The sequence below is a fragment of the Manis pentadactyla genome, chromosome 10, assembly GCF_030020395.1.
Source record: "Manis pentadactyla isolate mManPen7 chromosome 10, mManPen7.hap1, whole genome shotgun sequence".
NCBI lineage: Eukaryota > Metazoa > Chordata > Mammalia > Pholidota > Manidae > Manis > Manis pentadactyla.
In genome coordinates, this window is record NC_080028.1 from 7,936,510 (window position 1) to 8,445,506 (window position 508,997).

A 508,997-nucleotide genomic window follows, 5' to 3' on the forward strand; every position below is an offset into this window, starting at 1 on the left:
ATACTTCTGTCAACCCTGTATGAGTGCCTGGTTCACTTATTAGAATTGTTAATCTCCTTTGTAAAAGGTGTTGCTAATGAGATAAAATGTTTGCACTTCAGTTTGTATTTCTTCAATTACTAGTGAGGAAGAACCTTTCCCCAAATGTTTGTAGCCAGTTGGTGTTTCATTGTTTTGACCATTCAGTTCCATTTCCTTACTCACTAAAACATTACTTTTAAAGGTCTTCCACAAGTACTCTAGTAACAGACTGGCAACCATTTATCTGGAATCTGTAGAAGAGTTTCTTACATGTCTCTCATTCTGAGTACATACTCTGGGTGAGGGGCTGGATTAGGTCAACACCTGGTTTCCTTTGGCTTTGTTATTTGCTGCTTCATGGGTGTAGAAGTCTGTGGAGTTGGGAATTTGAAAAGAAACCGATAAACTCTGGTACTTTTATTTTCTTTAAGAGCCTGCTCATCATCATCTTTCTCCTAGGAAGCCATAGTTCTGTAACCAGAACTAATTGCTCTGCTTTTCCATTTGTTTAGCTCATTGTTTGTACTCTTACTTAGCACTTCATTTTTTTCTTTTTTTCATTGTTGATTTTATAACCCTGCTTAATTATAAGGCCCTTGAGGGTGGAAGCAGTGTCAGTCTGGCTCATTCTTGTCTTTGTTCCTTCACTGGCATTGACACTGTGTGTAATGGACAGTATTGGAGACATTGAGTATGAATGAGTTGGCTGTTTCTATATGGCTATCATTTACTGTACTTTGAGGTTAGCTGAAAATACAGCCTTAATTTATCCTGAGGCCACGGAATAGCATACCTATGGTAATATGTGATCCTCGCAGGATAGCAGGTCTTGACTGGGTTTTTCCTTAGTAATAGGTTGTGGTCATAGGAAATAGAAGCTGCCCAGGACCTGTAGCAACTTGCCTGGGTGCTGGGTTATGTTATCTTTTGGGTGTTTTACTTTGCCCAGCACCAGGTGTTAGGGGGAGAGACTTAACTGGTTGGAGCCTGTAAAATTTCAATACGATAATTAGATTTTTATGGAGCCAAGCCTCAGTAAACTCCTGCTGGCACTTGTGAGAACCCAAATCAGAAATGGACATAGGAACAAGATGACATATTAGTGTTCTGAAATACCATAGAGATCATAAAAAGGTGTTACTTTGTGTATAGTACTGGTCTATGCTACATTCCGTCATAGACACTGCCATCCCTTGTTAGTGAGGTTGACTGCTTTTGATGGTTAAAGGACTGCTTATTTTGTAGGTGAGCTAGGCTGTTTCTCTGGTTTCTACTACTCATTCCCTACAATTCGGGCATTTTCATTGTCATTAGCACTTAATATTCTTTTAGGGCATCAAGGGCATTCTTTTGGATGTCCTTATTTATGTTAACCCTATACTTCAGTGCTGTAGATAATTTTAGTCTTCCTCTTGTAGTTTTTTAAACAGTAACACTTCTGGCATGTGTTCTAATGAAATTGTAGCAGACTCCCTGCCACTTCTGGGTAGATAGGGAATTCTTTTGATGTTAGGGACTTTTGCCGTGCTGTTAGACATTTCTGGGATAAATAGGGCTTCTCATTCCATTTGGCATACGTTTATGAATGCTGTCACATGTCACACACTGTGCAAGGTCTATTAAGCCATGTGGTAAAGAGCAGTGACAGAGGTGGGCACAGGTTCTGGGGGAGCATAAATAAGGGGTATTTAGCATTTCCACGGTGGGTATGAGGAGGGTGGAGAGAGTACAAGGATCAGGGAAGCCTTTCTGGAGAAGGCAGAACTTATATTGAGTTTTTAAGGATGAATAAGAATCGGTTGATGACAAGGATGGCTTCTAATTCAGGCAAGGGTGAAAGGAAGGAGCATAGTCAAGAATCTATTGCTGAAGGGGGGAATGTAGTAACCACAGTGTTGGTTATGTGAAACCTGAGCATAAGATTGTGTATCAGTGATAACTTAATTTAAAAAAGTATATATATAAAGAGTCTTATTGCTGAAGTACACAATGTCACCTATGGAATATTCTTGTGAAAGAACTTTAACCTGAACTGGATCAAGGCTCTGTATCTAACTCTCAATTTACTGGAAATACAGGGGATGGAACAGCATGTTAAATGACACCTTGGAGATATGGTTAGCAAAACCCAAAATGTGGGAAGACAATCTAGTTTATTTAACAAACTACAAGAAAAGAAAAGAGGAAGGGGAAATCTAGGTATTGGAAGAGACTTAAGAGACACATCAGTGAAATGCATTGTGTTGTCCTGTTGGACTCTGATTTGAATAGGTCATCTGTCAAATACTTATGAGACAGTTGGGAAACTTTGAATATTGATTGGATAGTTGATGATGTTAAGGGATTTTGAAAAATTTAGGTGTGGTAATGGTATTGTGGTTTTGTTAAAAAATAGCTCTGCTTTTTTAGATAAATAAAGGTAAAGCTCGGTGACGGTTAGATTTTGCTTCAGAGTGATCCACTGTAGTTTGGCAGGAGGCAGCGTGGGTGATGTGTATTCATAAATTTTAAAGCTAGTGATGGGGTACATAAGCAGCTTATGCCATTCATCTTGCCTTTGTGCATGTTTGAGTTTTTCTGTGATGTTTTTAAGAAGCTGTTGTACTTCTATAGTATACTCCAGGCAAGAAATTTTAAGGGACCTGAAACAAAAGCATTGGTTGTAGGGATGGAACAAAGAGGATGGGTTTGAGAAATAAGGTATGAGATAATTAGTTATATTTAGATGTTTGAGGCTGGAGGGAAGGGAGTCTTAAGTTTATGGTTTGGGATCTGAGTACTGTTGCCTAAGATAGGGAAAATGGAAGCAGTGTATCTTGAGGAGTTGGTGCGGGATGAGGACATTGGAAATTTGCTTTTGAATGCAGCGAGTTTAAAATAGCCAGGTAGAGATGAGTAGCTGGTAGCTTACAGGTGAAGTCAGAGCTAGTATGTAGGTGGTAGTTAACTTTAAGGGAGGATGAAATTGCCCAGAGAGAACATGTAGAAAAGGAAAGGGACAGTGAAAGCAGAGCCACTTTAGGACTCTTGAGAGGAAAGGTCAGAGAGTTAGAGAAGTAGAACTTATAAGAAAATTAAGGAAACAGGAAATTTTAAGAAGCATAGGGAAACTATGAGGAAGGTCAAATAGGATAAGAACTTGTCTAGTTCCTCTTGATTATGAACATTAAAAGCTTTCGGGGAGCTAGTGGGGGATAGGAAAGCTTTGTGAATTAATGGTATTGATGTCCTGAAGTTACCAAGTCTCATCACGGTGGATCAATAGAAACTGTAGATCATGTTAAATTTGTGTTGATTAGCTAGAGAGTTACAACTAAAAACAAAAGAGCTTTCATTTTGTTGGAAACTAATATCATTACCCTTCATTTCCTTGGTGCCATTAACTTGAAAATCATATTCACTTGTGCAGAAACCTTGTCAAAGTTTACTTTAGTTCTCTATGAAATTTTGCTAATTTGTACAAAAAAATAGTGGTACTAAAGCTGCCATAGGAGTTCAAACTTCTAGAATTGTGAAACATCTTACAGCCCATTTTCATAGTGAATCTGTTGCCATGCTGATACTCTTAAGTGTAAAAGCAAAATCTTAGTAAAATCTCAGGCAAAGATTATGTTGCTTGTTTCCTTTTCCTTTGAAGGTTAACTTTTTAGAGTTGCTTTTTTTAAAAGGTGGATTTTCTTTAACTCTTTTTATTCCAAAGTGCAGATGAGATAACTGTTATGGAATTGTCTTGAAAAAGATAACACATCAGTTGAAATGTGAGGTGTCATTGTTACTACCACCATCTGAATGTCAGTATCTCTCTAGGGCTGGGATATTGACAGTTGCAGCATTCGGAGTACTCTTCTACAGGGAAGAGAGTTTTGGCAGGAGTTGAATGGCCCTTTGCCCTTCCTACCATCTTCTGTGCAAGAATCTTATAATTTGTATTTATTTTCGTGTAAGTACAGACAGGACTGTGAGAACATGTTTCATTGAAAAACCCTCACACAGCAAATTGTACAGCCTACACTGGGGCAAAGGATGACTCAACCTTTTAGGGATGCTTTCCCTTTAGTTGCTAACCTCTGACCAGACTATCATGTAGTCTGAGAGTTGAAATTTACCCATTTTCATAAGATAGTTTGAGAGCTTCGTTGCCAGAAGGGACCAGTGAGAAACTTTTGTCTTTCTGAAGCAACATTTAGCCCACACTGACTGCCATTCTGTTGCCTGTTGAGTCATTCCTCAGTTCTGTAGAGAGCTTTTCTCTTAAACATAATGTTCTTGGAGTGAGAAAGAAAGGAAGTTTTTCTCTCCTTCACAGAATCTCCCCTACCCCAAATCTCATTGCTTTATCTTTTCTAGAAACAGAGTATTGCCCTCAATCATTCTGAGACTATTTTCTCTTTTTAAGGTCTCTTAGTGCTTTCATTTATCATTTGTTTGATTGTGTAAGCATTAAGGCATTTGCTGGGCTGAGTTCACAGCAGTAGGGTTTCAAGATAAAGGCTGCTGCTTAATCAGAAAGATCAGGGAATTTTGAATAAACATACCAAATATGGATTTCTAGTTCAGCTATTTAAAAGTCAGTCAAATATGCTACAAGGCATCTTAATATCTTTATGATGAATGTCAGTAAAAAGTACTGTGAATGAATGAATAAGTTTTTACATTGGGATAAATGACAACTGCTTTAATTTGAAAGGATTTAAGTTTGCTTTGTTTTTGCAATGGAAGGTAAAACGCCCATTTTCGTTCTTTTTCAGAAGATACTGCTATGTGCTAGTGGGAAAAGAATTGAAGTTTCTTTATTAGGAAAGGGAAATTCTTACAGATTTGAACTTTCTTCTTATGGTTCCAACATCCAACAAGATTATTAAACAGTTTAGAAAAGTCAAATAACATAAATAAGCTGTCTATTCACAGATCACGTGTCACATAGGAACAAGTTAAGGGGCTTTTTTAAGGGATTGGCAGATCTGAAAGACAGATTACAGCTCCGGAATGTATTCAGATGACTTTTTGAAACAGATATTTTATTTGGAGTAGGGGAGAAATAGTTGAGCTTCTGTAGTTAAATATTCAACTTCCTTAGTCTATTATCTATAAATATCACAGATGAAAAAGCCATTAGAACTCTTTTTCAGAAAACGAAGTCACTATACATATTTATGTGTATGTAGGTGTTTATATGTGCCTAATCCCCATCCCCACCTCCAATTAATAGGTCAGTAATTGGGCTGTTGCACAGGATTGAGTTGTTTGGATTGCATTAATATGTGGCTCTAAACTGCTTTTGCAGCCAGAATCCCTTATGCTAAGGTTTTGAATAAAACCTTGTCTTCTCTTCTTAAATAGGAAGGGAAAAAAGCAGTTGATCTGTTTTTTGAAGGTCTCTTACTGTATGTCTCTCCCCTCCCCCGAGAGATGAATAGCAGGGGAGGAGCCCAAGCTCACTCACTGTTCTGACCACACTTCATGTGTCTTAACTTGAGCTCTTTTTGGTTTCCTGTCAGCAGTAATTCAACTCTGTGCCATCTTGACTTGCCTGCAGGGTGGATAAATTGGTGATTGCACTGAGAAGGAGAGTTGAGTTTTCAGTCTGGTTTGACTATAAGACATGAGATTGAATTTGTAAAAGCTTCGGTAGCCTCTGAAGACAACATCTTTCTTCTGTGACTTTGAATTTTTTCCTTGTATTTGTGGGCTGTTGTTTCTGAGAAGAATCTGTCATGACTCTACTGGAACCTGAGATGTTAATGATGGCTGTACAGTCCGGTAATTTTCATACTTCCTGCAAATCCTATTTATCTTAGGTTTCTTTAAAAAGGTTGGGCATATTTGTACTAAAGTTGGGTGGAAATGGGGAGGAAGACAGATGGTGGTGCACATAAATTGGCCAGTAAATGTACTGCATTTTCAGGTTTTTATTGTAAAAAAATTAATAAATTTTTTCTAATTGCAAATTCTATTTATTTAGACTAACTTTGAATTAGATGTTTGCTGACCTTAACTTGGAATTAGATGTTTACTGACCTTAAGACTGTTCAGTGAGGAGACTTATGTGAGGGAAAAAACCTGTTTTCCCTTATCAAATATTTTGTTATTGTCAGTGGTGCTGTTTTTAATGTAGGATAATTAAACTGCTTTTGTAGTCTTATGTATTGCTGTCTTTAATCAGTCATTGCACTATTTTTATGTCTCTTTGTGAAAGCATGTTCTAAAATTTTTCCTTACCTGTTCTTTCTCTTTTGTAGTATAACCTGTCTTCTGTAACATCTTTTGGTTTTTGGGAAGTGCTCTTGATAATGCATAGGATTGGAACTCTAAGTTTTAGAGATGGGAAAGTTTGAACAGGGAGGCAGTCAACAGAAAGAATGATGGGTTTTTGAAATTCTGTGTCTTAAAACAGTTTTCCTAATTCAAACGCATCTTTTAAAACATTTTAGAATTCCAGTTCGTTGTTAGTGGTTTCTTTTACTTTTAGTGTTTTTAAACTTGTAAGTTCAATATCTAAAAATAGGGAATGTTCCTTTGTTATTTTTAGACTTCTGCTAAAATGTAGTCTGTAGTGTTTTCCTGTTTCAGAGCATTATTTTGAAAGATTCATACAAATGGCATTTGGGGACCTCTTCCTTCCACTGGCCTTCAAGGAGAGTTGAGACTCCTTAGTTCTGGCAGATAGTGTCTGGCAGAATTGGTCTCACTGTTCTCCTTGGGGAGTGCTTAGATAATGTGTGAAAGACACAGATATCCATCTGAAGACAGGATCAGATGCTATCAGGTTAAGCTTTATGGACAGGGAGGGGGCAAAGCGGAAAGATATTGCTAGCACTCTGTTCTTTCTGGTTTTACAAAAAAGAACATGATGAGTCATTTATTGAGTTTTTCTGTTCATGTATGCTATGCATTCCAGGTTGCCTTTCCTTTTCCTCCCCCAGACCAGTTGAGCTGTGTTCTAAACAAGATAGTATGCTTATCTGAATCTTTCCCATCTGTCTTTGATGAAATAGCTTGCAATTAAACCGACTCAGATTTTTTTTGCCCCTCTCTGTATTCTAGTTCTCTGCTGGATGCGGGCAAGTGCCTATTTATTTTAGAGAGTAAATGTTAGCATTTGAACTGTCTCTCTCTTCATTGATCACCTAACTTACAGATCATTTCAGTCCAGTAACTTTCCTTAGGTTCTTTAAGTGCTTTCCTCTAAGGGGATCTCTTTTTTCCCAGCAGTATGAGGGAAAGGAACTTACTACTTCCTGGTCTTGCTGAAGAGCTGTTTTTCCTGTGACATATGTTGGGCAGGCTAGTCACCCATCTGTTGGACCAACTACTTCATAAAACTTTCGAAGGATAATAGTATGTAAGACAAGTATGGATGGAATTGACAAGGGTGTTGGATGCAGGTGGAGTGAAAGGTCTACAGAAAATGGCATGTAGATGCACCTGTTGTCTTTTTTTGCCTGTTACTAAAAGTAGAGAAGCTGGGTATAGATAGGTAGGGAGTTAATAGCAAACTGATTTCTCTAGTACTTGCAATTCTTAAAGGTTCAGAAACTTTAAATATGTGTTGGTTTTGTAAGGTTGTTACTGTTTTCTTTTGAAGCTGTTACTGGATTATAATGGTAATATGACAGCTATATTTATGATAGAAATGGAAAAACATGTTATGAAGCTTTGATAAACTAAAAGCCAAGTGTTCTTTCTAAAAACTCAAGACATTTAGATCATCTAAGTGAGCTGTAGGTTAATTTCTAGCAATAAAATATTTTGACCTCCATTAATATGTGCTTTATAGGTGAAACTACTATTTAATGAGATATTTTGAGTAATTAAGCCCCTTTAGACAAGATTCAAGATGCAAATCTTTACCCTAAATGAAACTTTAAGCTAGTGAATATTGTAGCAAAGTTCCAGGGTATATTGTGTTTTTATTAACAGTTTTCATTTAGTATTTGGCTTAGAGATTTTGGTGAGGTCTATTCATGTATACTTCCATCTTCCTCAGAGCTGGTAGTCTCTTACTCTTTGAAATCCAGTTCAGATGCTGCCTTGCTGTGAAGTTTTTCTCCATAGAGTCAGCCCTTCTTGACTCTGCAGCACCAACTTTACAATGTAGACTGTTGTTTTTACCTTTTCCCCTAATTAGATTATTAGTTTCTCAAAGGCAATATATTCATCTGTATATTGGCTTCTGACATTGCCACATGGTAGACACTCAGTAAGTTTATTTTTTTGGGAATAAATGAAGAAATCCAGCTTGTCATACTTTCCCTAATCAATAAGCATAAGTCCTTTAAATCAAGATTTTGTCAAAAGCATTTTGAGATTTGCTTTGCACAAAGAAATGAATCCTCTGATCACCATCTTGTATCTTAGCCAATCCTTGTCCAAATCAGGTGCTGTTGAAAGCATGGCTTTCAAAATTAAAATTCTTCCACATCACAGGATGTGTACTGTGCCCTGTCTTCCTATGATGTGTATTGTTAAATCTAAGTGTTCCGATCAAGCCACAGTTAGAGGATAAATACATCTATCACCACTGTGGAAACCTGTCGAGATCATTGTTATTAGAAAACTAATGATCTGAGATGGACACTTGGGATTTCTGAAGCTAGGACAAAGGGAGTAGTGGGGCACAGCATTGATTCTGGTGTGTTTTAGAACATGAACACTGGGGCTCAGCTCTTAACAGCTAATGTGTAAAGCTTTAATCAGGCAAGCCCTGTCCCTGCATCCAGCCAGTGTAGTCTTCTTGCTAGTTTATAATTCTACAACAGTGGGGCAGAGTTCCCTTGTAGAGAACAGGATTGAAGGCATTCCCTAGGTATGCTTTGATCCCATGGCATGTATCTGATCTCGATGAGGCACAGTTAGGCAGTCAGTTTGTCTTTTCTGTCTCCTTTGTGCACATATATATACATACACATCCACCTATGCACACAGACACACACTCTACCCACACCTTGTGCCCCCTCCCACAACTTGTCTATGTATAGGATATCTCTGGAAGGATCTATTTGTAGGATATCTATGGAAGGACTGGTAACAATGACTACCTCAGGGAAGGGGGCTGGAGAGCTGTGGAATTGGGATGGAAGAGACTTTTTGTTCCACAAGACAGTTGTGTTCTTGTTTAAGTTTAGTAAGATTATGGAATACCCTTTAAATGTGGAAGAATACATAGAGTCTGTATGACAACAATACATAGAGGATGCAAACCTGCTGCCATACTAACCAATCTAAAGAATAGAGCACAGTATACACTGAAGTCCTCTAAGTACCCTCTTTGATTTATCCTTTAGAAAACTCTTTTGTTTGCTTTTTTTTTTGAGAGCCTGCCTATCTACTTTATTTTATTTTATTTTATTTTATTTTTTACTTTGTTATCATTAATCTACAATTACATGAAGAACATTATGTTTACTAGTCTCCCCCCTTCACCAAGTCCCCTCCATAAACCCCATTACAGTCAGTGTCCATCAGTGTAGTAAGATGCTGTAGAATCACTACTTGTCTTCTCTGTGTTGCACAGCCCTCCCCATGCCCCCCCCCCCACATTATACATGCTAATCATAAGGCTCCCTTTCTTTTTCCCTGCCCTTATCCCTCCCTTCCTACCCATCCTCCCCAGTCCCTTTCCCTTTGGTAACTGTTAGTCCATTTTTGGGTTCTGTGAGTCTGCTGCTGTTCCTTCAGTTTTTCTTCGTTCTTATACTCCACATAAAAGTGAAATCATTTGGTACTTGTCTTTCTCCGCCTGGCTTATTTCACTGAGCATAATACCCTCTAGCTCCATCCATGTTGTTGCAAATGGTAGGATTTGTTTTCTTCTTATGGCTGAATAATATTCCATTGTGTATATGTACCACATCTTCTTTATCCATTCATCTACTGATGGACACTTAGGTTGCTTCCTGTTTTGTTTGCTTTTAACTGTATATACCTTTTGAATCTTTCATGTTATGTGCCATGGTCATGCTGCCTATTAAAAAATATTATCTGAAAGTGTTTCCTCAGTCTGCTTACTGTCTCATCCCTTTATGTCTGTATACTTAATTTCTGCATATTTCTTTAACTTCTGGTTCCCTGACCATTACAGTTTGCCTCTAACTGCATGTTTTATAATAATAGGGAGGGGTTGGAAGAGAGGAGTAGTAATTCATAAAGATAAGGTTGAAGGAAGATAGGTGGGCAGACAACTTTTGCCCTTTTTGGTAATGTTAATTCTTTTAAGGCAGGGCCCCCTGTTGAAGTTCATATCATTTAGAGGTCTGTACAGCTGGGGAAAAATTCTGGAACCTTCAGCATACCCTCCTTTTGGATCTCCTCATACTCTAAATATTAATGTGGGTTTTAAAAAAGGTTTTTTTGTTTATATTCAAGGGAATTTAAAGCCCGAAGGAAACCTTAGGTATTTTATTGTTCTTTCTTTAAACAAAGATGAAGAAATTGGCCCACAGGTTAATTTACTTCCTGAAGTCACATAATTAATTAGTGGTAGAGATAGAAGGAGAATTCATTTTCTTACTCCCATGACGGTGTTCTTTCTGCCATAACATACTTGCAAAGAAACCATCAGAGACCTTTGATGTATGAAATTGTTTATAATTTTCCCCAGAGATCTTGGTTTTCCTTGGGATTTTCCATTGCATCTTTCTATTACTACTCAGATTGACTCACATCTTAAGAGGTAGAGATAAAAACCAGTGGCTGGGTGTCTACCTCCTGCCTCAGAAGTCGAGTCAAATGCTACAAGCCCCATGGTCCTTTGGTGGACTTCTGTCTTGCCCTGCCTTCTCTGGCCTGGGTGATGATCTCATACTTTGATGATCTCAGAAGACAGGTTGGCAGACAGACAGCTATTGTCATCAGTATTCTGGATTACATCTTACTGCCCTTTCTCTGACTCATTGATTTATGTGGGGCCCCCTTAGAATTAGAATCCAGATCAAAGGAATTTGAATTCATCTGTCTCGTTTTTTTCCTCATTGTTTCCTTTTGGATGAGGCAAGCTGTCAAGACCATGAACCACAGTTTTAGCTTTATTTGAACAGTGCCAAATTAAATAAAGATGAGTCTCATACAGTCTTGTTTTTTTGGAACTTCACTTTTATGATTACCACATGCATTATTTTTGAGAGAATTTGCCTTATAATAACAAGGAAAAAAATACTAAAAACTGCTGCTCTGCCATAAACAACAAAAAATAGCTTTCTATTTCTTGCTCTCAACAAGCTAAAGGGTATTATCAGGTTGAGCTCATGGTGTTGAGGGGTCTGGTCATCCTTAATCTCATAGCAGTCACATAAATGGGGTGGTGGCAGCAGTTGGGTGAGTATAGAAAGCCCAGAAAAGAGGAATACATAGCAGTTGCATAGTGTAAATAAATTCAGTAGTGAGATTTTACAGTGTGTCATAATTTTAAGGTGTTTAAATGTTATCTGATCTTCACAACTCTTGAGGTGTCTATATCTTCACATCTTAACAGGAGGAAACTGAAGCTTAGACAGGCTTCAGGACACACAGTAGGAGATGGAACAGATATTTAATTCAGGTTATTTACTTTAAACACTACTTACATGTTTCATTTAAAATGAAAGTCAGATCAGATCCCTCCTCACTCAGAACCTGCCATTGGTTCTCATTTACAGAAAAAGTCCAAATCCTTACAGTGCCAACAAGGTCCTGCACGATTGGCCCCAGTCTTGTTAATTCTCTGGCTGCATCTGCTCCTCTTTCCTCACATGCGTTATCCAGCCATATAGCCTCTTTGCTGTCCCTGCACACCTTAGGGAGTGATCCTGTTCCGGGTTTTTATACTTGCTTGCTCTTATATCTGGAGCACATTTTGCTGAGTCACCTTAGGCTTGCTCCCTTGCTTACCTCACATCTTTGTTTAAATGTCACTTTTTCAGTTAGGACTTCCCTGACCACCCTATTTTTAAAAATCCTGCTTTTATTTTTCTTCACAGTACGTTTCATCTGACAGAATCTGTGACATGTTTGTTTATTGGTTACTGCGATCTCTCCCTACTAGAATATAAATATCTAGTGGGGGATTTTTCTCTCTTGTTTTCTGCGTGTTTTCCAGTGCCTATGAGAGTACCTGGCACATAATATGCACTTAAGAACAATCTTTGAATAAATGATTTACTAAAAAGTTTGGAATATGTTTTAGGCAAGTGTGTTCCTGAGGCCATGCCTTTCAACTGTTTTTTATAGCATTCACTGCACTGCCTACTGCACTAGTTCTCAAAGGGTAGTCTGGGGTCCCCTGGGCTTCCCTGCTACTTCTGGAGTAGGTGAGAGATGCAAACTGTGTTTACCCTGAAATGTTATTTGCCATTTTTACTGTTGTCCTCTCATGAGTGTATGGTGTAGTCTTCCAGAGCTGTGTGATACATGATATCCCAATAGATTGAATGCAGTACTGTATTTGAAAATTCAACTGTATTTTAGTAAATTATACGTTAGATTTGCAAAAATACTGAAACAATAGTACTCTCCTAAATATTTTTTGTTTTAGACAATAACTGCATTTTTCATAAAAATATTAACATGAAAAATGTTAATGTGTAGTGGGTTTATGGCTCTGATTTATTTATTTTGGTGTCATTAATATACACTTACATGAGCAACATTTGTGGTTACTAGATTCTCCCCATTGTCAAGTCCCCACAACATACCCCATTACAGTCACTGTCCATCAGTGTAGTAAGATGCTGTGGAATCACCACTTGTCTTCTCTGTGCTTTGCTGCCCTCCCCGTGCCCCAACCCCCCACATTATGTGTGCTAATCGTAATGCCCTGTTTTCTCCTTATTCCTCCCTTTCCACCCTTCCTCCCCAGTCCTTTTCCCTTTGGTAACTGTTAGTCCATTCTTGGGTTGTGTGAGTCTGCTGCTGTTTTGTTCCTTCAGTTTTTTTCTTTGTTCTTATACTCCACAGATGAGTGAAATCATTTGATACTTGTCCTTCTCCGCCTTGCTTATTTCACTGAGCATAGTACCCTCTAGCTCCATCCATGTTGTTGCAAATGGTAGGATTTATTTTCTTCTTATGGCTGAATAATATTCCATTGTGTATATGTACCACATCTTCTTTATCGATTCATCTACTAATGGACACTTAGGTTGCTTCCATTTCTTGGCTATTGTAAATAGTGCTGCAATAAACATATGGGTGCATATGTCTTTTTGAAACGGGGCTCCTGCATTCTTAGGGTAAATTCCTAGGAGTGGAATTCCTGGGTCAAATGGTATTTCTATTTTGAGCTTTTTGAGGAACCTCCATACTGCTTTCCACAATGGCTGAACTAATTTACATTCCCACCAGCAGTGTAGGAGGGTTCCCCTTTCTCCACATCCTCACCAACATTTGTTGTTGTTTGTCTTTTGGGTGGTGGCCATTCTAACTGGTGTGAGGTGATATCTCATTGTGGTTTTAATTTGCATTTCTCTGATGATTAGCAATGTGGAGCATCTTTTCATGTGCCTGTTGGCCGTCTGAATTTCTTCTCTGGAGAAGTGTCCTTTCAGCTCCTCTGCCCATTTTTTAATTGGCTTATTTGCTTTGTGTTTGTTGAGGTGTGTGAGCTCTTTGTATATTTTGAATGTCAACCCCTTGTTGGATATGTCATTTACAAATATGTTGTCCCATACTGTAGGATGCCTTTTTGTTCTACTGATGGTGTCCTTTGCTGTACAGAAGCTTTTTAGTTTGATATAGTCCCATTTACTCATTTTTGCTTTTGTTTCCCTTGCCTGTGGAGATATGTTCATGAAGTTGTTGTTCAAGTTTATATTTAAGAGAGTTTTGCCCATATTTTTTTCTAAGAGTTTTATGGTTTCATGACTTACATTCAGGTCTTTGATCCATTTTGAGTTTACTTTTGTGTATGGAGTTAGACACTAATCCAGTTTCATTCTCTTACATGTAGCTGTCCAGTTTTGCCAACACCAGCTGTTGAAGAGGCTGTCATTTCCCCATTGTATGTCCATGGCTCCTTTATCGTATATTAATTGACTATATATGCTTGGGTTAATGTCTGAACTCTCTATTCTGTTCCATTGGTCTATGGGTCTGTTCTTGTGCCAGTACCAAATTGACTTGATTACTGTGACTTTGTAATAGAGCTTGAAGTTGGGAAGCGAGATTCCCCCCTGCTTTATTCTTCCTTCTCAGGATTGCTTTGGCTCTTCTGGGTCTTTTGTGATTCCATATGAATTTTAGAACTATTTGTTCCAGTTTGTTGAAGAATGCTGTAGGTATTTTGATAGGGATTGCATTGAATCTGTAGATTGCTTTAGGCAGGATGGCCATTTTGACAATATTAATTCTTCCTAGCCAAGAGCATTGGATGCATTTCCATTTATTAGTGTCCTCTTTAATTTCTCTTAAGAGTGTTTTGTAGTTTTCAGGGTATAGGTCTTTCACTTCCTTGGTTAGGTTAGGTATTTTTTTCTTTTTGATGGAATTGTTTTCCTGATTTCTCTTTTTGCTAGTTCATCGTTAATGTATAGGAATACAACAGATTTCTGTGTGTTAATTTTGTATCCTGCAACTTTGCTGAATTCAGGTATTAGATCTAGTAGTTTTGGAGTGGATTCTTTAGTGTTTTTTATGTACACTATCATGTCATCTGCAAACAGGGACAGTTTGACCTCTTCCTTACCGATCTGGATAGTTTTTCTTTCTTTGTGTTTTCTGATTGCTGAGACTAAGACTTCCAGTACTATGTTGAATGAAAGCGGGGAGAGTGGGCATCCTTGTCTTGTTCCCAGTCTTAGTGGAAAAGCTTTCAGCTTCTCGCTGTTAAGTATGATGTTGGCTGTGGGTTTTCATGTATGGCCTTTATTATGTTGAGGTACTTGCCCTCTATACCCATTTTGTTGAGAGTTTTTTTTTATGAATGGATATTGATTGATATGTAAATTTTACCTTAATTTAAAAAACTGTATGAGCAAATATGCAGGTTTCTTTAGAGTAACAGACAGAAGATCAGTTGTTGCCTTTGGCCGGAAGTAGAAAGAGAAGTTAACTACAAAGGGGTGAAAGAGAACTTTAGAGGATGAAAATGTGTATCCTAATTGTTGTAGTGGTTATGTAGGTGTATACTTTTGTCAGTACTTAAAACAGGTAAAGTTTATTATATCTGAATTAAACTTCAATAAATTGATTTTAAAGGCTTATAAAAGTATCTCTAATTGTAAGCTTGAAGTTTTAGGTTAAAATTCTCTGATCTTTTATTAATATAAGGCTAACAACTGTTAGAAAAATAAGGGACTCTGATTTCTATTGCTAATTGCTATCTCCCTTTTTCCCCTAGTCAGTTTATGAAGTGAAATTAGGTTGATCAGTTTCAGTCAGACTGTGCTCTTAGGTTTTTGAACTGGCATGATTCTGTTGCTGTGCTTTTCAGAACCTATGAGTGGGTGTGATCTAAATTTTTTTTAAGTGTATGGAACATTCTTCTGGCTTTTAGGCTTTTTTCCTTTTATGTACGACAGAAGAATGTTCCATTGGGTATAACAAATCAGGTTGATTGCCTTTCACCTCCACTCTGGAGTATCCTGAGCTAATTTGGGCACCAGAAAGTTGGAGTTAAAATGACTCTTGAAGGAAGCAAGCAAAAGGGGGAAGGAGTTAGCACTGCTAGGTAATACCTAGGACAAAACAAACTAAACCAAATGTGTGAACTTCTTTCCCACACATTATCTCTGTCTCCCACCCATTGATCTCATGTTGGGAAATGTGCTATATTACATAGAATCTTTCAAGGTTTGACAACAATTCTAGAAGATAATTTCTAAGTTAGAAACACCAGCTCTGTAGATGGCTCCTGAGTTTTCTCCCTGAGGTGTCTTTCCCACACCCTCACTCATTTCTTGAGCAGACTGACCATGCCTAAATGAATAGAATATTTCCTATTCAAAATTCTGCCCCACAGGTGGACATCTTTTATTATTTCCCTTAAGCATAGCTGAGGCAGTCTTATATTTTAAAAGCAAACTATTAAAAATACTAGTAGAGACCAAACAGGAAAATGCAAACCAACCAACCAACCAACCCCCAAACCTAAGAGACCCATTTCTACAGTAGGGCATTCTAGCAAAAATATAAAAATATATTTAAAGTAATAGTAGCTAACAGTTAAATAGGATTTACATTGCAAGACAGTGTCCCAAGCTCCTTATATATATTAATTCTTTTAATCTTTGCAACAACTAACTATATGAGATGGATGCTCTGATTATCCCTTTTACAGATTATAAAACTGAGGGACAAAGTGGATAAGGAACGTGCCCAATGCCGCATACCCGGTAAGTGGTAGAGCTAAGATTGCACCCAGGTGGTCGATTTCAGAATCCATGCCCTTTACTACTACATTATATTGCTTTCCTTGTGAAGTTCAAGTCCTTTTTTCCCCAAAGAATTACATAGCAGCTCTTGTCTATACAACTATCTACCCAGCTTGTCTAGGTTCCTTTGTCTTGTTCTCTCAAGGACATAGTCTACTTTGTCTTTTTTTGTCCCCTTCCCCCCTTGCCTTATCCTCTGCAGAACACTTTGACATAATCACTAAAAACAAACAAAAACATCTAATCTTTTCCTCTTTTTGAATACCTATTTTAACTTCTGTCCTAGACCGCCTCTCTACAAAGGGATAACCTTTTTTTCTACATTTAACTCTATTTAGAAAGGCTTCGTACAAGACTTGATCTTTGCCTAGAAGTTTCCCTGGTTTTAACAAAGACGCTATTTTGAATTACAGTGTAGTAAAATTTCTGACTGCACCCAGGGCCCAAACTAGCATCATATGATTGAAACTAAGCAAAACCTCTTGAGTGTCTTGCCATAAACGTGCATTAGAAATTTTTTCCGATGTAGCAAATAGTTTCTGTGGGTAGGAAGTAAATTTAAACCTGCCTGTCTTCAGAGTGGGAATATTTTCCATGCAAAGGTCCTTCCTTGTTCGTTCTGGTAAGAAAAAAGGTCCCTTGCCGCCTTCCCCCATTTCTTCTGAACTCTGCTTTGCAGAGCATTTGGGAACCTCTTAACAGCTGAGTTTTATATCTGCTAAGTCAGTCCGTGAGATGTTTGCAAATAATCTTCCATTAGCTTTATCCTGAAGATCCCCTTGCAGTTAAGCTTTCTGTCAACTGACTCAATGTTACTAAATTTAGTTTAATCCCAACTAAGGAGGTTAATATGAATGTTTTAGAGGAAAAGTCTTGATAAATTGAAGAAAAAGTATATTTTTTGATGTACTTAAAAAAAATTCACGAGCTATTGTATGAAAGATGTTTGAGAATCTAGAAAAACATGTGGTCTCTACCTGCCATAGGGATCGTATTCTAGTTTAGATAAGTTAGAGTAAGACCTTAGATAATAATCTAGTCCTGAAGTCAACATTTGTCCTCAAGGAATAGTGGGCAAGTTTCCCAGTATACATGGTTCCATTTTATAAACATAAGGGTGCCTATGTCTCCAACTTCACCTCCTGCTCTTTTCCTTTTTGCTTTCTAGATTTCATCCACCTTTCCATCCTTCCTTCCCTCCTGTTTCCAGCCTGCTTTGTTTATTCTTACTCATTCTTAAGGTCTCAGAGAATGTCCTTCCCCTCTGGTTATTTTCATTCTTTCTCATTCTCTATTTCTTTGTGCATTTCTACTTTGAGATTAGTTGTTTATTTATGGGACTTTTTGATTGTTTAATGTGAGTTTCCCTCACTAGATTATAAACTCTATGAAAGCAAGTATTTTTGTTATTTTATGTATAGCATCTGTCTAGCTTGATGATAGTAGGTATTGAATAAATGTGTAGTGATGGATGAAATGAAGTGAACAGGAAATATTGGAGAGATTGGGTAGAATAAAGCCTCTTTGTATTACCAATGCATTGAGTATTGAGGTCTCCTAACCCAACTGTTTCTCACAGAGCCAGAACAAACCATCCCGCTAAAGGTGGTTCTGTTTCCTTTATGAGATATAGAAGATCATGTATTTTTTTTGTGTGTGGTTACTACATTTACCCATATTATCAAGTCCCCACCCATCCCCCAATGCAGTCACTGTCCATCAGTGCAGCAAGTTGCCAGAGATCCACTATGTCCCTTCTCAAAGATCATGTATTTTTGTACCATCTTTGCCTCTCTCATTCATTTTGAGAAAGGTCATTCTTAATTTTTGTAAAATGGTCAAGATATATCAACTACAGAGTATTTGTATTGCTATCACTAAATACTCTTAGACCCAGAGTTGAACCAAAAATTGTGTCTTGTTTCAAATAAGGAGCTAGCACATATTTGGGAACTCTATATGTTTCAGCTAATTGATTATAGAGATTTAAATTTTTTTCTTTTTAATGTACCCAGCTTTGTCTCAGGCTTTTGGAGATATTATGACTTAATTAAGTCAAAGGACTTTAGCAATTTTCATCAAAATGGCAAGCATTCATTATGAAGTTTAATACCTCAAGCTCAAATCAGGAGTGTTAGTGTCTAAATACTTCTTTCTGCATCCTGTCCACTGATTTCTTACTTACTGCATCTCAGAGTACTTGTCAAGGTGGAGACTGACAATTTTTCTGAGATATGTGGTGCTCCTGAAAACTCTTGGCTCACTGTACTTAGTTTCAAAGATTGTTTTCAGAAGGATGTCCGGCAGCTTTAAACTTGATATGCTGGTGATGGGATTAAAGTACCACAGACAGACTTTGTTCCTTGGAAAACTTTCCTTCTCATTTCTTTCTTTTGTTTCTTTAAGCTTTCTAAATTGTCTTTGTTCTTTTGGAGGTGCTTAGAAATTTCTTTTCCTAGCAGAAGAGTTCTATAAAATAAGATTTAGAAAATTTATGGTTTAACAAATGCTCTTATAAACTTTTCATGATAAAGATGGATCAGTTAAAGTTTACAAATTACTTTTGAGATGCAGATTGCTAAGAGGTGGTATTATGGGTATGAGTTTCTTGGCTTTTCAGGATGTCATCCTTTTTAGCCCTGTAGCTAAATATCAAGAGGCTGCATGTTCAACCATAAAATGTTAGTCTCTGCCAACATTACATCACCTCCACAAAATCTCATTGGCTAATTATCCCTTGAGACTAGGACATGGATTTGGCAGCTTGTGAAAGCTGCTTTTTCCAATTTCTCCTTTCCTGGCTGTGACATATCCCAAAGGAATGAGGTTGAGAAATAATCATCTTCTTTTGAAAGCTCTCAGCCTCTCATTCCCACAGTGGTTCTCATGGTCACAGATAGACGATCCCTTCTTCCACTTGAGGAGTCCCTGTAGCTGATGATGTATTCTCTAAGTGGTGACCAAGGCACCGTGACTGAGCCATGGAAGGGTGATGGCAAGGAGCCTCATATTCTTTTTGTTTTTGTTTTTCTTTTTATTTTGATATCATAATGTACAATTACTTGAACAACATTGGTTACTAGACTTCCCCTATTATCAAGTCCCCCCCACACACCCCATTACAGTCACTGTCCATCAGTGTAGTAAGATGCTATAGAATTACAACTTGTCTTCTCTGTGTTATACTGCCTTTCCGTGTCCCCCTGCCCCCTACTACATTATGTGTGCTAATTGTAATGCCCCCTTTCCCCCTTATCCCTCCCTTCCCACCCATCCTCCCCAATCCCTTTCCCTTTGGTAACTGTTAGTCCATTGGGTTCTGTGAGTCTGCTTCTGTTTTGTTCCTTCAGTTTTTTCTTTTTCTTATACTCCACATATGAGTGAAATTATTTGGTCCTTGTCTTTCTCCACCTGGCTTATTTCACTGAGCATAATACCCTCTAGCTCCATCCATGTTGTTGCAAATGGTAGGATTTGTTTTCTTCTTATGGCTGAATAATATTCCATTGTGTATATGTACCACATCTTCTTTATCCATTCATCTACTGATGGACACTTAGGTTGCTTCCATATCTTGGCTATTGTAAAGAGTGCTGCAATAAACATAGGGATGTATTTGTCTTTTTCAAACTGGGCTGCTGCATTCTTAGGGTAAATTCCTAGGAGTGGAATTCCTGGGTCAAATGGTATTTCTATTTTGAGTTTTTTGAGGAACCTCCATATTGCTTTCCACAATGGTTGAACTAGTTTACATTCCTACCAGCAGTGTAGGAGGGTTCCCCTTTCTCCACATCCTCACCAACATTTGTTGTTGTTTGTATTTTGGATGTTGGCCATCCTAACTGGTGTGAGGTGATATCTCATTGTGGTTTTAATTTGCATTTCTCTAATAATTAGCCATGTGGAGCATCTTTTCATGTGTCTGTTGGCCATCTGAATTTTTTCTCTGGAGAAGTGTCTTTCAGTTCCTCTGCCCATTTTTTAATTGGCTTATTTGCTTTTTGTTAGTTGAGGTGTGTGAGCTCTTTATATAATTTGGATGTCAACCCCTTATTGGATATGTCATTTACAAATATGTTGTCCCATACTGTAGGATGTCTTTCTGTTCTACTGATGGTGTCCTTTGCTGTACAGAAGCTTTTTTAGTTTGATATAGTCCCACTTGTTCCTTTTTGCTTTTATTTCCTTTGCCCGGGGAGATATGTTCATAAAGAAGTTGCTCATGTTTATGTCCAAGAGATTTTTGCCTATGTTTTTTTCTAAGAGTTTTATGGTTTCATGACTTACATTCAGGTCTTTGATCCATTTTGAGTTTACTTTCGTGTATGGGGTTAGACAATGATCCAGTTTCATTATCTTGCATGTAGCTGTCCAGTTTTGCCAACACCAGCTGTTGAAGAGGCTGTCATTTCCCCGTTCTTTTTGTTTCCTAAAATTTGTATATAATGAATAAAATATTATATATATGGATGTATAATTTTATATTGGTTTCAAGTATACAACACAGTGGTTCATCGGTTACCCATATTATTAAATCCTCACTCCCACTAGTGCAGTTACTATCTGTCAACATAGGAAGATGTTACAGAATCATTGAGCCTCATGTTCTTTGAGGTATGTTTCTGGGTGGTTGTTGAGAAGGATCCTCGTGCTTTTGTTAGGAACCTCTTTGTATTACCAAAATAGAAGAACTTGGAAGTTTAGGATTGGGAATAGGTGCATATCATCTGTATCAGTTGACAGTCAGTGTAGAAAATTAGTATGGATATTTACCATCTCCTTTAATGAACATTTATAAAATAACTTTCTTGAGGGCAACCTTGGGTAATAAAAGAACTATATCACCTTAAGCAATCTGCATAATCTTTTTTAGCCTCCATTTTTTTCATCCTTGAAGTAAAGATACCTGCTTTGTCTGTCTTAGAAGATGGTGTAAGGATGGGATGAGAGAATACGTGTGAAAAATTTTGCCAGTATCACCACTGATGTACTAGTCACACTATTCAGGGGACCCCTTTTGGGCCTCCTTATATTTGACCTATCTGTACCATTGACCCTCTTTGAGGCTCTCTCCTCATTCTATACTACTCAGAGTTCTTTATATAATCTGGCTAACCTAAGCATAAAATAAAATTTTGGGAAGAGTATTGGATAGTACGTACACCCCCTAATAAGAGGGCTCGTTAACAGAATGAACAAGAAATGAGAACATGAGCAGAAACTGAGTAAGGCAACACATAGTGAAGACCATGGCATGAGACGAATTGTCTGAGGACTCTGTTACTGGCACTGCTCACTTAGCCTTCTCTGCTATCACTGCTGACCTGGTCTCCCAACGAATGCTCGCTACCGTTAGTACTACCACCAGTAGACAGTTGCCACAGTGCCGTGAATAATTTCTATTTGTGTTTTCCACCTCTCTGTTATTCTGCCAATTTTCAAAGTTCTAGATGGGAGGATCTGATTGGCTGGGCTTGGGTTATATTTGTAAGCTAGAGGCCAGAATGCTGAGACAGGGACTATCTGTTCCTCTACAGCTTCTACAGTAGGAAGAGGGTCCTGTGTTCCCCTGGTCTTGGAATTACACCCAAGTAGGAATGGTATTCAGATCCTGAGCAGGTAAACTATAGGCACCATTCTGTCTCCAGCTTGCCTCCTACCTCTCTGCCCACTATTTAGTCTCTTTTGCAGTCTTCTCTTCTTCCCATCCCCTAAATGTCCAGGGTAAGTCCGTTACCCTTTTTTCTTCTCAGTCTACACATTCTCCCTAGCAATCTCATCCCAACTTGTGGCTTTAATTATCACGTACTCAGGATGTCTGTATCTATATCTCTAGCCCCCACTTACTCCTGAGCTCTAGGTTCATTTAATCCATTAATTCTTCCCACCTGGACATCTAGATGACTTACTGCATGTCAGACGTCTGCATATTTAAAGTTGATGTCACATTCCCCGAGACTACCACTGCATTCCCTAACTCAGTACCAGTTGCCTAACCAGAAAACGAGTAGTCATTCTCAATTCCTCTTTTCCTATGTTCCTCACATCTATTTGGTCTCTGAATTTTGTAGATTCTGCCTCTACTTTGACTTTTCACATTTTGTCTCACTACCCTAGATCAGACAGACTCTCACCATTTCCTTTTTTTTTTCTTTATTAAAAAAATTTTTTTTAACATTAAGAAAATTGAAGTATAGTTGATATACAATATTATATTGGTTTCAAGTATACAGCACAGTGATTGACCAGTTACATACATTAAGTGGTCACCCCAACTAGTGTAGTTACTATCTGTCAATACAGAAAGATGTTACAGAACCATTGATTGTATTCTCCATGTTTCACTTCCATCTCCATGACCAGCTTATATTATGATTGAGATTTTGTGCCTCCTTATCCGCTTCATCCACTCATCCCAGCCTCTCCCCCATGGTAACCACCAGTCACTTCTCAGTGTTTATGAGTCCAGTGCTGTTTTGTTTTGCTTTTAGATTTCACGTGTAAGTGAAATCATATGGTATTTGTCTTTCTCCTCCTGGCTTATTTCACTTAGCATAGTCCCTTCTCAGTCCATCCATGTTGTTGCAAATGGCAGGATTTCTTTTTTTATGGCTGAATAATATTCCATTGTGTATATGTACATCTTTATCCATTCATCTATTGATGGAAACTTTGGTTGCTGTAAATAATGGCTTGTAAAAAATTTGGCTGTTGTAAATCATGTGGAAATAAATATAAGGGTGCTTATATCTTTCCAAATTAGGGATTTTGTTTTCAGACTCATCATTTCTCACTGTGGTTTCAGTAGCCTTCTCATTAGTCTCCCTGCCTAGAAGCCAGCTGTTCTCTAATCAGTCCTTTATACAGCTGGCCAAGATACTTTTTCTAACCATCAACTCTAATAATTTTATTCTTCTCAGAATTCTTCAATTTTTTATGGGTCAAAATTTAAATATTTTATTTGTCTGTTTGGCTTCTAATTATTTAGTCATCGATTACTTACAACTTCAGTCTCCAGCAAGACTGAGCAGCTTCTAGTTTCCAAAACATTTTGTGCTCTTTTCATTTTCTCTTCCTTTGCATATAATCTTCCTTCTGCCTTGACCATTTTTCTCTCTGTGCTTGCTAGCTTACTAATGTTTATTCATCTTTCAAGTCCTAGCAAGGGCTGCCTCTTCCAAGATGCAGGCTGTCTGTGATTCCAGACATCTCAGGTACTCCTTCCCCTATGCTCTCCTCATACCTGTTACAGACCACCAGAGCCTTTGTTCTATTACATTATTATTTCTATCAGGTCTCATCATTAGAAGTAAGCTCCTTGAATATACAGGGTTGGCATCTTATTTCTGTATCCCCGGTTCCTGGCACATAGCAGGCACTTAATAATTTTTACTTAAAGATTAAATGATGAAAGCATTTTGAGAAGTAAAGTGCTGTACAAGTATAGTAGTATTTTTTTAAATTGTTTATTGTGATAAAATTGGTATGTAACATTAGTTTCAGGTGTACAACTTAATAATTTGGTATTTGTATGCACGTTAATAAAGATCACAATAAGTCTAGTTACCATCTGTCACCGTACAACTGACCCCCTTTTTACCCACTGCACTAACCCCCTTCTCCAGTAACCACCAATATCTCTTCTGTATGAGTTTTTATTTTTTTTATTTTTTTTTGGTATCGTTAATGCACAATTACTTGAACAACATTATGGTTACTAGACTCCCCCTATTATCAAGTTTCCCCCACATACCCCATTACAGTCACTGTCCATCAGCGTAGTAAGATGCTATGGAATCATTATCTTTGTGTTTACAGCCTTTCCCGTGTCCCCCCACCCCCACCCCCACCACTACATTTTGTGTGCTAATCATAATGCCTCTTTTTCCCCCTTATCCCTCCCTTCCCACCCATCCTCCCCAGTCCTTTTCCCTTTGGTAACTGTTAGTCCATTCTTGGGTTCTGTGAGTCTGAAGTACAGCAGTATTTTTATTGTTGTAATCATCAGGCCCTTCCTAATTCTAAAGTTCTGTGGTCTATAATTCAGTTCAGGGGGAATAGTTCTGATTTTATTTGTTTCATCCATCTCCAGATAGCCAGAGGTCCAGCAGCCCTTCCAGCCTTGCAGATGAGTTTGCCTTCTCTCTGATCAGCCTTATACTTTTTCTTCAAGAAGCTGATTAAATGTACTTTCCTTTAGTTTTCCCAACCTTTCATGTAATAAACATTTTAGTCCTCAACGATTGCTTCATGTATGACTCCATTTCCTTACCCCACAAAGTTACTTTGCTTTAGTTAGTTGCTCTAGTTAATAAATTATACAGTGGCTGGGAACATACAAAGTATTGATATTCTAGAGGTTCTCTAGAGAACCTTGAGATTTCTCTCTCAGTTTGGCCCCACTGCTGGTTCTGCAGAGCCTTCTCTCCCATCAGCTCTGGGAGCTCAGATCCTGGTCCTGTGCTTCTACTGAGAGCCATAGCAGAACAAACAGTGTATAGTTTAATTTCACTCTTTTTTTTTTAAGGACTTGCTCACTGTCTCTTGATTTACTGCACTGAGAAGCATAAGTTTTGATTTTTTTTTTCTTGTTCCTCTGAGGGAGCCTGCGTCATTGAGAAATGTTTAACCTCATGGCCTTGCACTGGGGCTGGAAATTTGCCTAAGGGAACTTGAAGCTGGCAGTGTTTTTACTCAAATTCCCCCTTATGGGTAGGGGGATTTCATCAGGGCCTGCCAAAACAGGAAGATGTTGGGAAATTTTTAGTAGCAAAGCTGTTGCCATTAGATATCTGAAAGTATTTGAAGAGTTTTCTGGAGATAATCTTAGGAATTTTGAAATCCCTCTGGGAGAAAGCTGTATCTTCTACCAGGTATAAACAAAAATTTGGGCTGAGAAACTTAGCTTTTCAGTTGTGTGGTATGTTGTTAGAAGAACTTTGACTAGTTGGATGAGAAAGAGAGCTAACCAGAGAGTTTTAGGAGTTTAGGAACTCTCACTTAGGGAAAATATCTGTAGGTCAATGCAAATCTCTATGGACTATGGGAAGAATTTGGCTTTCTATCAATTCTGGATTATCCTAAGAGTAGATCATCACAGGGATTTTCTTCGGCAAATCTTTTTCAAATTCTTACTGACATTGCCACTATATCTATTTGCAAAAGCACTTTGTTGATAACAAACAAGATTTTGGTTCAGTAAGAGAATAGATGATCTTTTGTGCCCAAATGATGATCTCCCTATTAGGAGAAGGTGTGAACCAGCAAATGTTTAGAATATGACTACCTCTGCTTATTTTTATCTTTGTGTCACAGATGAGGAAGTTATACAGTTGTTTGCCAGTATTGGAATCATAAGCTGAGCGGGCTCTGGGCCCTGACAAGAGAAGAATTGTGCAGTTAGGCCATTTGTGACAGTTTTGTGGCTTCCTGGAAAATTAGAAACAGCTGCAGAGTACTTACTACAAATGCAGGCATTTTGCCCACTCTAAAAGATAAATGGATTCATCCACCAGTAGGCCTTTCTATGTTAGCATGGATGATTGAAGATTGATAATACGCACGATTAATGTGAGACTTCTCTTATAATCAGCAAGTATTTACTAATTATTGATTATATACTTAACATTCTGATAGGTGCTCTTGGGATTTGCTTGAGAAGTAGAAGGAATTATTCTGAATTTCAGGAAATCTGTATTCTTGTTGGAGGTACAGGCATTACAAAGGATTATAGTATCCTAAGAAAAAAGAGAGAAATAAGGTCAGGAAAACTTAAAAATAGAGGTGAGATTAGAGCTAGACCTTAGAGGAAAGGTGCAATTTCGATAGGCAAGAAGAGTCAGAGGAGGGAAGAGTGAATCACTGGTGTTGGGTAGGAAGTGTATCCTAAGGCAAGATGTGGAAACTAGACTAGGTGTGGTATGTGAGGAAAAATAAGGGTTTCACCTTGTAGAATAGGAGGTATGGGATAGTTGCAAGAGGAAATTGAGTTTAACAGGTAATAAGGAGCTGGATTATTGAGGCCTCTGAATATTAAATTGGAGAGTTTGACCTTCACCACACAAAGAGGAGTCATTTTAAGCTCTTGATATTTATCAATCCATTTCTGTCAATAATTAACTTTAAATTGAAATTTTTACTGAGATAATTGTTTTTGATTATTGATTTACAGACAGTTGTAAGAATGCAGAGAGATCCCTTGAACACAAGTTTTAAGTGATGAGTTTGTAAAAGTCACTTCAAAGATTGCACAAATATATGAGATATTATCCCTGCTTTTCACAACAGACAGGAAAAGGATACATATATACATTCTTTTAATAGATAAGAAAATATGAGCAGGGTTCTTAGATATGCAATGAATTGCTTTTGGAAGGGGGTTAGGAAATGATTCATGAAGCTGGTGCCATGTAAGGTAACTCACTCAGCTCCTCATTTATTCCAGGGTCTGTACCAGATGCTAGAAGTAAAGTGGGGGAACTAGAAAGACATGGTCCCTGTCCTTGTGCAGCCTCACATTTATTGGTGAAGGCAGACAAATAATCATAATGAAATAGAATGGGGGTTATACTAGGAAATTCAGAATGCTGTAGGAGAACACAGCACTTCTAGGGAACATTGCAGGAGGGCCATGCAAAGAAAGGGCTGTTTAAGCTATGATCTGAATGATTTTCCAGCAGAGAGTACAGTGTGAAGATCTGGAGGTATGAGATAAAATAGCACATTTGAGGAACTGACGGACTTTTGTTACAGCTGGTATAGGGAGATGGTGTAGTATCATGGGTGTGAGTGAGGATTCTGGAGCCTTATTGCCTGGGTTTACATCCTGGCCTTAACACTGACTAGTTGCCTTGGACAGTTACTGCTTGGTGCCTCAGTTTCCCCATCTGAAAATAGGCGTAACAATGATTCCTACCTCATAGATTAGGACTAAATGACTTAAGACAAATAATGCCCTTAGATTAGTGCCTGGCACACAGCAGGTACTCAATGCATGTTGACTGTTACTGCTACAACTACAGCTATTAATTGTGAGAAGGTGAATGGTAAGAAAATAACTTAGAGATTCAAGGGGGCCTTAAAAGCCATGTTAGGAATTTGGACTTTATCCTAAGGTAATATCCTAAGAGCAATAGGAAGTCATTCCAGGATTTTGCATAGAGATGGTATTATATTTGCATTTTAGAAAGATGATTCTGGTTTCAGTGTAGAAAATAAATTGAAGGGGGTGTTAAGAAAGGTGGCAGGGAGACCAAATAAGAGGCAGTTGCAGAAGTCCAGGTGAGAGGTGGTAGCTCTGGAGATAGCTCTTATGGCATTCTGCTGGTGAGAGGGAGGTCAGTGACAGTGAACAAATACATAATGTAATATTAGGAATGATATGTGCTAATAAGAAAAATACAGCAGGGAAAAGGAATAGATGATGAGTCTGTAGCTGATTAAAAAGAGAGTCAGGGAAGGCCTTTCTGAGAAAGTGACATTTGAGCAGAGACCTGCATGAAGTGAAGGAATGGACGGACCATGCTTATGTTTTTATGGGGGAAAATCTTTCCAGGCACAAGAGTGAACATGCTTAGCATGTTTAAGGTCTAGTAAAGACGGGTGTGGGGGTTGGGGGGTGGAGATGAATGAGGAACGTATGTACCACAAGAACAGAGATCTTGTTCACTTAGAATTGCCTTGAGCAGTGTCTGGCACGTAGCGGATGTTCAGAGAATACTTATTGAACAGATAGATGGGCAGGTGGATAGATGGAATTGTGAATGAACAAATAAATGATTAATTTTTCCAAACAAACCTGGAATCTAGGAAGAGGGGGGAAAGTTGTGGGTAAGCTTCCCAACTAGTATCTTTCTTTCTTATGAAAGGTTAAGAGGATCGGCTTTGGAGCTAGACTGTTAGGTTCAAATTCTGGCAGTGCCATCTGCTAGATGTGTGACCTTAAGCAAGTTACTTCTCGGTGCCTCAGTTTCTTCATCTGAAAAAATGGGAACAGTAGTAGCACCTGTCTCATGGGGTCATTGCAGGTTTCCAAGCCTCAGCACTGTTGACATTTGGGACTGGATAATTCTGTGTTGTTGGGGGCTGTCCTGTGGGTGGAGGGTTTTTAGCAATATACCTGGCTGCTGCCTGCTAGATGCCAGTAGCAGCTCTCTAGTTTAATATTGTCTCCAGATTTCTGACCCTCAGGGTCAGAATTGCCCTGGGTTGAGAACCGCCCGAGTCTTTGTGAAGATTAAAGGAGTTTTGATGTGTGTAAATCACATAGAATAGTATTTGGCCCATGTGCTGTTAATAAGATGAACTTAATGGCTTCTAGGGAAACGTGTTTCGCCTACCAACAACTGAGGACAGCTGAGTCTGCTATTTAGGTGAATAACAAAAAGTTAAAAATACAGCATAGATGCTGATGCAGTGTGAAGAAAATGGGTTTGTCTATTCCCAATAAGATTTATTTATTTATGCCCACTGCCACTTTCTGTGGATGGAATGCCTTCTTTATTTGGGAACCCCTGGCCCTACCTTTAGATACAAAGATGTACCTCCATTGGAAGATTCTTTAAGGTGTAGGAATGTTAGTAATAGGTGCTTCTCACAGTAACTGGGATTTGGGGACACTTTTTGTAATGTAAGAATTTGGTTTCCAAGGTTAGAGTACCCTTCTCTTTGGGTGCCCAGTAGCTTTCAACTAGGTGCTAATGGAAACCATCATCTGTTCTAGTCAGAACTTACCAACCGTTATAATCATGATTAGCGTTTAGACTTGACCCTTAAACAACACGGGCGTTAGGGGCCCCAAGCTCCTGTGCAGTTGAAAATCCATGTGTAACTTTTGACTCCCCCAAAACTTAAAATTACTAATAGCCTACTGTTGACTGGAAACTGTACTGATAACATGAAGAGTCAATTAACATATATTTTGTATGTTATATGTATTATATATTGTTTTCGTATTCTTTCTGTAAAGTAAGCTAGAGAAATAAAATGTTACTAAGAAAATCATAAGGAAGAGAATGTATTTATAATACTGTATTGATACTGCAAGTTTATGCTCTCTGTTTACAGGATGAATTGTCTGTCAGTACCTACATCAATATTGTATGATACAAACACTGTAGGCATTATATATATTCCTAACACTAGACATCAAAACGAAAAGATAATATAAAAATAAATTCATATTTATTTACGGTATAATGATTCATGCATTGATACCAAGAAGCAGCAATATATTGATTACTTTGCAGTAGCCTCGCCTGTATGGTAACAAATGAATCTTAAAAATCTGTTTTCTTTCTCTTTTACTTCTTTTTTCATTATGAAATTTTCATGGCATATGTAATACATATATGACTTCATAATACTATACTAGAACTGTTGTTTCATCAAAGAAAAACCACTTCCTGATGATAGACTGGTATGCATTTTTCTCCAGTTATAAGAGGCACAATTTACAGTATTGTGATTCTTTGAAAGCAAACAATAAGAAAACATACACATTATTTAATTACATTAACTATCACTCACCTTATGCCTGTATAAGAATAGGTTGTCCACTTCCATTCAAGTCTTGTGTATGATGTTGTACATAGCAGATACTCAGGTGATCACTATGATGCAAAAACCTATCATACATTTTTTGCTGTATGGTTACTAGATTTTCATACAAAGACACACACAAACACAACAGATAAGTTTATTAATTAGCTGTAGGGCATGATGATTATTTACTGTTCATTGAGTCGAAGTGGATCATAAGAAAGGTCATTGTCGTTATCTTCATGTTGAGTAGACTGAGGAGGAAAAGGGGGGATTGATCTTGCTGTCTTGGGTGGTAGAGGCTGTAGAGGTGGAGCAGGTTGGCAGGGGAGGCAGAAAAGGCTGAGACACCCTGAGTGTACATTGTAACTTCCATGTAACTTTTTTGCTTTTTCATTTCTCTGAAAATGTTTCTATACAGTACCAATTCTCCTTCTACCATTGGCTTTAGTTTTCAGTGTTTATCATAGAAGGATCCATGCCATAAAAGAAGTCGAAAGCAGACTTCAGTAATTGGAACCCTTCTGCCAGATTGTCTAATGTCAGTCTGATTTCTGGCATTGCTTCTACATCTTCTTCTTCATTGTCTGGCACTGGTTCAGAAGCACTCATCTCCATCAAGTCACCTTTTAAATCCTCTGGTTTGGTGTCTCTTAGCTGTTGAATTTCTCAAGATCCATATCTTGAAACCCTTCACCTCCCACCTTTTTTGCCATATCCACATCAACTTCGTATTTCCCTGATTGGGTCTGTTGTAAATCCTGTGAATCATGCACAACTTCTGGATGGGTTTCTCTGGTAGGAATTTATTGTTTTGGGCTTCATAACTTTCACAGCATTTTCTATAATGATGGCATCTTCAGTGGTATAGTTCTTCTATACCTTCATAGGGTTGATGATCCTTTCCTTAGAGCACCATGTGTAATGGACCTTCAAGGTTCTTATGACCCTGGGATCTAGAGACTGAATTAGAGACATTGTGTTTGAGGGCAAGTAGACCACTTTGACACTTTCAGCATTGAACTCATGGTATTCTGGGTGGCCAGGGGCATTGAAAAATAACTTTAAAAGGTCAGTCGTTTACTGGCAAGGTAATTCCTGACTTGAGGAAAAAGCATCAATGGAACAATTCTGGAAAAAGGGTTCTTACTGTCCAGGCCCTCTTGTTGAACAATTAAGAGATTGGCAGCTGGTGTTTATCTCTTCCCTTCAAGGCTCAGTATTAGCAGCTCTATAGGTAACGGCAGTCTGAGCCTGAACCCAACTGCATTTGCACAAGCAGTGGAGTTGGCCTGACCCTTCTTGCCTTAAGTCCTGGTGTTCACTTCCCTTCCTTACTAAGAAGTGTTCTTTGTAGCATTTCCACCCCCCACAGAATATAATACTTTTGTCTACATTAAAAACCTGTTCAGACAAATAGCCTTTCTCCTCAATGATTTTCTTAATGGCATTTGGGACTCATCTGCTGCCTCTTGGTTAGCAGAAGCTACTTCTCCTGTTATCTTAATATTTTTAAGCTAAACCTCTTTCTAAAATTATCAAACCATCCTTTGCTGTCATTAAATTCTCCAGCTGTAGATTCTTTACCTTCCTTTTGCTTTAGGTTGTCATATGATGACTTTACTTTTTCTCAAGTTGTATTAGAGTCCGTAGGTGTGCCTTACAGCAATCCTGTATCCACATGAAAGCTGCATTTTCAGTGCAAGATAAAAAAAATTTTGCAAAAAGCTCAAGGTTTTCACACCTGCTGGTGTAGCTGCAGCAATGGCTTCACGCATTTCCTTTCCTTTTTTTTTTTACAATTGTCCTTATGCTGGATTCATTTATCTTAAAATGGTGGCAACCACTACTGCAGACCTCAGACTATAATATCAAGCAATTCAGCTTTTTCTTGTAATATCATGACTTTTCTCTGCTTCTTGGGGGCATTTCCAGCATAACTAGTAGTACTTCATATGGGTCCCATGGTGTGTTTTTCAAGGTTTATGATATTGTACTAAAGATGATGAAAAATATGCAAGAACTGCAAGAGATCACTTTTTACTGTGATACACAAACTTCCTGGAGAGACAAACTGCTCACAGGGAGATGATTAGGGTCACCCAGTGTTTTGAGGAGAGATACAACACTTGTGCTCACTGCCACAGCAACAGGAGGTGATTATGAAATTATTACAGTAGCAGTTAATTTGATGCAGTTATGATTTAATATTGTATCTTTACATTTGTTCACATATCTCTCAACTGCAAGTGGCACCAGGTATAGTCCATAATTGTGTGAAGAAGGTTTTGATAAATTTTAACTTTTGTAACAGACTTCTATGTATTTTATGGTAGTAAATGATAAAATAGATTGATATCTATGTATAGTTCATGCATTCATGACACACCTACTTTTTTCTTAATTTTTTCATTATTTCTAGGCTATGTGTTTTTCTGCAAGTTTCTTCAGACTTGTAAATCTCAACATTTCCAATACATTTATTGAAAGAAACCTGCATACAAGTAGACCCCCATGTTGTTCAAAGGTCAACTGTGTTGTGTTTGGTCATTGAGGAATTGAAATTATAGTGTATTCAACAACATTTCATGGTTATATTTTATAGAGTAAATATTTATTGCTTATCACTTGTGGTTACTGGTAGGCTAGTGGACTGGGTTAGCTGTTTGCTAATACTGCCTGCCTTCTGTGGGCCCTAACTCTGCTTAAGCTGTGAAGATGGTGATAAATTGGAGAGGTGGTCATTAGTTTTAGAGGTCATGGTATAGAAAAACATTAGCTGACAAATGCAGCCGTTAGAATGAAATAACTGAATAAATCATTTAAAGACATGATTTAGCACTCCCCATTTATGGGATTATCATTATTTAAAAATTTTACTTAAGAAGGCTTCATACATAAACTTACATGTATACACATTTTATATAGAGGCCTTAATCTGAAAATTTAAATCCTTTTTTTTTTTAATTTTGGTATCATTAATCTACAATTACATGAGGAACATTATGTTTACTAGGTTCCCCCCTTCACCAAGTCCCCCCCATAGCCCCAACAGCTCTTCCTGTGCCTCCACCCACATTATATATGCTAATCATAATACCCCCTTTCTCCGCCACCACCCCATCTTATCCCTCCCTTCCCATGCATCTTTTCCAGTCCCTTTCCCTTTGGTAACTGTTAGTCCATTCTTGGGTTCTGTGAGTCTGCTGCTGTTTTGTTCCTTCAGTTTTTTCTTTTTCTTATACTCCACATATGAGTGAAATCGTTTGGTCCTTGTCTTTCTCCGCCTGGCTTATTTCACTGAGCATAATACCCTCTAGCTCCATCCATGTTGTTGCAAATGATAGGATTTGTTTTCTTCTTATGGCTGAATAATATTCCATTGTGTATATGTACCACATCTTCTTTATCCATTCATCTACTGATGGACACTTAGGTTGCTTCGATTTCTTGGCTATTGTAAAGAGTGCTGTGATAAACATAGGGGTGCATCTGTCTTTTTCAAACTGGGCTGCTGCATTCTTGGGGTAAATTTCTAGAAGTGGAATTCCTGGGTCAAATGGTATTTCTGTTGAGTTTTTTGAGGAACCTCCATATTGCTTTCCACAATGGTTGAACTAATTTACATTCCCACCAGCAGTGTAGGAGGGTTCCCCTTTCTCCACATCCTCACCAACATTTGTTGTTGTTTGTCTTTTGAATGATGGCAATCCTTACTGGTGTGAGGTGATATCTCATTGTGGTTTTAATTTGCATTTCTCTGATGACTAGTGATGTGGAGCATCTTTTCATGTGTTTGATGGCCATCTGAATTTCTTCTTTGGAGAACTGTCCAGCTCCTCTGCCCATTTTTTAATTGGATTATTTGCTTTTTGTTTGTTGAGGTGCGTGAGCTCTTTATATATTTTGGATGTCAACCCGTTATCAGATCTGTCATTTATGAATATATTCTCCCATACTGCAGGATACCTTTTTGTTCTGTTGATGGTGTCCTTTGCTGTACAGAAGTTTTTCAGCTTGATATAGTCCCACTTGTTCATTTTTGCTTTTGTTTCCCTTGCTCCAGGAGATATGTTCATGAAGAAGTCACTCATGTTTATGTCCAAGAGATTTTTGCCTATATTTTTTTCTAAGAGTTGTATGGTTTCATGACTTACATTCAGATCTTTGATCCATTTCGAATTTACTTTTGTGTATGGGGTTAGACAATGATCCAGTTTCATTCTCTTACATGTAGCTTTCCAGTTTTGCCAACACCAACTGTTAAGGCTGTCATTTCCCCATTGTATGTCCATGACTCTTTTGTCATATATTAATTGACCATATATGTTTGGGTTAATGTCTGGAGTCTCTATTCTGTTCCACTGGTCTGTGGGTCTATTCTTGTGCCAGTACCAAATTGTCTTGATTACTGTGGCTTAGTAGTAGAGCTTGAAGTTGGGGAGCGAGATCCCCCCCACTTTATTCTTCCTTCTCAGGATTGCTTTGGCTGTTGGGGGTCTTAGGTGGTTCCAGGTTCTCTTGCTTTTATAAATATATAAGGGCTACAGGTAATTTTAATTGTTCCTCACCATTCACCTAGTTTTATTAATCAGAAAAGTTGCTGTTTCCTAACAGAAAGGCTAATGTGTCAGTATATTCATAACTATGGCCTAAAATCTGACCAGATGCAGCATTTAACTTGAGATTACTGAAGCACTTGAGACCTAAGAAAGTTGAGAAATCTAGGTTCTTTTTTAAACTACAAAGCAAATGGTAGTCAATTTTGAATTTTTAAATTTCCAATTATGAAACAATATATTGTTTTCTTAAAACAGCTTTTACAGAGAAGGCTCATCACCTCCAATCCTGCTTTGAATTCTTAACTTCACCATTTACATTTAAAGCTATGAAATTAATTATTGTCATCTAAATTTAACCAAATCTTTTTAGTGGGCCTGTGCAACCTTGATAGTTTATTTTTAAAAATATCTTGGGAAATGTTGATACCTTCTTTATAGTGATAAAATTTGTATTGATTGTAACAGTACTGATAGATTTTTTTGTTAAATAGTATTAGAGTCTCAACTTAAGGTGTGTGATGAAGGATACCACTCTTTTTAAAATTATGAAGCATTCTACATTGGAATTGACTCTCTGAATATAGTACTTTTTAGGGAGCTCAATAAACTCACTATCTCAAAGGACTCAAACTTATTTCAGATTCCCAAATTACAGACACCATGTAGTTAAAATGGCTTTCCCGTTTGTGCTGTCCTCAAATTAGAGCTAGTATGTATCTATGTGAACTAGAGGATTGATGTCTATAAAGCAAAACATGTAACCCTGGGTGAGTCAGTGGCTGCTGGACAACCTGATTTCTAGGGAAAAATGTCTGGGTTTGCAGAAAAGTGAATGTGCAATACTCTTGCATCTGAGAAGATCATTGAGGGCCTTGTGCTGGAAGAGCCGCTGTTGACTTTGAAAGATGTGAAGAGTCAAAGACAATGAAATAATGAGAAAGAGCCAGCAGAAGTATAGTTGGACATCATCTGATGACTTTTCCCCCTCTAACAACTGTACACCTAATTTTGTCACCATTTTGTAACGTTGAGAGTTTGTTTGGCTGGTGACATACGGACCACTGAAAAAAGCAAATGGTGATACGTTAAGGGGCTATCTCAAGCAGTCATGGGAAGCACAAATGAGATTTCCAGCCTCATTAGCTCAGCTCTCCTGCCCCTGAAGGAAGGCCCTGTCTTTGTGGTTTCTTCAGGCTCTGGAGATCTTCCAGCAGAAGGGGGCATAGCAGGGGTGCTCCGGTTGTTCAGAAGCTTCAGGAGCTGCTGGCTTCCCTGCTCCTTGGTGGCAGGAAGGAGAGTAGGAAAGAAGTGTCTTCTGTAGTATTAGGGAGTCCTGACTGCTGTCTACAGAGGACTGCCTATATAAAGGAGATTGCAAACTCTAATAAGAGAAAGGTGTAAAAGTATGGCATTCTTTCTGTTACAGTGTAGACTTTTATTTCAGTATAAAAACTTACAGAGTGTACTTGAAAATTTGTCCAGGTTCCCCTCTGTTTCTGAAATTTTTCTATTGGGGCTTAAGTATCACTGCCATGTTTCATTGCAAAGGGAAATTTATGGTGGAAAGTTTAAGAAAATCATTTTGCCCCTTAAAGTCTGGGATCACAGACAGAGAAGACACTTGCTTTTTGTGTTGTGCATTCGTCTTCAGAATCTTTAAGTGACCTCTATTGTTTTTGAAGTCTTTTGTAAGAAAGAAACATTTTAAAAAGATGACTAAACATTTTTGAGTATATGATTGTAGGGAGACAGCAGTCTTTTTTTTTTTTTTTTTTTTCTTTTTTCTCTTTTTCCTTGAGAAACATAATGCTTTACTTTTCTCCTGGAGGACGTGATTACTCAAAGACACAGCCACTTAGAAATTTCTACTGCCATCTTGGTTTTTCTGTTTCCAAAAGTTCTGCTTGCGGTAAATGGCTGGGGCTACAGTGTGCTCTGGCAACTCTGTCCATGCTTGAGTTCAAGCTACTTATCAGTGCTCTGCTTTGCCTCTGCTCTTTAAATGACTCAGAGTCAGAACGAGGACTCCCAGGAGAGACTGTGACTGGCTCCCTATTTTGGGTGATGGTCTTTATTTAATTTACTAGGTCATGTAGACATTAACAGTTTGAGAAGTCCTAAAGGAATGTTAGTTCCAAACATGACATCTTTATAAGAAAACAGTTGCGAATTCACTAAAATGTGAATTTAGTATTGTTAAACAGATCTTTTTCATACCTTGCTCCCCCTGTTTTCTACCCTGTGTTTCTGTCTGGATAGTAGAAGAACATGGGCTGTTCTAAAGGTAGAAAATGAAAATTAAACAATAATAAATGGAACTATTTGTGAACATGTTTTGTATACTTGACATACCGATTATTGATTGTCTTATTAAATTCACCCTAAAACCGTATGAACTAAGTGATGTTATCCCCATTTTCAGGTGAGCCGAAGTCCCAGAGAGGTAGAGGTTAAGTGGCCCACCCAAAGCCAGACTGGTGGTAGGTAGTAGATTGTATGGAGCAAGAATCGGAACAAAGATTTTTCTGGTTCCAGGTGCAAAAGTTCCCAGCCACTGTATCACATTGCCTCTATCCTGTTTTTGAGGGCTAGAGATGGACAGAAGGAAAAGCAATCTCTTTTTCCCTTGCTTGCTTTGGTTGTTCATTTATTTATTGTCTATGTCTCGCTTCTCCCCTGCATCTAACATATGTGTAACACACACTCGGTAAATATTGAATGAATGAGTGTGTGCAATTAACCATGGAAAATGGAAGTGAACTGACATTTTTCTAAAAATTTTTAAGTATTGTAAATATAATAAAGTACATGTGAGACTGATATTTATCAGGCTTATTCATGGCATATATAGACATTTGAATAAGATTAAAAACTTACAGTCCCATATTTTCTGGAGATTATCAACAGCCTGAATGCTCATTTGTCTCTTCTAACCAACCTCCCTGCTACTGGTCTTGGCCCTCTTCATTCCCATACTGTTGTCAAGATGCTCTTTCTCTATTTATCTATCTTCCATTCCCCAAGAAATTGTTGTTTTCACACCTTTTGATTTTGTAGTTTCCTTTCCCTTTGGTTAGAATTCCCTTCCCTATCTTTGGTTTGACTTAAAACAAAAAACAAAAAACTAGGACTTGGCTCAGTGTCTTCTCTGACTCCTCCAAACCCAGCTCAGTCCCCTCTTTGTGTTCCCATCCAAGCAGTTACATGTTGATGGATTGTCTGTCTCTGTTTCTTTGAACAGCTTGTATTGTAAGCTCCCTAAGGGCAGGGACTTGGGTGTTTCATCTGTCTGTGTCACACTGCCTGGTGAAACAAAATAAAGGGTGTGGCTTCCCAAGTCTCACCATAAGTCTTAGAGAACCATTCCATTGTAGAATTGGAGGATACCTGTGTGCTTCTCCAATTTTGGAGTTCAGACTTTTTGGAGATGAAGGTGACACCCTGAGGCCATGCAGCTAAGGTAGTTAACGGCAACACTAAAAAACAGGACCTCTGAGTCCCAGTGCAGTGTTTTTTCATTGTTATTTTAAGGAAAAAAATTTTAAGGCAATATTTGTTTAATGTAGACAATTCAGAAGATAAAGATACAGAAGGGGGAGAAAAAGTGTGATCATCCTATTCCCACCATCCAGAGAGTGACTATCCTTCCACTGTCTCCTGTGCATAGAGATGTGTTTGTGTATGTGTTACATAATTGTGTGATGACAACAGCTTGCATCTACTGAGTGCTTATAGAATAGGCCGTGTTCTAAGTGCTTTTTATATATATTAACCTATGTGTTACAACAACTCTATGAAGTGAGTACTATTATCCCCACTTTACAGATGAGGAAATGGAGGCATAGAGATGTTAAATGTCTTGAGTCACACAGCTAGTAAGTGGTAGAGCCAAGATTGAAACCCAAGCAATCCAGCTTAGAGCCTATATTCTTAACTACTATTCTATTCTGCCTCTATACATAATATTTTGTAATCTGCATTTTAAGAAATTGAGGTCAATTTATATACAGTAATGGTCACCTTTTTAGGGATACAGTTAATAAATTTTGATAAAAGGTAAACCACCAACATAATGAAGGTAGGTAGAATACTTCCATCTAAAAGTTCCATTGTGCCTCTTTGTAGACAATCTCCTTCCCCACTCCCAATTCCTAGCAACCACTGACCTTATTTCTGCCCTTAGAGAGTTTTGCCTTTTCCTGAATTTCATATAAATGCAATCATTTAATTTCTAGGCCTTGTGTTTTTCTTATTCTGTTTACTATAATGCTTTTGAGGTTTGTACATGCTTTTGCCCATAGTAGTACTTTATGGTTTTTTAAAAAATTACTATTACTGCTGAGTAGTATTCTGTTGTATGGATGTAGCACAATTTTTTACATCATTCACAAGTTGAAGGACATTTTGGCAGTTAAGAGAAAGCTGCTGTGAATTTTTACGTACACTTCTCATGCGGACATGTGTTTTCATTTCTCTTTGTTTAGTCAGAATGGGATTACTGGGTTTTATGGCAAGTGTAAGTTTAAGTTTATAAGAAACTTCCAAACTGTTTTCAAAAGTAGCATTATCATTTTGCATTTCCCCAGTAGTGTCTCAGAGTTCCAGTTGCTTCTCACCCTTACCAGCAAATTACTTATTGGCAGTATTTATATTTTGACATTAGTCAAAAAACTATCAGTGCATGGTCTTATTGGGAAAAGGTGTTGCTCAAATATATGATTTTGACAAGTATTTTTCTTTCTCATCTCCATTTTTCACTTCTTTCCATTTTACAAATATTTATTGAGCATCTCACAATGCAAGGGGGGTGGATGAGGGTGAGCGGCTCTACTTTCAAAGCCCCCTGGTTGGTCCTGTGATAGAAGCCACGGTAGATGTTGGTGACACAAGTGATTCTTATACTTTACCTATTTTCCTACTGTAACAAATTGCTCAGCATAGAGGTTTTGGCTTCTGTGCCTCTACAGTGTGTGCTTTGCTCAGGTAACAAGTGCGAGGAGCTTTGAGGGGAGAAGATGGTGGCTCCTCTGGCTTCAGCTGTGCTGCTCGCCTTATTTACCACCCCTCCTCACCCCTTTCGATGAAGATGCCAGTAAGTGGCATGGAGGCAGCTGTTTCCATAATTAGCAGGGTAGGTTTTTCAGTTCAGTCTGTTGGTATAGCTACCCTGATTGCCTACCCAGGAATGATGGGATTGTGACACCTAAGGAGTAAAATAAAATGTAAGTTGAATTTGACAAGGTAAGGGGTATGAATCTCAGATTTATAGTGGCCTGCCACAATTGTTGCAATACATTGTCTCTGAAACTAGCCAGCATCTTAAGTGCCTTTATTTTCTTTCTAAATGGAGAAAGTCAAATAGGTGCTGAGCTATATCTTCTTTTAGAGATTTTATCAGCAAAATGTTTGCAAATTGATAAGAAGTCTGTTTAATCATGTGTTCATCCATTGGGCACATTTTCCAGTTTACCATTATGTTTATGATACCCTTCTCAGTGCGATGATATGGCTTATTTCAAAGTAAATTCTTCCAAAGTTTTTCCCTTAGTACCTCCCCTTCCTCCCAATTTGGTATCTTTCATCTGTAAACATTTTAAAAACAAATGTCAAGTGAAATAAAATAGTGCAGTGTTATAGCTCCCTGTTCCACTTTGCTGCAGACTTTGCAAAAGAAGGGAGGGAGGCAGAGAAGAGAAGAGGGAACCTGGTCATGTGATACTGCTTGTCTGGCAGAAGCCTTTTGGTTCTGAGCAGAGAAACCAACTGTTTACTATTTTGGGTGAATGAGGTTGGTTGGTTGCTATGAGCATTTTTTCTAAGGGAACCCTCTTCTCTTCCAGTGCTACGCATTGAAATCATCCCAGTCCTGCTTTCTGGCATTTGGGTAGAGGAGGGAGGTGTCTGTGTCGAGTTCCAGTGCTGACAGGAAGAAATGTTTTCCAGGAGACTTACTGATTCTGACCTTCTGCTGTCACTGCTTTTAATGTCCCACTCCCTAAGTAAACTAGGGATCGAGCTGTTCTTACAATCCTTAGTACTGCAAAAATGAAGTACTCGCTTTAACCTAAAGAGCAATGCTAATCAGATCTTCGGCAAATAATAAATGGCCTCTAAGGAGTGAGGTAAGGAAGACGGGTTTATTGCAACATTGGCCTTTGGAGTCTCTTATCTCCCCCCAGCATGCTAGAGGAGAAGACCAAGATTCATCAACCCACCTGCAAGATTCCACCACTCTCATGGATTGTCCTGAAGCCAGGAAAGGACAGCTACTCAGCATTGTGCCTGGCCCCTTATCACAGTTTGCGGGAAGGTTGGCATATTTATCCCTTTGGGATTTGCATGCTTTTGTTTCCTCCTCAACTTACTCCTGTCTTTTATCCCCTCCCTATTTATCTATAGACATCCAAGCTTTGACTTTGGGTGATTTATTCTCCCAGGGGTTTTCTTAAAGCTTGCTGAGCACTCAGCAGTAACTGAGCATAGTACAGCAGGGTGTATTTCATGACCTGATGGGACAGTGTAAAGGATGTTTCCCTTTCTGACTGCTTTCCTTATACCCATGCAGAGCTCATACACCAAACCTAGATTATGGAAGAAGAAAGAAAAACCTTTTCTTTATTAAGGTGGGATTCTTCCCCTTTATGTCAGTCAAATGCAGTATTTTATCAATAAAACAAATAAATAGGGAGTTATTGATGATGAGTTCGGTTTCTTTTATCTGTTAAATAGTGAATGTGGATAGATAACCTGTAAGATCTCGTAACACTAAGATACCATAATTTAAAATAAAATAACACTTAGAAGGCTTTTTACTCGTACTGCGTGATAGTTTTGGCTATGGTAAACAATTTGGACTGGCCTTACCGATCTTTTTAGTAATCGTAGGATTACATTAGAATTATACCCAGGCATGTGAAAGATAGCAGGACACTGCTTATTAAACACCCATAAAGGAGGTTACCTTTGTGAACATCCCTCTTTTGTATTATGAAACTGCTGTAAATACTTTCTTTGGGAGTAGAATGGACACATTTGAGTTCTGCAGAAAAGTTCAGTTTTAAATTTGAGGAAAATTCTTTCAGTTGAGTTCTGGGTTTTGGGAAAAAAAGGGTATAGGAACTTTATCTAAATTGTGTCAAATGTGAATGGAAAAGAATTATCAATATTTTTCCTCTCCTAGCCTGGAAACCCTCTATTATTCATTATCAGAATTTATGTGTGGTCTCTAATAATGATTACATAAATGCTACTTTCTTAAAAACTTAGACATTTCTTTTGAATTTTTATGATCTCTGAATCTTTACTAACACTTGACAGGATGATTTGAGCATGTGGAATTGACAATGAATGAATTGGCTGAAGAGGAGATGAGTGATTACCAGTGCCCAATTTGCAAAGAATATAGTTTAAAAAACTGGTTGAGAGGCAGTTGGTTTTTCTTTCAGTGTTTAGAAATGTAGATCACTGTCAAAGAAACACCTCGGCTACATTAGAGGGAAGATTATTTGGGAGGCAGAGAGACAGTATGGTTTAGAATTTAAAGCTTTGGGCTGCTACAGTTGACTTTGTAACCCAGAGGATTGTAGTGTTTCAGATTCCCAATTTGATCATTAAGAATACTTTGTTTTAAGTGCAGAAATGCATAAAAAATAGAAATGCAGACTCGTTGTCTTAAGTAGGATCAGAATAGTTATTTTAGATAACCACCCTAGGCAATTGGCTGAATGTTTTTCTGTTTTTATATTGTGCTTAGAATTCTGTATATTTACTGGATCTTTAGAGGACTCAAATTATGTTTTCTACATATATATACACACATTTTTTTTTAATGACTGTCATTTTGTAAACTGTACAAAATGATAGATTGTGCATTGTGAAAGTAATAAGGGTGTTTGATGTTACTTTTTTTGGGGAGAAGCAGGTGTTTGAGGGATAAAGAAAAGGATTCTAAAGACTGGCACACATTTTTAGAGATAATTGTGTAGGATTATAGGAGACCCTGTGTGATACTTTTCTCATTGTTTTAGTTGACAGTTGGAAATGCCTAGAAGGATAGGAAACAAACTTTTAAATTTGCCCCTTATGGCATTAGGACCTGTGATTTTCTTTATTTGGCAAGGATCAGGAAGAGTGAGTGTTGAAAGATTGCTCAGCCTTGGCAGGTTGTGGTTTAATCCAGCTTTCTGGTACAGCTCTGGCCAGTACTGTATCTGAACTGTTCAATATGTAGCCACTGGCCACATGAAGCTGTTGAGACTTGAAATGAGGCTGTAGTGACTGAGAAACTGAAATTTTAATTTAATTTAATTTTAATTTAATTTAAATAGCGTATGTGGCAAGTGGCTACCGTATTAGATGGCACAGTGCTAAACCTTCGCAGTCTGACCTTAGCCAGCCTTCCTAGCTTACCTTCTATTCCTCCCTTTCACAAACTTAATGCTCCCACTAAATTGGAGCTTATCAGTTACGTTCTTGACCTTACAGTATTTCCTACCCTCAGGTCTTGGCTCATGTTGTTCATATCTAGTTTATGAAGTCCTTCAAAGATAGCTTATATGCTGCTTCTCCCTTGAAGCGTATCTAATCCTTTCTGTACTCTAGTAATTTATTATCTGCAAAGTCTTAAAACACTTATAGCACTGTCTTTGATGATAGTGATTTGTTTTACATTTCTTACTTACTCCAATATATATATAAATTCCCTGAGGGGCTTATATAATTTTTATTGTTGAATGTGTGTGTGATAGCCTTAACCTTTTCTCTTTTTTTCCCCTCCAGAATGCTAAGCAAAGTGTGTTTATACATAGTAGGTGGTTAATATGCATTAGCTGAGTTTGTCTTCTGAGGTTTACTGTGCTTCCTGACACTAGAGGGCAGTGTCATGCCCATAAGCAAAATGTATTCCAAAGTAACAGATTTTGAGCACTCTCCTAATTCAGTTTTGTTCAGTCTCATATTAATAATTCAAGCCTTCAGAAGGAACTCTCATCTTTTGTCAGTGATATTAATAAATAACTTTTTCCTGTAATTGTCTTGAATTTGATTCAGAATTATGTTGGACCAGAAGATTGGTAATACTTACTGGGAAGAAATGGTACATTGGAGAAATACTGGTATTAGGTGTCAGAGATTAATTTCTTGAGGGCAGAGGCCTGTTTGTGACAGGCCGCTAGTGCCCCAGCAGTGAGGTTGCAGTCAGGAACCTGAAGTTCCTTGCTCAGTCTTGCCAATGGTGAGACTTGGCCAAGTTGCTCTAAGCTGGCAAACTAGTTCCTTTCATTGTGTAATGGGTATAATGTCAGTAGTCCTAACTCATAGGGTCAAATAAGATCAAATGTGTGAAAGTAGCTTTGTAAAGCATTATATAAATGTATAGGGTCATTTTCCTTCTCAGTTCCTACTTTGTACTTAGAACCAAGGCAAGCACATAGTGATTGATTATAAATACTTATGACATTAATTTTTCACATTTTTGGTAAAGAATGTGTTAAAGGCTGATGAGAGGTATATTGATACAACTACTCCCACCTGGGCTGCACACACCGAGAAGTGATTATAGTCACAATAGTTAGGTTAACATATATCCTGTCCTTTGATGTTATGCAGCCTTAGAATGAATTTTGAGGTATATATGTATGTATAAACTAGGTATGTATATGTGTGTGTGTGTGTGTGTGTATGTAAACTTTTTTAGTCTCCTTTCTAATATATTTATTTTTGTCTATCCTCTATAACTTAAAATGTTCAGAATAAGCCAATCATTGTGAGGTTGTTTTTGGACTCATTATAGAAAACCAGGTTCAAATACAGTTACTTAGCCAAAATGGTGGATGCATGAGCATACTTTCCTGCCAGTCTTTTGGGTTAGAAAAGAAGTATGCCATTCTAGAAGAGGGTAGTGTAATGGTGGCTTTTTATTGAGAGCAGCCATAAGCTTGGAGCCTTCTCTAGTAAATCATTAGATGCATCAAATGAAATGTTGAGCTGAAGTTCAGTGCAATGTAACAGTTACCAAACACTCTTGCCAAATTGAGTTGCAGTCATAATTATCTGCAATCGAATCATTTCCTGTTCAGGCTTGCAAGTGGGGAACTGTCTGAAACTACAGTCCTATAAGATTGGTTAAAAAGGAAATGTCTTGGTGGGAGAGGCCTTGATGATATTAAATGACAACCTAGCAAGTGTGGGGATGGAAAGGTTATCCCAGGATTCTGGGGCTAACCAGAGTTTAAGGCATAGATCTAGATATCAAGCCCACTCCCATAGGGTGGTCTGAATAAGGATCCTCTAAGGCATTCAGATATGTGCAGAACACACTCCCACAGTGGGCCAGGCAGATGGTACATTCTGGTACCAACCTTTGGAGGCCTGCCAGGTTACAAAGCTAGCATTGGAGGCGTGGCCATGCTGTGGCATGAACAGCCCAGAGAGCCTACATTTCATCTAGCATTTGGTCCTCCCCACTTGAGGAGATGCCTCAGGACTGGGTTGGTCTCTGAGTCCACTTAGGGGTTGGCATATCTTTTCATACCCTTTGCCTCTACCCCACATTGGAAGATTTTTACTCTCAGCACAGCCCCTGAATTGACTCATATCCTCTAGGTGATTTCTCCAGACTAGGGATGACCCAGAGTTAGCCTTTGAGATGCCACAACTCCCCTCCCTTTCAGGCCCCAGCCTGTCTTCACTGACCCACATTTTTATGTTTGACTATACCTTCTGTCTGAGAGTAGGTGAGGGCTAGGTAAGTTGAGCCTCCATCACCTGTCCCTTCATTTGCTTCAGTGCATCCCTTTGGCTGTGTAAGGAAATTTGGGTGTGATACACTCAAATCAAAAGATTAGGCTTCACTGTATCTCTCCCACCTCCCTTTCCTGTTACCCTTTTTATTTTTTTAATCTGATACTGAGCCTTTCCTCTCCCCATGCACACACCAATGGAGTCTCCTAAGCTATTTCTGTCGGTTTAATGATCCCCAGCTGTTGCTGTGGTTCTGGATATTTTCATGTCCCACAGAGGCAGCAGAGCAAGAGAAAGAGGGGTCTTGCTTGTGTATCGCACAGTGTGCCAGAGAGTCGAATGCATTTTTCTGAAACAACTAGGGTGAGACTTCTTAAGGAGGAATATTAATACTGGGATGATTTAGAAACGAAAGAAGGGAAACTACAAGCTAGTATCCAGGACATTTTGAAATAAGTATTCTGCAGATAGGTGTGGCACCCTCTGCATCACTCACAATTATGCTAGAAAAATGTGACATGTAATAACTGTGTAATTGTTTGATCACTTTGCATTCTACTTCCATTTTAGTTCTGGAGCTGGGATGTCCTCTCCACCCACGGCGTGTGTTGAAGGGGCCAAACATCTAAATAAAAAGGAGACATCTGTGATAGGATCATATATGGCCATCATTCCTGAAGTGGCCAGAAAAGGCATTGATGTCAGTTCTGCTTTAACTTAATGCAGGTTTGTTTTGTAAAATTTTGTGCAGAACCTGTAGTAATGAAATGTTCCACTTGCAAATTCGACCATACAATCTTCAGGAAACACAAACAACACAAGGCCCCTTACAGTTACACATTTATATGACTTGTGAGAATAGGGAGTGGGAAATCCTACAGTCGTTAAATGGGCTACTGTAGCATAATAGATAGGCTGGCTTTTCCTTTATGTATTTGATCTTGAGAATTTTAACCCTCCAGACAATTTTAGCTGATGGACTTGTAGCTTTCATACCTCACGTGCCACATCAAGTTTTAATTTTATGGATTCTTCTACAGAGAAGACAAATTTTGCTGTATCCTTTACCAAATTTTTTTTAACATTCCTCTATATTTTTGAGACATTTAAATTGAAAAAAATTTTTATATCACCTAGGATATAAGGGTGAGAAATTAATGTTTTTTAAAATTTAAATACCCATAGAGATTCAGATTTTTTATATACATGTATGTATATTTTTAACCTGTTTGGACAAATTTCTAATTTTCAGCCACCTCTCTGCTCACTAACCCTTCCCTTAGAAAAAATTTTTTTTTCATTTAAAAGTTATTTCAATGAGAATTTACCTTTTTTACTTTTTTCTCAAAACATTGGGTAAATGTAATGTCATTAATTACTACAAACACTGAAAGTTCATTTCAAAAATGTCAAGCTGAATAGGAAAAGCCTATCAGGAGAGTTTAAAATACTTTAATAGAAAAAACTAACTTTCTAAGTATTTATAGAACTTACTTTGAGGATATCAGCTTCTCTCACTATTTCAGTCACGATTATTTTACCATGCTTTGTGTTTTTCACATACACATTATGAAGGTATAGGAAGAGTGAGTTACTCAAATATGATTTTAGGAAAAATTTTTTTTGTCACTTCCAGCTTGTTGTGGAATAACCACCCTATTCCATGATTTAAATCTGCTCACCTGTCACCCACCTCCAGTATAGCTGGGTGCAAAATGTCAGCACCAGTAATACTAGTAGGGAATAGCAAATGAGATTGGAGGCTGCCCACATTTTCTGGTAGGGATAATCCTGTTTCTGGTGCCTTTAGCTTTGGAAGGAATTGTTCAGTTGGTCCTGCCAATCTAAAGGAAGCCCATTCCCAATTTATGTCCACCCCATTCAGACATCTGGTGCAAGTACCGGTTATGCTCAGATCTTACGTGATGAAGTTGTTTGAGCATTGCCTTGTGGATCCTCGGGAGAGACCAATAACACTGAAGCAACTGGCAGCTTGAGGTCTGTTGGCTGCAGTTAGAGGAGATTACTTCAAGGGGGAGGTGAGCAGCTGCCCAAAATGAAATGGTGAGCCCCAGATTTTCAAGGATATGGGGAAGAGTTTGATTTAGTTAGTTATGTATAAGTATTAATATTTTTGCTATGACTCTGGCATTAAATGTGAGATGGTACAAGTAGCACACATTTTGGTATCAGCCAATCTGTGTTTGAACTCTGTGTTTCTTATTAGCTGTGTAGTTACTTCTTTGAACCTCTTCATCAGTAAAATAGAGGTAATAACATACCTCAAGTAGCTGTTGAGGTTAAATGAGTCAGTGTAGTAGTACATACAGCCCAGTGACTGCCTAATGTAGGAGTTAAAAATAGTTAGATTCCTCATTTCTTATATCTTAGTTTCCTTCTTAAGACAAGCCTTTTTTCACTTCAGTGCCTTTACACCTACTATTTCTGCTGCCTGAAACACTCTTTCTCCAGATATTTTCATGGTTTAGCATATTATTCAGATTTCTGTGTAAGAGTCATCTGTCTCTTCCCTGTGTACTCTGTCTAAAATTACCACACCAGTCACTCTCTGTTCTCTGATTCCACTGTGTTTTTCTTCACATAATGTAGCACTGGAAGTTATAACACGCATAACTTACTTATTACATTTCCACCACTAGAACATATGCTGTGTGGGGGCAGGGACCTCATCCATCCATTTTACTACTGTAATACCTAGCACAGTGCCTAGGGGCATGATGAATGAATGAATCAACCCAGAATCTCCCTAGTGCCAGGGAAGGGCCCCTGGCAGAATGCAGGAAGGAAATTATGCCAGGAAGCAGGTGCTGTATGCTTTTCAGTGTAAATATTTCTGCATTGCGAGCCAAGTGAGATATGGGCCTGTGACGTTCTCTTGCATCCTTCCTGATTATGCTCTGTGTCTAGGGGGACCCCTTTGACTGACCTTTACATGTGACCACTGTTACCCTGTTGAGAGTCTCCATTCCTTTTAGAATTTTAATATAAGGGGGCTTCAGATTCTGGGTTTCTGAAATGCTATATACTAGTCACCGAAATCACCTGGATTTCCCCTTGGGGAAAGTATATAGATCATTTTTTATCCAGCCACATCATGCAGATATCACTATTAATACAGTGTCATTTTTAAACACCAGGAACTGGTGTGTTTTATGAAAGGAGAAAAGGGCAACGTATTATAGTGGTTAAAGGCTCAAGCTGGAGATTGAGATGGAACTGAGTTCTAATTTCTGCTGTGTCCTTTACTTACTTTGTGACCTTGGGCAAGTTGCTTATCTCTCCAGTGTTGAATTTCCTCATCTATAAAATAGTGTAATAATAGTATCTTCCATGTAGTTTTAGGAATTAAATATGACAGTGTATAAGTGTTTTCACCATTTTATACATATTGTTACACAATACAGAAATCTTTCATTCTGCATATTGATTTTTTTAATATTAAGGTATCATTGATATACACTCTTATGAAGGTTTCACATGAAAAACATTCTGGTTACTGCATTCACCCATATTATCATGTCCCCCCATACTCCATTGAAGTCACTGTCCATCAGTGTAGTAAGATGCCACAGAATCACTACTTGTCTTCTCAGTGCTACACTGTCTTCCCCGTGACCAACCCCGATACCATGTGTACTAATCACAATACCCCTCAATCCCCTTCTCCTTCTTCTACCCCTCCCCTTTGGTAACCACTAGTCCCTTCTTGGAGTCTGTGAGTCTCCTGCTGTTTTGTTCCTTCAGTTTTACTTTGTAGTTACACTCCACAAATGAGGGAAATCATTTGGTACTTGTGTTTCTCCACCTGGCTTGTTTCACTGAGCATAATACCCTCTAGCTTCATCCATGTTGTTGCAAATGGTAGGACTTTCTTCTTATGGCTGAGTAATATTCCATTGTTTATATGTACCACATCTTTATCCTTTCATCTACTGATGGACACTTAAATTGCTTCCATATCTTGGCTGTTGTAAAGAGTGCTGCAATAAACATAGGGGGTGCCTATGTCTTTTTGAATCTGAGAGCTTGTATTCTTTGGGTAAATTCCTAGGAGTGAAATTCCTGGGTCAAATAGTATTTCTATTTTGAGTTTTTTGGGGAACCTCCATATTACTTTCCACAATGGTTGAGCTAATTTACATTCCCAGTAGCAGTGTAGGAGGGTTCCCCTTTCTCTGCATTCTTGCCAGCACTTATTGTTCCTGGTCTTTTTGATGTTGGCCATTCTAACTGGTGTGAGGTGATATCTCATTGTGGTTTTAATTTGCATTTCCCTGATGATTAGTGATGTGGAGCATCTTTTCACGTGTCTGTTGGCCATCTGAATTTCTTCTTTGGAGAACTGTCCCTTCATATCCTTTGCCCATTTGTGAATCGGGTTATTTGCTTTTTGGGTGTTGAGGCACATAAGTTCTTTGTGTATTTTGGATGTTAACCCCTTGTCAGATATGTCATTTACAAATATATTCTCCCATACTGTAGGATGCCTTTTTGTTCTGTTGATGGTGTCCTTTGCCATACAGAAACTTTTTAGTTTGATGTAGTCTTATGAGTTCATTTTTGCTTTTGTTTCCCTTTCTCGAGGAGATGCGTTCAGGAAGAAGTTGCTTATGCCTATGTTGTCTTCTAAGAGTTTTATGGTTTCATGACTTACATTCATGTCTTCGATCCATTTTGAGTTTACTTTTGTGTATGGGGTTAAACAATAACCCAGTTTCATTCTCTTGCATGTAGCTGTCCAGTTTTGCCAACACCAGCTGTTGAAGAGGCTGTCATTTCCTCATTGTATGTCCATGGCTCCTTTATCATGTATTAATTGACCATGTATGGTTGGGTTTATATCAGGGCTCTTTAGTCTGTTCCATTGGTCTATGGGTCTGTTCTTGTGCCGGTACCATATTGTCTTGATTACTGTGGCTTTGAGTAGAGCTTAAAGTTGGGGAGCATAATCCCCCCAGCTTTTTTCTTCCTTCTCAGGATTGCTTTGGCTATTCGGAGTCTTTTGTCATTCCATATGAATTTTAGAACAATTTTCTCTAGTTCACTGAAGAGTACTGTTGGTGTTTTGATAGGAATTGCATTGAATCTGTAGATTGCTTTAGGTAGGATGGCCATTTTGACAGTATTAATTATTCCTATCCATGAGCACGGGATGTGTTTCCATTTATTGGTATCTTCTTTAATTTCTCTCATGAGTGTCTTGTAGTTTTCAGAGTATAGATCTTTCACTTCCTTGGTTAGGTTTATTCCTAGGTATTTTATTCTTTTTGATGCAACTGTGAATGTAATTGTCTTCCTGATTCCTCTCTCTGCTAGCTCATTGTTAGTGTATAGGAATGCCACAGATTTCTACGTATTAATTTTGTATCCTGCAACTTGAATTCCGATATTAGTTCTAGTAGTTTTGGAGTGGAATCTTTAGGGTTTTTTATGTACAATAACATGTCATCTGCAGACGGGCAGTTTAACTTCTTCCTTGCCAATCTGGATGCCTTTTATTTCTTTGTGTTGTCTGATTGCCCTGGCTAGGACCTCCAGAACTATGTTGAATAAAAGTGCGGAGAGTAGGCATCCTTATCTTGTTACCGACCTTAGGTGAAAAACTTTCAGCTTCTCGCTGTTAAGTATGATGTTGGCTGTGGGTCTGTCATATGGCGTTTATTATGTTGAGGTACTTGCTCTCTATACCCATTTGTTGAGCATTTTTATCATGAATGGATGTTGAACTTTGTCGAATGGTCCTTCAGCATCCATGGAGATGATCATGTGGTCTTTTTTTTTTTTTTTTTATATTTGATGGCAATTTCTTTCCTTTTTATTTTTCTTAATTAAATATATTTTCTGCTGTGAACATGTCTCACTTTTAACATCAGAAAAGGAAACTCTTTAAAAAAGTCATTATCTAGTGTTTGTATAGATGAAGTAAAATGGGCTTTCTAATTCAATGGAGTTTTTTAAATATTATTAATGTACAGTTACTTGAACATTATGGTTACTAGACTCCCCCATTATTAAGTCACCCCCCCATATACCCCATTACAGTCACTGTCCATCAGCATAGTAAGATGCTATAGAATCACTACTTGTCTTCTCTGTATATACTGCCTTTCCCATGTCCTCCCACTACATTATGTGTACTAATCGTAATGCCCCATTGTCCCCCTTATCTCTCCCTTCCCACCCACCCTCCCCAGTCCCTTTGATCATGTGGTCTTTGTCCTTCTTTTTGTTGATGTGGTGGATGATGTTGATGGATTTTCGAATGTTGTACTATCCTTTCATCCCTGGGATGAATCCCACTTGATCATGGTGCATGATCCTCTGGATGTATTTTTGAATTCGGTTTGCTAATATTTTGTTGAGTATCTTTGCATCTGTGTTCATCAGGGAAATTGGTCTGTTGTTTTCTTTCTTTGTGGTGTCTTTCCCTGGTTTTGGTATTAGAGTGATGCTGGCTTCATAGAATGAGTTTGGAAGTATTCTCTCCTCTCCTATTTTTTGGAAAACTTTAAGGTGGATGGGTATTGTGCCTTCTCTAAATGTCTGATAAAATTCAGCGGTGAGTCCATCTGGTCCAGGGGTTTTGTTCTTGGGTTTTTTTTTTAAATTACCAATTCAATTTCATTGCTAGTAATTGATATGTTTAGATTTTGTTTCTTCCTTGGTCAGTCTTGAAGGTTGTTTTTTTGTAGAAAGTTGTCCATTTCTTCTAGGTTATCCAGATTGTTACCGTACAGATTTTCATAGTATTCTCTAATAATTCTTTGTATTTCTGTGGTTTCTGTCATGATTTTTCCTTTCTCATTTCTGATTATGTGTGTAGATTCTCTTTTTCTGTTAATAAGTCTGGCTAGGGGTTTATCTACTTTGTTTATTTTCTCAAAGAATTAGCTCTTGGTTTCATGAATTTTTTCTATTGTTTTATTATTCTCAATTTTATATATTTCTTCTCTGATCTTTATTATGTCCCTCCTTCTGCTGACTTTGGGCTTCATTTGTTCTTCTTTTTCCAGTTTCAATAATTGTGAATTTAGACCATTCATTTGGGTTTGTTCTTCCTTCTTTAAATAGGCCTGGATTGCTATATACTTCCCTCTTAGAACTACCTTCGCTGCATCCCACAGAAGTTGGGGCATTGTGCTGTTGTTTTCATTTGTCTCCATATATTGCTTGATCTCTGTTTTAATTTGGTCATTGATCCATTAATCAATGAATCATTTAGGAGCATGTTGTTAAGTCACCATGTGTTTGTGAGCCTTTTTGTTTTCTTTGTACAATTTACTTCTAGTTTTATACCCTTGTAATCTCAGAAGTTTTTGGTACAATTTCAATCTTTTTGAATTTTCTGAGGCTCTTTTTGTGGCCTAGTATGTGGTCTGTTCTAGAAAATGTTCCAGAAATTGAGAAGAATGTATATTCTGCTGCTTTTGGGTGTAGCATTCTGTAGATGTTTGTTTTGTACATCTTTTCTAATGTGTTGTTCAATGCCTCTGTCTCTTTACTTATTTTCTGTCTGGTTGATGTGTCCTTTGGTGTGAGTGGGGTGTTGATGTCTCCTAGAATGAGTGCATTACATTCTATTTCCCCTTTTGATTCTGTTAGTATTTGTTTCACATATGTAGGTGCTCCTGTGTTCAGTGCATGGATATTTATAATGGTTATATCATCTTGTTGGACTGATCCCTTTAATCATTATGTAATGTCCTTCTTTGTCTCTGTGACTTTCTTTGTTTTGAAGTCTGTTTTGTCTGATACAAGTACTGCAACACCTGCTTTTTTCTCCCTATTAGTTGGATGAAATATCTTTTTCCATCCCTTCACTTTTAGTCGGTGTATGTCTTTGGGTTTGAAGTGAGTCTCTTGTAGGCAGCATATAGATGTTTCTTGCTTTTTTTTAATCCATTCTGTTTCTCTGTGTCTTTTGATTGGTGCATTCAGTCCATTTACATTTAGGGTGATTATTGAAAGATATGTACTTATTGCCATTGCAAGCTTTGGATTCATGGTTACCAAAGATTTAAAGGCAGCCTCTTTTCTATATAACCATCTAACTTAACTCACTTTTTATGCTATTATAAACACAGTGTGATGATTCTGTATTTCTCTCCCTTCTTTTTCTTCCTCCTCCACTCTATGTTAGGTGTTTTATTCTGTACTCTTTGTGTTTCAATTGACTGATTTTGTGGATAGCTGATTTTATTTTACCTTTAGTTAGTATTTGGTTGGTTTACTTTCTTTGCTGTGGTTTTATTTTCTTTGCTGTGGTTTTATTTTCTCTCGTGGCAGCTATTTAGCCTTAGGCATACTTTCATCTAGAGCAGTCCCTTTAAAATATACTGTAGAGGTGGTTTGTGGAAGGTAAATTCTCTCAACTTTTGTTTATCTGGGAATTGTTTAATCCCTTCTTCAAATTTAAGTGATAATCTTGCTGGATACAATCTTCTTGGTTCAAGGCCCTTCTGCTTCATTGCATTGAATATATCATGCCACTCCCTTCTGGGCTGTAAGGTTTCTGCTGAGAAGTCTGATGATAGTCTGGTGGGTTTTCCTTTGTATGTGATTTTATTTCTCTCTCTGGCTGCTTTTAATGCTCTGTCCTTGTCTTTGATCTTTGCCTTTTTCATTATTGTATGTCTTGTTACTGTGTGTCGTCCTTCGGTCACTTGTGTTGGGAGATCTATGGACTTCCATGGTCTGAGATTCCCCAAATTGGGGAAGTTTTCAGCAATTACTTATTTAAAGACACTTTCCATCCCTTTTTCTTTCTCTTCTTCTTCTGGTACCCCTATAATGCGAACATTGTTCCATTTGAATTGGTGACACAGTTCTCTTAATATTCTTTCATTTCTAGAGGTCCTTTTATCTCTCTCTGCCTCAGCTTCTCTGCATTCCTGTTCTCTAATTTCTATTCCATTAACAGTCTCTTCCACTTCATCCAGTCTGCTCTTAAATCCTTCCATTGTTTCATTTCTGTTATCACCCTCCTGAATTCATCCCATAGCTCTTGAATATTTCTCTGGACCTCCATCAGCATGGTTATGACTTTTATTTTGAATTCTTTTTCAGGAAGATTAGTGATTTCAGCCTCACAAGCCCTCTCTCTGGAGTTTGAGGGATATTGGACTGAACAAGGTTCTTCTGCCTTCTCATGGCAATGGGAGTGTTCTCTGGCAAGTGGCACGTGTGTCAGCTAGGAGAACAAAGTCTCTTCCTGCTTGCCGGTCGCCAGGTGTGTCTCGCTGTTTGTGCTAGTTAACCGCACACAGGGTGCAGCCTCTGTGTTAATCCCCTAAGCTGCCATGGTGAGGCAGCCTTCAAGATGGCCTTGGGCAATGGCTGGTGTCGCAGGCCAGCAGCGCATGTTCTGCCACAAAAGCAGAGACCCTTTGCGTCTCCCGGTCTCCGCACCCGTCTCCACTGTCTGTTGGTCAACCTCTTTCAGGGAGCAGCCTCTGGGTTAATCCCCTGAGCTGCCGTTGGTGGGATGGACCTCGGGATGGTGTTGGGCATTGGCTGGGGTTGCAGTCAAACCATGTGTGTTCTGTCATGAGACCAGAGCCCCTTCTTGCTTCCCGGGCTCTGCGCCCGTCTCTGCCATCTGTGCCAGTCAACCATGCACAGGGAGCGGCCTCTGGGTCTGGGCCGGTTAGCCATGCACCACTGTGTGCTAAGCTGTGTGGTTGCTATAGGCAGGGCTGCACCCCAGCTGTTCTGCAGCAGTAGTGGGTCTGCCGGTTTGCTTGCAGTGCCTGCGGGGAGTAAGGAACTGTAGGCTGCTTATTACCAAGGGGGTTCAGAGTGGCGTTGCCACCCAGGGGGTTAGGGCGCCTGAAGTTCCTTAAAGTTCCCAACCCTGCTGGGCTGAGTGTGCCAGGACGATATTGTCCACCTGTTAAATCCTTGTTCCTTTAAGACTTTTAAAGTGCTTGCTTTTCTTTTATCCCAGGGCAGCTGGCTGTGTGAATCTGCTCGCATTCTCAATGTCAGATCTTGCTTTTCTGCTCCTCCAGTATCCATTGCACCATGTAATGTGTGTCTGTGCTCCCAGGGTAGACCACCAGGGCTGGTTATTTTGCAGTCCTTTCCCACTCCCTTCCCACTCTGATCCCCTTCCTCCTGCCGGTGAGCTGGGGTGGGGGTAGTGCTTGGGTCCTGCCAGGTCACAGCTTTGTGTCCTACCCTTTTCCATGTGATGTTGGGCTTTTGCAGATGTAGCCTGGCTCATGTACTGTATGTTCTGGTCACTCTTTTAGGAATAGTTGTATTCACTGTATTTTCAAAATGTATATGGTTTGGGAAGAGATTTCTGCCACCCTACTCACACTGCCTTCTGGAGAATCTCCATCTAATTGATAAATTTGAATAAGGTAAGATAACCTACCAAGCTGCACATCTCCCTTTCCTGTGAAATCTGAGACTGCTGACTGATAGAAGCCACAGATCTGGGCTTGAGAGCATACCTTTTACTTTTACTGTTTCTTTCCAATCCTGATTGGTCCAGTTGTTTGATATATCCAGTTCTTGATACTGCCCCTTGAATGCTATTCATGTATTTCTACAGTCTTACAGGGGTAGAAGTGTATAACTTACACTCCTTTGCTTTGATTTCCCAAGTAGCCAGTTATTCAAATAGCAATTGACCACCTTTGTTTGAAACAGATGGAAAACTTGATTATTTTCATGGGGATTGGAGAACCGAGTGTTCCCCACTTTCTTTTTATTCCAATCTTTTCTGACAAGCAACTTAGTTGATTCACCATCCATCAGCTTTAAAGACATCTGTTCATCTATATATAGGCTGCTCACACAGACCAATTTAGAAACATGATACATTAAATTTGTGGAATTAAATAACAGTGAAGGTATACCGACTCATGCTTGTACACAAATAGGTATTTTTGTTTAGTTTTATTGACTTGGAGAGCGGAGAGAAATTGGTGATTTGCAACATATAGAGAGAGTTCATCATAGTCCTACTTTAAAAAATCTCTTTGGTCTAGCATTGTCTGTGAAAATAATCATTCGAACTAGTGTCAGATATTTCTTGGTGAGGGGAGGGTGGATGTGCATTAAATGTATGGCCTCTGAAATATATCCCTGATTTGGTACCTTCCTCAGTGAATACAGAATTATATGGCTCTTGTGGTATTTAGTGAAAGTGAGTTATTAAATGATTTCTTCCAAAATAAATAAATCCCTAGGGTCTGGAAACATAAAGTCATTTTATTTAGAGTACTTAGAATTAAGAGGAATTAAGAGGGGCTAAGGAAAGGGGAAATTCATATAAATATGCATTTCTTTGTAGCTGAAAGTCTCATACGAAGGATTATTGTATTTACACACAGACAAACATAAACTGTAAAATAAAATGAAGTATAGGTTGACTTCCATAACTCTGATTTTACAGCTTAGGTCTTTTTTTTTTTCCCTCCTTACAAATATTATCAGAGTTAGCAGGAGAGGATTATGCAATGTATAAAACAACGCATACCTACAGTCAAGTTGTAGTGATACCCAAGATAATGCAGGGTAGATTCTAGTATTTGAATGGGGAACTTGGTCAGATTTCAGATAAGCATGGAGTTTGGTGTGAGTTAACTGCTGAGAGGGACAAGATGGAACTTCAGAGGGACAAGATGAGCTTTAAGATGGAAAAGGTTTATTAAATAAAGTTTCTTTGAACTAGAGCTGTTTTTAATAAAGAGCTCAAATAGGCCTTTACTATGCTTTCCATAAAAAAAACTTGAATCATAGGCTTAAATTTTTGCTTTCATGAAGCAAGAAGTTTTTCAGTCAAGAAGTATACATAATGTCCCTTATGGTTTTCTCTGTACATGGTTTATTTAGGAGGGTTGTGGACTAACATTCCAAAATCTTTCTTGGATAATAGCCCTGGTTTTCATTAGCTTTTGTTTCTTTTGAAGTATTCAGACTTACTGAATTGCATTTAGATTTCTCTATTCTTTGAAATCAAATTAATTTGTTATATTTAATCATTTTCTAATAGCTCATCTTCCACTGGGCCTTAGAAACACTGTAAAAGATTACAAATATATGCCCTTTTTATGCCCTTACTTTATCCTGCCTGGCCCTCCTCTTTCTTCCCTCCATAGACATATGGCATAGTATGAAGTGCCTATGCTGTAGAGTCTCAGAGACCTGGGTATGAATCCTAGTTCTAGCACTTTTGAGTGTTGAGACCTAAAGCAAAATTTTAGTGATCTAATCTTTAGTTTCCTTTTCTGTGAAACTGGAGATAATAATTGTACCATCCTCACGGCACTTTTTTTTCTTCTTCTTTATTTTATTGAAAGAATATCAGTCACTTAACATGGGGCCTGGTATATAGGAACTCTTAATAATTCCTAACTACTATTATTTGTGTTTTATTACTATAAATTATTATTTCTGCTGATCAGTGGTTGTAATTTATTCTGGAATCAAGTTCCTAGATTCACTTAAATGTATTTTACTGAAGTTGATCACACAAATTTCTTTGACCCTGGCCTGAACCATTCATTTTCCTCAGCCCCTTTGTCTTACCAGAGAAAGAACCCAGGTGATCACATTCTATACCTGTTATTTCAACAGCACAGGCTTCCAGAAGACCCCAAAGAAGCAGAGAAGTAAGGAGCCCAGGTTCTAGAATCAGAATGCTTGGGTTCAAATTCTGTTAATCTTTTAATACTGCGATAACCTTAGGTAAATAATCTCTCTGCACCTCTTTCCCCTTAAGTGTAAAGTAGGATTAATAATGCCCGTATTATTCCATAGGGTATTATAAAGATTAAATGAGTTAGAACATGAGAGTACAGAGAGCAGTATCTGGCACAAAGCACATGTTCTACAAAACTACAAATGTTAGCCACTCTTGCTGTTTTTATCTGTTTTATTGTGCAGGGCTTTGTTTTTAATTGTAAATCTGTAAAAAATAAAAGCAATAGTAATAACCCTCTGATTAGATTTTTCTGTATCATCTTGAGATAAAATTCAATTCAAAAAACACTTACTAAATGTGTACTGTGTATTTAGTGCTATGTTGGGCATATATTAATAAGATATATTTCCTGCCCTCCAGGAGTTTAAACTGGTAGGAGAGAGAAAATATACTGGGCAAAATATTACTATACTTTTTATAACAGATGAAAGGTAGTTCACAAGAGAAGGAGAGCAATTCTGAATGTTGGGGAGTGAGTTGGGAAGGTCAGGTGAAGAAGCAGGCATTTCCAGGTGACATGAGTAAAGAATTTGGCAGGTAGATGGTACTTGAGGAAGAGTAATTGGACAACTTAGCAGTCCTGGGCTTCCACTCCCTCCCTGCTCCAACTCCTCTCCTCTCACCGGGGCGGCCCAGAGCCCTGCGGGGAGGAGCAGGTGCACCAGGTGTGCTCTGCTGCGAGAACGGCGACCCTTAGAGCCCTGTCCTGGCTTCCTCTGTCTGTGGGCACCGGCAGGGCCTCTGAGTCTGGTCTGGGCAGCTGTGGAGGAGGCTCTGAGGAGTTGCTGTGGGCATGGCCGCTCTCAGGCTGCTCCTCTGCTGTGGTGGGCCACGCTAGAGGGGGAATGGACTTAGAATGGAGGAGACACAGTGCAAGTAAGGACACTGGCCAATGAGCTTGTTGCTGCAACATGGGAAACATGGTGTGGTAAACTGACAGAGAGGAGTGTGGGGGCAGTGGAGGAGTTAGAGGTGGCTCCATATGTTTAATATTAGCACTGCAGGGGATAGTGATGCCATTAAACAGATAAAAAGGATGGGAGCAGGTTACATTTTGGGGAGACAGACAAGTTCTACTTTGGACCTGCTGAATTTGAGATGTACTCAGGATCATTGTTGGAGGCCTTTGTAAAAACTGCTCTGTAATGGAGAAGGTAGATGTTAGGGTAATATGATTCCTAATAGATGCAGTTCCTCATATGTGACTTGAGGGACTTTATAATGGAAAACATTATGTAACGGTTTCCTTGATCCATGGGATCCTCCTAACCCCCCTTCTCCATTAGCCTCTGAATGCAGGCTGTGCCATCAGTATTCTGCATGGTGTGCAGTGGCAATACCCTTTAGGTTTCATTGGCATTGGAAATAGAGATAATTGACTTTTACCTTAAAAAAAATCCCTGTTAGAGGAGGAGCCAAGATGGCGGCGTGAGTAGGGCAGTGGAAATCTCCTCCCAAAACCATATATATATTTGAAAATACAACAAATACAACTATTCCTAAAAGAGAGACCAGAGGATACAGTACAACAGCCAAGCTACATCTACATCTGCGAGATCTCAGTGCCTCATGAAGGGGGTAAGATACAAGCCATGACCCGGCGGGACCCAAGTGTCTGCCCCCCACCCCCATCTCCCTGGTGGGAGGAGAGGAGTCAGAGCAGGGAGGGAGTGGAAGCCCAGAACTGCTAAATACCCAGCCCTAGTCATCCGCACCGGGAGTGCAGACACACATCGCATGGGTGCTGGATATTAGGGAAACGGAACAGTAAAACCTGCGAGCGGGTCCCCACAGCCGGCGCCCCTGGGACAAAAGAAAAGTGAGAGCTTTTTGAAAGTCTTAAAGGGACATGGGCCTCACAACTGGACTGCACTGTCCTGGCACGCTCAGCCCAGCAGCTGGGAATCCTGGGGAAATTCAGGTGCTCCAGCCCCCTGGGAGGCAGTGCAGCTCTGAAGTCCCTCACGGCGATAAACAGCCTCCCGTCCATTCCCCCTCTGGCATGGCCCGCCACAGCAGGGGAGTAGCCTGAGAGCGGCCATGCCCACAGCAACTCCCCAGAGCCTTCTCCGCAGCTGCCCGGACCAGACTCAGAGGCCCCACCGGTGCCCACAGACAGAGGAAGCCAGGACAGGGCTCCAAGGGTCGCCGTTCTCGCAGGAGAGCACACCTGGTGCACCTGCTCCTCCCTGCAGGGCTCCGGGCCGCCCCGACAGCTGCCCCGCCCACTGCGGCTCAGGAAGTAAAACCGGATGCTGCTCTGAGGACCTGCAAGGCCACCAGAAAGCAGGAAGGGACTTTGTTCTCCCAGCTGACACATGTGCCAACTGCCCACGACTACCTCTATCACCATGAAAAGGCAGAAGAATTTGATCCAGACCAGAATCACACAGATGGGTTAACTCCTGAGAGGGAGCCTGGGGAGATAGATTTAACCAATCTTCCTGAAAAAGAATTCAAAATAAAGGTCATAACCATGCTGATGGACCTGCAGAGAAATATGCAAGAGTTAAAGGATCGAGTTAGGAGGGAAAATACAGAAATAAAACAACCTCTGGAAGGACTTAAGAGCAGACTTTAAGAGGGGCAAGAGGCCATTAATGGAATAGAAATCAAAGAACAGGAATACAGAGAATCTGAGGCAGAGAGAGATAAAAGGAACTCCAGGAATGAAAGAATACTAAGAGAACCGTGTGACCAATCCAAACGGAACAGTATTCGCATATAGGGGTACCAGAAGAAGAAGAGAGAGAAAAAGGGTAGAAGGTGTCTTTGAAAAAATAATTGCTGAAAACCTCCACAAACTAGGGGAGGAAATAGTCTGTCAGACCACAGAACTCCCAACAGAAGGGAGCCAAGGAGGACAACACCAAGACACATAATAATTAAAATGGCAAAGATCAAGGACAAGGACAGAGTATTAAAGGCAGCCAGAGAGAGGAAAAGGGTCACCTACAAAGGAAAACCCATCAGGCTATCATCAGACTTCTCAACAGAAACCTTACAGGCCAGAAGAGAATGGCATGATATATTTAATGCAATGAAACAGAAGGGCCTTGAGCCAAGAATACTGTATCCAGCATGATTATCATTTAAATATAAAGGAGGGATTAAACAATTCCCAGACAAGCAAAAGTTGAGGGAATTTGCCCCCCACACACCACCTCTACAGGATATTTTAAAGGGACTGCTGTAGATGGAAGCACTCCTAAGGCTAAATAGATGTCACCAGAGAAAATCACAACAAAGAAAGCAGACCAACCAATACTAACTAAAGGCAAAAAATAAAATCAACTACTCACAAAAGCAGTCAAAGGAAACACAAAAGAGCACAGAATAAAACACCTAACATATAAAGAATGGAGGAAGAGGAATAAGAAGGGAGAGAAATAAAGAATCACCAAACTGTTTATAATAGCTTAATAAGCGAGTTAAGTTAGATGATTAGATAGTAAAGAAGCTACCCTTGAACCTTTGGTAACCATGAATCTAAAGTCTGCAATGGCAATAAGTACATATCTTTCAATAATCACCCTAAATGTAAATGGACTGAATGCACCAATCAAAAGACACAGAGTAACTGAATGGATAAAAAAGCAAGACCCATCTATATGCTGCTTACAAGAGACCCACCTCAAACCCAAAGACATATACAGACTAAAAGTCAAGGGATGAAAAAAGATATTTCATGCAAACAAGAGGGAGAAAAAAACAGGTGTTGCAGTACTAGTATCAGACAAAATAGACTTCAAAACAAAGTCACAAGAGACAAAGAAGGACATTACATACTGATAAAGGGGTCACTCCAACAAGAGGATATAACCATTATAAATATATATGCACCCAATACAGGAGCATATGTGAAACAAATACTAACAGAATTAAAGGAGGAAATAGAATGCAATGCATTCATTTTGGGAGACATCAACACACCACTCACTCCAAAGGACAGATCCACAAGACAGAAAATAAGTAAGGACACAGAGGCACTGAACAACACACTAGAACAGATGGACCTAATAGACATCTATAGAACTCTACACCCAAAAGCAACAGGATACACATTCTTCTCAAGTGCACATGGAACATTCTCCAGAATAGACCACATACTAGGCCACAAAAAGAGCCTCAGTAAATTCCAAAAGATTGAAATCCTACCAACCAACTTTTCAGACCACAAAAGTATAAAACTAGAAATAAATTGTACAAAGAAAGCAAAAAGGCTCACAAGGATGTTTTATTGCCCTTGCCTAGCTTGGATTAACACATAGTCTACAGGCACACACCTGATCATCTACATTTGCTCTCTTACAACACTAAGCTATGTTTTCTACCTTTATCTTGTATCTACCTACCACTTCAGCATTTTATTAAAAATAATAATAATAAAGAGAGAAATGTGGTATCCACATATAAATCAAGTATAAAAATCAAATGAGTATTCATATTTGAACTGACTGTTTATAGTTCATAATGCATGAGCAAAACCGAAAGTTTCTGTGATGACTGCCCTTGTATGGTTCACCATGTAACTTATTCACTATGTAAGAATTTGTTCTCCATGTAAGAACTTGTTCGTTATGCTTCAGAAGATTGGAGACTGACGAAAATTAGGCTTGGGGTGGAGTAATGATTGTGCATTGAGCATTGACTCCCCTATACAGAATTTTATTGTTGTTAACATCCATTTGATCAATAAATATGAGAGATGCCCTCACCAAAAAAAAAAAAAAAGTACACGCTTCCAATTGTAAAATAAATAAGTAACTGGGATGTAATGCATCCCATATAATAGCATAATAATATAGCATAATAGCATAAGGAATATAGTCTAAATATTGTAACAACTTGGTATGGTGATAGCTGGTACCTAGAATTATCATGTATATAAATGTTGAATCACTGTGTTGTACACCTGAAACTAATGTAATGTAATACTGTGTGTCAACTACCCTTCAATAAAAAATAATTATCTACAAAAAAAAAAAAAAAGGCTCACAAACACATGGAGGCTAAACAACATGCTCCTAAATAATCAATGGATCAATGACCAAATTAAAATGGAGATCCAGCAATATATGGAGACAAATGACAACAACAACACAAAGCCCCAACTACTGTGGGACGCAGCGAAAGCAGTCTTAAGAGGAAAGTATATAGCAATCCAGGCATATTTAAAGAAGGAAGAACAATCCCAAATGAATACTCTAGTGTCACAATTATCGAAATTGGAAAAAGAAGAACAAATGAGGCCTAAGGTCAGCAGAAGGAGGGACATAATAAAGATCAGAGAAGAAATAAATAAAATTGAGAAGAATAAAACAATAGCAAAAATCAATGAAACCAAGAGCTGGTTCTTCAAGAGAATAAACAAAATAGATAAGCCTCTAGCCAGACTTATTAAGAGGAAAAGAGAATCAACACACATCAACAGAATCAGAAACGAGAAAGGAAAAATCACGACGGACCCCACAGAAATACAAAGAATTATTAGAGAGTACTATGAAAACCTATATGTTAACAAGCTGGAAAACGTAGGAGAAATGGACAACTTCCTAGAAAAATACAACCTTCCAAGACTGACCCAGAAAGACACAGAAAATCTAAACAGACCAATTACCAGCAATGAAATTGAAGCGGTAATCAAGAAACTACCCAAGAAAAAAAACCCCAGGCCAGATGGATTTACCTCGGAATTTTATCAGACATACAGGGAAGACATAATACCCATTCTCCTTAAAGTTTTCCAAAAAATAGAAGAGGAGGGAATACTCCCAAACTCATTCTATGAAGCCAACATCACCCTAATACCAAAACCAGGCAAAGACCCCACCAAAAAAGAAAATTACAGACCAATATCCCTGATGAACGTAGATGCAAAAATACTCAACAAAATATTAGCAAACCGAATTCAAAAATACATCAAAAGGATCATACACCATGACCAAGTGGGATTCATCCCAGGAATGCAAGGATGGTACAGCATTCAAAAATCCATCAACATCATCCACCACATCAACAAAAAGAAAGACAAAAACCACATGATCATCTCCATAGATGCTGAAAAAGCATTCGACAAAATTCAACATCCATTCATGATAAAAACTCTCAACAAAATGGGAATAGAGGGCAAGTACCTCAACATAATAAAGGCCATATATGATAAACCCACAGCCAACATCATACTGAACAGCGAGATGCTGAAAGCTTTTCCTCTGAGATCGGGAACAAGATAGGGATGCCCGCTCTCCCCACCGTTATTCAACATAGTACTGGAGGTCCTAGCCACCGAATTAGACAAAACAAAGAAATACAAGGAATCCAGATTGGTAAAGAAGAAGTCAAACTGTCACTATTTGCAGATAACATGATATTGTACATTAAAAACCCTAAAGACTCCACTTCAAAACTACTAGAACTAGTATCGGAATTCAGCAAAGTTGCAGGATACAAAATTAACATACAGAAATCTTTGGCTTTCCTATACACTAACAATGAAAACAATTCCATTCACAATAGCATCAAAAAGAATAAAATACCTAGGAATAAACCTAACCAAGGAAGTAAAAGACCTATACCCTGAGAAGTATAAGACACTCTTAAGAGAAATTAAAGAGGACACTAACAAATGGAAACTCATCCCATGCTGCTGGCTAGGAAGAATTAATATTGTCAAAATGGCCATCCTGCCCAAAACAATATACAGATTCGATGTAATCCCTATCAAATTACCAACAGCATTCTTCAATGAACTGGAACAAATAGTTCAAAAATTCATATGTAAACACCAAAGACCCCGAATAGCTAAAGCAATCCTGAGAAGGAAGAATATAGTGAGGGGGAATCTCACTCCCCAACTTCAAGCTCTACTACAAAGCCACAGTAATCAAGACAATTTGGTACTGGCACAAGAACAGAACCACAGACCAATGGAACAGAATAGATACTCCAAACATTAACCAAAACATATATGGTCAACTAATATTCAATAAAGGAGCCATGGACATACAATGGGGAAATGACAGTCTCTTCAACAGATGGTGCTGGCAAAACTGGACAGCTACATGTAAGAGAATGAAACTGGATCACTGTCTAACCCCATACACAAAAGTAAATTCAAAATGGATCAAAGACTTGAATGTAAGTCATGAAATCATAAAACTCTTAGAAAAAAACATAGGCAAAAATCTCTTGGATATAAACATGAGCGACTTCTTCATGAACATATCACCCTGGGCAAGGGAAACAAAAGCAAAAATGAACAAGTGGGACAATATCATGCTGAAAAGCTTCTGTACAGCAAAGGACACCACCAATAGAAGAAAAGGGCAGCCTACAGTATGGGAGAATATATTCATAAATGACAGATCTGATAAAGGGTTAACACCAAAATATATAAAGAGCTCACGCACCTCTACAAACAAAAAGCAAATAACCCAATTAAAAAATGTGCAGAGGAGCTTAACAGACACTTGTCCAAAGAAGAAATTCAGATGGCCAATCGAAACATGAAAAGGTGCTCCACATCACTAATCATCAGAGAAATGCAAATTAAAACCACAATGAGATATCACCTCACACCAGTAAGGATGGCCACCATCCAAAAGACAAACAACAGCAAATGTTGGCGAGATTGTGGAGAAACGGGAACCCTCCTACACTGCTGGTAGGAATGTAAATTAGTTCAACCATTGTGGAAAGCAGTATGGAGGTTCCTCAAAAAGCTCAAAATAGAAATACTATTTGACCCAGGAATTCCACTTCTAAGAATTTACCCTAAGAATGCAGCAGCCTAGTTTGAAAAAGACAGATGCACCCCTATGTTTATCGTAGCACTATTTACAATAGCCAAGAAATGGAAGCAACCTAAGTGTCCATCAGTAGATGAATGGATAAAGAAGAAGTGGTACATATACACAATGGAATATTATTCAGCCATAAGAAGAAAATAAATCCTACCATTTGCAACAACATGGATGGAGCTAGAGGGTATTATGCTCAGTGAAATAAGCCAGGCGGAGAAAGCCAAGTACCAAATGATTTCAGTCATCTGTGGAGTATAAGAACAAAGAAAAAACTGAAGGAACAAAACAACAGCAGAAATATGAAACCAGAGAATGGACTAACAGTTACCAAAGGGAAAGGGACTGGGGAGAATGGCTGGGAAGGGTGGGATAAGGGTGGGGGAAGAAAGGGAGCATAACGATTAGCATGTATAATGTGTGTGGGGGCACAGGGGAGGGCTGTGCAACACAGAGAAGACGTAGTGATTCTACAGCATCTTACTATGCTGATGGACAGTGACTGTAATGGTCTTTGTGGGGAGTACTTGGTGTTGGGGGGAGTCTAGTAAACATAATGTTCCTCATGTAATTGTAGATTAATGATACTAAAATAAAAAAATGTTAATGTAAGCACATAAGAAAAACAATCCCTAATGATTGTGCATTGAGCATTGACTCCCCTATACAAAATTTTATTGTTGTTAACCATTTAGTCAATAAATATGAGAGATGCCCTCACAAAAAAAAAAGAAAAAAGTTGTCACTATTTGCAGATGACATGATATTGTACATAAAAAACCCTAAAGACTCCACCCCAAAACTACTAGAACTGATATCGGAATACAGCAAAGTTGCAGGATACAAAATTAACACACAGAAATCTGTAGCTTTCCTATACACTAACAATGAACCAATAGAAAGAGAAATCAGGAAAACAATTCCATTCACAATTGCATCAAAAAGAATAAAATACCTAGGAATAAATCTAACCAAAGAAGTGAATGACCTATAGTCTGAAAACTACACGTCACTCTTAAGAGAAATTAAAGGGGACACTAACAAATGGAAACTCATCCCATGCTCATGGCTAGGAAGAATTAATATCGTCAAAATGGCCATCCTGCCCAAAGCAATATACAGATTTGATGCAATCCTTATCAAATTACCAGCAACATTCTTCAATGAACTGGAACAAATAATTCAAAAATTCATATGGAAACACCAAAGACCCTGAATAGCCAAAGCAATCCTGAGAAAGATGAATAAAGTAGGGGGGATCTCACTCCCCAGTTTCAAGCTCTACTATAAAGCCATAGTAACCAAGACAATTTGGTACTGGCACAAGAACAGAGCCACAGACCATTGGAACAGACTAGAGACTCCAGAGATTAACCCAAACATATATGGTCAATTAATATTTGATAAAGGAGCCATGGACATACAATGGCGAAATGACAGTCTCTTCAACAGATGGTGCTGGCAAAACTGGACAGCTACATGTAGGAGAATGAAACTGGACCATTGTCTAACCCCATATACAAAAGTAAATTCAAAATGGATCAAAGACCTGAATGTAAGCCATGAAACCATTAAACTCGTGGAAAAAAACATAGGCAAAAACCTCTTAGACATAAACATGAGTGACCTCTTCTTGAACATATCTCCCCGGGCAAGGAAAACAACAGCAAAAATGAACAAGTGGGACTATATTAAGCTGAAAAGCTTCTGTACAGCAAAAGACACCATCAATAGAACAAAAAGGAACCCTACAGTATGGGAGAATATATTTGAAAATGACAGATCCGATAAAGGCTTGACGTCCAGAATATATAAAGAGCTCACACGCCTCAACAAACAAAAAACAAATAACCCAATTAAAAAATGGGCAGAGGAACTGAACAGACGGTTCTCCAAAAAAGAAATACAAATGGCCAACAGACACTCCACATCGCTAATTATCAGAGAATTGCAAATTAAAATTACAATGAGGTATCACCTCACACCAGTAAGGATGGCTGCCATCCAAAAGACAAACAACAGCAAATGTTGGCAAGGCTGTGGAGAAAGGGGAACCCTCCTACACTGCTGGTGGGAATGTAAACTAGTTCAACCATTGTGGAAAGCAGTATGGAGGTTCATCAAAATGCTCAAAACAGACTTACCATTTGACCCAGGAATTCCACTCCTAGGAATTTACCCTAAGGATGCAGCAATCAAGTTTGAGAAAGACCAATACACCCCTATGTTTATCGCAGCACTATTTACAATAGCCAAGAATTGGAAACAACCTAAATGTCCATCGGTAGATGAATGGATAAAGAAGATGTGGTACATATACACAATGGAATACTACTCAGCCATAAGAAGAGGGTAAATCCTACCATTTGCAGCAACATGGATGGAGCTGGAGGGTATTATGCTGAGTGAAATAAGCCAAGCGGAGAAAGAGAAATACCAAATGATTTCACTCATCTGTGGAGTGTAAGAACAAAGGAAAAACTGAAGGAACAAAACAGCAGCAGAATCACAGAACCCAAGAATGGACTAACAGGTACCAAAGGGAAAGGGACTGGGGGGGATGGATGGGTAGGGAGGGTTGGGGGGGGGAGGAAGAAGGGGGTATTAAGATCAGCACGCATGGGGGGGTGGGAGAAAGGGGAGGGCTGTACAATACAGGGAAGACAAGTAGTGATTCTACAACATTTAGCTATGCTGATGGACAGTGACTGTAAAGCGGTTTATAGGGGGGACCTGGTATAGGGGAGAGCCTAGTAAACATAATATTCTTCATGTAAGTGTAGATTAAAGATAACAAAAAAAAAAAAAGAAAGAAAGAAAAGGGGGATTACTCCATGGTAGGATAAAACTAACTGTAAATCAACGATTAATGCATGCTTTAAATATCCTTAACTTTGATCACTTAAAGGGTGTCACATGATCGGCTATGGAGGTACACTTTTCTGATAATGTTCTTTTCTCTTAAAAAAAAAAGTATTTCCTGTGTGGTGACCTCCAGTGAGTTCTACACAATGGTATAAAGGGCAGATCAAAGTGTGGGCAAAGGGTCTGTTTGTGTTTATACAGAGGATCAATGCCTTATTTGGCTACCCAGAAAATGAACTAAGATATGATATGAAGAAGAACTTCCAACATCAGCACTCTCTGGAAGAGTCATACCAGAAGATGATCATCAAAAAACCTCAACAAAGATCCAGGCGATGCTGCAGTTGTAGCTGCATTCATCCCACCGGTTCCTGGACTTGCCATTGGAATGAAGAAGGAGATATCTAAGCTGGCCTGTGCATACAGTAAAACAACAAATTTGACTGGATCTATACTGTCGGAACTCAACCAAGAATTAGGAGAAGTGCAAGTTGCAGCGCTCCAAAATCTTGTGACTATAGACTATCTACTGTTAAAAGAACATATGGGATGTGAACAATTCCCAGGAATGGGCTGTTTTAATTTTTCTGATTTCTCTCAGACTGTTCATGTACAGTTGGACAATATCCATCATATCATAAACAAATTTTCACAAATGCCTAGGATGCCTAACTGGTTTTCTTGGCCTCACTGGAGATGGCTGGTAATTATAGATCTGCTTTGGTTATGTAACTGTATTCCTATTATGTTAATGTGTGTGCGCAATTTAATTAGTAGTTTAAAATCTATACATGCTTAAATTACTCTACAAGAAGATAAGTCAAAGAAATAATCAATCTCCCCATGTTTTCTTCCGTCTGCTACCTCTATAGCTTTTCTTCTTCCTTCCTAATTACAACCCTTAAATAGAATTCGTGCCTCATATCGAATTTACCGAGTATCATAATTCTTACAAGTGGTAACGATACCTCAAGACAAATGCTGGGCATAAAAGCCACAGGGCATAAATCTGCATAGAAGTAAAAAGCTAACCTTTTCAAACAATAAGGCTTCTCTCTCACTTACCAACTTTACATTTCCCTATATGGCCCCAGAAGATGACTGGTTAGCCAGAGACGGGTAAGATTCCTCAAGGGAGGAACAACCTAAGACAGGCACAGTCGCAGGGGGGCCATCAGGTGAGAAATTGGGGATCAACAGAGGTGAGGCTGAGAACCTCTCCCCACCTGTTTTGAGAGAAATCTGCATCCGTGGATGTTTTATTGCCCTGGTCTAGCTTGGATTAACACATAGTCTACAGGCACACACCTGATCATCTACATTTGCTCTCTTACAACACTAAACTAAGTTTTCTACCTTTATCTTACACCTACCTACCACTTCAGTATTTCATTAAAAAAAAATAATAATAATAATGGGAGAAATGTGGTATCCACATATAAATCAAGTATAAAAATCAAACGAGTATTCATATTTGACCTGATTGTTTATAGTTTATAATGCGTGATCAAAACCGAAAGTTTCTGTGATGACTGCCCTTGCACTGTTCACCATGTAAGAACTTACTCAGTATGTAAGAATTTGTTCACCATGTAAGAACTTGTTCATTATACTTTAGAAGATTGGAGACTGTTGAGAATTCGGCTTGGGGTTGATTAATGATTGTGCATTGAGTCCCCTATACAGAATTTTATTGTTGTTAACAACCATTTGATCAATAAATATAAGATATGCCCTCTCAAAAAAAAAAAAGAAAAAAAAAAGTACACACTTCCAATTGTAAAATAAATAAGTAACTGGGATGTAATGTATAGCATAAGGAACATAGTCAAAATTTTGTAACAACTTGGTATGGTGATAGCTGGTACCTAGTATTATCATGTATATAGATGATGAATCACTGTGTTGTACACCTGAAACTAATGTAATACTGTGTGTCAACTACCCTTCAATAAAAAATAATTATCTAAAAAAAAAAAGAAAAGCAATCCCTACTAACAGATATTTCATTAAGTGATGTTATCAGAGTGGAAATAGGAGGAACAACCTGTTGCCTTCCCCTAGCCCGGATGTGCTTTGAATCATCTAGCTTGGTTGGTTCACCTCAACAGAAAAAGTCTCTAAGTGAAGAGTAAGAGGAAGTAAAGAGTTATATTAATGGTAAAATATATTCTAGTCTGGAGAAATGCATTGCTTGGTGAAAATAGGTTTAATTTTTACATAAAAAAGATTTCACAAATAACCAATACTTCCTGACTATGTGAATAATTATATACTTACAATGGTAAATATTTGGTACCCAGAAGAAAGCAAAGAACATCTAGAAAGCCTTCCCTGCTGGCTAGTGGTCCTCACTGTATTTTCTTCAGGTTCAGAATTTTTGTTATTTTAGTCTAGGAGGAGGACATAGTGTTGTAGGAGGTTTTGAGCAAGAGGCAAGACTCTGGTACTTTGTGGATTGTTATCACCCTGCAAGACGCTTCGCAACTTCCTCTCGCCGCCCACAGCAGAATACGGAAACCCTGCTGTATCAGGCCACTTCTGCAATTACAGACAGTCACAATTGAAGGGGATCCTTCTTTCACACCCTCTGTTTTGAGACTTTCTTTGCATTTGAAAATGTGCTTTTTGTGCTGGAATGCCCCACCGAGCTTTCACCTCTCCCCTCTCTTTGCTGCCCTGCAGTGCTGCAGTTGAAGCTCCAGCAGCGCCGGACACGGGAAGAACTGGTGAGCCAAGGGATCATGCCTCGTAAGTACCACCCGCTCAGCATTTGATAGAGCTGCTTTTCTGACATGATTGTGTGTGCCCCGCATGCCATGGGAAACATCTAACAGAAAACAAGGGTGGCAGATTTCATTTTTCACTCTTCCTCCTCATGCTTTTCCATGTTCAGAGACTCTCAATCACTGGTAGTTAAGATAAGTGACTTAATTGATCAAGTTCAGTGAAACAAACAGCATTCAGTTTAACAATGCCATTGAATCATTCTTAGCCCTTGAATTACACCTTTAAAAGGGTTTGTATGCCCTGTTACACTTTCCTTTATAGTACGAGCAGATCTTGATGGGGGCACTGCAAGGAAGAACCCACTTCTTGTGTATATTTTGCCTTAGTGTTCAGGTTTTTGGGAAGAGAAAACCCTTTCCCACCTAGTATTTTGAATCAACTACAGTTTTATTTAGAAGGAGCCCCTCAGATACCCTAAGGCTGGTGTGAGTGTGAGTGTGCTTGATGGGGTTATCATAGGCAGTCACAGTGGGGGCATACTGCATCACCCAGGGAGGAACGAACCAACCTTGGAATCTGTTAGAAGTAGGAAAGCTTGTTTTTGACTACAGCAACCTGTAAAATGAGTGGAAGCTGGAGCCAGTAAGATTTTGCTCTTTTTGACATTTCTTTTTAAGTCATCACCAGAGAGCTTAGGCTCTCTCTCCCTCTTCTTTCTTCTCTCTTATATGTTACTGCCACTTGGATATACCCTAATGAAGTAAATAAGTCATACAACAATTTCTGGCCTCATACTGGGAGAACTGACATTTTTCACCTTCACTCAATGCCTGCTGACCTACTGCCACTGTCTTTTCCTTACTCTCATTCACTCATTGATTCAGAACATTTGTGTACCTAATGTGTGCCCACTGATACTGTAAGATAAATAAAGCTCCTGCGTAAGTAATTTTATATTTAGAAGGAGATTACTGATAATTAACAAGGAAGCAAATAAGGTAATTTCCGAGTATGGTAAGTGCTATGAAATAAGTTAACTGGTTGGTGTGTTAACAAGCAATAGGAATGAGGTGGAGTCACTTTGGATAAGATGTTTAAGAAAGGCCCTCGCTGAGAAGGAAATGTTTGAGCTCTCTGAAGGAGGAGTTGGGGCCAGCCATTTGGAAGAGGAAGTGTGCCCAGGGAGAAGGGACAGTGAGTGTAAAGATGTAGTGCAGGTAAGAGCCCATCATGTCTGAGAACATCATGGAGGCCATTATGGCCGGAGCCTGGTGAATGAGGAGAGAGATTGGCAAGGTGGGTGGAACTTATCAGCCACACGGATGAGGTGGATTTTATTTTAAGTACAGTGGGAATCGTTTGAAAGCTTTTAAGTAAGTGAGGAAGAATTTGACCTATGTTATTACCATGGCAGGTCCATTTTAAGAGCTAGAACTATATAGCAAGTAAAAGGAGTCTAAGGTCTATTTCTGTCTATTTAAGCAACAATCAGGGGTGTAAGTACCAAATTCATCTTTTTGTTTACTGCAGTAACTACCAATCCATTTACGCACATTATACTATCTTCTGCTCTGGTCTTCCAGTGAAGGACTCCCCACTCGAGCCCTTAAGGTGTCAGAGCAGATGGCTTGTGCAGTGGATCTGTAATGTGATCAGGTAGGGCAATGTTGTACTTCACAAAACTCTCCAGATCTGCCAATCTGTAAACCTTTGCAGAAGAACTTGCTATCCAGAGTCTCATCTGCTTGTCCCTTTCATGAAGGACATCATGCACTTGGTGCCTGCTCTGTACCAAGGGTTGTCCTAGATGCTATAGATTAAGGAAATAAAAGACCCAGTACCTGCTCACAAGACGTTGAACAGTTTATTGGGTAGCTAAAATTTACTCATACTCAGAATAAAGAACAATTCAGGGCTAATCCAGGGGGTGCTGACTGCAATTACAGTATTAGTTCTGAGATTGTAACGCTGCTTCTCCGGATCCGTAATATGCTCAGAATCTAAGAGCCATGGAGAGGGGAGTGCCCTGCATTATTCTTCCTGTCTGTCATTGGATACTAGGGGATACTGGAGATCACTGTTTAATAGGATTTAACAAGTAGTCTCCTTGCTTGGCATTTCTTGCAGTTTTCCAATGCTTCAGTTATTACAGCTTACATGTTTGCCTCTCCGAGTAGACTGTGAACTCCTTGAGAAAGTATCATATTTATATTTCTATCACCAGTGCCTGGCACTGAGTGAAAGACAGACAGTTATAAAGTGTGATGAGTGTGGTATATGTGAATGACACACAGACAAACAGAAACAGACACTACTCTGTTGCAAACTTGTTGGACTTCTGGGCATGGAATTTGAAACAATGCACCTGTTTTTTTCAGGAGCCCAGGTTCTAAAATGTTCTGAATATCTAATGTATACTTTGGGTTGTTCTCTGTATCTGTGAGGTGACAATAATTGCTCTTCCTGTAGTAATACAAATGACGTGCTTCTGTCATCTTCCTTTATCCCAACAGTTGCTTTCAGCTATGGACCCAGTCTTCATTTCCAGCTTTTCTAGCAAACTCTTAGATTATGAGAGAGAATGTCAAGGCCTGGGAATAGTTTCAGATGTGAAATTCCCTGCTCATAAACATGTCGGGTGATACACAGACAGGATCCCGAGTTCCCAAAATAAAAGCTAATTTTTTTTTTCCAATCTCCCGCACGCCATGAGTAACCCTACTTCCTCATTGCAACACTGTGCCCACTACCCTAACTTCTATTGCAATCTCCAGTATCCTTTGCTTCCACGACAGCCCTATCACCTGCCGTCTTACCAGCCCCACTTCTCACCCTCTGCTCCACATCTTTCAAAGAGAATATGAGCAGTGCTGGGGCCTGTCGTAAATGAACAGCAAGATGATGTTGATTATCAGAGATTTGGAATCCTGAAAAAGTACCATCTGGTTTGATGTGCCCATTTCCGTTCACACCTTGCTGGCCTGAGGAGTTTCTGGAAAGGTCATTTATATTTAAGTTTCTTGTACAGCATAAGGAATAGGTAGGGCCCTCAAGCCAGTGGAAAAGGAGCTGCCTATTTATGGCTATATTCTGCCTCATCATTTCTCTATTAATATCTTTATTCATATTCTCTCATCCCAGTCTCTTTTCTAGCTCTGGGAAGAAAACCCACCCACCACATTTGTCAGAATAGCCACACGCAGTTCCCATGCAGGACTGGCTACAGCTGTGACATCTTATCTGTAGGGCACAATGTCTGCAGTGGCCCCCTCGCCTTCAGGGTCCTTCATGTTTCTGCCTGTTACTCAAAGTCGAGGTATGGCTTTTCCATAAAGATCAGGAGATTAAAGAATCTCCTGGTTTGTATACCCCTCTCTCTGATATGCTCTGTTCCTGGCATCCAAACTGTGGGGTATAGAATTTGATTTCTGATGTATTTTTAAACAGGATCATATCCCAGAATCCTTCATTCTCATCATATAAATATAAATATCAAATTTAACACTATTTAAACCCTACCAAACACAAAGTGCCAGATAGCGAAGGATTTACATATTCCAGGCCCTAAGCTTTCTTTAATGATGTCTGAATCTGTGGATCTTGAGGGAGAGGAGAGATGGCACAGATAGGAAGCTGGTGTTTTAGTCCAAAGATTAAGACCAGGAATGCTGCTGTACGCAGAGGGAAGACTCCTAGGGGAGATGGGTCAGGTGTGGTGCACTGTGTTCGCAAACAAGGCTTCCCCCACGGCCTTTCTCTTTGACATTTAAAGGTGTACAAAGGTCATAAGCTTAGGGTGAAAATTAAGAATGTTCTGGCAGTGAGAGCTGCTGCAGAGGAAGAACTTTTTAAAGGGAAACATGGAAGTCCTGGCCCAGACAAATGAGAAAAAAGTGGCCTGTGATCTTTGAGATGAGAGAGGAACTTCTTTTGTCTCTTCTGTCTCAACCATTTGCAATTCTGTTGTGAATCCTTGAGAAAAGCACAGAGTGGCATGTTTCTGATGCTACCTTTACTTCATTATTTTCCTATGTGCATGTAGTACAAAAACCACAGTACCTTGGCAGGAGCATGAAGAAATCATTACTTTTGTCCTATGGATTCTCTAAAGACCTTGCTTCATTTCTTACATGAGCTTGTTTTTCATTCTAAATGGTGTTTCTGTGCACCCAGCCAATGCCATTGACTGTTGGGAGAATCCAGAGCATGAGGGCAACACAGCTCAGAGAGGGCAGCCACGTAGTGTCAGCCCGGAGGCCTCTTAAACTGCTTGGCTCCTGAAAGGTGCTCAGACAAGTTGCTAAATGAAGAGTGAATAAATTGGCCAGCTGGTTTTCACTGGTTCATAGGTCTGTAAGTAAGCCCTGTGTATCTCACACTGAAACTGAAAAGTGGTCTCATGTAATGAGTTCCCACAGCTCTGTATTTCTAATAAGCTTTCCCATTACTTGACTCCCTGGCCCTGCAGCTCTGTGGTTTGATCCCCTTGGCACGTGTGCTTCAGCTGTCAGCGTCAGCTAAGTGGTCTACACAGAGACAGTGTGGCCCAGGTTCAGCACTCAGAGCTGATCGGAGCTCTCAGCTCACTGGGCCCCAGCATTATCTGAAAACCTCTTATTCATCTGAATATAGCAATCTCTGCACAAAGAAGAAATTTCTTCTAAACTCTGATAAGAGGTTATTTAATGGCTGAAATTGTCAAAACTGATTACTGTGATCCTTTTTCCCTCTGAAGCTATAAAATTCTTAATATTTTTGTTATTTGTAACTTGGAAATTACAACTTATATTGTTCTTCACCAAATATACAAACTGAGTTTCAAGATTCTCTTTCTTGAGCCCATACAGCTCAAATCCATTTTCGTAAGCCCTGTGAAAACTAATTCTTGTTTTTGTGACTCTTGAGAAGATAAACCAACCTCCTGAAGCCTCAGAGTTTCTTATAATGCAAAAGAGGCTGTGATTTAACTTTGTCACCAGTCCACCTTTATTAAATGCTGGGATGTCATGGGATCTTTTCCCCAAGTTACCAGATTTCAAAAGAACTAGGCTCTAGACCTGTCCTGTCTGATAGCACTTTGAGTGATGATAGAAATACTGTGTAACACTAACCCCTAGTCAGGTGTGTTGCTAAGCACTTGAAATGTGGCTAGCTTTAGTGAAGAGCTGAATTTTTTATTTAACTTTAACTAGTTTAAATTTAGATAGTCACATGTGGCTGGTGGCTATTGTAGTAGACAGTGGCGTTTTAGATCTTACCTTGATGCTTAGTAACAAGGTTAACTTGGGGCACCTCAGTTGACTTTTCTGAACTCATCTTCTACTTTTATAAAATGAGGATAATAATCTCTCCCACCTGCCCTACAGAGTTAGTTTGGAGATAAGTGAGATGATGTATTCATGCTTTTGAAATATAGAGAGAATTATTTTCAATTAAGAATGAGAGGAGCATTAGCTTGGATCTATTATCTAATGAATCTGAAAGCAGCTATATATATATCTTTTAATATATATATAATCTCATTAATGTCTGTCAAAACCAGTATCTGGTAACAGGAACTATTTTTCAATAACTAAAATCCTTCTACTTTCCTTCCTACCCTGTGGTTTAGAAAACAATTGCTGAAATTGTTAAGAGTCACGGAACTACTAGCCAACATTGTATTCTGTTAAGATTGTTCCCTTTCTGGTCACATATTAACAGGTCTATCATTTTATTAGCTTGTCCTCCCATGGCAGTGCATGTTTTTTTTTTAAACTCTCTTGAAACAAAACAAGTGGTTGGGTTGGAAATAAAATTTTTTTATTTCTGGCAACTTGCCAAAAGACAGAAATGTGTGGACATAGTCGCTCTTCTGGAACAGATGAGGGTCTGGTCTGGTTTGAGGCCAGAGTGTTACGTCTTAGTGGACACTTTGTGGATTATGAGTTTAGGTGGAGGCTGGAGTGAGAGCAGATCCTCACCTGGTCTCAGTTAGTCAGTCCCTTTGCCCCAGTCCACTTGGGAGCTCTGTGTTGGTAGTCTCTGCACTGCTGTCCCTGTGAGCCAAAAAAGTTGGGCCAAGATCTGACCAGTGTCCTTTTCCAGTAGGAGCCAGAAAAGGCATCCCAAACCCTGCAGTTTGCCCACTGCTCCAGTCCAGCCAGGCCCACAGGCTGGTGCTTCTTTTAGGTGCTCACTCACAAGGGCTAGTGATAGCTGGCTCTCAGATACATAGGTGACTGTGGATGGAAGAGCTAGTTTCCTTTTCCTTTTTTATAAAAACTGAGATATAATTGACATATTACTTTCAAGTGTACAACACATCTTTTTTTGTTAAGAAGCAGAGAACCTTACCTAGTTGAGATGATGTATCCTCAGCACAGGAATGTGACCATTTAACTGTAGTTGAATCCCAAAGTTAAATGGCATTTGATAAACAACATGGTAAAATGTGTTCTAGGACTGGGGCTAACCTGGTCCCTAGATTTGAACCTGGGAGAAAATTGTGTTAGGCTTATGGCCTCAGAAATCCTCTCTTTATCTCAGGAGAAGACCAGCTGGGCACATCATGCAGACATTTTGTGGTGCATTTCTGATAGATGTCTGCATCATCTATATGGCTATATACTGCTGCAGAGTGTATTCTTACCTCCTGCTGCTGCAGGGTGTATTCTTACCTCAGCAGTCAGTGACTGGCATAGACCCTCTCCATGGCCAGTTGCTAACAAATCCTAAAATAGGACTCAAGAGTGTTGTATGTTCATGTTATGAACACATTCATTGTTGAATCCAAGGAGGAGTCCCATAGGGAACTCTGCTGAACAGACCATCTGAAGTGGTCTTTTTTTTTTAATTTTGGTATCATTAATCTACAATTACATGAAGAATACTATCTTTACCAGGCTCACCCCCTCACCAAGTCCCACACACACACCCCACTACAGTCATGAAGTGGTCTTCTTGATAGGAGTTCTTGATACAATTTAATATCTGAAAAGTACAGTAGGTGTTCAATTTCATTGACTATTTAGTTTTCAAAGTGTCTGAGATATCCAATGCCAACTTCATTTCAAGTTAAAAAATAAGTTTAAAAGAGTTTATAAAGGTCTTTGTTGAAGCTCCTCACTAATTTTATCTAAACAATACAAATCCTAAAGAATTACATACTTAAAGGGAGCCCTCATAGATATCAGATGGTGGTGGAGAATTTAAGATTCTCCATCCCTAGTGGGATGTTATTTGCAGAAGGGCAAATGTGATTTGGAGCTCTTATCTAAACACATAACTTAAATATTATCAATTGTGGGGCTTCAAAAGGAGATGAAAGCTTTTTGTGTGTGGGTGCTTCATAAGGAGTGTATACTGGAATGACAATTGACTGACCCAGAGCATCAGACCGGGCTATAGTATGAAAGCCACATGTGAACATGGTTAGCATGTATATCAAATGGAGGTTGGGAAGGCCAAGTTCAAAATACTTGACCCCTGATACTGTTTGTTTGGTTGGTGTTTTGGCCTCTACTATATTAACCTTTTGGAATTCATTGTACCTCTGGATATTCAAGCTATACAAGATTGTGTGTTGATCTTTCTTCCCAGTCTTGAGCCTCTTTCACCATCAGTGGGTCAAGGTTGTGAGACCCTGGAGCAGCGTGCCCGTCTGGGGAGGAAAGGATTTAGTATCTTTGAGTCTCCACTTTTTACGTTTATTCTTGGTTGTTGCTTTTCCTGCTTGTTTGGGTGGGGGTGACAGCCCAGGTGCCAAAACAGGGGTGGTGGCAAGCTTGAGTACCAAAAACAGGATGTGTAGAGCATTTTTTCTGACTGTTAGTTTGGGTCTTTGCTTGCCCCAGAACATGTGGTCCCTTCTCCTTCCCCTACCACCCAAGGTCACTCTTTGGTGCACATGAACTTAGTTCTGGTCTTCATTGTCATTGCCAGTCCCCAAAACTGTTGACACAACTTTTGGCTAATGGTCTTTGTTGCAGGATATTTCTATAGGTATTTTGGTATGATAACTAAAAAGAATAAAACAAAAGTAGAAGTCAAGCCCAGGTAGCTCTCAGCATTTGACCACACAAGCACACATACACCTTTGCTTCAGAAGGAGGAGGGCACAGAAAAGAAGTTAAAATGGTCACAATGCCTCAAGCAGAGCTTCTGGCAGACAGCAGAGCACTTTCACTTTATTTAATACTAAGAGGTGTCAGTGTGATACTTTGATTGCCATTCTGTGGATGAGGATACTGAGGCTCAGAGGGGTCATGTGACTTGCCAAGGTCACCCTGCCACTAAAAAATGGGTGGATTCAGTCCAGGTCTCCTGGCTCAAAAGCCCATTGTTAATTCCTGAAGGTCACAGCCTGATAGGTTCTTACTGACATAAAAATTTTATGATAGCCTCTGTACTTTCACCAAAATTTCAACCTTGAAAATATTGAAGATTGAAAACAGTGTAAGACCAGGACCCATAAACTTCAAAAGGTATGGTGAAAGTTGAGTGGGGGCGCCGGTGAGAGGAACCCTGTCATTTTTAAGCCCTCCAGTAAAACTGCTTTCATTTTGCTGCTTCTGTTTGTTGGTTGTGAGGCTTGAAGGCCATCAGCATCTTTCCACTTTTGTCATAATAACCCTTAGTTAAGTCAGAGGTTCTTGATTTCTTTTGTATGGCTGATACTCCTTGGAAAATCTTACCATCTTCTCACTAGGACAGTTGCCCAAACAAATAAATTTAACATTGCTTATGCTTTCTGGGGATTCATAGATACTCTAAAACAGGTCCAGTGTGCCCCAGATTAAGAGCCCCTGCTTGGCCTGAATACAGAACCCTAAGAAAAACTATCTACCTAATGCTAGTGTAAACCCTTACCCATCGGTGGCACAGCTGACTCTGTGCTTTCATCATTCAGTGTATAGGTGACTCTCCCCATTTCCTGAAGTGACACCAGCAAACCTCTGTGCTCCACCTGCTGTGGGCCAAGACCAAGGCCTACGTCAGTGCAGGTGCCTTCCGTTGAGTGGGGTTGCCGGGGCCTGGATAGAGAGCGGCCTGCGGGACCCATCCCAGCGGAATGAGGCCCCAGCCAGGATTCGAAGAAAATGGCAAAAGCCCTGATCCTTTGACTCTTTGTAACTCAAAGAAATGATACTGAAAGGGACTCAGAAGATTAAGCTCTTTACCAATTTCTGGTACCTACACAGATAGCAGAGTTGAAATTTTGAGTTACGCTGTTGAGAAAAGTTATAAAATGCTTACTTAGTATAGTTTTTAGTCACTTAGTCCCCTATGGTGGAAATGAGCAAATAAAAATCCTTTTTTCAGCTGCAGTGTCACCTTTATTCTACTTTTTGGACTTAGGGAAACAATGGTTTTTGAATTTCAGTGGCACCAGAATCCTTGAAGTGCTTACTAAAGACTAAAATTCTTGAAGCCCAGGAATCTTCATTCCAGAGACATTCTGATACACCTGGTTCTTGAACTACACTCCCAGAAACACTGGACCAAGGGCTTCTGGCATCTTTCCCCTTCCGTTTTTAGGTATATCATAGACTACTGTTATTCTCTTCTCCCCAGGAGTTCTGAAGGGTAGGATTAGCCCTGTACACATGATTCAAGAGTTGGTGATCAATTTCTAAGGCAGTGAGGCTGCTGCATGTAAAATGATTGGGTATAGATAGCTGTTGAACACCTGCCTTCCATGTTGGGGAAGCCTGCCTCGCCTGCCACTCTTTGTGGCCTTGCACTGGGTCCTTGGTCAGTTTGTCAGAATTAATGAACTGCCTGGAGCTGTGTGACGAATTTCTGTGCTAGAGCCAAGGGATGTGGCAAAAGGCTCAGTTAACTTTGGAAGGAGTTTGATTATACAGTGACTCCTTCTGCTGTGTGGGCCCCTTCAGTGTGGGCTGGCAGGAAAAGGAATGGGGAACGTGTGTCCCCTTGACATTTTCTGAAGTTATGTCTGTTTATGAAGTTTTGTCTCATTACCAACATTAGAGAAGAGAACAAGGCAACATTTTCCCCGAGGAATAGGTAGAAGAAGAAAGCAAAATCTGAAAGATCAAACTAAAATCACTGTGTTTTTATTTTCTGTTTTAAACCTATTATCATCTTGGGGGAAAAAAAAAGATACTTAATCAGAGAAGTATCTTTGCTCTGCCCCACCCCTTCCACCTCTGTTATGTTGGAATATACATAAATAAAAAGATATGAATTTGGGGATCAAAAGAATCAGAGTCCAGTTTCATTATTGCAATTGATTAGTCTGTGATCTCAGGCAGATCTAGTTCTCATTTTAAAATGTGGCAAATAATAAGTACCATGAAGTCAAGTAAAGTAATTCCCACCACATGCAGACTTCAGGGCAAAAGTGAGGAAACCATTTTGCAGCAAATCTTACTTATGTCATCCTCAGGAGCCTTTCTGTCAAGGACGAGGTTGACAGGCACAATCCTGCTGCCTTTAAGATGGCGAGACCTGGTGTCACCTTTCAAACTTGCAACACTGTTAGTGGTTGGACCACATACTATATGCCTCCTGATATTAAGAATTACATGTCACCTATGTAGTATTCTTATCAAAAATGTTTAACCTAAATATAATCAATAGGAAACAAATTCAGAATAATAGGATAGTCTTTCTGCAAGACAATTGGCTTAGATACTTAAGTCAGTGTCACAAAAAATGAAAAAATGAAGGAGTCCTAGATTGTGCCTTAAGAACAAAGGTCTAATGGAGTCATGACCCCTAGTTGGATCTTGGACTGGGGATGAATCCAAACAGCTATAAAAGATACTGAGGAGGGAGTTGAAGAAATTAAAATATGGACTATAAATTAGGTTATATTATTGAATCAGTATTATATCTCACGTGTGATAAAGGTATCTTAGCTATGTAAAAGAATGTCCTTATTCTTAGGAAATGTCTGCAACTTAATTCAAGTGGTTCCATTTACAAAAAGTGTGTGTGTGTGTCTATGCACGTGCACATGAAAGAGGAGGGAAAATATGTGGCTAAAAGACGACTAGTGAATCTAGGTCAGAGTTAAAGGGCTGTTCATTATTTGGTCTTTCAGTGTTTCTGTAGGTTTGAAAAATTCAGAATTAAGAGGGGATTCCGGGAAGGAGAGCATGGGAGTGCAGACATGGTGTAAAATGAGTACATGCTGAATACCAGGTGTTTTTGCTCATTTTCTTTTTTAACATAAAACATCAAGTAAGAGATAACTCCCCCACCCCCTCTTGGAGTTCTGATTATGTCACTCCCCTAGTTAATGTGGTGGCTGCATGTTGGTATCAGGATACAGTTGCTAAGAGCACTTGAAAATATGATGCCTCTTTCTTCTGGACTTCATGGTTTCTGATGAGAATATATGCTGTCATTCAAATTGTTTTTCTTCTGGCTGCTTTATGTTATTTGAGTTTCTAGTTTTCAAAAGTTTAATTATAATGTATCCTTGCATGAATTTCTTTTGGTTTATCGTGTTTGGTTTGGGGTTTACTCAGCTTCTTGAATCTGTAGCCTTAGGTCTCCTGCCACACTTGGGAAGTTTTCAGCCACTTATTTCTGTAAATAGTTTTTCAACTTCTTTTTCTTTCCCTTCCAGGGCTTGGCTGACATGATTTTAGATTTTTTTTGTGACCTCATTATTACTGGGCCATGGTGAAAGTCCTGAGTCTTTGCTAGCCCTTCCCCCAACATCACTGGTTGGGGGTGTAAGTCTAGGCTCCCTGCCTGGTCTCCATTTATTCTGTGGGTTGAGGGAATGGTGTGTTACTGGCTGATGGGAATGAAAACCCCAGCTTCTTGGCCTTTTTTGATACCACCTGAGCAGGGGTGTTGGGGTGCTCCATTTACCCTTGCAAGGGTGGGAATCTAGACAACCCACTTGACCTTTCCTGGTGGGGATGAGGCCACTCGTTTTTCTGTGGTGTCTATAGCTGGAGTAGAGTGATTATTGCCTAAAAGTTTTCTGTCTTCCTATGCCGCGCTTTTCCTGGTTCTTTGGCTTGTGAGAGGAGGCTTTGTTGGGGCTCTTCTGTGTGCCTGCATTGTCATTTCCAGGTTGCCAGCTTCCTCAGCTCCAGTTCTGAGCCACTGAGGTAAGAGGGAAACCCAGGAAACACGCCGCCCTGTGTTCTTTGGGTCCCAAGGTCCCCGGCCAGCCTGCCTCTCCTCTCCACCTTGAGCACCTACTTAGGTCTGTTTCTTATATAATGTCCAGGGTTTGTGCTTGTACTTAATGGAAGGAGTAAAGTATGTCTACACCACTTTGCAGAGGCCGAAGTCCCCGCGGTAGCACGTGAAGCCCTGTGGGCATCCTGCCTCCCCTTCCAGCCTCACTGTCCCCAAGTGAACTCCTTGGTGCAGCCAGATCAAACTACTTGTAGTCCCCGGGCCGTGTGCTCTTTCATAGCTTCATGCTCTTGCTCCTCCTCAGCCTCAGATGACTGCTTTCCTTCTCTGCCTGTGGTGTTTCTATTTCATTCATTTGGGTTTTCTCTGTGAAATCTACCTGGACAGTTCACACTCTTTCCTCACGCTGAATTTTTGCCTCCTGTGTAGCACCTCAGTTTACCTCTACAACTGTACTTCATCTTGTATGGAGTCATTTGTCTTTTTCCATAACCAGACCATGAGCTCTCTTTGAGGGCTGGGGCCCATGCTGTATATCCTTATCTTCAATGACTAACATCGTAGTTTCTCAGTAATTGTTGTCTGGAGATGGTGGGTGTATTTCTGGTTTCCCACCTGGGTTGTTGTTAACTGCATTTGTTCCCATACACACACACAGCCCCACTGATGCACTGTGTGTGCGCCCACTGCTTCTGCCATTGAAGAAGAAATGCAACAGGCTTGCCAGGAAGAAGGGCTCCATGGACCGTGGCGCTCTGTTGGTCTCTGTCAGCTGGACTATGTTCATGGCCTTTGAGTTCCTCTGAATACAGAATTGGTGGTGAGCTTCTGGCACAGTATCTTATCGAGGATGGGGACCATGATTTTTATGTTAGCAACAAATAAAGTGACATTCAAACCCAGGCACCTAATAAATATTCCTTCATGATAATGATGAGGAAATGAGTCTTGATAGTTAACTGCTGTCACTCCTTGCTGAGATGCATTTCCAGAACTGCTCCGTGGGTCCTAAAAGAATTCCACTTGCCTACATGTTTAAGTAAATCTGGGGCCTGTGATGGGAAAGTGCTGGTTTAATACCCTAAATTAATGTGATAAGTTGGTTTTTAAGGGTCCTCATACTTACTTGTCAGTGCTGGATTAAATAAAGACTGCTCATGAAGAATCACTGTTTTATACTTGAAACCAATGTAATATTGTACATCAGCTATACTCCAATTAAAAAAAAATAAAAGTAAATGTAAAGATATATTTTTAAAACTCAAGACTGCTTAATCCCAGTGACTCCTGCACCGTGAGCCATGAAGCCTGTAGACATACTCAGCACAAAGCACTGAGCACCCCTGGGAAGTGGGTGGCAATGCATTTTTTTTTAAGGTTTTTTTTTGGTATCATTAATCTACAATTACATGAAGAACATTATGTTTACTAGGCCCCCCTTCACCAAGTCCCCCCCACATACCCCTTCACAGTCACTGTTCATCAGCCGACAGTGCATTTTTTAAAAGAGAATTGAAACAGTTTTTCTCTTTTTAGTTCCCAAATGCCCCATTTAATTAAGGCAGCAAACATGTAAGAGGAGGAAGAAAATGGGCACAGGAGAGAGGGAACACAGTATTAATTGGTGGCTGTGGCCAGTTGGAGGCAAGACCCACACCTAGAACTGAAACTGTGAATAAGAACGTCACAGCTCTGCACCACTTCTGTTCATTTGATTTCCGCGGGGAGCCTGGTTATTTTTCCTTTCAGTGTGTGCGGTGTGCCTCTCTTTGTTCACACAGAGCAGTACAAGTGTTCAGGGGAAGCAGCTCCCAGAGGGTGTGAGTAAAGGATTGAGAACTGCCCTCTGACCCTGGAAATGTTTATTCTTACCAACTGTATGCACCGCTCTTGGGTTTTCATTGTTCTTTGGGGGCTTCTCTTTCAGAGAGTGCCCTCTAGCCGTTCCTGGGGAAGTGAGATTTCTGAGTGAGTGACACCCTGGCTCCTCTGGCACAGCTGTTAGGGCAGCAAGGAGGTGGGAGGTGGGAGGTGGAGGGCCAGGACAAATGAAGGCAGCCCTCCTAGTGGGACACATGCTTACGGGTTAACTTTGAGTCTTCTGGGTTTGTCTGCAACTAGCAGAGGCCTAAACTTTCAGACCTGCTGTGCTTCCTTTTGTACCATCCCTCAGCAGGGAAGCTCGAGGTGATTTTCGCTGCGCTATTTGCTTCTGCATCCAGAAAGCCCAGGGCTTTCCTGAAATTGCCACCCCTGCGTCTCCTTCAGTGGGTCACTCTCTGCGGCCTGTAGCACAGCTGCCTGCATGCACCTGGGGATGCCTTCTTGACCCCAGCGCTGACGTACGTACGGGAGCACTAGCTGCCTCCTCCCGTCTCTTCCCACGTGAACCCGAGGCGCCCTTGCAAGGGTCCTCACAGAAACCCAGAGGAAGGGGGGCCCTTACTCCCTCCTCCTTTCACCTGTTAGAATGTGCTGAACTGCTGTCAGAGAGCAGGATTAGCAGTGGGAAAAGAGCAGCACAAAGTGAGCTTTTCAAGGCCTGCGAGAAACCCACACACTTGTCAGGTTTAGATGCAGGGAAGACAGAACTAGGCCTGGATTGGGGCCCATCATGAGATGAGTGACCCCACATCTCTTGTCTGTTTCATTACGTGTGAAATGAGAATGACGGCCCCACCTCCGGGTTGTTTGGAGGGTTCAGTGAGATTACAACATTGTTGTAAAATAAAACAGTCTTTGGGGTTGGTAATTACTGCCTTGAATTCTTTTCTTGGCCCTCATTTCAGGTTCTCTCGAAGGGGCAGCTTATGAATGCCGCTGGGCTTCTCGTCCCCTTCCTGGCTTGCCTCCTGGTGTCGGTGCTGCAGGCTGCCCCTTGAGCCGCTCTTCTGAGCCTTCCCTTCCCCTGTTTGTGCCCAGCAGAATGGTCAGGCTGACCTTCCCGCAGAGCCTGCACTTGGCCCTCTATCTAAGCAGTATGTGTCCTTGAAGCCTCCTTGTCTCCCCATCCCTACAGGGTCATTCTCTGTCTTTTGAAGAAACCAACCCAGAGGAACAGAAAGAACTCTTACTTGAGGGTGCCATTGGCTGTAAGAGCAAATTTCCGAGCCTATCCTTTCTGTAAAATGGAATATTACCTACCAAATGGAATCAGTAGAAATATTAAATTAGATAACATGTTTAAAATGTCTAGAACAGTGCCTGCTGTATAGGTAGGCACTCAATAAATAATAATCCCTTACTATTATTACATGAATGGTTCCACCAAACAGAAAGTCACATATGCTACAGTGGAGTCATCTGTCATCTGTCCCCGTTGGTACAGCGTCCTTGTTGTACCTGAAGATGATACACTCCCTTCCATCAAGAAATTCTGTGCTTTGTGAATTGTTTTTCCAGAAGTTGGATTTGTGTCCGTATCCCTTGAGGTAGCCAATGTAGGTTGTTGAGGCAGCAAGCCAGCTAGGGTTTTAGACAGAAAATCTGTGGCTGAGGTATCAAAACTAGCTGGCCAGTGCGGGAATCGAACTCATGATTCAACCAAAGCACTGCGTTTGACGCCGGCAGCAACTGAAGTTCACCAGTTGCACCATTTGAGCCAGAGCACTCTTGCTGACATTTGATTCTTAACAGGAGTTCTGGAAGGTGGGCGGATTCTTACTCTGCAGGAGAAGAAAATGAGACATAGAGTTAACAGTCATACCTGGTGTCACACCAGTAGTAATTGGTAGAACCCCGGAAAAGACCACAAATGCCTTGATTTGCTATCTAGGACTTCTGTGAAGTTTTGAACCCAGATGAGAGCCATAATTCCAGCTGTTCAAATGAACGTTTTGAGCTCTACAAAGAATCTTCTATTTTTCCTGCCATTAGTGTACACTTTGTATCCTTTTCTTACATAATATTCAGTAATACATTAAAGAGACTATGTGCTGGGGACTCGATGCACTGGGGATACTGTCAGAAATGAAAGAGAAGGAAGCAAACCCCAGCCATGCCCTGATGGACCTTATCCTAATAGTAGGAAGCTGGCAGTAAACAAATTAAAAAGATCCATAGTTTTATTGTAAAGAATGGCAGACGGTGATGAGTGCTGTGGAGAAAAGGCAGGCAGGGAGGAAGCCGGAGGTGGGGTCGGGTGGCCGCGGAGTTTTCTCTTCGCGTCTTTGTACTTAGCAGCCCATCCGTGTGATAGGCGCTCCCGGAGCCAGGCTGCATGCCCGTTTCCTGCTGGTCTGCCTCAGCCAGTACAGACCCGGCGGGTCTCGGCCTTTGGAGACTAACTTCGGAGTCGAACCACCTTTACGTATTAAAAGCAGGTGCAGGGGCCGTTTCCTCACTGAGCCGCGCAGGACCTCCCGCAGTTAGAGCTGGGACAGCCTGGGTAGGCCCTGGGATGCTTTGGGCGGTGGGGAGGCGGACTGCGCTGGTTTTTTCTTAGAGGTTGTTTGTTAAATCTAGAGCTCCCCCTGCTGTTAGACGGTGGGGTGGGCTCTCAACTGGTCTTTTAAAACTTGTTCTTTTTTATTCTAAAACTAAAAAAAAATATCTATTTTTTCCCCTAAGTAAGTCCTGCTGGGACATTTGAAGCATTCTTCTGGGTTTTTGTTGCTGAGGCCCTGCCCCACGGGTGGGATGGGGGAGGAAACACAAAGGTCCAGGCAGGATAGGGTCATATCTACACCCTTGCTACTTTTAGCACCTCCTTACCCCTGCACTCCTGCCACAGCCAGCAGCTGAGCAAAACTTATCTCCACAGACAGTTTGGCAGCTGTTCTGAAAGTGTAGGTTGCAGAAGTGAAAGTGACCACTGTCTTGAAAATTCCTCTCTTATTGCTGCTGTTTCTACTTGCAGTGAGTCAGGCCTTTTCCCCTATTATCCTTAGAGTGTCCCAGTTCATCATTTGTCCTTATAGCCAAGTATCTGACACAGAGCTTGTGCTGGATTCGTGGAGGGTCCTGGTTTGGTCTTGTTTGCTGAGTTGAGAGCTGTGGTCTGTGTGGCAGTAGCCCCAGACCAGAGCTGAGTGTCCGATGGGCTGCAGCCAGCCCTTCTTGTCAGCTGCTGGTTTGTGCACCAGGGTCAGCCGTATCATCACTGTGATGTTCTTTTAGGGCTTAGAGATGAAATTCCAGGTAATTTTAGCATCACCGTTAATACCAGCTGAAGGAAGGAAGGAACTGGCACCCAAGTAGCCATCTCTCTTTTTGGTTTAACTGTCCCAGTCTAGCAGTTTGGCCACTTTGTGATTTCTGAAGAGGCTGGAGAAGTAAGTGGACCCAACACACAGCTCTGTTCCTCCCTGCGAGGCCATTTCCCCAGAGTAAGGTGGGGCCCACCAGGCATTCTTGGGGGGTTGACTGATCAGTAAGGACCATGCAACCAACAGTCTAGTACAGGTCTGGGAGATTTTTAAAAGTTACATTCCACAGTAGATCAGGGTATGCTTTAACCAAAATTGCTTTAATGGGATAGCTGGACCATAAAGACATATACACTCAGGGGCCAGTTTCTTCTTCACCTCAGCTGTTATTAATAGCACTGCAATGATGAGCTTAAATAGGGTGTTCCTCCAACTATAAACTGTAGCAGTAGGACCTGATGTTTCACTGTAAAGTAATTCTTTTGTGGTTCTTTTCCCAACAGCTTTGAAAAGTCCAGCTGCATTTCATGAGCAGAGAAGGAGCTTGGAGCGGGCCAGGGTAAGGCACCTTTTTTCCCCAAGCACCTCCAAAGAGCATTGTCAGAGCCCTTTGCATTGCTGGTTGTATGCCTTCTAGGCTTGGCCCTTGCCTCACAGTTCTCGTAGAAAGCTCTCCCTTTTTCCTTCATCCCCACTGCCAGCCATCTCCCAGCCCAATGACGTGGAGCACGAACAGAATGCGTTTTCTCCTTCACCATGTGGAGGGTGTGTGATGACCCCCACCTGCTGTTGCTTTGCAGACTGCTACTATGTTCCCATCTTTAATCCCACATGACCTTTTATAGGCACGAGGCACAAACACCAGCCGTGGGAAGGCTTGCAGGGTGGCCCCTCCATGTGCACAGCTGCATGGCCCACACCTATTCAGGATTGGCATTCTGAGGGGCAGCAAGCCTTGCTGGTGTCCGTGAGACTGTGGAAGCAGAGGCGGGGCCCTGCTCCGAGCCCAGGTTCATGTGCAGCACCTGGCCTGCTGCCCTGTCCCCCTCAGTTTCAGTTCTCTCGGGGATATTCTGCTGCTCAGTGTGGGCAGAGTTGGGGAAGTCACCAGAACACGCTTCCCCCTCCACCCCCTTCACTTTTTTCTTTTACATAAAAGACAAGGAAGGAGAACCTCCCCAAATGGTGGATCAGGGCCATGACTCCCTCAGACCCACAGCTCTTTCAGAGACTGTATATTTACCTCCAGGACTTTTCTTACTGTCATATTTTACTTTTTAAAAATTTCTAAGGAAAATCATGATTAATTCGTTGGGAGGAACTAGGTCCTGGGTACTGAGAATCAGAGCAGTGACACATGGCATTGTTGGAGTAGTTCGGGAGTATTAGAGAAAAAGCTGGTGCTGCCCATGCCCCCCTCCATCCCGCCCTGAGACCTGGCGTTATTTCCTCGACTGCTGCTCAAGTGGGCCAGGGTTAAATATGACTAAATAGAATAGCTCTTGTTGTATTAAGCACTTTTATATGCAAAATTGTATCATTTTCTTATGTTCACATCAGCCCTTATGAGCTAGGTGATATTATCTTCATTTCTTGGTGCATTTAAGAGAGGGAGAGGTTAATTAATGTGTCCAGTTAGTAAGTGGCAAAGCTGGGACTCAAACCTTAGCCTGAGACTCCAGGCATTTTCTTGATCAGTGCTGTATTCTGCCTTGCTTGGTCACTGTTCAGAACTTCAGATGGCCTAGAAAATAAGCCTACCTCCGGCGTCATGGAGACCTGCAGTGCCTGACACCAGTCCTCCATCTTCTGTAACAGCCATGGCAGTACTTCCGCCCACCGCGGATGGGTCGCAGACTCAGAGCCCACAGCTGCTTTAAACTGTCTCCTGGAGAGCTGCATGCAAGCCTAGGGCTGGCCCAGAACTGCCCAGTGAGTGCAGACAAGGGCCAAGGCCAGTGCACAGACCAAGTCTTTACCTTTATTACATGCAATGTGCTCTGATATTTTATTTTCTGTTCTACACTATTCTACCTTGTCCTGCCCTGTCTTGTCCTGACCTCTGCTGGTTTTAACCCACTAATGATCTTGATATACGGTTTGTGCAATTGTGGTGCAGAGGTTAAGAGCATAGGCTCTGAAGGCAGACAGATCTGGGGTCATATTATACATTATAACATGAGCACTGGGCAGTGAGGTGGCTCTGGGACTGTTAAGGGAATGGTTTAGTTTGCCTGGAGTCTCATAAATGCAGAAATCAGGAGATCATGCAGTGTTCAGGAGATCATGCAATGCTAAGCTTTTTGAAACAATATATAACATTGCATTCAGTACAATTACAACTCTGCAAAATTGGACATCTTCTGCATGGAAGAATGATTAGAAACAAATATCCTAAAATACAGTGGATGACTAGAATTTTTTATTATAGTTCTACTTTGCAATTTTCTAAATTTTCTTTAGTTAACAAATATTTTTATGACAGTGGAAGTAACTGATTTTTAAAAAATATATTAGTAGTCCAGCCTCAGACAAATGGTATTGACAGGTGGAGAGTGGCCCCTTGACAGGTACCTTGGAGGTGAATGCGGTCTCCCCAGGGCTCCCCTTGCCTCTGAACACTGCAGTCTCCAAGCTAAGATCCTGGGGGCTGCAGAGGTGACCACCAGCAGCCACAAAAGCTACAGCTGCCTTTTGATCCTGTTTGTGCCATAAGTTCATAACCTGGATTTTGAGAGCTTTGTTGCGGTTTTTTTCTATAGACAGAGGACTACCTGAAACGGAAGATTCGTTCCCGGCCAGAGAGATCGGAGCTGGTCAGGATGCACATTTTGGAAGGTGTGTTAGATTGGAAATGCTTCTTTATCTCAACCCTTGTTCTCACTGTGTTTTCAGCATTGCCTCTCCCACGTTTCTCCTTTCCTTCTTATTCTCAACACCCATTTCTGTTAGCATGGGTAAGCCAGAGCCCTCGCACAGCACAGCAGCAGTGCTGTGGCAGCCTCCACTGGTGGGCTTCCCGGGGAGGCCCAGTCACATTCTCTCGGGCTGGCTTGCCTTTATCTCCTATGGCCATGTGGTAGCCCTGATCTCATCATCCTTTGGTGTGAAATCCTTTCCTCTTAAACCTGTTTTTAAATGTGCTTACTTTCTGTTTCCATTCATTCATTGATTCACTCAGCATTTACTTGAGCATCTGTGACATGCAAGATGGGCTGCTGTCACCCCAGCACACATTCTTTCCATGTGCTAGTGAAAGAAAGAGTTTGGTTGCTGAAAGTGGTGTGAATCTAGCCATTTTTTGTTTAGTTTTGAACCAGCTTTGGGGTTGGAAGAGGACTTGGATGCAGACACTGAGACGCAGAGCAGGGAGGGGAATTGCCCCCGTAACACAGGGAGCTGGAAGGAAGGCGAAGGCCCCATTGTCTGGCACGCCTGCAGCCTCATCTCAGGGTTCCCGTGGGCAGCCTGGGCCTGGTGGCCACTGCTTGATGGACCCCAGGCTGACCACACTGGTGGGGCCCCTTCGTCTGTCCTTGCAAAACTTCAAGCTGGGATACCACTCTCTGCGTGGGATGCACTTTGCATTCTGATGGTCTCTGCTCCTTCCCCAAAGGGAAGGAGGGAGCTGCCCTGGGGGGCCTAGGGCAGAAGCATGTCCCTCCCTACATCCTGCTGCACTCCATTCTCTCCCATGGGCAGAGACCTCGGCAGAGCCTTCGCTCCAGGCTAAGCAGCTGAAGCTGAAGAGAGCCAGACTGGCTGATGACCTCAATGAGAAGATTGCACAGAGGCCTGGTCCCATGGAGCTGGTGGAGAAGAATATCCTGCCTGTGGAGTCCAGCTTGAAAGAGGCCATCATCGGTGAGGAGGCCCTGGCCCTCTGTGTGGACCTGCAGAGGGAAGGAGCTCTGGGCTTCTTGCTCTCTGACTTCCTGCTTAGACCGGGGGGATCACGTGCAGAGTGCGAGAGCCCGAGAAACGGGTCTCCTCAGCTTGGGACAGTCCCGGTGCCCTGAGGATCCGTGCCATGGCAGATGGCTAAGTGAATGACAGGCAGGCCTCTGTCCACCCTCATCTCTCCTGAACTCAGGGGCTTATCCCTCTCTCACAGGGTAGGCGGTTGTTAGTGTCTGTGTGTGTGAACGTGGAGAGAGGCCAAGGACTAGAAATCTGTACCTCACCGTTTCTTTTGATTAGTGAAATCTCCTCCTGGGGCCTGGCACTTTCCATAGACATTTCACTCAACTAGGACTGATTGATCCAAGCAGTGTGCTAGGGCAAGAGCCACAGCCCCACAAGGTAGAGCAAGCCTCATACCTGGGAGCTACACAGGCACGTAAATAGGCAATAGCCAGACAGGCAGAAGCTGTGGAGGAGGGAGCACAGGCCACTCTGGGCACCGAGGAAGGCCATGCAAGCCAGCCCAGCAGTGTGGAGCCAGAAAGAGAGGGTGTCAAGTCATGGAGTGGGAGGTGGGCTGAGCCCAGGGCACACAGGGCCCCGTGTGCCATAGTCAGCTGTGCACGATTCCTCTCAATTTTCGTGATTGTTGCTACAGGCATATCTCCTTTGCTGCAGGGCAGCTGTGTGCTCCTGCCCCCAGGAAGTAGCTGCACCTTCAGAGGGGGACACTTAGCTCCCACCATCCCCAGGAGTCAGATGTTGGGCAGAGTACGAGAGGGGACCCACAGGAGCAGACCCCAAGGCATGCCACACTGGGCCCTGAGCCCTGGGTAGGGGGACCAGTTCCCAGGGCCTCACCTGCACTGTGCATGGTGGTGCCACAGCACAGCAGGCAGCCACCATGCTGGAGGCCCACACCCCGGGCCCTCTGTCCATTAGGTGCTGGAGCCCTTTTAGTTCACCGCTTTGCCCTGGACTTCATCCTGCCTCAGCTCAGAGTTCTTCCCAGACCGTCACCAGATTCCACAGCAGCCCCTAGTTACAGGCCAGTGTGTGGGCCAAGCTCAGTTCTGGACTCCCCAGCCATCCAAAAATGTGATGTTTGCTGAATCGGGAACATGCCTGGCCCTGTGTGAATCCCTGCAGCTACAAATATGAACAAAATGTGATGCTGACCCCAAAGAATTGAGCCCAAAGGAAGAGACTGATGCGTAAATGAGGACGTCTGAGTCTGGCTCCTGGTCAGATGCCAGTGCTGTGTAGCAGAAAGGCCTCAGCCCCATGACGTCATAGCAGTCACCTGGCCGGTGGGGAGGTGCGCAGGCTCCCAGGCCACACGGTTATAAAGAGCCTCCACAGTCCTTGGTACCTGGAGACCCTCATGGAAGTGCTGCGCTGTTAGCAGTCGTGTTACAGAGAAGCTGACTGGCAATTGCTTAGCAGACAGCAGAGAATAACAGGCGTATGTGTGTAGATGCAGTGGGAGCTCGGCCGTGACGGGCTTCTCTCAGGGCTGGAGGCAGCGGCTGGGCTGGAGAAGTGCCACAGACAGTAGCACATTTGGGTCCGCTTGGAGGTTGAGTCAGCTTGCCAAGTGGAGAAGGTACAGGCGCACATTCCAGGCAGAGGGAACCGTGCGGGCAGCGGCCCGGGGGCCTGGCCGAGCACGGCCTGGGGAGGACCGGGGTTAGTTCAGTTTGCCAAGGAGGTAATCGTCGGGGACCTGAGAGAAGGGAGCTTTGCTGGCAAAAGGCAGATCATGCGGGTTGGGGAATGACTAGCAGGTGAGGAAGTGGTGACGGCCCGTGCAGCGCATTTGTTCAGGTGACGAGTGGAGAGGGAAGGGTGAGGGGTTAGGAAGGACTTGGAGGCTGGGAAAAACGGGGCAGATTCATGGGCTGAGAGGCAGGGGTCGGGAGAGGCTGAGGTGGAGGTGAGATTCGGGAGGCGGAGCCGACCCTGCTGAGGCCGCTGAGAATGGGGGAGGGGTGGTCTGGGCGGCTCCCCCACCCCCCAGCCCCCATCACACGCGGCAATACACAAACCCACACGCACACCCTTTCCTCTGGGCTACTGCCAGGTGGTCTGTAAGACTCAGGTCAAAGCCTGACCTACAGGGCGACTTCCCTGGGCCTCTCCAACGGCCTTGCTTCCCTCTAGCAGAACATTCACTGTGCTCCAGGGCCGTGAACTCTCAGTGGGTAGGGACCCCATCACACCTTCCAGCCCTGCCCGGCCCGCACTGGTCCTGGGACTCCCCCAGGACAGCCAGCAGCTGCCTCGGGTTGGGCTGACCCCAGGGTGGCACAGCAGCTCCTCCATCCTGGATCCCACCACCCAGTGCAGGGTGCCCTGTGGCTGCTGTAAGTGAGAGGTGGGGGGACGGCAGTCTAGATGCGTGACTGGCATGAAGTTCACAGTCATCAGCGAGCTCCGTCCCCTCCGTGCGCTGCATGCACAGGTGAGGGGGAGTGTGTGAGCCAGCCTTGCTGGGCACAGAAGCAAGCCCAGCCATGGATGTGGCTGGCTCCGCTGCTGCAGGTGGCTAGTGAGGCACCAGCTCAGGGGCCTCCTTCCCTGGTCCAGGGGAGGAGAGGGCCTCAGGTCACGGCCCTCGACAGTCAGCACGTTCCCAGCTTGCTTTCGGTCCTCCTTGAGGTGGGCCCCACAGCAGACCTCCCTGCATGCGCCTGACAGCTCACCCCTGAGCCTCAGTTTCTCCTGCTCAGACAGCAGAACCCTGGGGAACATCTTCCCCGACAATGCTCACGGGGTGCTTGTGACATCAGTCTTCTGAAATCTCTTTTCCTGCCCCTGTTCCCATCCTTCCTTCCTTCTGTGTCCTGGGATCTCTGCACTGGGACCGTGTTCCTCCTGCCTCTCCCTCCAGCCTGGCCCCAGTGGCCCCAGGCGTTCATACCCTCGTGGCCATCCCTGCCGGGATGGTGGGCAGGACAGGGCGGTTATGACCAGCAGGGTGGTTTCTTCTGGTGGCTGCTGCCACCACGTCTTGGGTCTCTCTGGAAGTCAGTAAAGGGAGGCCACCATACTACCAGGGGTCCTTTCACCTGTGCAACTTGGGGGCCCTTTTCTGGGGGTGCTCCTCAGCCTGCAGGGAGTTAGGTGCCCAGGAGGGGCTGCACTCCGAGGCTGTTACCTGTGCTCCCGAGGTCCCTCCTGGTAGGGTCCGGGGCCTCTAGGGTAAGGGCGGAGCTTTGTGCAGCTTTGGGGTGAATGAAAATACCTTTCCCAGCAGGCAGTAGATCCGATGGAGGCCTTGGGCTGGAGGGAGGGAGGGAGGATGGAACCCGTACTTGGAAGGTTGATGCAGCATAGAGTTAAAAGCAGGAGATTGAATAAAGGTTGGGCTTTCCTCACCCAGGGGGCCCCGTTTGCAGCCTCCTGGGAGGGACTCTTCCTGGCCTATGTTTTGGATCCTGATGAAGAGCTTGCCTAGAGCTCTTCAGGACCCAGAAGGCGGGTTGGCTGCTGGTCTTCCTTCTCCTGTCTGCCTCGTGGGGCGTGGGAGCCAAGGCCTGGGTCCCCTGCCGGGACGGCCTGGCTCCCCACTTGCTGGGGCCAGAGTTGGAGTCTCATGCTGGCATTGGCTTTCAGTGGGCCAGGTGAATTACCCGAAAGTAGCAGATAGCTCTTCCTTCGATGAGGACAGCAGCGATGCCTTATCCCCTGAGCAGCCTGCCAGCCATGAGTCCCAGGGCTCAGTGCCATCACCCCTGGAAGCCCGGGTCAGCGAGCCACTGCCCAGTGCCACCTCTGTATCCCCCACACAGGTGAGTTCCCGCCCCGGACGCTGGGACTTGCTCGCACTGCCTAGAGTGGTTTTTGATGGGTCAGGTGGGCCAGGGAAGCTGGGGAGCTGCCCGGGTGGCTTGGAGCCGCCAGCTGCTTGAGTCTTGGTGGTGGAGTGGGAGGTGTTGGCAGTGGGACTTTTCGGCCAGGCTGCAGTGCCATGTGGTGCCCGTGGGCTGGCAGCCACGTGGTGAGACCCGTAAGCCTCCCTGGCCTGGCCCACGCCCGCTCACCCGGAACTGCCTGCTTCTCCTGTGTGGGGCTCTTCGCTGCGCTCCGCCTCCCCTTCTCCGGCCCCGCTGCGTCTGCCACCCTGAGGGCTGCTCTTGTCAACCCCGGGGTCTTTGTCCATCGTTCACCCCCTGACAGTGACGCCCCCCCCAGGCAGGGCAGGGATGGGATGGGTACTGCCACCTGGAGGTGGCCACGCCCTCTGGGGCAGCCGGCCAGGGTGTCCTCACTTCCCCCTTCTCTCCCAGGTCGTGTCTCAACCCCCCGTGGGCGCGGATTCCGGAGAGACGCTCCTGGCAGAGCAGCCTCCTCTGCCCCCCAACCTTGCCAACGGAACCGTGGCCCCCACTGCCAAGCCCGCCCCCACGCTCATTAAGGTACAGTTCCCCAGCCCCTGGCCTTCTGCTCTCCTCCCCATGTCCCTCTGAGCCCAGGGGTACCGGGAGACCCCTGAAGGTCATCGAGGTAATATGGCAGTTCGGGTCTCCCTGTGAACACTGGTTGTCGCAGTCACAGCCACCACTTACCAGGTGCTGTGTGCCAGGCTCTGGACTCGGCCTCCCGGGCTCTTACTCCCACCCTCCCTGTGAAAGCACACCCCTCCGGGCCATTCGCAGCCTCGCGAGGCAGTGATAGAGCCCTGGTCTGCCAGCAACAAAGCCCAAGTGGAGCAAAGGACCCAAGGTCACACACTTGTTTTTATTCTCCTCCTGGAGAATATTTCAGGCCTGCCCTGCAATACCTGAAGGGGCAGGGTTTGCCACCCACCCCACAAGACGTGTGCTGGGGCCCTTGGGGTGGGCACACAGTGCTGGCGCCGAGGCTCATGAAGCTCGGCAGCACCAGGAGCCATGCCCGGTTGTCTGTGCCCAGTGGAGCAGCTCGGGGCTGCTGCTCTCTGTCCTTCCCACCCCCACTTGCCTCCCTGTCTCATCTCCCCCTCTGGCTGCCCCTGCCCCTGCCTACACACACCCACTGTGCTCCTGTCCTCCTGCTGCTTGCAGCCTGGGGCAGCCCTCCCGCGTGGCACCCCGACCCCACACCCGACTCTCTTGCACTGGCTCTGAGACCCCTTGGCCCTGCACAGTCCAAGGGTCACCAGGCCTAGAGCTCCGGGCCACTCCCTCAGCAGGGGCACCTCTCTTGCCTCTGTTCCTGACTGGCCACAGATGTCAACAGTTTTTCACTCCAAATTCCTCCTTCAAACTTATTTGGTCACACAACTGGTACCTTCCTTTGCCCACCACACATTTCAAAGAATAATGTGTGTGTGTATATATATATATATACACATATGTCTGTCTGCCCTTCCTTCCTCTCTCTGGCTGCACCTCAGCCCCTGCGGGCAACTCCCCGTGCACTGCTCCTTCCAGGCTTCCAGACTCCAAGCCTGGCCCCCAGCCGTCTCTGGACCCCTTGGGTGGTGCCCCTCTCTTCTGCTTCCCCCGGCCTTCTCCCTTTCTGTGGGTGCTCCCCAGGCCCCTCTCTCAGCCTCCTCCCTCCCTGTGTGCCGCCGTGCCCTCGGCCCTGCACTGGGGCCTGCCTGCCATTCTCTGCTTGGAAACTGGCAGGCTCTCCACAGTGCCCCCCTGCTGACTCTTGCCCTCGTCCAGCTCCACCCTTCCCTGAGCCCAGGGCATGGGCACAAGCTTTTGGAGTCCCCAGTGTGGAGCCAGGCCCCTCACGTGCGTGGGGAGGCCAGGGGCGCTGTGCAGCCTTGTGCAGGTGCCTTCCCTTTGCTTAGTGCAGGTGGACCCGCCAGTTCCTGCCTGGGCAGGGTTTTTGCAGGTCTGCGTGACACGGGCTTTGTAAAGACCCAGGGTGCCTATACGCCAGCTGTTTTTGCCTTTTTGAGTTTCCTCTGCTCAAAAAGGTCTGCATTTGGTTGGCTTCCCTTCAGCCTAGAAGCTCTTGGAAGAAGGGGCCGTGCACAGCCCAAGCCCCGCCCTCCCTGCCGTGCTCCTGGGCACCGCTGAGCCCCTGCTTTTGGAGGGTCCGGTAGTCCGCAGGGGAGAGTGGGCTGGGCGGGCAGCCGGCTGACGGGCCTCCCTCCCGTGCCTCAGCAAAGCCAACCCAAGGCTGCCGGTGAGAAGTCGCAGCGCAGCAAGAAAGCCAAGGAGCTGAAGCCAAAGGTGAAGAAGCTCAAGTACCACCAGTACATCCCCCCGGACCAAAAGCAGGACAAGGGGGCGCCGCCCATGGACTCGTCCTACGCCAAGATCCTGCAACAGCAACAGCTCTTCCTGCAGCTGCAGATCCTCAACCAGCAGCAGCAGCAGCACTACAACTACCAGACCATCCTGCCCGCCCCGCCCAAGTAGGCCCGCCCCGCCCTGCCCGGGAGGCCCTGCTCCCCGACCGGCCGGGCCAGTGGTGGGGACCCCTTTGGTCTGGGCCTGCACACAGGGCCTTCGCCCCTCGGCCCCCTCTGCCCAGCCTGCTGAGGCCGAGGGTGATGGGATGTGTGATGGCGCTTGCTTCTGCCCTTCCAGGCCGGCAGGCGAAGCTCTGGGAAGCAGCGGGGCCCCCCAGATGCGCAGCCTCTCCGCTGCCAATAGTAGCTCGAGCTCGGGCGCCTCTGGGCCCAGTGGGCTGGCTCGTCAGAACAGCACCTCATTGGCGGGCAAGCCAGGAGCTTTGCCTGCCAACCTGGATGACATGAAGGTGAGTGGGCACCCCCTTCCCACTGGAAGACTCCAGCCACTGCCGACCTGGCCTCCACAGGGCTGTCGGGTGCTTGTTTTCAGGGAAAATGGCTGGCTCTGTTCTCCAGTAGAGGTGATTGGACCCTGCTTTCAAGGCCTGCCTGGCCCTCGTCATCTGTGACACTGGCTCGTCACACCACCACCATTAACATTGGCCAGAGTCTGCCCAGGGTCTCACTCAGCCCTTTTACACTCTTCTCCCCTGGCCTCCATGGTGTGAAGCCTAGAGCGCTGCCCCATTTAAGGACGAGCAGGTGGAGGTGTAGAGGGGTAAAGGGGCTTTACTAAGGCCACAGATCTGGCCAGTGGCACAGCCAGGGTTCACACTCAGGACTGACCCCCTTGAACACTTTCCCACTTGGCCACTCAGTGCGCCGAGTCTGCTGTCCAAGTGCCTCTGCTGGGGAAGAGGGACGCCAGCGCTTGGGGCGCACATTGCACTCGTCTCGGGGCTTTGGAGGGTGGGACCTGCCTGGGGCCTGGCCTGTTCCCTCTTCCCTGATCAACAGGAGTGAACCAAGTCCCCCATTGAGAGTCTGTCCTCTGAACCAGGCCGGCCCCTCCTGCCCATGGCAGCCCTTGTGGGGGCAGCTGGCCACAGGCTTCTGAATCCCTCAGACCCGAATTTTAACTCGGCTCTGCCACTCACCGGCTGTGTAGTTTTGAAAGTTTTGAAGAAGTGATTTTACTTTCATGAGCTCAGTTTTGTCATCTGTAAAATCCAGTCCCTTCAGTTGAGTATTCGTTGAGCACTGGGCACCATGCTGGGGCTGGGGACAGCAGGGGCCGTGCCCAGACATGGTGGGAGCATTTTCACCAGGACCCTGCTGTGGTGAGGATAGGGAAGGGGAGGAGCCGGGCCCGGGACACGCGTCTTGCCCTCTGGGGCCCGACGGACGAGAAGCTCCCCCTTCCCATCGCCCTGGCCACCCTCCTGCCCTGACTCTCAGCCCCCTTCCCAGGTGGCAGAGCTGAAGCAGGAGCTGAAGTTGCGGTCCCTGCCTGTCTCAGGCACCAAGACAGACCTGATCGAGCGCCTGCGAGCCTACCAAGAACAAGCCGGCCCTGCCCTCGGAGCCCCCAAGGGCCCGGCCGCCACCCCCATCCTGCCCAAGGCTGGCGAGGTGGTGGTAGCCTTCCCTGCAGCCCGGCTGAGCACGGGGCCTGCGCTGGTGGCGGCAGGCCTGACCCCAGCCGAGGTGGTTGTGGCCACGGTGACCAGCAACGGAGTGGTGAAATTTGGCAGCACGGGCTCTACACCTCCTGTGTCTCCCACGCCCTCAGAGCGCTCACTGCTCAGCACGGGCGATGAGAACTCCACGCCCGGGGACACCTTTGGTGAGATGGTGACATCGCCCCTGACCCAGCTCACGCTGCAGGCCTCACCGCTGCAGATCCTCGTGAAGGAGGAGGGGCCGCGGGCTGGATCCTGCTGCCTGAGCCCTGGGGTGCGGGCGGAGCTGGAGGGGCGGGACAAGGACCAGATGCTGCAGGAGAAGGACAAGCAGATCGAGGAGCTGACGCGCATGCTCCGGCAGAAGCAGCAGCTGGTGGAGTGGCTCCGGCTGCAGCTGGAGCAGGAGAAGCGGGCCCAGCAGCCCGCCCCGGCCCCGGCCCCGGCCCCACTGGGCACCCCAGTGAAGCAGGAGAGCGGCTTCCCTAGCTGCCAGCTGAGCCGGCAGACCCCGGGCCCTACCCACCCCTTCAGCCCCAGCTTGGCGGCCCCCACTGCCCACCACGTAGATGCTTGTGCCGTGGTGGTGAAGCAGGAAGCCGTGTTGCCTGAGCCCGAGCCGGCCCCCGCGCCCCATCTGCTTCTGGGCCCACAGGGTCCCAGCCTCATCAAGGGGGTCACACCTCCTACCCTCCTCACTGACTGCACAGGGACCCACCTTGTCCTCACCATGACCAATAAGAACGAGGACAGCTCTGGCCTGGCCAGCGGGAGCTCCCAGCAGGTACCCGGAGGGGGTGGGTGAGACAGCCCGGTTTACCAGGGACCCCGAGGCCGGGCAGGTTACACTGGCTGCCCTTAATTTTCCAAAAGGAGGGATTGCCCATCCCGACATCATCAGGGGGATACTAGGACTTGGGAAGGGGGTCCTATCCAAGACCCGGCAGCCATGAGCGGAGCCATCAGGGACTGCCCACCTCTCTGGCCGTCAGTGTCAGACATTTCTGCTCCTGGGCCGAGGGTTCCAGAGCAGCCTCGCCCAGGCCAGGGTCCTCTGCCTACCCGTGCCCTGTGGGGGCGGAGCGAGCCCCGAGTGAGGGATCAGGGAAGCCCCCTGCGGGCTTTCTGGCCCAGGGTCTGGCTGGAGGCTGCCGCGTGGAGCTGGGTGTCAGTGCCACTCCCCTCCCTCCACTCAGACAGACCAGCTGGCTCCCACCAAAGTGCCACTGACAACGGGCTCCCTGCTGCCACAGTCCTCACAGCCCAGGCCCTCCACCCAGCCTAGTCCAAAGGTGAGGCTGCTTTAGGCTCTGTGTGGTCTTCTGGTCCTGCAGGGCTTGGGGTGGGGACAGTGACAGGGAGCAGGCACCTCAGGGTAGGAGAGGAGGGCCCCTGAGCAGCCTCAGGCAGGCAGGGAGGAGGGGGATCAGCCAGAGCCCCCTCCCTCTTCCGTGTGGCTTGTACCAAATCCCAGGCAGCCAGTCACCCCATCACCCCGTGTACCCCACCCTCGGGGTCAGGGCCTTCCCATCCCATATCCCTTCTTCCCCAGTAGCTTCCATGAAAGCTTTCTGAGAGCAGAGCTGTGGCCCGGAAGGCAGGTGCCTCTGGTCTTGCCTCCTGGGCCTTAGGCTGGCTTCCCTTACCGAACGCACTGGCTCTCACCCTTCATCCGTCCAGCCCTTGTCCCAGCCTGGTTCTCCAGCCCCTGGCCCAGCAGCCCAGATAGACCTGGAGCACCCACCACCACAGCCCCTCCTTGGGGCCCCCACTTCTCTTCTGAAGAAGGAGCCACCTGGCTATGAGGAAGCCGTGAGCCAGCAGCCCAGACAGCAGGTGAAGAAGGTAGATGGGGGCTGGGCAAGGGCAAGTGTCTGCCTGGGCTGCGGGCTGGGCTCCCTGCTCCGGGCCGAGCCCAGCTGGAGGGTCGGCAGGATAGGGAGGCCCTAGGGATGGCTCGTTCGGGGCAGGGGAGCGGGGGCCTGACCCAGCACGGTGAGTGTGGGCTCCCAGCCTATGCACAGGCTGGTGGGCTCTGTAGTAGGAAGGGCCTGTGCCCTGAGCCAGGCTGGGGCCTCCTGATCTAGGTTGTCATCCGGTTTTTTTTCCTTCTATTTTTGTCCCACAGAATGGTTCCTCGAGCCAGCAGATGGATGACTTGTTCGACATTCTTATTCAGAGTGGAGGTAAAGCTCACACCCCAAGCTGCCTTCCCTACCTCCTCCTTTCCTTGTAGGTTGGCTCTAGCCCTAGGTTGGCTGATTTATTGGTTTTGGTTTAGTTATTGAACACTTAATGGGTGACAGCCGTTGTACTTTGGACGTAGTGACAGCTGAGCAGCACGCCATGTCTGGGGCCTGAGCTAGAGTGTGGGCTGCAGTCCTTAGCTGACATTTGCTCTGTCGAGGGCTGTGCGTGGGGCCCTGCAACTGGGATGTGGCAGGGAGCAAAACACAGGTGTAGGCTTTTGCGGGGCTCCCAGGCTGGTGTGGGAGGTCAACAGTAAATAAGTGACATGTGTCGGAGGAGTAAGTTCCGTGAAAAGTAGGGAAAGGAGCGGTCTCAGCAGCCATGGCATTCTGGGGGAGCTGGTGCAGGGCCTGTGGGGCTGGTAGGCAGGGCAGGTGTGTCAGGAGCTCAGGGAGCAGGAGGGGGTACTCAGGCTGGCATGGCAGGTTTTGATTCTGGGGACGTGGAGGCTGTTCCAGCTGGAAGAGCAGGAGCGGGGGGATGGTGATCTGGAGGGAGCGGGGGGGTGGCGCCAGGGTGTGTTCTGCAGAGAGACAGTTTGGTCTCCTCGTGGATTAGGAATGGGGAGAGCACAGGAGAGCAGCCAGGAACGAGGCCAAGGGTTTCAGCCGACGTACTGGGGTGTAGCTGCATGACGCAGGGTGCCCTCCATACAGCCTGTCAGGCTTAGATGTGTCCCAAGTCAGCCCAGCAGGCAAGTCGCCTGGAAGGCCCAGTCAAGGCCAGGGCTGAAGGCAGGACTCAGAATTGGCATCTGGATTGGCATGGGTAGCCACAAGGTTGGGTGAACAGAGGGGACAGGGCTGAGCAGTGGGCAGAGGCAGGGAGGGTGCCTTCAGGAGGGTGGTGTTCTGGAGCCACCAGCTGCTGATGGGCAGTCAGGGAAGGTGGGGACCAACAATCTGGTCAAGGGTTAGCATTGTGGCCGTTGGTGACCTCAGCCAGCTGCGCAGTGGGGCTGTGGGCAAGTGCCTGCCTGAGGCTGGAGAGGGGCCCGGCGGGCCAGACAGCGTCTGGACGGCAGCCTGCTTGGGAACAGGTGGGCCGGCTTCAGCAGGGACTAGGGGGACGTCATCGGTGGCAGCAGCCAAGACAGCAAGTGTGTGTGGCAGCTTCCCTCCTAGTGCTTCATTATTTCCGCGGGGAGGGGAAAGCGAGAGCTCAGCTGTGGATCTGTGCATTTTAAAATGGCAGCTTTTCTCTCAAAGAGCTCAGTAGCTGACGTTACTCTCCAGGCCGCTGATTCTAGTCTTAGGGAGACCCCCAGGTCCCAGGGTCTGCAGTGTGGCCTGAGGTGCATTTCTAACAAGCGTGGTGGCACTGCAGTTGCTGGGCTTCGGGGAGCAGGCTCAGGGGCAGCTGGAGAGGCTGGTCTCAAGCCCAGGAGGAGTTCCTGGTGTCCAGACAGGAACCTGACCTGGGAGGACAAGGCTGCCCAGGACAAGAAAGATTGGGCTAGAAGCGGAGAGGGAGGGAACAGGCCTTTAAGTTCAAGCACTGAAGAGATCGAAGAGGAAGGGGGCTGGGGGTGTTGCCTGTCCTAAAAAGGACACTGAGAAGTGGCAAGGATGCCCGAAGGGAGCATTTGAGTGTGGTGGGTGGGCCCAGCAGTGTCACTGGAGGTGGCACTCAGGCAGGTTGTCAGGCCAAGACTGGGAGGAAGCTGGCCATCTGGTGAGTGTCCAGCTGGGATGGGAAGATGGGAGCTGGAAGAGCAGAGAGCAGGCCTGGTCTGGTAAAATGTGACACTTGCCGTTCTAACCATTCCTAAACGTACAGTTCAGCAGCATTAATATATTCACAGTGGTGTGCAGCCATCACCGACATCATTTCTAGAATTTTTTCACCTTCCTATCCTGATACCTGTCAGCCATTACACACTAGTGCCCCTTCCACCTCCCCCAGCCCCTGGCAGCCTCTCCCCGACTGAGTCTCTGAACATGACTCTAGGGACCTCGGATCAGTGGAGTCATAGTTTGTCCTTTTGTGTCTGGGCTTCTTTCACTGAGCCTAGTGTCAAGGCTCATCCATGTAGCCCCTGTCAAAATTTCCTTTTCTGTGGCTGAGTAATACTCCATCGTATGGATGGAGCACATTGGATTGATCCACCTACTGAAGGGCTTTTGGGTCATCCCCATCCTTTGGCTCTTATGAGTAAGTGTTATGACCTTACTGTTATGTATAGAAGTAGGTTTCACTTTGGGGAAATATAGACCCAGAAGTGGAATTGCTGATCATATGCAATTCTGTATTTAATTTTTTGAGGACCTGGAAAACTATTTTCTACAGCAGCTGCACCATTTTCATTCATACCAGCAATGCACAAAGGTTCCAACTTCTCTACATCTTCACCAAGACTTTTCAATTTTTAAAGTAATAGCTCAACAAAGGGGTGTTTATAGTTTTGATTTGCATTTCCCTAATGAAAAGATGCTCAACATTATTAGTCGTGTGCTTATAGGCCCTGACAGTGGGGGTGGGGCTCCTTGCCATGCCTTCTGAGAGAAATGTCTGAGTCCTTTGTCCATTTTTCAGTTGGGTTACCTATTCTGGATATGAATCACTTATCAGGTGATTTGCAAATGTTTCCTCCCATTCCACAGGCTGTTTTTTCATTCCCTTAAAAGCTCACGTCCAAAAGTTTTAAATTTCTGTTTTTTCTTTTGTTGCCTGGGTTTTCGGTGTCATAACCAAGAAATCATTATCAAATCCACTGTCATGAAGATTCGTGTTTTCCTCTTAAGACTTTCATAGTTTTAGTTCCTAAATTTGGATTTTCGACCTGGTTTGAGTTACAGTGTAAATTAGAGTCCAATTTCAGGTCCTCTTCAGGCCTGATTTCTGACATCCGTTCACTTACTTCCTTGGCAGAAATTTCAGCAGATTTCAAGGAGCCACCATCCCTGCCAGGGAAAGAGAAGCCCCCCTCGACATGCGGGTCACCCCTGGCCACGCAGTCCCCATCCTCTGCGGAGCTTCCCCAGGCTGCCTTGCCGCCGTCGGGCTCGCCAGCCATCCCTGGGCGCCTGGAGGACTTCCTGGAGAGCAGCACGGGGCTGCCCCTGCTGACTGGTGGGCACGAGGGGCCAGAGCCCCTGTCCCTCATTGACGACCTCCACAGCCAGATGCTGAGCAGTTCTGCTATCCTGGACCACCCCCCCTCACCCATGGACACCTCGGAATTGCACTTTGCAGCTGAGCCTGGCAGCGTGGGCCTGGACCTGGCTGATGGCCACCTGGACAGCATGGACTGGCTGGAGCTGTCGTCAGGTGGCCCCGCACTCAGCTTGGCTCCGCTCAGCACCGCAGCCCCCAGCCTCTTCTCCACGGACTTCCTCGATGGCCACGACCTCCAGCTACACTGGGACTCCTGCTTGTAGCTCTCAGTCTGCAGAGCCAGGGGACCGAGGCGCTCGGGGCTGGTGGGCTTCGGGAACTAGGGAGCTCGGCTCTCTGCTGCCTGGCCCGGCCTCTCGTGCGGTCGTCCTGACAATCGCCCTGCTTTCTCTCCCTGCGAGGCTGGAGCAGGGGGTCCCTACACCTGGCTTGGGCTCACCAAGGAGAGACACTGCCAGCAGCTGCTCTGGGTCTCCCCCCAGGGTCTTGGGGTTTGGGCAGGCCGGGGGCATTCTACATCACCTCTTCCTATGAGGTCAGAGGTGTACCACCTGCAGCTTGCTCAGGCAGGCAAGACCCAAGTCCCCCCACCTTTCCTGTGAGGGAGGAACTAGCTGGGCCTCTACCTCCCTGGGATGCTGACCCTGGGGTTCCTGGCATCCTGGGAGTGGGGTGGGAATGGGGCTCATTGCCATTTTAGTGTTGGGGTGTAACCATTTAGTGGTTGTTGGCAAACATTTTCTGTACAGGTGTACATATCTATCGCCATACATACATGCATATATTTTGGGGGGTGGGAGGCTGGTACAGCCGCCTCCCATCCTGTGCACATAGGGAAGGGCCTGGAGACCACTGCTCCTGGGCCAGATGCAGCTCAGCCCGGCCCCATCACGTGTGTTTAACGTGTAGACACCCCACACCCCACCTGTCCTGCTTCTTACCAGAGACAAGGGCAGAGGGGCTTCCTGGCTGCCCACATTCCGTCTTGCTGCCTCACTGCAGCCCCCACCGCTCTGGGGCCTGGCCTCCCCCTGGCCTGTCACTGTCACTCATAGGGGATTAGGGAGGGAGCCCCAAAACCAGTGCTGGGATAGAGAGGTGGGGGAAATGTGTGGACTTTTTAAAATAAAAACAAAACCATTGCTTTGTTGGTTCATCTTATTCAGTCCACACAGAGGGGCCATATGGCTGGGTCCTAGGTGTTCCAGCCCCCGGTGTCACACCTTCCCACCCTGGCTGTGCATTCCAGGAGGGCAGAACCTTGTGGCCGGACAGAAGATGGGAGGTGTTTTCTTAAAAGACAATTTATTTACAAACCTTTCGCCACTGCCATTCCCTTCCTGAGCAAAAATTGACAGGACAAAGGGGCCCTCCACCTCCTCACAAGGCTTTCGGTCAGTATCAACAGTGAAGTTGGGCAGGGACTCCTGTAAAATCCCTGGCCGAGCACGAGCGAGGACCCCCCCCACCCTCCGACGGCACTTCGGGATGCTCACCGCACTGTGGGGCTCACCCAGAGCTCCACTGGGTTTCCTCCCCTGACCCTGTAGCTTGCATTGGGCGTGAGCTGCCTCAGACCCCATCCCAAAGCAGGCCCAGACTGCCCAGGGCCCTGCTGATGGCCGATGGGTCGGGGGAGGCCTAGGTGTGACGAGGCCACTGGCGGGAGAGCGTCACCCATCTATGTCCCAGCTGAAAAGATGGTGCTTCACCAGCATGTCCTGAACACCCTCCTTTAGGGGCTTCTTCTCCTCCTGCACACAGGGACACCCCCCCCTTACTGTCATGGACCACAGGCAGGGGGTGCTGGGGAACACAGGAAGCCCAAGGTGGCAGTAGCCACAGTGGTTCTTACAAGCAATGCCAGCATCAGGGTCCCAGGAAGTGAATGGGGTGATCTGCCCCACCCCCACAGCCCCTGGGGGAAGGCAGATCCCAGGGCCAAGCACCCACCTCTCTCTTTGCAGGTAGTTCCCAGTCCTGGGAGAGGCTGAAGGCGAAGCAGCAGAGAACACTGGAGGGGAGGAGGGAAGAAGGTCAGTTACCTGCAGGTCGGTTCTGCCCCACTCCCCAGGCCACCAGGCTGGGGCTACAGAAGCCCAGGGTGGCAGGGGCCTCACCGGAGCTCGCACTTGATCTGGACCCAGCCAGGGCTACGCAGGAAGGACCAGGGCTGGTACCACTTCTCCACTGTCGGCAGGCTGGAGCAGAGCACCTCCAGCCACAGGTGCAGGACCTGCTCGCTGAGCACAGGCAGGGATGGGGCTATGGACCCGATCCTTCGAGGACCACGGGGAGGCTCTGCCCTCCCGTGCTGGCCTGGGCTCTCGGTCCCTTCCCTCCTCCTTGGCTGACCCACCCCCCTCCCTCTCAGCTGAGGCTCCACAGCATGGCCTTACCCCGGCTCCTCTACACCAGGAGACACACTCGGCCCACTGTCCCCATGGCCCCCAACCCATCCTCCCACAGCTCTTTCCTCTCCGAGATTCATCCAGTGCTGGTCCAGGAGCGGGGTGCACACTTGCCAGCCTGGTGGGCCCGTGGCCATATTCCCAGCAAGTCTTGGGGACCTTTGCACCGAGGCAAACCGTTCCTCCTCCCACCCTGCCTTGGGTCGGAGCCGCCTGGAAGGCAGATCCAGCACCACGTTCACCCTGGCTCAAGTCCGAGCCTCAGGCAGGTGCCCCTCTGTAGGGTCTTGGGGCAGCTGCACATCTGGTGAGCCCTTTGCCCGAGGGCCTTCCCCCGGCCACAGAGCAATGGCTGGTCTTGCACTGGAGGACAGCCCCTGTAGTCACCCCTCCCACTCTCTGTCTACCCAGCTCCTGAGCCTGCGGCCGGGACTCACTTTAGCCCCACGCAGATGAGGGAGCGGAGTTTGACGTCCATTTGTGCGTGCACAGCGTCGTGGGTCACATTCACAGACTGCACAGCCTGGGAGGGCACAGCTGTCACTCAAGTGCCCCTAGCTGCCAACCTAGGAGGCCTGCCCTGCCCACTAGCCTGCTTACCCGGTAGAGCAGCTCCTCTGGGGTCAGGACTTTGCCATCTTCATCCAACCTGCAGGGGGCCCGAAGCTGCCAGTGCTTCCCCAGTGGGCTGGGCTCTGGCCACTCCCTGCCCTAGGCTGCCCAGGGGACACGGGGTGGGCGTCTTGGGGCCTGCTTACCTATATGTCTTACACAGCACCAGTCGCGAATACACCGAGTCGAAGTCTCTCTCAACTTCCCTGCTAGCAGCCTGTGGGGGCGGGGGTGGGGGGTGGCAGTGAGTGTCAGGGATGATGGTAGGTACCACGTCAAAGCCACAGGGAGCAACGGGGCACACTGCCACTCCACCAGCTCCTGCGCCTGCTCCGCGGGGCCCAGGGGCCCAAGGAAAAAGGACGGGGCTAGGGACCCAAGGTCCAGCCACCAACTTACCTCCTCAATAAACAGCCAGGGGTGGCAGGCGCCCCCAAGCAGGGACGGCTTCTTCAATCCATGCTCAAACAGGGCCTTGAGGGCCGGGCAAAGGGTCCCTCGAACAAGATCCGTGACCCCCTCTGTCACAGCGTCGTCCCCCGCGATGGAATACTGATGATGGGGGATGGGGTCTGAGAGGCCCTGCCCCATGCCTGCAGCCAGACATCCTTTCCCCATCCTCACAGCCCCCGCCATGAGCCAGCCCATGCTTGGGACACAGGCCCTTGCCGGGGTCAAGCAGCAGCAGCTCCCGGGCACAGCCCTGCCTGCACCCTCTTACCTCTTTACTCCGTTCATCCAGGACTTCCACAAACTTGGCTGGAAACCAGCCTGTGGGAAAAGCAGGGCCCTGTGAGGCAGACAGCTGGTGTCCCAACATGTCCCCCCAGGGGGCTGAGGACACCCAGCTTCCCTGCTCAGCCCGCCTCCTCTCCTCATCAGAGCTCGGGACCAGGCCTCACCTCTCAGGCCATTCAGTTCCCCCACCCAGCAGTGCTCATCCTTCTGAGAAATGATCTGCGTGGAGGAGAAGAGGAGGAAGTAAGGCTCTGCGTGCCTGGGCCCAGCTCCTGGCTCGCCATCTGGCTCCCTTGCCAGCCAACGGAAGGTCTCGGAGGGAGGGGTTGCCGCCCTTGGCCTTGGGCCAGCAGGTGGCGCCACCTCCTGACCGGCGGGCGCTGCCCCACGCACCGTGATGATGTCATTCTTGCGGAAGCCCAGCTCATCATCATCATGCCGCTCAAAGTCCAGCAGGGCCTTGGCCCGGCGCCGGTGGCTGCGTAAGCAAGCCACGTAGTTCTCGTGGTCCCGCTGGTGGCTCTCCATGCTGTAGTCTGGGGTCAGCTCCTGCCAGAGCGGCAGAAAGTCTCACCAAGGGGGAGATGCCTCAGCCTGAGGACCCCCATCCACCTGCACCCCCTCCTTACCACCTCGGCATGGGCTGGGGAAGGAAAGCCCCCAAACCGAGCATGGTGAAAGGCCTGGGAGCCCAGGACTCACCACACTACAGTTTCTGGGGTCTGTGCACTGGAAATGGCGAGCCAGGCGCAGGATGGCTTCCCGGAGGTCGGCCACCAGCCCCGTCTGCTTGATGTTCTTGGCCTTGAGTGCCTCCAGGCCATCCTCTCCTGGGAGGTCCAGAGAACTATGGCAGCGATGGCCCCTGCCTGGCCCCCTCCCAACTCTGAGCAAGGTACTAAATTCACACCGGGTTACATGGCTGGATGGCCCTGGCCTGTGACCCCGCCTCACCGTGGCGGTGAGCACCACAAGTCTGGGCTCAGCCCAGGGCTTGGCTGCCACAGCAGTTCTCACCGAAGAGCAGTGAGGTGATGCCAGACTTCCTCCGCTGGGTCCTGCGACGAACCACCTGCAGGCGGGGACAGCGAGTCACTGGTAGCCCTGGTCAGGCAGAGGGCACCTGAGCACCGGAGGTGGCTAACAGCCCTTCCCTGCAGGCCGGGCGGCACCTCACTCGTGCTCCCTCATCTGAAAGGGCCTCTGAGGGTCAGAAGTGTATTGTCAGTTAAAGCTTGGTCTGTCCTACACCCAACAGCACAGTTCAAAGCCGAAACGCACGAAGGCCAAGGCGGCGGATTCTCCACAGCTGTGGTCTGAATTGGGCCATGTTGGGCCCTGGGGGCTGAGCTTGGCCAGAAGCAGCAGAGCTGGGAAGGGCTGCTTCAGGGACCACCGTGCTGTGGGTGAGGTGGGGCCTCCTCCCTTGGGGCCCACCTGGGAGAGGTTGGTGGCAGCGCCGGTCCCCAGATGCTGGCCCTGGTCTGCGATGAGGTAGGCCAGGTGCTTGCGGCGCTGGGTCTCCACGGCCGCCTCGGTGAGGGAGCCGGCCAGGCGCATGGCCACCCCAAGCAGCACCTCTGCGTCCTCGATCTGTGATGGTATGTCTGACAGTGTGTTGAAGATGGAGGCTGAGTTCTCTGACTGGATCAGCTCCTCCTCCTGGGCCATGCGAGGGAGGGAATGGGGACATGGGGGTTTCACTGTGCTGCACCAGGCCTGCGAGCTGACCCCAGCCACCCCTCAGGCATGTGTGACTTCCCTGATCAAGCTGGGCACAAGGAGTCCCCTGGTCCCAGGGGGTCCCCCTCCCTAGGAGCCTCTCAGCGGGACCAGTGCTCAGGCCGCAGCACTGCAGGCTGGACCCCGGCGGCCCCCAGAGAGGTGCTAGGACAGCTGGGTTGGGCCCACAGGGCTCCCCTCCTCTGGGAAGCGGGTGGCGTGGCACCTTGAGGCGCAGCATGCCCAGCGCGGCCTGGAACAGCACCAGTGAGCCCTCGTAGAAGAACAGGTCCCAGAGGCGCAGCAGCGGCCTGATGTGCACCACGCTGGCGAAGGCCGTGAGGAACCAGTGCAGCGTGATGAGGGACAGCTCTGTGGACACAGAGGGAGCCCCTGCGGCTGGGACCGGGGACAGTCGGGACTGCACAGCCTGAGGGGAGGGCTCCCCCTGCTGTGAGCTGGGGGGGAGGCGGAGGGTGGCTCTCCCAAAATGGCAAGAGGCCTTGCCAGCTCCAAGGGGAGACAGGAGACAAAGTCTCAGGGGACACTGGGGACCAGGGCAGTGAAGATTGCATGCTGGGCCCACGGCACGGCCGCTGTCAGAGGAGCTCCTCCCTCCCGACCATGGTGGCCAGCTGCCCTGTCCTCTGCTGGCGGTGTCCGGAGGCCCCCGATCTGTGGCGCCTGAGCCAGGGCATCAGGACCCCACGAAGACTGACGCTGGCTCCTACCAATGTCATGCTCCTGGAGCAGCTTGTCCAAGCGAGGCAGGTACTGGATGATGAGGTGGCGCAAGACCCGCTGGTCTGTCTGGATGCCCAGCAAGGTAGCGCTGAAGTAGGAGGCAGGGAGCAGGTCCTCAATGACGGCACACATCATCCAGAAGGCGTCCTCTTCCTCCAGGAACAGCAGGAGGCATGCGGCCACCTGGCCAAGGCAGGGGGTCAAGGAGCCTCTACTCAGGTCTCCAGACAAATTAGGAGACGCACCCCTTCTGGGGTCCTCATGGACTGCACGCCACCCTCAGGGCTGGAACCACCATGTTTGGCAGCCCGGCTCCTCCTCGGGGACTCCCACCTCCCATCCTTCTGCCCTGGATGGGGAGCCCCCTCACGTGGGACCTGGAGACACCTCTGGGGACCCCTCCCTCCTGGGAAGCTCACCATGCCCATGCCCTGGCAGTAGCCAATCTCCGGGTAGAGCCAGGCCAGGGCTCGGAGAACCCTGCGCAAGCGGGGCACCCCAATGCTGCCCACAGTGGCGAAGCAGGCGTTGCCGGGCATGGTGCGGAGCAGGTCCTTCTCGATCTGTTGGCAGCCCCCCCAACAGTGAGAACTGTGAGCCCCCTCCCTCCACGCTGAGACCTCATGAGAGAGGCTGGGAGATACCTGTGCAGGACAAAGCCAAGCAGGGATGGGGAGTCCTCACGTCCCTGTCAGTTACCTTCCTCCCTGCAGGATCAGAGCCCAGCCAGTGTGGAGCTGATTCCACCAGATTCAATGGGGGATCTTATAAATTAGATTTGGGGGCCTCAAGCCAGAACTACAGAATAAGTCTCTGAAATAAGGCCTGGAAATCTGTATTTAAAACCTGCAGGTGATCCGGTGTGCACCTGCGTCTGATGGCCTTCCTGCCAACTCTCCCTGCTGCTTACGGAAGACCCAGGTGGAAGCAAGCTTGCCCCAGGCACACTTCTGGGAGAGGACTCTCCAGGACTGCTGCACACTGCCGCCTGCCCTGGGCCACCCTGCCCTCCTGCAGGTCCGCAGAGCACCCGGCCAGAAGATGCTTCCGGAAGGGCCCCTGTGCTGCCCGGCCTCACCTGTTTGGCAGCAATGGTCTCATCGTTGGAGCTGTTCTTCACAACCTCTCGGTAGCCCAGCTCGGAATTCCTCTTCTTCTGTAGGGCCCCAGAGAGCCGCATCCATAGCTGAGGGGAGGGGCTGCCATGAACACTCAGAACTGTGGGACACCTGGGCCCGCCGGCCTGCTGCGGCCCCACCGCCCTTCACCTGTGGCCTCATGCTGTGGGGGATGCCAGCCAGCACCAGCGAGCGAAGCTTCTCCGAGCGTGGCAGAGAGACAGCAATCTTGTCCCAGGTGAGATCCCCCACGTCGTGGTTATGGGTGAACTCCAGGTGGGCCTGCCAGCGCAGCCTCTGCGGAGGGTCCTCCAGCAGAGACACACCCAGCAGCTTGCTGGGACCAGCCTCGGCACCATCTGCCGGGAAACAGCCAGGGGCACCGTGGGGGCAGGCGGAAGAACGACGACTCCCTGCTGTGTTCTCCAGAGCAGAGGACCCTGGGCTTCAGGTCAGTGTCCAAATCTTGTCTCCAAAATCCAGAGCCACATTCCAAGCAGTTTCCCACGGCTCTGGCTTCACATCCCACGGGCATCCCGACCAGCAAACCTCACTTGCACGCCATGTCCAGTCCCTGAGCAAACCCTGCTGGCTCTGCCTCCAGGACGCAGCTGACTCCCTCCACTCCCAGCGCCTGCAGCTGCCGCTGGAGCCCAGGCCCTGGCTGCATCTGGATGGCCACACCGCCTCCTCCCGCCTCCCTACAGGCTGTCCCCACAGGGAAGTCAGAGCACCCCTTCTAAGACACGCGTCAGCCAGTCGCTCTGCTTAGGGCCCTCCAGCACCGCCTGCCCCACTAGACATGACACCTGAGAGGCCGTGGCCTGGGCTCCTGTGGCCTCCTGCTTCTCCCTCTGCTGAGCTATGCCCCCCCAATCCACCCTGCCCCCCACCTCATCTCACACACACGCCTCCCCTCGCCTCCAGCCCGAGGTGTCTCACAGCTCTTCTCGCCCCCACATACCATACATTTGTTTGTTTATGCCCAGGAACTCCATGAGGGCAACACTACCTTCGCTTTTGTGTGAGGCACTGGGCAATGCTGGCAGGGATGCAGGGCTCTTGCAGCCCTGGGCAATGCTGGCGCATGTCAGCCCTCGCTCACCGCAAAGCCACGCCTACAGCCTTGGTTTCTAAACCTTCCCCTTTAGTGAATTTACATGGAGTGCAATGTGTTTTAAGTGTACACTTTGGTGAGTACCAACAGACAAATGTCTAAACACTATCCCCCTCAAGATAGAGAATATTTCCATTAGACTAGACAGTTTTGTGTGTTCCTCTGAGGCCCAGCTTCTAACTTCCAAATATCTGCCTGCAAACTAGAGAACAAGGAAAACTGTCAGAATTGGAAATACGAGTGACCTGAAGATGACTGGTTTCAGCCAATTAAAATTCTCCAGTCACAGATCCTGGGTTCTGGCAGATGGCTTTCCCAATACTCTGTTTGGGAACCACCAGGTGTATTTACAGTAGAAAACAATGGGAATGGGAAAAGCCTACAGGTCCGCTTACAGAAAAGCTGTTATAAAAATACTACAGTAAACCATTATAATGTGATATTATGCAGCCACTTTGAAAAATATGCTTTTAAAGAGGTCTTGAGTGACAGAAAAAATGCTGACAGTATAATGTTGAGACAGAGCAGCAATATAAAAACGTGTGACAGAATCTTAGCTATGAAAGTATAGACACATACACATACAGAAAGCCAGGAAAGGAGTACACTAAAGCGTCAGCAGTTACCTTCAGGTTGTAAGCCTGCAGGTTGATTTGTTTTAATCCGTACACTTTTCTCTTCTTCTCCATTTCTCTACAACGAACACTATCACTTTTATTACCACATGGAGAACATCAGAGGTCTCCATCTACTTCTAGCAGCGTCGCCCTCAGATGCAACTGTGGGTTCTCCAGGGCACACCTTGCGGCTGTGTGCCAGGAGTCCCCGGGGCGGCAGCCCTCCCCAGGGACACCAGGGAGAAGGCACGGGCGTTTCATCCTACCTCCCTTGTCCGTGCGGAAGCCGAACTCATCGTACTCGGACTCTGGTTGCTCCTCCGGCTCTTCCTTCTAGAACCAGGATCAGGAAGGGTCGGCTGCGTCACCCCCAGTTTGGGACCAAAGGTTCTAGAAGACGCCACCCACACTGCTGCCTGAGATCCACCCAGCCTTCAAAGCCCAGGCCAAAGGCCACCCTTCCTTGGAGCCCCTGGTCAGTACTCAGCTACAGCAGCCACTGCCTTCCTGAACTCCCCAGCACTGTCCTTGTCCCCCTCAGAGGGAAGAGTGAGATCAAGGAAGGAAGCATGTTTCATGCGCCTCTGTGTGCCCACAGTACTGAGTGCACAGTGCCCGGAGACTTCCCCCAGCCTAACCCCCGAGTCACAGGGGAAGTGGAGCAGACACCACTGCTGGCGGTGGCCTCTGCCCCGAGATACCGCTCCCAGGAAGCTGCTGCAGGGAGTCCCCTTCAGCGCCTGGCTGGCAGCTGCTGCACCTGCGTGTACTTGGCCAGGATCTCCTGGGGCCACATGCTTGGAGTCAGGGCTGAGAAGGGGCCACTGGCAGGAGGGATGTGGCTTCCTAAAATCGAAGATGACCAGGAACAAGAGATAAAGAAATGCTGACTACTCGGTAAAATTCAAGTTGGGATCCCCTCCCACTGAACCCTGCAACAAGGGCGCCAGAGGTAAAGGGACCGCACCACCTAAGGGGGGGCAAGCAGGGGACGGGACCTGGAAACGGGCACCTTTCTGGCAGAAAGCACAGGAAAAGCAGCATATTACAAAACATAACCAAATATCATCTCCTTGCCTCTTCCTCCACCTAAGAGCGAGGATTTAAATGCTGGAGGGAGTGGAGAGGATGGATTCAGGGGAAGTTGGAGACCTGAGCTGAGAAGACAGCTGTAGAAACCCCAAGACGCCCAGAGAGGACCTCTTCCTCTCTCTACCTCTCACCCAATGCTCTGTGTGACCCTCAAAGGCACGTGAAAAACACATGAGCCCACTTCCACTCCACCAGGGGGTTCTCCTGGGCAAGAACCCCTCTCTGGACAGCCTCTCCCACCATCACCGGCCCAGGTGCCTGCCTCCCACCTGACATCATGTGGAGAGGCGAGGCAAGTCTCCTGCAGATCCAGCTCACAAGTGGCCTAGTCTAGTATCCTGTGGCCGGACGGCTCCTCAGGCTTCAGCTGGTCCAGAAACATCTGCCCTGGTAGGAGAGCAGAAGGTCATTCTCAAGCAGCTCCTCTCCTGGGAGTCTTTCCAGCCACGGCTCTGATTTTGTGGCCAGAGGCAGTGGGCCACCACGACTGGTCAGGGAAGGAAGGAAACAGTCTCCTATTCTGAACGTGTCATCCAAAAGAGAATACACTGTGAGGATGCTACAAAACCAACGTTCTTAGCAGCTCTGAGCCCAGGGGAGTGTCCACTCAGTTCCCCTCACTATTAAGGAAGGAGAGGATCATGCATACAGACTTCCCGATGCCGTACACTCAGACAAGTGTTTCCCCACCAAAACCTCATCAAATAGGCTTCCTTGAGCCAGAATCTCTAAGGAATCATTTAAATAGAACACAACTTCTGATCACACCTCCAGTTGCCTCCACGCTGACAGTGCCCTTCACCAATCAGCTCTACTTCATTATCCACTAGCCTTACAGCTAGGAAACTGGAACTGTAATCTAAGTCTGTCCTGTCACTGTTGAAATCCCTGCCTCTCTCCCTTTTGTGTCTCCTTAAAAAATAAGGACTCAACAATAGAAGTGCAAATAGCCCAACTAAAACATGGAAAGAGGATTTGAATATACATTCCTCCAAAGGTGATATAAATGGCCAGAGAGCAGGTAAAAAGGTGCTTGACATCACTGGTCAGCAAGGACATGCAAATCAAAACTTACCACGAGACCCCACTTCATTCCCAGTGAGCATGGCTACAACTGAAAAGGCGGACAATAATAAGCGACGATGAGGACATGGAGAAATGGAGCCCCCCTCAGACACTGCTGGTGGGATGAAGAGTGCAGGCAGTGCAGCCACTTTGGAAAACAGGGCTCGTCAGAGAGTTAGACACAGAATCATCAGATGACCCAGAAATTCCACTCCTAGTTATTCACCCAGGAGAAATGAAAGCACATGTCCACACACAAACCTGTACGTGGAAGTTGTAGCAGCATTATTATAGCCAAAAAGTAGAAACAACCCAAATGTCCAACAACTAAAGAATGGATATACAAATGTGTGGCATATTGCTCAGCTGTAAAAAGCAGCAAAGTACTGATAATGCTACAACACAGATGAACCTTGAAACCATTAGGCTAAGTGAAAGAAGCCAGTCACAAGAGGATGAATATGGCATGAGTCTATTTAAACAAAATGTCCAGAAGATGCCACCTCCACAAAGACAGAAATGAGGTCAGTGACTGCCGAGGGCTGGGGCGAGGGCCTCACAGAACAACTGCTAATGGGGTTTCTATTTAGAGAGGTGAAAAATGTTCTGGAGTGAGTGGTAATGGCTGTGCCACATTATGAAATATGAAAACTACTGAATTGTATACTTTAAAAATGATAGGTGTTATAGCATGTATATCTCAATTTAAAAAAATAGGAAAAAGCCATCAACTGGGGTGTCAGCACTAGTAGCTTCCTCTAACTTTCTAACTTCCTATTTCCAACCTGCTCCTATTAGAACTAGAAAGACTATTATCACCCACTTGAGCTTAACGAAATGCAGTTTTGGGAGTAGTTTTTTCAGCCCTTTTATGAATATTAAGACTTTTACTTCTAACTGTGGAATGAAATGCTTTACTCCATGAATAAATTTGGGGTAACAGTGACGGTATGTGCTTGAGCTATTTAGGACAAGATGCCTTCTGGTTTTGGGAACTGAGTTCACCTAGCTTGGACCTCTGCCCCGGCCCCGGCAGCTTGGCCTCTCTGTGCTCTCCGCCACGGAATCCTGCTGTTGGGGCTTCTGGGTAAGCCTGAAGGGTCAGGTGAGTGAGAAAAGAACAAAAAAGGAAAATCAAACCACCACGTCAAGGGAGCTGAGACGACACTACCCCGTGGACCCTAACATGAGCACATGCTGAAGGATGGGCAGTGAAAGAGCCCAGTTCTCTTTAAAGACATTTGCGTATCTGGGGGCGAAAGAGTCATCTTGTAGATCCTAAGGGCAGCTCAGTTGGGTCACCAACCTCTCCTCCTGCCCCCAGACACACCTGGCCATGTGAAGTTTGGGCTAAATGCCCATCATGGAGCCTTTGGTGCCGAGAGAGAGCCACTCCCTCCTGCTTCCAGACAAGCCCTGCTGAGACCCAGATGGCAGAACCCACTTCCCTAACAGGCCAGCCACCCCAGGCCCATCTGTTTTGGGTGAGCACAATAATGAAAATGTAATGTCTCCTTCAGTATAACAGATATGTGGGGCCTAGTCTGAATCAGAATTTTGTGCTGGGTGGAGCATTATTCAAGTTAAAAGAACTGAGCTAGTTTTAAAAATTCACAACAGATTTTGAAATAGGTATCTCTATTCTTTATACAAAAGAAAATAAGCCCAGAAGAGACCCATGCAGTTTTCCAAACAGACCCCAACAACTGTGCCCTCTTACAACACGCTGCAGATAGAGGGAAGGTTCCTGCAGCCAGGATTCTCCCCTGGCTGTGGTCAGCTAGCTCACTACACAAGTGGGCAATATGTCATTACTGACTGTATATAAAGAGCCCCACCCAGTGCTCTGGGAGACACGGTGGCAGGGCTGCAAGGCTGCAGGAGAGCAGAGGCTGGAGTGGTGGCAGCGCCGAGGACAGAGGCTGAGACGGCTGCAGGGGCAGAGGGGCGCAGGGGCAGAGGGGCCCGGAGGCAGAGACTGGCTTGCTGCACAAAGACTCGCTCTGAGTGGGCGGGATTCTAGTGATTGACCTACCACCGTGGGAATAAAATTGGGTATAAACCCTTTCACCCCAAGAACATTCCATTATCAATCCTCGGTCTCACTGAATCCATAGTGAACTTGTCCGGGGCTGAAACCCACTGGCAAGACACATGCTACCCCCATCCCACCTGGTGAAACGATGTCACAGACAGTGCTGGGAAAAGGACCCAATACTCAGCTATGACCCCACTGGACGCAGCACCAGGGAGCCTTAGGAGGGGGTGGCTTCCAAGCTCATCTCTGCACACCTTTGTGCAAAGGCCAGGCAGCACTGCAGTTAAAGGGAAGATGTCCCCAGCCAGTCAGATGTGGACTCACGTCCCAGCTCTGCTGGCCCCCTCCTAGTATAACCCTGGGCAAGTCTATTTCACCTCTGTGAATCTCTCATCCACAAAATGGATGGTTATGAGGATGAAGTGAGGATGCAAACAAAGCCCTGAGCATACTGTCCACGTGCAGCAAGTACTTGTAAAGCATCAGGCAATTCTCTAACAGTCCTGCTAATTTCTAGGAAGTTGTTGCCATCTGGGCCCTCTACACCCAAGTATACTAAAAGCCTTGCGATACTGCTGATGTTCAGGTCACAGCCTGTGAAGGTGACAATTTCATATGGCTCAATGTGATACATGCTAGTCGAGATCATGAGAAAGACTCATCCTCAGAGGCAGGGAATTGATTGTTTCTTCCTCAAGGACAGAGAAAGTGTGAAGGAAGCAAGTGTTACTTGTAGTAGAGCAAATGAGCTGCTGGCTTTGGAGGACTGAGGGCCTGGGAGGACACTTCTCAGTGAGCAGCACCCCTTCCTGACCTTAGCTTGCCTCCTAGTCATTCATTCGCTCAACAGACAATTCCTGAGAGCCACCACGAGCCAGGCGTGGTTCTAAGGGCTGAGAGGCAACAATGAAAAGCAAAAGTCCCAGCAAGGACTTTACAGGAGTCAATGAGCACAAACACAGCTGTGCTGGATCCGGTGGGTCCCGGTACTGTGAGAGATAAGCAAGGTCAGAAGAGGGCGGCTCTGTGTGTAAAGTGGTCACGAAAAGCTCTTTGAGGATAAGTGACATCTTAGCAAAGACCAAAACTGAAGGTGAAGGATAAGTCCTGTGGCTATCAGAGTGAAGAGGGGTCCAGCAAGTGCAAAGCCTTTCAGACAGGAACATGCCTGGGGGCTGAAGCAGCAGCAACCAGGGGGCTGGGGCTGGGGGTGGGGGGAGGGAGAGAGGAGGAGGGGGCATTAAGGGGAGGGGAGGGGGTGATGGGAGGAGGGGAAGGGGAAGTGGGGTGAGAGAAGGGAGGGAGCATGGTGGGAGATGCAGGGGTCTGGTGCAGGCTTAGAATCTTATTCTCAGTGAGCCGGGACCTCATAGGAGGGTCCTGAGCAGAGATGAGCCGAGTCTGACTTAGGTTTGATAAGCTCTCCGGTGGTTGTGTCCAGAAGGCTGCAAGGCAGGGGGTGGCTCCCTTGGGACTAGTGCGAAACGGTGGGATTCAGGGTGTATGTTGGAGGGTCCCTGCAATGAGTGAGTGAGCCGCGTCTCCGCGTCTCCCACGGGCTGCCCTTGGGCCTCTGGGTTCCCAGCAGGATACTGCTAGGCTAGGCGGGCAGGTTTTTCCTGCCGCTAGTCGCTATGGAAACCTTCCTGAAAGCGGTGGGCAGGCGCTGGGGGAAGCAGCCGAGACGGCCATGTCCCTCGCTGCCCAGCGGCTCGAAGAGAGAGGGTTCCGAGAGTCAGAAACTGTTGAAGAACAGGATTGAGGCAAGCAACTCTGCGGTTCCCCAGAAGGAATTTCTAAAAACTGACTTACATGCTCACAGGGTTCATTCTCCTCACTCTGCCTCGGGTCTATTCCTCCCTACTTTGCCAATCCTGCAATTTCCTAAAAGACACATTTTGTTCACAAAAGCAAAGATCATCAGGTGTCACGGTAAATCTGTGTGTGTCTGGGGGGTGCTCCCGAGAGACAGCAAGGAGACCTAACCTCTAATCCACTTGGCCTGCGACCCTGGCTGTGGCACCTAGTTTTCTTGGCAAGACACCAGGGCTGCAGCTACAACACAGGCGGTCCCACCCCTGCCAGGGGACACCAAAGCTGTGTGCAGCAAGGCAGCAATACTTGTGCTTGAAGAGGCTTGTTATCCTGAGGAAATGACAGGACATGGGAAGTTACTGATAAGTAACCAGGAGAGTGAAGCGCCAGGAAGTCCAGAAGGGCCAGAGTAACCCGGTGATGTGCTACTGCAGGTGCTTTGAAAAGTAAAACCTGACAACAGATGTTCAATGGGATACGAACATTGTATTGGAAAATGAAGGGAAACATATGTGTCCTTTTTTCGAGGTAGGGTACACAGATATGGGGGATCTTCCTGGTTGCCTGCCTGCTTCCTCTTCCTCGGGTACCCGTGAAGGTGTGCAGGGTCCGCCCGGCCCGCGCTCCTCTCATTTGGAGCCCCTCCTGGCAACCTCATACCCTGCCAGACTGTCTGTAGCTGTATGACTGCTTCCTCGGCTGACACCTTTCACCCAAGCTCCACGTGCCTGTTTCCAGCTGCTCCCTATGCCAACATCCTCTCTCTCAAGACAAATCTCGTTCCTGTGTCTCCTTTGTAACTCTCTCAATGGCTTTTCCTCTTCACAGCATAAGGGCCGCATCCTCTGACAACACAAGTTCTTTCTGCTTGGGTTCTACTCCCATTTTCTCATCCCCACTTTGCATATACACTATAGTCATGCCGGCCTTCCTACATCGCTGACCAAATCCCTCCATTCTTGTGTCTCTCAAGGTCTTATCTGCCAGATAGAATCCTAGTCATACTCCTAAGACTCAACGCAAATGACATCTTGTCATACGAAGATGCCTTCGGTGATAGCCAGCCTCCAAAATGGCCCCAAATGATTCACACCCTTGCACAGGCCCTCGCCACTCTGAATCACTGCTAACCTCTCTAACCACAGAGCATGACAAGAGTGACTGGTGAGGCTTCCAAGGATAGGCCAGACATAGCAGTGCAGTTTCCGCCTTGGCATTTCTTTTTTTTTTTTCAGGTTTAAAAATTTTTTTTACTTTGGTATCATTAATGTACAATTACATGAGCAACATTATGATTATGGTATCCCCCCATTATCAAGTCCCCACCACATACCCCATTACAGTCACTGTCCATCAGCATACCAAGATGCTGTAGAATCACTACTTGTCTTCTCTGTGTTATACGGCCCTCCAGTGCCCCCCTCCCATTATGTGTGCTAATTGTAATGCCCCTTTTCCCCCCTTATCTCTCCCTTCCCACCCATCCTCCCCAATCCCTATCCCTTTGGTAACTGTTAGTCCATTCTTGGGTTCTATGAGTCTGCTGCTGTTTTGTTCCTTCAGTTTTGTTCTTTATTTTTATGCTCCACAGATGAGTGAAATCTTTGATACTTTTCTTTTTTCCACCTGACTTATTTCACTGAGCATAATATCCTCTAGCTCCATCCATGTTGTTGCAAATGGTAGGATTTCTTTTCTTCTTATGGCTGAGTAATATTCCATTGTGTGTATGTACCACATCTTCTTTATCCCTTCATCTACTGATGGACACTTAGGTTGCTTCCATTTCTTCACTATTGTAAATAGTGCTGCAGTAAACATAGGGGTGCATCTGTCTTTTTCAAACTGGGCTGCCGCATCCTTAGGGTAAATTCCTAGAAGTGGAATTCCTGGGTCAAATTGTATTTCTATTTTTAGTTTTTTGAGGAACCTCCATACTGCTTTCCACAATGGTTGAACTCGTTTACATTCCCACCAGCAGTGTAGGAGGGTTCCCCTTTCTCTAAAACCTCACCAACATTTGTTGTTGTTTGTCTTTTGGATGGTGGCCATCCTAACTGGTGTGAGGTGATATCTCATTGTGGTTTTAATTTGCATTTTTCTGATGATTAGGGATGTGGAGCATCTTTTCATGTGTCTGTTGGCCATCTGAATTTCTTTGGAGAACTGTCTGTTCAGCTCCTCTGCCCATTTTTTAATTGGATTAGTTGCTTTTTGTTTGTTGAGGTGCATGAGCTCTTTATATATTTTGGATGTCAACCCTTTATCGGATCTGTCATTTATGAATATATTCTCCCATACTGTAGGATGCCTTTTTGTTCTATTGATGGTGTCCTTTGCTGTAGAGAAGCTTTTCAGCTTGACATAGTCCCACTTGTTTATTTTTGCTTTTGTTTTCCTTGCCCGGGGAGATATGTTCATGAAGAAGTTACTCATGTTTATGTCCAAGAGATTTTTGCCTGTTTTTTTCTAAGAGTTTTATGGTTTCATGACTTACATTCAGGTATTTAATCCATTTCGAGTTTACTTTTGTGTATGGGGTTAGACAATGATCCAGTTTCATTCTCTTACATGTAGCTGTCCAGTTTTGCCAACAGCAGCTGTTGAAGAGACTGTCATTTCCCCATTGTATGTCCATGGCTTCTTTATCATATATTAATTGACCATATATGTTTGGGTTAATATCTGGACTCTCTATTCTGTTCCACTGGTCTGTGGGTCTGTTCTTGTGCCAGTACCAAATTGTCTTGATTACTGTGGCTTTGTAGTAGAGCTTGAAGTTGGGGAGCATAATTCCCCCAGCTTTATTCTTCCTTCTCAGGATTGCTTTGGCTATTCGGGGTCTTTTGTGGTTCCATATGAATTTTAGAACGATTTGTTCCGTTTGTTGAAGAATGCTGTTGGTATTTTGAAAGGGATTGCATTGAATCTGTAGATTGCTTTAGGCAGGATGGCCATTTTGACAATATTAATTCTTCCTAGCCAGGAGCATGGGATGAATTTCCATTTGTTAGTGTTGTCTTTAATTTCTCTCATGAGTGTCTTGTAGTTTTCAGGGTATAGGTCTTTCACTTCCTTGGTTAGGTTTATTCCTAGTAATTTTATTCTTTTTGCTGCAATTGTGAATGGAATTGTTTTCCTGATTTCTCTTTCTGCTAGTTTATCGTTAGTGTATAGGAAAGCAACAGTGTATTTGTATCCTGCAACTTTGCTGAATTCAGATATTTGTTCTAGTAGTTTTGGAGTGGATTCTTTAGGGTTTTTTATGTACAACATCATGTCATCCGCAAACAGTGACAGTCTGACCTCCCTACCAATCTGAATGCCTTTTACATCTTTGTTTTGTCTGACTGCCGTGGCTAGGACCCTCAGCACTATGTTGAATAAAAGTTGGGAGAGTGGGCATCCTTGTCTTGTTACCGATCTTAAGTGAAAAGCTTTCAGCTTCTCACTGTTAAGTATGATGTTGGCTGTGGGTTTTTGTGTATGGCCTTTATTATGTTGAGGTACTTGCCCTATATACCCATTTTGTTGAGAGTTTTTATCATGAATGGACGTTGAACTTTGTCGAATGCCCCTTCAGCATCCATGGAGATGATCATGTGGTCTTTGTCCTTCTTTTTGTTGATGTGGTGGACAATGTTGATGGATTTTCAAATGTTGTACCATCCTTGCATCCCTGGGATGAATCCCACTTGATCATGGTGTATGATCCTCTTGATGTATTTTTGAATTCAGTTTGCTAATATTTTGTTGAATATCTTTGCATCTATGTTCATCAGGGATATTGGTCTGTAATTTTCTTTTTTCATGGGGTCTTTGCTGGTTTTGTTATTAGAGTGATGCTGGCTTCATAGAATGAGTGTGGAAGTATTCCCTCCTCTTCTATTTTTTGGAAAACTTTACGGAGAAGGGGTATTATGTCTTCTCTAAATGTCTGATAAAATTCAGTGGTGAATCCATCTGGTCCGGGGTTTTGTTCTTGGGTAGTTTTTTGATTACTGATTCAATTTCATTGCTGGTAATTGATCTCTTTAAATTGCCTGTTTCTTCCTGGGTCAGTCTTAGAAGGTTGTATTTTTCTAGAAAGTTTTCCATTTCTTCTAGGTTATCCAGTTTGTTAGCATATAGATTTTCATAGTATTCTTTAATAAATCTTTGCATTTCTGTGGTGTCTGTTATGATTTTTCCATTCTCATTTCTGATTGTTTATGTGTGTAGATTTTCCTTTTTTCTTAATAAGTCTGGCTAGGGGTTTATCTATTTTGTTTATTTTCCCAAAGAACCAGCTCTTGGTTTCATTAATTTTTTTCTATTGTTTTACTCTTCTCAATTTTATTTATTTCTTCTCTGATCTTTATTATGTCCCTCCTTCTGCTGACTTTGGGCCTCATTTGTTCTTCTTTTTCCAGTTTCAATAATTGTGAATAGACTAATTTGGGATTGTTCTTCCTTCTTTAAATAGGCCTGGATTGCAATATATTTTCCTCTTAGAACTGCCTTTACTGTATCCCACAGAAGTTGGGGCGTTGTGCTGTTGTTTTCATTTGTCTCCATATATTGCTTGATCTCTGTTTTAATTTGGTCATTGATCCATTAATCAATGGATCATTTAGGAGCATGTTGTTAAGCCTCCATGTGTTTGTGAGCCTTTGTGTTTTCTTTGTACAATTTATTTCTAGTTTTATACCTTTGTGATCTGAGAAGCTGGCTGGTATAATTTCAATCTTTTTGAATTTACTGAGGCTCTTTTTTTGGCCTAGTATGTGGTCTGTTCTGGAAAACGTTCCATGTGCACTTGAGAAGAATGTGTATCCTGCTGCTTTTGGGAGTAAAAGAATTACTATTTTAATAGTTGGCTCCAGAATGCTTCCCTTAGAGGGGAGTTTATCTTTGGGAAAATACCTTGGCAAGCTCCTTAAAGGTGGAAGGTAAACCTTGAAGACATAGATTAGAAGAAAGGAGAGATCTATCAATTGCCTTGCATAAGAAATTAATAGAAAACTGGAGGCAGAGAAGAACAGAAAATAGAGATGGTCTGGACTGTAGAGGGAAGAGGAAAAGAAGTCCAAGGACAAGGGAAGGAGTTGCATACTGCAGAACAAAGTGACCCATAAGCCACTAATCCTCTGTGTGTCTGAGGTGGGGAGGCCTGGGGACTACGGAACAAGTGCCTCTTCAGAAAAGGACAGTTTAAAATCCAATTTACCTTATTGTGTTTACTAGGTAAGAATCCCTTTACCATCCCATGTCTTCAGTAAAGCCCACTCTACTGTAAGAGACTTGAGGATGATTTGAGGGAAAACCAAAGATTTGAAAGTAATTCTCACTTTATAGGCTGTTCTGCAGATTGAATGAATTAAATTTGAAAAATCTGGGGGAGGGTGCTGGAATTCTCACAGAATGTGGGATACAGGGTTTGTATCCATAGTATTAAAATTTTCAATATAAATCCATTCAGCTGATAATTTAATGCCAGTCTTATCTTATCTCATTTCCTTATATAAGTATATAAAATGACTACTTTTAAAAATACAAGCTATACTCCAGCAATACCATGGAGTTTATGCCTCCTGACTTTACAGTGTTGTTCCCTTTCCCTTAAATGATCTCAATCTGGTTCTCAAACTGTAGAGTGTACTGCCATCAAATGGAGGGCTTCTTATAAACCCAGAAAGTGGAGGCCTACCTCCAGAATTTCTGAATCTGCAGGTGTTAAGTAGAGACTGAGAATGTGCTTTTCTTACAAGTTCCCAGGTGATGCTGATATTCTTGGTCCAGAGACACACTTTGAGAACTCCTGAGCTGAATTCCTCCTTGATCATTCTTCTTTTGAATTCTAGCTCAGATGTAATCTCCTCCAACACCTTCCCTTCCAACGTCCATGCCCTCCTACCTCCCTTCCCTGATAAAATCAATCATTGTACATGCTCCTACTGTTCCTTATTTCATACATGCTATAATTCATTTATGTCTGGGATCTGGCCCAGTGCCTGACACATGGCAGGTGGTGACTGGCTGAGGAGGGGAACCAAACTCCTGGAAGAACCCCACATATAACAAGCTCTTTTTTGAGTTCCTGTACTTGGCTCTATCTGCTTCCTCTATTTATAATGCCCCCCACCTTACCTGACTTCTCATTCCTCAAAGCTCAACTCAGGCATTTCCTCTTCCAGGAAGCCTTTTCTGGCATTCCCCTGCCTCTGGCTTTTGTCAGGTGCCCCTATTCCTCTGTTTATGACATACCACACAACGTACCTATTAACATATCTTATTAATAGCCACCATTCATTCTCTGCAGACTTTTTAAGTGCCAGGAACTCTAAACAGAGCTGGATTAAAACCTTTAGAGGCCCTTTGGTCCTGCAGTTCCCACTTCTGAAAATTTATCCTACTCTTCAGCAAAAATGATTCAGATACAAGGCCACTCCCAAAGCATTGTTTGTGTTAGCAAGGTATTAGAAAACCTAAATATCTATCTGTAAGGGCCTGGTTAAATAAATTACAGTACATCTATATAATGGAATAGAATGCAGCCTCCAAAAAATCATGAGCCATCTATTTATGCTGCAGTAGAAAACAATCTCCAAGATACATTACTAAGTGAAAAAAGCAAGGAGCAAAACAAGGAGAGAAATGGTAAACACTTGTGCAAAGAAAGTGGGGAATTTTCACATAAAAGTTAGAAATCTTTACATGAGAGGAACCGGGTGGCAGAGAGACTGTTTATTTAATACCCTTTCTACCTTTTGAATTTTGAACTAGTTGAATCTATAACTTATTCAAAATTAAACATGGAAAAAAAAAACCTTTAGATAGTCATAGAATAAAAAAGATTAAGGTCAAAAAGCAAACAATCCAATTAAAAAATGCGCAGAGGAGCTGAACAGACAGTTCTCTAAAGAAGAAATTCAGATGGCCAACAGACACATGAAAAGATGCTCCACATTCCTAATCATCAGGGAAATGCAAATTAAAACCACAATGAGATCACCTCACACCAGTTAGGATGGCCAACATCCAAAAGACAACAACAAATGCTGGCGAGGATGTGGAGAAAGGGGAACCCTCCTACACTGCTGGTGGGAATGTAAACTAGTTCAACCATTGTGGAAAGCAGTATGGAGGTTCCTCAAAATGCTCAAAATAGAAATACCATTTGACCCAGGAATCCCACTTCTAGGAATTTACCTTAAGAATGCAGTAGCCCAGTTTGAAAAAGACAGATACACCCCTATGTTTATTGCAGCACTATTTACAATAGCCAAGAAATGGAAGCAACCTAAGTGTCCACCAGTAGATGAACAGATATATGTGGTGCATATACACAATGGAATATTATTCAGCCATAAGAAGAAAACAAATCCTACCATTTGCAACAACACAGATGGAGCTAGAGGGTATTATGCTCAGTGAAATAAGCCAGGCAGAGAAAGCCAAGTACCAAATGATTTCACTCATCTGTGGAGTATAAGAACAAAGAAAAAACTGAAGGAACAAAACAGCAGCAGACTCACAGAACACCAAGAATGGACTAACAGTTACCAAAGGGAAAAGGGACTGGGGAGGATGGGTGGAAAGGGAGGGATAAGGGTGGGGAAGAAGAAAGGGGGCATTACGATTAGCATGTATAATGTGGGGGGGGCACGGGGAGGGCTGTGCAACACAGAGAAGAGTAGTGATTCTACAGCATCTCACTACGCTGATGGACAGTGACTGTAATGGGGTGTGGGGAAGACTTGATGAAGGGGGGAGCCTAGTAAACATAATGTTCCTCATATAATTGTAGATTAATGATACCAAAATCAAAAATAAATAAATAAATAAATAAAACTGAAAAAAAAAGAAAAGATTAATGTGCCATCCCTATTTAATTCAACATAAAATAAACACAAACATGAGCAGGTTCAACATTTACATTTTTTCCAAGTGGACGTACTTCTCTCTGAACCTCAGGCCGGCACATCCAGCTGCCCACTGGACTGCTCCTCAATAACCCCATTTTCCATGCTCCAGAATTAAGTCATCATCTTCTGTCAGAAGCCCTGCCCTCCTCCAGTGCTCCCTACCTCAGGAGACCACATCACAACCTGCCCACCCACCCACCCACCCACCTTCTCCAGAGACCTGGGCCTCACTGTTAGTGGATTCTCCTTCATCTTCCCACCTCTGCGACCAACCGGCTCTCAGCCTTCCCTAATGTTTTCTGAAACTTCATTTTTCTCTTCAACCTGTTGCTACTTTCCAGTTGGGGCTGTCCTTATTTCTCACCATCATGGTTATTACAAGTCTCTCAACTGGGATCTTTGCCTCCAGTCTTGCCCCCTGCTCCCCACACCCCATCTATTCTCTACCCTGCAGCCAAAGAAATTCTTTTAAACACAGCTGATTATCTTCTTATATTTCAAATATTTTTTCTTCCCTCTGACTTTAGGAAAAAGTCCAACTTTGTTAATTTGGCTTTTCAACCCTGTGTGGCCCAGCTGTCCGCACCTCATCTCACAAACACCTACCTCTCACTGGCCCTCAGCACGCGCTCTATGCTCCAGCCAGAGCACACTTCTCTCAGACCATGGAACCCTCCTGCTTTTCCTCAGAACATGCTGCTAAACAAAGCGACTACTCAGCACTATGTAAGGAAAGCCTTGAAATGTGGCCTCAGCCAACACCATGGTAAGGCAGCTGGTGGTTGTAACCTAGACCTGGCCCCTGGCTCTAGTCACCCAGTCACCCTTGTTGAGAACACGTTTACTACCCACATCAGCCTTTACCTCCCTTATTACCAAAGACCTTTAAAGTGAAGACCCACTATATCACCCAGATTTCTCAACTGCCTCCCCCAAAACTGGCATCAGCAGAAGAACAAAATGAGTCCAGTAACCAACTCTACTTTGACCTCCATTCCTGTTCCCACAGACTTACAGCTGGGACTGCTTTACCTTCCTTGAGTCAATTATTTTCTTTGTGACCAGAGAGCATTCCTTTAGGCAAGAGCACAGACTGCCAAAGCAACAGAGACTTCACCCCAGAATTCCGCAAGCCCAGAGTGGGCTCTCCCTTCCCTGCAGAGCAGGACCTGCCAAACGGCGCTCTCCTGTGCACACTGACCACGCTAAGCCACTCTGGGTCTTCCCACAAAGTAATTCATCATCCAAGGTAATCTGGGTACTTCCCTGAGCCGCCCCCAGGACCATTCCCCTAAGACTCACAGCTTGGCAGTCCCTGGATGGTGGGAGAAGGAATGCCAAAGCAATGTACTGCATGGACCTCATGTCTGTCCCACGACGGGGGGAGGGGGTGGAGGGGGGCAATAGCCCCCTCAGAGAAAAAGTGAAACAAATAATGGTCAACTGCAACTTAACATTCAGGTAGCTCTGAAAAGTAGCAGACACAAATACAGTTAACAAAGTCTCTATTCCTTATATAATTAAACCATGGAAGTCAACAAACTATCTTGTCTTTAAGTCATTTATTTGGCCAGGCCATCTATATAATGGAGTTTTCCATTTGCAGATATGAAAATACCTACATAATAACCCTAAAATATGGTAATCCAGTCCTATTTGTGACAGTGAGTGGATGGAGGTATTCAAAGGGAGGCACCAATGAGAGAAGGAAAAATAATGTTTATTGAGCATTTCCCACTCTGCTAAGAAACCTGTCACTCAGTGAGTTGGGACTGACTCCTAAGATGCCCTGCTTCTCCCTGACTCCTACGCGTACAGCTGTTGCCTAGTCGTGCAGCACTTTCCAGGGAAGAACACAAAGCTGCTTGTGCATGTGCGAGGCCAAAACACCTTGACTCAGGGTCTGGAGCGCAGGGGGAGCCAGCCAGGGCTAACCCGGAACACAAGCAGCTACGTTAGGAAACATCAGTTTTTGTGGAGATTCCAAGTTAAATGTAAATTAGGAAAGGATTCCCATATTACAAGAGCAAATTAATTTCTCCGACCTGCACCTGTGTTTAAGAGGTCATCAGCTTCTTCAGTACTACGCGCAGAGCAAAGGCACTTAGAACAGTCAGTCATGAACAACAGAGTCAGAAGGATCTTTTGAGCTCATCTCCCTGTCATTTTTTTCAACAAAGGAAACTGAGGCCAAAGAGGTCAAAAGACTGATTTAAAGCATTCATAGGGTGTAGATGACACAGACTACTCACTCTCAGAAGCTGTCTTCTATTTCACTATTCCACCTAAAATTGAACCAAAATCTTGGGAGAAACACGGGAACAGGAAAACTGGATTACACCCAGACCAGCACCCACTAAACAGGAATCCCAGGAGAGATGTCAAGGGGTGCTGCCCTCCAATGCTGAAAAAGCTTTAGGGCTGGGCAGACCGTCCCCTTTTTTGTGGTAGGCCTGCCTTCCACTAGATAACCGACAATTTTTTTGGTAGCTCTTTACATCTCATACTTAATACTACTGATTTAAACAATCGGGACCATACATGTAACCCCTACACTGAAGGAGTTACACTACCACGTGGAACCAATCCTGAACCAACCACTGAATTCTTGCCTTGTTCAGCCTCATGGAAGTTCTCATTGCTCTCTCTGCCCACCATCCTCCTGGACAGAGACAGGAAACAGCGACATATTATTTATCTTCACTGTTGCTCAGCAATTTTCATTCATCTCTAATCGACTTTATATCATGTTCCCTTCAGTGCTTTTTTCAGACCCCCACCTGCTCTCTGCTGCTGCTCACCCATGACCTAGTTTCCAGCCTTAATGAAGCTTTAACTATTGAGTGATAGGTTTCTTAATGTCCTTCAATCTCAAGCTTTTGCAACTTGCTCCTCCTCCAAGTCCAAACTGCTCAGTCTTTCCCCGTCTTCTCTGTGTGCCCCCTGTGTGCTCTCAGAGAAGAGCAGCCTTCCTTCCTTCCCATGTTAGTCCCCTGCCTGTAACAACCTCCCACTTCCTTTACAGCATCTTCAGTCTTTTCCTCTCCATTGACTTCGTGTCCCGTGCAGATATGGATCCTTAGTTTAAAACCCAAAACAAAGTGGTGATTCCTGGATCCACTCGAGCCCCCTCCTTTCCCATCTTTTTCCTCTGCCTCACTGCCATGTTTGTCAGAGCAGCAGAGAATTCTGCCCCATGCTGCATCAGTCCACGCACCCTTCAGCTTTTCCCACCCGGCTTCTCCTCTCACCACCTAGACTTTCTGGGTGTCCGGTGGTGTCCTTGTCACCATATGGAATCTAATTTGGCCTCATTTCTCAAACTCTCTGCATTGACGCTGCTGGCTTATCTGTGTGACTTGAAACTATTTTCCTGTGACACTGAGGGCACTGGCCACACTGGTTTTTCTTCTCTACTTAACTTCTCCTTTGCTGACTCCTCTTCTTCCTCCAGACCCCCCAAAAGACATTCCCCAAATCAGTCTTCTTCTTTAATCCACTCCCAATGGATTCCTATAGGGAAATCTATTCCTGTGCCTATGGGGAGTTAGCTATAACTGCTACATTGATAAGCTACAAACCCCTGTCTCTAGCATGACAACACTCCTGATATTTCCAACTTCCTGTTGGATAGCTTCAGCTGCCTTATCCCATAATACATCACAATCTGGATTTCATGAATGAATCTATTTTTATCCCATCCCAGATGTTTCTTCTTGATTTTCCAATTTCTTCTTTCAAGACAGATTCTAAACTTTAGATTCTAACCTGGCTCCTACTTTTTCTAATTATCACATTGAATCAGTTGCAAAGTCTATTGATTTCACCTCTAAGCATCTCTATTTCTATTGCATTAATCCAAACCCTCACCACCACTTTTCTGGGCTACTGTAAAGCTATCCTAACAGGTTTCTGTGCCTCCAGGCTTTCTCTTCCCCTTCATGTTAAATGAACACTAGATTAGTACTCACTCAAGACAGCTCTGATCACATGGTTCCTTCTGCACCTTGTGCAATGGCCCCTCATCTACCTTTCTGGTCCACTCTTATTTTCCTTCACATACCCTACACTTTGACTACCTGGACTGCTCACTGGGATCTCAACATGTTCCTGTACCTTTATCACAGTGTTTCCTTGCTTGGAAGGCTAGGTCCCATTTCCCAATGTCCAGACCCCATTCACCTTTCACTGCTCAGCTCAAATACCTTATGTGAAGCTCTCCCTGGTCCTTTCCTCCTCTGAGAAATTACCTGTACTTAATGCCACATACTTACACTGATCCCATTTATCTGGCTGTGTGCCTTCTCTCTTCTAATAGACTGGAAGTGCCTTAAAGGCTGTCTCCTCTTCAGCATTTAGTACTTAACAGGGATTCAACAAATGTTTGCTGAGTGATTAAGTTAATCACCTGCTTTTATGAGGTACCTACATGAATACACCTTCCTTAGTATTTTTGGATTTGGTAACAAAATCTATGTTCATCTTATTTATACATGGCAGTGGGAGCAAAAGGCCTGGGTTTGACAACTTGTTCTGCCACTGAATTGTGTGACTTTTGGGCAAAACATTTACTCTCTCACAGCCTCAGTTTCCCTATCAGTAAAATTAGGGTAAGTCTGCAAATCAAAGTATTAAAAAAGAAAAACCCCTAGTGTAGTCTATACATTCTTTGCACAGAGACTATATTTTCCAAAGATGGGTCACCACAATATAACCTACCCTACATGCTTTTCTTGAAACGTGACACTGACACTCCTCCCACTGCACGGTAGGGTTTATGTCCCCTCCCTTTGAATCCAGACAAAGCTCTGTGGCTGTCTCCACCAAAAGAATATGGTGGAAGTGATGCTATGGGGCTTCCAAGGTTGTATAATCACTTTTGCTTCTTGGGCCACACTGGCCACACTGTGAGGTGGGTAAGGTCATGTGGAGAGGCCACGCTGTGGGAGTTCTAGCCAACAGCCTCAGCTGAGATCCAGCTGACAGCCACCACTGACCCAAGATGTGAGTGGCAAAACTTCCCAGATGACTCCAGCCTCAGCCCCCAACTGCAGTGGCTTGAGATACCCCAAGCAAACACTGCCAGGTGGAGCCCAGTCACCTCCTGAGTGAGAGACAATAAATAAATTATTACCCTTGTTTTGAGAAACTAAATTCTGGGGTGATTGTTACATAGCATAAAGAAATGGTGCTCAGTGTGTCAGAGCTGTTATTAATATAGAGCCATTTTAAACTTCAGGCTGTCTCCCTTCACCCCTTATTTATTTATTTATTTATTTATTTTATTAAAGTATGATCGTTATACACTCTTATGAAGGTTTCACATGAAAAAACAATATGGTTACTATAATTACCCATATTATCAAGTCCCCACCCTTACCCCAATACAGTCACTGTCCATCAGTGCAGCAAGATGCCACAGATCCACTAGGTGTCTTCTCTGTGCTACACTGTTCTCCCCGTGATCCCCCACACCATGTGTACTAAACATAATACCCCCCTCAATCCCCTTCTCTCTCCCTCACCACCCACCCTCCCACACCCCTCCCCTTTGGTAACCACTAGCTCATTCTTGAAGTCTCTGAGTCTGCTGCTATTTTGTTCCTTCAGTTTTGCCTCATTGTTATACTCCACAAATGAGGGAAATCATTTGGCATTTGTCTTTTTCCGCCTGGCTTTTTTCACTGAGCATAATGTCCTCCAGCTCCACCCATGTTGTTGCAAATGGTAGGGTTTGTTTCTTTCTTATGGCTGAATAGTATTCCATTGTGTATATGTACCACCTCTTCTTTATCCATTCATCTACTGATGGACACTTAAGTTGCTTCCATATCTTGGCTATTGTAAAAAGTGCTGCAATAAACATAGGGGTGTATATGTCTTTTTGAATCTGAGAAGTTGTATTCTTTGGGTAAATTCCAAGGAGTGGGATCCCTGGGTCAAAGGGTATTTCTATTTTTAGTTTTTTGAGGAACCTCCGTTTTGCTTTCCACAATGGTTGAACTGGCTTACATTTCCACCAGCAGTGTAGGAGGGTTCCCCTTTCTCCGCATCCCCGCCAGCATTTGTTGTTCTTAGTCTTTTTGATGCTGGCCATCCTTATGGTGTGAGGTGATATCTCACTGTGGTTTTAATTTGCATTTCCCTGATGATTAGTGATGTGGAGCATCTTTTCATGTGCCTGTTGGCCATCTGAATTTCTTCTTTGGAGAACTGTCTCTTCATATCCTCTGCCCATTTGTGAATCAGGTTATTTGCTTTTTGGGTGTTGAGGCATGTAAGTGCTTTATATATTTTGGATGTTAACCCCTTGTTGGATATGTCATTTACAAATACATTCTCCCATACTGTAGGATGCCTTTTTGTTCTGTTGATGGTGTCCTTTGCTGTACAGAAACTTTTTAGTTTGATGTAGTCCCATGAGTTCATTTTTGCTTTTGTTTCCCTTGCTCGAGGAGACGCATTCAGGAAGAAGTTGCTCATGCTTATATTCAGGAGATGTTTGCCTATGTTGTCTTCTAAGTGTTTTATGGTTTCATGACTTACATTCAAGTCTTTAATCCATTTCAAGTTTATTTTTGTGTATGGGGTTAGACAATAATCCAGTTTCATTCTCTTGCATGTAGCTGTCCAGATTTGCCAACACCAGTTGTTGAAGAGGCTATCATTTCCCCATTGTATGTCCATGGCTCCTTTTATCATATATTAATTGACCATATATGCTTGGGTTTATATTTGGACTCTGTATTCTGTTCCACTGGTCTATGGGTCTGTTCTTGTGCCAGTACCAAATTGTCTTGATTACTGTGGCTTTGTAGTAGAGCTTGAAGTTGGGGAGCATAATTCCCCCTGCTTTATTCTTCCTTCTCAGAATTGCTTTGGCTATTCGAGGTCTTTCGTGGTTCCATATGAATTTTAGAATGATTTTCTCTAGTTTGTTGAAGAATGCTGTTGGTATTTTGATAGGAACTGCACTGAATCTATAGATTGCTTTAGGCAGGATGGCCATTTTGACAATATTAATTCTTCCTATCCATGAGCAAGGGATGTGTTTCCATTTATTGGTATCTTCTTTAATTTCTCTTATCAGTGTCTTGTAGTTTTCCAAGTACAGGTCTTTCACTTCCTTGGTTAGGTTTACTCCTAGGTATTTTATTCTTTTTGATGCAATTGTGAATAGAACTGTTTTCCTCATTTATCTCTCTGCTAGTTCATTGTTAGTGTATAGGAATGCTACAGATTTCTGTGTATTAATTTTGTATCCTGCAACTTTGCTGAATTCAGATATTAGATCTAGTAGTTTTGGAGTGGATTCTTTAGGGTTTTTTATGTACAATATCATGTCATCTGCAAACAAGGACAGTTTAACTTCTTTCTTGCCAATCTGGATGCCTTTTATATCTTTGTGTTGTCTGACTGCCGTGGACCTCCAGTACTATGTTGAATAGAAGTGGGGAGAGTGGGCATCCTTGTCTTGTTCCCAATCTTAAAGGAATAGCTTTCAGCTTCTCGCTGTTAATATGATGTTGCCTGTGGGTTTGTCATATATGGACTTTATTATGTTGAGGTACTTGCCCTCTATACTCATTTTGTTGAGAGTTTTAATCATGAATGGATGTTGAATTTTGTCAAATGATTTTTCAGCACCTATGGAGATGATCATGTGGTTTTTGTCCTTCTTTTTGTTGATGTGGTGGATGATGTTGATGGATTTTCAAATGTTCTACTATCCTTGCATCCCTGGAATAAATCTTACTTGATCATGATGGATATTGTTTTGATGTATTTTTGAATTCAGTTTGCTAATATTTTGTTGAGTATTTTTGCATCTATGTTCATCAGGGATATTGGTCTGTAATTTTCTTTTTTGTGGTGTCTTTGCCTTGTTTTAGTATTAGAGTGATGCTGGCCTCATAGAATGAGTTTGGAAGTATTCCCTCTTCTACTCATTGGAAAACTTAGAGGAGGATGGGTATTAGGTCTTCACTAAATGTTTGTTAAAATTCAGCAGTGAAGCCATCTGGTTCAGGACTTTTGTTCTTAGGTAGTTTTTTTGATTACCAGTTCAATTTCATTGCTGGTAATTGGTCTGTTCAGATTTTCTGTTTCTTCCTTGGTCAGCCTTGGAAGGTTGTATTTTTCTAGAAAGTTGTGCATTTCTTCTAGGTTATCCAGTTTGTTAGCATGTAATTTTTCATAGTATTCTCTAATAATTCTTTGTATTTCTGTGGTGTCCGTAGCAATTTTTCCTTTCTCATTTCTGATTCTGTTAATGTGTATAGACTCTCTTTTTTTTCTTGATAAATTTGGCTAGGGGTTTATCTATTTTGTTTATCTTCTTGAAGAATCAGCTCTTGCTTTCATTGATTCTTTTTATTGTTTTATTCTTCTCAATTTTATTTATTTCTGCTCTAGTCTTTATTATGTCCCTCCTTCTACTGACTTTGGGCCTCATTTGTTCTTTTCTTTCTAGTTTCACTAATTGTGAGTTTAGACCTCTCATATGGGATTGTTCTTCTTTCCTGAGGTAGGCCTGTATTGCAATATACTTTCCTCTCAGTACAGACTTGGCTGCGTCCCACAGATTTTGTGGTGTTGAATTATTGTTGTCATTTGTCTCCATATATTGCTTGATCTCTGTTTTTATTTGGTCATTGATCCATTGGTTATTTAGGAGCATGTTGTGAAGCCTCCATGTGTTTGGGATTTTTCATTTTCTTTGCGTAATTTATTTCTGGTTTCATACCTTTGTGGTCTGAGAAACTGGTATAATTTCAATCTTTACTGAGGCTCTTTTTGTGGCCTAGCATATGGTCTATTCTTGAAAATGTTCCATGTGCACTTGAGAAAAATGTGTATTCTGCTGCTTTTGGGTGTAGAGTTCTGTAGATGTCTGTTAGGTCCATCTGTTCTAATGTGTTATTCAGTGCCTCTGTGTCCTTACTTATTCTCTGTCTGGTCGATCTGTCTTTCAGAGGAAGTGGAGTGTTGAAGTCTCCTAGAATGAATGCATTGCATTCTATTTCCCCTTTTAATTAAGTTAGTATTTGTTTCACATATGTAGGTGCTCCTGTGTTGGGAGTATAAATATTTATAATGGTTATATCTTCTTGTTAGATTGACCCCTTTATTATTATGTAATGTCCTTCTTTGTCTCTTGTGACTTTCTTTGTTTTGAAGTCTATTTTGTCCAATACAAGTACTGCAACTCCTGCTTTTTTCTCTATATCAGTTACATGAAATATCTTTTTCCATCCTTTCACTTTTAGTCTGTATATGTATTTGGTTTTAAAGTGAGTGTCTTTTAGGCAGCATATAGACGGGTCTTGTTTTTTAATCCATTCAGTGACTCTGTGTCTTTGGATTGGTGCATTCAGTCCATTTACATTTAGGGTGATTATTGATAGATATGTACTTATTGCCATTGCAGACTTTAGATTCATGGTTACCAAAGGTTTGAGGTTAACTTCCTTACTATCTAAGAGTCTAACTTAACTCACTTAATATGCTATTACAAACACAATCTAAAGGTTATTTTATTTTTCTCCTCCTTTCTTTATATATTAGGTATCATATTCTATACTCTTTGTCTCTCCCTTCATTGACTTTGGGGATAGTTAATTTAATTTTGCATTTGCTTAGTAATTAGCTGTTCTACTTTCTTTACTGTGGTTTTATTACCTCTGGTTACAGCTATTAAACCTTAGGAACACTTCCATCTATAGCAGTCCCTCCAAAATAGACTGCAGAGATGGTTTGTGGGAGGTAAATTCTCTTAGCTTTTGCTTATCTGGAAATTGTTTAATCCCTCCTTCAAATTCAAATAATAATCTTGTCGGATAAAGTAATCTTGGTTCCAGGCCCTTCTGCTTCATGGCATTAGTAACATCATGCCACTCCCTTCTGGCTGGTAAGGTTTCTGCTGAGAAGCCTGATGTTAGCCTGATGGGCTTTCCTTTGTATGTGATCTTATTTCTGTCTCTGGCTGCTTTTAACAGTCTGTCCTTATCCTTGATCTTCCCCATTCTAATTACTATGTGTCTTGGTGTTGTCTTCCTTGGGTCCCTTGTGTTGGGAGATCTGTGGATCTCCATGGCCTGAGAGACTATCTCCTTCCCCAGATTGGGTAAGTTTTCAGCAATCACCTCCTCAAAGACACTTTCTATCCCTTTCTCTCTCTCTTCTTCTTCTGGTATCCCTATAATGTGAATATTGTTCCGCTTGGATTGGTCCCACAGTTCTCTCAATATTCTTTCATTCTTAGAGATCCTTTTTTCTCTCTGTGCCTCAGTTTCTTTGTATTCTTCTTCTCTCGTTTCTATTTCATTTATTGTCTCCTCCACCGTATCTAATCTGCTTTTAATACCCTCCACTGTGCTCTTCAACGATTGGATCTCTGAACAGAAATCATTCCTGAGTTCTTGAATATCTTTCTGTACCTCCATGAGCATGTTAATGATTTTTATTTTGAACTCCCTTTCAGGAAGTGTCATGAGGTCCATGTCATCTTTCTCAGGAGTTGTATTAATTTTACTCTGAACCAGGTTCCTTTGGTGTTTCATATTTGTATATGGCGCCCTCTAGTGTCCAGAAGCTCTACTCTCTGGAGCTGCTCAGCCAGCCCCTGAAGCAATGTCAGGGGTCGCAGGGGAGCGGTATTGGTGCCTGGGGGGAGGAAAGAGCTGTTTCCTGCTTCCCGGCTGCTATGCCTGCCTCCACTGCCTGAACCAGTGGGCCAAGCACACAGGTATAAGCCTCTATGCTTTGCATTTGTAGTTGCTATAGACGGGGCTTCCCTCTGCTGGCCTAAGCCAGGGTAGGGTCTGCTGGTTTCCGAGCCAGGTGGGGCTGGCCGGGAGAAAGGCGCAGTAGGCTGTCTATCACGGAGGGGGTCCTTGGAGCTGTGTAGCCAGCCAGGGAGCTGGAGCACCTGGAAATCGTGAAAGCTCCCAACCTGCTGGGCAGAGTGCACCTGGACAATTCTGTCTACCTGTCCTTTCTCCTGAGCAGTAAGCTCTGTGCAATCCTTGCCCCCTTAGTAGCCCTCTTGCTAAGGGCTTCCTTGTTAGGAAGTCTCTCAGACTGCCTGCCTTTCTTTTGTCCCAGAGCAGCTGGATATAGATCCCCGCTTTCCACAAGCGGCTGGAATCTCAGTCTCTCCAGGAATTCTGCCTGTCTTAGTTTTCCAATCCCCTGATCATGAGAGTATCATGAAAGCACCATGACATGTAGGTTTGTGTTCCCAGAGCAGATCTCTGGAGTTAGGTAGCAGTCCCAGGCCTCCACTCCCTCTCTGCTCCATTTCTCTTCCTCCTGCCAGTGAGCTGGGGTAGGGGAAGGGCTTGGGTCCCTCCAGGCCACAGCTTTGGTATGTTACCCTGTTCTGTGAGGTCTGCTCTTTTCTCCAGGTGTATGCAGTCTGACGCAGTCCTCTTTCCTGTTGCTCTTTCAGGATTAGTTGTGTTATATTTTCGTATTATATGTGGTTTTAGGAGGAAGCCTCTGTCTCACCTCTCATGCCACCATCTTCAATCCCCTCCTCCTCCACTCCTTATTCTTTCATCTGACCTCACACAGCAGGCACCAGTCTTTCATTTACCATAAATGAGTGCTTACTATGGGTCAGACCCCATTTTAGACACTGAGAGGCAATGAGTGAACAAAACAAACCTCTGCCTTGTGGAGATTTTACTCTAGCCAGGTAAAGAGACAAGCATATAAATCCATAATGTAGAATAATGATGATTATTTATATAATTTAATAAATTGCACAGTAATTTATATATAATGTCAGGTAGTGATAAGGGCTCTCTCTCATGCTTATTTTTTTGCTCTTTTCTGTAAACTAGAGGAATCTATATTTTACCAGGAAAACACAGAGCCATCTCATTTTAAAATAAAGGATGGTATGATATTTTGTCTTTTGTTTCCAAAACACTTCTGAACAATGCCTCAGACATTTGTTGGCCTTTCTGGCCATAGTGGTCAAGAGGGAAAAATCTATAAACTCCCAGGTCCCTTCATTAAACCATAATCTTTCCTTTTATAAAGTAATTTAGATTTTTTTGTTGTTTCAGTGAGCTTCCAAATTTACCTTTCAAATTTCATATAATTACTACAGTATTTTGGTTTGTTTCTTTTCAGTTCCTAAATATGGTATCTTGTATTGTTAATATATTTGTGCCTCTTTTCTAATTGTTTATATCGATTAGTAAAATTTTCCTGTACATTTTCCCATGCACTTGGTTCTTCTCAATATGATGAATATAATGTTAAAGCACTGCTAATATTATATGAATCAATGTGGAAAAAAACAATTTATAAAAATAAAAGTTGCATGGCATGCTCTATTTAATGTACTGAAAGAGGGACCTCCCACCAAGAATCCTCTACCTGGTGAGATTATCATTTAAATTTGAAGCAGGGATTAAACAATTCCAGTAGACAAAAGTTGAAGGAATTTGCCACCACTAAGCCAGACTTACACGATATGTTAAAGAGTCTGTTGTAGATGGAAATTTTCCTAAGGCTAAATAACTTTCACCAGTGAAAATAAACACACAGTAAAGGCAGTAGACCAACTAATTACCAAGCAAGTACAAAATTAAAATAAAAGAAGCAAAATCAACTATACACAAATTCAGTCAAGGGATATACAAAAGTGCAGATTACGACATCTAATATGAAAAATGTGGAGGAGGAGGAAGAAGAAGGGGGAAAAAGTGCCTTTAGATTGTGTTGGAAATAGAGTAATCAGCAATTTAAGATAGATTATTATATAGTAAAGAAGTTATCCTTGAACTTTTGGTAACCACAAAACTAAAGTCTACAATAAATTACACACACAAATAAATAAATTTTAAAAAGAGAGAAATCCAATTATAGTACACTAAAGAAAACCATCAATAACAAGACTATAAGAGAGGAAGAAAGGAACAGAGGAGATATAAAAAATAGCCAGAAAACACTATGGAGGTACATTTTTCTGATAATATTCCTTTCTCTTAAAAAAAAAAAAAGCAGTTCCTGTGTGGTGACCTCCAATGAGTTCTACACAAGGGTATAAAGGGCATATCAAAGTGTGGGCAAAGGGTCTCTTTGTGTTTATACAGAGGATCAAAGCCTAATTGGGCTACCCCAAAAATGAACTAAGATACGATATGAAGAAGAACTTCCAACATCTGCACTCTCTGGAAGACTCATGCCAGAAGATGATCAAAAAACCCCAACAAAGATCCACGCACTGCTACAGCTGTAGATGCACTCATCCCACCAGTTCCTGGACTTGCCATGGGAATGATGAAGGAGATATCTAAGCTGGCCTGTGCATACAGTAAAACAACAAACTTGACTGGATCTATACTATTGGAACTCAACCAAGAATTAGGAGAAGTGCAAGTTGTAGCGCTCCAAAATCTTACAACTACAGACTATTTACTGTTAAAAGAACATATGGGATGTGAACAGTTCCCAGGAATGGGTTGTTTTAATTTGTCTGATTTCTCTCAGACTGTTCAAGTACAGTTGGACAATATCCATCATATCATAGATAAATTTTCACAAATGCCTAGGATGCCTAACTTATTTTCTTGGTTTCACTGGAGATGGCTGGTAATTATAGATCTGCTTTGGTTATGTAACTGTATTCCTATTATGTTAATGTGTGTGCGCAATTTAATTAGTAGTTTAAAACCTATACATGCTTAAGTTACTCTACAAGAAGATATGTCAAAGAAATAATCAATCTTCCCATGTTTTCTTCTGCCTGCTACTTCTATAGCTTTTCTTCTTCCTTCCTAATTACAACCCTTAAATAGAATTCGTGCCTCATATCAAATTTACCGAGTATCATAATTCTTCCAAGTGGTAAAGATACCTCAAGACAAATGCTGGGCATAGAAGCCACAGGGCATAAATATGCGAAGAAGTAAAAAGCTAACCTTTTCAAACAATATGGCTTCTCTCTCACTTACCAACTTTACATTTCCCTGTATGGCCCCGGAAGATGACTGGTTAGCCAGAGACGGGTAAGATTCCTCAAGGGAGGGACAACTTAAGACAGGCACAGTCGCAGGGGGGTCATCAGGTGAGAAATTGGGGATCAACAGAGGTGAGGCTTAGAACCTCACCCCCCTGTTTTGAGAGAAATCTTCTGCATCTGTGGATGTTTTACTGCCCTTGTCTAGCTTGGATTAACACATAGTCTACAGGCACACACCTGATCATCTACATTTGCTCTCTTACAACACTAAACTATGTTTTCTACCTTTATCTTGCATCTACCTACCACTTCAGCATTTTATTAAAAATAATAATAATAAAGAGAGAAATGTGGTATCCATATATAAATCAAGTATAAAAATCAAACGAATATTCATATTTGAACTGATTGTTTATAGTTCATAATGCATGATCAAAACCGAAAGTTTCTGTGATGACTGCCCTTGTACTGTTCACCATGTAACTTATTCATTATGTAAGAATTTGTTCTCCATGTAAGAACTTGTTCGTTATGCTTCAGAAGATTGGAGACTGACGAAAATTAGGCTTGGCGTGGATTAATGATTGTGCATTGAGCATTGACTCCCCTATACAGAATTTTATTGTTGTTAACAACCATTTGATCAATAAATATGAGAGATGCCCTCTCAAAAAAAAAAAAAAAAGTACAGACTTCCAATTGTAAAATAAATAAGTAACCGGGATAGCATAAGGAATATAGTCAAAATATTGTAACAACTTTGTATGGTGATAGCTGGTAGCTAGAATTATCATGTATATAAATGTTGAATCACCGTGTTGTACACCTGAAACTAATGTAATACTGTGTGTCAACTACTCTTCAATAAAAAATAATTATCCACAAAACAACAACAACAAAAAAAAAACCAGCATGGCAGAAGGATAAGGACACAAGACCAGTCTACATGCTGCCTACAAGAGACTTGTTTCAGACCCAAAGACATACACAGACTAAAAGTGAAGGGATGGAAAAAGATATTACATGCAAATAATAGTGAAAAAAAAAAAAAAGCAGGAGTAGCAGTACTTTTATCAGATCAAACTGACTTCAAAACAAAGTAACAAGAGACAAAGAAGGGCATTACATAGTGATAAAGGGGTCAGTCCAACAAGAAGATATAACCATTATAAATATGTATGCGACCAACATAGGAGCACCTAAATAGGTAAAACAAATACTAACAGAATTACAGAGGAAACAGATTGCAACACATTTGTTTTAGGAGACTTGAACACACCACTCACATCAACAGATCAGCCAGACAGAAAATAAATAAGGAAATAGAGGCACTGAACAGTACATTATGTCAAATGGATTTAACTGACAGCTACAGAACACTCCATCCAAAAACAGCAGGATACACATTTTTCTCATGTACATGGAACATTCTCCAGAATAGATCACATACTAGGCTACAAGAAGAGTCTCAATAAATTAAAAAAGATTGCATTGTATCAAGCAGCTTCTCAGACCACAATGGTATGAAACTAGAAATAAATTATACAAATAAAAAGACTTATGAATGCATGGAGGCTAAACAACATTCTTCTAAATAATCAATGGATCAATGAAACAAATGAAAACAAATCAAGCAAACAAACAAATGAAAACAGAAACACAATGCAGGACATGGCAGTTCTAACAGGAAAGTATATCCAATACAGGCGTACCTCAAGAAACAAGAACAATCCCAAATAAGCAGTCTAAAATCAGAAAATTAAAGAAACTAGAAAAAGAAGAACAAATGAAACCCAAACTCAGTAGAATGAGGGATGTAATAAAGATCAGAGAAGAAATTAAATGAAATTGAGAAAAAAAAAGGGAAAAAAAATCAATGAAACCAACAGCTGATTCTGAGAAAGTAAACAAAATAGATAAAACCTAGCTAGACTTATCAAGAAAAAAAGAGTGTACACAAATAAACAGAATCAGAAACAAAGAAGGAATAATCACAAAAGATACTGCAGAAATACAAAGATTATTAGAGAATACTATGAAAAATTGTATGCCAATAAGCTGGACAACTTAGAAGAAATGAACAACTTCCTAGAAAAATACAACCTTGCAAGACTGACCCAGGAAGAAACAGAAAATGTGAACAGACTAATTACCAGCAATTAAATCAAACTGGTCATCAAAAACTTCCCCAAAAACAAAACTCCAGGTCCAGATGGCTTCACAGCCAAATTCTACCAAACATTTAAAGAGTTAATTCCCATCCTTCTTAAAGCATTCCAGTAAGTAGAAGAGGACAGAATAATTCCAAAGTCATTCTATAAGGCCAGCATCATTCTAATACCAAAACCAGACAAAGACACTGCCAAAAAAGAAAATTACAGACCAATATCCCTGATGAACATAGAGGCAAAAATCCTCAACAAAATATTAGCAAACCAAATCCAAAAATACATCAAAAAGATCATCCATCATGACCAAGTAGGATTTATTCCAGGGATGCAAGGATGGTACAATATTTGTAAATCCACCAGTATCATACACCAGATTAACAAAATGAGGGATAAAAACCACATGATCATCTCAACAGATGCTGAAAAAGACATTTGACAAGATTCAACATCCTTTCATGATAAAAACTCTCAACAAAATGGGTATAGAGGGTACATATCTCAACATAATAAAGGTCATGTATGACAAACCCACAGCCAACATCATGTCTTGAGATTGAACAAGACAAGGATGCCCACTCTCACCACTTTTATTCAATATAGTACTGGAGGGCCTAACCATGGCAATCAGACAACACAAAGAGATAAAAAGCATCCAAACTGGCAAGGAAGATGTTACACTTTCACTATGTGCAGATGACATAATATTATACATAGAAAACCTTAAAGAATCTACTCCAAAACTACTAGAATAATTGAACTAAGCAAAGTTGCAGGATACAAAATTAATACATAGAAATCTGTTGCATTCCTATATGCTAACAACGAACTAGCAGAAAGAGAAATCAGGAAAACAACACCATTTACAATTGCATCAAAAAGAATAAAATACCTAGGAATAAACTTAACCAAGGAAGTGGAAGACCTATACTCTGAAAACTACAAGACACTCAGAGAAATTAAAGAAGACACACCAAAATATGGAAATCTATCCTGTGCTCATGGATAGAAAGAATTAGTATTGTCAAAATGACCATCCTGCCTAAAGCAACCTACAGATTCAATGCAATCCCTATCAAAATACCAACAGTATTCTTCAGTGAACTAGAATAAATAGTTTTAAAATTCATATGGAACCACAAAAGACCCTGAATAGCCAAAGCAATCCTAAGAAAGAACAAAGCTGGGGGGCTTATGCTCCCTGACTTCAAGCTCTACTACAAAGCTACAGTAATAAAAACAATTTGTTACTGGCACAAGAACAGACCATTAGATCAATGGAACAGAAGAGAGAGCCCAGATATAAACTCATCATCTATAGTCAATTAATATATAATAAAGGAGCCATGAATATAAAATGGAGAAAAGACAGTCTCTTGAACAACTAGTGTTGGCAAAACTGGACAGCTATATGTAAGAGAATGAAACTAGACTATTGTCTAACTCCATACACAAAAGTAAACTCAAAATGGATCAAAGCTGAATGTAAGTCGTGAAGGCACAAAACTCTTAGAAGAAAACATAGGCAAAAAACTCTTGAATATAAGCATGAAGCACAAAACTCTTAGAAGAAAACATAGGCAAAAATCTCTTGAATATAAGCATGAACAATTTTTTTTCCTGGACACATCTCCTCAGGGAAGGGAAACAAAATAAAAAATGAACAAGTGGGATGACATCAAACTAAAAAGGTTCTGTAGAGCAAAGGACACCATCAGAAGAACAAAAAGGCACCTTACAGTATGGAGAATATATTCATAAATGACTCATCTGATAAGGGGTTAACATCCAAAATATATAAAGAACTCATACACCTCAACACCCAAAAAACAAATAACCTGATCAAAAAATGGGCAGAGGACCTGAACAGACACTTCTCCAAAGAAGAAATACAGATGCCTTTGGCAAATGGCACATGAAAAGATGCTCCACATCATTAATCATCAGGGAAATGTGAATTAAAACCACGATGAGGTATCACCTCACACCAGTTGGAATGGCCACTATCCAAAAGACAAGAAACAACAAATGCTGGCAAGGATGTGGAGAATGGGGAACCCTTCTACACTGTTGGTGGGAATGTATATTTGTGCAACTGCTGTGGAAAGCAGTATCGAGGTTCCTCAAAAAACTAAAACCAGAAATACTATTTGACCCAGTAATTCCACTTCTAGGAATTTACCTGAACAAAACAAAATCCCTGATTTGAAAAGATATGTGCACCATTTTTATCATTGCATTGTTTACAATAGTCAAGATATAGAAGCAACCTAAGTGTCCATCAATAGGTGAATGGATAAAGATGTGGTACATATACACAATGGAATATTATTCAGCTATAAAAAGAAAATAAATCCTACTATTTGCAATGACATGGATGGATCTAGAGGATATTATGCTCAGTGAAATAAGCTAGGCGGAGAAAGACAAATACCATATGATTTCACATATTTGTGGAATATAAAAACAAAGCAAAACTGAAGGAACAAAACAGCATTAGACTCATAGACACTGAGAAGCAGTTACCAAGGGGGAGGGGTGTGGGCAGGGGAGGAGAACTGTTGAACCACTGTGATGTACATTTGATAATTAAAAAAAAGTTGTAACAACTTTTAAAGAATACACATGCTTCGTAAAATCAAATGTGCATTCTGCAATGTACATCTATTTAAAAAATGAAATTTAACTCACTTCCAAAGTTTATTATTCTGTCTGCCAGCATTTTCTGCCTATTATTCAATCTCAAAACAAAAATAAACCAACTCAAACACACACACACAAACCACTCATATAACTCCACTAATATATTTTCTCATCATAAAAGTTATAGATACTCATTGTGGAAAATTTACAGTTAAATGAATAAAGATATGAATGTCCAAACATCTGCTGATTATTTCTGGGTTGTGGGATGAGGTGATTACTTTATTACACATACACACACACAAAGAAAAACGTTAACAATCACCCAAGAACACTTCTATCATCACAGAAAGCTCTACTGAATAGCACTTCACTATTTTACTGCCTCCCAGGACTAGGTTCCATGGTGAGCACATTAGGTCTTTATTCATGGGGTTATAATTTCAATGACCAGTCAAAAACAGACATATGAAATGGAAAACAACCCAAGGCTGGTTGTTAAGAGGGCAAACCACAAATATTATAAGAGTTCAAAGAAATGAAGAGATAACTACAGGTTGGTGCAGAAAAGCCTTCATTAAGGAGACATATTTATTTATTGACTTAATAATTCACTGAGGGATACACACACACTCCACACTGGGCACCACAAGGGCCTGTGCTAAATGAGACTGATGAGCAGCACAGCTTAGCCAAGAAAAAGGGCAACAACCAGTCACCAAGTTCCCCTCACTTCTGTGATGAATGAACTGTGTAAGGTTGAGATCTCCAGCCCTTCTGAAGTGGGTGATCTCAGACTTCTAGGCCTCACATGTCCTAGACCCAAAGAGAAGAGGAGAAGATGGCAGTATCAGAGAGTAAGGAAACAAGTGAAAAAGGGACAAAGTGGACAGGATGAGCTAGAACACAAAGTTGACCCAAGGATGATTTTGTGCTGCCAAAATACTCACTCATGCAATATACATTTACTGAGTGCCTACTACGTGCCAGGCACTGTTCTCAGTGATGGGGATACAGCAGTGCTCAAAACAGATAAAAACCCCTTCTTTCTAGGATCTGGCATTCTAGAAGGAAAATAAATTATTTAAAAAATGAACTATATTGTACGCCAGGTGATAAACTGTGCTATACAGTAAAATGCAGCAGGAAAAGGGATACGCCAGGTCAGGAAGTTGCTATTTTAAATTAGGCATTCAGGGAAGGCTCAATGAGAAGGTGAAATCTGAGCAAAGACCTGAAGAAAGTAAGCGAAGCAGAGGTCTGGGGAGGACAGAAGGGCAGCGCATAGGTAGTGAGGCAGGAGGATAGGAGGCCAGGTTGGCAAAGAAGGGAAAGGCACCAACAGTCTCTTTTAGAATGATCTCTAGGTCTTAGAATCTGGAGACATAGATTTCAATCAGAGAATGATTACCTCAAAATTGGAGAGAACTTTAGAGGCAAATTTCATTATTAAACCCCATTACTCCTCCCAGGTGACTGTCTCATCTAGGCTTGAACAATTTTAGTGCATGTATCTGTCTATGTCCATGGACCAAGACAGCCTGTCCATCTGTGGACTGCCCTTAGGCTTTAACTTGAGTAGAAATGTGTTTGCAAGTAATGTCTACTCTATTGTTTTTAGGGACTTCGTACATAATATGCTTAAAAGGTCTGAAGGTAACCTTCAGGTCTTCTTTGAGGTTTCTCTTCTCTTCAGGCTAAAATTACCCACTTATTTTAACTCTTTTCTAAGTGACATGGCCTCATGTCATGTAACAGTATGTTAAGGGAGTGTCAGCTGCAAGCCGCAAAAACTGACTTTGGGTCCCCTAAATAATGTGACACAGGCATGTAATGGAAAGACATGATGTAGGACACAGAGCTGGGGAAAACCTGAAGAATCAGGTCTTAGAGAACAAATATGGAGCAGCTCCTGTGTCTCCATATAAGTAGGAATTAACCCCAGGGCTGTGATGGAGGAGCTGCAATTGTCTGTCAGTGTCATTTAGCCTGAGATTCCAAGTCAAGGAGGACCACAGCTGTTGGACTAATCGGGGTCACTGCCCACCACCTACTTGGTCAGGGATGGGCTGTTTCCTCAAAGCAAAATCTGAGCTACTATTTCCAGAAAATCCTGGACTGGATGTTGGGCAGACAAAAACAACATATGCCTACTAAACTCTCAAAGTGTGGTACCTCGAATTCAACCTAAGAATCCCAGGGTCAGGTAAAGCCAGGGTACTGCCTCCACACTTGCCATATGACCCTAGGCAAGTGAACGAATGTATGCCTCAGTTTCTATCTGTCAGGTGGTGATGGTCACAGTAGCATTTTGTTGTATTTGTGACAACCAAATACGAACATGTATGTGAAATGCTTTATGAACTCAAAGCTAACGTGGTAGCCAGCACTTACTGCCTGCCTTGTCACAGACACTTCACCGAGATTATTTAATCTTCAAAACAACCCTATGAAGCAGCAGGTTAAGAGGACAAGCTCTGGAGTCTGACTACCCAAGTTCAAATCCTGACTCTACCACTTATTTGTGTGACCTTGAGCAAGTTACTTAGCATTTCTGTGACTGTTTTCTCACCTTAAGTGGGTGTAATACTAATAACGTCCAGGGTGGTTGTGTAGATTTAGTTAATATAAGTAAAATTTGTAGAACTGTGCTTAGTAGATAGTACACACTCAATAAATACTATTAATATGAGTGGTGGTAGTAGTAGTAATTATCCTGATTCTACAAAGGAGCTGCATGAAGCACTGGAAAGTTCTATCTCTTATGTTAAGTTTAAAATAGCAAAGCCAAAATTTCAAATGTATTGTAGGTGTTCCTAATTACTATACTCAGCACTGACTTCAAAAGTTAAAAAAAAAGTGGTATTTGGACTTTAACCCTAAAGTCAAGTCATTCAAATTAAGGATATTTACATATGAAACTCAAACACAGGAAGAGGGAAATGATGTGCTGACACATGTCTTTCGAATGTTCGACAGAAGGCTACTCACGCCCTTTTGTTAAGACAAAAAAAATCTTCTCTTGGCCCTAAGTGGTTATCAGGCCCTTCCTGAGGATAAGCCCTCTGATAACCAGGTTGGTGCTTTCAGCCTCATTTCTAATGTTATCCTCATTGATAGCTATTTAATGATTCCAAAAAGTTCACTTCCCGAAACAAGTCACATCATTAGCAGAGAAAAAAGTACACACAAAACCTACACCACAAACACAAAAGCAGGAATGTGTTTATAACTGAAAGAGGCATAATGTTAGAAGTGAAGGCACACTTAGTAGTTACCTGTGCCTACTGAAAAGAGGTGAACATCTCTCTCCTCATTCATGAATTGTGACCATAAAGTAATGATCCTAAATGTGCAAAAAGAAGGGGAGGATGATCATAATGTGTATCATTCAAACAACGGTGTCTTCAAAATCAGTTTATAAGCCACACTGAAAGTAAGCCTCATTTTCTCAGTCATAAGGTACTACTGAGAGTACTGGTACCTACCATGTGCTGAACACAACACCCTATGAGGTATTCACTCAATACATATTTATTGAACACCTACCACTATTCTAGGAGATAGGGGCGAGGTAGTGAAAGAGGCCCTGCTTTTACAGACTTTACCTTGTTGGCAGGTACTCTAAAGCCCACCAGTGTATATTTCAACTGTATCATCTTCATACAGCTTCTCCTAAAAGTCTACACCTAAGCCTGTAGTCCTGACGCCGCTGCCTAGAACAACTTAGGATTTCCCTCCATTGGCAGTCCAGTGTGACTTTCTCAGTGAAGTGTTCCTCCGCCAACTCTTAAGAGTAGAGATTGCTTGGTTGGCAGTTAGCACATTATACTGACATGTACGAAATTATTTTTTCTCCTTCATTAGGCCCTGAAACTTCTTCAGGGAAAGAACCATGCCTCAGCCTCTTTGTAAGTCTAGAAAATGATACATACGGTAGGTATTCAAACGCATGGCTGAGTGGAGTTCATGCGTGCAATTTCAATAGCTGAGGGTGGACTGCAATGACCTAAGGAGTAAATGGAAACGAGAGGCATAGAGTTTACTTTTTAAAAACAAGTCTAGAAAAGAAAAGGAGGGAAAATAGTAGTAGTTTGAATGAGAAATGTGATCACAGGAAAATTTTATATTTTTTTAATACTGAGAATGACTTGAGAATATGGTTGGTAAGGTAGGACAGCACAGTAGAAAGAGCAGGGGTGTCAGAGTCAGACATGAATTTGCACTCTGGCCCTGTCACTTACTATGTCTGTAGGCAAATCATTTAACCTCTGTACTTCAACTCACACATACATAAAGTGAGAATGAAAATACTGATACGTCACTGTGACAATTACAGCACTTGACAAACAGATGATGTTCAATAAATGATATCAATGATTATTACTGTGTGTGGAAGCCTGGACTCCGGTGTTCTAATCCCTCCTGAATAGCTTGTGCTTCAGTCCAGGTTTCCTGTCTCAGTCTATATGCAATGTATGATGGCAAAGGAACAGAATCCTAATTTCTTCTGTGTGTACCATCCTCTGTGCAAATCCACTTCCTTATGAGAGTCTGCATGAGCTCATGAATGGCTGCTGTGGAAAATTACTAATGTCATCAGCTGAGGTACAGAGACAATCTGGAGAATAAGTAGATGAAACTGATGTTAAACCATCAAATGTACAAGATTTGGGGGCTTCCGCCAGAACTCTCACTGAGAACTAAGGAGAGAGAAATTTGAAAACACAAACACATAGAATATTAAGTTTCTAAGCCAACTAGGTGTTCCCAGCATCTACTCCTGGCACAGAAAGATGGCCATATGATAAAAAGCATTCTCTCCCAAGCCCCTTTCTGAGTATTTCATCCTAACATCAGACTCAGTTTTGAGGGGTTCTACTCTAGTTCATCAACTTTTCTGTCAACCAGACAAATTCCTGAATTCACAAAATTAGTATGCTCTTGAATTTGAACAATTTTTGTTCACAGCCCTTTAAGTCAATAATCTGATCATGGGTTTGTTCCCCAGTTACCCATATCAGATCACCAGAAACCCCTCCCAGATCACAAACCTTCATACTTAGAGACAGGAAGAGGCCTAAAGCCCAGGCTAACCTAACAATAAGTGATGAAAAGGCTACAAACACTTCGGATTATCAAAAGACAGGAAAGATCTCGACTTTTATTTACAATCAATTACAAACTACATCACAGAGAACAGGAATAAATATGTAAAACAAAGAGGATATAACTATATTATCTAGAGTTCAGAGAGAGTTGGAAGATAAGGAAAAGAGATGAATAAGAAAAGCAGGAAATAAACCTGTATCTACAAACTTAATCACAAACATAATCACAAAAGCTGCAAGTAAACAAGTCAAATTTGGAAATTCAGTTTTTGTGAATCAGAGTCTGATTGAGAATTTGAACTCACAAAGAAAGAATAAGAAGGGTGCGGAATATTCCAGGACACCTCTAAATATCCCACCAAAAAACAAAGAGCCACAGACCTCACGTGCAGCATAAGACTAGAAAATACGATAGTCATTCCTCACTGAAAATAAACTTTAACCTCCCCCTTCACCAATAAAAAGCATCCTGGATCATTAAACTGAGAAAGTATGAGAATAATTCCCCAAATTTCGATCCTAATCACACTGGGTTATCCGGGCTAATACATGTCTCAGTTTCCCCAATGCTAAAATGCAAACACACAGTGTTTGAGTCTCGGCCTGAATCTGAGCCTGGGTTCTGACAGCAGACCGGAATATTTAACTCCAAGTCACACGTCAAAGCTGAGAGTTTGCTGATCTAACTGTGCCCCAATCATTGTTCTTAAAAAAAAAAAGAGAGAAAAAGGGGTCCCCAGGTCAGGTACTGCTTCTGTAAGACTGTCCCCAGCTGCAGGAGGAGGGTGCGTTTGGGCTCCAGCGCTCAGGTCATTTAAGCTCGGCGCCCGCGGCCCCACCTACCGCGGCCAGGCTGGGCCGCCGCCGGGGTCTCGCCCCCGCGAAGCTGCCCCACGCCGAGAGAACGCAGGGCCACACGGGTCCCCCCCACCCCGTAGGTCCGCCCCGGGACGTGGAAGCCCGCGCCCGGCGCCGCCCGACCAAGGTCCGGCCCGTCAGCCCCCTCGGCCTGTCCCGTCAGTCAGTCCACAGCCGCCCCCGCGCTCCCACAGGGGGGGCATGTGTGCTCGCCGGGCCCCGCAGACACAGTGACTCTCAGCCGACCTCTGGCTCCGCACTCACCTGTCCGCGGGGTCGCCCAGCTGCCCTCCACCACTTCCAGCACCACAGCGCCAACCTTGCTCCGGCTCTCGGCACCGCGTCTTGCCTCCAGTCAGCGATCGGCGGCCCCAGCGCGCATGCGCGTAGGACCGAGCTGAGACGCCACGAGGCATGCTGGGGTCTGTAGTCGTCCGGGTCCTAAGGACGGAAGCGGCGTTGGGGTCGGCGAGCCCCGGAGCCCCTGCGAGCGCTCTTTCGGAGCCAAGCCCCGGTCCTCCGGCGAGTGGAGACAAGGGCAAGGGCAAGGTTTTAAAGCCCATTTTTAGCCTAGCCATGCCCACTAGCCTCCTGCGCGCGCCCGAGAAGTTTAGGGCTCTATAGCCGGACCAGCGGTCAGGTGGGGACTAGAGGCGTCGGGCTCTGGGGAGGGGCGGCCCTTCTCAGTCACTTTCTAAATGAAGTTCGTGTCTTCTTCATGGTGTACAGAACCAGTCCTAGACCAGCTTGATCCACTCTTACACAATTCACAGTCTTGGAAGAAGACACAAATTGGAACAAATTGGTTGAGGTCATGCCCAAGAATTTCACTCCCTGGGCATGTATAATGCAGTGGGTGTAGTGAGAGACCTGGTGCATTCGTCATTCAACGGCGCTAACATTCAGCTCATCCATAAAATGAAAATGTGAACGTAGGGTTGTGGTGAAAGCTAGATGCTGTTTGAGGAAGTGCTAAGCACAGTACAAAGGAACAGTCCAAGAAGGTAGTGCGTCTGAAAAACATGTTTGTCATGTTTTAGAAAGGTCACCAAAAGCTACGGGAATATTACAGGAACATTCTTCTACAAATTCCACCCTCCTTTGTAGAGATACACGTGTACAGAGCTGCTTGTTAACGTAAGTATGGATTCCTAATGGTGTTCCAAGGTGGCAATACCAGGGTGAATGAACTGGAAATCATAGGCACAGCCACAAAACACAGTAAGGGAGCTGTCATGATCTCACTATTATATGCTCACTTTACAAAGCACTTCCACTTATTCACCATACTCCTGTACAAAAGCAGGGGCATTTTATCATTCAAATTTTGCAGAGTATCTGGCCAAAATAATAAGTGTTAGAGATCCGAACCCAGTTTCACTGGCCAAATTCATTTTTCTTCCCAACCACATAACTGTCTCAAATTCTTTGAAAAACAAAAAAACACATTGCCTTAGAGCAATGAATTCCAGCCTTTTAGCATGGTGACATCTCTTTTCTCTCCTATCTCATAACTTACAGGAGATATATTTCTTAGCTTTATCTTATTGGGAAAACACTATTTCTTGAGATAGTTGTAAGTTAAGCTGGGGGTGTCAAAACTCAATGGCTTAGAAATATTAGTTTCAGCATAGGCTCCTTAGGTTTTTGCACGAAACCATTAGCATTTCACTTGTGCCTACTTTTCCTACAGATTTAACAGGGAATGAAAGGCTTGCCAATGCTGTTGCCAAATAAAGCTTGCAAGCCGTCCCCTGGCGCTCCAGTGGAACATCTGTCAGAGATCAGCATTGGGCAGGTCTAAAGGCCACAGAAAAGGTGTACTTCCCTTTTAGGAACAGCAGACTGGCTAACAATTCTATGAAACTTTATTTGTAAATGATGTGTAAGAATTCTATATATACACATTTAGCCTCCATTAGCCAACAAAAGGAAGAAAAATGCCCCTCAATTCATACCACATGAAGGGTGGATGGAACCACGTGTACTGAAGTAATCCAGCCAAAGACTGTGCAGGTGGGAAAAGCAGTATCTGCATTACAAATTGACTTAGAACAGGCTAAAATCAAGGGAAGTCATATGGGTTTCTTGAAGTTACACCTCAAGAGCATCTTTTCTTAATGAACTTCACAAGTGTTCAGATGCTGAATTACGTATGTCCCATTCCCGAGGGGCCACTCCCTTCTTTGTGCAGTCTGCTTCCTGTACTGGAGCCACAAGCTCCAGGAGGGCAGGCTGTCTTGCTCACTCCCAGTCTACAGTAGTGGGCTGAAAACAAATACTTGTTAGAAGTATGAAACCTGGATCAGAAAATAAAATATTTTACAAATACTTATTACCTCAAGGATATCACTAAAGATATGAAGCTTTGTAAATGTGAAGTATAAATATTTTTTTTTTCTTTTAGTTAAAGCAACTAAGTTATTTAAATGACAAGCAACTTAGTTATTTAAGAAACTATGGGATTAATCCTGAGAATCTGTTCTTTGTTTGGATTTCTCCATTATATATCCTAAATATACATGGCCTGTCCTCTTACAACCAGCACTACCCTAAATCACAACTTTTTAAGGTTTAAAGCTAACATATTAAACCATTTAAACTATTAGAGTTTAAAGCCATGGGTGAGGTGTTGAACACTCCCAGTTTTTAACTTCACAGTGCCCTAGAGCCGTAGCACTAAAAGGCTAAATCATCAGTGGCTGGAAACTGACTGGCAGCATTCATGGCTCGTCTCCTGTCCTCCATGTGGTCACGTGAAAACAACTTTCAAATGAGCTTATTACTTCCTAGAAACCCCTTGTGGGGATTAAGGACAAAGGGGTCTGCAGTATTTCCCAGGGATTCCTTCAAATCCCTCCTTCCATTCCAGCCTGGGCTAAGACTTTACCTAACCACAATTTCTGGCCCATTCTAGAACAGGAAGGCCCCACACCAAAATAAATATAACTTGCAGTACCAAGTAAGGCATCAGAATCTGAAAGGGCAGGTCAAAGTTGGCTTTTCTAAGACCAAAGGGCCCTGTCCTATGAGCAGGTATAGAAGGCCTCCTGTTTTCATCCACCCAAAGACTCCTTTCTCATTTGACCTTTTGTCCAAGTAGTCTTACACAGCATCTCCTCTGAAGTGCTCATCTTGAAATCTGCACCAAAAACCCAACTCAGTTTCTTCTTGAGTTTGGATTCTGCTTTGACTTCTAGCTATGTTCAAAAATAGCTAAACTTATGAGCTAAATTTTGTGTCCATTAGATCAGATCTCTGATAAAGAATATATCTTGTAAGTAACATATATGAATTCCAGTACTTAAAAATGTTATAATGAGTAAATGAAATTTCTTTCCATATGGGATCCTGGAACAGAAAAGGGCCTAAGCTAAAAACTAAAGACTTTATTTTAAAATGTAGCAATACTGATTAATTAATGGTGACAACTGTACCATACTCATGTAAGATATTAATATCAAAGGAAACCAAATCTGATAAATAAGTTTTCTCTCTGCTGAAACAGTATGTAGAATGAGTCAGGCTAAGGACAGAGCCTGTGGCATAACATTAGTGCTCTCCTTCCAGGTGGATGACAGCTCCTAACACCCATCTCCTTTGGTTACAGCTAGTTCAATCAGCTATCAGTCTGTGTATCAGGATTAAAGACTGTCAAATGCCCGGATGGAATCAATATATCCAATTAGCATTTCTCTGATATACAAGCCTTATCAAAAGAGGAAATGAAGGTCGGGTTCAACTTGAGCAGAGTAAGCCTAAAGATCACATCAGGTGCTTTGAGAATTATGGTAGCTACGAATTTCATTACTTATCCTAGCCACATATAACTGACATAGAAGTACCTATCCATACTGAATCACTGAGTTCAAGTTATTTGCTAGACCCAGATCAAATTCATCTTCAGAAGAGGACCAGGAATTTGCTTACTCCTTCACAATCCAGTGAACATGTGAAAAAGACTAGACTAGCTGGAAAGCATGCCTTAAAGGAGCAGAGAGCAAACTCTTGAGCTATATTAATTATGCAAAAATTTGTGTTGTTGTAATCAACAGTCCAACTAAAATGCAGTTTATTTCTGCAGCACAGAACTTGAGAAATGTGAAAGCACCATGGGAAGAAAAACGTGCTGCATTCATTTAAGGTAACAATTCTTGAGGTAAAATAAATGTTAGAGTAATGGTTTTCATGACTTGGAAATAAAAGTTAACAAAGCCAACAATGTTTTTTTTTTTTAATTCTCTGCCAACTCTACAGACATAATTCTGCTTTCACCTTCATTACACTTTCATATGGTTTTAACAGGGGATATACCTCCTCTTCTAAGAATCTTCGTGTCTACCAAAGAGGAAAGCAAATATAAGACAAAAAAAAACATAAGTAAGTTTTGAAAATACCTGTTTTCCAGTGTCAGTTTATATCAATGAGACCTAACCTGATTTAAGCTTTTACTCCACAACTGAGTGCCATGTTTCTCTGCTGCCTGCTGGGAATCTCTCCCTAGACACAAGCAGTTAACCCACAACGCCCACATATGCCAACTTCCCCACAAGCCAGCCCAGCCTGTGCGCTTCAGCTATAGGCTCGACATGCTCCACCCAGTCACCCAAGCGGAAGTCATCACTGCTCCGTCCCTCCTCCTCCTGCAACCAGCTGCTGAGTGACTGACCTCCTCAACAGCCCTCCAGTCTCTCCCCTGGTCGGGATCTACCTCTTCGTCATCTATCGCTTGGTCCATTGCAGCAGCCTCCCAACTGGTCTTCTACCTCCAAGTTTAAGTCTTTCAAAATCCAAACACTAGAGTGATGTGAATTTTCATTATAAACTCCTGTCTCCAACTTAAATCCTGTAACTACTTCTGGGGCATTTGTTACCTGGGCAACACTCAAATGATTGTAGTCCCATGTTGGACAGCTCTGTATCTGACTTCTGCTTGTATGTAAGATTCAGCTCAGATGTCCTATCTTCTAAGTCTTTCCCAAGTTCTACCATTCTAGGTTGTCTCCTTTGTGATCCCCAAAAGATGTGCTTCTCTCAATTCCTGAATATACTGCTTGGTACTACAAAGACCTTAGTCTTCACGACTAAGTTCTGAGCTCCCTTGAGATAAGGATATCTATTCATCATTAAGCCCCCAGATTAAACACAGTACCTGAACACATACTGAGCACCTAGTCTGCACATGATAAATGTTTTTGAATTAACTTGTGTAGTTTCCAAAGGGCAAAAGGAGAAACGACACATTTACTGAACTCACTATGCCCAAGTACTGTACTAGGTCTACTGACCGACCCAATAACCCTTTATGTATGTTTTATTTTTATCTTGTCTTGTCAGCAGTAAAAGCCAGATGTCAGGATTGAACCCAGATAAACCTTACAGCAAAACCCAACCTTTGTCCATACATTATACCACATGCTCCAGACCAAAAGAGTATTCAAGAGAAATCTACGTGGGAAATAACTAAGGCAGCTCAAAACAACCAAATCTTGACATTTTGGCCAGCAGCCTACTTCGAATTCTTTCTAACTAGCCCCATTCTCATACCTCCAATGTAGAAACATTAAAGACAGTATTCCAGGTTCTGCAGCCCAGCAGTGTAAAAGGGCATCTGGGAACGGGGAAGATTGTAGCACCATGGAAGTGTTCTGACACTTACCTGCTGAGATGCACGACCGGTGAAAGAGGAAGGATCCAGCAGGCGGCTCAACTCCAAGTGGATGGGACTGAAGTAGGCATCAGCCTGGATACGTTCTATGAGGTCATTGTCACCCCCTTCCTGCTTGACCACAGCAGCTGCCTGCTGGGAAAGCACTCTAATTTTCTCATGGCAATCCTGGGAAGACAGTGAAGAACTGCTGGTTCACTAACAAGGCACATGAACATCCTGAAATCCATCAATACTTCACATTCGTTTTGTCTATGGCTGGTGCACAAAGCCCCACCAAGCAGAGGTTATCCCCCTCATAGTCTTATCCTCTAAGCTCCTGACTCTGACCATACCCTCAGATGAACCTAAAGTGGATGTCCACTTCATTTTGGGTCCTCTAAAGCCTCACAAGCCATCTGCTCTTGTGTCCTGACCACTTCTCATTTCCTGTGGAAATTCAGACCCAATTTCTTCACTACTAATGGACCTTTTCTACAAATAACTAAGTGATTCACTTCTAATAAACTGAATTCACCACAGAGAAAAGCCTGTGAAGAAATCACCTTCCAGAGATAAGCCTGTTCTATGGCAGAATATGGACACTGTTCTGCACCAATACCATGTCTGAAGTAAGTCATTAGTGCTTTCCTTCATCCATTCTTCTTCAGGCAGGAGAGCAGAACTAAAGGTGAACTTCCAATTTATTCAGGAGCATGAGGCAGTTACAAACCTGGCGGTTACCTCCAGCTTTCACCATGGCCATGATGATGTTCTCTGTGGCCATAAAAGGCAGCTCTTGGCGAATGCGCCGCTCAATTACCTCGAAGAATAAGGACCAAAAAAGATACCTTAATGTAACGAAGTCATACACACAGTAAAACATCAACTATGCCCAGCAAACTGCACAAGGATATGAACTGCCACACTTACGACTTGAATGGATTGTTTTAGTCTATACCATGTTTTTCAGTTTTCTTACTAATCCAGGGTATTATTTTGATTTAAAAAAGGAATACTGACTTAAGTAAACTTTCAGAAGTTGCTTCACTGGAAAGATTCCTAAAATCTCAAGAGCTGAGTATATGATGGAAATAAACCCATCTGCCTCAGGCACTTAAAAACAGGCCAAGGGAAGAGTCTACCCTGCCAGTCATATCGGAGCTGCTGATTCATGCTGGCAAACAGTGTAAGCCAATTCAAAGTACTTCTTTCTCTATTTTCTATAAATGTGTGTATGAATTCCACACTTAGTTCTCTAGAGCTGACATCACAACCTAAAGAATGAGCTCTGGTTGGGAAGGGCTCCTGGACCAGAAAACAGCTGGCTTACCACGCGGGCTGCTAAGCAGGAAAAAGTTACATTCCCCATCCCACAGCACAACCCCACCCTAATATTCTGCTTTTTAATTGAGGTCTCTTACTTTGGGGTACACCACCAATCCTTCAGAAATGTTCTGCAATGTATTCAATACAGTATCAGCAGTAAGAAATGCCTCGGCCAAACAGATACGTCTAGGAAACAAACAGCCAATGCAGTTATCTCTTTGAACAAGTAACAGTATCAGTGAAAAGTAGGGTGTGGTCCAAGAAGATGCCCCACTGACCACCATGTGTGTGACATACCGTATGTACTGCTTGGACAATTTCTTTCAATCTCATGACTTCATCTACCCCGATAACTTGACGACCCTCAGATCTATCACTTCTTGTCCAAACCACTTGCCCTTGCCAGACGATGTAATTATTATCTCCACCTGGTTGATCCCTAGGTACCTCAAACCCAAAACTGAACTGAGTCACTTGACCACTGCCTCCTGCCCACCATCTCAAACCAGCTCTTCTCCCTGGAACTCCTGTCTCAGTAAACGGCACCAGTATCTCATCACTGATTTAATACTCATTCCAGTCATCCACCAAGGCCGGCCAACCTGCCATTTTTATATCCTCATCCGGCCTCTCCTTTCACATGGTCCCTGTGTCATTGTGGATTTGGATTTTTTATGTAGCCTCCTAGCCATGTTCCCTTGCAAATATTTCTCCAAGCTGTTGCAGGGTGTCTTAGCAGGCACATCTGATCAGGTCACATCTGCCCAAAAGTATTCTATGGCTGACTTCTGAATGAGTTCACGTCTTATTTTCATAGACAAATCCTGGATTATACAAAAATCCCAGAGTGCTAGCTTTAACTATAAATCCTTTTCCACTCAAGAAATCCCAGTACAATGCAAGCTAACTAGAGTACTATAAATCTGCCTTAAATAAGTATAAACATAAAATAGAAAACCATGTACATTTAGCGCCTTATTCAGTTACAAATTACTTCTGATCCATCTCATAACTAATCAACATGTCACTGTGCCAAGACACCATAAATGACATCTCACCTGCCTTCATAACAACATCTAAACTCCTCTTCTGGGCCTAACAAGGTTCTTCATAAACTGGCTATGATCCACGATCATGTCCCACCTCATCACTTGCCACATAAGCACTTCATTCCCCATTGCTACTCTACTACTGGTTAACTTCCTAAATTGTTCTTTCTCCTGTGTGCCTCTCTACATGCTTCCAATCTTGTCATGTCTTTCAAAAATGCCTATTTTTCTTCAGAGGTATCACTTCCTCTGTGAAGCCTTCTTGAATTCCTCTACCACTACCCTCTTCTCTTTGCTCCCACAAAGAGTACCTTTGATTCTAACACTCATCACACTGTTCTTGCCTCCCTCCTAGACTCTAGGCTCCTTGGGGTCAAGGAGGGAATGCAGAGATGCTTGGAGCTTCCTTCTGCTTCCAGGCCCGTCTGTGGTCCCCCCGCAACTTGGTAAATGACATCCATATTCCACTGACCGATTGGCACTATCATCCAGTGTGCGTTCAAACCACTGCACAGATGCCGTCTGCAGTGGGTCCATGATGAGGGCCATCAGGTGACGGGCCAGGCTGCAGCACCGCTCGGAGCGCATGGGGTTCCTCTTGTACGGCATTGCACTTGAGCCTGCCCAGGAACAAGGACAGGAAACAAAAGCAGAAAGACGTCAGATGAGAGTGAGTGCCCAAGCATGCTGGGTCAGCTGATGACACGCCTGCAAGCTCCCAGGTCTTCACATGACACTCACCAATCTGCTGTTTTTCAAAGGGTTCCTCCATCTCCTTGAGGTTTGCCAGGAGTCGTATGTCGGTGCAAATCTGGGGAAAGCAGGGGTACAGGCATGATCTCCCGCTCTGGGTATACAGGAACCTGGAAGCAGGGACTGTACAGATGACGGAGATGAGCTCCCTGGGTGTGCTGCAGTTAAGGTGCAGACGGCACGTCCTCCCCAAGAGCTCCTACTCAAGACTCCCGTTGGCTCCTGAAGAGCTGGGACAACAAATTCTGGGAGCGTGTAAATGTTTTTGTGAGACACTGCTTAAGATATCATGGAAAGAAAACGGCAAGTTGAATTTTAATGAGAATGCCAAAACGAGTTCTTCAACACACCTTGATTTAAGAAGTGTCAATATAAGCACCAAATAATTAAAACTGATGTTTGACATCTCTTGAAAGCACAGTTAAGTGTGAGGCTGATTCTGCCTTCCCAGGGTGTCCCACGCCCGCACAGCTGCTACCGCCACTCACCTTGTGCACTGATGCCCCCAAGCCAGCCAGCACGGACAGGACCTCAATGTCCACTTTTCGTGTATAGGTCTGCCCTGTGATAATGAAAGCCCTGGAATAGACAGAAAAGAGCCTTCAGTGAGAGAATTTCAGAATGTTGACTGCATCACACAAATAAGCAGAACAGACTCGAAGCGAAAGCTCGGTCCCACTGGTATACTAAGCAACATTGAGCCCAGAGGAACTCACCAATAACATGCTCCTGGGACAAACTGTTTTCCACCCTTTCCACTAATACTCAGACAGCTGTCCTGACCCAAGAAGGAAACACGGTCCAGTGTGCCCATGTCCTGCCACAACCCGAAGGAAATGCCGGGAAGAAGGAGCCCTGTTCACCACAGTGACTATCATGGAAATGGTCAGACTTAGACTAACCCTCTGGAGGCCCTCAGTAAATAAGCAAAAACAGCAGCAACATAGGTAAGGCTACTCTAAAAACCTCAGAAGAAATAGTTTCTTCTTTTCTTAGGGATTATAAGAAACAGAATCCGGACTATAAGAAAACAATCCAGGCCAGAAGGAAGGAAATGGGTGGAAGAATACAGAAAAGCCAAAAAACTAGGGTCAAATCTAAAAATACTGAACACAGGCCTTTCATCACTTATCACAGAGGCCAATGCTTTTCCCGTTTACCTACCTCGTAAATCCTGCCTTTTCTGTAACGATCTTGTCAAGCTGTTCTACCTTGGAAAGAAAAGACATCCCTTATAGAAACCCAGGTGTGTTTACTATGAGAACATCTCCACATCCTGCCCAGGTTTCTGCCCTCCTTACCCCTTCCAGTCCAAAGATTCCACTATCCTGAGATCAATCTCTCCTACCATCCTAAAGGTTGGATTTGTCTCTGGTGCTCCTACCACTGCGTTTCTGTGTCCCCTGGTCACTTTCAGAATACCTTTTGGTCATCTCCTTCAAAGAGCTGCAGGAAGCTGGCTTGAGTGCCAGTGGTGCCCTTCACTCCTCGGAAGCGCAGGTCATCTCGGACACGCTTCAAGTTCTGGAGGTCCATGCAAAGATCTTGAATCCAAAGACAGCAACGTTTCCCAACTGTGGTCAGCTGAGCAGGCCTGAAAACAACCCAAAAGCAATACAAAGGAGGCTCAAACCAAAGACTTACTTCCTAAAAGCTTCATTGCTTCTTCTAATAATTGCTGTTAACCTGGGGAAGGGTTTAGACTAAAGTTAGATTAAAGGGTTTAGATTAAAAGTTAAGAGATGGAGAAACCAGTATAGATAAAAAAAGAGCTGGGAAGTTTGAGCAAGTAACAGTTAAGGAGATTCAATGTCATCTGTAAATATTCAAAGATTATAAAACTAAAAGGCTCCTAACATAGTTCCTGCTTAATCATGAAGAAACAAAAGAACATAAGGGCACGGACATTGTCTTTGTTTATCCCCAGACTTTGGCAAGAAATAACATTTCACGTCACATTTGCCAAGTATCGAATGTGTTCCTAGTTTTGGAAATACAACAAAGAACAAAACAGACAAGTTCCCTGTTCAATGGAGTTCACATTGTAGCGTAAACAAGAAAACAAGATAATTGTTGATTTTTCATGAAAAATATGAAAAAATGAGGATGAGGACACTGGAGAATGCTACTCTAGAGTGGAGTAAAGGAAGGCCTTTGTGAGGAGACAAGATCTGATGAGGAACCAGTTATGCTGTCAAAAACCACCCCAAACATACATAACCAGAGCACTCTCACATAATGGCTAATTGCTTCATTACCGGTCCAAAGTCTAGCCCAATCCATTGCAGGTTTCTGAACATAAAACATTACTATGAATAAACTGCAATAATGTTGGAGTTTTAAATAGATGACTTCACCCATCCCAGATGGAACTTCTTGCCTATTAAGCTAATGACAATGACAGCTGGTGACATCTGTTAGGAACGTCTATGGCAGGCACACCACAAGCTACAATATATCCCCAAATTAATCTCATGGTACTTTTCCTTGCTCACTCCTGCTAACAGATTGGTACACACGAAGAAATGTATGATTTTGAATAGATCTGTTCACAGCAGCATTATGTGTTACAGCCAAAAGCAGAAGCAACCCAAATGTCTGTTAACTGATGAATAGACCCACAAAGTGTGGTATATCCATATAATGGCATATTACCCAGTTACAACAAGAAATGAAGTACTCTACATGCTGCAGTATGAACACTGAAAATTTTATGCTAAGTAGAGGAAGCCACAAGAGGATGAGTATTGTATGACTCTATTTAAATGAAATGTCCAGAGAAGGCAAATCCACAGACAGAAAACAGATTAGTAGTTGCCAGGGGCTAAGGGATGGTGGAATGGGAGTGACTGTTAATGGGGACAGGAATTTTGGGGGAGTGATCTAAAATTTTATGCTGGTGATGACTGCATAACTCCGTAAATATACTAAAAACAACTGAATTGTACACTTAAAAAAGGCAAAATTTAGGTATCTGAATCACATCTCTATGAAGCTGCTTCCTTTTGACTGTGGGGACTGACACATACTGAGGAGCTGCCTCCATGTGGACCCCATTATCCAAGTTCCTAATGCCTGCAAATGGCAGCAGACAGCACTCAAGGTGTCCCCCCGGGGAATGCTGGAATGCCTCAGTCCCTGGGCACTGTCCCGATGCAGGAGGATGTGGGGCTGTAACACAGGCAATGGCAGGTGGGCAGGGAGCCAGCAGAAGGCAACATTCGTCATGACCAAGCCACACACCCTCAGTACTGACTCCTTCACATGGACCATTTCTTCAAGCTTCTGCTACCAATAAATGCATCCCTAACTTTAAGGAAGATTAAACTCAACAGGCTTTCTTAATTTATAGGAGATGATATCCTTGTTGTCAAAGCAATGCCATATCAAAACATGAGGCAGATGCTAATACACTACCATGCAAAACCTGCTCCTACCTTCAAAAATGACATCAATAGCTTTAAAACAGGGTTTTATTCAGTAATCATGAAAATATTCACACATTTTTTAAAGTTCAAAAATACAGAAAGTAGGGAATAATATGATTACCCTACTATCTCATTAACCAGAGTAATCAACATTTACATCATGGTGCAGTTTCTTCCAATCTTTGTACAATGTATATGCTGTCTTTATCCCATATTAACCTAAGCACATTTCCACAATATTAGTCTTATAAGCATCATTTTAATAGATGTGTATTATTCCAACCTGTGGCTGTATTATACATGATACCTTATTTATTATCTTATTGTTGGACATTTCAATCATTTCCAATGCTTACCATCATAAATATTATTTTAACAAAGATTTTTGTACATAAGGCTTTCCCCATAATTTGGGCTAATTCTTTGGGCTAGATTCTCAGTAATGGAATTACTAAGTCAAGAAATCTGAATTCTTTCTAAGGCTCTTGATACGTATTTCCCAATGCTTCCCAAATGAACTCTCACCAGTATAACTTTAAAGGCAGGTATCAGGTTCATTCCTCATGAGCATCCTAAGTTACTGGCTTAAGCTAAGTTTTGAGATTCTTCACCTCAAGGCTTCCATGGAGAAGGGAGAACTGAACAAATAAATGAAAGCCAGATGCACACAAACAAGCCCAATTCCCAAGAGATAATCACATTACTTACTGGAAATGTGTAAAACCGAGGGTGGGAAGATCAGCTTGCTCCTTAGCAAAGTCAGCAAGCCGGGAGATCACTCTGGCAAGCTGTAAGAAAGACCAGGTGGCAGAAAGAAAGAGGGTGAATTCAGGAACTAAACTTTTAGACAATTTATTATAAAATTAGACCTCTATTTTATGAAAGGCAAAGGCTGTATCTTTTCCTCCTTTAGATATCCTAAAGTACCCTGAAGAGTTGATCGCAACCAACTTTTGAAAATTAGTTGACTATCCAATGAGTCATGAATGTTTTCTGCACAATTTTAAGATTACTAAACACTCATGCAGAAAAACAGGGCAAAATCGTAAATCTGACCCACATATTCCAGCAACCTGCTACTAGTTAACTTCCTTCATTTCAAAGGCTATGCTTTTATAAACAGCATTCAATTTCAGTGTTTTAACCCCAAAAGAACAATTAGTTCTACTGATCAGATATGGGATCAGCCACAGGACTCAACAATAACCGATTCAGATTTACTCTTAAGAGGTGTCCATCTCCTCTCATAAGGAATCTAGGGCTAGTAGGAAACTTCTGCCAACTCCTTACCTTTGGCAAGAGCAAGTCAAATGCATTTCTAAGAATAATCAGGTCCTGCAAAGGAAAATGCAGTGGTCTTAAACAGCTTTGTTCAAACAGTACTATCACATGACACTTTCTGGCCTTCACAGCTGGGATGCTCAGCTAGCTGCCTGTCTCACTATCAGCATGCCCGTGTGAAGCCAGAAGAGGCCAACAGCAGCTGTTCTTTGTGACTACTGCTGGTTTAAAAGCACAGTGACTTAGGGAGTGGCACTACTGGGAATTATAAGGAGCAAAGCCTTTTATACTTATAAAGCCCAATTTAGGTGGTATCCAAAATGACTAGAAAAGAGTTAAGGGGTAAACCCTTATCCTGAAAACTGCAAAGACATACAGGTCAACAAGCTTTCTATCTTTACAGAGAGGAGTGCTTGAGTTTCTGAGAAACTCCCATAGGTACATTCCATTAGTTCACTCTATTTTTTCATGTGTACCATTGCTAAAAAAAAGACATGAACCAAAACATCCAGGTTTAGGAAACATAAAACTATTCTTGAGGGAGATAAAGAGATTTATTTCAGGCAACTTCAACACATGCTTCTATGAGACAGCAATTACTGAGCCCAACTACACACTGGACACTTTTTAAAAGTATATATTCTAAGTGAGAGGACTGTTCTTCCATTATTTGGCTCACCAATTATACACAAATGCCTTTAATTACGTACCACTTAAGACTAAAAAAGTATTTGGGGCAACTTAAAAATGAGTGGCTTCTTTCTGAATTGAAGTGTATCTGGAATCTAAGTTCTGGTCACACGGGTGCACGGTGAGTAAGAGCACAGCTAGGGAGCCTTTCTACCTGGGCTTGTATCTTGCCTACCTGTGTAACCTTGGGCAAGTTGTTTGACCTTTCCTTAAGTGTCTTCATCTGTACAGCTAGGGATAATAAAGCTAGATTCCAAAGACTACATATTCCATTTATATGAAATTACTAGAAAAGGCAAAACTACAGAAACAGAAGGCAGGTCAGTGGTTGGCTGGGTCTTAAAGCAGGAGTAGGGACTGACTGCAAACAGGCACAAGAGAATTTCTTAGGGGAAGGGATGTGCTCCCAAAGCTGGCATGTGGTGAAGGATGAACTGCATAATTTTACTAATATTCATTAAGCTGTACATTTAAAATGGGTGAATTTATAGTATTTACAGTATATAATTGTATCTCAATAAAGCTGTTTAAAAATGGATATACTAGCATTATCTCTCATGGTTGTTATGAAGAATAAATGAAGTAATAAATATCAAGTGCTTAGTACAGTGCCAGGCAGTAAACTTTTAGGAAAATCCGTGCTGTTTCTTTTTCCTATTTGACTATAAGATGCTTTTACTAAGAATTACACTGCAATCCCTTTTTTATTTTCAGAAGTCACAGCAGAGTTACAAAGGACCCTGGAAAGAAAATCCCTTTGGAAAATTACCTCCATTAGTTCCATTACTTGGCTCACCAATTATACACAGATGCCTTTAATTATGTACTACTTAAGATGCTTAAGTGCTAAAATACTAAGACCTTGGCTTATGTGCAGCCTATCAATGTGTAAACAGTATCTGTAGGTCTTATTTTATGGGGATCATTAGGAGCTATAGTTTTTGGATTGGAAGGATACCAAAAGCAGAAAATTCCTGAGTGTTCAGATACTCCTAACAAGTAAAGATCTATGGAGTCACTTCCTAAAATCAGGCAAAATCAAACACAATTTATAAAAGCATTACAGAGTCTTAAGTGGAAACAAAATAAGATGGGCTCTTACTGTATTGTCTCCAACAAAGCAGGAAGTGGCTCCAAGATGAATTATGCTGGCAGCTTTTGGACAGCAGTGGCCAAAGGTGTGCACATGAGCCATCACATCATGTCTTAACCGTTTCTCTTCCTCAGCTGCCATCTTGAAGTCAATGTTGTCCAGGTTTAATCTCATCTCCTGGATTTGTTCATCTGTGATAGGCAAACCTAATGTCTGCAGGACAGGCAAAATAAAATAGAATAGCCTCAAAGTGTCACAATTATTTAAAATCAATTTTTAAAAAAGGCTCATATTAGCATTTATGCCCTACCTCCCAATTATCAAATTAAAATGTGGAACAACTGAAAGTACGTGGACAGGAGGGGACAATGTTCCCATTGAATCATGGTAAATTATATTCTAAGTAAACTCCAATACATACAATAATGTAATCCTGATCATTCCCTCTTCCTGTCTGCTTGGCTCACTTCTTCACATTTTCTGGTCTCTGGGCTCAAAACTTCTCTCCTCAGAAACATCTTTTCTGATTTCAGTGTAAAACATCCTTCCTCTCTGTGACTCTCTATCCCTTCCTTTACCCTGGTTTTATTTAAGCAGATTTTAATAGAGATGGTTTTAATAGATATGATATTTTAAAATGTCATCACATGACATTTAACAAAAATATTAGCCTGTCCCTCCCCTCTAAAATGTATACTCTGTGAGAAGAGAGCTTTGTTATATCTATTGCTTACTCCTTAGTACTTGGCATGTAAGTTCCCAAAATATGGAATCCAGACCACAGCTTTGTATTTGACCCAGATGGATTTATTCAAATAAGCCAAAATTAGGAATGCTAAGCGGTTTTGCCAATAAGTTATGTATAGCACACTCAGTGCAACTGAAAGCAACTGCAGGAGCTATTGATGAGAAAATAAACACATCAACACCTTACATTCCTCCATCATCAGAAAAATCAGCTTGGAAAAAGTATCTGGTTAGACCACAAACAGTTGAGAACCTGGGATCCAAGTGCTGAATATACACATTGGTAAAATGTATTCAAACTTCACTTGAAATTCCCAGGCTTTGGCCCTTAGACCTGTCTTGTCCAAGAGGGTAACTACTAGCCAGCTATGACTATTTACATTTAAACTGATTAAAATTAAAAAGCAAAAATTCAGTTCCTGAGTCACAACAGCCACATTTCAAGTGCTCAGTAGCTACATGTGACAGACATATGTGCCTGTGATTTTTCACCAGTAGATGTGACAACCCAGGGCTCCTCCCAAGGCAAAGCAGCAGGGGACAGCATGGCCAAGCTGTCAAAATTCATTCCCCACTCCTAATTTTTTGCACTTCTCCTAATCTCTTCTCCCTCAAGTTTTTTTTCCCTAACTACTAAATTGTTATGCAATTTATGCTAATTTTGAAATGCTAATAGATAATCCAAACGCAGCTGACTATATCAAAATTGTATGCATTTCAGGCAATGTGCTGACTAGGCAAAGGAAAGAACACATTATTGCAGATGACTTTACATTTCAATACGAGCTTGAAATCATTTACTAGCTACGGTGACCCTGGCAAAGTCTTCGAATGCTACCATTCTAATCCACTTAATGAAGTATCAAGTGAAATTGAAAATAAGAGTACATGCTAGTAGGAGATATACCACAATTACCATTAATACCCTCCTCTACTCTCCATTTTGTTATCTGAGCCAACATTTATGAAATCTCTCTGGGCCTCCATCCCATCATCTGTAAAATGTCTTTAAGAGTACCATAAAGGGTTGTTTTGAGGATTAAGGAGCTGTTAATTTGTTGTCTTAAAACAGTGCCTGGCACATAGTAAGCACTATGAAAATGTCTATTATTATGTCACTTCATTTTCTTGAGAAGAGTGATTGGCAGGGGGTAAAATCAAAAATAAAAGTTTGCTATCGGGGAAGTTCTACTGTACCTTGCTCCCAAGCAAGTACTCAAGAATGTTTCCGTGCTCACTAATGCCGTTTGAGAGGACCCAGCCAGCTGCTTGGTGTGACATTTTCCTCTGAAACTTTATAGCTCTCTGGATCACCTTGAGTTTCCTTCAACTCCGCAGGGAAGGGCCCTCTGGAGCTATTTCTGAAACCGTTGGGCTGAAAAGCTCTATACGTAGCTCTTCTAAGAGAAGCCATAAATCTCATCTAATAAACTCGTACCCTGATTCTCCCTCCTCAGAGGCAAAACGCAGCCATGAAGCGGAAATGGTGGCCTAGGAGACATGGACTTTGCAGCGACAATCCTGTCACTAACTACAGGGAGGCACTATGCAAGACGAAGTGGCTAAGCGTTCGGGCTCTGCATTCCACCCAGGTTCACACCCCGGGTCCCGTATGAATGGTCAGGAGCAAATAAAGCGCTTGTTTTTATCATCGAGGCTTGGTTTTCTCTATAATATGGAAAATCACCACTTAGTTTGCACAGCGGGAAAAATCGTGTTAAGAGAAGAAATCAGCACAAGGGCGCGTAACGAGCGCTCAGGGTCCGTGGCTAGCAGCATATTTCTGCAGGAACTGCCGAGATGAATTCCCGGCCAACAGCTCACTTCTCGCCGATTCTCCGCGTCTCTAACCCCCGGGGACTAAAAACACTTGAGGCAACAGGTGGCGGCTTCCGGGACTCCAGCCCTGGCCTTCCTGGAGCCGCGGCTCCAAAGAAGGCCGGGCGAGCCCCTGGGCGACTAAGCTGTGCTCGGAGCGGGGCCAGCCACGTGCTGGGGCGGGCCCGCCTCTCCCGGCCTGGCCCCGCCCGCGGCGCCTCACCTGCTCGGCCTCCGCCAGCCACAGCCAGAGCTGCCGCCACGTCCGGAACTTGTACCTGTCACTAAACACGAAGCACATTTCAGGGCTGGCGTAGCGGGAGGCAAGCGGCGAGCGGTAGCTGTCGTGCCCGTAGGCCACCTGCTGCCCACCACCATCGCCTCCAGCAGCCATTCCGAACTCGCCACCCCGCGAGAGCTGATCCGGACGGAGAGGGCGGAAGCGGAAGCCCAGGGGCGGGACTTCCGCTGTGGTTCCGCCCCGGGGGCGCCGGGAGACCTGAGGTCCCGAAGTGGCGGGCTGTTGCCTGTGGAGGGATAACAAGTTTCTCTTCGTTTATAAGGAATGTGATTAGCGCTTCATAAGTTAATTAGCTGCTCTGCGCCTCAGTTTCCCCATCTGAGGAAAGGTACAGCGATAACTGCGTTTAAGATTCCTGTTGAGGATTGGGTACTAGAACGAAGTCTAGGACACTGGGAAAACCCTCCGTGTTTGCTCTTACCAGTTATTATCGTAGGTTCTTCCTCCAACGCTCCTACTGCCAGTGTGGCACCGAACACGGTTCTGAGGAGAAATGAGAATGCCCAAGGGAAAGCGGCACTTACTGAGTTCCAAGTGAGCCCCTTGCACGAGACTGCAGTAAAAATGGACTGCATAATGGGGTATGTGGTGGGCACTTGGTGAAGGGGGGAGTCTAGTAAACATAATGTTCTTCATGTAATTGTAGATTAATGATACAAAAAAAAAAAGACTGCAGCAAGTGCTGGATTTGCCACTCATTGAAGCTGAGTGACTTGCTGAGGGTCATCCACTTGTAAGTGGGGCCTTTGGACCTCAGATTCTGCACTTCTGGCCATTATGCCTTATCATCCTCAGCACACACCATGCCAGGTCACACTGTGGCTTGGTGAAGGCATCCCCCGGTCCTAGAACACCTCCCTCTTTTCTCAATACTTCCTACTTAAGATCAAGTCCAGAAAATGTTCCCTGACGGTCCCATTTTTTCCCCTGGTTGGCCAATAATAATAAAAACCCTAACGTTTGTAGAGGTCGTACTAGGTAGGTATCAGGCACTGTCCGGCGTGCTTTACACATGTGATCTCACTTAATCCTTGTGAAGATCCTGAGTTGTTCAGATATTAAGTGAAATAATACAAGTAAAGCCCTTGGTGCACTTGTATAAATGCTAGCCATTATGATCCCTATTTCGCAGACGACAAAACTAGGCATGGGCAAGTTAAGTGCCGAGATGGCTTGTGTAGAAAGGAGTGAGCTAGGAGTTAAATGCAGGTGGGTAGGCTCCAGACACCTGGTTCTTAACAGCTCCAAATGTACCCTTGCCCTGTGCAACAGTATCAAACATTGCAGCTGTGAAATTAAGTTTGAGTTCCTCACTATAAAGAGACCTCCCAGGGGAATTCCATTTTGATTCCCCAGCTTGTTTGCTGGGGTGAATTACCCTTTCCCAGTAACCGTAATACTTCAGGGATATTAAAACAGGGATATTAGATCTCAAGGCTTTAAGATCGTATCTTTGACAATAACTTCTTTTCCTGTCACCTTTCCATTTCTGCTTTCACTTATTCACAGATTCACTCAAAAACATATGGACCAAATTAATATATGATAAAGGAGCCAGGGAAACACAATGGGGAAACAGCCTCTTCAACGGCTGGTGTTGGCAAAACTGGACAGCTACATGTAAGAGAATGAAACTGGATTATTGTTTAACCCCATACACAAAAGTAAACTCAAAATGGATTAAAGACTTGAATGTAAGTCATGAAACCATAAAACTCTTAGAATACAACATAGGCAAACATCTCCTGAATATAAGCATGAGCAACTTCTTCCTGAACACATCTCCTCCAGAAAGGGGAACAAAAGCAAAAATGCACTCGTGGGACTACATCAAACTAAAAAGTTTCTGTACGGCAAAGGACACCATCAGTAGAACAAAAAGGCATCCTACAGTATGGGAGAATATATTTGTAAATGACATATCCGACAAGGGGTTAACATCCAAAATATATAAAGAACTTAATGTGCCTCAACACCCAAAAAGCAATAACCTGATTCACAAATGGGCAGAGGATATGAAGAGACAGTTCTCCAAAGAAGAAATTCAGATGGCCAACAGACACATGAAAAGATGCTCCACATCACTAATCATCAGGGAAATGCAAATTACAACCACAATGAGATATCACCTCACACAAGTAAGGATGGCCAGCATCAAAAAGACTAAGAACAACAAAGCTGGTGAGGATGCAGAGAAAGGGGAACCCTCCTACACTGCTGGTAGGAATGTAAACTAGTTCAACCATTGTGGAAAGCAATATGGAGATTCCTCAAAAAACTAAAAATAGAAATACCCTTTGACCTGGAAATCCCACTCCTTGGAATTTACCCAAAGAATACAACTTCTCAGATTCAAAAAGACATACGCACCTCTATGTTTATCGCAGCACTTTTTACAATAGCCAAGACATGGAAGCAAACTAAGTGTCCATCGGTAGATGAATGGATAAAGAAGATGTGGTACATGTACACAATGGAATACTATTCAGCCATAAGAAAGAAATAAATCCTACCATTTGCAACATGGATGGAGCTGGAGGACATTATGCTCAGTGAAATAAGCCAGGCGGAGAAAGACAAATGCCAAATGATTTCCCTCATTTGTGGAGTATAACAATGAAGCAAAACTGAAGGAACAAAATAGCAGCAGACTCAGAGACTACAAGAATGAACTAGTGGCTACCAAAGGGGAGGGGTGTGGGAGGGCGTGTGGGGAGGGAGGGAGAAGGGGATTGAAGGGTATTATGTTTAGTACACATGGTGTGGGGGATCATGGGGAGAACAGTGTAGCACAGAGAAGGCACATAGTGCATCTGTGGCATCTTACTACACTGATGGACAGTGACTGCATTGGGGTATGGTGGGGACTTGATAATATGGGTAACTAGTAACTACATTGTTTTTTCATGGGAAACCTTCATAAGAGTGTATATCAATCATACCTTAATAAAAAAAAAAACACATGGACCACCCTGTAGTGTTCTCCCTCCCAAACTCTGTGATTTCATGAATGATGAGGGATCTGGCTTCTTACAGGCTTCTCATAACTCACCAGAATTAAGTGTTGTTTGCCTTTCCGTTGATGGCAACCTCAGTGTGGGCAGAGAGCATGTCTATCTTGGTCACCTGTGTCCCTGGCACTTAGCACGGGATCTAGCATAGTGTTGGTGCTCTAGCAGTGTTTGCTTAGTGGACGAATGCTGCCCAAAGGAGCCTAGCTCAGAAATAAGTAAGGCCCATAATAGCCAAGATCCATGTCAGATCCTGACATCGCACTTCCACTTCCCCCAGCCTCACACCTCTTTAGTGTCCTCTTTCTGCGGATCCTGCTTTCTCCACCTGGGCTCCAGAATTAGCAGCCAGAACTGACTACAGTGCCAGTCCCAGAATACCTGGCCATCAGCTGGTTGAGTTCCTCATCCAGGTCTTCCTCCACTTCAGAGGACTGATTTTGGGGGTGAGGGCAGACATTCTGGGAAGATGAAGAATTTATTCCTTGCACCTTTCCACTGAGTGCTTCGGCCTTGACGTGCTGTGGGGTTTACTATTCTCACCTCCCACTCTTGCAGTCTCAGCTGTCCTGTCTTTCAGGCCTCTCCCCTGCCTCTGCTTCACTTTGCTGTTACTTTCCTCCTTCAAATAGGAGCTTCTGCCTTCAATCTTCTCTCTCTTCATTCAGGAAAGGATCTTGCCCTTTCAATTATTTTACCTCGAATGTTTAGTCTCCAGTGCTACCTCCCTTCTCTTTTTTAAATGCACACGTCTCTTCCACTGTTGCAACATCTTCCCTTGCTCTGTTACCTGTTGAACATGGAAACTGCTCTTTCCAGCTGCTGCTTCACCAACCATTCCCGGCACTGCCAGTTATTAGCTGTGTGACTTTGGCAATTACTTAATCGTTTGGTGCTAGGGTTTTTTCACCTGTGAAACGTGGCTGATGACCCCCCAGATGTAACAGGAGAAGCAAAGGCTAAGAATAGATGCTGACTCCCTAGCTCAGTGTCCAGGACCTTCTTCTGTTCAACAAATCCATTCCCCTCCTTGCTGTAGTCCCTAGCACTGTTGAGACAGGAACCGTGGGCTTAGACAGAGTAGGGTGAGGGCCTCCGGGAAAAGCAGGGTGGAATATTTCTATCTGGTCAGAGCAATGTAACAATGGGCAAAGAAGTCCCTACTGAAACTTTGTGTTAAGCATTATACAAAGTCAAAGTCACACTAATTCTCTAGGGAAAGATACCAGACTAAGAATACAGACATCTTCAGTGAGATCAGTTAAAGGTCAAAAGGCCAGGAGCAACTTGGCCTGGAATGTTTGAGTGTTCCGCAAGGATATCAGCATAACGGGTGACTTCACTGTAAAGAGCCCTAGCAGACAGACAATAGCCCAGCCCACCTTGAGGGCAGGGCACGTGGTACAAGTCCACACCCCTAAGCCTTTTTTTCACGTTCCCAAAATTCCTCAATTGCCTATAAAACCCCTAGACAACACCCCGTCATGGGCTCTCATGGGCTCTCTTGTCCCATCCTGGCGTGAGCCGGGAGCTCTGTCCTCTCACTTTACTTCTAAATAAAAGCCTGTACCTTGCTCTCCTACCTTGAGTGTTTGTGCAGCTCATTCTTCAGCTTCGTGAACAAGAACCCCGGCATCACTGTGATGTAACTTCTCCCCTCTCATTTCCTTCAAACCACACTCTCACTGATGACCAAGAACTTCCTCTAACAAACAAAAGACCCTTTCCCATACTTGTTTGCCTATATTAACATTAAGAATCACTAATAAAGTATTGAGGAACACACAGGGAAAGAACTGGGAGCAACTGTTCCAAAGTACATCTTTATATCATTTTGATTTTTGAGCCAAATAGTTTTTTTCCCCCTCCACTAAGTCATCCCTCCTGGTGGATTGAAGTTTTTAGCATTTTTCGACAACCCCTCCCTCCTCCTTTGAAAACTAAACCGTTCTGATTCTCCCTGACTGCTCTTTGATCACCCTTCCACCTCTCCTTCCTAGGAAAGGAAGCCACGGGAGTTTGCTCAAGATTTAGCCCCACCCTCCCTCCCCTTGGAAACCACATGCACATCTGCAAGGCTTACCTACCTGAGTCCACGTGTTTTCCAGTTTTGGCTCTTGGTCTTCAGAGGCCACCTAGACACTTCCAGCTGATCACCACTGTTACCTACAGCGACATCTCTGAAATCGGGAGTTTCACTTTTATCTCTTTTGTGCCTTCTCTATGAACAGGTCTACTGATGGTTTTCTTTCATATCTATCCTTCTGTTTTTATTTCAGGCTTTAAAAAGACCTCATTTCTTAAATTCTTGATGTGAATAACATCCTGTTATCTATTAGGATCATCCATTTCACAGTGGTGCACACTGTGAGGCAGGCATTGCACTGGGCCCTGGGATACAACAGTCAGCCAATGAGGCGTAACTGGAGAGGACACAGGTGAGAAGAGAGGGAAGTAAATTTGGAGAAGTAGATGTCAGTCAGACCATGAGAAATCAGGGTATTTGAAGGTTTTACTCTAAGCAATGGGAAGCCACTGAGGCTTTAGGCTGTTGGATGACTCATCAGATTTGTGTTCTGAAAATTCATCCTGGCTATTATGTATAGAATGGATTAGGGGGAAAGGGAACTGCAATGGAAGCCAAGTGAGAAACCAGTTGGGCTAATGCAGTGGACTAGCCCAAGGTAAAGACCTTGATGTGTAGGTGATTTAGCTTGGACAAAGGCAGCTAGTGGCAGAGGAAATGAAGAAGAGAGATCAGGAGGTACAAGCAATCCCTTTTGGTGATAGATCAGTTACGGGGAGCAAGGGAGGAGGCGGAGGCAAGCACACTCCTGGGTTTCTAAGTTTTACCATTGAATGGATGGTAATGTCATTTACCGTGGGAGGAGCGGCAAGTAGGTAGGAGGTTCTCCTGTTTTGGATTTATTCAGTCTGCAGTGCCATTAAGATTTCCAGGTGTTTTGAAATGCTGAGTAGGCAATTACATATACAGTTCTGGAGTCCAATGGTAAAGGTTGGATGTACAAATTCAGCTGTTGTTAACATAAAGACAGATGGTATTAAAGTCATAGGGGTTTTAGGCCCTGGAGCTGGTGATCAACAAAGAAGAGAATTCTGCCTTTTTTGGTGCTTACATTTCAGTGAGGAAGAAGAATAAAGAATAAGCAAGATAATTTTAGGAAGTATTAAGTTCTATGAAGAAAATACAACAGGGCAAGAGCACAGAGTAGCTTAGGGTAGGGATGGGAGTGGTGACAGCTATTTTTTGATAGGTTATCAGATAAGACCTCACATTTCATCAGACTACACAAAGATGAAAGGAAAAGAGCAGTCCAGGCAAAGGGAAAATAATGGTCTTGAAGTGGGCATGAACTCAGTGTGATAAAGAAAAAGGAATGCTAACAGGGCTAGTGTTAAGACTGAGATGGGGAGAGTCAAGGAATGAGATGTTATGTGGGATTTGTGCAAGGTTTATGGAACCATGATATGGAGTTTGGATTTTTAACTGTAAGGAGAAACCATTGGAGGGTACTGACAGGAACAGAATAGTCTGTCAGGTGAAGGGAGAGATGGTAAACTGCTAGAAGCTACTGCAGTGCTGCAGATAAATGCGCAGGGTGGTGGGACCCAAGAATTGTGGTGAGATGTGACAGATGTGGACGGGTGTGGATGTTTGGCATGGAGCTGACAACTTCCTGGTGGGCTAAGCAAAGCCAACAGTGAGGTAAAGGTGTTGCCATTTACTGAGATGGGAAAGACTTGACAAGGAAGGTGGAGGGATTTGTCCATTAGACATAGAAGTGGACACTTAGTTGGACAGATTAGGGTTGGAGATACAATTAGAGCAGGATTGGGGACGTGTATGTAAAAACATGGGGCTTGTTGAACTCATAGGGAGAAGCAACACTGACTAGAAAACATTCAGGACTGAACCCAGGGGCACTCCAAAATTCAGAGCTCAATTAGAGCGAAAAGGAGTAAGTAAGGTGGCCAGTGAGGTGGATGCTGCTGCCTAGGACTGTAGCAGAGGAGAAAACAAAGGAGGCCCTGGGCTTGAGCACTGATGAAATCCAACATTCCATGGCTGGGTCAAAGAGGATGAAAAAGCTGTAGAAGATAAAGGAGCATGTTAGAGCATACAAGGACGCCTAGGAGGTGTGGTGTCAAGAGGCAAATGGTCATGTTCCCTGGACTAGGGAGGCTGTTCAGAGACCTCAAGTCATAGCTCTTTTAGAGGAATGAGAGAGGCAGAAACCAGATTGGAAGGGGAGGCGAGAAAATTTCTCAAGAAAAATGGGATGGTAGCTGGCAAGGCAGGGGCTGAAATGCAGGCCCACGGGAGAGTTTTCCATGGGAATGACTGGCCAGGGCTCCAGCTGACCACGTGGAGAGGATGGATCATTACGAATTGAAAGCCAAGGGAGCAGGAAGGGAAAGGATCCCAGTACTGCAGGGACTTAAAGGGGAAGCAGAAATGTGGGAGAATTTTTCTGATACCTCTAACTTTCTCTGTGTATTAGGACATTTGCTGGACAGTGTCAAGGTCACACTGCAGTTGGTTACAGCTGATCTATAAACTTACTTGCCCTGTAGTGACGTTTTTCCCAGCACTGCTGCTTGTGGGTGCTGGTAGAATAAAGAAAACAGTGTTTTTCTAAAGTGGGGCTTTGGTAAGATAGGTCTCAAGAAAATGGGGAAAAGGAGGTGCAAGGATATTGATACATATTAGCACCCATGTTATTATGACTATAAAATCTAAACTGGAATAGAACAGAAGTGAGAAAAGAATTTGATGGATTGGAAGAAAGTAAATAGGCCAGCATTCCAGAGTGGCTATTCAGGTCAAAACAGCCGAAGAGGGGTGGGAACCAGTTGGGAAGATGGTAAGTCAAGGTCAAGGATGCTGAAAAGTGATTCAGAAGGGGAGCAATTTTGGGTGAGACTAGGAGTGTGTGGCTGGGGTGGACTCGGGGAAGGAGTGTAGAAGCCTGGCTGTTAGGATGGTTTTTTCTTGTGCACACCAAAGTCATGCAAGGTGACGGCAGGAGATGCGGCTCCTCAGTCAGATACTGGAGTCGCAACCACCACCTTTAACTGTGTAACACACCCCCTCTTAGTCATTATGCACTTAAAAAATACCCCAAATTTAAAATAGGTCTTGGCCAAGATAGAGGTCTTCATAGGTTTTGTAATTACCTCTAGTCCTCAAAAATAGCACTTACTTGCCCTCAAGGTGATTTGAACATCTCGTTTACCCCTTCCACCTACATTTCCCAGTGTCCACTTATTTTATGATAGAAGAATTGGCCAGCCGCTTTGTAGGAAAGACTCACCCAAGACCATTTTCTCAGAAACTCTGCTATTTTTCAGCAGAGGAATTTTGACATGATCACTTTTAAATCCTGAGTTTCTGTTATGGTTTCACCAGTGACTGCTTAGAGTAAGCAGTCAGTCAGTTACCGATTAATAGCTAATTAAATTATTCTGAGCCAGTTTCCTCACGAAATGGGTTTGCTGCCATCCTTTGCATGTAGCATCTGGAGAATATGTTAGACGCAACCATACCTGGGAATTAGGAAACGTTAATTTCTCCATTCCTCCCCTTTGCCATTCAAAAGGTGTTTCATGATCGCACATCTAACAAGTCTCTGTTCAGAGGAGGAAACCTCATGTCCAGGTAAGGCTCCAGTGCTCCTCGGCAGTGTCGCTGTACTCAGAGCAGGGTCTGCGGCACTGACGCACTTCCTGGACAGAGCCAGCTTGCTGGTTATCTTCCCTGGGTGCGGCAGAGCCCTGGGCAGGTATCTTCTCTCTCCTCTCCTCCAGTGGTCTCACTCCAAACCCAAGTAAGGACTGAACAAGACAACAGAAGGTGGAAGGGGAAACACCCTTTCTCTTACAGGCAGCTCCAACCGCCCGCCAACCTGCCACCAGGAGAACCCGAGCAGTAATGACAGAGCAAGGCTGAGGCAGGACGAGTCAAGGGCCAGTGCAGATGCTAAATTGTAGATAGTTTTTATGTGTGGAGCAGAGACAGAGGAGTAAAAAAATATAAACATTCAACAAATGAGCAAATTAAACTGGCAGAATAAAACAGGAAAAACCACAATAAATGCTTAGCAGCCAAACACATTTATTAGTCTTTTTTCTTTTTTTTTCCAGGAACCCAAAAATATTTTGTAGTTATAATGTAAGCAACTGAGTTGCACATAATACAATCATATCTTTCCAAAATAAAATAAAATAAAAAACTAAACAAAAACAAAAATAAGCTGTTTAAAAGCCCAAAAAAACCCTTCAGAAAACTCTTATATATGCATTACATCACCTCTCAGTTTTAATGAAATGACGACGACTTAATTCCATATTACTCAACCTGTCACAATCCAATAAAACACCACCCTTTAGTTTTTTTTTTTGTTTTGTTTTTGATTTTTTTTTTTAAATCCAGCATGAGAAATACAGTACCTGCTATGGCAAAAAATACACATAAAATGCAACTTTTCAGCTTATTTGTACATTAGTAGAGTTTAACATTTTATTGTTTTTAAGTGAACCAGTGATTTTAAGTACCACTATACTAAAAAAGTAAAATAAAATATTGAAAAGGGGGGCCCAGCCTGCCATGCAAGTGCACCTCTAAAGTGCCTAGTTTCTGTGTCCATGTAAAACCAGTAATATGAGGAGCAATTTCAACATACGGGAGTTTGATTAAACCTCTATGTTTAAAGAAAAAAAAAGCCATATCCTCCCTCTTCTCCCCTCCAACTGCTTAAATCTTGCCAGCCACTTTCTCTATTGCCCACTGGGAGAGAGAAAAGAAAGCCACCAAAATAATATTGTAAAAGCTATTTCAAGTATAAGAAAAACAAAACACTTCTAGGTAACTTGCAGAGAGCATCATTACGTGCAGCTATTTTAGTCATGTTGACAGGTTTTGTTTCTGCTGAGTGTTTCAGGTGAAAGGGTTTTCGCTGTACCTTCCTGTTACCTGTTTGTGCAAAGCTGGAAAGCTGCCTTTTACAAATCCAGCCTCTTTCTGATTGATGCCCTTCTCTCCATGTTCTGTTCAAAGGGGGCAAGGAGAGAAGTGGAGGGAGAGGAGGGAGTGATGTGCCACGAGTCACTGAGACAGACCTTCTCAGTCTCTCCTCCTGCCCCGTGCCCCCAGCCCCTCACTTCCCTTGTTCCCCATCAGTGATCTGACCCTCACTGCAGGGATTTCCATTATGCAGTTTCCTGATTTGGTAGGATGTATTTTACTATGTAAACATATCCCCCTAGGATTATGGAACCCAAAGCAGCATTTCTATCTCCATGTACATGAAGAAAGATAAAATAGTCCAGAAACCTCTCCTCAGGTTGCTTTGCCGTCTGTTTTTGGTTACTCAAAACAGGGATGGGGTAGGGTGGGCACAGAAGAAATTGTAAGCAAACAGTGGAGAGTTAGGAGTGGGGACAGTTGAGCTATTGTGTCTGCCTTTTTTTCCTCCCAGAAGTTTTTTTTTTTAAACCTGTTAAAAATGTTCCTGCACCTTAAGTCATACTGAGGTTAAGGCCAAGGGTGCAGAATCTTGTGCACGTGTCTCTGTGAGCACATTCACGGTGCATGCACCATTTTTGATGTCTTCTGTGAGATCACTGGACACACTTTGGTCACTGGTGTGTGCAAAGGGTGTTGGCAGGGGAGTGTCCCAGGAAAAGAAGTGCAGAGATCAGCAAAGCCCTTTGGGAGCATCCTAGAGGGACATAAGGGCAGGAAGAACTTATTATGAAGGATCAGAGGGAAAAAAGCCTCCAAACCAACAACAGAAATAAAACCCAGAAGCGAACAGCGCCCAAATCAGAAGGTGGTGAGTATATGTACATTTATGATCAAGCTTCCTCCCTTCAAAGGAAGTCGTCACTATACAAGATAAGTGAGCTCAAACTAAAGAGGGCTACAGACAGGGGTTTACCTTTAGGCAGTGGTGGGGTGTTTGTGGAGAAGCAGCCAGTCAAAGTGATCCATTCTGACCCTGCCTCACGGATAGGCAAATCTAGGCGAGCAGTAGCTGACAGACCCCTACAAGCAACACTAGTTAAATGTATTTCCCTCTACCTGATGTCACCTTCAAGCCTTACGGAGAGAGGAACGTCGGGGGTGCACATGCCTTTCAGGGAGGTTGTCTACACGTTTCAGATGAGTTTCCTTCTAAGAAAGAAATTATTACATTTCCAGAGCATTACAAAGTGGCAAGGCGCTATGAATTCTACAGCGCCAAAGTGAAATGTCAGGGACTAATTCTCTTTATGAACTACAGAATGCTACTCAGTTACTGTGTGTGTGTGTGTGTGTGTGTTTGAACTAAGAAAGGTTGAGAGCTCAAAGTCTCACCTACAAAACATTCTGGAGTCCCTGGAGGAAATGGATCTTCTAGAAGAGAGAAACTTCACACTCCCGACCCTGCAACCAGAGCTGGAATAGAAGGCATCTATTCCAAACAGGGTTTAGACACCCGTCTGCTGTCACTGTGCATGCGAGGCACTGGAGAAAATGCTGCCCAACAAATCAAGTCCTCTCCCCTGACCTGTTCCGCTTTCTCAAACACGAGTAAGATCTGAAACTTCTGATGGCTTAAGAAAATGGAAAACATCGTATTTTAGGGCTACTTTCACAGCAAAGAAAAAGGATAGTTATCCTGCTATTTACACACTCATATTTTTAAAAAGATAACCCACTGATGTCAGAAAAGGAGAGGGGCATCAAGGGTCTACACTGCAGGGGAAATGTACCTCGAGGTATTGTTTTGTGTTAGACAGTTGAAACGTCAGGATTTTATTTTTATTTTTTTCTTATTATTTCTTTTTTTTTTTCTCTAAAGGCAATCTAAGAGATTGGAACCCTGAAAAGATCGTGCCTGTGCTGCCGGCACAGGCACGAGGAGACTGTGATCAAGTCTGTTCCTCGTTACAGTACTGCGAACATCAACAACAAAATGTGCTGTGTGCAAACACTGAAGGTGGGAGAACAACCTCTGCTTATGATACTATGTGTTAAAAATAATGCCTAAGACCAGAGCAATGCAGGTGCCATGACTCACCACAGGCAAGATCAACAAAGAGATTCCGTCAGGACAAAGAGGAGGGACGGTAGGCTTTCTGGTGTCAAATGCCACACTGCGCTAGCTATTTACAGCCAAATGAGCGCAGGGGCCTGGGAGAGATGGCGCTGGCCTGAGGGCTGGTGGAAGAGGAAGAGAATACTTTTTTTGCCCGCCAAGCAACAGTCCTCTTCCTCACAGAGCAACCAGGTTTCCTTAAAATTAAGTTCACTTAAAAATGTTTAAGAAGGAAGAAAAATAAAAAAGGAGCAAGGAGGAAGAGGAATTTTCTAAACTGATGTAGAGTTAACTTTAAGGTCAGCACAAGTGAGGCATGGTTTCCTGAGCTTGAGAGGGTTCTGAATTCAGGAAAGGATGAGTACATTTTATTCAGAGAGTGCTGGGGCCTTTGGGCTCCACTGTTGCACTGGGTTAACACTGCTCGGCTGGGATGGGGAACCCTGTGCCACACTGGTTGACAGGAACTGCAGATGCCCACGATTTGCCGGCCATCAGGCCTGCCAGCCACAGCAACTGATAGGGGGACCCAGGCGTCTCTGTCCAGCTCACTGTGCCAGCCTTGAGCCGCCTGCTCTCACTCCCCTTCCCGGCCAGGACATGGGGATACCATGGACACAGAAACCATAAAACAAGGATGCAAAGCTACTTCCTTCCCCTCTCTGCCCTCTCCTCCCCCCTTTTGCAGAATGCATAGTTAACAATTCACGTTACAAAATAAAGAAGCAATGATGACCACACATATGGGACCTTTTTTTTTTTTTGGAAAAGAAAAAATCCAACAACCTCTTCTTAAATTCAGTATCAAAATTCACATTTGCATAATAATACAGTTCAAGGCCATTCGAGAGGAATGAGAGTGGAGCCGGGAGCTGCATCGTCTCTCCTCCCTTTGTCTTCCTGAATGAAGCTGGAGGAATCTGGCAGGAGGGATTTTCCTCTTTGGGGAGAGTTCTGAGGAATTATGGAAATGGCCCTTAGCATTCACTTGCTATTTCTTTAGAAGATAGGGAGTCGGGAGAAGAGGTGGAATCGTTTAAAACAAACATAAAAACAAATGAAGAGACACTGCAGATTTCTATGTTTAACGATAATTGTTCTGAAGAAATAAAATATGATTTCAGATTTTTCTCTTTTCTTTCTCAAACATTTCAATCTTATCCTTTCAGAAGCTTTTTCCTTGTGTGTAATACCCTGTTCTCATAAACAGCAATATTATGTGACTTCCATTTGGGTAAATAATTGCCTTCTCAGGACACAGACTCAGGGTGGAAATGCGCTGCCCGCTCTGTACGCAGAAGCTAGAAAACACCTTCTTGACATGCATGAATGTGTCACAAACATCGCCATATTTCAGTTCTCCAGTGCTTTCAGAAAACAAAAAATAAAACAGCCACTGCCACATGCACACATCACACAATCACACACGAAGAAAACTAGGTAATGCAGATAAATTCAACCTGCACTCGCAGACTAATCTGGGTTTGTCATCTGTGCACCATCACCTCATTAGCCCCTGTCCCAAGTCCCAGAACCTCTCCCACACGACTCTACATTGTGCAATATTGATGCTAATAAACACTCAACAGCCGCCCCTGGGGACTGCCAGGAGGAACTCCAACTTCCCTAGAGACTAAGCTGACCATCTTTCTGCTTCATCCTAATGGACAGCTTCTTCCTACAACAGGCAGACGGTCTCTGTACTCACAAAGGCACGTTCAGAAATACTACATTTAAATAATTTCTTGGACAAAAATTTAAAAGGGGGGGGTTGGGGTGGTGTTTTAAACACATTTATTCTAACTCAAAATTTCTGGCAAGAAGTGTCATGCTGAATGCATCACTTGGTGAAAAACTCTACTACCTTTAAAAGGTATATAACTTCTTAAAGGGTTCCAAAAATTTTTGCTTCATTTTGTAGAAAGACCCCCCCCTTTCCACTTTTGGCGATCACATTTAGGGTATACTACCTTCCTCTATAGCACTCCACTGTAAGGAGAGCCCTGCTGCCAGGCTGCTCCATCTCACCGCCAGTGGCCCCTTACAACCCAGCCCTCTGAGACTGCACACCCTTCAGCTCTCAGAAAGAGTGCCAGCTTCGGAAAGAGGTCTAGCAAAGCAAGCAGGAAAAGTGAAAAAAAAAAAAGAAAAAAGCACTCTGTCTCAACTGCTGCAGTCTGTTCACTCCCTTCATAATTTTTCTTTAGCTGCTCACCAGGAAGAGCGAAGAGCTCCCAGCTTAACAGTACTGGCTTGAAATGGGCCAATTACAAGAGGGAAGTTACTTCCAAAGCAATGGTTTATAGTTTGAAAACTAAACTGAGGCACGAAGTGCTCTGGGGAAACGCCACTTCAACACTTCTTGCCTTTGCCTGACCTTTTCCCTCCCAGAACAAGTGTTTGTCACAACGAAGACCCGATGACTGAGTTTTGCAGAGACTCTTCACTCAGTGTAGTAACATTTTTTTCTGGTGGGCATGGCATCTCTTTAAAAACAAATTTAGGTGTATAGCGAACTCAAGAGGGAACTACCTAAATTCTTAGGCAAACACTGGCAGTTTTGGTCACTTTTTTTTTTTTTCTTTTTGGTGGTAGTAAGAGATTACCACAAGGGAGATTGACAGTTTAGAAACCACTCAAATGTTAGAATACTTGGTAACTACTCCAGATCTAGTCTGAGTGATTGCACACATGAGGAGAGCACGGATGCCCAGCCATGGAGTAGCTGTTTCCTGACCGGTATTTCCGTCACTGTCCTGTAGATGTTCATGGCCTCTTTTCTTTGGTGGTGCAGACATGTGGGGTGGCATTGCAGGCAGGGTAGGGATGGTCAATGTTCAATTTTTATTAAGTTATTACTGTGTTCACAGATTCTTGAAGTTGGTAATTATTTTGAATCTAAAGAATGTGATGCCAACACTTCCTTTGTCAAATTTAAGGTCAAGAGAACCACCACCATCATGAACAAATGAGGACCATCTTGGGAAATACACCTCTGGCACTGCCCGATGTACAGACCTTATTCAGAGTGTGCACTAACTCTGGAAATACAGACAGTAGTCTATGTTTTTCACGGACTGACAATGTCCTTGACAACAAGATTTCCATTTGTCTGTTTTAGTGTGTGTGGATACACCGTAATAGCAGACAAGAAAGCAGATGGGGTGTGGCATAGCATGCAGCAGAGGGTGAGGGCACCCTACTTTCTGAATGACTGCTGAGGTCTGACTGACAATTCACTGGACCCCTCCCCAGGTGAGAACATCTTCATCGGCACTATCACACGCAGCCTTAGCTGTACACTCACAAGACGCAGAACAGTTCAAGATTAAGATTCTTTTCTCAGAAACACTACGAAGTGCAGTTTATGCATAGACATGAAGTTTGTCACAAAACTTGGCAAAAACACTGGAGAAGAAAACCGTTTTTTTTTTAACCAGCAAAAAATCTCTCTCTACTCCTAAAGACCCTATAGATAATTCACACAAAAGGAAAAATCCAACCCCAAACAATAACCTACAAAGTGTTACTTGTTGAATTTGAACTCTGAGGATGGGGCAGAGGCAGACTTTTTCTACATAAAGACTCAATTGTTCCCTCATCTTAAGAGATGGCTATTGCAGCCAAGTCTGCTGAAGACATCCTATTTACACTGTAGAGGAAAACAGGCTTGGCTTAAATGTTTCGCTTAGCACACAGACATCTTCGTTCTGTTTAAGAGTCAAGATGGCAGAATATAAAATAATCTTAAAAAGTACACAGCATCTGAGGTCAGTATGGAATCTGGCTGTTAACCCTACAAAAACTACCCCCTCCCCCAAAAAGGCGGCCAAAGTGAGAGTGAATATTTGCAGCAAGTTAATAGCCCAGGAAATTTTAGTTTCTGCTAGACATATTCATAAAAGCTCTTCCAAGTTCTTATGCAGGAATTTCCTTTCTTTTTCTTTCTTTTGCATATCTTATATACCACACTGAACCCACAGGAACATGGAAGAATCAATTGCTAGCTTATGCTACATTCATGTCAGAAGAGGTGGGAAAGTTCTTAGAACAGGAGTCACAGTAAGAGGAAGTCAAGCTGCTATAAATAAAACTACCTGAATGGCAAAATGGATAATGTTGATCCACTAGGGGACACTGATGAGAGAGAATTTGGTTTGGAACCTTAATTATAGCACTGCTAAGTCAACTTCTGTGAATATTGTAAATTAAAACCATCAAGGCCTAGGGAGTGAGGGATCAGTGATGCCACACAGGCCATCCATTTCTTCACAGTGTCTTGGAGATCTGAGCTTTGACTTTTTTTTTTTCAAACACCTAGAATTAGGTCATGGCACTAGATCTCAGTTGCCAGCAGAGGTCCCGTCTGATGGAAGACATCCCTTCCCTCCATGTGTTCTTTTCTTTTGGCTACTCATGTGGTAGACAGAAACCAAGTTTGTGATGTCTGAAATGGACACCTTTAGTCACTAGTAATCAAGTGTTTAAAAAAGGATATCAGTAAAATTTGGAAAGCTCAAATTTACATGATCAAAATGTTTATAAAACAAGCCCATGTAATGAAAGGTGACCAGCAAGCCTCAGTACACATGTCAGAATGTGGTGGAAGAAAATACAATCCCACTGAATTTTCTGAGTGTAATGAAGCCACCTAGACTCTCAGCAGATCTATCTTTTGCCAAATACCAAGGAAAGAAAAAGAGCTTTTCTCTTCCATTACATCACGCTGTATCCTGTTCTTAGGTCACTGCCAACCAATAAAGCAAAGCTTCCAGCAAGCTGACAAAAAAGGGATGCTGGGGAGAAAGGGAGGAGACACAAGGGACAAGGGCAGAAAAGCAGGAACCCCTTTCCACGGGCTCAATACACAGGGTCTTTCCAAATCACTGCAGCTGCCGCAATGTCAGGCCTGGAGAGCTCAATGCACAGCAAAAGAGGACAATGCCACAAGGAAGGGACTAGGTGTTCCACATTATCAAGACAAAAGCATATTTAACTTCCTTGATTTCTGTTTATTTATTTTAAATTTAGCCCACTGCCTTTGGGACCTGTCCAGAACCACTCCAATTTCCTTAACAGGCAAGTATGTTAATGTCCGTGGAGTAACTGGACCACATGCACATACACACATGTTCTTGCTCAGGATGTCTGGGTGTATGTATGAAGGCACTAAAGCGGTTTTAGAGAAATTGCAGGCAGCAACTCCACCCACTCCCTTTACCTGTTGAGCTGGAGTTTCTTTCCCACTGGGAAGCTTAGATGTTGAAAAGAAGCTGTGGTCATGCTTGGGAACCTGACCCCTGGCCCCAGGAGGGAATACAAAAGGAGAATTTGACATCACCAAAAACCGAAAGGAAATATTCCGTATCTCCGGGGGAGGGATAGGGATAATTAAGCAGCAGATCTTCAAAACAGCAATTAAAATGAGCACAACAGTAGCTGGGAGCTAAAAAAGTAAAATCACTTGTTCCTTATTAGATTCTTCTATTATTTTCTCCTCCTCCAATAACAAAAGGAGGTAAGACAGACATTCATTAACAGAATAGTCCATAGATATTTTTCCTCTAGTAATGCCTATATTTAAAATTTGTTCCAAAAATTAACCTATATTTCCTAACTCTTTACATAGATTCTCAGCAATCCAACCGTACTATTTTACAGATTAGAGTGACTTTTTTTTTTTCCTTTAAGCTGTTGTTTCTTTCTTTTTTCCTTTCTTTTGTTGCTGGGGTTGAAGGGGCAGGGAGAAGGGTTCCCTTTAAGAAAAATAAAAATTATTAGGGGAGATTTCAGTTCAGTCTTAAATAGAAAGGAAGTGGTGGCATTCCTATGTATATACATCAAATATTCTCCCATTAAATTACACACAATTCAAATGAGTCCACAAGAGAGCTCTTATAAAACTTAATCCTTCTCCCATATTTTTTAAGATAATGAATTTACCTGTTGCTGCTAAATTGATAATTCTTAAAAAATATTTCTATGTGTTTTAAAATGTATGATCCCCAGTATGACAATGTTTGGAGACTTTTCTTTTTACATTTTTTTAAGTAAAAATTGTCTAAACTTTTTGAAGTTTCAGGAACTTGTAAAAGTTTATCAACAGGAAAGAAACAGCCGTCTATCTAGGATAAGATACGGTTAAATAAACCATCTTCAAAAAACTGGCTTCCTACCCTAGAATTCCTGAGAATGCTTGCAAATTTTAAAGCAGGAAAATAAATGTTAAAAACAAAACAAAACAACACTGTTAAATGCTCCCAGAGTTAGTCTTCATCTAAAATATATATTTATATGTATATATATATGTGTGTATATATATACGCACTTTTTGGTCTTTTTTTTGTTTTTAATTTTTTCCCTTTAAGCTTATGATGGAAGAACATTTTAGCTTCTCATGTTTATTTTTACATATTTCAAATCCCTCATTATGTCTTGTAAACAAGAGGGGCTCTAGCACCCGGCTTTCACCGTAGTATCCTAAGGAACTCAACTAACCCATAGTGCAGGCTGAGGAACTGAAGGGCAGGAGGGGAGGAGGGAGGGACAGGACACGGCAGGGAACTAAGAGTGGCAGTGGACAGGGTCACCACTGGCTCACAGGAGCCATGGGACATGTTCCTGGCCTGGGGACTCTAACATTTAGCCTTCTCGAGATGTCCGAACACAGCTGCTCTTCACCTGGAGGTCACCACACATGACAGGGTGTTGCTCCACACAGAGAGCAGTCAGTAGGGGCTGGAAGGAGATGTTTGGTACTTGGGCAGAGGTGGAAGGGGCATGGTGGTGATGAAAACCGGACAGCAGGAGCAGGGCACAGTTAGTTTTCTACAAGGCATCCAATGGGACCAAACCAACGCTGGAAACTCAAGTTTGACCACCTACCCACAAAGGGTTCAAAAAGACTTATATGAGCAAACGCTCACTTGAATTACATGTCAATCTCTTTTGAGGCTAGGTTTATAATCAACAGGATAAGCCAAGAGGACTACAGAATTCTCATTCTTTGTCTCACAAACCACTTAAATGCAAATAATTTGTTTTGCCTTTTCCTATACACACCCACCCACCTACACACAGACACAAGTTAAGAGTCAAATACATTAGGCATTGTTGTATCCTTCACTGAAGATGCTAAAGAAAGAAAAACTCCCTTGTCCTCACTAGCAGCAAGTTACGGAGGACAGCAGAGGTCTGCTCCCACCAAGGGTTGGAATGGGCAGGTATTTGCTGGTACAGAATGTCGGCACTTTATGTTAAACAGTATAATGCAGACTGGGATGTCCACACAAGTGCTAGCACATTACCGGCATACATTCCCTCCCCCCCACCCTGCCCACCCACCCACCATCTGCTTTGTATAAAGGGGTATCCCTTCGGGTCTGCTAGAACTTTTCACAAAAAGCAGTTTGATACATTTTGATTCCAACATAAGTACATACACATTGGTGATAACTGTGGATTAAAACTTGCCCCCTATTCGGCCCAGAGTATTACTACATTGATGCTTAAAAAAAAAAAGTCTTTAAATACCGAAATAAAAAAAGCAACATTACAAGGAAAAAAAAAAAAAAGAGGTTAAAACCAAGAAAAGGTGCAATACTTAAGTCTTTGCTAAGTTATACCTGCCTAAGCAGAACCACATACACAGAAAACACACAACACAGAGGAACAAAAGGAAACGCTTGAAGTACACACTGGTTTAAGAACATTCGTTAAGTAAACGTTTCTGTCAGTGATGGCCTGGTGCTGTAACACGCCACGGCCTGGCACAGGTAACGCTCAGCAAGCGAGGAGCAGAGGGAGGAGCTGCGGATGCTTTCAGGAGGCTGCTCACAACTTATTTTTTTCTGTTTTCATAAAATGAAAAAGAGAACCAATAGAAATATTTAATTCAGCATTACCTGACTTTCTGATGAATTTCTCACACCTGATTACTCAACAAAGGGGGAACACAGGTTTTCTGCTTTTGAAACATCACGTAATTAAAAATTATCTTATGGTCTGTTCCCATTCAAACTAATGAAAAGGCCTGCATGGAACTAACAGATATTCAGATGTGCCTAGTGGCTACTTATTTTAAAAAACAGAAATAAACACACCAGTTGCTCCAAGACACCTCCTGCCCTCCTAATTTTTTGGACTTGGCAGTGCTCCACTTTACAGCTAGGTCAAAATCAAAGCTAGAGAAAACTCACATTCAGGCTAATTTGCAAATGTAAAGGAGCTCCCTGCTTGACTCATTAAAAAGCACTCTGTAATGCGGCCCAATGGAGTTGGAACTGCTTCAGTAGCACTGGCTCCCCATGCGTGTGTTCTCAAGAGTTAAAAAAAATAATAATAAAAGCAGATGGCCGGCCAGCCAGCCTGCAGACTGTCAGCAAGGCAGCTTTCTGAGAAATGAGGGTGGGGGGGAAAAAGGGGCAGCAGGAAGAGGAAGAGGGGGACACAGGCATCCACACACACAAAGACAGAGAGAAGGATGCACGCGAATGCACACGAACACACGTGCACACACATACCAGAACGAGCATGCCTGGGCAGTTACATGTGCCAGAACACACTGGTATTTATCAACCAGCCAATCACAAATTTTTTCCTTTTTTTTTTTTTTTTTAGGTTTTTTGTGTTTTTGTTTTTAAAGTGAGGCTCCGTCAAGTCTTCCCTCCCCCCACCCAACAATGCTTTTGAATCCCTTCCCTCCCAAACATGGTAGACCTAAGGACGGAAACACACCCAGTGCAAACAAAGTTAAAAAGCTATTTTTTTCAGTATATATGTTTCTTAGCAACAACTTCCATATAACATGAAAAAAGTGAAAAACTAGAAACTAATTTTTTTAATTTTTTTGTGTTTAAATTTAAATGGTATGTGTACTTGCTTCACATTGTCTTTCTAGGTTGGCGTTCATGATTCAAGTATTTCAAGAGTGATATGTTCTCTTTTTGGATTCATATTCCAAACGAAAAAACTGAAGTTGTAAGGGAGGCAACTATGTGCTCAGACAGTCTGTCAATGACCCACCTTTTTTTCTCTCTCCGTTTTCTTTTTTCCTTTTAAAAATGTATTTATTGCAAGTTGAAAAAAAAAACGAAAAGGTCAAGTTAGTGCTGCTGCTGTTCCAAAAAAGGTCACGAGGTCAGAGTTGAAAGTTTTAAGTTCAGATTGAATCCGACCCTCCTCCCAGAAGGTCACCAGGTAGTAAGGGAGCAGGGCTGCCCATCCTATGGGGATCTTCCACAGTCGGGACTCCCCACAAGCTAGAAGAATAGTTTGGGGGCCCCCACAACGAAGCGCCAGCAAGATCGGCCCCACTGCTGCCGCCAGCACTGCTGCTCCACTGCCCGAGCCCCGTGGACCCACCGAAAAGATTCAGGGCAGGTCCCACAGGATCTGACTGGGTCTGGCTGGTCTCCAGCGATTGCCAACCTGCTGCGGGTGCACTCGGGGTGGCTGCAGGTGTAGGGGGCTGAGCTTGTGCCAGAAAGCGGCTAACTTCATCATCGGTGGCAAACTCAGCCAGGATGGTAGTGTTTCCCAACACACACCTGGAAAAAAGAGGAGGGAAAGAGCCATGGCTTTGAGGGCAATCCTAAAGCACACATAGGGACTGAGTATTTTGAGTCCTTGCTATTCCAAGTGTGGTCCTTTGGCTAGTAGCTTCCACATCCCTGAATGCTTTCTGGAATGCAGAATCACAGGCTCCACCCCAGGCCTACAGGATCAGAATCTGTATTTTAACCAGTGATTGAGAAGCACTGATTTAAAGCAGAAACATATCACTAAATTTCAAGACATCCAAAGACCACTAGAGGGTACCACATATCAATATTCCTTTGCATATGGAATTTGTGGGTCAAGAAAATGTCACCACATTTTTTTCCACCATGGTAGGTGAAAGATTACAGCCTAAGGATCAAGGTGGCCCAGCGTCAGGACCAGGCTCACTCTCCAAGCCTCACCATTGCTGGCTCTGCTCGTAGCTTTCTGTCATGGCATCTGCAGCCACAGGGAGCAGCTCTTTCCTATCCAACAGTTTTTTTACAGTGGCTGGAAGGGGAGGGCCAAAGTCTGATCCAGTTCCACCTGCTTCAAGCAAAATCCAAAACCCTTGCTACCCACGAAGACCATAATATGTCATCATCACCCACAAAGAAACCAAAGCAAGCAGCTAGACTATTATGGGAAGTGACAGCACTTACAGTATTTCACATTTTCATAAATACTGGCTTTGTTTTATGGTATTTAAAATTTATTTACTACTTCACTATTTCACCAATTCTTTACTTTTGGAATTCTGACTACTGGCCTATGATACACACAGGACAATCTGTGCTTAGTTAGGCAGGTAGAAAAGATCAACAATCGCAACACCTAAGCAATCACTTATTCGATGCTGTTTTTGTGCATGGTCTCATACATCTTTGTTTAATGAAGCAGGATGCCAGAATACTCACGCGTGCATCTTCGTGCATGTTTTGTCTCAGGGAGTGTAGGCTGGGTACTCACATGTGAAGTGCAGTTTGGGCCTTGGCTGCCTCCTGTTTGGTGCTGTATCGGATCAGGGCAGTGCCCTGGGTTAGGTTCAGATGGAATGTCAGCAGTGGGCCATGCTGCATGCAGATGGTTCTTAAGGTTGACCCATCAATCTACAGAGTAACAACATTCATGAGATAAAAACTGGAGGTGGGATATGAAAGGAAGTCAAGTGAATTTTCTTACGTATGAGATTGAGAAGGATTTGTGCTTTGTAAATAACAGTAGTATCAGTCCTAGGTAAGTCTTGCAGAGATTCATGAAGAACTCAAAGCAGGGAAAGAGTGCACTGAATACAGAGGTCTTAAAGGCAAATTTTAAGATATTCAAAGCTGAGCTGAGATCCAATGTACCCATTTTGCAAATAAAAGAGTTTGCACAACTACAGCTCAAAACAAAAGTATATTATTTAACTCAGGATCCAGGATCCTTAAGAGGTAAACAAGTGAACATGTGTTGATTTGTAGAGACCTAAAAAGCAGAATTAAGATGGTACCCAAGTAAGAATTTAAGAAAGCGTGCAAACTTCTCAGCATCATTACTCATGCAGTCATCTACCTCCCCAGCTCCCAGTCTCACAAAGAACTAAATAGAAGGGCACAAACAAGAAAAGCATGGCAGCCCATCTGATGGTTTAGAATGCTGAGGGCTGACCCAGCTCACAGACTATTCCCTTGTCTTCCCACCCCCACTACGGCCATCTCAAGGTGGGAATATTTCTACCTACTTCTCTGCATCCTCTGCTGCCTTCAGCCAACTTGACCAAAGGTTGTGATTGCTCATCTTAGTCAGACTCTCACCACTAAGATGTTCGGTGATTAGAAATGATTTCTCTCAACTGCGACCCATCAAGAACAAATCTATTTATTCACTGATTATTTGTATCATGATCTTAATGAGGTTTATTCAAGCTGCTCAGTCCAACACTTCAGTTCATTTCTTTGGAAAAGAAGCAGATCACTATTGAAACAGCCTTAAAAAGTGCAGGGGCAGGGGAAACATTCTGTGGTTTTGTCATGGAAACCGTACAGGAGGAAAACTGGCCATTTCACCATCATGCTTTACAAAAAATGACTAGACAACAGCTCTTAGCACTGTTTTGTAAGTAACGATCAACTATATGCACATTGCCACAAGCGACTTTTCAGGAGAGACATCCTCTCAACAGATTTTGCATAATGAAAAGTCACTTTATCCAGGTACCAAGAGGTGCCCTTATAACTTGGTAAGTCTATTAGGTAGTTTAGTTTTTAAAATTAATCAGTTCTTCCTAATACAAATACAATCAACCACTCTATTCATTTTATATATAAATACACATGTACTGAGTATTTCTCTTATGATAAACGGAAGTGAACAGCTGGTTAGCCTGCCCAAACTCCTTTCAACACAGGGTATTCCTTATTGGTATTTCATCCTAACCATATTACAGCTCCCACACTGTGTGACAACTTTTGGAAACAATGAGGCATATATAGTTTTGAGGTAGGTCACAGAAAATCTTCATACTTCAGTCAACTATTAGCTAGAAAATCAACCTGGGGCTTTAAGGTGAGTTGATTAGATACATGGAGATTAACAGCCAACCCAGACTCTTCCTCATTTATTTAGGAAACTGCTGTTCTTAAAATGTGCCTTGAAATACGAGCCCTGGATTTACTCCCCACAAATGGGTTCACTGGGCAAATAAATTCAGAAGAAGCTGTATTTTCCCACAGAGGATCGTAATACACGTTAGCATATTAAAGGGTGTAAGAAGTTCGGTAGTGAAGAAACCTACTTAATTTTGTTTAATCAAGTATTTATTCCAAACATATTAGGCCACAGACTCATCACTATCTCATGGGAGCACTCTGGAAAATGCTGGCTTACTGAACTGCCTATGAATCCATTTATGAATTGAATGCCAGACAATTCATTTTATGTGTTAAAGGAGAGGCATAATTGACTACTTTTAACAAGGTGTTGTAAAGGTTGTGCTGTCAAGTCCAAATGAAGGTCATGGGCTCAGTGTCGATGGGTTCATTTAACCTCATCTGAGTGCTCAACATAATGCTGCTGCAAATATTTAGTTATCAAGCAACCAAGGTGAAAGGGAGGGTGGCTCGGTGCAAATGAAACCCCCCCACTGTAAAAACAACCCAGAGGGCATGTTCAGATGACAGCAAATTAGTAATGCCATCTACACAGAAGAGGATAACAGATGGAAAATTAAAAGTACCCATGTGTCATTTAAGCTATGAAATCAACATTCTGTCTACTGCAGAGATGGATGGTTATTTATTTACGAAGCATAAAAATGGTTAATGTTGAGCCTTAGGTCTTGTTGGGTAACTAACAAAAAAACAAGTAACTTTTTGTGTGTGGTTAACACACAAACATCCCCTTCCCGTTTGGCTCAATTCTGACAGGCAGATATGCACAGCAAGTTATCTCTGCTAAACGGAATTCACCAGAAAGTAACTACCCCACTCTCATTATTCATGAACTACCTGCGTTAAAATTGTCTTGAAAGCAGGCATGAGGCCGAGTGGCCAACATCTCCTCATTAGAAGTAGGCTCTGAGCCTAGGTGGGGAGACCACTCCTGCAGGTTGGACCACTTTGCAGTGACCAGGGAATTAATGAGCTTTCATATCTGGCAACCTCCCACACCTCTGAGTTTCTCTCTCTTAACAGTCAAGTCCTACCTAGAAAATTGCAGAAAGCATGCTTACCTGCGGAGTGAGATTGTGAAGAACCAGCCAGTAACTAGGACGAACTGAACCACCATCACTCCAGGTAGAGGCTGGAAGCAACCAGAAAAAAAATTAGGACTGAGTGAGTGAAAAATGAATAAAGTCACAAGAGAGAAACATTTTCACATAGCCCACATGTTCCTCCTTTTTATAATTGTCTTCTCTTTTCCACCTCACTCTGACTTTCTTTAACCTGTCACGGAATAGCCAGTTCTCTTCTTAGACTTTGGTCCCCCATGCACTCTTACACCTTATTTCCAAGACCGTATTTTCCTCCTAGGTGTTCTTAATCTGCTGTTCATCACTTTTACGCATTGGGAGTTTTGGGGTCCCTCTGCCTTATATTGACTGAAATTTTCCACTCAAGAGATACTTTTTCCTCTACCAGATAATTGTGATTTCCTCTCCTGTGAAGACTTCATCATGTCATCACCATTTGTGTTAACATAAGCCCCTTGTGTTTGAGAGATGATGCTCCTTTAGGCAGATCCTTCTCACCCGAGGCAAGCCGTGAGTCCTGTGTCCCCCACCCCCTGACTGATCGGGGTGCTGTGCTGCTCCAGGGAGATGATGGTTTGGGGTTGGTCAGACCAGGAGGTGGGCGGGGAAGCGGTGTAGTGTTCCTTGAGGAAATATGGTTTTTCCACATCTTGTTGGAGAGATGAGTGGGGTTGTGTCCTATGGGATCTGGGGACCATGTTGATTTGTAATCAGGGAACTTTGCTATTAGAAAATTAAGAAAAGAATAAGGTTAGGTCACTTTTAGTAACAAATACATTTAAGTTTTATGTATATACGCACACTCATAAATACATAAACATTTATATTCTAAAAATAGTAAGTACACATTTTAAGAGTGGCAATACAAAAAATAGTATTTGAGCTTATTAAATATAAAATTTTCAATAACTATTACTCTGAATTGACAAATTAATACATGAACTAAAGATTTAATAGAATAATTCTCTACTGCTTTCTTAGCTGATCCTAAAACCATTAGTTGTACAGACACAACAGAATGGCAAGCTTAGCATAAGTATTTATTAATAAGTATTCCCTGACTGAACAGAAAGTACATTCGAAAATTATCCAGATCCAGAATATTATCCAGAAACTTGATCCAGAATATTAGATATTGACATTCAGATTTCTAAAAGACAATTAACAAATATCCACTAAGGATTTACTATGATTTTAAGGCACTAAATCAGTGCTGTGGGTAATATAAACAGTTATTCTCAAGAACTTCAAGTTCAGACGGGAAGACAGAGCAGATGAACAATAGAACTGGTATCCCCAGGCAACGTTGTAGGTTTAATACCAGAGGAGAAAGATAATGCTGGGCTGTCAATAAAGGCTTTGCAAAGACAGGTCTTGAAGAATTTATATAAATGGATGGGCTCAGAGAGACAGGAAAATATAAATCAAGGTTCAGCTTAAACTTTAACTATACAAAGTATGTTTTCCCCCAATTTTGCTGAACAATATTTCACAGGGGCAGAGAGGTACTGGAACACCATTGAGGACAGGCTAAGGGCCCATAAAGATGATATCAGGAGTTTTTGCAATCGATCCAGCGCATAATGTTTAAACAAGCGTCCAAGCTTGGACGACAGCACACAGAATGGAAGAAGGAATGGATATGAACAAGATAGCTTCAAAATGAACCACCTGGGAGACACTATCACTGCCTGGGTCCAGGGAGCAAGTGAGAGCAAAGAGTGAGAAAATGCTGAGGCTGTGTGACCAAGCAATGCACGGGGAGCACCGCAAAGAAAAACAAGGAGTTTAGTTATGAAGGAAAGACAATTTTGGGGGAGGGAAAGTATACATTCATTTTTGGGTCATCTCTCAGGCGAATGTCCAATTGCAGACGAAAGATAAAATTGTTCAATGAAGACATGGGCAGCTATGGGAACAAAGGAGTTATGTGAAAATGGTAAAGGAAGAGGTCCTATGAAAGTATAATGCAGGGGGGCGACAGAAACAATCAATACTGAACTGGCTCCTTACACACTCACTCAGACCTGAGGCAAATTATCTCAGCTCTTTGAATCTCAGTTTCTTCATCTATAAAATGGGGAGTAACACCAGGACCAGCCCCACAGACTTTGGTGAAGGTAAGGTAAGAATTCAAGCTGAATGCATAGCACACTGCCAAAAAATGACAGGGTATTGCTACACAGTTAGTATGACACAAAGGTAGAAAAGCAAAAGAAGAGAAGGCAATATTTAAGGCCACAAACCTCAGTGTCTTAGTAGCTAGCTAAGGATTCATTTAAATTGCTTTTGCCTGGATAAAGAAAAGAAGACTTATTGGCTTTAAAGGCTTGAGGTCCAACCTTTCCAAGACCAAGGTGCCAATTACTAATGATTTATCTACCAATCTATAATGCATTGTGTTATGTGAGCGACTTCAGAGGCTTTATTATAGCCATTAATTTTTCCATTTGCTGTTGTCTTTCCAAAGAACAGAAGACACTCAACAAATGTTGGTAGTACTAATCAAGGTCCTCTTTTCTTCCGTTGGCTATCTGCCCTTAGCGTTGGTCTGTAAGTGGAGGGATTTTTTAGAGGAAAGCAAGCTGTAACTGGTTGCCTTAGGAATAACCTGATCTGACGGGTTCTTCCCTTGGCCCTTAATTCTCTTGGCCAACTGCTTCAAAGAAAAGCACTTGTGTTATCAAGATGAAACCTCTGCTCTCAACACCCATAGCCCTCTGCAATTATGTCACCATCAGCCTTGTCCTACGCTGTTTTTGTCTCAACCTGCCTTGGCGGGACTGGAAGCCTCTTGAGGATGCAGCCAGTACAAGCAGTGCACCCCCACCTACACTCTCCCATGCTGTTCAACTTCAGTAAGAGTACTACTTAAGAAACGCTGATTTCCTTTGTAAAAGGGCGCATGGTGGAAGCTAGCCCGAGGGAAACAAGCAGATCATACTCATACCTGAAGTGCTATGAACGTTGGTAAAGGAGTTGTCAGAGGCACTGTAGGGCCAGGCACCAGGTGAAGGCAGCGAGGTGTTGAGGGAAGAATTAGACCCTGTGAGTGACCCATGAAGAACAAGATGAAATATTGCAGATAAATGTCAGTATGACTAGTGAAACCTTGAGTATTTCATTCAACCTTCAACAGAAGGGAGCACAAAACATGTCTAAAAAATAAATGTGAAAAGCTACATATTTTCACGTGTTATGATTAAATTATTAGATACAAGCAAGTACAGATGAAGCCATAGATTGACACATATGAAAATGCTGGGTGCAGAATGATAAGGATGTTTCACTTATTTACCTGTGGTGTTATCCCGCAGAAGTTGGTGGTCAGTATCTACAATGGGAGATGTGGCTGTACCCCCCAGCACACTTCCTGGGGTGACATAGGGGTCAGATTCAGGGTCAATGTTTTGGATACCTTTCCATGGCACTCCTGGTTGGAATTCTGAGACATGGAAAACAAATGTTAGTGGTAGGAGGTTGTTCAAAAAGATGGTAAAATTAAGCTAGTTTGTGATATAAGAAATAGATCTATGAAAAGTCTAAATGCTAAATCTATTTTATCTCAGATTTTCATCATAAAATTAAAAAAAGAAGAAAGTCAGCCTGAACATGTACTCTGCCAGCAGCACCTTTGTGCCTCACAACATGTTGACTTTCTCTGTTCGTCTCTCTGAGGTTGCCAACTTGATGCCAGAGCTCACCGGTGCCTGGCCTGAGTACCTGCTCATCCTGCTCCCAAGGAAATTCAGGTCTGAAGGAAGGGAAGCAGGACTAAGTACACTGGTGCCATAAGAACTATCCAGGCATGTAGGACAGGAACTGGGAGAAAATCTGGGCTGGAGATTAGTGACTTCGCCAGCTCATCTCACTAGAACTGCCTCAGATGCACAAAAGAAAACACGGTACAAATGACCACGACCAGCAGAAAACATTTGGCTTTCATGAGAAAGCCTAGTGTGTATGTGCTTACAGCTTTTTTTACTGGTTAGTTTAAATCATATTTAAAGCTATGTGATAGAATTAACAAACTTTTAGTTTCCTAAACACGAGGAAGAGCAGTATGTATTATGTAAGAACAACATGCATTATGAGACTACTCTAGTAGAATGAAACTATACATATCCCTATCACAAATAGGTACATTTGTGTATTACACATATATATGATTTGTATACACAAATCATACCCATATAGAAGGAGTTTAGAAGGACACAGACCGAATTTTTAATTTTTACTTTACTAAATTTAAAATTTTTTCTATAGTGAAAATGGCTTATTTATACTGAAACAAAAAGAGAGAGAAAAGAAAAAAAGTAACAGTCTCATCACATTCACTACTGCATACCTGGAACCTAACTGGTAATACTTACTTAAAATAAGCACAACAGTTCAATGAACACTTTACAAGGCACTCTATGCACAGATGAATGCCAATCCCCAACTCACACCACCTTCTTTCATCCCCAGATTCTGCTGCTGATTATCCTCAGCTTATCTATGCCTGCGCAGTATTTACCACACAGTACCTGACCTTGTAGCTGATCAGAGTCCACACCTCATCTTCCTGACTGAACTCTACAGAGCAGAAAGCCTAATAAAAATTTTCTATCCTCCCAGTGCACAGCACATGCCTTGCTTTTATCAGACAGTAATCAATGAAAAAATTAAGTGAGTGTTTTAGAAAAGTGGGTAGCCAAAGCAATCTGTTCAGAACCTGAAATTGACAATGGAAAACAAAGGACAATCCAGGAAAAACATTTCCTGGACAATTACCTGGAGGCCAGCTGGCATTGCTGGATTTATTTCCAATTTTATTTGTTGGTGGAGATTTGGCAGGTAACCAGCTATCACCAGCAGGACCCGTATGGCCACCCAGTGCGTCACCCGGGATGATATCAAACTGGTTGTACGGTGAACCTCCTCGGGTCTTACCAGGGGCCACTATAGCGCCTGAGAAAAGAGAGGAAATTAGCTGACACCCTGAAAGGATCCTGTGAACAGAACTTGACAATCTTTTATTCAGAGGAACTTATCACATACAGTATTCTGAGGCTTAGCCAGTAAACAGAACACTGGAATGAGAGGTCACACCTGAGACCAAGAATATAATTAAGATGCAGGATGACCAGAAACCATTTATTTCACCTTTCTGAGCCTCTCAGTTTCTCACTTATGCACATAGCCATTCTCTCATTCTTGAATGTTGAGTTTTAAAATTCCATGGTCTTAAGAAACCAATGAAACTTTGTTAAACTATGATTTTACCCTTAATCACCCCAATTTCTATACTAATGACTCAAGAATGAGAAACAGGAAAAATACTAAGCAATGTGCAGCATGTAAAAGGGTTTTGAACTACACCTTGACTGTACTGATGCTACCCTCCCAAGCACTTTGGTGCTGGCCAGGCCTAGTTCAGCTGGAAGAAGCAATATGAACAGACAGAGTCCAAGAGAGAAAAGCATCTGCAATTGCTTTAAATTCTGAAGCAATGAGATGGAATTCCCACCTCGAGTCTTGCCAGCACAAGACCAGAGCTGAACACTGCAGCTCTGAGATCTGTGGCCCCACAAATGAAGAACAGCAAAGCCTTTGTATCCACTTTCCTGAGAACATTTTAGCAGTGTAGTCAGTGCCTCCTGTACTCTTCATGCATTTTATATGCAACAAGGCAGGAAAAAAATGAAAAGCTTAAAATTCCTTTAAACAAAAAATGGGCTTTACTTTAAAATTTTCAACCTCTGTGATATTCCATTCTACTATTTCTCAAAGGAATTGTACATGCTATATTGTGCCACTAGATCTACCCCTTACAATGTTGTTAATGAACAGATAAAATTCTTCTCAGGTTAATATATTAAAATATTTGTATAAATATTGATTAAATTATCTGCTTGGTTTGGCATAGCAGGAGTATTACCAAAACTATCTCCATGCTCAGCCAAGAAGCCATTTGCTTTTCTGGACCCACTGACAGAAATGTGACTCAAGGGCACATTACAGTGAAGTAGAAGAAAATGAAGAACTCACTTACCTTGGGGATTGCTAAGGACATGGGGAAACATTAGCCATAAGCTCTAAAAAGACAAGTGGATATTTGACTTTCAAGATATTTGCTCACATGCCGTCTGTGTTTATCATCACACACCTAACATGTCTTTGGGGACAAGGGAACCTGATGAAACATCAGCCTAAAGAAGCAGGGTAAATGCCCAAAGCTACAGATGCTGGGCTTGGATTATTCAGTCCAGAAACATATTTTATAGTTTCAATAAATCATTCTGGATTTCAGGGCATGAAATGAGATGATAATGCTTAGTGATGGCTCCATGTGGCCCCTTCACCAACTCTTGGGTGGGCACATTCGAGAGTGACTTATAAAGGAAGGAACTTGAAAGGCTTCAGACTGAAGGGACCGAGGTCTACCAGGGAGCTGAAGCACGCGCAGCCCAACACCTATTTATAATTAGTTCTCATGGATCCCATTGCCCAAGTAAATTACTGTCAAATGGCACAAAATTGAAACAAAGGCTGATAGAAGGTTTTAAGACCTTTATCTGTTTTACAGGTAAACAGAGAAGCTTACAGTGAATCATGGAGACGAAGGGCTGACCCACACTCAACAACCAAAGCCTGCAATGCCCTCAATTACTGTCTTGCAAACACTGCGAAAAGAACAAGACAGCTTTGGGCAAAGTTCAAAACTCACATATTGATCTATTAGTCATCTTCTGGAGGTTAAAGGTTCAGATAATCAACATGATACATATTTGTTGTGATCTCTTACACCTCAAAAAAACTGATTCTGTTCTCTGAGCCAATTTATTAGGGTTTTATCAGATTTATGGGTACTCAGGTTCACTGCTACTATGGTCAGTCCAGTTGCACATGGGAAATTTTGCTCCCCTTAATTAGAATCAGAATTTTAAATTTCTTACAATTTGCAATACACACAACCCCATTCTTCCTCTCACAGGTAATCATAAGATTTGGGGAGGAAAATCAAGAAACTCACTAAGAAAAAACTAAAGATCTATGCTTCAAAGTAGTTTTACAGGATACTTCATCAAGAGCTGCTGAGAGTCAGAATAGATCCAACTCATAATGCTTTGCTTGCTCTTACCATTTTTGTGCATATTGGCTTCCTGTGTGGCTACAGAGGGCAGTCCCTCCATCATGGAGGTCCACTGTTTAAAGCGAGACTCAGTTCCTGCCTCCTTCCCACCAACCATGCCATAGTCCATGCCGCCAGCGCTGAAGCCTAAAATAGAGAACCACATTTTATGTTTTTCTATAAATTTCTAGTATCAGTAGCCAAGAGTTCTGAGGCAGAACCCATGAATATCTTCCTTTGTCATTTAAAGACTAATTTGTAAGAACTTTCTTTACTCAGAAATAGATATTTTGATTCAAAATGCTGACCATGGCTCTTGCTAAAAAAATAATGATTCTTTAAGGTATGAAAACATGTACGTCTTCTATCTAAATGAGACCATCTTAGTGCACCTATGTACTTTACTGATTTATTTAGCTAACAACAGAGTACACATAGAATGCTGGGGCCAGGGATTCTCCAGCAGAGATGGAGGCCCACATATCAAACCAACATGGTATACTGCAGCTAGGGGGTTGTGGAAGCGCATCTTGGGGAAGGAAGGCTTTGCAGAAGATGCACATTTGATCTAGGGCCAGGCCAGGTATGCAAGTAAGTCAAAAAGCTCTGACTGATAACCAGGAATATTTAGGGAATGATGCGGAGTTCAGTGTGACTCTAGTGCTTGGCTAACTATGGATGAAGTGAGGTGAGTGGCAGGAGATGGGGGAGAAGTGAAGACTCGTGTCATGTAGGGTCTGTACATACCAGGCCGAGGAGCTTGGACCTTTTTCTCTAAGGAGATGAAGAAATTTTTAAACAAATGAGAGAAAGAGATAACTAGATTTTGGTTTTAGAAAGAGAACTGGCAGTGTGAGAACAGGGTAGACAGAAGTCAAGGTAGAATTTGACAGATCAATTTGAAAGAAGTCTTTTTGCAATGATGAAGATCCCAGAGCTTGAATAGGCAATTAGTGAGAGGTTCAAAGTTCACTTTACTTTGAGCCCCTGGTAAGCCTCAGGTGGCAGGCTTTTACCAAGCATGTGGGTGGGTAATGTCTTCCCAAGGCACAGAGCTGGACAGGTGAAAGCCAGTAAGAGAGGCTTGTTGATGGCATCTCATAGGTCCCACTATCCCATTTTGGGTCAGAATGTACTTAACAGTTTTTCAAACTGACTCTCAAAAAAATAAAGGACTAAAATAAATGAAGCAGAGGAGGGGACGAACAATGAATAACCACAGAAAGAAAAGAACAAGCCACAGTAACTGTACAGCCATCCCAGGGAGGTGGGCGAGGCTCCCAGGATGCTGAAGCCCTGGTGGCCTACAGGGGCGGAAAGCCAGCCTCCATGCTGTGTCCACTGTGCTTTCCTACTACCTGATGGTGCCTCTTTGGCTCTCAGGCTCCATTTATCCATATCCCACTGAGGGCCTGGATCATGTTTTCTCCCGTGCTTCTCCTAGTTGTCAAGGAAAGTTTAATAAATGTGTAATAAATCAAGTTCAAATCATTTCTAACACCTTTTGACCCATGTTTAAAATGTTATAAAGAACACAGTTCCTTTACTGTTTTTAACTGACTTTACTAGTCCAAGTGGGTCCTTGGAGGATGGGGGTAGGAAATATAAATTCCTTGAATGAGCTGGAAGTACTTCAAATTAAATGGTTTTTTAAAAAAGAAGAGTTTACAATATTTTCTTCTTTGGTCCTAGGGAGCTGAAATAAAATGAGACTAGAGGACAGGGAGGCTGAAAGAAACAGGGCATCTCTGACATAAACTTTAGTGGCCTAAGTGGGTTTGTTTCTTGGGCAAATTACAACTTTACTTCTGACAAAGAAAACTGCCCAAGGTGCATGGACTCCAGGCCAGTTGAAAATTTGGTTCTAATCATTGAGAAAGAGATTTTGAAAATAACCCAGGATTCTGGTGAAGATTAAAAAGAAGATGTAAGGATTAGTAAGAAGATAAGGAACCATTCCTTACATATTAATTCTCTTAAAGTTGCTCTGAAATTTCTTTGTAACTCTTAGTGAATTAAAGTTATTTAATTTCAGGTGCTTAGAGTTCTTTTGTGACATATTAAGTGTAGAAAATTAAAAGGAGTTATAAATCTTAGGAGAGGGGAGAGTTTGAGCAGTTCCAGCTCTGGACCTCATGTAAAGTAGGCACCTTTCTCTTCAGAAACTTGGGGATCAAATGCCACCAATATATGGCAGCTTCATAATTAAATGACATAACAACAAGCAGCATAATTAAATAACTAAATATGGAAAAAAATTGAAGGGTATATGCAAAAAATCAGGAGATAATACTACCTTGAAAGATTCAGTCTACAAACCCAGAACTATGAGAGGAAAATCAATGTTGCCCACAACCATCTTTCAAGGTCACAGAGTAACTGGCATGACATTAGGATACAGAATGTGCTCCACAAATCTGGACAGAAGCAATTCTGGAGCACTGTGCTCCAGTGGCTGCTACTAACAGAGTGCAGCGGGGTGCTCCACTTGTGGCCTCTGGGCTGTTTGTGAGCTCTCATGCCACTAAACCCAGGGAGCACAGACTTCACTGTACTTGCTGTTTCATCAAAACAAACTCTCACAGTCTACCCAACTGGCCTCCCTGTAATTCTCCAGCTTACAACACAGAACTTGAATTCAACTCAAACAAAACATTTAGTTCAATTCAATGAGTATTTATGGAAAGCCTCATTTGTCCTAGGCTCTGTATTAGGAGGTGAGGTACAGAGATAAAGACATGACTTTGCCTTCTCAGGGACTCACTGCACTAGTACATCTCTTTTACCTATCTTATCATTCTTACAAAATATAGCCCATGGCCTACCTTATCCGACACTGCCAGAACTACTTTCTTTGCCATACGCTCCTAATTCATCATTCACTCACCACTACCACTTGGCTCATGGCTTATACCTCCTTGAGGAGACTCAAATTGTCCTTATTTGATCACCCCCCTTCACTCTGTCCACTGTTTTCTGCTACTTTTGTTGCAGATTTTTAAAAAAATTACTGCTTTTATAATAGAATAAATTACAAAAGCAGAAAATCACCCACAGCTGCCCATTTAACATAACTATTCAAACTACGTCTAAGTGCACATGATACTGACACATTCATAATCCCAGGACAGATACAAGTTAGTCTTCTGCTATTTTAGTAATCTCTAATATTCAAAACTGGGTATACCACACACATAAATATTATAAATTTTGATAAATTTTAAACACAAAAAGCAAATTTTTATTGGAAATGCATTTTCTAATAAGATGAATGACTTTCTCAATTAATTCAGATATCTATGACCGACAAGGACTTATTACTAGAATGGGACAGAGTTCATGCTCCTCTGTTCCTATTTAAAAAATTTTTTGTCGACATAAAGCACCAAGAAACTTAAGCAATTAAATAGATGGAACAAGAAGTAGTCTTGTTATAACACCACTTATTTCTCTGAATTCCTTTTTAGGCATATTTGCTTCTCCTCAGCTCAGTTAACAGATGATAAAATGATTTTTAGATAGGTTTTTTTTATCACTTGGCAATCAGGTATATTTTCGATTTTACTAAAAGCAAAGAATTAGAAACTACCTACTTTACAAAAACAACCAGTAAGAATTAGTTAAGAAATCATTAAAGTATTCAACTTCTTAATTTTGAGAAAATATACCCAAACAGCCTTTATCAGGACTTCAGAGACTTTTAATTATTCATGCTACTCTTTCACCTACAGGCATCTTTTTGAGTTTGATATACTCAGCATTAGGAAAACTGAATATTCATTTTATTACATCTTTGCCAAATCTTTTCAAAAAAATTTTAACCCTTATATATATACCTAAAATACATTTTCATCAAAGTCTTACAGCTAGGGATTCAGTTTATTCAAAATGGGAAGCCAATCAGACTTGCTTTCAGTCCCAAAATGTATTTTTCAATTCAAATAAACATGGTAATAGGAATTAGGGAAAATTTTAAAGGTGAAGTATATTGCAAAAATGCATCTTGGAAGACAAATATTCAGTGGTCAGATCACAATATAATAAAGAATAAAATTTATCTATAGTTTAGTAAGTTATCAAAGGTAAAGAAGTTAAGCTAGTATGTTCTTTCTCCTTATTTAATTGGATTATAATGTACCATTCTAAGTTACTGTGGGAGGCATCCTCCTCCTTGGTACCCTGGCACTCCACACTGTGGATGAATGTGCCTTAGTAAGATAAGAGATGGTAGAGGACTGGCTTTTTTTATGTTAAGTGGAAGAAAGGTTATTTTGAATTTCAGTCAGTTCTCATGCAGACCATTTTTAAGAAAGAGTACAACTGGTGGAAGCTGAAGATCTGAAAATTATCCAGGATAAAGGGGCCCTTAAAACTATCCAGGATAAAGGGGTCCTTAAAGTCTTTGCTCTTCTCTGCATGTGGACACCCCCATAGAAAACGGGCACTCCACCCAGTGGGCACCTCACTTCTATGCACAGGAGCAAGAACATTTGTCAGAGGTTACTTTGTCACATAATAGCATGGATTTCAGGTCTCTCTAACTCTTGTTTCTGAGTTTGTATAGAACAGTATCTTCTCTACCAAAATAAAATCTTAATGTTGTCAGTCTGAGAAGAAACCAGCTGTGGTGTGTGGTACCTTTTTTTTTTAGTATTTTTCTAATTGAAGTATAATTGATACACAATATTACATTGGTTTCAAGTTTACAACATAGTGATTGGACAGTTATATATATTATTAAATCCTCAGCCCCACTAGTGTATTTACTGTCAACACAGAAAGATGTTACAGAACCACTGACTATATTCTCTATGCTGTACTTTTGTCCCTGTGACTAATTTATGACTGAGATTTTGTGTCTCTTTATCTCCTTCACCTATATCACCCACCCACCCAAACCCTCCCCCCCGATGTGTGGTACCTTTTCAATGTTACAATTTTATTTTTAAGCCACTGTTGCCTCATTAATTGGATTCTGCTTACAACATGTTCCCCAGTACTGAAAGAGCTACTGATTTTCCTGCCAACGAATTCTTGATGAATGTCAAAGGTGTAACCCTACTTGTGCTAATTCTATTTAAGTCAGATGAAATACTAATATCAGATGAATTTTATCAGTTTGCCTTTTAATTTTAATTGTAGTTCCCTGTTTTTTTTTGAGAGAAGGTAACATCATTAAAGCCAAACACCCAAACTTGTACGTATTTTAATAGATCATAAACTCAGACACATGTAGCACTCACAGCATGGACAAATATTTAAACTGGCTTTAAAAAATTCCTGGTGGCAGGCTGAATTTTTAGTAAAAGACTGCTTTGGACACAGAGACGTCGGAGGCCATCTCTGCCACTTACTAACTGTGCAGCGAAATTCTAGGATATTATCTGTAAGACAGGGATCTTATCTTTGGTATCTGTTGGGAAAACAGGGTAATGGAGGTCCATCCCTATCACAGGCGTAGAACATTCTGGCAGACTTTCAAAAGAAGATTGTATCATTACTAAAACTTACCAGAAGCGTATCCAGGCACTGGCCCTTTGGTCTGGAGGTCTGGGAGCCCCACATTCAGCGCGCTGGGCACCATGCTGTCCAGGTGCGGCTTGGGCCCCACAGGATGCGACGGCGAGTGCTTCATGCTGGGCTGCCTCTGCTGCTGGAGGGCGCTCACCATGCGAGCCAGCTGGGGGCCGGGGAAGGGAACATGTGAGCCAATGTGCCGAACAGCGCGGCTCCTCCAGGGTAAGCAGAGCTGGGCCCCCCATGGGAGCACCCACGCCCCTACCCCCACCCCTACTCCATGCACGCCCCGGCCGCACCTGCTGCTCCTGCTGCTGCCGCACCGCCTGGGACAGTTTCCTCTGGTTCTGGAGCAGCTGCTGCTGCTGCTGCTGCTGCAGGAGGAGCTGACACGCCTGAGGAGTGGGGAGATGGCAGATGGGCAGACGGCCGGCGTCCCACTGGGACGCCCGAATGGTCTGTGCACCGGAGCTGGGGTCGCCCAGTCAGGTGTCCGTAAAGGGAGGACTACCCGGTTCGTGGTCTACTGATCATGTCTACCTCTGGTTAAGCTCATACAGTGACCCTCACACATGTATAAAATGAAGCAAATTAAATTAAAGAAAAAAAGAGAAGAGCAAATAACCTATCTAATACAGGAGGAGGAAATCTACTCACTAGGAGGAAATCTACTCACCAACTGAAACTGGGGAATTTGTGGAAGCTGGCTCAGCATGGCAATCTGTTGAGGAGACAACTGGGGCCCCACATTGAAAAGACCTGGGTTCAGGCCACTGTTGGGAAACTGCTTTAGCATTGAGGCAGAAACCTAAAAAAAAAAAACAAAATGAAACTTTCAGAATTTATCAAAATAAAATTATTTTTTGTGAAAAGAATCTTAAAGCAAGCATCAATTTTTCCTTGAAAATTATTTCTTAGAAATATTAAATGATTGGGAGAAATACACTCAAAGTGTTAACAATGTTTATCTCTGAGCAGTGAGATTACAAGAGCTTTTAAATTCTCTTCTTAGACTTTCCAATTTTGCTACAAAAATTATGAATTTTATAATCAGGAAAAGATCTGCAAGACAAAACATTTTAATGACAGCATGACTTTAGTCTGAGACTGGAAATGCGTCATAAAACAAAATATACCTGGCTGCGTAAAGCTAATACACAAATACTTTAAAGTTCTTCGGTTATGCAAATAAGACAAATTGTATTAGTGTGTAAATAAGAGACACTGGAGTTTCAACTCATGACTTCTCATGAAACACTCAAGAGTCTCACAGAGGCAGAGCAAACTGCTCAACTGGTTCCTTGTCCATGGTTTTCAGGAGTCAGCTATGATAGGCTGCAGGAACCGCCAGAGACAAAGAAAGGACTCCTTCCCCTCTATGGACTGTTTGTCTAAGATGCTTTAGCTGAGCAGACATGGGTTTCCCTGCACTTTCACCTGCAGAACCCACTGAATCAGCTGGTGCCGTGGAGAACAAATGAAATCTGTCCTCCATGAGCGGCAGGCAGCTCGCTGGCCAAGAGTTTCCTTCCAGAGGCGGACTGTGCGGGGTTGCCATCTGTAAGGTGTGTGACTCAGATCAAGTTATTTATTTAACCTTTCTAAGCTTCACTTTTCTTATCTCCAAGACTGGAACAATAATATTAACTTAAGTGATTGAGGATTACATGAGTTCATCCATGTTAAATGATTAGAAATGCACTCTGTAAATGTTTGCATTATTCCATAGGCTGGTTCTTCAAATGTTTAGATACAATTACAGTTCCTTTGCCTCTCACCTGCAGGCTAAATACAGTCAGTTCTTTCATCTGTGTCTCAATTTCTCAATTCAGAGCCCAGAACACAAAGTCTTTCTTAGGGCAGTATAGTACTGAGTAGACCTGGCCATCACTAACGAATCTGTTAAAAGCCATAACTATGAACAATGTCTAAGATTTCAGTTTCTCTGATGATTGCATTGTAACTCCCAACTGACACACTAAGCTTACTTGCAATTAAAATCTACAGTATTTTTAAATGTTCTGCTCACCTGTGCAATTATTTTGGCAGTTGGGTTTTTAAATATTATTAATTTATGTTTTGATCTTAGGACCTTCCATTTATCTTTATGTGCACAGCACACAGTAGATGCCTGATAAATACTTATTAAATAAATGAATATTGTATTTTAACTTAACTGTGACTCCACCAAGTTCTTTTCTACCCTATTATTCAACTTATTCTCACTTTGTGTTTCCCCATTTGGTCGCTGATGGGAATGTTTAACATGACAGAGATGAGGTATCATGCCACTGAGAACTTCCTTCCAACTTGAAGCTTACCAGTCAGGGAGTGAACAATCATTTACTAATTCACACAGCTGTCTTAGCATTTAGCCTGTATTTTTCCATCTTGTCTAAAACTCTCTTTAGACAATTTGTTAAATGGCTTGTCAAAACAGAAATACAACTGTATCATTCTGATAATCCAAAAAAATGTTTTTTAACAATCAATGAAGGAAACAAGTTAAAACTTGTCAGCAAACGTAATGATTCTTGATTCCTATCACAGGGGCTCAAAATTCACTTTTTATAATCTAGTCTAGAATCTTGCCTGGAACTGACATCAAGTTTATCAGATCTAGTCTAGAATCTTGCCTGGAATTGGAACCAAGTTTATCAGTTTTAAGCTACTTTATTATTTGTTAAAAATTTATTTTAAAAATGTCCCCATTCTCTGGATAAAGATGTGGTACATATACACAATGGAATATTATTCAGCCATAAGAAGAAAACAAATCCTACCATTTGCAACAACATGGATGGAGCTAGAGGGTATTATGCTCAGTGAAATAAGCCAGGCAGACAAAGACAAGTACCAAATGCTTTCACTCATCTGTGGAGTATAAGAAAAAGAAAAAACTGAAGGAACAAAACAGCAGCAGACTCACAGAACCCAAGAATGGACTAACAATTACCAAGGGGAAAGGGACTGGGGAGGGTGGGTGGGGAGGGAGGGATAAGGGGGAAAATGGGGCATTACGATTAGCACACATAATATGTGTGTGTGTGGGTCCACGGGGAAGGCAGTATAGCACAGAGAAGACAAGTAATGATTCTATAGCATCTTACTATGCTGATGGACAGTGACTGTAATGGGGTATGTGGGTGGGGGACTTGATAATGGGGGGAGTCTAGTAACCATAATGTTCAAGTAATTGTACATCAATTATATCAAATTAAAAAAATAAAAAATAAATGTCCCCATTCTCCACTTTCATGAAGGGGAGGGTGCCTCTCCCCCATTTCTGATCTTGAGGCTCCACAGGGGGCATCCATCTTCATCAACATCCTCTTTCCCTTTCTTTTTGGCAGCAAGTCGTAGGGAGGGCTGCCTCATTCCAGGTACTGGGGTGAGTGTGGAATTCAGTATCAGTTTTCTCAGTAGTAAAGAGGATACTTTGGTCCCCATATTCCTTTCTCTTTTGTCTAACTATTCAGGATTTGGGCAAGAAAGAGTTGTTGTCATTACTAAACTCCCCCTATGAAAATTCCTCAAAGATCATAGACAGGGCTCTGCAATTCTTTTCACAAATTCTTTCTCTGCTGAGGATCTATTTCATCTTACCTCTTTTGGTTGAATATCCTTTTTCTTAAACAAAGACAAAAGCAGTAAAAATTTTGTTTCCACTTAGTCCAAAGCAATGATTCCTTTCCCAGTCACCAAATGGTACTAAACCAAACTCAATGACTTTTAATTGCCTACTGTTTCGTGAACTTCAGTTTTGTGTTCTACCCACCAACACAACTCTTAGAACATATTCATCTTTGCTTGCATTTTCTTACTTTCCATCTTTTGAAAATGTCCCTTTACAAACTGAGTCATCAGAGACCTTTCAGCCTAAGACCTTTTGGTCTTCCCATTTTCTCTTTCTATAGCATCACATTCAGTTAAATTCCTCAGTTTTCTAATACTTTTGAGTCACTTTCTCTACCCATTCTCAGTATCTGCCTGTCTTTTGACATTCGCTATTCTAGAAACATCTAAGTTCAGGTTTCCTATACTTGGCTTACCAACTAATTTTCTTCCAAGACCGTAGTCAGTTTCACTTAACCTACCAATTCTACTATTTGGGAAAGTACTTTGGTTTGAAGTATAATTCGCCAGCTGCTTCCTCTCTAAGAGATGCTAAATTTTGCCAACCAGTTATAAAACTTGTTTGATTTTCTATTTTAACAGCTGGAGGAACCCCTAACAGATGTGAGGTCAAAGCGAGTATGTCCCCACCATTGTGTACTTTGCCTCTACATCAGTTTAATGGTTAGCATGAGGGACAAACCCTCCATAATTTCCCCCAAATAATAATAATAGTAACTCTTTATCTCTCAAATAGTAACTCTTCATCTCTTTTTGAAATCATAGAAATTCACTAGTGTAACTTAACTTATTGTGTTTAACTGTTCTAACCTCATCATATTTTTTGCTTATTTGTGTGTGTGTGGGGGAACTATGAGTATAGATATACCCAATGCTATTAAAACCATATTCCAAACCGGAGTCTTAGTCCACTATTATCTCAGTTCATAAAATCAATTTACTACCTTTAATGTGAGTCTTAAATGCATTTGATTAAGCAACTACACTGGGTTGAACAGTGTACCCCAAAATTCACACCTACCTAGGACCTCAGAATATGACCTTATTTGGAAACAGAATCTTTATAGATATAAAGTTTAAGATGAGGCCATACTGGAGTTGGGTGGGCCTTATTCCAATGACTCGTGTCCTTATAGGAAGAAGGGAATTTGGACAAAGAGACAAAGTTATGTAAAAACTGATGCAGGGAAGAATGCCATGTGAATACAGCAGCAGAGATGGGAGCGATGCACTTACAAGCTTAAGGAGACCAGGATCGCCAGCAGCTACAAGAAGCTGGGGACAGACGTGGAAAAGATTCTCCTCCACAGCCCTCACAGTAGGAACCAACCCTGACACCACCTTGATTCCAGACTTCTAGCCTCCAGAACTTGTGAAAAGTAATTTTTAAAAATTGAAGTATAATAACCTGCAATAATCGTGCTAGTTTCAGGTGTACATCATAATGAAGTGCTATTTTTATACATTATGAAATGATCCCCATGATATCTAGTTAATAGTCTGTCACCACACACAGCGATTATATTATCATGACTATATTCTCTATGCTATACATTACATCCCCATAAGTTTTTTATTTTCTAACTGGAAATTTGTACTTCTTAATCCCCTTTACCTATTTTGTCCAATCCCAATCTCTTCCCCCTCTGGTCACCAACAGATTGCTTCCTGTTTCTATGAGTCTTGTTTCCTGTTTTGCTTTGTGTGTTTTCATTTGTTTGACTCCACATATAAGTGAAATCATACAGTATTTGTCTTTCTCTTATTTCACTTAGCACAATACCCTCTAGGTCCATTCCTGTTGTAAATGACAGTATTTTATGGCCAAGTAATATTCCATTGTGTACACATTTTCTTCATCCATTCTTCGATTGCTGGATACTTGAGATTGCTTCCATATCTTGGCTATTGTAAATAATGCTACAATGAACACAGGGGTGCATATAGGTCTTCAAAATGATGTTTCTGATTCCTTTGCATAAATACCCAGAGTGGAACTGCTGAATCATATAGTTCTAGTTTTAATTTTTTGAGAAACCTGCATACTGTTGTCCATACTGGCTGTAACAATTTACATTCCTACCAGTCATGCAAAAGGGTTCCATTTTCTCCACATCCTCATCAAGACTTGGTATTTTTTTATCTTTTTGTTAATAGTCAATCTGACACATGTGAGGTAATACCTCACTGTGGCTTTGATTTGCATTTACCTTATGATTAGGATGTTGAGCTCTTTTCATGTGCCTGTTGGCCATCTGTATGTTTTCTCTGGAAAAATGTTTATTCAAGTCCTCTGCCCATTTTTTAATCAGGTTGTTTTTTTTTTTTTGATAATAAGTTGTGTAAGTTCTTTAGATGTTTTGGATACTAACCTCTTACTGGACAAATGATTTGCAAGTACCTTTACCTATTCAGTATATTGCCTTTCTGCTTGGTTGATGGTTTCCTTCACTGTGCAGAAACTTTTTAGTTTGATGGAATCCCATCTGTTGTTTGAGCTTTTGTTGCCCTTGCCTGAGAAGGAGACTGGTCCGAAAACATAGCCTTAAAAATTTGTTGTGTTAAGCTACCCAGTTTCTTGTAATTTGTAGAGGTAGAGTTTCTAGGAAAGAAAGTAATACACTACGCTTTGTGGGCCTCTGCCGTCCAGTATGTTAACCACTATTCTCATTTGGCTACTGAGCACTTGAAACATGGCTAATCTAAATTGAGATGTGCTTTAAGTTTAGTAAAACACATACCAGATTTCTAAGACTTGGTATTAAAACAAAGAAAGTAGAAATTTCAGTAATTATTTTAAGCACTAATTGCAGGTTGAAGTGATAATAATTTATATATATTGGGTTAAAGAATATTTATTACTCAAATTAACTTTACCTGCTTCTTTTAAACTTTTAAAATATGGCTACTAAAAACTTAAAATGACATTATGTGGTTTGTGTTATGTTTCTACTAGGCTGTGCTGCTCTGAACCATCAGCATTGTTTCTAACTTCCTTTACAAAGGGAAAAGATTCTGTGATTCATGGTATATCTCCTCTGCTTATTTTGTTTCCCAACCTGCTGGCCGCCAAAATGAACAGCCATTGTCTGAACTCTCCTTTCTCTCCCCTTCCTTGTTCAGTTTTAGAAGCTCTACTGAACAAATCAGGTGGTCTCTTGACCAACCCATTTCTCCTCAGTGCTGAGAATGTATGCCATTCCTTGCCAAAAGCTCATTATGCCCCTACCCCCTTATTATTATACTACTCAAAATTGGCTAAAGAAACCACCATTCAAAGTAAAACTTGCAGTATACCCTAGGAGTATACCCTAGGAGACACATACAGGAATTCATCCTAGCAGACAAATATAAGAATATTTACAACAGCATTGCTGATAATAGTAAAGATCTAGAAACGACCCAAATGTCTCTCAATAGCAGAATCAGTAGTGGAATAGGTAAATAAACAATGGCATATCCATGTAATGGAATACCGTATGATCCACAACTGCCCAAATCAACACTGGAAAATCTTAGAAACAGTATTAAGTGAAAAAGCTAGAGAAGGCTATATACTGTGTGATTTAATTACATAAAGTACAAAAAAGGCTAAATGAACAATACACTGTTTAAAGGTAGACAGATATAGAAAGACTATAAAGTAAAGAAAGTGCGAACACAAGTTATTTTTATGCTTTAATTTAAAGGCCAGGATCTCATACATTCCATTATGTAAATTGATAGTTGTAAGGACTATAAAGGTTACACTTTGAGGACTTCCTATCTAACTTTGCTCAACTTCTCCCTCTTCAGATGGGCACATGTGCTGTCCTCCTCCAATGAATACAAAAGGACCAGAGAGAAGTTCCACTAGACTCCTGGCAAATGGCTATTCATACCTGGACTGCAGAATAATTAAAGCACAGGTTTGCACATTCCCATAGCAGCGAGTTAATTATTCTGGCTTAAAAGCCCTTCAGTCTCCAGCTGGGTTGGAGAAAGTGAAGATCTAGTTCAAGTCAATATGGCATTTAACAAAGCAGGTGCAAAATGAGAGCAATTTAAGGCAAGACAAAAGCCTGTTAAGAGTATGTTACCCTCTGAACATTGGAGTAACAGGAAGAGAAAGACAAGGTAGAAAACCTAAAGCGTGAAACATTTCTACCAAATCTTAAGATAAGTTTCAATGTCTTCTTTCTATGTTTATATTAGATGTAATATGAAGAGGTTAAAATGGGTATAAAATTTGATAATATTTATCAAAAACTTTACATGTGCTTTGACCCTGAAATTTCATTTTGGGTAACTGTAATGTGGGCAAAGATCTGTATAAAATTTCTCTATGGCAATATTTATTAACAGTGAAAAATTAGAAACAATTTAATATCCAACAACAGGAGAAGGGAATGTTGAAGTAAATCAAAGTCTACCTGATGGAACAGATACATCACTAAGAATGATCAACATTAAGACTATTTAGTAACGGGAAAATACTATGACCCAATGTTACCACAAACAGCATGATACAGTGGTCATGAATGCAATTATGTGAACAGCATGCCTGTGCACGAAGTCGGAATAGGGGATTAGGAAAATAATCCATTACTGCATCTGGGTTGGGGTTTTCTGGAAGCACTTTTTCTCCACCATCCAAACTTTCAGTGTGGCTATATTGTCTTTACTTTTGCCCCCATTATCCATTAAATAAATGTTAACTGTGTTTTGCTAAATAAACCAATTTAAAAAATGTAGGAGAACACAAATACTTTTTTCCAAATTTGGTCCCAAACCTCTGACTAGTTTCATCCTATTCTGCTCTAGATAGCATCTATATGCTTCAACACACTCAAGCTAATTATTCAAACTATCCACATTTTCCCAAACAAGCCATGTTCTTCCAGGTATTACTACTGTCCCTTGCACATGCTGCTCCCACTATTTGGAAGGCATCTTTAATCTGGCTGTGCCCAGTGAACTCTGCCTCATTCTTCAAGACCCAGCTTTCATGTGGGAGGCTCCCCAAACTCTGTAAGTCTTTTCTATACAATATTTATCATATTATTTGCTGATTATTCTGCCATCACCATCACCAACTACAGGATGATGTGATGGGAGAGATGGCATTTTCTTCATCTGTGCATTGCCAGCACACTCCCTGATAACCACGGACAACTGCTGGCCTGAACCCAAGGCATGCTGGAAAGTGCTCTAAGGGTTAGGAAGTCGCTGCCATTGTGGAGCACTGGGGAAGCCAGCAACAGCTCTGTCAAGAGGACATACCACCAGCTGGGACTTGGAAGGATGACTGGAACTTAGAGAGAGGGAAGGGGAAGGAGAGAGACACTAAGAGGACTCCCAGACTCCCTTGTAAATAGGGGAAGGGACAATAAACATTTCTTCATCTACTAAGATAATCAATCAAAAACAGAATATGAAATCTGTAGATTATGGTTTCAAAGAAATACTTAAAGCCCTTGTCTTAAAAGAGATTTCAAGTAACAAAAAACACCCTGACCCTGTTGGTTGGCTCTAGTAAGCGCCCCTATCCCTTTTATAGGATGGGATGGATCCAGAGCCCTTGATCTCAGTTCATTCAAGTAACATTTTGAGAAGACTAAAGTCACACACTAAATTCTTATATGGGCTCATCAGCTAATACTTTTCTCACAAAGAGATACAAGGGACAGCATGTGGTAGACTGGCACGCATCTCTCATCTGTAATGACTGACCCCCCACCCCTAATAAATCATTAAACATCTCTTACTAAGAAATCAACCTAAAGGGATCTCATGGCACCCAAAGGACTGTAGCCTATACAGAGTTGCTCTATGAATAAGCCTCTGCCATTTCAATAGTTCTAAAACTCCCCCAAGAGCGACTGGTCAGTATTTTAACATGTATCTCTTCCAAACTTTTCAGATAACCGAGAACCCGCAATTCTCCTGTTTATCTGTGGGTGAATCCTCAAGGGTAACCAACTTCTGAATGTCAACACAGCAGAATTTATAAGGTAGTTTTAATTATATGCAATTAAAGAAATATAATCATAATGCTTTTCATGCAAAAACATCCCTGTATGTATCATACAATAAAAAAAGATTTGGTATTTTATTCCAAAAATCTTGATCCTTACCATCTGGATTTTTTACATTTTAGACTGGTAACTATCATTCCTTTATACCCACAAAACCACTCAGTTGACAACTGGTAATCACTTGGATGGGCTTTACTTTGAAATTATGGAAACATATAATTGCTTACCTGGGGGGAAATAAACTGGGGAGGCACTTGCGCCCGGAGATTAGGAGAAGAATTTAGTGGCTGCACAGGTGTGTGCATACCTCTCGATTGTGCTGTGCTATTTCCAAACAAACCATGATTGCCACCCTGTAAACATAAATAGCAACAGTAAGGCTTTTTGTTAACATAATGCAAAAAAGAAATGGATGAGGTTTTCTATGTCTCAGAAGAATCATATCCTATGTTTCATGGAAACACAGAATTTTGTAACTGAAAAGTTCTTTATCTTGGAATGCTTGGGAAAACCATTCAAATTCAGTTATGCACATATCATTACCACCCCTACAGTCTGATGCGCTCTATAAACCAAAACATGAAAGATACAGGCAATATGACATTTATTTCACCTATTCTCTTTTTGAATTTTGGGTTTACCAAGTTTATTCTCAAATTTTTAAATCTGAGCTACATCTTAAAAGAACCTGAGTATAAATGCAGGCTTATGAATAATATCAACCATAAAATAATCATCTCTGAATTGGTTGGTTCAATCCTAAAATCAGTGCCGCCCAATTGTGAGGCTAGCTCGATGAGGACCCTGCTCCAGATCTGAACACCCTCCCCTCTCTTGGGTCTGCTTGCTTGATCCTTTCCTTGCTAGATAAGGAAATCTGAATCAGTCACAGAGCAAGTCAAAAAGGAAAGAAAGGGAAAAAGTAAAAAATCATTATAGGGACACCAATAAAATATTACTCACCTGTAACTTCTCAAATATATGAATCTCTTCTAGTTAAAAATAAGCTTAACTCCAGAAAGACTGGAGCATGATAGACTGTTCCAATCAAAGAGCTACAGAAAGCTGGGCTATATGATGTCCCTTCTTTTGTGACTTGTTTCTAGCTGAGAAAAGCCCTTCAGCAAAGAAACCCTATTTGACAACGTGACACTGTTCCTTCTGTCAGAGGCAGTTTTCTCTACCATATTCACTCAGCCTTTCAAGGCCCAGCTCAGAGGTCATCTTCACCAAGGAAGTCTTTCTCCATACCTACTTCTCACTTCACATTCAAATTAACTGAATCCATCTCTATGTTCTCAAAACACTTTAAAACTCTTTGATAGCACCCACAGTCAAACAGTTATTTTCCACTGTCTTTCCACCACCAGCTTAAAACTTCCCTCTTTGAATCCCCAGAACTCTTTAAAACCCTGGTCTACAGGATGCCAACATCCATGACCCACCAATTCCATATACTTAAAAATACAACCCACACTGAACATTTTCAGTGAAAACAGCTGCACCATCACTTAAACCAAGTATGTGTACTCTGAAAACACCACTGTCATTTTACCCCTGGAATCATGGGGATTAAAGTAATTTTTAAACATTTTGTAATGGCACCATTAAGTTCTAGAACACTACAGATATTCTGATGGCTTAATGATTCAGAACAGATTAGGGGACTGCTATAGGGAAATTAATGAACTTAAAAGCACTGAAAATAAAAGTGTCTGTGAAAATAAAGTAGAAACAGCAATCACAATCTGTTCATATCTCACAGAAGAAAATCAAAGATCCACCATGTATTTTAAATCTTCCAGAGGACTGTTTAAACATGAAAAGACCTTTAATTCTACAAACCCTAATATCGCCACTTCTCCTGTTTTACTAATCCAACCGTCACTGGCTTGGCTCTAGCATCTCTGAGATGGGGGTAGTTGGTATCTTAGCTACTGGTTATTCCTAGGAAAACAGCTAAGATCATTCTCACTTACACTTTACTATCAAAGTAATGCCTTGTTATTAGATGTTAATTATGCATGGACTGGTCCTTGAAGGGTGGGGTTTCTGGGAGCTAAAGTTCTTGCCAGAATCCATGTTTTGACATGTCCAAAACTGCTTTGTGAGGGTCGTTTTAAATTTCAACCTCTCTTGGTAAGAATTACTAAAAGGAATTTGCTTTCTTTCATATTTATAAAATTAAGCCCTACTTTCCTATTCCCAGTAGACAGATTTCACCCCACTCCCACAAAAGGTTTTAGGTTTTCATTACCAATTATCTCTAAAGCTATACCAAGCACTTTGATATACCTGATATGGGTAATAGTATAAATAAGTAAACACTAACCAAAAAAGGCCTTTTCTACTTTTTAATACGAAGCCTTGGCATCATAAGCTGGTTATTTGCTTGGTTCATAGCATGGTCATAGCTATTTTGCAGTATTTTGCACAGGAAGGTATTTAAGTGGCAGTCATATAGGTCCAGTCTTTTTTCTTTCTTTCTTTTAACTATATTTAGAAATTAGAAAAATGGTCATCAACAGCTTGTATGTATGTTAAGGGTGGCCTATCTGGCTATTTCTAAAGCTTTACTGTTGTATATAAGGCTTTTATGATACCCTGAATCCAAAATATTATTGGTGATATCTGCCTCAACTAGTGTTTAGTTCAGAAAAGTATACAAATTAAAAACGAAGTTATCAAGCTGATTGAAACATGTGATTTTAAAATTAAAACCTTGCATTTTAACTCTTAATTATGAAGTATATTAAGTCTGCATGAAAATAGTGTGAAAACTCCACAACCATATTTGGACAGAACATGTTCATCAATTTGGGTCACAACGGACTTTGTAGTAATCCACAGAGCAAAACATCCAAGTGGAATGACCATGTCTTACAGTTCAGTGCACCAGCTATTTTGGCTGGTTTATTATGAGAAAGTTTGTGTACTAATAGCATCTGGTAATTACGTGATCCTGAAAGCATGTTTATAATTACCATTAACCAAAAGTTTTTCAAGTACTTTGTATTTCCTATATCTCAATCCAAAACAAAAAAGCCAACAAATGTTGATATAATTGTTTGTTCTGTTTATATAAGCGATACATATCTACATCCTCTTTGGAAACATTAAAACAGTGAAATACAAAAGAAGAAAAAAATTATCCATAACTCCCAATCCAGAGATAACTAATCTGAACACAAATACGTAACAGAATACATTTCTTAAGGGCAACAGTTAGTTAACATCTGAAAGGCTTATGCACAATTTGAGGACTATGGTGTGAGAGGTGTTTTATGACATCCTCTCATTTATATGTGAAAGTCATTTTGTGAAACAAATGGAAACAATAATTAAATGTCCTGCTATGACATCCTGAGGTGAAAGTCACACAGACAAGTGGTCACAGAACTATGGCTGGAGTCACTGTCACAAAGGAACTGTCCCCAGATTCCTGGTGTTCTTAAAAACTACAACAGGGCTACTGCGGGGAGACAGACAGAGGCCTGCTGCATCCCTTCAGCCTGCCGGGAATGAGGCAGCATCACGGTGCCAGCCCTGCAGTCTTGTTCCCAGTGCACAACCCTTCCTTGGAGGATGACAGATCCCACCTTAGGAGAAGAGCTGCTCCAGAATGGATGAAACACTACCACGTCTGAGCAACATCAGGTCTTCTCAAAGCTTCACTATCAAAGTTACCTTTTTCTGAGTTACGACTCTGTTTTACACTTAAAGACACTAGATTTTAAGATGCTGTAACCCTCAAATATTTAATCTTAATAGTTTTGCTGCTATTTTCTAATTAGCAGTTTTATTAAGTTGGAAAGACTTCAAAAGTATTACTTGCCATTCAATCTGATGTTAAAAATGGCAAATATGCTGTTAAATTAGATGATATAAGGTACCTATGTAGCCTCTTTAATATTTGCCTAAGCCAGTTATTAACTAACTTATTAAACATGAACTTATGACCAACAATGAAAAGACAAAAGAAACAGATTTAAAATAAAATCCATGTTGAGGAACATGAAGAGAGATGGGTCCTATGGGCTGGAAGATCTAAAGCCTGTACTTAGTATCATTCTGTGCATTCAGTAATCAACAAATTTCCCAAGACAGACAAATGATGCAATAAATTGCAGACCAGGGCCAAGGTGAGGCCATAGCCAAGCAGTTATAAATTTGAGAGGCCTCCTTACTTGTCTAGCAGCGAAGTTTTGGGGGTTGAGCCCTGTGCCGATTGCTCCAAGGCTGACGTTGGGTAGTGTGGAACCAGAGGGAGACAGCTTGTAGCTGGGAGAAGGGGAGAAGGGAGAGCAGGGAGCCTCATCCCCAAGGCACCCATCTTGATTGGAGAAAGGCAAAGTCAGCTGAAAAGTAGTAGTAGTTAGCCAATCACAGTGAGTGTTGGTTAGTGAAGCAACAGAATGCAAGAAGGGGAAAGAGAGAAACACTAGGAATAAACAAAGTTAGAGTGTATTAGCAATAAATGAGGATAGAATTTGGATCTGATAATAATCATCATACTTTGCCCAACAGATGCCATCTGTCATCTTCTTTGATAGATTTTTCTTATCCTCTAAGTAACAACATACTCTGTCTATTGCACTAAGATAAAAATTGATAAAAATTGCCAGACACTTCATTTTTATGCATCTAATACTGACTACTCTAACTATGTGGCTGCTGAAACAGAAGTCAGAGTAATCTCTTTGTGAGTATTTCGCTGTCCGGACCAGCATCAGTGATGTCAAAAATGTGCCAGATCTAAAAATTTTGGTTTCAACGGCTTTCTAAAGACGGGGAGCACAGCAAATTGGCATTCTAATCAAGGAATAAGCTCTTCCATTAGAAGTGTTAGAAATACAAATAGGCACAAATGACTATACCTATTAAATCAGGTTAAGTCAAGTAGTTGAAAATTTGAAAAATATATCCAAATTGTAACTAAAATAGATCACTAGGGAAATGGAGAAAGATAACAAAAAGAGCTCTCATAGAAACAGCAAAGGAGAAGTTCTGGGTTACTTTGACAAAGCTAAAAGGCAAGGACTTAGTGGAGACGAGAGTATTTGTACAAGATCCCAAATTTAATTTGTTATTGTACAGTAGCAGAAAAAAAGAAATTGAGAATACATTTCTCTAAAATTTCTTCTACATGTTTTGAGTGCCCATTTTCCCCACTAGAAAAAGTCAGACCATTTCCTCCCTCCAAACTTCATAACTCACCTAAGATTAGACCTTCACAATACTCACATCCTAAAGACAGATGGTTCTAGCTCCTGTCTAATTACCTGTTGATATCAAACTGTTTTCATTTCACCATTTAAACACAGGTGATGCTTGTATTTTCCCCATTAATTTAGTTCAATAATTCTATGCTTCCTCCTGGAATCAATTATCAGAAGACAAATGGGAACCAAAATGGTTCTCATGAATTATTATCTTAAACAAAGGATTCAACTCACCTTCTCAAAATAAGGCCCACTATCTGTGGTTCCCATGTCTTTGGAATTAGGTGGACGGAACCCAGATCGATCCTTCCTCATGATATCATTAAAATCCCCGAGATTCATTGATCGCTTGTCCACATCAAATTTTTTATCTGGAAGGAAAAGAAGGAGTGAAATTTCAAGAATCAATGCCTCCCTCATGACCAAGAGTGATCTGCCCCAATAGCCCTCCTGGGGTGCTGGGTATAAGACCAGAAAAGCTCTCACTGGTTCAAGGGGCTAGTAATCCTCCCTGGAACACATGTGGATCCTGGAAAACATCTATCAGTTGTACCTTGTTGTCTAATGAAGAGTGAAAGAGAACTTTAGAGCTAACCTGGTGAAAATCCGAAGAGGAAAAAGATTTAGACTGGCTATGGATATGTTTGATGCGTATGTCTTGCTCATAAACTCAAATGTCCTCAGTGAATTTCTCTCTTATTGATATTTCAGCATCTGCTAAATAAATGGCTGGGGTTGTGAAGCGCAGTTATTGATCAAAGACGCACAGCTGTTGTCCTGAAATCTAGAGCTCAGAGGTGAGCACAGGAGACTCTGCCACAGTGCCTGTCCCCAGGTGTGACGAAAATTTCTACTTTCCTTTCACAGCTCTGTGGTACACTGACACGATCAATGTCCCAGCAAGCTTACTTTTTAGTTACCCTCACATTTAAAAGTAGCATAACTAAAGACTATTTCCCTTACTACCCAGGACTGTTTTCTTTTCCTGGTTTGATCCTTTTTAAGTTCCACAAGGTGAGCAACAGCATCACTGTGAAATTCCCGCAGTCTCACGGCTGACACTGCATCTGCTTCCCTTGCAATGAGAGTTGGTCAACAATGAAACACCCCAGTGTGGACAGGACTGACAGCCTGGGAGTTGAGTCTGGCAAGGTTTTTTGTTTGGCCACACACAGCATTTTTTATAAATCTGAATTAGTTTCCAATATTTAAAAATCAGGATGCCAATATATATCTCAATGTCTGGCCTCTCTTAAGAAACTGGAAGGTCTGGCAAAGCTAGGCCTGCTCCTCCACAGCTGAGCAAGGCTAATTCCCTTTAGATGCTACCCATGTTCTCTCTCTCACAGCTCACCAGCAGCCTCCAAGTTCTCATTGCTTATACCTGGCACACAGCCTCATTGCATTGCCTCCTCGGCTCGAGTCATTTGAGTTTTCAACTCCAACCTAGTGCCTAGCACAGTACCTTCCGCAGAGTAAGTGCCCAATACATATCTGCTGAACTCTATTCACCCCAACTCAAACTGAGCAGAGGATCCCAACAAGATATTTTCAACAACAATGTGCTCCATTTGTACTAGTGAGGTGATACACACCTACAGACAAATCCATTTTGCTGCTTGGATTATCTTCAGTTTGACTCTGAAAAATAAAGAACAGTGAGGGAAGATGAATGGTTTGAATTAAATATTTGAATCAGAGAAGAAATGGCATTATTCATGTGAGAGTCACATCTTATTACTGGCATATATATAAGGGTCTTTGAAATGAACCTTGTGCTGGAATGAAGACAATAACATTTTTAATATGACTAATTTGATTGCTGTTGGTACTTATATTTACTTAATTCAATTTTCACATAGAATTAGCTTCAGTAAATCTATGGACAGAGCAATAGCAGAACAACTGTTCAGAGAAATAAACTCCTGTCCTTAAGTTCCAGTTGGCTTAGGATCAAATTCCATGAGTGGCAGCCAAATGATGACAACTCCTTCCCGTGACTTGTCAAGTCATCAAACCTTGAAATGTGCAGCCAAGTCACGGCATTTGTCTCTTGGCAAGCAGGACAGGGTGTCCCCGTAATGTCCCCAAGAGATAAAAAAATCAGGACTTTTTAAAGAATTCCCTATATAATTAATCACTAATAGTTCCTCAAATTATTTTGCTATTATTGTCTTTTTAAAAACCACTTTGAAGCTGGTACAGCAGTCAGGGGAAAGTACGTAAGTTTTAAGTGCCTGGCTCCTTCTTCCCTAACTGCCTAAGGAAAAGGATATGAGTACTACAAATAAAAAAATTATGACCTTTAAATATTGGAGTATTTCATTAATGATAAAAGAATGGCGAATGCACATTACTTAACCCAAACCAGGAACACTGCTTAACCAGCTTCTAAATACGAAATTTTCTATTATATGTGGCAGTGGTCTTAAAATTTGAACCAAGTGTAAAAGTTGGGACCCACTACATGTTTGAAAAAATAAGGCTTACCAGCAATCCTATATTTGAAAACTGTTTGGCAAGAGGATTCATCCATGAATCATTGTTTCCTCCTTTCAGTGAACACTACAAAAATGAAAAATGTAGCCTCAGAACCAAATAATTTATTTCAACTTCATATCTAGTTGCATGAAGTACCAATTAAAAATGCAGAACCAAGAGTTTATTTGATATTTTGAACCTAGCCGTTTCTCTTTAACTACGGTTATTTTGGTATTTTATCTGTTAGTCTAAAACAGTGGGACACTTAGTTACATCTATATTTTCAATTTTATTTTATCTGTCACACTGAATTAGAACTGGAAAAATATATGATCAGCTGGTGTTCTTACCTTATAAACAGAAGGAAGTCAGTATCAGATTTTCTAAAATACAATGTCTGCATGCTAACATTTTTCCCATTAATATCTCCTTGTAACCTAAGCCAATTTGTATAAGGAGTGAAGAAAAATGTGTGATGCTAGTGCATGTTATTTGGAAAGGAGACTATTTGAACTGGTCATCTTTGTGTGGATACAATGAGGAACTCACCCAGAGAGCACTTCCATCTTGTTTCATTGTATAAAGGATATGGGTCCCAAAGGGGAAAGAAGCCCAGCAGAAGACACCATCAGTGATCTTACTGCAAAGTAAGGGAGCTGTTGGTTTTCTCTCTTACTTATATTTATCCAGTTGTTGGACATTTGTGTGGTTTACCATTTTTTGCCATTATAGATAATAATGCAATGAACCTTTGTGTATAAGTTTTTGTGCAGACATGTTTCATTTCTCTTGGGTTTGATATGATATTGCTGGATCATATGGTATGTCTATGTTAAACATTTTGAGGAACTATTTTCCAAAGCGGCTACACCATTTTACAATCCCACCAGCCACCTATGAGAGTTCCAATTTTTCCACATCTTCACCAACCCTTGTAATTTGATGTGGGTTTTCATTTCCTAATGCGACAAGCTAGTTTCTCCCCTGGGCAAGACACGGATGATCAGCTGCACTTCTATTTCTACTGAGAAGCCAGGTGGAACTGTGATGGGGTTTTATGTGCTTGCGCATTCTACAGGCAAAAAATTCTGTTTGTGTTCTGTTCTGGTATTTATTCTTGGAAGTGCATAAGCTCACTTAAGTTCAGTTACAGGTTTTAGGTGAAAAAAGTCCTCCCTGGTGGGAGAGAATTGATAGTTATTGTTTAATGGGTACAGAGTTTCAGTTTTGCAAGATGAAAGCAGTTTTGTGGCTAGACAGTGATAATGACAGTACAATAACATGAAGAAGGTACTTAATGCCACTGAACCAGGATGCTTCAAAATGGTTGACATGGTAAATTTTATGTTATCTGTATTTGATCATAGTAAAAAAAGTCCATCAGTATGAAAATTCAGAATCATGAGCCATGGAGCAGAAACATTTAATTCCTAATTAACCTAATTAGTTAAATCTTGGTGGTCATTGAGTGGGCAACACCTTTTACTCAGTGGTTTCCTTTCAATCAGCTGTCTCCTGAACTTTTAATTTGGTCTCATTGTTAATTTGTAAACAACAGAAAGTCACAGCAGTCTAGACACCACGAGTGAACAAAAAGTGCTGAAAAGTTCATTGAATGATCTATTTTGTGACCAGAGCAGGAAAATATAAGTCCTTATTAAGAAGGAACAACTGTAAACGACTGCTTAAACAAAGAATCCCCAGCAGAAACAATCTGTATTCTTAAGCTGTAACAGTTTCCACATTCAGAAAAAGTCAGTATCCTATAGTGAAGGGGATGAAGGTGCAACCCTTGGCTAACTGAAGACAGCATTGCCAACTATGTTGAAATTAACTTAACTGCCATCAATGTCTTTGCGGACGAAGGGCTGGGATGGAAGAATGCTCATGCTGAGAGTGCTCCCAGCGCACAGACCACTGTCCAGAGTGAAACCAAAGTCCTCATCAAATCATGCAAACTGAAGGAGTAACTGAGTTGTTCTGACATGGAAAGTGAAAAGTTTAGAACACAACCCAGTACAGGATGTAGATAAATCATCTAGTTGCTGCAGCAGGGTTACACACTGGCATTTCATTTTGTTGGGAGAAGGGTACTGGACCTTGGAATTCACCGAATCTGATAAAAACCAGCCATGATGATTATCACTGGAGAAGCTATCTTACTTTGGTTTCTCGTCTACATATTTATGGAGATTTACTCTAAGGACTTCCTTGGCTTTAGAATGCAAAACAACAAAACATTTATAAAGTGTGCCTTGAAAGCTTCCAAATAATTATTATAATATGGAAACTGTAAGTGAAAAAAAACCTCCTATCTTTGAAAATTCCATTTAACCCACAGCAACAGTTCTATAGTTTGTGGTTTCAAGGTCATGGGGAAGGAAGAAGGCGGCAAAGAGGAAGCAGTTATTTGTCTTAAGAATATATTTTTCCCCTTAGGACCTCAGGGACTCCAGCTGCCCCACTCCTTCCATTAAAAAATTCTCAGTTCTGTCTTCTAAGAATGAGTAAGTACACTTGAACATTTCTAAAGAGGACTACCTTCATTTGTTTCTTTCCTCCTTGTCCCCAGCTTGCTGAGTTGTGGGAGGAAGCACTTCCCTGAGAGCCGGTGGTATTCCAGACTCCTCCATCCTCCTCCTCTTCCCAGCTGGGATGGCGAGCTCCTGTGACTGGCCCATCACTCTCCCCCCAGCCGTCTTGCATAGATTTGGAATCTTTAAGAAAAGAATGAATCACCTGTATGCAATAGCTATATATACAATAACCACAGTAATTATTCCTTATAAAATATTTTAGTACATTTTTAATTTTATCTAATCCATCTATATGGCAAGGCAAGCATAATTTGTATTTTAAAGAGCAGGGAATGGAAACTCCTCAAGGTTCAATGATACAGACTAAGTTAATAAACCATACTATCAAGATCTCCCGACTCCTGGTTCTGATTTTTCCTCTTATACCAAGTTGATAAGAATTTCAAGTTTAAAAAAACCTATCACTATTTATAAGAACTCTCACATCTCAAGTAAGAGACATCTGTTCCTCTTAATGAGGATGGTTTACTGTGTCCTTAACCTCCTGTAGTTTTTACCTTCCTAAATGTACGTGTGCTTTGTTTATAATGGACTTTATAAATACGAGGTATGATAAAGAAAAACTGTCTCCCTTGTCTGAGGTGAAGTGTAAAAAAAAATATAAAGAAGGGAAAGAAAAAAGAAACTTAGATTCTGAATATCAAAATTATGGCAAAAGAGAAATTCACATATAGCCATGAAAATCTGAAACTTATTAGATTTATATACTAACATGTATTAGATACTAAAAAGACCCTAGGCAAAGATAATGTGTAAGCAATTATTTTTAAAAGATGAGTGGTGGACATGTGGAGGACAGAGAACAAGGAAGGGAGAGAAATCAGAGGACATTAGTGTCTGAGGGAGTGGGATTTCAGTGTTCAGTGTCTTCCAACAACACCCCCATTTAAACAAAGATCTTTAATTTGGAGATTGGGATAAATCTTTAATTTCCCTCCAAACATAGGATGGAATTGAAGGATACACTCTGTGGTAAAAACACTATAAAATGATGGAAGCAGCAGAAATACACTATCTTGCCTAGAAACCTCCATTAGCATCTTCACTTTACCAAATGATAGGACGTTTATGGAAGGGGTCGTTACTTGATTTAAGTAGCTTCAAATAAAGAGTCTAGAGCCAGAACAGCAGCTCTTCCAGGCCTTTTTTTGAATGACTGCTGCCATCTCTAGGACCAGGCCTATGATAGCATTGCAGGCACCCATCAAATAGGTGCTACAAATGCCACTTGATAACCAGGATTGCTTCTCATCATGTAAGCCATAGGTTTTACACCATTCCCTGACAAGCAATAGGAACTAAAACCCCAAATAAATAACTTACTGACCCCTTTATAAAAATGAAGACATCCACATAACCCATCTTTTAGAGAAAGAAGCTGAACTTTTAACAAATGTTTCTTCTAGAGTTCTAATTTTTAGTCATAGAATCTTTACCAGATTTGAGATACCTGCAGACTACAGAATATCACAGATTAACTGCCAGCATCAATTGGTATGTAGGCTGAGATGATTTAGCTCCTTTCCGTGAATATTGCACATTCAAATTACCAAGAGAAAGGGTAATAAAAGTTTAACTACAGATGATCCTAAATAGTAGGAGAGATTTTTAAAATCTGGAGAAAAGTGAGGGTTTTGCGATTGACGAAAGGAGCTTCTGGGGTTGGAAAAGACAAATGAAAATCCCGAAAAGTATGGCTAAAGTACCTCTTTGGGCCAAGGGGTCTGGTTAATGTCTTCCAACAGAATTCTGGATCTATTTCAAGTCTACAGCATGGTATTTCCCATGATGATACAACCAATTTTACAATGAAAATTATGATGAAATCAAGTCTTCATAAAGCTATTTCTATGAAGTGGAGATTTGTAAATTTAAAAATGCAGTCAAGTGACATTGGTACAAGAGTGAACTTCTAGAACATAACTAAGATAATAGTCCTTCATGTGGCACTGTAAGAGTCATAAATACACAATAAAGTGAACAATGGAATTTTTTTCTTTCTTGGTCATATTTTGAGCATTCAGTGCAACCACATTTTTTAATCAAAAGGCAATTCCTTAAGTATACAATATAGTAGAAAAGAGATGTTGGAATACTTTTTAAGAAAACTACAAATGAGTGAAAGGGCAGTGAAAACTGGCACTTGAAATTGAATTTTTCAGCTGAGGAACATCCAACGAGACATTCCATGGTATCAGTTTACAAAGTTTTGCAAATTACTGTGACTACACGTTGCCAGCTGGATCAAGTATAGCTTAGATTTCCAATGATTATGAGTGTGACGTACTTTGTTTAAAAAATTCAAATGAAGAAATCCTCCTTGGATTCAAGAAACCTTAAATGTTCCTATGTGGGTGGATGTATGAGGAGAGAGACAAAGGGAAAAGGAGGGAACAGAAGGATGAAGTCACCGGGCAACAGAGACCATGTTCCATATCGAAAGCCAGGAAAGTTTTAACCAAAGGGTGGAAATGCAAAACAGTGAGCAATATTTAAGTTACTGACAAAAAAGCCACTACATCAAAATTTCCGATTCTGGCCAGATACTAAACCTTAGCAAAAATAAAATCAACAAAATTAACTTACAACTTTCAGTTCACTGTAAACATTTCAACATATGCAAAACCATGTCACCACCATTTGCTACTAACCATTTATTAAAGGTTTAAGCCCCTGAAACTCAATGAAACAACAGTTTAAACACCATATAGCTCTCTGCATGTTTATAAAGGGGTCAATATATTATTTATATTGGGTTTTTAATTCCTATTGCTTGTCAGGAGATGGTATAAAGCCTATGCTTACCTAACAAGAAACAGTCCTGTTTATCATTGTTTGACCCCTAAATGAACATAGAATCCCTCCAAAGGAATGCTGTATACTTACTGGGTTTCATGGCACTTGGAGCACTGGAGGCGGCATTCCCCCAGCCTGTGGTCGATGCTCCTGTGTCATCCATCTCGCCCCACCCAGGACTGCTTTCGTTTGGCTCGCCCCAAGCTGAAGTACCATTATCTGGAGCAGGTGGTGTGCTTTTGCTCCAGACTGTAGAGAGAGGAAAAGGGTCTCTAAGAACGAGTTGTTAAATGAAACACTGTAATATCTAGTGGGGGTGAAGGTGGCAGGAACAGGCACTCTTATATAAGTCTGTTGGTAGAAACATAAATGGGTTCCACCTTCATGGAAGGCATCTGGCATTGTCACTTTGACTTTTGGTTCAGTAATTCCACTGCCAGGAAATCATACCATAGAAATACTTGTAAAAGTAGATAAAAGCACATGTACAACCATGCTCACTGCATCGGTGTTGGAAACTACTTGGAAGCAACCTAAATATGTATCAAAAAGGGACTGGTTAGACCAATCGTGCATCACCCATAAAATAAGTATTATACATAAAGCAATTAAAAGACAGATATGTACATGCTAACACACATGGAAAGCTTTCAACTATAATGGAAAAGGAAAGGTGAAGAACAGTATATATAGCACAATCCCTTCTATGTAAAATTTTTTAAAGGTAAGATGTATTTTGCTATAGGTATAAGCAACATTTTTGGATGAGAAACAAAATACTAAGAGATTACTCTAGGGTCCAAGAGTCTTTGATGTATTACCTTTTGCTTTTCCACACAATTTGAGGTTTTTACTACATGGGTAAATTTTTTTTACATGTTAGCAGGTTTTATACTAGAGAGGGAATTAGTAAGCAATGTTTATTTCCTTCCTCCACCTTTTCAATATTTGGAGAAAAAAAAAAAACAACTAGTTAAAAGCAGTCATTTCCTAAGTGGCCATAACTGGATTCACTGAACACTAGGCTTACTTTGGGGAGTGGAAAACTGACTATTATGATTAATTTTAACTAAAAAAACAAAACAGAAACACTTGAATGGTACACCCCTTTTATTTGCTCAGCTCTGCTTTAGGGGACCATTCAAGTTGACAATACCAAACCAAAAATGGTATTACCAGCACTATTTTTAATTTACCAGGTATGTTTCCTTTTCAAATAAGGAGGGAAGAAAGTTTAATTCAATTCTGAGCCACTAAAAATCTGAAGATAACCATCTCTTGTGTGAAGTACTCCACTTCCAGACATGATCATTAAAATCATCTGGAAAGTGACTGAACCTTCCAGATCCCAGCTTTGCTACAGCATTCCGATGGCCTCTGCAAGAACAACACAGAATACTTCCCTTCACCAGGGACAAGAAAGCAGAGGATGTGTCCATTGGTAGAACCAGAATGGAAATCACGTCTATTTCTGCTACTATGTTAATTCTGTATTTTTAAAAGGACTGCATAGTTTGTTTAGCAAGATACGTCTTTTGGATTCTGCAGACCAGTACTATTACATAAAAATAACTTTGGGAGACCAACACAGGGATGCCACCTATTCCTTTGGCCAAGAAAGAGCATTAAAATGTACTACCAGCACCTTTATCACTAGCATTTTGTAAAAAGAGAGCTTCTGTTCACAGCAGAGTAGGGTTAATGTAGGAAAGATCCACAGAACAAAGCTAAGCTCAACAAATGTAGCTTGATAAAAATGCCTTGTCTAGAATTTCTTTTCTTCATCAAAACCTACAAGAAACAGCCATGGCCTACCTGATGCTGATTTACCGGTCATCGGGGTAGGCAGGTTTGGTTCTCGAGGTGCTGGGCCCCCTTGGGAATTCTTATCCCACAAATTCACATTCTTGTAGTTATAACTGCTAGGGTCTCCCCATGCTGAAGTGCCATCATCGATGTCCATTTTCCGACTAATTGACTGTGGGGATGGCTCTTCCCAACCACTGGGTTCCTCATCTTTAGGGGTTACTGGCTGCGGCCCGCTGCTCCAGTTGGAACTGGAAGTTCGTGCATTGCCTGGGGGTGGAGGGGGTGGGCCTCCCCAAGAACCAGAGGCCTCTGGTTGTGGTGGTGGTGGTGGTGGCGGTGGTGGCTGCTGTGGCTGCGGTTGGTGCTGTTTACTCCAGGAACTGGGCTGTCTGCCTGTCTCAGTCCATGCTGGAGATCTTTTGCAATCTTCCCACCCGCCTTTTGAAGCTAGGCTTGCATTGCCACCGTTCCCCCAAGTTCCGATTTCATTCTGCCCTCCTTCACCCCACCCAGACACAGGTTTACTTGCAGAACTTTCCCAATTGCTGTTTTTTGCTTGATCAACTTCCTCTCCCCAACCATTCTTTCCAGAAGTCCATCCCTGGTTGGGCTGGCGTCCACCTCCCCACCCCTGATCCTTGCTGGAATTCTCATTCCAAGAAGAGGAGGTCTTTTCATCTGGTCGTCCTCCTCCCCAGTTGGAAGAATTATTGTTCTTAAAGTCATTCCAGCCGCCTGTGTTCTTGGGGTCTTTCCACTCTGTAGAGGTTGAGAGCTCCCCCCATCCAGACTTCATTTGATTGCTTTGGCTGGGTGCATCTCCCCAGCCCCCTGAGTTCTTGGTCTGTGTGGCAGCGCTCTCCCACCCCTCAGTTCCTTTGTCAGATTTCCCCTCAGGCCTCGGCACCTCTTCAATATCCCACACTGTGTCCTGCTTAATTTGTGTTTGGCCCCAGCCAGTGTTTGAGAGCACCCTGGGGTCCAAATCAGTTCGGCTCAAAAGAGTCTGCAGGACAGCCTGACAATCAGGATGTGTGGGCCTGTACGACCGACGGCCAGAACTATGACTGTCACTACTTCCTGCTTTGTGGTTGCTTCCAGTGCTTTGACCTCCAACTTCACTTCCTGTGGAGCTGGAAGATCTTCCCCAACAGGGAGCCTGGGCATTGCCTTGGTTTTCAGGGAGGGGGTGGCCCTTTTGATTGTCCCATGCTCCAGTGCTAGAATTTGGTTGGTTTGGACCACTCCATTCTCCAATTTTCAACTCATCAGACCCAGTCGGCTGTTTCCATTCTCCCTGAGAGACCCCAGATGTCATTTTGTTCCCTTCACCCCATTTGTTGTCATTAGAGTCCTGAGGGCCAAAGTTCCAGGACCCACCCGTAGACCTGTTATTGTTGTCCCAAGAGTCATTTTTCGACCCAGTTGACTTCTGAACAGAAGCTCCTTTCCAGGAGTCCTCTCTGTCTTTTCCATTGTTCCCATTATTTCCAGAATTGCTTTGTCCAGAGGCTGTGTCAGTTCCAGAAGGCCCCCTAGCTGCACCCCAAGATCCAACACTCCCAGTCTTTCGATCTCCAGTGCTTTGTGAAGGGGCATCAGTGCTCCTGGAGGCGTTCCCCAAGCCCATTCCAAAAGGCATTCCCTTATTCTCCATGGGGTTTGGTGAACTTAAGTTCAAGGAGTTAGTGTTTCCATTTTTTGGTCCATCAGTGTTATGAATTTGAGCCTGGTCTCTGCCAGAGACAACAAAATTAACACCCGCATTTTCCATCTTTGACTGCTGTTCCCTGGATGCCTGACCTACTGTGCTCACCTGTGCACTGGAATTACTAGTGTCTGTTTCCAGTGCCCCTTTCCTAGAATTTCCTTCTTGGACCAGAGCTGGCCAGGCAGATGGGTTGCTATTTGGGTTAAAATTGCTGAAGCCAGAGCCAGGTCCAATTCTATCCTGACCACTCACATTCCTCCAATTTCCTAGTCCATTGTTGCTCTCTGTAGTAGAGTTGGAAGATTGAACAGATTTAGCCTTAGGGTCAGACTTCCAGACCCCAAGATTACATTCGTTTCCAGAACTTGCAGACTGGCACTGGCTCCCTTTTCCTTTGTTACTAGTGGTGCTTCCTGGCAGAGTGCTCTTCTCAGAGCCAGGGTTCGAGGCACTGTTATTATCGGTGGCGTTTTCGGAAGAAGACTCAGTGTCTTTGCTGGCAATACAAGGCCACTCTTCCATGTCAGACCCGTCTACAATCACCTTGTCCCAGATGTGACTTGGGTTGGGGGAGGTGCCGTTGTTGGAGGAGGCTCCCGGGCCCCAAGTGGAATTTGCATAATTTGAAGCAGCAGCACCTCCAAGGGTTGACTCTGGGAAAGAGAGCGTCTTATCAATCTCAGTTACACATGCACGATCTACTCACACCTCAGGCTCCAACTGCCCCTAGAAGAGCTCATTACATTTCCCCCGCAAACCAGCTTCTCTGGCCAGTCACCCATCTTGGTTAACTACCACACCTGTCTTAGTCATCTCTTCTCTTTTGTTTTGCCTGGTTCTCATTTTTGGTAAGTCTAACTCCACGACTCTCAAAACTGCCCCCTCTCCTACTGACAGAGAAGGGCCTTCATGTACCTGGAGACTATGTGGTGAGTAACACCCCAAACTCGCTCTGTGTCTCCAACCTACCCTAAACACCTCTGGCTGGAGTAATTTCTGTAAAGCACACCTTTGATAATGTCACTGCTATATGGAAAGCCTTCAGCAGTTTCTCAGTGCACAAGAATAAAGCTAAAGCCTTTGGCCTGGACTTTGACAAGATGTTCCACAACTTGGGACCAACTGACTTTTCTAGTTTCATCCTCCCTATGTTCTGTGTACATGTCTACCCTTCACATTACCTGACATTCCACAATGTGTGCCTTCTCACCCTGGCACCATTTCATATTGGCACCTACTAATTTTTCTCCTAAATTCACACAGAGACTGACCCATCTTTCTGGACAGAGTTCACTTCTTTGAAGCTTACTGTAAGTTCATCACCTAAAAATAACGTTTGCTGTCTAGAGCCATTCTGCTCAGTGCTATGGTACTGTGTTCATGCCTTCCTTCCCCCATGTTAGTGCCTGCTAGGCAAAGATCCTATTTTGCTAACATTTGAATTCCATAGTGGCTGGTGTGCATTGTTGCTCAGTAAGCATCTGATGAGTGATGAATGCCCACCCAGTCAGATGCCAAGGGCAGACAAGCATGAACCAATTTGTATGACCAAGGAACTTCATCTCATAAGTTAGTCTGGCTCAGCACATATTTTGGTCTAATTTACCGTATTTGGTGGGGGGAAAAATGACATTTTTAACTCAGTTATTTCTTCTAATCTTATTTTAGCTCCTTTATTAACCAAGCAGCTTTAAATTAATATGAAGTTAGAAAAAATACTACATAGAGCAATAAAAAAGGAAGGAAGCAGAGGTTCTCAAGCTCTTGAGACTTAGGGGCCTCCTTGGTTTTAAGAATGTAAACAAGAGATTCTGACTCACATGGGACCTATGTGTATGTCCAGGCCTGGCTAGATTTGGCTGCAGAAATGTCTGAAATGACCACCTCTCAGGTCCTTCTTTTTGCAACTGGTTATCAGGGGCCAGGAAGGAAGGGTCATGAGGCCTTTGCTTGGTTGTCTTGGGCCTGGTCTGATGACCACCACAGGAAAACCTCACGGGTAGGGCTTCTTTCTGCATGAAGCCTGTGTCATCACCAGGCTTCTTTCCTTCTTTAGTCTGCACACAAGATGGTAAGAGAATTTTCTAGGCAATTCTATGTTTAAACTAAGAATTAGTTTATAGATCCTATTTTGAATAGAACATGCTATCATCAACCACCACCAATTCATTGTCCGTGTCAGTGCTTGATGGTATTCAAGCTCTGAATTTTACTGTGGCCTCAAACACTTTAAAAGCTAGGAGAAATCAGTCAATACGTTTTCAAAAAAAGGCAGGGAGAGGTGGGTATTTGGAGGTTCTTAGTTATTAGCTGATACAGTATTGATCTATTAAAACCCCTCAAAACTTCTAACAGAACCTTCAGCTAAAGATCCTTTATATCTAGATACTGTTTTTGACAAAGATCAAAATCCAGGACCCACTAAAGAAATACTGGTTTCAAAAATAAAATAGAAGACTAAAAAAAGGTATTATCTGGTATCCTCCCAATATTCCATATGGCAATCTAGGAGTCTCCTCTCTCTATACTCCCCACGTGCTGGAAACATAAACATGGTATCTAAGATTCAGGACAAGCCTCTGCATGAGCCCCACTTCCAATCATACTCTGGCCGTACATGATTGGAGGCCGGCATTTATAACGCTCTTTTCTGAGAAGAAAAAAGGCCCCAAACAGTGATGACGAATAGCAGCTCCATCGGCTTCTCACTGGCCACTAAAACCCAGCTGCAGAGGAGAAATGCTGATGCCCATCTTACCCAAAACCCTCTCCAATTTTCTGAATATCCCCAGCAGTTCCTGGAACTAATGGTGTCTGCGGACTTTACAGCAGGCAACTCAGAGAAGCACCCCCTCTTTAGAGCCGCCGTCCCCGACACCCATCCCTCACCTGGTGCAGTCCCACTCTCACTCGGCAGCAGCGTTCCTGTCACTTGTGCGTTGTTGGGGTTTGCTCCAGGTGCTGTGGAGGGAGGAGGCCCTGCCCCACCCCCGAGGAGCATGCAGGACGGCGGAGGGGGCTGCCCACGCTTTAGTAACACTTTGTGGTCCTGCTGGCAACGGAATCGCGGCGGCACCTCCCGAGGCATGTAGCGGGCGGCGCTTGGCGGTTGTCCGTTCGGCACTGCCACCCTTTTGGCATTGTTGCCACCATTGACTGGTGGCGATGGAGAGCTGCCAATTGGGCTGGCGGCCGATGGTTGGCTTAAACTTGGTTTCGTCACTTCGGGCACTGAAAGAGAGAGATTGGGAAGTAGCCTTTGAAATCAAACACGTTTTTCTGAAGACTATTTGTAAGAACGCTTACATGAGACCAATTCTAGTAAGACAATTCTTCCTTCATCCTACTTTGGGGTGACATGGTCTTTCCAAAGTCCCCAGCACCTTCAGTTCACTGAAGCTGGGGTGTAAGTGGGGACTGATGCTGACAAGGATTTAGACAGCAGTATCGTGGAGTTATGTTCCATTAACTGAGGGAGAGAGGGAAGAAATTACCATTCTCTCCCCTAAATCAACAGTCGAACTCCCTGAGGGGCTGCCCACCAGGTCTAAAAGAACATAAGGGCCCCAGGCAAAGCCCTTGTAAAAGTTCAAGGTTGTCAGCTCCAGGGCCCTTTCTCTTCATCCACATTCTTTAAGACCTAACGTCTGAGAAGCCCTTCCTGAAGTTCCTGGACTAGGTAAGCTAAGTGCCCTTCATTTGTGCTCTTCGAACACACTGTCCCTCTCTCTTTGCCACTGAATTTACCACACCATATTGAAATTCTCCATTTATAAGCCCCTCTCCCTTACCAGGCCATAAATTCCTCAAGGGCAAGGAAACATGTGTCACGTTTTTTTCTTAGGACCTGGCAGAGTAGACCACTAGGAGGAACCTCGGGCTTGGAGAATGACAAAATCAACTTAGTTTTAGTTTCTACAGTCATTTGAACTCAGAGACTCTTCTTGGTTTTCTGTATAACTAATAGAAATGGTATAAATCTTTTTGTTGTCAAAAAAAATATTTTAAGTTACCTTGTTTTTTTCCCAATTCCTTGTTTAAAATAAAAATTTCACAGTGTAGATACTTTCCTATTCACTTTAAATAATTTGATGTTTTTACCTTACTTTTAAAGATGGCACACAGGAAGTATGGTTATGGGCGGGGTGACGGTGAAGCTACACTCTGTGGGATGTACTGGCTTTCCCCTCAACCTTACAGAGAATATTTTGAATCTGCTTCATTTTACCAGAAGACTGCAACCCTTTCCAAGAAATTCCACCTGGTAAATAGAGGCTGGCACTATTACAGAAACAATCATTGAGCCTGATAATTCAGATGATGCTGAGGCCAAAATCCTTGACGCCTGGGCCAGCTCTGGTGGCAGAGTACCACTCTGACTGCTGACATGATGTTCGGCCAGCAGGTTGCTCACTGAACTGGCTCCTTTATAAGGAGAGAGAGAGATACATCATCAGAAATCAGGGGGCCCAATCTATACCCACAGGATATTGATGAGTACTGGGAGTACCAGAAAAAAAAGAGAAGGAGCCTGAAATAACTTCAAGGCAACCCCTAGGTCTAACCTTAGGCATGCATGAGGCAGTACTAGGTCTACCAGTAAGGAAGGAGAATAGAGGATCCATAATCTGATGAACAAAATAAACACACATCTTAAGAAAATTAATTGGCCATTGTCTAATGTTATTAATATAGTAATCTCTGCATGACCTAATATAAAATAGCCGATGGATAAGTAACTGATAAATGAATGAATACAGATGAATTATTTAATGATTCATTCATTTTCTATCTGTGCATGGAAGATTCGGTAGCTGATGGCATTCTCAATCTCCTCGCCTCTTATTATGAGAATAAACACGAAGCAGGCAAAGGCTGGAGTCTTCCCAGCTGGTTTTTCGGATGGGAGGAGCTATGTTTCTGCAAGGCTGCCCCTCTATGTAAGGGCTAACATCTTCACTTCAAGTGAACCCATCTGTTACATGCCTTGACTCACTCCCTAAAATATGACAGAGTAAGAGCAGCCTACAGGACTAAGGTCTGAACAACAGTTCAACTAACTTTACAACATCCATAGCACAACCAAAGACATGTGATATTACATATTGTGCAAGATTCTTTGCAAAAGCTCCTAAGAGCTTTTTCCCACCTTCATATCAGAGACAGAATGGATTATAAATAATAAAGTGATTATAAAATGAGACCGCCTCTTGACTACTTTCCTATTCTTAGTGCTCTATCCCAGGAGATTAGTTATTCAAAACTCCAGGATACAGTCAGAAAAAGCCGGACAGGTAAATGTTAGGAGCAAACTGTGTTTCAGGGCTTGAATGAACTCTTATTCAATTTTTTTCTTACATCTTTCTAAGAATTCAAGAATTTTAAGTATTGAAAGGCCAATCAGAACTTTAGACATGAATTGGAGAGCAGCTGTTAGGCAAGAAGCCTGACACAACCTGCTTCCCGATGTCCAAACTTAAGATATCAAGAGGCAGTCCAGTTCTACTACAAAGCCACAGTAATCAAGACAATTTGGTACTGGCACAAGAACAGACCCACAGACCAGTGGAACAAAATAGAGTTCAGATATTAAACCAAACATATATGGTCAATTAATATACAGTAAAGGAGCCATGAATATACAATGGGGAAAAGACAGCCTCTTTAACAACTGGTGTTGGGAAAACTGGACAGCTACATGCAAGAGAATGAAACTGGATTATTGTCAACTCCAGACACAAGACTAAACTTGAGATGGATCAAAGACCTAAATATAAGTCATGAAACCATGAAACTTTTAGATGAAAACATAGGCAAAAATCTCTTGACTGGAAGTATGAGCAATTTTTTCCTGGACACATCTCCTTGTGCAAGGGAAATAAAATTAAAAATGAACAAGTAGGACTTTATCAAATTAAAAAGCTTCTGTACAGCAAAGGACACCATCAGCAGAACAAAAAGGCATCCTACAGTATGGGAGAATATATTCATAAACGACTCATCTGGTAAGGGGTTAACATTCAAAATACACAAAGAACTCATACACCTCAAAAATCAAATTAACCTGATTAAAAAATGGGCAGATGACCTGAATAGACACTTCTCCAAAGCAGAAATACAAATGACCAACAGGTACATGAATAGATGCTCCACATTGCTAATCACCAGGGAAATGCAAATTAAAACCACAATGAGTTATCACCTCATACCAGTTAGAACAGCCACTGTCCAAAAGACAAGAAATAACAAATGCTGGTAAGGATGCGGAGAAAGGGAAACCCTCCTACACTGTTGGTGGGAAAGTAAATCGGTGCAACTGCTGTGGAAAGCACTATGAAGGTTCCTCAAAAACTAAAAATAGAAATACCACTTGACCCAGTAATTCCACTTGTAGGAATTTACCTTAAGACAACAAAATCCTGATTTCAAAAGATATATGCACCCTTATGTTATTGCTGCACTATTTGCAATAGCCAAGATATAGAAGCAACCTAAGTGCCCATCAATGGAAGAATGAATAAAAAGAAGATGTGGTACGTATTTCAGCCATAAAAAGAAAAGAAATCCTACCATTTGCAACAACATGAATGGATCTAGAGGGTATTATGCTCAGTGAAATAAGCCAGGTGGAGAAAGACAAATACTGTATGATTTCACTTATTTGTGGAATATAAAAACAAACCAAAACAGAAGTAACAAAACAGCATTAGACTCACAAACACTGAGAAGTGACTAGTGGTTACCAAGAGGGAGGGGTTAGAGCAGGTTGGGAGGGTGAAGGGGATAAAGGGACACAATAATTCACAATCACAATATACATTGGTCATGGGGACGGTAGTACAGCATGGAGAATACAATCAATGATTCTGTAACATCTTTCTACGTTGATAGATAATAATTGCACTAGAGAGGGTTAGGATTTAATAATACAGGTAATTGCTGAACTGCTGTGTTGCACATCTGAAACCAAAATAAGACTGCATATCAACAATACTTGATTTAAAAAGAAAAAAGATATCAGAGTCAGTGTGTGTATCACATCATGCTACAGAATGTTAAGGCGATGACAGAGGAGAGGGAAGTTATGATTAAGTCTGAATTACTTTTCAGGCCTTCTCTCTTCTGAACCTTAATGATTTGTAGGTTGTAGTGCAAATATTTATAAAGATGAGCTGCTCAAAACAAGTCTTTTTTTCCAGAGAAAAGGTCTGTGACTTAAATATGATCTCTGTACCAAAGGGAAATAATATTATGAGAACTGCTGGGCATCCTATTTTCTAATTTCCACTCGTTTACTTCCAAAACCCATTTATTTACTCTAAGGATTCAACCTTTACCCCTCCTTGTTGTATTACCTTATACCATCCTCATCTTTAAAGTTTGAACTTCTAATTGCCTCTATTTCTGAGAAACTTCAATAAGATGCTTTTTCAGATAAAAGTATTCTTTAAGAAAATTCTGAAACAGGCAGGACCAATTCGAGCTACTATTTTCTTTAAATACCTTTAAATATTTTTTGGTATCAAACCCCCAAAAAGTCTAGAAATGCTTTAAAAGTAATAATAGTTGAAATACAAATAAGCTCTATAGACTGAAAGTTTCTTGGTGATAATAATGTTATAAAGCAATACAAAAAACCGTAGACGTATGACCTGCAGAGAGGCCAATGTGCACTGAACACCTTTTAGTATCCTCTACTAAGTACTACCTCCATTTCGTTACCTTCCACTCACTCCTCCAACTCAATACACACTGGCTTTTGCCCTAAACATCTCCCTGGAAGGTTCTCTCCTCCTTAAACCATTAATGACCTTCATTGCCAGTCTAATGGGCACCTTTTCTTCTTTGACTACTACTTCGGACTCTACTGGCCATTTCCTTCCTCTGTCTTTGTGAGACCCTTTGGGACCCACACACTAGCTCTTCAAATCTTACTTTGTTGGCTTCTCATACTCTTGATCAGGGGTCAGCAAACTTTTTCTGTAAAGGACCAGACAGCAAATGTTTGGGCTCTGCTGGCCAAACAGTGTTGTAAAAACTCAACTGTGTACTTGTCAGGAAAAAGCAGCCACAATGTATAAACAAAAGAGTGTAGTTGTGCTCTGTAAAATTTTATATATGACACTGAAATACAAATTTCATTGTCATAAAATATCATTAATTTTTTCCAACCATTAAAAATGTAAAAAACATTCTTAGTTCACAGGCAGTACAAAAATAATCAGTGAATCAGATGTGGCTGAGGGTCACAGTTAGCAACCCCTGCTTTTGACTATTTCCTTACCCAGATTTATAAGATGGTAGCTGAATTCAGTCATGAGCTGTGTCTTACTAAAAAAATTTGTATGTGAATGTGGGGCACCCACTCTCCTCACATTTAAGTTAAGTGAGTACAAACTCTTTCATGCTCAGACTTCAACTATTACTTATGTGCAACTGCTTCCCAAATCATTAACTCCAACTCTGATCTCTTTCAACCTTGCCCTTGCCCTCACCCTCAAACCTATTCCCCAGCCCCCACCCCATTATCTCCTAGCTCAAGAAATGTGGTCATCACCCCACTAGCTGGTCAAGTCAAAGGCCTGTAAGATATCTTAGACTTTGCCCTTGTCCATGAACCACTATCCAATTAACATTAAATTCTACTGAACCAAAGCCTCTCCATTTACTCCTTTCTTTCTACTACCACTGTTCCTAACCCAGTTCAAGTCCTCATTACCCACAATCTTAAATATTGTGTGCCCACCTATCTGAGCCATTTGTCTTATATACCGCATATTCATTCACAGTCTAAAGGCAGACAGTTGCACCTCTGAACAAATGCCTCTATCACCCCTCTAAAAGGTCTGAGGGATACTCAATTAGTTAAGTTTGTAAATTACCTACTTGGGGAAAAAGCCCACCTCAAATATTACTAAATTAGCATAGACTCAAGGTTATCCCAGCCCCCAACATGCACTAGCTGTAATATGCCTTCTGGAATAGACTTGTAAGACAGAGTTGTGGCCAACAGTATTGTAATGGTCCATTAACCCAGGTATGCTGATGGGAAGGTGCTGTCCCTCAGCTGTGTTCCAGTGAGGTAAAGGTTATGAATTACTGCTTTGTGTAACAATATCTAAAAAATTTAACTTATACTGAGCTGGAAGCTTTTCCCTGTTGCTCTGATTCTCACCATTGGTTACTTCGGGGATCAGAATAAACTCACTTAAATCCAACAGACAATTACCAAGGGCACCAGAGCCCTCCAAATCTTTGAAGACAGTTACTTGAGCTTCCCAAGGTGGGAAGTCTTCCCCCGGGAGTTAAACATCCCCACACGTTTAACCTTTCCAGATGTGACACAGGTTCAAATTTCTTGACCAAACTGGCCTAAATTCCACATGGTCCACAGAGGTTGGTATTTGCTCCTTTCCACAGGGTGGTTACCATTCCAGGAACTGCAAATTCCTTCCTAGATACTGCATTTCTACTATGTAGTTTAAGGTTATGTAAGTTTCATAAATAAGTCATTTCATACTGATAATTACTATTAAGCCAACTGTCACCCTAACATCTTTTTAACAAGGCTAAATTGCTATGTCCAAATGCCTCCATTTACATAGTCTACCTTTTTAATCCCAATCTTACCCTTCCTCCCTATTCTATCTGGTCTGTTACATCAATCCCACAAACTAATTCAATTCTCAGTCTAATATCCAACAAACGGGGACATGAGCTCCTACCTTAAGTGCTCCCTATGATTTGTCCCCTGGGCGGCAGGCCCTACTCTCATACATGTCTTCATATAACCTTCACTTGAAAGCCCTGTCCTATTCTCTCCAGAATTCTTTGGGCTTTTTGTTTGCTTGTTTAAGTAATGGAAGATTAAAGAACATAAATTGAATCCACTTTTTCTCTGTAAGATAGACCAAGTCTTACTTCAGTCCTCTGTACAATCAGAGACTCGGTACCAACAGTCTTTTTTTCTTATAGGGTCTGTTGGGAAAAGAGGGGCAGATTCAGAATTAAGAGGAGATTGCCGGAGGAAGCTGTCATCTTTGGGAAGACAGACAGGACCCAGAAATGCCAGCTGAGGAAAGAGAAGATGGGATTTAGAGTGCCTCGGCAGGCTCTTGAAGAACAAGAGCTATTAAACGGAGGGAAAAACCCACAAGAGACGAAGGCTCAACATATCCCAGGGGTTATTTTTATTTTTCCTCCCTGTCTGCTCCCTGGTCCTACCAATTAAATTCCTCAGGAGACCTGAAACAGGTTCTCAGCTCATTTAGGATTATTTTTAGTTTTCGATGGGATGGGATGGGAAGGGACGAGTATAAAACCATGAAGCTGTAATCCATTCTACCATTCTATGATAGGATCTTTGGAAGGAAAACTCAGTAGTAAGTAGAAAAGAAAGTTTGATTTTTAAGATTTTGGCAGAAGAAAGAGGAATGTGTTTCTAAGAACAGACCTGGCACAAAAAAAAAAATCTGAGAAAGAGTGCCTAATGGATTTTCCATTTTTCGACAGAAATACCACTTAACATACAGAGTAGCTTGTTACTATGGCTCAACTGGTACTTGACTTCATGAGCATCAGAGCTGTGGCCAACCCTACAAACCCAGCCCATGTTCCAGTGACCACAGAGCCTGGATATTCCAGGAAAATGCCAATTTTCTCATCTGCTTTCCCCATAAGTCATCAAAAGTCCTATGAATATACTTCTATGCCAAAATCCTTTCCTAGACAGTATACTGGTTTAGAAAATATGAATATTGTACCACTATCAACTGCTCTATTTCTATGGTAAAGTATACTTTCTACTTCAAACAAGTAATTTACAAAGATCCTTCAAAATAAAGCCTACTTCTGGTTTGGGGAACTGGCTGAAAGTACAATGGGAGAATGTTATTCTAATTATGGTAATTATAACTGATAATGTCTTCTATCAGTTTATTTTATAAATCACTACAAAGCCCCCCTGTATCCTTTGAACTGACTTTTGATTAGAAATATACTACAGTAATGTCTAGTCACCAAAGAATTTGTTTTCCTAAGAAACTAGCATAAAATTAGTCTATAAAGTTAGTCCTTCCATCATTGTGACATCCTTTGGTCTAGTGGTCCAACAACACAAAAGTATGAAGAAATCAATCATTAGAGGGCCTCCCATTAGGTCTTGGCCTCTCCTTTACCCTTACCTTCCTCCAAGCTATCACAGTGACATCTGATTCTCTTCATGTACTGGGGTCACCTGCAGAGCTTCTCAGATTACATCTACTAGGGCTGTGGCCGAAGGCCAGGAAGGTTTGGGAAGAGGCCCAGGCTTGTATATTTTGACAAGTCTATGCAAATGATTTTAGCGCACACCGTATTTATGTGGGCAAGGACAGGAGCTGCAACACTGGCCTCAGGAATTAATTCTCTTATTCTTAACGGGAACTGACCAAAAATGTGACCACCAGACAAGACAGTGTAATAAAAATTTGGAGAAGAGAAAGAACTGAAAATATGTAGACCATTAGGTTGAAAATGACCTGAGAGACATCTGCTTCAGTTTACAATACATCATTATTTTGCAATAGAATTAAAACGCATTCTCTTTCTTAAAAAACATATTCTATTCTCTCACTCAGAAGACAGTGTGACCATCATATATAGCACTCCATTTCAGACTCAATGCATGTCATGGACCAAGAGGGTTAACAATCCTCTGCAGTTCCCATCTATAAGTTAGGGGCCAGTGTTTTGCTGTACTGCTCTAAGAAAAGACTTGAAATGAGTTCAAAATCATGACCCATATACCTTCAAAACAAGGTAATACTTTTAAAAATCTCTTTTGCCTCCTAAAAAGTTTAAGGCGAACCAGACACACTACTCTAAGTATTTTTAACTTGTCATTACTGCTCATCAGTGACTGCAAACAACCAGCCTTAATTTACTCTACACCCACTCGCACTTCTCAAATAGACTGGACACTGAGTCAATAGGGACGTAAACTCTAAACACAAAAGGTTCTAATGACTTAAAAAGGAAAAAAAATATCTTACCTTTGGTTTTTTGTTCCGTGACCTGTAAAATAAATTAACAAACATTAAGTAAATGAGAATCACTTTCTAATTTGCTATTACGAGACTACTTTAATTCTAGTAAGTCAAGTAATTCAAGCTGTCAGAAATCCAGAAAAAGCAGCAGGGAGTCAGTCCAGGCACCCTTCTAAAGACAACGGCCACACGTCCAGCTGTGGCTTACCTGACCACCATTATGAAGGGCGCTAAGAATTAAAACAAAAGCATCCCAATCTCCTTGAATGACACAGTCCCTACACCAGGAATGCTGTTTGCCATTTTGATTGCTGTAACTAGAGAGAAACAAATGGCGTGGCATGGAAGCTAAATCAGCCATGGAGACAAACAGATTACCTTGCTAGTACAGACTCAAACACCTGACTTCAAATCTAGAAAGCAAAAGTTCAGGGGCCCATTGTCAGAGGCCATCATAGGAAAGCAGGATGCAAAACCAAGCCACGCCACTTCCTGAATGTGTGAACTAAGTTTTCTACTTATCTTCTGAATGGAGATAATAGTAGTATCTCTCTGCAAAGGGTTGTTTAAGGACTAAATCAGATATCCTATGCCAATGCTCAATAAATGTTTGCTGCTTTTATCAGAGTTAATATCAAACAGCATGAAATATAGAACAGTGAATATGTAAGTTTTGAACAAAGACTGCTTTGTTGAAAGAATTTCTTTATAGTAACTAATACATTTATGGAAGTGATTAGCCTAAAAGGTTGGACAGGCTGAATATAATAATGTTTTTTTAAAATAGTTTGGAAATGATGATTAGGAGCGGCATGGATAACTACTTCTGTTATTGAGAGGAAAATAAAGGAGGGCACCTAATTATACATGCCCTATAATATTAAATCAAAACCACAAAAGGTCATGCATAAGAAAACCATCCAAGAGGAAAAGTGCCAGTGGTTGTTACATTACTGAGAACATGAAATGATTTTGACCCCCTTTCCCCAGCTGTTTATCTTCCAAAACATTTTATAATGATTTTCTTTGTAATAAAATCATTCATACAGACAAGAAGTTTGATTTTTTTTGTGGCTGGTAATCACACCAACTTACTGTTATGGGTGCTCTTCACAATATGCCCCCCTTTGCAGCAAAACCCTGTAGCTAGCCAGTTGTCAAAGTGGACTCCAGCATACCATAGTCAGATGCTGAATCTGAGGTAAACTATCTACTTGTGTTGACCTCTTGGAGTGTCTTGCATTTTTGCATTAAAAAACAAGTGATTCTATTGTACTGAATTTGTGCAGTGTCTTAAAATGATTGTGCTTCCCAGTACTAATTGTTAAAGAGCTTAAGTCTTCTATATAACCTTTCTATAACTCCCATTTGTCCAAAAATGAACTGATTTCTTTAAGGCAATTTAAGTTTGACACCATAGTAAACATTTCTTAGAATGCCATTTTGAAAATGAGTTATACAGAAGTCAGTGTCTTCCCCAGTTGTAACAAACTCAAATCATGTCTGATGTGTCTTAAAATGTGTGTTTTGTTAAAAGAGCTGTCCTGCAGATGGTAAAAACCTGGATTATCAAAGCATGTGTTTTGCCAGCACTAAACAATGATCCTTTAGCAGAATCAGCCTAATGAATGCGAATGGAATCCTTCTTTGACACCTCTCTCATGAATAGAAATCTAACAGTTTACCCAGTGGTGGCTCTAGAAAGAGCAAACTGCCACATCCACTTAACACAACAAAAAGTCTTGTGTTTAATTTCTGTGAGGAAGTTATTTAATTTGGCTTTAAATAAAAGTCAATTCTTCAAGAAAATTATGTTGCCAGCACTCATCTAATTGGGAGGACAGACGTGAAGAGATGATTATAAAAGCAACGGAATGAGCAGCGAGAAATATGTGGAAGCACTAAGAGGCACCACAAATGTCTGCTGACTGACTGAACGAATGACCGCATATGGGATCTCTGGCACTTTCTCTACAATTCTTTGCATTATAGCACATTTTATGCCTTCCAGTTGAGGCACTATCTCTATACTAATGTTGGAAACTAAGATAATCACATGGTAAGCTTTGTGCTTTCTCCTTAAAACTGCTAAATCAGAATTCAATTATGAAATTACACAATGGTTTAGTATGATACAACAGTATCAAAGGCCATGTGTCAGCCTAGATGCTGTGCCAGCTGATCTAGAATATTTTTGAACAAAAATGATTGACTTTTTTTCATATAACCTTTTGAAATTTTATTTACGGTGATTCTCCTCTTTGCCAAAACTTCTCAACCAGTTCTTAATGCAGATGCAAACACACAGGGGAGACTGTCCAGCTATATAAATGACATTCTCTGCATAAATAATTCTAATTCATTCTTGAATAAACCCACACCACCTTTTATTTTAAATCATTTTTCTACTAGTGGGATCCAAGTGGAAGTTTACAGATGCACATTTTACTAATCACTTCTAGATACTGATATTTTCAGGTTAAGAAAATATTGTTACTTATGTGAAGAATGAGGGTGGACTGCCACGGCCTAAAAAAATTGCTGTTTGGCATCTCCTTGTTACCAGCCTTTACACAAGTTCCCCAGGGGCCAGCCTGTCAACCATCCATTCCCACCCACACTGTTAAACACAAGTTTTGTACCAATGTAGTAGATGAAATGTGAATGCCGTAACGGAAAGAAAGCCTTCAGTGAGGTTGACTCTCCCATTACCCCAGTTGGAATGTCAGTGTGTGCAGGGCAGAGGGGTAATGCCCCTGACACCCCCTAGCAGGTGAGCCTGATTACTGCAACCTCAGTGATGCAGGATGTAGCTGTATACCCCAAAGAAGTACAAAAAAACATTTCTGGGTTGTTATCTGACATCTTTATTCAGGCTCTTTACTGTCATTTTAGACAATTCTAACAAGCTCAGATTAGAAGCAACATTAGAAGCAGGTACTCTGATAGCTTAACAATGTGGTGGTGAGTACACCACTATTAATAGAAACAGAAACACAACTAAACTGCAGAAAACCTTCAAGAGCACAACAGCACCAAACAATAATGAATATTCCTTTTAATTAAGTCACAAAGAAAAGATAAATTACATTTCAAATGTTTAACATGGCAGGGTCATACACAACCCATTTCAGAAAGTATTTCCAGTACTGTTTTTATGCTGGCACTCATAAGTGATTTATTTAAATAATTCAGAAAGCCGAATTATGGGAAACACTATATCTAATAATGCTGTAAAAATATGCAGTGTCCTTTATATCTTGCATGGATTTGTGTTCAATTGCCTTGAGTCTGTTTAAATCTAGAGTTCCCTCTGAAACTGGTACACAACTCAACTTAACTTCAATAACCTGGCACCACAGTGGAGACACTCAAACCTGCCTTACAGTAAGGTCCTGCTTACCAAGTGCTTCAAGAAGTGGTAATAAGAACTGGAGGCAAATCATTTTATCTCCAAAAAGGTTCCTAAGCAACCCTGTGGAGCCAGAGCCCAAGTCAGGTAATGCTAAAAATGTGGTGAGGTAGGGCAATAAGATCAGACAATGGCCAGGGCAGAGGGGCATACGCTGAAGGCAAGGGGACAGCCCTGTCGGACAATCTCTTCTACTAAGTCTTGCCAGTTGGCAGCTATCAGCTGTATGTCTTTTTTCCTTTAGCATCTCTTTTTCCCTGAACAAATTCCTCAAAGACACTGCAATACTATCTCCCCCAAAGCACTAAATGGGCACACTGGGAGGTTTCTTTATGGAATTATCAAAAGGCAGACTCATTTAAATGAAAGTGCTTTGGTGGACCAAAAAGAGAACATGAGGACAAACTCCAGCAAGCCTTGAAAAGTTATTCTATAAGCTTGCTTAAGAAAATGCAGATTAACTATGATATACATAAGGAAATTCGACAAGAATTTAAGTGCTGATGACTCTCTTGCTTTTCGCAGTATTGTTTACTACTGTTTTCATAAAATCAGCTGCAGCATTACTTCATATCTACTTTATGGTAACAAATGTAGGTCTCTAACTTTCCCCCACTTTAAAAAATTTCACACAGGCTAAGTCAGTAGCATATTTAAGATGTCAGGTATCCAAGACAAGGCAGTCACTTAATTTAGATTCGTGGTGGATATAAAGACTGACTTAAATGATTAAACCCACCTTCTGAGTGGCTTCTTTTTTCTTTTTATCCTCTTTCTTCCTTTTCTTGTCTTCCATTAACTGTTCTTCCCTTTCTTGCTCCTTCTCTCTGTTGAAGTAATGTCACACCAGAAGGTTAAACTCCTATATTCAGTCTTTTTGTGTAGCAAATTAAATGCTAGTATATGCTGTGCAAGACATTTCATCTCTGACTGAGCAGAGCGCAGCATTGTGAGGATGCATAAAATCAGCACATTTAGTGATATCCGTTTCTTTGCTTTGACACTCCTCTCGCAAAATAGGATGTTAAGTTTGGTTTCCAAGAAGCCCATTAGAGTGAACTTTATACTGTAACTTCTGAAAAGAATACACACACACACACACACACACACACACACACACACAGGATTAATGTATTTCCACTCAGCAAAGAACCTGATTTTGAAATATATGACAATATACAGTTGGCTTCTGGCAATATTCCTGGACTCTATGGATCTATAGGACCCTCAGTACCTGCCTTGAAAACACAAGTAGAAAACATGTCAAAACATACAGCATTAATAATATAGAAGAAAAATATGGAACATATTTTTTGAGGCAATATTCCTCACAAATAATGCAGAATATGTTAACTCAATTATGGTACCCAGGTATTTATCATAATTTAGGTGTTTTCCCTAAACATTTTTTAAACTGTAATTTAAGTGCCTTCAAAGTGATGAACATAAAACTCTATGTTCTATATTACGTATATATATATATATGTTCACACTTGTGTTTTTAAGGCAAGTACTGAGTGTGCACTGTAAATCCATGTATTCCCAGATGAATTCAGAGTTGTGTTTTGCCCCCTCAATTAGAAAAATAATACACAATCATAAATATTCTGGTTGAAGAAATGTGCTGAATATTAAGAAATTAAGATAGTATAATTTATGACTCACGTTTTAAAAGTAATGTAATATTTATCCTAATATATTCTAATATAATATACATAGAAAGCCACCACTTTTCACTTTATGTATCAACTGGGAAGAACATATAAGCAACTACTGGTATAACTTCAAAGCTCAAGAAAGGAAACCCTACTGCCATGCTTACTGAATTTCACAGCAGTTAAGTAGAGTTAGTTATCTAGTTCACAGTTCCCCAAGGTACTGAACAGATAGAACACATACATCAACACTCCAAATCCATGGTTCATAGATAACACCTATTAAGTGTTAAGTGCTAAGTTAAAAATCAGACAAATTAAAGAAAAATGTTAAGTAAATGTTTGCAGACCTGGAATAATTTACAAAAATGGTTCCTGAAGGACTCAAGTTTGAGGAGTGATACCACTCACCCTACACAAAAGGAACTGAGGACAACACTGAGGCACTCTCAAGAATAGGAAATTAACATTGTATTTATAGAGGGGTCAGTCCAACAAGAGGATATAACCATTCTATACTCCCAACATAGGAGCACCTATGTATGTGAAACAAATACTAACAGAATTAAAGGGGGAAATAGAATGCAATGCATTCATTCTAGGAGACTTCAACACACCACTCACTCCAAAGGTCAGATCCACCAGACAAAAAATAAGTAAGGAGACAGAGGCACTGAACAACACATTAGAACAGATGGACCTAACAGACATCTAGAGAACACTCCAACAAAAAGCAGCAGGATATACATTCTTCTCAAGTGCACATGGAACATTTTCAAGAATTGATCATACACTAGGCTACAAAAAGAGCCTCAGTAAATTAAAAAAGATTCAAATTGTACCAACCAGCTTCTTAGAACACAAAGGTATGAAACTAGAAATAAACTATGCAAAGAAAACAAAAAAGCCCACAAACACATGGAGGCTTAACAACATGCTCCTAAATAATCAGTGGATCAGTGACCAAATAAAAACAGAGATCAAGCAATATATGGAGACAAATGAAAACATTAACTCAACACTGTAAAATCTGTGGGACACAGCAAAGACCATGCTAAAAGAGAAGTATATTGCAATGAGAAGTATATTGCAATGCAGGCGTACCTCAGAAAAGAAGAACAATCCAAAATGAACAGTCTAAACTCACAATTAATGAAACTAGAAAAAGAACAACAAAGGGGGCCCAAAATCAGTAGAATGAGGAACATAATAAAGATCAGAGCAGAAATAAATAGAATTGAGAAGAATAAAACAAAAGAAAGCATCAATGAAAGCAGGATCTGGTTCTTTGAGAAAATCAACAAAATAGATAAACCCCTCGTCAGACTTACCAAGAAAAAAAGAGAGTCTACACACATAAACAGAATCAGAAATGAGAAAGGAAAAATCACTACAGACACCACAGAAATACAAAGAATTATTACAGAGTACTATGAAAAATTACATGCTAACACAATGGATAACCTAGAAGAAATGGACAACTTTCCAGAAAAATACAACCATCCAAGAATGACCCGGAAGAAACAGAAAATCTGAACAGACCAAATTACCAGCAACAAAATTGAATTGGTAATAAGAAAACTCCCTAAGAACAAAACACCTATAACCAGATGGCATCACTGCTGAATTTTATCAAACATTTAGTGAAGACCTAATACCCACCCTCCTTAAAGTTTTCCAAAAAGTAGAAGAGGAGGGAATACTTAACAAACACATTGTATATGGCCAGCATCACTCTAATACCAAAACCAGACAAAGACACCACAAAAAAAGAAAATTACAGACCAATATCCTTGATGAACATAGATGCAAAAACACTCAAGAAAATATTAGCAAATTCAACTCAAAAATACATCAAAAAGATCTTTGTTTTGTCCTTTTGTCTATCAATGATCAAGTAGGATTTATTCCAGGGATGCGAGGATGGTACAACGTTTGAAAATCCATCAACATCATCCACCACATCAACAAAAAGGACAAAAACCACATGATTATCTCCATAGATGCTGAAAAAGCATTTAACAAAATTCAACATCCATTCATGATAAAAACTCTCAACAAAATGGGTACAGAGGGCAAGTACCTCAACATAATAAAGGCCATATATGACAAACCCACAGCCAACATCATACTTAACAGCGAGAAGCTGAAAGCTTTTCCTTTAGATTGGGAACAAGACAAGGATGCCCACTTTCCCCAGTTTTATTCAACATAGCTCTGGAGGTCCTAGCCATGGCAGTCAGACACGCAAAGAAATTAAAGGCATCCAGATTGGTAAGGAAGATTTTGAACTGTCCCTGTTTGCAGATGACATGATACCGTACATAAAATCCCTAAAGAATCCACTCCAAAATTACTAGATCTAATATCTGAATTCAGCAAAGTTGTGGGATACAAAATTAATACACAGAAATCTGTTGCATTCCTATACACTAATGATGAACTAGCAGAAAGAGAAATCAGGAAAACATTTCCATTCACAGTTGCATCAAAAAGAATAAAATACCTAGGAATAAACCTAACCAAGGAAATGAAAGACCTATACTTGGAAAACTACAAGACACAGATAAGAGAAATTAAAGAAGATACCAATAAATGGAAACACATCCCTTGCTCATGGATAGGAAGAATTAATATTGTCAAAATGGCCATCCTGCCTAAAGCAATCTACAGATTCAATTAAATTCCAATCAAAATACCAACAGCATTCTTCAAAGAACTAGAGCAAATTGTTCTAAAATTCATATGAAACCACAAAGACCCTGAATAGCCAAAGCAATCCTGAGGAGGAAGAATAAAGCAGGGGGTATTATGCTCACCGACTTCAAGCTCTACTACAAAACCACAGTAATCAAGACAATTTGGTACTGGCACAAGAACAGACCCGTAGAACAATGGAACAGAATAGAGAGTCCAGATATAAAAACCCAACCATATATGGTCAATTAATATACAGTAAAGGAGCCATGGATATACAATGGGGAAATGACAGCCTCTTCAACAGCTGGTGTTGGCAAAACTGGACAGCTACATGCAAGAGAATGAAACTGGATTATTGTTTAGCCCCATACACAAAAGTAAACTGGAAATGGATCAAAGACTTGAATGTAAGTCATGAAACCATAATACTTTTAGAAGAAAACATAGGCAAAAAATCTCCTGAATATAAACATGAGCAACTTTTTCCTGAATGCATCTCCTTGAGCAAGGGAAACAAAAGCAAAAATGAACAAATGGGACTACATCAGACTAAAAAGCTTTTGTACAGCAAAGGACACCATCAGTAGAACGAAAAAAGGCATCCTACAGTATGGGAGAATATACTTGTGAATGACACATCTGACAAGGGGTTAACATCCAAAATATATGAAGAACTCACACACCTCAACACCCAAAAAACAAATTACCCAATTAAAAGGGGGCAGAGGAAATGAACAGACAATTCTCCAAAAGAGAAATTCAGATGGCCAATAGGCACATGAAAAGATGCTCATCGCTAATTATCAGGGAAATGCAAATTAAAACCATAATGAGATATCACCTCACACCAGTTAGGATGGCCAACATCCAAAGACAAGGAACAAGAAATGCTGGTGAGGATGCAGAGAAAGGGGAACCATCCTAAACTGCTGCTGGGAATGTAAACTAGTTCAACCATTGTGGAAAGCAACATGGAGGTTCCTCAAAAAACTCAAAATAGAAATACCATTTGTCCCAGGAATTCCACTCCTAGGAGTTTACCCAAAGAAAACAAATTCTCAGATTCAAAGACATACCACCCCTATGCTTACTGCAGCACTATTTACAGTAGCCAAGATACGGAAGCAACCTAAGTGTCCACCAGTAGATGAATGGATAAAGATGTGCTACATGTACACAATGGAATACTATTCAGCCGTGAGAAGAAAACAAATCCTACCATCTGCAACAACATGGATGGAGCTAGAGGGTATTATGTTCAGTGAAATAAGCCAGGCAGAGAAAGACAAGTACCAAATGATTTCCCTCATTCGTGGAGTGTAACAACAAAGGAAAACTGAAGGAACAAAACAGCAGCAGACTCAGACTCCAAGAAGGGACTAGTGGTTACCAAAAGGGAGAGGTAGGGGAGAGGTGAGTGAGGGTGGGTGGGGAGGGAGGGAAAAGAGGATTGAGGGGTATTATGATTAATACACATGGTATGGAGGGGGTCATGGGGAAGACAGTGTAGCACAGAGAAGACAAGTAGTGAGTCTATGGCATCTTACTACACTGATGGACAGTGACTTCAATGGGGTATGGGGGAAACTTGATAATATGGGTGAATGTAGTAACCATAATGTTTTTCATGTGAAACCTTCATAAGAGTATATATCAATAATACCTTAATTAAAAAATGTTTTTAATGGGGAAAAATATTTATAGAAAACAATAACTAAACAAAAGAAAGTGTTTTGACCTACATGTCAAGTTTTCCGTGGTTTTGTCCACATTCACAAATACTGGCCTTTCTCCTTCTTGTCTCTGAGCATAAAAATACAACAGACAAATGTGCACAATTCACACTCTAAAGGTAAACTACATGAAAACTTTAAAAATACAACCACAGAAGAGAGTTTACTGTAATTTCCTTAGGTTTAACGCTGGATTTCTTTGGGGTCAGACCATGTGTCCATCAGTCTCAGTGTGAAGCTCTTGGTGAAACCCACTCACAACAGTGTACTACTTTAATGGATTTACATAAATTGGCAAGATGGATGTTGACCATCTAAGGGAGGCTGGCCATAGATCCTGTTATATTTGGTTCTTAAGAGTCTCTTGCTTCCTCTGGCTACAAGTGGAAGGAGAAGATGGGGATCCTCATGACTCAGTTACTATAGTAACTTGGTTCCCACATTTTAAGGTACAACTGACTAGAAAAAGAACAACCAGTCTGAAGATCTCCTGTTCAAATACTCGATGCTTTAAAAAGCTTTAAGTTATCATTTTTTCTTAATCTCTTCTAAAATTAAGTTTATTTTAAAATTAAAATGTAAAAAAAAAAAGCAAGTCTTTAATGAGACACATTCTTAAAAAACAACTAACCTTTTCAAACATTTTTTTCCTATAAACAGGTAATTCAGGGAAAGGGATTGAAATTCCGGTTCCTTATGAGATTTATTTCCAAAACAAATATTTTTCAAAGCTTTCCAGGAGACAGGCTGTGCTTTCACCCTGATCTTTTACTGTGTATATTGGTAGAATTTAGTCTTCTCTTTAAATCTCACTTCCTTAGGAAGAATTTACTTTCTTAAACCAAACCTGACTTAAAAACCAGCTGTTCACTTAAAAATGAATCCAAAAGTATGGGGTGCCACTTTCTTCTAATTCAGTTGTGCTCTATCTTGGCCATACATTAGCATCATTAGCTGTAAAATCTCCCTATGCTGAATCAGAGCCCAAGCAGGGCAAAGAGGGCACCCATGCAGGGCAGGCACGTATGTGGTGGTGAGGTGAGACTGGTTACTACAGGGGGGGTTCATCAATCAACAGCATATTAATGATGATAACTGGTTTCTCGCTGTCAAAAAAAGGAACTACCACAACAGAAAGGGAAAAACTTCAAAGGAATCCTATGCAGTTGGATCAGAATTAGTGATTGGTATGAACTCAAGGTTTTTAATAGACATAGACAAGACAATAAATACAGAAGTAACTTTGTGAGTATATGTGTGCCTGTATTTCTTCATGTGTGCCAATCCACACATGCACATACTTACTCCCTAGCTCTACTGCTAACAGGCTTGGAACAAGCAACACCCAAATAGCCATGAACATACCGAGCATCTAGACTGTGCCTTCCCAATATCATTTTTCACCAAAGAACCAGATTTCTTTGGAAAAAGAGCTAATTTGGAGCCCGGGTAAGGAAAGTACAAGATGTTCCTGGAATATTTCCTTGCCAAGAAGCAAGGAAATGTTCAACAAATGATGGGATACGTTAAATGGTCACAGAGGCCAGTCTGAAGGGGCTCCTGAAAGATAAATCTGGGACAATATGATGTAAAAATAAATAATGATAGCAAGACATGATAAACCACTGTATAAAATAGAAAAACATTAAGTCCATCCAGACAGAAGTAAATGAATAAACTGAAAGTGAAAGGAATGGAATATTCACTTAGTTTTAAAGCACCTCCTCCCAGAAATATTTACACAAAGGAGAAAAGATTAGTTATATACAGAGGAGCTGGCAGGCCCCACCTTATTGAAGTAATCCATGTGAATGAACATCATCAGTAAAGGGACAAACTGAAGTTTTGAGTTACTTGATAGGATGCTATTAGGAACACAGTATATATAACCTGAATACTACCATGAAGAAAGATCAGACAACCCCAAACTGACAGGCATTTTGCTGGTCTGCAATCTTCAAAATTTCAAGGTCACTGAACCTCAAATGTATGGAGACAAAAGAGACACAACCAAATGCAAAGTGTACCCTTTTTTGCTTTGAAAAGGCCATTTGCTTTTTCACTGGTTGTACTGGAGATAAATAGGAGAAAGTTTTTGTTTTTTAGAAATACACTAAGTATTGAACAAAGGGATGCAGGTGATAGGATACTGGGTAAGCAATTTATTCTTAAATGACTGAGAAAAAAAGTGTGTATGTGTGGTTTTTTAAATCATACCTTCAACTTTTCTGTTAAGTTCAAGATTGTTTCAAAGCAAATAAACAAAACAAAACAAAACCCAGAATCAACAAAACCATTACCCAGATACCCAGATAGCCCCCCAGATCAACTACATAGGAATCTCTGGGGAGAGAACCACTGCTCTAAATTCTTTTGTTTAAGCCTACTCTTTGAAAGATCTATTTATGTCTCAAAATTTAAGCTTTCCACACAGCAAATACAAATACCAGGTAACTAGGTGGGTCCCACTTAACCATCAACTGGTTCTAAGTCTGAAAGCAGGAGAAATCACTCATATTCTCTCCCATCTCTAACTACACAGCCAAATGGCAAGTGTAAAAAACTGTAATCTAGAATACATCTAGAATGGTAAAAAGCCCAAACTACTTTAAGAATGACTAAGGTGGAAAAAATACAACATTTTCTTCTTTATTTTTTTGTGTAAAAACCATTAGCTGAAAGAAGTAGAAATTACTTTTTTTCTTAAAGAAAGACAACACTTGAATAAAAGGCAGAGCAAGACTCCTGTTCTGCTTTCAAGTTCAGAACACTGAAGGGCAAGAACGCTGACATTCCTAAGACCCTGCTGCATGGAGCATCCAGAACCTCCAAGGATCCGAGACCGTGAGAGGGGGAAGTTCAGAGCTCTACTATCTAGATGACAACTACCTAGAACTGACATTCACGGCCATTCATAGTACAGTTCCAACTTCTACAGTTTTCCTCACCCAGTCTGCATACCTGGCATAAAAACTTTCCGCCTTTTGTTGCCCAGTCACCTTACCCTGTGGTCAGGTCTCAGCTCAACATCCATCTGCTGGGAGGAAACCTTTCCTGACAGCTCCAGTTCCTAAGAAACTCAGCCTCCTCTGTACAACCCACGACTACTGCCCTGCCTCTCTGACCCTCGAGGTGTCCCAAGGCTGATGCTCAGTCACTGGTGGCATCAGATATGAGATAACTTTTTGTAGCATAGTGGCTTTGATCTGGGCTCTGGGAAGTAGAGACTGGCTTGGGGGCTCCTCTGTGTTTCACTTCTGTCCTACCGGGATGCCCAGGAATTGATCCATTCCCTTAACAAATTCCCATAAAAAAAGCCAGACACTTTTTCTAAGCACTGGGAATACAGCAGAAACAAAACCAAGCCCCAGCTCTCAGGGGGCTTACATTTCAGTGGGGGAGATAGGCAAACAACCTAACAAAATATGTAAGAGAACACATATAAAATAGATACTTTAGGTGCTAACAAGTGCCCCAAAGAGGACAGGACAGGGTAAGACAATTAAGAATGACAGGCAGGAAAGAGAGAAACCATTTGACACCGGAAGAAAGGGTGGCCTAAGATAAGAGGTGGCCTAAGAACAGAGACCCACCAAGGTGAGGGACATGTGGATATCTGGGAAAGAGCATTCCAGATGGGGGTGAACAGCAAATGTAAAGGAATGAGACTGGTGTTTCTGAAGAATGCAAGGAGGCTGCTGAAGCAGAGGGCAAAAGAGAAGAAAGTGGTCAGAGAGGTAGCAGGGCTCTCCTTAGAATGACTGCATTTTTCATCTTAACTGGGACACATCTTCTGAGAGCTGAATAAGGACCAGTACTGCCAAAATCTCTTATTCTCACCTTCAATCAAATGGCCCATCTCTCCCCTCAGGTGTCAACATTTTGAGAGCTCCTTCTTCTGTACTCACAGGTGGCTGGCATGCCTCTCTCAGAGCACCTACCACACTGTGGAAAAGTGAGCAAAATATGTTTCCATTTGCTCGTGATGAGTCTCTGACCAGAGGAGCTGACTGTACCACTACCATATGTACAGAGCACAAATATCAGGGACACAGTGGGCTTCCAGGTTACCAAAATAATTACAGAGTGAACAACATTCTTCTATCCCTTCCAAGGGACACGAGTTCAAAAGAAAAACCCCCAAACAATCAAATCGTTTAACATACATACACTGAGTTATTATTATGTGCCGGGCACTGATCTAAACACTGGGGATGTAACAGTGGGTGAAAGAGTCAGTCCCTCCCCTCAGGGAGTTGGCATTCAAGATAAACACAATCCCAGGAAATCATTACAAATGCCATGGGGAATATAAAGCTGAGAGAGGGGCTAGAGCAGGACCAAGAAGGAAGGGACAGGAAGACGGTGGCCCATGTTACACAAGATGCTCACAGAAGGCCTCTGTGAGGCAGCGAGAGACCTAAAATGAAGAAAACTATCTGGGAGGTGAGCAAACGGTAAGTACAAGGGCCCTGAGAAGGGAAAGTGGGTGGTGTGAGCTTGGGGCTTTCTTCTTCTTTGGGGATGACGGATACTTCTTCCCCTTATGGCTCAGCAATTCCCCCAACTCCGCCCTTCAGAGTTTTCTGTGTTTACTATGGAATAACAGCCCTCACTCACACCCAAAGAACAGGGTATCCCATTTCTTAAAAGCTTCCCATCTACCTCATTCATTCATTAATTCAGTGCCTACGTGATGCCAACCAAGCTCTGTGCTGGAGGCTCAAAGTTTAGCAGCAAACAAGTTGCAGTGCCACCTGCCCTCCTGGAGCTCTAGGTTTAACTTTTTAAGCAGCTGTACCTTGCCTACAACCTAGCCAACATCTTCAGGGCAGGAAGCTATCTATGTTCTTGCTCTGCCCTTCGTCTTCACCAGCATTTTGGGGAACTCTGAAGACAGCTTGCAGTACTTTTGCTGTTGTGAAAGTACCAGGACCTTATACATATGAATTCATGGCCTCTGATAATCCAGGTAAGAGATCAACTTTTTCTCATAAGCTAGTTCCTGAGTTCATGTGCCTAAGCCCATCATGCTTCAACCTCAAATATAGGTAGGCTGACGTTTTCATACTTGAAAGCAGTGATCACCCATACACTGACTGATGAAAACATTAGAAGAGCCTCGATTCAGATTAACAGCCAGGACTCATCTTGACAGGTAAATGTCTCCAGATATAAAGAGCACCTTCCTTTTCCTTAAGGTCTGGATAACTGACCATAATAGCATCAAAACCTATCCCTGATGCTCTGTGGTCAGTAAATGTGGTGGTACCTTTGGTCCCAGTTCATAGCCAACTCCACACAATCAAGGCTGACAGACCCACACAGACACAGTTGTGCCACCCCACACACGAAACATGCCAGAAGCAAACCAATACTATAAAACATTTCTGAAATGACCAGTGGTTATCAGGGGCTACCAGGGCAGGTGGCGTGAGGTAGCTGTAATTATAAAAAAGGACACCACTAGTTGATCCTTGTAGTGAGGGAGCTATTCTTATCTCGACAGTGGTTCTGAACACACAAACTGTACAGAACTAAACACAACTTACACAAATAAGTACAAGATGCTCACCTAGTACAAGTAAACTAGGGAGAACTAAGTAAGATTGGTTGAGATACTGTATTATAGATCTACAAGAAGAAACCACTGGAGGAAACTGGGGAAAGAGCACAAGGAATCTCTATGTGTTATTCCTTACAATGTAAATTATTATCTGTGAATTTACACACTGTGTAACCTGTAATGCGTAAGAATCTACAATTATCTCAATAAAATTTTTAGTTAAAAAAAAGCTTCAAACCCTGACTCATTTAGTTATTTAAAATTTTTTCAAGACTTCTACTTTATACTATTTTAAAAATAGCTCTTCATGAAGTTACGTAAGAGTCAAAGGAATTTTAGTAATAGTTTAGTCCTGACATTCACAGATACGTATTTTTAAAAATATTCTATCTCCACTTCATCTTATTAATACGTTCAAATTGTTATAGTTTTACCAATCGAGGTTCCTTGTGTTAAATACATTAGATATATGATAAATATGATACCATAGGGTTATTTAAAAAGTTCCTCTACTGTATAATTCATAATATAATTCTTTTACTGAGAATTTTAGTGATATAAAGGTAATATAAGCTATTATTTGATTGTGGTGGATATGTACATCAATCTGGCCGACACCACTTCCAAGCCCCTTCAGGCCTATTCCCAGACTCCGTTAAACTAGAGATGGAGATGGGATTTATGTTCTGCCAGTAAGGTGTGCTTGTGTGTGACTTTAATAGGGAACTGTCAGTTTACAGGACACCAATCCTCTAAGGGACCATGGGGTCGACATCTGTATCAGTGTTCCTGAATGTTCAGGAAGAGGAAAAAGCTCCAGTGGGGTTCCCAGTTCCACTGTGTGGGTCCCAAGCATCTGTGAGATAGTGTCATCATTTAATAAACCCCTGGCAACAGTGAGAGTGAATTCTGCTGTCTGTACACTAAGAACTCTTTCCAACATAGATTTATACAGCGCTTCCCAAAGCACATCTAAGTGTATGTGACTTGTATAGACACTTATTTCCTTAAAAGACAAACAATAATTTTAGCGATTTATAAAACAGTAAGAAAATAACTAGGCACAAAACCACTAACAACCATAACCAATTAAGGATTAATGAAATGACATGCATATCTGGGCTGAGAAAAGTTAACAAAAAGAATGCAATGAAGAGTTAAGCCAAGTGCTTGAAGTATCCACTTAGAGTGTTTTAATTAAAATGCACACTGAAAGAGAGCATGTTGGAACATATCCATTCAGGCAGAGGAAATTTACATGGTAGGGTACTCTAAGTATCTGTACTGGATTTGTTCTTAACATTTTTTCATTTGCTGGGTCTGACTGAGGGTATTTAATGGGATGCTAATGTAATTGGCACATGAGAGTAGACAAGGCCAAACCGCACTGAGGCATAAAAATCATTCAACACTAAGTGGCTCATAGGAAAAAAAAAAAAAAAGGTAATATTAAGCCTAGAGAAATTACGGTAAATGCATTTTTTATTAACTTAGATGGATGCAGAAATTTCTCCTGCCCTCAGTTTCATCATGTCACATATGACAGGCAACTCTTTTATATGTCAGCAACAAAATTTAACATATCTCCTTCTACATAATGGGTTATCTTCCTATGTGGGGTTGTGTAAAGCAATGCTTCTCCAACTTTAATGGGAATCTTGTTAAAATGTAGGTTCTTATTTAGTAGGTGTGGGTTGGGAGCTACTAGTCTTCATTTCTAATAAGCTGCTTGTCCCCAGGCCTTATTCTGTATAGCACAGGTATAAATTAGCACTTGGTTGTTTCTTTCCAAGAAAACAAGGAATTGTAGTTATTTCTCCAAGGATAAACATTAACTGCGTTAACATCAAGCTTATGCCTTATTATTCCCATCTATGTTTCAGGGCCAAATTTACAGTGTGATCTTTATATATTAAAAAACAATTAAACAACTCATGTAGTACCATATATGCACGGAATTCCACATTAGGATTGCTAGAACCAAATCTGTGCTTGCAAAAAAAAAAAAATGTGGACAACAAATGTAAGGCATCAACAACTGAAGGGTGCCATCAACTGCATGCAGATTTCAGAGATGTCAACATACACAAGAATTTAAGTTTCAGAATCAATGAACTATGGTGGTAAGACTTTTTTTGCTACAAAGCCTCTGACTCTAAGCTTCTCACAAATTGCCCACTTTCCACATTTTGAGGCACATGCAGGGAATAGGCTTATTTGGAATTACTCAAACCAAATGAAGTAAGATAATAAATTTAAAAGAACTTGTTTCCACTTTCAGAAATTCCATGAGGCAAAAGTTGTAACCAATTATTTGGGGGATTTTTCCCCGCAAAGCAGTTCAGGGCTAGTATGGTGCCACCTGAAAAACATCTAATTTGAAATTCTTCTTATGCCTTACATACTCTTACCAGGTAGCCCAGCCATCTCTAACAAAGGAATCTTCTAACATTCTATTCAATCTTAGTGCAGCTGTTAGGAAGTTCTTTATATTGCCTCAGAAACCATCTCCTCATAGTTTCTACCACTGGTCCTAAGCCTTCCTTTTCAGACTGCACAGAACAAGTATTTTAAGTATTAATAAATGAAAATACTTTTAAGTATTTGTCATCATCTATCATGCATCCTTGAGGCACTCACAGTTCTTTCAAACATTCCACATGTGACCTGGTTTTCTATCCCCTCACCGCTGGGATCATTTTCCTCTAAACATGTTCCAGTTTGTCTACATTCATCCAATTATTGATTAAGGCAGGACTGACAAAGTAGGCTTGCTACTTCCTTGTCCCAGATAAATACAGCACTGCCATGACTGTCAAAGAGCCCATGAGCCTTCTTGGAAATCACATCTTACTGAGTTACAGCCACCCAATACCCCCTTTTCCCACAGTACTGCAAAGTCACTTTTTCATGACCAGGTGCAGGATCTTACATGTATCTCTATTAATGCCCTCTGTGCCAGACTGTCAACCTCCTACAGTCTCTCAGGCATTGTAGGGGAAAAGGCCTGGAACTACATTCCCCAGAATCCCATTCTCCATTTGTTCTAGGTTAAATGCTGCCAGTGAGAAAAAAGCATCCATTTGAAATCTGGAAGGCAGAAGTCAATATGCTTTGAAAGCATTTGCAAATAGACACAAGTGGCAGCAGACAGAACTTTCCACTTTTACGGCAGGTAAGTCTAAGTAATTCTGGAGCTGCAGGCAGCTAAGATCAATGCTTTCCTAGGAGCCTGGCACTCTTCATCAACAATCATAGAGATCCCCTGAATTTTCTATACAGACTTTCTAATGGTTGTGTGAACCTTTAATCCCCTATATTTAAATAAAGCCTTTCCATCTTAAAAAATACATGGAGTCTACAAAAGCTTCCAGAATTAATACATGACTTCAGCAAGGGTGCAGGATACAAGACCAATATACAAAATCAGTTATTTTTTTAATTAAAGTATCAGTGATATACAATCTTATGATGGTTTCACATAAACAACACACTGGTTTGAACATTCACCCATATTGTCAAGTCCTCATCCCCTCCATCGCAGTCACTGTATACGAACGTAGTAAGATGTTATACAGTCATTAATTGTCTTCTCCATGCTTTACTTCCTTTCCTGTGACCTACCTATATTGTGATTGTGAATTATAGTGCCCCTTAATCCCCTTCTCCCTCCCTACCCACCCTCCCCAACCCCCTTCCCTTTGGTAACCGCTAGTCCCTACTTGGAGTCAAAGACTATTTTATTCCTTCTGTTTTGCTTTGTTTTTATACTCCACAAATGAATGAAATCATTTGGTATTTGTCTTTCTTCACCTGGCTTATTTTGCTGAGCATAATACCCTCTAGGATCCATCCATAATGCAACAAATGGCAGTATTTTTCTTTTTATGGCTCAATAATATTCTATTGTCTATATGTACCACTTCTTTATCCATTCATCTATTGATAGACACTTAGGTTGTTTCCATGTCTTGGCTATTGTAAATAATGCAGTGATAAATATAGGGGTGCATATGTCTTCTCGAATCAGGGATCTTGTTTTCTTTGGCTAAATTCCTAGGAGTGGAATTACTAAGGCAAATGGTATTTCCATTTTTAGTTTTCTGAGGAACCTCCACATTGCTTTCCAATGGTTGAACCAATTTACATTCCCAACAGTGTAGGAGTATTCCCCTTTTTCTGCATCCTCACTAACATTCGTTGTTTCTTGTCTTTTGGATAGTGGCCATCCTAACTGGTGTGAGGTGATATCTCACAGTGTTTTTAATTTGCATTCCCTGATGATTAGCGATGTGGAGTATCTTTTCATGATGTGCCTGTTGGCCATCCGTATTTCTTCTTTGGAGAAGTGTCTGTTCAGATCCTTTGCCCATTTCTTAATCAGGTTGTTTTTTGGGTGTTGAGGCATGTGAATTCTTTATATATTTTGGATGTTAACCCCTTATTGGATAAATCATTTATGAATATATTCTCCTATACTGTAGGATGACTTTTTGTTCTGTTGATGGTATCCTTTGCTGTACAGAGCTTTTAGTTTGATAAAGTCCCACTTGTTCATTTTTTATTTTATTGCCTTGCTAAAGAACATGTGTTAAGGAAAAAGTTGCTTATGTTTATATTCAAAAGATTTTTGCCTATGTTTTCTTCTAAGAGTTTTATGGTTTCATGACTTACATTCAAATTTTTGATTCACCTTGAGTTTACTTTCATGTATGGAGTTAGGCAATAATCCAGTTTCATTCTCTTACATGTAGTTGTCCAGTTTTCCCAGCACCAGTTGTTGAAGAGGCTGTCATTTCCCCATTGTATATTCATGGCTCCCTTACCATATATTAATTGACCATATATGTGTGGATTTATATCTGTATTCTCTATTCTTTTCCATTGATCTATGCATCTGTTTTTGTGCCAGTACAAAATTGTTTTGATTACTGTAGCTTTGTAGTAGACTTTGAAGTCAGGGAACATAAACCACCAGGTTTGTTCTTCTTTTTCAGGATTGCTTTGGCTATTCAGTCTTTTGTGGTTCCATATGAATTTTAGAACTATTTGTTCTAGTTAGTTGGAAATGCTGTTGGTATCTGGATAGGGATCGCACTGAATCTGTGGAATGCTTTGGGCAGGATGGCCATTCTGACAATATTAATTCTTCCTATCCATGAGCACAGGATAGATTTCCATTATTTGATGTCCTCTTTAATTTCTCTCATGAATGTCTTGTAGTTTTAGGGTAAAAAAAATCAGTTCCATTTTTATATATTAGCAACAATCAATAATCAAAAAATTTTTTAAATTCTATTTAGAGTAACATCAAAGCTTATTAAATACTTAGAGGTAAATCTGAGAAAAAATATGTAATCCCTGAACACTGAAAACTGTAAAACATTACTGAGAGAAAAATGAAAAAACCCAAGTAAGTAGAGAGATATATGTATTCATGGATTGGAAGATTCAACATTGTTAATTTATATACATAATAACAACTGATTTATAGATTTGACACAATCCCCATCAAAATCCCAGCAGAGCTCTTCTGTAGAAATTGACAAGCCCCTTCTAAAATTTATAAGGACCCAGAACGGCCCACAACTTCTAAAAAGAACAAATTCAGTGGACTTACACAACCTGACGCCCAGACTAATAAAGATGCGGTAATCAAGACAGTATGGTACTGGCATCAAGACAGACAGAAAGTTCAATGGAACAGAACAGATTTCGGAAATAGACCAGCACAGGTATGGACAACTGATTTTTCTAAAAAGCTGCAAAGGCATTTCAGTGGGGAAAGGATAGTCTTTTCAACAATTTGTACTGGAACAACTGGACATCCACATGTGAAAAAAAAAAAGAACCTTAATCCACACCTTACACTATATAGAAAAATTAACTCAAAGTAGATTATAGACCTAAATATAAAGCCTAAAACTAGAAGAAAACATAGGAAAGAAAATTTCTGGGACCTTGGGCTAGGCAAATAATTTCTTAGTTACAACATCAAAAGTACAATTCATAAAAGAAAAAAACTGGTAAATGCGACTCATCAAAATTAAGAACTTCTGCTCTTAAGAAGACACTGTTCAGAGAACAAAAAGAGCCAGAGACAGGGAGAAAATATTTGCAAATCACTTATCTGATAAAGAATTTGTGTCCAGATACATAAAGAACTCTGAAACTCAATAAGAAAACAGCCCAATTTTTTAAATGGGTAAAAGATTTGAACACACATTTCACCAAAGTAGACACGCAGACAGCAAATATGCACACAAGAAGATGCTCAAAATCATCATTCGATTAAGAAATAAAAAAATTAAAGACACAATGAGATGTCAGCAGATACACACTTATTAGAAAAAATTAAGAAGACTGACCATACCAGGTTTTGGTAACTGGAATGTAAAATGGTACAACCACTTTGGCAAACAGTTTGTCAGTTTCTTAAAAAGTTAAACATACACCTACCATAAGACCCTGCCATTCCATGCCTACGTATTAACCCTAGAGAAAAGAAAGCCTATGTCCAATACAAAGACCTCTAAATGAATATTCATAGCACCTTTCTTTGTAATAAGTGAAAACTATGAACCACTACAATATGCATCAGCAGGTGACTGATAAACAAACTGTGGTATAACAGAACAATGAAATAATACCCAACAGTAAGAGGAATGAACTATTGATACACAACATCGATAAGCCTCAAAATAATTATGTGAGTGAAAGAAGTCAGACAACAAGCACTGTATGTTTCATTTGTTCCAAATTCTAGAAAACACCAGCTAATCTATAATGACACAAAGCAGATCAATGGTTACCTGGAGATGAGGGGTGGGAAGGAGGATTGACAAATGGGTACAAGACTTAGAGGGAGAAAGGGTACATTCATTATCTTTTGTATACCAAGCTCAAAATTTAGTCTATACAGAGCATCTCAAATAGAAGCAGTTTATTACATGTTGATTATACCTCAATAAGGGGCTAAAATAAAAACAAAATGAAAATAAAGAGGAAAAAGATCTTTTCTACATGGAACACCTAGAGCAGCCTCTGTTTTTTTTATTAAGCCCTGACTGATCGATCCCCCAGTATAAGTGAGATCTCTTTATCAGGTGAAATTTCACTCAGTGTGTGCATGCACACTGTTACTGAAGATGGCAAATCTTTACACTGGAGCTTCTGCAAGAATAATGTTCCTCCTACAAGGGGCATAGTCTCATTTTTAAATGCAATGAAACCTCCTGTAGAAGAAGTTTAATAAGCTAAATGTCTACATTTTTGGACTTCATCATCACATTTCATTTAAGTCTCTGGATTGCTAGAAACTATCAGCTTCTCCACTGGATTCTTCTCCTGAAGTTCTTTCAATTGGTAACATCTATATGGTGTCCTTAGCTTGTAACTGAATCAAACCTGCTAATTTTTCAACCATTCTTGTGGTTTTGCTTGCTTTAAACCAAGCTTCCCCAAGCTCAAAAAAGACCCTTAAGTTTTAATGTGCTAAGATTTTGTGAATAAACCTTTGTTAACACCATTCCCACATTTTATTCCTGAAAGTACACTTCCATACACTACAATTAGTGTGCCAGGTTCTTAAATATAGCCTGAATAAAGTTAGTAGTAGTTTACAAATATCCAAACAGGCTAAAAAGCAACATCATGCTGAGGGCCAAACCACATACTCTGGTATTTATACCCTGGAACCACTCAAAACTGTGTTTAAATCTTAAGGGCCAGACAAGCTCAAAGCCAGAGAAGTACTCTACCCTTTGATTCAACAGCAAACAAAGTGAAAAGAAATGAGGCATATGAGCCTAAGCCAGGGCTCTGGAAAGAACTATTCACTACAGAATAGTGACAATATAGGGTTCCTTGGCAGAAAAGAAAAGTTTATCAATCAGAATCCACGGTAGTAAGGCACATGTTGCTTAGAACTGACGACCTATTAACAGTAGTTAGCTCAGGTTTCACAACCATTTAGGTACTTTTGTTTTTATGTTGCTTTCTTCCCCTTCTTTGCCTGCTTCCATGCACGACCCAACACAATTATTACATTAAAAGAATAATAAAAACTGACCTTTGAAATCAGTAAGATTATTAGCAAGTCAACCAAAATTACAGTAAGTTGAAACTCCATTAACAGGCAATTTTAAAGCAATTAGAATATGATATGGGACCGTAAGAGTCTGTGGTGTCCAAATGTAGCAAGGAATGTTGCCAGGCTAGGAATGGAAATGTCTGCGGCCCTGTAAACATCTCTACACACCAGAGCCTCATCTTGAAAGATTCTGACTTGGAAACTCTTGATCTGAGGTTCAGATACCTGTGTGTGCACTCACAAGTCAGAGGTCTGGAAGGTTCTGGAGGTCTGCTGCCCACCAAAACTGGGCAAAGGAGGGAGTTGGGTAATATGTGACCTCAGATGGGAGCTGTTATCCTCAGGCTCTGGACCCTCCTCTCTCACTCTTTCAGGGCTACACTTACACACATAAGAAACTGGCTAAATGAAAAATCTTTAAAAGCATTACCCACTTTAAAGGAATAATGAAGAGATTTCAAACTATAACACATGTGGTTCTCCTCTGACCATGTCTAGGGCTGATGTATACCGCACTGACAAAGCGGCAGGCAAGGTCAGAGGAGTACTGTCTTAATGCAGGCCATCAAGGCAAGTGATTTTTGCACACCTTTCTTGATCTGTACCTTAAGGGAAAACCAAGCATTTTATGCTAGTAATTAAATGGAAGAGTTGTGGACTTTGCTCAGAGATGACACAGCGTCTACTGCAAACAAGAGTGAGACAGGCAGTGTGTAAAGCTTCCTGATTATATTGCATCACTAACATATTATTAAGTTTGTCCCTGTTATTCTAATTTTGGAAATCCTCTGAGAAAGGGTGCTATTTGTGACACTTATCTTGGTACTGAAAAAATTATCAGAGAAGGAAATCAACTCTGAATTCAGGGTTCCACAGGTGACAGCCATACCCTACTTCTCAATGCTCTTAATTTGTGCTCTATTTTCAGAACAGTAAAAATGGAAAGTCGTGTTCTTGTGTGCCAGCAGTTGTCATTTAAACTTAGCAAGCTGAAAGATAATTGAATTACCTTGAGGGAAATGTACATTTCTGAAAGATAAGCATGTTTAAAGTTAATAAGTAACCAACTACAGAGTAAAGCTAAGTCATGAACTTATGTGACCCAATTCGTCAACTAAAATTATATACCAGTGTAAAAATGACTCAAAATTTAAAATATGATTTATATACAGCCTTTTGGTAGCAATTAAGCCAACATTTACCTGTGGTTAACTCTTCAGGATCAGATGTGCGATGCCAAACTCCATTTAAGATTATACTCAAGTCTCTAGGAACACAATTTCGTACCTAATTTGTACTTAAGTTAACTAAGCAAAATTTTTAGATAATGATCTACCACTGCAATCTCGGCAACATCTTTGTGTGAATATTATGTTTTGCTGAGAGAATACTTAAGTTTCTCTGAAATGAGGTATCAAGATCTTCCCCCCCCTTTAGTTAAGAATTACATGTTCTATATATGTCATTTGAGTCTTGCGATTCTCTTAATGAACACATACAGTATTTCTGTATTTTCTGTATTTGTTTCAGGACCCTCAGATTCCAACATCATCTTCAAATTTCTTCTCATTCCACCTTCCACATACCATATCCAAGCACGGTCAAAATTACAACAAACAGAGCCCTCTACCAGGTTGCCTGGTAAAGAGAAAACAGCACAGACTTCAGAGCCGCAGTTTTAAGATAAAATTGTATGTATCTTGGGTCCTAGACACCAATGGTAAGAACTTGGGGAAATTATCTGGCCTCTAAGTCAGTTTCTGTATCTCTAAAATGGGGTGTATACTACTTATCTTGAAGTGTGCCTGTGTTGGCTAGAGAAAATAGATGGAAAGCCCCTAACAATTCCCAGCCCATGGGCTGCTGTTGCTCACAACAATATCCTGGTCCTTTTCCTCCACATTAAGCACCTATTATGCATAAGCACCAGAGAAGGGGCTATGAGTAATACACAGAAGTATGAGACACACACCATCTCTGAGAAAGCACTCAAGAGCCACCATGACTCTCCACATACAATTAGATCCATACCTCACACCTCAAATGAAAATAAACTCCAGATAAAGGAAAAATTCCAATGTGATGGAAGGAAGGAGGAAAGGAAGGAAACCACTAAATCACTTGACTAAATTGTGGCTAATTTTTCTTTTCTTAATTACAGAGTGAAAAAAAACATTCTAACTAGGATTCATACTCAGAGCCCATAAACAACTGTTTTCTGTATCTGTATAAAATACAGATATATAAAAACTTTGAAACATTTATTAGGACAAAAATTTGTCAGGAATAAAAATCAGTATTTGCTGAGAAAAATATATAAGCCATTTATATCACAAAGAGCTAGGCTCCATAATACATAAAGAGCTCCTACTAGTCAATAATGAAAACAGAAAAGTGGGTGAAGCAAATGGACATTCACAGAGGAGGAAATAAAGAGTTCTAAAACATGATCACTGCATTCCCTATAAGAGAACATACAAAACTATACTAAAATACCACTTTCACTTACCAAACTATCAAAGACAAACAAAGACAAAATTTCGTACAAATACAGTGGTGTCAAAGGTGTCAGGGAAAAAGGTATGCACATATACTGCTGGTGAGAATATAAAGTGGTGCAGTCTCTATAGATGACAATTTGACAGGCATCTATCAAAATTAAAGTGTACATAGGCTTTGACCCAGCTATCTCACTTTTAGGAACATATCACAGGAAAATAATTACACATATGGGAAATTATGTATGTAAAGGATATTCTTTGCAACATGTTTGCAATGGTAAAGATCAGGAACAGTCCGTCAATTAGGAGACTGGTTAAAAAATTACAGCTTAACCACACAAGGAAATATATGCAACTACAAAAGAAAGTTCTTTATACACTAATGAAAATAGATCAAGATACAATGTTAAATTTAAAAGGCAAGTAGCAAAGAAGTGTACTTTAAGTTACCATGTGTAAGAAAAAGGGGGGTTTGTTTGTAATTATTTATAGATGGAGACTCCTGGAAAGAAATATAAGAATGTTCCCTTCTTTGATGCTAAGAAGGAAAAGCTGAATGGTTGTAAGACAATTGTGTACCTTTTTTGACCAGATAAATTCAGCTTTAAAAAAGATAATACAACAAAATATTACCACTGGAGAGAAAGTAAAGGCCATACAAGGTATTTCTTGCAACCTAATTTTTTTAACCATGTTATTTCTTGCAACTGCAAGGGAATCTACAATTATTTCAAAATAAAAAGCTTAAATAAATTTTAAAAAGATAATCCATTTTATTTGAATAAGCATTTTATAAATGGATATGGAAATCAAATGTGCGGTTAAGACAGTAATGCTATCCTGAGTTCGTATCACTGTTAGGCTTCACCACAAGAGCCCCGATTCCTGTGTGAGAGCCCTTCATTGCCCAGACAAGCCCTACTCCTCTCTATTCATCTCACCCGCGGGCTCTTCCCTCTAAAATGCAAATTCTACTCCTTTCTTTTGGTTCCAATCAAGGCCTTCAAATAGCCAATAAATTTCCCCTGATCATCTCCCCATCTCCATTAAACTTCTTTTATTCCTGACACTCCCTGAATTGTGTAGTGGCACACAGAGGAACTGTATGCAACCACAAAGATGCAGACTATCTGGTTCAGCCATGACAGCAGAATGAAACCCTCCTCAGCAATATGAAACAAATGGAAAGCTAAGAGGTTTCAGGACCTGATTAATCTTAACCTACATGAAGTGGGCTGGGAGAAGTTGTGAAGAGAGAATATCGCACAACAGAGATGGCCAGGGAGTACTCCAAAGAGCAAGAATTTGTTGTTTTCTCCACTTTTGCTGGAGCTGAAAGTGCCCCCATTTTTATAGATGAGCCATCCTGCCTCCTGGCTACACCTTAAAATGGAAAGAGATGGATGAGCCAGGACATCTTCGCTTCAGGACACTATCCATTAAAATCCTTCAGTTAAATTACCCTTTATATGGACCCCATGCTCACGAAGCAATCATCTGATTCTAATACACAGGACACCTAAATAAGGAGAGCCTTGGGCAAAATGTCGAGTGACAGGCAACAGGAAGGTAGACAGGAGTCAGAAGGTAGCCAACAATCTTTATGTAACAGTACCATCTCTAAGAAAAAACAAGTAACTAAACAAATTTGCTTTTGTATGTTTCCTGTGCACTCAACTGGTATAGGAATGCGGCTCCTGAAGTGTTAGCCAGACGCTTGAGATCTGTCTTAGGAATACTGGTGAATACTGTTGTCAAACAATTCATACACCTGAAAGAAGGAAACAGTTGCCCTGACAAAAAGGAAACCACACGCTATGTTGCGTCAGTGGGAGTGGTAGAAGAGCGGGCATCTTCTCCCTGCTGGCATGGTCTGAGTGTCTAGAACACAAGACAGAACTCGGGGGTGGAGGGGTGAGGTGGGAAGGCCAGGAAATGGGATACCTTAGAGGGGTGCCACCATTGTCAGGAAATTCAAAGCTTCCTAGGAACAGCCAAGCCTTCTTGCTAAAAGCATATTAGGTGGGGCTTTTGGGTTAAAAATTTACAGTTGTTTGTTTTCCCGCACATACCCGCTTAAGCTTTACTTTTTTCATTCATTTTATTTGACATGCTCTGGGTAATCTTACCAAATTAGACCAACGAGTCCAGTCTTGAAAAGCTATCAACTACTCTCCAAACACACCAATTTCCTTTTTCCTAAAACAAAGGCTTTAAAAGGGAAAGGAAAGTGAATACAGACAGCGCATTCACAATGCCTGCCAATTCTTCTAGCCAACTTGAGTTTTCCAGTTAAGCTTTCCACTATTGTATGTACATCTTTTGCTAAAAAAAGGAAAGGAGATGGGAAATGAAACACCGAGTACCCAAACTATACTGTAAAGATGGCCAACCAAAAGATAAAAAAAAGTCCAAGAAGATAAAATGATTTAAGCAAACATGTGAGTAAATGTGCACACATACTCCCAAAAATTATTTACTGCCTCCAGTGGGAAGATTCAGTCTCTCCCTCCCTCTTCTAAGTCACTCGAAAGCTGGCAGAGGGCCAAAGGCTCCCCAGTAGGTAAGAGTGAGTAGTGGAAGGGTGAAAGGGGTTCCATGCCCTAAGTCCTAGCTCCTGGTCATACTCAGGTTCTGGCTGCAGCTCCAGGACCACTACAGCCTGTCCATGGCTATCAAGAGCTTGGGGATCCTTCAACAATGATTTCCTACTACACATTCCAAAACATACAAATAACCAGTATAGACTTAGACTTAAGAGTTCAGGAGGCCATAACATTCAAGCTAGGACATGCTGAAACCCCACTCTCATCTACTACTGCCTCAGTTCTCAATGAGATCAGTTGTGAGCTATACCAAAATTTGTTGCTAATAAAGTTTTATTTAAGTTTACAAACGATTTGTTTAAAACAAAGGGTCTCCCTCTGTAACAAGACCTGTTTCCCCCTTTAATTTACACAGTGCCCCTGTAGGCCAAACCTTGTTCTGGGTAGTCAGTCTAGAGAAGACAAAGACAGAAATGGTGCTTCCGTTCCAGTAAGGAGAAGCCAGCACTGCAGCACCCCAATGAGTGTGACTTCAGTAGTGATCAGCACTATGAAGAAAATGACCTAGACAGAGTAATGGCCCAGAACGTGGAGGGGCAGAAAATGACCTTTGGATAAGGCCAAGATAGGCTTCTGAGCAAGGGACACTGGAGTGCTTAATGTTGAAAAAAAGCCACGTGTGGGAATAGTGATCTAGGGAGAGGGAAGAACCAGTCTAAACCACAGAGGGTGGGAAGGAACTCATTGAGTGTGAGGCACAGTTAGAAGGTCTACGTGGCCACTCTTGACGTCAATTTACTCAGCCAAAGCCTGTAGGGTAAATGGTGTTAGAAGAGTAGATGCTGGCACGGTGGGTGGGAATGGGGAGACCATGGAGAATGCCTGAGCAACACAACAGCATGTCCCGGTCTCTTCCTTTCCTCCCACTGCAGAGAACCTCTAGCCTCTGGTCCACACTCCCAGGCCTGGACCCTTGCTTAGGTCATCCCCATCTCCAGAAATGACTGTCTTGTTCCTTCATATATTGTTCCCATGCAGCTGAAGTTTCCCCACTCAAGTCTTATCTCCTCCACAGTCTTCCCTTAGATCCAAAAAGGGAGGAATTCTGAAAGCCTGGGACACTTACTCATTTTTCTGAACAAATACTGGTTGTCTACCTACTTAAGTGCCAGATAATATCCTGGCCCTAGGGATACAGCTGTGCACCAGACCAGGCCCTGCCTTCATGGGGCTCAACTGGCCTCCCAGGAAGAGGAAATGATAAATAAACACTTTTTACACAATGAGGCAATTATGACAATGAAGGTTCACTTACTTGACTTTTAACCAGGTAACTGCCTCTGACAGCAACTTAACTCTTTTGTGGGTATAGATGATGTCATCTGCCCAAATCAGCCTGAAAACTCAAGAGCTAGGTGAACTTACTTCCCAGAATGCTCAGGAAGTCTGGTTTAAGTCTGCTGCTTCTCAAAAGTGCCCCTGTTTGGACAGTGAACTTACCCCACCTGTGAGGATCAAGCCTCCACTCCTGAGCCTGGCTCTCAGCGCCTGCCATTCATGTGGCCTCAACTTAATAAGCCCCCATCTCCTCTCCCTTGCCTCCCTATACAAAACTTCCTTTTGTCACCTTCTACTTTTTCTCTATCAACCTGTGACACCCATGCTTAGTTCAAGAAAGGCACTCACTAAATGATTGTTAAAACAAAGAAATAAAGGGGATGTCCATCCAACTGTACCTGGGGCTAATTAACTTTCTCACCCACAAAAGCTTTCCTGACAGCACTTCTCCTCCCTGCTCAGAACTCCTACTGTCCACTACCACTTAGTTATCAATGAGGTGTTACGTAATAGGGTTTTAAAATTATTTCTCATATTATTAAATTAGTTCATTGTGTCTAAAAATACTAGAAGCAACTGAAAACAGTAGCCGTAACTCTGTGAACTGTTATGATAAGAAAACAAGCCGGAGATTTTACAATCATACCAGGATTACTGAGACAAATACATTCTGCCCCCTTCAAAGCAGTTCTCTTGAAGAGTTATGTTCTTCTTCCAGTAATATCTTGGTTCTAACAGCTTGAGAACTTTTTCAGACTGCAACTTTTTCAGAATCTGCACAGTCGGCTTTTTTAAAGCAACGCTGACTTGGATGCGTAAATTCTAGAGGACTGGCTCAGAAAGAAATTACGCAGCCATACTGTATGCTCTTTCCTGACAAAGCCTTACACACAGTAGGCCTGCAGTCCTCACTGTCACTGAACACACTAGGCAGGCTGTCTGGAACCCTGGCCAGGGCTCCCACACTGCCCGAGACCTGGGCAAGGCTGCTCACCACTCTAGGTCACACATGCAGGAGAGGGAACTGGGCTGAATGATGTCAGGTTCCTTTCAGACCTAACATTTTATGGTGATTTTATAGAGAAATAGTAAAATTCAATTTCAATAAAAGAATAATTTGGGTACTATTATGAGGAACAAGTAATAAAGGAACAGTCTCTACTCTTTTACCGTTAGCTACAAAAAGGCTGACACCAATAGTGCAGTGATGTTAGACACGAAGTAATGAAGGAAGCGTTTCCAAGGTCAGAGGGAATCTTCAGAGTATGAAGATGAGTTCTAGGAAGGATCCATGCAGAGTACCCCACACTGGGGTGGGAGGATGCACCCACAAGACCAACAGAAAGGCAGGCAAAGGCACAGTGTCACAGGCCAACACGGGCGCTGTACTGGACGAAGAAACTGTTTCAGAAAAACAAATCCATGCATTGTGGGTTCATGTTGTGGCAACATCTCCCATTTAAGATGAATGGCAACTCAAAGAAAGAAAATAGGATAACTTCATGTTTGTCTTTGAAGGAAGTGGGGGCAATAGAGAAACCACAAGAAGAATTAGGTTTCAATGCGATATACAGATTTTCATATTCTTTTCATCTGAACATTATACAAAGCAGCAATCTAACATACCATGTCTTCTAGTTTTAATGAGTCAATTTTTTTCTCACGGTTTGGCTCCCTGTCAGTATTTACTTGTCCACATTTGTTCCTTAAAGCTCCTTGTCCACATTTACTGAAGTGATCTAACTCACAGCAAGAGACTTTCTTACTCAAAAATTTTTAGCTTATAATAAAAACAGATTCATCAAGATATTACCAAATGGTACCGTCCTACATTCAACAAATACATACTTTACAATATCCCTGTTCATTCAACAAATAACAAGAAAAAAAACCAAACAGTTCTGCCCTTATGAAGCTAATGGTGCAGTTGGGAAGAAAGACATTCATTAGAGACAATCACAGAGAAGCACCTGCTTAAGGCTGTGTAAGCACTGTAAGGGGCACAAGGAGGTGTGAGTGCACGTGGTGGGTAGGGTGAGGGGAGTGGGGCAGAAGACTGGCGGGGTGGTGGGGCAGAGGGTGTTCTCAAGGAAGTTAGATCAAACTGAGACCAAAGGAAGCCCCAGCTAAGAGGCAGGGCTGGGGGAGGAAGTGGTCTAAGGAGAGCGAACAGTGCTGGCACAGGCTGTGCAGCGGAAGAAACCTGGCTGTTGAGGAACTGAAATGAGACTAGTGTGGCCGGATCACAAAGACAGGGCTGGCCCCCCCTCACCCTGGTGGGCCCCTGAACATATCTTCTTTCTCCTTAGAGCAAGGAATCCACTGCTGGGTTTGAAAGGGGAATACCAGACTGCTACTTCAAAAAGGTCACTGGCTGCAGGGAACAAGCACGTATGAGAAGCTCAGATGCAGTCCATGCAGTACTACTGCTGGTTCTGTTGACTTTACTGGTATCAGTCAAGGTCCATGCAGGACACAGACCACATTCATTATTTTAACCGAAGCTGTAATATAAAGAATTGTTAACCAGGTAGAAAGTTATTAACTATTCACTGAAAAGTCAAGAAGAGTGAGGGAGAAAGAACAGTAAAGTATTGCAGAGATAGCAGCTGCCCTAGGGTTGGGGAACAAAGGGAAGAAGTTCCCAGCAGAGGACTTTGGTGGGGTTCCAGCACCTCAGGGGGTGCAATGAAGCTGGTCCTGCAAGTAATGGAAAACCAGAAAATGAATTCAGCTGCGATACGGAAAGGAAATGCTGCTGCTTCTGGGGCAAAGAAGTATTGCTCAAGTGACCCTCAGGGAAAGAGGAAGCAGACAGGAAGAAGCAAGCTCCTTCTTCCTTCTCTGCTCCTGCAGTCACCTGCTACATCCCCTGCTGGCACTGCCTAACGATGAGCCAGGTGGCAATGAGATGTAGTTGGTAAATCCCAGCTTTAATACCACAAAACAGAGTATTGAAGGGTGGGCTTGAAGCTCAGAAACAAATGCTTAATTAACTGATAAATCACAAAACAATATGCCTAATAAAGCTTTCATCAGCCACTGCTCTTTTCCAACATGACCAAATGTATCAAATTTAGGACACCAGTGATTGTGAAGACACATCAGTATTTTAGTGCCACTAAGAAAAACTGTCACTAATTAAACTGACTCAGTGCTGAGTCTCCATGAGTTGTAAGCTGCATCCTTACTTCAAATATGTTAAAAGGTGAAAAAAAAAAAATTTCAGTTGACAAAACAGCTATTCTTTAGCATTATGTCAAATTTAATCAAAACAAGTCAATATTATGAGGAAACATCCTGATAAAAGAAAACTACTGAAAATCAGGAGCTCCAAGAGAGACTTGATTTAATTTTTGTTGTATTTTTTTATCTCAATATAACTACAGCTTCACATGTGTTTATAAATAACACAGAGAGGTCTTCTATACTCTATGCAGTTCCTCCAGTGGTAAATCTCACAGTGACAGTACCGTATCACAAACAGGAAACTGACATTGATACAATCTGCGAACCTAATTCAGATTTCACCAGTTAATATGTACTCACTTGGTGTCTGTATTTAGTTCTATGCCATTTGTCATATGTGACTTGTACAACTAACACCACACCACAATCAAGATACAAAGCAGTTCCATTACAAGATTCCCTGTGCCACCCTTTCTTAGCCCCAGACATCCCTCTCCCCTTCCAATACCTAGTACGGTTACTTTTTAAGAAAAAGAGAATATATATTATTCTATTATTACTTGTCATACTGAGTTTTCTCCATATTTAATGAATGATTAAGGAACAAGAAACTCAGCTGGCTTTGGCATAGCTATTCTTATATAGTACTGCACTGCAGGATGGGTAAAGACCTCTCCAAATACAGAAATCTTAAGATATGGCATCCATCTTAGCAAAGATACTTTCCTAACCCCATCCTTCCTAGCTGTATGATAGGTACACTCTCAGGTTCTCACCGTCTCCTCCTAATTCACTGTAACACTGAATGTTAGCTGCTAATATTTACACTGCCAACACTTATACTTGTTAGCTGCTAACAATTACCATTATAATTGTTATTAGCGTGACTATGGCCCCCATGATCCAGTTTTGCCACCCTCTGATACATTTTCCACAGAGTAGCCAGAGTGATCTTTATAAAAATAAAATCTTAACATACCATTTACTTGTTTACAACCTTCCACTGCTTTATGGACCAGGCCTCTGCTTCTTGCCTGCCATATGGGACTCTTCAAGGCCTGGCCCACTTGCAACCCAGGTCCAGGTCAGGAAGCCACGAGTCCAGTCACCACCTCCTCTGGGGCCACTGCTCGTATCTTTCCAATTCAGGGTACTGCCTCCTCAGCGAAAACCTCCCTGAAGATCCTTCATGGAGGCTATGTGTCTCTTCACTATGCAGGCACTCTCTGTCTCTCTCTATTATTTAAATGTATTTATTTACTTATATTTCAAAACACATTTTACTAAAATAATTTTAAATTGAATTAAATTATTTTTATCATATTAAATTTTATTTATTTAAATTTTTATTTATATTTTATTTAAATTGTACATGACATAAAATTCACCATTTTAACTGTTTTTAAGTGTATGGTTCAGTGACATTAAGTACTTTAATCAACATTAAAATAAGTTTTCTACTCCAGATGCAGCAGGCATTGAAGTAACAGTTTTCCATAAAACAGAAAAGAGACAATAAAAGTTACAAATAGAGTACATGTAAAGCCTCATTTAATAAGAAGGGTTAAGCTATTATTTTATTATTATTATTTTATTTATTTATGTATTTATTTTTTTATTTTTAAAAATTTTTTATTAAGGTATGATTGTTACACACTCTTAGGAAGGTTTCACATGAGAAAACAATGGGGTTGCTGCACTTACCCATATTATCAAAACCCACCAATACCCCAGTGCAGTCACTGTCCTTCACTGCAGCAAGATGCCGCAGATTCACTATGCATCTTCTCTGTGCTACACTGTTCTCCCCATGATCCCCCACACCATGTGTAAAAATAAACAGAATACCCCTCAATCCCCTTCTCCCTCCCTCCCCACCTACCCTCCCACAACCCTCCCTTTTGTTAACCACTAATTCATTCTTGGAGTCTGAGTCTGCTGCCATTTTGTTCCTTCAGTTTTGCTTCATTGTTATACTCCACAAATGAAGGAATTCATTTGGCATTTGTCTTTCTCCGCCTGGCTTATTTCACTGAGCATAATGTCCTCCAGCTCCATCCATGTGGTTGCAAATGGTAGAATCTATTTCTTTCTTACTGCCGAATAGTATTCCATTGTGTATATGTACCACCTCTTCTTTATCCAGTCATCTACTGATGGACACTTACGTTGCTTCCATATCTTGGCTATTGTAAAAAGTGCTGCAATAAACATAGGGGTGCATATGTCTTTTTGAATCTGAGAAGTTGTATTCTTTGGGTAAATTCCAAGGAGTAGGATTCCCGGGTCAAATGGTATTTCTATTTTTAGTTTTTTGAGGAACCTCCATATTGCTTTCCACAATGGTTTAACTAGCTTACATTCCCACCAGGCGTGTAGGAGGGTTCCCCTTTCTCCGCATCCTCGCCAGCATTTGTTGTTCTCAGTCTTTTTGATGCTGGCCATCCTTACTGTTGATATGATATCTCATTGTGGTTTTAATTTGCATTTTCCTGATGATTAGTCAGATGGAGCATCTTTTCATGTGTCTGTTGGCCATCTGAATTTCTTCTTTGGAGAACTGTCTCTTCATATCCTCTGCCCATTTGTGAATCAGGTTATTTGCTTTTTGGGTGTTGAGGCATGTAAGTGCTTTATATATTTTGGATGTTAACCCCTTGTCAGATATGTCATTTACAAATATATTCTCCCATACTGTAGGATGCCTTTTTGTTCTGTTGATGGTATCCTTTGCCGTACAGAAACTTTTTAGTTTGATGTAGTCCCACGAGTGCATTTTTGCTTTTGTTTCCCTTTCTCGAGGAGATGGGTTCAGGAAGAAGTCACTCATGCTTATATTCAGGAGATGTTTGCCTATTCTAAGAGTTTTATGGTTTTATGACTTACATTCAAGTCTTTAATCCATTTCGAGTTTACTTTTGTGTATGGGGTTAGACAATAATCCAGTTTCATTCTCTTGCATGTAGCTGTCCAGTTTTGCCAACACCAGCTGTTGAAGAGGCTGTCATTTCCCCACTGTATGTCCATGGCTCCTTTTATCATATATTAATTGACCATATATGGTAGGGTTTATATCAGGGCTCTCAAGTCTGTTCCATTGGTCTATGGGTCTGTTCTTGTGCCAGTACCAACTTGTTTTGATTACTGTGACTTTGTAGTAGAGCTTGAAGTTGGGGAGCATAATCCCCCATGCTTTATTCTTCCTTCTCAGGATTGCTTTGGCTATTCGGGGTCTTCAGTGGTTCCATATGAATTTGAGGACGATTTTCTCTAGTTCGTTGAGGAATGCTGTTGGTATTTTGATAGGAATTGCATTGAACCTATAGATTGCTTTAGGCAGGATGGCCATTTTGACAATATTAATTTTTCCTACCCAAGAGCATGGGATGAATTTCCATTTGTTAGTGTTGTCTTTAATTTCTCTCATGGGTGTCTTGTAGTTTTCAGGGTATAGGTCTTTCACTTCCTTGGTTAGGTTTATTCCTAGGTATTTTATTCTTTTTGATGCAATTGTGAATGGAATTGTTTTCCTCATTAATCTCTCTGCTAGTTCATTGTTAGTGTATAGGAATGCCACAGATTTCCGTGTATTAATTTTGTATCCTGCAACTTTGCTGAATTCAGATATTAGATCTAGTAGTTTTGGAGTGGATTCTTTAGGGTTTTTTTTATGGACAATATCATGTCATCTGCAAACAGGAACAGTTTGACTTCTTCCTTGCCAATCTGGATGCCTTGTATTTCTTTGTGTTGTCTGATTGCCGTGGCTAGGACCTCCAGTACTATGTTGAATAGAAGTGGTGAGAGTGGGCATCCTTGTCTTGTTCCCAATCTTAAAGGAAAAGCTTTCAGCTTTTCGCTTTTATGTATAATGTTGGCTGTGGGTTTGTCATATATGACCTTTATTATGTTGAGGAACTTGCCCTCTCTACCCATTTTGTTGAGAGTTTTTACATGAATGGATGTTGAATTTTGTCGAATGTTTTTTCAGCATCTATGGAGATGATCATGTGGTTTTTTTTGTCCCTCTTTTTGTTGATGTGGTGGATGATGTTGATGGATTTTCGAATGTTGTACCATCCCTGCATCCCTGGAATAAATCCTACTTGATCATGATGGATGATGTTTTTGATGTATTTTTGAATTCAGTTTGCTAATATTTTGTTGAGTATTTTTGCACCTATGATCATCAGGGATATTGGTCTGCAGTTTTCTTTTTTTGTGGTGTCTTTGCCTGGTTTGGGAATTAGAGTAATGCTGGCCTCATAGAATGAGTCTGGAAGTATTCCCTTCTCTTCTATTTTTTGAAAAACTTTAAGAAGGATGGGTATTAGGTCTTCACTAAATGTTTGATAAAATTCAGCGGTGAAGCCATCTGGTCCAGCGGGTTTGTTCTTAGGTCGTTTTTTGATTACCAGTTCAATTTTGTTGCTGGTAATTGGTCTCTTCAGATTTTCTGTTTCTTCCTTGGTCAGCCTTGGAAGGTTATATTTTTCTAGAAAGTTGTCCATTTCTTTTAGGTTGTCCAGTTTGTTAGCATATAATTTTTCATAGTATTCTCTAATAATTCTTTGTATTTCTGTGGTGTCCATAGTGATTTTTCCTTTCTCATCTCTGACTCTGTTAATGTGTGTGGTAGACTCTCTTTTCTTGATAAGTTTGGCTAGGGGTTTATCTATTTTGTTTATTTTCTCGAAGAACCAGCTCTTGCTTTTATTGATTCTTTCTGTTTTATTCTTCTCTATTTTATTTATTTCTGCTCTAATCTTTATTATGTCCCTCCTTCTACTGACTTTGGGCCTCATTTATTCTTCTTTTTCCAGTTTCATTAATTGTGAGTTTAGACTGCTTATCTGGGATTGTTCTTCTTTCCTGAGGTAGGCCTGTATTGCAATATACTTTCCTCTCAGCACAGCCTTGGCTGCGTCCCACAGATTTTGCAGTGTTGAATTATTGTTGTCATTTATCTGCATATATTGCTTGATCTCTGTTTTTATTTGGTCATTGATCCATTGGTTATTTAGGAGCATGTTGGGTTAAGCTATTATTAACAGTGAAGACCCAAGCTGTGTAACATGGTGGCCACTCACCACATGTGGTAATTTAAATTAACTGAATAAAATAAAGTAAAATTTAAAAATTAGTTCCTAAGTCACACTGGCCACATTTCAAATGTTCAGCAGCCACATGTGGCTACTGGCTACCACACTGGACAGCACAGCCTGAGACCACTTGAAAAAAAAATTAGAAATACCCAGTTGGTGAAAGGCAAGGCATATATATACAGGCAGAAGCAAAAGCCACAGCTACAAGGAAAGCTGATGCATGCTGGAAGCATGCAGAAACCCAGCGCACAGAGACCACAACCTGGGCCTGTGTCCATACTCAAAGGCCGTAACAACTAAAAGCTAATCGGTTCCCAAAGGTACGCTTTTAAAAAACAATAAATGCTGGCAGTAAGGATACTCATGCAAGTGCTAACAGCAGTCTGTGCAGCTCCTAGGAATGGAATAGTTAAGACAGTGAAGCCATTAAGAGGCCAACAAGGCCCAGACAGCAAGGACAATGTTCAGAATCTTAAAAAACAAGACTTCAGTTAGGGGGACAAGTGAGCAGGGTCCAAGGTCACAGAGCTGGTAGGTGACAGAGCCAAGATTCAAACACAGATCTGTTTCCCAGTGATCCTGACCCCTCCCACCAGCCTGAGGAAACCACAAAAGGAGGCAATTTAAAGCAGTGGGTGGCTGGAGCCTTAAAAACAACTAGGGAAATGACAGGAGATAAGTCTAAGATAAGCCTAAGATAAGCAGGGGCCAGTACAAAGGGCTTTGTCTTTCAGGCTAAATTGGGACTTTATCTAGGTGAGGAACCATCAAAGAAATCTACTAAGCACAATAATTAAACAACCAAATTTGCTCTTTAGAAAGCTAATCTTTGAAATGAAGGAAGGCTATCTGGCAGAGGAGACAGATGAAAGAACAGGTGAATGGGAGGCAGCACACAGAAGGGGAAAGCCCTTAGGATTGGAATCAGACTTCACCAGATGTACCCACAACATAACGTTGGGGCACAGGGTTCACCTCCCAGAGCCTCAGTTTCCTTACATGTAAAATGGGGTATCTCCCTACACATTTTTGTTGGAGGTGAGTGACTGGCCTCTTCTGAGGACACCCTCCTGCTATCCTGTCTGCGATGGAGGGCTGTGAGGACAAAAGTAGGCTTGGAGTTGCCAGGGCCTCTGGCTGCCCTGCAGAGAACCTGTCAGCCTGAAACAAAGCACAAACTCAGCCTAGAGACGTAGAGAAGGGTGGAGTCCTGGGCTTCCTAATAACACAGGCCAGGAAGTTCCTCTTTGGGTTTAGAGGTCTGAGCTATGTTCAGGTTCTTTGCAACTCAGAGACCTACTGTAAGTTTGTGGTAAGGATTACACATGATACACATAAAGCAACAAGCTCGGTGTCTTAGCGTGGCAGGTACTTAATAGAGGTGGTGGTGTTAGTACTACTAAAATAGGTCAGGCAGGAAAAAAGAACCTGAACTATGGCACTAGCAATGAGAATAACAAGGGAAGATGTAATCTCCAAGCTATTCTGGAAGCGGTATCAAAAGGGCTTGGTAACTGACTAAATGAGGGAGGTAAGTGAAAAAAGTGTAAGACATTTTCAACAGGGATGACTTTGTTCCCCAGGGGACATCTGATGATATGTAGACAAATACCTAATTGTCATGATCGAAGGGACAGGGTGCTACTTACTGGCATCTCATGGGTAGAGGCCAGAATGCTGCTACAACACCCTCACAACACGCAGGGCAGGCCCCACAACAAAGTATTATTCAGCCCCAGATGTCAGTTCCAATGTTTAGCAATTCTGGTCTAGCATAATTTCCAGATTCCTAGACTAGGGTGACTGGTAAGGCATGGGCTATCAATCAAGAGAAAGAGAAAGAACACAGAATATAGGTCTGGGGCTGGGAGCAGCAGGCAAAGGAGATAATGAGTTCAGTTTTGGATGTGGGAAAATCAGTGTGCCCATGGGGCATCCAGACAGAGATGTTGAATAAGAGCTTGGAAACATGAGAGAACAGTCGAGATAGTAACAAGAATCAGGAGTCTTACGGTGCACAGTGATGGAGGTCAAGTCCTGGGAGTAATGAGTTCATCCAGGGAGCATGAAGAGAGGACGGCAAAGAAAGAAATCTAAGGATGATAGAAATCTGAGCAAACCACAGCACTTAAAACTATTATAGCTTCCCTATAATTTAATTAAGTTCTCGGCAAGATGGGTATCAAAGAATGTTTGTTACCAACAGTATGTTAATAATTTTCAATCCTCACCTTCACTTATGACTGTAACACTGTCTCCACTGCAGTAAAAGATGAACACTTAGGAAGTGTTAATACTCTAGACTCATTTACCCATTTTAACCCTGAAAGCAAAGCATAACAAATGTCAGAGAAAGTAATTTTGATCCAAGTGTTAACAGTTCCCAATGAATTTCAAAGTGGAAACTGATTCACAAACTCTCTTGCCAATTTTAAGGAAAGGCTGTACAAACCACAGACCTTCAAAGCTATTTTATAAAGATGAAACTGTACGTTCAACAACATTAACAGGCCTGCTCAGCAGGGGGAAAAGGTGCTAGGTGTCAGTCTGGGTGAACAACTATCAGTGCCTGTGTTCGCACCATGTGTTAGAGAGGACACAGCATACTCATGCCCACTGTCTCGTCTCACTTGATTATTTGATTTGTGTAGCAAAACTGTGACACGGATTCTGCCATCCCTGTTTTATAGCTGAAAAAAGTCTCAAAGATTTTATGTGATTTGCCCATGCTTATACTAGTTAAATGGTAGCAAGTAATGACTTGTCCTGTGAAATATGAGTGGAAACTGGGGAGGTGGGAGGAGCATCAGGACAAAGAGCCAACCTGCACCTTCCCTTTATATGGAAATTAGAGCCAGTCCAAGAACAACAACGATTAAGTGCTTTATGTTAATTAGTCCTTTAATCCTTAACCTATGAGATTGGAACTATTACCACTCCCATTTTAAAGCAAAAAAACTGTTCAGAAGCTCTAGGTAAACTACAAAGATTTACACACAGTAAGTGGTAGAGCTGAGGCTTGAACCTAGTTTGTCTGATGTCCATGTCCTTAATTTGTTCTTTTGCTTAATACTGACTTTACTGTGTTTTGATGAAACAAAAGTTTGGGCTTTTTTCAACTGCTAGCCAGATTGCATGTCAAGACAGACTGGAAGATATGAAAGCTAGTTTTATTTATTTTGTTCTTACTCTCTATTAAGTATATGCTTTGAATAGAAAGAAGCATGTGTAAGCTATCATTAAAAACTTCTGTTCTGGGAAACTTAGTGGGAAGTAAATGTTCTAAAGGAAGGCTACCCCAAGAACAGGCTGCTATCAACTCTGAGTAGAATAAATCAGATGGACTCTCTTAGTCAGCTACTCACATTTTGAAGTCTTATCAACAGGAGATTAGGGACAATAAAATTAAATGGCTAACTTGATGAAAAGAACCTAATGTGGGAAAAAAACATTTTCCATATGGCTCAATTACTTAGACACAAGAAAAAATAAAATGAACAGGAGGTAGGCATATTGTTGCTTTGCTAAAAATGTGAATATACTTTCATGTGCTGCTAAAACCCCCTTCAGCCAGCTCTTGAAACACAATGTCATGTCTGCAATGGCAGAAGCCTTCTCAATGCCAAAGTCATGGGAAAAGCAAAGATCACTGGGCCTGCCTCCCTTCTCCCTTTTTCAAGCACCACTCATCTACCAGAATTCAAAAGACATGTGAAGATAAGTATTCAGCACTGCAATTACTTCTTGGATGGGGACTTATTTCTGCTGTTTTTCCACTCAAAAACTGTAAAACTTCTGTGGGCATTTTTTTTAAAGCTTTTATTACTAAATATTAAGTTCATCCAAGAGAACACCAATGTACCCATCACCCAGTAAAGAATAGACCATTTCTAGTACCCAAAGCCCTATTTCTAGTACCCATATCCCTCTATGACCACACCTTTTCCTGCAAGTTAACGACACCTCAACTGAATGCTTATCATATCCTTGCTATACCACATAATACTTTGTGACCTAAACAATACATTTTTCCTGTTGCACATTTGAATTTTATAAATGGAATTATACAATTCTTCTGTGACTTGCTTTTTCTCACTCACACTATATTCCTGAAATTTGTTGTATTGTATTACAGCTCTTTCATGTAAATGCTGTACAGAGCTCCACTTTTAATGTACCATGTATATCCATTTTCTTTCTGCAGGACATTTAGGTTTTCAATCTGTACCACTACACACAATGCTGCTGTAAACATCCTAGTACATGTCTCCTATAGAAGCATATATACAACAGTTCTTCAGTGGGGTAGGTTCATGCTCACAGCTCAAACTGTTGGGTCACAGGTTATCCATGTTTTCCGACTTTACCAGATATTGCTACACTGTTTTCCAAAGTGGTTGCTATAATTTAAACTCCCACCAAAAGACTATATAAATTCACTTTCCCCATATCCTCTCCAATCCTTGGTATCTTCAAATCGTCTAATGTTTGTTTGTTAAATTGATGAGTGAAAAATGGTATCTCATTGTGGTTTAATTTGTATTTCCTTGATTACCAATTAAGGTGGGTTTTTTTCCCTCTATATTTATTGGCTATTTGGATTTTCTCTATTTTGAAATTCTTATTTCATTTTTTCATTTTTCTACTAGGTCTTTTTCTTATTGATTTGTAGTAGTAGTTCTTTATGAATTCTGGATACAAATCCTTTCATGATTATATATGCTGAATATATTTTCTCCTAGTTTATCTCTCACTTTTATGTAGTGTCATTTGATGAATGTAAGGTCTTAATTGTAATGAACATGAATGTATTTTTTCCTTCATGCTTTGTGCTTTTTGAGTCATGTTTAAAACTACCCCGTCCCAAGGTCACATATATTCTCCTATATTTGCTTCTGAGTACTGAATATAGTCTCCTATATTTATCTGAATCCATTTGGTATTTAGTTTTGTATATGGTGCCTGACTTGGCCCTTACACACAGATGAAAAATGATCACATAAAGATGGAGGCAGAAACTGGAGTGACCAGCTACATGTCAAGAAACGCCAAGGATTGCCAACAAACACTAGAAGCTAGGAAGAGACAAGGAAAGATTTGTACCTAAAATTTTGTAGTGGGAGTCTGGAGCCTCAAACCTACAGCAAGTCTGACCCTGTCAATACCTTGATTTTGGACTTCTAGCCTCCAGTAGTAATAGAGTATACATTTCTGGTGTTTTAAGCCACCCAGTTTGTGGTATGTTTTTGTGGCAGCCCTAGGACACTAATAAAATCATATGAGGTATCCCAGCACCATTTGCTTAAGTGTCCATCCTGTCCTCTCTAATCTGCAGTGCCAATTGTTACCACTCCCTAATGATTGGTAAGGTCAGTTCTACCACAGATTTCACACATGCATGGTGGTCTGAGTGCAGGCCTCCCACTCTAATCCTCTGACCCATCTCTATCCCTGCATGTGAACTGCACTGCCTTCATAACTACAGCTTTACCGTAAATCCTCATCTCTAGTAGGGTAAGGCTTCCTACTTGTTATTCCTGTTCTTTCTCTCTTCCATATAAATTTTTAAACCAGCTTATCATATGTCAAAAGAATTACTGGGATTTTTACTGGAATTGCTTTGAATTTAAATGCCAATTTGAGGAGAAATAACATCTTTCAATTATTGAGCCTTCTTATACATGATCACAGCACAGCTCTATGCTTATTTAGGTCTTATTTTAAGGTCTCCTAATATAATTTTACATTTTATTCCAGGGAGGTCTTATTAGGTTTAGTCCCAAATTCTTTTATTTTCTCTTGCTACTATAACGAAACTTAAACAAATTTTACTCTTAAGCAGGGAATGATTTAAATAAAGAAGATGACACTCTGCTAATTTTTAGAAATGGCTCCTAGCCATCATATACTCATGCCCAGCTTCCTCTTGAATGAGCACCTCATGCAGAAGTCAGGCATTTTAATAACCGCATTAATACCTAACATTCCAGTGCTCATTACGTGTTGGACACTGTCCTAAATATGCAATCCTCACACCTCTGAGGTATACTCTATTAACCTCATTCTACAGTTGAGGCAACTGGCTTCAAGAGGTAAGAACTCACGGAGGTAGTAGCTCTGGAAAGAGAAACCAGTATGTGGCTCAACTGCATCGCTCCCTTGTTGAGAGATGAGAGTAAAATCCACCGTAACCTCAGAATCTCAGAATTATTATTTCCCATAATCAAAACCCCCTTAGGCTGCCCAAACTCACTTGATGGGTTTGTCAAATCAAAATAGTGTTGACACTGGATTTGGGGGTTCAAAACTAATTTAGAAGAAAAGGTTCTAAAGATGATATATATACCTAATAATTGCATTTAAAAGACAATTGGATAATGTAAACTGAGAGTGCCACAAGTTACTTCTGTTTATTATAATGGTAATTTCCAGACAATTATTCAGTTACTGTTTAAGAAATTCACAATGCTTAAGTGTCAATTTGAAATTAATGACTCACTTTCAAAATTCAGTAATGGACCTGACTTAGATCCTAAAGCTTCGATGATTACTGCTTCTGTAGGCAAGCCAGCCACTGACTAATGTCATAATTTCAGTAATAGATTACGTGTAAATTATTTAATATAAAGTCACAGACTCAGCATATCTTGAGTACCAGTAATCTTTTGATCTGTAGTCAATACAAGATAATCCTTTTTGGTATTAGTACATAAAAACATGATCTCACCTTGTAATATTAACAAATAATCTGTGAATGGCATTTACTTATTTAATTATATTGGTTTGCTTACAATGCTAAAAATATTTATTAAACGTCTACCAAGCACTTGGGGTACATCACTGAACAAAATAGGCAAAAGATGCTGACAATTTTCCCTAGGAAAACAATCAACTTAAAAAAATCAGGGTTTAGTACATGCCAATGTAGTTCAGCAATGGTCTGGAAAAGCTGAGCAGCCTGTTAGATCACATCTGTGGAATACCCCTGAAATTAACATCATCATCTAAATTAATGTACACTGGGGCAAAGTGCCCTTTGCTACATGCCTGTATACAGTTTTCAAAATGCAAAAACAGAACAGTGCTGTTTAATAAGATAAAAATGCACCAGCATTTTCAAAATAACAACTGCTGAGTCTTATTATCAATAATTTCACTGGATAAATGACAAGAAAGGTAAGAAAGCAACTACACTTTTTCTATACCCATTTCAGTGAACTATTGGCATCCTTACAAAAACCCAGTAATAGGCAATTTATTAAAAATAGAAAAAGCAGCAGCAGTGATGACCTAGAGAACAGCAGGTGGTAAAAGCATGGCACAGCCTCTGGACAGTCACAGGCAGCTCTCTGCAGTTACAGAGTCAATGATTCTCACAGAAGCGCACCAGTGAGGCCAGGCAGTCCCCAGGTGGGTTACATGTGTTATTGTTCAGAGACACATCATACTTAACAAACAGTGGTGCAACCATTAAAACCCAAATTCCACAAAGTGCTTTGCAATACATAAAAATTTACTCTAGCTAGTCACTTGGTAGCATGTTCTGAATAGGGCGGATCAGAGGAAGCAGAAGGGCAGGTCAACAGCCAATAAAATGTACACTGCCTGGGTTCTGCTAGTCCCTGGGAACCAAAGTGACAGTAGGCAGTGGAATGACTGGCCTCACACAGTGGCCACAGCATCCCCAAAGAAGAAAAGAACTGAATCTGCATGGAAAAGAACTTACCCTAATGGTCTGTGAATACTAGACTCTTAATGTTTCATAGGACTGACTGAAATTTGCAAGTACATAAAAAGGTCCTGCCCCATATCTCCTTCTAATTAATAAAGAATCCAGAGTCCAAACACAGTACAGATGGCTTATGAAACACAACAGACAAAATATTCATGTCCTCTAAAAATTTAAAGAAATGTGGCAACATATAAAGACACAAAGTTAAGTATTTTGCTCTTATAATGTTTCTTGCCTTTTCTGTTCTTTTTTATTCCTTTTCATTTATTGAGGGGCTGGTAGGAGTGAGAAGTACAGGACTGATGATGGCCACACTATTTGGGGGTCAGAGGGCAGTTCGGAAGGAAAACAGATGGAAGGAAAGGAAAAATGAGGTAGACACATTATAAAGGACAGTAAGAAGCATGACAGAAGCCCAAGTAGGGCCTTACCCCACAGCTAACAGCCCTTCTGGATTCCTGATCACTGCACCCTGCAAAGATGGGGCCAGAATTTTGCGAGTACTTCTCAGCTGCACTTGCCATGTGGCAGGAAATGAAAACAAAACATAAAATTGCAGAAGCAGAAGGTCACACCACACAAGAATATTCTGAAGACAGAACTAAGGCTATATAAAGAAAAGATAATCAGGTGTCAAAATATCATCTTTAATATAGAACTTATTGTAACTGTAAAGGTTTTCCATAAGTGGTATTTATGAAAGTAATCACCGAAGAGTTTATTAGACTATCTTCTCAGTTCTATTTCAGAGCACGCTTGTCATTTTTGCCTTCTTACGACATACCTGGAAGAAATTAAAGTAGTATCAAAGAGTATTCTCATGAAGCTGACTTCTGTTATAGAAGGGCAAATGGTGGGACACAGATTGGTGGAAAGGGGAAGGTGGGTCATACAGCCAGAAGCAATCCTGATGGGAATCCATTAAGGGGGTGAGCTAGACCCTGGGGCAGTGGGGAAAACCTGGCATGTTGTGACATGTGGTCTTTATGATGTATTAGAGTGTCCTATAACACCTAACCAGGAAGCACCGACAGCTTAGAGCGAAAATGCGGTTTGAGCTATCAGTGATGTCTGCTAAGCAGCATTGTGAACATCCATAATTAATTCTCTCCACTACGCTCAATAAGATAGGTTGATAATCAGTGACCAGCATTTTTTGAAAGCTGCCGGTAAGCTAATGCCAACCTGCAAAACTGAAGCCTAATCAACACAGACATTGGCCTCATCACAGTCTAAGGCAATGGGCCTGATGCCCTCCTCACTAAATTAAAAATGTGTTAGATCCAACATTAGTGAAAACCTGCGCAAGAAGAGGCTAGCAAAGACACTAAGGGTGTGGAAGAAAGGATGAGAGCAATGTTGAAGGGCTAAAACTTTTGAGATACACAGCAATACTGACTCCCAGATGGATAATCAGAAGAGCAAAATCCCCTCCAACCCCACTGCACAATGATCCCGTCCACTCAGTCCACCCTGTTCCTATTCCAGCAGGCTTTCTACATGTGGACCCCTTCAATATATCTGCAAAAACATGAGATCCATATGGACCAGTGATATGGAGGACACATGCTGGTCTTCACAAAGCTCTAGGAGCAATTATCCAACACTACCAGCTATGTATCTCCCAAGTAAGAACAAGTCACCTGCTCTCCTGAGGCCCTACATAAATCAATCTAAAGACATCAGTTGCCTCCTTTTTTTTTTTTTTTTTTTTTAGTTGCCTCCTTTTGAAAAGTAAACTCTTCTCTGATTCAGTTTTCAAGCAAACCTCCTGTTCTACACAGGTTTATATACTCTCCTATGTAGCAATGGTTTATTTACATTCTTTCACTGCAAGCAAGAAAATCATAATCTGTAATTGTAATCCCTAAAAAGGTATTCCTTTCAAATGTGAAAGGTAACAAATGCAAATATTGTTAAAACTCAGAAAGTTGGTCATTTGCAAAATAGGTCTGCCAGAGGCAAAAAAAAAGAGTCATTTAGAGATTTTAATAAAAGCCTATTCTGTGCTTGAAGCAGGGTATACAGGAATATAAACATCAAATTAAATTACTTTAACTGAACTAGAACAAATAGGAATTTTCTGACTTTCCAAATCCAACAAGCAAAGTTTTCAAAACCTTGTATGTAGTATTTTCTTCATTTATACCACTTGAAACAAAAGTAACTTGACATTTCCTAGTATCTAGCATTAAATGATCATTTCAAACTTGGACAGAACTCACCTAACTATTCTAAAATTGCATTATTTGAACACAAATTTCCATATTAAACCAACACTTGAGTACAAATAAATCTGTAATTAAGCCAATACTTCATATTCCATATTGTTCAAGCTGCATATGGCACAGAATTTCAGAAGTTCCCCATTCTCTATCTAGTTTTTAACATGATTCTAATAGACGAATTCACTAAAAGCAAAACCTTACAACAGAAAGGTAACCAAATGCTTTTAAAAGTTTCTAAAGCTAAGTATGCAGAAATGTGTAAAAGGCAATTTTAGTATAGTTGGCCCTTGAACAACATGGGGGCCAGGGACGCTGACACCCTGCATAGTTGAAAACCCACATGTATTTCTGACTCCCCCAAAACTTAACTACTAATAGGCTCCTGCTGACGCGACATCTTACCCATAACAACTGATTATGGCACTCAGGCCCCATTCAAGTTTCACCACTTGTCCCAGCAGTGGTCTGTATAGCAAAAGGATTAATCTCTTTCGATATGAAATAGTTCCTCAGTCTTGCTTTGACTTTCATGATCTTGAAACTTGAAGATGATCACAGGCCATTTAATTCGTAGAATGTCCCTCAAATTGGGTTTGTTTGATGTTTCCTCATGATTAGATTCAGGTCATGCACCTTTGCAAGAATTTCACTGAAGCAATGTGTTCTCACTGCATCCTGTCAGGTGACACAATTTCATTTCGTCCCACTGCTGGTGAGTTCACTCAGATCACTGCCAGGCTTCTCCACTGTGAAGTTACTCCTTTTCCCCTTTGTAGTCGCTACTTTTAAATTTAAACAACCCTTTCCTTGAACTCTGAACTTATTCATGAGTCCATACATAGGTTTATTGCAAAGTAGGTGACACTGTGTAAGAACCCTCAGTTTTCTCTTTTAATCAACAGGTCTTAATCCATGACTATTACTTACTAATTGCGATGATCAAATTTTCTCAGATTTGGCCTTCAAACTGGCTTCTGTGTCCTTTTGAAATACCTCTATCATTCTTTTAAAGACTCTGTTTGGTTTCTAGTACAAAACATTTCAGGTTCATTTTAAACTTTCCTGTTCTAATCCTGTAATCACCCATTTCTCCAAGAATATGAGGTTCCTTGTAATAGAAAACGATGTCTAGAAGCCAAGATCTGGGGTTGTGATGTGTTCATTGCTAAAGGGGTATTGCTGCTCCCAGGCACTCTCACCCTCTCTGTGGACAGAGCTAAGAAATGTACATATGTACATACATTACATAAGGACACTCATATGCATGCATTTTACATCTATATTATTTCTGTATTTATTAATACTAAGATCCATGAATCCACATCAATATTTCTGATTCCAATCTAATATCACAGGGTTCATCCTAGTTCTCTCTCTTTCAATATGTCTATAGTGAGAGTTGCTGGCTCCCGTTATCTGTAAAGTACATAGTTATTTGATCAATCCTCCTGTATGTAAGCAATCTTCCAGGGCTGCTGCCATCCAGGCCCACATGGATGCCCTTCTTGTCTCTATTCACCTCTGATAAACCATACCAGCCCCTCCCAGTATGTGAAAACCTCCTCAATTCTTCTTGGGCTCTGACAGCCCCGGCCAAGCCACCGACCTTTTCTGTCTACCTAATAGGCTTTAGGACTGAATTGTTCAGAAATAAGAGGAAGAAAAGAATAATACTTTTAAAAATTAAATGTAAAAATACATTTTTAAAAAGAGTATCCATTAAATTGGAACCTGTGATAATTCAGACAGCCAAGCTAAAGTTCACTTTTGCATCATCTATGAAGAACAGGTTTGTTAAGTAAATTAATAGGGTAAATAAGCTTGTAACCCAGATGTTTAACCTACTTAAGAAAACTAATTGTTTTCAAACACTTTAAAATCACTGGGCATGTTCTTGCTTTTAATTATTGTCTAATTACAAATGATTTCTATTTTCTTCATTATAGCTTGCTTGGTAAGTCCTCTATTTGATTATACTTTTAAGAATCACGTCTTAAACTTGATACAGTTAAAATTATTTCAAAATGTCTCCTTATTAATCAATTTGGTTTTAATCATTCAGTGATTTCTTTTCTAGTTAATCTACCATGCTGCTCAAAAAGAAGAATGTCTTTCGATGGGCTCTAGGACTGCCCCCAAATACCCCCTGCATGCCACTAGTACTGGCCTCCATTATTTATTCTGAATGCAGTGGTGAGGATCCCCATAAAGCCATCAGTTCCCATCATTTGAGAACATACTTTAAGACACACTCCACTTTACAGAACAGTGATTCACCCAATCAATTAAATACAAATTAGTCTGCACTGAATTTAAGGTGGCTCAGAAAAAGGACACATTCTGGAGTTACAGCACCTAGTTCTCTGCTTCCTTGTTTATGTGGCCTCAGACCAGTTACTAAGCTTTGGGCATGCCATCTTTCTTACAAAGATCAAACCATTCTCCCCATTAGGTTGTGAGGATGAAATGAGGCAATGGGAAGAATGTGCTATAAAATAGGGCACTCAGTTAAGAGGAGTTCATGTTCCCTCCCCATCCCCCGCCTCACGGAGAAACTCAGTATGATTCAGAGCAGTGTTTTTCAGTTTGGTCACAAAGCACCTCAGAGAGAACCTGTAGATGAACATGAGTCACACTGCCAGCCTAACTGTGTCTGCCCCTTCACTGCCCCTGACCAAAACAAGGGAAATGCAAAAAAACACCAGCAAGAGTTCCATGACCTAAAAATGTACAACTAACTAATCCCTTACTCAGGAGAATGGTACCAGTATTTGGGGGACTAAGAAATGAGGAATAAATAGGCTGTATTTTCTACCTTGATTTCTAAATAAAGGTGCCAACTAGTCCAAGAGACACCGGTTAATCCTGGCCTGAGGGCACCAGGACCACTGAAGGCACTCTCTCAGCAGTGGGTTATCTGTTTTTTTGCCTAACCAGCTCTGTCAAGTACCAGTCACTAAATATCAGGATTTAATATCTGATTTTTTTAAAAGTCACATTGTTAAAAACCCATTAGAGGCAAGCAATTTTAAAAACCAAAGGTGTTAATGATATGACACACTATGGGCCATCCAGAAGAACTTAAAAAAAAAAAGCAAAGACAAAAACATTAGTCCCTAATAGTGAACCAAGTGGAACTGCAAAGGTCCCAGTAGGTTAAGGTATTTAAAATTCATGGCCTCAGTTGGAAACTAAGATCAGGAGTAAACCTAAAAATTGCCAGCAAATGATGCCAGATGACCTGTTTGCTCTGTATATTCAATATTTGAAGTATCTAAGCTTTTTTGGCAAGTAAAATTATGTGGTTTTGGTGTACTATTTCTTAAGAAAATCATGACATTTGTTAACACTGAAGAAATGGAAGATATAGTGGCATTCCTTCCCAATTGCCTCAAGAGCAAAGCCAGATATTAAAGGAATGCAAACGAAATGCTGGGGTATCACAAATACACACTGTTGTTTCTGTAAATAAAGTTCTTTCTTCACACAGAAGGATAAAGTTGTCTATAAGTTTCATTTGCAAAGTCTCTGTGTTTCCAAACAGCCTCCAAGCGAAGGTCAAAGAATGTCTCCCTTGGGTTTCTAAAGAGTTTACTTAGACTCTGAGTGATATGTCTTAGCCTCAGACACAGTCGGAGAGCACAGTGCCAGGGACTAAATTCTTCCCCAACAGAAGTCCAATTACTTATCCAGAAGAGCCCATGCAACCTAAAACACAAGGGGACTTTCCCTAGGAAGAGAGCACATTCGTTTGTCGAGCTAGGATTGTAAGCCCCCACCCTCACCCCCTACACCAGACAGTATTTCCTCAGCAGGTAATGCAGCCAGGGAACCCTTCTTTTAGCACCACACACCAGCTCAGCTTTTCTTCAGTCTCTCCATCCCTCAAACTGGTGGAAGGGCCAACAACTGCTCTAGTGCTCCTTTCTCAGTTTAGTGGTCAGCGGACAAGTGCACAGACAAGGTGCTGCAGCTCAGAGAACTCAGACTGATCTGTATTTAAAGTCCTCTCCAATTGTGAAATATTCTGTTTCCAATTAAAGGACAGTCTAGCCATGAGCAAGGCAAGGTGGGAAAAACTGAAGAGTTCTAATATAAAAATACACTGTTGTCTAGAATATAGACGCTTACCTTTAAAAAGGAAGCAAACAGTCCACAGCTCCCTTCCATGCCCCCTCAGTATTTCTTCTAGAAGGGTGTCCCAGCAACTTTAGGAAGTTATTGCAATGCTATTTGGCCTGCGAGCAGATTTCCTGCCTGGTTTCTTTTTTTTTTTTTCCCAGCAAATCTATTATTTTTTTTGGTATCATTAATCTACAATTACATGAAGAACATTATGTTTACTAGGCTCCCCCCTTCACCAATCCCCTCCCCCCCAAACCACCTTACAGTCACTGTCCATCAGCGTAGTAGCCTGGTTTCTTTTTAAAGCAGTGGAGCACAGTGTTGAGACGCCTAAGCTCAGCAGCCAAGGCTGTCTGGGTCACTTCCTACCTGTGTAACCTTGGGTGAGACACCTACCCTCCCTGTAGTTGGCTGGCAGAGTCTCCATGAAGATTAAATGAGTTAACGTACGTAAAGCGCTTAAAACAGTGTGCCTGGCCTTCACTGCAGGAAGCCATAGTGTGTTTCCCTTCTAATACCTACATTCTCACCTCTACCAACCCAGAGGTGAGAGGGTTGTCCTATTCTTTCAGGTCATTTGCCTGACCCTGGTTTTATCTTACTCCCAACGCAGCATGGACTCTCAAACATTCACCAGCATTCCCCAAAGACTCCACTCCCTGGCTGTCCCACACTACCTTTCTAGGCAATCCTCACCCAGCCTGAAATGAACCCCTACTAACTGCGTCCTTCCCCTCATCTTGCTGCAAAAAGCCCACACAGCCACAGATCACTGCAATCGCAAAAAAAAGGATCTCTCTCAGCTAGGCCCTCACAGCCAGCAGCTGGTTCTTTCTGTTGAATTCTTCTTTGCCTTTAGGGGTGGGGTGGGGAGACTGTCCCAAATGTTTTATCTTTCTTAAGGCTCCCTCTTCCGCTCAGACTTCATCATCTCCTATTTTACCAAGAGGAATGCCTCCCTTCAGAGCCAAATGTCTCCCAGCAGAACTCCCTCAAATATTCTTCTAATTCTAAATTTACTCTTCCCTCTCGAAGGCTAACTTGTTACTTACACAGCAAGCTTCTTCCCACACCTCAGTTCTCTTCTCGGACCCTCTTCTCCAATATTCAAGTCAACTAACTGTATCAAGTGGCTGCTGGGTGCCAGGCCTCTTCATGGATGACAAGGATACTGAGCTCGCCCTGTACCTTTGATCGTCACCTCTCTACTTGCTCCTTCCCCCTCAGCCTTCTATCATGCTTTATAATGTAAGCCATAAGGGGGAGAATTTATTTATTTTGCTCAGTGCTTTACCCCTAGAGACTAGCATAGCCCCTGAAATACACAAGGCACTCACCAAATATTTGAGTTAATTCAAGTCTCCTTGATTAATTTATTCATTCAACAAATGCTCCTGAGCACTCCCTGCATGTGTCAGGCCCTGGGGTTACAGAGGTGAGCACTACTAGCTCCTGTCCTAGAGCTGGTTCACTGCACTGACAGAAAAAGACCTCAAATCCAGGGGTAGACTTCCCAATGGGACACACAGGCAAGCAGGATGAACAACAATGTGCTGGGGCTGCTGGGCCTCCATGTGTCCTGATGAACTGAGCTCCTCAGGCCAAACCTAACTGCCCAAATGCAGGGGCTATCCTGGCTGACCTTCAGAGGCATGGCCCCACGACTATCCTTTACTTCCCTAAACTCCTTCCTGTCTGGGTTCTGTTGAACCACCTTTTCTCCTGTTTTCACCCCACCCTCTGATCATCTGCTAAGGGAACTCTGTCACTCCAGTGGCCTGGACAACCATCTCTATATGGAAACCAACGCCTGGGAACTTCTCTCTTGTGCTCCAGACCCTTATTTCCACCTACCAAGTTATATTAAATGTCCAACAATCATTTTAAAACATGTCAAAAGCAAACCCACAGCCTCTCAGCCTCCATCCTCATCTACTACACACTCAAAACCCCTGCTCTACCCACTGAACACCCAACCCAACTCATGGTGTCCCCCATTCACCCAGCCTGGGACTTATTCACAACTCCTTCTTTCCCCCAAAGCTGATGGATTTCACTACAGAAGTGTCCCTAAAACCTGGTCTTTCTGTATCTTTACTACCACTGCCTTAATCTCTGTTCCAATCACTTCTCTTGCTCTGTCTGCCTCAATCTCTCCCCCTCCATCTAATCCTCAACATGGACATCAGTTGAGTAGGCTGATTTTCTTTAAACTGCCATCTACAAGATAAAATCTAAATTTCTTAGACTGTAAGGCCAACCAATCCCTCCACTCTGCTCCAGACCTCCTACATGCGTCACCGATAACTCGTATTTCCCAGACTCTCCCACTCCCGAACTCCTTGCCTTTGTTTATTCTATTTCCTCTGCCTGAAATGCTAACAATAAAAATAATGAAAACAACACCTAACATTGACTCCAAGAAATATGCTAAACACTTTAAACAAATCCCCATTTAATCCTGATAACTATTCTGAGGTAGGTACTGCTATCATTCCCCATTTCACCAGTGAGAATGCTGCGGCAGATTATTACTTGCTCAACACTGGGTCCTGCTTCAGAACTTTGATCCTTAACCACTACACTCACATACTCAAGCAATTCCTAATTACTCTTTAAGACACAGCTCAAATGTTTCCTCTTTAGTGAAGACTTCCCCAGTCCCCTAGGCGTCTCTCCAATCTCTAGGGTCCCTGGGCATTATGCTTTTACCGTTATTACAGGTTGCCTCACTGGCTGATAAAAGGCAGGTCTTTTTTATCTTTGTATTTCCAGCACTATACAGTGCCTGACAGACACATCAACAAATTCTTCCAAGTACAAAAGACTTAGAGAAGATCCTGCTCAAACTCAAGTCTACCCAGTATGTTGCTGCTTCCAAACACCCTACACACTGTGAACCCCAAGCTCTCCTCACCTCCTTGCCCTGTCCCAGGCCTCTCTCTGCCCTGGGTCTGATGATGAAGAGTCAAAGCCCTTGCTGGGGCTGCCACTCTGAACCCAGCTGATAGCACTATCACAGCTGGGGCAGACCGGGAGCTGCTGAACACGCTCCCCTTACTTAAGGGAGCAAAGTGCACCTCAGAAGCGCTTCTCTGGCTAAGAAAGACGGAGGGGACATTTGCCAGATTTAAGGTCTTTGTCATTTAAAATGAGAGGGTGGGATGGTAGAAATAAAAATGTACATACTATGACAAAATCTGTGTGGTCATTATTCATAACTCAAAAAGAACTAAGGGGCTGGCAAAAACGTACTAATATTATTTAGATGTGACCTATTTGCCACTCTTATATAATCACCATTATTATACACCTCATTAAATCGATAAACTTTGCTACAGGTTTTGATTGTTTTTCTAGATTCTACAACTGCTCAGCACCTAATGGAGTTGGCTTTTTTCTTTGTTTCTTAAGACTAAAATGGTTATCTGCTTACATAATATTTGGAGGGAACAAAGTAACTTTTTAAAAAGTGGAATCCATGAAGCCATCATCACTGTAGTCAGTCAGTAAGAATGAAGGCAGTCCCAGAACTTGAAGTAAAGTTTATTTCTATGAGTGAGACTAATAAAACCAGGAAGCACATACTTAATTGTAATACATGCTAAGGGATGGTCTATAATTAGGATGTGGTTCTCAAACACTGACCTTTAGTACCTGTGCTGATCTATATTCCCTCTATAATGGCTTTCATAAAGCTACATTCAACTTAACAAGATGCCTCTTAACTCTGAGACTGTCCATTCTACTGTTTTGTTAAATGTTTTTCTTTGAAATGACTTCAATGAATGGGGGGTGGTTTAAAATGCCTTCACCTGGCAAATTTAGAACTGGTAACTCATGCTGGATCCCAGTATTTCTCTTACATTGTTACAGTTCCCGAAAACCCAACTCTGGAATCACCATTTTGAAGTGTCTGAAGAGACTGGGGAGCAGCCGAACCCGGCTTGCTTGACTAGGATGTAGTTTTAGAAAGGAATAATTGAAACGGAAAGCTAACAATGCATTTTCCCAAATTGGGCCTAAAAACCAAAAGACAAAACTGGTTTTTTTTTGTGTGGTATTTTAAGATTTCAGATAAACACATCACTTAAGATTCCTGGTGGACATGCATCTTAAAAGACTCTTAAGTCCTCTAGTAAGCAAAGACCAGTTTAATTCAGCTTAATCAGGAAAGGAACCTATCTATTTTGCAGACAAACCTATGACTACCTCCAACAAACAGTGGGAAATGCTGAACTAATTAAATGCACTAAAGTGTGTCTGAAAACAGAATGTGTTAACAGTGGTGATGTGTCTTCAGGAAATCTAGAAAAGGGGCAGGGAAAGGAGGACCCCGCCTCTCCCACCAAAAAAAAAAAAAAAAAAAAGAGTATGGTACTGTTCTGTGGGTCTTTTCCAAAAAAGAATACATAGTCTGGTAAAAAGGTGTTTTCTTAAGTGTCTCTAAAATCTAGGGGAATATATATATATCTCCATTCCCCAATACGGAGGACAACATTCTGGTAAGAAAAATATGCATCTCTCATATGCTTAGTGACAAATTAACATTAAAAAAATCAGGTACGAATTTGGTTGGTGTGACAGCTGAGTGGACTGAAAATGTGGGACTCAAGACGAGCAAAACTGGAGATCCTATCTTGCAATACAGTGACCCTAAAAACTTCCTCAAACCTCAGAGATCATTAAATCAATTTAGTAGGTGGGAACACGCTTCTGGGTTTTCTTTTTTTACAATAAACTATATCAGAATACATTACACAGAGCATTAGAAAGTAAATACTTTTGCTTCAGTGCATACATTTATTTATGTATATAGGGATTTCAATGCAAATTGTGTTTCTTACTGCAGATCTGATCAAAAAGTTTGAAAGCCACTGTTTTAAGCTACCCAGTCTTCTAATTTCACCTTACAGACAGAACTTCTTGGCAGAGAAAAGCCCAGCAATTATTTTCTGTGAGCAAAGGAATAAAAGAAAGAGTGCTACAGAGAGGTCTAAGACTCACTGCTCTGGGCACCTGGGAGGGGATGAGGGATTTTCTGCTAGGTTTCTGGTTTTACTAAGGTACTTAAAAGGCATTACTTAAACCCACCACTTTAGTCTGGTTTTTACAAAGGCATAAATGGATAACCAAAATGCACTACTAGTAGAAAACAAAACTGCAAGGGATTTAATTTCCACATTGATTTAAAAACAAAAGAATACAGAACTTTACAGAACAGCAGACACCCCAAGCTCTTACAGCATACTTCATAGAAAAAAAAATGAGCTCCTCTACTGTCCACTGAAATGAAATTGTGCAGCAACCAAAAATCAATGCATACTCTCCAGTGTGAACAAGGTCTGGTTCCAAGCACAACTCATTATTAGTAACTACAAAGCAGTCTCAATCAATGAGATGATTCAATAAAATTTTTTACCCTGCTTTTTATAAACCACCCATATTCAGTAAATATTATACTGGCCCAGGATGGCAAGATATACAAAGTGTAAAAGTCTACAGCCCAAAAGGCTGCACATCGCCAAAAAAGAAGTGAAATTCAAGCACAAAATAATTAGCCCTCTGGCACCCCTTTCCCCCCTCATACACTTCCCACCTGCCCTAGAAGGCTGGGACCACTTTTTCTGGTCCTCACTAAGTGGGTTTAAGCGATGCCCTTTAAGTACCTTTGTAAGACCAGAAAGCTTCTGAGAACACTTGAATCCTAATTTCATACCTCCCCACCTGGAGCTACCTTCTCACTGACTTCACAGAATTCAAAAAGGTCAAAAAGGGGGTGGGACTGCCCCCATCCCTCCAACTGAATCTATGTTTAAATATAAACCTCCACACCTAGCATTTCTGAAATACGACATTTTTAAAATTTTGGACTCTGTACACTTGCATATAAAGTTCATCTCCTCACACGCAGAACTAGGAATCGACCCTTCCAATTCTAAAAATTCCGTTTGCATATGCCAACATGTATACCAATCCTGTATAGTGCTTTGTGATGGTAACAATGCTTTCTGATGCTTTGGCTATTTTCAAAGTGCACCTTAGTTGTAAGGTAACCTGTTTTAACTTGGCATAACACTGCACTGTCCATGCTGCAGACACACACAACTAACGAGTGGGTACTTGTAAGGAGGCTAGTGGAACTGAGAAACTGAGTTTTCAATTGCATTTTGACTTAATTTAAATTTAAAAATTGATGCTTATTTCTATTAATAGACAATTTTTGTAGGTGTGGAAAAATTTGGGTATGTAAATGTACTTTTTCAACTGTAAATTTTATGAAGTCTAAATAGAGATCAAGCATTTCCAATGAAAATTTCATGTTCAAACTGAAACGTGTTAAGTATAAAATACATACCAGATTTCAAAAACTTCGTATCAAGAAAAAAAAAAAGAATGTCAAATATCTCATTAATATTTTTAATTGACTGCATGATGACTTCATATTTTGCATATATTGACTTAAATATGTATGATTAAAACTAACTTCGCTATTTCTTTTTACTTTTTTCTATTGTGACTCTCAGAAAATGTAAAATAACAACATGTCGCTCACATTCAACGTCTACTAGATGGTGCTGGCATAGCCTAATGATTCCCAAACCCTTCCCGTTGGAACACCTCCCACACCAGGCATGGAAACGTGTCATCATCAAAAACTGCTGACATCTGGGAGTGAGAAGCCCTTCCCTCATTTCCCGTGACTATTACAGACTGTCCTACGCAGCCACCTTTCTTTTAATCCTTTCCCAGGTCATCTTTCTCTTCCTGTCCCCAAGGCCCCATTCTCGATTCTCTTTTCCATTCTCCACTTCTGTGGTGACCTCATCCACTCTCTCACCTTCAACTATCACTTCTATGTGGATGACTTCCAATTCTTTATCTCCACTTCTGACCTTCTCAAGCTTCAGCTTCCACACTGCCAGCTTTCTGCTAAAGGTTTCCATCTGGATGCTCCCACCAACTTCTGGAACTCTTAAACTTCTTACTGCAGATCCGATCAAAAAGCTTGAAAGCCACTGTTCTAAGCTACCCAATTGTCTAATTTCAGCTTACAGATAGGATAAACCCAGTATGTCTGACCCAGAACATGCCTTCATTTCTGTTAAAAGGTCCCTTCTTTTACCTTGAAACCCAAAGTCCCTTTTCTTACCTCACTGTCAGCCTTGTATCAGGCCCTTCCCTTGTATCAGTTCTTTTTACCACAGCCTCCCAATTGGCCTGCCTGCCTAAATTCTCCTCCATTCCTCCTCTATCCCATTGCGATACCACTTTGATTACATTGCTACCAAACTTCAACAGGTTCCCAACTGTCTAAACCATGGCAATCCAAACTACTCAGCAGGTGTCCCGGCTGCCCTTTACATATCCAAGCTTTATCAGTCATTTTTGAATATAACTAATCCTTCAGCTAGAATGCCCTGCCCTCTAGGTCTACTCTTCACAGTTCCGCCTAATCTCTCAGGTTCAGCTCAAATACAAGGTCCCCATAAAGCCTTCGCTGATCAACCCCGCTAAAATTAGTCTTCCTCATCCCTCACACTCCTCTGGTATTTCTAATGGCAACGACTGTGTTCTCATTTTCTTCATAAAATAGCATCCCCTTAACAGTATCCAACAGCACCTTGCACAGCACATTGGCACCTTTGGACATCCTATCAAAGAAATCAACTCAAAAAGGAAAATCTTGGTAAACTTGGGACTACTAGTGAGTCTCAAATCTCTACCTCCAGCCAGAGATCTAACTGCTGAAGACCTTCATTTGGATGCCACAATATTCAGTAACTCCAAAATGAACTCACTCTCAATCCTACACCAGTCTCATTTAAATGGACCCTAACACAGTGAATGGTACCACCATCCCACTATCAGCCCAGGCCAGTTAGTTTTCCAAACCCTTACCTCCTCATACTCAGTGATCAGGTCCTGTGAGATTTCTCCCCTAAATGTTTTTGGATTTATCCACTTCTGCTACCAGTTTGGGCCACCACTACCTGGAATACACTTCAATACTACCTGGTCTTACACCCAACCCTCCAGTCATTTTCTACAGTGCAGCTAAGAGTTATCTTTCAAAAACCCAATCTGAACAGGTGCATTTCTGCTGAAAACCCTCTAATTGTTCTCAAGATAAAGACTTCCAGACATGGCATATATGCTTTTCTCCATTTAGCAAGTGTTTATCTTTCAGCTTCACTTCTCATTTCCTAGATCATCTCTTCCCTTACACATCTCAACCCAACCAAGTCCAAGTACTCTATATGCAGTTCTCCAAATCTGCCAATGTCTTCTCTTGCCTCAGGGCCCTTGTACAAGCTGGTCCCTCTATTTGGGTTGGGTTTCCCTCCTTTGTAATCACACAACACCCTGAGCACTGGCCAGCCTCATTGCATTTATATATTCTTTCTAGCTTCAGCAGTGGTACCTGGAGAACATCATACTACTCCTATGCTAGCACTTACCCCAATATTTGTAATAGTAGGTACTCAGTAACTATTTGCTGAATGAATGAGTAAAAACAACTAATTCCAAGGCCAGTGAATGAAAGCCATTTTGTGTCATCTATATTCATTCAAGAGCATTGCATAAAGTGGGCAACTGACCTCATTTTTAATTTTATCTATCCTTTGAGTCAAAACTATTAATAGTTTGGTTAAACAAATAGAATTTACCTGTACAGGCTCAGAATAATCAAAATGAAGGAAAAAAACTGTATTATTTTTTTGTCTCCCTTGTCTGGTAAACTCTAAGACCAACTGATTTGAAACTGTTGAGAACCTTTTGATGCAAAACCCAGAAATGTATGAAAAGCAGCCAAGCAAATGTGGATACATACAGAGGCAGAGCCTGAAGGAAACTGGAGAGCATGAAGAGACGACCTCAGTTCATAGGAATGAAGGAACTTTAATAAAAAAGAAAAGGCTCAGCACTGTTCCTGTCCTTTTTTGAGGCTGAAAGCTCTGAGCAGCCAGCATGCACACTTCAGGATCCCAGGAGCCAGGAGAAAGAACGGAGGCATGTGTGGGATCATAAGAGCCTTTCTGGTTTACTAAGTGAAGGGAGACAGAGCAAACGGGAAGGAAACACCACTAAGCAATGAGACTAGGTGCCAGCCCTTACGTACAGCATTTCCGTTATGCTTCACAACAGTGATTATCCGCATTTTACTGAAGAAACGGGGGCTTATGGTCACCTAGCTGGTCCTGGTGACCTTATACTCGGTCTACTCAAGTGCATTTTTATTGGGCACTTATTCCTGCTAACCCCATTTTAGATGCTGGGGATTGATCAAGGAGCAAAACAAAGTATGCTCTCATGAAAAGTTATGGTTTTGTGGGGAGTGATACACCATGCACAAGTAATTTCAGATGGTGATTCAATTAAGGGTATTTAAAAAGTAAAACAGGGATGTGATAGAGTAATTAGGGAGGTGATGTGGGCTGCAAGGTTCTCAGAGATAAATTAAAAGACAATTTTGCAAGGGTAAAGAAAATGGATAAATTAACTATTGTCCTTTACTGGAAGTCTCAGAAGCAAAAAATACCATTCATTCCCTGTTTATCAGTAAAGAGACCAACAGGTCAAAGGGCCTACAGCGTTACCCAAGTCATAACTCAAAGCAGTAGGTTGGCTAGTCACCAGATGGCAAATATTTCCATATGAACCAAGTGGCTGTTCAGGGTGATGGATGGACCTAATTAATTATCAGATTCTCCTAGTATGTACAGTAGCACCTGACACATACCAGGGCATAACATATGATTGCTGAATGAATATATACTGGAAGAATGGAAAACATCTTAAAAATGTCACCATCCACCACTGGTTAAATCCCTTCTCAGGCCAAGTTGCTAGAATTCACCGCACCCCACTCTAATCATAAAAAGCAGGTGAGGGAAGTCAGATTAGTGTAAATCTCGAACAATACTGTACTGCGAAACAATTAGCATATGCTGTCCCTCTCCCCAGCTAATGACCAGAAACCCCATCTTTAAACCACAAGTTCCACTTAAAGAAAATCTAATATCCAAATGATGACTAAAAATTAGTAAGGGCTAATTATTTGGCTTCTCGAGATAAGGGTTCTCCTAATGCAGGTACTCAGGATACTTAGGTACTTGTTCTCACTACTGCATATATCGCACCAAGTTGTGACTGACGGTTTTGCTAGAGTTATCTCCCTTGCTGTATCGGGATTCCTGAGGGCAAGAAAAAAGTACATTTATCTGTATTGCCTTAAGGCCCTGTCTAGGTTGAACTGCAGAAGATCAGTGGTTATGCTGAATTGTAAAAATTGAAATTTCTCCAAAATTTTCAGTCATGGGGCAGTTGGGTAGGGTAAGGTCACCCCTTACCAGTATTATCTGCTCAGCTGCCCTGTAGAATCTGCTGGCCTCATCATCACAAATCACTCTTTCAGTCCCTCATAGATGAAGAGCTGGAAAAGCCCGAGAAGTTTCTGATTCAATTTTTGGAAGTTTACTTTTAAAGAACCATCATAGTGGTGATACAGAAAAAAAATGGCCATTCCTAGCTGAACACCAGAGTTGAGTTTATACCATATAACAAAGAGGTCAATACTTCCTCTCTGGCACCCAGACGGAAGGCCTGAAAAACAGTTTCAAAACAATATACTACTTCTGACGGATAAGCACTATCATTTTGATGATGTTTCCGTAAAATCTTAATGCATCTGTGACATTTCTTTCTGAGACAGGGTAGCACTGTGAATAATGACATTACTGTAATATCGCCAACGGACCCAGAGTAAGGAAATATGGATGGTGGGACGGGAGGGCGACTTTAGTAAGGATTATACTCATTTTCTCCAGTAGGAAGTTTCTTCAGCATATGCTGTCTCACTTTTAAAAACCACACCACGCAAGTCCTAGTATCCCCAGGTTTTGCTCTTCATTAATAACATCAGCCAGTCTAAAGTTTTTAAAGCTTCATTTCACACTAACAACAGAAAAGAACTTTAACAAAAAGCATACATTAAATACTATCCATCTGCACACCTGATCTACACTCACTTTTATTTGCTTCTGAATTACCATAGTTTTGGTGTGCAGAGATTAGCTCTGCAAGAACTGAGATCCAAAATGGCAGCTGAGCTTCAGAAACTCACCAGAGCCATAACGCTTAACATATGTGAACCAGGTCTTATTTATCTCACTTTTCAACCTGTCTAGGAGAAAAGATTATTTATAAAAACATTTCAAAGAATCAGACGGCATTCTCTAATGTTCATTTTATCATTCTCCTTGCCTAAGGGAGCAGGAACCCTGCTTCTGGTTCCTCTACTCTGCAAACTCAATTTACCTGCTATTCACATGTTTACATAGTCCACAAAAACAAGTAAATGGCAAAACATGGAAAGCCTAGGTTTTCTCACTCTTCATCTGTTAAGGCCAACTTAGGAAATAGGCATAAAATGAATTATCTAACAAATAAAGCCCCAAATAAGCTCTTTCATTTTCAGAAAAAGCAACAAAAATAAGAGCTCCAATTTTCCTTAGGTCCACCACAAAGCAACTCTACATATGGTAATTTCTATGTCTTCTTTAAACTCAAGCTGTAAAAAAAAAATTTTTTTTAAGAGATAAATGTGTTCCAGACCTCTTTAAATATGTTTCCAATCCCTCTTACATAAAAGCTGAACTTGTATCACCAAAAAATTTACATTGAACTTAAACTGTCACTTCTCTACTTATTTCCATTACTAATATAACAACATTAATTCTAGAAAAATAACAGAAATGCTTTTTAAGGACAGAGGACTTAAATTATTTTTATGTATTCAAATGGTAAGTTTTTTTGTTAAATTAGCGTGAAAGTCTCTTCATCTACACACAATTGGCCCAAAGAAGCAGGCCATTTTCAACACAAGAGGCCAATCCATTTTAACAGTGAATAAAGCTTTTGAAAGCACTACACACCCTCTTCCAGGCTGTCAAATTTTCAAAATGGTCCAGTATTTCTTCCATTTTTTTAACACTTGCAGGCCCAGCATCTTACAATTAGATTAATTAAAAAGGAAACAACGAAAAAACCACTGTTTCCCTCTGATCAAAATTATTCCATTTATGCTTAATTAGCTTTAATCCAAGCCTACGTATCTAATGATGGGGATATGACAATTCAATCCATTTGCATATTTTAAATGCCTTTTCTAAACTATACTTTGTAACAGATTTAAAAGAACAGTCTCTTTCTCATGCCAATATGCCACAGCTTAAATCAGGAGTATACAAATTAGGGGGTAAAAAAGAAAATGAAAACAAGGCCTCTCAGAGCCAGGGGTGTGCTGAGGGGGGTGGGGTAATTTACCCAAGGGTGGGGGCAATTTACCCGCCACATCACAAACTACAATCTTTTCAGCCCACCAGACAGAGAAGCATTACATCACACTCTTACACTGATAGGGGGAGGTGACTCTGAGAAAGCAAGTTTTCAGCTTTCTTCCCTCCCAGCTCCCAGGCTTTCTAGAATCCTGCATTAGGAGTAAGGGAATTTAACTTAAGGGCGCTCGCTGCACGGCTTCAGGGGTAACACACATCCACATACCCCTACTTATTTACATGGCCCTAAATAAGCACTTCACAATGGATACATGGCCAAAATAGACAACCACACACAGATGCTTAATCTGTGCTGAAAAACCCAGTTTATCTGTACAACTTTAAACAAAAATTGTGATCTGTGAGAAATGGAGAAAGCCAATTCACAGGGAGAAGCTGATAAAGAAATGATTCTTAATCGGGGTGAATAGCTGTTTATATCTTTAAAACACCACGTTTACAAGCCCGCCCTACCATTTGGTTCAAACCACGATCAAAATAAAAGCGCATCTGGCTGCACATTTGAGAACACACACACACAGACACCCGGTGCAAATGAGCGCGCGCAGAGAGAGGGGTGATCCACACAGTGCTGGGAGGTTTTCAAGCAGGGGAATCTACAAACCCCTAACCTCCTGGTGTTCACTCACCCCCAGCCTTGTGTTTAAAATATATCACACCTTATTTTAAGTTTTACATCTCTCTAGGAAGGATGGCCTAGGTTTAAAAAAAAAAAAAAAGGCTTTCCCGTGGTAGTGCTTGCCCTCCCAGATCCTTTGTCGGCCTTAGCAGCCGAAAGAATGCAAACCCATTTATATTTATGCAAATTTTTGCAGCAGATTTAAGGGGGCAGGAAGAGGTCTGTGTTTTTAAAAACCTCTTCCTATATCAAATTCCCAATTAGTCGCAGCTTCATTTATTTGCAAGACAGAAACGACGAAAATCTGCATATTAGTTAAGGTGCAATTAAATCACTTCAAATTTAAATATTTTACCAAGGCTTTTTCATTTCTAAAATGCCGAACCAAAAGTACATCACGGGTCTGATTTACACAGATTCGCGAAATGTCTGAAGCCAGTCTCCATGCTAGACAAATGTCGATTTGCAACACCACTAGTGCAAACGGTTAGACAAGATCCATATAAATCAACTGGTTTTTAAAAATTGAAAATATTTACCAACCTCATAAAGTGCAGCAGTGCTTAAATCCAGCAAATTGAGGCATACAAGGTAGAAATGGAAATGAAAAAAGGTCCAAAAATGATTTCTTTTTGTCTATCTGTTTTTTTGTATTTTAAATATTCAGAAACCAGCAGAGACTCTGTCGGCCATTTTGGCTTGAACTAACTCTCTCACTCACTCTCCCTCTTGCTCTCTCTCTCCCCCTCTGTCTCTAAAGGAAGCAGCTTTTTGTGACCTTCAAATAGAGGCGGATCATGTGACTTCGGGTAGGTTTGTCAATCAGGAAAGGGGAGGGAGCTGGGGATGAAACTGCCTTAAAGGAAAAGCGGCCCATTTCAAATCACTTTCATTTGTGAAATGCTGTTATCTCATTCTCTCCGCCTACACACACTGAATGTGAAAGTGGCAACAGCATAAGGGTAACAGATGAACAAAATATAAAAACCTTTATTGGTTTATAGAAATATGCTCAGTTGCTAAACGACTATTGAAGATTCTGGAGCTAGGCTTGCTTGATGCAGTTATTCTCTGGACTTTTGGGCAAGCACAGGCTGGCAAACTGCTCTTTAAAAGGGGGCTTAAGCAATCCTTTACCCAAGCAAGAGACTTTAGTTTTTAAAGATGAAGGTGAAATGTAGAGTACAACTGATTTCTAACAAGTTCCTAAAATGCAGAAGAAAAGACACTGAAGTATGAACTGTGAATGGCAATTCAGAGAGGTTAAGTGACTAATCCTAAATCACACAGCCAGACCACTGCAGAACAGGGGCTGGTTTCCTAATCAAACTCCACATTTACTGTTTTTGGTTTACCTGTGTTTGGTACCTCCCTCCCCACCCTAAATAAAAACTATGCTCTGACATAGCAACCTGAGTTCCTCTAGGATGGGGCAGAGTTGAGTCATCTTTAATCGCCTCTCCCACCTGATGAAATAGGTCTGCAGCTGAAATGGAGTAAGCACTAAATTAAAAACCTTCCGGGTTTCCCCCATTCCTAAGTCCCTTCTTCTTACCATATGCATCTCAATTTAGCCGGGTTTGCTACCTAGCCCTGGGGCTAACAGGCTGTGTAACCTGAGTTAGGCATGTCCCTTACCTCCCTGGGCCTCGGTTTTCTCATTTGGGGAATATAAGGATTGGACATCACTAGATGGTATCTCTGGTTCCTTTCAGCTCTAAAGCTGCACTTGGCTTCTGTCTTTTAGCAGTTCTGTTCATCTTACCTTTCCATCTCAGTAGTAAGTCATTACCCCTGGAAAGCTTTCCTTGACCCTCCCAGACTAGACCAGGCTTTCCTGTCCAACATTCCCATAACATCCTTTACTACTTCTCCATAGCTCTGGTCACAGCTGCAATTTGTTATTTGTGAAAGAATTTGCTTCTCATTTGTCTCCCAAGTGTATTTAGGGACAAACACCACATCTTCCTTCACTGCTGTGTGAGGCTGCACACCAAGCCCCACAGAGTAGGTGAATAACTGAATGAATGAATGAATGAATGAATGGATGAATGAATGGATGGATGGCTTGGGCCTCCATGCAGAAGTGCCAGGCAGGAGGACATCTGCCACCAAATACAAGGAATTAAAGTCATAGTTTTCAGAAACTCACCTCCATCTAAAACATCTTTGTTTTAAGGACTGTTTGAAGAAATAAAGTACTAAAATGATAGAAAGTGGGTAAAAGTGCTCTGTAACCATCAGATTCCATATATCTCTATAAACCAAGAGAGGTGGGATTCCACAATGTGGTTCTCCCAAATGAACAAAGCTGAACAAAGCCAGCCAGCAGAGAACCAGTGGATGCTGTAAGGCTGGGATTCCTTGAAAAGGAACCTATGAACCCTTTCTAAACCCCACATGTTTGTCATCCTGGCTTCTGGGTCTTTATACAGGCTCTGACTTTCACTTTTCCCATTCGACAGAAGTACAAAAATGAGCTATTTCAGCACAGGCAGAGGTCAAAGCCTGGCTAATCTGGCAGCTTCAATTTTACGGTGTAAAATGCATTCACTGTCTTAGCACAGCCCTAGTGGAGCAGGAGCGAGGACCTGGACTGACAATTGAGATGTAGGCAAAAGCAGGAAACTCCTAGGATGGAAATTTTGAATATTTAGTCTATTTTTATACTTCCAATACCTTCCAGATGAGTTACGGAAAGCTTACTTAAGTGGAGCATGCTCAACATGTTAAAATGCTTGCTTTAATTTAATAAAGAAGTGATGGGAACAATTTCTTTGTAAAACTGAATTTTGCTAAGTCTCCATTCCCCAATCAATGCAGAGTACTATTGTATAAATGAGTACATGTGTGTTAGCTCGTAAGTGTTAAGTAACAAGCTTCATGAAAAGCTGGGAAACACATTTCAAAACAAAATATTCTATTTTCAAATAATATGATCAATATTTTTCCTTCAAACTCCGGACATCTTTTTTGGGTGAGTTACCTCTAAACTTAGAACAATTAGTCCAATTGTTCACCTAAAAGAAACAAGTACAATAAGTACATTATTTCCCTTATATTTCCAGACATTTTAGACTCTGTGATATATCTATTTTTTCCTATAAACAATTTAGGCAGTGTCTTTAATTTATATTATGACAAGGTGAGGATACATAGGAACAAAAAATGATTTTACTTTCCAAAACAAATAAACTAGAACCTATACACTCAAATGAGTGTTCTCTTGGCACCTTTGGTAACTACACACCACTACTAATAGATTTATTAGAAAGCAAAATTGAAAAATAATGAACTCAACATTTAACTCAAAAATCTAGAAAGCGAGCAACAAACCCAAAAGAGAAGTTAATAATGGTAAGAGCATGAATGTAAAACAGTAGTTGACAAAAGAGTAAACTGAATCAATAAAGCAAAATTTTTTTATTTAAAAAAAAGGAGAAAACATAAACAATCCTTTGGAAAATCTGGTCAATTAAAAAAAAGGTAGAGAAGTCGTAAGTTAACATTAGGGCTGAGAAAAATGATTTTGTAACTACAGATCTGGAGACAATTCTTTTTGCTGTGAGAGAATTATACATGACTTTATGTCAATAACCTTGAAGATTAAATAAAATGGATGATAGTAGAAGAAAACAGAAATTATCAAAATCAAGTCAAGAAAAGTTATGAAAACAACAAAACTCATAGCATAAATTTGTAGGTTCAAGGAATCTGCCACTAAAACTACATCAGACACAAATGATTTTCTCCATGAATTCTACCAAGCTTCTACTGAGCAGATAACTCCCATGTTATCCCTATTATTCCCAAACTTACGGAGGTAAAAGAGAAAGCTTCCTAATTTCTTCTATGAGGCTAACATATTCCAGATACCCATCTGGACTAAGATGCTACAAAAAATAAAACTACAGACTAATCCTCACTTGTGAAGACAGACACAAAAACCCTAAATGTATTATTAGCAAATAGAATTTAGCAGTTTTAAGAGAATAATCATTGTGACCATGGAGGGATTCTACCAACAGTGCAAGGATGGTTGAATTACAACATCTATTAACGTAACTCTTCAACTTGTTCAACTTGTTCAACACGTATTAAGTGCTTTCTTACTACAGTGTCCAACAATGTGCAAGGTGCTGGGGATACGGCGGTAAAGGTACTTATAAGTAAAGGTACGTATCCACATACAGCTAACATCCTCATGGGGGAAGGAAATCACTGAGAAGGAAATAGAGTTCAATGGGATGTGGAATAACTGAGGGAGACTCTCTTTAGATAAAGTAGTTAGAAAAGGTTTTTCTCAGAAGGGAGATTTAAGCTGAGTTGAAAAGCAACTGCTTGACTGTTCAAAGAACACAAAGGATAACCAAGAGGCTAGGTTAGGACAAATGAGCAGGAGAGAGGTATGATATGAACCCGAGAAGATAGGAAGTGCTAGATAGATCATGCTGGTCTTGCAGGCCACAGTAAGCATTTTAAGAACTGTGGAAAGTCAAAGAAGAATTTTAAAGCAGGAGAGTGAACAGCACCATTTTATCCATTAATACTCACTCCACTTAATATCTAGAGTCTACAAGGTTTTCATGGGCCTGGGAAAATGTTTAGGAGCTGAAGAAATATATTTACAAGTCCAAAACACAAAAAGAAAATTATAACCATAAAAATAAAAAATGCTTAAATGTCCTTGAAATATAACAATCCAGAAATTTCATCCACTTTTAAATTTAGGACTTATACAATTTTCATTACATGTGACAACAACTCTCACTTTGCAAAAATTCCTAAATGTGTTGACTATATAGAAATCTTAGGTAATTTTAAGTCAGTTATTTGTAGCTAAAGAATTTCAGAAGCAAAATTATTAAAATTCTTTTAAAATGTGATAGCAAAAATACATACATACATATGATGACATATATGAGATTTTAATATACATTTAATGTTTTCTATAAAGTGGGACAAAGGTTCCAAAACCTCCCAAAGTAAGCACTCCAAGGACCCATGAAGGTCTCACAACCACTTTAGAAGAAACAGGATCAGACTTATGTTTTCAAAAGCTCACCCTAGCATCTATATATAGAATACACCATAGAGGGCCAAGAGGAGAAGCAGAAAGACAAGTGGAAGGTGACTGTGACCATGTAGGTGAGAAAGGGTAGCTCAGACCAGGTGAAGATGGTAGAGGTGCAGAAAACTACATAAAATTTGTAGAAGGTAGAAATGATTCTATCATAAGATAACTGGTTGTTGCTGAGAATGCAATTTGTGACCATGAATTATAGTAAGGCCAATTAACTCTTTCAAAAATAAGACTCCAAACTCTGGACTCACCATTCGTTCACGCAGTTAAGAACCATTTTTTGAACATCTACAATGTATTAGGTACTAGGCTAGAATCAGGCTCAGGGGGATCCAAAGATGATTGTTAACACCTTGGAGGACAGAGGCGTGTAAATCCATAATTAAAATTCAGCATGTCAAATGCCGTAACTGAAGTATAAGTAGAGATACTAGATAGTTATGCTACAGGAATACAAAGGACTAACTGCTGGGAGAGTCAGAAAAGATTTCACAGGGGAGGTGAGATTTTGAACTGAATCTTAAAGAATGAGTTGCAATTTGCCATGTTAAGAACATAGTCAAATGATTTTCTAAGTTTTATCAACTCTAGTATTACCAAATGAGGGTGATGAGTAAGGCTGACAAGAAAAAATATAAATGTAAGAGCTAAGTTTTCGTAGGATTCTTATTCCCAACAAAGTCAGAAGGTAGAAATAGCCAAACTACATGGGAATCTCCAATGCAACTAGAATCCAAAATCTTTGGATTGTACCTGCGAAACACGATGTTAGCATTTAAAGTCTTATTACGTTGAGATATTAGATTGTTAGAAGACCTTTCTGGGAACATTAAAAAACAACTCTTAAATTCTTTAGAACCAAACCTCAAAAATCAAATTTGCATTAGGAGGAAGCCTTCCTTAACACTTCGCTTTTGAGTCCACTGTCGTCCTCCAAGCTTCTTGGCACACTGCATTTATCTTTATGGTAGCATGCCCTTTATTATTATTTCATGCCCTTTATTATTGTTATCCATTTACCTGATGCTTCCCCCTCTAAACTATTAACTTCTTAAGGGCAGGATATGTGGTTTTAATTTCTGGATTTACAACATAGGAGGAATTTGATTACTGTTAACTGAATGAATGACCAAACAAAATAGCAAAGGAATGGACAGATTGAATACTATGGAACCGAGGTATTTATGAATACTATGGAACCTAGGCAAAAGAAGATAAACCTTAAAATCCTCTGACTGGGAGATAAGACATACACACAGGACAGTCATCAAGAAGGTATAAGAGAAATTGTTAGCTGTATGGTTCCACACTCAGACAAACAGGATTTGGCAAATGGAGACACTACAGCTCAACTGAATGGTCAAAAAGCAGAGATGTTTCAGTATGGAGCTAATGAAGCAGAAGCTGCTCTGGACCCCTTATTTTCACAGGGCCCAAGCCCTAAGGGGGTATACTAACTCTGTATCCAAATGATCTTTTTGTTGTTGTTGCAATGTATTTTCCTTTCTTTTTTTATTGTGGCAAAATACATATAACATAAAATTAACAACTTAACCAGTGTATAGTTCAGTAGTGTTTCATATATTCACTTAACAGACCTCCAGAATTTTTTCATCTTGCAAATCTGAAATTCTGAACTCATTAAACAACTTCCCTTTTTCCCCTCCCCCATCCAGCCCCTGGCAACCACCATTCTTTCTGTTTACATAAATTTTACTACTTTACATACCTCATATTAAGTAGAATAATACTGAATTTATCTTTTAGCGACTGGCTTATTTCACTTAGCATAAAAGGTTCATCCATGTTGTGACATGTGACAGGATTTGCTTCCTTTTATGACTGAATAATATCCTATTGTATGTTTAGACCACATTTTATTTATCCATTCATCTGCTGATAGACGCGTGGATTGCTTCTACCTCTTAGCGATTGTGATAGTGCTCTATGATTACTGGTGTACAAATATTTCTTCAAGACTCTGCTTTCAATTATTTTGGATACATAGCCAGAAGAGGGATTCCTGGATCATGTGGCAGTTCTATTTTTAACTTTTTGAGGAACCTCCATACTGTTTTCCATAGCAGTTACACCATTTGATAATTCCAACAGTGCACAAAGATTCCAATTTCTGCACATCCTTGTCAACACTTGTTATTTTCTGGTTTGGGGTTGGGTTTTTGTTGTTTGGTTGATAATAGCCATCCTAATGGGAATGAAGTGATACCTCCTTGTGGTTTTGATTCATATTTCTTTGATGATTAGTGATGTTGAACATCTTTTCATATGTTGCTGGCCATTTACATAACAACTTTGGAGAAAGGTCTGTTCAAATCTTTCACCCATTTTTTAATCAGGTTATTTGATTTTTTTGTAGTTGAGTTCTAGTTCTTTATATATTCTGGATATTAATCTTTTATCAGATATTTGGATTTGCAAGTATTTTTTCCCAATCTGTAGGCTGCCTTTCCTTCCATGAATTATGTCCTTTGATACACAAAAATTTTTAAGTTTGATATACTCGCATTTGTCTGTTTTTGCTTCTTTTGCGTATATTTTTGGTGTCGTATCAAAGAAGCCACAGCAAAGTCGTCACGAAACTTGTCTCCTATATTTTTTTCGAGGAGCTTTAGGTCTTAAGACAAGGTCTTTAATCCATTTTGAGTTAATTTTTATATATGGTATAAAACAAGAAACCAACTTCCTTCTTTGGGAAGTGGGGATCCAGTGTTCCCAACATCTTTCCATCTCAAATTTCCTCCCATCATTATTCCCCCCATCAGTAGAGTGAGAATGGCTGAAGGCATTTTGGGGATCCCTAAGGGGAAAGTTAAATTGGTAATATATTTATTTTGAATTTGGAGGAATATATTTATGTGGTTCTCAGTCACTTTCATGTATAACCGAGTTACTGTTAACCATCCTGTGTACAAAGATGTTATGGGCCAACTCACTCTGTATCATGACAGAAATGTGCAAGGCCAGATGATATCATGATATAAAGGTGTCAACTCAAAGGATACTCCAGGGTAATCAAGAAAAAAATGAAGCTGTTGAACCACTGTGTTATATACTTGAAACCAATATCAGATTGTATATCCACTATATTTCAATAAAAAAAAGAAAAATGAAACCTTGCAAATAAAAGATACTTGATAGTTTTCCCAGAGTTAATAACAATCTTACAACTTTATACGATGCTACTAATAACAAGTTGTGAGGCTGAAAGGAGCTTCTCTAATCTGTCATCAAAAAAAGCCATATTTTGATCAACCGTGCTATGAAGAACACTGAATAATCTATTCTCTTTTTAGAAAGTATCACAGAATTGTTACAATACGAAGGGGTAATCGAAGAGCAGACAGCCAAAAAAATGTAGGGAAAAAAGTTTCACAGTGAAGTGTTAGCGAATTAATATAAATATTATATTATTTTTCTGAATATTGAACTTGCCAATTTTTAAAAAGTTGCCATTTTTGTGACTTCTTTCCTCATTGTAAATAAATATTCACTTTTGTACCTAATTTGTATTTGAAATTAACCTTCTTTTTCTTAAAGAGCATTCCCACAAAACCTCAATTTGCTCCTGGTCAGAAAGAAGGGCCTCTGCCTGAACAAAGACCTGTAATAGGGAAGGAAGCCAGGTGTGCATGAAGACTTTAAGGAAAGCCCCTGGGCAGGAACAGGAGCAGAAGCAGGAAAATCCTTTCAACAGTAGAGAAAAGAGGCCTAAGTAAGCCAATGGCATCTTATTGAGACCCTCAGAAGCAAAGAAAAGTTCAGACTTGAATAGAAAAGCATTTTCTGCAAAATTATAATCATCAACTGGCTTACAGGTAGGGAAGCTTAAAGAGAAGAGGAATGATAAAATCAGACCTGCTGGAACACACCTGAATATAAAATCAAACATGACATGTTATGAATTCAGTTTCCTTCTAATAATAAATAATATAGTAACAATAAAATAATAACAAAATATTCTATATTCTAGAGTTAGGATTTTTAATAACCTTGCCTCATATTTTCAAAGTATGTGGAACAGGGATCCTTAACAGGCAATGTGAATCTATTGACATTTTCACTTGTTCAATATATATTTATGATGCAGGGACAAAGCTGACAGTCTCTACCCTTACAGAGATGAAGATCTGGCATAAATCCCTAACCTGAACTCTCATGCCTGCTATAATGTTGTGCCTCCTCTTTCCTTCACTCTCCCCTCTACTTCAGCACAAACTTTGTTCACAGAGATTTCCAGCAAGAAGGACAGCCTAGGCAGAGTGCCCAGGACAGAATTTGTGTCCATACCCTCTAGTGATCATAAAAATTGGGGGAAATAAACCTTAGCTTCTCTTCATGATACCACTGGAGATTCTTGCAGCTGAGTATCTGTATCTTCAACTATCATTTTACTACATGGTAACATCTCCTCTCCCCAACCAAAAAAAGCGCCTTAAAACGCCAATCTCAAGGAACTACACAAATGTATCTTGTCTTTCAAGAGCTGTTTTTCCATAAAGGCGTATTATTTGTCCAGGAGCAAAATACAGGCTAATAAATAAGACTTTTATTAAATTAACTGCAGTTTCCTGAGAGTTGCATGATCTACCCTATTCATGGTTGTTTAAAGTTACCACCTTAACCTGTAAGTAGTAGCTACCCACAGTTTGCAGTCATTTTCAATTATGAAACACATGTCTCCTGAAGTTATTCTTACTGTAATTAATCCATGATCCAAATAGCCAAGAAAAAGTTCATAAAATATAATTTAAAACCTATTTATTATGGTTCTGAGACTCTTGGGGGAAAAAGATATTTTCAGAGAATTACTTCCTTTAAATAACTTCAATGCAATTAGAAAATTTATTAGCAACTGAAGGTTTCCCAAAGACCTAGAACAAAATGTTTATGGCTAAAAACTCCTAGCACCCAAAATTCCATGACCAAAACTATCATTTAATGAACCTCTGTGACATTTAAAAAATACCAGTTAGCTTGAAAATAAAATATATTTCCTTTCTCTCAAAAATAATCTGAAAATATTATAGAAATCCAACTATTCTTCTGATGTCCAACTTACTGCTGTGTAATAGAGACTGAGTTTACAGAGAGTTCAATTTAGTACTTCTTAGTAAGTTTATTTCAACATGTACATATTTTAATGGTTCAAAGGTAAAAAAAACTGGTGGAGGACAGATGGTAGAATATAGAAAATAAACAGTTAAAAACAACAACAACAACCTTTCCTATGGTCAAATACCAAGGTTTGTGTTTTAAAGATAATTATCTATAAAAGAAGTGACTTGAAAATATTTTCATTTTTTTCTGTACTTAGGAAATGCTGTAAAGCTGCCCAAACTTTTTCAACAGGCACCCAAAAGATTGGTTCCCAAAGAGCTCAGTGTTAAGTTGGGTGGTCAAATATGAAACAAAGAATATCCTAATAAGAGGAATCCTCACTGTAGAGATTTGAGAATAATAAATTTTTTAAAATTGCACTGCAGTATAGGATCAACCCAAGAAAGAGACCTATAGGTTAATGAGCTAGAGTAGGAGCAAAACTAAAGCTAAGGTAAGGACAAACTGTTAGAACTTACAAAAGGTCTGCAAAATTGATAACTCAGAAAAATGAAAAAGGCTTTTTCTAACTAGACATTTGTGTATTAGTAAGAAGAGAATTTACTCAAGACATCAGAGTTAAGACATTTGAAAACAGCACCTCATGTGCAAAGTCATATTGTACCAACTGGGGTATGGAGAGCAGTGTGGACAACACAAATTACATTCTTCTCTTGGAATCAATATGAAACTGTCTTCAACACTTTGATTTCCTTCTGGGTCTCACACACAAGCTCTGAACAGATTCTCCCTTAGAAAGGGAAATAAAAAAAGATGGCATCTCGAGGAAACAGAAATATAGAAATTGATAGAATTAACTCTACCAACAATCCCACAAAGGGGACACTGTCTACAAAACACATTCTGAAATGAGGTGTCTTTTTGTATTTAAAATTTTTTTTTTTTTTTTTTAATAATTATTTTTTATTGAAGGGTAGTTGACACACAGTATTACATTACATGAGTTTCAAGTGTACAACACAGTGGTAGAACATTTATATACATAATTCTAGGTTCCAGCTATCACCCTACCAGGCTGTTACAATATCTTGACTATATTCCTTATGCTATACCTTACATCCCGGTTACTAATTTCTTTTACCATTGGAAGTCTGTCCTTTTTTTTTTTTTTTTGTGAGGGCATCTCTCCTATTCATTGATCAAATGGTTGTTAACAACAATAAAATTCTGTATAGGGGAGTCAATGCTCAATGCACAATCATTAATCCACCCCAAGCCTAATTTTCGTCAGTCTCCAATCTTCTGAGGCATAACGAACAAGTTCTTACATGGAGAACAAATTCTTACATAATGAATAAGTTACATAGTGAACAGTACAAGGGCAGTCATCACAGAAACTTTCGGTTTTGCTCATGCATTATGAACTCTAAACAGTCAGTTCAAATATGAATACTCATTTGGTTTTTATACTTGATTTATATGTGGATACCACATTTCTCTCTTTATTATTATTATTTTTAATAAAATGCTGAAGTGGTAGGTAGATACAAGATAAAGGTAGAAAACATAGTTTAGTGTTGTAAGAGAGCACATGTAGATGATCAGGTGTGTGCCTGTAGACTATGTGTTAATCCAAGCTAGACCAGGGCAATAAAACATCCACGTATGCAGAAGATTTCTCTCAGAACGGGGGGGTGAGGTTCTTAGCCTCACCTCTGTTGATCCCCAATTAAAATTTTAATATACTTTATTTAATACAACATATACAAAGATTATCACTCCAACATAAAATCAGTATAAGAGGAAGGAGCCAAGATAGCAGCATGGGTAGGACAGCAGAAATCTCCTCCCAAAAACATAAATAATTTGAAAATACAACAAATACAACTATCCCTAAAAGAGAGACCAGAAGACACAGGACAACAGCCAGGCTACATCTACACCTGCAAGAACCCAGCGCCTTGTGAAGGGGGTAAGATACAAGCCGCAGCCCAGCGGGACCCAAGCGCCCTCACCCCAGCTCCTGGCGGGAGGAGAGGAGTCAGAGTGGGGAGGGAGAGGGAGCCCAGGACTGCTAAACACCCAGCCCCAGCCATCCACACCAGAGCGCAGACACACAGTGCGTGAGTGGGGTGCTGGAAACTAGGGAAACAGGACAGTAAGACCTGTGCGCGGGTCCCTACAGCCGGTACCCAGGGGACAAAGAAAAGCGAGTGCTTTGTGAAAGTCTTAAAGGGACAGGGACTCCACAGCTGGACGGAAATATTCCGGCACACTCAGCCCAGCAGCTGGGAATCCCCGGGAACTCCGGGTGCACTAACCCCAGGGCGGCAGTGCAGCTTGGAGGCCCCTCTCTGCAATAAACAGCCTTCCGCCCGTTCTCCCTCTGGTGTGGCCCTGCCATAGCGGAGCAAAAGCCTGAGAGCAGCCACGCCCACAGCAACCACAGAGCTTAACTCCACAGCGGCTGGGCAAGAATCCCAGGAAAGAAAGGCCAGGAGCAAGTGGAAAGGGACTTGGTTCTTCCAGCTGACAAACGCGCCAACTGCCTATGACTACCTCTATTGCCATGAAAAGGCAGAAGAATTTGATACAGACCAGACCAGACTAACCCAGACACTCTCCCCTGAGAAGGAATATGAGGAGAAAGATTTAAACAATCTTCCTGAAAAAGAATTCAAAATAAAGATCATAACCATGCTGATGGACTTGCAGAGAAATATGCAAGAGCTAAGGAGGGAGAACACAGAAATAAAACAGTCTCTGGAAGGACTTAAAAGCAGAATGGATGAGATGAAAGAGGCCATTAATGGAATAGAAATCAGAGAACAGGAACGCACAGAAGCTGACGCAGAGAGAGATAAAAGGATCTCCAGGAATGAAACAATATTAAGAGAACCGTGTGACCAATCCAAAAGGAACAATATCCGCATTATAGGGGTACCAGAAGAAGAAGAAGAGAGAAAAATGGATAGAAAGTGTCTTTGAAGAAATAATTGCTGAAAACTTCCCCAAATTGGGGGAGGAAATAGCCTCTCAGACAACGGAAGCACACAGAACTCCCAACAGAAGGGACCCAAGGATGACAACACCAAGACACATAATTAAAATGGCAAAGATCAAAGACAAGGACCGAGTATTAAAGGCAGCCGGAGAGAGAAAAATGTCACCTACAAAGGAAAACCCATCAGGTTATCATCAGATTTCTCAACAGAAACCTTACAGGCCAGAAGAGAATGGCATGATATATTTAACGCAATGAAACAGAAGGGCCTTGAAGCAAGGATACTGTATCCAGCACAATTATCATTTAAATATGAAGGACAGATTAAACAATTCCCAGACAAGCAAAAGTTGAGGGAATTTGCCTCCCACAAACCACTTCTACAGGGTATTTTAGAGGGACTGCTCTAGATGGAAGCACTCTTAAGGCTAAACAGATGTCACCAGAGAAAATAAAATCAGAGCAAAGAAAGCGGAACAATCAAATACTAAATAATAGCAAAAAAATAAAATCAACTACCCACAAAAGCAGTCAAAGGAAACACAAAAGAGCACACACACACACAAAAAGAAACACCTAACATACAAAGAATGGAGGAGGAGGAATAAGAAGGGAGAGAAATAAAGAATCATCAGACTGTGTTTATAAAAGCTCAATAAGTGAGTTAAGTTAGACAGTAAGATAGTAAAGAAGCTAACCTTGAACCTTTGGTAACCACGAACCTAAAGCCTGCAATGGCAGTAAGTACATATCTTTCAATAATTACTCTAAATGTAAATGGACTGAATGCACCAATCAAAAGACATAGAGTAATAGAATGGATAAAAAAGCAAGACCCATCTATATGCTGCTTACAAGAGACTCACTTCAAACCCAAAGACATGCACAGACTAAAAGTCAAGGGATGGAAAAAGATATTTCATGCACACAACAAAGAGAAAAAAGCAGGTGTTGCAGTACTAGTATCAGACAAAATAAGACTTCAAAACAAAGGAAGTCACAAGAGATAAAGAGGGACATTACATACTGATCAAGGGCTCAGTCCAACAAGGATATAACCATTATAAATATATATGCACCCAACACAGGAGCACCTACAAATGTGAAAAAAATAGTAACAGAATTAAAGGAGGAAATAGAATGCAATGCATTTATTTTAGGAGACTTCAACACACCACTCACTCCAAAGGACAGAGTCACAAGACAGACAATAAGTAAGGACACAGACGCACTGAACAACACACCAGAACAGATGGACCTAGTAGACATCTATAGAACTCTACATCCAAAAGCAACAGGATACACATTCTTCTCAAGGGCACATGGAACATTCTCCAGAATAGACCACATACTAGGCCACAAAAAGAGCCTCAGTAAATTCCAAAAGATTGAAATCCTACCAACCAACTTTTCAGACCACAAAGGTATAAAACTAGAAATAAATTGTACAAAGAAAGCAAAAAGGCTCACAAACACATGGAGGCTTAACAACATGCTCCTAAATAATCAATGGATCAACGACCAAATCAAAATAGAGATCAAGCAATATATGGAAACAAATGACAACAACAACACAAAGCCCCAACTTCTGTGGGATGCAGAGAAAGCAGTTTTAAGAGGAAAGTATATAGCAATCCAGGCATATTTAAAGAAGGAAGAACAATCCCAAATGAATAGTCTAACGTCACAATTATCGAAATTGGAAAAAAGAAGAACAAATGAGGCCTAAAGTCAGCAGAAGGAGGGACATAATAAAGATCAGAGAAGAAATCAATAAAATTGAGAAGAATAAAACAACAGAAAAAAATCAATGAAACCAAGAGCTGGTTCTTTGAGAAAATAAACAAAATAGATAAGCCCCTAGCCAGATTTATAAAAAGAAAAAAGAGAATCTTTGTACACACATGTACAAAATCAGAAATGAGAAAGGAAAAATCACAACGGACTCCACAGAAATACAAAGAATTACTAGAGAATACTACAAAAAACTATATGCTAACAAGCTGGAAAACTTAGAATGGACAACTTCCTAGAAAAATACAACCTTCCAAGACTGACCAAGGAAGAAACAGAAAGTCTACACAGACCAATTACCAGCAAAGAAATTGAAGCAGTAATCAAAAAACTACCAAAGAGCAAAACTTCTGGGCCAGATGGATTTACTGTGGAGTTTTATCAAACATTCAGAGAAGACATAATACCCATTCTCCTTAAAGTTTTCCAAAAAACAGAAGAAGAGGGAATACTTCCAGACTCATTCTATGAAGCCAGCATCACCCTAATACCAAAACCAGGCAAAGACCCCATGAAAAAAGAAAATTACAGGCCAATATCCCTGATGAACACAGATGCAAAAATACTCAACAAAATATTAGCAAACCGAATTCAAAAGTACATCAAGAGGATCATACATCATGATCAAGTGGGATTCATCTCAGGGATGCAAGGATGGTACAACATTTGAAAATCCATCAACATCATCCACCACATCAACATAAAGAAGGACAAAAATCACAAGATCATCTCCATAGATGCTGAAAAAGCATTCGACAAAATTCAACATCCATTCATGATAAAAACTCTCAGCAAAATGGGTATAGAGGGCAAGTACCTCAACATAATAAAGGCCATATATGACAAACCCACAGCCAACATCATACTTAACAGCGAGAAGCTGAAAGCTTTTCACCTAAGGTCGGTAACAAGACAGGGATGCCCACTCTCCCCACTGTTATTCAACATAGTACTGGAGGTTCTAGCCATGGCAATTAGACAAAACAAAGAAATACAAGCCATCCAGATTGGTAAAGAAGAAGTCAAACTGTCACTATTTGCAGATGACATGATATTGTACATAAAAACCCTAGACTCCACTCCAAAACTACTAGAACTGATATCGGAATACAGCAAAGTTGCAGGATACAAAATTAATACATAGAAATCTGAGGCTTTCCTATACACTAACAATGAACTAATAGAAAGAATAACCAGGAAAACAATTCCATTCACAATTGCATAAAAAAAAATGAAATACCTAGGAATAAACCTAACCAAGGAAGTAAAAGACTTATACCCTGAAAACTACAAGACACTCATGAGAGAAATTAAAGACAACACTAACAAATGGAAATTCATTCCATGCTCTTGGGTAGGAAAAATTAATATTGTCAAAATGGCCATCCTGCCTAAAGCAATCTACAGATTCAATGCAATCCGTATCAAAATACCGACAGCATTCTTCAACAAACTGGAACAAATCGTTCTAAAATTCATATGGAACCACAAAAGACCCCAAATAGCCAAAGCAATCCTGAGAAGGAAGAATAAAGCAGGGGGGATCTCGCTTTCCAACTTCAAGCTCTACTATAAAGCCACAGTAATCAACACAATTTGGTACTGGCACAAGAACAGAGCTATAGACCAGTGGAACAGAATTGAGTCTCCAGACATTAATCCAAACATACATGGTCAATTAATATATGATAAAGGAGCCATGGATATACAATGGGGAAATGACAGCCTCTTCAACAGCTGGTGTTGGCAAAACTGGACAGCTACATGTAAGAGAATGAAACTGGATCACTGTCTAACCCCATATACAAAAGTAAATTCAAAATGGATAAAAGGCCTAAATGTACGCCATGAAACCATAAGTCTCTTAGAAAAAAACATAGGCAAAGATCTCTTGGACATAAACATGAGCAACTTCTTCATGAACATATCTCCCCAGGCAAGGGAAACAAAAGCAAAAATGAACAAGTGTGACTATATCAAGCTGAAAAGCTTCTGTACAGCAAAGGACACCATCAATAGAACAAAAAGGTATCCTACAGTATGGGAGAATATATTCATAAATGACAGATCCAATAAAGGGGTGATATCCAAAATATATAAAGAGCTCACGCACCTCAACAAACAAAAAGCGAACAATCCAATTAAAAAATGGGCAGAGGAGCTGAACAGACACTTCTCCAAAGAAGAAATTCAGATGGCCAACAGACACATGAAAAGATGCTCCACATTGCTAATCATCATAGAAATACAAATTAAAACCATAATGAGATATCACCTCACACCAGTAAGGATCACCACCATCCAAAAGACAAACAACAACAAATGTTGGTGAGGTTGTGGAGAAAGGTGAACCCTCCTACACTGCTGGTGGGAATGTAAATTAATTCAACCATTGTGGAAAGCAGTATGGAGGTTCCTCAGAAAGCTCAAAATAGAAATACCATTTGACCCAGGAGTCCCACTTGTAGGAATTTACCCTAAGAATGCAGCATCCCAATTTGAAAAAGACAGATGCACCCTTATGTTTATTGCAGCACTATTTACAGTAGCCAAGAAATGGAAGCAACCTAAGTGTCCATCAGTAGATGAATGGATAAAGAAGATGTGGTACATACACACTATGGAATATTATTCAGTCATAAGAAGAAAACAAATCCTACCATTTGCAACAACATGGATGGAGCTAGAGGGTATTATGCTCAGTGAAATAAGCAGGCAGAGAAAGACAAGTACCAAATGATTTCACTCATATGTGGAATATAAGAACAAAGGAAAAACTGAAGGAACAAACAGCAGCAGAATCACAGAACCCAAGAATGGACTAACAGTTACCAAAGGGAAAGGGACTGAGGAGGATGGGTGGGAAGGGAGGGAGAAGTGGGGGGGAAGAAGAAAAGGGGCCTTACGATTAGCATGTATAATGTGGAGGGAACACGGGAGGGCTGCGCAACACAGAGAAGACAAGTAGTGATTTTACAGCATCTTACTACGCTGATGGACAGTGACTAATGGGGTATGTGGGGGAGACTTGGTGAAGGGGGGAGTCTAGTAAACATAATGTTACTCATGTAATTGTAGATTAATGATACCAAAATTAAAAAAAAATCAATATAAAAGTTACTAACTTTACATTTTTTGGTACTATGTCAAAAACCACTGTATTTTGCATTTAAAGCACATTTCAATTTGATGGCTAATTTTTTTATTGTGGTAAAAAACACATAACATTACATTTATCATCTTTACCATTTTTAAGTGTAAAGTTCAATCGTGTTAAGTATGTTCTTACTGTTTTGCGACAGATCTCTACAACTTTTTTCATCTCCTAAAACGGAAACTCTATGCCCAGTAAACACTAATTCTTCTCCTCCCTCCCTCTAGCCCATGGCAATCACCTTCCTACTTTCTGTTTCTATGATTTTGAGTACTTTAGACTTCAGATGAGTAGAATCATATATCATATAGTATTTGTCCTTTTGTGATTGGCTTATTTTGGTTGGTCTAATATTAGCCCTTTGGATTCATCCATGTTGTAGCACGTGACAAGATTTCCTTCTTTTTTAAGACTTCATAGTATTCCATCTTATGTCTATATTACATTTTCTTTAACCATTTATCTGTCAACGAACATGTAGGTTGCTCCCCCTATTTGCTATTGTGACTAATGCTGTAATGGACATGGTGTGCAAATATCTTTGTCCTGCTTTGAGGGATTTGTTTTTAATGATCTTTCATAAAAAGAACTAAAAAATTTAAGAAAATTCAATCAACAAAAATTTACTAGAAAAATTGAATTGTTTTAGTAGGTCAAAGACAAATATCTTTTGAAAATGTGAATCAATTTCAGCATGGAGATTTAAAGGTTAGACTTGTGTGTAAGTTAGAATTTTTTTTTTAAGTTAGAAATGAAAAAGTGGCCAAACTCATCTTTTCAATACACCAAAACTGGTATTTAGTTGCAAAACAATTTACAACAAATGATCTGCCCACAAACATCTAGACCATCACTAAATCATATCATAAATAAATATATCATTAATAAATATATCATAAATGAGGCCAAATCCAAAGCCTGTCTGGATGGAAACATTTTATCTTTAATGAGTTTTCAGTAAGCATGGACAAACGCAATCCATAACCAAGTATCTGTTTATGCTGCTTTTTGAAAAGCTTTAGTAGTTTTTTATTTACCCCTGTATTAAATACATTATGTGATTAATGCTGTGTGAGTTTCATGTAGTAATTATATGGCAATAAACTTATCTTGTCTGATCAGCTACAGTAGCTCATAAAGTGAATATCCTTAGAAAAAAAGATTATATTAAATATACTAACAATAAATAAACCTCATTAAAAAACAACAATAGTGAATAATATACCTAAAGTATTTAAAGCCATACACTCTACTAAATCTTATTAAGACATACATCAGAATTCAGCACAACTCATCTAAATATTAAGTTTAGCAAATATATTTCTCAATATCAAAAATTATTTTTTCAAGACAACTTTCCACATGCATAGCTACCTTTATCTGACTATTACTAGAACCTAGTTCCACTGAAATAAGCGCCATAGAAATAAAATAAAATTTTCAAGACTTCTACAATCTATGGTAAAATGTTAAAAGAAGACACAAGGGAAGTGGCACAGATCAGCTAACAAAAATAAGTGTAGTCCTAATCTTTACAAGAATTTGCTCTGTGGCCTTGCACAAGTTAAATTATCCCTGTACTCCACCTGCCTCATAAGTGAAATAGGTTTCATACAAGCTACTACCAATGAATAAGAGCCACTTTGGAAACCAATTTGGAAAAAAATTAAGCTAGATCTCTGCCTCCCACCATACATAAAAGTGAGTACCAGTTTAATTGAAGGTCTACATGTAAAAAATAACCAAGAAACGAATATATTTTATTATGTCAGAGTAAGGAAGACTTCTCTAAGCAAACACAAAACACAGAAAACATAAAGGCCCATCAATTTTACCACATAAAAATCTAAAAGGTTTATGAGTATGAAAGATAACCCAATGTTAAAAGATATAAGGATTGGGAGAAAATATTTAAAACATCTTAATAGACAAGGGTTAATATCTCCGCCTTATAAAGGGCTCCATAAATCTATTAAAACCAACAATCCAATAGAAAAATGGAAATTATATGTAAATAGGTGACACATGAAATTTAAAAAAATCAATGGCCAGTAAGCTAGCAAAGGGTACTCCATCTCATTATAATGTAAGCAGAAAAGTGCCAACTAAAACAATAAAATAAAAATATTAGAGTGGCAAAAAGTTAACGATAAATTATTTTGTTGTCGTGAAAGGTGGGGAGAAATGGGCACTCTCATAAACCTGTTGACGGAAACGGATGCTGGTATAGCAATTTGATAGCAGCTATTTCCATGTACAGAACACATGCCCATTAACCAAACAGCTCCACCTCTAGAAATCTACCTGTGAATGAAGATACATGAATATGGATCAATAAAATATTATTTGCAGTAATCAAAGATGTGATGACCATCAAAATCTCTCTCAGAGAAGAATGACCATAATATATCCATTCAACATAATGTTTTGCAGATATTTAGAAGAATGACATACTTGGCAAAAGAGGTCAGATTAAAAAAGCAAGTCTCAGAAGAATTATGTAGGGAAAAAAATCTATTTAGTTGTTATTTTAAAATATACAGAAAATGTTTAGGAAGATTAGAAGGGGAAGAAGAGTGAGACAAGAATCTCACTTTACTTTCTAGATCTACATTTACTGTTTGAATATTTTCTGACAATAAAATGTATTACTTTTATAATTAAAAAAATAAACGAATGAATGGAAATTTCACATTCAATTGCTAAGTCATTCAGCAATGTGTCACTTCCAGGATCTAGAGTGTAGTATTCAGTTCCTAGATCCTACTATCCAGGATTCAATTCTCCTTTGCCAACTGCAGATCTGAGATTTAAAAAATTTTTATTTTAAATCTTTTTTATTTTTGTTACCTCCAACAAAAGAACATGGCACGTCTCCTCCCCAGTCCCACAGAAGAGGTGGGCAGGTCCATGGGAGGAGTGCTCAGTGAGAAAATTCGTTTCTGCTTTATCCTTTCCATATATGACAGCAGACCCAGTCCAGGAAACAAAAACAAAAACAAAAACAAAACAGGATTCATCTGTGAAAAGGCAATATGAGACTTGAGAAAACAAAGCAAAGGAGACGTTAAGGACACAACACAGGAAGTTTCAGGCCCACTTGGGGCTGTTTGAAGCTCTATGAAAGAAATGTCATTTGTATAACATAAAACTTGTGGGAGAATCTGCCCTAGCAATGTTTCCTGAATACCTAACAAAGCTGACTCAAGATAGGGGTTACTGAAGCAGGTTTTTAAAGATAAAGACTGGTTTGTTTGGGAAATGGATAGCCTCTAGAGAACAGAACTTTCATCTGTGTTTTAAAAACAGGCTTAATACCATTACATTATTTCCCCCAACTCCCTCTTATCCACAAGACTTTGATCTTGACAACCACAATACTTTTCTGGAACATAGGCCCCAAGGTTGGCAAAGTATTTGGCTTCAAGAGATATTTTAAAATCAGAAAGATCCAGGTTCAATCCTAATTTCCATTTCAAGATGCACTACCATGAGCAAGTTACCTACCATGATCACTGTGTAAAATGGAGACACTGTAATGAGTAGAAATAACCCATAGAGCATCTAAGCAAAGTACTCTGTGCATGGATAACCCTCGTCAAATGAGAACTTTGATTTTTATATTATGAGACCTTTGGCCAGAGTGTAGGGATTAGTGGTGGGCAAAAGGGCAGAAAGAAACACCTGAAGTGCCTGTGTAATTCCACTGGGACTAGACATTGGGCATTCTAATTTGCTAAAGATGAATCAATTCCATCAGCCCTTGCAGAATGGAAATGCATTTGACAGAATAAAAGTTAGGATTTTTATTGTAAGCTATTTTTAAAATTGCCTAGTTAGCAAATTAAACCAGTTATAAAAATATCCTGGTTTCCATTCACAACAAATATAAGACAAGCATTCTCCTTTAATGAACCTGGCCTCATGGCAATATAGCATATTCTGCATAATTCATTCCTAGGGGTTTTGGACACATAATTTTCATAAGACAGACCAAAACTAAATCATTTTCTAGGAAAAGAGACTTAAGAAAGGAGTTTCTTTCTACAGATTTTCAGTAAATTCCATGAATCACTCACTGTCCCATTCAATTTAGGAAAATACCATCTGAATAAAAAACAGTAGTTATGTCAGTACTTTAAGCCAGTCTTAACTGTTTTTCCTTTAAAAGGGCATAGGAAACACCAATCTGCTCTACAACACAATTTTTCAAGTTCTGTGACAGAGGAGAAAAAAATCTACTCACTGTCACCAAAAACTTACCCAGAGAACTCCCAATTTCAGATTTAAAATGTACTACTCTTTAAGTCAGAGGAGAGATCCTGAATTATTTAGATTGTTGGCTAAGTTATATTATTTATAATTCCTGTTCCTTTAGGGAAACAATTTGTTATATAAACAAAGCTCAGAAGTATAAATAACTAAACAGAATAGAATTTCAGAAAGTACTATTCAAATAAATTCACACTTGGAACACAAGGAACAGTCTACTAATTGAGTTCACTTCATAAAGACATAGCTAGGGAAAGGATATAGCATTTTATACTTTCTTTGGAAATCAACCAGACTGAGTTAGTTCAATTTGGAACATCCTGAGCCTTAAAGCCTTAAAGCCTTTGCTAAAGTGTAACATAAATTTTGATTAGTCAAGTGTGAAAAACTACAACGCCAACTTTCCCGTCCCTCCAGTTAGTCTGTCTATAAATAGCACCAATGCATTAACAGCACCAAAGCAACTGGTGAGTTCCACAATGTGCCTGGCTTATACATCCCCTGCAAACACGCTCTCAGCATGTTTAACCAAAGCGCTTCTGGTCTGTAATAGGACCCTTTTTAAATAAAGCGTGACTCACTGTTTGCTTTCTTCACCAGGAGGTGGAGTCTTGCCGTGCCCTTCCATTACAAAATCCTCCTGTTCCACCTGCAAAGGCAAGCACCACCGGTCAGTGGTAGTCAGTAACTAAGATGCAACTCACTCCAAAGTGCCAGGGCCTGCCTTGTGCAGAACCATGTGGCCATTTCACTATAGTGCCTAGTACAGAAGACTGGGCCAATGATTTTCAATCTCTAGGTTTGCTCAAGGCATCCCCCCTTGCGTAACTAAAGTAAAAAAGAATAAAAAGGAAGCATGTTTATTTGCAAACTCACATAACTGTGGGAAAGGATTAGCATCCAGAATATAACAAAGAATTGCTATGAATCAACAAGGAAAAGACAACCTACCAGAAAAATTTTACTGAAGAGGATGCATAAATGAAAAGATGTTCACTCTTGTGTCAACCAGGAAGTGCAAATTAAAAATACAAAGAGATACCATTTCACAACTACTAGGGCTAAAATTAAAAGGTTGGGCAATATCAAATGTAGACAAGGGTGCAGAGCAATAACAACTTCATCCATTCCTGGTGGGAGGGAAAACTGGCATGACTCCCTTTTAAAAGTTTGCCAGTATCTAGTATCTAGTATACTTTACTATGTATTTACTGTACAAATCAGTGGTTGTACTTCTAGGTATATAACTGAGAGAAACTTTTGCACATATATAAAAATATTTTAATAGCATTTTTAAAAATAAAAAACCAAACATTCATCAACAGTAAAATAGGCTATGTTCTCAAACAATAGATTATACTGTACAAAAATTAATCAACTATAACCACACATCTCAACCCAGATGAGTTATAAAAACATAATTTTGGGCAAAAGAAGCAAGTCACAAAAGAATACACACACAGTATAATTCCATTAATATAAAGTTCAAATATATAAATTTTAAAACCATATATACATATATATGTGCATGTATATATACATATGTGGTTTTTAAAAATCTATAAAGAAAGGGAGTGACATACACAATTTAGGCTAGTGATTGTCTCGGCCAGGTGGGGGTGGGGGTATTCCATTAGGAAGGGGCATAGACTGGAGCCTAGGGTATGGTTATGTTCTGATTCTTTGGCCTATATGGTAGATATATGGCTGTTTATTTTGTAATTATTCTTTTAACTTTTTTACATGTATGGTTTATTTCTCAATACAAATTTTCAAAAGGAAAAAAGCACTTTACTATTTCAGATGGTTTATTGATCTGGAAGCTCAGTGACAGCAACCACCACAAACAGGATTATCTATCAGTCCTACAAAACTCCCCCTGAAAAGGCTTTAAAAAATCAAACAGATGTACTCAAGGAGAGGGACAAGACTATTCCCAACTTAGAAAAATACAGTCCATTTCTTATAGAGAACTAATAATATGGAAGACAAACAACAGTTACACAGATAAACACCATAAATGAAACCCAACTAAAACAAAAAGTTTTCCAGTTCTGCCATCACCTCCAGTCTTCATCTCTCAGGAATACTAGAGAAGATAGGATAGTATTAAGAAGCTAAGGTTCAAAAAGGACAGAAAAACTGAAAGGTGTACTTAATTTCCATTAAATAGAAAAAGTGAAGAAGTATAGGCAAGAATAGTAAAAGACACACAATGGTGCATACTATAAAATTGAAACCAAGCTTTGACCTTATTCTTCTCTTATGAGTTCATTCTGCAGCCTACTGGACTTTGCCAAGGAGAAGGAGGATTGTCCCATCCTAAGTTTACATGGTGATCTAAAAACTCTAGAAGAAAAAACAGGGTTGCCGAGGGAACCTTATGAAGAACTAGAGATGATCTTGATCTGGTGGTGTTACAAGAGTGTATACGTAGGTAAAAAAAAAAATCAACTATGCATTTTATGCTTTTAACTGTATGTATGTTATGCCTTAATTTTTTAAAAAAGTGACAAATTGTTTAAATTTATTAAGCTCCTTGGAACCTCAAGCCCAAATCATTTTTTTCAAAGACAAGAATGACTATTCTTCCACTTACATAGAGTATGAAGTTTTGTATAAGTATAAAGGTGATCCTTCATCTTTAAAAATCCTCTCCAACTAAAGAGCTCTAAATTTTGGATACTGGTCTCTGCTTACTAGTTTTTTTAAATAAGTTTTTTCTGTAATCAATTTCTCATTAAGTACAATAACAACAAGAAGTGCAGATGACCCTTGAACAACATGGGGGTGAGGAGCACCAACATCCCCTAACTGCAGGAAAAAATTCACATGGAATTTTTTTTTTTTTTGAGAGGGCATCTCTCATATTTATTGACCAAATGGTTGTTAACAACCATAAAATTCTGTATAGGGGACTCAATGCACAATCATTTATCAACCCCAAGCCTAATTCTCAACAGTCTCCAATCTTCTGAAGCATAATGAACAAGTTCTTACATGGTGAACAAATTCTTATATAGTGAATAAGTTCTTACATGGTGAACAGTGCAAGGGCAGTCATCACAGAAACTTTTGGTTTTGATCACGCATTATGAACTATAAACAATCAGGTCAAATATGAATATTCGTTTGATTTTTATACTTGATTTATATGTGAATCCCACATTTCTCCCTTATTATTATTATTATTATTTTTAATAAAATGCTGAAGTGGTAGGTAGATGCAAGATACAGGTAGAAAACATAGTTTAGTGCTGTAAGAGAGCAAATGCAGATGATCAGGTGTGTGCCTATAGACTAAGTATTAATCCAACCTAGACAAGGGCAACAAAACATTCACGGATGTCACATGGAAATTCTGACTTCCCCAAAACTTAACTACTAGTAAATAGCCTACTGTTGACCCTAAGTCTTACCAATAACAAAACAGCCAAGTAACACATATATTGTATGTTATAAGTGCCATGTACTGTATTCTTACAGTAAAGTAAGCTAGAGAAAAGAAAATGTTTCTTCAAATTGTTGCAAATCTCCAAAATATTTTCCAATGTATTTATTGATAAAAATCTGAGAATAAATGGACCCACTCAGCTCAAATCCATGCTGTTCAATGGTGAATTGTAATAATCAAAAAGCCCACAGCTTCAATAACCTCTATGTTAACTTCCAAAACTTTAACTGCAGTCTCCATGTTTTGCATACTAGTCTTCTCTACTTGGATAACCCAATAGTCCAAAGCGAAACATTACCTGTGTCCTCAAATTTCCTTTCCATTTAATATTCCCTCATTCACTAATATCCCCAAACAGGAAACCTATACAGGTAATCCTTGCTTTTCGAAAGTTCATGTTATGCCACTTTACCTTTTTTCCCCCCCAGCTTTATTAAGATACCATTGACACATAACATGGTATAAGTTTAAGGCATACAACATGATTTGATACATATATATATACTGTAAAATGATTTCCACATACATTTTAGATGTCATAGCTAGCTAATCTTTGCTTTTAGCACAGTGTAGTGAATTCAGGAAAAACATCATAATTTAGTTTAACATTTTTTATAAATTATATTTTTAAAATTTTGGAAGAAATATGTATATTGTGGGTAGTAGAGGGCATGTAAATCAAAATCAATGAAAAAATTAAATGAATAGCAAAACATTTACTTACAATTATATGTTAATCAAAATACAATGTAAGGTAATGCTGTATTACCTTAAGTATTTAGGTTAGGCAGAACAATTGTATGATGTCCGCTAGTGAATAAATTCTTGTATCAGTTTTGAATAGAGTTACAAAGAAAATTATAAAAAATGCCTACCTATATTTCACGATGAATGTAGCAGAGCTATAACTTTATTTAAATCCCCAAATAAGTAGGTTTAGATACCTACAGCCTCTTTGAATTAATTTTAGGTTGATTAGAAGTACTTGCTCAACTGAAGAATAATATCCTTAGTTCCTATATGTACTTTAAAAGTAAAATGTTTATGTTTTATTTTCAATTTTTATTTGCAAGCAAAATATATATCACCACTTAAAAGTTAAATCCTGAAAAGGCTTTTGATTTTTAGCAGTAGCTCACATTATTCATCTGCTCTCAATTCAGGTTTTATTCTGCAAGTATTCCTTTCCAAAGTGTATTTGATTTGCCCTCCTGGTGTCTTTAACCAGAAGGAAACCACAACAGAAAACACTGCTGAAGATGTTCATTTCCATTGCTTGTGCAGAGCTGATTTCACCATGAGATTTTCTGCAATTTTAGCTTCTGGGAATGGCTTTACTTTTGACATTTGGCTTCATTTTCCTCTTCCAGGTTCTGGGGCTTCCAGGCATTGCTTGGCTGCAGCTGCATCATTCAAAATCTCTGTCTCCATCTTCACATGGCCTTCTCTCCCCAGTCTCTCTGCCACTTTGCTTTTAGGAAAGACCTACATCAGTACCTGTTTTCGTTAACCAAAAGAAATCCAAGGAAGATTTCGCTTTTATGGAAAAAGGGAAAATGCAAAAATTGTGTTGCACTTGTTTTGCCATGAGCCATCAGAGAGGCGGCCGTACCCCCAATCTACTTCCCCGGGAGCCACACTCAGCATCTCAGCATCCAGCCGCTGGAGCTTTGAACTGGTCTGTGAGAATCTGTGCTTTATCTTGATTTATTTTGTGCATCCTTTACTAAGAAGTGTTCTGAGCTATCAGAAAAGCTTAGGAGAGGTTATTTTTGAGTGTGCAAATGCTCAAAAAATTTTCCTTATAAAGTAATTGCTTCTTCACTTTACATCATTTCAGCTTACAAAAGGTTTCAGAGGAACACTCTACTGTCAGATAGCAGGGGAAACCTGTAATCTTACAAGATACTCTACTTCCCTTCCTTAATCGCACATTTTGTTAATCACCAAGTACTGTGGGTTCTGCCTGTTAGCTCGCACACCCACCACCCCTTCTCTACCTGCCACAGTTAAAGCCAGCTCACTCCTACAAAAGCTTTCTCACTGGTCTTTGTGCTTCCAGGTCCCATCTCATTTCAACGCACCCTCCAAACTACTTCCATCAAGTGGACTTGGTAAAATGCAAACGTGACTATTCCTCCTTCAACAGCACTCCACCACCTGCTCTCAGGGATAACAGCTCAGCTCATTTGTCTAGAAAATCTTTTTCTCTGCCCCTGCCTCGATTACCCACTCTGAACCCCTGGTGAAGCACAAACTCTTCAACCCTCTGCTCCTTTACATACAATGCTCTCTCTTGCCTAGAAGCAACATGCTGATCTATCCACACGCAGTTCAAACTCCTACTCATGCCTTTAAGTGCCAGTTCAGAGGATCTTCCCCAGGAGACACTTCACCAGAGTTCCTACCTTTGCTCAGTCTCCATCATATCAGAAGGCAATAAAAATGGTCCAGAAAGATCATTGCTCCTTCCTGTCACTTTCTGGTTTTTTTTAAGTCTACATCCAGTCCCTTCACATCCTTGTTTCTTTTTTTCTACAAATTTCTCTAACATTTTGGACTTAATTTAATCATCTCCACCACTCCTCCTCCCTTGACCTCATTTTTAGAAGTTTCAATGTTTTTATTCATAAAACTTACACTGTATCCTCATTTTTCTCCCACTATCATCCATTCATTCAACAAATATTTACTGCACATATATTATGATAAGTGTTTTGCTGCGATAATGGTGAAGAAGACAGTCTCTGCCCTAAAAAAACTCAGGCTAGTGAAAAGCAAAAACTAGTCAATTGCCATAGAGTACGAGAATGCAACAAAACAACACAGGAAGGACACTTAACTAGGTCTACAGGAATCAGGTATTCTAGACCCACCTAGACAGGTGATCCATGTCCTTCCTATTCCTGTAAGAAACGGGCAGCACCAGGGGCTAGGCTTGAGGATGGCAAGCGCCTCTCCCACTCCCTCCCTCCATCTGAACCCATAATGAGTCCTCACCATAACTTCTGCAGCTCCTCAGCTGCCATTCTGAGCCTCACCTGACAGGTATTTCAGTGATTTTTCTCCTCAATGTCCTGCCTTTGCTCACCACCAACTGTTCTTGAGACATTTCTGTCTTACCAATCCTATACCATTTTTTTATTCTGCTCCTGGAGCATAGTACACAGCTGGAGAAAGTTACAAGATGGGTTCCTTTTCAAATGTATATCAATTAACATCCACTCAGTGCTTACATCTCAGTACTTCTGTCTGGAAGGTGCTTCTTTATTCTGTCTTTCTGGTGAACTCCTATTCGGCCTTTCAAAGTCTGGTTCAAAGTTACTTTTCTAGGAAGTGTTTTCTGACTCTGCGAAGTGCTCCTTCCCATTTACCCAGCAAGGCTTAGTGAGCAGCTGTGCTCCCTTGGGCACCCATCCCTGCTGTTGGGGAGCCTTGGAGGTCTGGGTGTTGCAGAATCTACTCCTTCCTCACACCTTCTGACTGCTGGTCTGTGCGAAGCACCGGTTTGAATGACAGAATGAGTGTCTGACCTACTATGCCACATTCCTCACACATTTATTCTGTGCCTTTTTTACTCAGAGACTCCAAACCCATCCACTAGGCATCTTCCCTAGTCCATCCTTTCTGAAGATGACAGGGCCTTGGATTATCCTGAGGGCCTATCTCACACAAAGACCCTAGTGTTTTCTTCTCCTGAGTGTATCATAAAACTAAATCTTCACCCATTTTTACTCTATTACTCTGCAAGGCCTCCCTACTTGTATTCTAAACTCATGACCCACACTGATCTGATTAAAATAATTAAATTTTTACTGAAGTAATATTATATATGATTCTAAAGGCCAAATAATTACCACCAGGCTTATAAACAAAAGCAGTACTTCCTTCTCCCCAGCCACATACACATCACATATGTACTTCCCTTCTCCTATCCTCCCAAGTCAGTCACCATTTTTGGTCAAATCAATATTCAATGCTAACAGTGCTATTACTTAGTGAATAATATGTAGTACAGTAGAATTATACAGAATAATATAATTAAATTTCCTTATACAATTTCTTGTCTTCACTGGAACTAATAGTTACTACTTCCTCTTCTTACACTTTATTAAAAATTTTTTTTTGGTTTAGTATTTATTATGTATTTTTCACTAATCCAGCCTCAAACTCTCCAGCAGAACTATGTCTCCTCTTAATAAATTCAAACACATCAGGTAATCTATCAATTTCATTCCTGTCTTGGAAACATTCCTCAGGGGTTTTCTCCAGTTCCAGTCTAGACTGTTTGCTCTCTAGGCCACTAAATAGCTGACACCTTGCCAAGATGTCTCTTCCCCTTCATCTCTGGAATTCCTGGCTGTCTCTCCTCCGCTGGAGCATCTGTTTCCCAGATCCTTTGTCTTCTTTTATGGCTTACCCCCTGGTTTAGATGGAGCATATACTCCAGTGATTCCCTCATGAAAAGTATATGGGAAGTGAATTTTTTCAGATCTTGAATGATTAAAATGTGCTTATTTTATCCATAAGTCTAACTGACACAGAACTCTTTTTTTTTTACCCACATACATAATCAAATATACACATTCAAGTTAGTAAACATTTTTTCCTCCAAAATTTTGAAGGCTATGTTCCGTTGTTTTCTAGTTTCCAGAATTGTTGTATAGACATTTGATAGTATTCTGAATCCTGATGTTTAGGAGAGGACCTGTTTCCTCTCTAGGAACTTTTAGGATCTTTAATTTCTCCTCAGTTTTCTAAAAACGAAAACCACTAAATACGGTTCTTTTTTCATTTCTCGAGCTGATACTGGGTAGGTACTTGCAATCAGGTTCTACAGGCTTGGGACATTTACTCTACTTATTTCAGAATTCCATCTCCTCCGATTTCTTTTCTCTCCTTCAGGAATTCCTGTTATTCAGTGTTGAATCTTCCGTATTGATCTACTGAATTTCCTCTGTTGCTCCATTTTTACCTTTTTAACTTTTTATTTTACTTTCTGGGGATTTTCTCAATTTTTTCTTCCAATGCTTCTAATTTTTAAAAATATTTTCTGCTATTGTAACTTATTCTTTAAAAGCTCTTTGTTCTCTGAACAGTCCTTTTTTAGTCCTGTTCTTGTCTGAATACACTCTCTCTCTTATCTCTGAGGATACAATAGAGTGTGTTTGTTTTGTTTGTTCTGATTTTCTCTGCTCCTAGCATTATCTGTCTCATCTACTTCCTCTTTTATCTTTGGCTGGGTCGCTATCTTTTCATTCACAGGTTTTTATCAAATGTCTGATCATCTTTGGTAATCCACTGATACTTAAGAGTTAAGCCCTAAAGAGCTTGGAAGTGCTTTCTGTGGAGAAGGTAGATGAGATTGATGAGGTTGAAAATCTTGTGGTCGGCTTCCTGGGTATCAGGAGACCTGGCCATTTCACTGGGAGAACTCAGGTGCCCGCACTTGTATACTCTTTTTTTCTCTCCTTTGGGCTGTTCAATTGCCCAGAGAGGTACCCTTTAATCCACCCTCTGCCTGTGGGTATGAGCCTGGTCTCTGGTGTTCTGGGACTGGGTTTGGGATGAGAGCTGGCACAATCTCACATCAGCATGCTTGCTTCGATTTAACGCTGCTTTTAGTTAGGATTACTAACCTCCACCCTCAGCCTCACCAGGTGGGAGAGGCAGAACTGTCTACCTGTGGATGAGGAGGACAGAATGCTGGGGCCCTGCAACGTGTACATTCTTCAACCAGTCCTGCTGTTTTCAGTGCCACTCCAACAGCCTCCAGCTTCCAAAATTGTTGCCATTTCTTGTCTGTTTCATCTCTTCCACTCACTTTTTTCTGGTGGATTTTTGCCCGATGAACCCATTATGCAAAAGTAAGTTTAGTGTAGTTTTAGAAGGGAAAAGAGAGTAATAGCTGGGTTTAGTCTACTATGTCCAAGTCTATTTTTAAAAACCTTTGCCTCTACTTTTTCCACTCTATCAAACTGCTCTAATACTACCAGTAAATTTTTGTTGGTTTTCTTCTTTAAAAACATTATTTTAAATGTTAACAGTTTTATGAGATATAACTAATATATATTAAACTGCATATATTTAGAGCATATGATTTGGTAAGTTTTGACATATGTATATTCCCAAGAAACTGTCACCACCATCAAGAAATGAGCATATTTGCCACTCCTAAAAGTTTCATCATGGCGTTTTCAAATTCAAAAAATGAGCAATTTTCCCCCTCCTACACTCCTTCCCCAGGCTACCACTAACACAGTTTCTATTGTTATAGATTAGTTTGCATCTTCTAGAGTTTAATTACATGGAATCACACAGTATTCTGTTTTGTTGGTCTGGCTCCTTTTACTTGGCAAAATTATTTTGAAATTCACTCATATGATTTCATGTATTAACAGTTCATTTCCATTTTACAGCTGAGTAGTATTACATTGTATAGAATATACTACAATCTTTTCCATTTATCTATTGACGGATGACTGGGTTGTTTCCAGATTTTGGCCACTGCAAATAAAGCTGTTACGACATTCATTTAGAAGTTTTTTTATGGATGTATGCTATCTTTTTTATTGGGTAAATACTTAGTGGTGTTTATTAGTTTGCTAGGGCTGCCATAACAAAGTGCCACCAACCAGGTGACTTGAATAACAGCAATTTAGGTGTCTCACACAGATCTGGAAGCAAGAAGTTGAAAATTAAGATACTGGCAGCCCTGGTGCCTTCTGAGAGCTGTGAGAGAAGGATCTGTTCCAGGCCTCTCTCCTTGGCTTGTAGATGGCTGCCTTCATGTTCACATAGTGTTCATCCTGTATTTGTATGTCTAGATTTCCCCTTTTTATAAAAAGGAAATTATGGCCTACCTTATTAACCTATTTGAAATTGATTACCTCTGCAAAGACCCTACCTCCAGATAAAGTCACATTCTGAGCTATTGGGAGTTAGGACTTCAACATATCAACTGGGAGTGGGGGCAGGGGACCCAATTCAACCTGTAACAGTGTGGAATAGTTGGGTCATATGGTAGCTGTATGTTTAACTTTTTAAGAAACAGTCTCTGTTTTCCAAAGTGGCTGCAGCATTTTACCTTCTCCTGGGCAGTGTATGAGAGTTCCAGTTGTTTCATTTCTCACTAACACTTGGCATGATAACTTTTTAATTTTAGCCATTCTAATTGTGGTTTTAATTGCACTGATGTTGAGTATCTTTTCATGAGCTTCTTGCCATGCATCCTCTCGTAAAGTGCTGTTCAAATCTTCTGACCAGGCTTTTAACAGCTTTATTAGATGTAATTTACACAACATAAAGTTCACCTGTTTAAAGGGTACAATTCAGTGGCTTTTAATATATGTACAGAGTTGTGCCATTATAATAATACAATTTTAGAACATTACTATCATTCCCAAAAGGAGATTTTGGACTCATTGGCAGTTACTCCTCATTCTATCCTCCTTTAGTCCTTCCTAGAACCAGAAAACCACTCATCTACTTCCTATCTCTACAGATTTGCCTATTCTGAACATTTCATATAAAAATGGGAATCACACAATATGTGGTATTTGTGTCTTTTACTTAGCATATTGTTTTTGAGTCTCATCCATGCTGCACATGAATCAGTACTTTATTCCATTTTACGTCTGAATACTATCCCATTGTATGGATAGAACACATTTTGTTTATATTATCAGCTGACGGACATTTGTATTGTTCCTACTTTTTGGCTATTATAAATTATGCTGCTGTAAGCATTTGTGTACAAGTTTCTGTATGGCACATTATTTCATTTCTCTAGGGTGAATAAGACAGGATAGAATTGCTGGGTCATATGGTAACTTCGTAGTTTAACTTTTTGAAGAACTGCTAAACTGTTTTCCAAAGCTGCCGTACCTTTTTACATTCCCACCAGCAGGGTCTGAAGGTTCCGATTTCTCCACATTCTCATTAACCTTTAGTATTGTCTGTCCTGGATAAAAGCTATCCTAGTGGGCATGAAGTGGTGAGTCACTGTGGTTTTGAATTGTATGTCCCTAAAGAGTAATGATTTTAAGCATCTTTTCATGTGCTCCTGGCCATTTGTATATCTTCTTTGGAGAAATGTCTATTTCAATTCTTAGCTCATTTTTTTACTTGGGTTATTTGCTCATTTTTTAAATTTAAAAATTAAAAATTTTTTCTTATTACTGAGCTTCAAAGGTTTTATGTATATTCTAAACACAAGTCCTTATTCAGCTATATGTTTTGCATGTATTTTCCTCCAATCTGTGGCTTGTCTTTTCATTCTCATAACAGCGCATTTCTAAGAGCTGAAGTTCTTAGTTTTGATGTAGTACAACACACCATTTACAAGAATTTAATGGACTGTGCTTTTGCTGTGTTATCTAAGAAATCTTTGCCTAACCATAGGTCACAAAAATTTTCCTTGTTTTCTTCTAGATGTATTATAGTTTTAGGTTTTACATTTAGACCTAAGATCCATTTTGAGTTAATTTTTGAAATTAACAGATGTTATGAAATAGAGATCTGGGTTTTGTATTGTTTTTATTTTTTTTGCATATGGATATCCATTTGCTCTAGCACCATTTGTTGAAAAAATCAGCCTTTCTCCACTAAATCACCCTTGTCAAAAGTCTTTTGTCCATATATGTGTAGGTCTATGTTTGGAATCTCTCTTCTATTCCACTGGTCTATTGCCTTTCTCCAATACCACAGGGTCTTGATTATTGTAGCTTTATTAAGTGTTGAAATCAGACAGTATTAGCACTCCAACATTTTTCTTCTCAAAAGCTGCTTTGATTATTGCTAGGGGTCGCATAGTGTTCCACCCAAAAAGATACGTTGGAGTCCTAACTTCCAGTGTGTGGAAGTCCTAACTTCAGAATGTGACCTTATTTGAAGATATGGTCTGTTTTTCTAAATAAAGTAATCAATTGGCTTATTGGAATGAGGCCAATATAACTCATGTCCTTATAAAAGGGGAAAATCTGGACACAGAGACAGCCAGGCACAAAAGGAGAATGCCACGTGAAAAATGAAGTTCTGCTGTGAGGAGCCAAGAAGCTAGAAGAAAAGCTAGAAGCCAGAAGCTAGGAAGGAAGACTGGAAAAGATCCTCCCCTAGCGCGTTCCAGGGAACATAGTATGGCCCTTTAGACATCTAGTCTCCAGAACCATGAGACAATACATTTCTGTTGTTTAAGCTACTCAGTTTTTGGTATTTTGTTACAGCAGCCCTAGTGAACTAATATAGCTATTCTATGTCCTCTGCATTTCTATATGAATTTTAGAAGGCAGCCTTTCACTTCTACAAAAGAGTCTGCTATGATTTTGATAGGGATCAATTTGACTCTATAGATCAATTTGGGGAGAAGAAACATCTCAACAGTATTAAATCTTCTGACCTAGGAACAAAGTATATCTCCCCATTTATTTAGGTTGACTTTAATTTCTCTCGGCAATGCTTTGTAGTTTCAGTGTATGTACAATGTTGAAAAGAAAAGGTGACAGCAGACATCCTTTCTTTTCATCTTAGGAGTAAAATAAAGCATTCAGTTTTTCCCCATCAAGGTTAATGTTAACTGTAGGGTTTTCATAAAGGTCCTTTATCAGGTTGAGCAGTTCCTTTCTATTCCAGGTTTGCTAAGAGGTTTTTTTCTCAGGAATGGATGTGGCATTTATTAATGCTTTCTCTCCATCTGTGGAGTTGATCACATGATTTTTCTTTTTCATTTGTTAATATGATGCATTTTTTTCATCAACCAAGTGAATGATTTTTTGTTAAACCAACCCTGCATTCCTAGGATAAGTACCAGCTGGTTATGTATTATCCTTTGTACATATTGTTGGAGTCAATATGCTAAAAGAACTTCTGCATCTATGTTCATGAAAGAGATTATTCTGTAGTTTTTCTTGTGATGTCTTAGTTGGTTTGGGTATCAGAGTAATGCTGACCTCACAGCATGAGTTGGGAAGTAGTCTCTTCAAGTGAAATTATACTAATTCACATACAACATTAAGAACCTTACAATAGTTTTCTTCCATTTTCCCCTTCCAGGCCTTTATGCTACTGTTACCATACATTATACAGATATAAATGTTATAAACCCACAATGCATTTGCATTATTTTGTTCAAACAATCAATTTTCTTTTAAAGAGATTTAAATAATAGAAAAGTCTTATATATTTACCCACATAGCTTCCATTTCCTAAGCTCTTCATATCTTTGTGTACATTCATATTTCCATCTGGCATCATTTTCTTCTTCCTTTAGTCTTGCAGTAAGAGCATGCTGGTGAGGAATTATTTCAGCTTCTATCTGTCTGAAACAGACTTTATTTCACCTTCATTTTTGAAAGAAATTTAGCTGATTACAGAATTCAAGGTTCACAGTTTTTTCTTTCAGTACTTTGAAGATGCTGTTCCACTGTCTTCTTGTTTGTATTGTTTCCAATGAGATATACTTACATTTGTTCCTCCATTAATAGTGTCTTTTTGCTTCTGGTTTTAAGATTTTTTTTCTAGCACTGGTTTTGAGCAATTTGATTATGTGCTTTGGCATGGTTTGCTTTGTGTTTCCTGTACTTCAAGCACATTTAACTTCTTGGATTTATGGGTTTACAGTTTTTATCAAATCTGGATGATTTGGGATCATTATTTCTTAGCTTTTTTTCTGCCCCCTCCCTCTTCTTCAGAGACTACAATTACAAGTATACTGGTCTGCCTAAAGTTGTCCACAGTACAATGGTACTCTTTTCATTTTTTGTTCTTTACTTTTTTCTCTCTGTGTTTCACATTGGTATGACTAAATTCACTCATCTTATTCTGCAGTCTTATCTGACACTAAGACCATTCATTGTATTTTTCATCTCAGACATAGTTTTCAACTCTAAAAATTTGATTTGGGTCTTTAAAATAAGTATCTTCCATGTTTCTGCTTAACTTTCTATCTGAACTACAGTTACAGTGTTTTTAATATTCTGGTGTGCTAATTCTAATCTGTGTCAGTTGTGGGCTGGTTTGAATCAATTGCTTTTTTCCCTTCTATGGTCTGTATTTTCCTGGTTTTTACATGCCTGACAATCTTTCCTTGGACACCAGATATTGTGAATATTACTGTGCTGAGTACTGAATATTTCTGTACTCCTACAAGTACTCTTGAGCTTTGTTCTGGGACACAGTTAAATTACTCTGAAATAGTCTGTTCCTTTTGTGTCTTGCTTTTAGGATATGCTAAGCTGGCCTAGAGCAGTGTTAAGGGCTAATTATTCCCCACTACTGAGGACTCTACCTAATGCTCCATGAATTGAGGTTTTCCAGTGTATAGAAAGAGGCAATATTAGTGGTACTGTTTCTTTAAATCCTCTTGGCCGGGCTCCCCTTCCTGCACCAGCTATAGTCTCCTCTTATGCATGTGCTCTGAAGAATATGCAAGGTGAACCCTCCACAGAGCTCCAGAGTTCCCTCTCTGTGTGAGTCTCTCCTCTCCAGGATTCTGTCCTGCAAACTGTAGCTGCCTTAGTCTCCCTAGACCTTCAGCAAGGTTGCCTCAACTGAGGGGGTCTGCTGGGCTTTGCAGGAGCTCCCCTTCCCTGCACTGCAGCCTGGAAGCTCTCTCTCTCAAGCCAGTACACTGGGGTAGTCGGAGGACTCACCGTACTTGTATTCTATTTTTCAGCAGTCACTGTCCTTCATTACCTAATGTCTAGTGTCTTGTAAGCCATTGTCTCAAATATATTTTGTCTATTTTTTAAATGGTTATTTCTGGCGGGAGGGTTTATCCCATCCCTGATACTCCATCTTGCCTGGCAGCAGAAGTCCCAATGACTTTTTTTAAAAAACTGTGGTAAGATATATGTAAAATAAAATTTACCATTTTAGGCCATTTTTAAGTGTAAAGCTGTGATATTAAGCACATTCATATTGTTGTGCAACCAGTACCATCATCCATCCTCAGAACTTTTTCATCTCCCCAAATCAATACTCTACACTCTTTAACAGCTCCCCCCATCTTCCATCAGTCCCTGGCAACCACCATTTTATTTTCTGTTTCTATGACTTGATTGCTCCAGGTACCTCATGTAACTGGAATCATATAGTATCTGTCCTTTTGTGTCTGGCTTATTTCACTTAGCATAATGTCTTCAAGGTTCATCCATGTTGTAGCATGTATCAGAACTTCCTTTTTAAGGCTGATTGATAGTCATTGTATGGCTAGACCGCTTTTTTTTATTCATTCATCCGCTAATAGACACTGGGTTCGTTCTGTTTTCTTGGCCATTATGAATATAATGTTGCTATGAACATGGGTATACAAATATTTGTTAGTCCCTGCTTTCAATTCTTTTTTTAAACACTCTCACTAATTTTCCCCCTTCACCTATTTCACCTATCCCCCACTGACAATCACCAGTCTGTTCTCTGTTCTCTGTGTTTATGAGCCTATTTTAGGATTCTTTGTTTGTTCATTTGTTTAGGTTTTTAGAATTCACATGTAAGTGAAATCATATGACATTTGCCTTTCTCTGTCTGAGGCATCTCACTTAGCATATATCCTCTAGGTCTATCCGTGTTTTATGGATGAATAATATTCCATTGTATATATACATACCATGTCTTTTTTTTATCCATTCATCCATTGATGGACATTTAGGTGATTTCTTCATATTTTGGTTATTGTAAATAATGCTGTGATGAACACAAAAATGCATGTATCTTTTTTAATAAGCGATTTTGTTTTCTTCAGGTAACTTTCCAGAAGTGGAATTGCTGGGTCATATAGTATTTCTATTTTTAGTTTTTTGAGAAACCTCCATCTTGCTTTCACTTAATGACTTTTTATTACTCAGTGGAATATCCTTTCTGCTCACGTTCCCTATTTCTCCTGACCCTCTAAGTAACATCTGACACAAGAGCTGTCTCCATCCTTTTGAAAATCTTCTCTGCCTTGTTCTGAACTATTCTCTCCATTTCTTTTTTTCTTTTTCACCCTACTTTAGGGCTTATTAATTTATTCCTTTCACTTAGAAAGCTTTTCTCCCACATTGTTATATGAAAGTTTCCTTCCCGTCATTTAGACATAAGCTCTGAAGATCTCTGAAGGACATCTCTCTGAAGATGTCGTCCTGACAGCCACAGCTCAACCAGTGTCCACACTCAGCCACTCTCTAGCATAACATCAGAAAGGACCTCTGCCTAAATGGGTCACTTATTTATGCTTTTTGTTTTCTATCTCCCCCCATCAAGAATGCAAACTTCTTGATGCAGAGATTTTGAGTATCTTATTTATCATAAACCTGGCAAAAGAAGATATTTATGGTAAATATTTCCTGACTCTCTAGTTAGCTAATCTCTGCTTCTCTTTCTCCTACTACTCTTTAAACTTCTATTACCCCAAGTACTGTCATTGGACCTGTTCACATCCTGCCATAGCAATTACATCTAATCTCAACTATTAAATTTGAGTTCTTCCCAATTCTATATTTCCAGCCCTGATTTATTCTGTCTCCAGCCCCAAAGTTTCACCTGGCTGACAGACACTACCATGTGGACAGCATGCCAGGATCTCAAACTCCAGTCAATACAGAAGTCATCGTAGTCTTCCTAAAACCTATTTCTTCTCTTATGTCCCCTGTTATGACAACAACATCCCTATCCTCCCAGTCACTTAGCCTGAAATCTTGATGCCATCCCTGACTTCTCCTTTTCCTTTGTCTTCCATTATCAAATTAATTGCTAAATATGATCCACTTTATAAATGGTGTACTCCCTCCATTCCAGACCCTGTGGGTAGTTAAAAAAAAAAAGCATACGTATTTCCTGAAATATAAAGCTGAGGACAGCTAATATACTGATGACATAATCAACATACAAAATCCTCAGCCAATAAAGGAGAAGGATGGAATCTCCTAAAATTGTTTTTAAATTGAGGTATGATTCACAAACAGAAAAAGACATAAAGCATAAGTGTAGAGTTCAATGAACTTTAGATATGGTTGTACCCATGTAACCACCACACAGGTTATGATAAAATAGTATATTTCTATCTCCCCAGAAAACTCCCATGTGCCCCTTCTCTGAAAAACCCCCCAACACAGACCAGGTAACTATTGTATCATCACAGATGAACTTTACATGTTCATGAACTTTATATATCAGAATCTGGCAGATCGTGTACTTTTGTTTTTGCCTTTTTTCACTCAATATGTTTTTGAAATTTACCCATGTTGTTATGTACATCAAATGTTCAGATTTTAAACTCAGTATTTCATTGAACAAACATACTATAATTTGTTTATTCAGTCACCTTTTAGTGGACAGTTGGGTTCTAACTAGTTTGATTTGGGGCTGTTATAAACAAAGCTACCATGAATATTCCCATATAAGCCTTTTCATGAAGACATGCAGTTATTTCTATTGGTACATGCCTAGAAGCAGAATGTCTGGGTTATAGGATAGACATGTTTAACTAAGAGAATTGAGAAACAGTTTCTAAAGTAGTTGTACCATTTTACACTCCTTTCAACAGTGTATGAGAGTTCCAGTTGCTCCATATTCTTGCTAACACTTACTTGGTATTCTGTCTTCTGAAGTTAAATGTGTGCAGTAACTTAATATTATAGTTTTATTTTCCTTTCTCCTCATGAAAAATAATGTTGAATATCCTACTTTCATGGCCATTTGGATATCTCGTTTTGTGAAATGCCTGTTCATGTCTTTGTCCATGATTTTAGTTTTTGGCCTTTTCTTATTAATTTTTAAGAATTCTGCATATATTATAGATTTGAGACCTTTGTGAGATGAAGGTATTGCAAGTGTTTTTGCCCAGTCTGTAGCTTTTCCACATCCTTAAAGGTGTCGGCATATTAGCAAAAGTTTTAAAAAATTTTAATGAAATTCAACTGAACACTGATCTTTTATGGTTAATGTTTTTAAACCTATCTAAGGTGAGAAAGTCAACTCTTAAGTTGTCTTCCAAAAGGTTTACAGTTTTAGCTCTCACACTTAGGTCTATGATCCAGCTCAGATTTTACATATGGTCTAAGATACAGGAAGCATGGTTCATGCATTTCCATTTGGTTATCTGGCTGCTCCAGCCCTGTTTATTGAAAGCTCTTCCTTTCCCTCACTGAATTACATTGGTCTTTTGAAAAACCTTTTTAAAAATTCTGAAGTTTTATACTTTAGGCTCAAGAGAATCAATTATACAACTATAGGATGGGCAAGACCAGCATAACAGCAGAATACTGGATAATGTGGTTGATTCTGAGACAAAGAAGCATTTCCCCCTTAGCAATACAAACTACAAATTTTAGCTGACACACAATCTAACATCATTCAAAACTTACTGTGGCCATGTGATTAAATTCTGGTCAAAAAGAAATGTGCAACTTCTACAAGTCCTTCAAGGGAAGTGGTGAAAGAATGAAATATAAGTCTGAGTCCCCCATAACTGAAAGGTGACCATACAGCCCTGGCCCACCTGCCCAGCTTTTTAAGAAGGATATGAGACCTGTCTTCACATATTTGAGAGACTGGTATATAGAGTAAAGGTTAATGTTTGTCCTTCCTCATTCTATACAACAGAAACAAGAATAAATTGTGCTGAAGCTACAAGGATTTTTCTTCAACAAAAACAGAATTTTCTAATTTTGTAAGTGAGGGAAAAATGTTAAGATATAGAAGGAAATACGGGGAATAAAATTAACACAAACCCAGGTAACCACCCCCCAGATTTAACATATTTGCTTTATCATCCATCATATTTGCTTCAGACTGCTCTCTTTTCTAAAGAAATAAAATACAGGTATAGTGAAGAGTTGAGTCCCCTTGTGTAACCCTTTCCAAACCCAATCCCTTTCTTCCCTCGTCAGATATAACCCTACTCTGAATTTCATGTGTGTCTTACCTTCCAGAGAGAACTTAAAAATTCACTGGTTCTTTCTGCTCTGAGTGACCTTCAGTGGTGGTCACCTGCTACTGGCATAGGAATCACCTGGGATCCTTAGAGATCACACAGATCCAGGGTCCCAACTCTTGAGATTCTGTTTCAGAAAGTCCAGGGTAGGGCCTGGTCACCTTCATTTTATTATTTTTTTTACTTTTTTACTTTCATTTTAAAAAGCATACACGGCACAAATGAAAGCCACAATGAGACAGCATTACATATGCACTAGAATAAAAAATACATTAAATCCCAAATTGGTGAGAATGTGGGCAAATTAGAACCCTCACATATTTCTGGTAGGAATATGCAGCCATTTGGAAAACAGTCTGGCAGTTCCTTAAAAAGTAAAACAGAGTTAACTATGACCCAGCAATTCCACTACTGGTTTTTCACCTAACAGAAATGCAAGCATATGTCCACACAAAAGCTTAAAACACAAATGTTCATAGCAGCGTTATTCATAATAGCCAAAAAGTGGAAATAACCACATCCATCAACTGATACTGTGGATAAACAAAATGTGGTATAGCCATAAATGGGATAATATTCGGCCACACACACAAAAAAATGATGTACTGATACATGCCACAACGTAGATGAACCTTGAAAACACTCTAGTAAGTGAAAGAAATCTCACACAAAGAACACATACTGTATGATTCTATTTATACGAAACATCCAGAATAGGCAATTCTGTAGAAAGAAAAAGTAGCTTAATGGTTGCCTAAGGCTGACAGGAAAAAGATGGGGAGTTATTGCTAATAGGTACTGGGTTTCTTTTTGGAGTAATGAAAACCTAATTTAAGATTATGGTGATGGCTGTACAACTTTGTGAATATACTAAAAACCTTTGGGCTGTATACTTTAAATGGGTAAATTTTATGATATGTGAAATATACCTTAATAAAGCTATTTTAAAAAGAAAAGAAAAATAGCTAAGATTACTTTTGTGCATACTAAAGTATGACACAGTCTGATGTAGTTTCTATAGTTCTCTACTTGGGCCTTTTCTCATTTCCCAGATCCTATCTATTCCTATACTCTGAAAACTCCCAAACATAGACCTTGCTGTCCTCTGTCTCACTGTCTTCTGAGTTCCAAAATGCCTACTACATATCTTCTCCTGGAGTGCCTCAGGGCACCTCAAAATTTCAAAATTCAGACCTTCCATACATAGCCAGTTAAAAACAGCAATAACAGAACAGCTACAACTGACCTTGCTGTACCTCTTAGATTAATGGTGTCATTCAGCTGTTTCAAGCTAAAAACTCCAGATTTGTCTCCAAGTGTCCCCATCCCATTCTTCCTGAACATTTCTTCTGTTAGACCTCTCCTCTTCAGACCCACTGTTACTGCCTTCAGGTCCAGCCTTTCTCAATCTTCTTGAACAGACTCCTAACTGGTCTCCTTGTCTCCATTTTAAACCCTGCTTATAATCATTTCTGCACACTGCTGCCACAGTGATCTTTCTAAAATAAACCTGAGACCAGGTGTGTTTAATAGCTCCCTATTGCCTGAATGGAATCCTGTCTCTAACCTCATCTCCCACAGTCTCACACACACTCCCAATGCTCCATCATCTCTTCTTAAAAGAACTGTACGACTCTATGTCTTGCCAGTGGGTTTCAGCCCTGGGCAAGTTCGCTATGGATTCAGTGTGACCAAAGAAAATGACAGCAAAACGTTCTTGGGGTGAAAGGGTTATACCCAACTTTATTTCCAGGTGGCAGGTCAGTCACTAAAATCCTGTTCACTCAGAGCGAGTCTGCATGCAGCAAGCTGGTCTCTGCCCCTGGGCCCCTCTGTCCGCACAGCTGTCCCACACAGCCGTCCTCTGGGCCTCTGCACAGTCGTTCCGCACACAGCCGTCCTCTGGGCCTCTGTCCTCGGCAGTGCCACCACTCCAGCCTCTGCTCTGCTCTCCTGCAGCCTTGCAGCCCTGCCACCATGTCGTGCCCAAAGCACTGGGCGGAGCTCTTTTTATAGAGTCAGCAGCCATGTGTTACCCACAGGTGTGCAGTGAGCTAGTCAACCAGGGCCAGGTGAGAATCCTGGCCCCAGGAACTCTCATTTTATCCACACTCTAAATAGGCACAAAGCACCTTCACCCCTTATATGCATTCTCCTATACCCAGGTGACCTTTCCAAAAAGTTTCTCTGATATAAATAGAATTGATTACTCTGCCATGTAAGTTCTTCAGAATGGAGTACTGAACTTAGCATGGCCTTTGGAATCAGGCAGACCTGGAATCCATTCCAAATTATGTTGTTTGCCAGCTATGTAAACAAATGGGAAAAATACCTCTCTTGCATGATTTCTTTCCCAGTCCGCTCTTAAAATACCAAAATCCATGAGATCTTGTTATAATTTGCTAAGTAGACAGTCTAAGGTAGAGATACCCTAAACTTAAACAAGCAAAAGACTTTGCCTAGATCATCTTATTTAACTCTCTTTAATGTAGAACCAATCAATAGATCACTTTATTCTTTACAAAGACTAAGTTTACTCATTACCTTTCATAACAAAGAAAATACTATAGCTAAAATACTGGCTTCCTGATGCAGTAAATAGTCACATTCAGAGTATCAACCTAAATTATACTAAATTTAAAGTGAGAAATAGCTGTGGAGGTGAAATGAAGGAATCTAATCCATCCTCCTTAAGAAATAAAGCAGAAAATGACATCAGCGTTGACTGTAGGCTGTCTCGGGAATGCTGGCTGTTGCCATCCAATTCTTCTGTCCTTCTATGGGATCTACTTCCTCACCTAAGGTCCTTGCCATCTTACTCTGAGAATTTAAGGCCCAGTGGACATCAGTCTACAGACTGGATGGGACCTATCAGATTCTCTTTCTGGAGAGAATCTGACTGTCAAGATGAAGATACTCTAGTCTATCCTCTACATCAACACCAGTTATTGTAAGAGAGCAAGTCACAAAGCAAAATGCACATCTCATTCCCGTGATTTAGAACTCTGCTGTTTTATCTTCAAACTCCTTAGCCTCAGATAACCTGGTCTCTGCCATTCTCTCCTCTTCAACTGGGACCCAACACTCTATTCTCTATGTGGTGGATTAAAGATGACCTCACATTTTCTGCCAATCCTCCCACTGAGAGGTGGAATCTGTTTCTCCTCCCCTTAAATATGGGATGTCCCTATGACTTGCTTTAACAGAATGCAGAGGAAGTAAAACTGTGTGTCTTTGGAGGCTGGGTTTTACAATATCTGCAGCTTCTACATGCTTGCAATGTTCCCTCTTGAATACCAGTTGCCATGCTGTGAGAAACCCAAGCCACGTAGAGAGGTCATACAGAGAAGACCCTTGACGCTCAGGTCAACAGCCGCAATCTGTGCTCCCAGCTGACAGCCAGCACCAACTGCCGGCCGTGTGAGTGAACCACTTCAGACATTTCTGGCCAGTTGGGCCTCCAGGTGACTGCAGCTCCTGCCAATCTGGAGCAGAAGAACTGCCCTATTGAGCCCAGCAGACCACAGATCACAAGAGATAATAAAAAGTTGTGGTTTTCATTTTTTTTTAATGTGTATGTGTATTAATTCTTTGTTTTTTAGAACAGGTTTAGATTAATAGAAAAATTGTGAAGACAGAGTGTTTCTATATTTTCTGAATCCAGTTTCTTCGTAACATCTTACCTGAATACATTTGTTATTATTAATGAACCACTGACACATTATTATTAGCTAAAATCTACCTTTATTCAGCTTTCCTCAGTCTTTGCCTAATATCCTTATTCTATTCCAGGATCCCATCCAAGATATCGCATTGCATTTAATCACCATGTCTCCTCAGGCTCCTTTGGCCGTGACAGTTTCTCAGGTATTTCTTGTTTTCCCTTGACAGTCTTGAGGAGTACTGGTCAGGTGTTTTGTAGGACACCCCTCTATTAGGATATGCCTTTTCTCATGATTAGAGTTGGGTAATGGTTTGGGGGGAAGAGGACCACTGCGGTGAAGTGCCATTTCAGCACATCACCTCAAGGGTACATACACACTACAAACACGACTTAACACTGTTGCTGTAGACCTTGGTCACCTGTTGAGATAGTTATCTGTCAGGTTTTCTCTACTGTGTGAAGCCACACTTAAGGAGTAGGGGGTTATGTTCCACATCCTGGAAGGTGGAGTATCTACATAAATTATTTGGAATTCTTCTGCCCAGGAAATAGATGATGCTTTTAAAATAATACATTTTGCTGTGGTTTAATACACAAGATATCTGAAACAGACTCAAAACTTGTCACCATCTCCTGTTACACTTTACCAGTTATACATGATACATACAGTGCATTCTGTTTATAATGCCCTTCCCATCCCCATCCACCTACTCACCAACCACCCAAAAAAAAAAAAAAAAACTTGTATTTTCCCAACAAAACCCAACTCAACTGTTACCCCTCCATTGTGGAGCTTCCTTTCAGAAAGAATTCATTGCTTTGACATAGCTCCCAAGGTGCACAGTTAATACCATAGCCCTTCTGGTATGGTTGCCTCCCTCAACTGGACCAAAAGGTCCTAACATGTGGAGACCATGCCTCACGTAACTTCGCATGCCATACCTAGGACACCAGCACATACTGCATGTCCCATAAGTGTTCGCTCAATTAATTAACTGAATGACTATAAAGGTGTTCCATTTTTTTTTATAGTATCTCAAAGAAGAAGAATAAAAGAGAAAGTACAGCATAAATCAACAGCTATGGTCCAAGATGTGTCAGCAAATCCACACTGGACCTGAAACCTCCCTAGTAATGCACATTTCCACTGTGTAATAGCTAGGTCAGGCACTAAGAAAACTGATAATTGCATTCAATGAATCAAAGGTACATAACAGATAAAATAGTATCTGTTTTCGGATCAATATAACAACATAGACACATAAATACTACATAAATTAGATCACATGAGTCTCTCTCCAAGGGAACCAGGCTAATCAAGTACATATCTCCACCTTTGGATTTCCTGATATGTCATCAAAGACTTCTTACAGAACATAATTTTCATACTTAACTTCTGAAAGCATGCAACAATAAGACAGATTCATGGGTAACTGCGTTAGTTCTATTCAATTTTCTCTCTCACATACACAGCAGGGAGATTAAATAAGCCCTGAAATGGTCCTTGGGAAAACTGTAAGAAATAGTCACTGTGCCTCCAAAGGATACATGCTTCTGAAATTTTACATTAAAAGTAATTCTGTCACCTTGTTCTTCTTCAGTATTTACAATAGAAGTTTTCACTAAAATAGCAGAACCCTCTGAGAAGTGATTAGGTCATAGAAAATTGTATTCTAGTGACCATTCAAGGGAAAAAACCTAATTCTAAACTAATGTGAAATTTAACATTCTTTCTTCTTACCTCCATTTAAAATTCTTGGCACTCCAAGAATCAAAACAAAGAAAATCACAGTTTACTGAAGCAACTCTGTTGTCAGCAACCAGCACACTTACTGCCACAATGCAGATGCTCAATAAATATTTGCAGAATTAATAAGAGGAAAAGAGGTTAAAAAAAAGGAAAAATGGAAAGAATATTTGTTCTTAATTAAAGAATTATCTATGGCCAATCTACAGCACTCTTTAGAAGATAGAATCTTCTGCTATTTATCTTTCTAGCAGATAAACGAAGCCTTTCTAAACCCAAGAGATGGAAGTGTACATTCCCCAACTCTTGAAGAACATGTAATCCCTAGTCGATCTCTGAATTTAAACAAACATCTATCACCTCCAAAAAAAAGCTATGGAAGATGTTGCACAGTTTCAGAGAATATTTCTCCAAAAGGAACACAACGTTTACATTTTTCAAGACCTGCTTTACCAATCCTGTCTGACCATAAGCATTCCTGGTAACTACTTGCAGAACACTTACATAGGTATTTTTAAAACTGTACTGACCTTATCATGCATTAACTATTCTTAGCATCCTCTCTATAACTGCAATTCCAAATTCTTCTGCTTAATAAGAAACTTATACTCATCATTCCAAGTCCTCAATTGTGCATGCAAAACTCTCCCAACAGCAATGACTTCTATTTCAGAGGCAATATGAAGAAAAGCTGAATCTCACTTTCTTTTCTCCTCCAAATAGCTTTCCACCACCAGACAGCAGTTAGAAGAGCATGATTGAGGCCTAAGCTCAGGCACTGCTAAGACATCAGCGGGCCAGCCTTGCTGATCCCCAGGTTCCTTCAAGCTCACAAATCTGATGAAACCTTTCCATAAATATAATCTGCCTTCCTCCACTCATTTCTTCCCTCTTTTCTCAAACATGTGTGGGCCCCCTCCATTAAAAAAATCTTTCACTTGAACTAGTGCTTTCATCTCATTGCTGTTCTCTCTTCCACTTCCTTCCGAATTTCCTAAAACTGGGTGGTAGACTATAGCCACAACTCTCACTTTATCATTTCTCTTTGGCCCACAAAACTTGGTTTCTCACCTGACTCTTGAAAGCAATTAAAAAGTTCTTTCTTAAAACTTTCTTATGGAAAATACCAAGCATATGCAAAGTAAATATAAATGAACAGCAAGAACTGATCTGATGGGAACCCACAGACATTTTTTCCCTGCCTTTAAAAAAAAAAGTATTGATGTGAAAATCACATATAAAATTAACCACTTTAAAGTGAACAATTCAGTGGCATTGGTCTATTTACAACGTTATGCAACCATCACCACCTCTGTCAAGCTCTAAAACATTTCATCACCCCAAACAGAAACCCCATACCCATTTAACTAGTCACTCACCTCCCTTGCTAGTCCCTGGCAACCACCAGTCTGTGTTTTGTGTCTATGGATTTATGTAGTCTGTAATTTTCATATAAATGGAATCATTCAATGTGACCCTTTGTTTCTGGCTTCTTCTACTTCACATGATGTTTTGGAGGTTTCTGGTGACATTCTGACATGGCTCCACTTTCACTCTGGTGAAAGAGTAAAGCCTTCCCATAGAGCACCAGAAACAGGGGCAGCACCAAAGGACCCCGTCAGGCAGGGCAGCAAATGAGGCTACAGGTGCTGGGCACTGTCCAGACACAGTGCGAGATGCCCTCAGGGCCCCAGAAGGGCTACAGACAATTTTGAAAGGAGAAAGAGGGATGTGAAGGTGATCCTGACAGTCCCATGTGACCAGGCAGAGAAAGAACCAAGGAGAGTTAAGACACAGAGACAGATATAGGAAGATATAGATAAACACATACGTAACTATTTATATACAGGGTTTGACAATAATACTGCCTGGTATTCAAGCTTTAGCTTGAAAAAGCAAACCAAATTCCATATAAAAATCTATAATAGAAAAACGTGTAAAAAATTATCAATGATGCCTCTGTGCAGCAGCAATAAGACACAGACTTTAACTTTTTAACTTACATACTTCTCATTTGTTTTTTTTTGTTTTTTTACTTATTTTTATTAAGGTATGATTGATATACATTCTTATGAAGGTTTCACATGAAAAACAATGTGGTTACATTTACACATATTATCAAGTCTCCACCCATACCCCAATGCAGTCACTGTCCATCAGTGCAGCAAGATGCCACAGATCCACTATGTGCCTTCTCTGTGCTACACTGTTCTCCCTATGATCCCCCAAACCATGCATACTAAACATAATACCCCTCAATCCCCTTCTCCCTCCCTCCCCACCTACCCTCCCACAACCCTCCCCTTTGGTAACCACTAGTTCATTCTTGTAGTCTCCGAGTCTGCTGCTATTTTGTTCCTTCAGTTTTGCTTCATTGTTATACTCCACAAATGAGGGAAATCATTTGGCATTTGTCTTTCTCTGCCTGGCTTATTTCACTGAGCATAATGTCCTCCAGCTCCATCCATGTGGTTGCAAATGGTAGAATCTGTTTCTTTCTTACTGCCGAATAGTATTCCATTGTGTATATGTACCACCTCTTCTTTATCCAGTCATCTACTGATGGACACTTACGTTGCTTCCATATCTTGGCTATTGTAAAAAGTGCTGCAATAAACATAGGGGTGCATATGTCTTTTTGAATCTGAGAAGTTGTATTCTTTGGGTAAATTCCAAGGAGTAGGATTCCCGGGTCAAATGGTATTTCTATTTTTAGTTTTTTGAGGAACCTCCATATTGCTTTCCACAATGGCTGAACTAGCTTACATTCCCACCAGCAGTGTAGGAGGGTTCCCCTTTCTCCGCATCCTCGCCAGCATTTGTTGTTCTTAGTCTTTTCGATGCTGGCCATCCTTACTGGTGTGAGGTGATATCTCATTGTGGTTTTAATTTGCATTTTCCTGATGATTAGTCAGGTGGAGCATCTTTTCATGTGTCTGTTGGCCATCTGAAATTCTTCTTTGGATAACTGTCTCTTCATAACCTCTGCCCATTTGTGAATCGGGTTATTTGCTTTTTGGGTGTTGAGGCATGTAAGTTCTTTATATATTTTGGATGTTAACCCCTTGTCAGATATGTCATTTACAAATATATTCTCCCATACTGTAGGGTACCTTTTTGTTCTGTTGATGGTGTCCTTTGCTGTACAGAAACTTTTTATTTTGATGTAGTCCCATGAGTTCATTTTTGCTTTTGTTTCCCTTGCTCGAGGAGATGCATTCAGGAAGAAGTTGCTCATGCTTATATTCAGGATATTTTTGCCTATGTTGTCTTCTAAGAGTTTTATGGTTTCATAACTCACATTCAAATCTTTGATCCATTTCAAGTCTACTTTTGTGTATGGGGTTAAACAATAATCCAGTTTCATTCTCTTGCATGTAGCTGTCCAGTTTTGCCAACACCAGCTGTTGAAGAGGCTGTCATTTCCCCATTGGTATCCATTGCTCCTTTATTGTATATTAATTGACCATATATGGCTGGGTTTATATCTGGGCTCCCTAATCTGTTCCATTGGTCTATAGGTCTGTTCTTGTGCCAGTACCAAATTGTTCTGATTACTGTGTCTTTGTAGTAGAGCTTGAAGTTGGGGAGCGTAATGCCCCCAGCTTTATTCTTCCTTCTCAGAATTGCTTTAGCTATTCGAGGTCTTTTGTGGTTCCATATGAATTTTTTTTTTTATTTTATTTTATTTTTTATTTTTTTAATAATTATTTTTTATTGAAGGGTAGTTGACACACAGTATTACATTACATGAGTTTCAAGTGTACAACACAGTGGTAGAACATTTATATACATACTTCTAGGTTCCAGCTATCACCCTACCAGGCTGTTACAATATCTTGACTATATTCCTTATGCTATACCTTACATCCCGGTTACTAATTTATTTTACCATTGGAAGTCTCTCCTTTTTTTTTTTTTTTTTTTTTGTGAGGGCATCTCTTATATTTATTGATCAAATGGTTGTTAACGACAATAAAATTCTGTATAGGGGAGTCAATGCTCAATGCACAATCATTATTCCACCCCAAGCCTAATTTTTGTCAGTCTCCAATCTTCTGAGGCATAACAAACAAGTTTTTACATGTAGAACAAATTCTTACATAATGAATAAGTTACATAGTGAACAGTACAAGGGCAGTCATCACAGAAACTTTTGGTTTTGCTCATGCATTATGAACTATAAACAGTCAGTTCAAATACGAATACTCATTTGGTTTTTATACTTGATTTATATGTGGATACCACATTTCTCTCTTTATTATTATTATTTTTAATAAAATGCTGAAGTGGTAGGTAGATACAAGATAAAGGTAGAAAACATAGTTTAGTGTTGTAAGAGAGCAAATGTAGATGATCAGGTGTGTGCCTGTAGACTATGTGTTAATCCAAGCTAGACCAGGGCAATCAAACATCCACGTATGCAGAAGATTTCTCTCAGAACGGGGGGGTGAGGTTCTAAGCCTCACCTCTGTTGATCCCCAATTTCTCACCTGATGGCCCCCCTGCGACTGTGCCTGTCTTAGGTTGTTCCTCCCTTGAGGAATCTTACCCGTCTCTGGCTAACCAGTCATCTTCCGGGGCCATACAGGGAAATGTGAAGTTGGTAAGTGAGAGAGAAGCCTTATTGTTTGAAAAAGTTAGCTTTTTACTTCTTTGCATATTTATGCCCTGTGGCTTCTATGCCCAGCATTTGTCTTGAGGTATCTTTACCACTTGGAAGAATTATGATACTTGGTAAATTTGATATGAGGCACGAATTCTATTTAAGGGTTGTAATTAGGAAGGAAGAAGAAAAGCTATAGAAGTAGCAGGCGGAAGAAAACATGGGAAGATTGATTATTTCTTTGACATATCTTCTTGTAGAGTAACTTCAGCATGTATAGGTTTTAAGCTACTACTTAAATTGCGCACACACATTAACATAATAGGAGTATAGTTACATAACCAAAGCATATCTTTAATTACCAGCCATCTGCAGTGAAACCAAGAAAACCAGTTAGGCACCTTAGGCATTTGTGAAAACTTATCTATGATATGGTGGATATTGTCCAAATGAACTTGAACAGTCTGAGAGAAATCAGACAAATTAAAACAACCCATTCCTGGGGACTGTTCACATGCCATATGTTCTTTTAACAATAAATAGTTTGTAGTTGTAAGACTTTGGAGCGCTACAATTTGCACTTCTCCAAATTCTTGGTTGAGTTCCAACAGTATAGATCCAGTCCAATTTTGTTGTTTTACTGTATGCACAGGCCAGCTTAGATATCTCCTTCCTCATTCCCATGGCAAGTCCAGGAACTGGTGGGATGAGTGCATCTACAGCTGTAGCAGTGTGTGGATCTTTGTTGGGGTTTTTTGATGATCATCTTCTGGCATGAGTCTTCCAGAGAGTGCAGATGTTGGAAGTTCTTTTTCCTATCGTATCTTAGTTCATTTTCGGGGTAGCCCAATTAGGCTTTGATCCTCTGTATAAACACAAACAGACCCTTTGCCTACACTTTTATATGCCCTTTATACCCTTGTGTAGAACTCGTTGGAGGTTACCACACAGGAACTGCCCTTTTTTTTTTTTTTTTTTGCTTTGTTTTTGGTATCACTAATCTACACTTACATGATGAATATTATGTTTACTAGGCTCTCCCCTATACCAGGTCCCCCCTATAAACCCCTTTACAGTCACTGTCCATCAGCATAGCAAAATGTTGTAGAATCACTACTTGCCTTCTCTGTGTTGTACAGCCCTCCCTTTTCTCCTACCCCCCATGCATGTTAATCTTAATACCCCCCTACTTCTCCCCCCCTTATCCCTCCCTACCCACCCATCCTCCCCAGTCCCTTTCCCTTTGGTACCTGTTAGTCCATTCTTGAGTTCTGTGATTCTGCTGCTGTTTGGTTCCTTCAGTTTTTCCTTTGTTCTTATATTCCACAGATAAGTGAAATCATTTGGTATTTCTCTTTCTCCGCTTGGCTTGTTTCACTGAGCATAATACCCTCCAGCTCCATCCATGTTGCTGCAAATGATTGGATTTGCCCTTTTGTTATGGCTGAGTAGTATTCCATTGTGTATATGTACCACATCTTCTTTATCCATTCATCTATTGATGGACATTTAGGTTGCTTCCAATTCTTGGCTATTGTAAATAGTGCTGCAATAAACATAGGGGTGCATCTGTCTTTCTCAAACTTGATTGCTGCATTCTTAGGGTAAATTCCTAGGAGTGCAATTCCTGGGTCAAATGGTAAGTCTGTTTTGAGCATTTTGATGTACCTCCATACTGCTTTCCACAATGGTTGAACTAACTTACATTCCCACCAGCAGTGTAGGAGGGTTCCCCTTTCTCCACAGCCTCGCCAACATTTGTTGTTGTTTGTCTTTTGGATGGCAGCCATCCTTACTGGTGTGAGGTGATACCTCATTGTAGTTTTAATTTGCATTTCTCTGATAATTAGCGATGTGGAGCATCTTTTCATGTGTCTGTTGGCCATCTGTATTTCTTTTTTGGAGAACTATCTGTTCAGTTCCTCTGCCCATTTTTTAATTGGGTTATTTGTTTTTTGTTTGTTGAGGCGTGAGAGCTCCTTATATATTCTGGACGTCAAGCCTTTATCGGATGTGTCATTTTCAAATATATTCTCCCATACTGTAGGGATCCTTCTTGTTCTATTGATGGTGTCTTTTGCTGTACAGAAGCTTTTCAGCTTAATATAGTCCCACTTACTCATTTTTGCTGTTGTTTTCCTTGCCCGGGGAGATATGTTCAAGAAGAGGTCACTCATGTTTATGTCTAAGAGGTTTTCGCCTATGTTTTCTTCCAAGAGTTTAATGGTTTCATGGCTTACATTCAGGTCTTTGATCCATTTTGAGTTTACTTTTGTATATGGGGTTAGACAATGGTCCAGTTTCATTCTCCTACATGTAGCTGTCCAGTTTTGCCAGCACCACCTGTTGAAGAGAGTGTCATTTCGCCATTGTATGTCCATGGCTCCTTTATCAAATATTAATTGACCATATATGTCTGGGTTAATGTCTGGATTCTCTAGTCTGTTCCATTGGTCTGTGGCTCTGCTCTTGTGCCAGTACCAAATTGTCTTGATTACTATGGCTTTATAGTAGAGCTTGAAGTTGGGGAGTGAGATCCCCCCTACTTTATTCTTCTTTCTCAGGATTGCTTTGGCTATTCGGGGTCTTTGGTGTTTCCATATGAATTTTTGAATTATTTGTTCCAGTTCATTGAAGAATGTTGCTGGTAGTTTCATAGGGATTGCATCAAATCTGTATATTGCTTTGGGCAGGATGGCCATTTTAACGATATTAATTCTTCCTAGCCACGAGCATGGGATGAGTTTCCATCTGTTAGTGTCCCCTTTAATTTCTCTTAAGAGTGACTTGTAGTTTTCAGAGTATAAGTCTTTCACTTCTTTGGTTAGGTTTATTCCTAGGTATTTTATTTTTTTTGATGCAATTGTGAATGGAGTTGTTTTCCTGATTTCTCTCTCTGTTGGTTCATTGTTAGTATATAGGAAAGCCACAGATTTCTGTGTGTTGATTTTGTATCCTGCAACTTTGCTGTATTCCGATATCAGTTCTAGTAGTTTTGGGGTGGAGTCTTTAGGGTTTTTTATGTACAGTATCATGTCATCTGCAAATAGTGACAGTTTAACTTCTTCTTTACCAATCTGGATTCCTTGTATTTCTTTATTTTGTCTGATTGCCGTGGCTAGGACCTCCAGTACTATGTTAAATAACAGTGGAGAGAGTGGGCATCCCTGTCTAGTTCCCGATCTCAGAGGAAATGCTTTCAGCTTCTCGCTGTTCAATATAATGTTGGCTGTGGGTTTATCATAGATGGCCTTTATTATGTTGAGGTACTTGCCCTCTATTCCCATTTTGCTGAGAGTTTTTAACATGAATGGATGTTGAACTTTGTCAAATGCTTTTTCAGCATCTATGGAGATGATCATGTGGTTTTTGTCTTTCTTTTTGTTGATGTGGTGGATGATGTTGATGGACTTTCGAATGTTGTACCATCCTTGCATCCCTGGAATGAATCCCACTTGGTCATGGTGTATGATCCTTTTGATGTATTTTTGAATTCGGTTTGCTAATATTTTGTTGAGTATTTTTGCATCTACGTTCATCAGGGATATTGGTCTGTAGTTTTCTTTTTTGGTGGGGTCTTTGCCTGGTTTTGGTATTAGGGTGATGTTAGCTTCATAGAATGAGTTTGGGAGTATCCCCTCCTCCTCTATTTTTTGGAAAACTTTAAGGAGAATGGGTATTATGTCTTCCCTGTATGTCTGATAAAATTCCGAGGTAAATCCATCTGGCCCGGGGGTTTTGTTCTTTGGTAGTTTTTTGATTACCTCTTCAATTTCGTTGCTGGTAATTGGTCTGTTTAGATTTTCTGTTTCTTCCTGGGTCAATCTTGGAAGGTTATATTTTTCTAGGAAGTTGTCCATTTCTCCTAGGTTTCCCAGCTTGTTAGCATATAGGTTTTCATAGTATTCTCCAATAATTCTTTGCATTTCCGTGGGGTCTGTCGTGATTTTTCCTTTCTCGTTTCTGATACTGTTGATTTGTGTTGATTCTCTTTTCTTCTTAATAAGTCTGGCTAGAGGCTTATCTATTTTGTTTATTTTCTCGAAGAACCAGCTCTTGGTTTCATTGATTTTTGCTATTGTTTTATTCTTCTCAATTTTATTTATTTCTTCTCTGATCTTTATTATGTCCCTCCTTCTGCTGACCTTAGGCCTCATCTGTTCTTCTTTTTCCAATTTCGATAATTGTGACATTAGACCCTTCATTTGGGATTGCTCTTCCTTTTTTAAATATGCTTGGATTGCTATATACTTTCCTCTTAAGACTGCTTTTGCTGTGTCCCACAGAAGTTGGGGCTTAGTGTTGTTGTTGTCATTTGTTTCCATATATTGCTGGATCTCCATTTTGATTTGGTCATTGATCCATTGATTATTTAGGAGCGTGTTGTTAAGCCTCCATGTGTTTGTGAGCCTCTTTGCTTTCTTTGTACAGTTTATTTCTAGTTTTATGCCTTTGTGGTCTGAAAAGTTGGTTGGTAGGATTTCAATATTTTGGAATTTTCTGAGGCTCTTTTTGTGGCCTAGTATGTGGTCTATTCTGGAGAATGTTCCATGTGCACTTGAGAAGAATGTATATCCCACTGCTTTTGGATGTAGAGTTCTATAGATGTCTATTAGGTCCATCTGCTCTACTGTGTTGTTCAGTGCTTCCGTGTCCTTACTTATTTTCTGCCCAGTGGATCTATCCTTTGGGGTGAGTGGTGTGTTGAAGTCTCCTAGAATGAATGCATTGCAGTCTATATCCCCCTTTAGTTCTGTTAGTATTTGTTTCACATATGCTGGTGCTCCTGTGTTGGGTGCATATATATTTAGAATGGTTATATCCTCTTGTTTGACTGAGCCCTTTATCATTATGTAGTGTCCTTCTTTATCTCTTGTTACTTTCTTTGTTTTGAAGTCTATTTTGTCTGATATTAGTACTGCAACCCCTGCTTTCTTCTCACTGTTGTTTGCTTGAAATATGTTTTTCCATCCCTTGACTTTTAGTCTGTACATGTCTTTGGGTTTGAGGTGAGTTTCTTGTAAGCAGCATATAGATGGGTCTTGCTTTTTTATCCATTCTGTTACTCTGTGTCTTTTGATTGGTGCATTCAACCCATTAACATTTAGGGTGACTATTGAAAGATATGTACTTATTGCCATTGCAGGCTTTAAATTCGTGGTTACCAAAGGTTCAAGGTTAGCCTCTTTAGTATCTTACTGCCTAACTTAGCTCGCTTATTGAGCTGTTATATACACTGTCTGGAGATTCTTTTCTTCTCTCCCTTCTTGTTCCTCCTCCTCGATTCTTCATATGTTGGGTGTTTTGTGCTGTGCTCTTTCTAGGAGTGCTCCCTTCTAGAGCAGTCCCTGTAAGATGTTCTGTAGAGGTGGTTTGTGGAAAGCAAATTCCCTCAGCTTTTGTTTGTCTGGGAATTGTTTAATCCCACCATCATATTTGAATGATAGTCGTGCTGGATACAGTATCCTTGGTTCAAGGCCCTTCTGTTTCATTGTATTAAATATATCATGCCATTCTCTTCTGGCCTGTAGGGTTTCTGTTGAGAAATCTGACGTTAGCCTGATGGGTTTCCCTTTATAGGTGACCTTTTTCTCTCTAGCTGCCTTTAACACTCTTTCCTTGTCCTTGATCTTTGCCATTTTAATTATTATGTGTCTTGGTGTTGCCCTTCTTGGATCCTTTCTGTTGGGGGTTCTGTGTATTTCCGTGGTCTGTTTGATTACTTCCTCCCCCAGTGTGGGGAAGTTTTCAGCAATTATTTCTTCTAAGATACTTTCCATCTCTTTGCCTCTCTCTTCTTCTTCTGGGACCCCTATAATACGGATATTGTTCCTTTTAGATTGGTCACACAGTTCTCTTAATATTGTTTCATTCCTGGAGATCCTTTTGTCTCTCTCTATGTCAGCTTCTATGCGTTCCTGTTCTCTGATTTCAATTCCATCAATGGCCTCTTGCATTCTATCCATTCTGCTTATAAACCCTTCCAGAGTTTGTTTCATTTCTGCGATCTCCTTTCTGGCATCTGTGATCTCTTTCCGGACTTCATCCCATTTTTCTTGCGTATTTCTCTGCATCTCTGTCAGCATGTTTATGATTCTTATTTTGAATTCTTTGTCAGGAAGACTGGTTAGGTCTGTCTCCTTCTCTGGTGTTGTCTCTGTGATCTTTGTCTGCCTGTAGCTTTGCCTTTTCATGGTGATAGGAATAGTCTGCAGAACTGGGACGAGTGACGGCTGGAAGGACTTCCCTTCTTGTTGGTTTGTGGCCCTCCTCTCCTGGGAGAACAGCGGCCTCTAGTGGCTTGTGCTGCGCAGCTGCGCGCAGACAGGGTTTCTGCTTCCTGCCCGGCTGCTATGGAGTTAATCTCCGCTGTTGCTGTGGGCGTGGCCTGGCTCGGGCAGCTACTCCAAAATGGTGGAGTCGCGTTGGAGCAGGAGCTGCTGGGAGGCTATTTATCTCCGTAAGGGGCCTCCCTGCTCCCTGCAGCCCAGGGGTTAGGGTGCCCAGAGATCCCGGATTCCCTACCTCTGGATTAAGTGACCCGCCCTGCCCCTTTAAGACTTCCAAAAAGCACCCGCCAAAACAAAACAACGACCACAAAAAAAAAACAAGAAAAAAATTTTTTAATTAAAAAAAAAAAAATGGTGGTCGTTCGTTTTTCTTTATTCTCCGGTGCCAGCCTCAGGCCTCTGCTCAGCGGTCTTTCTGCCCTGTTTCCCTAATATTGGGGTCCCTGTCCCTTTAAGACTTCCAAAAAGCGCTCGCCAAAACAAAGCAGCAAAAAAGCAAAAAAAAAAATGGTCGCGCGCTTTTCTTATGTCCTCTGTCGCCCAGCCTCCAGTGCCTGCTCACTGTTCTTGCTGCCCTGTTTTCCCAGTATCGAGGGCCCTGCACTCTGGCCCGGATGGCTGGGGCTGGGTGTTCGGCAGCCCTGGGCTCCGTCTCCCTCCCGCTCTGCCTGCTCTTCTCCCGCCGGGAGCTGGGGGGAGGGGCGCTCGGCTCCCGCGGGGCCGGGGCTTGTATCTCACCCCCTTCGCGAGGCGCTGGGTTCTCTCAGGTGTGGATGTGGTCTGGATATTGTCCTGTGTCCTCTGGTCTTTATTCTAGGAAGGGTTGTCTTTGTTATATTTTCATAGATATATGTTGTTTTGGGAGGAGATTTCCGCTGCTCTACTCACGCCGCCATCTTCCGCCCCCTTCCCATATGAATTTTATAATGATTTTCTCTAGTTTGTTGAAGAATGCTGTTGGTATTTTGATAGGAATTGCATTGAATCCATAGATTGCTTTAGGTAGGATGGCCATTTTGACAATATTAATTCTTCCTATCCATGAGCATGGGATGTGTTTCCATTTATTGGTATATTCTTTAATTTCTCTTAAGAGTGTCTTGTAGTTTTCAGGGTATAGGTCTTTCACTTCCTTACTTCTCATTTATTTTTATTTTTAAAGTAAGTATATATAATTCGCAAAATAAAATGTTAAAAGATAAAATGCTAGTATTCTATAAGTAAATCACAAAGTTCTCTGTGAGTTCAGTAAAATTTGTTTTAAATCTGTCATGTAGCATAATAAAAATGGATACTGAGAAGAGAAAAACCTTAATCTTACGTCAGGTTTGAATTTAAATCAATCTCATCTCTAAATTCACCTAAAACAAAACACCCACTCTATTCATCCACTGCCTCTGTTTAATTTCTACTCAAACTGTTTGCATCATTAGTAATTCACTAACCTTGGAACTGCTTTCTTCAGAAACTTCTCCCTCATTGGTTTGCATGGGAACAGACTGTGCAAAACTCTGCAGAAACACAAATACTGCCTAAAAGAAGTAAGAAGAAAAAAAATAGGTGAGGCATTCAATACGAAATTTCATCTTTTCAAAGATTAGATGGAAGCTGTCTCTTAGACCACAGATACTGTGAAGCAATGACTTTAAGGAAAGTGTGTGTGTGTGTACATGTGTACAGATGTATATATACATGCACCTTAGGTAAGAAAAGGAGGGAAGGAGGTTGGGAAGGAATTTCCTCACCTTAGGGGATTGTTAGGGAACGTTTAAGACATTGGGGTATTAAACACTTCTAGATTTCTTTCCTCTTTTTATTTGACTTTCAGCAATTCACATGGTATGAACACTGACCCTTCAAAAAGGTCACCCACCTAAGGGAAGCAGTGGACCAGTTGTTACGCTGTGGCAGGTCATACTACCTCGATATGAGGCTAGGCTATTAAAACTGACTGGGTTTCTTGGGCTTAAAATTTATGTTCATGTTTATAATTTATTCATGGTATTCTGTAACAGTTTAAAGTACACTCTATTGGTTGATCCCATTTTTTTATCTGGAGAAAATTTGCTTAGTAACTAAATGTCAGTTAATTTACTTTTACATGAGAACAGGCTATTCACCGGGGAAGACAATAAAAAGTAGTAATTTTCCTCTAAAAATAAAATGAGACAAATAAAATTTTGTTAAAATTTTATGAATTAAAACGTACCAAAAGGAAACTAATGAAAGTTCACGCAACATTCAAATAAATTCATTAAATACTTAATTTTGAGGAATAATTACTCAAGCTGACACAAATCTCCATTGTAATACAGATGCAGCTACTTTAAAATCTTCCAAATACTTTAAAAGAATCATAGCTACAGAAATGAAATCTAAAAAGATGTTTGATAGTGTATCTTCTTTGCAGGCAGAGAAATCTCTTTTATGTATGCAGTAGCTTGGGGGCCTGGCAATCTGTCCCTGGTGTGGGCTTCTCAATAACCAGCTGTAAGACCTAAACCCAAGAAGGCACTTCTGGGAACCTGTTTTCTCCCCTGTTGGGTGGGAAAGAGGTATCAAGATCTACTGTGCTCACTTAATGAGGTTCTGTGGGGAACGGATGGCAAAATTGGTGCAGGGGCAGCTCTCTTATCAACCTCATTCACTCACTCCCGATGAACCCACACTGCCCATTGCCTCTGTCAAACATCTGACTGACACTCTCAGCAAGTCAAACAGGCTTTCTCTAGTTGTTTTTGTCCCGCAACTGCTTATGACAGTTATGCAAAAACAGAACTGCTCTTTCTAAGAAAATGACATAGCACTGGAGAAACTCAGTAACGTTGCTGAATCACTCTGTGTACACCTGAAACCAATATATTGTATATCAACTATACTTCAATAAAAATCCACCACCACAAATACTTAATAGCATATCTAGAAAGATTTGGTACGCAAACTGCTCCACAAATGTCTTTAAGCTCTCATTTCTTCTTTAGTGACATGGAGATTGCATTTCATAAAGTATGAAAGCCACACCACAGCTGATCAAGAAAGATGCCTCAATTATTTCTAGGCCATTTCTACTTGAATGCGCCAGAGAAGAGGAAGGCTTCTTCTCCTCCCCTGAGGTTTCTCTCCTGGCTCTTCGCCACCTCCACACACACTACCCCAGAGGAGGTACAGGATCTTACCTGAACGGTAAGCTCAGAAGGAGGAATCAGGTGTATGAGCTCAGCCCCTCTCTCTTTTGAAAGCCAGCTGGGAATCCCCAGGGACCATGTATTCTGTGCCCACAAATGCAGGCCCCTCACAATTACCTGTGACTAGGTATGCCTGTTGAATGCTAAGTTTTAGTATTAAGTTCACTTGCCTGTAGGTGAAAGCCACATTCTCTAATATAGCTTTATTAGTAATAGAGATGTTATTTTGGTCCCCAAATGAGCTGTTCTTTTATTTCTCAATTGGTATAGAACTCAAGGGAAAAGGAGTGCTATTTATTGGGTCTCCCAAAGACCCTATCATTTGGTGCATGAGCCTATAGAGTCTTGATAAATACACATGAAGTAAAATCTGGGGGGTAAAATACATGTAGAATTTCTGAGGCTTCTGTTGGGGCCAGGACTTTGAGCCTTGGTTTTCACTGAGGGGGCAAAGTGTTTTGACCTTCTAGAAGTTAACATTGGGCCACTGAGTTTTTACAGTTATATACTAGCTTCTAACTATTGAGGTCAAATTAGAAGTTTATAAACCATAGGCCACACTGTATTTTGACCTTAGTGGTAACTATAGTTACAGCAAACTTGTCATTCAGGTAAATGGCTGTTTCTGAGAGACAAGACTGCATATACCAGGCACATAAAGCCTTAGCTAATTCTTGGGGGTTTTGCCAGCTTCAGCAAAGAAACAAGCCACAGTTGGTGGTAGTGGTGGTACAAAAGCTCATCTAAATGTCAGCCATGCAACTGGCCTCAGCATAAACTGGCCATTCTGGCCAGGCAAGCAAATGCCAGCTGTGCTGGCCTCAGCAAAGGGAATAGGGCACTAGCAGGCTTGGGTGGTTTCAAAGTACAGAAGGCTGCTACCCAATCTTGAATTATGCAGGCACAGCTTATCCTAAGCAAGCATGGAGGAGGCAAAGATTACACTCTAGGGAAAAGAGGCTTTCTTCATATGGGCCTTTTAGATATTAGTGAGTAGAGCAATTATTTGCTGATCACTTAAGCTGCAAAGCAGCTGAATTTCAAACAGCACTTGGGCTACAAAACTAGTGAAGTTCTGTGTTTAAATTGTTTGTGCTAGGCTTACATAGGCAATTCAAAGGGGAAATGGAAATTAAGCAGTTTGTCACTATACTTCATAGAAGAAAGGAATGGAGGCAGGGATGCAGAGAACTTAGAGAGGAAGGGAGGGAACTGGAAATTGGGACTGCCACTACGATAAATCCCTAAATTTTGTAAAAAGGAGATGACATTATAAATATTAATCTTTAAAAGAGAAGATAGTATGCATTGGTTGGGTTTTTACCAGATATGGTAAAGGCACAATTCCAAAATTAACCTCCCACTGGCAAATTTTTCCAAATTAGGTGCAAGTGTCCAAGTCATGGACTCTGGACCCTGGCAGGACAAACTGGCTATCCTGGTGAGGCTCACACCAAGAGGACCTCACCCACCTTCACTCCCTCAGATACCAATGTGTCTCTGCTACAGTCTTTGGCAAGACTGAGAGCTGTGTTCCAAGAACATAATTCTATCAGAAAGACTGCTCTTGGGCTGGAGGTAGGCTTACTTTCTGAATTTAGTGGCCATGGAGGCAGTGCTGAAATGATTTTGCTTAGTCTAGGAGTTCATATAATTTATATACTATTCTGATCCATTTAGAATTTTTCTGGGAACAAAAATCTATTTTACCCTCTACTCCCAAGAGAATACCCAAGAAAACAGCGGTTGGCAGTACAGGGTTGTCCTCATGGAAGTGGGAGCAGGACTGTCTCAAAACCACCTCTGTGCAAAGGGAAGCTGACCTAGAGTCACTGCTTAAGACCAGTGCACTAAGCAACAAATGCTGGCATGTGCTAGGAGAGAAAGCTCTTGCCCACTCTTGACACTTTCTTCCACATGGGGCATCAGTTTACTATTCCTGGTCTGAACATACCCCTGATTCATGTTGTCAGGGCTGAAGTGACTTGTCTGATCAGTGAGCTGGAAGAAGAAACTGGACTTTAGTAGTCCAGCCCTCTCTCCCCTTTTCCCTGGGGGTACCTAGTCTGCTCTGCTCTTCCTTCTTCCAGGAGGTGGGTCTGTCCCAGGCCAGTGCTGCTTTTGAGTTCTAGTTTAGTACTTTGCTCTTAAAGATAAACCAGTTCTCCTATGTCACTTTATTAGTAATCAAAGTGAAATACTGACGTCCACCTACCTTATACCTTCATCCTCTAACTGTTGGTTCAGAACTTGGGCAGTAAGAGAATATTTTTTATCAGGACCCCTTCAATTCCAACTTATATCTGAAATTTATCCTTTTTAGAATGAAGTTCAGTTTTCTGTATTATTTTTATCACCCCAATTATTCCATTACCGTAATATTAATAACATGCTTTTACTTCATAAACTTTTCAACTCCTTTCCTAGTTATTCCCACTGCACACACTGTACCCCACTCAGGAAAATCTTTCTATTCTCTCCACACAACCTGCTGATTTCTATGTATGCAGTCCACACCCCATTCAAATCCCTTCCTTTCACCACCAATCCACATCTCTGTCCTTCTACTAGCCAACCAATTTTTATTTCTAAAATCTTTCCTGATTAATGCCATATAATCTGCCTACTTATTATATGCCACATCAATACCTGTTTTTCCATTTGTCCTTTAATTTGCTCTCATTAATTTTGTTTTGGAGCTATCTTTAATATTTTTTAATGTGTCTCTTGAAAAAGCCTTGATGACATTCTTGTTTGGAGGTATGGCTTACAGATGTGTCTAAGGGCCTAAGTCAGTTTAAAAAAACATTTTTAAAATTGAAGTATAGTTGATATACAGTATTATATTGGTTTCAACTACACAACACAGTAATTCAACAGTTAAACACATTATTAAATCCATACCCCATCTAGTACAGTTACTATTTGTCAACATAAAAAGATGCTACAGAACCACTGACTATATTCTCCATGCTGCACTTCCATCCCTGTGACCAACTTGTAATAATATTGAGATTTTGTGCCTCTTTAGTCCCCTCCCCCACGGTAACCACCAGTCACTTCTCAGTGCCTTTGAGTCTACTGCTGTTTTGTTCATTGTTTAGTTTTGTTTTTAGATTCCATATACAAGTGAAATCATATGGTATTTGTCTTTCTCTGCCTGGCTTATTTCACGTCGCATGATACCCTCTAGGTCCATCCATGTTGTACTTAAGGGTCTAAATCAGTTTTACTGTCCTTTTGATAGTTATGAGAATGTCAGGAGAATAAAATAGGCAATGCAAAACTATACGGTTAAGCTAGGGCTTCCCCTGGGGAAGTGACAAGGGCCCAGTGTATCGATGCTAACAGTGATGAAAAATTCAAGACAAAGTCCACTTCTGTGAAAATCAATGGGAGGGGTGAACAAGTGGTGGTAAAGCTGTCACAGATGATGTGATAACATGAGCATGTGATTTCTGCTTCAGCACATCATTTCACCTCAGAGCTGTCACCACTTTGCCAAATGTGGTCAGTGACCAATAGTCTTAACCTGGCAGTCACATACAGACAGGGCTCAACAAATGTTAATGACCAAATATGAGTAATGGCACACAGCATCTGTGCCAGGCCTTCTCTAAAAATTGGCAAATATGTTAATATTCTCAAAGCCCTCCAGTATCCACACCTGTCTCTCCACATCATTGCCCAGGCCTCTTGGTTCCCTCTATCTAGCCATTATAAAATACAACTTCACAAATATGCCACATTGTTTCAAGTTTTCATGTTTTTTTTCATACTACTCCCTCTTTTCCCTACTTCTCCCTCCCCTGGGACTCCTCCAGAGAATACCCCATCGACATTCAAGATATCTTTATACATTATTTCCTGGCTCATCTCTAAGCAGACCTGCCAACGATTCCTTCTTCTGTGTCTCCAGTGGATCCTGTCTGAATTCTATTATAGGATCTGTAACATTATTGGACTTATTTGCTTATAAAGATACCTCCTCTATTAGACAATGAACTCTTTAATATGAGACAATTCTCTCATTAATCTCTGCATTCAGAGATTAAAATTGTGTACCTGGCATTTAATAGGTAGTCAATAAATTTCTATGTAAGAATAACTGAAGTAATCAACTAAAGTTCTTTTTATTCAAATTGCAATATCAATTCAATAAATATTCACAGGCTCCCAGATGGTGCTGGACTAGTGTGGTGCACTAGAATGAGCTTTGGCTTTAAAGGAGCAGATTCATTTTTCTTTGTCATTTATTAGCTGTGTGATCTTGGGCAAGATACTTAACTTTCTAATGTTCATTATTTTCATCCATAAAATCAGTCAGGAGGAGGAGTTACAAAGATTAAACTAAATAATACATGTATAGCACTCAGCAAGGTGTCCAGGAGCAGCCAACAGGCACTAAAAACGGGTCCTTTTCAAGAGGTCTCAAAAGTTTATACACTAGTAAAGGAGATATGAATAAATAATTCTCACATAAAATAATGAATGCTTTATTACAGTAATAATAGCAGGTGCTCCAAGAACACAGATGAGAAAGAAATTCTGCCACGAGAGTCCGGGAGAAGGGGCAACAGGAAAGATACAAGAAGGAAAAGTTCAGAGAGCCTGGGGGCGGAGCCAACATGGCGGCGTGAGTAGGACAGTGGGAATCTCCTCCCAAAAACATATATACTTTTGAAAATACAACAAACACAACTAGCCCTAAAAGAGAGACCAGAAGACGCAGGACAGTGGCCAGACTGCAGCTACACCAGCGAGAACCCAGCGACTGGTGAAAGGGGTAAGATACAAGCCCCGGCCCCGCGGGAGCCGAGCGCCCCTCCCCCCAGCTCCCGGCGGGAGAAGAGCAGGCAGAGCGGGAGGAAGACGGAGCCCAGGGCTGCCGAACACCCAGCCCCAGCCATCCGGGCCAGAGCGCAGACACAGTACATGCCCAGGGGGCCCTGGATACTGGGGGAACAGGGAGTAAGACCTCTGAGCGGGTGCTGAAGCTGATGCCCCTGTGACAAAGAAAAGCGGGGGCTTTTTGAAAGTCTTAAAGGGACAGGGACTTAACAGCTTGACGGAAACAACCCAGGTCACAGTACAGCAGCTGGAAATTACAGGGAAAACCGGGTGCACTAACCCCCTGGGCAACAGCTCTGAGACCCCTCACGGAGGCAAACAGTCAAGCAGCCCCCCCATCCATTACCCCACCGAGCACTGCGAAAGCAGAGAAGCAGCCTGAGACAAATTCCGCCCACAGAAAGGGAAATTTCTCCCTTCCGGCCAGGCAAGACACAAAGACCCACTCTACACGCAATTACCCAACACAAGCCACTAGGGGTCGCAGTTGTCCCTGTAAAGAAAGGCCAGTAGCAAGTGAAAATTTTGGCCCTCCCAGCTGACAGTCAATAGCACCTGTCAACATGAAAAGGCAAAAAAATATGATCCAGACAAGACTAACCCAGACAGCTTCGGCATCTGCTACATCTTCCCCTGAGAAGGAACCTGGGGAGATAGATTTAGCCAGTCTACCTGAAAAAGAATTCAAAACAAAAGTCATAACCATGCTGATGGACTTGCAGAGAAATATGCAAGAACTAAGGAAGGAGAATTCAGAAATAAAACAAGCTCTGGAAGGACTTCAAAACAGAATGGACGAGATGCAAGAGACCATTAATGGACTAGAAAACAGAGAACAGGAACGCAGAGAAGCTGATGCAGAGAGAGATAAAAGGATCTCCAGGAATGAAAGAATTTTAAGAGAGCTGAGTGATCAATCTAAAAGGAATAATATAAGAATCATAGGTATTCCAGAAGAAGTAGAGAGAGAAAAGGGGATAGAAAATGTCTTTGAAGAAATAATTGCTGAAAATTTCCCCAAACTAGGGGAAGAAATGGCCTCTCAGACCACAGAGGTACACAGAACTCCCATGACAAGGGATCCAAGGAGGGCAACACCAAGACACATAATAATTAAAATGGCAAAGATCAAAGACAAGGACAAAGTATTACAGGCAGCCAGAGAGAAAAAAAAGGTTACCTACAAAGGAAAACCCATCAGGCTATCATCAGACTTCTCAACAGAAACCCTACAGGCCAGAAGAGAATGGCATGATATACTTAATGCAATGAAACAGAAGGGCCTCGAACCAAGACTACTGTATCCAGCACGAATATCATTTAAATATGAAGGAGGGATTAAACAATTCCCAGACAAGCAAAAGTTGAGGGAATTTGCCTCCCACAAACCACCTCTACAGGGCATCCTACAGGGACTGCTCTAGATGGAGCACTCCTAAAAAGAGCACACAACAAAACACCCAACATATGAAGAAGGGAGGAGGAGGAATAAGAAGGGAGAGAAATAAAGAATCATCAGACTGTGTTTATAATAGCTCAACAAGCGAGTTAAGTTAGACAGTAAGACAGTAAAGAAGCTAACCCTAAACCTTTGGTAACCACAAACTTAAAGCCTGCAATGGCAATAAATTCATACCTTTCAATAATCACCCTAAATGTAAATGGACTGAATGCACCAATCAAAAGACACAGAGTAATAGAATGGATAAAAAAGCAAAAAGCAAGATCCATCCATATGCTGCTTACAAGAGACTCACCTCAAACCCAAAGACGCGCACAGACTTAAAGTCAAGGGATGGAAAAAGATATTTCAAGCAAACAACAGAGAGAAGAAAGCAGGTGTTGCAATTCTGGTATCAGACAAAACAGACTTCAAAATAAAGAAAGTAACAAAAGACAAAGAAGGACATTACATAATGATAAAGGGCTCAGTCCATCAAGAGGATATAACCATTATAAATATATATGCACCCAATACAGGAGCACCAACATACCTGAAACAAATATTAACAGAACTAAAGGAGGAAATAGAATGCAATGCATTCATTCTAGGAGACTTCAACACACCACTCACTCCAAAGGACAGATCCACCAGACAGAAAATAAGTAAGGACACAGAGGCACTGAACAACACACTAGAACAGATGGACCTAATAGACATCTACAGAACTCTACATCCAAAAGCAACAGGATACACGTTCTTCTCAAGTGCACATGGAACATTCTCCAGAATAGACCACATACTAGGACACAAAAAGAGCCTCAGTAAATTCCGAAAGATTGAAATCCTACCAACCAACTTTTCAGACCACAAAGGCATTAAACTAGAAATAAACTGTTCAAAGAAAGCAAAAAGGCTCACAAACACATGGAGGCTAAACAACACGCTCCTAAATAATCAATGGATCAATGACCAAATCAAAATGGAGATCCAGCAATATATGGAAACAAATGACAACAACAACACTAAGCCCCAACTTCTGTGGGACACAGCAAAAGCAGTCTTAAGAGGAAAGTATATAGCACTCCAAGCATATTTAAAAAAGGAAGAGCAATCCCAAATGAACGGTCTAATGTCACAACTATCGAAATTGGAAAAAGAAGAACAAATGAGGCCTAAGGTCAGCAGAAGGAGGGACATAATAAAGATCAGAGAAGAAATAAATAAAATTGAGAAGAATAAAACAATAGCAAAAATCAATGAAACCAAGAGCTGGTTCTTCGAGAAAATAAACAAAATAGATAAGCCTCTAGCCAGACTTATTAAGAGGAAAAGAGAGTCAACACAAATCAACAGTATCAGAAATGAGAAAGGAAAAATCACGACAGATCCCGCAGAAATACAAAGAATTATTAGAGACTACTATGAAAACCTATATGCTAACAAGCTGGGAAACCTAGGAGAAATGGACAACTTCCTAGAAAAATACAACCTTCCAAGACTGACCCAAAAAGAAACAGAAAATCTAAACAGACCAATTACCAGCAACGAAATTGAAGAGGTAATCAAAAAACTACCAAAGAACAAAACCCCCGGGCCAGATGGATTTACCTCGGAATTTTATCAGACATACAGGGAAGACATAATACCCATTCTCCTTAAAGTTTTCCAAAAAATAAAAGAGGAGGGGATACTCCCAAACTCATTCTATGAAGCTAACATCACCCTAATACCAAAACCAGGCAAAGACACCACCAAAAAAGAAAACTACAGACCAATATCCCTGATGAACGTAGACGCAAAAATACTCAACAAAATTTTAGCAAACCGAATTCAAAAATACATCAAAACCATCGTACACCATGACCAAGTGGGATTCATCCCAGGGATGCAAGGATGGCACAACATTCGAAAGTCCATCAATATCATCCACCACATCAACAAAAAGAAAGACAAAAACCACATGATCATCTCCATAGATGCTGAAAAAGCATTTGACAAAGTTCAACATCCATTCATGATAAAAACTCTCAGCAAAATGGGAATAGAGGGCAAGTACCTCAACATAATAAAGGCCATCTATGAAAAACCCACAGCCAACATTATATTGAATAGCGAGAAGCTGAAAGCATTTCCGCTGAGATCGGGAACTAGACAGGGATGCCCACTCTCCCCACTGTTATTTAACATTGTACTAGAGGTCCTAGCCACGGCAATCAGACAAAACAAAAAAATACAAGGAATCCAGATTGGCAAAGAAGAAGTCAAACTGTCACTATTTGCAGATGACATGATACTGTACATAAAAAACCCTAAAGACTCCACCCCAAAACTACTAGAACTGATATCGGAATACAGCAAAGTTGCAGGATACAAAATCAACACACAGAAATCTGTGGCTTTCCTATATACCAAAAATGAACCAACAGAAAGAGAAATCAGGAAAACAACTCCATTCACAATTGCATCAAAAAAAATAAAATACCTAGGAATAAACCTAACCAAAGAAGTGAAAGACTTATATTCTGAAAACTACAAGTCACTCTTAAAAGAAATTAAAGGGGACACTAACAGATGGAAACGCATCCCATGCTCATGGCTAGGAAGAATTAGTATCGTCAAAATGGCCATCCTGCCCAAAGCAATATACAGATTTGATGCAATCCCTATGAAACTACCAGCAACATTCTTCAATGAACTGGAACAAATAATTCAAAAATTCATATGGAACCACCAAAGACCCTGAATAGCCAAAGCAATCCAGAGAAAGAAGAATAAAGTAGGGGGGATCTCACTCCCCAACTTCAAGCTCTATTATAAAGCCATAGTAATCAAGACAATTTGGTACTGGCACAAGAGCAGAGCCACAGACCAATGGAACAGACTAGACAATCCAGACATTAACTCAGACATATATGGACAATTAATATTTGATAAAGGAGCCATGGACATACAATGGCAAAATGACAGTCTCTTCAACAGATGGTGCTGGCAAAACTGGACAGCTACATGTAGGAGAATGAAACTGGACCATCGTCTAACCCCATATACAAAAGTAAACTCAAAATGGATCAAAGACCTGAATGTAAGTCATGAAACCATTAAACTCTTGGAAGAAAACATAGGCACAAACCTCTTAGACATAAACATGAGTGACCTCTTCTTGAACATATCTCCCCGGGCAAGGAAAACAACAGCAAAAATGAACAAGTGGGACTATATTAAGCTGAAAAGCTTCTGTACAGCAAAAGACACCATCAATAGAACAAAAAGGAACCCTACAGTATGGGAGAATATCTTTGAAAATGACACATCCGATAAAGGCTTGACGTCCAGAATATATAAAGAGCTCACACGCCTCAACAAACAAAAAACAAATAACCCAATTAAAAAATGGGCAAAGGAACTGAACAGACGATTCTCCAAAAAAGAAATACAGATGGCCAACAGACACATGAAAAGATGCTCCACATCGCTAATTATCAGAGAAATGCAAATTAAAACTACAATGAGGTATCACCTCACACCAGTAAGGATGGCTGCCATCCAAAAGACAAACAACAACAAATGTTGGCGAGGCTGTGGAGAAAGGGGAACCCTCCTACACTGCTGGTGGGAATGTAAACTTGTTCAACCATTGTGGAAAGCAGTATGGAGGTACATCAAAATGCTCAAAACAGACATACCATTTGACCCAGGAATTGCACTCCTAGGAATTTACACTAAGAATGCAGCAATCAAGTATGAGAAAGACCAATGTACCCCTATGTTTATCGCAGCACTATTTACAATAGCCAAGAATTGGAAGCAACCTAAATGTCCATCGATAGATGAATGGATAAAGAAGATGTGGTACATATACACAATGGAATACTACTCAGCCATAAGAAAAGGGCAAATCCAACCATTTGCAGCAACATGGATGGAGCTGGAGGGTATTTTGCTCAGTGAAAGAAGCCAAGCAGAGAAAGAGAAATACCAAATGATTTCACTCATCTGTGGAATATAAGAACAAAGGAAAAACTGAAGGAACAAAACAGCAGCAGAATCACAGAACTCAAGAATGGACTAACAGGTACCAAAGGGAAAGGGACTGGGGAGGATGGGTGGGTAGGGAGGGATAAGGGAGGGCAGAAAAAGAGGGGTATTAAGATTAGCATCCATAGCGGGGTGGGAGAAAGGGGAGGGCTGTACAACACAGAGAAGACAAGTAGTGATTCTACAACAGGTTGCTACGCTGATGGACAGTGACTGTAAAGGAGTATATAGGGGGGACCTGGTATAGGGGAGAGCCTAGTAAACAAAGTATTCGTCATGTAAGTGTAGATTAATGATTAAAAAAAAAAAAATGCAGTTCCTATGTGGTGACCTCTAATGAGTTCTACACAATGATATAAAGGACATATAAAAGTGTAGGCAAAGGGTCTGTTTGTGTTTATACAGAGGATCAAAGCCTAATTTGGCTTCCCCGAAAATGAACTAAGATACGATATGAAAAAAAACTTCCAACATCAGCACTCTCGGGAAGACTCATGACAGAAGATGATCAGAAAAAAAAAAAAAAAAACTTCAACAAAGATCCACGCACTGTCACAGGTGTAGATGCACTCATCCCACCAGTTCCTGGACTTGCCATGGGAAAGATGAAGGAGATATCTAAGCTGGCCTGTGCATGCAGTAAAACAAAAATTGGACTGGATCTATACTGTTGGAACTCAACCAAGAATTAGGAGAAGTGCAAATTGTAGCACTCCAAAATCTTACAACCACAGACTATTTATCGTTAAAAGAATATATGGGATATGAACAGTCCCCAGGAATGGGGTGTTCCAGTTTATCTGAATTCTCTCAGACTGTTTAAGTTCAGTCGGACAATATCCACCATATCATAGATAAGTTTTCACAAATGCCTAAGGTGCCTAACTGGTTTTCTTGGTTTCACTGGAGATGGCTGGTAATTACAGGTATGCTTTGGTTAGGTAACTATATTCCTATTATGTTAATGTGTGTGCACAATTTAATTAGTTGTTTAAAACCTATCCATGCTGAAGTTACTCTACAAGAAGATATGTCAAAGAAATAATCAATCTTCCCAGGTTTTCCTCCGCCTGCTACTTCTATAGCTTTTCTTCTTCCTACCTAATCACAACCTTTAAATAGAACTCGTGCCACATGTCGAATTTACCGAGTATCATAATTCTTCCAAGTGGTAAAGACACCTCAAGACAAATGCTGGGCATAGAAGCCACAGGGCATAAATATGCAAAGAAGTAAAAAGCTAACCTTTTCAAACGATAAGGCTTCTCTCTCACTTACCAACTTAACATTTCCCTGTATGGCCCCGGAAGATGACTGGTTAGCCAGAGACGGGTAAGATTCCTCAAGGGAGGAACAACCTAAGACAGGCACAGTCGCAGGGGGCCATCTGGTGAGAAAATGGGGAGCAGCAGAGGTGAGGCTTAGAACCTCCCCCCTCATGTTCTGAGAGAAATCTTCTGCATACGTGGATGTTTATTGCCCTCGTCTAGCGCGGATTAACACATAGTCTACAGGCACACACCTGATCATCTACATTTGCTCTCTTACAACACTAAACTCTGTTTTCTACCTTTATCTCGTATCTACCTACCACTTCAGCATTTTATTAAAAATAATAATAATAGAGAAATGTGGTATCCACATATAAATCAAGTTTAAAAATCAAATGAATATTCATATTTGAACTGACTGTGTATAGTTCATAATGCATGAACAAAACCGAAAGCTTCTGTGATGACAGCCCTTGCACTGTTCACCATGTAACTTATTCATTATGTAAGAATTTGTACTCCATGTAAGAATTTGTTCGTTATGCATCAGAAGATTGGAGACTGACGAAAATTAGGCTTGGGGTGGATTAATGATTGTGCATTGAGTATTGACCCCCCTATACAGAAATTTATTGTGGTTAACAACTATTTGATCAATAAATATGAGAGATGCCCTCACAATATATATATATATATATATATAAACACACTTCCAATTGTAAAATAAATAAGTAACCAGGATGTAATGTATAGCATAAGGAATATAGTCAAAATATTGTAACAACTTGGTATGGTGATACCTGGTACCTAGAATTATCATGTATATAAACGTTGAGTCGCTGTGTTGTACACCTGAAACTAATGTAATGCAATGCTGTTGTCAACTACCCTTCAATAAAAAAATAAAAAATAATAAAAAAAATAAAAAAATAAAAAAAATAAAAGAAGGAAAAGTAGATAGCTGCTTTCATCTTTCCTCTTCCATACTCAAAGCAAAGAGAAAAGCACCAACCAAGGCAGAAAGCCACAAAAAAGAACCATATTTCTTGGAATAGAAAATGGTCTGGTAAGACTTACAGATAGGGGCTCACTAAAAAAGAAGCCAGAAATGTTGATTAGCGTTAGGTTTTGAGGAGGTTTGTAGGACAACATCTGAAACAACTGGGAGCCGTGAGAGCTGGAGTGACATGAGTAAAGCTATCACTTAGAAAGCTAACTCTGGCAGTAATGTGGACTTCCCCTGGAGCAGGGGGAGAAGAGAAGCAAAGAAATGAGGAATATGCTCACATCCAACTGTGGAATTGCTAAATCCTAACAACAAACTCTAGCTTTTTAAAAGGATGAAGCACCAAATGTCAGAATCAATCTAAACACATGTGCTTTTTAGAGACCTACCAAAGTAGAAATGCAAGGGCTGATGTGATAGCCACTGCAAATATGTTTCTGGAACTCTGGAAAGGAGCAATAATGTCAAAATACTTTGATTCTTAAGATGAGAGTTGCTCACTTCACTGCCAATACACAGTGGATATAAAATTTAAAAACTCACCTTTGACAGTATCCTGGGGCAACACAAGCCCGTGAAGATGAGTCTAGACTACATTCAGTGCAAAAAACCAAAACCCTGTAAAGAGAGAAAAATCACAATGAGCTATACACTCACAGCAAGGAGCCATGGGAGGGAGTGGAGTACACCATTCTGAATTCAGGCAACCTAGCACCAGCCGGCTTCTCTGTCTACCAGCTGGCTGCTGGGCTGGTGACCTGGCCTCTCCAGCCTCAACTTCCTTAGTCAACACTGGGAACAATACTAGCTTCTCCCTCATGGGGTTCTGGGGAAATTTAAGTGAAAAAATGTGTAAAACACTTAGCACAGGGCAGGGCACCAACCACATGCTAAATAAAGGCAAGCAGTTATTAAGCAGTTATTAAGAATATGAACTGAAATACTTTGTGAAGAAACATTACAACCTATATTAAATTTTTATTATTTGTTTTACCTTATTTGTTCTACCAGAAAAATACCGAATTGCCTTTTCACCTTCTTGATTTGACATGAGGAAGTCTCATAATCACTGGAGATGCCATCCCTACCCAACTGCCCTCTTCATCCCCCTCCCACACCTCATTCTCCCACCTCCACCGTCTTAAGCAAGTGCACTGTACTCACTCAGCTGCTCGGTCAGAACCTCAGATTCAACCTGGATTTCTCACCTGCCCCACTCCTCTCACAGCCCATCAGCAAGTCCTGTCACTTCTGTTTTCACAATATGTATCTCAACCCACCCACAATCCTTCACCTTTATTGTCATCATCACTTCTCACTTGTGGGGCCTCCTACCTGGCCTCCCTGGGCCTACTCTCGCCTCTCCCCAATCCATTCCCAAACAATGGCTGGAATGACCTCTTCAAAATCAAATCAGATCACAGCTAATAAATGCAGGGAAAACGATATTTATTTCATGATGGAATGTCACTTTATATATATGAAATGTATGTTTTTATGTATGTGAATATACAGAGATAGGGAAGACACATGAAATGATGGCTATTTGTTATTAGACATTTAGAGATCCCTAGCCAATCACTTCATTTTACAATGGCAGAAACAAATGCCAAAAGGGTATCCTGCTCGAGGTTGGACCTCTCTGTGCATGCAAAGGTGTTAAAACAATACTGGACAGGCCCAGCATAAACCTATCTATGATCAGCATCCACTTTACTGTCAGAGAATTTGTCACTATTTGGAAGTTGGTCCCTAAATTCCACAATGAACTTGATGTTTCTGACCAGGAAAGTGCATTCTTTTTCCCATGGTCATAGATTTTAAGGTCTAGCTTTAGCTCCATGTCACATCACAATTTTTGAAGTGGTGCTTTACTGAGTCTTGAAAGCATCTTGCTGCCTTCTTATCTGTCATCACCTCTATCTCAGCTTACTTTTTAAAGTGTCTGAATAAATAAATCTCAGACGAAACTGTGCTAACAGTAATATTTTAATTATTATCCCCATCCTCCTACTGTACACACCTTTGTCTCAGCAATCTTCCTTTCTAAACAGCAAATTTGACCTCTGAGTTTATCACTGCCAAAATTCAGTCAACGAACTGCTTGTTACCCTTAGGATAAAACTCAAGAGCTCTCTGGCCCCATCATCACTTCCCATTCCATGCACATGGACTTCACATGTGGTTTCTGTGCCTACAATACATGCACTGATGACTGCTTAGGGCCCTTCATCCAATTCGCTCCTGTAGGAGGACTGCCTGAGGTGTCATGACCTCAAAATTTTCTGTGCCTCCTTGGCTGCAGTAAGCACTCCTCCTCTGAGACATGCCATATAATACTGGTAGTATCCATGAGCCTGTTTTCTTCACTCAACAGGAGCTCCTTGATGACAAGGATTAGCTACATCTTCCCCATTTTTGCATTTGGTATTGGATAGGAGTTCAACAAGCATAACTGGCAATCCTGATGCGGTCCTAATACCTCAGTACCTCAGTGTGGATGCTCTGCCACTAAACAGCCCTGGAGAAAGTTGAAGAAGCTAGCTGCAACTTCCAAGATGGGTCTGGCCCTCACAGAGGATGTGGTTATGGGTGACCCTCAGCACCTCAGAGAAACACTGGATTCTTCTACTTTTTGTTAACCACAGACCATCAAGATAACAGCACTAATTTTTCAGTTCTCTATTCTGATTAGTTTCCGCCCAGACTAAACATGACTTCTTCTTTAGACTTACCAGGAGTCTAAATTCTGTACCAACTCCCTAATGCAGCCCATTATCATATATCTTGTTAACAGACAAGCTTAGAAGGACACAGTGGACAGCTCGGTCCTCTGCCTGCTTGGTAGTTAGTCCCAGATGCTTGCTGGCATTTGGTGAGGGAAAAGGGGTGAAAGCAGAGAAGAGGCAGATAAGGGAAACTAGGCAGTTTCCAGTACTCTGGAAACCAGTTTTTACAGAACGGCTTCATTACTTTCTCTGCAGGGCCATGAACCTCTGTATCAGATGCACTCATTCTCAAGATATACATAAAATTTAATCCTAAAAATCAACATCTGAAGTTATCTACAGCACTAGTTTCCTACTAAGGTATGAATAATGGCAAATTCCTTCAAAACATCATTTTGAAATGTTCTGAACTATACTGTAATCCTTTCATCTGGTCATGTATAGTCACAGCAGTAAACTGAAACACTCCAGTTTTCTCTATTCACTTACAGAGCAACCAGATTGATTTTGAAATACACACAGAGGTGGGAAGGGTCAGTGGATCTTGGGATAGGTTAACTGCCAGGCCCTGCTAAACTACATGTAGACGTCAAGAGTTCCTCTTTATCTCTCATTCACATATTAAGTGAAGTACCTAACTAAATTCACAGGATATAATTAGAACTGAATCTTTCCTAGGGACTATGACAAGTTAAAAGAAATAAATATTCAATAAATTATATTTACTTTACTAATATCACCTCTGATACAGTAGGGTTTCAATTTTGAAGCCTGATTATTCAGCCTGATTCTTTCAAATCTAATTTTAATCCTCATTTTAAGACATTTAAATGATAGGAATAAAGCCCTTGACCACTGTCCCCTCTCCCCACCCTCTGGTCTTTCCAGGACTCACCACTGTTACCAGTTTGTATCCAACACAATTCTTAGAATGCAGACTATTAAGAATATACAATCAACTTTTAACTGAGTCACAAATAACACCGAAAATCCTGGCTGCCTACATCGTTGGCAACTGGCCTAACTTCAAGCAACATTGTCCAGAAGAGATGTCTAAAGAGCAGCAGCAGATGGGACAGCAGAACAGCCAGTAGGTGATTACAGACGCTAGGGGACTCCGGGCCAAAAGGAGGGCACCCCACCCCCTACTCCATCCAGCTCTATAAGCAGGCACCCAGCCCAAGCAGGCAAGAAGGAATCCATTTAATTAAGTAACACAAATAATAAGATCAAAAGCCCAAGAACCATAGTTGGAGGTAACTCTGCTACAGACAAATAGGTTATTTAGCCACCAATTCACAAGAGTTACTATTGTTCCAAGACCTAGAAATGCTACCTTTGCAGTTTCTGGTCTCTCCTACTTAAGTTCAACACTTTGGAAATTCTGTAAAAATTTTCATGTCTGCCCATTCCTAAAAATTTCCCCTTTAATCCTAAAATCTCCTCTAGCTTTTATGCCCTCCCTCCCTCTTCCTCTCCTAGTCAGCTTCTTAAAGAAGTTTATATTTGTCGTCTCAATGTCCTTATCTCTCATTCACTTATTAAGCATTGCAATTTGATATGTTTCCCTATCAATCCCAGTTGCCAAATACAATGGACATTATTCAATTGTTTTGCTTTAGCCTCTCTTTGGCATTTAAAAATCAGAATGACCTCTAACTCTTGTCACTTGGGAGCTCCTTTACCATCTTGATCTTAAGGGTACTGCAGTCTGGGCAGGGGGCCCCTTGTTCAGATCCTGGCCTCAGCTGACTCTGGGTCCTCCTGTCTCCCGGGTCTACAAGCTCAAAGCCTCTGAAAATTCTGATGATTTTCAGATTGCCATCATAGGCAGGGTGGTGCTCGGTGAGGTGCTGCTGCTTCCATACTTGGGGACTGGGAGACAGTGGTGGGGGTGAGAGAACCAAACTCAACTCCTGGCTTCAAGGACTGCACCTACTTCTAATGCCCAGACTGACAATGGAATCTGCTTAGTCTCTGCCTCACAGAAGAGGCCACATACACTACTTCTGCTACCTCTTTGGCCATTTCTTTCATCTTTTGTGGACAGTCTCTCTGCTTGTATTTGTTCCCGGGAGTTCATCCTTCCCTTTCTCTTTTTTATACACCCATGTCCCTACCCTCTCCTGTATCTTGGTGACTCCTAAATCTCTAGAGATTTCTTACAATTGACAAAGCCGTCTACTCAACTGTCTAATTCAATGGACTTCTCCATCTTATGTATAGGCCCTAAAACACAACGTATCTAAAATGAAAATATCCTCCCCAAACTGTATTCTTCTCCTGCCTCACTGGGGAATATTATCATCCCACTCAAGAAGTCTGGGACTATCATCAGCATCCTCCTCTAACCAAACTCTGTCAATTCTGATCCCTAGATATTTCAGTACTTTCTTCCCTGTTCCTACTGCCACTGCCCCAGTTCTGGCATCGTCTCTCACCAGATTTATTCCAATTGCTTTTTAATTGGTGTTCTTACCCTCAGTACTGCACCCCCACTCCACTGCATTAGAATTACCTTTATAAAGTGCAAAACCACACTGCGTTTGCAATGTCTCTCATCAACCTTCAAAATAAAATCCAATTTCCACTGTGTGGTAGACAAGGCCCAGTACCTGTTTACCTCTCAGCTCCTCTCACAAACCATACTGCTTTCAGTTTCCCTTTAGCACTACATGGTTTCATGCACCTGTGACTTTGGACATATTGTTTCTACATGGACTCCCTTCCCACTCACGGGGCAAATTTCTTCCCAAGTTTCAAAACGCAGGCTTACAGTAAAAGCTTTTCCATTCAGTCTTTCTTGGTTCCTCTCTCTTGCTACAGGTTGTCTGGATGGGTCCTTCCTCTGACTTAGCAACTGTACTTGGCACCTATTTCCACTAGGCTTCTTTATGCTATGTAACTACTAGTTTATAAGCTTTCTGAAGGCAGGATCTAAGTCTTATTTATTACTGTACCACCATCATTTAAAACAGTGCTATTGCAAAGCACATTCCAATAAACTCTTATGGAAAAAATACATACATTTTGGGAAAAAAATTAAGTCAGTTCAGTATAAAACTCTAAGTCTACCAAAATAAGGATGTTGCTTATCAGTTATAACAGCATTTGCAAGGCCACAGTACAGCCTCCATTCATTCATTCACCATCTGAATGGTGAATGAGCCATCTGCCAAGTATCCTGCTCTGTTCTACAAACACCATGGTAAAGTGATACAAGGCTCTCAGGGCAGTGTGCTACTTGCATGGGACCCATAGACTTCCAGGGAAAAGCTGTGAAGGAAACTCTGGGACTGACAGCAGGACCCTGACCTAAAGAGGTTAAATTTATTCTTGTATCTTGGAAGTCAGAGAGGGTTGCCTAAGAAAAACAAACTCAGTCTCAAGAAAAAGGCACATGCCTCACCTTCAGCTACTAATTCAGTTTGTCCAACTAAATAATGCCTTCTAGTTTAGTCCAGAACAACTTGTCAATTCTTTAACAGAAAGGGCTTCAGAAAGAAAGGTTACCTTCTGGAGAGCTATAGACAGCTGCAAATCACCTAAGGTGGTGGGGTCAGGGACGGTAGGGAATAATGACTGCTGGCTGTAAGAACATCAGAGGCAGCTACTGAAACAGCAGATTCAACTCAACCAGCTTCACTGACTGCTTATTAAGCACCCAGCACTATGCTAGGTGTTTTCAGAGCAAAGGCCTTTGGTCAGCTTTTACTGCAATTGCTGGTCACATAAGAATTAAACAGATTAACATAATTCATCTTTTGCACCCAACTTATTGATGATCTATGATCAAAAAGCCTTTATTCCTTTTCCATACTGTATATTAACTTTGTGTAGTTTTTTGTTCACAAGATTCAAGATGGCGGCATAAGAGGTGAGATGGAGAATTCCTCCCCAAAACCACAGATAGATGAAAATGTAGTTAATTGATACAACTAACCCTAAAACAACAAGAAAGAAGGCTGAACCAGACTGCACACAGACCTCACGAACAGAGCAGACCTCATGAAACAGGGTAATCTATGAAAGCCTTAATCAGGCGGGACCCAAGCCCTACCTGCACCCCAGCTCACTGGCCGGAGGAAGAGAAACAGAGCAGGGGAGGGGGTGGAAGCCTGGGACTGCTGAACACCCAGCCCTAGAGGTCTGCTTTGGGGGCAGAAACCTACAATGTGTGGTGCTCTGGATGTTGGGGAGCTCAGACAGGTGGAGTGCTTGAGAAACTGATTCCAGCCATTTGTGGAGGCGGCGATCCACACCTGGCCACTCTGGGAGAAGGGAAAGCCAGGCAGTCTGAGAGGCTTCCTAGCAGGGAGGGGAGAGCTGGACAAGGTTGTCTGGGTGCGCTCTGCCCAGCTGGTTGGGAACTTTGAGGAGCTTCAGGTGCCCCATCCCCCTGGTTGGCCTCAGCTCCGAGGCCCCCCACTGTGACACGCAGCCTGCTGTGCCTCCCTCCTGGCCTGCTGGCAACTGGTTCACAAACCTGCAGTCACTGTGCTGGCATCAGGCCAGCCAGAGGAAGGCCCCGCCTACAACAGCTAGAGATGCAAAGCACAAAGGCTTATACCTGTGTGCTTGCCCACTGGCTCTGACACCGGAGACAGGCACAGCAGACAGGAATCAGGAAGCAGATCTTTCCTCCCTCCCAGGCACCAGCTCTGCTCCCTTATGACCCCCAACCTCACTCTAGGGGCTGAGCAGCTCCAGAGATTGGAGCTTCTGGGCACTAGTGGGCACCACACAGAAATATGAAACATCAAAAGAACATGGTTCAGACCAAAATCTCACAAACCCTAGAAAAAGGGTCAAATGAAACTGAACTCACCAATCTGCCTGAAAGAGATTTCAAACTAAAAATTATAAACAACCTTATGAAGGTACAGAAAAATATTCAAGAACTAAGAAACAAATTTAAGTTGGAGATTCGATCACTAAGAAATTCCATATCTGAAATGAAACATCCAATGGAGGGATTTAAAAGTAGATTAGATGTAGTAGAAGAGAGGGTGAATGGAACAGAAATTAGAGAAGAGGAATACAAAGAAGCAGAGGCACAAAGAGAACAAAGAATCTCTAAGAATTAAAGAATGTTGAGAGAATTGCGTGATGAATCCAAACGGAATAATATTTGTATTATAGGGGTACCAGAAGAAGAAGAGAGAGAAAAAGGGATAGCAAGTGTCATTGAGGAGGTAATTGCTGAAAACTTCCCCAATGTGGGGAAGGAGATAGTCTCTCAAGCCATGGAGGTGCACAGATCTCCCAACACAATGGACCCAAGGAAGACAACATCAAGACATATAATAATTAAAATGGCGAAGATCAAGGATAAAGACAGACTTTCACAAGCACCTAGAGAGAGAAAAAAGATCACATATGAAGGAAAACCCAGCAGGCTATCATCAGACTTCTCAGCAGAAACCTTACAGGCCAGAATGGAGTGGCATGATATATTTAATGCAATGAAGCAGAAGGGCCTTGAACCAAGAATACTATACTAGGCAAGGTTATTTAAATTTGAAGGAGGGATTAAACAATTTTCAGATAAGAAAAAGTTGAGAATTTACCTCCCACAAATCACCTCTACAGTGCATTTTGGAGGGACTCCTATAGATGGAAGTGTTCCTAAGGCTAAACAGATGTGACCCAAGGGATAGATAAAGAGTACAGAATATGATTCATACAATACAAAGAATGGAGGAGGAAGAAAAAGGAGGAAAAAAAAAAAAGAACCTTCAGGTTGTGTTTGTAATAGCACACGAAGTGAGTTAAATTAGACTGTAATTACTCTTGAACCATTGGTAACCATGAATCTAAAGCCTGCAATGGCAATAAGTACAAACCTATCGATAATGACCCTAAATGTAAATGGTCTGAATGCACCAATCAAAAGACACAGAGTCACTGAATGGATTAAAAAACAAGACACGTCTTGAGGCTTTGAACCTCACCCACCCTGTTTTGAGAGAAATCTTCTGCATCCGTGGATGTTTTGTTGCCCTTGTCTAGATTGGATTAATACTTAGTCTATAGGCACAGACCTGATCATCTACATTTGCCCTCTTAGAGCACTAAATTATGTTTTCTACCTTTATCTTGCATCTACCTACCACTTCAGCATTTTATTAAAAAAAAAAGGGAGGAATGTGGGATTCACATATAAATCAAGTATAAAAATCAAATGAATAATCATACCTGACCTGATTGTTTACAGTTCATGATGTGTGATCAAAACCGAAAGTTTCTGTGATATGACTGCCCTTGCACTGTTCACCATGTAAGAACTTATTCACTATGTAAGAACTTGTTCACCATGTAAAAACGTGTTCCTTATGCTTCAGGAGATTGGAGACTGTTGAGAATTAGGCTTGGGTTGATTAATGATTGTGCATTGAGTCCCCTATACAGAATTTTATTGTTGTTAACAACCACTTGGTCAATAAATATGAGAGATGCCCTCTCAAAAAAACAAAAACAAAAACAAAAAACAAAAAACAAGATCTGTCTATACGCTGCCTACAAGAGACTCACTTCAAACCCAAATACATACACAGACTGAAAGTAAAGGGATGGAAAAATATCTTTCATACAACTAAAAGGGAGAAAAAAGCAGGAATTGCAGTACTTGTATCAGACAAAATAGACTTCAAAGCAAAGAAAGTCACAAGAGACAAAGAAGGACATTACATAATGATAAAGGGGTCAGTCCAACAAGAGGCTATAACTGTTATAAATATCTGTGCACCCAACGCAGGATCACCTACATATGTGAAACAAATACTAACAGAATTAAAGGGGGAAATAGAATGCAATGCATTCATTTTAGGAGACTTCGACACATCACTCACTCCAAAGGATAGATCAACCAGACAGAAAATAAGTAAAGAGACAGAGGCACTGAACAACATATTAGAAGAGATGGACCTAACAGACATCTACAGAACGCTCCATCCAAAAGTAACAGGATACACATTCTTCTCAAGTGCACATGGAACATTTTCAAGAATAGATCATATACTAGGCCACAAAAGGAGCCACAGTAAATTCAAAAAGATTGAAATTGTACCAACCAGCTTCTCAGATCACAAAGGTATGAAACTAGAAATAAATTACACAAAGAAAATGAAAAAGCCCACAAACACATGGAGGCTTAATAATACGCTCCTAAATAATCAATGGATCAATGACCAAATAAAAAGATATCAAGCAATATATGGAGACAAATGACAAAAATGATTCAACAACACAAAAATCTGTGGGACACAGTGAAGGCCATGCTAACAGGGAAATATATTGCAATACAGGCATACCTCAGGAAAGAAGAGCAATCCCAAATGAACAGCCTAAACTCACAATTAATGAAACTAGAAAAGGAAGAACAAATGAGGCCCAAAGTCAGTAGAAAGAGGGACATAATAAAGATTAAAGCATAAATAAACAAAATTGAGAAGAATAAAACAATAGGAAGAATTAATGAAAGCAGAAGCTGGTTCCTCAAGAAAATTAACAAAATAGATAAACCCCTAGCCAAACTTATCAAGAAAAAAAGAGAGTCTACACACATGAACAGAATCAGAAATGAGAAAGGAAAAATCACTACAGACACCACAGAAATACAAAAAATTATGAGAGAATACTATGAAAAACTATATGATAACAAACTGGATAACCTAGAAGAAATGGACAACTTTCTAGAAAAATACAACCTTCCAAGGCTGACCCAGGAAGAAACAGAAAATCTGAATAGACCAATTACCAGCAAAGAGATTGAATTGGTGATCAAAAAACTACCTAAAAACAAAATCCCTGGACCAGATGGTTTCACTGCTGAATTTTATCAAACATTTAGTGAAGACCTAATACCCATCCTCCTTAAAGTTTTCCAAAAAGTAGAAGAGGAGGGAATACTCCCAAACTCATTCTACGAGGCCAACATCACTCTAATACCAAAACCAGGCAATGACACCACTAAAAAAGATAACTACAGATCAATATCCCTGATGAACATAGATGCAAAAATATTGAACAAAATATTAGCAAACCCATTTAAAAATATATCAAAAAGATCATCCATCATGATCAAGTGGGATTCATCCCAGGGATGCAAGAATGGTACACCATTCGAAAATCCATCAACATCATCCACTACATCAACAAAAAGAAGGACAAAAACCACATGATCATCTCCATAGATGCTGAAAAAGCATTTGACAAAATTCAACATCCATTCATGATAAAAACTCTCTACAAAAATGGGTATAGAGGGCAAGTACCTCAACATAATAAAGGCCATATATGACAAACCCACAGCCAACATTATACTTAACAGCGAGAAGCTGAAAGCTTTTCCTTTAAAATTGGGAACAAGACAAGGATGCCCATTCTCCCCCCTTTTACTCAGCATAGTTCTGGAGGTCCTAGCCACGGCAATCAGATAACACAAAGAAATAAAAGGCATCCAGACAGGCAAGGAAGAAGTCAAACTGTCCCTGTTTGCAGATGACATGATATTGTACGTAAAAAACCCTAAAGAATCCACTCCAAAACTACTAGATATAATATCTGAATTCAGCAAAGTTGCAGGATACAATATTAATACACAGAAATCTGTTGCATTCCTATACACTAACGATGAAGTAGCAGAAAGAGAAATCAGAAAAACAATTCCATTCACAATTGCATCAAAAAGAATAAAATACTTAGGAATAAACCTAACCAAGGAAGTGAAAGACCTACACCCTGAAAACTACGGGACACTCCTAAGAGAAATTAAAGAGTACACTAATAAATGGAAATTCATCCCATGTTCTTGGCTAGGAAGAACTAATACTGTCAAAATGGCCATTCTGCCTAAAGCAAGGTACAGATTCAATGCAATCCCTATCAAAATACCTACAGCATTCTTCAATGAACTAGAGCAAATAGTTCTAAAATTCATATGAAATTACAAAAGACCCCAAATAGCCAAAGCATTCCTGAGAAGGAAGAATAAAGCAGGCATAATTATGCTCCCTGACTTCAAGCTCTACTACAAAGCCACAGTAATGAAGACAATTTGGTACTGGCATAAGAACAGACCCATAGACCAGTGGAACAGAATAGAGAGTCCAGATATAAATTCAAGCATATATGGTCAATTAATATACAATGAAGGAGCCATGGATATACAATGGGGAAATGACAGCCTCTTCAACAGCTGGTGTTGGCAAAACTGGACAGCTACGTGTAAGAGAATGAAACTGGATTATTGTCTAACACTGTACACAAAAGTAAACACAAAATGGATCGAAGACCTGAATGTAAGTCATGAAACCATAAAACTCTTAGAAAAAATATAGGCAAAAATCTCTTGGACATAAACATGAGCAACTTCTTCGTGAACATATCTCCCCAGGCAAGGGAAACAAAAGCAAAAATGAACAAGTAGGACTAAATCAAACTAAAAACTTCTATACAGCAAAGGATACCATCAGTAGAACAAAAAGACATCCTACAGTATGGGAGAATATATTCATAAATGACATATCTGATAAGGGGTTGACATCCAAATTATATAAAGAGCTCATGCACCTCAACAAACAAAAGCAAATAAGCCAATTAAAAAATGGGCAGAGGAGCTGAAAGACACTTCTCCAAAGAAGAAATTCAGATGGCCAACAGGCACATGAAAAGATGCTCCACATCGCTAATCATCAGAGAAATGCAAATTAAAACCACAATGAGATATCACCTCACACCAGTTAGGATGGCCAACATCCAAAAGACAAACAACAACAAATGTTGGCGAGGATGTGGAGAAGGGGGAACCCTCCTACACTGCTGGTGGGAATGTAAACTAGTTCAACCATTGTGGAAAATAGTATGGAGGTTCCTCAAAAAACTCAAAATAGAAATACCATTTGACCCAGGAATTCCACTCCTAGGAATTTACCCTAAGAATGCAGCAGCCCAGTTTCAAAAATACATATGTACCCCTATGTTTATCACAGCACTATTTACAGTAGCCAAGAAATGGAAGCAACCTAAGTGTCCATCAGTAGATGAAGGGATAAAGAAGATGTGGTACATATACACAAAGCAATATTATTCAGCCATAAGAAGAAAACAAATCCTACCATTTGCAACAATATGGATGGAGCTAGAGGGTATTATGCTCAGTGAAATAAGCCAGGCAGAGAAAGACAAGTATCAAATGATTTCACTTATCTATGGAGTATAAGAACAAAGAAAAAACTGAAGGAACAAAAGAGCAGCAGACTCACAGAAACCAAGAATCGACTAACAGTTACCAAGGTGAAAGGGACTGGGGAGGGTGGGTGGGAAGGGAGGAATAAAGGGGAAAATGGGGCATTACGATTAGCACACATATTGTGGGGGTGGGGCATGGGGAAGGCAGTACAACACAGAGAAGGCAAGTAGTGATTCTACAGCATCTTACTACACTGATGGACAGTGACTGTAATGGGATATGTGTTGGGGACTTGATAATGGGGGGAATCTAGTAACCATAATGTTGTTCAAGTAATTGTACATTAATGATATCAAAAAAATAGACTGTTCACAGAATTTTAAATGTATATTGGTTCTCTGATAAACCAGTAAGGGAAATTTTGATATTGAAGATAATAGTAACATGAATAATCATTAACAACTGTTTATGCTGTGTTCAGCAATACATATCATGGACATCTCAAAAACTCTCACTTAAGATATGATCCCTGTCCTCAGAGGTCTTACACTATTTATTGACTAGGAAAAGAAAATTAGCACACCAAGCAATTCCACAAAAACTAAGCACTAAGCTGTGTGGCACCCAAGTTGAGAGAGTGCAGAGAATCTGGACAGAGAGAGGGCTAGACAATCTGGGCAGCTGTTAGAGAAAAACTAGGGAGTCCAGCTGGAATCAACCGAATAATTTAGAACAGCATTTGTTAAGCTTGTGGTCTCAGTATCTCTCTACATTCTTAAAAAGTATTAAGAACCATAAAGAGCTTTTCTTTATAAGGGTGACAATTATAAATATTTACCATATTAAAAATTAAAATCATAAAAAATTTATTCATAAATATTAATTTCAAAATGCTAACAAAAGACTGTTAACATTTTAAATTAAAAATCATTATTTTAAAGGATAAAAAATTTTAGGAAAGTGTCATTGTTTTACAGGTTTTGCACATATCTTCAATATCTGGCTTAAGAGACAACATCTATATCCTAATATCTGTTTTTGCATTCAATCTTTTGCAATTTCGTATAACATGTAGCCTCTGGAAAACTGTACACTCATGAGAGAATGAATTTAAAAGAGATTATCTCAGTATTATTTAGTATCTTAGTATTATCAAAATAGTTTTGACCTCATGGATCCCCTGAAAGGATCTGGATGGGGCCTGGGGAGGGATCTCAGACTACCCTTTGGGTATCCATTAGTCTTAAAAGAGAAAGACAATGGTATAAGCAAGGGCTGGGCAGGAAGGAAGTGTGTGTCTGGAGAGCCATAACTTCCACATATGCAACGCTTACTCCTAACATCTTAGCTACAAACCAAGCTCATATCCTCCATTGTGAAACTCAGACACAGAAATGGCAGGGGTTCTGCATGGCAGAGGGACCAGGAGCCTCTCCCTCACTGTGTGGTGTGCATTTGCATGAAGGAGAGGCTCTACTGCCCCCGAACATTCCCTGGAGGCCATGTCACATTTTCCTATCTGGCGCCTACACTGTGCTTTCCTCCTAGAAGCTGTAAATGGCTCGCAAGAAACTGCCTTGCCATGGCTTCCGAGGCTGTGTTTACTAACTGCAAATTCATTTCACTGCTATAGTCTCAAATTCTTCAGACATTTCTTCATCAGGCTGTCTTAAAAAGCAAATTTAACATCAGCCACGTAGCCAGTTTTTCCTTGCCAATAATCATGTGAGTTTGCAATTCCATTCCTGTGCATCTTGCACACTGTAAAAACAGTTCCTGGAGCATCATATGTCATGGGTCTAGTTGCCATAAACTGAAAACATTTTCTTCATATTTTGTGGCACAAACTAAAAGCATTCTGGATGCGGTTTGCATACAGTCCCTCTCTGGCCAAAAAAAGGTTTAAATATGTGGCTAGACAGAGAAAGGGGGGTAGCCACTACCATGGATAAGCTGTTTTAACATCATTGCCAATGCTTAATAGTGTGTATTTTTTTATTTAAAATTTTACTATAATTAATGTTCTAAAATTTTCCTGCAGTGAGTACAACTGTTCACTTTATGTAGCAAGTTGTAAGTTGTTTAAGTATTTTATAGTTGAGAGCACAGATGAAGCAGAGCCTTCTTTCTGGTTTCTTCAGTAAAAAATACTACAAAAAGTAGAAACAACCATGAATCTATACAGTTTTTCATTCCTTTTACTTTTTTTAGTAAATATATTTATTAAGTCCCCTTTAAAGAAAGAACAAACCATTTTGAAGTCAAAGTGAAACTAAAACTTTAGAAAATATTTTTGCTCCTGGGAATGATATACACGATTCAGACCAACCATCCTGCTGAGGACAGCCAGAAAATTGGAGAAAACATAAAAAATATCTTGAAGACAGAGGAGCACTAGAAAGTTAATTAAGAATTATCAGATAGAAAAGTCAATTCCAGGTGAAACATATACGCAAATGTGAAAAATAAATAATAAAGCTTTTACAAGATAATATCTGAGAATGTTTCCATAACCTAGGGATGGGAAAAGATATAACAGGACACAAAAAGCACCTATTATTAAAAAACATTAAATATGACTATATGAAAATTCAGCATTTTTGTTCATCAAAAGACATACTTAAGAAAATGAAAAAGCAGGCAACATAAATTCAATAAAAGCTCATATTCATAACAGAATTCTAACAAGTTAAATTTTTTTTTTAAGATTGACAACAATAGGAAAATGGGTAAGAAGCTAGATGAGGCATGTCAGCAAACAAAAACAAAAACTACATTATCTAAATGGCCAGTGAACACAGGAAAAGATGTCTAGCCTCAACAAGTGAGAAAAAGACAAAAGAAAACCACAATGGAAAATACAAAAGACAGTCTAATGATTGTACCAGAATAGCTAAAAATTTTAAAGTCTGATAATAACAAGTGTTACCAAGGATATGGAACAACAGGAACTCTCGTACTTTACTTGTGTAAATATAATTGTTATACTCACTTTGGAATACAATTTGGCATTACGCTTCTAAAGTTAAAGACAGACATACTCCATGATCCAGCAATTCTACTCCTGGGTGTATACCCTTCAGAATTCACACACATATGCACCAAAAGACATACATAAAAGTATTCAGAGCAGCACTATTCATGATAGTCCCCAACTTGGAGTAGCCCAAATATCCTCAATAGTAGAATGGATAAAATGCACTGGCATGGTCATCAATGGAATACCACACAGCCACGAAAATGAAGGACCAAGGGCCACATACAAGATGGATGAAGCTTGCTGCGGGGCAGCTGGGGTTCCTTTGGCCAGGATCCTCACTGAACTTAAACCACCTGATGATGTAACTGGCCTGTTGCTTGGCCGCTTCCACACCTTTAGGCAATAAGCTATTATTGCACTCTATAGAGAGCTTGGCCCAGTGCTCAGGACTGAGGCAGAGACGCTAGTGCTCGACCTACCACCAGGAGAACAAGCTGGGTAATAAACCCTTTCACCCCAAAGAATGTTTTGCTGTCAATTTCTTTGATCACATTGAATCCATAGCAAACTTGCCTGGGGCTAAAACCCATTGGCAAGACAATTGGCAAAGTCAGCAGGGTTCATTGTTGACCAAGGAAAAAGACAGGCTGCCTTATGGGAGGGGTGCTTCAGCGGGCTGCCCCTGTGAATGGGGAGACAGTGGATTGTCCCCCAATGGGTATGTGATCTGAGGTGGCTTGCCTCCTAGAGGACTGGGCCCCACCCCAGGACTGGAGGCTAGTGGAGGTGATACCTGAGGCAATATGGATAGTCCTTGGTATAGTAAGTAGGTCTTTTGAGAGACATAGTGCCCGTGAGGCAGCGGGTACTGTGGGTTAGCTGCTTCTTACAGGATTAAAAAAGTCTACAGAAGAGAAGGACATGCTCCTGAAAAAGACCCAAGAAACGGTGGCATGAGAACGTGAGCTGCAAACTTCTGTGGATTCCTTGAAGAAGGAAACAGCGTTGACGTGAGAGGAGGCAGCATGAGAAAGCCGGCAGCAAGGTGCCATTGAAGAGGTAAAAGATTCCTTATAGAACAAAATGGCAGCACTGCCAGGTGCTCTGAAAGAGAAAAAGGCCATCAAAGAAAAAGACGAACTCCTGAGGGAAGCACAGGCAGAGGTGGCACAAGAACGACAGCTGCGAAGCATTGAGGTGAAGGTAAGAGAGCTGCTGAAGACTGAGCTAGCATTGCTGCGAGGCACAGTAGAAAAGGTAAGGCTGTAGCAGAGGAGGCACTTCCGGAAGGGGAGAGAAAGGTGCCATCAGCCCCAGAAATGGAGGAGCTGGGGAAGGATGAAGGGGTGGTGCCGGAGGCACTGGCCCCTCCTATACTGAAAGCACACCCAGTGGTTGTAAAGAAAATAAAGACCCAGCAGCTGAAAGTTCCCCAAGGAGAGGAGCAGCCCCCTCCCCAGGTCGTGGAGCACTCTATGTTCTGCCCCTATACTCAGACTGAGCTCGTGGATTTGGGCTCCAGTTTAGGCAGAAGCCCTCTGAGTCAGTATCAGCCTGGCTCCTATGTCTGTGGGATTTAGGGGTGGATGGAATTGTTCTGTCGGGATCAGAGGTGGGAAAGCTGGCTTTCCTAACAGTGCAGCCCGCCTTGAGGCAGTGATTACAAAATGCGTATCAGACCCCAGGGAGTCACTCCCTCCTTGATTGGCCTATGGCTGCACTTCGTGCTGTGTGGCCCAATCAGGGTGATCTACCATCCTCTCCTGTTAGAAGGCAGATGTATGCTGAGCTCCAACAGGTGTTATGAGAGCTAGGCATAAGAAATGCCATCTGTAGTCCGGAGAATTAGGGCCCAGATGAAGAGATTTTCACTGCTGGGAAGAGAAATACTGTGCTTCAAACAGCATCCTCTTTGGGTCTCTAGTGGCCATTCTTTCCCCTCACTTAGGGCATCCCATAAGCAAGGTGACGCGTACAATAGCAGACTTAGGAGAGGCTGAAGTAATGAGAACCTAGAAAGAAGTAAGATCTGCTAATCACAAGGAGAATTTAAAGGGCCCAATGAGGTTATGAGGACCCAGATGTGGGTTGATTTAATACAGGCAGGAGCAGATGGAAGGAAATTAGATGGGAAGTCAGATAGGATCTTACTAGAGCTACAGCAACAACTGAAACCAGAGCAGCAGTTCCAGCCATTAAGACCAAAGAGGCAGAGGTCAGAGACAGAGCCACAAGTCCAGCCTGTGTGTTAGTAAGACATCCTGCTGGAGAGCAAGCCAACCTCTCTTGAGCCCACACAGGAAGGTGATTGGGGAACACGGTTTGACTGAGGGGAAGGTAAAGGTATCTGCCCTGAGGGACAAGGGGGGGACCAGAGGCCACATGCTGAAATAGCTATCCATTGGTCCCCAGTGAACATATGTGTCCTGGCTCTGGTGGACACAGGGGCATAATGGTAACTGATACATGGTAATCCTGAGCGGTTCCCCTGGACCCCCACTATCATAGATGGATATGGGGGTAAGGCTATCAGAGTAAAACAAGCCCAAATCCCTTTGGGAATAGGGCATCTACCTCCAAAAGAGTATACCGTGTATGTATCTCCTATCACTGAGTATATTTTGGGGATTGATATCCTGCAGGTTCTGTGGTTGCAGACAACTGCAGGTGAGTTCAGGCTGAGAGTACGTGTGGTGAAGGCAGTTCTGAGGGGACATGCTAGGCACCCGCCCATAGTTTTGCCTGTGCCTCAGTGGGTGACTAATACCAAACAATACAAACTTCCTGGAAGGCATAAAGAGATTGGAGAAACTCTCCAGGAGCTGGAAACGGTGGCTATTATAAAGTCCACCAATAGTCCTTTCAATTCCCCAGTGTGCCCAGCAAAAAAGCCAGATGGGTCCTGGCATATGACTGTGGATTACAGAGAACTGAATAAAGTCATACCCCCTATGCATGCTGCTGTCCCCTCTATTACAAGCTCGATGGATACCTTCAGCCATGAACTAGGAACATACCATTATGTGGTATATCTTGCTAATGCCTTCTTTTCCACTGACACTGAGCAGGAAAGTCAGGAACAGTTTGCCTTCATGTGGGAAGGATGGCAATGGACTTTCACCGTCCTTCCATAGGGATACCTCCACAGCCCTACCATCTGTCATGGACTTGTAGCCCAGGACTTGGCTACATGGGAGAAACCGCAAACAGTGCAGCTGTACAATTATATTGATGATGTCATGCTCATGTCCAACTCTCTTTCAGATCTAGAAGGTGCAGCACCTAGACTGCTGCAACATTTACAGGAGAAAGGATGGGCTGTAAACAGTACCAAGGTTCAGGGACCTGGTTTGTCGGTCAAATTCTTGGGAGTCGTCTGGTCAGGTAAGACCAAAGTTATACCAGAAGCAGTTATAGATAAAGTCCAGGCCTTTCCTACCCCTGCAACTGTAGCATTGCTACAGGTGTTTCTGGGTCTTCTAGGCTACTGGAGAGGGTTTATCCGGCACTTGGCACAAATTCTGAAGCCCTTATACCAGTTGGTACTAAAGGGTGTCAGGTGGGACTGGGATGAGACATGTGCATCTGCCTTTACTATAGCAAAACGGGCAGTCAGGGCCATGCAGGCCTTGAGTGTGGTAGACCCATTAAGGCCCTGTGAGCTGGATGTTCATGTGACTGAAGACGATTATGGCTGGGGTCTCTGGCAGCAGCTTGAAAGAATTTGCCAACCTATTGGATTTTGGTCACAACTCTGGAAAGGGGCAGAGGTATGACACACTTTGAAAGGAAAACCACTGGCTGCTATGTATCACGCCTTGCTGGCTACAGAACCCATCACTGGAATGGCCCTGATAAAGGTAATAACCACCTATCCCATCTTGGGGTGGGTACAAGACTGGACCCAAAAGCCAAGGAGTGGTATGGCACAAACGCCCACACTGGCCAAGTGGGGTGCTTACCTACAACAGCATAGTGCCCTCTCTAGTCGCCCCTTGAGTGAAGAACTCCATTGCTTATTGGGGCTGGTGACATATACTAATGAAAAGCAGTAAGAACTTGCTTTTGAACCATTAGCAGGGAGACCCTATCAGGAGGGAAGAGCCCCTATACCCAAACATGCATGGTACATAGATGGCTCCAGCCATGGGCAGCCCCCAAAATGAAGGGCCATAGCTTTCCATCCTAAGACTGAGACAATATGGATGGAAGATGGTGAGGGGAAGAGCAGCCAATGGGCAGAGTTGCAGACTGTGTGGCTTGTGATCAGCCAGGAGCTCTCCCCTATTAGGGTTGTCTGCACTGACAGCTGGGCTGTCTATTGGGGCTTGACCCTGTGGCTACCAACCTGGTACCATGCCAACTGGCTGTTTGGTCACCAACCCCTTTGGGGGCAAGAAATGTGGCAAGACTTATGGGCCTGTGGTCAAACTAAAATAATTACAGTATACCATGTGACAGGTCATTTGCCACTGGTATCCCCAGGAAATGACAAAACAGATAAATTGGCCCAGATACGTTGGTTAGAAGGAAAGCCTGCCTCTGATGTAGCCCAATGGTTACATCAGCATTTGTTGCATGAGGGGCAAAAGACAATGTGGGCTGTAGCAGTTGGTGGGGCTTGCCTTTGACCTTCAGAGAAGTTAGTAGAGCCCGGCAGGAGTGTGTCGTGTGCTCCAAAAGGGACTTACACCGAGTGCCACAGCAACATGGGACAATAGCTAACGGGCCTATACCCCTCGTCAGGTGGCAGATAGACTATACTGGGCCTCTACCTGTGTCAGAGGATATCAGTATGCCATGACTTGTGTGGATATAGCTATTGAACTTCTGGTTGCTTTTCCTACCTGTTGTGCAGACCAGCAGATGACCAAAAGAGGCCTGGAGCGTCTCTTTGCCACCTATAGCTGACCACAGGTGATTGAGTGTGATCAGGGCACCCATTTTACTGGACACACACTACAAGAATAGGTGCGACAGCTGGGAATCAAATGGAAGTTTCATGTGCCATACAATCCTACTGCAGCAGGTATGATAGAGAGGCACAATGGCTTGTTACAATCTGAACTAAAGTCAGATACCAATAGTCTGCGGGAATGGTCAGTCTGCTTATGGACCGTGCTACAGTGTTTGAATGAGAGACCTCAAAAAGGAGCCCTGAGTCCTGCAGACATGTTAACACATATGGCTGCCTCCCCTATACAACTGCAAGTACAAACCAAGAAAGAATCACTGAAGCCAAGGTTTGGCCACCAGAATAGTATCTTGCTGCCAGCACCAACTGCACTGAATCCCAGAGACTCCATTGGGTGGACATGGCCTTGGACATTTTGACATATGGACCAACTATGGCTGGCTCTCCTGGAACCTTGGAGACAAGGCCTGGAAGCTGGCCTCCTGCGTATTCCTGGAATAACAGTAGAGTGGCCCCCAAAGGTCATAGTAGTATATCCTGAATGGCCAGAAGGTAGGAGCATCTTACTGGGGTGTTTTGTTTTATCATTATGGCCAGTGCATGCACATCCAGTAGCACTATATATAGACCCTTCAGTAACTCCCATGGGGAAAAGAGTAAAAGTATGGTATACTAGACCTTGAAGGGACCCCTTTCCTGCTACAGTCCTATCACAGGACCACTCTCTTGCATGCATCCTACCTGATGGACAAGATTTACCTATGTTAGTGTCATTAAAACATGTGTCTTATCACCCCTGAGGTCTTTGTGGATTGGGAATTTGCTCTGGCTTGAGGATTATTATAATTTTGGTTATTAGGAACCTCCTCTGGCTTCAGAATTATTATAATTTTTGTTATCTGTATCAAAATCTTGTTGCATCCTGATTTTTGTTATTATCTCTAAGTTGTTGTTATCCTCTGTTGCTGTTGTGGAATCTGGTTACAGTGCTCCAGCTTTCTCGCACAGGGAGATTGAGGCATGTAGACTGTAAGGCAAGAATCCTGGAGGGGTGGAGTGTGGGCAAGTTGGGGTTCCTCTGGCCAGGATACTCACTGAACTTGAGCCACCTGATGATGTAACTGGCCTGTTGCTAGACTACTGCTCCCACACCTTTAGGCAATAAGCTACTATTGCACTCTATAGAGAGCTCGGCCCAGAGCTCTGGGCGGAGGGAGAGACGCTAGTGCTCAACCTGTGGCTGGAGAAAAAGCTGGGTAATAAACCCTTTCACCCCAAAGAACATTTTGCTGTCAATTTCTTTGGTCACAATGAATCCATAGTGAACTTGCTCAGGGCTGAAACCAATTGGCAAGACACTTGTGAATAAAATGGCCAGACACAAAAGAATATACAGGAAATTAAAGATGGCGGCATGAGAGGTGAGACAGAGGCCTCCTCCTAAAACCGAATATAATATGAAAATATAATTAATATGACTAATCCTGAAATAACAACAGGAAAGAAGGCTGAACCAAACTGTATACACCTGGACCAAAGAATAAACCTCATGGAACAGGGTAACGTACCAAAGCCATGGCCTGGCTTGACCCAAGCCCTTCTCCCACCCCAGCTCACTGGAAGGAGTAAGAGAAATGGACCGGGAGGGAGTGGAGGCCTTGGAGTGATGAATTCTTAACTCCGGAGATCTGCTACAGGAGCACAAACCTACATTTCATGGTGCTTTCTTGATACTCTTGTGAGTACGGGGTTGGAAAACTAAGACAGGCAGAATTCCTGGAGAGACTGAGATTCCAGCCACTTGTGGAAAGCAGGGATCCAAAACCAGCTTCTCTGGGACAAAAGAAAGGCAGGCAATCTGAGAGACTTCCTAACAGCAAGAGGGCTGCTAGAGGGGCATGGATTGCACAAAGCTTACTGCTCAGGAGAAAGGACAGGTGCACAAAATTGTCTGGTTAACTCTGCCCAGCAGGTTGGGAACTTTCTCAATCTTCAGGCTCCAGCTCCCTGGCTAGCTACACAGCTTGAAGGACCCCCTACATTATACACAGCCTACTGGGCCTTTCTCCTGGCCAGCCCCACCTGGCTCGCAAACTGGCAAACCCTACCCTGGTGGTAGGCCAGCCAGAGAGAAGCCCCATCTACAGCAACTACAAATGCAAAGCATAGAGGCTTATACCTGTATGCTCGGCCCACTAGTTCTGGCAGTGGTGGCAGACATAGCAGTCAGGAAGCAAGAAACAGCTCTTTTCTGCCCCCAGGCACAAATACCGCTCCCCTGTGATCCCTTACATTGCTTCACGGGCTAAGCAGCTCCAGAGAATACAGCTTCTGGGCACTAGAGGGCACCATAAACAAATGTGAAATGCCAAAGAAACCTGGTTCAAAGTAAAATTATGAATACAACATCTGAGAAAGATTCAAATGAAATCGACCTCATGAATCTTCCTGAAAGGGAATTCAAAACAAAAATCATTAACATGCTCATGGAGGTACAGAAAAATATTCAAGAACTCAGGAATGAATTCTGGTTGGAGATCCAATCATTGAAGAGCACAATGGAGGGTATAAAAGCAGACTGGATACAGTGGAGGAGACGATAAATGAAATAGAAACTAGAGAAGAGGAATACAAAGAAGCTGAGGCACAGAGAGAAAAAAGGATCTCTAAGAATGAAAGAATGTTCAGAGAACTGTGTGACCAATCCAAACGGAACAATATTCACATTATAGGGGTACCAGAAGAAGAAGAGAGCGAGAAAGGTATAGAAAGTGTCTCTGAGGAGGTAATTGCTAAAAACTTCCCCAATCTGGGGAAGGAGATAGTCTCTCAGGCCATGGAGATCCACAGATCTCCCAAAGCAAAGGACCCAAGGAAGGCAACACCAAGAAATACAGTAATTAAAATAGCAAAGATCAAGGATAAGGACAGACTATTAAAAGCAGCCAGAGAGAGAAATAAGATACAAAGGAAAGCCCATCAGGCTAACATCAGACTTCTCAGCAGAAACCTTACAAGCCAGAAGGGAGTGTCATGATGTATTTAATGCCATGAAGCAGAAGGGCCTGGAACCAAGATTACTTTATCCAGCAAGATTATCATTTAAATTTGAGGAGGGATTAAACAATTTCCAGATAAGCAACAGCTGAGAGAATTCAACTCCCACAAACCATCTCTACAGTCTATTTTGGAGGGACTGCTATAGATGGAAGTGTTCCTAAGGTTTAATAGCATAGCTGTCACCAGAGGTAATAAAACCACAGAAAAGAAAGTAGAACAGTTAACTACAGAGCAAATGTGAAAATAAATAAACTATCCCCAAAGTCAATCAAGGGATAGGCAAAGTAGAGAATATGATACCTAATATATAAAAAATGGAGGAGGCAGAAAGGGAGGAGAAAAAAAGAACCTTTAGATTGTGTTTGTAATGGCATATTAAGTGAGTTAAGTTAGACTCTTAGATACTAAGGAAGTTAACCTTCAACCTTTGGCAATCATGAATCTAAAGCCTGCAATGGCAGTAAGTACATACCTATCGATAATCACCCTAAATGTAAATGGACTGAATGCACCAATCCAAACACACAGAGTCAATGAATGGATTAAAAAACAAGACCCGTCTATATGCTGCCTAAAAGAGACTCACTTTAAAACCAAATACATACACAGACTAAAAGTGAAGGGATGGAAAAAGATATTTCATGCAACTAACTGGGAGAAAAAAGCAGGAGTTGCAGTACTTGTATCAGACAAAATAGACTTCAAAACAAATAAAGTCACAAGAGACAAAGAAGGACATTACATAATGATAACGGGGTCAATCCAACAAGAAGATATAACCATTATAAATATCTATGCCCCCAACACAGGAGCACCTACATATGTAAAATAAATACTAACAGAATTAAAAGGAGAAATAGAATGCAAGGCATTCATTCTAGACTTCAACACTGCACTCACTCCAATGGACAGATGAATGAGGCAGAAAATAAGTAAGGAGACAGAGGCATTGAACAACACATTGGAACAGATGGACCTAACAGATATCTACAGAACTCTACACCCAAAAGCACAGAATACACATTCTTCTCAAGTGCACATGGAACATTTTCAAGAATAGATCATATACTAGGCCACAAAAAGAGCCTCAGTAAATTCAAAAAGATAGAAATTGTACCAACCAGTTTCTTAGACCACAAAGGTATGAAACTAGAAATAAATTACACAAAGAAAATGAAAAATCCCACAAACACATGGAGGCTTCACAACACGCTCCTAAATAACCAATGGACCAATGACCAAATAAAAACAGAGATCAAGCAATACATGGTGACAAATGACAACAATAATTCAACACCACAAAATCTGTGGGATGCAACCAAGGCCTTGTTGAGAGGAAAGTATATTGCAATACAGGCCTACCTCAGGAAAGAAGAACAATCCCATTTGAACAGTCTAAACTCACAATTAATGAAACTAGGAAAAGAAGAACATATGAGGCCTGAAGTCAGTAGAAGGAGGGACATAATGAAGATTAGAGCAGAAATAAATAAAATTGAGAAGAATAAAACAATAGAAAGAATAATGAAAGCAAGAGCTGGTTCTTCGAGAAAATAAACAAAATAGATAAACCCCTAGTCAGACTTTCAAGAAAAAAAGAGAGTTTATACACATAAACAGAATCAGAAATGAGAAAGGAAAAATCACTACGGACACCACAGAAATACAAAGAATTATTGGAGAATACTATGAAAAATTATATGTTAACAAACTAGATAACCTAGAAGAAAGGGACAACTTTATAGAAAAATGACCTTCCAAGGCTGACCCAGAAAGAAACAAAAAATCTGAACAGACCAATTACCAGCAACTAAATTGAATTGGTAATCAAAAAACTACCTAAGGACAAAACACCTGGACCAGATGGCTTCACCACTGAATTTTATCAAACATTTAGTGAAGACCTAATACTTAACCTCCTTAAAGTCTTCCAAACAGAGGAAGAAGAAGGAATAATTCCAGACTCATTTCATGAGGCCAGCATCACTCTAATACCAAAACCAGGCAAAGACAGCACAAAAAAATTACAGACCAATATCCCTGATGAACAAAGATGCAAAAATACTCAACAAAATATCAGTAAACCGAATTCAGAAATACATCAAAAAGATCATCCATCGTGATCAAGTAGGACTTATTCCAGGGATGCAAGGATGGTACAATATTCAAAAATCCATCAACATCATCCACCACATCAACAAAAAGAAGGACAAAAACCACATGATCATCTCCATAGGTGCTGAAAAAGCATTCAACAAAATTCAACATCCATTCATGATAAAAACTCTCAACAAAATGGGCATAGAAGGCAAGTACCTCAACATAATAAAGGCCATATATGACAAACCCACAGCCAACATTATACTTAACAGCGAGAAGCTGAAAGCTTTTCCTTGAAGAGCGGGAACAAGACAAGAATGCCCACACTCCCCACTTCTATTCAACATAGTTCTGGAGGTCCTAGCCATGGCAATCAGACCACACAAAGAAATAACAGGCATCCAGATTGGCAAGGAAGAAGTTAAACTGTCCCTGTTTGCAGATGACATGATAAAAAACCCTGAAGAATCTACTCCAAAACTACTAGAATATCTGAATTCAGCAAAGTTGTGAGATACAAAATTAATACACAGAAGTGTTGCATTCCTATACACTAATGATGAACTAGCAGAAAGAGAAATCAGGAAAACAATTAGGTTCACAGTTGCATCAAAAAGAATAAAACATCTAGGAATAAACCTAACCAACGAAGTGAAAGACCTATACTCTGAAAACTACAATACAGTCATAAGAGAAATTAAAGAAGATACCAATAAATGAAAACACATCCCATGCTCATGGATAGGAAGAATTAATATTGTCAAAATGGCCATCTTGCCTAAAGCAATCTACAGATTCAATGCAATTCCTATCAAAATACCAACAGCATTCTTCAATGAACTAGAGAAAATCGTTCTAAAATTCATATGGAACCACAAAAGACCCCAAATAGCCAAAGCAATCCTGACAAGGAAGAATAAAGCTGGGGGGATTATGCTGCCCAACTTCAAGCTCTACTACAAAGCCACAGTAATCAACAAAATTTGGTACTGGCACAAGAACAGACCCATAGACCAATGGAACAGACTAGAGAGCCCTGATATAAACCCAACCATATATGGTCAATTAATATATGATAAAGGAGCCATGGACATACAATGGGGAAATGACAGCCTCTTCAACAGCTGGTGTTGGCAAAACTGGACAGCTACATGCAAGAGAATGAAACTGGATTATTGTTTAACCCCATACACAAAAGTAAACTCAAAATGGATCAAAGACCTGAATGTAAGTCATGAAACCATAAAACTTTTAGAAGACAACACAGGCAAAAAATCTCCTGAATATAAGCATGAGCAACTTCTACCTGAATGCATCTCCCCGGGCAAGGGAAACAAAAGCAAAAATGAACACATGGGACTACAACAAAATAAGAAGTTTCTGTACAGAAAAGGACACCATCAACAGAACAAAAAGGCATCCTCTAGTTTGGGAGAATATATTTGTAAATGACATACCCAACAAGGGGTTAACATCCAAAATACATAAAGAACTCACAAGCCTCAACAACCAAAAAGCAAATAACCTGATTAAAAAATGGGCAGAGGATATGAAGAGACAATTCTCCAAAGAAGAAATTCAGATGACCAACAGACACATGAAAAGATGCTCCACATCACTAATCATCAGGGAAATGCAAATTAAAACCACAATGAGATATCACCTCACACCAGTAAGGATGGCCAGCATTGAAAAGACTAACAACATATGCTGGTGAGGACGCAGTGAAAAGGGAACCCTCCTACACTGCTGGTGGGAATGTAAGCAAGTTCAACCATTGTGGAAAGCAATATGGAGGTTCCTCAAAAAACTAAAAATAGAAATACCCTTTGACCCAGGAATACCACTCCTTAGAATTTACCCAAAGAATACAACTTCTCAGATTCAAAAAGACATATGTACCCCTATGTTTATCACAGCACTATTTACAATAGCTAAGATATGGAAGCAACCTAAGTGTCCATCAGTAGATGAATGGATAAAGAAGAGGTGGTACATATATACAATGGAAGACTATTCAGCCATAAGAAAGAAACAAATCCTACCATTTGCAACCACATGGATGGAGCTGGACCACATTATGCTCAGTGAAATAAGCCAGGTGGAGAAAGACAAGTGCCAAATGATTTCCCTCATTTATGGAGTATAACAATGAAGCAAAACTGAAGGAACAAAATAGCAGCAGACTCACAGACTCCAAGAATGAACTAGTGGTTACCAAAGGGGAAGGGTGTGGGAGGGCGGGTCGGGAGTGAGGGAGATGGGGATTGAGGGGTATTATGTTTAGTACACATGGTGTGGGGTGTCATGGGGAGAACAGTGTAGCACAGAGAAGCAAACAGTGAATCTGTGGCATCTTGCTGCACTGATGGACAGTGACTGCATTGGGTTATGGGTGGGGACTTGATAATCTGGGTAAATGTAGTAACCACATTGTTTCTTCATGTGAAACCTTTATAAGAGTGTATATCAATAATACCTTAATAAAATATTTTTTTTTTAAAAGAGTATACAGCATGTACTCTGTGTTCCAAATCAGTCAAAACTATAGTGTTTATATGTACATGGGTGGTAACAGTAAAAAGAGAAAAAAGTAACCAGAAAAGTGGTTAGGAGGGGAAGGAAGGGAACTAGGCAAAGGTCACTAATAAGGGGCTGCTGGGTCCCAGCAAAGTCCTATTCCTTGACCTCACAGGTGGTTATTCTGAAATAATTCACTAAGTTTTACATTTGCATTTTTGCATTTTTCTGGTTTGTGTAATATATTTCACAATAAAAAAGAGTGAAGGCAAACAAAAATAAAATTAATACCAAAGGAAAAGTGGTTATCTTTGGTATAACTAAAAATTAGACCACAGAACCCAGTTCCTTAGATGGTATTCCAGCCCTCCCATCATCCAATCCTTTTCTAGTCTCATCTCTTCACCCACCTTCCTTCACAAGTTGTCTGCCACACTTACTCTCTTCCTGGTGCTTTCTTTACCTTTACTAGTGATAGTTCTCTGCCTGGAAAACTAGCTACTTCCCAATCTCCCTTCCTCCAGTCTAAGTACAAACTATCATTCAAGACTAAGTACAAACTATCATTCAAGACACAGCCTGGGTGTCATGTCCAGTGAGAAACCTTTTCAAGAGATAAAGATTCTAAAGCCACCCTGTCTGGTTTGAATTCCAGATCTGCCATTTACTGGTTCTGTGACATTGGCCAAGTTACCAACCTTAGTTTCATAGCTTGCTTATCTGTAAAACAGGAAAAAATTATTACCTGCCTCACTAGGTACTGTTGTGAAGGGTAAATGAGTAAATATATGCAAAGTGCTTGGAATATGCCTCGGACAGGGTAAGCACTAGGTATTAGCTATTATTATTGTCTAGTATTATTGACTAGGTATTAGCTATTACTATTATCAGTGCACTCTGATAACCACCTCCCTATATGCCAAAGTCCCCCCACATTAAATACTTTTCCTCTGGGTTCCCATGGCTCAGTATTATAGTTCATTTTCTTGTATACAGCCCTCACGGAGATTGAATTCGTTGAAGCAGGGACTAAATCTTTCACTTCTCAATTCCCAATATCTTGCACAATGCCTGGCATGTAGTAGATGCTCAATGAATATCTGTGGAATGAATATGCCACAAAGACTCCAGACACACGTCTATATCACAAATAAGAGTATTCCTTTGGTGCCCCCTCTCCTGTGTGTATACCCCAAACTGGAAGCAAAGTCTTGAGACTCCTACAGCAATTATCTCAGAATATGGGTGAAGTCTGCCTATGGTAGCACTGAGGAACAAGTAATAACACTTGTAGCATCTATCTGTTATGAGGCTACCACGAGGCCCAAATGATAATGGCTACAAAAATACTTTTTTAAAGTATGACGTTCTACTATATAAGGTTTCATTGCCTTAAAAAAACAACAGGATTACTGTTGAACTTCAAGTATGGAAAGTGCTTTAAGGGGTAATAAGGAATTAATATAATGCAAAAATGTCATCTGATATGGTCTAAGATAAGATTTGTATTTTCAGATTAAAATATCTCATACTCAAATTTCTGACTTTCTCATTTGATTATTAATGATCTATGTAATGTCAAAACAAATATTGTGTATGTGAATGTTCAGAGCATCACTATTCATAACAGCCCAAAAGTGGACACAACCCACATGTCCAGCCACTTGAGAATGGATAAACACCACACAGTATGTCTACTCAGTGGAAAACTACTCAGCAATGAAAAGGAATGAACTTCTGATAAATACTATAAAATTCATGAACCTAAAAAGCATTATTATGCTCAGTGAAAGGAGACATCCAGTGAAAGAAAAGAGTGCACACATTTTATGATTCCATTTACAGGAAATATTCAGAAAAGGCCAATCTACAGAGACAGAAAGTAAGTTAGTACTTGCCTAGGGCTGGAACTAGGAACAAGGATTGACAGTACACAGCCATAAAGGGTCTCTTCGGGCTGATGGAAATGTTCTAAAATTGGGTTGTGACAACGGTTACACACTGTGTAAATTTACTAAAGATGTTTTAATCGTACACCTAGAATGGTTGAATTCTATGGCATGTAATTTATGCCTCAATAAAGTTGTTTTTCACAAACACAAAAATTAGGCACTCTTATAGGTAGCAGTAATTCCCACATCTTTAAAACCTCACCTACACATGGGACTAATCACACAAGAATAAAGCATAGCAAGAAAAAGTCAGCTTTTAAAAATAAAAAATAAAACATAACATGGATTAAATACCTTAAAAGCCCAAAGTGCCATCTCTACACTTATTTTCCAATCAAGGAGCAACAATGATCTTGATATACAGGCTTTCTTTTACTGCCATTTGTTCATTTCACCTTGCCTGTATAGACATACACTCTGGCTTCATTTGCATTTATAATTGCAATCATGAATATCTGGCATAATTCTCCCCCTTTTAAGGCCAAACAGCAAGCATTTAAAAAAAGGTGAATACAGAAAGCATAGTGTATAATGAGATAAAAGAATAATGATATACATACAACAAACAGGATTTCCAAATAGGACTTAAACTAACTCTTAGGAATTGACAGGTTTTTTTTACACAAATGTACTTCAGATTAAATTCTACAGCAAGCACTAAAATGTTATCCAAATTAGTTTGCTGAACTGGAGTTGTTAAATTGGATACTGCTTAACGGAGGTCACTGGCTTGGGCCTGAAAGTATGTGGTAATGCAGAGACCTACTTGCAAAGTCATTTGTCATAGTGAGACTTGACTTAGACAAAACAGGAGAAACTACACTGATTGGGTGTCAACTGTCAATTGTATTTTATTCAAATAAATCTCATTTTTGATTTATTTCACTCCAGATTCTTGAACATGGAAATAACAAGATGAAAGAAGTGTTTTCAAAAGAGTAAATCTGGTGACAAGAGTAATATGCCTCTTTTGTTTCCTACTTGTTTGTCCCTTACATCAACCCAGTCTTCAAGGACAACTCATCTTTCGTTTGAAATGTCTTTCAGGTTTATTCCTTTCTCTCCACTTCTAGTGTCACCACTATAATCTTAATTTGTGCCAGGAGGCATTAAAGGACAGGAAAACTGGGAAAAGAAGCCAAACTAGAGACCATCAAAATAATCTAAGGTGGAAGTGAAGAGGACTAGGTCTCAAGCAGTGATTCTCCATGAGTGGGTCTAGGTCAGCTGTATCAGCACCACCAGGAACTTGATGGAAATGTAAATTCTCAAGCTTTACCCACTTACTGAATCAGAAACTCTGGGGGCAGGGCCAGCAATTCTTGTTTTTTCAGGAGCCCTCCAGGTGATTCTGATGTAGGCCAGAGTTTGAGAAATAGTGGTTTAGAGAGAAGCAGAGGGGGAAGGAATAAGCCAAGATGAAAGAATTTGAGGTGCTGCCAAGAATTTCTACAACAGTGGTTCCTCCAATCTCCAACCAACCCTTATCCAAAAAGAACTCTTCTCCAAACCTGCTCTTTCAAGTGTTATTCACTTCTGGTATCACAACCATCTTCTACACTGTTTCTGTTCAACCTTCCTTCCCATCAGTCCTCCTTCAATATACTAATCTTGTTGATTCCATGGTTGGGGCTCTAGGAAGTCAAGAAGGAAAGAAATATACCATATATGGGAAATTATGATAAAAAGGGTCCTTCAAATCAGCAAAGATGTATTATTTAATAAATGGTTTTGGAGTAACTGGCTAGTAGCTGTGGGAATGGACAGTAGAAAGCTATATTCCTTACTTTATTCATCTTACTCCATACACCAAAATAAAATTCCAGGTAAATCAAACACTGTAATTAAAAAACCAAAAGCAACAGATGAAATCACTGTAAAAGTAATTCTTAGACTCTTCAACTGGGGAAAGTCTTCCTTAAAGCATGATAATTTCATCCAGAAGGCATAAAAGAAATTACTATAAAGTTTTACTACATAAAAATCTAAAACCTTTCTATAGCCAATAAAATGATGATAAAATGAAAAGACATACATACTAGAAAAGTATCTGCACACCAGGTAAAGAGTTATCTCAATTTGTTAAGAAAAAGATGAACTGGACAAAGAAAAGAATACACAATTCACAAAAAGAAAAAACACAAAAGATATAAAAGCATAAACCTAATACTAAAAAATAAGGTTGTTACCTAGTAAATTGGCAAAGATTAGGAAGGTATGGAGATAGCAGCACTATCATATATTGATGGTGGGATACAAGCTGCCTTTTACAGCCTAATATAATAACATCTACCAAAATTTTAAATACGTATTTTTTTCAATATCCTGACCAAATCCCACTATTCTTGCAGCCCAAACTTACTCAGGTTGTCAAGGTACAGTAGTATCACACCAACTATATGCCAGTGCAAGTTTAACCCAGGATTTAATTAATAACATCATGCCCGCAAGAAATTTGGATGTTTCCAAAAAATGCAATGTTATACGCTTGAGTAACAGAACCTCTTCTCTGATTATCCTTAACAGCAAGAGTTTCTTGGACTTCACAGGGCAGTATGTGAGCTTTATTCTAACCTACTCCTATGGCTGATAATTGTCCTCAGAGACCTCCTGAGAAAGAACTGACCACTTCAGTGTTACCCGGTGTCTAAAGAACCAGAATCTGATGTCTCAAAATTTTGGCCATGATCAGGGCACTTAGTGGCTGACTTTATTAAGACACCAAAGTGCTCAATATGACAGACAGTGCTTTCTGAAGTCAATATGGCAGTCATGTTTCTATGATGTTTCTATGACAACCAACTTGATAAAATACAAATACTTAGGGTTGGGGATGAGAGGGGTGCAGAGGTGCTAGAGTGCATGGAAGAATAGAGTCACTAATTTAGTTACCTGGTGATGGCATGAATGAACCACTGTACTGGTTGATCACATCTGCCTTGAACATAAAGTTTACTGGTTATAGAAATTGCAATTTTTTGTTTTGATGTCCATCTCGTCTTATCAACTGTGGGAGGAATGGAGTACCTTACTCATATTTGTAGTCACAGTGCTTAGCACAGAGCAGGTACTTAGTAAAAGTTTGCTAAATTAATGAAGAAAATATACATCACACAATGAAGGAGCACAAGGCAAAAGCTGCTAGTTACCTACACACCCTATTGCAATCCAGATTTGATTGGGGGTAATCCTATACTCAGCTAGGTTCCCCAACTTTCTTATGAATAGAGACACCCTTGTATCACAGCTCTGGTGCCCATCATTAGATAAGGCACACCTTTTCTACCTCACCCTTCCCCCTTCTTCCTGGGAGTGGGTGGGGTGGTACTGGGGGAAGCAAAAAAATAACCTTGCCACTATCAAAAGAGACACACCCAAGGACAGAGAGAAGGAATCTGGGATATTAACACCACTGTGTGCACTAGCCTTGGATTACTTACTTCTCCATTTTATGTTGTATAAAAGAAAATAATCTCTATTTGGTTAAAGTAAAATTGGATTTCCCATTACATTAAGTCTAATTTATTCCTAACTGATAAAAGTATATAACAGTAGGAGGAAGAATTATGAGGCTACTATAATAATCCAAAGAACAAAAATTTTATCCAAGTAGCTGAATGAGTACAGTCTTCTTTTAGTTCATGGTAATATAATTATAAAAATTTCTAGAGTGTATGATATTAAATGACAGCACTTTAGCTACCAGCTCAGTAATGATCTGAGATGATCTAACCAAACCAAAATGTTTGGGAAGAGTGCTGATACTTATATGTACGAACTCATATTGCAGTATCAACAGCAATAAGACCAGCTAAAATGGCTCAACTCCAAGATCACATGAAATTAGCAGTAATCTCTCAACTACATGGAAGTGGTAATAAAAACCCAGGATGGAAAAGAAAATTAAAAACATTTCAAAACTATGCTGATGGACAGTGACTGTAAAGGGGTTTATAGGGGGGACCTGGTATAGGGGAGAGCCTAGTAAACATAATATTCGTCATGTAAGTGTAGATTAGTGATAACAAAAAAAAAAAAAAAGGGCAGTTCCTGTGTGGTGACCTCCAGTGAGTTCTACACAAGAGTATAAAGGGCATATAAAAGTGTAGGCAAAGGGTCTGTTTGTGTTTATACAGAGGATCAAAGCCTAATTGGGCTACCCCGAAAATGAACTAAGATATGATATGAAAAAGAACTTCCAACATCAGCACTCTCTGGAAGACTCATGCCAGAAGATGATCATCAAAAAACCCCAACAAAGATCCACGCACTGCTACAGCTGTAGATGCACTCATCCCACCAGTTCCTGGACTTGCCATGGGAATGAGGAAGGAGATATCTAAGCTGGCCTGTGCATACAGTAAAACAACAAATTTGACTGGATCTATACTGTTGGAACTCAATCAAGAATTAGGAGAAGTGCAAATTGTAGCGCTCCAAAATCTTACAACTACAGACTATTTACTGTTAAAAGAACATAGGGGATGTGAACATTCCCCAGGAATGGGTTGTTTTAATTTGTCTGATTTCTCTCAGACTGTTCAAGTTCAGTTGGACAATATCCACCATATCATAGATAAGTTTTCACAAATGCCTAAGGTGCCTAACTGGTTTTCTTGGTTTCACTGGAGATGGCTGGTAATTACAGGTATGCTTTGGTTATGTAACTATACTCCTATTATGTTAATGTGTGTGCGCAATTTAAGTAGTAGCTTAAAACCTATACATGCTGAAGTTACTCTACAAGAAGATATGTGAAAGAAATAATCAGTCTTCCCATGTTTTCTGCCGCCTGCTACTTCTATAGCTTTTCTTCTTCCTTCCTAATTACAACCCTTAAATAGAATTCGTGCCTCATATCAAATTTACCAAGTATCATAATTCTTCCAAGTGGTAAAGATACCTCAAGACAAATGCTGGGCATAGAAGCTACAGGGCATAAATATGCAAAGAAGTAAAAAGCTAACCATTTCAAACAATAAGGCTTCTCTCTCACTTACCAACTTTACATCTCCCTGTATGGCCCCGGAAGATGACTGGTTAGCCAGAGACGGGTAAGATTCCTCAAGGGAGGAACAACTTAAGACAGGCACAGTCGCAGGGGGGTCATCAGGTGAGAAATTGGGGATCAACAGAGGTGAGGCTTAGAACCTCACCCCCCCGTTCTGAGAGAAATCTGCATACGTGGATGTTTTATTGCCCTTGTCTAGCTTGGATTAACACAGTCTACAGGCACACACCTGATCATCTACATTTGCTCTCTTACAACACTAAACTATGTTTTCTACCTTTGTCTTGTATCTACCTACCACTTCAGCATTTTATTAAAAATAATAATAATAAAGAGAGAAATGTGGTATCCACATATAAATCAAGTATAAAAATCAAATGAGTATTCATATTTGAACTGACTGTTTATAGTTCACAATGCATGAGCAAAACCGAAGGTTTCTGTGATGGCTGCCCTTGTACTGTTCACCATGTAAGAACTTATTCACTATGTAAGAATTTGTTCTCCATGTAAGAACTTGTTTGTTATGCCTCAGAAGATTGGAGACTGACGAAAATTAGGCTTGGGGTGGATTAATGATTGTGCATTGAGCACTGACTCCCCTATACAGAATTTTATTGTTGTTAACAACCATTTGATCAATAAATATGAGAGATGCCCTCACAAAAAAAAAAAAAAAGTACACACTTGCAATGGTAAAATAATAAGTAACCGGGATGTAATGAATATAGTCAAGATATTGTAACAGCTTGGTATGGTGATAGCTGGTACCTAGAATTGTCATGTATATAAATGTTGAATCACTATGTTGTACACCTGAAACTAATGTAATGTAATACTGTGTGTCAACTACCCTTCAACAAAAAATAATTATCTACCAAAAAAAAAAAAAATTTCAAAAAACACCTGCAGAAGAATGCTACTATTCTAGCTGCATATTAAACTTCTGCTTTATCAAATATGTTCTACACTCAACATATGGTCTTTCCACAGCAAGTGTATATCCAGTCCATGTTAAAGAACATTTTTTGTTTAAATAACAGCCACTGGGAAATTTTAGTCCCTTTCAAGGGCAGTTCAGTTGTAGTTCACATTCACTTCAGAAGAAATAAAAGTTCAGTTGTCTTAATCTTCAATATTTTATACACAAAATTCTCAAGCCATGGGTAGCACATTTTCTTAGTTTCAGAATATCTTCACCAAGTTCTCTTTCAAACTGTTTGTTTTTATTATTTTTTTCATATATTTCACGTATTTTTTCCTAGACTTGGTATTTGCTATCAAAATGCTGTATTTCCCCAATTCTGAGATGCATATTTTCTTTACATGTTAACAGCTCTGAAATCCAGACAGATTTTACAATTAATGCCATCTTTTATCTTAAAACTGATTGGCAGCATTCTGTCTCAGTGGAACTTAAAATAATGGTATGTCTTACAATTGATGGCATTTCAAATTCCAAAAAATATGACAATAGTAATAATCCCTAACATTTATTGAAGGCATACTATGTGCCGGTCACAATGCTTTACATGTAATGGCTCATCTACTTATTAAAACACCCCACGCAGTAGGTGCTACTCTAATTCCATTTCATAGAGAAGGTGACTGAAACAGAGAGGTTAAGTAACAGTCACGGGCAGAAGAATTCAAACTGACTCCAAAACTTAAAACTCTTAACTAGTTATTATGTTATAACTAAAAACTCAAAAATACCCTATTTTCCTCCACTCATCAAAAATACAGTCTTTATTTCAAAATGTTTTGATTTTGTCTTCATTCTTGAAAGATGGCTCTTTTTTGCTCAGCACTTCCACAAGAGCATTCTGTCTTGCGGCTGTCACTGTTGCCAATGAGAATTCAACTATCAGTCTGTAGTCTAAGAGTAGTCTTCTTTCTCTCTCTGGCCACTATTAAGATCCTATATTTGCCAATGCATTTGGGGGATATTTCTCTTTAAGGATAAGGAAACTTGAATTGCTTGAGCTTCCTAATTCAGAGGATTCAAGTTTTTCATCAATTTTGGAAAATTTGTCATTATCTCTTCAAATATTGCCTCTCCCCCAATTTTTCTATTACCTCCTTCTAGAACGCTGATCAGATGTTTTGTCAGACTTGCTCATCCCTTCTTCCATACACCTTAATATTTCTTCTATATTTTCTTTTTGTCTCTCTGGGTTTCACATGAGCAATTTTTTAAGCTCTATCTTCTAGTTCATTAATTCTTGCTTCATATGTGTCTCATCTGATGTTTAACTTTCAAACTAAGTTCAATAATGTTCTTCATTTCTGAATTGGTTCTTTATCAAATACACCTAGTTGTTATGTTTTCAAACAGCTAGTCATATAGCTCTACAGTGTGATTCACAGCAGTTGAAAAACCTAGCCTCACCACATAGAACTTTTGACCTGATTATTTCGAAAAGTCTCAGTTACCTAGTTACACTTTAAATGTCTGCTTTAGTTTCTTTAAAAGTATTAAATATTTTTATATTTTCAGGTTTTTTTTATTAAAGTATCACTGATATACAATCTTATGAAAGTTTCATACAGACATTACAATGCTGTAGTCTTTTCAAATCAGATGGTTTTTGTTGTTTCTGCTGATGCTCATTGTGGCTTATTTCTCAACTGTGATTTTTCAATATGGGCTTCTGTTCTGTGTAGTTTTATTTATGGGACTTTTTTTAGTTCTATGTAGGGAATTTTTTTCCTCCTGAGAATATTTGTGTTGCTCTGGAAGGTTCCTAGAGACATCCTAACACAAGAACAATTTAAAGTAAACTAGCCTGAGTTTTTCATGCTACACAGATAGTATGAATTCAAGTCCTGTACCCATACATGGGCCAGTTATGAATTCTTGGAAGAATTAAAAATTGTTTTTATTATGGAAGAATTTAAATCAACAGTAGTTAGAATAATACATTGAAATCTTCATATGCTCATTATCAGCTTAAATAATTGTTAACTCTTGGTCAACAGTGCTTCATCCATATCCACATCTGTCTCCACGGTTTTGTATTAGTTTTAAAGCAAATCCATTTCATTGGTATACACATTGGTATTCATCTCTAATACTTAAAAACTCACAATACCACCATTACACTTAAAATTTTTCATAACAACCCCAACACCACCAAGTAACCAGTAAGTATTCAAATTTCCAACTGTTGCATAAATGTCATACAAGGTTTTGTTTGTTTGTTTCCTTTGATGTGCTTTTTTCTCCTTTGCAACCTAACTTACTGAAGAAACCAGGTTGTTGGTCCTGTAGGGTTTCCCACAGTCTGGATTTTCCTACTGGATCACCACACTAGTATCTAACATGCTGCTCTATCGTTCGTATGTATGTATGTACGTACTTACTTACTTATTTATTTATTGGAACATTATGTTTACTAGACTCCCCCCATCATCAAGTCCTCCCCACATATCCCATTACAGTCACTGTCCATCAGCGTAGTAAGATGCTATAGAATCACTACTTGTTCTTCTCTGTGTTGTACAGCCCTCCCTGTGCACCCGCTCCTACATTATGTCTGCTAATAGTAATGTCCCTTTTCCCCCCCTTATCCCTCCCTTCCCACCCATCCTTGGTAACTGTTAGTCCATGCTCAGGTTCTATGAGTCTGCTGCTGTTTTGTTACTTCAGTTTTTTTCTTTGTGCTTATACTCCAAAGATGAGTGAAATCATTTGACACTTGTCTTTTTCTGCCTGGCTTATTTCACTGAGCATAATACCCTCTAGTTCCATCCATGTTGTTGCAAATGGTAGGATTTGTTTTCTTCTTATGGCTGAATAATATTCCATTGTGTATATGTATCACATCTTCTTTATTCATTCATCTACTGATGGACACTTAGGTTGCTTCCATTTCTTGGCTATTGTAAATAGTGCTGCGATAAACATATGGGTGCATATGTCTTTTTCAAACTGGGCTCCTGCATTCTTAGAGTAAATTCCTAGGAGTGAAATTCCGGGGTCGAATGGTATTTCTATTTTTAGTTTTTTGAGGAACCTCCATACTGCTTTCCACAATGGTTGAACTAATTTACATTCCCACCAGCAGTGTAGGAGGGTTCCCCTTTCTCCAGAACCTCACCAACATTTGTTGTTGTCTTTTGGATGGTGGCGATCCTTACTGGTGTGAGGTGATACCTCACTGTGGTTTTAATTTGCATTTCTCTGATGATTAGCGATGTGGAGCATCTTCTCATATGTCTGTTGGCCATCTGAATTTCTTCTTTGGAGAAGTGTCTTTTCAGATCTGGTGCCCATTTTTTAATTGGATTATTTGCTTTTTATTTGTTGAGGTGCGTGAGCTCTTTATATATTTTGGATGTCAACCCTTTATCGGATCTGTCATTTATGACTATATTCTCCCATGCTGTAGGATGCCTTTTTGTACTATTGTTGGTGGTGTCCTTTGCTGTACAGAAGCTTTTCAGCTTGATATAGTCCCACTTGTTCATTTTTGCTTTTGTTTCCCTTGCCCGGGGAGATATGTTCACGAAGAAGTTGCTCATGTTTATGTCCAAGAGATCTTTGCCTATGTTTTTTTCTAAGAGTTTTATGGTTCCATGACTTACATTCAGGTCTTTGATCAATTTCGAGTTTACTTTTGTGTATGGGGTTAGACAATGATCCAGTTTCATTCTCTTACATGTAGCTGTCCAGTTTTGCCAACACCAGCTATTGAAAAGGCTGTCATTTCCCCATTGTATGTCCATGGCTCCTTTACTGTATATTAATTGACCATATATGTTTGGGTTAATATCTGGACTCTTTATTCTGTTCCACTGGTCTGTGGCTCTGTTCTTGTGCCAGTACCAAATTTTGTTGATTACTGTGGCTTTGTAGTAGAGCTTAAAGTTGGGAAGCAAGATCCCCCCTGCTTTATTCTTCCTTCTCAGGATTGCTTTGGCTATTCGGGGTCTTTTGTAGTTCCAAATGAATTTCAAAACTATTTGTTCCAGTTCGTTGAAGAATGTTGTTGATATTTTGATACGGATTGCATTGAATCTGTATATTGCTTTAGGCAGGATGGTCATTTTGACAATATTAATTCTTCCTAGCCAAGAGCATGGAATGAGTTTCCATTTGTTAGTGTCCTCTTTAATTTCTCTTAAGAGTGTCCCGTAGTTTTCAGGGTATAAGTCTTTCACTTCGTTGGTTAGGTTTATTCCTAGGTATTTTATTTTTTTTTGATGCAATTGTGAATGGAATTGTTTTCCTGATTTCTCTTTCTGCTAGTTCATCATTAGTATATAGGAAAGCAACAGATTTCTGTGTATTAATTTTCTATCCTGCAACTTTGATGAATTCGGATATTAGTTCTAGCAGTTTTGGAGTGGATTCTTTAGGTTTTTTTATGTACAATATAATGTCATCTGCAAATAGTGACAGTTTGACTTCTTCTTTACCAATCTGGATGCCTTGTATTTCTTTGTTTTGTCTGATTGCCGTGGCTAGGACCTCCAGTACTATGTTGAATAACAGTGGGGAGAGTAGGCATCCCTGTCTTGTTCCTGATCTTAGAGGAAAAGCTTTCAGCAGCTTCTCACTGTAAAGTATGATGTTGGCTGTGGGTCTGTCATATATGGCCTTTATTATGTTGAGGTACTTGCCCTATATACCCATTTTGCTGATAGTTTTTATCATGAATGGATGTTGAATTTTGTTATCCTCTGTAATTCTTATAAATTAATACTTAAGATCTAGAAGCCAGGTCAATTTGTATAGGAAAAGGAAGATATATGTTTAGTGTAGCACTGACAGAAGGTAACTAATAAGCTTTTATTTTTAAAAGTATCATTATAAACTCATACATTTTTCAGTCAATGTTTTTATTGTATTCAAATAGTCTTATCACTAGTCAAAAGGAGTCTCTTCATGTATGCTCTTGAGTACTTTTGATCTGCCCCTTGTGATAGTCTTTGTTGACTTCCTTGCTATTCGGTATAATAGGAAATCTAGGGTTACCTTGTATAATTTCTGCTGTAGGCCTGGATTAGCTATCCAAAGAACCCAGCGTCCTTTTAGAGAGAATTCATATTTCAAGACCATAATTTATGCACTAGAGCTACATACTGCTACTGGGTTGGTCATTGTTTCTAGGCCTTTTCAGTGGAATGCATTACAGGTAGTTTTTTGGTTTGGGTTTTTTGTGTTTTTTTTAAAGATGAAATACATCAAGAGTTCGTACTGAAGCTTCTAATTCAAAATCAAAGTTAATTAAGAGAATGAGAACACAAACCACAAAATGGGAAAAACAAGTTGCAAGATCTAAAGTACTGTTATCCAAGATATACAAAGACTCTTAAAACTCAACAGTAAGAAAATGAACCAGTTGAAAAATGGGCAGAAGAAGTAGACACCTCACCAAAGAAGACACAGATAGCAAAGCATATGAAAAGATGGTCAAATTACATGTCATTAGGGAACTACAAATTTAACAAGATACCACTATACACCCATTAGAATGGTCAAAATACTAAACCACTGACGAAATCAAATGCTAGCATGGACATGGAGCAACATGAACATTCATTCATAGCTGGTGGGAAGGCAATACACAGCCACTTTGATAGATGGCTTGGTGGTTTCTTACAAAACTGAACATACTCTTTCAATCCAGCAATCACACTCCTGGATTTTATCCAACAGAACTGAAAACTTATATCCACACAAAAAACCTGCACACTGATGTTTATTGCAGCTTCATTAATAACTGCCAACATTTGGGAGCAACCAAGATGTCCTTCAGTAAGTGAATGGATAAATAAACTGTGGCACATCCAGACAATGGATATTATTAATGCTAAAAAGAAATGAGCTATCGAGCCATGTGAAACTTCACATGCTTATTGGTAAATGAAAGAAGACAATCTAAAAAGGCTACATACTGTATGATTCCAACTATGTGATTCCCTGGAAAGGCATACTATAGAAGTAGTAAAAGATCAGAGCTTGCCAAGATATCTTGGGGAGGGAGGAATGAATAGGGGGTGCACAGAGGATTTTTAGGGTAGTAAAAATATTTTATATGATAACATATGGGTAGATACATGTCATTATACATTTGTCAAAACCCACAGAATGTACAAGAATAAGAAAGAGTGAACCCTAATGTAAACTATGGACTTTGGATGACAATGATGCTTCAAGGTAGGTTCACCAATTGTAACAATGTACCACTTGGGTGCAGGATGTTGATACTAGGGGTGGCTTGAGGGGGAGGATGTGAAGGAGGTATATGGAACTCTCTGTAGTTTCTGCTCAATTTTACTGTGAACCAAAAACTGCTCTAAAAAATAGTCTATTTTAAAAATCACATCAATAAGCCTTTAATTAATCCCTTTTATTTTATATCTGTTATCTCCTTTCACCCATGTTGAGAATCTGGGTCTCTCAGCAACACTGGAAATGATAAAATATAACATAATTACTTATTTGCTTTATCTGACAATATACATACAACAACTGTCTCAGAATAAAAATGCTGACACCATCTACAGTAACATATGGGTACAGCTGAAGGGTTTGGTTGTTGCTTTCATTTTGCAATTCTGTTCTGTCCTAAAGGGTACAAACTACTAAGGATGGGAAGTTCAAATTACTGAGTTTAAACTTTGGTTCTTTGCTCCTTGTTATTTTCAACTTTTAAGGATTTGGAAACTGATAAGTGAAAGACTCAAGCATTTAACCTGCCTTTTCTGAATGAGGTGTATCTCAGACCAACCACAGAGTCAATATGGGAAAGTCTCTAGCTAATTATTGAAGACAAATGACAAAATTAGAATATCACCATTTTGTAACATAAATTATCATAGCTGTGCATTGATTCTCAGTACCTGTTAACACCATAGTAAGATGAGACAACTGCTTATTATGTGCCTCCTAATGGAAGTAAACACCACCTCCTATAATTCTTGCTAAACAAAAAGAACCCAAACTAGATCAAGCCTCTAGACAGAACTACCAGTTTATACTAACTACAAGAAAAAGTGTTAAACATACCATGAGGATGCAATTAGCAAAAATCCAGAAGATGAGAAACTATAGTACAGACGACTGAGTTTATTTTTAAGGTAAACTGAAGTGAAGAGACAGACTCTACAAAAAAGAGACTTAGGGAACATTATTAACCAAAGGTCCTTGTTTGGATTCTAATGCAAACAAAAAAACTTTACAAAATCAGGGTGCAATATAATGAGTTATAAGAAATATGTATTTGATCATTCAGATGGCCAAAATATATCTCTCAGGTATGTTTAGTCCTCATCCACAGTTCCAGAAAATGCTTCAGAACCACAAAGGTGAAATGAGTGTATTGTCATGTCAGTGAGACTTTTGGACCCCACCTAAGGTGGTGGGAGGGGGGCAGTGAGGGTGGGGAAAGCGGGGGCTAGAAGTTGAATCAATGGCCAATGACTTAGTCAATCATGCCTATGCAATGAAGCCCTCCAAAAAAAAACATGGTAAGAGCATTTTGCCCTTTTGCATCCTGATTCTCTGCCATAGAGAGAACTTCCTCCACATTTAAGGAACTAGAACACTTCCAAGTGTCACAGAACCAGGTAAGGAACTAGAACACTTCCATGTGTCACAGAACCAGGACAGAATCTCCTTTATTTGGCTCATTTATCTCCTTGCTCTATTTATGTCCTCATCTGTCTGTTAACTTGTATCCTTTATTAAACTGGTAAACTTAAGTGTTTTCCTGAGTTCTGTGAGTCACTTTAACAATTAATCAAACCTAAGGGGGAGGTCACTGGAAGCTCCCATATGGGTAGCAAGTTGGTCAGAAGCAAGGTAACAAACTGGGGCTTGCAGCTGGTGTCTAGAGTGGGGAATGGAAGGCAGTCTTGCAGGATGGAACCCTTTAATGGGGGATCTGATACTGTCTCTGGGCAGACAGCAACCGAAGTGAGTTCTGGACACTCAGCTGGTGTTTGAGCCGGTCATGTGTGGGAAAGACCCCTTGCCCCCAGTGGATTCTGGTCCTGGAACCCAAGTGGAAGGGGAAACTTGAATACTGATTTTTTTGGTGTGATATTAGGTAATTACTAATTTTTTAGATGTGATAACTGTATTTTTTAAAGAGTCCTTGCCTTTTTACAGATACACACCAAGTATTTACGAATGAAGCGTGTGAGAGGCTGCAGTCCTCTGAAGGCCTGTCTAGGGCAGAAGGATCTCCTGCCCCAATGGCTCCCTCACAGGGCTACTTGTGAGTTGGAGGCCTGGGTCTCTCTCCATGGGAACCTTTCACAGGCTATTGAAATGTCTGCACATATGGCAGGCTGCTTCCCTCAGAGTGAGTGGTCTAACAAAGCAAGGCAGAACCAGCAATGCCTTTTATGACCTAGCACCAGAAATCACACACCATCATTGCTTTAATATCCCACACAGTCAGCCCTACTCATCATGAGACAGGATTACACACAGCCATGAATATATGGCTCATCAGGGCCATCTTGGAGGCTGGCTGCTACATCTTGGCTCATGGCACTCACGCTCCCGACCACAACTTTCCAAATCCTTTATCACCTGGCCCTACTGCACTCTGCCCTCAGTTCATTTCACCATTCCTTGGCCCAATAAGCTCCAGTTTCACTGGCTTCTCTTCGTTTCTCAAAGGTAAGGGATTTGTACCCAGTTTGGAGCCTTTGTACTAGCTGTCCCTCCACCGGGAATATTTTATCCACTCATCATCTTATTCAGATCTGATTATAAATGTCACCTCTTCAAGAGGCCTTCCCTGCCCACCCAGTCTGAAGAAGTTGTCTATGCCCATTCTGTCCCAGAACCCAATTTTAATTCTTTGCAGAACACTTACCACTGCCCATTATTTAGCGCATCTGGCTCAGTGTTAAACTCTCTCCAGAACAATTTACAACCAACATAATTTCAACATCCAAATGGGTAACCTTACCAAACTCAGTTCTGCAAACAGCTTAGCTCCAAAGACCTTTTCTTTCATTCTGCCTCAGCCATCCCCTCCCACTGTCAACCAAACTCAATCCATCTTGGGTCTCCTCTAAACACAATCCACTATTTGGTCCTTCTGATTCATTTGCTCTAGCACCCCATAAAAACAACTTTTCAATTGCCAAGAGACCATCAATCCCTGGACCCCATCTTCCCTCCCCGGACTTTTTCTTTTTATTTAGCTTAGATTTCATAGTTAATAATTATCACACTCTTGTAAGAATCCTCAACTCTCTTCCAAGGTCTCTTTTTTTCAAACTCTGTAATCACAGAAACAACCTTGTCCATACCAAGAATACTGATGAAAAAGCATTCAGCTAGACAGATTACTTTCGCAAGGTCACTAAATGGGGGCTCCATCTTACTGGCAATCTTACTAGCTGTCACCAGTAAACTGGCTTTCTAATTTCTCCTCTCTCCAATAAGTCTTTCTTATCCTTCCCTATAACCCTCCCGTCCCTTTCAGCTAATATCCTTGATGCTCCACTGAGAACTAAAAAGCCTAAAACTAAAACTAAAAATCTGTTACCTTTTCACGACCAGTTATACAAACCTACATGAATCTTCACCCATTTTCCCTTCTTTCTGTCCCAATGAAAGTGACCCTCCTCCTCCTCCTCCTCCTTTTGAAGAACAATTTCTCCCCTTATGCTCCTGTCCCATCCTTTATTCCCTACTCATAAACTCCAATCCTACAATTGTCCCCTCTTTTTCCTCCACCAACCATCACCTACTCTTTTTTGTATACATTTAAGCTCTGGTATGTGTCCTCTTAAAAAGCAAATGAAAATTCTTCTTTCACCCTTTTGCCCCCTTCAGGTACTACTCCATTTCTCTACTCTCTTCACAGTCAAACTCTGTAAAGTGGTTACAAAAAAATCTTCTGCAGAACACTTATCACTATCAGCTATTATGCTATCTGTACCTTCTCATCTCCCATGCACGCTCTGTTCATTCCGGTATAACTTCTGCCTCCATCACCAGCAATATTCATCCTGCCAATCCAATGAATAGTTATGCCTTCATCTTATTGGGCCTCTCAATACCTCTAAATTCTGTTAATCATTTTCTCCTTCTTGAAATAATTTCTTGATGTCATTAGACCAAGGATTACTGAACACTAGACCTGGCCAGGCACTTTTCAGGCATTGGCCGGGGACTTCTGTGGCACCTCACTTGCCTAGTTTTTGTCTTATGTTTTTGACTCCTCATCTTCATCCTCCTCTGACCTATTCTCTAAATGTTAAGTAGTTCAGAACTTAATACCAAGCCCCCTTTTCTTTACTCTCTCCTTAAATGACATCATCCATTCCCATGGTTTAAATTATTATCCTTACAGTGAAAACTTTCAGATTTATATCTGTAGCCTGGAACTTTCCTTGGAATTCTGGTTCTCCTATGTTCAACAGCTTACTTAACATTTCAAGTTGGTTTGCCTCAAAGCATCTCACACTTAATATAATGAAATTTCAACTCTTGACTTTTCTCCCAAAACATTCCTGCTTTAGTAAATCTCAGTAATTAACACAATACACAGCTCTCAAGCCATAAATCTTGGTTCCTATCTCTCCCTCCTCTCCTACTTCTAATCCACAAGCAAGTCCCACTGAATCTGTTCCAAAATACATCTCAAATGTGTTCATTTTTCTCCATCTCTCTTGCTATTATCATCTCTTGCCTAAATACTACAATAGCTTTCCAACTGGCCTCTCTGCTCCCATCCTGGTCTCCTTCCAATCATTCTGATACACACCTTCACACCTTTAAAAAACACGAAATAGATCAGCTTATTCCCTGCTTGTAAGTTTTCAACAGCATCACACTATAACTGGAACAAAATCTGAACTCCTTCTCTTGGTCTTCAAGCTTATAACTGATACAGACTTTGCTTCTCTGCCGTCTTACATCATCTCTCTCCAATCCTTACTCTAATAGAGCCACATGGACCTTTCAGTTTTTGGACTATGCTAACTTGCCCTCCTTCTCAGGACACATGCTATTCTCTGTCAGGTACACCTTCCCCTCTGCTGGTCTCAGCTTAAACTCTATACTCCCCAGACCAATGTATCCATGACGGTGCTCCCTGAAAGCTTCCAATGTAGCCTTTACTCATCTTCTTCACAGACCATAACATTTCATAATTATTCCTTTTATTTACTTAAAAGCTTATTTTGAAAATGTACACACATAAACAAAAGTAGAGCAAACAATATAATGAACCCACCAATAGTAGTATTTTTATTTTTCAACTACTTCTGCTATATGTACCATGAGCTCCAATGGGATACAGACTGTTACCTTTTTCTGTTTCACCCATGGCTTGCACAGTGTCTGGCTCATTATAAACACTCAACAAAATTTTTGTTTTGGATGAGAAGGACAGTTAAAGTTGGCTCTGAAGACAACTATGGCACCACTGAGAAAAGTGAAACAAGGAAGGGAGAGTTTTGACGACAGCTGGTAATTTATTCATCAGTCTATTCCCTGCCAGGCTCTGGGCCGAGTATTTGGTTTCAGAGATAAATAAGAGAAAGTCTTATACAAAGTTGAGTGCAGACAGATATAACAAGTAGTATTTATTCAGGGCCACCTATGTTCTGGATGTAGGGCTAAGCATTTCAGAGGTACTGTCTCATAGGGAAGGAACTATTATTATCTGCATCTTGCATCCAAGGGAACTGAGGCTTATAAAGGTTAAACAATTGGTAGCAGTTTACAAATCTGGAAAGTAGTAAAGTCAGGTTTAGAATTTAGGCTGTTTAATTCTAAAGCCAAGCCACTAAATAGCACTGTACTTCCAGATGTGTACTACCTATAAAGCACTATGAAAAATGTTACAACAGAGGCATGCACAGGCCCAGTGAAGTAAGCAGGGAACACCAATGAGGAGAAAAGGCAAAAAGGCTCCTTCAGAGGGGACCCCTGGGCAGAATCTGAAAATTTAAGCAGGAAATTGCTAAGCAATGCAGCCTGAGGAAACAGTATGTGCACAAAAAGCATGCAGGCACTTGAAGGAGCACTGCGTACCCAGGATACTTCTAGAGAATTCCTCTGTTTTATTTTTGAAACTACGTGTAATGAGTAACATTGTGCTAGCTTTGGATATGAGACAAAAGTCAAAATACTATGAAAAACTCATGCATGAAACACTATGAAGACATAAAAGAAGAAGGTTTTTGCAGCCTAGGGAGAATCTGGAGGCTTCAAAGTGAAAGGAAAGGAGCGACACACAGCAGCATTTCACCGGAGAATTCCGCTTTATTAGGGAAAGGTGCTGGGTTATATAGGAAGGGGCATGGGATGATTGTGGTGTCACTTCTACGGGGCTGGTGGCTATTGGCTAGGTGCTGGGATTAGGGGGGCAAGGGGTGATTGGGGTTCAGATGGCGCCGGCGGGAATCGAGGACCTGGAAGAGAAGCAGGAATTTCGCCATCTTATGGGTAGGGGCCATTCACAAAGAAGAGATGAACCTACACTGGATCTTGAAGAACAAATTAACCACAAAGAGGGCAGTAAAAAAGAATGACTTGCACAAGGTATGGTCATTTGATAAAGCAAGGAACACTTGGGGGTCTGTGAGAGTGGGATATGGCCAGATTTGTGGGGAGTGGACTACAGGGGAGTGGCAAGAGATGAGGCTGACAGCTGAAAATCACAGATGTGATCTTCAAGGTCATTTCTGATTATCATAAGATTAGATAACTGCCTAACAAAAATGCTTCAAAGCCACAATTATTAAAACAGCATGGTGCTCACACTGGAATATAAAATCAACAGAACTCAGAAACGAACCTGTGTATATGTACATTGGAATCTGGTTATAGTAAAGGTGGCATTTCAAATCAGTGGAGAAAGGATTTAATAAATGCCATGGGGGCAATTGGTTGCCCATTAGAAAAAAATTAAGTTAGACCCCCCTTCCTTCATATCATGTAAGAAAATAAACTAAAGTTCATTTAGATTTGGGATTAAATATAAATAAAACCATAAGAATTATTTTCAAGACAATATATTATGGAACAGAATATAAATTCTCCAGGATATTTTAGTTAAAAACAGGACACTTCAAAGAAGTTTTGTTCTGGTGGCAGCAGACCAATGTGGCTTGCTTACAACATGAAGGTTATCAAGTTCACTCTGTTGGAAAAAACTGGAAGCACTGGTCCAAAGTAGTGATTTCCACACCTTTCTGCTAGTCAGAACCTCCTGAGGGGCTTTGTAGAAACCCCTAGAAGCATACCAGGACTTCTAGGCTGAGGGAGAAACTTAAAAGAGAGAACTTTCTTCAATAAAAAATCATCACCAAAATGTTCACAGTGGTTATCTCACTGTAGTGGGATTACAGTGATCATGGGCAATGTGTACTTTCTGAATTTGTCTACAATAAATATTTATAGCTTGTGTAATAAAAACATTCTTTTTTAGTTCTATGTTCAATTCCCATCAAAGTAAAAGCAATGAAGACCTCTTGCAGCCTGGCAAATTCCACATACTGAATCACAGTATCTTGTGACTCAAAAATGAAAATTTCTAATGATTATTCTAAAAAAAGGTATGCAGGGTAAAGGTCAGCAGACTGTAAGTAGAAAATCTCTAGTGTATGTTATGAAAGGAGAGGCCTAACTTCCTGTTGGAAAGGAATTATTTCCTTAATTTAACCTCTTGACTGGACTCAGTAAGGTCATGAATTGAAACTGTTTAGTATTTAAATTGTCCCTCAAAAACTTGTATGTTCAGCAAACTGTGTGAACAACTGCTAGGCAGACTGAAAAAGCACTTAATTTGAAGGAGGAAGACATGGATTCTAGTAATTACCACCTAGTAGCTGTGTGGTGCTAAAGTATTCACTTAATTACTTAACTTCTCTGAAATGCAACCTGATCACCTGTAGACTGAGAATGATGATAATCCTAGACTCCTCTCCCACTGTGAGCCGGCAGTGGGAATTGAATGAGATCATCTTACTTTGCAAACCACTCAATAAATATCTGTGGGATGAGTGAATGAATACACCACATACAGTAAGTGCTTCACACTTCTATAAATATATATGAACACTATAAAATATCCTACCAATCTTAGTTATAATAACCAGTAAAACAACAAAATGTAGACTCGTATCTAAAAATCTGTATAGTCCACAACTCTTCATGCTTCTAAAATACACATCAAGGACATAATGATGTCCTGGTGGAAAAGGTCTCTTGTCCACTCCTTTCCACTCTTTCCTGCTCTTTATCCTAGCCTTCAGGAACAAATACAAAGGGAGGGATTGTCTCTTTCTGACTCAAGTCCAAGAAAGGATCTCCTCTTTCCAAATAGCTCAAAGGCTGCATTTTAAATATGAAGGCATTTGCCTTTCTTGAAATATGGTGGTAGAATTTTACCATCATAAATTCAAAATTTCACTTCCTCAAATAAGCATTCCTTCAAAAAGCATGCTTTAATCTCCCAAATGGATATGCTGTCTTCTCCCCACCTTCACAAGATTTTGTTTGGAACTTCTTCTCTTGTATCACTTATCACAGACATCCTTTATTAAAATATACTTATACATCCTCTGTCTTCATTACCCTACAAATGCTAGGGACTGTCTGAGCACTTGTGGGGCTTAGCACATTATATAATAAATGAAAAATACTCAGTAAATATTTAATATGAATGGACGATGACACACTAGAATATCAGTATCACTTTAAGAGGTTGAAGCCTGAGACAAAATAATTGGGATGACAGAATCTAAGACAATGCACAATTTCGCCTCAATCTATTCATTAGTAAATATTTAATAAGTATTTACTGTATGATACAGCCCAAAGTCTACTATGATAAACATAAACCCAGTCATTATCCTCAAGGAGTTTATAATCCAAACTACTCAATTATTATTTCTTTACTTTTTATTTGGATATATTTTTAGATTTACAAAAGAGTAGCAAAGACAGTAGAATTCTCTTATCATCTGCACCCAGCTTTCCCTAATATTAACACTCTATGTAACCACGGTACCATCAGTGAAACTAGCAAATTAATTTTTTACTTTTTTAATAGACTGGAAGTAGAAATACATTAATTATAGACTTTAGTCTGATTTCCCCAGTTTTTGCACTAACATCCTTTTTCTGCTCCAGGATCCCTCATTACACTTAGTTATCGTGTCTTGGTCTCCTTTCAATAACATTTTTATTAACTTTTTTTTTCTGTTTACAGTAACACATATTTTCTAAAAAGTCAAAAAAAAAAAAAAAGAATAAAATTTCTGATAATCACCCTATCGAAGAGATAAACATTGCTAACATCTATAATCTACTTCTCTTTCTTCCACGTGTATATACACAGCTTTTATTTTCCTGAAACCAGGAATCTAAACATAAATTATTTTGCATTTTCTGTTCTCGTTTCAGAAACATTTTCCCATTTCTTTAAAATTTCTTCTAAGATACTGTATTAATGACAGCATAGACTCCACTGTTAAAATGAATCATAATTTAACCATTTCCCTGGTGTTGGATAGGTAAGTTGTTTCCCATTTTACACTACTATAAATATCAGTGCAGTAAAATCACTGAATATAAAAACAGTGTGATATGTATTATGATGGATAAGCAGATTATTAATGATGCAGGCAAGAGAAACAGCTAACCTAGCTCTGAGGAATAGAAAATCGGAAAATACTTGTTGGAGGAGATATACCTGAGATGGGTTCTGAAGAATTATTTTATTCCTCCACTCATTAGTATGCAACCAAACATTTACTAAGTGCTTATTATACCTAATTACTATACTAGGATCCAGGAATACAAAAGGGACTAAGACTAAGGCTCTGCAGGGAGAGCTCAGTGTCTAATCAGAAAGGCAGACACTTAAATAGAAAAACCACAACATAACAAGTTGGTAAGTGCTACCATCACAATGCTCTGTATGAACAAAGTGCTCTGGGGGCACAGAGAATATATTTTAAGAATCAATTGTAAAAGCAGAAGAAGGAGTTACATCTGGGTTGATAGTAATACATAGGAAAGAGGGTTTAGTGAAGCATGAGTTTAATGTGTATGAACAATATGAATGAGTTCCTTAAAACAGGTAGATATATATTAATAAGGATGCAAGGTATCCATCCAGATGGAGAGAAGTAACAGCTCTATTGTATTCTGTGCTGGTAAAACGACAGCTAGAGCACCGTGTTCATTTCTGAGAACTCTATAATTCTAATCAACTTTACTGAGATATGTTCACAATGAAATATACCCACGTAAGTGTAGTTTGATAAAACCTGACAAGTTCATACACCCATATAACCACCACTACCATCAAGATATATACACTTCCATCATCCCCCAAATTTTCTTGTGCTTCATTCATCAAACCCCTCACCCCACATCTAGCCACAAGCAACCATCAATTTGCTTTCTGTCACTACAGATTTGTTTTTTTTTAGTTTTATATAAACTGAGTCATTTAGTATATATACTTTCTTTGCTTCTTTTGGCTTCTGTCCACTCAGCATGTTTTTGAGATTCAGCCATGCTGGTGTCTGAGCATCATATTTACACGATTATGCGTCAACTGAAATAAAGAGAAAAGGGACTAGGTCGTGAGGTAAACAGAAGTCAGGTTGTATGACAAACTATTGAAAATAATCTGGTTAACACCGAAAGGGAGAGCATATGAAGAACCTTCAAGTGGAGAACAGACTTGTTCTGGGTTATTCCAGAGAGCAAGACAAAAGATAATGGCTGCCCACAGAAGTAGTGGAGGTGTTTAAATCAAAGTTGCATGGCTGACAAAGGTGGCATTGAAGGGATTCTACCTTCAGAAAAGAGTCTGGACTTGATATATTTAGTGTTTCTTCCAACCCTCAAGGACTATGACCTGTAATTCTCATGAATGAGAAAAACATTATGCCATTATTAACTACTTGTATCAGCATATTTTTTAAACAAAATTAGCTACTCCATCAGTCCTAGCGGTAGTACAGCAACACAGCTTCAAATATTACACGATTAGTGGGGTAGGTTAGTCTTTGAAATTAGACAGATCTAAGTTTGGGTAAGTCTCTGTTCTGCCACTTATTAACTGTGTGTACAGGAGTTAGCCTCTCTATGCCACAGTTTCTTCATTTGAAAACTGAAATAAGGTGAATATGCTTGACTCAAACCAAAAGCTGAATAAATTTTACTGTTAGCAAGACCCTAGGAAATAAGATAGAGAATATATGAACTTGGATAAATAAGGGGGCCCAGGAGAGTCCAAGGTATCAAGACACTGTCTACAGCACAGGTAGTGAACTATGACAGGGCTCAAGGTGGCTGCTGCTGAGTTCTGTGCCTTTAAAGAGACAAACATAAAGACTGTCCATCTGGGGAAAGGAGTAAAGGAGGAAGAATTCCTGAAACACTTGGGTTCTGGACCTTGGGTTCTTCACCTGTAAATTGAAGATAAAAATGGTGCCTCTTCTGCTTCAGGCCATGATGAAAACAATTAGTAGCAAACTTACCCTCCCATTATAAACAGCTGGAAAACCGGGCAAAATAAATGAAACAACTGTTTCAGGCTTTGAACAACAGTTAGTACTGTGTGATCCAGAGAAGGGAGCCAAAGAAGTGAGTACTATGAAGGCTCTGGCTTCCTGCTTGGAGACACTTTCCACACTGTAACACTGGGAGAAAGAACATAAGCAGAGTCCAGTGGGCTAAACCGTTTGAAGTAACAGAGTTCGGGGTTTCGGGAGGCTGAAGCAGCTGGAACCTGCAGGGCAGTGTACCAAAGAGGAATGAGCTATACATGTACAAGCAGCTCCAAAAATCTCTACAGGGGCCTCCTTGAGTCTCCAGCTGAATATCAATCTGTGGGCAAAATAGTGTAAGGTTGGGCAAGGACATCCTATTAGAGAAAAAATAACCAGGGAGCTTAAAACTGAACAATTCCCAGAGCTGATATCCAGATGGGATATCATCTGAGCTCCAATCAGCTGAGTGCAGAGACTTCGATGAATACTCTGGCATTCAGCAGAGACCCTATAATGGTCTGGGTAGAGGGCTTGGTAGAGGGCTAAACATAAGCATAGAATAAAAGCAACTCTAGATGCACCCTGAGAATTTAAAAGCTAGTCTAGAAAGGATCTTTTTAATCCGCAAGAGATTTAACTGCTTGCCAAAACAAAACTCAACCCTCTTTAAAGAAAGAACAAAATCAAAATACTAATGATGTAACATTTCACAATATACAGCATCCAATAAAAATCAGAATATGTAACTGGGACAAAAAATATCAGTTAACAGAAACAGACTCAGAAATGACAAAAATGATGGAACTAGTATAGTAGATAAGGACTTAAAAATAGTTATTATAAATATGTTCAAGAATTTAAAGAAAAATATCAACACAATGAGAAAAGAAATGGAAGATATGAAAAATAACCAAACACAATTTCTTGAGACCAAAACCCAATAACTGAAATGAAAAATTCACTGGCTACACCTAATAGCACAACAAACACTACAGAAAAGAAGACCTATAAACTAAAAAACGTGAGCAAAACCTCAGTGATCTGTAGGACAGTATCAAGCAGTCTATAACTTATGTGTAATTTCAAACTCAAAAAAGCATGTGGGGGGAGGGAGCAAAATTCTTAAGAAAAAATGGTTAAAACTTTCCCAAATTTGTTCAAATTTCTAAGCCCTCAGATCTAAGAACCCCAATAAATCACCCCAATGCACACTGTCATCAAATTGCTAAAAACCAGCAAGAGAAAATCTGATAAAGCAGCCAAAAAAAAGGGCAAATCACACAGAGATTAACAAAGCTGAAGATGACCTCTAACTTCCCATTAGAAACAATACAAAATAGATGATATCAGAAAGGCATCTTGAAGTGCAGAAACACAGACACTGTCCATCCAAAATTCGATACCCAGCAAAAACAGCCTTCAAAATGAAGGGAAAATAAACAACAAACAAAAAGTGAGAGAATTCACTGCCAGCAAATCTTTTCTACAGAAATGTTGAAACTTTTCAGGCTAAAGAAAAATGAAACAGACAGGAACTCAGATCCAAACAAAGGAATGAAGGGCAGGGGAAGTGGCAAATGTGTGGGTAAATGTAAAAGATTTTTCTTTTCCAGTTTTTAAGTTTCATTAAAAGCAAAAAATAGTGACAATGAATTGTAGGGTTTTTAACATATGAAGAAGTAAAAGATATGACAATGAGAGCCTAAAGATATAAAATGAAAGTGTACTTCATAAAGTTTTTTTTTTAAGGCAGGCAGTATTAGTTAAAGATACGTATTTTCAACCCTAGAGCAACTACTATACAAATAAACTAAATACAGCTAATTGGACAAGAGAGGAAATGGAATAGTAAAAAAGTAATCAAAAGTAAGCCAGGAAAAGAGGAAAGAATAAACAGAAAAGAGACAGGATAAATAGAGAACAAATAGCAAAATGGCATACTTAAACCCAAACATATTAAAAATGATATAAATGGTAAATGATATAAATAAGACTGGAAATCAACAAAAAAAACAAAAAGTAAAACAATAGAGAAAATATATGCAATTCAAGCTGGTCCTTTTAAATAATCATTGAAAATTGATTAACTTGTAGCTAGAGTAAAGAATAAAAGAAAGAAAACCCAAACTACCAATATTGGAAATAAAGGAAGAGACATCAGTACAAATCTTACAGGCATTACAATAATAATAAAAGAATGCTATATTACTACGCAGATGGACAGTGACTGTGAAGGGTATGTGGGGGGGACTTGGTGAAGGGGGAAGCCTAATAAACATAATGTTCTTCATGTAATTGTAGATTAATGATACCAAAATAAATAAATAAATAAATAAATGAATGTTTTTATCTAGTGACATAACAAGAACCACTTTTAAAAATATGTATTTCTCATCTTTATTAATTTCTAAATCTGTGTTTTAAACAAATAGATAGTATACCAAAAAAAAAAAAAGAATGCTATTAACAGCTTTATGGCAATACACTAGACAACTCTGAGGAAATAGGCAAATTCCTTGATAGACATAAATTACCAAAACTAATATAAGACAAAGTAGAAAATCTGAAGAGCTTAATCATACACATAAAACTTAGAATCTGTATTAGCTATAAAGCATACTCAATATATGCTAATAGCATTTTTGAAATTCATAATAACAAATATTTCACCATCTTTAAATGTACTGCTTTCATATATTCTAGAGATTAAGTTTCTCCATATTTATCTTTTATTTACTTTTAAATTATTAGCTTGAATTATTTACCATTTCCTAGCTCAGAGGACAATAATATCACTCTTCTAAGCTCTACCTAACTGCCTAAAATAATCAGCTGTATTTTTTAATTTGGTATTTTTTTCTTTAATCTGCTAATTGGCTTTTTACTTACTACTTGAAACTGTTTTACCTGACTTAATAGCAAACTCTTGCTTTATTATTTTACATTAGTTTAACTTCACAGTTTTATTTCTACTCTATTTCATAGCCATTTCCTTTCATCAACCAGAACTTTTTCCTTCAGTTAATAAGTACACCCACATTCCCAGCCCCACCAAAATCCCACTGAAAGAGGGCACTAGATTCTTGTATTCCACCAGTGAAAGTTTTGCCCTAAGGTTCACAGAAATCTCTAGTCCAGCTCACAAATTCCCAGCCACATCAGAGAAGCTCCTGTTCAGTGTAGAGTACTGAATTCTAACAAGGCTCCACAAGGAGAGGACAAAGACAGAGAAAGAGTCCTTGACCTATACTTAACACAAAAAATAGTCTGTACACACTGCAAAAGCAAGGAGTCTGAGGTTCTAAGTTGGCAAATAGGCAACCTAGAACACCAATGACTATTTCTTCTGTTCCACATATATGGAGCCAGGTACAAGGGCTGGAAAAAAACAGACCCTATGTGTATAAGGGGTGGGGCAACAGAGGTAGGTTGGGTAGGTCTGCAGGTCTCAGTTAGCAAACTGTCACCAAACAATGGAAGTCGTTAAGTTGAATACATTTCAGTCAATACTTAATAGGCATACCCTCATTTTAAAGGGAACATCTAACATCTACACAACGACTTAGGAAAAGCAGTTCTCAATTTTTTCTAGCAATTTTTAGATACTCCCCAGGAATGTCCCAACACTTTGTCTTTCCACTACGAAGTCAGTTCTGTTCTTCACATAGTTAGTACTCAATAAATGTTTGTTGAACTAACTAAATGATAAATCAACCTGGATTCCATATAAAACAAAAATATACACTTTCCACAGAAGGACAGTATGTTTAGATGCACTGTGCTCTTATATTTATCATGGGTTTAAGAACATAAACAATTTTAATAATGTTCTTGTGAATAATCACTGGGACCACATCTGCATCCCACTGCCCATGTGCTTACATTGAGAACAAATGACCTACTGAATAAGCCAACACCCCACTTTTTAAAAGTAAATGCTCCTTAAAATAAGTGTGCACTGTCAAGTATTATGTATGACTTTTTACTTTTAAAAAATTAGTTTTGGGGAGGGCAGAGCCAAGATGGCAGCGTGAGTAGAGCAGCAGAAATCTCCTCCCAAAACCACATATATTTTTGAAAATACAACAAAGACAACTCTTCCTAAAAGAGAGACCAGAAGACACAGGACAACAGCCAGACTACATCCACACCTGCGAGAATCCAGCGCCTCGCGAAGGGGAAGAGGAAGGCCACAAACCAACAAGAAGGGATGTTCTCCCAGCCGTCACTCGTGCCCGCTCCGCAAACTATCTCTATCGCCATGAAAAGGCAGAATTTGAGGCAGACAAAGATCACAGAGACAACACCTGAGAAGGAGACAGACCTAACCAGTCTTCCTGAAAAAGAATTCAAAATAAAAGTCATAAACATGCTGACAGAGATGCAGAGAAATATACAAGAGCTAAGGGATGACATCCGGAGGGAGATTACAGAAGTGAAACAATCTTTGGAAGCATTTATAAGCAGAATGGATAAGATGCAAGAGGCCACTGATGGAACAGAAACCAGAGAACAGGAATGCATAGAAGCTGACACAGAGAGACATAAAAGGATCTCCAGGAATGAAACAATATTAAGAGAACTGTGTGACCAATCCAAAAGGAGCAATATCCACATTATAGGGGTACCAGAAGAAGAAGAGAGAGAAAAAGGGATAGAAAACGTCTTTGAAGAAATAATTGCTGAAAACTTCCCCAAACTGGGGGAGGAAATAATCGATCAGACCATGGAAGTACACAGAACGCCCAACAGAAAGGACCCAAGGAGGACAACACCAAGACACATAATAATTAAAATGGCAAAGATCAAGGACAAGTACAAAGTTATAAAGGCAGCTAGAGAGAAGAAAAAGGTCACCTATAAAGGAAAACCCATCAGGCTATCATCAGACTTCTCAACAGAAACCTTACAGGCCAGAAGAGAATGGCATGATATATTTAATGCAATGAAACAGAAGGGCCTTGAACCAAGAATACTGTATCCAGCACGATTAACATTTAAATATGAAGGAGGGATTAAACAATTACCAGACAAGCAAAAGTTGAGGGAATTTGTCTCCCACAAACCACCTCTACAGGGTATTTTAGAGGGACTGCTCTAGACGGGAGCACTCCTAAGACTAAACAGATGTCACCAGAGAAAATAAAATCACAGCAAAGAAAGCAGACCAACCAAATACTAACTATAGGCAAAAAATAAAATCAACTACCCACAAAAAGCAGTTAAAGGAAACACAAAAGAGCACAGAATAAAACAACCAACATATAAAGAATGGAGGAGGAGGAATAAGAAGGGAGAGAAGAAAAGAATCTCCAGACAGTGTATATAACAGCTCAATAAGTGAGCTAAGTTAGGCAGAAAGATACTAAAGAAGCTAACCTTGAACCTTTGGTAACCACGAATCTAAAGCCTGCAATGGCAATAAAGGATCAAAGCCTAATTTGGCTACCCAGAAAATGAATTAAGATATGATATGAAGAAGAACTTCCAACATCAACATCCTCTGGAAAGTCATTCCAAGATGATCATCAGAGTCATTCCAAGATGATCATCAAAAAACTTCAACAAAGATCCTGGCGCTGTTGCAGTTGTAGCTGCATTCATCCCGCCAGTTCCTGGACTTGCCATTGGAATGAAGAAGGAGATATCTAAGCTGGCCTGTGCATACAGTAAAACAACAAATTTGACTGGATCTATATTGTCAGAACTCAACCAAGAATTAGGAGAAGTGGAAGTTGCAGTGCTCCAAAATCGTGCGACTATAGACTATCTATTGTTAAAAGAACATATGGGATGTGAACAGTTCCCAGGAATGTGTTGTTTTAATTTGTCTGATTTTTCTCAAACTATTCAAATCCAGTTAGACAATATCCATCATATTATTGATAAGTTTTCACAAATGCCTAGGGTACCTAACTGGTTTTCTTGGTTTCACTGAATATGGCTGGTAATTGTAGGTCTGCTTTTGTTATGTATCTGTATTCCTATTCTGTTAATGTGTGTAGGCAATTTAATTAGTAGTTTGTTAAAACCTATACATGCTTATGTTACTCTACAAGAAGAATATGTCAAAGAAATAATCAATCTTCCCATGTTTTCTTCCATCTGCTACTTCTATAGCTTTTCTTCTTCCTTCCTAATTACAGCCCTTTAGTAGAATTCGTGCCTCATATAGAAAATTACCGAGTATCATAATTCTTCCAAGCAGTAAAGATACCTCAAGACAAATGCTGGGCATAGAAGCCACAGGGCATAAATATGCAAAGAAGTAAAAAGCTAACCTTTTCAAAGAATATTACTTCTCTCTCACTTACCAACTTCACATTTCCCTGTATGGCCCCGGAAGATGGCTGGTTAGCCAGAGACGGGTAAGATTCCTCAAGGGAGGAACAACCTAAGACAGGCACAGTCGCAGGGGGGCCATCAGGTGAGAAATTGGGGATCAACAGAGGTGAGGCTTAGAACCTCACCCCCCTGTTTTGAGAGAAATCTTCTGCATCTGTGGATGTTTTGTTGCCCTTGTCTAGCTTGGATTAATACTTAGTCTACAGGCACACACATGATCATCTACATTTGCACTCTTACAGCACTAAACTATGTTTTCTACCTTTATCTTGCATCCTACCACTTCAGCATTTTATTAAATAAATAAATAAATAAGGGAGAAATGTGGGATTCACATATAAATCAAGTATAAAAATCAAATGAATAATCATATCTGATTTGATTGTTTATAGTTCATGATGCGTGATCAAAACCGAAAGTTTCTGTGATATGACTGCCCTTGCACTGTTCACCATGTAAGAACTTATTCACTATGTAAGAACTTGTTCACCATGTAAGAACTTGTTTGTTATGCTTCAGAAGATTGGAAACTGTTGAGAATTAGGCTTGGGGTTGATTAATGATTGTGCATTGAGTCCCCCTATAAGAATTTTACTGTTGTTAACAACCATTTGATCAATAAATATGAGAGATGCCCTCTCAAAAAAAAAATTAGTTTTGTTAAATAAATCAAGTCATTCTATACTTCTCTGTGTGGAAAATACTCAGATGCTTTTGATTTGGAACAATTAATATTTAAAAATGTGTTTAATTAACATTTCAAAATTATGCAGTTGAGCAAACAGCTCTAAAAATAAAGTTTATACATGCCAGCCAAAAGGGAAAAGGTCATCTCCATAATTTAAAATACCATGAACACAAAATTAGTTCAAGTGGGATTATAATGCCTAATCAGAGTTTTCCAAACTGTCCCCTAGAATGTCTGAACTTAAAAAAAAAATAGTTAAAAAGAATTCAAACCCACCGAAGAGCTACAAAACAAATGGTCAAAAGCAGGCTGGGTGGAGGGCACCACAGGGCAGGAGAAAGTTTCTACTTCTTATTTATACTTCTGTACCATTTTGGTTTTTGTTTTACATTAAGCATCTATTCCTTTTAGAAGAATTTATCTTTTAAGCTAACACAGTAGCTGGTAGTAGGAAAGGTCAGTCCACAGGAAGCATGCTGCTCCTTCTGAAACCTTTTTACATGAGATAGGATATATATTATGTGACATATTGCACATTTTAAATCTCCTTTCCCTACTATTTATTACCACAAGGCACTTCTGAAAGGAGAATGGAAAAGGCAACTATGAGTATCTTAACAAAAAGCCAGGGAAGTGTAGGAAGTGTCACGTGACAGGGACAGCCGCCTAAGGTATCAAGGTATCTGTGAAGAGATGTCCTAATTTCTATTAACTGGCCTGTAGAGAACAGATTTAATCTCATATCGTGTAGGAGAGAAAAGGAAAGCAGGTTTCATTTTCTGAAGGTAACAAAAGTAACCAAACATCAGAAGCTAAGAAAATAAATATGAAAATAAATACTAGTCCATAATTCCTCGGCCACAATTTCAAAATCCAAAAACTTCTGAAAACCAAGTTTTCTATAATTCATTTGGTGGCAAAACTTGATAGGAACTTAACTGGCAGCAAAATCTGACCTGAACTGACATGAGACTATTTATAGTCTACCCACTAAGGTAATAATAGTCATAGCATTGGCTGCCCAAATAGTAATATATTTGACTATGAAGTGCTTGCTGGCCCTGAAACTCTGCAGAGGCATTTCATAAATGCATCTTATTAGCTTTCTAAAAATAAAAAAGATTCTGAATTCTAAAATACAGATGGCCCTTAGAGTTTTCAAATAAAGGGACTATGAACCCAAAAATGGGTTTTTATAAAAATCAACCTGTCAAACCTCCACTGAAATAATATAATTTTTTCTAAAAATATTCCTATAAATTAATTTGAACTAATTCATTTTTCTTTTCTTAAAACTTATCATTAAAAATATTCTACTTTTAATATCTATAAATCTATAACTGCATTATTAGTTAGAATATTTTATACCACTTAAGCATTATTTTACATTAACCGCTTTCTGAAGGCAATATTAAAATTAGCCTTTGGCAGGAGGGTGGTATCAGAAAGGGGTAAAGATAGCAAAGTTAAAAAAGCAGACTTCTGTCAATACACTTTGATATTTCGTTTCATGTTAAAAAACACCAAAACACAAAGAGAATGAGATTTTTTAAATGTATCAAAGAGGAGCATAGATTTTAAAAGTTAATAAGCACCAATACAAATTATTAAAAGAATCAAAATCAAAAAGAAGTCACTGAACCCAGTAGTTATCATGGAATAGAATATAAAATAAAATTCAAGTAATAGAATATGTACAAGTAAGGAAAATTACATATTTTATTCCTGTTATATATCAATTCTATTATAATATATGACTAAATGACAAATGATTACAAAGCCTACAAAACCCAAAGGTCTCTATTACAGAAATACAACTATAAGGGGGGATTAAAGCAAGAACTAAAATCTAAGACTACAAAGAACCTATAATTAATTACAATGAAGAGTAATTTAGGAGATTTCACATGAAAAATAGGGACAGAATGAACATTTTAATAAGCATAAATAAAGTGATTTATTTCCATTATATCTACATAAAACTTTTTTTTTTTTTTTTTTACTATATACCAACCCTCCCTCTTCCGCACTACTCTCTTCTCACAAACATACAACTAACAAATGCTAGAAACAATGCTGCCAAACAGGAACCTCATTTCACAAATGGTAAACATGAAAGCAGCAAAAACCTATTTTAATAAATGTTAGGGTAGAAAAGGACCCTGAATTATTTTTGTGTAAAGGAAACTCTCACAAAGTTATACTCAAGACTGAAAAATAACTCAAAACACTCCTTAAAGCAACATTAGTAGCAAAACTGGTTGCCATTACATCTGGAAACAAAGAAGAATGCTATCTTTACAGGTATTATTTACTAAATTGTGGATTGTACTATCCATGAAAAGTATGTGGTCATCAGAAATAATACGTATGAAAACATAAGTATGTATGGAATTCTAAAGTATTTAAAATTAAAAATTAAAAACTTCAGCATAAATTTGGGTTTTAAAAGTCCATCTCATATGTAAGAACTTAAAAAGAAAATTTCCCACTGTAATCTTCCTTTTACTTCAACAAGACAGAATGGGCAAGAAAAGAGAAGGAAAGAAGACAACAAAAAGATATGAAAGTACAAGAGCATCAGGGATAAAGAGCAAGCTAAAAGGGCATCACAGAAGAGTATCCAAACTCTACAAAATTCACTACGAAAGAACTGTAAAGCTATAAATTCAGTTAACTAACTATAAATTCAGTTAACTATCCAAACTCTATCACAAGATTCACTATGAAAAAACTGTAAAGCTGTAAATACAGTTAACTAAAAATATGAAATTAAAATCAAAGTTGAAAGCTAAAAATCTAAGAATTTAATCCATTAAGAAAGTTTTTATAAATCCTTTCCTAATGAGGGTCAGGGGTGGGACTAATGGGACCTTCCAGTACTAGAAAACAAAGACTGTGGGAAAAGATTTTAACCCCTCCCACCAAAGAATTTTATCCAGTGATTAAGGCTGCATATAATGTAGTATATATATCAGTCTACTAGGTTCTAAGGAGATTCCTCAGTTAGTTACATAACAGATCCAGATTCAAGGCATCTCTTTAAATTAGGTCACTCACATAATTCCTACAGTGTAAGAAAGATACAGGTATGTGCTTATGGTGCTGGAATTCATCATCCTATATGAATAACTTAAAATTTAAATTATGAAAGCACTAATAATACTGTACAGGTATCAAACACCAATTTCATATCTTTTATATCAAGCAATGTATTCTGAGAGGGTAATCCTAGTTTCCTTACACAGAAATTAGTTAAATATTCTGATTTAAATAGATTCCACAGTTAAGAGTGCAGTGTAGTGAGGAAATGTACAAACGTATCCAGACATCAGTTGAGTTTACAATCAAATCGGAGAGAGAATATCACATAAAAACAATTTAAGAAAGCTTATTAAGAAGTGCAAGTAGTAAATATAAACTGATACTAAATATATACCAATAAATATATAAAAACATTCAAACAAGTTATTTTTCAAAGTACACACCAATAAGAAGTTTTATATTTATCTCAATCAGGTTGCCATCACTGAGAAATTTTGCTTCTAAAACCAGCTTACAAGTCACAAAAGGAAATCTGCCTCATTACTCTGAACTCAATTTGAAACTCAAACAGTACTACCCAGACAAATCATTTCACCAGACCTGAAAAATAACTCTTGGTTGCTCCCCAAAATCAAATCCACCTTGAAAGAATGAAGATTTCCCCCTCCGGAAATTCCAAAGACTATCTCATACTCTGGAAGCAACTCCTAAATAATTCCCCAGATGTTTTAAGAAAAGGCAGGACTTCCACTTTCAGAAAAGATAGAGTAACAGGGACCATATGTACCCTTGCAAGTAAAAAACAGTATAACTGAAAAACTGGACAAAATATATAGAACAATGGTTTTCAAAACATTGGACATCAGGCAAGGAAGGACAGTGATGTCTGAGAAATGCTAAACAAACAAGGTGAGCCCTACAACTGTCCTAGCTTGCTACACAGGGAAAGATTCCAGGCCACAGAGAAAGGAGATGGAACCCTGGTGGAACTGAGAGACTTCTCTTAGTTGAGGACATGGAACACGGAACTGGGATTCTGGGAAGGTCAAAGCAGCTAGAGTTTGCAGTGTACAGTACTGGAGAGGAAAGAGCTGCACAGAGAAAGAACTCCATAGATCTGCATGGGAACCCTCAAGTATTCAACGAAGTACTAAGTAACAAAGAAAAATAGCTAACACCACACTTAATAGTACAATGCTTTCCCCTTAAGTCTCAGAAAAAAGGAAGAACACACATTAGTATGACTTCTATTTCAATGCAGCACTTGAGGTCCTAGCCAGTACAATAAGGCAAGAATTAGAACTCAAATACTAAAAGTAAAACTGTGTTTCTTTATAAATAATATAATTGTATATGTAAAAAAACAAAGCAACCTACAAAAATGGTACTAGACATGAATGAAATTAGTGAAGTTTATTTAGTTTATTGTAGTCATAACTGTATAAATAAAAACAAACTGTGTCCAAATGAAGAGGGCTCTAATAAAGTGTAGAGAAAGCTTTTTCAGAGTGAGAAACAAAGTAATTTGGAATCCAGAAACTGGGAAAATATTTTATGTAAGGCATAGCCTTGATAGAGTATGAGGATAAAGGGGGAGAAAATCATATGGAAATAGAGAAAAGACTGTATGGAAGCAGGCAAAGATTCAAAACCAGGGAGTGATAGTTGATAGGTGAAGCAACAGAGGAGCTTGCCTCAGACACAGGTGTTTCGATTTGACAGAATAAGAAAGCATACATCGGTAAAGAAGGAAAAGTAAAACAGTATGTAGTAAACATTTTCTAGAAAGAAACTGGAAAAGGACAACTGACAGGAAGCTACTGTAATAATCCAGCCAAGCCTGAAGATGACTTAGAATCAGGATGGTAGCATGGAAACAAAAACAACTGGCTCAAAGTCCAAAACCACAGAGAAAAGAGCTAAAAGACGTGGCAGTGTTTCAAGATCCTTTGTTTCAGAATTTCATGATTCAGGTATTAGGAGAATGAGTTGCCAAAGATAGGACCCAACAGAGTCACCAACTCTTTCAGGGAGGTGAAGCAGAGGCCCCACTCTAGCGTTCAGAGTTAACCTTTCTGAAAAACACCCTGGATGAAGGTCTTCAGGAGGTCAAAGGAAAACAAGAGAAAATGAAATTAAATATGCATTTTTTAAAGTACAGTAAATAAAGTCTAGAGAGCATCTGCTTCCAAAGCAAACATGCTGTATCAGTGCTGAGCCCTGGCTCTGGCAGATTCAGGAAGCACAGGGTGGTGTCATGGGCTGAGGCCACCGCACAAGCTGTTAATGGGGCACAGGTCCCCTTTTTAAAGTTTTCAAACCAGCCCTTACTGGCTTGAAATATTATGTCTTTTGCATTTTCATTCTCCTGATTTGCTTCGTTATTTCTACAAAGAGCCTTTTCATTAATTCTCTTGGTGTTTTAAAAGTAATGTTTTTTCCCCTTCTGGGTCCATACTTACTCCACATATTGGGAAATGTGGGGGCCTCCTTTCTATACCAATCCACAGACCCACCTGCATGGTTTAAGTGGGAATCAGTTATTACTGTTCCCTTTTGTTGACGGGGATAGAGCCTAACTGCCAAATAAAAACATCATAATTTTAAACACTTTGGTATGCAAATATAAAACTTCTATAGCAAAAAGGTTGACAAAAGAGTGGGTTGGTGAAAGATTTATTTTAAAATCTGTTGTCCATAGTACATCTAAGTGGAGGTATTCTATATTTAGAAATCCCACAGAGATATACATCTAAGTAAAATATCTCTCAACAAAAAGGTATTACTGAGCATGCATGATACACCAGCAGCAAGATTTTCATAGGATAATCGCCTAGCTCCACTGGTGGGCCTCAGTTTCACCTTTACTCTTTCTCTCCTTCCTCCACATCAGAACCCAGCACACGCTAGTCTTATCGCTTGATAGACTGACTGACTTGAGCATAAGTGAGCCTAAGTTAGCCTCAGCGTAAGCCAATTTCCACTTTTTGAGATTCTTGGTATGTTTTTAAACAGAAAGACATGCCAAAACAGCACTATGAAAGCTGTGGTATATTTAAATGTATACATTTAATAAATTAACACTTTAAGGAAAAAAAATACAATGTAACTGTACTCTTCACAAGATACAGGATTAATAAACATGTTCATTTGTCATTATCCATGTAATGGGACCTGGTAACTAGAACAAGTTTAAAGTTATAATTAGTATCTTCTTTCAATCCTGTGAATTTCTTAGAATGTTTGCACCTATTATGCACAAACCATTCTATGGATGCCAAAGGAAAAACAAAGTAGTATAAACTTGTTTTCAGCTCAAGGTATCCAGGAGAGAACCCCTGACTTCCTTTTCTCTAGTTGAGGAGCTGCAACGAACTTCTAATGATTATCACTCCACCTATGCCCTTGGGAAGAATCTGGCGGTCTTGCCCCTGAAATTACTTGCTACCTTTTCCATCAAGCAGTTTCAATTTTTCTTTCTCTCCTAAGTCCTTCCTGTATACCTTAAAATAGATTTTCTATCTTACCTTAAGATGCTGCTGCCTTCTCAACTTGCTCTACTTCCATTTTCTCTTTCCTTTCTTTTCTAAACACTGAAATAAACTTCACTCACTAACATCATTCTCCCTACCATCCATGATCTCGTCAGCCCCTTATGATCTTGGCCAATAAATGAACACACAGAATTTGTAGCAATCGAATTATTATAGGTCAATTAGCATCTTCTGAGTGTGATCAGCACTACAGGAGCTTAATCACCTCACTCTGAAAAACAGCAAGCTCTGAATATGCAAAACTGAGAAACACTGGTTAGCCCACAAAGTGTACACACTTACCACAACTGCACCTGAAAACAATTTAGGGATGATAGGAGGAAAGATGGCAAAAGATGGAGTGGATTGGGGAAAAGAGTAATAGGGCTGGGAAAGAGGTATGGAAGGGGACAGGAAAGCAAAGAGCTATGGAGCTACAGAGGGAAGTGAAGGAAAATGGTTATCCATTCAATAAATCTTCCTTTCTCCAATTTTGGCTGAGAATCAAATTAAATTAATGCTAGTTCAATGAACCACTTGGAGACTTACAGACAGGTAAAGACTTTCAAGCTGTAGAATTTGTCTTTCTCTGTACACATACCCAAGAGGCCCTTCAGGTAATCCTTCTGATTTCATCCCTTTCACTGGTGCATTATCTGGCCCTTGTGAGATGGATCAGGACTCACCTCAGGCAATCAAGAGTTCACTTCCTTTACTCTCTGCTCCTACAGATAAGCTTAAATGAGTCACCACTTTCTAACTCTGCCTGAAATCATTTGCTTATAGGTACTATATGGTTATAGGTACTATACTCAAGGAAAGCATATTAACTAGAAATAACAAGCAGCATTCTGGTTTATGACTGTCTTCTTTGAACAGTACTTTATAATGCCTGTAGGAATTCAAATATATTCCCATGATTATTTCTAAGATCATTTCCAGTTCTAAAATGCAGTGTAATCCAAGAGTCTGACTCTGACATGTCACAGCCTGTAAGCCAGCTGCTGGTCCTGTATCCCAACACCAGCTTTCTAAAACATACCACTGTGCTACTGACCTCCTATACTAATTATGCTCCTTTGTGCATCTGCACAGGCAGTTCCCTACGCCCGAAATGCCCTTTTCCAACTCCATGACTTAGTGGGATTGTCACCTTCCCTGGAAAGGCTTTCCTGACTTCCAGGTGTGTTGATGGCTTTTTTTCACCCCTGACCCACTCCTTGAACTATTACAGCGCTTATTACACCAAATGGCACTCATCTGTGTCCATATCTGCCTTGTCCACTTGGCTATGTACTACTTGAGAGCAAAGATCGCCCCTCATCCCCTGTAGTCCTAGCTTTTAACACAGCATTCAGCACACGGTATGCACTCAATGTTTAGTAAAACTATAGTCACAGAGACCCTAGCACATAAAGATGTTTAAAGGAATAACCATTCTGATAATTTCGAAGAATAGGGATTAAAAGGATACTCATTAACTGAACGACTAAATACAATTTTCAGACAAATTAAAAATTTTAATTACAATACTCTTTCTGTAATCTTAAAATGTTTACCTATTACAAGTAGAAATTAAGAAAAAAATAAACCTGGAGACAACTTAAAAAAGAAAGCCCCTTCCTGTTCTTATATATTTATTGAAGCCATTAGAATGACTAAGCTTTTTTTAAAATTCTATTTTCAGTTCTCTCTTCTAACTTAATTTGAAAAATATTTATTGAAAACCTACTATGCACACCTTATAGTCCTAGATACTGGTGATCCAAACGTGAACACAACAGAGAATGCATTTTTATGTCTGTAGCTATGTATGTTCTAGCAGGGAAACAATATACAAATTAAATGATTATTCAATTATTAAGCGCCCTGAGAGTTTAAAAGGAGCACATCTCCTAATCTGAGGTAGGAGTGATAAGTCATATAGAAAGCTATATATAAGGGGGTGATAAGAAGTGACATACTAAACTGAGCTCTGAGGATTGAAGAGGCATCAACTAAGGTTGGGCGGGGGCCGGGGGTTTTCCCAGCTCATGGAAACAGCAAATGCAACAAAGACACCTTGAATGAGAAGGAACATACATTTCAAGAACCAGAAGAGGGTCAATGTGGCAAGAGTACAGGCAGAAAAGGGGAGAGTGGCAGGAAATGAGGCAAGGTCTTTACTGGGCATTCAGTGAACAAGACAGACCAGGTACTTACTCTCAAGACATTTATATTCCAGAGGGGAGAAAGCAGCGTTTGGGGACTCGTTACATTTTTAATGAGGGAAGAAATATGATCAGACTTACATTTGTTTTTTTAAGTATAGTAAATGTTTTATATTTGAGGTATAACATATACAGAACAGATATGAAAGATTATTTCAATTTGATAAGGCAGAGAATTCCCTACTTAAAAACACAAAACTGAGGTACTTTAAAGCAAAGTTATTTATTCCAGGTTATTTATTCAACAAACATTTGCATACCTACAATATGGTAGGCACAGTACAGTGTGCACTTGGGGATCCAAAGATGAATGTAACACATTCTTGCTCTTAAGAAACGCATCATCTAGAAACACAGTACAGTGTAGTCCCTGCTAGAAATTAGTAAGTGTAAGAGAGCAGAGAGGAATTAAATATTCCTATAAAGAATAATCATTTCATCTCTGTGTTATAGGGGCATTTTTTCACAAAATTATAGGTTTTAAGACTCAATCATTCATGTGCTCGCACACAGGTGATACTCATGCAGACATCTGCAATATAAACTAACCTTTTAACTCCTAGTTCAGTGTCATTCCACTAGCTAGCTGCATCCCTAACACTGGAGAGTATATGCATTAATTCCAAGGAGCTCTTCTCTTGAAGCTGCTTTTAGAGCCAGATTACAAACCACAAAAAGAAAATTAAAGCCAAACCTCATTTTTGACCCATCTTGACAACCCACAACAATATCTAAACATAGTTTTTTTTAAAGAAAATCTTAATTCAGAAGAAATGCTCCTATGAAGACAATCAAGAAAAATGCCATATGCTCCATAATTCATGATCTCTGTCCTCAAAGAACTTATATTTCAGTTTCTAATTGGAAAGATCAAACATAGCACAAAAAGAGAAAAAAACAAAATACAAGGTGGCATTTGTTCATTTAAAATATGTATAGACTGCCTACTACAGGCCAGGTCAGGAGCTGTCTTAGGGATACAAAGGTAAGGAAGATAGAAGCCCGCCTCACAGAGCTCATGGGGGACACAACCACACATAGGCTAGGACAATCAGAGCTGCGATTTGGCAGGTACACACACAGATGAGAACACAAGAGGCTGTGCACAGTTGCCACTGGTTCTAACTCATCCGGTATCTCTTCCCACTGGATAGTACCCATGCCTTATCAGCTATTAAATATTTTAAATAATATCCCTAATTATAATACAAACTGATAATTGTAAGTAATTGCTATATGAAAAATACTGACACAAAAAAACTAATGTTAAAAGGATTCAGAAGAGGGTTCAAAATAGATGGTAAGAACTGCAATTTAGGGGCGGCCTTGGGATTTCCAGGATTTCTCAGCAAGGAAGGTTAGCATATTTGGATAAGGAGTTGCTTCCAGGTAAGGGGATTAGTTATCAAAAGACCAGTGGCTGGAATCATCCCAGATATAGCCCTTCAACTATGCTGAGGACTGGGGTTAAAGCTGTGCTGTCCAACATGGTAGCAACTAACCACATGTGGCTACTGAGCACTTCAAATGTGGTTAATCCGAATCTGAGATGTTGTAAATTAAAAATATACTCCAGATTTCAAAAACATGAAAAAAATGATGTAAAACACCTCAACAACTTTTTTACTGTATATGTTTACATAATAATATTCTGGATATACTGAAGCAAATAAAATATTATAAAAACAATTTCACTTTCTACTTTTATAAATGTGCTATTAGAAAATTTAAGAGTACGTAAGTGGCTCTCATTTGTGGCTTGCAATCTATTTCTATTGGACAGTGCTAGTCCAGAAATCTTTAAATAACAAGCTAAAGATTTCAACCCTTTAGGCAATACCACTGAAGGTTTTCAAATTTAAGTGCCTGCAGTGGATTTGGGGAGGGGCAGGAAACATAAACAAAGCACTGTTTCAGGAAGATTAGCGTGGGGGCAATCTGCAGGGTCAAGACACTGGAGGCAGTTGTCAATGTCAAAAGGCTGGCAAATGTCAAAGGGTAAGCAGGCTCAGCTGGAAAGTATACACAAGGTCTTTAGAAGTCCCACACCCGGTGGACAGAGGAAGAAAAAAACTCAAGAGCAGGGTGAGGTGAAGGAAGAACAACAGCTGCAAGCACTGACCCCAGCCTGGATAAGCATGGTGCGCTGCTCAGTGGACTTAGCAAGCTCTGCTGCGGGTTAGGTTAGATCTGGTTTCTAGCTCAGTGGTAAGGGGTCCAAAGCAGAGATACATTCAGAAGGAGAACAGGATTCGTATTCTCTTCAGTAATTTCAGATCTATCCCTATGTGGCAAAACCTCCAACAGTGGGATCAAGTCCCAGACGAGGTAGAAGGGAGAAAGTAAGGCTACCAAAAACTGTAAGATATCAATAAATTATAAAAGCTAAAGCCCAGACTCACAACACAGGCAACAAATATTTACAGGGAGTTTGCTGTATGCCTGATACTTAGCTCAGCTCTGGGGACACAGGAAACAAAAGAGGTATGATACTGAATCACAAATTGTGGTGAGAGCTATTAAAAAAGAAGGGAGCTCTGAGAGACCTAAGGATAGATGCAGATAGTGGGACTAGGTCATAAAGGAAAGCCTCTCTTAAGAAGTGACAATTTAATCTGAACCCTGAAATCAGGTGGGTGAAGACTAGGAAGAAGTAGGGGAAGAGCAGCCCAAGGCAGGACACTGGTATGTACAAAAATCTTAAGGCTGGAAAAGACTAGGGTAATTCAAGGAATTGAAAGAAAGACCATGGAGTTAGAATGTCAGAAAGAGTGTGCACCATAAAAGAGGATAAAAAAGGTTGGAGAGGCAGGTCAAGGCCAGATCTTGCAGATCTTCATAGGATGGAAAATAAAATCCCAAGCCAGCCTGACTGCAATCAGAAGCCACAAAGGGTTTTGCTGAGGTTGTAAGCACTCCACCTACCTATACGTCACTCAGCCTACTGAACCAGAGCCAGCCTGACAGCAAAAGGGTGGGAGCCGGTATTTGTACCTGGGTACAAGTATTTGCAACAGGATTTCAGATATGGGATAAAAGAGTTTATTATAAAGCCCTCCAAGTGTCCCAGGATTGCAAGCCTGGGAGGTTGGCACCACCAAGACAAACAGAAACATCTTATAGAAGAGAGGGTTTGAGAGGCTTAGATGGGAGGCAAAGTTAGGCATAACTTTAAAATACTGAGTATAAAGGAATAATGAAAAACCCCAGCAGGTACAAATGTTGATGTTGTTTTGGAGTATACAAGAAAAGTCAGGCATGAATATGTAAGTTAGTAGATAGTGTAAGTTGACAGACAGTGTAAGTCTCAAAAGTAACTAACATTTTCAAGGAATAGAAAAAGAGAAAAAAACAAAAGGAGCCTAAGCCTGATCCTTAATATCTGTTTATCTCTGGGACAGAAGTCAGGAGAAAGAGCTGTCAAAAACATTATCAAAAAGCATGAGTACGCTTTTTAAGGATTATGGATCTGCTCTGTATCTTGACTGTAATAGTGGTTACATGAATCTAATGAATCTATACATGTGTTAACATTCATAGAACTGCACACACACTTAAAATCAGTATTACTATACATTATTTTAAAAACAATTTTTTAAAAGGCATATGGGTAGTCAAGGACTGACTGCTACAGGGAGACAGAATGAAGCCCCAAAAGATGCTCTGGGAAATTTAACCATTAGGTAACTGGCAACCTTGGCCTCAGGGAGTGAGCGGTAAGCTGGGAGCCAGACTGAAAAGGTTCAAAGAATGAGCAGAGAAGGGAAGTACTCAATGTAACTTCCTCTCTTAGAACTCTGAAAGGTGAAAGAAGAACAGAATGGTACAACAGCTCAAACAGATAAATAAGTGGAACTGGGAGACTTAGCAATCAGGCAGGGCCAAACTTTCAAGACCTCGTAAGTTGCTCCAGTTTTCTTCTTCTAGAACGTGCATTTACTCATGAACTTTCTTAAAGTCCCACTAAATTAAAACTACTGAAACGAAACTGAAGTCATTACATTTTTAACTTCTGCTCCTTAGTCAACTAACATTTACCGTACTCCTACTATGTGCTAAGTACTGTGCTAGACACAAAAGTAACATCTGGTCCCTGGACAAGCACACAGGATCCATCAGTATAGCAAAATACTGGAGAGGACATCTGCACAAAAGGCTCTGAGAGCCTTGATCTCTGAATTAAATGCATGTTTATTATTCATAAAAATCAAAAAGGAAAGAAATAAAAACAAAATTAGGTATACTTTCATAGAAATATTCTTAATTCCTAAACACTAAGTTTTAGCATTAAATTCTTAAGTTAGGTATGAGCAGCCTAATCATCAAGGGGCAATTCCCTTTCCTTTTTCTATTTTTCGTTGTTGTTTTTGCCTTTCTTCCTCTGGATAATTTAGGAGGCAAAATGGAACAAACACAGGCTTTGAAACGAGACTTGAGACTAAACCTATGCCCTGGAACTTTCTAGCTGTGTGGCTCGTGGAGGCTCCTTTTCTCATCCATTTAAACAGTAACGATACCTACCCTACAGGCTTGAGGTGAGGAATAGGAAAAATATATATATGGAGAGGTTGGCATATGGGAAGCACACAGCAAATGTCAACTAACATTATTACTACCAGTTGAACAAATGGTATTGTTCTAACTTAAAACATTAAGTGCTTCCATTTAAATGAGAGAAAAACTTTTTTCAAGGGCATTATATTTATATGCTACTTTGGAAAAAAGCTTGGGAATTTCTTCTCTTCAATCCTATCAGAAACTATTCTGCTCAAATAATGATGTTTGAGACAAGCACTTAAAAACAGTCAAGAACTAAGAAAATATAACGGCACCATTATCATCGTCTGGTCCCAAGTGAGACAAGCGAGTCTGATGTGTGTTCTGGAAACTTGCCTTAGCATAGGGACCTACTACATTCACATCCTCCCTACTACACACCAACAGTGACACTGCACACTGTGGAGGTGCAAGACAGCGTGCTAAAGTTCTCCTTTTCAAGAGGCATTTACATAACACTACCCAAAGAATAAATATTGTTTCAAAGCCAAGATCACTGATGCTTCTCCAAATTAATAGGAAACCCTCATACTATTGAAAAGTCCCACAACAACGAAGGAAAAAGCCTCTATTGTTAAACTTTAAAAAAATACTAAGATGTAAGTTTTCCATATTCCGTTATTTCTGTATGCTTAACCATAGTGGGAGGGGGGCCCAACGAATGACGTTTTATTCATTGACTATGGAGAAATACCTGGCCAATTTTGTTGTATAATTTTGCTTATATTGTAATACAAATGACCAACTTTTAATTCGCCTTATTCCTCGCTCAATTTCTAGCATATAAGCTAAGCAATAAAAGAGCCAAAAGATACAAAAGAAAGCAAGGGGCCAGAAACGACCCAGACTGGTACCCAGTGTTCAAAGAATTGAACGAAGGGCTGGTTCCTAAAGCGCCTGACGACAGGCTATATACCGTTCCTAGGTGTCTGTAGCCACTACAGTGGTTTAGCCCACTTTGGGCTAACCTGCTAATTTGAAACTAAGGGGTGCCGCACCAGGGGAAGGCAGAAAATACTCCTAGGGCTGTTTCGCCTGCGGATATTTCCCCTGCCCCGTATTTCCTCGTTTAAAGTCTGAATCGCCCCTCGAAGGTGGCCGAACGCTCTGGGCTCTGAGGGTGAGTGTTGGGATGACCCGGGCCGGGAGAAGCAGGAGCACGTTCACTCCGTCCCGCAGGTCGCGCACACAGGCTCCCGGGCCTGACACCTCCCACTGCCACCACCGGGCAGGGGTCCCAAGCGCCTTGGCGGCCCCGGCTCGGCGCCGCGACCGGGAGTCCCTCCCTGCCCCTAGGCCCCCAGCGACGGAAACGTACCCGTCTCGGCCAGCCCACCCGGAAGCCCTCCCCCAGCTCACACCTGCTGGCGCGTGACGCCCGGAGCCTCCCGCGCCCGCCCGAAGCGGCCCGGCCATTTCGGGCGACCCTTCCCAGCGTGCGGACGTCGCCCCAGTCCCTCCATGCCCCGGGTCAAACCCACCGGACGCTCGCCCCCACGGGGCACGCGCTCAACGCCCCCGCCCCCGCCGGGCCCCGCGCGCGCTCACGCCCCTACGGCCCTCTCCCCGCCGCGCGCGCTCACTCGCGAGAACACGCACACGCTGCGCCTCCGCTTGACAGGCCAGCCCGTGCGGCGCGCTCCTGCCGGCGTCCTAGCCCACCGGGCCGGCCCGCTCTGACTGGGCAGTGCGCGGGGGAGGGGAAAGGCGGACGAGGCCGTCGGTCCTCACTCACCGCTGAGCCTTGCCGGCTCCGAGTGCGCGACGTTCCGCTGTGTGAGGCGATGCGCTGCGATGCGCGCGGTCCCCACTTTTCCGCAGGCAATGGAGGCTACGTCGTAGGGGGACTAAGGGCCGCGGGGGGGGTCACTCTCTCCTGCTTCACCTCCCAGAAACAAGGGGACCCCAGAAACTAAAAACAAAATAAACAAACTTTCCCCTCCGCCTCCCTCCCCCAAATCCACAACACAAACACTCGGGGGTCCGCCCAGAGCCCCACTCCATTGGCCGCAGGGAAGATGCTTCCGGCTCTTACTGGCTGCTTTTTGTGCCCGTCAAGCTGCTGTTCCGCCCCTCCAAGTCCTCGCGGCTGCCGACGCCCCTCATTGGTCAAGTGCTCCCCGTTTGACGAGCTAGGATTGGCTGGGCTGCCTGCGCCAATCATTTGGGGACACACCCCCTTAACATCCCAGAGGCCGCTTCCTCGGTCGCGGACCCGGAGAGGTTAAGGGGAAACTAGAGCATGATGGCGGCCGAGCTCACTTGGCGCAACCATAGGCCTTTTTCTTTTTTTAGCTCATTAGTGCCTCGCTCCTTTGCTGTTTCCCCCGTGCTCCTCTCTCCATTCAGTACGGCCTAATAACGGAATCTATACGTGCCGGCCACTAGGTTTATCCCCTTGAAGTACTGAGTGTAGTCTGGTTGTGTGTCATTGGATTGTTAGGATGTCACTCCTTAGTCAAATCTTCAAACTATTGGTGGAACAGCAAGAAAGCCCGTCCAACAACAAGGGCTAGTGCCATTGGTTTGTCTCCACCGAGCTCTTTCCTGGCATCTTATTGGGCAAATAGGCACGTGGGTCAGATCTGGATTCTCTGAGCTGCGACTAATTGTTCGCTTGGGAGTTTGGGTCGACCGTGGTCGCTTGTCCTGTAGTTGACAATAATGACTACCATTTATTGCGTGCCTGCTTTGTGCCAACTACTGTGTTGTGTTGAGTTCTCTACAGGGAATATCTGGTTAAACTTAATGAGTTTTCCATTCTCTCAATTTTACAGATAGGAAACTTAAGGCTCCACAGAGGTTAGGAAATTTGCCCAAGGTCACCCAGATAGCAACATTTGGTCCTATATACATAGGATCTATATGTCTGAATCCAGAGCGTTCCCTTAGCCCATAATCATACCTGTCAGCCAACCCAACATCCTTAAAACATTTCATTCAGAACCCAAGTTTCTCAATCAGTTTCTGGGTGTGACACTAGTGTTATGGAAAGGTTGTCATTGCCAACACAGCATCCTCCTTTCCAGTCATTCCTTCCCAACCTAAATTAAACATTCTTGGTGTGTCCTGACCAGAAGCCCAGCTACCTCTATATTCATCTCAGCTTTGTAGATAGACATTTCTACCACAAGCCTACCTCCCCAACCTCACCCATCCACCTCCAGCTCACTCTTTGGAGAAGATCCCCAAGAGCTGGAAACAAGGAGAAAGTCTAAAGGGAGAGAAAGAATAAATCGCTTTAGAAATAAATTATTGTATGCAAATAGAATAGCCCTTCAACTCCTGGAAAGCTTCCAGAGTAGCCCCTGATGCTGTGCAAGACACTGTGCTCCTGGCTTGTGGCCATCGGATTACTTTCTCTGTGGCATCTTTCAGCAAAGTAAATCCAACATTCCAGCCAGAGGAGGGCAGGATGCTTAGGACCCACTGCCAAAGAGCCAGCCCCAGCCTCTGGGACTGAAATGACCTCCAGGAGTACAGTACTGGACTGTAGCCCGCATTCCATCTTGAGTAATTAACATTTTACCATCCCAAATCTCCATCCCCTGTAGCTTCAGTGGGATCACCACCCTTGTTCCACTTCCTGATTTAAGCTGTTGTGTAACCTAGTTGGCACTGCCTTAATAATAAAACAACCACTGTAACACAGAAATAATGCTCAACACTTACAGCCTTTTAGCAGAGGAAGACAAGGCATTTCACAAACATTAATTAACATTAAATAGCAGGTTTTCCTAGGGCAATTGCCAGCAGTAGGACAGAAGAAAAATAATGAGTCAAATTCTAATAAAGGTTCTATGAATCTGAATATTTGTAATGATGGCTTCTGAACCAGAGAATTCTGAACCAGGAAACACAATGAATGAGAAATGATCAGAGTCCAAAACCTTTATCTTCATAGTTGGTTAGTTGTACCTCTGTTTTAACCCTTAGATTCATGCTTGGTTTTATAGTTAATTATCGGATACGTCTGTCTCCTCACCTTAGTTGTAAGTTTCTTAAAAAGAAATGGTTTCTTTTTCATCTTTGTATCCCTTGAATTGCTCTGATTATAAAAGGTTCCCAAATAAATAATTATTCAGTAAATGTTTATTCAGCCTGTCAGCACCTTGCTAAGATACAAGGGCTACACAGATGAATAAAACACCTCTGCCTGCAGGGACCTCAGTCCAGTGGGGGTGGCCAACAGGTAAACAGATAATTACAGTGCAAGTGACTTGAAAGAACATGGGAGGGACCCGAGGCTCAGCCTTGGCAGGACAGGGATGGTTTCCTGGAAGAAATGACATCTACAAGGAGAGCTAAAGGATGAATTGTGATTAGTTAGGCAAGAGACTGGTGACGTGTAGGGACCTGCAGCGTTTGCTCTCTGGGGCTAGGGAGCAGGATAAGAATAACCAAGAGTTGACAAAGCCTGTCCATCCTACAGTCTTTGAGAGCCTTCAGATATCTGTCCACAATACCCTGTTGTACTTTTCCTCCCCAGGAGAAAGCAGGAAGCTGGAAACTCTACCGTGTTTGCCCACTTGAAAATAAACTAATTTCCAAATAAAAGTGCCATTTTTCCAATCATAAAAGTAACATTGAGTAAAGATTTCAGACTATACAGACAGTTTTAAAGTGGAAAATAGAAGTTCCCCTAAGGCCCACTACTAGTCCCAACAGCTGTTAAGGGAGAGTATCTTCCCAGACTCTTTTGTGAATAGACCCACATGTGGATTTCTTCTTCCAGTAAACAGTGAATTATGGTTTAGGGTCTTGTCTGCATTCTGAGAGTTCTCATTGCTCAGAACTGCAGCTCTAGATAGAACCTCTCCTCACTTTCAATAATTATGGGAAGGAAGCCAATAAATCAACCAAATATTTATTGTGGAGGACGATGGTTTCAAATTCCTGTCACAGGAGATGACAAACTACCACCTGTTACAGGACTTCGGGGCTTGGTCATCCTAATGTAGAGACAATGAATTGGGGGGTCAGGGGAAGGGAGGGTCCTGCTTTGCTCATTGCCCCAGGGCTTACCAGCATATTTTGGTGGTTATGAAGTCATTCTGTGTCCTGAAAAGACAGCCCAGGCCTGAATATGACATGCTGGATTGCTCTTCCATGCTCTTCCTCATTTCTTCTCTGCATCCTACTTGGAGAAGATATTTTTTGTTTGTTTGTTCGTTCCAACTCACCCAGCTTTGAGAGTAAAAAGACTCACCAAGCCCTGCACAATTGTAATACAGGCCAAGTGCAGTATGTTCTTGGAGTGCTATACTATTCTTAGAGCTCTATATGTGGTGTTCTATACAGTTGGCTTTTTGCTGGAATGGAAGGCAGATTTAATGAGTGATAGCTGCCTTGGATAGCTACCAAAAGTGCTCTAAGCCATGCCAAGCAACAGGCCTTCCTTTTTCCCCTTGATTGTTCTGTGATCCCTGAATGCATTGCACTAGCCTGGACAAAATCCAATGCAACGGGAATTTCTGCGAATGATTCTACAATGACCCATAAGCTTGGGGTGACATAGCCAGCTGGATTTGCTCCATTTCTGATTTCTGCAGCACAGGAGACCTCCTTCTACCCTTTGCACTGGCCTCTCATTGCTATGAGACATTTGGAAGTGTTTGTAAAGCATTCTCCAATTCTCCAAACTTGTAACCATGGGAAGATCCCTGTAAAGGAACCTAATCCAAAAAACGAGAGGACAGCTGACAGATGATACTGCCGGCTTGGGTAGTGGGTGTGGGCACAGCCAAGGCCAAGAGCAGTGGGGGAGAACTTTTTGGAAGGTGTCAATTACAGAGGACATGCTCATAAGCATTTATTACATGTCTCGTAGCATTTATTGTGCAACAAGCCCATGTGACAGATGCTGTCCCACTTCTAAATCACCTCTCATTTCTTATGACTAAACTTCCTGAAAAGCTCCTAGTGAAGCAGCACACACTGGACCGCTCCTGTGTGCTGGCTAGAGCCACAGGAGGTTCACAAGAGAACTAGGAGAAGTGGCTGTTAATAATAGCTGCACTTTTGTGCAACTTGCTTGTGTCTCAGACACTGTACTGAGGGCTTTATGTAGATCATGGCAATTAATCTTTGCAACAACTGTGGTTATCCCCATTTCCCAGATATAGAAACTGAAGGGCTGCCTAACTTGCCCTAGGTCACCACAGGTAATAACTTCGCAGCTGAACCTGACAGTCTGACTCCAATGAGTAAGCTCTTTCCCATGCCATTTTCTTGCTCCTGAGATGTCTACCTCAAGAATGCCACAGTGCAGCAAAGGAGACAACCAGCCTCGAAATAAACAATTGTCCTCATATCCCTTATTAGCTCAAACCCATGCACTTCTGCCCTACAGATTTTGGATGAGAGTTGCTCCTCTTCCAGGCTAAATTACTGCCTTTGACCATCCTTCCTCTGCACCCCAGCTGGGATGTGGCTCTCCTCCCACCATCTTCAAAATAACCTCTTTCCTTCCCACCTGCCCTTTTCTGTTCTATTTCCTTTTCTCAGCTTCTTAAATAATGTAATGACCCGTGGCCATCTCCACCATTGGCACTCCCTAATTCTTTAAACCTGACTTCTAGCCCCCCTTTCTATTGAAACTCACATTTATAAGCTCACCTCTGACCTCTTTGTGACCAAGATCCAAGAGACTTTCTCAGTGCTTGTTTCCATGGCTTCACCACTACATTTTACTCTGAGAATCTTCTCTTGGCTTCTCAAAATAGCCAGCTTCCCTCCTACCCCTACAACTGTTCCTGCTCTTTTTCATACTGCCTCTTTCTCTAAAAGCTCCTTCAAAGGAGTGTGTCTGCTCTCCTTGCCTTATGTTGTTTTCTGGGGGTGTGGGGGCAGGGGTGGAGAGCCAGGGTCGTTATCCTGCCTCCCCCTCTAAGATCGCGATTTTCATCTCTCCATCTCCAGCCTTCTTTCTGCAGCCCACTTGCTGTGTGATCTTGTTCACATCATGTAAACTGTCTGAGCTTCAGTTTCCTCATTTCTGAAATGAATGTATTGAATCAGATTTGTTATTCTAGACTCAGATAATGATAAAGAGTAAAATTCTTAAGCATATATGATACCACGCAGGACCAGCTATATAATTAGTGGCCGTGCAAAATGAAAGCATGGGGTTTGATTATTAAGAATTTCAAGACAGCAACCACAGAGCATTAAACCAGTTGTGGGGCCCTTCACCTTCTGAGTGTGAGGCCCTATGGGACAACTCATGTTGCATGGCCATGAAGCTGGCCCTGGTGCCAGGCATTGTTCTAAAAAATTTACATGTATTAACTTACTCAATCCTCATCTCATGAGGTAGATGCAGATGAGGAAACGAAGGCAGAGAGAGGTTAAGTAGTTGTCCAAGGTCTTAGTTTTTAATTGGAGGAGATGAGAAGAATGACACCTGTCAGCTGCTGGTGGTGTGAGATTCTTAGGGTGAAGGAATGTTTCCTCCAGGGGACCCCTCCAGAGGACGTCCTGGTGGTCCCTAAACTGGGCCACTCCCGTCCCTTCCTCAGTGAGTTCGCCCCTGCACTTGTTGCTGCTTAGGCTGCCCCTTCCTCCTTTCCCTGAACCAAGGTCTACTCTTCCTTCAAAGCTCATTTCAAGTCCCTTCTCCGCTAAGGGGCTTCTGGAGCAGAGAAGCCAGGCCCGCATCTCTCTTCCCCTGGGTTCTCTTCAGTACCCCAGGTAGAGTAGGACCCACCCCCAGCCTGGCTTTGGGGATTCCTTACAGCCTCCCAAGGTTGCCACTGCTTACTTTCTCACTGATAACCAATCCTATGAGGCTAGAGAGAAAACTTTAAACGTCTCTTCACAACCTTACAACAGGTTGTGATACCTGTCTCACCAGACTGAGAGGCATTGAGGACAGACACTATATCTGAATCTTCCCTATATCTTTAATGCTTATAATTCTCTTGAAAGGGTTCTTGCTAGACTCTGACCCTTTCCCTGGAACACCTTGCCTCTTTCTCCCCTCCACCATTCACTCCTTAGGTGTTGGCTCATACATCACCTCCTCCTCCAGAAAGCTACCCCTGATCTTCACCCCCAGGTTGCCTTAAGTGCCTCCTCTGGGCTCCCACACCTCCTGTGCTTCCCTATTGTAATGCTTGCCTCCTGGTGCCCTTCCCAACCATATTATGGACAGCTTGAAGGCAGAGACCAGGTCTGTCTCATAGTACCTGGGACACAGTAAGTTCTCAATAAGTTTGAACAAATGAATGAATAAACATAATAGGAAAAACATGTTGGTTAAAACTCCAGGCTCTCAGGGCTGGGCACCTGATGGGTACTTGAAATGGGTGAAAATCAGCAACAACTCTAGAATTTATGTTAAGAGGAGGGCTTAGGGGCAGCAATCTTGTTGGGGGAGGGGGACCTACAGATTTTTCTTGACAGAATAATGACCAAGTAAGGATCACAGGCGTAAGAGTTGGGAGGTAGTGTTGCGAGTATGCAGGTGTCTTGGGCCAGGGGCTGGCAAACAAGGGCTTTCAGGCCAAATCCAGCCACCTCCTGTTTTTGCACTGCCCACAAGCTAAGAATGACTTTTACATTTTTAAATGGTTTGGAAAAAATTTTTAAAAGAATATTTTGTGACTCATGACAATTATATGAAATTCGAATTTCAGTGTCCATAAAGTTTGGGGACACAGTCACACCCACTTGTTTACATACCATGTGTGGTTGTCGTAGTGCTACAGCTGCAGTAGTTGTGACAGACATTGAATGTCCACAAAGCCTAGAATAGTTACTTTCTGACCATTTACAGATGAAGCTTGCTGGCCCCCGCCACCTTCCTCTTACCCTGAGGGAAGAAACATGCAGCAAACTGGCCACAAGGTGTCAGCATTTTACCATGATGCTTTCAGCCCCATGCTCTCCAAGGAACCAGAGCGAGGAGTTTGGGTTCTGGGCCCCTAACCCACACCTGCCCTTGAGTGGCTCCCAATCCAGCTGGGGAGACACTGGGGGCTGTATTCACGGAGGCAAGAGATCATAAAAGGCTAAAAGAAAGCTGGGAAGGGTCTGGAGTCTACACAAAGGGTGCAGAACTGGCTTGGGCCCCCCAGTGGTTTGGTGCCTGCTGGTAGGCTTTTCTGGATGTGCCGTTTCTTTTGTTTGGGTTGAATTTGTATTTTATATATGAAGGATTCTCCAAACAAACTAAAATTGTTCACTTTACCCAAAACTATCAATAAACAAAAACTGGGGACTTTTTCACAACCAAATAAGACTGTGGGGTGGAGATGAACACGCTTGAGGGAAATGTGGAGCCGTGCTGAACAGAGTGAGGCGCAAATGGCATCGCTGGCAGGTTTTGTCCACTTTTCTTTCAAAACCTGAGCCTTGAAACCTCTTTCAGGTGGATGGGCATTTAGTTCTGTGTGCCAACTACTCAACATGCAACTGGCAAATATACAAGGAGGGAGCAAGGGAGAGAATCCGGGGAGAATGTCCCAAGAGGAGAATGACAGACTGCTGAGTGTGGCAGCACCAGGCGTATCCAGCTGGATACTAAGCTTCTCCTGAATGTTAGCCACTGTGCGAAATGCTTTACTCCCCACAGCCTGGGAAAGTGGTACCAAAATCACCCCCATTTTACACATAAGGAAACTGAAGTCCCAGGTGTGAAGCAGTTTGCTGAGTCATTTAGCTAATCTGTGGCAAAGTGGGGAATCCAGCCCGAGCCTGCCCATCTGGACCATCCTTGCTACCACAGGCCTCAGATAAGATCCCAGCCGTGGCATGCCCCCAGGCCACCCTAAATCTGCAAATCCCACCAAGGCCTTCCTGGCTCCCCCCACTCATCCTCAGCCAAGCTCACAGTGAATATCATTGAGTGGACAAATGATTGAAGCTTTCCAAATACTGCAGGAAGTGCCTTTCCTTGTCTAGTCACTCAGCTTCTAAGACCCTCCATAAGAGCTGAGCCAGGGAGTCCAAGCTGCACTCAGGAAATGAGACTCACCAGGCTTGGTTCTTGGTTCTCAGCACAGGATGGGCTGTGCTTTTCCCTTGCTGTGCATGGAGGACATGGCCACTGCTGGCATACCGCCTGTCCTCGCCTCTTCCTCCCTTCCTCCTCCAGCCTCCACACTTCCTGGCTTCTGTGGCAGGTCCTAGCTGGTCTCCTGTGACATGGACATCTGTTCCTGGAGCTGCTTCTTAGTGACTGCAGACAATGCCTAACTTCCTCACTTCACTGGATGAAAACTTGTCTCCAGCTGGCTGTCACTTGGAAAGGCCACAAACAGTGACAGTGCTGTAGGAGTCTGGATTACCAGATTCTAGCTGTGACAAACTTCTAGCTGTCCGATGACTTGGGACAAAGTTCCTCATATCGAGACCCTCACTTCCTCCTGTGCTTTTGAAGCATGCAGTCTTCCCTGAGCAGCCCAAGAGGCCTGGAGACCTGGGCCCACCCATTCTGGAGCAACTGGAAGATGAAGACTGTCTCCTGAGAATGCATGCTGCAAGAGGCCTTCCCTGAGGAATGGGTGCCATTCTTCCCGGGCGCAGTGCATGCTGCCAGAGCGGGTGTCAGGAAGCAGGGCCTGCCTAAGTTTTCAAGGTGTTCTAGATGACTTAGTCATTACTCACCCCAAGAATGCTCGCACATCTGCACCTGCCACCTCTCAACCTTCTCTAAGGGGCATATCCTCTCACCTCTGGTCTGGCTGAGCATGGGGCACCTGTTCTGCACCAAACCTCCTGCCACCGAACAGCAGTGCAGAGGATCACAGAGCTTCATCAGCTGGGGCACAGCCAGATGATAAACTGTACCCACAGTGCATGGCACAGCTAATTAGCTACTAAGGGGGCTTTGTCGATGTTCACTCATGCTGGTTGTGACACTCCAGGTAGCCATTCCCACCTGGCCTGACCTGAGGAGTGTGGAGGAGGCTTCTCTGCTGTCAGCCTTGCCTGCCTTTGGAGGTGGGACATTGTTGGGCACACAGCTATGTCCCACGGTGCTTTCCGTGCAGGACTTAAGTGATGGAAGGGGAACAGATCGGGAGGAAATGTGACAGGGTGCTGAGTGGAGGAAGGCAGATGTGTGCACATAAACAGACCTGTTCTGGGGAGTACAAGGCAGTGAAGAGCCAATCAAGGTAACTAGGACAGAGATGGAAGATGCTATTATGTCAGTCACAGAAAGCAAAAGCTTTGACAAGTCAGCCAGCCTCTCTGGGCCAACACGGTCTGTCAAATGGATAAATGCTTTAAGGGGTGCTTGCACACACGGGAGACACAGGGAAGCTGCCTGTGGGCCTTCGGGGCTGCAAAGCAGAGAGCTGTCTTTTTCAAAGGGGGCAACTTTAGCCCCGCACTCCTGGACATCGGGTGATGTCTGCAGACATTTTTGGTTGTCCCATCCAGAGGGGTGCTACTGGTGTTTAGTAGGTAGAGGCCAGGGGTGCTACTGAACATCCTGCAGTGGGTAGGGCAGCCCCTCCCCCAACTGAGAATGCTGTGGCTCCAGTGTCACTAGTGTCAATGACGAGAAACCCCAAGCTAGAGGATCAGGCCCGAATCTGCCTTTTACCTGACGTGGGGTTTGGGGAGAACCGTGTGCCTTGTATGAAAGACATCAACCATAAGACCTGAGACACTCATCACACAGCTTTGAGACTCAGTCCCCAAAGGGAAACTTTCTCTTAACTTTGTAAAGGGCTCTTTCCTGAGCTTTTTGCAGTTTGAAACCTGCAGGTACTGAAGCATCTGGCATCATGACTGGCATCTAGCAGGTGCTCATAAATTAGAAAGGGTAAAGTATCATAGATAAAAAAAAAAAAATTACCCATTCCCCCTGTCTGGCCTGTTTCCTCCGTATCTCAAAGCCACCTTTTTTGTCTGGCCTTTCTATTCAAGTTCTATACAGGTAGGGGGTGGTGGTGTTAGCAGAGGCTGTCTTGATCACACCCTTGAAGGATCAGAGATAGGACTAACCAGGCGCCCGGTTAAGAAGCCATCAGAGGAGACGGGGAAGGTTTGCCAGATCCCAAGGGAGAGCCTCCCAGCCCTGTGCAGGGGTCTTGCTCCAGCGGGGCAAGGTCGGGGTGGCTGCAGCCTCAGGGGTCTCGGCCCTCAGGTGTCACTGCTCATCAGCAGAGGTCAGCCTTCCCAGAGCCACATCAGGGGTTGACACTTGACCGACAGAAGCTGGACTCAGGGTGGACAGTTTGGTGGAGGAGTGGGGGGTGCAGCGGCCGTGCGCTGGAGGCGCTGCTTCATCCCTGTTCTTCCCAGAGCCTTTTCAATGTTACTAGCCGTGTGGAAGCCGCTGCGGAGGGCCCAAGGGCATGATTCACCCTTGAACTTGTCATCCAACTGAGATGGCCAGATGTACCCTTGAGATCTGATGAGAAAGAATATTTCACAAAGCATGTGCGATTGCTGGCACGGAGGGCCTAAGTAAGTACTAAAGCTCAAGAGGCCAAGAGGCAGAACGGAGCGGGCAGAGCTTAAGCAGACAGGCAAACATTAGAGGCCACATTTTGGGGCTTTAAGACCCTCAGCAATCTCTGGACTACTGTTTCTTCCCAAGCACCCTGGCACTGGAAGGGATCAAGGCCACTTGTCTGAACGTCTGGAAGGGGGTGAGGAAACTGAGACTGGAGGGGAGAGGTGCCCTGGCTCACCACGAGCACTCTTCCTGTTCCCCGTTTTGCTTCCTCTTGAGCTCCCACCCACCCTTTGTTTCTATGAAGAAAGCGAGAATGACTCCATCTTGGCACATGGAGAAACTGAGGCAGGAAGGTAGGCTTGGTCCAGGGCTGCAGTGACTTGGAACTTCCGACCTGGATCCTGCTGCAGGTTAGGGCAGGGGATGGAACTGGGCTTGCGTGGGGTCAGCAGAGGGTAAAGGGAAATGGTGGGCCTGCTTCTCTAGTAGGGCAGACACAAGAAGCCCTTGGAGCTGATGCCCTCTGCAACTGGGCCTCCCACCTTGTCCGCAAGGTGCCCACTCTCCTCACCAAGGGGGATCTCTTATCTCTTTCCCCCAGTGCAATATACCCCCCCTCGGGCCCCACACCATCAAGGTGACATCTAGGAGCTGAGGTGTGACATCCGCACACCCATTTCCCATCTCCCCCTTCCTTCCCTCCAGAATAGGCATGTGCCACACTGCCAGCACTTCCCAGAACTGTTTAATCCTCATTAAACAGTTAAAAAGCCCAGGGAGGTGGGTCGGGTACTCTGCCCCCCCACCCAACACCCTAGAAACTTGCCTCAGGATGACAGAGGTGGCCCTGGGAACCAGGCTCACCCTTCCTTTCCCCACCCCTCCCCATCACGAGTGGGGCCAGGCTTTTCTCAAACCACGGCACCCTGCCACTTCCTGCTTTCTCAAAGGCCCTGGGTTCCCCGCCCTCATGCCCCCCTGCTCCCTCTCACATCCGCAGCCGGTGGGCATCTGGGCCCCTCCCCCAGGTGCTGCTGGGGGCCCCAGGGTTTGCAGAAGGAAAGACCAGAGGACCACAGTTCAGTCCGGAAGAGTCTGAGAGAAGCCCCTGGGCGGTGCTTTCACAGCGCCTGCAGCCTCGGCTCCCCTGCGGCTCTGACCGCGCAGCAGCCCGCCTGGCTCACGGAGCCTGCAGTTCAGCAACCTCTGCCTTGTCCGCTCAAGAGCTCTCTAGTCAGACTCCCCCGCGCCCACCCTCCTAAGTCACACAGCAGGGAGGGGGCAGAGTGCAGTTTTAGGCAGCTCTCCCCAGCCTGGCACAGTGGCAATTAGGCCAAGCCCTGTGGAGGAGGCTAAGGCTGGTCTTTGGCTGAAATATAAGGAGAGAAGGCACAAAAGTCCTGGCTTGTGAAGGGGGACAGAAGGCCATCTCGGGTGGGAGAAAGCTCCCCATACCACCCTACCTCCCACCCTCCTTGGCCAAGCTCTCTCCTCCTGCCTCAGGGTGCAATCAAGGCACATTAAGGGGAGGGAGGAGGCCCAGGTAAAGGCACTAGAAAAATCCCATGCAGGCTTGCAGCAGGCAAAATAGCCAAGGAGCCCTGGACCATTGCCAAGACAGTGCTGCACAAAGGGGAGGAGACCTCAGTAGGGGGCATTCAAAATGGCAGTGTCAAGGTCTGCCGCCAGCTGTTGGGGTTCTTCCCCTCAGTCCACTCAGAGTCCAGCACAGGAAGCCGCAGGGACTGGGCAAAGGAGGCCACAGCAGCCGGCGCTTGGCTGGCCTAGCTATACCTCCCACCTTGAGTGCAGAGGCTAGAGCCAGACTGGATCCCTAGCTCAGAGCCTCGTCCTCTTCCCTTTTACTCCACCAAACCTCCTGGGGGAACCAGAAGCACCAGGAAGCCCAAGGAAGGAGAAGTCATGGAGCTGGGGCTGTCCTGGAGACCCCATCGCATGAAGGTACAGAGACACGGGTTCACCCGCTCTGGGGACCTGCAGGGTGAGGCTAGCCCGATGGAGGGAGGAGTTAGGCACAAAGGACAGCGGACACTAGTCAAGCTTCCACTTCATGTAAACAAGGAGGAGAGACCCTGCCCGGTCGCTGACGATCTCGCCAACACGTGACTGTCTTGAGATGCCGCAGACTCTCACATCTAGGATTCAAGGTCCCTGGGGCCATGATGGAGGCTGCTGGGTGGAGGCCAACAGGGGTCTGAAGGGCAAACTGCTGCAGGGTTCGACTTGCGTTCTCCACAGGACAGGACAGGACAGGGGGCTTCTGCAGGCCCTGCCCAGCACTGTTCCTCAGCTCAGGAAATCACGCAATTGCTGGTCTTGGCAGGACTGGGACTTGCTTTACCTGTGGAGATAAGGGACACAAGCAGGGAAGGATGTAAGGGAGGTGCTCAGTCGACTTGCTTCCAGCCACTCTCCTGGGTACTGTCTATGCCTCAAATGTGGGGGCTGGGGTCACTGTCCCCCTCCCAGACTGCTGATCTGGAAACCAGGTTAGTAGGGCCTCCAGGAAAGCGTAAGAGAAGATGCTCCCTGTGTTGTAGTCTTAGCAAGAGCTCCACTGGTTGGGACACTGAGGGACCTGCCATCTTCTGACCTCAGTGGGGTAGGGGAAGAATCCAGAACCCAAATCAACTACAATCAACGACTTTAAAGAGAGGCGGTTCTCCAGGAGCTAACATTGAATGCATCCTCACAGCTTAGGAAGCACAACCAGTCACTCCCGCGGGTGATCCTCCCAGGCGGCCATGCTGAGCGAAGGCATCATCAGTCCATCTTAGAGCTGAGGGTGGTGGGCCACCAGCTCTGAGCCAGTCAGCACCAGCTCCTGCTCTTCCACATCCCATCTTAGCTCGTTTCCATCGTGCAGGCATCAGGAGGGTGTCAGAAGCTGACCTGAGAGCCAGGCACGATGGTGTGGACCACACGCTTGGGGTTTTAAGGTAGAGGATGGAGGAACACACTGAAGGGAAAGAAGGGGGAGAGAAAGCTGCTCCTCTCCAGGCCCAGAGGCCCGGCCCTCCTCTCCCTGGCCCCTTCCATCCATTTCCTTGCCCTTTACAATCCCAAGCAGAGGCTGGTGGCTTCTTTAGCTGGACTCCTGCTCTGGGATCTATTGAGGAAAGAGGGAGCTTCAAGGCAGACACCAGACATGACCCCCCCGAGGTGTGGGCTGTCGGGTCCACGCCCTGGACCACAGGCTGCCTTTCTCCCAGGCAGAGCTGTCAGCCTGGCCAGCCCCTCTGCACAGCCGGGGTTGTCTCTCAGGCACGGACACTGCCGTCTGTATCACATTAGCTGGGAATTGGATTAAGATGGCAGCTGCCTCCTCTCCTGGGCCATTAGCAAGGGAGACACTGGGCAGCCCCAGGAGAGCCCCTCACCCCTGCACCTTGTCTGGGCTGGACTGAACTCGTTCCTTGGACTCACTCCATACTCAGCTGAGCCTCCCTGGAGGCCAGAACGATGGTTTTTAGAGCCTAGAGGAGGTGGTGGGAGCTGGATGGCTGTGCCTCAGCCCAAGGGCAACGAGGGCCAAGGAGCTGGGCTCCTCTTCCAGGGTCGTGCTGAGGCCGCCTCTGGTGAGGCTCTGGCCAGGTGCTTGCAGCCGCTGTCCCATGCCCCGTCACTCCTGCAGTGGACGCTGCTGCCCCCTTCCTCTCCTTGGCAGATTTGCTTGGCCTACTGAGCAGAAGTGAGCACCCCCCGGGGGGCAGCAGCATTGTGCAGGCAGGTAGGCAAACCAGCCTCCAGGTCCTGAAGTGGGGAGGGCAGAGGCGTGGGGGCAGCTGGCCTCCCAGCCTGCTCTCTGCCCCCGCAACTCCCCTGCTCCTTTCCAGAGAGGAGGGCTAGGGCCTGGGCATGCTTCCCACACTCCCACTCATACTCTAAGGCTGGAGAAAAGCCTGGAGAGATCCTTTCTGCTCAGAATTCATCTCCATGCCTCTGACAGAGAAGCCAATCTCAGGAAAAATTGTGTTCCATCATTTCTTCACTGCAAGCTGACCTGGCACCTACCACATGTGGGTGTTCACCAAGACTCTGAGGGGGATCAGACCTGATCAATTAATAGGGAAGAATACATAAACAGCCCCCAATATTTTTTTTTGCAAAGCATGTGTAGCACAGGTGGCCCAAAGGAGGCTTATGGGAGGTCAGACTTCAGGGGTTGTTAACACTGGCATGAGGCTGAGTGCAGGGGTGGGAAGTAGAGGAGGGCAGCTGCAGTGAGGGCTGCAGAGCCCCACTAATCTGGTTCTAGTCTGCTTTGGCTGGCAGGATTTTTCTGGAAGATTCTTTGCCTGGATGTCCACATGGCTCTCTCCCTCCCTTATTCAAGTCTCGCCTCAAATGCCCCTCTGTCAGAGAGGCCTTCCTAATCACCCTCCATAAAAGGGTATTGCCTTCCATGCCCATCTCTCTGCAGTGTGGTATTCACTCCGGAAGAGCAAGGACATTGCTAGTTTTGTTCACAGCTGTGTCAGGAACTTAGAACAGAGCCTGGCACACAGCAGATGTTGCACAGATACATATTGAATAAAATGAATGACCAGGCAGTGGCAAGCTACCTAAGGGTGCACACCAATACTAACAACAGCGCAACAATGGTGGCATCGATAGATGCTGGTTGGGTGATGTACATGCCCTCACTCACCTAGTGGTGACGTAAGCCCTAGTTGGGCCCAAGAGAAACCAGAGGGCAGGGATTACAACATCTGCCAATGGCAATATGGATGCCTGTCTCTTCTCTAGAGTTGAGTGGGATCAGCTCCTTGACTACCCTCATCTACGATCAGGACTGGCTGGTAATGGTGCTGTTTATCACATCACTGCAGCCTCCATACACCACCTGGGGCTTGACCCGTGCTCCTCAGGAACAACACTGATTTTCGGAACTCCATCATGACAAGACAGCACTTACATAGACTTAGCCTGGAACTAGAGGCCACAGGTCTCTTATGGAGCTCCAACTCCAGAAGCAGTTCCCAAACCTCCCATCCTGGGCAGGGGCCCAGATCTCTAGGCCAGGGATCCAAGACTTCCAGCCCCCCTGGGATGACACAGGTGAGCCTGAAGTCCCCAAATCCAGGAACCTGGCTGGCACAGCACTGGGAGCCAGACCACAGTGCCAGCCAGGATGCCCCATCCATGCATGAATTAGGAGAACCCTCAAGAGTTCTAGAAAGGCAACTGTTGTGTAGTTCACCCCAGAACTCTGGGGAGAAAAGTGTGGGCCCAGGGACCTTGGAAGGTAGAGACCCAGAGGCACTCTGGGGTATAAAGAGCCACCTTCCTCTTCCTCTCTGCTAGTGTGATGCCAGGAGGAGAGTTAACCATGTATTCAGGCCTCTAGCTTCCCACACAGTCTTTCAAGATGTAGGAAAATGGTGCCAACCCTAACCTTCCAGAGACAGCTAAGGCACTGGGAGGCAAGAGACCAAGCTGCCCTCTCACTGTGTGACCAAGGACACGGAGCTCACCTCTCTGCACCTCTGGGGTCTTATTCATGAAACACTGTCACCAAGTGGGGTGGCTGTGAGTTCTCCGTGAAAGCCTTGAGCACCATGTCCACCCAGCACATGCCAGGTGCTCGGCCACAGTGTGCTTTTCTTCCTTCTACCAGTATTCAAGAGTGTTGGCTATTTCCCAGGTAGACTGGAAGGGGCTTCAGAACATCACCTGGAACCTCCTCCCCTGGTCTGGCAGCCCCCTGAGGGCAGGGCCATCTGAGTGCCACTGTAACCTGCTGCTCTGGGGACCAAGTGCCGCCGCCTGGGAAAACACTCAGGGCACTTGTTTAAAATGCAGATTCCTGAGCTCAGACCAGTGGAGTGGACTCCTTATTATGCTTTAACAAAGCTCTCCAGTGACTGCTGTTCTCTGACGTTGGGATCTCTGCCCCCAGAGGGCCCGTCATGAGCTCCTGGACGGATGTGCACCCAGTGCAGTGGCGAGGTCTCAGCTGAGGGAAAAGCTGGAAGGAAAAGGCACTCGGCTTCTGCCAGTAGGGGGCGCTGTGAGCCTTCAAACCACTAGGCGGAGCACCAACTTCCCCTAACCCCCAGTCCTGCAGTCCTGAAGGTTCACTCAAGCGCCACCCTTGGGTTTGCAAAATTTGCATGCCGTTTGACTATATACTTCAAGCAATTTTACAGCACTGCGCTTTTCCATTTTTCTGTCTTTCACCCACCATGTCATCAGCCAGTCTCTCCCTTGACAAGAGGGTGGCAGAGACAGAAAGGACACTTAAGATCAGAACTTGGAGGGACCTCAGAAACCCTCCCTGGCTCTTCCTCTAGTCCAGGAAACAGCCCCGGGCAGGTGAAAGGATGTGTCCACAGTACAGGGGGCAAATCCTGGTTGCTCAGGTGCATGCAATGTCTGTTCTGATGTTCTGAATGTTCACCGTAGGAAAGGGAACCTTCTCCTGGACAGGGGCCCTGAGATAGAGCTATGTGAATTCCTCCTAGTTCCAGGCATGCTGGGATTACTAGTTCCAACCTTGGGCCCCACCCCAGGTTGTCAGGAACCTGACCCTCTGGGACACCGAGTCCCAGTGACTTGGCTTCTGATGCCGAGAAGCAGCACAAGGCAGCCCAGCTTCAGTGACACATCTAGGAGGCTGGAAGCCACTGAGAAGGCCTTGAGGAGAGGAGTCCCTGCTTCCTGCCCCTGCCTCTGAGGGAAGCAAGCAGCAGGGAGAGGAAAGGTCCCATCAGGGAAATGAATTTCCAGTCCTCAGGTAATGGAAGCCCCCAGGTGGGCAGAGGCCCCTCTGCTGCTTCTAGCAGATGGAGAAGGAATAGGGTGATCTTGCTGGCATCCCTTGGACCCTCCGGACCTCTTCGGCTCTTCTCTCCCAGACACCCCTCTTGGTGTCCCACGCACGGTGCAGCAGGTCTCCCTGGCTGGCTCCTGGGCACGATGTGCAAACACTCAGAGAATAGCAGCGGTGGTGGCTGTAACCGCTGTCATCCAAGCAGGGAACCCAAAGCTGACAGACTCAGGGAGGGCAGAGGGAAGGGACAGGACAATGAGCTTTCATTTCTATGGAAACAATACCTCAGAGCGAGGGGCTTTAGGAAGAGACACTTCCACTTCACCTCCAGTCAGGACTTGGGATGAGGGGCTGTTTCGTGGTTGGGCTGGCCCCGCCCCTCCCTTCCAGGTGTTCACCTCGGCAGCCCTTCTTCCAAACAAGAGGTGCAGAGCAGCAGCGTCTGGTGTTGGGGAAGCCAGGGACCCGGGAAAGGGGACGGGGCCTAACCGCCCCTCCCTGACACCCACTCTGGTCTAGGTTTGAGTTCCGGCCCCACTACCACTTACTGCACCCTGGGGCCACTTAGTTCACCTCTCTGAGTTTCCACCTGCCACCTCTGGCAGCCAGGAGGGCCAAGTGAGCGAGAGCACTTAGAGAAGGACACAGCACAGGGAGGCGCTCCGTAAATGCTTCCGGGCCAAAAGGAGGGAGAGTGCTGGCGCGCCTGCCCTGCTCAGATTCACACAGACTCCCAGGCCTGTCCTCCCTTTAAGAAGCAGTGTGACTGGCTCTGTAGGAGGGCTGGGGATCAGTGGAGGGGCGGATGGTGGTGATCACTCACTTAAGCCAAAGCTGGAGCCGTGGGAGATGCAGGAGTCCTGGAAATGCTCAGGCTGCCCAGGGCAAGGCCCTGCCATCACCCACCCGACCAGCTAGAGAGCCTGGTCTCACTGTTAAAAAGCCCCACAGCCTCGGAGAGACAAATCCCAACACAGAACTTTGATTCAGAGATGCTGGCATGAGAAAAGGCACTAGCAGCAGCCTGCTGTCACCACCAGCCTCCAGAAAGGCCACACTGGAGGCTGCTCAGGAGAAATGGACCAAGGCCAGGGCCTCCAGAGAGGCAGCGAGAAAGATACCACTACCAGGAACAATCCCCCCAGAGGAAGGGGCATGGCAAACTCCACTCATCAAATACACACAGGGAGGAACCAAGTCAAGCTATTTACAGCAGAAACGAGGAACGTGGGCCAGAGCACATTGGTGGGGCACAGGTGAGGGTGGGGTGTGTGTGACTAGGTTAGATCCTGACCACAGGTGATCTGGCAAGGAACAAGGTTTTCTAGAACGAGCCTTAGACTCAGAAGCAGGGATCAAGCTCAGCCATGTCACCCAGCTGCGCTGTGCCTGTTCCTTCATTTACAAAGGAGAGACTTTCCAAGCCTTTCGTAGTAGTAATAGATCCCAGGCTACCCTGTGCCCAGCACTGTTCTGAGCACTTTATATTCTGGGAACAGCTGGGCAAGGCAGGCATCATTCTTCCCTTTTAGAGAAGAAGGAACTGACACTCAGACCTGCAGGGGCCGGCCCGAGGCCACAAGGTAGAGGAAGGCCCGAGCAGAACGGGGCTGTCAGAGCAGAAGAGGACTGTGCCTCCGGAGCTCCTGCCTGCTCCACACCAGCAAGGAGCACTTCTACTGCTACCAGGCAGCGCTCCCCCACAGGGCCAGAGGCCTGTGGAGCATGGGGCCCACGCAGGGAGGGCTCACCTGAGACGCTGGTGCTGGAGGCCTCATTGGGCCTCTTCCCCATCATAAACTCCACTTCAGCGATGGTCTCAGTGGAGAGGGAGTTGGCCGTGCCGTTGGGCGCTGCAGGCCTCTTGGCCCGGCGGCTGAAGAACCTGTTGCTAAAGCGCTTGCCCTCCTTGGCCACACTGGCCTCCCCATTGGCAGCTTCTCTTTTGCCATTTTGGGCCAGCGCCCCCCTGGCTTTGGGCTTCGGGTCCATGCGCAGGTGAGAGACTACCCTGCCATCCTTCCGAGCTGGCTCTCCCAAGGGAACGGGCTCCACGGGGGGAAGCACCTGCTCTAGTGTGACCAGGTCATCCAGGAAGCTCTCCAGGCACCTGGCTGACTCACCGCTTCTGCCGCCCTCTTCCTGCCCCTTTGGACTGGCGCTGGCCTCCCGCTGCTGCCGGGCAGCCCAGCGCATCATCTCCCCCGGTGGGCAGCGGCTGCCCGACACAAGGGCGTACTTGGGGTTGATAAGCTTTCGAGCCACAGTGGAGGAGTAGACGCCGAGCCTGATGGCACCTCCTGCCAAGCCGAGCTGCTGGTACAAGTCCACCTCCTCGGAGATGGCGTATAGCTCCCGGAACTCCACATCGAAGGGCTCCACGTTCTGTCCTGTCAGGAGGAGGAGGAAGTTCCTGTCTATGTAGGAAGAGCTCCAGGTGAACCTGAAACATGGGGACAGAAAAGCACACATGTGCCCAGGCCTGGGGCCTCTCCCTTTGACAAGCCCATCTCAACAAACCCCTGCTCCTGCCCCGACCTGATCCACCAGTGAGGCTAGATGTCTTGCCACCTGGTGGAAGGGGCTTCCTGGCCTTCGTGCTGGGGTGTTCTGCCTGCGCTGACCCACATCTTCCCTTTTTTCTAGGTCTTAGCCTCATATGCAAAAGCAGGCAGGGGGTGTAGGGCAAGGGCATGAGACGTCAGACCTGGATTCAAACCTGGTTCCTACCCTGGGTGCCTTGTAAAATGGGGCTTCGCAGGTGTATAGCACAGGGTTGTTGTGAGGCTCAGGTGAAATAATGTATATAAACCATTTAGCTCAGTGTTCAGCACAAGCACACTTGTGCTGCCAGCCTCCTGCTTCCTACCTGTCCCACCTCACAACTAACCTAAAAAGGCCATTGGTTGCTATGGAGTATGAAAGGCAGGCAATGCTCAATGCCCAGTAAGAGCTGACCCTATTTCTGAATGCCAGTAGCCAGAGGATCTGAGGAGAGGGCTGGCTAGGAAGCCCCTCTTTGCCGTTGGCTCAGACAATGCCTCCAAAGCTCATGGCTATGGAGGTTCCAGCCAGCGTCTTGCTGAACGTGAACATTAGTTGCCATGAATAAAGGCCTCATGGGCCCTTCTCTGAGCCAGCCTAACTCACCTGTAAGATCCAGTGGCTACTTTTTCACCATCTACCATTAGGAACTTCGATGACAGGGTCCCCTTGATCTTCCCCATAGGCATGCAGAAGCCAACGCCTGTCACAGAGCGGACACGGATATTCTGTTGAGGAGAGAAGAAAGGCACCATCACTCAGGCGGGGGGCCTGTGAGGCTCTGAGCTGTCTTTGCTCTGGCAGAGGAGAAGCCCTCCTGTCCATGGACCCTGTCTGCTGGTTCCTGTCTGTACTAGGTTCTGCTTTCTATGGCCTTGCAGGTGGGAGCCCATCTGCAGGGCAGGAGGAAGTCAGCAAATCTCACTTTGGGCATGCAGAAGCCCAGGGTGGTTCCTGCCTGCTCTCAAAGCTCCCCAGAAGGGAACCTCAGCCCTGGCTTCCACCCTGACAGTGACACCACAGGCTGAGCACGCTAGGACTGGGCTGGAGCTACCTCCTTAGCCTCAGCAGCCTTGGGATAAAATTTAAGCTGGGCATGTAATTTTGGGTTATCAGTTCATAAGGCAAGGTTTTAGATAGTGGGAAAGGGGTCAAGATCTTGACGTTCACCTGAGCCCCTGAACTGGGGAGAAGGTGGAGGAAGGGGCAGGGGCAGTCTCCACCTCATGTCCTGCCCTCCCTCCCCATCCCCAAGGGGTACAACTCACCCGAATACGGAAATCAGTCAGCTCCAGGCCCTGACACATCTCCAGGAAACACTTCACACCTGCCTCATCCAGGATGATATACACTGGGACCCGGCGCTTAGAGGCAGCATCCACAATATCTTGGAAGATATCACCATCACTGAAGACGTCCATGACCACAGCAATGACCTGGATGGGGCATGACCAGAGAGGCATGTGGTGGCTGCACACCTACAGAGACACCCCGTGGCCCAGAGAGGACCAGCTGGGTCTGAGGTACCTGGTGGCTAAGGGTCAAAACCCCATCTCCACCGCTTCTGGGCTCTCCATCTCCCCACACACCTCTGGGCATATTCGGCCCCGAGGATGGGCTCTCTGCTCTCAGAAACACCTGAGGTTTTAGGCTTGCTCATACTCTATCCTTGACAGATGCCTGCCACCCCACCCTGGGGCTTTTCCAGCAGCCCTACTAAAGCTGTATCAGAGGCGGCTGAGGAGAGCTGGTCCTGGTGTACTTGGGAAACAAGAGGCTCACCAAGAGGCATGCATTGGATTCCTTTCCCTAAGCTGCAGATCTGCAAACAACACTTTATGCAGGCCTGGGCACTTTGATGGCCCTGCAGCTGTGCAAAGTCCCGTGCTTATCTATGCGCAGATCTGGGCAGAGCTCCAGTTAGCTCTGACTCCCCTGGCCTCCAGGTGTCCAGGCCATTCCACTCTGTCCTCAAATCAAGGTCACTGCCTACATAAACCTCTACTCCTGCAGCAGGGTTTCATACTGACCCCCAGCACTGTGCCCATGATGCAGAGGAAAGGGCATGCTTTGGGGTCAGAGAGATCTGGTTATTTCAATTCTTATTTATATGACCTTAGGCAGATCACTTAACCTTGATGCCTGTTTCCTCATCTGGAAAGTGGAGATACCCTACACTTCATACATTTGCTGTCAGGATAAGAGATAACATTTGTAAATCATCAAACACAATGGTTGGTATGTAGTAAGTCTTCAATAAATGGTAACTACCATATGTTCAAGGGAGACTGCTCATTGTAACTAAAAGCATGAACTCTGAAGTCAGGCAGATCAGGCCTAGTATACCAACTCCACTGCTGACCTGGCAGTGCAAGGGGTTGTGAGGGCTTAAAGAGATAAACCATGAAAGCACTTGGCACAGTGCCTGGCACATGGTAAGCCAGTAAGTGGTACTGTCCATCACCACCACCATCATCATCACTGTCACCATCACCACCACCTTTATACATGTGCTCTCCCATTACCTCTGCCTCTAAAGACCTCCGCCCCACCATTTACACAATATTATTTAAAGCCCTCTGAGCTCCTACATTTAATACTCAACCATTCATACAAGCAGCATTTACTGAGCTCCAAAGGTAGAGAGAGGACACAAACTATAATCCCCAACTTCAAGGGGTTAATCCAGTTGGAATGATGGGGTATTTGCACAAAATAACTAAGACACAGGTAAAATGAGAGAAATGTCTTAAGAGATGCACAAATGACATGTGATGTGAGTTCAAAAGGTGGGGAGAAGGAGGGACAGAGGGAGGGAGATTGATTACTTCCAGCCAAGGAAGAGCAAGAAAAGCTTCACTCAGGAAGCTGAAACCTGAAGAATGGGGCAGCCTTGGGCACCATGAGAAATGAGCAGGGAGGTGGGCAGGACTCCATGCACAGGTATGCAAGTTGTGCACTGCACATGGGCACTGGGCTGAGGGGATGAGTGGGAAATGTGCCTGTCTGAGCAAGAGATTCCTTTTTCTAATCTGAAGACTGGTGCCACGTGGGCAAGCAGCCTAGGAGGTGGGCATTCCAGGAAAAAAGCACAAACAAAGGCACTGAGGATAGGGATTAACATGCCCTGAACACTTCTGATGTGCCTCAGATGCTTTAGGTAAATTTTCTAACTTGATCCTCACAATGACAAGGATTGTTATTCTCATTCTATAGATGAGGAAGTAAATTCAAAGGGGCAAAGTAATGTGTCCAAGGTCACACAGTTGGTATTGTCTGACTCCAGAGTCTTCATTTCATGGCATTACACTGGCTCACAGAGATGGGCCTCTGTACGGTATCTTAGAAACACTAACCCAAAAACTGGTTCTTTAAAAAGCAAGGCTGACAAAACAGAGATGCTAATAAAACACTGAGTGTAAAAAAAGAAACAACTACAGACATACATACTTTTCAAAAAATTCTTACTATTTAAGAAATAGTAAAAATGGTAAAAAGATTATGAGGACCATTTACACACTGATGAAATGAAAATGATACAGAAAAGCAATGAAAGTGCATTAAACATAATATAGCATAGTACAATAAGGTTTATCTGAGGAATGTAAGGATTCAACATCAGAAAGTGCATCATTTTAATTTGTAACATTTATGGGGTCAGGGAGGGAAATCATACCTTATTAAGTTTTAAAAAGTATTTAATAAAACTAGATCAAATTTATGATTTGTGATTAAAATTTTAAAAAACTAAGAATAGAATGAACCTTCCTTAACTTGATAAAGGCAATCTACTAAAAAGCCACATGAAACATACTTAACAGAGAAACTTTAGATGTATTCCCTGTAAGTCTTGAGCAAATCAAGAATACTCACTAACACCTGCTGTTCAACAAAGTATTGGAGGTCTTGGTCAATGCAATATGATAAGAAAAATAAATAAAAGGATTAGAACAGATAAAACTACTAGTATTTAAAGGTGACATTTTTATAGAAAACCCAGTGGAAAACTATGCAGGGGAAAACTATTAGAGTTAATAGGAGAATTCAACAAGATTGCTATATGTGAGAAAAACTTACAAAAACTGGTAGCATTCTTTTACTACAGCAATAATCAACTAGGAAGAAAGAAAGAAAGGAAGAAAAAGAAAAGATCCATTCAAAATTGCAACTTAAGTACAGAGTATTTAGGAATTAATACCTTTGTGAAGAAATTCTGAAAATTCTATTACAGGACATTTAAAACTATGTGAATAAATGAGATAAATCATGTTCATGGTTAATATGACTTGATATTTAAAAAATCCAATTCTCTCCATATTAATAAAATCCAGTTCAATTCCAAAGAAAGTTCAGCAAACACTTCTAAGATGTAAGGAAGAATAAAGATTTTCAATAGTTAAGTCAATTTTGAAAAACAAAAGTTATTAAAAGGGACACTTTGTCCTACCAGATAGCAAGACAGTGCAGAGCCATAGTAATAAGAATTATGGCACTGAATTGAGGTAGGAAGACACTGACAAACAGACCAATGGAATAAAATGGACAGAAACAAATACATACATACACACATATGTAAAACTTTAAGTCTAACAGAGGTAGGATTGTAACTCAGTAGAGAAAGGATGCTATTTGGTAGATTCTATTGGGGAAATTGGCTTAAAATGTAGAGAAAAATAAAGCGGATCCCTACCTCAGACCTTATATAAAGGTGAATTTCAGGTAGGCTAAATACTTAAATAACCTAAATGAAAGGTACAACTAATAAAGAAATTGATGAGATGTAGGAAAATATCTTCATGACACAGGCAAGAAAGGACTTCTTACGATTCCAAAAGTAAGAATCATAAGACAATAAATAAGTAAATAAAATGCATTTGACAAATTAGGGATTTTCTGTTCAAAGAAAGATGCCACAGACAAAGATAACTGACAGGTGATATGCAGAAGATAGCTGCAATGTCTACAGTCAAAAGGAATTAATAATATACAAGAGATTCCTGCAAATCATCAAGAAAAAGATATAAAACTAATTTGAAAAATGGGCAAAGGATATGAATAGGCAATTCCCAGGAGAGACACCATAAAGGCTAGTAAGTATATAAAGAAAAGCAGACCTCATTAGTAATCAGAAAAATTCAACTTAAAGCAGAGATGAAAAGAGAGATACCACTTTACACCTCCAAGATTAACTAAAAATTAGGAAGTGGGATAATCCTAAATGTTGGACTATGAGGAAAGGGGAACACTCATTCAGGGCTGGTGGGATGGAATACCAGGGCAGCTATTCCCTAGAGCAATGGATAGAGCTCAGGAGACTTAAGGATGTGCCTAGTGACAAGCCAGCCATGCCAGTCTTGTCCAAGTACCCAGGGAACCTCTTGGACTCTGCCCAGGTCTATGGGGGCGGGGACAAAGACATTCACTGCAGCTTTCTTTGGGACAATGAGGAAAATGTGGGGAATGAATAAGTTGCTTTGCAGCTGACAGAAGCAGTGAATTAGTTCCACATGCAGAACTTGTATAGTTTTTAAAAAATAGTTTGATTTAAAATGTCAGAGAATAAAATGTATAATGCAATATCAATTATGTAAATAAAAACATAAAATAACACTGCATGTTTTTCAAGAATACTGATGTGTCTAAGGACATGTACTGAATACATTAGCGTGGCTGCCTGCAAAAGGAAAAAGGAATGGGGGGCAAGGAGAGAGTAAAATAAGAGGGACCTTCCGAGTATTGATGATGAACTGAGGTTCAAAGTTGGCCCTGCACCTGAAGTCCAAAACAAACAAACAAACAAACAAACAAACAAACAAACAGTTGAGCCGGAGCAGTTCAGGGCAGGCACAGGGTACGTACAGTAGGGTGGGAGCTGGATCATGGAGGTTTTAGCACGACACTTCAGGCTTCATTCCATCAGAACTCGGCTTCCAACTACCTTGCAGGGCTCCTGACATCTTCTCTCCTAAGTGCTGTCTGAGGCCAGAGTCCACTGTTTGCTCATTTCTAAACTCTGCAGTGTCCAGCTCAAAGTCGATTTGGTATATTGCTGGGGAGCTTATCTGGCTCATGGAAGTGCTTCTGGACTCATTCTTGCTTTTGTTTTGTAATGAAAAAGCCAGCCACCCAGGCTCCCACCTGACCCCCACCTGGCGGACGGTGTGCTGCAGGTCACAGCTGGGACCCTGCTTTCAGCACGCTTGGTCTGCAGCACCCCAGTGAGAGCCAGCCATCTGCGTCATTACCAATTAAACAGTGAAATATGTGTAGTAGGAAAAAAAATCAATTGCTCACTAACTCCTGCAATCTCGTTGCAGAGAAGTGATAATTACCCTCCAATTTGGTCTCTGAGGGCACTGCTTGACATTCAGCTCCCCAGCATCTGGCCTCTGGTGTTTAATGTGCCACACGGTCCTCCGTGCCAAACCTAACTTCAAGACGCCCGGTGTGAATGGAAAATCAGGTTTTAAAAGGAGGACGTCACAGGCTCAGAACCCAGAAAGACAGATTTCATCAGGAGAGAAAAGTCATCCCCTCCTCACGGCAGGCTCCTGGGTTCTTTACCTGGTCAACCCTGACATGCAGAGCCCAGGGAGAGAGGTTAACGTGAGGCGGCAGGAGTTTTAGAAGCTGTCACCGGCACTGGCAAAGAGGCTCTGATGCTGTAATTCTTCTCAGTGGGTGTTTGCTTAGCTTAGCATCTCCTCCTTTGATATCCTGCCTCAGCAGAGGGGCAGGGAGCAGGTTAGGGAACCTCAGAATTCCCCTCCGTCTGTCCTTTACCTTAAATTAAACTGCCAGCCTTTGGCGTTCTCTTTCTGAACTCCTTAATTACCACTTATAACAAAAATACCACAAAGGACTCCACCTTCCCCATGCACTCCAGGATGGCTTGCTCAGGACAGCGGCGACTGGCACCCCTGGTGCATCAGGACCCAGAAAGACGGCCACTGATCAGCTGGGTCTCCGCGCCATAGAGCTGTGTTCACATGGGGCCACATTCACCAGCCTGCCCTGCAGGCACTTCCATAATTGGCATTCTCTCAGTCACCCTGGCCAAAAGCCCTGGGCTACTGGCCTCCTCGTCCTCCCCACTGACCAAATCCAGGGGGTCACTGAGTCCAGCAGGCCCTACTGTCCCCTCCGTGAACATTCTCTGGGGCAGCTTCTCATTCCCGCTGCACTGCTACCCTGGCTCAGGCCCTTCATTCCTTACCAAACTTCTGCACTAGCTCCCTAATTGGTCTCTCCTGCTCCATTTCTGCATGCCAATTTATTCTCTGCAGCAGTGATCCCTGGCCAACAGTCCGACAGACCCACAGTGGGGCCCACAGCCCTTGGTATTTCAGGGGCCTATGATCAGCCCCCTTTCCTCCTCTGCAGCTTCCTCTGGCGTCTTCTTGCCTCCACGTCTCGTTGGCAGCCGCACAGAGCACCACCCTAACATGGGGCTCCTCTCGGTGCCAGTGGCCTTGTGGGGTCTGTCCTGTCACAGCACTGCAGGACGTCTGGCAGCTTGCCAACAGCATCATCCCCAGTGGGAACAACTCTGAAGGCCTGTACACAGTGGTGAATGTCCCAAGGGTAAAATCATCCCACCTCGCCCCTGCCCTTTTGATATCCACACACATCAGGCAGTTTCGAGTCCTTCTGTCCCTTCCCCTGCCAGACCCCAGTGAAGACATGTATGTGTCTTCAAGATTCAGCCAAGAATTTTCTGATCTTCTCCTGACCCAGTAATGCTTACCACTCCCTGCTTCCTGCCCACATCATGTTCCAGGCAAACAGCAACTTGACACGTGTTGTAACATCTGCTCAACGGCTCTGTCCCTTCCTGGGCTGTGGGCTCCTGGCTGGCAGGGACCATGGGACTTCTCTCAGAATCTCCACCCTCAGGGGCATCTCAACACAGTTCTCTGTGTTTGTAGAATAAATGTCTAAATGGAGGTTGTTTCATGTTTATTGTTTTAGTGTGTGTGTAGATGGAGCTTTGTAGTTAACCTGTTTCATTAATGACGAAGCACTGTGGTGGGCTGGGGGGAGAACACTAACCAAGATCCCTGGTTAGACTGCCCCGTGGGAAGGCAGGGCTGCAGTTCTTCCTCAAGGGCTCAGTGGTGGGAAAAAAAGTTGGTGGCTGCTTTTGGGTCAGCTTCCTGATCGACAGCTCAGAGCTCTGGTCTCTCGGCCTCGGCTCCACCCACCCAAGATCTTGCAGGAGCAGCCAGCCTGTGAGCGAGGACAGTATTTAACCATGGACAGGAGTCAGCACAAAGGACATCTGGCCAGGAGGCAGGGCTGCCATCTGCACATTCAGCAAGCACCTTTGTGCAAAATAAAAAAGAGTGCTCATTCCCCGCGTGATGGAATGCAAGTCAGTAAGTGAGGCATGGGCTGCATGTCAGCTTCACAGAGCCCCTTGGCTGTGCTGCATGCAGGGCAGAGTCTACACCTGGCTTCTCACTTCAGAACATTCCAGAGGTGCAGAATCACAGAACTAGAGGAAACTTAACAGCTAGGGCCCAGCTCCCAGGTTAAGTTACTCAGCTGGGTCTTGGCAGAGGGATTAATGTCCTATTTCTGACCCAAGTAATGTCACTCCCAGGTGATGTGGTCATGGCAGGCTCTGGAGACAGATCTACTCTGGGTAGGACCCCAGGCCACCTCTGGTCACACAAAACTGGGGTGAATTGGCAGAGCCGGGACAATATGACCCTCTCTCTCACTGGTTTCTCCAGCTCTGCTGACGTGGAGCTCTAGGCTGTGGGGTGGGTGTGGCTACCTTTGTGGCAAAGATCCAGCCCTTTCTCATTCAGCATGGGAAAAAGCAAGAAGCCACAGGCAAGTCTGCTGACTGCAGGGGTGTGCTGGTGATGGTCCCTTCTTCCTGGGGAGGAAGGGAAGGGCATCCACAGAAGCACAGCGGTAGTTCCAGTCTCTGCTTGCCCACTGATTATCCATTGGTGCCTGGGGCCTGACTTTTACCTCCCATGTCTGCCCCTCCCACCTCCCGGGGCTGCTGGGAGGTTCAGATGGCTCATGCCCACAAAGTTCCATGGGAAAGCTGTGCAGTTATGAAGGTTCGTTAAACTCACTGGCTACAAGGTGACCAGGGCTACCTCCCTGCACTTTAAGCCCTAAGGTGTCCCATGGTGGGGAGTTGGGGGCCGCAGCTGGGCAGACTAGTCAAGCTGCTGCCTTCCAAAATGGCCATCTGTCTGGAAACCCACGGGAGTCAGTTTGTCTGGGACCAGAGAGCATTCCTTCCTTTTCCCACGGAGGGTGGTGCTAGACTGGCCAGCTAGGAATCTTCTCCGATCTCCCCAGAGGGGGATCAAGGTCTACAAGGGCAGCCGTCAAACTTCAGCACATAAAGAATCATCTGGGGTTGGGTAGGGGTGGGGGTGTGCCTGCAGAATGGGAGGTTCCAGGGCCCCATCCTCAGAGATTCTAATTCAGCAGGTCCACGAAAATGCATTGTTACACCCTCCCTCAGGTGATCTGAATGCAGGTGGTGGGTGGATCCCACTGTGAGTGACATCTGGTGTTTGGAAGAGAATATACTCTCTGGAAGCAGAAAGCCTTACCAGTTGTGTGGCCTTGAGTCAGTCATTTCATCTAAGCTTCAATTTCCTCATTTTAAAATGGGGAGGTGATACCTTCATGGGTTTGTTCTGAGTTTTAAATGAGATAATGCAGGTGGCGTAAGCAGCACAGCCCAGACGTGTTGTGAGCAGTGGGTAAACGCTGTCCTCTTCTCTCCGCAGAGATGGAGCACAGCACAAAGCGGCTGCCTCTGCAGAGGAGAGGGCCAGAGGCAGCCAGGGTAGAGGCACCAAGCTCCCGGTGAGCCAGCAGCCCAGAGCCGCCTGCTGGCACAGACATCAAGGTGGAGATGTTTTCCTTTATTCAACACCATGCCCAGCAGGCCCAGCCTGGGGTGGTGATTAAAGCCTCGGCATCCCTCCACTTCCAGAAAGGTCAAAGCTTGAGCTAATTGAGGTGGAGGGCAGCGCAATCCAGGGAAGAGTCTGTGCGACACACTGTTCCTTGAGCAATGCTGGGTGTCCACACACGCACACACAGCAGCCAGACGTGCTAAAAAAGCTGCCGCCACAGCAGAGCACCTGGAGGTGGGACTGAGGCCTAACTGGCCCCACCACTACCAGAGCCCAGGAAGGTGTTGCTAGAGGACGGAAGCCATTCATCTGCGGGTGTGGGAGGCTCTGGGTGCACAGCGGAATTTTCATATCATCCAGGCTGCGGCAGCCCCATCTGAATTACCACCGAGTTCTGCACCAATAGAGCGTGAACCACTGAGTAAGGAAGCTTCACCTTAAGCTTCCCATTTATGCCCCCTGGGGAGAGGGGAGGAGGCCAAAGAGAGGAGCTATGCACAGCCACCTGGGGGGACACCACAAACATGGCCTGGCCCTGCCCCCGGCTCCGTTGCACCCCCCCAGCCCTGGACTCTAGATCCATTTCACTAAATCCCCATAGTCTAGGAGTGTATTACAGGGGGGAAAGCACAGACTTTGAAGGGGTCTCATGCTGGCAGTGGAACCACAGGTGTTACTTACCCCCCTCGGGATTCTACCTGTGAAGTAGGTTTCCTTACAGTTCTTATGAGGAAGGCAAATGCAGTGATGTCTAGATGGATCCGGTAGGTACCTGCCCCTGACGGCCAAGCTCTGCCCTTCTTCCCTGACAATGCCTGGCACACAGTAGGTGCCCAGTGTCAGCCTGATGAGAAACTAGCTTAATCCTGAGTGTTCCCTCTCAGCAGGTGAATCTAATAAGACAACCCTAAATGTGTCATTGTCCTGCTCAAACACTCCTGCCCCTGAATGCCTACAGAATCAAGACCTTAGCCTGGTGCAAGACCCTCCATGTGCTGCCAGCCCACTCCCTCCCCTGACAATAACTCACACTGCACTGAGATTGCTCTAGGTTCTCCAAACACACTGGGCAGGCTCCAGCCCTTGGGCCTTAATTCATGCTGTCACCACCCTATCCCTGTGGTGATGGGCACACCCTTCCCCTGTTGAGGACCTTGTTTCACTCTTTCTCGAGGCTGTCACAGGACCATTCTCTGTCCCCAACCCCCAGTACAGGGTGTGCCCTCCCCAGGATGCATGTCTGCTCAGGCCTATGTCTGTCTGAGCCCAGGGGTGGAGGTGGTGGGGCACAGGGCCTGACGCACAGTGAATGTTCTAAACAGAATACCTATGCAGGAGGGGGCTTCCCTCAGCGAGCTGGGGAAGCAGTTTGGACCAATCCTGGCCCCACAAGAGGGAACACTCAAGACCAATGGTGTCCTGCTCTTCACCTGGAGGCCAGGCTGCCCCCACCCCGGCAGCAGGGCAGCTGTGCTTTGGCAGCCGAGGCTTCCCAGCTGTCCGAAGCCATGTCACACTGTTTCAAGCTTACTAATTAGACAGCATGAACATCGGGCTCCCTGGATGCCCAATGCTGGGCATGCACTGGCAGAAGCTGGAGTCCGATTCCATCTAACCAGGCTGCTTCCTATCCCCGACTCCTTGGCCTCGGAGCCAGTTTCTGTTCCTGACCTGTGGGTCATATCTCCCTGCTGTGTGCCACTGGGGCTCATTCCCTGTTGATCTGACTCACTGAGGCTGTCTCTCTTGACACCCATACCCCAAACTAGGTTGACGAAGGGGACAACACAAAAGAGACCCAGGCTGGGCCTCCAGAGGAAGAGAACAGATTGTACCCGCGTGAGCAAGGTCGACTAATTCAGCTGTGAGGAACCATATGCAGTCCTCCAGGGAGTAAGCATAGTGATTCTTTTTAAGATCCTAGGCCAGCTTTTCCCTGCCCCATGGCATGCTTCTGGGATGACTTCCCCTGCACTAAGTTGGTGTTAATTAGTGAAAATTATCTAATGCAAGCTCATTTTAACATTAGCTTAAAGCTAAACACAATTAGGAAGATAAATCAGCTGCTGAAAAAAATCCAATGAAGATACATACACAGATGATTTTTAGGATTAGCTGACTTGGGTTAGTGGCCTGAGGCTCTGAGCACTATAGGTGGGCAGAGTGAGGCAGGACTCAAGAAGTACCTGCTGAGATATTTCTTGATTGATCCATCAGGGCAAGACAACTGGCGCTGGCAGTTTGCCTGAAAGGTTTGAGAGGCAGAAAGGATAACTTTGTGGTCACCGCCAGGAGATGCTACCTGGGAGGGCTTCCCCAGAGAGGCAAGTGGGAAGGGCAGGGAGGGAGCTTCAGGGAAGGCAGTCAGAGAGTATTGGGGCGATGGGAATCAGGTGGGTGCATGAACTCCCAGGCCCCTGGCCTTGCAGACTCTGCCTTCCCTCAGTTGCATACTGGCTGCTCCAGCTGTTGATTTCTAGGAGGCCTCTACTCCCCTGGAGCTCAACGAGAATCAGACACATGTCAGTTCCCACCTAGTTCCACTATTTACCATCGGTGTAATCTTACACTCTCTCAACCTCAGCTTCCTCACCCGCAAAATGGAAAGTTGCTGGATTGGTGTGAAAATTAAATGAAATAGTATATTCAAAAAGGGCTGGCACATGCATGTCTGGCATTTAAGTGCTCAAAAAATAATAGCTACTCCTCCCCAACTGTACTGCAGTTTCTTTTTTTACCTCCCCCATTAGAATTGAGGTCAGGTTCCACATTTTATCCATCTGTATATTTCTGGAACCTGGCACATAGTAGGTCCCCAGTAAAATATGCTGAGTAAACAAGCGAATGTTTGGAATCTCCAGGCAGTCTCCAGGGAGTCACAGTCTGTCCTCAAAGACCCACCAAAAGGTAAAGAGCCCAGGTCCCTGCCACCACCCCAGTGCTGACTCACTGCTAGAAAACTGAGCAGAAAGAACATTTATCCAGAGCCTCCCACATGCTCAGCCAGTTCTGCAAAAGGCCCAAAAGAACAATGACCACTATACAAGCTGTGCTGTGGTGAGCTTATGGATTTGGGGGAACTTGGGCCAGAAAGACTAATAACTAGAAAAGCCATAGGCTCTTTTTCAGGGCTAAGATTCTGGGATCACTGGCCAGTCCACAGACTCTACAGATTTCAGAAAAGGAAAAGGGAAATTGGGGAAGGCAGGTCTAGCTAAAGTGGACTGGTCCTGGCGCCCAGGGTGCTGAGGTGCGGTGAGGGAAGGGGAGCAGTGGGGAGCGCCAGAGTGACTCAGTTCAGGGGTGCTCAGGGCACTAAGCAGCAGGTGGGGTCAGCTAGGACCCACCCATGCTCATTTTTTTATTCTCTGCCCTGCTGCACACTTCCTTCCAGATTGGAAGCCTGGCCCAGAACAGGCTCTGCCTTGTACACTCAGAAAAGGGAGGCGGCTCTGGCCACCAGCCAAGGTGAGGCAGCATCCCAGGTGGTGAGAGCTTGGAGGGACTGGGGGTTGCTGGCTGGGAATGCATCAAGGTCTCAGCTGTCAGTGAGGGCATAAGACCCAGGAGGCCAGAAAGTGGTCATTAAAAGGACAGTATAAGTCTCTGGAAGTTACCTACATCCATCTTCCTGGTGACACCTGCCCAGTGTCTCCAGGCAGAAAGAATCCTCTTCCCCCCGACCCTGTACAGATCAGAGCAGCTAGCAGTCATGTACTTGTCTGTCTCCAGAATAGTCCAGAGCTTCCCAGGGCCTGGCTGGCAACAAATATACTTTGTTTCTGGAAGCTTTAGAGGGAAGAGGTGATCCCAGAAGGCAATCCCAAGGGCTACCTGCATTTGTAGCAGAAGCCTTGACCTCAGAGCTGGGGGAAGTCCCTGCTAGCCTCTTCTGAATTCTACGATCTTGAGCTTTCCCTGAGCTTCTAGGAAAACACCACTTCCCTTGAGAGGTGCTAAGGATTGGATTAATTAACAGAAGTAACATGCGTAGTACCTATCTTTCAACAATGTTAGCCCCTCTTAATAGACATCCCTTTTATCTGCATATATTACTCATCTTTTTCAAAGTGCCCTCTCTTGCATTTGAGCCTCAGAGCGATCTTGTGAAAGTAATAAAGAATCATCCCACTTTACAGATGCAGAGATGAGGCCCAGCAAGGCTAAACAATTTGCCCAAGGCCACCCAGAAGGTTGGGAAAGAAGTACCCTGAGCAAGAATGAGGACACACAGGCCCCTGGCTCCCAGCTGCCTGCTCCTTCCCCTGGTGGTGGCCTGGCCTCCTGAGACTGCTGCTGAACAGCCCCAGCCATGCTACCCAGGAAACCAAGAGAAGGTTATGAAGAAGGTACCCCGTTATTGAGGTCCCATCTTCTACTTTTGAACTCCCTGAAAAACACCCATCTGCAGAATTTTTAGGATTCAAAGGGTCAGATTTCAGAGGAACTAAGCCTAAGCCTTCCTGCCTCCAAAGAGAGAAACACAGCTTCCCATTCCCCCCACTGTTGAGAGTTTTACCTCCCAAGGAACCTTTCCAGGCTGCCCTCAGGCTTCTGGGGCTGGGCTTGTAGAGCCAGCCAGGCCCTTGTGGATGACTGCCAGAGAACCCTCTCGGGGCTCCTTGGTTTGGGAACTGGGGAGCCTCTGAGCCTTCCTGTCTTGTCTGCCCACGGTCATCCTAGAGATCCTTGGCTGAGGATTCAGATGCCACAGCTCCACAGAGGCAGGCAGACAGACAACTGTCTGACAAAGTGCCACCACCAACTCAAGGCCAACAGATAAACGCAGGGCAGGGGAGGAGGGCAGTGGGCACCCTATTTCCTGGGAAGAAATTAGGCCACCTTCCCTCCCCTGCTCTGAGAGAAGACAGAAGGCAACTGTTATTTTCCAGGACAATTACTATTTGTGCAATACTTTCTCGGTATCCTCAGCTTTCACATAGTTTCTTCATTGTTTTTCAAAATAATCTAGAAAGCTAGTTATCCTCCTCCCATTTTGCAGGTCAGGAGCCTCACAGAGGGAAGTAATTTACCCAAAGGAACACAGCTACAGAGTGGCCAGATCAGGACAGAAACCAACACCTTACAGCTTCAGAGCCCGTCCTCTGTCCATGATGTGATGCTGGGTCTCCATTGCTCAGAAATTCTGACTCCTGGGATCAGTGATTGAGCATAAAGGAGAGACACTCAGAATTCAAGAGCCCAAGCACCCAAGGTGTAGCAGGGAGTCAGGGACAGGCTGGAGCAAGATCCCGCAGGGGCTGTGCCAGCATCCGCCAGACTCAAGGGGACAAGGACTCTGGAACTGCCCGTGCCTCTGAAACACAGCCCATGTGGACTGATCACTTGTGGAGGGAAGAAAGCCTAGGTGGAGGGACAGTGTGTCACATCCACAGGTCTCCGCCTGCCCTGAGAGGCTTCCTCTTGGTCTGTATATTGAATCAGGCTTTTAAAAGGCAGCTCAGAAGCTCTAAAGTCAATCATCCCTCTGAGATGGAGGGGGAGGAGAATGAGGAAAGGTTTTAGGAGCAAGTTGAGAATCTGGCCAGCTCGCAAACAAGGTGGTGAGGTGGCTAATAAATGTATTATCAGACTCAGATTTACAAACCAGTAACATTTTTTAAAATTACAAATACAAATTTTTTTCTTTTACATCGGCTTCATGTCTATAACGCAATGCCCAGCATAGTACCTGGCATGGAGAAGGTGCTCGGTACTGTCTGCTGGATGTACCTGAATGAGGGAAGTACCGACTGAGGCTAATAGGGGAGGACAGTGGACTCTACTCAGTAGCAAAGGCTGTCACTGCAGAAGTGGCTCCTGGTGCAGTGGGCCAGAGACTCTAAGACTTTGCCACACCCCCTGAGCCTGTATACCCAGCAGTCCACCCCTACCAGCTGCCCAGACTTCTAACCAAGGCTGCAAACCTGGCCAATCATGCCTCCTGCTCTGGAGCCTGCCCACAAATCCCTCTGCCTCTGCCTCTGCCAATTTAGAGGATTCTTTTCTCTGCTGCCAGAAAGCTTGTTACGGTGTGGGTTAAAGAAGTCCCCTGTAATGTGCAGCTCAACAGGGGACTTCTCCAGACACTAGCTTCTTGAAAGGGATGGAGAGAGACAGGTGGCCAATAGGAGACAGCTTCCAATCATTTAAACAAATCACTGACCACGTGTGACAGTTGAGGCCCTGCAAAGGACACCCTACAGAGGATAGGAGAGGGGTAAGATGGAGTCTTGGCTCTTCCAAAGCTCCCAGTCCCCAAGGATAAAACACGCTCTCCCACAGCAAACTGTGCAGGCACACAGGTGGCACAAACAAGGAAACACTTGGAACAAAAAGTCACTTTTGGATTGAAAATTTGATAAAGCGCCAGAAGAGGTGGCATCTAAGGGAAGGGTTACGACCCCACCAACAGGCAGAGATGAGGTAGGCTGGGCCTGCGACCCATGCCCCTCTGTCCCCCATCTGCCAGGCAGGCCTGTCCCTCCATGGTGATAGGCATAAAGGAGAAGCTCCTGTCAATCAAAGCTGTCAGGCCCAGTCTTCACAGGAGGCCCGCCCACCACTCTGGTATTGCTGCCATGCACCTAGGGATCCCTGAGGAGTTCCAGCACGTTGTGTGAGTACGCAACACCACCACTGAAGGGCGGCGGAAAGGAGCCTTTGCCATCACTGCCTCTGAGGGTGTGGGAGAAGATATGCTCGTGTGGTATTGGGGAAAGCAGACATCAACCTCACCAAGAGGGCAGGACAGCTCACTGAGGAGGAGGTGGCATGTGTGCTCACCATCATGCAGAATCCACGCCAGTGTAAGATTCCAGGCTGGTTCTTGAACAGACAGAAGGACGTGAAGGGTGGAAAATACAGCCAGGTCTTGGCTAATGGTCTGGACAACATATTTTGTGAAGACCTGGAGTGACTGAAGAAGATTCAGGCCCAGGGCTACTTCTGAGGACTCTCCGTCCAAGGCCAGCTCACCAAGATGACAGGCCGCCATGGCAGCACGGTGGGTGAGTCCAAGAAGAAACAAATCTGTAGGGGTCTTGTCTGTTAATAAATACCTTATACACATTATAAAAAAACAAAAGCTGCCCAGTCCAGCAGCTTCCCTCTCCCAGGTGACCTTTACAATGTTTGTGGGGTCATTGGTAGTTAATTTTGGTCTGGGACCTGGGGAAGTTGTGTAATCTCCTTGTCCTTGGTCTGCAGACAAGTCATTTCACCGCTCTGGACCTCAGAGACCTCCTCTGTGAAATAAAGATAGAAATCTGCCCTCCACAGTTACTGAGGCTCAAAGGAAATGGGGCAGTTTGTGGTAAGCAATGAAGAGCTGGGAAGCTGGTGCACTGGGTGTGGGGCCCAGGAAAGAAAGGGCTAAGGGCCAGCCTTTGAGGAGGGGAGCCAGTTAGGTTTCTCCCTGTTCCTGAAGCACAGAAAATATTCTTGAGACCCACCCAGCAGCCTCAAAAGTAGATGCCGCAGGTCACAAGGGAGCTCAGGCACAAAGCTGGGTGGGTGGCAAGCTCATCCTTCCTGCCCAGTTCAGACATGCTCGTAGACAGGTCCTCAGCATCAGAGGTCCTTCCTAGCCCGGTTCAGGGCTGGGTTAGTGTCCCTCCTGCTCACCTTCTGTCAAGCACTCATCATTCTGTATTATAATGATGGTTTAGTAGACTATTATGCTATTTAAGAGCAGGGGTGTGTTTTATATGTCTGTTTTCTACTGGCCCACAGTAACCTTGAAATATTTGTCCAATGACCAAATTGCAGTAGTTCGGTCCTCCACTCTGTCCTCCAAAGTAAGAACCAAAAGTTCCCTAGTCCACACACTCCCACTGTAAGTCCACCCCCGGCAGTTAAAATGATCTGAGCAGCCCCAGCAACCTTCCTGTCCCAGTGTGGGACAGACCAGGAACTCGTTTCTGGGTCCCTGAAGGCACCCTTTCCTCCTGTAGTTCAAGCAAAGTACATTATTCAGTGACACCAAAATAAGCAGATGGCTCAAGGGGGAAAAAAACCCCACCAGAGAAGTAAGCACAGCCACACGTTTGAACGCTGGCTTCCCGGCACAGCCACAAGGGCATTCTGACCGTGGCCCAGGCTCAGACAGCAGATGACTTGAGACTGACCACCTCAAAGGCCTTCCTGCCATTCTGCAAGGTCCCACTCCACGCCTGCTGGGCTGTTGCCTTACTGCCCAACAACACCCTCTGCCCCTCCACCCCACCCTCAATCACATTTTCAAAGTGTCCACTTAGTCTTCTTGCTCTGTGTCCCTGAGGCCCAGGCTGGGAGCCCTCCCTGGTCTGCAGCTGTGGGCAAGTCACAGCCACTCCCTCTGAGCCTCAGTTTCCTGTTTGTCACTTGGGAATAAAAATGACAGCACCTCATGAAGATTAAATGAGATACAATATGCAATTCTCAGGCACAAAGGTGGCCCTTCTGCCTCCCTTCACAGGCCCCCACATCTCTGCACATAAACCATTTCAGTCTGCCCCACCGGGCCTCACAGCAGCCAGACTCTCCCTGAAGGTGAAAAGGGAAGGACTGGGAGTAACAGCAGTGAAGAGGAGGGCTGCTTGCCAGTTGGACAAGCTGGAGTGGGAGCGGGCAGGCCGTGTTCAGAGGGTACAGCCTCTAGAGCAGAAGCTCAGGGTCTGGGTCTTTCTGTAGGCAACCACGTGATGTTCGGGTAAGCCCCTTTCCTTTTCTGTGCCTCAGTTTCCTTACCTGTGAAACAGGGTCAATTTTTGTGTCTACCTACTTCATGGGCTGTTTGAGAAGGTACTGTACAGATGTGACAGTGATTACAGGTGGGGGCTAGGAGGGCCTGGGAGTAGAGAGGGCACAGACGGGCTAGAAGCTGCTTTTCCCAGGTGAGTGGTCATCTGTTGAACTCGGGTTTAGGACCAGTGCACCAGGCCCCCCACAGTCCTCTATTCCCATCAGCACAGCTCTTTCCTCCTGCCAAAGCTTCTTGCTGTTTTGAAGCAAAATTCTCTCGCTCCTGCTGCAGAGTCTCTTATGGAGAAACTGCTTGTTCCAGTATCTTCTCTCTCCCCTTTCAACGCTGCCATTCACCTCCCTTGGGAATTGCTCCCAGGTGAGGCACATCCAGCCTCAAAAAATCTTTTCCTTCCAGCACATCCCCCAGCACATGAGTAAATTCTTGGAGGGCAAAGGCCGAAGCTGATATTCTCCTATAGCTAGTGCTGGACACACAGTAGACACTTGGGAAATAACTACTGGTTAAGTATGTATATATTGGATTGGTTCACAAAGTTGAAGTTTCTGTTGTTAAATATTTACAGTTAAGAACACTTCCCTACACAGGAGACTCCTGACATCCCATATGGTACTAGAAGCCTCAGATAGCAGAGGCCCTGTCTCTCCCTTCTTATATCCTAGGTTGTGACCAGGCCAGCTCCATTTAAGCTCCTTTGTTTAATCCTGCCGTACCATCAGCAGACAGTGGGGCAGGGTAACACAGTGGTTAAGAGCAAGGACTTTGGCAAGTAACTGTTCTGAATCCAAAAATAAAGAAAATACACATCTCACCTAGCTGTGAAAAGCAAAAGAGAAAATGCAGGCAAATCATTATTCCAGTGGCTAGCACATAATAAATGCCAATAAATTGAGGCTTGTTAGTATTACATCATGAAATTTGACCCCTGACCCCAGCTGCAGCCTGCTGCATAGTATTGTCATTTAAGCCCTTTCTCCTGCTCTATTCAAACTTGCCTTTCTCTTCTGCAGAATGCAATATACAAAAAACAAAAACAAAATACAAATAAAACCCACCTCAGGCAGGCAAGGAGGAATTACTTAAGAGAGTGAGGGTGGAAGCCTAGACAGTGAAAAATTGACCCTTCTGGCAGCCAATCTAAGCCAAAATGCAACAATCACCCTTTCCAGGAAGAGGAGGCCTCCCCAACCCCACTGGTCTTTCTAGGTTAATCTTCCCTCCCCCGTCCTGTTCAGCCTGCAGGGGTAATAGGACTCCAACCGCATTCACTGTGTTAAATTAAGAGTGGTAAATCCAAGCCACTTCTGTTGTATATCCTGAACTGGGCACCAAAGGCTGCTGGTATTTGTTAACACATCTCAGTGTAGGGGAGCCAGATTTATCAATAAAAATACAGAATGCCCCCATTAAATTTGTATTTCAGATAAACAATGAATAACTTTTTTCTTTCACTATGTCCCATGTAATATTTAAGGCATACTAATACTACAAAATTACTTGTTGTTTACCTGAAATTCAAATTTAATAGGGCATCCTGAATTTTACCTGGAAACCCTGCCCAGGTACCCCTACCCAAAGGCACAGAGTAAAGATGAAATCTTCCCTCTGCCCCACAACTCACTGGCCCCATCTCTTTTTACCTGCATATCTGGGAACATCCTCTCCTTTCAGCCCTCAAGCAGGGTAGACGCCATACCTGGGAACTTTTTCCTGAGCTGCTGAGTCCAGCCACCTGCCTTATCAAAGTGCCTATAACAGAGCCAGGCACCTAGTAGGTTCTCAAAAACATTCCTTCATTCATTCCAGGCTTCCTGAGCTCAGCACTGGGCCCAGACCGGGTGTGAATGCCAGGGGCCAGGCCAGTCGACTATGGGGAACTTCCTAATAGCAGCACGCTGGGGTGTGGGTAGGGAGGTCCCACCACCCACTCCCTGGGGTTGATGGATGATCAAACGATTAAATGGCCAGGGATATATTCTGTACATCCCTGGGCAACATGTAGGTGGCTGATTTTACCATAAAACCCCACATCCCTGACCCTTCCCTTCCCTAGGATATCTCAACAGGGAAACAGAATCAAGCGCAGAGGAAAGCCAGCGCCTCTGTAAACTGTAATAAAATGATGACAAACAGCTGTCCAGCACCTGGTAATTTGCCAAACAAGTTCACATCCATACTCCCTAGAGGACTCACCAGCCCCACGACAGAACGGGGAGGCTCTGGGCCCATTTTCCAGAGGGTGGTCAGGGCCGCCTGACCCAGGCCCTGCCTGCGAGGTGGTGCCCGGTCCGAGGGGTTGGCTGTGGGGTCCCACCGGCGAGGGGGGCAGGGGCGGGGCCTACCTTCTGGGCCAGTTGGATCATCTGTCTGACCACCTGCTTGAGGTGGGGCGCCTTCTCCTCCTTGGGGGGATGGGTGAAGAGGGTGACGCGGCTCACGCCGCGGTAGAAACCCGCATCGGTCCAGCCCAAGTCCAACGGGGGCACCTCGGTGTCGGAGCAGTCGGGCCAGTAGGCCAGGGACCCGCCGGGCTCGGCCGGGGCCTGCGCCGGGGCCTTGGCCTTGGCCCGGACGGCGGCGGCGGGGGCGGCGTCCGCGTAGGGGCTCCAGGCGGCGCGGAGGGCCTGGCGCTCCTGGCTGGAGAGGAAGTCCCGCAGCCGCTCCTTCTGGACCCGCTCGCGGTAGGCCTGCTCGCCGCCGCCCTGCAGCGCCTCCAGCGCGGCCCGCCGCCGCTCGCAGTAGTAGAAGGCGGCCTGCGCCTCGGTCACCCTCTCGTTCACGTGCGCCTCGTCCAGGCAGCTCAGCTGGGACTCGGCCATGGCGCCCCGGCCGCCGGCCCCGGCCCGGCCCCGGCCCTAGACCCGCCGCGGCACCTGGAGCCGCTGAGGGGCGGGGCGCCTCACCTGGCCGCGAGGCCTGCCAATCCGCGCGGGCCGAGCGTGGGCGCGGCCGTCCAGCGGGGAGGGGCGGGAGCGGCGCGGGCCACCGGGCGGAGGCAGGGGGGGCAGGGGAGGTAGGGGCGGCGGGGTGCCCCGGGGGCGCGGCAGCGCCTAGGCCTGCGGGGGGCTCCGGGGTGGGCAGGCGCTCGGAGCTGGTCGTAGTCGGACCCGCGTGCGGCCTCTGGCCCGCTTTCCCCGCCTGGTCCTGGCCCTTCGATGAAGGAAAAGCCGGGGACTTCCTGCGGTCGGCCTGGCCAGACCCGCTGCAGGTGCGCGTTCATTTTCCCCGTGGGTAGGCCCCGAGCGCGTGCTCTGGGGCTGCCGATCTGACCACTCCTGCGCCCAGGCTCCAGTGGCCCTGCTGCTAGACTGGATTGTGACGGTTGTGACAGTTGAGGAGGGGAGGCTGGTTTACAAAAGTGAAATGCTAATAAAATCCCTCAACGCCTGACCCACGTCCCAGTTCTGAGAGCTCCAGAGGCTGTCAATCCAATGCCTTCACCGCAATAAAAATTTCTTAAAAAAAAAAGAGCCACCCAAATATAGCAAGGGTCTAAGCAGCAGTGGAATCTTTCCCCATTTAAATTTGACGTGCGGTGTGTGTGTGTGTGTGTTTGGGCAAGATAGGCTGCCGAGGCCTGATTACTGTATTAGTGATTCAAAATACATGTTTGAGCTCAAGGAAGGAAGACACATGCGCACAGGCGCGCGCGCACACACACACACACACACACACACACACACACACACACACACACACACACACACACACACACACACACACACACACACACACACACCAGCAGCAGCTCAGCTGTTTCCCATTGGATTAAATACGATCTTCTTAGTCGTTAACATATTATTTTGTTCATGCACTGCTGTACAATTTGATTTTCTGCATTCAAAATATTTTCAGATCATAGCAACCAAAGGTTCACATTTCTCTCATTTTATAGCTCAGTATCTGAGATCTGGAAGGAGCTTTAGAATCTAGTCCAACCCCCTCATTCACTTTGTAGATAAGGAAATTGAGGGCTAGAAGGATGTGGTTTGTCCAGGTCTCCCTGTAAAGGAGAGGCAGTACCTGGAGACTATTAGGTTCTGTTGCAGAGATCCTTGTCCTACATTACAGCCACCTTTGCCCTGTTTACTTGTGAAATGACAGAAGTTTATTGGGGACCTGATTTGAAACCCCGAGGAATTTGAAGAGGATACGTACTATTTCTGGGCCATCCTTTGATTGTCTGAAAAAATGAGGGTTTGATTTTCAAATATCTGCAAATTTTGTGATAATAGTCAGTTAAGATCAGGGTTGGTGAGCAGTAAGGCACCCATCACCTCACCCGTACCCTCTGCTACCCTCGGGAATTGGAAGGTCTCCCTCCCAGTAACACTTTACTCTTAAGCACAGATTTTGTCTTTAGAATGGAGAGCATTTCGTTTGTTTCCGGGAACACAGAGGTGCTCAGGGCAGTGGGGGAGCACACAAATGTCCAGGGAGGATATACCAGTGTATAATTTAATAAGCTCAATCAGCAATGCTGTGGGCACAAACATTTACTCACTGCCCACTGTATGCCTGACACACAGTTTGTGCTCAGTACACAGTTCTTTAACAAAGAATGGACTAAGGCCAAAAGAAAGATATGTGCAGAGAGCTGTGGGATTGTGAGGAAAAAAGTAATTAATCTATCCAAGGGATGTGGATGAGAAGGGCTTCATATAACAGGAAGGGATTTTGAGTGGAGCCTGAAAGGGAAGAGAATGATTCAAGGGTGAATGAGGGAATGAAGACATTCCAAGCAGAGGTAGTTGGGACTGGGTATGGCCGAGCATAATGCTGAGGTCAGGCCTATGTAGGCTCAGTTAAAGATACTTCACCCTCAGAGCCTAGTGTCCACATATGTAAAAAGGTATAATAATGCTGACCTCCTGTTACCTCCCTGATTGTTGTAGGCATTAAATGAGATGTGTTTTATTTGATTAATACTTGTGTCTGGTAGAAAGTGGTTTACAATAGTGCTTCTAAAACTTTACTGTGCACACTGATCACTGGGGGATCTTGCAAAACAGAAGATTCTGAATTGGTAGTTCTGAGGTAAGGTCCAAGATTCTGCATTTCTAGCAAGCTCCAGGGTAATGGTGGTAGTACTGGTCAATAGATTACACTTTGTATAGCAAGGATTTCATAGGCCAGAGAATAAGAGTGTGAAGTTTCGTATCAGAGAATCCTGGAGTAGCAGCCCACTTTCCATAATCTGTGTGTCTCTGGAAAAGTTACTTCCCATTTCTGAGCCGTGGTCACATTATCAGTGAAATATGGGCATTCATGAGTCCCACCTTACAGGGTTGTGTGAGAAGGGAAACAAATTAATGGATATATATCACTTTAAGCAGAGTGTCTGGCACTGCGTAACAGTCAGTAAAAGGTAATGTTAAAGTGTGTGATGATGGGGCTGGAAAGAGAGGAATGACGGGGCCACATTGTGGAGACTTTGACTTTGGATCTTATTCTGTAGCTGGAGGGGAGCACTGAAGGTTGTTAAGGGACTGATATAGTCATAAAAAATAGCAGCAATTACTATGTGCCAGGCACTGTGCTAAATATTTTATGGATCCTTCAAATTTATGTAATCGTACTAGAAAAATTATTATTATCCCCATTTTACAATGAGAAAACTGAAGCACAGAGAGGTTCAGTAGCTCACTCTGGGTCATCCATCTATAAGCAGAAGAGCCAGGATTCAAACCCAGACCACTGGACTCCAGAGCCTGCCTACCTACCCACCTTGTTATACTAACTCTGTTGAGAGTATTAGTAAGGGACATTAGTAAGAGAATGTTTTCCCCTCGTTTGATCATTTATTCATTCAACAAACAGCTGCTGAATGCCTAGCATTGTATTGTAGGTTAGAAACCATTCATTCATTTATCAAATCCCTATCGAGCTGTACTAAGCTCAAGGCCCTGTTCTAGGCACTGGGGGTACAGCTCTGAGCAAAGCCTAGTCCTTGCCCACAGGGAGCTTAAGTGAAATGGAATGATTGTGACACAGTTGGTGTTCTCAAGGAACACAGATGTTATGTGACACAAACAGAGATTGGACAGAAGGTTAGACCCAGAGTAGAATATTTTAGTAATAGTTCACATTAGAAAATATCTTTCCTAGCTCTAAGTGATGGGAAACACACTGTGGTCTTTGTGTAATATTCCCCCTTTTACATACCAGTGACTTGTTTATTCAACCAACATGTTTGAGCAGTTAATGTGTACTAGATAACATGGCTGCCAGTGGGAAGTAAAAAGAGGAATCAGGCATGAGCACTAGCCACCCTGGTGGTTCCCTTGGTGTACCTGGGAGTCAGATACCCACAGCCGCCTTTGCAAGATAGGGGATAAGTGAAATGATGGCATTCACAGAGAGGCTGCAGGCCGTGGAGGCATTTTAATATACATTTACCTGATAAAGTCGACCACCAGAGGGATTACTGTGAGGTGCTACAGATGAATAAACTGAGGCTCTAGAGGTGGGGTGCCCTGTTCAGGGTTATTAGCTGGCACATGGGAATGCTGGGACGCACACCCAAGTGGCCTGATCCATGGGCCTCCCACCCTGCCACATGCTAAACACTCTGCATTGTTACTGAGATTTTTTTTAAAGCTTTACCAATTGGGAAACTGATTCCTTTTATTCACAGGCCCTATCTGCTTCGTGTCTGCGGACTCTCCATGAGGTGGTGATAGAGGAAATCCTTTGGCCCTCTACCCATCCCTCCTGTCCTGAATCTGCACTTTCCTTGAGCTAGGTGGGACCCATCACAGTTGCATTTCCAGCTTCAGAAGCCACCTTGCCCAAGGTGACTATGCCTTCCTGGGAAGTAGTGCCTCCACTGGCAGATGTCTTCCTGCTCCCCCCGGGATACTTGGCTCTCATTCCCATTCCTCTCGCCCGAACCGTACTGCTGGCTGAGTGTGCAGTAAAGATATGACACCTTGTAGTTAACATTAATTGTAGCTGTGCTCATCCCTGCACATGTCTTTTTTTCCCGGGCCCTCCTGTGTAATTCGAGTCCCAGAATAGCCCACCTCATGATATATTAGATAAGCTTCCCAGGGTTCACTTTTTTCCCTCTGTGACAATTTGTGTTGTGAGCTCCTGTTAGAAAACTTGGGGGGAACTCTCATGCCTCTATGAAATTCAGTGTTCCTGCCCATTCCTAAGGGCATGGGAGAATAAGAAAGGTGCTACAGCTGGCCCCGTGGGGAGGGTGGTAGATCCTAGGACTGATCTAGTTGAGCAACTTTCCCCTCTGACTTGCTCTACTGGCCTGGAGAAGTGAATATGCTGGGGCCTCTCCCTGGCTGGTCATGACTTACCTAAGGCTTTCATCTTTTCACTCATGAGTGATTTGTTGAGCGCCGGTGTGCAGTAGGCCAGCTCTGCCCTCCCAGACCTTCCAGACTCCCCTGGAAGTATTTAGGCTCCTCTCCCCAGACACTTTGCAACTGCCCCTGCTTTCCCCGACGCCAGGTTCCCTGGCTCTCCTGCACCCTCCC

General features: G+C 41.7%; 5 protein-coding genes, 1 long non-coding RNA gene and 1 pseudogene across 19 annotated transcripts; 3 read left to right on the top strand and 4 right to left on the bottom strand.

Annotated features, from left to right (window-relative positions):
• Nucleotides 1-3,759: 3,759 nt before the first annotated feature.
• Nucleotides 3,760-106,937, top strand: MRTFA (myocardin related transcription factor A). Of its 5 annotated transcripts, none has more exons than XM_057486344.1 (14): nt 3,760-5,781; nt 71,297-71,362; nt 89,106-89,161; nt 91,365-91,440; nt 92,305-92,466; nt 96,124-96,299; nt 96,798-96,926; nt 98,613-98,866; nt 99,042-99,213; nt 100,217-101,212; nt 101,625-101,720; nt 102,109-102,273; nt 102,557-102,614; nt 105,550-106,937. In XM_057486344.1, the coding sequence occupies exons 1-14, from the start codon at nt 5,736-5,738 to the stop codon at nt 106,056-106,058; spliced, it is 2,961 nt and encodes a 986-aa protein (XP_057342327.1). In that variant the 5' UTR covers nt 3,760-5,735; the 3' UTR covers nt 106,059-106,937. The 5 variants fall into 5 exon arrangements, with proteins under 5 accessions (XP_057342327.1, XP_057342326.1, XP_036787397.2 ...); XM_057486343.1 differs by lacking the exon at nt 3,760-5,781 and adding an exon at nt 40,623-40,775; XM_036931502.2 differs by lacking the exon at nt 3,760-5,781 and adding an exon at nt 40,625-40,775 and having other exon boundaries at nt 102,109-102,268; nt 102,555-102,614.
• A 143-nt stretch (nt 106,938-107,080) lies between these two features.
• On the bottom strand, nt 107,081-153,968 carry SGSM3 (small G protein signaling modulator 3). Of its 5 annotated transcripts, XM_036931509.2 has the most exons (23): nt 153,817-153,912; nt 150,862-150,929; nt 116,236-116,353; nt 115,635-115,720; nt 115,141-115,207; nt 113,291-113,499; nt 113,101-113,208; nt 112,442-112,585; nt 112,010-112,205; nt 111,505-111,650; nt 110,994-111,218; nt 110,574-110,628; nt 110,259-110,386; nt 109,950-110,105; nt 109,721-109,775; nt 109,540-109,589; nt 109,218-109,370; nt 108,965-109,035; nt 108,807-108,855; nt 108,644-108,729; nt 107,916-108,038; nt 107,749-107,809; nt 107,081-107,549 (listed from the first exon to the last, which is right to left on the bottom strand). In XM_036931509.2, exons 3-23 carry the CDS (start codon nt 116,243-116,245, stop codon nt 107,469-107,471), a joined length of 2,259 nt encoding a protein of 752 aa, XP_036787404.2. In that variant the 5' UTR covers nt 116,246-116,353; nt 150,862-150,929; nt 153,817-153,912; the 3' UTR covers nt 107,081-107,468. The 5 variants fall into 5 exon arrangements, with proteins under 5 accessions (XP_036787404.2, XP_036787406.2, XP_036787402.2 ...); XM_036931511.2 differs by lacking the exon at nt 150,862-150,929 and having other exon boundaries at nt 107,916-108,031; nt 153,817-153,968; XM_036931507.2 differs by lacking the exon at nt 150,862-150,929 and having other exon boundaries at nt 153,817-153,967.
• Nucleotides 153,969-157,772: 3,804 nt separating this feature from the next.
• Nucleotides 157,773-171,831, bottom strand: ADSL (adenylosuccinate lyase). Of its 2 annotated transcripts, none has more exons than XM_036931452.2 (13): nt 171,611-171,831; nt 168,832-169,035; nt 167,049-167,093; nt 166,467-166,546; nt 163,753-163,924; nt 163,495-163,541; nt 162,819-162,909; nt 162,319-162,388; nt 162,050-162,197; nt 160,624-160,714; nt 159,933-160,022; nt 159,212-159,388; nt 157,773-157,890 (listed from the first exon to the last, which is right to left on the bottom strand). In XM_036931452.2, the coding sequence occupies exons 1-13, from the start codon at nt 171,779-171,781 to the stop codon at nt 157,804-157,806; spliced, it is 1,473 nt and encodes a 490-aa protein (XP_036787347.1). In that variant the 5' UTR covers nt 171,782-171,831; the 3' UTR covers nt 157,773-157,803. The 2 variants fall into 2 exon arrangements, with proteins under 2 accessions (XP_036787347.1, XP_036787349.1); XM_036931454.2 differs by having other exon boundaries at nt 171,666-171,811.
• A 28-nt stretch (nt 171,832-171,859) lies between these two features.
• LOC118935288 (uncharacterized) lies at nt 171,860-174,632 on the top strand. Its single transcript, XR_005033758.2, has 3 exons — nt 171,860-172,016; nt 172,125-172,269; nt 173,198-174,632. It is a non-coding gene; the product is annotated as an uncharacterized LOC118935288 (long non-coding RNA).
• A 6,181-nt stretch (nt 174,633-180,813) lies between these two features.
• On the bottom strand, nt 180,814-463,228 carry TNRC6B (trinucleotide repeat containing adaptor 6B). Of its 5 annotated transcripts, none has more exons than XM_057486340.1 (25): nt 463,134-463,228; nt 387,301-387,375; nt 372,411-372,497; nt 252,157-252,244; nt 248,012-248,033; nt 238,869-239,210; nt 234,275-236,632; nt 232,550-232,708; nt 229,608-229,783; nt 227,076-227,150; nt 226,181-226,226; nt 224,820-224,956; nt 223,551-223,721; nt 219,591-219,716; nt 210,387-210,518; nt 210,010-210,105; nt 209,705-209,873; nt 204,203-204,340; nt 201,853-202,029; nt 200,375-200,521; nt 200,027-200,122; nt 197,575-197,799; nt 197,056-197,126; nt 194,313-194,452; nt 180,814-193,351 (listed from the first exon to the last, which is right to left on the bottom strand). In XM_057486340.1, the coding sequence occupies exons 1-25, from the start codon at nt 463,202-463,204 to the stop codon at nt 192,964-192,966; spliced, it is 5,712 nt and encodes a 1,903-aa protein (XP_057342323.1). In that variant the 5' UTR covers nt 463,205-463,228; the 3' UTR covers nt 180,814-192,963. The 5 variants fall into 5 exon arrangements, with proteins under 5 accessions (XP_057342323.1, XP_036787319.1, XP_057342324.1 ...); XM_036931424.2 differs by lacking the exons at nt 223,551-223,721; nt 463,134-463,228 and adding exons at nt 335,876-335,943; nt 462,834-463,068; XM_057486341.1 differs by lacking the exon at nt 223,551-223,721 and having other exon boundaries at nt 463,134-463,219.
• Nucleotides 463,229-475,566: 12,338 nt separating this feature from the next.
• Nucleotides 475,567-504,393, bottom strand: FAM83F (family with sequence similarity 83 member F). The gene is made up of 5 exons (XM_036931463.2): nt 503,844-504,393; nt 484,125-484,292; nt 483,463-483,584; nt 482,064-482,755; nt 475,567-475,878 (listed from the first exon to the last, which is right to left on the bottom strand). The coding sequence occupies exons 1-5, from the start codon at nt 504,318-504,320 to the stop codon at nt 475,829-475,831; spliced, it is 1,509 nt and encodes a 502-aa protein (XP_036787358.2). The 5' UTR covers nt 504,321-504,393; the 3' UTR covers nt 475,567-475,828.
• Nucleotides 497,855-503,832, top strand: LOC130678930 (40S ribosomal protein S18-like; annotated as a pseudogene).
• Nucleotides 504,394-508,997: the final 4,604 nt, after the last annotated feature.

What these genes read in the sequence shown, in the direction of transcription:
- ADSL (XM_036931452.2), bottom strand. Translation starts at nt 171,781, where the DNA reads ATGGCTGCTGGAGGCGATGGTGGTGGGCAGCAGGTGGCCTACGGGCAC. An exon ending in AAGCTGGAGGTAACCGCCAG is followed by an intron (nt 159,389 to 159,932) that starts GTTTGTAACTGC and finishes CTGTCTTCCCAG; the next exon opens with GATTGCCATGAGAAAATTAG. An exon ending in CCGGTCGTGCATCTCAGCAG is followed by an intron (nt 157,891 to 159,211) that starts GTAAGTGTCAGA and finishes CCTCTTTGGTAG; the next exon opens with ACACGAAGATTCTTAGAAGA.
- MRTFA (XM_057486343.1), top strand. Translation starts at nt 40,646, where the DNA reads ATGCTAGAGGAGAAGACCAAGATTCATCAACCCACCTGCAAGATTCCA. An exon ending in TTATCACAGTTTGCGGGAAG is followed by an intron (nt 40,776 to 71,296) that starts GTTGGCATATTT and finishes GCTGCCCTGCAG; the next exon opens with TGCTGCAGTTGAAGCTCCAG. An exon ending in GAGCCAAGGGATCATGCCTC is followed by an intron (nt 71,363 to 89,105) that starts GTAAGTACCACC and finishes TTTTCCCAACAG; the next exon opens with CTTTGAAAAGTCCAGCTGCA.
- FAM83F (XM_036931463.2), bottom strand. Translation starts at nt 504,320, where the DNA reads ATGGCCGAGTCCCAGCTGAGCTGCCTGGACGAGGCGCACGTGAACGAG. An exon ending in TGATCCAACTGGCCCAGAAG is followed by an intron (nt 484,293 to 503,843) that starts GTAGGCCCCGCC and finishes TGCCCCATCCAG; the next exon opens with GTCATTGCTGTGGTCATGGA. An exon ending in GTAGCCACTGGATCTTACAG is followed by an intron (nt 482,756 to 483,462) that starts GTGAGTTAGGCT and finishes CCCATGTTTCAG; the next exon opens with GTTCACCTGGAGCTCTTCCT.
- TNRC6B (XM_057486340.1), bottom strand. Translation starts at nt 463,204, where the DNA reads ATGAGGGGCGTCGGCAGCCGCGAGGACTTGGAGGGGCGGAACAGCAGC. An exon ending in CACGGAACAAAAAACCAAAG is followed by an intron (nt 239,211 to 248,011) that starts GTAAGATATTTT and finishes TCTCTCTTTCAG; the next exon opens with TGCCCGAAGTGACGAAACCA. An exon ending in TCTGCGGGATAACACCACAG is followed by an intron (nt 200,123 to 200,374) that starts GTAAATAAGTGA and finishes GGTCACTCACAG; the next exon opens with GGTCTAATTCTTCCCTCAAC.
- SGSM3 (XM_036931507.2), bottom strand. An exon ending in CTTCCGCACGGACAAGGGAG is followed by an intron (nt 113,500 to 115,140) that starts GTAGGATGAAAC and finishes GTTTCCCGGCAG; the next exon opens with ATGGTGCCGAGGCTGGTCCC. An exon ending in CCTGGCTGTTTATTGAGGAG is followed by an intron (nt 109,036 to 109,217) that starts GTAAGTTGGTGG and finishes CCGCCCCCACAG; the next exon opens with GCTGCTAGCAGGGAAGTTGA.